Here is a 576716-nt window from a genome sequence, read left to right as displayed (position 1 = left end):
TTTCTCAACAATGCGTAGTAGTTTTCAATGTAAAGATTTTCCAGATCTTTCAAGAAATGTATTCCTAAGTAATTAATGATCTGAAGCTATTGTAAAAATTATAAATAACGTAATTTAAAATTCATTTTCTAATTATTTGTTGCTAGCATATACAAATTCAGTTGACCTTGTGTCCTAAGATCTTGGTAAATCCACATATTAGTTTTTGTATTTCTTATAGGTTGCTTAGGATTTTCTATGTCAACACTCATTTTGCCTGTGAACAGAGTATTTTATTTCTTCTTTCCCAAACCTACCTCTTCCTTTCTTCCTCCCTCTCTCCTTCCTTCCCTTACTCTTTCTTTCTTTCTTTCTTTCTTTCTTTCTTTCTTTCTTTCTTTCTTTCTTTCTTTCTTTCTTCCTTCCTTCCTTCCTTCCTTCCTTCCTTCCTTCCTTCCTTTCTTCTTTCTTTCTTTCTTTCTTTCTTTCTTTCTTTCTTTCTTTCTTTCTTTCTTTCTTTCTTTCTTCTTTTCTTTTTAAGTATGCTTCACACCCAAGGTGGGGCTCAAACTCATGACTCAAGATTAAGAATCAGATGCTCTGGGCAGCCTGGGTGGCTCAGCGGTTTAGTACTGCCTTCAGCCCAGGGCAGATCCTGGATACCTGGGATTGAGCCCCAAGTTGGGCTGCCTGCATGGAGCCTATTTCTCCCTCTGCCTGTGTCTCTTCTTCTCTCTCTCTGTGTCTCTCATGAATAAATAAATAAAATCCTTAAAAAAAAAAAAAAGAATCGAATGCTCTACTGACTGAGCCAAGCTAGGCACCTCAAATTTTTTATTTCTTGCATTATGTTTCTTGCTAGAACCTCTTGTTCTATGTTGACTAAAAATGGTAAGAATGGATAGCTTTTACCTTGCTTCCAATCTTATAATGAAAACATTTATTCTTACATCATTAAGTGTATTGTTAGCTGTAGGCTTCTTAAATAATCCAATTGTTGGATTTAGGGATTTATCTTCAATTTTTAATTTGCTGAGAGATTTTATCATAAATGAGTATTTTGGGGGCTTCCTGCATGGAACCTGCTTCTCCCTCTGCCTGTGTCTCTGCCTCTGTGTGTGTATGTGTCTCTCATGAATAAATAAATAAATAAAATTTTTTTTTAAAAAGGAGGGGGGATCCCTGGGTGGCTCAGCAGTTTAGCGCCTGCCTTTGGCCCAGGGCATGATCCTGGAGTCCTGGGATCGAGTCCCACATCCAGCTCCCTGCCTGGAGCCTGCTTCTCCCTCTGCTTATGTCTCTGCCTCTCTCTCTCTCTCTTGTCTCTCATGAATAAATAAATAAAATCTTTTAAAAAATGAGTATTTTTTTCAATGGTTTTTTTTTTTTTAGATTTTATATATTTATTTGAGAGAGAGAGAGAGAGAGGGAGAGTGCATGCAAGAGCAGTGGGGAGGGGCAGAGGGAGAGGGGGAAGCAGACTCTCAGCTGATCTGGATGTGGGGCTCGATCCCAGGACCCTGAGATCATGACCTGAGCTAAAGGCAGATATTTAACCAATGAGCCATCCAAATGCCCTTTCAATAGTTTTTATGCATCTACTGAAATAGCTATATGATTTTTCTCCTTTATTCTATTAATTTCATAAATTACATTGATTGATGCTTAGATGTCAACTCAACCTTGCAGTCTTGAGATAAATCCCACGTGGTCATGATACATTACCCTTTTTACATATTGCTGTATTTTACTTGCTAATTTTTTTTTTTTAGCATTTTTGCACATAATCATTAGGGGGTCAGTAATTTTCTTATAATGTCTTTGTCAGATTTTAATAAGAGTTATATTGGTCTAAAAATGAGATAGATTCATTAACTTCTCTTCTGTCTTCTAAATGAATTTATTTATCTTGCTACTATTTCTTCCATAAATGTTTGATAGAATTTACCCATGAAATTATTGCATCTTGGAGCATTCTTTGTGGGAAGGTTTTGAAATATTTTGTTGAATTCACACATATAGGGTTATTCAAATTTCTTTTTTTTTTCTTCTTATTCAATTTTGTTAAGTTTAGCTTTTCAAGAAACTTGTTTATTTCAATTAAGTTATTACATTTCTTAATGTAAAGTTTTTGCTAATATTACCTCATTGTCCTTTTGATGTTTGTAGGATCTATAAAGATAGTTCCCTCTTTCATTCCTAATGTTGATAATTTTTGTTTTCTCTCTCATTTTCTCACTAGGGGCTTATCAATTTATTAACCTTTTCAAATAATTAACTTTAAGGTTTTAAAATTTTTGTCTTTTGTTTTCTTTCTATCTCATTGATTTCTGTTCTTCATTTAAACCTTTATAATGAAGGGGCCACTGGGTAGCTCAGTCACATAAGCATCCAACTCTTTTTTTTTTTTTAATGGTAGTCACACACACACACACACACACACACAGAGAGAGAGAGAGAGAGAGGCAGAGATACAGGCAGAGGGAGAAGCAGGCTCCATGCACCGGGAGCCCGAGGTGGAATCGTGCCCTGGGCCAAAGGCAGGCGCCAAACCGCTGCGCCACCCAGGGATCCCAGAATCAAGAGGTGAAACTCTTGATTTCACCTCAGGTCATGATCTCAGGGTTGTGAGACTGAGCCCTAGGCAGGGCTCCACACTTAGTATGTAGTCTGCTTAAGATTCTCTCCCTCTCCATCTGCTTGTGTGTGCAGGCATAAGGGGGTACCCACCCCCTCTTCCTCTCTCTCTAAAAAAAATAATAAGGAGAATCCCTAATGCAAGGCCATGTGGCTAAAAAAACTTTTGCATCAGAAACTACTAAACATAGGTGAGAAATAAAAGAAATAAAAGCATTTTATAAGTGCTATCAACTTATAAAGAGTGACTTTCTTTCTTTTTTGTTTTCTGTTTGTTTAATTGATTTGTTTCTAGTTTACTAAGATGGAAATTTAAATAATTGATTTTAAACTTTCTTCCTTGATAATATTGGCATTTAAAACTTTAGCATCTAGGAACTGCATTAGCAGCATCCTACAAATTTTGAGATGTTGTTTTTAATTATCATTCAGTTGAACATATTTTCTAACCTTCCCTTGTCACTTTTTCTTTGATGCAAGAATTATTTAAAATTTTCTAATATATGTATATTGGGGGATTTTCTAGAGAACTTGTTGTTTTTTTAAGATTTTATTTATTTATTCATGAGAGACACAGAGAGAGAGAGAGGCAGAGACACAGGCAGAGGGAGAAGCAGGCTCCATGTAGGGAGCCCAACGTGGGACTCAGTGGCGCTAAACCGCTGGGCCACCGAGGCTGCCCCGAGATCTTGTTATTGATTCTAATTTAATTCTGTTGTCGACAGAGAGTGTTATATACTCTATAAAGTTTCAGTCTTTTGAAATCTAATACACTTACTTTTTAGTCCAGCATATAATCTACTATCTTTAGATGACCCCAGATATGATCTCTGTCACCTCAGTGAAATGGGGCCATGTCATTCTTCTTGGACTCTATCTTGCTGTGCCATGATCAGGACATTTTTCCCTAGGCAGAGCTGGGACAAACATAGGGCTTGCTTCATGAACCTCTCTGTTTTTCTGGACTCTTAGGCTTCCTTAGCTTCTTATCTAATGCCAGAAAACATCTGCTTCTTATATTTTGTCCAGTTTTATAACTGTTTATGGTAGAAGGGTTAGTGTAGTTCTAGATACTCCACCAGAACCAGAACCAGAAATCTCTTCACTTATTTACTTTTGTTTGTTTGTTTCCTTTGCCTTGCTTTGTAGGTGTTATCTACTGGGCCTATTTCTCCTGTGTTGTTTTTTAGTCTTTATTTATGGAATGATTTTTTCTCTTATTTCTAATTCTTTCCTATGTTAAGTCACCATTATTTTCCTTCTTTTAGAGGGAAGGAGGGGCAGGGGAAAAGAGAGAGAGAGAATCTTAAGCAGACTCCATGCCCAGTGCAGAGCCCGATGTGGGATTTGATCTCACAACCCTGAGATCATGACCTGAGCCGAAATCAAGAGTTGGCCACCTAACCGACTGAGCCATCCGGCACCCCAAGTCACCATTATTTTCAAATACTCCTTTTCTGGTTCTGATTGATGCCCCCTCTCAGAGTTTCTGTTATTTTCTTATTGTACTTTAGTTCATTTTAAAATATTAGTTTTCACTGGCATGATTTCATCGTCTATAAGGACATTATTCTGCTCCTTGCTCTCTCTTTCCTTTTTTTTTTTTTTTTTTTCTCTCTTTCCTTTTAGTAATTTTGTATAGGATTCTACAACGATTTTTTTCTCTTTGTAACTGCTTAAGTGAAATACATGTTCTTTTGTGTTAAGAAAAAGGACAGCTTTTCTAATTTCAGGGCTCTGGAACTGTCCTGTTGTTTTCACGGTGATAAGAAACTCTGTGTGTGTGTGCGTGTGTGTGTGTGTGTGTGTGTGTTCTCAAACTTTCTGAGACCAACTCATATCTGAGCTGCTTCCTTCCCTACTAATATTGGGGCCTTATTTTTTCCTTTGCCCCCAGTGTCCTAATCTGCTCAGCTTGGATTCTATGTCCAGCAGTTTTGCCTTCCTGCAGGGCTTTGCCTTAGAAAAGAGCTCCTGTCTGTTAGCTCTGAGGCTTTTCAGGGCCCAGGTGGTTCAAGCACTGTCAAGACCTATTGCCTCACCATCTCCCTGCATGCACACCCATAATGAATCTTGTAGAACCATATTCCAGTTGGAGTGGCTGTTCTCAGACCAACCCACTGTGCTTTCTTGTGAGAGCATTTGTGTAATTTAGGAGCTGTGTGGAGCCCATTTGCCTCACCTTGGTTTCATCCCATGCAGTTCTTTTTCCCACATGGGTGTTTGTCTTTATCCGCATGTGTTTAGGGTTTGTAAGGACATGTGCAATGCAATTTTATGGTCGATGTTGCCTCTCTATGTTTGGTTTTGGTAGTCTAAGCGCTCTATTTATCTGAGAGATTTAGGGAAATTCATAAAGTATGCTGCATCCTCCATTTACCTAGAATTCTCTGCCTCCAAGTAGAATCTGAGCAGGACAGGGGTCATATTTCTTTCATAACCACCATGCTGTTTTGCTACATGCTAGTCACAGAGGAGATCAGCAATACTTGCTGAGTGATGAGAGTTTATGTATTAGTTTTCTATTTTTATGTATCAAATTATCATAAACTTAGTAGCTTAACATCACACATATTATAATCTTAGAAATTCAGGCATAGTTTGGCTGGGTTCTTTTCTTCAGGTAGGGCTGTGAGCTCATAAGAGGTTTGACTGGGAAAATATCCACTGCCAAGCTCCCTCAGGCTGTTGGCAGAATTCATTTGTAGACCTGAGGTCCCTGCTTCCTCGCTGACTCTCAAGCAGGGCTGTGGCCGGCACCTGGAGGCCACCCTCAGTGCCTTTCCACATGGTTCTCCCTATTCTGGTGGCTTAGTGAAGCCAGCAATAGAAAGCCAGTCTCCAAGGAGTGCTAGCAAGCTGACAATATGCATATCATAGCATAATCACAGAAGTGACATTACATCAGTTTTGTCATAGTCTATCAGTTAGAAGCAAGTAATACATTTCTCCCAAACTCAAAGGGAGAAGCAGGGTATAAACATGGAGCCACACAAGGATCTGTCTACCACAGTTTATATCTGCCTTAAAACTTGCTTTACCCTCTTTCTTTCTTAAGACAAACAGCTTGGGCAGCCCTGGGGGCTCAGCGGTTTAGCGCCGCCTTCAGCCCAGGGTGTGATCCTGGAGACCCAGGATCTAGTCCCATGTCGGGCTCCCTGCATGGAGCCTGCTTCTCCTTCTGCCTGTTTCTCTGCCCCCCTCTCTCTCTCTCTCTCTCATGAATAAATACAATCTTAATTAAAAAAAAAAAAAAAGACAAACAGCTTTAGGGACGCCTGGGTGGCTCCATGGTTGAGTGTCTTCCTTTGGCTCAGGTCATGATCCAGGGATCCTGGGGTCAAGTCTCACATCAGGCTCCCTACAGGGAGCCTGCTTCTCCCTCTGCCTATGTCTCTGCCTCTCTCTCTGTGTCTCTCATGAATAAATAAAATTTAAAAACCTTAAAAAAAAAGACAAACAGCTTTATATTAATAGACTGTCAATGGTGAGTTTAACTCAATTCCAGGGCAAATGGCTATAAATTCAAATATAACAATGAACTATCCAGTTCAAACATAAAAATATGACAACAAGAACTACAGTAGGAAATCCTACTACAATTAAGCTTTTTTTTTTTTTTTTTTTTTTTTTTTTTTTTTTTTAAGTAGGCTCCAATGTAGGGCTTGAACTCATGACACTAAGATCAAGACTTGAGCTGAGATCAAGAGTCAGATGCTTAACCGACTGAACCACCTAGCTATTTTTAATGCTCTAATTCCCTGTTGTTCTCTGTGAAATGTCTTCTGGGCATGTGTATTTCTACCATTCCCAATCTCACAGAGAAAGTATAAAATGATCCTCTTTAGTGTTTTTAGGGAAAATAAGATTTTACATCTAATGCATTTTTACCTTATTTCATGGCACCTGTGCTTGTGCATACTTTTGGAACCCTTCAGAGAGCTTGTGTTCTAAGAAGGATGGAGCACCAAAAGCAATTGTTTCAATACCCCAACATCAGACAACCCAAGTAACCCTATGGGGGAAAATCAAAAGACATGTGTATTTTGGAAATACACACATTTTTTTGGTGCAAATGATGAAGGAAATAATCTTATCCCACATGCCAGACCATTGTAAGACTTCCATGAATGAATTCATTATCTGAACACAAAGTGGCATTGTTCATTATTTCTGCTTTTGTTCTAATAAATGGGAGTATCCATCATTTTCAGCTCTGTCTCCTCACATGCTCGTTCTGTTTTCTATGTTCTTGATCTCATCATTTCTCCACTGAGCATGAAAGGGGTAGGAAAGATTGCCTCTCTTTGATGAAGATACATGATCATTTTTTGGTGATGATGTTGTACATGCTTGGAAGCATTCAGCTGCGGAAGCGAGGGGTTCTCATCTGTTTCATTGCAGCTGAAACACTGAACAGTTCCCCATCTGACGGATGGCACATGAACGCTGTTTGCTATGGTGAAGCCTTTTCCTCCTGGCAACAAGGAGGGGTGGGGATGAGAGGCTCAGGAATACAACGCTCAATGTATGGGTACGGACTGTGCAGGGCACTCTGCCCTGTGAATTTCTGATTCCTCTCCTTGTGAGAACAGCAATGATAATAACCAGAGTGAACACTGATTGAATGATTAATACAGCAAATGATATATAAAAATACTTAACAACAGAAACAGTGTAGGTATCAACCAGTCGGCATGGATGCTGGCGATCACAGCATCCATTCTGATGAGTCCATGTGCTCCTCGTTCCAGTTGTCAAGTGTGTTGATGACCGGCTGTTTGGACGTTTGAGCACTGCCAGTGTAAACCCTGCTTTGCCTTAAGCCCGGCACTGTGCCAAGCACCTAAAGGACCTTTGCTCATTGAATCTTCCTAGCCACCCTGCAGGATGGATGCTCTTGTTATTCTAACTTGACAAATGGGAAAACTGAGGCTTAAAGAGATTGGATGACTCATTTCATATCACATAACCAAGAGGCAGTGAGACTGAACTTGTACCCTGCTCTGCTGATCCAGGACTCTGAGCTGTTAAGTTCTACTTTCTAATAACTCTTTAGGAAGCCACACCCTACAGCTTTCTCTGTCCTTACAAGGAATGTGCACTTTACAAACATGAAAGCTAAACTTTATTACCCTGGTCTTAGTAATAAGTGAGGTAGCCCTTGGCCAATCCATTAATAAAAGCAATGCAAACAGCATAATGAAAATGACAGAATGAAGAATAAGCCCTGAGATCTGGCCCATGCTCCAGAAATAATTCTGGAATCAACCCAAGACTCTTCCTTAAAGTACCATGGAAGCCCAAAGTCCAAACTGGCCGTCCAGCCTGAGAGGGCATTTTTCACGTATTTGTCACAGATCCTAACTCTACATTCCTCTAGCCATTAAAAGAATTCTGTCTGGTTGCAGCTTTTGAAGCTGGGTTGATTTAGAGCAAAGCAAACAACTGGATTCCAGAGATGGGCCACATTGATCTTATGTCATTGTCTTTCTTGACTACATGGCTGGCTGGTTGGTTGAATTTTTTTCAGCCTCAGCCAGCAGCAACACCGCATCATCACTTTCTGTGAGCCATTCTTGATAGTGACACATTACTCTCTCAGAAAACTTGTTTTTCAGCTGTGACACACAGCACTGATGAAATCCTCATGCTCAACACACTGCCACAAGCTGTCTTCACGTTATGTGCTCAGTTGTCACCCTCATTTCTTTCCCATTCAAGAATGTGTAATGGAAATGCAAAAAGTGGGGGTGATGTTCCTAGAGGTATCCATTTGGACAACTTTCTTAGTATCTCTGAGTCTCAGTTTCCACACTTGTAAAATGTTATTGAAAATACAGGCTTTGGGTGTGGGGGAGGTCAGGGCATAGAAGAAGGTATGGTTAGTCAGAGCAAATCTTTATTTTAACTGTTCCACAACATTCACATAGATGAGATCCATTTTCGAATTGCAAAGAATGAGTTACTAACAATACAATACCAGCATCCATATTATCCATGTATGGAATTATGTATTGGATGTTTTGCACCAGGCTTGGCACATGCCAAGCACATGCCAAGCCTGGTGCAAAAGATATCTCATATCTCATTCATTCCTCAAAACAACTTTATGAAATTAGACCCTATGTGGGTATGTTTAACTACTGCTCAAGGAATAGGCTTATAGGAATTATAGGAATAGATAGGAATAGATCAGCGGGTCCTGGGATAGAGGAACCAGATCTAGAGGGTCCATGTAGTTCTCCATGCTCCACCAGACAGCATGAGCATCCTCTGCTGTTGGCACCAAGAGGCTGTGTGGGTACTTAATGCCATGGAGCTTCCAGGTCCCACTCCAATGAGAAGTGCTGCCTGTGTTGAGTAGCTGCACAAGCCATCTAGGGAAGACAGCCCAGCCTCAGCAGCCAGCCAGGAAGCTACTGCCCAATCATCATCCAGCAGAAGTGATGCCTATCTGGCCTCAATGTGCTCCTGTGCAGTGTTCCTAGGACATATTCCACATGAACCATAACACTCACAAGCTCCCCCCAGTACTGATGGAGGCAGTGGTCATAGACACCAGGAGGATTAGGAGAGATGTGACACACATCTGGACCTGTACAACTTCCTTAGAGCAGGGCAGTGGTAAAATAGACCCACATTAACAGGGCTGTTTTGAGGAATGAATGAGCCTTGAGATGTATGCTATTGAGCACAGTCCCTGGGACGTCATAATCAATATCACAAACAATAATTACCAATTGCTATTCTTAGTAAATAATAATAACATAACAATAATGTAACCAGAATGCAAACATTCTTACTTTATTAGTAGTTACATACAGCCACCTCTGTTCACAGATAATCATGACAGGACCACATCACCACATTTGATTTAAGAAGCCCTGCTCCAAACAACAGGGAACACATGTGACTGCAGAATCAGAGTGGATTTTTCTGGCCTGGGTGATGGCTGGTCTTGGACAGCATTACCGAGTGCTGTCTCAGAGGAGCTGCTCCTGTCTCTAGCAACAGCCAGCCAGGGGCACACTGATAAACTGGCCCTATGTAGCTCTGAAGCCTGGGAAGAACCGCTGAACACCATCCAATGCAGCCATGAAACATCCTATGTCATCAGTGCCCAGCCAGGATATTGATGGTGCCACGTTAGATCTAAATGTTCTTACTTTCAAGGACATTGGGGTAGGTCATGGTTTAGCACCTGCCTTCAGCCCCGGGTGTGATCCTGGAGACCTGGGATCGAGTCCCACATCGGGCTCCCTGCATGGAGCCTGCTTCTCCCTCTGCCCCTCTCTCTCTCTCTCTCTCTCTCTCTGTCTGTCTCTCATGTATGAATAAATAAATAAAATCTAAAATAAAATAAAATAAATGTTCTTGCTTTCAAGGTCATTTCAGCCAGAGTAAAACTCTTCAAATAAGTGGTACTTCATGGCTTTTGTTTTGTTTTGTTTTGTTTTGTTTTGTTTTGTTTTCAGTATGTCTAGACCTCTTAATAATACATGACCATTTTACTTCTCTTTCCACAGTTATGTGAAATCATGCAGAGATTGAATTCATTTAATCACATTTTCAGGCTATGGTGAACTTGTTTCTTTACCCTAGGTGTGGAGTCTTTGGATCTTGGGGCTAGAAAAGACCTGGGAGCCCGTTAGTCTGGTGCTGTCTACAACTGTTGGCAGAATGGGGATGGTATATATCTGTACTGTCTAGTGCAGTAGTCACTAGATATAGGTGACTATTGAGCCTTTCAAATGTGGCTGGTGTGAGAAACAAATTCTTAATTTAATTTAATTGTAATTAATTTAAATGTGAATAGCCATATGTGGCTAGTGCTACTTATTGGATAGTGAAGATCTAACCCAATCCCTTCATTTCACTGAAACCCAGAGACATACCAGAGACCTGCGTAGGACCTCACAACTGGGTAGAGGCACAGCAAAGCACAGAAAACACTGGTTACTGCCTTAGTCCATTCAGGCTGCTATCACAAAATATCATACATTGGGTGGCCTACAAAGAACAGAAATGGATTTCTCACCATTCTGGAGTCTGAAGGATCTGGTGCTGGCATAGTTGGGCTCTGGTAAGGGCCTGCTTCCTGGTTTATAGACAGCAGTTTATTCACTGTGCCCTCACATGGAAGAAGATGCGAGCCCTCTGAGGACTCTCTTTTACAAGGACGCTAATCTCATTTATAAGGGCCTCGCCTCTATGACCTAATCACCTCCCAAATGCCCCATTTCCCAACACCAACATACTGAAGATCAGGTGTCAACATATGAATGTAAGAGGAGGGTCCAAACATTCAGTCAATAGCAATCACCACCTCAGTGTTTTCTGTAGCACATCATGTTCTACTTATTTCTCCCCAGGCAGAAACATCGTTCCACCTACACACTTAGGTTATTGGGAGGGAGGAAGGGAAGAAGGGGAGATGGGCAGATGCAAGCTGCTTGTGTTGTCTTAGTCCACCAACCATGCAAACACTGAGGAGACAGGAGAAATAGAAAACACCCTGCCGGAAGAGTTAGTATCCAAAATATTTAAAGAACTGACACAACACCCTCCCCACAATAATCCAATTAAAAATGGGTAGAAGACATGCACAGACATCTCTCCAAAGACATCCAGAGGGCCAACAGGCACATGAAAAGAAGCTCAACATCACTCATCATCAGGGAAATGCAAATCAAAACCACAACGGGATATCACCTCACACCTGTCAGAATGGCTAAAATCAACAACACAAGACACAACAAGTGTTGGTGAGGATGTGGAGAAAAAAGAACCCTCGTGCACTGTTGGTGGGAATGCAAACTGATGCAGCCACTGTGGAAAACAGTATGGAGGTTCCTCAAAAAATTAAAAATAAAACTACCCTAGGATCCAGTAATCACACTACTGAGTATTTACCCAAAAAATACAAAAACACTAATTCAAAGGGATACATGCACCCTGATGTTTATTGAAGCATTATTTATAATAGTCAAACTATGGAAGCAGCTAAGCATCCATCAACAGATAAGTGGATAAACATATGGTATACATGTATACAATGGAATATTATTTGGCCATAAAAAAGAATGAAATCTTCCCATTTGCAACAACACGGATGCATCTAGACAGTATAACACTGAGCAAAATAAGTCTGTCAGAGAAAGACAAATACCATATGATCTCACTTATATATGGAATTTAAGAAAGAAAACAAAAGAACAGAGGAGGAGGAAAAAAAAAAGAGAGAGGCAGACCAAGAAACAGACTGCTAACTATAGAGAGCAAACTGATGGTTACCAGATGCAAGGTGGCTAAAGGGATGGGGGAAATAGGGGATAGGGGTCAAAGAGTACACTTATAAAAATTTTTTAAAAAAAGAGTACACTTATCATGATGAAAAGTAAAAAATAAATAAAATGATAAAAAACATCAAACACCTAGTAATCTAATAAAAGATTTGTAAGACCTCCACAGTGAAAACCACAAAACATTGTTGATAGAAATTAATTAAAATCTAAACAAATGGAGGGACAGACTGTGTTTATGGACTAAATAATTCAATTTAATATAGATATCAGTTCTCTGCAAGAAAACCCCCCCAAACACACAACAAACAAAAAGACACCCACACATAACCACCCTATTTGACATACAAGAAGAACATAGAGGAGACTAGGAAATGGGAGCTGGAGATAGGACTGGTGAATTGTATCACACTGTAATGCAACAGTAACAATTTGCATTGCTTTTTTTTTTTTTTCCAGTTCTGTTTCTATAGGATAAACCCATGCAGTGAAACATGAACCAGTTGAATACTGTTGAGGACCCACTATGTAGAAGGCCCAGTGTTTAAAACCATAGGCAATTTCCAAATGCATAAATTACAGTCCCTCCTGGGGCACCTGGGTGGCTCAGTGGTTGAGTGTCTGTCTTTGGCCCAAGTGGTGATCCCGGAGTCCTGAGATCAAGCCCACATTGGGCTCCCTGCATGGAGCCTGCTTTTCCCTCTGCCTATGTCTTTTCCTCTCTCTCTGTGTCTCTCATGAATAAATAAATAGAATCTTTAAAAAAAAAAAAAGAGTCTCTGCCATTGTGATGAAGGAAAGATAATTTTCCCTTTGTTTCTGAGCATTTACTGGATCACCCCATAATAAAAAATTAACAAAAGAAAAACAATCCAAAGTTTATTTACATGTGTGTTTTATGTATACATGTGGATGTCCCCAGGAAAATGGAGTAACTCCCCAGGTGGCTTAATGAAAATTCAGATTAAAAGTAGCTTAGTAGGGAAGGGGAGGAGGACATAGGCCTTTCAGAGGAGAGTCAGTGATTCTTAGGAAATACGAATGGGCCCTTCAAAGAACAAATGGGAGATAGGACAGTTTCTGAAAGGGTGGAGTCAACATCAACATCTAGACTCTTCCTCTGCAATGGGACTCAGTCCTACCTTGGATGCCACTCTCCCCGAGGGGATCGATGACAACTGGGTTCCTCTCAGGGGATGTGTCTTAGGCAGATGTGGGGAGTTCAGAGAAATTCTCTCCCTGAAATTGCTGTTTTTCAAGTGTCAATGGTTCAAAATAACCAATGCGTCAAAGGGTGGCATATTCTGCTACCCTTCATCACTGACGCGGGGAAAAAAGAAAAAAAAAATTTGTATCGGATCCTACATAATGGCCACACGTCTTACAGACAGTGGCCTCTGGGCAAACCAGAGAGACAGGGACTGATGGATGGTCCCTGCTTCTGGGAATGTACTCTACCTTGGTGCTTCCTTCATAAGTTCTTTCATTTCCACTTAGGGACATCAGTAGTGTCCTGTCTTCATCTATGACAGGCTCAGGGGAAGCTAGGAGCCCACAGCTGGAAAGGGGGTGCAGCAAGCAAATGTGGTCCTCTCTGTGCTGCCCTCTGCACGCAACTCCACCTCCTAGGACTCCATTCTCCCATCTGTCAGAAAATCCACTTCAACTGGACAGGCTGTTCCCAGGATTCACCAGCCCACACACTGATCCACTCACACCCTGTCCCATTTCTAAACAGAGGCCGTGAACTCCACCAATACTTGAGACTTGATGCTGCCCCCTTACCCCAACATCCATTCTTCAAATCTTTGGCTATTGAATCCTTACTTTGGTACTGGGTCCTCTTTCGTCTCCTGCCAGCTCAAGCTTGGCTTATTTTTCTGGCTTTTCCTCCCCTCATGGAGGAAACACAGCTTTGAGCAGGATAAAATCAGAAAATGAGTGTAAGTGACACACCACAAAGTCAGCATTTAATAATAAGACTCGTTAAGTGGAATATCTGTTATCATTTATTAAGCTCTTATTTCGCACCAGCATTGTTCTGAGTAATTTACGTGTATTAACTCATTTAAATTTCCTGAAGCAAGATTCAAGTGCAAGTGATGTATTAAAAGCAGCGCGCCTTAACCCATAAGGGAGTAGGAGAAACAGGATGAAAAAGGAGAGGAGGGGGCGATTTTGGCACAATCCTGCCGGTCTGATCGCACTCGGGAACGCTGCAGTGTAAAGGATGGGACTGCTGAGCTTTCTTTTCTTTCTTTCTTTCTTTCTTTTCTTTTTTTTTTTTTTTTTTGAGCTTTTTTGCAGAGTGAGACCCCCGACGGTCCACAACTGGGACCAGGGTAAAGACAACCCAGAGGCCTCCTAGTGCTCTGCCCCTGCAGGTGGACAGCTCCAGTGGTCGGAGGAAGTCCACCAAAGAGACTTGTGGGTGTTCGTGTGCAGGTGGAAGCAAAAATAGAGAGAAGCCAAAGAAGGGAGGCAGAAAACACTGAAGGGCTGCCAAGAAGTCTGGTAAAATGCCAACGATGTCTCCTGCAAGCCTTACGACAACGAAAATTCACTTAAGATGAAGCACAGGAGGTTGAGTAACTTGCTCCCATCACATAGCCAGTAAACAGAAAATAAGGATTTAAATCTAGGCAGGCCGCCTCTCAAGTAAATCTGTGCCCTTCGACCTGGTGCAGTATCAGCCCCTGACCTAACCGCTGCTCCTGCTGTTTACAGACATAATGCCGCTGTGTTGGTCCATGCTGCAGACATCTGGAAACATCCTCAAGGGAAGCAAATTGTCCCTTCATATAGGACGTCCTTTGTCCTCCCGGCTTGTCTCAGCCTCCACCACCATAATGCAATCAGGACGCTTTTCATCTCTATCAGCTCCTAATTCCTGCAATTTTCTCATAATGGCACTCCGGATCTTGCTGCTGACGACAGCACCATTCATGGTCACGCCGTGGGTGCTGGGCTTAGGCACCAGGTGCAGGCCCCCAAGACCCCCGGCTTTTCATCCGAAACAAATTTCATTTATTTCAACATTTTGAGAAATGCTGCTCTCCCTTCAAAATGTGAGATCACTCTTTCCTGGAAAGAGTTTGACCACAGTTTGTTTGTTTGTTTTTTCTACAAAAATAATGTCAAAGTAGTTCCTGTTGGTTTAAGCGATTAGAGAAAGTATGGACTTTATCAAGTACTTTGGCATCACGCAGCAGCCGAGGTACCTTTGATACTTGAATTCATAACCTCTGGCCGTGGGGGTGAATAAACAGACTATGAACTTCTAGGCCATAATTGATGGGATGGTGATAAAAACATCATTTAACATATTGATAAAAAGTTGCAGATTAAATATGTATTATTTTTACATGTGACTGATTACTTTTTATAATCAGAAAAACAACAACTAATATGATAAAGCAGTGATCCTAGCCATTACCTAACACCCTAGAGCAGAGTTTCTTAAGCTTGGCATTCTGCACATTTCTTTCCATGAAGGGCTGTTCTGTATAGTATAAGATGTTTAGCCTTGCTGCTGGCTGTTGCTTAGCAGTGGCCAGTAGTGGTACGCACCCCTACAAGTTGGGATAACCAAAAATATCTCCAGACAGTGCCACATGGCCCCTGGGAAACAAAACTGCCCCCAGTTGAGAATTATAGTCCAGAGGGCAGTAACAGAGAAGGGGTGTCCCATGGTGTGACTGCTGGGCTCACACCCACCAACCTCTCTGACAATCTCCCCTTCTTGGCTTCTGTTTCACTGGTATTTCTGAGGTTGACCAATTTTGGTTCCTTCTGGCAATTTCTCACTACTATCATCTTTTCAATGCCCACACTGTTTCAAGCTTTGGTCCACTGACTGCATTTCTTTCTTTCTTTCTTTTTTAGAAAAGATTTTATTTATTTATTCATGAGAGACACACAGAAAGAAGCAGAGACATAGGCAGAGGGAGAAGCAGGCTCCATGCAGGGAGCCTGATGTGGGACTCAATCCCAGGACTCTGGGATAACGACCTGAGTCAAAGGCTCAATCTCTGAGCCACCTAAGTGCCCCACTGACTGCCATTTCTGAACCTGGGTTGTCCCCATGGCCATTGTGTCTGGAGCACGAGCCTCATTTTCTTGCAAGTTATTATATAACTCATTTTCAGCACTTCCCTTTAGTAACTTTGTTTCAATCTTATGATGTCTAAAATAACAGGGGAAACCAAGGGGAATTGAGAGTGCCCATTTTGACATGTCAGAGAAAACTGGCAATGGAAAAAGAATCCAGATTTCCTAGGATCTAGTGATGAGACATTTTCATTTTTAAAAGTATGATCATTTGAGTCAGAAAAGTTTTAGTAATTCTGACCAAAATGTTCATATCCACAGCCACAAAAGGCAGCTCTTGTATCTTTTTTCAAAGTTCAGGCTGAGTAGCAAGCAAATTTTGCTCATCACACCATCATGATGGATATTTCTTTCCACTGTCTTTTCTCATCGAGTCTCTGGAGTTGGACTCTACAAATGGGCCACCCAAATTACCATGCTGCCATGATCCCAAGCCAGGTTTCTGAGGCTGGGGGTCTGAAGAATGCCTGCTTTCCCTTAAAACCTTCCCTTAAAAATTATACAGTTTTAGGACACCTGGCTAGCTGAGTTGGTAAAGCATATGACTCTTGATCTCAGGGTTGTTGAGTTCAAGCCTCATGTTGGGCTTAGAAATTACTTAATATATATATATATATATGTTAAATATATATATGTTAAAATTCTTATATGGAAACATTAGGAAAACTAACCTCTCATGTTTGAAGCTGGTGTCTGAATATTTGTCTTGCCAAGACCTATGAACAGTCAAATTCAATGCTCATGACCATTCAAAGGATGATTCGACTGGATCCAGTGAGTCTATTTAAAACTCAGCTAACTGTACTCCAGACCTCTGTTTGTCTAAAATCTTCTCACCCTTCAAGATCTAATGCCTTACATGATGCTCTCCCTTCTCTGAGTGCCCACACCACTGTGGTCATATTTGTATTGCTCTCCTTTATACTACAGTTATTTGTGATGCATTTGTTTTTGTCTTTCTCTAACTACATGTTTCTTATTTCTCTTTCTTTCATTCATATGTGTGTACAAGATCTGCCTCTGTACAGAGTAGGATCCCAGCAAGTGCTTGTGCAATTGAACTTTCTTTTTGGGGAATAACCCCAGGTCTTTCTGTACCATGTAATGAGTCTTTTTAAAAAAATTTTTTAAAGATTTTATTTATTTATTCATGAGAGACAGAAACAGAGAGAGAGAGAGAGGCAGAGACACAGGCAGAGGGAGAAGCGGGCTCCATGCAGGGAGCCCGATGCAAGATTTGATCCCGGGATTCCAGGATCACACCCTGGGCCAAAGGCAGGTGCTAAACCGCTGAGCCACCCAGGGACCCCCCATGTAATGAGTCTTGACTGAGGAGGGAAGGAAGGGAGGAAGGGAGGGAGGAAGGAAGGAAGGAAGGAAGGAAGGAAGGAAGGAAGGAAGGAAGGAAGAAATGCTATTTTTTTTTACTTAAATGGGCTTAAATACCAGAGTCTTTTAGGAGGTATGAAATGTTCTGTTGAAATCACATTAAGATTATAATGACGTATTTGCCTCACCTAAAGGTAAAGGTCATTATTAATGAGAACTGAGTAAATACCATTCTTGTCCTGCCCCATAATTGCCAAATGTATAAAGAAAGGAAAATTATTGCTTAGTGTACAGATAAAGCTTCTTTCCTTGCTCATGAGCCTCATTTCCTTTTGATTGTCTGAGTTTTCCTATGGCTTTATGGTTGTGAAGGACGGGAAATAATAAATGCTGCTTTATCCACTGGGAAGCACCATGACTTCTGTGGTATGTGAACATCTGTATGCTCTCTCCTCAGAGCAGGAACTTTGGTCATGTGATGGCATTTCCTCCAAATACAACCTCCATCTGCCTGGATCTGAATTTTCCATTATCAAACAGATTCTGCAGCATCCTGCAGCTGTTCTGCTGCGTTCACGCAAGGCTATGATAAACCACAGTCACCAGTGGCTGCTCACTCTATGTGGTTCCAAAGGCTTGAGAGAGGATAGTCAAAGTGGAACTCAGGCTTGAGTGAGACTTCAGTTAACTGTAAGGAAGGTTTCCTGAACAAGAAGGTGGCCCAATCACACAGACTCAGAGACACGTGGTCTTACTTGCATAGCTTATGCAAAGCATACATCAGAGATAAAAAGAATTCCTCTCTAAGACAGTAATGTTAGATGCCAAAGAAGATGTGATGAGATCTGAAGGCTTTGGGATACATAGTTAATGTGGAATCAAACCCCTTGGGGTTTTATATGTTAGAACTTGGAAATCTAACTAAAATGGGTGGAGAGAATTGAGAAGGATGTGGTCAAAGCACAGTCCAGAGAAATGGATAGGACCAAGTCCAAATATCTTTAGTATGAGGCCTTCACTGGGTGATCCATACGCTTGGAAGGCAGGTAGGCTTCAAGGATTTGAAATTTTGTACATCTTTATAGGACAAATGTTCTTCCCTAGAAAGTGAACATTTAACAATCAGGTTGACCATGGAACTAGACCATCTAAACAAAGGGAGAAAGAAAGTGGGTACTGGTCCTGTGGAGGTCAAGATGTGAGAATGGGGGACATTTTGGAAGGTAAAGAAGTTAAAATTCTTACGGGAGAAGTGGGGCAGTTCAAGTGTAAGGAGTAAGGGACGTAGTTTTCTGTGTTTATCTCACCCTGCTGGCATACTTAGCTCTAATCCTATAGACTTCTGAAGGGCAGAGACTTTATAAGGTGACACAATCAGATATGCTCTAGTTCCTGAATATTTAATGATGGGATGCTTTCCAGTTGCTTACTTCCTTTGTTATTTTTAGCTCCTACGATCTCAATAAGACAGAGATGCCATGGCTTTCTTCCAGATGCTGCCATAGAGCAGGCCTAAAATAAAAATTAAATGAGGTGGAGTGGTAGACACATTAGCTGTGGAGGTATAAATGGTAGCTGCTTTCACAACATGATGTGAAAGGCTTCAAGGACAGCATTGCCCATTGATTTACCATAGATAATGTTAGCAACCCCATCATTATCAGGATTATTGGACTATATTGTAATTTTACTCCTGTTTCACGGAAATGTATCAGTCACTGAGACTTTAGTATGAATCAGGATTCCCCTCCTTTTTTCTCAGCTGAAAGTATGTTGAGATGGTGCACTTTGTATTTTGTTTTATTATTATTATTCTTTTTATTTTTACTTTGCTTCAAGTAAGAGAGGAGAGGGAAAAACAGGGTTAGAAAATGGGAGCAGAATTGGAGGGGTGATCGAGTGAGGAAAGGAAGGAGAGTTTCAATGGAAAACCAGCAGAAAGGTGGAAAACGCTTGGATGACCCTAAAGACAAACTTAAGTGGCCTTACAGACTTGTTCTAGGGATGGAATGTCACCTTGATTTCCCTATTGGTTCCTATATTAGATCACAGGCATTATAAGGTTTGAGATCAAAGTGCCTTAAACAATGCAGGTAATATCAGGACTCATTTGAGCCGAGCCCAGAGGTTATTGATCTTTCCAGACTGTTTTTCTGGCTTAGCAGTGACATCAAGGTCTCAGTTTATTTCCACTAAGCCCTGGTGTGTGTCAGTTCCACTTTATAGCTGCCACCAGTCCTTCATTATCCTTTTTTTTTTTTTTTTTTTTTTTTTCAGGGAGAGGTAAGCAGTTTCTAGGAACTCTCATGACAGCAAGAAAATTTATTTCCCAAAAGCTCCCAGGAAAGCATCTTCTCATACATTACTGTCCACAATTTGGTTTCATGCCCATTCCTGAATCATTGCCTGCAGGGGGGAGATGCCATGCGTTGATTGCCCTCGGAACCAAGAACCAACCTCTAGAGATGGTGTCGCGCCCTCCCAGGTGGCCTCTTGCCGCGATGCCAAGAAGCTGGTGCTCTCCCCCGAGCGGAGCGCCTTCGGCAGCCCCGTGGGCCTGAAGGAGCCGCAGCAGGTCCCGGACAAGGAGGGTCCTCTCGGGGGCGGGGCCGGCGGCGGAGGCTGGGGGGTGAGCAGGGCTGGGGTTGGGGAGGAGGCTTCACGCGCAGAGAGGCCGCTGGGCCCCAGGCCAGTCGCTGCAGTGTGCAGCCCCAGCGGCGGGGGGCGCGAGCCAGCGGAGGGGGACCGCTGCGGAGCACGCAAATGCCAGCCGGGGACAACGCGCAGCATGACTCGCAGCGGTGCACCAGGTCGCCAAGCTCTGCTCCCAGTCGCGAGTCGGACGTTGGCACGGAACAGTGGGACCTGCTCTCTGCGCATGCATAGATTCATCCTACTCGTGTGGAAATGCAGTTCAAGTGTTTGGAGAAACTTCTGTTTCTTCTTATCTGTGCATTACGCTCAGCTTATTAATGCTCCCAACAGCTCCATGCTTCAGAGTTTGTGGATTACTTTGTTGATTAATTGGAGGTGGGGGAGATTAAAGCTACACTATTGCTAAGCTATTTTTACTATAACTTAAACCATGTTTTTATAAGCGCCCAGGTTTCCTAGAAGGTGCTGACCCCTCAGTGTTCATTCTTGCGCAGCAAGGATTTGGGTGGTGGTAATTTAGGCATGATCTGTTTCTAGTGCCAGTTGACAGTCTGCCTGAGTCCAGGTATAGACTGTTCACTTACCTCATCACTAATGTTGGGCGATGAACAAACCTTTGATACTTCACTAAAGAAGAGGAGCCAGCTTTGCTTTTTATACCTTTCACTTACTATTGTACTTTACTAAAATAACAGTGAAACAACAACAACAAAGAACCAATCAGTCTAGCAAAGGGGATGTGATTGGATTAACGAAACACGAGCCACACCTGGACCTGGAGGTGAAGTCCATTGCCTTCTATGATAAAGGCCATAGCTGCCACTCAGTGGGAGAGAGACAAAAAATGCTCAATTTACTACTCCTTCACTAGTTTTAGTTTTCAACAAATACAGAGTATAAAGAAAGATGGAACTAACATTTATTGAGGACCTCTATGCTTTACATATGCTAGCTCATTCAGGTCTTACAACATCTTCTATGGTAAGAATTATTTCTGTGATACTGAAAAGAAAACTGAGATGTCAGCTAACTTACCTGTGTTTACACAGCTAGTAGAGTCGCAGAGCTGAAGCATAAACCAAAGTCTGCCCATATCCAAATTTTACCAACTGTGTCTTCTTGATTATTGCTAATCTATTGTCTATTATCATATTTATTGGTGATTATGAGAACTCAATTTATTTAAACATTTATTGAGTACCTACTCTTTGCATATACCACACTGTACTAGGCCTTGCTCTTCACTGAAAAAGGTTTATATATCTAGAAGCTAATAAAATTCCAGTCCATAAAAAGGGAGAATGATGAGGTAGTAAAAGGAAGAAAGTATACAAATATTTATTCCCTTATTTATTTATTCAGTTCATTTGGGAAATCTTTACCGACCATCTACTTTGTGCCAATCATTGGGTTAGCCACTATTTGCAGCCCATGCCTAGATTTGGCTCACAGGCCATGAGTGGACAACCTCCGGCTTAATACGAGATTAAGTGTAGTTCCGCATCACATATGCAATTTTATCAAAAACAAGTACAATTCTGAGTGCCTCAATCAAGGAAACTAATATCTGGCATGTATATTGCCACTTAATCATCCCCTCCACATACACTCCCAACATACACATCTTACCGGTGGCAAACATTACTAATCAACTGCTGTACTTTATACCTCTAAATCTAAATGTGACCCCATAATCTTTTTACTTGATTCACTTGCACTTAATATTTTTCAAATGAATAATAGTACATTTATGTAACTTTAAAAATATGCTCAACATAATTCTGAACATTTACTACATATTAACTCCTTTATTCCTCATAATCTCTAGGATGTGGATATTATTATAATAAAATAGTGGTATTTTATATGTGGCTAAGTTTAGGAAGAGACAGGTTAAACACTTGTCCAAGCCCACCCAACTGGTAAGGATAGAACCAAAATTTGGAGTTGGGTTGTCTACATCTAGGTGTGTAATTTTAACCACCTGCTTATACTGCCTCTCAACACAGTGTAACAAGCAGGAGGCTCCTTCACCATATGAAGCTCCGACCCTACCAATTGATCATACCAATCAACCAGTCAACCATAATAATCAATCTGGTTAGCTGATGAAGAATTAAAAACCTAGATTTATTTATTTTTTATTTTTAAAAAGATTATTTATTTGTTTATTTATTTATGAGAGAGCGCACACATGAGCTAGAGGGAGGGTGGAAGGAGGGGAAGGGAATCTTAAGCAGACTCCTCACCTAGCAAAGAGCCCTACACGGGGCTCAATCCCAGGACACTGAGATCATGACTTGAGCCGAAATCCAGAGTTCAGATGCTCAACCAACTGAGCCACTCAGGGATCCCAAAAATCTAGGTTTATTTTGAGACTACTTCTAACATGACCCAATCTATGTGGCTTGAACTTTAAGAAAATCATGATTGCATGCATGGTATCTCATTGAGAACATGTTCTTGAAACCAGTTTCTCTCTTGCTACAATTTTTGAAGAACTGGAGGAGGGGTAGAAATTTATGCTCTATCTATCTATACTGCTTAAAAATCAGCTTCTTCCATCAAGGCGTTTCTCATTTTGAGAAGAGGTATCAATATAAGGATTTGTGTTCAATAAAGCAAACTGATGCTATTTCTATTTTAGTGCTAATGAAGGAATAAAGAGATAGAAATAATACAAAACAACAGGAATGTTCAAAAAAGTTCATCTGTTTTGGAACAGTTCATTCTACAGCTCTTCAAAGCAGTAACTTTTCTTGGTGGCCAAGGAATGAAGTAATTAGTGCAAAGAAAGTAATATCAGGATGAACTCTGAAGGTGGTAAGAATTTGCTGCAAACTGGGATGGATAGTAATTGAGATCTGAGTCTAATTTGTTATTTCAAAATTATTTCAATCTATAGTATCCATTCTATAGCTAAAATTAGAAAGACTGTCATCACCAAATCTTGGCAAAGATGTGGAGCAACCGGAACCTTTCTATGTTGCTGGGGGGAGTGAAAGATGGTACAACCACTTGGGAAAACTGTTGGAAGTTTTTTATAAAGTAGAGGCCAATCCTATCCTACAATGACAAAATCTACTTTTAGATATCACCCAGGAGAATTGAAAACATACCCATGAAAAAACCTGCATGAGCATGTCTATAGCAGCCTGATGCATAATAACCAAATACTGGAAACAACCCAAATGTCAGTCAACAAGTGAATGGGTAAACACATTGTAACACATTTGTACACATTTGAGGGACAAAAATGAACAAACTAGCGTTACACAACTATATGAATCACCACCACATTATGCTGAACAAAAGCAGACAGACACAAAAGAGCACGTATTGGTTGATACAATTTACATGAAAGCTGAAAATAGGGGGTAGATATCCAGAGTGGTCACTGGAAGGCAGGGGGTGGACTGGAAAGAGGCTGACAAAAGTTGCTGGGGCACAACATTTTTTTTTTCAATCATGATCCTGGTGATGGTTACATGGATAGATCCATCTGTCAAAACTTACAAATTGCAAATGTAAGATCTATGCATTTTACATTTAAACAAAAGAATAAAAGTGCAGAAAGTGAAGTGATCTACTGTGGTCATAAAAAGTGAACTTTTGACCTGACTCATCTTGGTCTTATCTCCTTAATATAATCCATTTTAAAATCAATTCAACCTGTGGACTAATCACAAACTGTCATCATTTAGACTAAAAGTACATTTGATAAAGCCTTTCTGAAGAAAGGTCCAAGTTCATCACTTTTCTGTTGAATCATTCCACTTGTTTTTATGTGTGTGTTTGTATTTTATGCTAAATGTGGTTCCTTTCTTGGTAAAGAGAATAGCATTGAATTGGGAATGTCTGTGGAATTCAGGTGATACCTACATGGTCAATTAGGAGGTTGAGTTACTAAAGGTGTTATTCTTCACTCTGGTTAAAATTTTCTAGAAGTTGTTCATATTTGTCAAGAAGGCAGAATATTTTCTTTCTAGAGTAGTGAATTAGGAATGAACCTGTTAGACACATTGATATTCATGTTGTACACAGTGGTTTCCTATTTCTCTTGGCCTGTTGGTTCTCAGATTCTTTATTTAATTAAAAAAGAAGAAAGAAAACAAAGTTTTAGTCTTTATGTGAAATCCAGTCTTTCCAGAGAATCAGAAACTGATCCTTTTGTTGTTTGATGTAATCAAGTTGGTTCCATGATGACTGACCTGATATCTTCTAGCTAAAATTACCCACCACGCAGCAAGCAGGGTCAGATACTAAGACGCATGAATCCCCTGGTCACCTGAGCCATGGCCTGGTTCTCTTGTTGTGAGGTTGGAGGCTGAAGTCACTAGAAGCTAACTCCTTTTTTTTTTTTTTTTTTTTTTTTTAAGATTTTATTTGTTTGTTCATGAGAGACACAGAGAGAGAGGCAGAGACACAGGGAGAAGCAGGCTCCATGCAAGGAGCCCAACGTGGGACTCGATCCCGGGTCTCCAGGATCACGCCCTGAGCCAAAGGCAGGTACTAAACCCCTAAGCCACCCGGGCTGCCCTAGAAGCTAACTCTTAACAAGAAATATAACACATCACTGTTTAATTCAACCTTGCAGCTAATCACTCACCTGCGTTGGGAAAAATCATGCATAAATAGAGTTTTGTATCTCCTCTCCATGTCTCCATGAAAGGAAGAGGGTCAGGGCCAGGCTCAGAAACACTTTCCAGCTGTGCCATGGTTGTCATTCTGCTCTCCCTTCTTTGCTGACCCCACTTACTAACTCTAAGCAATATTAGATTTTGGTGTTCAAGTGGTACAAATAGCTTAATGTTTAGCAAGGACATCGAATTTATTTTGTATCTTTGTGGAAAATACTACTACCTCACTCTAGTGACAGTTGGGCCAGGGTGGGCAGCACAAAGAATTATGGCTCATATTTTTGACTTTTGGCAAAACTTCCCATTTTCTTTTTGACTCACTGTCTCTCTAATTTCTTTTGCTTTTATGCTCTGTTGGCCTTGGGTGAGCAATTTTATTTATATCCCATAGAAAAGGCATTTTAGGTGGGGTTCACCGGAAGCCGACCCAGGGACTGAGATTTACAGTAAAGTGCTTTATTAGGAAGAATAACTGGGATGAGATAATGAGGCAGTGGGAGGTTTGGTGGGGAATAGAAGGAAGCTGGTCAGTAGGGCAGTATCAAGCACGATCTCACCAAGGATTGCTTTAAAACTTCAGGAGAATTGGAGAAGATACCTGTCTCAAAAAAAAAAAAAAAAAAAAAAAAAAAGAAGAGGGAGTTGAAGTATTTATACTCTTGTGCCCATCAATGTTAAAGGCTCTCTCAGGAGTGCACAAATTCCCAGGCTCTCATGGCTCTCTGTGCACACAAGCAAAGGGAGGTCTGGAACTAAAGATAGCCCTCTGACAAAGTGACCCAGGTTCCCACTGTTATGAGTGAAAGCACCCTAGGAGTCTGTGCATAAAAAATGTAATATGAACAAAAATGGTAAAGGAATCCTAGTGGATACAGGCGAAGCACCAACATTCACCCAGTAGCAGGCTTCTCTCTGGGGGCCTGTGATGGGACAGAGATGATCCCTTCCTTCTTCTTCTCATCCTCCCTTCTTTTCTGCTCTCTACTCCTCTTTTCCCCCTTGTTCTTCTCTAAGCAACTTTCTGAATAGTGGCCTGACTTGGCATGTTTTTGGCTCTGCTTTTGAACTACTTGGCTAATTTCTCTGATTGTTCCCATTGGCAAAGTGCAGTATTTTGAAGACTCTTTTTACCCCCCAATCTTATTTTAATTCTTAAAAGAATATCAAAGTGCTATGTAGTTCCCTCAGGCTCTTTTGGGTTCCTGTCATTCCAAGCAAGTTAGACAATGTTTGACTACTTTTCCTTTCCTCTTATCTGTCACTTTCCATCTTGCCATTACTTGTATTCACCCTGGAGCTCTTGAGCTCATGTTTTGTTTCAGTGTATGTCTAGGGCTTATAGACTTTATGTCAGTTCAGAATGCTTTTGGGTGCGTTCTGAAAGGAAATAGTTGGCCAGATAGCTGAACAATATCTAAGACCCAGAATCTCTCTTTCTTTCTTCAGCTCTGTCATCTTCAGGTCACGTCCTTCCTCACTCATGTTCATCATTCCACAGGGGGACAAAATGGCTGCTGTGTGTCAGGGCTTCGCACCCACACAAGGAAGGAGAAAAAGAGAAGGGATCATGCTAACACCATCTAGCCTTTTTTTGGAAAAACAAAACTTTGTTATGATCCTCCAGGAAATTCTGTCATTATGCCTTGTTGGCCAGAACTTGACCAGGTGCCTCTCCAACAGCAAGGGAAGCTGAAAAAGCAAGTAGCTAGTCATGAGGAAACAAGAAAAAAAGGTGAGAAAGTGTTGGATTACTCACTGAGCAGTATCTGCCAGAAGTATCACAGAAATACTTAAATTGGTAGAAACGTTTATATTTTCTCCCAATATCTTTGTGGTTCAAAAGCAGTACCTATAGGTATATATATATGTATATACCTATACACAGTATTATACTAAGTATATAATAAAATATATAGTATATTATACATTAATAAAAATGTATTTATAAATATATTGCAGAAATATATTGCAATATATTGCAAAAATAATGCAAAATTATTGCGCATAATCGCTTTTGTCTAATACACTTGGATTGAGCACATGAGCAGTACATATTTGATATCTGAGTGAACAATAAATAATAAAGAATAAAGAAAAGTGGAAACTACATTTTTTTCAGAAAAAAAAGAGACAAAAAAAAAGAAAGAAAAAAAGGAGACCATATAATATTTACTAGCTGCTCCCAAAAGTAAGCTAGCTTTTTTCAGTGAAGAGATGTGTCCTCACTTTCAAGCAAGCTTGTGTTATTTTCAAATTTTAAAGAACTATATTTGAATGATAATCTTATCAAAACAATCTAACTCAAGTGTCCTTTCAAGCGGAATATTCATTTTCAATAATGCCATCTTTTAGTCATTAGAGATTTCCACTTCTCTGGGGGTTCCTTACATCTTCTTGTCCCTGAGGGATGCTTCAGGGAAGAAAAATAATTCAGGCAGTTAGGGATAAAGATGAAGAAACATACAATTTTTAAAAATTACAAAACCAAGGCCACCTGGCTGGCTCAGTCTGTAGAGCATGCAACTCTTGATCTTGAGGTTGTAAGTTTGAGCCCTACATTGGGTATAGAGATTACTTAAAAATAAAAAATCTTTTTAAAAAATTACAAAACCTATGGGAGGCTAGAATTACTCATTACATGAATTAATGTAATTAAATGCAATTTAATTTGACCTGTAATTAAATGGCTCTATTCTTCCAATGTTGACATGCTACCCAGAAGTCCTTTCTTCTGACATCATTGGTCAATGATTTATGGGCTTCCTTCCCATGGCTTCCTTACGTTGTCTAGCTGTCATCAGTTGGTTTCTGAGATATGAGAGTAGACTATCTAGGAAGTGATAATTCAAAGTCCATGGTTACTGGGCCTTGTCCTTACATCTAATGTACTCAGCTGGATTCTGCTCCAGGAGGAGATAAAAATGAGAAGCTACTGGAACACTTAATTTGTAAGAGGCAGCCAGCTGCATATTGACCTTCAACTCCTAAGGATACCCTGCCAAAATGATAGTTGCTTAGTTTCCAGAGTCAAACTTACTGATAAAACCCAAAGTCTTTCTCCCAGTAGACTGTGTGTGTGTGTGTGTGTGTGTGTGTGTGTCTGGGGGGGGGGGGGCGGGGAGAGAGAGAGAGAGAGAGAGAGAGAGAGAGAGAGAGAGAAAACACTTTAGTTTGAATGGTGAAGAAGGCCCCCTGTCTGTGTATTTTCAGAACTTGATGGAGGCTATTGGTTTTCCTTCAAAAGCCCACTCCTCAGCACAGGTCAAAGCTTTCCCTAATACATGAGCCATTAACACCCTGTCCTTGGGGCACCTGGGTGGCTCAATGGTTGAGTGTCTGCCTGTGGCTCAGGTCATGATCCTGGGGTCCTGGGATCGAGTCCCACATCAGGTTCCCAGCAGGGATCCTGCTTCTCCCTCTGTGTCTCTTCCTCTTTCTGTGTGTCTCCTATGGATAAATAAATAAAATCTTTAAAAAACAAAAACAACTTAAAAAAAAAAAAACAAAACCACCCTGTCTTTCTGAGGAGGTGAAGACAACAAAACTTCATTGAAAATTCCAGGCTGGAATTCAGGTTCATTGATTTTTGGTGAAAGGTGAGAGCAGGCCTGGAACCACAGATGTTGTGGCGACCATCCTTTATGGATCAACCTGAAAATGCCTCTGGGTGTGTGGGGTTTGGTAGGACAAGAAAAGGGAAAGGTATGGAGAGAATAAGAAATAACGAGGGAGAGAATACAGAAAACACTGGAAAGTAATTGAAGTTGACAGTGTTGGATTTGCCTTGCCTTTATTTGCGTTTTCCATTTACTGAAGCAAGTTTCATAAATAGATCGCATGCTCACAGTAGAGAAGTGGACCTATTGTATAAGATGTCCCGGTTGGAACTTTGCAATTTCTAAAGGGAAAATACTCTTTTTCAGCTTAATTCCTTCCGGCAAAATTTCATACAAACAGCCTGCTGTGTGCCTCTTTGAAACTGTTGATTAAGTCTGGCTTCGAGGGAAATGAAAGTATCTTTGGTCCCTGCACAACCACTTCTTTATTTTTTCCTTTAGCTGCTCACCAGCTTCATGCATCTGTGTTGACAGCTGAAGACCGAAGATTAAATTAGAAGAAGGTTGTTATTGCATTTTAAGATTATGTTAAACACTTAAACACACTGCAATGCTCCAAGGTGGAAATGGCTCCTGTAATCTTTCATCAGGATTTATGACCAACATTTCCTTCAGTGACAGTATCAAAAAGCTACAGTGGCCAGGGAATGTTCTCACCCACGCTAGCGAGGGGATATGATTATGTTCTCCAGCAGAATGTAACTTCCGGTTGCTTTTTTTTTTTCTCCCCTTGTGAAAACAATGGTTTCTGGTTACCCCCAAGGGTACTGTGACTTCATGAAACACTTCATAAAATCAGCTCTGCCGGTTTGAAAGGGATCTACGGGAGATGGGGAATTTCTCTCTTTTTGGAAATGAGGTTTTTCTTTTCTGGAAAATGACAGGGGGAATAGTATTGCAGGCCAGTGTCTCTTACTGTGCAGGGGACTGAGGCTTTACCAGAAATGAGGATGGGGGCAGCCCGTGGCTCAGCTGTTTAGCGTCGCCTTCGGCCCAGGGCGTGATCCTGAAGTCCTGGGATCGAGTCCCGCGTGGGGCTCCCTGCATGGAGCCTGCTTCTCCCTCTGCCTGTGTCTCTGCCTCTGTGTGTGTGTGTGTGTGTGTGTGTGTGTGTGTGTGTGTGTGCCTCATTAATAAATAAATAAAATCTTTTAAAAAAAATAGAAGTCAGGATGGGTTGAATTTAGATCTCTGAGCAGGCAGCTCACCCTCCACCACCAGTTTTCATTTTTCTTGGCCGGAATTTTATTTCTGCTCCTTCAACCTGGCATTGTGCACATGGCCACAGAACATGAAACACTGGCCAGTGTTTTCCAAGAGGCTTTGCCTATAGAGGAAATTAAACTTTCTTTTGCTTTTCTGCTATCAACAAAGAAGGAAAGAGAAGAAGCTAGAATGGTGGAGCACATCTCTTTCTTTTTCTTGTTTTTTTTCCCTCTTGATGTCCCTACCCCTTCTATTTTGGTTTCTGTTGTCTTTATACCTACTTTTCATTTTCTTACTCATGTCTGATTCTGTTTTCTTTTTTTTTTCTTTTAAGATTTTTTTATTTATATATTCATGAGAGACAGAGAGAGAGAGAGAGGCAGAGACAGAAGGGAGAGGCAGAGAGAGAAGCAGACTTTCTGCAGGGAGTCTGACGTGGGACTCGATCCCAGGTCTCCAGGATCAGGCCCTGGGCTGAAGGCGGTGCTAAACTCCTGGGCCACCGGGGCTGCCAGTAATTCTGTTTTCTGTCTCTTTGCTTTGCTTCCTTTCCCCTCTCTTTGCTCAAGAGGAAATATTCTCTCGTGGTTGGAGGAAGGGGATGAGATTGCAGAAGAACACGTGGTAAGAACAAAGTCGGTGGTGACATCCTGGTGGGTGGGTTAAACTAGCTGTTCTCCCTCCAGCATGGATCTGGAATCCCACCGCTTAGCACCTCCTCTGCTGCTGCCATGTTCTCATCAGCAGCGTCCCCTGCCTAAATTATTACATGACTCCCAACTGCTCACTCTCATTCCACCTGTGCCTCTAGAGAGCTGAGGCACCCAGGGTCACCCTTTAAGAACTAAGTCACTACTCTGCTCAGAGTCTTTCGATGGCTTCAGAATAAATTCCACATCCTTTACAGAGAATCATCGGTCTCTAAGTGAAGTAACCCCCTGATGCTTACCACCTCCGGCCTTGCTCCTGCCACCCCCCTTATTCACTCCCCATAGCACTCTGCTCCCCTGGCCCACCTGCCTATAGAGCATTCTGGGCTACTGCTCCTCCAGCCTACACCACTCCTCCCCATCATATGCACTCCTTGCATGTCTCTGCCCCAACATCAACGTCTCATCAACAGAACCTCTCTAAAATAACACCCCCCTTTATTTTCTGTCCCCTTTAATAGTTATCACCCCCTGATGGATATTATTTGATTATTAATTTATGTCATTTCCCCAGACTGGAACATAGGATATAGATTTGTCTCTATCCCCATCCAGTACATTGAAATAAATATTTGTGGGCCGAGTGACCACTGAAAAGTCATAATACTGGCAAAATATGTAGCCTTTGGCCAACCTCCCTCTCTATGGCATGTGCATGTTATAGCCACATTTCTTACAATGTATTGGAAAAGAAAGCCATATTGGGCTGCTGAAGGTCCTGACCAGGAGCCAGCTACTTTCTCTTTGGTGGAGCTCTGTGAGCCTTAAGGCTGCCTGCTTTCTTATCCTCAGCTTACTGGTCAGAAAGGGTGTGCCCCCTCTTGCACTTGACTTCGGCATTTTCCAACCAGAACAGTGTGCACCCGCCCTTCCCTCATGTCCCAGTGCCAGGGACTGTACCTGTTGGCTGCATTTTTAGTTCTTATTCATAGTCATGATTCCACCCCACCTGAGTACTTTTATGCCTGGGCAATCTTGGAAATTGAAAGTTGCCTTTGACTTCTGGCAAACTAGTCAGGTCAGGGAGGAAGGACGAAGCCTCTCCCAAGACGACTTGGTGGGTTAAAGCCGTCATTGCTCAGACCCTAAATTGCTCAGACCCTAGAGTAAAGGAGTAGGGAAGAATTTTGAAGACCTTGGAGTACATTGATATTTAATTTCCTCACAAGAGCAGTGATACTTTTTCTTCAAACAAACTGTCTTCTGGACATCCAGTATGTCAAACAACTGAATCAGAGCTTCTGTCTTTGAAAAGGAGCAAGGACTGGAGTCCGCTTGGCTCTGAGAGGGGTCCCTAAGGATTTTTGCAGAGTCAAGAGTTTTCACAGGGAACAGCATGAAAACTCCAGGTGTCATCCAATGTCATCGTATAGATAAGCAAAGAAAGGTTCAGAGAGGTGAAGGGATTTCCCCAAGTTTACACAGAGAGGAGCAGTCCTGGAATGAGACTAGTCTCCTAATTTCCCATTTATACACCTCTTCCCATCATATGCACTGTTCATAGTCTACCACCTACTAAGTACCAGGTACTAAGTACCTACTAGGTGCCAATCGTCATGCCAGCTAGCTATTTTGCATTCATCATTTCATTTAGTCCTTACATCTATCCTTTGTGACTATTTTTTTAAAGATTTTATTTATTCATGAGAGACAGAGAGAGAGGCAGAGACACAGGCAGAGGGAGAAGCAGGCATGGGAAGCCCAATGCGGACACTTGACCCCAGGACTCTGGGATCATGCCCTGAGCCAGTGGTAGACACTCAACTGCTGAGCCACCCAGTCATCCCTGTGATAGATACTACTAATCTCACTTTATAAAATAGAGATTAAGGAAGAGCTGCCAGGAAATTAGTAGTGGAACATAGACTTGAACTCAGATCTGTCTCATTCTAGAGCCTGTGTTCATTCAGTTTCTCATCTAAAATAAACAAAAAAACAAGTTAAATATATCAGCACCTAACAATGTATAATGACCCAAGCCCAAACAAAAAAAATGTTTCTTGGGCAACCCCGATGGCCCAGCGGTTTGGCGCCACCTTTGGTCCGGGGTATGATCTGGGACACCCGGGATCGAGTCCCGCATTGGGCTCACAGCAGGGAGCCTGCTTCTCCCTCTGCCTTTCTCTGTCTCTCTCTCCCTGTGTCTGTCATGAATAAATAAATGAATAAAATCTTTTTAAAAACATGTTTCAAAAAAAAAAAAAACATGTTTCTTGTTTGTGTAAAATCATCAGACAGATGAACCGGTTAGTGAGGAGAACTTCCACTTTGCAATCATTTAGGGGCCAAGTAGTCAGAGTCTCTGTAATCTTTAACACAAAAGCTTCTGAGGGATGCCAGCTTCCTTCTACACAGTCAGAGAGGGAAAGAGGAGGGAGAATTTTTATAAGCCAAGCCTGGAAGTGGCATGCATTACTTGCACATTCTACTTGCTATAACTCGGTCATCTGATTGCACCTCATTGCAAAAGAATGTTGGAGATATAGTCCCATGATCAGAAGTCTCTTCCCTTTGAGAATTCTACACCATGAAAAGAAAAGCACAGATTTTCAGTGGATGTGTAGCAATTTCTGCCTCACCAACCAGGGGGCTGGTACACAGACAAAACGTTAGATTCAATGTTCTTTTTATTGACATAGCTCTCCAATGTTTATGGCTGCAATCATAGCTTTGGTGCACATTTATTGATTTTGTTTTAAATTTCCAACATTCAATCTCCCTTCTTATTTTGGAGGAATTCACCAATATGCCTATTAATATGGGATAGAGTTCCCCTCATTTTCCTAAAACTAAAAGATAGGAGGAGTTGGTAGCCTCCATTTCTCTTGCCACCAGTGGTAAGAATTCATGCAAGGGAACTAGATTTTTACCAGTTGGTTAGATGGTCCCTCTTGGCACTTAGAATCTTCAGGGTCGAATGCAAAAGCATAGGGATTGTTGGTGTTCACTCACACAGTTTCAACAATATCACTGGTGGCTATTCTTGTAAAGATGTGGTCACACCCACACCAATCCTGTGGGTTGGTATTCAGCCGCAGAAGGAGCACCCCACCCAAAATTGTTCCTGTGACAGCTTCCAGAGTCTTCCAGTTCCCACCTGTTCTCCAAGGTTTGTTTACCCACCTTGCCACTTGAGCCCTGCTTCTGGTCAACTCTGTGAACCACCTCCTGATACCCTTCAATTGGAGAAATCCTCTCTTTTTGCTTGACTGCAACCAACAATTTTGACTGACACAAAGCCTTTCAGAACCTGTTGTCTAAATCTGCCTCCACTAGGCCCGCAAGTTGGTTTAATTTTGATACTGCTGAAAACACCATGGTAACCAACAATTCCAGACGTCCCTCCAATAAACTTTTTAAAACTGGACGTTGTGTACTTTCTTTCAGATACTCAAGTCTGTTGATGCTATTTTTCCCTGCAAGATTTGAGTGAAATTTTGGTGTCAAAGAGAGGACCCAGAGATGCCTGGGTGGCTCAGCAGTTGAGCGTCTGCCTTTAGTTCACATCGCGATCCTAGGATCTTAGGATGGAGTTTGGCATCGGGCTCCCTGAAGGGAGCCTGCTTCTCTGTCTACCTATGTCTCTGCCTTTCTGTGTTTTTCATGAATAAATAAATAAAACCTTTTAAAATGAGAGAGAGAGAGAGAGAGAGAGAGAGAGAGAACCCAGACTCTGTATTGTCAAGTCATTAGCTGTTCTTACTGGTAAGTGTGATTACTGTGCTCTTTAAAGAGGACCTCCTGGGGTTGTGGATGTTGGCTTTTGGTACTGATGGAATTTTTAGGATGGATATATTGATCATCTTTCACAGGAGCAACTGTCTCTGTACTCCAAATTCATTAAGACTCCTGAAGCTCATAGACCGAAATAATATTTACATACTCCCCAGACTTCCCTGGCTTATAGTTGTCACCTATGTCTCCCCACCTTCTACTTGAGTCCATGCCCTCACTCTCTTGTGGTCCTCAGAGGTCTCCCCACTGACACCTCTCTGATGTTCTTCAGCTCAAGCAATCCCACAGGTTACTTGATCAATGTACCTGTCATGGGCAGAATTGTTGAAGCCTCCAAAATTCATACATCGAAGCTCTAGGCCCCAGTACCTAGAATGTGACTGTATTTGAAGATAGAGTATTTAACGAGAGGATTAATTTAAAATGAGGCCATTAGGGTCGGCCCTAATCCAATCTGACTGATGTCTTTTTATAAGAGGAAAATAGGACACATAAGGAGACACCAGAGATGCACACACACTAAAAAGATCATGTGAGGACACAGTGAGAAGGTGGCCGTCTGCAGGTCAAGGAGGAGTTGGTAGAATGAAATCAACCCTGCCTGTTGTGCTCAAGATTGCAAATCCGAGAAACCACCAAGGAGCTGACACCGATGCAAGTGCATGAGGGTTTATTAGCAAGCTCAGGCTTGGGTCCAAGTATACTCCATACAACAGAACAGGGGCTTGGACCCCGAGACTAAGAAGCACAACAGTGTTGGCCAGTGGCCAATGAGATTGTAACATACGCAGAAAGTTGCACAGTCATGTTGGTCCACACGCAGGTGGCCAATTGAATTATGATTCACCTTATAGTGACCATTTGAACTAGCCTATTATTCTGGTTAGAACTGGCGCTCAGGTTTGGTGGGCAAAAGAGGGGTTTTCATTTCTTGGCTGGTTAAAGGTCAGAGGTCCCGCATTCCTAAGTGTGCTGGCTTCTGATAAGGGTGTGCTTAATAGCTAAACTAGGGTGAGGGAGTGCCTTAAACAATAGGCAGGTCGTGTGCGGGGGTTTCACATGAGATGGCGGGTGTAGCACAAAATGGAGTTAGTCCTGCTCTGCTTGTCCAGGGGCAGGGGATTTTTGTTAGATTTCCTGGGTCCCACATTCCCCCCTTTTTCAGAGGATCCTTTGCAGAACCCAATCATGGGTCCTGGGCCCCTGCTGACAAAGGCAATGGTCTTAATTTTTCTTGGCCTCCACATGCCAACACCTTGATATTGGACTTCAGCCCTCAGAACTGTGAGAAAATACATTTCTGTTGTTTAAGCCACCCAGCCTGTGGTATTTTGTTATAGCAAATGAACACAGTCCTTAACTATAGCCCTGATCGTTGAAACTTGTATTCACCTTGTGTTTCTGATGCTTTGATATCTTGGGGCTAGCCAATTCCTAAAGATAGCAAAGGACTCACCTGTAAGCATGCCTTACACAAACTTAAAAGCGCGCATTTGTGAATCAACCTATTCAGAGGTCATAACCCACCACCTCCTTTCTTGGGCTCTCACCCTCAGGATCATTATCCTCTACCCCAATCACCCTAGAGCTAGGTGCCAGACCATCAGATACAGCCCCTATACTCCAGAACTAGCTGAAATTATTCCAACTAGCCAGTCTTAAATCTGCTGGCCCTGCCTCACCATACTTTCCCATGAGAAGCACAATAAAGGCTCTTTCTCTCCATTCCCCTCCTGTCTTCCTCTGCCTCCTAACTTGTGCTTCCCCAGTGGCCCTGCGAGACATGCCATGACCCCTCCTCTGGGGAACTGAGTAACAAACCATCTCTCCAATGGCAATTGTCTCCTCATGTGTTGGCCTCATCATATCTGAATAATAATAAAACTATATTTTTAAACAAGGCTTTGGTGAAAATCTGAACCCTAACCTAGGATGCTCCTTAGCTTTGGGAGAACTGGTAGACCTCCCAAAGCTGAAAACCTTGAGTAGGGTAGGAAAAAAAAAAAAAAAAGCCATATTTCTTTTAGTCCTTCCTTTTATATAGAAATGAGGAGAAAGACCTCAAACTCCAAGCCACACCATCACCTGACCCCAAAGCAATACGGTAAATGCCCTGTGAGCTACAAAACCTCTTGAGATTCTGCTCCTTCTGTTTTTGCAACATCTCCTCTCCCCAGAGCCTAAATGAATCCCTGGGCCCAGCTTTGGTAGCAAACACCATACCATCCTCTCCAACTTCATGCACTAAATTTCCTCTTGGAATTACCCTCCCCCTCATGCAAAGCAGTAGCAGGCAAATTACTTCTTGTAGACACTATTTTACATAAGCAGATACATCCAAATTTGTATGATGGTAAACCAGGACCTATCCTCTTCCACAGCAGCCTCTACTAAGAAGGCAATAGATAGTCTGTGAAGTAGGAAAGGGAGAAGACATTAGATAGCACTACAAGACACAGTATCTGCCCTCCAGGCTCTAACTACTTGCTTGGGGAGACTCAACATTTAAAGAATGAAATTGTCTCTATGTCCTTCAGGAAGCAAGCAAAGCCCATTGACAGAGTTCAAAAAAGGGAGAGATGCCTTCTGACTGGATTATCAAGAAAAACATAGTGAGAGATAAGGAGCTTGAGATAGTCCGTAAGAAGTCAGCTGGGTAAAGAGAGATACTCAAGGAAAGACAAGAAGACTGATTGAGGGGCAGCCCCGGTGGCCCAGTGGTTTAGTGTCACCTTCAGCCCTGGTTGTGATTCTGGAGACCCGGGATCAAGTCCCACATCAGGCTCCCTGCACAGAGCCTGCTTCTCTCTCTCTCACTCTCTCTCTCTCTCTCTCTCATGAATAAATAAATAAAATCTTAAAAAGAAGAAGAAGAAGAAGAAAGAAGAAGAAGAAGAAGAAGAAGAAGAAGACTGATTGACTTGCCTAGACCAGAAAGGTAGGGAAGTGGAGGAAACTGAAGGGGTTTAAGGCCACAGGAACAATTGGTGCTTGACTGAGAGGCCTTGAATGGCATGTTAGGAAGCATCTGTAGGAGATACAAAAGAAATGGATGAGTGGTTTTTGCCTTCAAGAGTGTACTTCTTATAACAGAGATAAAGCTTACAGTAGTGAAACATACAAGAGAACATATCATTATATGTTGACATTGGGAGCTCTTAACATGTATGATGTAGAGCAAGAGTCAGCAAATATTTTGTAAGGGTCAAATAGTGAGTGTTTCAGCCTTTGCAGGCTGTTTGGTCTCTGTCACAACCGCTCAGCTCTGCCATTGTATTGAGAAAGCAGTCATAGACGATGTATAAATGAATGGAATGGTTGTGCTTTAGTGAAATTTTATTTGTTAACCCTATCAGTGGGCTGGATTGGCCCTTAGGCCTTTGCTGACCACTACTGGTGGTGCAGCATATAAACTTTAAGTAGTTTGGGTCTCTCAGTCAGGAGCTTCTAGTCAAGCCTCAGGAAAAATCTAGACTTTGAAGGATGATTACACGAAGATGGCATGTCTTAGGGTTCAGAAACAAATAGCAATTTGGACCTCACCAATAGAAAATTTGGGCCTCATCAATACCTCCTTAGATTTATCTGGAAACAAGGCCCATCTAGTCAAATATAATGGACCAATCAACTTCCCCTCTGGAATTCTGAGTCTTGTACCCAGCAGGTTTAAAACCTGGAAAATCTATAAAGTCAGCATAAGCAACAGCTCTTGGCTACCACCTATTTTTATGACCTGGAAGGATTCGTCATTCAGCTGTTGATTCTCAATTCTCTATTGGTTTTCTTTTTTTAAGCTTACATTTATTGAATGTCTGCCTGATGGTATGCTGATACACCGATCCTCAAGGTTCTGAAGATTCTTCATCACACACACACACACACACACACACACACACACACACTACCTGGGGACCATGTGTAAGAGTTTGTACTAGTCCAAAAAGGATTTAGTTAGTGTTTCAAAGTTCCACCCTACTGCTCATTTAATCTTCACAGCAATCCTGTGAAGTAGGTACTATTGCTACTATTCCCAGTTATGCAGAAACAAAGAAACTGAGATTCAAAGAGACTTATTACTTGCCCAAGTTTGTGTAGTAAGTAAATGAAGTCAATAGAAGGTGGAATTAAAACTCAGGTATATCTAACTCAAGCCTATGAAGTTAGGCCTTGCTTATTCTGTGACCTGTGCTCTACCTTAGGAGAGTTACTGCTCATCTGGGAAAGGCATTTGGTCATAGGGAAGAAGATCATTACTTGCTATGGTTGTCCAGTTTCCTGTACCAGTTAGTCAGAAACTAGCTGACCGTAGGGCTTAGCACTGGGTTAGATTCCAGGAACCAAAATGAGTCAAAGGACATATCCAGAGCTTCCATTAGCAGACAAAATCCAAAAGGCAAGGGCCAACAGTACTAGAGCCAAAGAAAGGAACTCTGGTCATTTCCAAAGAAGCCCAATTGGTATCAGACCCAGAGACAGGTGTGAAGTTGGATACAAGGGATGAGATACAAGGACCAGAGCCACAGAAAAGCAAATTAAGAAGAGGAATAGAGGGATCCCTGGGTGGCTCAGCGGTTGAACTACTGCCTTTGGCTCAGGGCGTGATCCCGGAGTTCCGGGATCGAGTCCACGTGGGGCTCCCTGCATGGGGCCTGCTTCTCCCTCTGCCTGTGTCTCTGCCTCTCTCTCTGTGTGTCTCTCATGAATAAATTAATAAAATCTTAAAAAAAAAGAAGAGGAACAGAGAGGAAGAAGCAAATAGTTTCAAATTATAGACTAAGAACAAGTCTGGGGTGTGGGGAGCTTGAATTGGATTCCAACTGCAAAGAAGGAAGTAGAATAGCTTAAAATGCAGGCTGTGGTCAGGGAGAGGTAATTGAGAATGCCTTCATGGGAGAAGTGATATTGGGGTTTGAGCTGACCCTTAAGGGGCTGACAAGTTTGGATTAGGCCAGGGAGTTATCTCAGGAGACTTAAACAAATCTGGCTCTGTGCCTGATCAGGAAACAGCAAGCTGATGTTGTGGTTACATAAAACTGAAGAGGAGGCCCTGTTTTGAGGGTTACTCATTCCATGAATTCTCTTGGTCTTTACCTCCCCGATGGTCTAGGAATGAAGTATCTGATGTTCATGTCGAGGGACTGCCCTGCATCTAACTAGAGGATTCGAGGCTTAAAATATAGAGCTGGGCTTTTGTCAGCTTGTGCGGCAGGGAATCTACCTTAGAGGTTTATCACTCTTTGTGCTGGATGTAGCAAACTGTGCATATTACTCAAAATATAGATCTGTCACTAAGACTCTCTCTGAAGCAGCTCAGACATTAATAATTGGTCAATCCAGAACCCTCTGATTCCTGAGAAAGTATGGGTTACACCAAGTGCCTCTCTTCCTTCATGCAGAAGACTGCGTCACACCTTATTATAAATGAAATAATGAATGGAGACTTTGCTGTTGTTTTGTTGGACTCTGACTTTGGAAATATGCTCTACCCTCCTCTGTACTCACTCCACCCTCCCACTACAGCAAAAGTTCAAAGTCTTCCCGGCTAAAACTAATTCTGAATTTTGAAATAACATATCTGGGCCACTAAAGCATGATCACATGACTGTGTAATATTAATTTTCCAAAGAACAGAGTACAGAACATGAGCTGACTTGTTGGGACAAAACGTCTCCCTTTCACATGAAGCTCCTAGAACAAAGATCGTGAGAGGAACCTGCGCTCCCTATGAAGATGGGAATCTCAGAAATCTTCTGTGGGCCATAGTGATCCTGACTCTCTCAAAAGTCACTAGGTTGTGGGGCATTGAAAAGGATTGTATTGGGACTCAGCAAAATACAGCAAGGAAAACAGAATTTGGGCCCCTCTTCCTTTTAGAAATCTTTTAAAACAGTATCCAGGAAGAAGAAAAGTCCAAGAATGGTTAAGAGAATCTCAAAGCAGATGAAAACCATGGAGATGCCCACAACTAGCAGGAACTCTGAGTGGATTTTAAATTCTCACTAATATATCAGTATGTGATCACACTACTTCCCTGTCTGCAGTCTTGAGAAGTCATAGGCGCCAGCTGAGAGAGCACTTGGATGGCCTAGGAGCTGTGTCTGAACCTTGCGCCCACACTGAAGGGGGAAGGCAGGTTTGTCAGGACCCCCACCCCAACCACTAATGCAAAGCCATACGAGTGACGTGGGGGCCAGTGCAGAGCATGCTTCATCATTGTCAGGAGGAATGCAGCAACATGAAGCCTATTCTATTTCTTTTTTTTTTTTTTTTTGAGGACTGAAAAACAAAAAGATTAAAGCACAAGGCACTTTTTTTTCTGAGCAGGAATAGAGCAGATGGGATACAGGGCATCTACACAATTATTTTGTTACTCGTGGGTTATTACTGATGTTTGCTTCTTCTCAGAACAGAACCATCTGGAGCTTTAATGTCATTAGACAGGTGTGCGTGTGTGTGTGTGTGTGTGTATGTGTGTGAGTGGGTGTGTACTGAATCTCTGATTGATGGGATGTTCTCTCATCAGGGTCTTTGACTCAAAGCCAACAGAACCAGTCTTAGGCAGAGTTATGAAGCAAAATCATAGACCACCAGAATGCAAGTTTGGAGAGGACCATTAGAAACCACAGTTGACAGTCCTCAACAATAGATATGGGAAACTGAAGCCAAAGAGGAGAATTTCTTAGGATGATCACACAGGTCAAGAACCCAGACTCTAGCAAGATACAGTGGAAAGAACATTGGCCTATGACCCAACAGATCTAGGTTCTTATACCAGGTTTTCCACCCACTACCTAGCTATGTGATACTAGATAAGTCACTTAGCCTCTCTGTTTCAGTTTCCTTATTTTTAAAAATGACTATAGCAATTTAATACCTATCTGTCTTCTTTCAGAGGTTTGTCAGAGCAAATGGGTCTGAAAGTGACTTACAAAGTGCCCTCCAAAAATAAACGATTGTGTGTCTGTCTGTGTATGTCTATGTCTAGAATAAAATGTAGGCTGTATAGTATCATGGGAGAAGAGCCCAAATTTGTTAAGATTCTTTTGATTGTTCCATCACAAATAATAAATCTCAACTCAAACTGCTTAGAAAGGACAGAGAGGGGAAAGAAGGAAGGTGGGGCAGAGAGACTGAGATTGATTTATTGATCCCACAATTAAAAAGTCTAGAGATTATAGGGTTTAGGTTCTGCTGGATCTAGGGACTCATGATGTCACCTGGCCTCATCCTCTCTCTCATCACAGTTGTCCTCTTGGATGCTTCCATTGTTAGGCTTTCCACAGTGGCGCCTAATGGATTCATGTTCACACTACCCTTCCAATGTTAGTGCCAATGGAAAAAGGAGAGCCTTGCTTTCTTTCACATAATTGACATTTGGGACTGACTTGGATCTTATGCCTATAGATTTGTAAAACATGGGCTGAAGGGGTGTGCCACAATTAACAATAACTTTGTGCATGGTAGATCATTTATTTTCCTTTTTTTGTCTTTTTAAAAATTTTGTTTAGGCAGGTGTGTGAGGGCTGGCTAAGAGTTCAAAACTATGTGGTAAGGAATATATTGAAAGAACTGAAGAAGGGCAGCCCCGGTGGCTTAGTGGTTTAGTGCTGCCTTCAGCCCAGGGCATGATTCGGGAGACCTAGGATCGAGTCCCACATCAGGCTCCCTGCATGGAGCCTGCTTCTCCCTCTGCCTGTGTCTCTGCTTCTCTCCCTCTGTGTCTCTCATGAATAAATAAACAAAATCTTGAAAAAAAAGAAAGAACTGAAGAAGTTCAAAAGAGAGGGGACCATGGATAAGCAGAGGAACTGTAGTAATTATTTTCAGATTTTTGAAGGGTTGACATATAGAACATGCTTTTAATGTCCTGAGTAGCTGCAGAGGGCTCCACTAGAAGCCCATGGGGTATTTAGACATGGGGAGATTTTGGACAAATGGAGAAGTGCTTCTAACGCTTGGGATTGCCAACACTGAAGTTTCTTGCCCTGGGATGTACTAAGTTTCCTACCACTTCAGGTATGGGAGCAGAAGTGGGGACAACCCCTTGTCACAAATTTATAGAGGGGATTCAGGTCTCTTGTGAATATTTTCCTTAAAAGATGGTGTAGCGAATACTCCCCTTACACATGGCCCTCAGACTTTACCAAATCAGTGTGGTCTGGCTTTTACCTTCCAGCATCTGTTCCTCAGAGCCTGAGGGACTTTCCTGGAACTGTAGAAGGTCATCCTGTCACCCTTGCATGGCAGGCTTGAAGGGCTACAAATTATTACACCCCTAGGAGTAGCCCTCAAATGGTGACTCTTAGGAGCGGGCATATAAATATCTCAGCCATCTTTCCATCTTGTAGGATAATTCCCAGGACATGTTTTGTACCTTTTCCCAGAGTTTCCCTGGGAGGTTAGGCTCCAGTTGTCCACAGAAATAACTTGCTTAACAACACACCGTGTATTGGCTGCCTTCCCTTCCCAATCTCACTTCCCTCTCCCCTACAGTTGTCCCTGGGTCATTTCTCGTAATGAAAGACTTTCACTGGAATCTCATTTCAGAGTGTGCTTCCAGAGGAACCCATATTAGGAGTAGTACCTCCCAACACTTCCTTCATACTTCCCTCAGTTAGCAATCAACAGCAGGGGTTACTCTGGGCGGTAGGTGCCACAGGAGAAATTAAGGTGGCTAAAGTGTGGCTCCTGAGTATGGGAACCATCAGCTTAGAAGGGGAAGATGGACTGCACTGTGATGCATTCTGTATCAGAGAGGTCAGAAGTGTTGTGAGATACAGACGAGGAGCAGTGAGGCAATCAGCTTGGGAGTCCTTCTGCACTGACTTGGTTTCCACAAGCAAAGAATATTTTTGGAACGAGAACTGCTGGAGGCCAGTCCTCCTTGCCTTTTTTGGCCAAGGCCTGCCTGGGAGTCACATCACGCACATCCATGCTCTTAGGAAAAGTGCTTAACAGAGATTCCATCTTCTCTTACATGCTCTCCCAGGCTGAGAGGACAGACAGCTGGAGAAGCCAGCAGCAGTCAGGGTGGGCATATTTCCAGGCCCCCAGGCTACTGGGCAATGACGTCAGCATCAGCACTCTGAGGTTGCTTCTTTTTTTTTTAAAGTTTATTTATTCATGTATTTATCTTAGTAATTGCTACACACAACGTGGGGCTTGAACTCACGACCTCGAAATCACGGGTTGCGTGCTTTTCCAACTGAGCCAGCCAGGCGCTCCACTGAGGTTGCTTCTTGATTTCAGAAATGAAAAGAATGAAAATGCCCCAGTCTTCCTAACCCCTACCCACCCTTTGAAGGCTCAATTCTAATCTTGCTTCCCCTGTTAAATCTTTGTAGAGCAGCTTTCTCCTCTCTTGCCACTCCTGCCATCTCCTAAGCTCCTCTGCCATCATTTATGGGACCCTATGAACCCTTCCCTCTTCTCACTTTGAGTTACCACCACCCTTTCCTTGTGTACAGTTTTTCTTTGTGGACAGAAGCAATGCTGTTTACTGAACACTGTGTTTTATTGGTTAAGAAGTACAAAGTTTATGGGGAGTCAAAGATATGTAAGTACACAATGAGAAAACTTGAAAAACCCACATGTCCCTTGGGGAGAAAAAGGATAAAGAAGTTTTTACAATCATAGTATGAGATGTCTACATAGCTATTAAGGAGGAAAAGGTACATGTACATATAGGGATGTGGGCGGAAAATCAACACCAATTAAAAAAGTAAATTATAGCCATGAAAAGCACCAAAAAGCCTAAAATGTATACTGCAAGGTAAAAGAAGGCAGTCTGAAAAGAATACATGCTGTGCAATTCCAACTATTTGACATTCTGGAAAAGAAGGTAAAAGTGCAAATACAGTGAGCTCAGTGGCTGAGGTGGCTGGGGGTGGGGTGGGTAGGGATGAATGGGCGCAGCACAGCGGGTTCTCAGGAAGGTGACACTATAATGTACGATACTTTAAGGTGGATCTGTGTCAGCATGTATCTGGAAAACCCAGAGAACTCAACAGAAGGGGTGAACTCTAATATAAACTGTGGACTTTAGTTGATAATGTATCAATATTAGCTCATCAGTTATAACACATGAACCACACAAGATGATAATATAGGGAAACCGATAAGGGAGTAAAATAAATGGAAACTCTCTGTACTCTTTGCTCAATTTCCTTTAAACCTGAAACTGCTCTACAACTAAAAACTATTAACTAAAAAATTGTAGAACAAGAGGAATGGTATGATTCCATTTGAATAAAAAATTATCACATGGGTATATATGACTTTATATTTTTGAGAATACAGTGAAAGGTCTAGAAAAACCAATACACAATATACTGTTAACAGTATTTCTGGCTGATGATGAGTGAGTAGCAAAGAAAAGAAAAGATCATCACTTTTCAATGAAATATTCAGATATTAAAAGGAATATAGAATAATGTAATGAGCACCTGTGTACCTCTCCTTCCCCCACCAATCAACTTCTGAATCAAAACATGAGTGATAGGATGCTACTCTTACTTGCTACTCTTTTATATATCTTATAATATGAATACAAGTTTATGTATTCATATGTATTCATATTGTGAGAAAGAAAGAAAGAAAGAAAGAAAGAAAGAAAGAAAGAAAGAAAGCCAGAACAGCAATCAAAGTGCTGCATGAGAACAAAGATGGAAGCGATGAATTATGGCTAGAGTTGGGGAGAGTCAGAGGTTGGCAGACAGGTAACACTGAAGCTGGGCAGAATTGGGGAAAGCAAAATTAGCAAATGCAAAACAAAGAGCTGGGACAAACAAAGGGCCCAGCTTCTTTAAGGAACAGAAAGTGATTCTGAAAGATGGGGGCAGGGAGGAGAAAAAATATCCCAAGAATTAGAATAGAACCCAGGGTGTTTGGTTGTGATTTGATTTTTAAAGACATTCAATATTGTGGTAAAGAGTTTGGTCATTATGTAATCAGCCAAAAGTAGAAGCTGCATCTAAGCTGGCATAATACATGCTCAGATTTGTATTATAGGGAGTAACAGCAAGTAGCAAGGACTGGAATAGTGATCTCCAGGCATGCCTTCAGTAGGGTGATTCCTGTGTCCCCTGGTTGCAAAGACATTAAGAAAGCATGTATTTTATTTTATGGTCTTTTCATATTTTGTTCATTTGTATCAGATGAGTAAACCTTAAAAACTCTCTCCTAATGTGCTGAAACAACAGAGAAGTGCCTAGGAATCTGTGAATGCCCCACTTTACCCTTCTCTACCCCAGCCTTCCTGAAAGGTAGAGTCCATTTACCCTCTTTATTTTTGGAAGTCAAGGTACAGCCTTCCTTGACATCATCTTCACAAAGGGTCATGAACTATCTTCAGGAGGTCCCAGTTAAAAGCATCTATGTTACCTGTGCATGGCATTAAATTCCCAAAGTCTCAATGACAACATCCCCTTTCTTTGGTGCTTCTGGGAAGTTCTTCATATTTTCTTCTTAATGGCATGCCATTGATTTTGTATTTCAGAAGTGAGTGACCGCTTGGCCTTTATGAAGCCAACTGTTTTTTTCTAGGAGACAGTCTGTTTTTACCTGTCATGATGAAGGGTCACTATTTGTGAGTCTCAATATCTGAATCAGAGATGCATCTTGATTTGAGGAGGGAGTGTCACAGACTGGGTCTCCTGGGAAGCACACTCTGAGATGGAGTTAGTGTGCAGGAGGCTTACAGGAGAGAGCTTCTGGGGAAGAAAGGGAAATGAAGCAGTCAGGCAGAGGTGGAGGGACTTCTGTCATGTCAGCCCTGTCATGTCAGGCCTCAGTCAACCTCACAGAGCTCTCAAGATGGAAGGATCCTTCAGAGCTCTAGACTGGGGCAAGAAGACCATACCTTTACACCGGACATCAATCAGCCATTGGGTCTGGATGGCTCTGGGAGAGACATGTCATGTTGGGAGGGGTAGTTCTCTTCAGCTGAGGCAGTCCCCAGAAGGGGCTGCGCTGAGAGCATAAGACTTTCAATCCTGAAGTGTGATCTGTGGCATGTATCATGAGGTCTGGGGTCACAAGTGCGCCCAGAGGTAATGCATCCAGATACCATGCTGACATTCAAGGAAATCCATGGGGTCCTAGGCTTCCAGGACCTCCTCTCTTCAAAGTGCCTTGCAGAACAAGCTCTCAAAAATTCTTATTAATAAAATTATTTATTTATTAATAAAATTAATAAAATTCTTATTAATCTAATTATTTATTTATTAATAAAATTAATAAAATTCTTATTAATCTTTTTAACAACTACTTACTGAGTGTTCACCAACAGCAGACACTGTTTTCAATGCCAGCATCATGGCAATGAGTAAGCACAGAAGTACTTACATTCTAGACATGGTAGGGTACAGACAATAACAAAAGGACTGAGTAGAAGGCACAGTCTGTTAGATGGTGAGCATTACTATGGAGCAGGAAGGGGTATGGGAAATGCTAGTGGGGTGAGGTGGGGAAAGAATTTCCAGGCAGATGGACTAGGGAGTGTGAAGGTTTGAGTCTAGTGGTTAAGAAACAGCAAGCATTTTGCCATGGCTGGAGTAGAATAAAAAAAGCAGAGAGTACATGCAGGAGGAGAGGCCCCAGCGGTGTGCAGTCACTGGGGAAGGGTCTGGGGTCTCAATGAGCCTAGTGGGTCACTGTGAGGCTTTGTATTCTTCTCAGACATCGGGAGTTAGTAGAGGGTCCTGGGCACAGGTGACATAATATGATTAACATTTTAACAAGATCCCTGTTGAGAACAGACTGTAGAGAACAGAGAGTGGAAGAAAGGAAGCCAGTTAAAGAAGCAATCACAATGGTCATGCTGCGAGAGGAGCATGGACTGGACCAGGGTGCTAGCAATGGTAATGGTGGGACATTCATTGCATGCATTTCCTCAATGAAGGCAGTGGCGTCTGCCAAAGAACTCCATCTGAGTACTAAGAAACAGGGGTCAAGGGTGCCTCTAATGCCTTGGCCTAGGGCAACTTGGAAGAAGGTGTTTTCATGAACAGAAGTGAGAACCACGGAAGGAGCTTTAGGGGTAGGAAGCAATCAGGAGCTTAGTTACAGACTTGCTAAATTTCAGAAGATATTAAAACATGCTATGCTTCCATTGGCTGGCTATTTTTCATTAGCTACCCAGCCTCTCAGTAGAGAGATTACTTTTTTTTAAAATATATATATTTTTTGATTTATATGAGTGAGACAGAGAGAAAATGTGAGCAGGGGGAGTGGCAGAGGGAGAAGCAGACTCCCCCCTGAGGAGGGAGCCTGATATAGGGTTCTATCCCGGGACTCTGGGATCATGGCCTCTGCTCATCCAGAGCACACGGCAGCCTGCAATGATAGATATGGGATGCTTTGATTAATTTCTATCTCCTTCACTAATCTGCAAGTTCCACAAGGACAGGAGAGGCCATCTCATTCACTCCCTGATCCCCAGTTTTAAGATCAGCTCCTGTTGTGCTGTAACTGTTGTCTTGAATGAATAAATTGAAAAAAATGCATATGAAGAAGAAAAGTTATGTTTTACACCTCCTCTCAGCTTCTTTTCGGTAAAGGAAGGCAGGACGGTCAACTCAGAGCAAGTGTACTTCTAAGGTCTCTACCACCAACCAGTCCCTCACACTTCCCCTGAAGTTAAGTCTCTAACCCCAACTCTGGTGGCAAAGAGCATGGAATTTGGAGTTCAAAATCTGTGTGACCTTGAGCAAGTTCATTAACCTTTCTAAGCCATAGAGAATAATAATTAGTACCCATTTCATAGGATTATGGTTAAGAGGACAAAAAATAATTTATGAAAAATGCTTAGTGCAAAGGTTAACAAATAGTGCATGCTTAATAAACACTAGTTGTTATTATTATTATTATTATTATCCATCCTACCTTGAATAGTCTTCATGGCTCACACTGGTGCCTACAGAATTATGTCTAAACTCTACAGCAGGCATCAACATTTATCACCTTCTATTATATCTTAATTTCATTGTCTGTACTGGCCTGCTCAACCGAATGATTCACCTCTATCCTGGGTGCTTTCCTGCAGGCCACTCCCTCTACTTGTAGTGCCTTTATCTCAATTTTCTGCCTGTCAGGTTATGACCTATCTTTAGGATCCAGCTCAAATTAGGAGCACTGTCACCTAATCACTTTTCCAGCCCTTGCTTCTAGATAACTGAGCCTAAGGCAGGGATTAAAATGCTGATGCTGCATTCAGGAGGCAGAGGACAAGGAAGATAATTGGCACAAGGGAAGATGTGGAGCAATATGATGTGATGTTTTATTGCATTGAACACAGATTGTCAAGGAGGTGAGTCCACTCAGCACACAGAACTCTCCAGGGGATGAAGCTTCTCTCCAGCTTCCCCTTGGTGGCAGTTTGCCCTGCAAGCTGGACCTAGATACTCCTGGATGTATCATTCTCTCTTTTCTATCCATCCTATGCTCCGCAGCAGGCTATTATCCATCCTATGCTCCGCAGCAGGCTATTTTCATCCAAATCCAGAAGCAGAGGCAGGAGAGGGTCTGGCCAACCAGCAACAGGTGCTAGCCAAGTGGGAAAGCTTTGTCCTTCAAGGGAAGTGCCTCATTGGTCCTGAGCAGCTCGGTGTGATTGAGGAGGGGGCAGCATGAGAGCAATGACAAGGCACAGAGAATCTGTGTCCTTTATGTGTCCAGGTGCCAAAGCTAGTTGGTTCTGCAGGAGACCATTGCCCACCATTTACAAGCTGTATGAACTGGGCAATTCACTTCATCACTCTGTCAATTTTCTTTCTTTTCCCTTGTACCTTTTCATTTTTAAATAATTCGAAAATTTCAAGAGTAGCACAGATCCTCCTGTCACCCATCTTCACTATTAACATTTTGCTACATTTCCTTTATCACACACACACACACACACACACACACACAATTATTACTATTTTCAAAAATATTTGAGAGAAATTTATATCCTGCTCCTTTATTCCTAAATCCTTCAGGGTGAATTTTCTATGAACAAAAATATACTCCTATATAACAACAAAACAATGATCAAAATCAAGAAAGTTAGCATTATACAATACTACTATCTATCTGATCTACAATCCATATTGACATTGCTCTGGTTGTCCTCATAGTGTTCCGTATTGGAAATTTTCTAGTGTCTGTTCCAATCTGGCTAATGGGAGCAATACCAGTGCCATCTCATAAGATTGTTAGGAGACTGACATGAAATAATACGTATAAGACACTGTAGTGCGGGCTCTGGTGTGTAATGACAACTCAGTAACTGCCTGCTACCTTAATGATTATTAATTCTTTAGTGAGGTCCTTCCAGTCCCCTTCCCTTCAATTCAAAATCAGTCTCTTCCCTCTATGTTTCCTTTGCAATGTATTTCTACCTGCACTTTTATGTTAGCCTTATTCATAAGTTTCTTAAGATCCTAAGGCTAATTCTTTGCTTCTCCCTATGGCTCCAGGCATACCATCTTGTACATAGAGGCTCCAGGCATACCATCTTGTACATAGACGGCTGATTTAAGGGGTTTTTTTTTTGTATGAGGGTGAAGGTTATGAAGAAGATCGGAGGGAATGTATCTCACAGTATTGTGCCAATAGATACATTTTTGTCTTTATTTTTTTTTTTCATTTTTATCTTTAAAGAGCTTACGGTTCATGAGGGGAAAGACAAATACACAGGTGAAGAGTTAAACAAAATGGGAACTGGGGCAGCCTGGGTGGCTCAGTGGTTTAGCGCCTGCCTTTGGCCCAGGGTGTGATCCTGGAGTCCCGGGATCGAGTCCCACCCACGTCGGGCTCCCTGAATGGAGTCTGCTTCTTCCTCTGCCTGTGCCTCTGCCTCTCTCTGTGTGTCTCTCATGAATAAATAAATAAAATCTTTAAAAAAAAAAAGGGGGGGGGAACTGAATAGATCCCAATGCAGCCTCAAGGGAAGGGCTAAAAGTGAATAGGAATAGACCGAAATCTGGGGAGTTTAAAGGAGGAAAAGACCCTGGAATGGAAAAAAAAAAAAAAAAGTCATTTCCAGAGACTGTTTAACATGGTCTCTTCAACAGGACAGACTTCATGGAGACTTGATAAACCAAAGTTCTAAGGGCAAATCTCTCCAATCTACTTTCCCAAGGCTTGTGAACCTGGGCGAATAGCTGAATGACATCTTGGCCACCCTTGCTGAGATGACGTTCTGGACAAAAGAACCTGGGTGGAAGTGATGAGCTCCATTTCCAGGCCTGGCCTATCAAAATCTCCTGTGGTGCCCTCTCCTGCCCTGTGACTCTCCAGTGGTGGAAAACCATGATGTCCGGGGAAACTGAACATGAGTCCCAGCATGCCTATATGAAGCAGATTCCCCAGCCCTGCCAGCCTACACTGCTGACAAGAAGAGGAGGCAACCGTGGAGGCCAAGAAAAATCAAGGCCATTCCACCTCAAGTTTAGCATTAGCACAAGTACAGCCATCTTAGGCCCCTGTGAATAAGAGCTGAACTTTATAGGAAAAACTGCAGAATGTCCTCAATGCCCTCGCAGGGAATCCCATATCAAAAAGATAACAGAGCCCATACCCGTGGTAGAAAGTCCCATATTAGAATGAGAACAAAGCTCAATGCCCTTGAAAGCCCCATATCAAAATGTAAACAGAACTTGAGAAGTTCCTCCATCCCTTCTGAAAATCCCCTAGACCAGCCTATAAAAAACCCAGCTGTAACCCACTTCGGGGTCCAAGTCCCTGCTCCACTGTGTCGGGTATACTTGGACCCAAGCTCGAGCTTGCTAATAAACCCTCGTGCGCCTGCATAGGTGTCGGCTCCTTGGTGGTTTCTCGGATTCGCAATCTTGGGCACAACAGCAACCTCACTGTGCCATGCCACTGAAACGTGAAGCCTTCTAATTACAGCTACCATTCCTTACCCTGTCTCGTGCACAGTTAAAACTGAGGCTGGCTTCAGAAGATCCGTGTTTATCTCCTAGCTTCACCACTTCATCACAGATGGACCAGGTCAAGTCACTTCATGTGGGAACTGCTGTAAGGAGTAAATGGAAAAAAGGCTTTGTAAACTGTGAACATGCCATAAATGTTGGATATTATTAGTATTTGTCCATTCTTCCTAAACTGGCCAAAATAACAGTCCAAGAATAGTATACAGAGATTAGTCATTCTTTCCAAACTAAGAAAAAGAAGAACACAGTCTGGGGTCTCAGGATACTGGCATTTACTCATGTGTTGGAAAAGGAGTTTGGGTCAGTCTATGGAAGGCCAACGATTTGCTTCGGAGCTCCTGGAGTTACTTTTCTGCTTAGCTAGCTATTATGGGGTAAAATTTTTATGAACACTTCAGTATTTGGAGGTAACCTCAACTTTGGAATCTCTTAATAGTTCAATTTTTGTTGAGGGAAGGCAAGAAGAAGAAAAGTGAGGAGAATGATTTCTAGATGAATCTTACCAACTGTTTTTCTCAGAGTCAAATGGATTGAAAGTATCATTTTTGACCTCGGGTTGTTTGGTTTTTTTGTACTTCTTACAAATGTTAACAATTTTTTGCTTTGTCAAGGAGGTTGAGATGAACCAGAAATCATATTCCAACATATACATATTAAAGTGAATGAAGGGCAGGATCAAAAGAGACTTCTTTGATTGAGAGAATTATTCACCTTATAAATTCTAGCACATTCCTGAATACTGGAGCAGTCCTGGGAATGGGTAAGCCATCTTCTTGGTGTGAGGGTTGGAGAATGGGAAAGTATCCCAGCTTCAGTGAAATATTTCCAAGGCACCAGTGGGAGCCTGACAGGATATGGCCCTTCACTGGTGATTGTTCCTCCTACAGCCAGATGAAAGGCAAGAGGCAGAGTTTGATCATTAAAACCATCTGGGCTCGTTATTCCTGGCCCTGAACCCACCCTATTCTAAGGAAATGATTTCTTAAGCTAGTCATTGCTCCTTTTCCCCTTTTCTTAGGCCTCTACTTCCTGTGTGTAGAGTCTGGCCACTCTTCTCCCTAGCCTTCACAAGCTTTTCTTGTTTTCTTTTACACTTTGGGGTTAGAGATGATTCCAGAAAATGAAAGCACATCCTCCTCTTCTGGATCTTTATTCCCTGTGACAATATTTCTCTTCCTCCCTTGTTGGCTCTTCTGTTTGTAAGATTTGTTTTCACTTCCATCTGGATTTGGGGCAGTGATATGGGAATAAGAAGACTTAGGCTCTTGATCAGCAGCACATAGATAAGGTAACTTTATTCTGCTCAAACTCAATATTTCATCTGTAAAAATAAAAAATTGGGACTAGAGCATCTCCTTATCTACTTCCTCCTCCGGTTCTATATAAGATCAGTTCCCCATCAACAGCTGAAAAAGAAGGCCTCAGAACTATCTTACTCCACAGCTGAGTAGGTATTTTTTGTTTTTCTGAGTGAGACATCTGGGGGAATTTCCAGAAGAAGCAAATTCAAATCCTGGGATATGAATAAATTAGGAGTCAGTTATGATAAGACTGGAGAAGTGGCACCAAGCTTAGTTGGCAAGGATCTTACATTATATGTGAGGTTTGGAACTTTATTCGTTTGAGTGATGGAAAATCTTTGGAAGCATGACAAGATTTGTATTGTAGAAGTTTATTTTGATGGTTGTATGAAGTATGGCAAAAACAGAAGATAGTGCCACCCAAAAACTACCAGCTTTTTTCAGGGGGGAAAAAATGAAGAGGATCTAAAGTAAGAAAGTGGAACTTAGTTGGAAAAAATGAGAGGGAACAAATTTTATACACTTGGGGATCTGTTGGCTAGTTATCTGGAGCCTTTCAAGAGGGAGTAGAGACTAGGATAATGGATGGATTTGTCATGATGATACTGGACACATGTTGCTTTTTACTGTGGAAAAAAAATAATACATTTATTTTGAAAACCATTAATAAGTTAATTTAAGGGAGATAATGTTTTTTCCATGGCTTTTAACTGATTGGTCTAGGAGGACACCTCCCCTGTGACAATCATAGAGCTCCAACCTACTGGCAGCAGGTAATGGATACAGAGGAGGGTAGCTGATTTGAACCAAATCAGAGTCCTTGTCCAGAATTTTGAACTTGGAACCAAAGCGTGTTTCAATCTGGCCTTTTTAGTGACAGAAGTTTGCTATAGACTGAATGTGAACCCCCAAATTTATATGTTGACACCTAATCCTCAATGTGATGGTATTTGAAGGTGGGCCTTTGGAAAATTATTAAATTTTGAGAACAGAGGAGTCATTAATGGGATTAGGGCCATTAGAGGAAGTGACACGAGAGAAATGATCTCTCTCAGCCATGTACTTCCATACCGTGAGAAGGTGGCTGTCTACAAGCCAGGAAGCAGGTATTCACTAGACATTGCCTTGCATTTGGACTTTCCAGCTCCCAGAACTGTGAAATATTTCTCACAGGTTGATATTTAAGCCACCCAGTCTGTGGTATTTTGTTATAGCAGTCTGAAATAAGACAATGGTTCGAGATACAAATGATGGAGCCCATATTTTCCATCATATAGAAGGACGTGCATCTGAAGCAAAAGAAAATGAAGCCAACAGGCAAAGAGAAACAGAGAGGAGAGTTCTATAATGTTTGAGAAACCTGGCTCCAGTTGTTCGTGGGGTTCATTCGCATTCCTGTCCCTCCTACAGTTTGATGGTACAACCTTCCTTGGACTTCCTGAGACAATGCTTTCCCTTCCTTGCCTAAGCTAGTTCCAGATGAGTTCAAACACTTGCAGCTAAGACACAGGACTAACAGGCCAGTCTATTAGCTGAATTTGGGAGGAGTAGAGAGAGGCAAATCTGAGAGAGAGGATAATGATGTCAGTCTTGGACATTTTCAGTTGAGTTGCTTCGGATATCCATATTAAGATTTCCAGCAATTATTTTATTATGAAGCTGGAGTTCAGAAGATAGATCACATTCTCCAAGTCATCCAAAATATATTGAAAAAGACAAGCCTACATATGATGGTCTATAGTAGATCACTAAATATAACCAAGTCAGGATCCTCTTGGGATGTAATTGTTTCAGTTGCTACAGTTCTGTTCAGCTGAGCTAGCATTCAACTTACCATTCTCACACTGGTTCACAATGATATTAGAAAACATTTTTCTAAGAACCTGGATGAGACCAAGATTGAGTCGTTCTATGGCATTCCCCTGATCTAGCTTCTAGAAGAGCATAGACATAAGGTGGAAATGAGACTAGTCCAACATGACTTGATCTTGGATGAACATAGCTCCTAATGCTGGCTCCAAATGAATGTTGATATTCTCTAAATATTCATAAATTAACCTTCAGTAATTGGCTAAAACATCATGTTCATCTAAATCACTAGAACTAAGCAGTTTTAGGTGGGTGTATTGAATTTTGAATAACTTCTTGTATGTGTCTCTGTTAGCCTTGTCAGTTCTATGCATGGATGCTTTTAGACCTCCCAGCAGGGAGATCCCAGCATTCCATGAACTTAATGGTGCCTATGAACTGTTCTTGTTGTTCTGTTCAGCACGGAAGGGTCCTGCTTCAGAAATGCCAGGTAAACCTCCCCGAGAAAAGTATCTTTTCTTTCTTGCCATGCCAGAGGTATGAGCAGCACAATTGTCCTTTCAAGGCAGAGAAATCTGAGGTATAAATATCAGTTCCAGCACTCACATGCTGTGTGATCTTGGGAGAGTCACTTAAATGTGCTAAGCCACAATTTTCCTTGTCTGGAAAATGGGAACAAAGACTAATTCCCTAGTACATTTGTGAGAATTAAATAACATGTATACTGTACTAAAATAGTTCACGGTACATAGTCAACTTTCTATAAAGGGTAACTTTATCACCTTATTTGCTTATTTGTTTTCTGCTTATTTGTTTTAGCTGATGACAGTGTTTGCTTCTTCCTCTTTCCCATTTATCCATGCTTATCACTGGTCTTGATTCTTTTGCATATCATTGAATACTCTTTTTTTTTTAATTTCCTTTTCACATTATTTCTTTTGTAATGTTTGGGCATAGCTCATCCTATGAAAAAGCCACAGCATATTTCTCTACTGTCTGTCTAATACAAACTGTCTGTATGGATAGTTTGTATAATTAGTGACTTTCTTAGGCAGCTTGTCAAGCAAGGCCTTTGGTCATTACTGTCCATAGCTCTGGCAAAGTGTCCATTTCCAGGCTGGTTCTCCAGTACCTCCAGGTCAGTCAAAACCACACTGCGTAAATTACATACATATTACTAAACATGTTAATACAAGTAATTTCACACATCTGGTTTATCATCCCTCTATGAGGTCCCTATTTCTTTCCAGTTGAGTTGGCAAGAGAACAATGGCTGAGGCACAACGGCCCTGCAAAGCCAAGGCAGCAGGGCCTTGTTATATAATATACAACATCAAAGCAAAGGCAAAGAAGAGGCTCAAGGATATTGAGACAAAATATCAATATCTTGTTCTTGTCAAAGAACAAGACAGTTTTGGAGTGACCCCTCCAACTAGCTCTTGCATGTATCCCTTTCTGTCTACATCCATTTCCAAGCCCTCAATCACATTGTCCTCCCTTTCAGCCTTTTTTCTCTTCTCCTGCCAGTGGGAGCTTTCTGATTTGTAAATATGACGATGTCTTTTTGCAGCATGGACCATCAGTTGGGCTTAAACAATGCCCTTGGGGATCTGGCCATGACATACCTCTTTAGTCTTGTTTCCCAGCACCATGGTTCAACCATACTAAACACTGGAGTTTTCAGTTTCTTTTACTTTTTCTTCTTTAGAGATTTTATTTATTTGTTTAAAAGAGAGAGAGAGAGAAAATGAGCAGGGAGGAGGAGCAGAGGGTGAGAGAGAGAGAGAGAAAAGAGAGAGAAAGAGAAGCAGATCCCCCCAACTGAGTAGGAAGCCCCTTAAGGGGCTCAATCCCAGGACCCAGAAATCATGACCTGAGCCTAGGGCAGGAATTTTGACAGCCATCTAGGTGCCCCTAGAGTTTTCAGTTTCTTGAGTATTCCATTATATCTCTAATTCCCCAAGCCTTGCCTTTGTGGTAGATACTCTCTGATAAGAACCTGCCTCCTCTTCCCCAATGTTTTTCTCTTTGACCTATCTAGATAGCACTTCTTCTGGGAGTCTTTTTCTGGGAGATTATGTAGGTTTCTCGCTTGAATTTCAGCACTTCAAAGCCCTGGCTTAATGTGAACCAATATAACATGCATTCCTTTATATACTCTGTTGTTGTGAACACTGTGGTTGGTTAAATTCCTAGGGACAGCTGTGAGCCTTAAAATTTCTAAGTCTTAATTCTTTTACACATTCCATTCATAGTCTAATTTGCTAACTCCTTTTTGAGGCTCTTGCTTTTAAATTTTACTTTCATTATTGCACAATCAGTAGTGACTGACATTGAGTAATAATTAGTGAGTAATCTGATTTTAAAAATAATACACTATCTCTTTCTAATCCAGTTTCACCAATAACTTGTCAGAGATTCTTTTTAAGGTAGAATTTATTTTCTCAGTGAAATAATAAGCAAACAAATACTCATAAAGTTAAGTGTACAGTATTCATAACAACAAATGATAGCATAACAAGATTTTGCTAACAGTGAAGAGAAAAATCTTCAATACACAATTGGTTACACCAGTTAGTATGTTTGCTGAGCATTCTCTGGAAAATACAAAAATTATTAGGGATTTTTAACCTAGATTGCCACCAGGAAAATGAATTTAAGTCCAAAATTATTTACTTTTTAGAACATTGTTAAGTATTTACTTCCATCTAAGGTTGTGGCCCAGGAACAGTTTTAGATATAAAAATGAGTGCTTTCCAGAAAACAACAATACTGACAAAAACCAAAACCAAGCAGTTTTACTTAGAGATAAGATATAATTTGGCAGGATAAAAAAGTAATGGATACTACATGAGAGACCCTGAAAATGCTCAGTGAGAACTCAGATGGAAGAGATGTCACTGGAGGAACCAGAAAAGGCTCTGTTCCTGGTGTTTTCAGCAGAGATGGCATTGGTCGTGGGACTTTGAGGGTAGGTAAGATTCCAAGATGGATGAGGAAGCACTGCCATGCAGAAGGGTCCCTGTAGGCAAAGCCTTCCTTCACCTTTAACAGAAGCAACATTCAATTGCTTGGAAATTACATCCTCTAAAGAAAACCTCAATGTGAGGTGCCTGGGTAGCTCAGTGGTTGAGCATCTGCCTTTGGCTCAGGGCATGATCCCAGAGTCCTGGGATTGAGTCCCACAGGGAGGAAGGGAGCCTGCTTCTCCCTCTGCCTATGTACCTGCCTCTCTCTCTGTGTCTTTCATGAGTAAATAAATAAAATCTTTAAAACAAACAAACAAAAACCCTCAATATCCCTACAATGGCCTCAGAATTTTCAAGATGGCTACATAAAATGCTAATAAGGCCTCCAACTATATTTTAAACACCAGCTAAATTTACACATGATGGGAGATACACTGAGAGAATGTGGGCTGGGGAGTTAACCTGTGCTATGTATGTGATAGTCACGTAACTCCACCCTGTGTATTTGAAGACGACGTTTCCAAATAATCTCCCTGTGACTGGATGTTGTAGACAGTCTCTTAAAGCCCTTTCCCCAAGTATAAGTACAACCAGCCCCTCAGTTGACAGACATAAATGCTTTTTAAAGAGCTGGATGACTTTTCCCAGTTTGGGGCCCCAAGTGCTAGCTACTGCCATTAGGACGCCTTAGGAGGAAGTTCCCGTGGGTGTGCTACAGAGCATGAAGGAACAACTCCAGGAGAGGTTGTGGGGATTTTTGTCTCCTGCACCTTGATTCTGATTCATTTTCTAAGCTCACATAGCTCTCAGTGGCTGGGCCAAAGGGTGTGGAAAGCAATTGCAAGGCTAAATCCTAAGCCTTCCTCTAGGCCTTTCCTCTGTATCACAGGATGCTCTCTCCTCAAGTTCTCCCCCCTCCCAAAATCTACCCCCTCATTTTGTTCTGACTTCATTGCAATAGGAATGTGAATGGCAGGTGAGGCCAACCATGGAAACAGGAACTACAAATTCACTAACCCTGACCTGCATTTCCAAAATCCAGAAAGCTCTACAAACTGGGTTTTTGTAACTCATTTGGCAGCAAAATCTGACCTCACCTGAACTCATTTGAAAGCAAAATCTTACCTAGACTGATGTGAGTCTATTTACAGTCTGGCCAACTAGCATAAATATTCACATGTTTTACTTCAGAAATGTTAATGTATTTTAGCACAGAGTGCTGTCCCAGAGTCTGTTGCAAGTGTAAATAATATACAGTACTTACACTGTATTACTTTTGTAAAATTCCAAGATAATTCTGAATTCTGACATTTGGTCCCAGGGCTTTGGATAAGGCCTTGTCCTACAGCACAAAATGTACTGTTGACCTTGCACAGGGTAAAGAGCTGAGCTCATTGTACACAGGATGGACCTTGGTTCAGTTATTACCTCTGAATTCTTGGCCTGTAGCATATGAAATTAATATTTTTCTCCCTCAATCAGTTTCAATAGGTGATCTTGGAAGACTGGAAATGTGTAAGCTTGTCTTATGGCATCTATACCTTTATTGTTAGACATCAAAAAATTTACTTATGCTTTATTTTAGCACAGGACTTTAGTGAGAGTTCATTAGCACCAAGGCAGCTTCTTCTCTCCACTAATCAATTTCCCCCTCTCTCTTTCTTTGTGTGGCATGTGGGAGCAAGTGGGGAATTAGGAACAGTGCCACCCTCATGGATATGTGACCAGTGTAGTACAAACAAAATGGGGGGGGGAGAGTTTGGTGGGGACAGCTTGAGGGGAGAGCATCCTGTGATACAGAGGAAAGTACACAAGCCCTATACCCAGAAAGTCAGAATTCTCCAAAGAAACAGATACAGATAGAGATATAGATGACAGATATAGACATAGACATAGACATAGACATAGACATAGACATAGACATAGATATAGATAGGAGGGGTATTTATTTTAAGGAATTGACTAGTGTGATAATGGAGGCTGGTAAATCCCAAGATCTTGTGGGTGAGTCTGGAAGCTAAAGACCCAGCTTAGTTTCAGTTGGAATCCACATGCCTGAGAACCAAGAGGGCCAATCATGTAAGTTCCAGTCCAAAAGCCAGCAGGCTCAAGACCCAGAAAGAGCTGATCTTTCAGTATGAGTCTGAAAGCAGGAAAAACTCTTACTTGGAAGAGGGTCAGCCTTTTTGTTTTATTCAATTGATTGGATGAGGTCCCTCCATATTAGAGAAGGCAGTCTGCTTGACTGAGTCTACTGATTTAAATATTAATTTCATCCAAAAACATCCTTGCAAAAACTCACAGAATAATATGTAACCAAATATCTGGGCACCCAAGGGCCAGTCAGGTGGCTACATAAGATTAACTATCATAGAAGGGAACCACATGCTTGGAGTTCAATAGTTTGTGGTCATCATCTAGAAATACTTGATGATCTTAACTTTTTTTTCTTAAGATTTTATTTTTAAGTAATCTCTACACCCAGCATGGGCCTTGAATTTATAATCCTGAGATCAAGAGTTATATGCTCTACTGTTATAATAGTTATATGCTCTGTTGGGGAGCCAGCCAGGCACCCCAATAATTTTATCTTTTATTTGTATTTTTTAATTGAAGCCCAATGGGACATTGGAGCAAATGCTAGGTTTTTGGAAACTTAACTCACCTGAAGTCTCAACTTTCACCACCTTCCTGTCTCCATTTTTGTCTGCTTCTTCTTGTACCCCTGTCTAGTGATCACTGCTGCCCTCTGCTTTTGGCACAGGGCCTGGACACAAGTGTGGGAAGGATCAAGGTCAGGCACTAACCAAGTTGCAGGGCATAGTCCCAGGCATCTGGAGGGTTTGCACTGACACTGTAAGTATCCCTATATCTGAGATAATGTGACTGTAAAAAGCAAAAACAAACAAAAATATCTACAAAGATCAAGAAAAAAGCCTCGGAAGAAAGGGAAAAATGTTTTTTTAATTTTATTGAACATAGAACTTGAATGTTCATTTTGCACAGGACCCTGCAAATTCTGTAGTGGGCACTGAGTAGGAAGAATGTTCAATGGAGCCTTGCTTCTTCTGCCTCCCATATGCAAGCACAGCTACAGAGACATACACATAGAGTTGTTTCATTGTTGTCATTGTCCCATTTTTCATGATCAACGCAGAAGAGAAAGTTCAGGAATCAGTCAGTTCCACAGAAATTTTAACCTTCATTCATAACTGACTTTTGTCTTTCCTTTGCTTCACATTTCCAGACTGTGTACAGTCCTGCTGATATTTGCCAGTGGCTCTCAACACCACTCTTACTCATTTCTGCTCCTGCTGACTTAGTCAAGGAGCAACTCTCCCATTCTCCTGCTCCTGCTTCTCTATCTTCTATCACTATCACCACCACCACTATCACTATAGGAAGAGTTCGCAGGCTTAAGATGTACCAATGTATTAGGTGTTTTAATATATTATTTAATGTATTTCCTACAGCCATCAAACAAAGTACTTGAAATTACCCCCATTGTGCAGACAAGAAAACACTGCCAGGAAGTGATAAGGCTAGAAGCAGCACCTGGTGTGCTCTTTCCACTGAAGAATTCCAGCATTCCCCCCTGAACAGCCTCCTAATTTAAATGGTTCCTCTTGTTGTCTTCAAAAGCAAGTCCAAACTTTTTCATCGAGCACTTAGGGCACTGTTACACAACTGTGCCTACTTTATAATCTTCTCTCCGGTTAGTCCAGTAGTAGGCAGTTTTCTTTCAGCTGCAGGTGACAAAAATACCACAAAGCAGAAACACACAAGGGATTGGTATTTTCCCGGTGGAAAGTCCAAGATAGGAGGAGAGTTTTGCTTCAGGCACAGTTGGCTCCAAAGATTCAAACTCTGCCCTCCTGGCCTCCTTTATTCTCCTCCAGGCTCTATATCTTCCAAGTTAACTTAATTTTTAGGCAGCCTTCTTCCCTGTAACAGCAGTGATACCCTTGGCAAAGCTAAATTTACACTATCTTCATAGCTAGCAGTCACAAAGAAAAGAAAATAATCTCTTGCCCTCCTGCACCTTTATTAATCTTCCAAAAGGACTCTGATTGGTTCTGCGTAGGTCACGTGCCCACTCTGAAGCTGTTCCAGGTTCTAGGACAGGAGCATAGAGGGCCCTATTTGGACCAACAGAGTGTCAAATCCATTCCCATCTAGTGGAAGGCCGGCCATGTGATTGACCAAAAAATCAGAATCACAGAGAATAATGGAGGAGCAATTCCTGAAAGCAAAGGAAGTCAAACAAACAAACAAAAGCAAAAATATGCCCTTTACACCTCCTACATGAACTGTCAATTCTGTGCAAGGCATGCATTTTCCTGACTTCAGGCTGCTGTTCCATCCTCCTTCTCCACCTTCAAAGGCCAGAATACTTCCTACTCCCTAGTGTTTGCTCTTAATTCAGAGCCTAGATTAAGCTCCCTCTTCTAAAAAACTTTATCAGGGCACCTGGCTGGCTCAGTCAGAAGACCAGAAAACTCTTGATCGTAGGGGTTGTAAGTTCAAGCCTTAGGTCCGGTGTAAAGGTTACTTAAAAATGAAATCTTTTAAAAATAAATAACTAAACTTAAAAAAACAACAACTTCAAGCTGTTTCAAAAACATAAATGTGGTGTGAGCTAACTGAAGAAAGTTCCAGGTCGGATTAATTTTGACTGTGTCGGTGCTAATAGGCAGCTTCAGCTATAATAACAAAGACCGAAACATAAAAGTGTCTTACATAAAATAGACAATTACTTTTCCATCATGTTAGCTGTTCAAATGTGAGCTGAGGTTAATATGGCACATTCGTGATATCATAAACCTTAACGTCTTTTTATTTTGCCATCCTTGGCGTGAAGCTTCCATTTGGTAGTCTAAGATGGCCAGTCTGGGTTCTGTGCCAGTTTTCAACCCTCTCGAGCTTTCTGGCTATACCCTGAAACTGGCTCCCATATGTGGAGGGCAGGCAGAGATCAAAGAAGGAGGTGGGCCACTCCAAGTTGGTAGGTGACAGGTTAAATGAGTGAAAAGAATTTATATACAAGATTTGTAGTGGGAAGCAGCAAGGTGAATGGATCCCTCCACCTTCCCACCATATCTTAAAAGTTCATAAAGAGGCCTTAACTGGATTCAGCTACATATGCTGTGCAAGTGTTCAACATCACATCACAGTCTCAAGGCTATGCCCTTGGATTAGCCTCTGGAAGTGGGAAAGATAGATGGAATTCACATTCCAAGAAGAGGGGATGGGATGAGCCTCCAAGGGTCTGGGTCCAGCTCACTGATCAGCCAGCAGTCATGTCTTTTTGATGACCTTTCCCAACATTCTTTTTTTTTTTTTTTAATTTTTATTTATTTATGATTGTCACAGAGAGAGAGAGAGGCAGAGACACAGGCAGAGGGAGAAGCAGGCTCCATGCACCGGGAGCCGATGTGGGATTCGATCCCGGGTCTCCAGGATCGCGCCCTGGGCCAAAGGCAGGCGCCAAACCGCTGTGCCACCCAGGGATCCCCCTTTCCCAACATTCTGCCATAATACTTGTATCATAGTCAATGGGAAGAAAAGAAAGGGTCTAAGAAGTGAGGATACTCATGCCTTTTAAAGGCACAACTCAGAGGTGCCTGGGTGGCACAGTCAGTTAGTTATCTAACTCTTGGTTTGGGCTCAGGTCATGATCTCAGGGTCATGAGATCAAGCCCTGCATCGAACTCCCCTCGAAGGGGAGGGGAGACTGCTTTCTCTATCTCACCTCTCTAGGTGTGAGCCAATTTTTTTACTCTGAAAAAAAGGAACCCCATATCTCCAAATTGCATATCTCATGCTCTCATCCAGAGAATATGGGATTCTTTGCCACATTGCAGTTTGACAAATTCCAAGGAAGCACTCTAATTGGCCTGATTGAGTCACTTGTGGAATCTACATTGATCATTTATAGCTAAAGAATCAGAGTAACAGAAGATACATGATCCCTATGGACCTACTTCTTAGATATTCTTAGCTGGGCAGCTAGCTCAGTTTGGATATGGAAGCTATTTAATGGATTGTCATAAGATTTGAGAACATCTCATCAGCCACTTTTCCAAGATGTGGTACCCAAGATCAAGCAGGTAAAGAGATTATTCTGGAACAGTAAACTCCAGAGTCAAATCTCCAGTCATCACTTTTTTTGTGAGAATTTTTAAAGCTGTGTCATGAATAATGACTTAAACAGAATGTCACAATCAGGAGTGTTTTAATTCGTTTTGTTTTGTTTTGGAATATGCCTTGGGCATCTTTCAAATGTATGTACCCACAGAAGATGGGTAGTTCAGGAAGTTCTGTAATATCCACAGATAATTATCTTTAAGAACAAGAAACTAAGACATTAATGTGAAAAGTATTCAGTAAACAACGAAGGCTTTTATTTAAAAATGTCAAGGTCCCAGGAAAACAGCTCCTGAGTTTACAACCTTTGTTTTCCGTTTGGTGGTGATGTGCATTATAATTTCTTCTCCCCTAAATGAGAATGTTTCGAATCAAGTAGTACTTCTTCCTTCCTTTGTGACTCAGGCTAGAATGACAGCAGAGTTAGTTTTCATTGTCAACATTTCTGCCAAGGATTTGTGTAGGTTGCCTAACATTTGGAATGCTAGGAGGGCTGGGGCTCTGTTTTTCTGAGCTTCATCAAGTCCCTAATGTAGCAAGAGTGTGCGGGCATCCAGATATCTTTTCATTATATATACTTGAAATAAAACATAGTATCCAGCCTCCAACTGCATACAACAGGCCCAGTTTTGACTTCCACACTCATACCAGTTGAAAAGTTGAAGCTCTTTTCACTTGCCACTTGCCGGCTCTCTGCTTTCTGGAAGGGAAACTGGAATGCCTGTGGTCAGATGTCTTCCCTGGGTCAAATCTGGTTGAGCTGTCCATTAGTTCAAAAACCTGCTTTTTTTGTTGTGTTTTTATATTTTCACGATCACCTTTGTTTTTTTTCAGCCATCTTAAATGGCTTGATTTACTGGCCAATGTCAGTGAAGTAAAAACTAGCTGTTAGGTAGACCAAACTGTCTGATCTGACAAGGAGCAGTGATGTGAAGAAGATGTACCATTACTTTCCCACCTGCACCAGTCGGGCTTCCTTCACGCAAAATCTTGCCCTCCCCGCGCAACCCCGTGTCCCCTTGTGGTCGGTAGATTCTCAGTTTTCAATCACAGTCAAGACTGAGAGGAACAATATATACACTTGCCTTCTGAAAAAAAAAAAAAAATGATATCTTTTTTTCAAGCTAGTGTTTTTTGGCACCTGGTCCCAGTACGGCATTGAGACCCTTGTAGAACATTCCTGTTGTAGAATTCTGGGAGTCTTGAGGTCCTTTCAGGGGATAAATGGTGCCAGGCATAGCACTGAAATGGAGGGACATCAGGAAGAAATCCTTTCAAAGCCAAGGTGGTCTGTCAGATTCCAGACTTGTTCGGGGATATTGGCAGCCCCACCTGTGCAAACCACCCCCTCCTTAGCCATACTGCCAGGCCAACAAGGAATGGTGCCAGAGAGCTGCACATGTAGAGTTTGATCAACATCAGCAGCCCCATTCCTCCTTTAGCTGACAAACAGGCAGTTGCCTATTTTTACTTTGACTAGACTCTACTTCCGCTTACCTCAATCACATCCTTTATGGCCTTATTTCTCTTCCTTCCTCCTCCTTCCTCTTTCCCACTGTTATTTATAAATGTCATATACTTGTTTACGGAGAGCAGAACAATCTTACAAATGAGCTGCTGATACAATTGCCAACTCTTAGATGCTTGCTTTGACCATCACAAACATTTCTACTTCTCTCTTTTCGCTCGCTCCCCCTGGATTGAGAAGACCAACAGCAGGAAGGGTGGTGACTCAAACCCAGAACCCCAAAAACAAACACCCACTAATGACTCACATGCTGGAACTGGGGAGATTCTGAGACTTTCCTTTGCTGAAAAATGCAGATGCAAACATTTCCATCCACAGGAAGCCAAGCTGGCTCTTCCTGCTGCTGGGACTCTGCTGAGGTGGCAGCGAGTCAGGGATGTGTCACCAACCCAGACATGGAGTTTACTGGGTCAGTAGATGGAGGGAGGCCTGGACTCGAATTTCTTTTCTTTCCTCCAAATGCCTGCTGGAGAAAATCTGATGTATCCTGTGTGAGTCAGTCCTGAGTGTTTCTGCTTCTGGGGAAGGGCGTTTTAGTCACTGGCCTCCATCTTCCCTGCTGGTTCTAATTGTGATTTTAATTAGCAAGCGTGTCATCGGAGCGGAGGCGTGGCCTTTCTTCAGAAGGAGAGTTTTCTGGCTGTGTGGTCCCTGCCTGGCCACTTGGAGCTTATAATGGTAAAATAGTGTTTTCCTTTAGTGCTTTTTCTTTGGAAAGTTCAAAGGGCTTTACCGAACCTTAACCCTGAGGGCCCTTGGTTTATATTTAGATTAAAAAAGGAGTGACGATGGAGCTTTTTTGTGGCAAAGTGCTTTGAAACCCCGAGATGAAAGGGAACCTGTAAAGAGAAATTAACCTCATTTATTTTTTAAGCAACATTTCGCATGCGTGTGTGGACAAATGTAATTTGAGGCAACTCTGAACCGAGTCTCCTCTTGACTGCTGGTGACCCGCCCTCCCTCTCTGTCTCCAGCTGAATCGAAGGGCCTCTTTTTTCTTTTCACTTCTCTATTTCCCAAGCCAGGGCCTGTCTGGTGGAAGGGCTGATTCAAGTTTATAACTAACTCAGGGCCGCGTCTCTAAGGCACGGCACCCGTCTGTGGCTGGCTAGATCGCCTCAGGTAGAGGAATCCAAAGTTGAGGACAGAAAGGAGAAAGTGCGGGGTGTGGGGCAGGAGGCTCCTGCTTAGCTTTGCTTCCATACCTTTTGCATTCCCCAGTGCATTCCTGAATTCATTAATGCACACGCAGCACTGCACTCATAAGTGCTTTGGGGCAAGGCTAATATTTAGTTGGACCACACTGGGATTACTGTGACTATTGCTAATGTATTGAAATACTCTTATATCCACTTGTAAATAATCATTGCCTATGCCTCTGCCATTGTGAAATATTTTGAGTTTCACCCCTGCTTTGTGAGTTAGGAGGGAATTATTCTTCTTGGTTTTCTAAAATGCTTAGCAAAATTCCCTGCTCTATATTTGAATCGCTTATACTAAGAGATTGGGAGGAAGAATGGAAAACATCAGTGGCATCTTTTGGCCATCAGTGCAGTGGAAGACCAGCCGGGGATTTCCCTATAAACTGTATTTAAGTGCTTCTAGTAAGAGATTCAGAACTTAAAATTTCCCATTTGCTCTCTGGGGTGTTTGAACTGAGGAAGAACACATACAAAGGTCAGCGACTGGATAAATTTTAAAATACCCTTCCAGTTACTGAGACTTAGTCAAAAGCTTGGTAACCTCTGGAAGACCGTGCTGGAGACAAAGATCAGGCCAGAGGCCTAACACATCAGTTAAGAACCAAATATTTGTGCCCCCTCATTCATATGTTAAAGTCCTAACTCCCAATTTGATAGTATTTGGAGATGAGGCCTTTGGGTTTAGAGGAGGTCATAAGGGTTGGGCCCTCATGATGGGATTAGAGAGCCCTCCCCTCCCTCTCTGTCTTTGTCTCTCTGTATCTAACTCTGTCCCCCATTCCTCCCTCTCACTTGTCCATAAAGAAGAGGTCATGTAAGGATACAGCAAGAAGGTAGCATTCTATAAATCAAGAAGAGAGTTGTCAGCAGAACCCAACCATGCTGGCACCCGGACCTGAGACTTCTAGACCTGGAGGTAGGTGCTGGAGGTAGGTGCCTATTGTTTCAGCCACCCATCTATGTATGGCATTTTGTTGTGGCAGCCCGAGTAACCCAAGTCAGTGTTCTATCCACCATTCACTGGATTCTCATGAGAGATCCAGTCCCATATGCAGAGATGCTGAAAAGAGGAGGCCAGGGTGCCTGAGCCCACTCTGTGAAAGCCAGTGGCCTAGAAACAGGAAAAAAGCGGTCTACTTTGCTGGACACTGGGGATAAAAGGGAAAAGATAGAGCCTGGGCTCTGCCTTCAAGACCCATTCCGCATCAGTGTCTTAGGTTTTGACCAATCAGAGCTCTTCTTCTGGTGAGTGAGGGAGGGAAAGATGACATCCTGTTGAGAGTACATGCCCTACAATGACCCAGAAGACATATTCATATAACTATGCCAATTGAGAGTGGGGTTGGGTAAGAAGTGCAGGTTGGACTTGGTACAGGGCAGGATATCTAACTTCTCTCTCCATTGAGCGTGTGTCTACCTTCCCCGGGGCTCTCATGGCTTTGGGAAATGGCAGACACCCCAGTCTCATGAACTTATACCTAGGGCCATGGTTCTCTACCTTCATCACACATTGGAATCATCTGAGGTAATTTGAAGGAGATCTTGACTTGATTGGTCTAGGATGCCAATCAGGAGTTTTTAAAGCTCCCCAAATGAATCTAGTGTGCAATTGAGGTTGAGAATCACTCCAGATAAATTCTGAGAGTGAGAACTTATCCATTTCATGGAGCTCTCTCATTAACTTGTCTCATAATTCTGATCTATCTCACACTTGTCTTGGGGCCAAGCAAATGCACTTACTACACATGCATGCACATAAGGTTTTTGCTCAATTGCTTCATTGATTTGTGTTTCAACAGCCTTGCTGGGCCAATAAGGACAAATATATCATTGTTCCCTTGCTGGTACCTGAGTTACTACCCAATAAAGCTGTACAATTTCCAAAGATGAGAATATTGTCATGTGCTCTTGGACAACATGCTCCTAGTTTCCACATTCTGGGTCACTGATGTCCTCCTGTGTGAAAGAACTATGGAAACATCTAAACTTCCTACTCTTAAAAGAAAAAAAAAAAAAAAAAGATTAACTACTTATTACAAACCAGGTATTCTAAGAGATGATTTTGAGACGTAGTTTGTCATTTAGGCTTTTCTTTTTTTACAGGTTTTAAATTTTATCAAAGTTGTATATATATACATTGTTTTCAAAGTTAAATGAAGCTTACAATGGAAAATGGCAATCTTTGACTTTTATCCCTTCCTGCTTCCCAATTCCCAAAGCCCAATCCCCCAAAGCAACCATATTTACCCTTCCATTTGTTCTTCTAATATTTCCAATATGCCCAAATATGCTATTTCTTGATTTTACACTGTTAGAGATAATCTGCTGACTTCCTAATGTAAAAGATAAAGGGTAACTTTCTCACTCTGCCTCTGCTATATACACAAATATTTCTTCTCTGATCTCCCAATTAAGTCATAGATTTTAGTTACATTGATATTCAGTTAATCACGATTATTTTCATAACTGAGCCATGGTGTGTGCTGATTAGATTTCCTTGCTTGAATAATTTTTTCCTTTTATTTTGGATTTAATAATTATATCATGTTTTTATTTGCTTAATTTTTATGTTCCTTATATTAACTTATGTTCAAATTGTTTTCCATCTTCTGAGACCATATTCAAGTGTATCAAATAATCTGTCAAATCCAACTGTTTTTGGGTTTTGTTTGTTTGTTTTAGAATGATTGCTAGTGGTACCCTCCTTATATATGCTCCAGTCTAAACTGATTGTGCTCTGGTACTGAGAGAGTTCCAAGATCTCCCTTCATCATCCTCTCAGAGATTACCTTCACCTATCTCCTGTGTTGGATCTCTGGTTTCCTAAATCTTGTGTATTCCTTTCACGGTTTACTTTCTCATTGTAATGGAGCATATCCTCCATTAGCTTTCTTAACAAAGTTGTATGGGAGGAAATCATTTGAGGCTTTGCATATTCATAAATAAATATATATATTTCAGCTTCGTAGTTGATTAATAGTTTGCTTGGGTATTGAATTCTAGTTTGGAACTCATTTTCTTTCAGAATTTTAAAGACATTGATTATCTTCTAGGTTTTGGGAAGCCTTTAAAGACATTGATTATCTTCCTAGGTTTTGTGGGAAATCCAATGCCATTCTGAAAGCCAGCTCTTTATATTACTTATTTTTACATTCCAAAAGATTTTGGGATCTTCTGTTTGCTCTCACTATTATGAAATTTCACAATAATATGTCTTGGCATGAGTTTGTTTTCCTTTATTGTCCTGGCTTTTGGTGGTATTTCTTAATTGGGAAATTAGTGTCTTTATTTCTGGGATATAGTCTTAAATTCTTTCTCTGCCAAGTTCCTCTCATTATTTCTTATGTTCTATCTTTCTGGAACTCCTATTAATTAGTTATTGCATATTTATGACTTATCCTCTCTTTTTACTATGTTTTATTTTCTATTTTTCATCTCCATATTTTAGTTCCACTTTCTGAGAGTTTTTCTTTCCTTTTTTTTTTTTCTTTTCTGGGAGTTTTTCTTAATTTTACTTTTTCCTCTTGCACTGAGCTTTTCATTTCTGTTATAATGTTATTATTTTCCAAAATCTTTTTTTTATTTTATTTGTTTTCTCTCTTAAATAGCATCTTATTCATATTTCATGGATGTAACATATTTTCTTATCTAAAGATATTAATGATATTAATTTGAAGTTTTCTCCTTTTTGTGTAGCATGTTTCCTGAGTGGCTTCTGCCCCCCCCCCCCATGTGCTGTTGTTATTTTCTATATTTTTTATTTTCTATATTTTTTATTTTAGAGATTTTCCTTGGATATTGGTAGTCAATAATTTTTCCTTTCATGTTTAATAATGGGAGACTCTAAAGCTGATTGGAAGCTCTGAATGTGTATGATGCTCTAAATTAGAGAACATTGATGTCCATATATTTGGGTCTTTTCTATTAAGTTGGCCAAATTTCTCCAAGGAAGCTTCCATCAGTCTCCTGCTCAGAGGATGGTCCACATCTGATTGCCAACGTTCCTGGCATAGAAAGTTGGGTAGGTTAGAATACTGTGAATTCTTCACTTAATCTTCTTTAGTTTGTCATGGATCCTGACTGCTCTTGTGTGCCTGATATTACCCAGATGAAGAGACCCTGTGCTTTACTATTTCCAGGGAATAAACGTTCAGACATCTGCCAGCATAAGGGATGGACAGCTTGCCCAGGCACATGGAGTGGGAGAGGGGATACAGAGACCCAACTGCTTTTCAAACATCCTTCAACCAGTCCTCCTTTATCAATATTATCTTTACACAGACACAGACACACACACACGCACACACACACACTCACACACACATACCCACACCATCAGAGCATTTTTATCAATTCCTGAACCTTTTAATGAATCTTAAGCTAGATTTCCCCAGTTTTTTGGCTTGCCAGTTTATTCGTCACTTGTCTATCATATTGTCTCCAAAATTTTGTTTCTATAGTTCTTTCCCTGCTCCACTATTGTGGATTTATGCCTTCTAAAATTATTTGTAATGATGTTGCATTTAGCTTTCAGGAAGAATGTGTTTTATTCACCATTTTTAAAAAAAGATTTTTATTTATTTATTCATGAGAGACACACACAGAGAGAGAGAGAGAGGCAGAGACACAGGCAGAGGGAGAAGCAGGCTCCATGCAGGGAGCCCGATGTGGGACTCCACCCCGGGACTCCAGGATCACGCACTGAGCCAAAGGCAGGCGCCAAACCGCTGAGCCACCCAGGGATCCCCTAATTCACCATCTTTACATAGAAGCAATTAGATTCTCATTACCTTCACCTTGTAGGAAAAATGAAGAAGATATCTCCATTTTGCAGATAAGAAAATAAGACCTGATATCATAGTTACTGTAAGATTCAAATCCATATCTTCTGTGTTCAAATCCATTGCTCTTTCCATTATCCCGTTTGTCCTATCCTAAACTTAAAATTAAAAGAAAAGCTGGTTTTGATATTTCAGTTTCATTAGAACAAAGTATGTGGCAAGATAATTGCTAGGCAATTTAAAAAGATGATTTGAAATTTAAAAGTTATTAAATGCAAATAAAGTGTTAGGGCTGTACAGGCCTGTTTTCCTGTCTAGAAGATCAACAGGAAAACAATTTTCAAAATATCTCCCTGCATATAAATATCTTTACAGAAACTCTGCAGAATTTAGCATAGTTCTCTGGTTTTAACCATGTTGGGTTACTGATTTTCATTGCTTAATGTTTTGTTTTTATTAATTTTAATCTGCAAACTACATGATTTTCTCTGAGAGAAAAGTTTTATGTATGTATATTTTCTGGCTCAGAAATACGGTTTTGTAACCACAAAACAAATATTTCTTTACCAACTGATTCCCCTCTCATACCTCTTCACAAGCATATATATTTTATTTTATTTTTTATTTTTTTTAAAAAAAATTATTTATTTATTTAACAGGGAGATAGAACCAGAGAGCACAAGGTAGGTGGGGAATGGCAGAAGGAGAGGGAGAAGCAGGTTCCTGGGAGCAGGGAGCCATATGGGACTCTATCTCAAGCCCCTGGGATCATGACCTGAGCTGAAGGCAGACGCTTAACCTATTGAACTACTCAGATGCCCCAAGCATGCATATTTTAAGTGGCATTCTTTATAGCAGAGTCACTGAGAGAATTATGAGGGGCTTAATGAATAAATATACTAAATGTGTTTTCAAAAATAGTTTCCAATTCTTATCTGTTTTCAGCAATTACAGTTGTTTGAGTGTTTACAAGGTATCATAGGTCAAATGTTGAGGCTTACTATTTGGTATTATCTCTTGGGTGGCTTTAGTCTATACTGGTAAAGACATATCAGTCTTTATCAGCTGATATTCTATCCTTGTCTAAGACCTAAGTATAGATTGTGTAACCTTTTGAGCAGCCTGGATTTGTTCTGCTTCTTGATTTTGCCCATAGAAAATCCTTTCAGTTGTTTTCAAGTCTGGCTTTCTTCTGGGGTTGGCATTTGAGGTTTGGTTCCAATATGTGAATAATTCTAACCAAAGTAATGGGTTACTTTGAACATCATTTTTAACTAGAGAGACAAAAATTCCACCATGCTTCAGGTCATAAATCTTGCTGTCAAAAAGTTTCCCAAGTGACAGTAATTATGCATTTATGATTTATTGGAGAATTTGGGTGTTCAAGAATAATAAGAGTAGAAAAATGAACACTTTAGGGCAAATGGTGAATTGACTCAGAGAGGCTCTTCCAACAATCCTTTCAAGTTACTTATTCTCTTAGGAGGGGTGTGTGTGTCTGTGTGTGTCTGTGTGTGTGTGTGTCTTTCTGGAATTAGAGAAATTATAATCATTGCTCTATCAACTTCAGTATTGAACTTCTGTTCCCAAAATGAAATGGCCAACATTGCTGTGCTTGTAAGAGTTAAAGCTCCTAAACAACTTTCAAAGTCTTTGATCTGAGACATTTTTATGAGCAGGCACAGGGCTTCTGAATGCATCATACAATTGGATTGAAGCCTGGAAATTCACCCCGGTGTGTTTGAACAAACTGTAGCCCATGAATACCATATTTTTTATATTGGAACATTCCTTTCCTTTTTTAAAGGGACCCAGCAACAGGACGCCGGGGTGGCTCAGTGGTTGAGCATCTGTCTTCGGCTCAGGGCGTGATCCTGGAGTTCTGGGATTGAGTCCCACATTGGGATCCTTGCATGGAGCCTGCTTCTCCCTCTGCCTATGTCTCTGCCTCTCTGTATCTCTCATAAATAAATAAAAATCTTTAAAAAACAGTTGTTGATATTTCTTATTTTTCAATGATGAAGACTAGCATTACTAATAGTGGAAAAAACTGACATTAACACAAAAAAGGCAGGGACAGAATAAAAGAAATAAAAAAGACATAAGACATTTGAAAGATAGCAAAATGGCAAATGTAAATTCTACCTTAATGTTAATTACATTAAGTGTAAATTAGACACTCCAATTAATAGAGATTGGTAGAATTTTTTTTTTTAAGAGAAAGTGTGTGTGTGTGTGTGTGTGTGTGTGTGCATGCACATGCACACACAGAAGTAGGGGAGAGGCACAGAGGGAGAGAGGGAGAAAATCTTAAGCAGGCTCCATGCTCAGCACAGAGCCTGATGCAGGGCTCAATCTCAGGACCCTGAGATCATGATCTAGCTGAAATCAAAAGCTGGACACCTAACTAACTGAGCCATCCACGTGCCCTGCTAGAATAGATTTTTTAAAATGCTCCAAGTATATTCTGGCTACAAGCAACAAACGTTGGATTCAAGGCACAAAGAGATGAAAATAAAATGACAGAAAAAGATATACCATTCAAAGATAACCAAAAGAAAGCTAGAGAAGCTACACTAATATCAGACAAAATAGACTTTCAGATAAAATTGTTACTAGAGACAAAAAAAGTATTTTATAATGATAAAAGTGTCAATGCATCAAGAAGATATAACAATTATGAACTTATATGTACTTAACAAGAGAGTCCCCAAATTTATGAAGCAAAAAAGTAAGAATTTAAGTGAGAAATAGAAAATTTAACAGTAATAATGGGAGACATCAATATCCTACTTTGAATAATGGATAGAACAATTGGACAGAAGATTACCATGGAAAAAGAAGATTTAAACAATAATCTAAACCAACTGGACATTACAGACATCTATAGAGCACCCCCAAAACTGCTAAAAGTACATTCTTCTCAAGTGAACATGGAGTATTCTCCAGACAGACCCATATATTAAGCATAAGAGAAGTCTCAAAACATTTGAAAGGATTGAAATTATACAAAGTATGTTTCCTGATTGCAATGAAATGAAGTTAGAAATCAATGACAGAAGGGGTTTCTGAAATTCCCATTGATAAATTAGGATGTTGGAAATTAATATGCTCACAAATAATGGGTAAGAGAAGAAATCACATGGGAAATTAGGAATAATTTTAGATGAATGAAAACAAAAACACAACCTACCATGATTTATGGTATGCTTAGAGGAAAATTTATAGGTTTAAATGTTTATATTAAAAAAGAGTAAAGCTATTAAATCAATAACCTACCCTTCTACCTTAAGAAACTAGAAAAAGAACAATCTAAACCTAAAGCAAACAGAAGGAGGAAAATGATTAAGATTAAAGCAGAAATAAATGAAGTAGAGAACAGAAGAACAATGAGGAAGATTTTAAAAACCCAACCCAAAATTGGGTTTATTGAAAGCATCAACAAAATTTTAAAAATTTAGCTAGACTGACACTGAAAAAAAAGAGATAGGACTCATACTAAAACCAAGAATGAAAGAGGTGATGTTTATTTTTTTTATTTATTTTTTTTTTATTTTTATTTATTTATGATAGTCACAGAGAGAGAGAGAGAGAGAGAGAGAGAGGCAGAGACACAGGCAGAGGGAGAAGCAGGCTCCATGCACCGGGAGCCCGACGTGGGATTCGATCCTGGGTCTCCAGGATCGCACCCTGGGCCAAAGGCAGGCGCTAAACCGCTGCGCCACCCAGGGATCCCAAGAGGTGATGTTTATTACCAACCTTACAGAAATAGAAAATATTATGAGGGAATACTATGAACAATTGTCAACAAATGACATAACCTAGATGAAATGAATAAATCTCTACAGTGCCAAGAAAATTCTTTTTTTTTTTTTTTTTTTTTGCCAAGAAAATTCAATGGAGAAAGAATAGTTGAGTTCAACATATGGTGCTGGTCAACTGGTATCCACATGAAAAAGAATGGATGTGGTCACCTACATCATATAATATACAAAAATTAAATAGATCAAAGAAGTAAGTGTAAGAGCTAAATTTATGAATCTCTTGGAGGAAACATAGGTGTAAGTCTTCATGACCTTGGGTTAGGCAACAGTTTCTTAGATATGACACATAAAGCGTAATTCACAAAGAAAACAAAAGTAATCTGGATGTTATAAATATTAAAAACTTTTATTATTTTTTTATTTTTTATTTTTTTTTATTTATTTTTTTTTTAAAAGCTTTTTTTTTTTTTTTTTTTAATTTTTATTTATTTATGATAGTGAGAGAGAGAGAGAGAGAGGCAGAGACACAGGCAGAGGGAGAAGCAGGCTCCATGCAGGGAGCCCGACGTGGGATTCGATCCCGGGTCTCCAGGATCGCGCCCTGGGCTAAAGGCAGGCGCCAAACCACTGCGCCACCCAGGGATCCCTTATTATTTTTTTAATATTAAAAAACTTTATGCATCATGAAAAGAGACTCTGCAGAATGGGAGAAAATATTTGCAAATCATATATCTGATAAGGATCTGGTAACAAAAATATATGAAAAACACAACTCAATCCTAAAAAGACAGCCTAATTAAAAAATGAGCAAGGATTGTGTTAGATATTTCTTCAAAGAAGAGATACAAATGACCTTTAAGCACATGAAAAGATGCTCCATTCATTAGTCATTAGAAAAATGCAAATCAACACCACAATGAGAACTACTTCACACCCACCAGGATGACTATACTCAAAAAGGTGGACTTTAGCAAGTGTTGGTGAGGTTGTAGAGAATTTGCAACACTTACTGATTGCTGGATTGAATAAAATGGTGCAGCCACTATGGAAAACACTTTGGTAATTCCTCAAAAGGTTAACTATAGTAATACTATATCACGCAGCAATTCCATTCCCAGGCAAATACTCGAGAAAATTGAAAACATATTCACAAAAAAGCTTGTACAAAAATATTCAGAGCAACATTATCACAGTAGCTAAGAAATGCAAACAATTCAAATGTCTATCAACTGATCAATGGATAAAGAGATATGATATACACACACATAGGAATATTATTTACCTATAAAAAGGAATGAAGTACTATAGATGCTACCACACGAATGAACCTTAAGCACGTGCTAAATGAAAGGCAACACATACAAAAGGCCACATATTATGATTCCATTTTTATGAAATTTCCAGAATATGCATATTAATAGAGATACAAAGGAGATTTTCAGTTTCCAGAGGCTGGCAGAGGGAGGGAATGGGGAATTAATTATAATGTGTATGAAGTTCCTTTTAGGGGTGATGAAAAAATTCTTGAATTAAGTAGTGGTAATGATTGTATAACCTTGTAAATTTATCAAAAGCCTTGAACTGTATACTTTTAAAAAACTAATTTGAAGGCACATAAATTATATGTTAATTTAATAAAAAGAATTTATGGGGTGCCTGGCTAGCTCAGTCAGTAGAGCACAAGACTCTTGATCTTGGGGTCAAGAGTTCAAGCCCCATGTTGGGTAGAGAATTTGCTTTAAAAACAAATTTTTAAAAATTAAAAAAAAATTTTTTAAAGAATCTGAAATTCATGAAGAAAGTGAATTATGAAAGATCACTTAAAAAAGAATATCTTTCTGATTGGAGAGATGTGGCTTTTCATAAAGTCTACAGTAAGAAATCAACACCCACAGCTAGACCCACGCTGGACTTGATCTCATTCAACCTTGAGTTGCTCTGATCATAATGGCTACAATATGGGAGAGAACTTTTCCCGATTCTCTTACCTCATAGGTAGGTTCTGTTTATTACTTTGTACAAATGTCCCCCATTCCTTTCAAAAAAACATTCTGCTACTCCTTTTTTCTCCATTTTTCTTTCTCATTCTCTACTTTGTTCTCCTCTATTATCATTCAACTTTTCCTTTCTTTTTTTATGTCTACTCACCTCTCTGTCTCTCTCTGTTTTTCACCCTTTGCTTCCACCTCATCCCTCTCCTCTTCCTTACTCCCTTTCCTCTTACCCAGCTACAGTATGGAAATAAATAAATAAATAATATTTTATGGAAATAAAATACTTTTAAGTATTTTTAAATTTTGTATGTATGTATGTATTTTTGAGAGAGAGAGTGTGGGGGTTCGGGGGGTGGCAGGCAGAGGGAGAGAATTTTAAGCAGGCTCCATGCTCAGTGTAAAGCCCGAATGAGATCTTGACATCACATCCTTGCTATCCACAACCTGAGCAGAAATCGAGAGTTAGATGCTGAGCAGACTGAGCCACGCAGTCGCCCCAACGTATTTTGTAAGAATTATGTACTTTTTTGCTTTCTTTGCTTAGTAAAAAGAAGGTGATTTTGATGCTTACTATTTCTTTAAGGAAAAACAACTCTGAATTAATTACAAAACTGATTTTGCTTTAGGAGATGTAACCGGTAATTAAAAAAAAAAAAAAAAGATTATCCACTCATGCTCTACGTGGAGTTGTAAATAATTGAGGTAAGATACTTTCATGAACATTAAAAAGTGATTTGTAAATATGAGCAGACATTACTGGTAAACACTGATAATATCTAGTGTGGTGGTGTTCACTGAAAGTTCTTAATTATAATTTGGCTCTTCTATGTGTAGACACGTCTGGGTTAACCATTTATGCTACAAAGCAAAAGCCTCCTACACAGATAGTTTCATTTGACTCATATAAACCTGATCATATTTTCCCTCAGGAATGTCCTTTCTGAACTAAAAAAAATACAATATGGGCTGTAAGCTCTTCTCTTGTGAAGCTGTCTTCAGAATGACCAATTGTTCTCTGTCGTTCATCTGGAAGAGTGAATAAGTACAAAAAGAATACCATTAGCCACAAAGTTGTCATCTTCTTCAAATAAAATTCTGATCTCTGGCTTGAATGTTGAAACGGAAGATTCACTGTTGGCTTTTGTAGTATGCCAAGAGAAATCTCTCTCTCTCTCTCTCTCTCTCTCTCTATCTTTTGGTAACTGTCATTTTATGGAAAGTTTATTTCCTTTCTTGACAAAATGTTAAGAAAATGACCTGGTTAAATTTCCCAGGACTTGGTGATTGAAATTCTAGTGCTCAGAGTAGTGGTGTCAGAGTGATGAGGCATCCAGATAATGATCTCAGAAACCTTCCCAAACAATGTGACCACTTCATTAGAAAGGGAAGGGGAGGGAAGAAAGACAGACTTAATTCTTCAGTCAGTTCCTAAGAGGCCATCTCTCCTCTCTTGGAGACGTAGAGTGATTTACTGTGGGGCCTACTTTGGTGTATTAGTACAACTATTACTGAGAGATTAGAATTACTATGAGGTATTAAGTATTAGGGGCTCCAAGGGGAGTGGAAGAAGGTGGACTTCCATTGACTGGCTCCAGCAGTTAGCCAGGTGGCACCTTTAAGATCCCCCACCCCCACCCCCAGTACAGTTTGAGAAACTTGGTATTTGCTTATCTTCCTGAAGCTGTACAAAGGCTCTGTGTCTGGGTATGTTAGCTGTTCAGCAAAAATGAGTTCCTTCTTGCTTCTGAGCATACACTTAGACCATATTTCCCAGGTTCCTTTGTAGTGTGTTGATGTCACAGGTTCTAACCAACAGAATGTGTGCAGGAAATCATTTATGCCAAGTCCAAGCCAAGCCTTTTAGGAAACAGATATGTCTCCTCCTTGCTCTGTTTCTTCCTTTATTGACTAGATGCTGATAAAGATGAGGCCTTGGGGGAGGGGGAGCTGCTTTGTAAAACAGAAGGCAATACAGAGGGGGCCCGAGCGTGCCCCAGAGTCACTCACTACCCAGAAACAGTTTAATTGAGCAAGAAATAAGCTTTTATGAGGCTACAATATTATATATTTTGAGGTCTATTTATTATAGCTGCTACCATGACCCTAACTGACAAGGGATTTGAATGGCTAGCAATTAAAGGACTGCAATTAAAGGAAGTAGCACCAATAGATGCACCTTCAACAAATGCACAGGAGGTACCATTTCAGCAACATAACCTTTTTACCTTTTCTTCCTTCTTCTGCTCATTTTAGGTTGTCATTGGCTTACTTCCTCCTATTTTTTTCTTTTAGTTAATTTATTGGTAGGAAAATCTCCTCTTTAAACCTTGTCCTTCACTGCTGCCCCCCAAATTTGACTGAGTTTGGAAAAAGTTACCAGGAAAGATTTTCATAAATCCTCCAAGAATGATAATGGGGGTGATATGTGAGGTGGGTGAGGAGAAGATGCTACATGGTGATTAATGGAGACAGCCCAAGTTTTTCAAATGTTGGTTGTCCCCAGGGAAGAGTATAACCTTCAGCTCAGGAATTCCTGAAGAGGAACTGAGTTATATGCACCATTAGCAGCCAATATCCCTCAGCCAGAGGAGTGAGTTCCTTGACCCAAGAGGAAGGGATCTGTTGGGCACGTAGCATCTACCGTATAAATGAATATTATGTGCAATTGCATCATTTTGTCATAAAAAGAACAATGACAAGAGGGAGAGATGTGAAGAAAAATAACGAATTAGTATTTGGGGAAAGGGAAAATAAAGAATAGTGAAAAATAATGAAATAATTGGTGTATTTTCCGCCTGGAAAATAAAATGTCTGTTGTACCAGGTATGGACTATGATTTCACAACTCAGCACACATTCCAGTTGAATATCAGCATTAAAATGGCTAAGGTCACTTGGTACATCAGAAATAGTTCCGGAAAAATACCTGTGAATCATGATTCAGAGGCTTGTACCATAACCTTCAAACCGCATTACACTGATCGGAAATGCATTCTATTAAACTACTTACCAGAGAGGTCATTCAGTCAGAAGAATACTTTCAGAGCATGAAGAAGCAAGTTTGAGGAATAGTGATGCTCTGAGTGAAGGAACTTATGTTTAGCCAACTTGACTCTTAGTTTAATTATGAATTATCCAGTTTTCATCATCCCATCCATTATAAGAATTTGAGGAGGAACCTGCTGACCATTTTGGTTTGGGTGTCCCTGGAAACTGACCCAAGACAAAGTTTCAAGGGCCAGTAGTTTATTTGGGAGTGGCAAGAAATGATAGTATGGTAGCAGGGGTATGATGTAGAGATGGGAAAGGCAGTTGATCAAAGGTATGTTAGGAGCTCATCCTGACTGTGAAACATAAAACATGCACTTTAGGATTATCTTCACTGAGGGCCCAAGAAGCTAGGGTATCAATCACCCGTTCCTATTGGTCATGAGTTATGGCTGTTCCTGGCATAACGATTCTCCTGGACTTCAGGCCTGCTTTATGCCAGGTAGAGCAACCTCCCTGGGCTTAAGGAAAATGGTCTCGGGACAGAGAGGCAGATACTGACAGTTGGGAGCCTACAAATAAAGCCTGAGGGTTATGTGAAGAAACCTGTCAATGTGGCCTCTGCTACACTGACAGTCCAAAATATATTTTTCTTGTTATGATATTAAAGTTGGCTTCCATCTCTGAGGATGTGCCAAGCTGTGGCCAAGGGAGAGGAAACCCAAATGTGTGCTGAGAAACAGGAAGAAATCATCCTGAGATCAAACATTTGGGCATGGGTATGCCTGGGTGGCTCAGTGGTTAAGCATCTGCCTTTGGCTCAGGTCATGATCGCGGGGTCCTGGGATTGTGTCCCACATCAGGCTCCCTTTGGGAAGGCTGCTTCTTCCTCTGCCTGTGTCTCTGCCTCTCTCTCTGGGTCTCTCATGAATAGATAGGTAAAATCTTTGGAAAAAATAAACAAACATTTGGGCATGTGGTAGGCATAGGGGAGAAAGTGAGAGTTGACATAACCAGGCAACCCATGCGGTAGGAAACTTCCTGTGAACGATAGCCCCCAAACAGCTTCCTTCATCCATTTGGACCATAAGACTCCTGAGCTGAAGAAAAATAGCAGAGTGGAAAGTTTTCAGGTGGCAGTTACCTTGGTCCTGTGCCAGGTGTATTACTCACTGCTCACAAAGCTCCAGCCGGTATTTACCCCCCGACAAAAGGGGGAAGAAAAAAAGTTCTTCTGGTTTTAACGTCACATTGTGCATAAAGCTTGAATGATAAGACTGCGAGATGGGGAAAATGAGAAAAATGTTCCAGGTTCTTCATATATTTTTATCACCAGACACCGATTATTTATCCCCTTTAGGGAACATAAGAATCTAAAGTGTTTTGATTCTTTAACTAAATTTTGTTTATTAACCTCATATCTGAGGAAATAACATTTAATCGGCTCACTTCCTGAAGGGCTTGTTTCATATCCTTGACTCAGATTACTGTTGTGTGATCAGGGACAGCTTTACTCTTTCCTCCCACAGAGAGCTGAAGAGCAATTCTGTGGCTCCCAATGCACGCAATAAAGACTAGACCAAGAAACATCCTGACCCTGAACATCCTCTCTTGTTTTAACTAGGAAAATCCGCCCCCCCGCCAAATTTAATCTGTAAAAAAATCAGCCAGGATCATTTTGCCAAAGATGAAGATGTTTAGTTAATTTATTTATTTTATAAATCTTTGTGTAGTTTATGTATAATGTACAGAATGCTGAGAGGGAGGCAAAAATGAATAAGCTGTGCTCCTAGTCCTTGTGGAATTTACTGGTATTCAACAGAGAAGGAAGCCATGGAAGCACTTGATTATAACCCAACATGAAACAATGGTCTGATATCCTTTGAGAAATTAATGGTGTAGACAATAACCTCCTCAATGTTAGGAAGAAGACCTTAAGAGTTGTGATTTCTAAACTTCACTGTGTCCAGCAAGCTCCTCTGGCCATCTGTACTCCTATAGCCCTCGCCAAACTGCTCAGCAAATCATATTCGTGGTTGCAAAATGATTCTTGAAGGGATCAATCACTTTTATTGTACCTGATGGACAAGCTGGGGACTCCTAAAATATGGTAGCCAGTTATGCACTCAAAAAAGTTGTAGGGCAAATTGAATGTGTTAAGACACCATCTTCCCAACATTTACCAGCCCATGATGCTATTCTACACATACAGGCCTAAGGATCAAGCACGGGCACACATCTTGTGCTTTTTTAAGGAGCTGAAACATCTGTCTTTATATTTTAACTCTGGTCCATTCATGAGATTTCTTGGATAACATTGTCTCGGGGTTACTATATTTGCTTTGCAGAGTTAAGTTCTTTTGTAATGAAGGGTGTGGAATGAATGCTGATCATGGGCTCCCCAACAAGTGTCAAGCCTCAGTGTTATGTGACAGTTCTAGAACAGTGATTGGTGAGAGCCTGCCGCTGATCTGGTCTATGCCTCCCAAAGAGGCACGTTCAATGCAGGCTCAGCCTCCTGCTTTGACACCTGTGGTCCCCAGCTACCAGATGGATATTAAAATGAGTTCTATATGCATCAGTCTTTGTCTTTCTTATCCCACTGTGAGCCCCTGTAGATATCTAGTGTCTTTCACATATCTCCAAACTGCCTCTGCTTCTTCTCCTTTGACCCTGCCTGTGTTCTTCCTACCAAGCTTCCTCCCCTTTGGAATTTCTCTTCTTCCCACATGACCCATTTCTTCTTCCCATTGTAACTTGATTGACTTCACATAGCACAGCTCTGATCAAGTCCCTCTCTGTCTTAATCCCCCTGAATGGCTCTCCATTGTTCTCAGGAAGCCCCTACTCTTCACTTGCCAGCCTTGAATCATGTGTTCCCACTCTAGCCAAACTATTTAGGTTCTGGAATGCTTGGTTCATGTTTCACCTCTACTTTTTCAAGTGTTGTTTCCTCTATCTGCACTCTCTCTCTGGTTTTATCCTTCCTATACATTAGGTCTCACTTAGCAGTCTCTGTATTGGGACTGCTTTCTTGACCGTAATACTGAAGCTACCAGTACTCACATTGGTTCTCTTAGACACTGCAGGGTAATTTCCTCTTTCGTTGTCTCTTCTGTTAGACAGAAAGGTCCAGGGGACAGGCAGTCTTTGTCTTCTTCATGCTATACATTCAATACCTAGCACACAGTGGTTTCTTTTTGTTGTTGTTGTTTTTAATTTTTTTTTTACCGTGGTTTCTTAATAGAGCCAGCTTCACTAGCACTTGGGAGGAAGTTTTGATTTTAATATCTTTCAGTTGCTTTCTTGAACTTTTAAAAAATGTATTAACTTATTTTTAAAAGATTTTATTTATTTATTTATTTATTTATTTATTTATTTATTTATTTATTTATTTATATTTGAGAGAGAGAGCGCACAAGTAGGTGAAGGGGTAGAAAGAGAGGAAGAAGCAGGTTCCCTGCTGAGCAGGAAGCCCAATGAAGAACTCGATCCCAGGACCCTGAGATCATGACATGAGCTGAAGGCAGATGCTTAACTGACTGAGCCCCCCAGGCACCCCTTGAAATTCTTTTTTTTTTTTTAATTTTTATTTATTTATGATAGTCACACAGAGAGAGAGAGAGAGAGAGGCAGAGACACAGGCAGAGGGAGAAGCAGGCTCAATGCACCGGGAGCCCGACGTGGGATTCGATCCCGGGTCTCCAGGATCGCGCCCTGGGCCAAAGGCAGGCACCAAACCGCTGCGCCACCCAGGGATCCCCCCTTGAAATTCTTTTAAAAGATTTTATTTTATTTTATTTTATTTTATTTTATTTTATTTTATTTTATTTTATTTTATTTTAGAGAGAGTGCATGCGTGCATGCACATGGGCACACAGGCAAATGCATGAAAGAGCAAGGGGCAGAGGGAAAGAGAGAGAATCTTAAGTGAGCTCTACACCCAGTTCTGAGCCCGTGGGTGGTGGAGGTGGGGGGCGCTCCATCCCAGGACCATGAGATCATGGCCTGAGCTGAAATCAAGAGTTGGTTGCTTAACTGATTGAATCACCCAGGCACCCCTAAAGATGTCATTTTTAGGTAATCTCTACATCCAAGGTGGGGCTCAAACCCATAACCCCAGGATCAGGAGTCCCACACTCCACCAATTAAATCAGCCAGGTGCCCCTTGAACTTTTTATCATTTGTCTTTGGATTTGTTTTGTAAGTGAAGACCAATGGAACATATACCAGGGGCTTGGAACCCTGGTCCCATCTCTCTGGGATGCCCCCCTACTCCACCCAGTGACCACAGCTGCTTCGCCTCTCCCATTCCCCTCCACCACGCCCACTTTGGTGCAGGAACGGGGAGGGATTGGCTGGATTCTTGTGCCCACATGTGGAGTCAAGCATAGAATCTACAGTGCCTGTGAGGCTCAGCACTCTCTCTGTGAGTACCCACTCATCCAAAGGAACGCAACACTGAGTAGCAAATAAAAACACAAAGACAGATTGAGAAGAAGGCCACAGGAAAAAGGAAAATACTTTTCCCCCCCTGCTGTTTGAACAAGGGGTTTTGCATTTCATTTTGCACTGGGCCCCACAGATTATGTAGCTACTTCTAGCTCTCAATGACTATTTGTTGAATAGCTGAATCAAAGAAATTTGATGAACAAAATGTATGTTTGTTTGGCTTTTTTTTTCCCCCCAAACAATTACCCAGGGAGATTTTCCAACAGGGTTGTCATTTCCTAAAACATTTTTGAAACTTCTTTTTAAGAAAGTCATCCATTTTGTTCAACAATTATTTTTTAAGCAGTTACTATGTGCCAGCTTCTGGTGATTAGCAATGAACTATTTAGATAAGGTTGTGGAAAATCTTTATCCTTATAATTGCCTTGTGGTGGATTTACTTTTCTAAAGAAGGCAAAAGTCATCAGGGACCACATCTGGTATAATCTGAGTAACCTGATTCTGAAGATAATTTTCAAATATAAATTTCAAGACCATTTTGAATTACTTTTAATAAATGAGGATTATCCCAGGGTGACTCTCTTGAAGCAGAAATTATGACTTAAATGTAGAAGCTCAGGGGAAAATATAATAAATGTAGCATCTCTGGAAGAAACACTTTTTAAAAAAATAAAGCATTGTTTTTGGTAACTTCTATTTTTTTTATTTTCTTAAACATATATTTTCATCTAATATCATATGCAAAAGGAATTTGCAAGTGATCTGAATGTGGTTATTACTAATAATCTGCTTCTATGATCCCATTGTTCTTGTAACCTTTACCATGAGTTGTTTACTGCTTTATTCAAGCCTCTAAATTATGGTTTTGTTCATCATTTTTAGAACTCAGTGATAACCTATTTATTTTATAATACCTCTCCTATGTTGGCTGGCCCTTATTACTTGTGTTATCTTAACCTCTTTGTGCCTTAGTTTCCTTGTAAAATTGTTTTGAAGTCTAAATAAAACCTTGGAATACTACTTAGCATATGGTAAATGCCACATTAAGATTCTTATTATAATAATTATTATTATCTGGCCCTATGCATCTAGGCCAGGAATAGGCAAACTTTTTCTCTAATGAGCCAGACAGTAGATATTTTAGGCTTTGTAGGTCACATGATATCTGTCACTACTACTCCGATCTGCTGTGATGCCAAACTCAGCCTGAGACCATACGTAAAGGAGCGGTCATGTCTGTCTTCCAATAAAACTTTAATTAGGAAAACTGGTGGCTGGTCTGTTCCATGGGCAATTCATTTGCTGTTCCTCACCTGGGCCTTTTTGATGGGTTTGAGTGTGAATGGCTGGTGAAGGCTTAGCCAAGAGTCAAGAATGGAGCAACAGTGACCTCAGGCATCTGAAGCCCAGGTCACAGTAGTTAATAGGCTTCTATAGATATGATGGCTAAGTAAGGGCCAGGGGGTGGCACCTCCATGGAAGTGCAGCTGGGGTTGGTAGAGGTTGTGGAGTAGAGAGGCTACCTGGAAAACTCTATGTATTTCACTCACCACAATTAGTTTTGTCCCGACAAATTGATTCTGTGAGCATTTTATAGACACTTGTTCAATGCTTGTGTATGTAAAGGTTTACTGTATTGCCAAAGTAGGCCTATTGTAAACTCTATGTATCCAGAGGCCATATTTTATCTAGTCAATATTCAGGAGACATTTGGAATTTAATTTTTTAAAAACTAAAGAATAGTTTTTTTGAGGCGATAATTTGCTGACCCCAGATTTCTGCAGCATTTTTTATCCTTACAGTATTAGCGAGCCCTTGACCTGCTTGGCAATCACTTCCCCCTAGAGTGATCTCAAAGGAGCCGGGGGAGTTAAGTTTTGTGTTGTTGTTATTTATTTATTTTTTTTCCATATCAGGTCAGCATGCCATTTGCTTGCCTAAGTAATAGATAATAATAATAATAATAATAATAATAATAATAATAATACTTATCTACAGAGATAAGTAAATATGGAGAGGATACTTGTTTTCTTTATGAATTTGATATCTTTTTAAAAAAGATTTTATTTATTCATGAGAGACACACACAGAGAGAGAGGCAGAGACATAGGAAGACAGAGAAGCAGGTTCCCTGTGGGGAGCCCGATGCGGGACTCGATCCCAGGACCACAGGATCACGTCCTGAGCCAAAGGCAGCTGCTCAACCACTGAGCCACTCAAGTGCCCCGAATTTGATGTCTTAATGTGCCTGGCAGTCAGCATGTCCTATTTTGCAATATTTTTCCAGTTTTGTGTGGGCCCTGTCCTTAAGGGAACAAAAGGTCCCTGACAGAGTATAACATATTCTACATGTACCTTGTGCTTTCCAGGGGCAGGGCTTTTCCTACAATCCTGAGAACTGTCCAGACTTCAATTGTGCTCTTATCTGATACAGCGAAGGAAATTTTGATTCACTGATTGGTTGATTCAAGAACTATCTACTCAACTCCTAATCATATGTGCCAGATACCATACTGGGCCTTGGAGGTGCAGAGATGAATACATACCATCTCTGCTCTCGTGGAATTTACTGTTTGGTGATAGAGGCAGACAGTAAAGAAGTCAGCAAACAGCATACATGTTTAGGAGGGAAATTATAATAATGTTTCTCAAATTTGCTAATCAGAAGAATCATCTAGGGCCTGTTGTAGGGAGTACTTGGTCCCATCCTGGACCTGCCAAATCATAATCTCTAGAGAAATCCACGTGTTTCATAAGCATTCCAGATGATACTTAGGAACAAGCAAATTTGGGACACCCTGGTCTAACAGAATTTAAAACAAAGACAAAAACCTTAGCTTTCAACCAGGCAATAATCTTAGAAGCTTTCCTTCTAAAAAAGGATTATTTGGCAGGTCTTCAAAGATTTGTTGTAATAATTGGCAGAAGGCTTCCATTTTAAATTTGTGTTTGCTGATGCTGATGACCTATGAACTTAAATGCCACCTTTATGAAACCCTCATTAGGTTGCTAGGCAATGGGTACTGTACTGACCTGGGTTTAGTTTCCTGGATGTGAGACTTTCTGAAACTCTTTTGTTTTCTATCTCTTTGTTAAATATATATATTTCTATTGCTTTGTTAAAGTGTATATTTTTTCTTAACCAGAAAAGATGCCATTGAGAATATTTACTCTAAAAATATAACATTCTTCTCCTTTGGACCCCCACAGCATACACTACAGACCTCATGAAAGGTTTTACTTTAACCCATTGAGTGGGTTTTTAATTTATTTATTTGAGAGAAAGAGAGAGAGAGAGAGAGAGCAGGGGGAGGCACAGAGGGAGAGGGAGAAGCAGACTGCCTGCTGAGCCCCTGCTGAGCAGAAAGCCTGATGCAGGGCTAGTCCCATGTGGGGCTTGATCCCAGGACCTTGAGATCATGACCTGAACGGAAGGTGGTTACTGAAGAACCTAGGCCCCTAACCCACTGAATTTTTGACTTGGCTTCAATAAGACAAGTGATTCCTTTTAACAAGTTGTGAATATTCTAATAGGGTAATCATGCTATTTAGTTTTCGTCACTACTGTGTTTGGCTTGTTTAAAGTGGTGTTTAACTTTCAGATATTCTTATTATAAACCATTATAAAATTTCCTATTAGTATTGTAGATTATTTTGTCTTAAAAATAATGTTTACAGTTTTCTTAGTATAAAAGTAATTTATTTATTGTAGAAATTTGTAGAAACCTAAAAAGAATTAAATTTAAAAATCATCTGTATTCCTGGGGTGCCTGGGTAGCTCAGTCATTTGAGCATCCCACTCTCAATTTCAGCTCAGGTCATGGTCTCAGGGTCATGAGAGATCCAGCCTCACATGCGACTCCCCACTCTGTGGGGAGTCTGCTTGAGATTCTTTCCCTCTCCCTCTGCCCTTCCCCACCCCATCCCCCTGCATGTACATGTGTGTGTGTGTGCTGTCTCTCTCTCTGTCTCATAAATAAGTAAATCTTTAAAATAAATGAATAAATGAATAAAAATCACTTGTATTCTTATCAACTATAAGCATTTTTGTTTATCTCCTTTTAATCATTTTATTGTTAATTTTTAATATATTACTTTCAGTTGATCACTCACTGATAGGTAGTTAAAATTAGGATTATACTTTATGTCAACTTTGTATATAGATCTTTTTTTTTTTTTTTTTAAAGATTTATTTATGCAAGACACAGAAAGAGAGGCAGAGACACAGGCAGAGGGAGGAGAAGCAGGCTGTATTCAAGGAGCCCGATGTGGGACTTGGTCCTTGGAATCTGGGATCAGGCCCTGAGCCAAAGGCAGACACTCAACCACTGAGCCTCTCAAGTGTCCCTGTATATAGATCTTTTAACAAAACTTGATACAATGAGCATTTTCCATTAAAATTTAGAATGTCTTGATGAATACATTATAATCCCTCATGTAGATATGCAAACATTTAATAACTTTTTCATTGCTTCAATTTTAGATGGTTTTTAAATTTTCATTTTCATACATAAAATTTTATAACATTGGCATAAACCCCATTGTATATAAATAAATATATGTCTGTATCTATAACTCATCTTTTAAGACATTCCTAGTTATGATATTATAGGGTTGAAGGACACATTATTTTTTGTGATTGTTAATACATGTTGCCAAATTACTTTTCAGGAAGATTGTACCAACATAGGTTCAAAGGGTATCTTTAGAGGGAGACACTAGAAATTACCCTTGACTAGATGGATCCACTGGGACCAATAAGCACTGGGAAATGAATATGATTTATGGATACACCAATTAGCCTCCTTGTGTTCTGTGATTCCAGACTTGTAGTACTCTGACACCGTAGTTTCACAAATGAATATCATAGGTAGGGTGTGGAAAGAGTGGAAAGAGCCATATCAACCTACATCTGCTATTGCACCAAAGTCTTGTAGAATATATGCTGCTGATGAGGAGACATGCCATCTTCATACGCATAGGGCAACTTATGACTATAACCATGGTCTGGATCTCTATTTGTATTATAAGCATTATTGTAAATTGGCATTTAAGAGCTACAGCTAGGGAGTCATTAGTAAATGATAATACTAGTATTCTCATTTGCAGGGGATATATTCTCAGTCCTCCAATGGAAACATTTCCAGATTCTTGATGCTTTCTCTGGTTAACTGTCTTTAGGAAAAGATAAAATGCTGGTGCTTGTGTATGCTATGAAGCATCCTTAAATAGGGTCTGGGGGCATCATCGTGTTATCAGACACATTATTTGGGTAATGAGACAAATGGATATTCACTAGTAAAGAGAGACTTATAAAGAGCTTCATGTCAGTTTAGGTGAGGTTTTTGCAGTCAAATGAGTAATGAAAATCCTTCAGTTTTTCAGAGATTTATGGAGTTTGCAATTGAGGATAAAGGATTTTGGCCTCAATTATCCCTGTCTTACAAATCAGGAAGCAGAAGTCCAGAGGCATTAAGTGACATATGCAATGTCATGCAGAACTTAAGTCTCCTTTTTCCTGTCAGTTTTAGATTATCATAAAATAGGATGATTATGAATATTTCAGGATGATCTAAACCAACCCAAGTACTTATTTTAACATTAATGCATGGTATGGAGTGCCTGGCTGGCTCAGTCAGTGGAGCATGCAACTCTTGATCTCGGGGTTGTAGGTTTGAGCCCCAGGCTGGGTGTAGAGATTACTTAAAATCTTTAAACCACCTCTTCAAAACCCGTTAATTCATAGTAATTTTTTAAGAAATTTGATTCCATGGCAAGAAATGTTTTCTTCCATTTCTGCCTCCCTAAAACTCTTTTATACCTCTGTTTCTCAAGATAAGACTTTGGGATTTTAGATTTCCCCTTTGGTGTAGATGAGTTCTTTTCCAAAATTCATTGTGGTCTCAGTCATGGACCTGAAGGGATCACTTTAATAAAAGGGGTGTGTGTTTATTGAAATCTAACTATATCAAAAGAATGATGCTGAGAAAAAATAAATGAGCTAGAATCATTCAATGCTTTTCTAGCCCAAGTACAAAGAGGAATGGTTCTTGGAAAGCAACCAAAACATAAGCCACACCCTGGTGTACCTAGGTGTTACCAAAATGGACTCTGACTTTTAAAGAACACTACCTAAATCGGAGTAACAATCTTTAAATTTACTGGCACATCTCAAAGTGCCAATGTACTGGCACATCTCAAAGTGCCAATGTACACTATTCTGTACTCACTTGCCATCTGTTACTCAGTGGTAGATTACAGTATTTCACCCAATGCCTGAGCAAACTAGATGGTGACCAATGACTTTGAGCTGACTTGGAAAAAATCAGCCTTGTTAAAGAAATAATGAGCTGAGTATTAGTCAGTCTAGAATCCAGTTCCAGGGCCCTTCCTAAACTGCTGTGTTATTTGATCATGATAGTACTTACAGTCTTTGACATAATTGTATTTTGTACAACAATCGTAGTTCCTTCTGAATACATATGTGCATAAAATAATTCAGAAATAGATATACAAATAATTTTGTGTTTCTAGAAGAAAATAGATAATAGATATTGATACAAGTATATAATTGGGGTATTTTTTCTTACAAAAAGCATCATAGTACACCCACTTACTCTCTTTGCTTTTTGTTTTTTTGTAACTTAATATTAAGAATATATCTTGAAACCCTTTTCTTATTGGCACACTTGTATAACTCATTCTCTTAGTGCTAAATTGTATTTCATATTTGGAGTACCAAAATATATTTAACCAATCTTCCTTATTGACATATTATTGCCAGTTTTTCTTTTATCAAAAATGCATTAATGAACATACCTGAACATATACTTTATTCAACATTTTTATTAGTGAAAGCAGATTAAATGCTTTTGTTTCCTGTGGCACTAACTTAAGCATTGTTCTTTAGGCTTTTTTTTAAGACTATTTTTTTTTAAAGCAAAACTGAGCGGAAGGGGCAGGCCAGGTGGCCCAGTGGTTTAGCGCCGCCTTCAGCCCAGGGTGTGATCCTGGAGTCCGCACCGAATCGTCAGGTTCCCTGCATGGAGCCTGCTTCTCCCTCTGCCTGTGCCTGTATCTCTTTCTCTCTGTGTCTCTCATGAATAAATAAATAAACTTAAAAAAAAAAAAAAAACTGAGCGGAAGGTATGGAGATTTTCCCTTTACCCTACGCCCACACCATCACAGCCTCCCCTATTATCAACAGTGCCCACCAGAGTGATACATTTGTTACAACTGATGAGCCTACATTGACACATCATAATCATCCAAAGTCCATAGATTGTATTACTGTTTACTCCTGGTGGTGTACATTCCTTGGGTTTAAACAAATGTATAATGGCATGTATCCATTATGGTATCAAATGGTATTTTCATTGTCCTATTTGTTAGGTGTTGTGCTAGATGTTCTCAATTATTCTTTGCCAATGCAAACCCATGAGGATACTACCAAGATTATCTGCAATTTACAGTTTCAAAAAGGAGGCTGGCAAGGTGAAGTCTTGCCCAAAAGCATAAGAACAAGCACAAAAGCAATCTGCTCTCAGCAGTTTGCCTGGATGGGGAGGAATGCTTCACCACTGGGCTACTCTGTTCCTTCAGATCAATAACCTTGATCTTTTTAAAAATAGTCATCATTGTAGTTGACATACAATGCTTAGTTTCAAGAGTTCAACATAGTGAGTTGACAATCACATGCTCACGATGCTCACTATGAATAAGTGTAGTTACCTTTTGTTATCCGTTAAAAAGAAAACCACAGGCCCAAAATGGCATCACTTGGGCCAAGTCACCAAACAGGTCATGTCACTAAACCCAACTGCAGTTCCAATAACTCCCGGAGATGTAGTTTTAACTGGTCAGAATTTTCTGGTTAATGTTAATGAGGTTATCTGTCACATGGACCCTTTTCCATCCCCTACAGGAAGATGAAGTAATCCTCGTAATAAGACCCTCTGCCGTTCCCGGGAATGGAAGGTGATCTTGCCTAAAACAATCATTTCTTTTCTTTTGCTTATAACTTTCAAATTTACTCTGTTGAATTTTGTCTTTTAAACAGACCATATTGGGCAGCCTTGGTGGCCCAGCGTTTTAGCGCCTCCTTCAGCCAAGGGCCTGAGGGTGGAGACCCGGGATCGAGTCCCACATCAGGCTCCCTGCATGTCTCTGCCTCTTTCCCTCTCTGTGTCTCTCATGAAAAAATAAATAAACAGACCATATTATTACAGTATTATTGACTATATTCTCTATGCTGTACTTTCATTCCCCATGACTTATTTTTTAACTGGAAGTTTGTACCTCTTAATCCCCTTCACCTGTTTCTCCTATCCTTTCTGGCAACTACCAGATGGTTCTTTGTATTTATGGGTCTGTTTCTGATTTTTTTTTCCAGTGCCTTTGATCTTGCTCTGCTTATAGTATTACCTCTTTCCTCCCCTCTCCAGACAATTTGATCAAGTAAATACCATTATCATTCATAACTCAGTTTAAATCTACTGTATTTCTCTATAACTTTTCCAAACACCTTCACTGATGTTCTTTTCCCACAGCTGGCAGCCTTCATTCCCTTCCTTCTCTAGCAAAAGGCATTCCATTCTTTTTCATTGAGTTTCCCATGACCACATTAGAGCTGCACACATTGCATTGTTGGCATTTGTTTGTATATTGATGTCTTCCACCTTGAACTCCATGAAATCAAGGAACAGGTCTTTTTTGTTTTGTTTTGTTTTTTAAATTTATCAAAAGAGCTACTTTTCTTCCCCCAATCATCTTCATTTCATCTTCTTCCCATTGCAACTGCCCTGGTGCTTTTGTAAACACTATTCCAAGGAGTTTAGTTTTCCTTATGGGATTGGATGATTGGGAATATTTAAATATCAGCTATGACCAGAAGAGGCAATGAAGAGATTCATAATTGTTAATGGATCTGCTAAAGGTTGGTTCCATGCATTTCAAAATGACACAGAAGCTGCTATTTGCCTTTACAAAATATGCCCTGGCTCTTAAAGAATGGTTGAGGGAAGATTATTCTCTCCTCAGGATTAAGATCTTGCCAAGAGGTTGCATCCAGGTCCCTGCTAGTATTACATACTGTTCCAGAAATCCAGGAAGTATCCTGGGTTACAACTAAATGTCATTAATTTTAGGTGCTACAGATTCATTATTAGTGATGAATTTAAGCTCACATTTACCTTTGTTTAGCAGTTTTTTCCCTGTGCTACAGTTTGGATGAATATTTAAAATACTTAAGATAATAATTTGCCTTTTAGCACTTTGGAACATTTCATAGTCATTTACATTTGTTGAAAGTGATTTTAACACATTATCTTCTTTACTCATTACAACTATCACCTCAGAATGAACTCTGGCTTTGCTAGAATTAAGTGGGCAATTGAGAGTAATAAATTCTATAATTCAGATGTTTACCACATTATTTTTTTAGTAGTTGGGATCAAGTGAGGAATAGAAAAACTGCATGGTAACACAGAAATCACTCAAAAAATAATTGTGGATTAAATAAATCAAGGGCTTATTTTTCTCTTTTGCAAGATGTTTGAAGAGAAAGCCATTTTTCTAGCATGGTCTCCTGAGTGTGTGTGTGTGTGTGTGTGTGTATATATATATATGTTTTAAAGATTTTATTTGCTTATTGAGAAGGGGTAGGGGCAGAGGCAGAGGGAGAGAGAATCCCAAGTAGACTCCACACTCAGCACGGGGCTGAATGGGGTTCAATCTCAACACCCTGAGATTATGACCTGAGTCACCCAGGAGCCCCTCTTGAGTATATATTTTTAAGCCTTTTTTTGAGGTTGACTACTTAGCTCTTTTAACTTTGGTTCCAAGGGTTTTGGTTCCTACTTTGTTACTGTTACTACATTTGGCCACATCCTTAGCTGTCACCCAGGATGCTCTTAGGTCTTAAAGGATGTCCCCTCACACCCCACTTCATTCAATTAACCCAAGTAGAGCTTACAAGGGCCAAGTACCCTTCTGGGCACACTAGGAAAAAAGAGCAAACGAAGCAGACAAAAAAAAAAAAAAAAAAAAAATCACAGCTTGCATGGAGCATACATGGAGCACACATTACTATGCTAATGTATATGTACAAACAATAAATATAATAAAGCATAGCATACAAAAATGTTATAAGAGGGTAAGTGCTGTACAAAAAAATAAGGCAGAGAAAGGGGGTAGAGGGTGTTCTGTATATACACTAATTACAGTTATTGGCTACATTGTAAGAGAGTCCAGACCTAATTCAATATAAATCATATTCACCTTAGAAAGTGATAGTATGGGTACAAGTGATGGATGCCTTCAGCAGCTTTACAACGTGTTTTTTTTTTTAAATTCCAGTTTCCCTCTTTCTCTATATTCTTTCCTTTTCATTCTTGTTTTATCTTTTCTTCCCTTTTTCTTCTTGTTGATCAATCATCATTAACGAGGCACTGGAATGCTGCAATAGAAAGAGCAGGTCTCCCAACTAGGAACTAAATCTCTACGAGCCTCAGATTCCTCACCTGTAAAATGCGGTTAATAAAACAGATTTTGTAGTGTTGTGAGGATTAGAGATGAGGCATGTTTGCAAAACATCACAGTCTCTAAATACAGGCCTCTTTAAATGGTAGCTATTATTAAAAGCGCATCTGCTCTTATACAAATAAGTGAATAATGTGTGCTGGCCTCAAAGTAACTCTCTGGGAAGTTGAGAACAAAAGGGGACTAGGAACCAAACCAGGAATGAGTCTCGTAGCATCCTTAAGTTTTTGACAAAGGGCTTTACTTATACCCTATTGGAGATGGATAGAACATGTGCTCCGGTCCCGCTGTAACATAGTTTCCCTCCAAAGCACTGATGTAGCTCTTCTCGGCCAACATTTTGTTACCTTTTAAAAAACGCAGGGTAATCTTGTTAACAGTAATGCCCACAATAAGCATGCTATGTGTCAGGCACGTTTAGAGACAGACATTCACTTAACCCTTCCGTGTGGACCTGTGTGGCAGGTGCCGTCATCATTCTCAGTTGGGGCTGTAGGCATTTGAGAGCTGCCCTCGAGGTGCGGATATTTGCGCGTGGACTCAAGAGTGTGGGAGCCGCCGTGGTGCCGGGACAAGAGGACAAGCACGCGAGGATGCCTGGCCAGGAAGACTCCCTCTTTCAGAGGCCTCGAGTTGGGGCTCACGCCTACTGATCCAAGAGGGGAAAAAAAAAAAAAAAATCTTGCAGGAGTCATGAAGACCCGTTCGTTCTTTTGGAGTTCCCGGGAGGGTCCTGGATCAGGGTGGCGTCCTCCTATCCTCCTGCTACTCTAAAGAACGTGGGGAGGAGGTGGGGGCGGTGGTAAATTCCACGGCACTTTGAAACTTCGGGCGAAACCTCCCACCCGAGAAACGAGTCAGACGCTGGAGTTTCAGGCAGTTTTTACAAAGAGGGGCGGGGCCTCCCGCGGAGGTGGCGGGGGGCGGTGCACGCGGCGCCGAGCGAGCCGCCGATTGGCTGGGACACGTGCCCGTCCCGCCTGCCCCGTCCCGGCGCGGCGGCCTCCCGGCGGGGTCGGCGGGCGCGCAGAGCGGGCTGGCGCGGCGGCCCCGGCAGGGGGCGTGGCGGGAGGCGGGAGGCGGGAGGCGGGAGGCGGGAGGCGGGAGGCGGGAGGCGGGAGGCGGGAGGCGGGGCCCGGGCGCCGCGCGTCACGGCCTGCGGCCCCGCCCCCGGGCCCTACGCGGCTGCCTCCGCCTCCCGCGCCTAGTCCTGCCGCTGCTCGGCGCTCGCCCCACGTTCCACGCCGCGGCCTCGCGGGGAGACCAGCCTTGCGGCGGCCGCGCACACGCCCGCGCCTCCCGCGCCTCCCGCGCCTCCCGCGCCTCCCTCCCGCGCACGGCTGTCGGACGCTCGTTCGTTTCCCCTCGCGCGCCGGGCTCGGCGGCGGCGGCGGCGGCGGGCGGACAGCGCGGGCTGGCCGGCGGGCCATGGAGGCGGATGGGGCCGGCGAGCAGATGAGACCGCTACTCACCCGGGTAACGAGCAGGGTGAGGGCGCCGCGGGCGGCGAGGGTCCTCGGCGGGCGGGCGGGGGCGCGGGCGGGGGCGCGGGCGGGACGAGGCAGACAAAGGCGGGGGCGCGGCGGGCGTCGCGGTCCGGCCCGGTGGGCCCTGGCCCGGAGCCCCCCCGCCGCCCCGCCGTCCCCTTTGTGTGGCGGCCCCGGGAGGCCCGAGTGGGGGCGTCCTCGGCGCGACCCCGGCGGGACCCCGGCGAGACCCCGGCGAGACCCCGGCGAGACCGCGGGGGCCCAGCGTCCGCCCTTGCCCCCGGCCGCCTCCTGCTCTGCGGCGCCGCGCTGCGGGCCGGGGGCTCGGCTCGGGTTGCCTGGGCGCTGGGGTGCGGTGAGCCCCTCGGACACGCATCCGTCTCCTCGCTGTGAGCGCGGCTCCACCTGTTTGTAGCCGCGGGCGGCGGCGAAGAGTCGGGGTGGATCTTGCCCTCCTCGCGCGTCTCCCCGCCCGGCCCGCGCGGGCTGCTTTGTTCGGTGAGTTGCGCGGCCGCGTGGACGAGCTGCTCGGGGCCAGGGCCGCCTCTCGGTCCGCCGCCGCCTCCTGCCGCAGGCCGAGCCCGAGCGGACCGCGTCCTGCGCTCGGGGCCGCTCCCCCCCGCCCGCCCTCGGGCCGCCGCGCCCCGTGCCCCGCCGGCCGCTTGGGCTCCGGGATTCGAGGGGAGGCCGGGGGCGCTCCCGAGGGCCAGCGCTGGCCTCCAGGATGCGGGACGGGCGGCCCAAGCTCCAGAAACGGACTTCCTGCTTGTCTGTAGGACACATGCGAACCCACAGAGGGGATCCCCTTCTCTTGTCGGGTAGTTCCTGACTCAGCGGGCAGGGAAGTGTCCTGAATTTTCCGACTCCCAGTTCTCACTCTGTGACCAGCACAGGAGGGACGGTGGTAGTGACATTTTCCAGTCTTTCACGACTCACAGAAAAATTGCTTTTCGTGTGTTTTTTATTCAAGAGTTTTCTTTAATTAACCTGCTTACAAGCCCCCCCTCCCCCCACCCCACATCCCACATCTTTCTAAAGAATATTGTAAAGCCCTGGAGAGTAGTCCCTCGTTATTACTTCAGTGTGCTCACTTACAAATTCTCAAAACACGGAGGAAAACGGAGTCTCCAGACAGTGAAGTCATTTAGCAGTGGTTTTAGGGAAAGCTCAAGTCGCAGTGATGTTGGTAATGGAATACTGGAAACTCGTTCTAAGGAATCTTCAGTCATTCTTTGTGTGACAGTTGAATAAATTGCATTTTGGAAGGGTCCCCCCCCCCCCCCCCCAGCACGTTCTGTACCAATGTGTGTCAAATAGTGTTGTCCTTAAATGCAGATTTTCGATTCAGAGCAGTTAAGAACGTTCCAGTTTTCATAAAGCTGGAGAGAAACTGTGTCTTCTCAACTATTACCTACTTAGCTAGCAAAAGGAGCATGGTAATGCCGTTGCCTTCCCGATCATTCATTCATTCTTTCATTCATTCATTGTGATAGCACTTGGAACCTATCCTGTACTATCCAACAAGACAGAACCAGCTCTGCTCTAATAGAAGTTGTCATTCAAATGAATGACAGAGGAGTTATCAAGCACTTATTAGTGGCATGGCAGGGGAGGACTTCGGAAGTGTGTACCTCCTAAATCTCTGGGAAGAAAAGATTTGCCTACAGTAAGCATATACAAATCAGTAATAGGAATTACATAAGCTATCACACAGTCTAAAAACAGAATGCGAGAACAGGAAAACTGTTGGTTTAACTAGTACAGAACACTGTAACTTATGAACTAGGAAGAGAGGAACTGTTTGCATTGACAAAATTACTTTTTTTTTTTATCAATTTTCCCCTGGAAAAGTCATAAAAATGGAAGATTATGATATTCATCAGTCATTTCTCCTTTAACTGACAACATCTTGGCATAGCCAAAAAAATAGAATAAAATTGATATTCATAAAATGCTATCTTGGGTATGTGATTATGCACAATTTTTGAATAAATTGGTGGCAGTTTATATTGCTCTAAAACAAGCCCATCTGTTCCATAATTTAGGCTCTAAGGCTTCCTTTGCGTCTAAAGTTCTGTGTTTTTCATTGATCATGGTTTTGAGATAGGAGAAAGTCATTTATCTTATAAAAATGCAACTTTTGTTTGCTGCAAAAACTTAACTGCAGGCCTCCCTTAGAATTGACTTGAACTGTCAGTCTTTTTTTCTGGTATAGGTTAAATATTCTGTTAGAATAGATAGCACTGTTTAGAAGGTTCCCGGGTTTTGGCAAGTGTTTCTTCTTTTATTTTTTTTTATTTTTATTTTTTTTTAAAGATTTTATTTATTTATTCATGATAGTCACAGAGGAGAGAGAGAGAGAGAGAGGCAGAGACACAGGCAGAGGGAGAAGCAGGCTCCATGCACCGGGAGCCCGACGTGGGATTCGATCCCGGGTCTCCAGGATCGCACCCTGGGCCAAAGGCAGGCGCCAAACCGCTGCGCCACCCAGGGATCCCTGTTTCTTCTTTTAAGCAGTACATTATTTAGCACAGTTCTGTTACCACTGAAATTTTTGGGCTGTTCCATGAATTTTGTTGTTTTACAATTTCATTCATTTTATGGATATTAACTTATCTCCTAGGTGCCAGGCACTGGGGATGTGGGCACCCAAGGTAGAGTCTTAATCTCACTGAGTTTATTTTGGCATGTGTAGTGAACACAGTGATAGCATTTGTATTCCTGCTAATTCCATTTGTGAGTGCCTGTTGAAACATTTTCCTGAGTCCATTAGAAATACTTTTTAAAAAGTAGTCAATAGAATAAATAAAAGTAACAACTTAGAATGAATTTAGTGGTGGTTGGCAAGTAGAAGGTTTTTTGGTGGGTCTGTAACTAAGCATATTCTTTGGGATCTGTGGTTAGGTATTGATAACTCTAGATATAAAATGTACTCCAGGCATAGTATCAGAATTTTAGTTACCTTTTTGCCTTTAGTTGGTTTCTCTGCATCACAATCCATGGAATTGTAATAGAGGGAGAGACAAGAAACCTCATCTGTCCAAGTGAAACTGTAGGACGATTGAATTGGATTGAAGAATTGTTTTATTTGGTAATTGAGACTGAGAAGTATACAGGTGTTTTTCTAATAGAGCTTAGGGTATGAAAATTAGAATATTTTGTTACACCAATCTTCTGTTAGTTGAGTAGGTTAAAATCGAAAGCCAAAGTAACCTGTTGTTAGAGGAACCTGGTTTATTTTAGTGGTATGTGGTATGCTAACCAATATATTTTAAAGCCTTAGTAGTTAAACTTGTCAACATCCTGTAATGGGTTGTTTTTCTTCCTCTTTCCTTCCCCTTCTTTTTTACTGTATTTTACCACAAATATGATCTTAAAGTGGATAGGATCTGCAGCTGACAAAATGAGCCATTTACATAAAAGGAGCATACAGGTGATTCAAAGGATTAGTGTTATAAATTAGTCATTGTGGCTTTTGATTTTTATATTATAGCTTCCTCTTATTGATTATAGATTCTTCCATAGTTACCGCTTTTTATGGATACAGCATTTCCGATTTTGTAATAAGCATGTATCCGTAATAAAGATCAGTGTTTATATATGTAAGGGTGCAGCACCTCCCCCACCCCCTTGTAAGCCCGTTTTTGAACCAAGAGAATTTTTGGTTCCTGTACAAAGCAGGTACCTATTCTAGTATTCTACCTTACAATGGAATTTGCCTCTTTGTTTAGTAAACTACTTCATGTATTTTGTTGAGTAATACTCATTGGATTTTATAATTTGGGGAGACTTTTAGGATTATATGTAATTATGATGATAATAAACCATGAAAGGGTCTATGTTTGGCATGGTGTTATGATAGTGTTTGGTAGTGTTGCTGTGAACAGTCTTCCTGAGGGCAAAGGACTTAGCAGTGCTAGGTTTCTAGATTAGTGACTCTTTGCTTCCATGCGCTAGACATTTAAATGGCTGCTATGAGAGTGGCCACTTTTTTTCAGTGCTTGGTTTAGGAAGATAGTGTGATGATGACATAAATATACTCTTATATATGGAGCTGATTTGCTACTGCAGAAAAGTTCTAGTTTGGCTTTTATAAGCAGATTTTCATATTTATTCCAAAGAGGATTTTTTAAATATTTTAACTGTTACTAAGTCATAGTTTGGATTTTAAAAGCAGTTGTTTTCTGAACAATATCAAAGTGAAGGGTAAAGCATAATCTATCTTTTCATAATGAAATAGAAAAGCTACTTTAATATTTTAAATATTCTTTCTTTTTCTTTTGTAGAGAATATGTAGCTTAGTGTCATTGGTTTTTATTTTGATTACATGTCAGACAGTATAGAATTGTCCTCTCTCTCTGGATTCCAGGACTGTACTGCTTCTTTTTGTCAGATTGCCCAATTTGGAGAAGCTGTTGAGTTATATATCATCCCTGACTAGGACTTGGGAATTGGATATACCTTGAAAATGGATTCACATGTGCAAGGTGCCTATACTTTATATTATAGAATGGACTGTGGACTGGTTTCTCAGAAAGCATGAGAAAGGAAAACATGATACGTATAATCTCTTTTTTCTCATGATTTGCCATAGTGTATAATTAACATTTGGCGCTTGTATGCTTAGTACATATTCTTTTACATACAGATTGCTTTCAGGTTGATACCATTCTTTATTCTGGAAAAATATGATACTTAGACCTTAGGAATTGATATATTAAAAAAAAAGATAGGAATAGAGCAAATTTATATATAATAGACTTTCTTCCCATTGAGTTCCATGGTAGTATTGGAGAGGTTTTCATTAAGAAAAAAAGTTATCTTAAGAAACATGCTTGAGAAGTGCTTGGGTGGCTTAATTGGTTAAGCATCTGACTCCTGATTTCGGCTCAGGTCACGATCTCAGGGTTGTGAGATCGAGCCCCAGTTGGGCTCTGTGCTGAGTGTGGAGCCTGCTTAAGATTCTTTCTCTCCTTCTGTAAAAAAAAAAAGAAAAGAAAAAATAAAGAAAGAAATAAACAATTTTTTAGAATATTTTTAAAAAATGTATTTGAGAGGGAATAGCATGCACCAAGCATGGGAAGGGAGAGAAGCAGAGGGAGAAGCAGATTCCTCACTGAGCAAGGATCCTGATGCAGAGTTTAATTCCAGGACCTTGGGATCATGACTTGAGCCAAAGGCAAATGCTTAACCGACTGAGCCAGGTGCCCCCAAGAAACAAATTTTTGATAGAATTTAAATGAGAAATTTCCATTCTGTTACAGTTTGGCCCCATCATGATGTAGAAAACATCTTTTCTTTTTTACAGTTGTAGCACTTTTTAATATTTTCCATGGGTGGGTGTGGTTTTGGGGAGAAACGTCAGGGAATGGAGGAAAGAAGGGTATTACTGGATTGTGTTTGTCTGAATTACTACAGATGCCACATATAGGCAGATTTAAGCTTTTGCACAAAGCTCCATGAGAAGAGCCTGATCTGAGCTTAAGCCCCCACCGGCCCTCTCTTCTGAATGTCCTTCTGCCTTTTTGTAGGGTACCAATCCCAAATCAGATGTGGTAGTCCTTCCTTTGTCACTTTTTCAATTTAATCATTCTACCCTAATCATTTTGCCTGCTAGACTGTAATCATGCTTGGAGATTCTTTGTTCTGCTTTTAAAACTGGATTTTTTTTTTTTTCCTCCCCTGGGCATTCACATTGTCACTTTCAGATTTGCAGCAGAATTATATTTCCAGCAGATACTGCTATCCAATGTGAAATCCTGAAAATCCTAAATGTTATGATCATATTCATACAAAATGAATTAAAGACCAACTTTTTTAATCCTGTAAGAATCTAATTTACTTAAGATGAGAGACATCTGTGTAAAAATCAGACTCAACCCCTTGTAACAATTCTCACAATTATTTAGTAGAATTTACTTTATTTGATATCGTTAACTGTTTAACATAATATCTTTGAATGTGCTTTGTTTGCTTTGCACCAAGGTACACACTTCATGGTGAATTCTCTGCTGCTTTTTCATTAGCTCTGGGTTCTGTCCTAACATTTGTAGTATTAATGGTGCCACAGATAATATAGCACTTCTATTCATTGCTTCTCAAATAGATAAGACCATGGGGACTGTGGTCCATGAATCCCCAGAAACGGAAAATTTTATGCTTGTATGCATTCTTTCCAGGAGAGAATCAAATAGCTTTACATTCAGATCTCTGAGGTGTTTATAATCCAAAAAGAGTGAAGGAATGCCTAGTCTAAAATTGAGCTCAGTTGGTTTCCTTAAAAGTTCTTAGAAGTCTTATATTTTGCTTAAATAGATGACAATAATTATTATATCAGCCCCAGTATTTGCTAGAGTTTGTTTTGTGGAACATTTCATCTGTAGAAGGTTTTGCCAAGTAAGTTTGGGAAATGTCACACACTATACTTTTCAGAGATTCATAATGCATAATGATGTGCTAAAGGCTCTGAGAAATCCTCTAATAAATACATTAAACTTTGTTGGGGGAGAGAATATAGTCATGTAAAATGGAAATTTCTGATGATTCTTACAAAATATGAACAGTAAGTAGGTCACTCATCTGTCTTATTACAGATCTAAGAAAGCAAATCCTGTGATACTGATAATTCACTTTGTTACAGTAACAGGAGAGATTTGAAAGATGTATCATTTAGGAAGACGCTTTGAAAGCAACCTGATAAGGTCTGGTTGAATAAATTATGGTATATCCACAGAGTGAGGTATTACAGCTATAAAAAAAGAATGAGGAAGATCTCTTTGTACTGATGTGAACAGATCTCTAGGGTAAATTGATTAAAAAAGGCAAAGTGAGGGACAAAGGGTGCTATACAGTGCCTTTTCTTTAAGGGGATAAGAATGTGTATTTGTATTTACTGGTATTTTTGCAAATACACTAGGAAGGAAAACAAGAATCCAACAAGAAATGGTTGTCATAAAGGGTATGAGGGAATGGGAATTGAGACAGGAGTGGGAGCAAAACTTTAATCTATGTCTTTCTGTGTAGTTTTGGTTTTTGAACTGTGCAAACACATTACTCAGTAAAAGAGAGGATGGTTTCTTATATTTATGTCATGGGTTAACATTAGCTATTTCATGAGAGATGTATATAGTCTAATATGTTATCAGCTGCTTAATTTTTCATGTTAAAAAGGCACCGTATGAATGGGAGAGTTGTTAATTGATGCCTATCAGTAAAATCACATACTACATACCTAACTTACTGAATCTACAAGTCTTTTGGCAGTTTTGAGTTTGCATGTTTCTGATGTCCAGTTCCTCCTCTCACTTTTCAACTCTTTTCTCTCCAGGGATTTAGATTTTGGTAAAGTAGAAGGCATGTTGTGGGAAGAGACTGAGGTGTTATAAATGAAGTGCCTTAGGCATTGGAAAGAACTGCTTGGTTATATATGTTCTTAAAGTTAGAATTTTCCTTTGTGATTTTTATACTTACTTTCAATCAGGATCATAAGTGTTAAAAAAAAAGTCATCTAGACTAATTATGATTAATTGTTGAGATTACAGTGACACTGTGGCAGGAGACACCGTTTGTACTGTTTTCTTGTTTTTGCTCTTGAAGGCACCATTTACCTCGAGTGTGGTGTGACTGCTTTCCCATAGAGCTGTGCAACGTGGCAGTCCTGTGGGAAGACCTCACTGTAATTGCATGTCTTCCATGTGAAATGTCAATCCCTACATTAAAAAAAAAAAAAACTAATTAAAAATAAAACTAAGAAATAATTCTGTTTAGCCAGTTTTTAGAAGCCAATAATTTGGAAAAGAGAATCATTTTTTTCCTCTCTTGACAGTATTTTTGTATTTATATTTGTGTGAAAGCCTCAGTGGCATTCTGAGACCTCCCAGCACCTCAGATGGAATAATGGAAGTGCTGAGTAAGGAGGAGGAATGCCATGATTCTCCTATTGTTGTGAATTGCTAATCTAGGATTTATGATTTTGTCCTTTGCTCTGGGGCAAGTGAAGTGATAACTAACCCTTTAAAGGAAGCCTCCTTTGAGCTTTGCATTTTATTAGGTATCTTTTAATCACTTATCCCTGTTACAGATGTGAACTCATAGGCAGAGAGATTTTCTGTAGTTTCCCAGGCCATACAATTAGTAGGAGGCTAACATGAGATTTGAACTCAAGGTTGATGCCAAATCACTACTTCTCCCTCTTGTTCCATTTCTCATTAGTCTAGAGTAATCCGTTATCCCTATTTGTCAGTGTCATTTGACATTAATCATATTAGGTAGTTTTACATTTGTGTTACTTGAAAGCTGTATTTGCCTTAGATAATTGAGTTAACCATTTTATATTTAAAAGGTTTTTAAAAAAAGGGTTTATTACTGTAACTTCTGTGAATTTGTTGCTAACATTATGGAAATTAAATATTTCAAATAAATTTACTTCTGTCTCCAGATTCAAGGAATCTAAATTTTTCTGCATCATTAATGAATTCTCAATTAGGTCTATTCTGAGGTTTAATATATAGAAAGCATTCAGTGACTGTTCAATGAATGAATATTAGGATAATATCATGAACTCTTAAGATTTGAAGTTGAATATGCTTTTAGTTCATTGTTTTATCAGTCAGTTAAGAAATTTTGTAGCTTTTATCTGTGATATTACCATGAAGGAAAAGACTCCTATTTTGCTTGCAATAACTGCTAGTAGAATAGAATATTTTTTGCCTTGGTTCTGTTGAGGGGGAATATTGAATAAATATAGTTTGGATTGATCCCAGAATAATAGTACTTAAATATTTTTAACCTGAAATATGATTTCAGGCAAGTGAGTATTATGTACATTGAAATGAAAATTTTATGACTCTTGGGGGGCTGCCTGGGTGGCTCAGGGGTTGAGCTTCTGCCTTTCGCCCAGGGTTTGATCCTGGGGTCCCGAGATCGAGTCCCATGTTGGGCTCCCTGCATGGAGCCTGCTTCTCTCTCTGCTGTGTCTCTGCCAATCTCTCTCTCTCTCTCTCTCTCTCTCTCTGTCTCTCATGAATAAATAAATAAAATCTTAAAAAAAATTTTTTTATGACTCTTGAACGGCTTCACAAGTTCTAAATACATTTAAACAGACTGCTGGAAAACATTGAATATTTTGCTTATATATTAATACTTGTCTAATATTTGCTTTATGAAAATTTGTGAGTTTTAATGTATATAATTATAAAAGGACCAATGGCAAGAAAAGGGATCTCAAACCCCAGATATGATGTCAGCTGTTATACATATATATATAAAATTATATGTAATTTTATATAAAATATAAAACATATATATGTAAAACATATATAAAACATATATATATGTTTGAAATTGTGCTATTTCTCTTAATTCATTAGAATTATTACTTACATAATATATTTTTTGGTTCATTTGCTTTTAATTTTGTGATTTTGAGGTTCCTGGGCTCTATTCCTTCCTGGACTCTGCCTCCGTAACTTCCTGGTCCTTGCATAAGTGTTTGCACAGGTGCCATAACTGACTAGCACACTGACTCAGTGGAGTCTTTTCAGTAATATTCTGTATTTATTTTTGTTTTGCTTATAACTGTTCCCAGATGACCTTATGATATGTTCAGGAGGAGTTTCCTCATCCATTTTTGCACATACCATTAGCAGTATTCTCAGGATGAGATTCTGTCCTGAACCTTTTTTTTTTTTAAGACTTTATCCATTCATGAGAGACACAGAGAGAGGCAGAGACACAGGCAGAGGGAGAAGCAGGCTCCACGCAGGGAGCCTGATGCGGGACTCATCCGGGGCTCCAGGATCACACCCTGGGCCAAAAGCAGGCGCTAAACCGCTGAGCCACCCAGGGATCCCCTGTCTGAACCTTTTTAAATCTGGGCAGGTTGGTCTCCCTGTTTAAGAATAAGAGATTCATTCAGACTAACATTAGTCTTCATTTGGTCTTTCATTTTATTTTATTGAACTGCTTTTTATTCAGTTAATAGGCAGTTCACTAAATAACCACAAGCCCCAAACCTTATTTTCAGGGCAAAGTAAATTTGGGCATAGCCAAACCTTAGCTCCTGGTGTGACAAGTACATGTTTGGGTTTCACACACACTGGGTTTCCCATGTGTAATCTGCCACCAGGTGGCCTTGGGCAACTAGTATTTTTGAATCTCATTTTTCTCATCTATAAAATTGAAATTACAGTACTCACAGGGCTTCTTCAGGATCAGGGAAAAGAATATACCTTGCATAAAATGCTGAATGTGCCTATGGAAACATGTAATTAGTAACCACCCTGTATTCTTCTGAAATATCTCATAATAGAATTCTAAAAGAATTAGTCTGTGTATTGATTAAAAAGAAATAGAAAATAGAGAATCTTGATCGTCTTCTGGCATGGAGATGTTCTAGATAGCTCTGTGGGAAGGGGTTAGGTGTTAGGAATAATTGAGTCTTCTACCTGTGTTTTTCCCTTGCTCTTAAAGGACTCCCATACTCACAACACTTCTGAGGATAGATGTGGGAAGAGGGTGTTTCCTCATACCAATCAATTCTGTGAGACTAGCTGAATGTCCTACAATTTAACACAGTTCTGGCACTATCTACCTGGAGATAGCATCAGGTCCCACAAGTTAAGTGCCCTGACTCACGCAGCTGCCCCTTCAGATGCCAGTGGCCAGTCTAGGTTGTCACCTGGCCTTCTGACTGATCAGCTATAAAGTGGAGGTTCCCCTGACTCCTCCTTGGATTCAACTGATACACTAGAGCAGCTCACAGAAGTCAGAAAATTTTATTTGCTGTTTGCCAGTTTATTCTAAAAGGATATGATAAAGGATGAACATCCAGATGGATGAGATACATAGAGCAAAGTATGTGTGGCAGGGGATTGTGGAGCTTCCATCTATCTGATCTCATAGAGTGCCAGTCTCCTAGCGCTCTACCCATGTGTTCAGGCACCTAGAATCTCTCCAGACCTCCTACTTGGGGGAGTTTTATGGAGGCTTCACCATTCTGGTATGACAATCATTAACTCCATTTCCAGCCCCTCTCCCTTCTCCAGAGAGTGGGATTAGCACTGAATTTCAAGCTTCTAATCATGGCTTGAGCTTTCTGTGACCAGCCCCTATCTAGGAGCCAACAAGGGTCACCTCATTAGAACAAGAAACCCTGCTATCATGCAGGAAGTGCCAAAGGATTTAAGAGTTCTGTGTCAGGAATCAGGGACAAAATGTTTAGAAGTTTAAAGCATAATATTATTTTCATATAAATAATTTTAACCATTGACGAAACTTTAAAATGTAATATATGTCTCTCCCTTTAAAAAAAAGAATACTAATCACTAGTATTGGGTTGTTGTGGTCTTTTTAAAACTTATTTTAATTATTTTCTTTTGTCATTGAATTTCTATGTGTTACAGATTTGTTATAGATAACAAATGAAATCCAGTAGCTATTTAAATGGGCAGGGGAAGAGAAGGTTTTCTGTTATACGTTCTCTATGATACCAATTTTACCTCCTCCAGTGGTTTTCTGATTCTTGGCTTGTTACAGATAGCTGAGGTTGCTAGATAACTTAATTCTGTTTCGGTGAGATATTCTGTATCTTCTTATTACTTACTGTTAGGCTTTCAGAATTCAGCCCACAGGGTATTGCAGTGTAGGGGAGTTCATTGCGCAGCTTGGCAGAGTAGGTGTAAGAAGGTTCCTAATTGTTCCTCTGCAAAAGGCTCAGTGACTAGAAATTTTATGATTTTAACTTTCATCTTAAATTTAATTATCATTTGTATTATTTTTTTCCGTGATCTGAACTAATAAGAATTACCATGTATTTAATTGGATAAAGTGAGGCTTCTGAATGTTTTGTCATATATATATATATATATATATACACACACACACAGATATGTACATATATATGTACACATAGTCTCATATATATATGATTACATATTAACTTGAGCCATTGGATCATTAAACAATTTATAGAGATATATAGGAATTTTGAGATTACTTGTAGCATTGAATTTTAATGGATTATATTAGTTAAGCTACCATTCTGTTACAAAAATATGATTTCCCAAAAGGTCATTATTGTAGGAATTTTAAGGTAATACAGTTTTAAGGAGGTCATATAAGAACTTTATTGTCAGATTGATGTTTTCTTCCATTTTTCAAGCTACTTCAAATTGGTTTTAAAAAGAGTTTTGATAGAGGTAAGGTAAATAAAAGTAATTTTATTGATTAAAAATCAAAACAGTATTTCAATACGATTTCATAGCAAAGTATGGACCCCTCCAGAATTAGAATTCATTTTGGAAGTATGATGGGGAGAAGTGGGAGATAAAGTCATGGAGTGAGGGAAAGAAGTTTTAGATTAACTTTCATCATTTCATTTGAAAAATACAAATTGCATATTTTACATAATTATTATACTCAGTTTTCATACTAATTTGTTTTGCTATCATCTCCTAATTGTGTTGAGTTAGCAATAGATGGGTGAAAAAGGTTAAGTGGTGAATATTGAGTGGATTGGATGCTAGGGATTGCTTTGTACTTACAGTGCTAGTACTTCCTTAATTATGGTCGTGAACTTCAAATGGGGCAGTTTGAAATTATTTGTTGGCAGTGAATCTCAGATCATCAGGGGTTGCTGCATCTTCCTGCCTCTACAATTGGTAGAAGTATTAGAGAAGTAAATCATGTTCATTGGAAAAAAAAATTATAGAAAGCCCAAAGGATGTAATTTCAGCTTTATTTTTCAATCTGCTTCAAGAGAATGACACATGCATCATAGTATATGAGCACTGATAGACTAATTTTGGTTGGGCCTGTTGGTTAGTGGTTTAGTGTTTAATTCCTTGAATGACTCTAGAGATAACAGTTTTTGCTTAAGTTGTCTGAAATAAATGAAGTTGACCTTTGTGTTCTAGGGCCTTTAATGAGAACTCTCTACTTATGGTGTGGATTGTGATTTAAAATTTTAATTTTACCTTTTTTCACTTTGTCCTCCATTATTCAGAATAGTTATGAAGCTGAAACCTGATTAGCCTTTGCTTGTCCAGCTTTTAAAGTAGGTATTGTTAAATAAAATTTAGGAGCGATTACCCTAAATATTTGTTCCCTGAATCTTCTCCTCACTGTTTTCCAAACTGTTGTGATTTATTAGTGATTTGCAAGAACAATTTATTGGATTATACAAGCATTTAAAAAAGTAAAGTAACAGCAGAAAATACCAAACAATACATTTGGATAGATAATTGTTTTGTGAAACTTTTGTAACATACATATACATAGATGTAAACAGATAACTGTGTGTACTGTAGTCCCAGTGATTCCTGTTAAAAAACATATGGTCTCATTCATTTGGGGAATATAAATAATAGGGGAAGGGAGAAGAAATGGGTAGGAAATATCAGAAAGGGAGACAGAACATGGAAGTAAACAAACTAGGGGTGGTGGAAGGGGAGGAGGGTGGGGAGTGGGGGTGACTGGGTGGTGGGCACTGAGGAGGGCACTTGATGGGATGTGCACTGGGTGTTATTCTGTATGTTGGCAAATTGAACACCAATACAAAATAAATTTATTATTAAAAAAATTGGAAATCCATTTCTATAAGATTAACATTTGATTACAGTCTTTTGAGAATTATATATTTATATATATATACACATACATGTATAATTTTTTTTCATTTAAAATTTGAGTAAATCCAAATAAATACGTAGATTAAACACTATTATTTGATGTCTAAGTTAATGCTACATCAAAAGGTTTATATTGGAGAATTTAACTTTTGGTTCCATGTATAATAAATGAGGTATAATGAGAAAGAACAACTTCCGACAGATTTTCCTCTGTTCTGTTTTAAACTCTTATCAACTATTAAGCCTTTAGGATCATGGGAAAAAATCATATATATGTATATGTGATATGTAAATAAAAAGCTTAGTCAGTTTGATCCACAAGTACCTGAGATACTGCAATATTTATAAGGAGATGATCTTTGGAAAGGACTTATATGGAGCACTCTATAATAAAATCTTATCTTTAATACCTTAGCAATTTAATCAGTTCTCTATTACTGTACATTAGATGCTTTGAGATTTTATAAGAAGCAAGATGAGAAGCATGGACTGGTTAATGCTATTAAACTGTAATTCTTCTGTTTTATGTGTATGTAAATACATAGTTACATACATCTTTTTTTTTAATTTCTAAAGATTTTATTTATTTATTCATGAGAGACACAGAGAGAGAGAGGCAGAGACATGGGTAGAGGGAGGAGCAGGCTCCATGCAGGGAGCCTGATGTGGGACTCTATCCCAGGTCTCCAGGACCATGCCCTGAGCCCACGGTGGTGCTAAACTGCTGAGCCACACGGGCTGCCCTACATACACATTTTTATCATATAGTATGTAAATACATAGTCCAAACCATGCATGGCTTGAAAGAAGACAAGTATTGTTTATTGTACAGGATAATCCTTAGACACTTAGGTTTTTTTGGAGAGAGATCTGAAGGAGATTGCATTTAGTTCAGTAATTTATTGATGTAGGAAAGAATGAGTCTGATTTCCTTTGATAAACTGTAATTTTTTTTCTTAATCTCTACACCCACGGTGGGCCTTGAACTCACAATTCTGAGATCAGGAATTCCATGTGCTACCAACTGAGCCAGCCAGGTGTCCCTGATAAACTATAATTTAAACTCAGTATATTTGCAGATTAAGTATTAGTGAAAAAAGTAAAGCATGTTCCTTATGATTCCATTTTTTTGTGTATTTATTGGAAGGAGATTTAATATTGAATATTGAGATAGGTAAAAATTAATAATCGAGTATCTTGGAGGTAGAATTTAAGGGTAAATAGATGATTATTTTTGAAATTTTTATAATTTAAAAATATATATTGTTTTAAGTAAACTGCACCCCGAGCATGGGGCTTGAACTCAATGTCCCCAACAAGATCAAGAGGTGTATGCTCTACCAATTGAGCCAGCCAGGTACTTCTGTAATAAAAATACTGTAAAGTATCTGAAGTTAGTCTCTTATAACCACTTCTTATACAGATTCATTATTACTGAAAGAGTTAAATTATTTTGTAGGGATTGGACAGAATGGTCATTTTTTTTCACTGGATCATCATCTTAGCAATGGTTGTAATTATTGACCAGTGTGTTGAGTTTTTAACTGTAAAGATGGTTGTAGTGAGAATTATTTTCATATAATTGAGCTTTAGGCTTTTGATGAGTTTAAGTGTGTTTAGGCTTGATTATCATTTTTTTGCAAGGGCCTCTAAATTACTTATGCCATTCTAGAGCTGAATTCCTTTACCAGGTTTTTAAGCCTAATCTATGTTTGAGCTTTTGATGACTATAAGAGAAGTCATCAGGGGACCCTGTATAGGAATTTATATTTGTTTCTATTTTACCATGTCATAAATGTGATATGGAAACAGTATACTTCCATAATTCCTATCCTGTGAACCTTGAGTCTCTCTAGCCTGCCTTTCATTTTTATTTTTTGCTTTTGTCTATTGCTTGCATTTTCCTGTCCAGTTTAGAATCGATGGCCCATGTCTTCAGCCTCTTCCTTGTTGTTTGAGGGCATTTATCATCATGTCTCTTGGTGATAAATATTTCAGTAAATTCCTAATTCTCAATTTAACTGTGCTGAAGATACTCAGAACAGCTGGAAAAATTAAGTTACCCAGGTTGATAGATTGGTACCCCTATACATTGATGCTTCTTTCCCTCTGTTTCCTCACCAAACAGAAAATACTCCTCTAATTCTCTCCTGTGCTGTACAGTGAGCACACCAAACATTCTTGTTCTCCTCAGAATGTATCCTTTCACCCCTCAATCTTAGTAAATATTGCTACTTTCTTCACAGAGGCAATAGAGGAAGCCAGAAGGAGCTTCATCACACTGTTATTTCGACTTGGACAGCTCAGCTGGTTCTTGTGGTGTCTTATGTAGGACTTATCAAACCTTTCCTTCCTGTGTTTCTTATCTCAGTGAATGGCACACTATCTATTTGGCTCAAATTTGAAAATGTGAGCATTGTCATGACTTTTCTCTCCCTCTGCCCAAACTCAAAATCCAGTGGATTCAGCATCCTATCTCGAATCAGTCTCCTCTCTCCATACCCTTTGATCATTGTAGTTCAGACCTCAATCTTCTTTTGCCTGGAATAACAACAGTATCTTTCCATTTGGCTTCCGGTGTTAAAGAAACAGTTATTTAAAGACACCTGCTAAGGAAGGTAAAAACAAAGTATTTAAGGGAGACCATCATGATATGGGTGTAGGGACCACTGCAGTGGAGGAGAGGGATTGGACCCAACTCTGACTCTAATGAGGATAAGAGGCATTTATATTTAGGAAGCAAGGTGGAGGTCCGTCAGTGGAAGATTACTAAAAGGAAACAGCAGAGGTAAGGGGATTCTTGTTAGAGTAACTTGGCAGAAGCTGGAAGGCAGGACAGGGGTGGTAAGGTATCCAAGGTGGTCAGACACCAAGGATGAGTGATTTTCATTAATGATTTATCAGGATTCTCACTCAAACTGGATTCTATAAGGATAAAGAGGGAAATCCCAACTCTCCTCAGAGAAGCCTGATTAAAGTTTGGTCAAAGGAGAGAGTCTTTGTCACCAGTTTTCTACATTGTTGTCTTGCTAGGGTGATCTTGGTATCAATGATTATGTTTTCCTTTTTGAAGTCCATTGCTCTCAGGATGAATCTAAAACTTATCTACATATAAATACAGTGATCTGAAGGGGCACTTGCACCCCAATGTTTACAGCAGCAATGTCCACAATAGCCAAACTATGGAAAGAGCCCAGATGTCCATCAATAGATGAATGGATAAAGAGGAGGTGGTATATGTATACACACACACACACACACACACACACACACACACAATGGAATACTATTCAGCCATAAAAATATGAAATCTTGCAATTTGCAACCATGTGGATGGAACTAGAGGGTATTATTCTAAGCAAAATAAATCAGAGAAAGACAGTTATGATTTTACTCATGCTTATATGTGGAATTTAAGTGACAAAACAGGATCATGGGGGAGGAGAGGGAAAAGTAAAATAAGATGAAGTCAGAGAAGGAGACAAACCATAAGAGATTCTTAATCATAGGAAACAAAGTGAGGGTTGCTGGAGGGGAGAGGGGTGAGGGGTTGGGTTAACTGGGTGATGGGCATTAAGGAGGGCACATGATGTAATGAGTACTGGGTGTTGTATGCAAATGATGAAACACTAAATTCTACCTCTGGAACTAATAATACACTATATGTTAATTGAATTTAAATAAAAAAATAATGGACAGAAAATTAAAAAAATAAAACTTAACCTATATCCTTAAAGGTCTGGCCTCTTTCCCTTTCTCTACCTTTTTTTGTCTTAACTGCTCTTTCCTCTTTTCTTCATTTCAACCATAGTCATATTTTTTAAGTTATTTGAACATACTGGAATTTCTCATCTCTGGGTCTGGGCATATGATATCCTTACTCTTAGCACAGTGCCTGGCACATAGTAGGCATTTGACAAATATCTGTTAGACGATTAAATGAATAAAGGAACAAATGAAAGTATATTGCAGAATAAGAAATATTTGAAATATGTATAGATATCTAAATGATTTAGGTAGTGAAAAGATAGACTTAAAATCTTATATTCAAATGAAGAATTTGTTGATCATGCAAGGGCAACTTGGATATTTGTCATATGATACTATATTCTCAGTAAGATGCAAATATGTATGAAATGATGGAAAATCCTTTCCATTGAACAGGCCTTTGGTATAAAGATTGGTGCTCAATTTCCTTAGATTCAAGTTTGAATACTATTTCCTGGCTATGTTATTGATTGCTTACTTTGTCTCCTAGAATTCATAAGGAAGGGGCTTCAATGAGTTTGAAACCATTATCACAATTGGAAATGCAAGTGACAGTATGTATCTTACCTATACTGGAACCAATTTTTTTTTTTAACCTTTCAAAATATCCATGTTTTCAAGTGAAGGGAAAAAAAAAAAAAGAAAAAGCCATATGTGACTTGTATCAAACCTGTCTAGCAAGGAGTATTTCATTTTTACTGCTAAGAATCTTGTATACAAAAAAAAAAAAAAAAGATTCTTGTATACATACAGAGGTAATAAAATTCTCTGTAAAGAAAATTATATCTCTAGGATGTTTGAGTGGCTTAGTTGATTACGTGTGCAACTCTTGATTTTGACTCGGGTTGTGATCTCAGGGTTGGGAGATTGAGTCCCACATTGGGCTCAGCTCTGGGCATGGAGCCTACTTATGATTTTCTCTCTCCCTCTCCTCTCCTCCCCTCCCCACCCCATGCATGTGCATGCACACTCTCTTTCTCAAAAAACAAAACAAAACAAAAAAGACATTATATCTCCAAGGACCTTGAAATTAGTTGGGAAACCGTGATGAGTATGTAAAGAATAAATTCAGTTTCACTTAAATATGAAATGTGAAATTAACATAGCATAATCAGTAAAGATGATTATGTAGTAGTATGGTACTTACACCTAACATTTAGTTGTTTTGTGCCAGGAACTTGTCTAAGCTCATTACCTTCATTATCTTGTTAAATTTTTATACTTTATCAGTTTTGATACTGTTATTGTCCATATTTTACAGATGAGAACACTGAGATCCAGTGAGATTAGGTAATTTGCCCAAATTTGCCTAGTAAATTGTAGACCTGGGATTTGAATTCAGGCAATTTGACTCTAGAATCTGTACTCATTAAAGTAATGTTTTACCTTTAGCCAAAGTAAACTTGTTGACAGATCACATTTTATATATATATATGTGTGTGTGTGTGTGTGTGTATAGAGGCACTATTTTCAGTAGTATTTAGTGTTAATTTTACGCTAATGTAATTTATGGAGATAATCTACTGGACTAAGTCATTAATTAGAAGCTGTTTTAATTAATAAAATTTTAGGCAGTTTTTCATTATTTAAACATGGTTTTGTTTTCTGAGCCCTACTTTATTTTTTCCTTAGCCACTTATTTTAAGGTTGCTGTTTATTTTCCAAATATGCTAACCATTGCAATGTGCACTTTATGTCTTCCAAAGATTTTGTTTCTCATTTGTTGTAGTTTCTTCTTTTTAATTTTAAGATTTATTTATTTTAGAGAGCACGTGTGAGCAAAGGGGAGGAGCCAAGGGAGAGGGAGGATGAAAGAGAGAGAGAGAGAGAGAGAGAGAATCTCTAGTTGACTTCCTGCTGAGCTTGGAGCCTGACATGGGGCTGGATCCCAAGACCCTGAGATCACAACCTGAGCAGAAACCAAGAGTCTGGACACCTAACTGAATGAGCCACCCAGGTGCCCCTGTAGTTTCTTCTTTCTCTTTGTACTTGTCAGCTTATCCTTTAAAAAATTGCTTTACTTTCATATTAGTGAACATTAGGAGAGAGAGAAGAGAGAGAGACCCAAACCCAGTTTTTGATCTGTGATGTTCCTGGATGACCTCAAGTCATTTTTATTTACTTCTCTACCTTCTTTAAGCATAGAGTTACTCTTGGAAGGAACTTTTATTTTTAGTCCCATAAAATGTATCTCCTATTAGAGAACAGATATGGAAAATATTGGGAGAATGTGAAATAAAATGTCTGACCATAGTGTTTGTTTGAATTCAATTGAATTAGTTGCTTAACGTATGTAAAGTTAGATGATATGCTTTTGAATTTGAGGATAATTGCTTGATGTAATAATTGTATTTAAATTTGGGTCATTTAAAAGATAAATATTACTTGAATCTTTAAAAAAAGAACTAGTGTCTGAGTAAATAACAACCACCACTTACTGTAATTGATAAAGATCTGCCAGTTTATCTGCATAATAATTTGGCAACATTTTTTTTAAATGTTAAGTTTTTAAACTATTGCTCTTTATAATGGAACTTTTACTTTGGTAAGTAAAAGCAAGTAGAATTGTATTGAGTATTCCAGGCAGGGTCCTTTTGGTTGCCTGGGATCAGAAATATATTTAAACTTGTTATAGTTAAAGAGGGCTTTATTGTAAGTATATAGAGTTTTTGCTGGGATCCAGGAAAAGCTGAACACATTCTTCAGAAAGAGAAGAGGTGGCTTCAGAGTGCAGCTCCCTCTCTGCCTCTTCCTCACTTCCCACGTGTGGCTGCTTTGTGAGGTGCTGTTTGCCACTTGAAGTCACTCCTATCATTGTATGCATCTGCTTCAGTCTCCCCTAATTTTTGCTGTCAAGCTGATACTCTAGTCTTGATCCTCCTAAGCAGGGTTAAGACTAAGAATTTTAATTTAATTGATTAACCAAATAACTGCCTTGTGGTGAAATACATACATACAGGGACAAGTTATGATGATTTTCTAGTATATTCAGTTGATCCAAAGGAGTTAACGTAGAGGTGGTCTGTATTTCAAAAACTACTTTGAAATGTGAAGGTTTAGGCAAATAAGTCAGGCCTGAGGGGCTTGTTTTGTAATATTTTGAAAGTATACATATGTAAAAAGATTTTCATCCCACCTTTATTTTTTTAAGGCTTAGTCAATTAAATACTTTTTTTTTTAAGTATTATATTGAAACTATAGTAAGGATACACTGAGAACTGGTAGCTTTCAGTAAAACTCTTAACCTTAAATGCAAGTTCAAGATCCATTTCTGCCTGTAGAGTTCATTGCTAAATGTCATTTTTATAAAAGGACAAGGGCTTTACCAGGTATCTGGGCGTGCATGCTGACTTTTGAGGAAGAACCTGTAGATTTTGTTGGTTTGTTTTGTAGAATCTTAAATTGCTAAAAATAAATAGTAGCTCCCAATTATTTCTAAAACCAGTGGCTCCTCAATGGATTTATGTGTTGGGATGTATTTTTGCCTCTTAAGGGACATTTGGCATTCCTGGAGACTTTTTGTTTGTCACAACTGGGGAGAGGGGATTTATGCGCTATGGCATCTAGGAGGTAGAGGCCAGATATGCTACTAAACGTCCTACAAAGTACAGGACCTCCTCCTACAATGAAGAAGTGTCCAGCCCCAAATGTCAGGGGTGCCCAAGTTGAGAAACTGTTATATAGAATCAAGGATCATAGAGCAAAAAGGCCAAAAGGTTAAAAAGAGAGAAGATTTTGTAGTTAGAGAAATTACTCCTGCACTGATTCTGAATGCTTTAGAGGAAGTGTGAGAGAAGGAGTCATTTCTACTGAAAGCCTATGTTTAAATATATCTGAGTTTACTATGTAATCTATATTTTAACTTTGGTAATTTGGCTGTATTTAAACTAGTTTTTGGAACACCTGCACACCAATGTTTATAGCAGCAATGTCCACAATAGCCAAACTGTGGAAGGAGCCTCGGTGTCCATCGAAAGATGACTGGATAAAGAAGATCTGGTCTATGTATACAATGGAATATTACTCAGCCATTAAAAATGACAAATATCCACCATTTGCTTCGACGTGGAGCGACCTGGAGGGTATTATGCTGAGTGAAATAAGTCAATCGGAAAAGGACAAACATTATATGGTCTCATTCATTTGGGGAATATAAAATTTAGTGAACGGGAATAAAGGGAAAGGAGAGAAAATGAGTGAAAATATCAGTGAGGGTGACAAAACATGAGAGACACCTAACTCTGGGAAATGAACAAGGGGTAGTGGAAGGGGAAGTGGGCGAGGGGTTGGGGTGACTGGGTGATGGGCACTGAGTGGGGCACTTGGCGGGATGAGCACTGGGTGTTATGCTGTATGTTGGCAAATTGAACTCCAATAAAAAAATAAAAAATAAAAAAAATAAAACTGTTATACTTGATAGTTTTTTAATTCTTACCATTCAGAATATTTTTTAATTTCTTGGATAAATTTTCCTAACAGTAGTCTAAGGTTAGACCTATAAAAATGAAAAATTCTTTGTAATTAACATTTAGGAGTACTATAAATATATTCTAAGTGCAAATATAAATTGAACTAGGTCTCCTTTGTCTTTAGCATTTAAATGTGAAGTATTAATTTTAAGAAAAAAGATACTTTTCCAAGAACGGTTAATACTTTTTATGATGATGCTTTTTTTCCTGAAAAGTTTTTTTTTTTTTTTAAGATTTACTTAAATAATCTCAGCACCCAACATGGGGCTCAAACTCATGTCCCCAAGATAATGAGTCACATGCTCCACCACCTGGGCCAGCCAGGTGCCCCTGGAAAGTTTCTGATAACAGTTTTTACCTTATAGTAAGCTGTATTTTGTGAACTAGATTCTTCAGCTGTTTAATTCTTATGAAATGATAGATATACCTCAAAATATATATATATATATATATTTTTGGTAAAGATTTTATTTATTCATGAGAGACACAGAGAGAGAGAGGCGGAGACATTAGGTAGAGGGAGAAGCAGTCTCCATGAAGGGAGCCTGATGTGGGACTCGATCCCAGGACCCCAGATCATGACCTGAGCCCAAGGCAGAAACTCAACCACTGAGCCACCCAGGTGCCTTAAAAATATGTTAAAAACAGGGATCCCTGGGTGGCACAGCGGTTTGGCGCCTGCCTTTGGCCCAGGGCGCGATCCTGGAGATCCGGGATCGAATCCCACTTCGGGCTCCCAGTGCATGGAGCCTGCTTCTCCCTCTGCCTATGTCTCTGCCTCTCTCTCTCTCTCTCTGTGTGTGACTATCATAAATAAATAAAAATTAAAAAAATATGTTAAAAACAAAATTTCTGAAATGCTATAGGTATTTAAAACAATTTAAAAAATGACTGTAAATCTACTTCAATGTAACCCAGTGGTTATTCAGTGGTATGCATAACATGCCCACCTGCAAAATATAGTTGTTATTTCCTAAATATTCTAACATATAAGTGGAATATTTATTCAATAATTCTTTCCTTCTGACCTAAATTAAACTAATGATCCAGGTGTCTTAAAGCAGCTCCAAGGGAAGTTTTTCCAGTTTAGAACATCAATTTAGAGTGGTTCTCCCTGTTATCTTTAGACATTCTGCATGTCTAATAATCACCACCAGATGGCGATCTTATACGTTGGTGAAGACTGATAACTTGTTGAAAAATGAATTGGTTGTACACATTAACCAACGTGAGCTCAGCAGTAATATTTAGCAATGGTCAAAGGTGTGGATTGGCTATGCATCTCTCTCAAACATGGGACCTGTTTTCATTTGCTTTACAGAGGTTTTTCTTTTCTTGGCTCTTTGCTTCAAATTTTTCTGTGGAAACTGAAAATAATATTTCCGTAAATTTATTATAATATTGATGCTGATTTATTATTGTGTTAAGTTTTTTGCCTTTGATGGTGGCTATTTTATGGCTGTTACCAAATTTCTAATAGATTTAAAGTAGTATTTTAAAATAAGTAGGTGAATATTTTGTGACTGAGTTTTAATAAATAATGTTACCTTTTCCTCTGATACCATAAAAGCTAGTAATGACCACAATGTATGTCCATATGTAGTAAGAAAGAAATGCAGCTAAATTCCTGTCCATCGTTGTTAAAGGAGATTGTTCTTCTCATAGCTCTATTTTTTTTTTTTTTAAGAGTTTAGGAAAATATGAGAATGTGGCAATTTTAAATTAAAGAATTTAAAACATGTTTTCTCTTAAGAAAAAAACATTACCCCTCCCCCATTTCTGATCAGATAAAGAAACTTCACTGGGTCCTTTGCTGTATGTCAGCAGCATTATCTACATCATTAGCGATTACCCCTGTATTGTGTTCCTCTGTAGTAGTCCTGCCCCATCAGCAGTTTCACTTCCTGGGATGGAGGTCCAGAAGCAGATGCTCCTCCTTCTGACTCTTCTCAGAACATCAGTAGTAGCCTAACACATATCACAAGGCCTGCGTCATGAACCTCACTTCATCTTACCACGTAGGCATTATCTCACATTATCCCGAGAAGAAGGGTGAGTACAGTGCATAAGATTTTGAGAGAAAGACTACATTCACATAACTTATAACAGTATATTGTTATAATTGTTTTATTTTGAGCTATTGTTAGTCTCTTACTGTGGCTAATTTATAAATTAAACTTTTATAGTAGTTATACATGTATAGGAAAAGCATAGTATATATCGGACTTGGCACTATCTGTGGTTTCAGGCATCTGCTGGGGGATTTGGAATGCATCCGCTGCTGATAAGGTGGGGGAACTGCTGTATTGAAAAAATGACTTCACATCTATAAAGGGAACTTAAGCCGATATTATGTGTTTTTAAAACCACTTTGATTCCTGTACAGTTCTCCATCAAGCTTAAATTTCTAGATTTTTTTCCCCCTTGGGCCAGTTGAATTTCACGATTAGAATTTTGTTTTAATTTCATTCTTTTCCCTGAATTTATATAAGAGAAATTAAAAAAAATCAGTATATGTGATTATATACTTTTCTGACCATGAAGCTGAGAAAATGTTTTCTTTTGCACTGTTAGTACAAATTCATTTTAGTTTTTATTTTTTTAAAGTTTTTATTTAAATCCCAGTTAACATACAGTGCAATATTAGTTTCAGGTGTACAATATACTGATTTTCCATTTCCATACAATACCCAGATCTTACCACATCAGCTGTACTCCTTAATCCCTATCACCTATTTCACCTGTCCCCCACCCACCTCCCCTCTGATAACCATCACAAATGAGCAAAGGAAAAAAAAAGAGAGGGGGCAAACCAAGGAATAGACTCTTAACTACAAATTCATTTTGTATTTGTGGGAATGTGTTAAGGAAAATTTTGAACCATATTCTGGCCTCATAAAATGCACTTTCAAAATGTTACTTGCCTTCCTATCAAAGTTGTATCTATTAAAACATGAATTGGTTACAGTTTTTTTTTTCTTATGATTTTATTTATTTATTTGAGAGAGAGAGAGAGAGTGGGTTAGAGGAAGAGGGAGAGAGAATCTGAAGCAGACTTCCCACTGAGCACAGAGCCTGTCATGGGGCTGGATCCCACAACCAGGAGGTTATGATCTAAGCCGAAACCAAGAATTGGACACTTAACTGATTGAGCCACCCAGGTGCCCTGGAATTGATCACAGTTATGTTGAATTGATTAAAATGATAATTTTTCACTCTGACTTTTTAATGATTATCTTTGATATAATTAGGTCCTTAACATCTTTAGAGAAGCATGATCTTTGTTGAAACAGACCAACCAATATACCATCCTCCTGTACTTTATGTTCATAGAAACATTTGCTTATAAATATGTTTTATCCTTTGTAAAACATAAAAATGTGATTATATTAAACATAATTCTACAATTTGCTTTTCTTTTAATAATATTTACTGATAATCTTTTGAGTGGGACCTCCTGGTTCTGTCTCATTCTTTGTGTCTCAGTAATATATAATAGTAATTAGCTGTTTCCTTCTATTTACTTTCAGGTTGTTTTCTGTTTTTGCCAGTTTGAATAGTAAGCATGTTTGATCTTATGTTTATATTTTGATGCTTTAATTTCTGTGTAGATACTCAGAAGTGATATTGCTTCACAAAGAATATTTTTAAAGATGAAAAAAATGGATCTTGCTAGCTTATGCTCCAAAAAGTTCTGAGAAATTTATATTCCCATTGGGAATTATGAGAGTGTCTGTGTCTCCCTTCCTTTATCAATTTAGATGTTAATTTTTTTTTTCTTTTTGCTAATCTGATGAGTAAAATTTGCTGAACCTCAACTGAGAGTGTCTATCCTTTATGGTTATTGGTCATGTGTATTTTCTCTTAAGGGAATTACTTGGTTCATATTTTTTGTCCATTTTTCTATTTTTTCTTTACTTTTTAAATCCAGAAGTTTCTTATATTAGAGATATTTAATGCTATGTCTGTCATTCTGCTAATATTTCCTATGTACTACCTTGTCTCTTTATGATTTTTTTTTTTGCTTTAGAGAAATAGAGTAAAATAAATCTGTATCAGTCTATTTCTTTACGGTTTCTAGATTTCTCATCTTGACTAAGAGTATATCTCCACTCCAGTAATATAAAATATCATTTAAAATTTTAAGTATTACCCTTCTAACTATCTTTATCTAGAACTTATTTTTACCTATGGTTTGATAAAGACAACTTTGTTTCATCAAATTGGAAAACCAAAGAAGTCTTTTCATTTCATAAATGAGTTACTTCTAGTTCCTTGACTCTATTTTGTCTTATAAAATATTTAATTATTGTTTCTGTGTTGGTACCACACTTTTTTGCTTATCATAGTTTTATAGTATATTGGAATGTTTGTTAGGCAAAGTGTCCCCAAACTCCCCCTTTTTCATGATTTTATTGGAAATAGATTATCTTAGAGATAATAGAATTTTATGATTTCTGTAAAGACTGAAATCTTCAGTATTTTGCATTTTAGTATGTTTGCTTTTTATCTGGTCAGTAATTTATTGTTTTTAAGCAGGTTCTTTGTTTTCATTATATTTAAGTTATATTGAAAGAGATCTACTTGACTGTAATATTTGAGAGAGTTTTTTGAGCAGCAGGGGTTTAGTGACATTTTCTAATGGTCCAATCATAAATCTTGATTCTGAACTAGATAGTTGTGTTTAAGTAATCCTAGTAACTCCAAATGCTTTTTTAACATGGATTTAAAAATTTTAGGATTAAATGGAGGACACAGCTTACTTAGAAGGCTTCATTATAAATATAGAACAGAATGTAATTGCTATCAGGCTTGAAATAAAAATAAAAATCTAATTAAAAACTTAGATATGGAAGGGAGACTGTAAATGAGAAACGTGTGTGTGTGTGTATATCAGATAATGTGTGGAAAATCTTTATTTTACTTTTTGTAAAGTAAGTAGATAGTACCTAAAATGATATATTACTTAAAATTATGATGGCAACTTTAGCTACCGAGGACAGTTATAAGACAAAAACAAAGTAGTTCTGTCTGGTGAGTAGACATGGTATGCGTATGGGTGGAGTGCTTATTCAGGGAGACTTGTGTAAGTCTTGATTTCTTCTACCATGTACAGGTTAATTTAATAATTTACTTCCAAATGAAGTTTGCATGTAGTGATACAGGAAAATCTTTAGGATATATATATTTTAAAGTTAATTTATTTGAGAGAGAGCAGAAGCAGGGGGAGAGGGAGAAGCAGAAGCACGCTCTCCGCTGTGCAGGAAGCCCATTTCTGGGGTCCCATCACAGGACCCCAGGATTATGACCTGAGCTGAAGGCAGATGTTTAACCGACTGAGCTACCCAGGCACCCTAGGATATATTTTTAAATTGGAACAGAGCAAGTTATGTATTTAACAGTGAATTGTATGTGGCTACCTTTTTTGTAAGAATATATATACTTCTATTTGCATTACAGAAATAGAGGCAAGGTTGAAAATAGAGCAGAGAGAACAGGGAATAAAGGAGACCGTTTTGATTCATGTAAATGTATGGCTAAATGAAATAAGCCAGCTATAGAATAACAAATATAGTATGCTCTGGCTTGTATCAGACTCATAGAAGCAGAGGGTAGAATGAATGGTTGCCAGGAGCTGTAGGTTGGAGGCAATGAGGGGGATGATGGTCAAAAGGTACAAAGTTTCAGTTACACAAGAAAATTAAGTCCAGGAGATATGTTATACAGACTAGTGCCTATGGCTAACAGTACTGTATTATATACTTAAATTATTTTGACAGACTAAGTCAGGTGTTCTTACCACACACACAATAATAATGGGTGGGAGGAAACTTTGGGAGATGATAGATACATCAGTAGCCTTGATGGTGGGTGATGGTTTTATGGGTGTGTATCCCCAAGCTCACCGAGTTGTATGTATGTACAACTTCCTGCATGTCAATCATACCACAATAGATTGCCTTAGAAATGAGGATTGCTGAAAAATCTTTAAAGAAATAACCATATTTAAAATTTGGAGCTTCTATTCTGGGTTAATCTTTTTATTTTATCAAGACAGTGGTAGAATAAAACTTACTTTACCTTTCTACATAATCTGTAAATTTGATTTTTAAAGTTTGAGTATTGGTTTTAGTAGTGCCCAGGATACTGTCACAACAGATGACAGGTTGGAGAAATGGATCTTTTGTATTTTAAGAGGTAATTTTGTTTTGCAATTTGGGAAATTAAAAATTTGTGTGTACCTAATTCCTTCTTTTCCCCCCAGGGTCCTTTTAACTTTCCTTTCTGTCCCCTTCCCTTCCTTCCTTCCACCTAATCCCTATGCTCAGGGTTTTTATAATCCAGTGTGGGAGACCTATGGCTGACTAGGATATTAAGCTCTTAAATACTAGTGGGGAGGGCCAAGATTTTCTCCCGGAGGTAAATTTCAAGAGGTTATTGTAGGAATTGCTATTGAACCTAACTGCAGATGTTTTTCATTCTGGGTGTGATGTATTGAGAATATTTTAAATTGGTGACCAACGTATATCTTTTGTATTCGTTTTTTAAGAATTTATGTTTATTGGGCAGCCCAGGTGGCTCAGCGGTTTAGCGCTGCCTTCAGCCCAGGGGGGGCCCTGGGATCAAGTCCCACGTCGGGCTCCCTGCAAGGAGCCTGCTTCTCCCTCTGCCTGTGTCTCTCTCTCTCTCTGTGTGTCTCTCATGAATAAATAAAAATTAAAAAAATCTTAAAAAAAAGAATTTATGTTTATTTGCCAACTATAAATCATAAAAAGTTGGATATTATAAAAATGCAAAAAAATGCGATTAATTCTATGTTTTAGGGTAGCTGTTGATGTCATTGGGGTTTCTAATTCTTAGAGAAGTTTAATAAACTGGAAGCTTTAGTTTGAAGGCTATGGCATGTCTTTTGGGTGGTATCTATAGTTTCATATGGAGAAGTGGAAAATTAAAAAAAAAGTGTTCCTTCTGTTTGATATATTATTTCAGTTTTAAATTCTTTGTTATTTATCTGGTATATGTCATCAATGAATTTTACAGGATTAGCTGGTAGTAAGATTTCATTTTTGTGAAATAGATATTTCTATAAAAAATATTTATTTGCTTTGTTAAAATAAAGGCTTTGATGGTACCAGGGAGTAAATATGTTTATCCAAAGAGAATGTTTTTAGTTTAATTCAAATTATATTTATTTTTTAAAAAGATTTTTTAATTAATTCATTAATTAGAGGAACAGTGAATGGGGGGAAGGGTAGAGGGAGAGTGAGGAGGAGACTCTTTCCTAAGCAGGGAGCACAGGGCCCTGAGATCACAACCTGAGCCAAAGGAAGATACTTAACCAACTGAGCCATCCAGGCACCCTAAATTAAGATTACATTTTATATGAATTTGGTAGACATTTTATCTCGTTCATTCATGTTCAGTTAGAATTTTGTTTTAATCTATAGTTGGGGGATCCCTGGGTGGCGCAGCGGTTTGGCGCCTGCCTTTGGCCCAGGGCGCGATCCTGGAGACCCGGGATCGAATCCCACATCGGGCTCCCGGTGCATGGAGCCTGCTTCTCCCTCTGCCTGTGTCTCTGCCTCATTCTCTCTCTCTCTCTCTGTGACTATCACAAATAAATAAAAATTAAAAAAAAATAATCTATAGTTGGAATTTTTTTCTTAAATTTCTTTATACACTGTTGCAGTAGAGGGTAAAGTATGGACTGAGAAAGGCTAGGTTTGAATCCTAAACCTGCTACTTACTAGAGCTGTGACTTTGGAGAAGAAATTTTACCTCTGTGAGCTTTAGTTACAGTTGAGAGGATTAAATGAAATATCTGAAGGTGAAATATGCTATATATATCATGTGTTGTACAGTTTTGGCACATAATAGGTGCTCGTTAAGTATTTTTATTATTTTCTAGAAACCCAGAATGATAGAATGATACTTTAGTCTTCGTTAAAATGTTTTTTTAATAAACAGTATATCAAAACTAAAAAGAATAAAATCCACCCACAACTAGTAATTAAGCTCTGTGACCAATATGGGGCTTAAACTCACGACCCCGAGATCAAGAGTTGCATGCTCCAGTGACTGAGCCAGGTATGCAACCCTTCACCTTCAACTTTTTAATTCTGTATTTTAAACATAGAATGTTTTACAGTAGTTCTAAAAGTGCTACCCATGGACCTCTGGCAGTCCCTGAGATCAGGGGATCTCTAAGGTCAAAACTATTTTTATAGTGGTGGTAAGACATTATTTGCCTTTTCCATTGTTGTGGAATTTGTACTGATGGTGCAAAAGCAATGATGAGTAAAACTGCTCATCCCTTAGCTCAAAACAAGGCAGAGGCACCAAACAGCACTGGTAGGCATTCTCAGATTAAAAAGTGAAACAGATTTTCACTTAAGAATGTCCTTGATGAAAAAGAAAGAACTATTTAGAGTCTTTGAGTGTACATTGCTCTAATATTCTGAATGACAAAATAGGAAGTCTGCATGAAAACACTTCTGTTACATACTAAAGTACTAGTAATTGTCTGAAGTAAAAGAACTGGTGTGATTGCTTAAAACTAGATGCCCCCTTTTTTTTTTTTTTTTGTTACTTGAAAATAACTGCAGACTAAACTCTGGTTATTCAGACTTGACTTTTGGCAGTTATTCCCTAAGAAAGAAATGAAGTGAACCTACCACTTCAAGAAAAACAACTGCTGGTATTTCTAGTATTTGTTACCAATGATAGTACCTCTAGCTTTCCTGATAGAACAAGAAATTTGGAAAACTTTTATCTGCCAGCCTGTCAGTTTCTCAGTGCTTGAATTTCTCTGATGAGGTTATTGCTGATATTAACAAATGCATTTTTTAAAATGTATAATGTGAAGTTTGGAAAAGTTCTAGTACCCAGTGAATGCATATTTTACAAATGGGTGAGAGAACCATATTAAGTGCACGGTAGACCAATGGATTTCAGTATACATGTATGAAAATAATCATTTGAAATGGTTTTAGATTCTACTTTGCAAAAACCTTTAAGAAATGACTGCTTTTTGGAGTGCCCAGCTGGCTCAGTAGGTAGGGCATGTGACTTTTGATTTCAAGGTTCTGAGCATAGAGCTTACTTAAATAAATAAAAATTAGAAAAAGATTACTTTTTGAATTTGGTGAAATATCAAAGAGGAATACCATAGTTACCTGACAAGAGTATTAAAGCACTCCTCTGTTTTCCAATAGAGTATTGTGTGGGCCTGGAATTTTTTATGTAATTCTACTTAAATAAATCATATCCTTGATTGGGGAAGCAGATATGAGAATCTAATTGTCCATCCTCCATTAAGTTGGATATTAGAGATATGCAAAAATATAGAAGCCCTTTTTTCTCACTAAATTTTTTATTTTGGAAAAGGATTTTTTATTATTTTTTAAAGATTTTATTTATTCATTCATGAGAAACAGAGAGACGGAGAGGTAGAGACACAGGCAGAGGGAGAAGCAGGCTCCATTCAGGGAGCCTGATGTGGGACTCGATCCCAGGTCTCCAGGATCATGCTCTGGGCCGAAGGTGGCGCTAAACCGCTGAGCCACCCAGGCTGCCCTAGGATTTTTTATTAAAATGCAATTTATGTTAATGTGCAATGATTTTATTACTTTAAATTGAAATTAAATGTTTTAAAGTTATCTCAATTTTACTTCCAGTATAGTAAATACAGATGTTAAACTTGTATAAACTAAGGTCCTCTGAAGTCTTCCATAGGTTTTAAAGAGTGTAAAGTGATCTAGAGTCTGGAGGAGTTCTTCTCATTTACTTTTTTCTATTTTGGCTGTTATCTATATGGATACTTAATTTTGGTAAAATAATTGTAAAGCATAATATGATTTGTTAATCTTATTATAGTTGTGATAAATTGATAGAAATATTAATGATAAAAAGGTAAAACTTTCTTCAGATGAAAACCTATTTGGATCTTCCTGAAATTAAGTGAAAGGGCTAGATTTAACCAGTTATGTTGTTGGCAGTTTATTCTCTAAGATCTATCTATCTACTTTCACACTCACTCTCATAGCCATCCCCATGTATCCTTAGAGTATGCTCTCTTTTGAACTAATGTTACAGAAAGGTTTCAGTTTAAAACTGGTTGCTACATTTCTCTTTTGGTATCTTAAATTATATTATGCTCCCAGTCTCTTTTGCTGTGACCCTGTATAAGTTGTCATTATTAGCTTGGAAGATTAGGTAACTTAGAAGACTGTGATTGGCTGTACCATAAAAGCAACTTAGGAGAGTTCATCTGTGCAAAGCACAGTGACCTAAATCAGATATGTACTCACTGTCCCTGGAATCTTCAAGGGGCTTAACTATATTACATTGTCAAAGACAAGGCATTTATATATTACCATGGAAAGATTTCGCCTGGAGAAGAAGTTACCTGTATGTACCTGGTTATGATCTTGTGTTTTATTTACAAACACATTTGAGTTTTTTAGTTTAATAGTGTAGCTTGAAGAAATGTCAGGCTTATTAGCACTGGCTTAGAATAGTATCATCCTCTATGTCCTTGGCTGTGGAAGTCATATGCTGAAAAGAGTAAATCCTGTGTAAAGTTAGCAGTGTTTGTAGCATTTATTATTCTATAAAATTAGTTTTTTGATCACTTAATATTATTTGAATGAGTCTTTTAAAAATTTTGTTTGGCCACGATATTGGGAAAGAAATCACTTTGTCTTAATGGTTAAGTATGTTTTGAATATAAATATTTGATAACGCTTTGTGGTTATAACTATAATTTATTGGAGGTGTTAACTTTTGAGCTGTAACCATATGTCTTATATAATGAAGAAATCAATTTGTGATAGAGATCATCTGATGCTATTTTAATAACAGATTTTATAAACCTCAAGTGTCCAAAAGGGATATAAGACTAGATTTGTAAATATATTAAGTAATCTTATAACATTCTTTTTTCCCTGTTAATATTATACCTTTGACATGTTGAAGTTTGATTTTTGATCATTTGACCAAGAAAATACGTATCACAGATTTTACTTTTTCAAGTAGGAAAAATGACTTATGGGAAGACTTAGTAAATGTGTTAATGTAGTTAAAAAGTCTGTTTCAGATAGTTTGATCTTCAGATAGGCAATTCCTGCCTGTGAATTGAATTTTGATTTTATCATGTGTTGATAATGGGCTTTTTTGTTTATAAACTGATTTACTACATTTCAAAATATTAAGTACCTTTGTATGTTTGACCTTTAATTGTGTTCATAAGGAATCTTTAAGTGAATCTAGTGAATTTTTAACTGAGTAGTTTTGTCCTTTGAAACATATTCAACATTCCAGTATTTAATATTAGAGAGTTTACTAAGAATCCTGCTTGATGCTTAGGATATAGTAGTGAGCAAAACAAATGATTTCCCTTTTCTTGGAACTTACTGTTCTACTGGAAGATAGGAGAAAGAAGTTAAGTAAGTAGTTACATAAGTATGTAAAGAACATTAAATAAGGAGTTACATAAATATGTAATTATAAGTTTTAACAGATGGTGTAAAGAAAAGTACTGTGTGTTCTCAGTATATATTATAGTGATCCTGGTCTGTTTAGCGGATAAAGAACCCACATAAGTGGAACTCTATAGAGAGCTGGCTTTTAACTTCAGTTTTTTTCACCGCTCACAGTGTGATCTTAAGTCAGTTAAGCTGTGTGTGTGTGTGTGTGTGTGCGTGCGTGTGTGTGTGTTATATATAAAATCTGAACATTGAACTGCAAAAGTAAAGCCTGTTGATACCTATGAGTCTGTGGGGTCTCATTCATTAAGGTTAGGAATGGAAAAGAGAATTCATTTACCTCTGGAATTTTTATCATGGGGAGCCACTTAGCTGTAAATTAACTGTTAAGCTGGACATTTGATTGCATTACAGATTTTCATTCATTGATTCATCCCTGGTACCTGGAATAATGCTTGGCTCATAGTATGCACTTAGTAAATATTTGTTGAATGAATGAATGAGTTCCTTAATTCCTAGTCTTTAAAGGAATGAAACTTCTATTATGATCTGTTAGATTTACGGGGAACAGTGGTATTAAACAGGGGAAGGCAAACCAACTATATCGCTCAGGGATTTTCTGGCTGTCTCCTGTTGATTTTCAGTAGAAAACTGCAGTGGAACCCTAAAAATACCCTGGTTATGATAGCCTTCATGCTAACTGGAGATGGGGAATCTTGACAACATCAACTGGACCTTCTTTTGCCAAAAAACATCGATTGGATCTTTGTGTTTGTGTGTATATGTGTGGGTTTTCCCTTTTGTGCGGAATGCCTGTGCTTTTCTATACATTTTAATTATTAATAAAGGTGAAACAGTTTTTTTGAAAGCCTGTTTTGGAAATACATTTTATTATGCTTATTTCTGTTGATAAACATATATATATATTTGATAACCCTAAAATAAGTGATTCACATATGTTTTTTGGTGTTTGTGTACTGAATTGGAACTTGTAATCGATGCATCTCCCCAAAGAAATAATGTAATAAATATTTGTATTTATAATTTCAAATGGAACGCTGGTGAGGCTTTCCATTTGTCTATGACTCTTGTGCCTTATAATGAAGCATATGACAATAAAGGGTGTCACTAGCAGTCCTGTTTATTATTGGAGGCCATGACTAGTTTTTATTCCTCAGACCTCTTAGTTTTCATATTCTTACACTCTTTGTTTTCTTCACTTTTTTCTATTGAAATTCTTTCTTAAAATTCATTGTCTTTAGTTATAACACTGGTATTCGAAATATATTTCTGAAGGCTTTTTGTTCAATGTCTGAATCTATCTAGTTCCTCCTCTGTCTGGGGACAAAGCATTTTTCTCAAGGCTTGCATTTTTTTTTCCCCCTGTGGGAATTGCATGATTGCCTGAGTTTGAAATTTTAAATTTGCAATAATTTCCCATATACCTTATATCTTTTCTGCTTTTTTTAGAGTAATGAGTGAATGGTAAATGTCAAGTGAGTTCTTCAGAAACTATGAATATCATTCTTTGGCTTTTTATTTTATGAAATGGTAGTCATTGATGATTGATCTCCCTTTAACTGGATTGAAAAAGATGATTTTCCTTATTCTTAAGCTTTTTGCCCATAAATTAATTTTTCTAATTAAGTTCAACTCGTGGTGGTAGATGGAGATATGGTTAGCAATTAAAATTTTTTGGGGGGGAAAACATTGTTATTTATATATACTTTGATAAATTGCCCTACACATTTTTGGGGAAAATAGATAAGACATACAAATCAACTTTTAGAGCACTATTTATAGGTTTAGGGTTCTTTGTATTACAATGAAAATGTATAATTTGGCAATATTTTCTTATGAATGATATGTACTTTTCATTTTCTGAAGGATTAAGGCAAATGTAAATGAAATTGACTAGCCCCAGGCAGGCCTGCTAAAATGATTAAGGGTATGAAGTAGTCTTCATTGAAGAGCAATTTAAATAAGTAGAACTTTATTATTTATTTATTTATTATTATTATTTTTTAAAGATTTTATTTGTTTATTCATGAGAGAGAGAGAGAGGCAGAGAAACAGCAGGTTTCATGCAGGGAGTCTGACGTGGGACTCGATCCCGAGTCTCCAGGATCAGGCCCCTGGGCTGAAAGCGGAGTAAACCTCTGAGCCACCTGGGCTGCCCAATAAGTAGAACTTTAGTCCTAATCATAATCCAGGTACATGGTATTCAAACTTTGGTGTGCACCAGAATCACATAAGGAGGTTATTTAACATAGAGATACTTGCTCTCCACCTTAACCTACTGAATGAGCATGTCTAATATAGAGCAAGGGGAGATGAATTCTAATAAGCTCTTTTAGGTGTGTCTGAATTTTTAATACATTAAAAAAAGTCTTTTAAAGTAATAGTTTTATATCCTTAGGAAAGTTAGTTGCTATATCTTGGTATTTTTCTCCTAGATACTTATGTATGCATTTCCTGTGAATAATTCTTCTATACAACCATAATACTATTTTATAATGTATTTTAAATCCTTATTTCAGTTTTTTAAAATAAAGATTTTGTTTATTTTTTCATGAGAGACACACACACAGAGAGAGAGAGAGAGAGAGAGGCAGAGACATAGGCAGAGGTAGAAGAAGGCTCCTTTCAGGGCAGAGAGAGAGGCAGAGACATAGGCAAAGGTAGAAGAAGGCTCCTTTCAGGGCCCCCAGATCACGAACTGAGCCAAAGACAGACTCTCAACTGCTGAGCCACCCAGGTGTCCCCTTATTTCAGTTTTAATTAGGAAACTAATTCTTCTTAAATCAATCCAGTATAAAGCATTTTTTTTTTTGAAAGAAACATGGAATAGTTTCCTCATTTAGTTCAGTAAAAACATGGGGGCATTTTCTGTGGGTTATGTACTTGTGCTTGGCATTTTCATGTAGTATCTACTCCCACCATGCTTCCAGGTAGATATATGCTCTGTAGACGAGGACCAAGGTAGATAGGTAAGGACTTTCAGAAGATTGCATACTTAAATCTCCCTCCATATTCACATCTCTAAAAATAAAGTAATATAAACAATAAGAAATTTGGAGGTAATCAATTTGCCTGCCAGAGGTAATCAATTTTACTATTTTCTTGTATGTCTTCCAGTGTTTCATTATGCAAATTCAAATGTTACTATTCTGGGGATTTTCTAACAAAGTAGCAGACCTTATATATAGTTTTCATATGTATTTCATTTTATAATAGGTCGTAGGTATTTTTCATGCCAGTGCATAGAGTGTTCTCCTCCCCGCCCTGCCGTAGCTTGGTGTTCCTTTGGCATAGCCATCCCTCTATTAAGGGGCTCTTGAATTGTGTCTGGTCTTTTCTTTTTATAAGCTGCAGTAAATAACCTTGTACATGTGTCATTTCATACACAGAGAGGCCAATTCTTTATTGTCTTCTTTGTTATGGAGCACTTATAATCTGGTTAGTAACCTTATTTTATAAATAGAAATGGAATAGGAATTTGAAACCAAGGCAAAATAATCAAGATTAGAGGGAGTCAATCATATATTGAGATAGTTTGGGTGCTTTTTTTTTATTCTGGAATTACACCTATTTGAATTTACTCAGTACCTTGGCTTTATTTCATTTTAGTAAGACCTTATAGGCATTGGCTTATGTCACTAATTTATCTGATATTAAGAAAGAAAACATTTTGATATCAGAGGTTGCTGTTTGCTGTTACTAGTTTTAGTTTTCCACTATATTCTTGGAGTCAAAAAATGAAGTTTTATCTAGATGCAAATATAAAAATAACTCACATACTAACAGACTGAAATTTGAATTTATTTTTTAATTTAAAAATTACTTTTTAAATTACTAAAATGTGTTTATTATAACAAAATTAAGCACTACATGATTGTCTCTGTGTCTTTGCTTTCCTAATTGTCAATATGAGACAGTGTTAATTTGAAGATTAGCCTTCCAGATATTTATTACTACGTAATGCATTTTTTGTACATGCTTTAAAGAACACAAGTGTACTTTATATAATATATAAACATACTCTATATTTAGAAATATAGCTTGAGGCATTATCCTAAAATGATAGGAATTTAAAATGCAATATATTTGTTTTAGAAATGAATTGTTCGCTTAAAACATCGATGGTTTTTGTTCTAGGGGATTTTCAACATATAGTTTTATGCAGCCTGCATACTTTGTTGAATTACTTGTAATATGTTAAAATGACCAGTTTGTCATTTGGCCTACCTAATGTTTGCATTGGTAGCAGATTGCCTTTTTGATTCATGTTTCACAGTTGTTGAAAAGCTACGAAAAGTTTTTAAGAGAAGGGAGAAATGCCAGTGTTGCTCCCCCTTCTTTACAGTGCTAGTATTGTAAATTTCTTATACTCTTAAAGTTTGAACTTTAGTTTGTTCTACAAATGAAAACATTCTTACTGAAAACCCAGTTAGTTGCAATAAAATAATATTCTTACTTGGCTTTAAGTTAAGTGACTTAATAAAGTTTCACAGATACTATTGAATGGGAATAAGCTGGGTGGGCCATGAGGATGTGGTGGACAGCCTTTTCTTTTAGCATGCCACTTTTTGCACATATTGAGAGCATTTTTATAAGGTAGATGTTTAGATGTCCAACTTAAGGTATTTTTGAGTGTTAGCTAATAGTGTTGTCAGTGCATCTAAACGTGTATCTGTAGAAATGAAAAGGGTTTTTGTTTGTTAGCGGTAAGAGTAAAATGTATTGTTTTGCTTCCTGTCTTGGCTAGGGCCCCTGCTAATGAAAGTTTAGAATGGGATCAGTTAATCCCTTTTAGAATACACAGTATGCTACCTTTTGGGACAGTCATCTTTTAGGAGACACTTTTCTTGTACCTGTCCATGAAATTACTGGAGGAGAGGTAAAGGTTTTAGAGTATGACATGTTTAGTGAATGGTAATTACTAATTACATTCTCTTGTGCTTCTTGTTTTTTTGTGTGTGTATGTGTGTATTTTTGCATTTCCTAGTTTAGCCTCTCCTCATTACTACAGATGTTTGATTGTTGTGAGGCAGTTTGATGAACCATACATACTGTTGTCAGTTGTCTTTCTTAGTCCATTATGTCCATTATATGAAAATACATAGTTCACTTTCCACTCCTTTAGAATGGAGCCTTAGCAAGTCTGACTTCTCTGAGTTTTCTATATTAAATTGAACATCAGTCCTTCAAAGTCCTATGCAGCAACCTCTTGATAGCTAAGTCTATTTGATTATATATTTAGAAATCTAACTTGCAGAAAGTAAGTTTGGATGTCAAGAGATCTGCATTGCCTTAATGTACTGTGTCTGGTTCTAACTTTTGGGAAGCAAATAGTGAGAGTTTGGATAGCAGAAGATTTATTAAGAACTTAATTAACTAATTCAGTTCCTGAATTTAAAAATAGAATTTAGACATAGAGTTTGAATAGCAAGGAAAAATTGTGTATGAGTCTACTTTGTATACATTGAAAAAAGCTATACACCAAAGTATGATATTGTAGATCAAAAGTTGGAGGAGACTTTATAAGATCATTTTAACCAACCTCCTATTTAATCCATTCTTAAATTGTCTTCTAGTTTATGCTTGGACATTGAAAGTGGCTAGAAGCTAACTGTGTTACTGTTCTCTCTGGTTTATTATTCTGAGTGTTAGAGGAGATCCTGGACAATAAGATCAGCCATAAAATGGGAATGGCTGGGAGCATCTTGCAAAATTTGAGAAGTACTGTAATTGGATGGATAAAAAAGTAATCATATTCTGGAAAAATGATATTCAGTGGAGTAGTAACAATGTTATAATTAATGTTACTATTATTATTTTATTAATTAATTCTCTTATCTCTAGTTTTCTCTGTTGCCTGCAAAATTACCAGTTACAGCATAAGGACCTTTAAAGGGAATGAATTAGATTATTTCTTTTCTTTTTTGGAAGTTCTTTCTTTTCTTGCTGTGGAATGTTTGTAGTACTTTGACTCCATCTGAACCAGAACATTGTCCATTTCCTGTTGCCCATCCTTTTGCCTGCTTTGAACAACTGATTTCAGGTTGTCCATCTCTTTCTTCCTCAAGCCTCCAGCCCTTTCCAGGTCATTTCTGGATCTTTAGCCTCTTGCTGGATCATCTTTTCCCTTGCATTCATCTTTTGCTTTGATTCTTTGATAAAGGCATTATAGGATGGGACTGGTTTGCTGAATGAGGTTCCATATCCTGGGTTCCTCAGTGTACTACACATACAGCATGGACTGTGTGAGCTGATCTTTGTCAAAACTCTTGAAGTTCAGATAGACTTGTATAATACCGCCAGTTCTTCCTCAGAACCTTTATATATCTCTCCAAACTCTTGAATGTCTTCCTTCAGTATGTCTTCCCACTCCATGGCTTGTTTGAACATAGCAGAGTCCTTGTTCACTGTTGCCAGCTCATTGTACACTGGTCTCTAGTCTTAAAATGGAATATACTATCCTGAGGAACTGGAAGTGTTGATGTCTTCTTTGCCCACCCAGTCTGGGTGCACCTGTTGAGATGCATTGTGGTAGTCATGTTGGGTAAGGTGCAGGGCCTCCTAGCAATGGTAAAGGTTGGGAAAGTTTCCTTGCACAGCTACAGCTGACCTATGCTGGGCATAGGTTCAGAGTGGGCTACAGCTCAAATTGAAGACTTTTGAGGAAAGGAAATTTGCTCATCTGTTTCTGTCTGTCCACAGAATCTTGAGCACACTAGTATCCTTTCTAAGTTAAGTTAGAAGTTGAGAAGAGAAGGTAATGCTAAAATTTTATTCTTTTAGAAATACTCTATGCAGTATTTTACAATAAGTATTTTTTGTTGTTGTTGTTGTTGAGCTTGAGAAGGGAACAAAATTATGAAGGTAGACTTATACAACTTAAAGTTAGAACCTCCTTAAAGGTTAAATTTTGCCATAGCTTTTCCTTTGTAAAAAGAAATAAAATGTTTTTATAACTTTGATTGGCTCTTGGTTAATTTACTAGTGGAAGTGATACTACATGTTTAGTCTGTAGACTCATTTTGACTATTTTATATAGAACCATAATACAATCCAATGTAGCTGAGTTAAGTGTTTCTTCTTAATTAAAGGACTTAAGAGCAAAGAAGAACCAAGCATTATGTATTGATATCTAAGGGTCTCCCTCACCTCTAATTTTCTCTTAATTTCTGATCCGGATTGTCTTTCTGTGGAGGTGAATTTATGTACCAGTTTTATTTAATAACTTCCATAGAAGACAATTAAAAATTGTCACCTCAGTTCTTACTGTGAAATTTTTGTATAATCTTTTGTAGATTAAAAACAAGCTTATAAACATACTTTAAAAAAATAATGCAGTTAGCTATAATTAGCTTATAGTTAGCTTCTTTGAGAAGAAGGCAATCTGTTATATATGTTTTGATTATTTCAAATAATGCCCCATTGGTAGGTTTTTAGTATATAATGATGTCATGAGTAAATGAGAATAATTTCTTTCTAGGGTCCTGATGAAGAAGCTGTTGTGGATCTTGGCAAAACCAGTTCAACTGTGAACACCAAGTTTGAAAAAGAAGAACTAGAAAGTAAGTTTGTTTAACTTACACTTAACAGGATAAATTACTCATAAACATTTGTTAGTGTGCTTTAAATTTTGCCTGCTATTTGTGGAAACTTTTTGTTATTATAAGGTAGAGCATAGATATGGAAAAACGTTGAACACTTTCCTAATACAGTAAGGAATAATACAACAAACACCCATGTAACTAACCATACTCATAACTGCAGATAGAATATTCCTTGATTGTTCGTTGTGTAAAGTATCGGTATAACAAAGACTTTAGAATCCATGTCCGTCCTTCCTTCCTTCCTTCCTTCCTTCCTTCCTTCCTTCCTTCCTTCCTTCCTTCCTCCTTTCCTTTCTTTTCCTTTCCTTTCTTTTCCTTTCCTTTCCTTTCCTTTCCTTTCCTTTCCTTTCCTTTCCTTTCCTTTCCTTTCCTTTCCTTTCCTTTCTTTTCTTTTCTTTTCTTTTCTTTTTTTCTTTTCTTTCTTAGAGAGCATGAACACAGAGGTGGGGATGGGGCAGTAGTAGAGGGAGAGAGGATCTCAAACAGGCCCCATGCTCAGTGTGGAGCCTGATGCAGGGCTTGATCTCACAATACTGAGATCATGATCTGAGCCAAAGTCAGGAGTCGGATACTTAACTGACTGAGCTGTCCAGGTGCCCCTAGAATCTATGCTTTTCACATTTCATTGGTGGTTACCATTACTTACCTTGGAAAATTAAAATACCACAGTTAAAAGTTAGTTAATTCTTTTTTTTTTTTTTTTTTTTTTTCCATTTCTAGCAGGCTAGGTAGTAGTGTTTTTAGCAAACCAGAATGCCAGACTAATAAGCCAGAGTTATCACTAGGTGTCATCTAACTGTTCATTTTATGGATATGTTACATCAGTCTTTTCAAGTACTATAAATAGCCTCAGTGTAGAATTATGGAACAGTTTATGCAAATGATAAATTATTGAACTGAAGCTAATATATTGGCTAATTGAAATTAAATTAAAAAAAAGAATTGTGGAGCAATAAATCATGTGTCAGTGCATCTTCCAGGAAGAAGTCCTCGCAAATGGTTTGTTTCTTTTCTTTTTTCTTTTTTTTTTTTTTTGATTAAAATAATTTTCATCGTATGGGAGAGTTGCAAAGATACTAGAGAGTGTTCCCGTATATCCTTCACTTAGGTTTTTAAAATTTTTAAATTTTACATAACCATCATAAGTTCATGAAAATGAAGAAATTAACATTGGTACAGTTCTATTAACTCGATTAAATTTATTCAGGTTTTACCAGTTTTTCTATTGATGTCCGTTTTCTGTTCTAGGATCCAGCTGAACAGTCCAGGATCTGATAGTACATTTGGTTGTCGTCTTCTCTATGACAGTGTCTTACTCTTTTCTTGTTTTTTATGACCTTGACATGTTGGAAAGGTAGTGGTGACATACTTTGTAGAATGTCTCTAAGTTTGGGTTTGTCAGTGTTATCATATGAACAGACTGAGATTATGGATATTTGGGGAGCATACCACAGAAGTGATGCAGTCTTTTCAGTGTCATATCTGAGGACATATGATATCAATGTGCCTTATTGGTGATGTTAATTTTGAAACTTGGTTAAGGTGGTGTTTGTGGCAAATGTTTTGATAGACTTTTGGGGTCTTTTTGGGAACTAAATTTTTAAGTTAAAGCCTTCTGAGACAGCTGGTACCGTATGGGGACATTAATCTGTTGCTTTTGAAAAGGAGATGGAAAGAGGCAAGTAAGTGTTCTCCATATCTACTTTATGAAATGAAGGAACCACTTTTAAAATTGACTTTATTTATTTATTTTTTAAAGATTTTATTTATTTATTCATGAGAGACACAGAGAGAGAGGCAGAGAACAGGCAGAGGGAGAAGCAGGCTCCATGCAGGGAGCCCGACGTGGAACTTGATCCCAGGTCTCCAGGATCATGCCCTGGGCTGAAGGCGGCGCTAAACCGCTGAGCCACCCAGGCTGCCCATAAAATTGACTCTAAAAGTCTAGGTTTACTAGGGATTCTAGAAGGAGCCTCAATTGTCTAGAAGCTTACGGTTAGAGTCTGTGAATTCCAAGGACTAGGGAAGTTAAAATGTTTAGCAATAATTTTATCAACTCAAATGTAGAGTGAATCCATCACTTAGCACTTCATGTTACCTCTCAAATAGGCGCAACTTAGAATGTGAAGAACAGCACTTGGATATGTTCTTTTGCTTCCCTTGGTTACCCAAGAGCCTTTAGCTTTGCGTCTTTTATACATATCTAAATTTCAGTATGAAGTTTGAGGGAGTGATTATTTTTATCTCAGAGTTTGAACAGGCCTTTGATAGTAAAGAAGGGTTAAAGGAAAAGGAAAGGAAAAATCATAACAGAGAATACTAAGGTCGATAGTAAAAGCCAAATAAATAGTAAGGCTTGGATTTTTATATTCCTGTTTATCTATTCTTTCTAAATTGGAAACTCCTATAATATTTATTTTGGTGCATTGGGGCTATGTGCCAGAATCCATTAGTACTAATTGGAGTACAACTTTGTAATTCCCAGTACACAGTGATGAGAATTTAACTCTTTAATTTCCACTTTTCTTTAGTATTCAGAAGAAAATAGTTTCACTAAAATTAAATAGTAGTATCATTGAATTTTGTTATAATTTTTAAATTTTTTCTTACTGAGATATAATTAACAAATTTCACCATTTTGAAGTGTTTCTGAGTTTTTTGAAGTATATTCACTATGCTGTGCAGCCATCACCACTGTGATTCCAGAACATTTCCATCATCCTCCTCCCCATGCTATATAATTGATTTTTAATTTTGGGATTTTTCTGGTAAAATTAAGAAAAATTGATATTTCTACAATTTTTTATCTAGTGCCTACTGTATTGGAAGATGTTTAAACAAATTTAGCTCATTGTATATCTTTAGGTCAAGATTTCTTTTAGTTTAAGTGTGATTAGTTATTGACATTACTATGTTGGCAACTGAAACAAGAAATCAAGAGTGTCACCTTTTTCAAACTTAGCTTGGTATGTGTATTTTGGGCAATTCAAATTTTTTGCTGTTCTGGATATTCTTTTTTATCAAGGTAAAGTTTGGCATACTTTTGTAGATTTTTTTTTCTTTTTTGGAAAATCAGTAATGTTTCTATACCTTTGGCTAGGTCATCGAGCTGTCTATATTGGTGTTCATGTCCCGTTTAGTAAAGAGAGTCGTCGGCGTCATAGGCATCGTGGACACAAACATCACCACCGGAAAAGAAAAGATAAAGAATCAGATAAAGAAGATGGACGGGAGTCTCCTTCTTATGGTAAGAGAAAACAGTAGTTATTTGTTAACACTTTCAAATTCTTTCCTGAAAATCTGTTAAAAAAGTGGAATATTTTTTCTTAAATTTTATGTCTGTTATGATTTAGACATATTATAAGCCTTGAAGAATATACTAAGTGAAGTAATAATGTTTTTTCTCCAAGGAAGGTATTTAGTTTATAGATTAAGATCTATTCTGGTTAAGTGAAAAGAAGTAAAGTGTTTTGTTTTCTTCATTGTATTCCAGCCTTGGACTTGTAAAAGTTGAGTCTTGACATTTGAACTTCAGCTTGGTGGTGGTTCATTTTCTTTTCTCTATTATATATATATTTCATAATTTGTATATGCAGTGAACAAACATCGGGAATCTTTAGGTTCCTGAATGAGATTAAACTTTTTTTTCATTTTTAAACACATTTCTTGGCTAGAAAATATATACTCTAAGTTAAACTACTTGGTTATCTGTGCACAAAAGAGTGCTCTGATTAGATATGATTGTCATAAAGGACAGGATTTTTGTTTGAATGCAGAGAAATACAGAGGTGCCAATAGAGGAAATCAGAAAGAAAAAAGACATATAGGAAAGAGAATATTATCTGAAAATAAATATTGATAGTACTGATTTAAGTGGCCCTGAGAAGTGCAAATGGTGAGAACCAGAAAAAAATAGATGTACAGCCTGTGGAGGGCTCATAGAATATTACAGTTAGTGGATATATAAAGCATCATTATTTTTTTTAGGACATCATGGGCCTGCATGGCCATCTCTACACCATGGGTCCTAGCGTGTGCATTCTAGCAAAGTTACGTGAGCTGTACTTGTAGGCACTTGTGCGCTATACTAAGGGAACATTTTTGTGAGGAAGAAGGAAAGAATCCTGTGTGTCATAAAGCTACAACATGAATGTAAGAAAATGGTAATATATTAAGTTCCAATTCTGTGCTAAGCATTCCGCTAAGCCCTTGACATATGCTCTTTGATTTAACCATCTCTGCGCGTTTTATTTATTTATTTATTTTAGTTTTTATTTTGATTCCCATTAGTTAACATACAGTGTTATATTAGTTTCAGGTGTATCAGCAATTCCATAAATCACCCGGCGCTCATCACATCAAGTGCATTCCTTAATTCCCATCCCCTGTTTCACCTACCTCCCTTATGGTAACCAAGTTTGTTCTCTGTAGTTAAGAATTTCTTGGTTTGCCTTTCTCTCTCTCTTTTTTTTTACTTTCCTTGTTTTTATTTGTTTCTTAAATTCCACATGTGAGTGAAATCATATGATATTTATCTTTCTCTGACTTATTTTGCCTAGCATTATACTCTGGCTCCATTTATGTCATTGCAAATGGCAAGATTTCATTCTTTTTAGTGGCTTAATAATATTTAATTGTATATATACAATGCATCTTTATCACTCTCTGCATTATTTAAAAGATGGGTATTGTTTTCATTTTGTAGATGGAGACACTTAAGCTTAGAGAGACTCAGTGTGATGGGAATCTTTTAAAAACTTGTACTAAGTAGTAGTACATGGCCTACTACAAGATTGAATAGTTAACAAAAAGTCAAAAGAAAAATCAGTACTAATTTCAGAAAGGATCACTGGTGGACTTTGATGATATTAAGTAATTTAAAAGTATTTTGCTGAGGCACCTGGGTGGCTCAGTGGTTGAGTGTCTGCCTTCAGCTCAGGTTGTTATCCTGGGGTCCTGGGATCTAGTCCTGTACCAGGCTGTCTGTGGGGAGCCTGCCTCTCCCTCTGCCTATTTCTCTGCCTGTCTCTCTGTGTCTCTCATGAATAAATAAGTAAAACCTTTTAAAAACAATTAAAAAATAAAAGTATTTTGTTTTCCTGTATAAGGCATCCTTCCAGTTTAGGATATCTTCTGCTATTCTGAATGGATCATTATGCTTCTCTAATTGATGTGAATAAAAAGTTACATAATGTTTTTATAGAATGCTATCTAGTAAACTATGTTCAGCAAGATATGTGGTTTGATGTTTCAAGCTAAGTAAGGTATGACATGTGAAATCTAAATATAGTGGTTTGAAGAACTTAGTGGGGGAATATTTGTGACTTTTTAATGGAATAAATATCCTTAGAAAAGTTTTATGCCACTGAAGTATGTTCATTTTGGTTTTAACTGCCAATATGTATCTAAGAAATTGCTATGAAGGATGTCTCTTTCTTTTTCTTGTCCCCACTTTCTTTTTTTTTTTCTAAGATTTTCTTTATTCATGAGAGACACAGAGAGAAAGAGAGGCAGAGACACAGAGAGAGAAGCAGGCTCCATGCCTGATGCGGGACTTGATCCTGGGATTCTGGGATTATACCCTGGGCCGAAGGTAGATGCTAAACCACTGAGCCACCTAGGGATCCCCATTGTCCCTATTTTTTTTTTTGTCCCCACTTTCTAAATGTATATTACATAGGATTTTTGCTTCTGGACATGATGGGGTAACATTAATTGAATTTTCCTCTTATTTTAAACAATTAGAAAAATTGACAAAATATATAAAACGGTAATTTTCACACATTGGACAACACAGTGTAGAACTCTGACCTTTGAGAGAGTGGAGGCAAATGAGATGAGCCTTGTGCTTGCCTGACTATATTACTTAGAGACAGTTCCTAGGCCACAGCACAGGGAGGGGAGGGGAATCCTGAGCAGAGCCTTGCAGGCTCTCAGAGTTGAGACAGAGATTGGAATTTGGGAAGTCCAAAAAGGCTAGTCGGTGTGGTGTGCCAGAGAATAGAGAGTTACACACAGAGAGGCTTCCAAAGGTCTGAAGAAGGATCCTTTTTAATCTTTGGTTGAGTACTGGTCTGGGCCAAAGGAAGCTACTTAAGGCCTGGGAAATAATCATCAGAAAGCAGTGGGCTAACCAGTTATTGGATATTACATAAGACTGGGAGTAAGGTATGATTTCATTAGACAGAGTAGAAAGACCTTGACATATAGGGGCATTGTGTTAAGTTCTCAGAAAGGTATTGCCTTAATAGTGAGTCTTAATTTTACACTAAAAGCTGCAGTGGATCTCTAAAATTTTTTAAAGCAAGTCTTAAAAGAATTCAATTAAAGGTCTTTGCTAGGACAAATTATAAAACTACTGAAAGAAATACAGTAAAATCCATCATCTAAGCACATAAGATTCATAATATCTGATATCTACAAATTACCTGAAATGTGAAAAGTAGGAAATATGAGCCATAACTAAGAGAAAAATAAATCAGTAGAAACACATGACAGAGTTGATGGAATTCGAACACAAGCATGTTAAAGCAAGTGTAATATATCTGCTTTCTATGCTCAAGAAGATAGAGGAAAATGTGACTCGTGAGTAGGGAAATTGAAAATATAAGAAAGTCCAAATGGAACTTCCAGCGATGAAAAATACAATATCTGAAATGAAAAATACACTAGATAAGATTAGAGGAGGATTTGACTGTATGGGGAAAAAAGTAATTTTCAAGACATAGTAGTAGAAACTACTCAGTGCAATAGAAAGGACTGAAATGAATAAATAGAGTATCAGTAATTTGTAGAAAAATATCAGTCTAACAGATGTATAATTGTAGTGCCAGAAAGGAGAGTGGCAGAAAAAAAATTTGAGGAAATAGTAGTTGAAAAATTCTAAAATTTTTTTAAAGATTTATTTATTCATGAGAGACACAGACCGAGCCAGAGAGAGAGAGAGAGAGAGAAGCGGAGACACAGGCAGAGGGAGAAGCAGGCTCCTTGCAGGGAGCCTGATGTGGGATTTGATCCTGGGTCCCAGGATCACGACCAGAGCTGAAGGCAGTCGCCCAACCACTGAGCCACCCAGGCATCCCGAAAAATTCTAAATTTAATGAAAACTGAACAACATGTTCAAGGAGCTTAGCAAAACCCAAGAGGAAACATGAAGATAATCACACAAAGGCACCTAAAAATTAAATTGCTGAAACCAGGATGTAACAATGCTAATTAAATATGCATGTCATAACAGCTTTAAAATACATGAAGCAGACTGATAAGCTTACAGTTAGTTGTTGGATATATTTTTAAAAGTTACAAATTTCAGCTCTCTTCTTAGTAACGGATAAAACAAGTTAAAAGAATCAATAAGGATATAGCTGACTGGCATAACATTGATATTTGCATTCATTGAGCCTTCCAACAGCAGCAGAAAAGTTTTTTTTTTTTTTTTTAAGATTTTATTTATTCGTGAGAGACACACAGAAAGGCAGAGACACAGGCAGAGGGAGAAGCAGGCTCCTCACAGGGAGCCCGATGATGTCAGACTCGATCCCAGGATGGGGATCATGCCCTGAGCCAAAGGCAAACGCTCAACTGCCTTTGAGCCACCCAGGTGTCCCAGAAAACAAATTTTTTATGAGTGTAAATGGAATATTTCCCAAGATAGATTGTATTCTAGTCAATAAATGAGTTTTAATATAAATTAAAAGATTGAAAGTATATTCTCAGACCACAATAGAATTAAACTACAAAGAAAAATCCCCAGATATTTGGAAATAAAACAAGATGCTTCTTAATAACAAATGGGTTAATAAAGAAGCAGTCACAACAGAAATTAGGAAGTATTTTGAACTCATAAAAATAAAAACACAGTACTGGCAATGATTGAGATAGAATCTTGCAAAGTGAAGACATGCTTCAGGTGTACAGGTTCCTTTAGCATGGTTCTTTGCAAGTTAGGACACCAATAATTATAAATTTTTTAGAGACAGCTAAAGCAGTGCATAGAGGAATATTGGTAGCACTTAATCCTTATATTAGAAAAGAAGAAAGATCTAAAATCAATTATTAAAATTTTTAACTTAAGAATCTAAGAGAAAACATGGAAGAAATTAAACCAAAGTAAGGAAAAGAAGGAAACTAACGTAGAAATGAGTAGGATAAAAACCAGGAAAGCAATAGCAAAAATCAGTTCGACTGAAATCTGATTCTTTGCAAAGATCACTAAAATTGACAAACTTATATAGCCAGAGTGATTAGGGAGGAAAAAAAAATGTAAATTACCAGCATCAGAGAAAATTTCAGTACAGGTTCTACAGGTATTAAAAGACAGAAGAGAGAGTATTATGAGTGATTTTATGCCAACAAAATTGATTATTTAGATGAAATGGGGAAATTCCTTAAGAATACAAACTATGAAAAAAAATTGATAACCTGAATTACACTTTGTGTATAAAGAAATTAAATTTGTAGTCTGAAACATTCCTACAATGAAAATGTACTTCCAAATGGCATCATGGATGCATTCAAACATATAAGGAAGAAATTGCACAGGCTACCAGAAAACTGAAGTTGAAGGAATACTTCCTAATTCATTTTTATAAATCCAACATTACCTTGATACCAAAACTAGATATAGATATTACAAGAACACAAAACTACAGACTGAATATTTCTCATGAAGTAGATTCAGAAATTCCTTTTTAAAATTTTTTTTATTTTATGTAAATTCAATTCATTAGCATGTGGTGTATTATTAGTTTCAGAGGTCAGAGCAACATGTTTTTTTTTTTTAAGATTTTATTTAGTTATTCATATTCATGAGAGATACAGAGAGAGAGAGAGAGAGAGAGAGAGGCAGAGACACAAGCAGAGGGAGAAGCAGGCTCCACGCAGGGAGCTTGATGTGGGACTCGATCCCGGGTCTCCAGGATCAGGCCCTGGACTGAAGGCGGCGCTAAACCGCTGAGCCACCCGGGCTGCCCAGATTCAGAAATTCTTAACTAAAAACATATTTTATCCTGCAATATCTAAAAAGGATACCATATCATGACTGTGGTAGGCAGAATAATGGCTCCCAAGATGTCCATCTTCCTAATGCCCAGAACCTATGAATGTTAACCTTATAGCAAATTTGAATTAACAGGTGTGACTAAGGATTTTGAGTTGGGGAAGTTACAGTGGATCATGCAAGTAGGCCAGTTGTAATGATGGGTCCCTTAGTAAGGGGGAGTCAGAAAATGAGAGGAAGTAGTTGTGACAACAGAAGCAAGTAGTTGTAGTAAGGCAGAGAGATTCAGACCCAAAGAATATAGGCAGCTTCCAGAAGCTAGAAAAGATAAGGAAATGGATTTTTCCTAGAGCCTGCAGAAGGAGCCAGCCAATGATTTTAACACTATAAGACAAATTTTGGACTTTTAGTCTCCAGAACTATATAAGAATAAATTTGTGTTTAAGCCACCAATTTTGTGGTAATTTGTTAGAGCAGCAATCAGGACATTAATACCATGTGGAAAATACTATGTGGAAAAGTAGGGTTGGTATAAAATTTAACTATCAATATAAACACATTCACACTATAAAGGAGAAAGTCCATATAATTATCTCCATAGGTGCAGAAAAAGCCCTTGACAAAATTCCACTGCCATTTATGACAACGTTCTCAGAAAGAAAGGAATAAAAGAAAACTTCCTCTATCCAATATACAGCATCTACAAAAAAAGTTTTTCAACATCACAGTGCTAAAAGATGGAATGCTTTCTTCTTACGGTTTGGAGAAAGGCAAGGTTATTCTCTGCCACTTCTATAGAACATGGTATTGGAGCACCTGCTTGGTAATAAGGCAAGAAAGATGTTAAAGACATACAGATTATGAAGGAAGAAGTAAAATTGTCTTTATTTACAGATATAGGATCATGTATCTAGTAAATCCCAAGCAGTCTATGAAATTACAGAACTAAGTATGTTTTAACAAGGTTGCAGGATACACAATTAATTACATTTCTATATAGTTCTGTAGTAGCAATGAACAATCAGAAATTGAAATAGGGGATCCCTGGGTGGCTCAGCAGTTTGGCACCTGCCTTCAGCCCAGGGCCTGATCCTGGAGACCCAGGATCGAGTCCTGCGTTGGGCTCCCTGCATGGAGCCTGCTTCTCCCTCTGCCTGTGTGTCTCTGCCTCTCTCTCTCTCTGTCTCTCATGAATGAATAAATAAAAAATCTTTAAAAAATATAAAAAATAAATAAATAAGAAATACCACTTACAGTAGCACCAAAAATATTGCTTGGAGGTCTGACAAAAGATTTGTAAGATCTAAAAGTTGAAAGGTTCAAAACATTAGGCAGTTCAGTCACATGTTTTAGTTTGTCCTATTTGGGTCTCAGGATAGCCCTTTAATATAAAGACCCAGATGACATACATACTGGAAAAATTTTCAAATATGCTTTTTATTGCTTCTGCCCTTATTCTATATTTTCTTCTTTCTGGAGTTTTTCCTATTCGATTTTCTTATTCTGTTCTCTACATCTGAACCTTTAGTTTTCCATCTTCTTATTTATCATTGATGCACTCTGATTTCCTCAGATCTGTTTTTTCCTTTATTAATCATTCTAGTGTACTCTTTAATCTGTGTTGTTTGCATCTGCAAATGCCTGCAAGTTTGTTAACTTCACTGTAAATTTTGAGTTTGACTTCCTATCTCATATTCAGCAGGATTTGATTTTGTTTTCAATTGACGCTTGTGGTTGTTTGCTTGTCCTAGGACTTTCAACTGTCCTGGACTAGAATTCATACTAATTTTTTAGGGACCCTGTACTGTGTAGGTAGTTTAAATTCAGATGCCATGAATGGGGTATCTGTTTCGTAACAGTGACTTCTTTTGCCTCTCTAACTTAACTGACAGAGTTTTGCTTCTCTATGATAGTATGAAAAACCAGTTTCTGTATACCCCAGCTTTGCTTTTTTCATCATTTTTTGGAACTTAGAGATTTTCTTTTTTCACTTTTGAAGTTAGCTACATCTTAATTATATATTTAAATTTTTTGAAAATTTTGTCTAACATTTATGTTTTTAGTTTAAAAAAAAGTCTTGAGTATAGTGTTCCATGGTTTTGGATGTTGCTTTTTGTTATTTGTTTTTATATCACTTAGTTATAAGATGAGTTTCATTCATTCATTCATTTAAGATTTTAAATAATCCCTGCACCCAATATGGGGCTCAGATTTATAACCCCGAGATCAAGAAGTCACATGCTCTACTAACTGAGCCAGCCGAGCACCCCACTTGTTTATTTTTAACATACAGTTTTTCTTTTTTGTCTGTGGAGGTTATCTCTCTGCAATATTCCTTGTTTCTGATTGTTAGTCCTTGCTTCTTTCCAGATTTATATAGTATTTTAATAAAAGAGTTTTAGTGGAGTATATTTACTTAAAACAAAAGCATCTCACTTTGAGATTGAGTTTATCTTTGAATGAATTGCGACAGTTTTTGAATGTATTTAAATTCTTTTGTCAAGACACACCATCCCAGAGAGTTCAGTTCATTCTTGGTACTGAAGATGATGATGAAGAACACATTCCGCATGACCTCTTTACGGAAATGGATGAACTGTGCTACAGAGATGGAGAAGAGTATGAATGGAAAGAAACTGCCAGGTAATAATATTGAGTCTAAGCATTTAGTTGGCTCCTCTTGATTTTTTTCTTATATTGTAAATATAATAAACTATAAGCTATGGGGTGCTTATAAGACAAGAGAATTTCCTCTTGTCTGGAAGCTATAGCTTTAGCTTATCTCCTTATTATCAAAATTTTTCTTAAGTTAAGCCCATCCACTTTAAGGTATCATTGAAAGAATTATGTTAATTGTACATTTTCACATCTTTAATTAGAGACTTAAATTTCAGAAGTCAAGGGTCTGCTGCATATTTTCAGTTTAAAAGAGGATTAGCAGTGGAAACTACAGAAGTTCCATAGTGTGTCTTTGTAGACTTATTATTGTGATAGCCAGAATAGAAAGAAGAACTGTATACTTATTTTGTAATACCTCATGAGTCTAGAAACTGTGTATCATTAGCTTGATTTGTAAATGTGTTTGTATCCAAATTTTGTGTTGGTGGTGGTAATCTTTATTTCTCTTTAAAAGAACAAGTGCATGTTTATCACATTAAAATAAGCAAATGAAATCTTCATTATTTACAAAATATTTCTATGTGTTGCACATCTCAGATGGCTGAAATTTGAAGAGGATGTTGAAGATGGTGGTGACCGATGGAGTAAACCTTACGTGGCAACTCTCTCTTTGCACAGTCTTTTTGAACTAAGAAGTTGCATCCTAAATGGAACAGTGATGCTGGACATGAGAGCAAGTACTCTAGATGAAATAGCAGGTTATAGCAGTTTGACTTTTTTTTTTTTTTAATGTGTAATTTGTACTGAAATTAGAGCTATTTGCATTAGGAAAATGAGGTCGTATTTCAGACCATTGATTTAATAGCTCTGTATTGAACTTCTATCATGTGCAGGACAGTATGAGGAGTACACAGAGAAATAACCCATTTTGTCTTTAATAAGTTCAGAGTCTCAAAGATTAAGTTAGACAGGTATGGCTATAGTACCAAAAAGAAAGTGACTAGTGCCATAAGCAGTATTTGCAGTCTGTTTCTGGAAATAAAGAGAAAAGAACTTTTTGTTTCTTCAGTTTTTGCACCCAGATATCTGGGGAAGATCCACAAGGACATTAAATGTACTACTTATTTACTACTTATTTATAGAGTTTGAACACATGAGAACAAGAAGCAGGTGGTACAGGAAAAAAGTATTCTAAGGAGGAGGAAGAGAAGGAAAAAAGGTCTAGAGAGTATAGACAGGTATGGATCTCATATGAAAGTCAGTTCCTTGTGTATACAGATTCTTGAATGGTGCTAGGAGACATTTACTTTGGCTTTGCATTTAGCACATAATACAATGTAATATTTTAATTATTTATAATGTAATATCTTCTCATCCACTGTCCATTTGTATGGTAGTGAGTAGTTGTGTTAATGTTACAGTTTACCTGTTAGGTTGATTCCAGTTTTCTCTCAGAGGAATCTAATAGGTTTGAAATCTTGACTCTTATCTCACTTTTTAATATATTTTACAGGTTAAAAATAGTCCAGTCGCTATATAATGTACCATATGGCATTACCTCAGTCTCTCCATTCCCCATACTCCCCTTCACAGCTGATATATTCATCTTCCTAGAATTTATTCTATTTGACTTATCTTTTCATTTGCTCATTGGTTTTTCCACCTCTGGAAGATTGAGAGCAGAAACTTGATCCACTTAGTTAAATGCTATATTCCCAACATCTAATAGATACTCAGTAAATTGTTAATTACTGAATGAAAGAGTCCAATACTCACCTATAGTTTAGACAAAAAATATGAAGTGAAGCAATAAAATACCTTCACTTAGGTATTTTAGTCACTTAGGAAGCGACTATTATTGAATATTCAGTTTAATAGAATTTATAGTGTCCATATAGGAAAGCACTTTCAACTATACAGTGACCTCTTTATAAATAACAATACTTAATAAAAAGTGTCTCCATGGTTACATGTTTATTTGGTTTACATTGTTTATTTTTCTTTTCTTTTTTTTTAATTTTTATTTATTTATGATAGTCACACACACACACACAGAGAGAGAGAGAGAGAGAGAGAGAGAGGCAGAGACACAGGCAGAGGGAGAAGCAGGCTCCATGCACCGGGAGCCCGACGTGGGATTCGATCCCGGGTCTCCAGGATCACGCCCTGGGCCAGAGGCAGGCGCCAAACCGCTGTGCCACCCAGGGATCCCCTATTTTTCTTAGATAATGTTCATATTTATCTTTTTTCTTTCTTTTTTTTAAAAATTAAATTCAAGTTAATTAACATATAGTGTCTTATTACTCTCAGGGGTAGAATTTAGTGATTTATCAGTTGCATATAACACCCAGTGCTCCTTACATTATGTGCCCTCCTTGATGCCCATCACCCAGTTACCCCATTTCACCCCACTTCCCCTTCAGCACATATTTATCTTTATGCATACATTATTCAATATCACAAGAGAACAGTATTTTCTAGAGAACCATTAAAGATACATATTTTTTTTGGTAAGGTTTCACGTACAGTTTATTGTTTATGTTATAGTCATCCAAGTGTTAGTTTATTTAATAAAAACAGCTGTTACTTATTTTTCTTTCAATAGATATGGTATTAGACAACATGATAGCCTCTGGCCAATTGGATGAGTCCATAAGAGAGAATGTCAGAGAAGCTCTTCTGAAGAGACATCATCATCAGAATGAGAAAAGATTCACCAGTCGGATTCCCCTTGTTCGATCTTTTGCAGATATAGGCAAGAAACATTCTGACCCTCACTTGCTTGAAAGGAATGGTGAGATCAGTTGTGGCATCCAATTTTGCTAACACTTCCACTCTAACAGCATTCCATTCTACTATAATTAGCATTTGGGGGAAGAAAGATATTTTTTCCAGATAATTCTATAGGTCATTTTATTATCTCTTTTACTCTTTTTTTTAAATAATAGTGTTATTATTGTCTTTTAAAAATACCATTTCTATAATATCATTCTTTACAATATGACATTTAATCTGTAGAAATCATTTAGACGGAAAAGTTAAGTATTCTCTCTGTTATAATGGCACATTTAAGTATTTAAACACTATCACTATAGCCAATCCTGAATTACATCTTCTTGCTTTTTTTTTTCTCAAGAGTACTTGAATAATTGATTAAGGAGGCATAAATTATGATCTCTAAATTCAATCTTTTTAAAAATTTTAAGTCTTGGCTTTGAACCTTAATTGTCTGTATTAGATTTTTCATAGTGATTTTTTTGTTTGTTTCCAGAATATACCTTATTTGCTGAGCATAAATAAGTGTTTTGGGGTTGGTTTAATGATTTGACTGCCCTTTATATACTTTGTGTAAGATTTTTTTTATGGATGGTTTGTTCTTAAGTTAGAGATGACCTTCTTGATGTCTTCCAAACCATTGAGAATGGCACAGACCCACATTTTCTCACTCTCTACTCTCACGATCTGGCAATGGATTATGTGGGACGCACTGGTTTATGTGGGGATATGGTGTTTTAGTAGTCATTTACCTCTGTCACTCTTTTAAAACTGGCACACCTGGAATTTTTGCCTTTTCTCTTTTTAAAGCAGAAGAATACATCACTGGGGTTCTGTTTTGGCTCTTGAGGAGAGCTCTGTTGATAGTGACTCCAAAACCTAGGTACAGAGGGTTGGAGTTGCTTATGAGGGTTCTTCTTGCCTCTAGCTGATACCATTACTCAAGGCTTAAAAGGATTAAAGTGAAGAGGAGTGGATGATGGGCCACAATGTCTTTCTTCTCATCTTTTCTGCTCCTGCATATATTGGCTTTTAAGTATTCTACAAACAGCCATTGGTGATGGGATGTAGTTTAATATATCTAAAGTCAACAGTAATCATCTTTTGCAGCCCGAGTGACATACTTAGGTCTGTTTTCTTCTGAGCATTTGACCATTAAAACTTTGTAAACTGTTTAAAATGAGGCCTTTGTATATTTAAGTAACCTTAAGAATAAAAGAAATCTCTTATGGACCTAAGTTCAATTTAGAATCAAGCCAGTGTCACATTTTACATCTTTTTCATCTTTCATGTATTTTATATTCTCAACTTGCATGAAATGAGTTCACTTACTCAGACCCTGTTAAATCTTCATTTTTCATATTGAGGGGTTCCTGATTATTCCCTGATTGTCATTTGCTTCCTTTTAATTATAAGACAATGGCTGTTTTCCTTTGAATGTCATTTTAGCATGGGCATGTTATTTTGTTGTATTATTGTTGTAATTTAACAGTTTTTTTTTTTCTGCATATAGCTTTTGTTTTAACTAAAAATGATGGTGGTTTATGGATTAAAGGTTCATCTTTTTAATATTTCTGGGATCTGTTGAGCATGTGGCTTTGATAACTTAGATCATGTGGGATTGATTGTCATAGTTCTCATATTTTTCCTAAACTCAATGTTCCACTAAGCTATACTTAGGATACCAGGTGTTTGAAATGTAGATAGACATGACCTTTTGATACGTGCTAGACTTACTTCATTATTGCCATTGTTGGGGAGAAATACTTTATTATCTAGCTAAATTAGATTGTATGTATTTGTTTAATTTTATCTGCTGTATTAGAAATGGATGCATATTTTAGGATGTTTATTAATATCTTTAGAGAGCTGAAGAATATCCTTTCAAATTGACTGTTATGTTTTTCTTTTTAAAAAATTCCTAAAACTTGCATTATGTTTTAAATTTTACTTAAGAGCACTACCGGAAGTTGATGTTCTACTGACTAATATAAAGATTTGATACTAGTTTTAAGTTAGGAATTATTAGATGATGTGAACTTATCTTGTGTGAGAGAATTATCTATAGCAGTTTGGTACAGTGTAGGAAAGATACCCTAAGTATAAACTATCAGTGCTTGTAAGTTTTGTGTAGGGTTTTATTTCTTAAATTACTTTTATTATTACATTCGCAATTGCTGTTTATCATTTTTCAACTTTGCATTGTATCTTTTTTTTTTTTTAAAGCCACATTATTGGACATTCTAATTACTAACAGAATATTGCCCTGCACATCTATCATTCACATTGTTTTTTATTTTCTGTTTTGTTTTTGGATACACTTCCAGGGAACTAAGTATAATTTAAGCAACTTTTCAGTGCCTTTCTAACATTTAAAAAACTGATTGCCATGCTAACTCTGATAGCATGAATTTGAAATTTTGGGCTTACAGCTTGCAGATTACATTGTAAATTGATTTTGGTGTGTGTGTCTATTTGCCTTCTTCAGTGAACTTTATCATTTTTCATTTATTTGTTTTATCTCAGGGGAAGGCCTTTCAGCCTCCCGCCACTCTTTGCGAACAGGCCTGTCTGCCTCAAACCTTTCATTGAGAGGAGAATCGCCTTTATCTCTTCTTCTCAGTCATCTTCTTCCTTCTTCAAGAGCTGGAAGCCCTGCAGGCTCGAGGTGTACAACCCCACTACCCACCCCTCAAAGCAGCCCTCCTTCCAGCCCTAGCGTCAGTCGCCTGACCTCCAGGAGTTCCCAACAGAGTCAGCTTCAGGTCCCAGAGCTACTGGTTTCACCTGCCAGTGATGGTATCCCCACAGTAGTAATTCATCCGCCCGAGGAAGACTTAGAAGCATTGAAAGGCCAGGAGGAGAAGAATGAGGAAAATGTTGACATGACTCCAGGCAACTATTCAGAATCTCCATGTGTGGTGCTTTCTGCCTCTGGATCACTTGCACTTGGAATGCCTTTCAGCACAGAGCTTTAGCAGCATATGGAGATAATGCTTATAATTTGTTTTGACTTCTGCATGTCTTTTTTTTTCTTTATAGTATATTGTAGAAAAGAACAGAAGTATTAAACATTTTTAAGTTATAAAAAGATTACAAAGAGGACTACACATAATTTAAAGCCCTTTCAAAAATTTTCACTGGGATTTTCTGGGTCAAGGCATTTTTACAGTTCAGAAAGACGTAGTAGAAATTTTTATAAGTAATCTTCTAATTTACCACAATTTTTAAAAACTGGTGGCTTTTCTTCTTGTACATTTCTTTCATAGTGTGAATGAACACAGACATTGGACATAAATTACAATGAGGTGATGTGTCTTTCAGATACTATTTGGTGTTTTTGTGCAAAGAATGCAGTGTATTTTTACCTTCCTACACAAATAGGATCGAATGTTCTTTTCCTCCTATTATCTCTGAGAAGATCAAAGTTCTCTAATGGCTATCTGGAATCATTATTTTAAGACTAGTATTATATTTTGGAGTAGACTTTAGTTGTCTTCTGTTTAGTGCCATATTTACCTTTACTCCAAATTGACATCGAACTTTTCAAGACCTGAGATCCTAGAGGTGTGGCTAGGATGTATATTTTTGTCTGTGAATTAGAAAAATTATTTTGTAGTGGATAAAAGACTTATAATTTATCTAAGGGTTATATATTATGATAATTCTGGCTCTTTGTAATATAGTAATTATATGTACCTTTAAACATGTTTATCTTTCCACCCAATGCATATAAAGGAGTATTCTTTAGTGACTGCTTTTTACTGACAGCTGTCAGTGTGGCATATAAATGCTAGCTAGTGGTTTTAATCACATAAGTATTATTACATTTTTTCATAATACTGATAACATGTAACACTTAGTGGTAGAGTAGGTTTATTGTATTAGCCTATTTAATGTGTATAAAAAGTTAGGTGGATACACCCATTTTCAGAGACCTAGACTCTACAAATCAGAAAAGTTAGGTAACTTCCACCTGGATCATACAACTAATAAGGACCATCTCTGTTCTCTGACAAAATCCTCGTGATCCTACCACTATATGACAGACTTCTTCTCTGTATTGAGTTTCTCCAAACATACCAAGTATATTTGATGAAGGCTCATTGTAGTTGCCAAATATATATATATATACTTGTAGAAGCAAAAAATGGAAATATGGTAGCTAAATCATTATAACATTAATTAGGACCATAGTTCTAGCTACCGTTGTTTTATTATAGTGTGTTCCATACACAGTGGTATTACTTTTCAAATATATTTATAATTCTAACTATTTGATGAAGTTCATGTTATCTCTATTTTACAAATGAAGAAAACTAAGATTTAAAGATACTAAGATCATACCATAAATGACCAGAGCAAGGAATTGAGCAGATTTACCTACAGCAAAATCCACAGTATAATATTTCATTGTAGATTTTAGTACGTCATGGAAAATATGTAGTTTAGTAATGTGGTAACCGAACAAAAAGAAAGAAATACTCTAGAATTATTTATTCAGAAGTAATTAACAGTCTAAATTAAAAAGAACCATCAAGACTTACTATTTTTCATTGAACAAAAGTGATTTTAAAGTTAATTCCTTGCATTTGTTTTTACTTCTATCTAGTAGTAATACTGAACATTTCTCATTCACCAGCTTTTATGAGGGATTATAGATTTTATATAGAAACTAGGAGGGGACACACTGTTTCACAGTAGCTTGTTAGGCCATGTTGTTAAGGGGATAAAGGTAGCAATTATCTGAAAATTGAAGAATAGTATTAAGCTTTTTTTCTGCTTTGCATAAGTATGACATGAGATTTAAAGAAAAGAAATTAGAATAGGGAAGAGAGGGAATTTCTAAAGAGAAGAAAAGGCCCTTAATTATTGTTTAAGAAGACATCTATAGAAGGTATATAATTAAAAGAACAGGAACAACTGTATATTATTCTCTGGTTTAATTACCTGGTGCTTAAAGCACTTAGAAATCGTAGTTCACTTTCCTTGAAGTCTGATGTTATGTTATAGGGGGAAAGTGGCCTTAGCATCATTTTGCAGAAACTATATTTTATGTCATAGGATCATGATTTGTGCAAACTCATAGTAAAAAAAGTAGTGTTTCCTATTATGTTTTGGGGAGTAATTACATATAAAAGAGTTAAGTATATTTTTAGTATTGATAGCTCTGTTCTGATTCCATGTTTTTTAACCTTGTCACTATTGACAGTTTGGGCTGGACAGGTCTTTGTCATAGGGGCTATCCTGTGCATAGTAGGATGTTTGACAGCACCCTTGGCCTCTGTTCACTAGCTGCCAGTAGCACTGCCTAGTTGTGACAGTCAAAAATGTCCTTACATGTTACCATGGGATACATATATCCCAACACAATCTTCTGTTTGAGCACTACTGCTCCAACTACTTCGATTTTCAAACCATTAGTGGCAGAAGACTCTGGTATATTTGATTTATCTTTCTGTAGTTAGTTAGATATGCTATTGTGAGAAAAATTTAAGGGCAAAAAATAATAGATTTACCAAAGTATGATTTTTTAAATCTCAGTGTTGATTTTATATATGCATACATTATTTTCTCTTAAAGAAGTACAGTCTTTCTGAGTTATCTGTGCTAAAGATAGTTTTAATTTTGGGGAATTTACTCATTTAATTATGAGCACCAGGAATTTATTGTACAAGCAGGGAGATGTTCTTTACTGATTAAGAAATCAGCTTTCCCTTAGCTGAGATTGGGGAGGACTACATAGAGAAGATAATGGTGAAAAACTCTTAATGTGGACCTGCAGGCCAGTTCTATTAGGTTCAAGATGACCAGGTTAGCCAGATGACTTCAGATCATATTCTAGCTTTATCAGTATTGAATTCCACATCATTTCTTCTCCCATTCCGCTTTATCCTTACATTTCCACCTTAATCTTCATTCTACTCTTCTCTTCAAAATCTGATGACTGAGGCTATTCTGGGAAATTACATATATATTTTTTTGATCATACATCTGTGGATTGAATACATTTAGTAATTGGAAGTATGTGTATTGATGGTCACTTGCAGTTGACACCAAGGTATTAAAAATAGTCTTCATTTTCTTATGTGGAAGTTGGTGAAAGCCACTGAAAAATACTGGTTAGCCTTTTCTTTTTTTCCTACTTAGGCATGTATTTTAATAAAGGAATAGACTCTATTTTGGAAATTTAGAGACAAAGGTCAAAGAAGAGGAATCAATCACATAACTGTTCTGCTAAGCTAAGGTGGTGAGAAATGAGATAAGTTTTAGCACAGTTTTTATTTCAGAATTGTTTAACACTTCTAGAACACATAGCTAAATTGTTAGCATATGCTTTTTCTTTCTTTTTTTTTTTTTCAAGATTTTATTTTTAAGTAATCTCTATACCCAGTGTGGAGCTCAAACCCACAACTCCCAAGATCAGGAGTTGCATGCTCCACTGACTGTGTTAAGCCAGGTGCCCCAAAAGTTTATATATGCTATTTATACTTAGGTTTTTGGGTTATGGTAACATCCTGTTAATAGGTATTTAGTAAAAAAAGGGGATATCACAAAGGTCTTCGGTCATTGAGTTTAAGCAGTAAACCCCAATGACTTAGTTACAATTATTAGTTACAGTGTGTTCTAGAAAAATGAAGATACCCTCTGATCCATCAGATATATCTGCTATGCTTAAAAATCAGGAACTTTACTAATATTAAATTTAAAATTTATAGGATTTAGTCACAAACTGCTAAATTGAATTTCTGTGGGTAGCTAGACTGTTGTGAGTAGCAGAGTTAAAACTACAAGTCAAGTCTGTTGTAGGTCAGCCTGGCACCTTTTCTCTTGTGCTCAGTGTTTGGGGCAATAGTAATCTATATTCTTGAACTTGAAAATCCTGGGTGTTCTGAAAAAAGTGACATACATTTAATGGTAGAAATCTGTATTACATGTAACTTTATAAATATTGTTACATGTACTTTATAAATACTGAGATTTGAACTTTTTGCAAAGATCATAATGGTAACAATTGGTCACAGGCTGCAGGTTATTTTTAGGTCATTTTATTGTTGTTTTACTGTTGCTGCTGAATGTCACTTCAAATGAGCATGCTAACAATTGAACACACATCTATCATTTGTAATCCAAACTAATTTTATAGGTCTGTCTGAATCTTTTAGGTTGAGTCAATTAAAGTCACATGGCTATGAAGTGGCAGAGAGCGTACTTATTTCAACACAGATGTGTTTGATTATAAAACTCTTACTCTTTGTATTTATATTATAAAAACATTGCTATTTTCAAGTTGTACTTAGGAATAATGGCAGTAGGCAGCACATAAATACTAGCCAAGAGAAATGAAATTCTTGAGGAAATCATTATGATAACTTTAACTTATAGTTGATGTAGTTCTTGGATTTTTCTGAGTTGCATTTAGGGTTTATCAGAAAATAAATATTGTTACTGAAGTAAGTATGCCAAGTGTAGTTTGGCATCATTAAGCTGTGCAGTTTGCATGTGTTTTAGATACACCAAGAGTGCATTCCCTAAGTATTTGTAGTGGTGTAATCAGACTCAGGACTTCCAGCTTCTGTGATCCTCACCTAGTCACTTTTTTCCTTCCTTTTGCAAAAGGCCACTGTTTTGTAAATCCCAATTATATTAAATGTTAAAATATACAGCTTAATTACTGCTTAAAATGTTACTCTTGTCTTGCTGGTATGATACTAACACCTGGCACTTTTGGTTTTTTAACCTTGCACATTTGCTTTTAATAAATTATCACTTTCAGGATATGAACAGAGTCAGTTTACAAAGTGAATTTTCATTTTACTAATTTGGAATTTTTTGGTTCTTAATACAGGTATTTTGGCCTCTCCACAGTCTGCCCCTGGAAACTTGGACAATAATAAAAGTGGAGAAATTAAAGGTAATGGAGGTGGAGGAAGCAGAGAGAATAGTACTGTTGACTTCAGCAAGGTAATTTTGTCCTTCCCTGTAAATTGTCATAATCATTCTTACTGAGAGAATCACTAGCAATGTGACTTTATTGGCATTGATTACAATAATTTTTTAATAGATTGTGCTTACCAGCCTGCCTGTGATGCTCATAATATGTAATTTAAGGTCAGAAATTACAAGAAAGGTAACAGTCTAAAAGCATTTGAATATATTTATATCTTACTAGTTTCAGGAATTTTGACAAAAGAATATGTGAATTATAGTGGTCTATACCTACCCATAGATAACATGAAACTTCAGGACCTTTTGAATTACAGTCATTTGTTCTGGAGCTACTACCACCAGAAAGATTAATTCTGGGCATGATGTTACAGCACTGGTGGGATCCCCTTTCTTGGCTGTAAAAAGATCCCAGAATTACTGTCTTATGGTGTTTGTACTTTCTGGAATGTCCCTGGGAAACATATCAGTGTTTCCCCATGGGTAGGTAAAGGCATGGGTTTAGAGACAACTCCCCTGTCTCAACTATGATTTTTTATTTTTGTTAGATGAATATTTAGGTGAGATAGAAATAGAAAACTTCAAAATTTCAAAGGAACTGGGCAAAAAACTCCTCTAGGTTCAAATTGTAGTTGAATTCAAAGCATACTTCATGAGGCCTACTTCTGAATAATTAATTCTGTGTGGCTCCTATAATTTTTTGAATAGTATTAGTTTGTCTTAAGATACTATTTTAGCATTGTTGTATCTGGTTTAAGATTTTTTAATTCAGTGTGACTATTTCAAGTAAGATTCATTTCTCTTAAGCCTTTTATGGTATAAAATCTATAAAATCACATTTTGCAAAAAAGGAATGTAAAATGACTTGCATTATAGCTTTGCTTGAGCTTCTTGCTCTAAAATTATCAAAGTATTTTTAATTCTTCTAACTTGATCATATTTTTACTGGTACTTCTGTTATTTCAGATGAGTGAAAAGTTTTCAGTGACTATACTGCAGTTTATTCTTGCTAAATGGATAAATATAATTTATGTTATAGATCTCCTCTAGACATGGCAGATGCCGGGTTTTTTTTTTTTTTTTTTTTTTTTTTTTGTTCCTCTGTCACAGTTTTACTTTTTTTTTTACTTGGCCTGTCCTTGTGTACACCTCCTTGTCTCCTGTTGGGCAGGAGTCTGCCTCCTGGCACTGTAGTTGTGGCACACTGGGTGTGGGACTCAAGAGGCCCGCTGTAAGTGCTGGTTTTATTTTTAATAGATAGCCCTGTAAGTGGTTGTTTAGTGACTTGTGTGAAACTGCATATAAATGAAGTTCCCATACTTTGATATTATGTTTATAACCTTTTCTTTGTAATTATACACAGACTACTAAATTTGATTTTTCTAGCACTGTCCTACATCTATACCAATAATGGCTATTTACTTTAGTTTTAAATAAAAATAAAAATAATTTTTTCCCACTAAGCGAAAATACCAGGGAATACACAGAGCTCTTTAAAATAAAAAGAACTTATAATAATATATATAAAATACAAAGGGGCCAGTTAATTTCTAAGATTAAACAAAAATAATCGTGAAAGGAATATTCTTTTAGCACTGTGTATAATTTCATGAATCATTGTTAGTTTGTGAACTCTATTTTTGTCCTGAATAGTTTTAATGAATAGTACTATAATCCCTAAACATTTTCTCTAGTTTGTATGTTTCATAATTTAGATCTCTGAAATAGTAAAGAGAATGATGGAGCCATTGGGTCATTGTTTGATAGATGTGTTTTGCTTGTTTTTTTGTATTTGTCTACTCCATTCTTTACATGTGTGAGAAGTTTGATGTTTATACATCCATTAGATTACCAGTTTTGATTAGTAAATAGTAGTCTTAAAAGCAGATTTTCATTCCTATTTCTCTCCATATAGACTTACAAATGCCATGCAAATTTGATTTTTAATTATTCTTTATTTGTCAATAGGTTGATATGAATTTCATGAGAAAAATTCCCTCGGGAGCCGAGGCATCCAATGTGCTGGTAGGAGAAGTGGACTTTCTGGAAAGACCTATAATTGCATTTGTGAGATTGGCTCCTGCTGTTCTCCTTTCAGGGTTGACTGAGGTCCCTGTTCCTACAAGGTAAAGAGTTCATTCTGATTAACATCCTCAGTAGCATGTCCTAAAGCTAAAGATTTTTATCTCTTGATTAAAAAGGAGCATTTTGCTTTATGTAAAAAAAAAAAAAAAAAAAAAAGCTTATTTCAATTGTTAATATTGTTACACATCGAATGCTTTGACTAGTAGAGAATAAAAGAGCTATCTTTTTTTCTGGAATAAGAAGAAAAAAGCAAAAAACAAAAACAAAGTGTTCTTTTAAAAGATACTTAGCATTTATACCTTTTATAAGAGGTTTGGTGTTTTAGGGCCTTCGGTTTAAAGGACAGCTTGCCATTTTAGACCTGTTAGGTTCTGTGGAGTCAGAATGGAGTTGAATTCTTACTGGGCCACTTTTTCTGGGAGAGTCAAACCTGTCTGAGATTTTCTAAGCTTCATTTATAAAATGAGCATATGATTAATTCATACGGTTGATTACATGTAATAAAAAGCCTCTGGATTAGGCAAATGCTTTGTTCTGACATGACTAAAATTTTCTGTTCAATATACATAAGTAAAAAAGCAGATGGGGTCATATCCCTAAGAATTAGCAAGTTGTGTTATAAAGGATAATCAGTTTGTTAGCTATTGACTATTTAAACTTAATTGTAAATAATAATTTTAAAAATATTTTAAAAATAATTTTTGTAGTATTAAAAGATGAAGAATTACTTGCAACTTGATTGGAATATATGTGCCTATTTTTAGTATGCTTTCCTGAGTTACACTAGTGATGTAGTATTAAGGTAAGTAAGAAAAATAATTCCATAGATTTACACTATGGAATCTCATAAATTCTCATAAAACAAGAAGATGAATACTTTCAATTTGGGTAAATGTGAATATTAATATTTTTACTGTAGTGTAAATGAGGATAGAACTTAAGTAAGTTAAATACTTTTTAGTCATTTGTAAATAAATTAAAACAATAAAATAATAGGAGGTTTGATGTTAAATTTGTGGCGTCGTAAGAATTCTTTTTCCTTCCATAATACCTTATTTACCACAATAGAGTCTTTATCCAGACCATATTTGAGGGATTATAAATTTTTTTGTGTATACTATGAACTGTTTTATTAGGAAAACCTTAATTGTAAGTATTTAATGGAATTGGTATTTCCCTTATTTACTAATTTACCTTTTCTGTCAATACAGATTAGATCAAACTGTTTACTCAAATTCAAAAGAGTAAAGAAAATCAGAACTTTTTATGTAAATCACTCAATTCTTTAATCACTTCTTTACCCTAAAGAAGATGGGGCTCAGTAATGTGGTAGAAAGTTAATTATGAATGCCTTGCTTAATTTTGGTGGTCTGCTTTGCTAGGGGTAGAGTGTCATCTTCTCAGTGATTGGTTGGTATAGGGGGTATAGGAGAAGAAGTCTGAATGCTGTTTCTGAGTTTACATTTGAGTGATTGCTTTACGATTGCCTAGATCTTAGTGTATATGTTGTTTATATTTAAGTTTGTGTATTTTAATGTTTCTTTAGGTTTTTGTTTCTGTTATTGGGTCCAGCAGGCAAGGCACCACAGTATCATGAAATTGGAAGATCAATAGCCACTCTCATGACAGATGAGGTAATTAAAATACCCTATGAGGTGGATACTGATTATGAAGTTTATCATATTAGAAAATCCCCTAGAAGTGGAATTTCAGATCCTTTTCAAGTGGACACTGGTTGTGAAACATAATTTAGTTTTTGTTGTGGTTCATGGTAAAGTTTACAAAATTGTCCTTGCTGTCTGTACTATTTTATTTTATTCCCTCTTCAACAATTTGCCTATGGTGATATCTTTAAGACCTTTCTGTCAAGACCAGTAAATGCTTTTTGGTATTTTATTTTCCCCTCAACATTTGAAATTATTGACCACCTTCTTGAAATTTTGAAATTTTCTCCATCCTGGACTTAAGGATATAATTTCTTTAGGTTTTGCTTAGGATTTCACCTTTTCCCCCTTCCTGTTTTTTTCTCCATAATTTCTCTCTTCCATTTTTGAACCTTTTCACTGAGCAGGGCCAAATTGACCAGGACTTCTGTCTTTCTTTGGGGCAGAGCTTTGTAATCAGGTGTTAGACGTATTTATCGTACCTAAGGTAGATTTATTATGTGTAGAATTTTTCTTTCAACTTTAAAATACTTTTGTTCAATTTTTTTTTCTGTAGATTTTTCATGATGTAGCCTATAAAGCAAAAGACAGAAATGACCTCTTATCTGGAATTGATGAATTTTTAGATCAAGTAACTGTCCTACCTCCAGGAGAGTGGGATCCTTCTATACGCATAGAGCCACCAAAAAGTGTTCCTTCTCAGGTAAGAATCCATACCATTTTGTATGTTACTTTTTCTTAGTTAAAATACTTTTGAATATGTTATATACATTTTTATGATTCCAAAATCAAAACTATATATATAAAGGTGCACTCAGAGAAGGTGTACCCCTGCCATATTGCATTTACCTTCTTACCCCTATACCTGCGTCCTGTGAGAGGACCATTTGTTACTAGTATTGGTTCATCTTTCTAGTTTTTATTCAGTACAAGACAATATAAACATAGTCTTACTTCTTCCTCCTCTTTCTTACCAAAAGTTGACATACTACAGGTACTGTTCTGTATCGTTTTTTTTTTCTCTATTAACAGTATATCCTGGAGATTTGATAATAAGACATCATAGAAATATTTCTTATTTTCTCAAAGCTTTGTTTTGTGTCATTTATGGATATCCTGTAATTTATGCTTTTCCTGGGCTCAGTCTTTTGCTTTTACAAAGCATGTCACAATATTTATATGGCGATTTAGTCTTGTGCGGGTGTATCTATAGGGTAGATTCCCAGAAATAGGATTGCTGGTTCACATGGGAACTTATTTATAATTTTAGTAGATATTACCAGAATCCCTTCTTACTGGGTTACATTGTTCTGGACTCCCACAGTAATGAATGCCTCTTTCCCTATAGCTTCACTAACAGTGTATTGTCAGACTATTGGATATTTCAGTCTGATAGGTATCTTTATCCTTCTATGTCAGGTATTTTCAAGTGTTTTTCGTTTTTAAAGAGTTTATTTATTCATGAGAGACACACAGAGAGAGAGAGAGAGGCAGAGACATAGGCAGAGAGAGAAGCAGTCTCCCTGCAGGGAGCCTGATGTGGTACTTGATCCCATGGCCACGGGATCACAACCTGAGCCAAAGGCAGACACTCAACCACTGAGCTACCCAGGCATCCCTCAAGTGGTTTTAATTTACATTTATGTAATTAGTGAGATTGAATATTCCTGGGTATCTTTAGTTCATCGCACCCACATCCGACCCCTGCCAAGTGCCTTTGCTTAATATTGAAATCGTTTGTTGATCCTTTGGAGTTTATTTTGGTGCATGCATCCAATTTTATCTTTATCTTTATCTAAATTGCTGCCTTTTTGTTCTAATTCATTAAAAAGTTAAGCATTAAGTGATGCTGCCTTATGTTTTCTGAATTTCCATTTGCATTCAGGTCAGTTTTTAGAATTTCCTTTCATTGGTCTTTCTATTCATGAACCACTTCCACACTTTAATTTCTGAGGCTTTTAACATATTTTAATATTCAGTAGATCTAGATTCCCTCTTGACCTATTACTCTTGCTTTTCTGAATTTTCTTGGCTATCTTTGCATATTTATATTTCTATGTAAGCTTTAAAATCAGCTTTTAATTTCAGAAGTAAAACCTGATTTTTCAAAAGTTGTAATGGCAGTGAAATTTGTAAATGAACTGAGGCAGTATTGACATCTTTGTAACATTGAATCATTGAAGAACATGGTATGTTTTCTTTCACTTGTTTTCCTATTTCAAGTCAGTTCTTGTGTCCTTAAGGAATGCAATAAATTTCTCCTTATCTACGCTTTACATGCTTCTTGGTGAGTGTATTCATAAGCATTTTTGTCTTTATTGTCTCGATTGTAAATGAGGGTTTTGTTCCCCTATATCATCAGTTTGTTACTTTTATATATGAAGGCTATTTGTTATTGTATGTTTCTTTTTCCTCCTCCTCCCTTTCTTGGTTCTTTCATTGTATGTAATGGTTTTTCAGTCCTATCATCTGCAGTAAGGTATTATTACCCCTCCTTTTATCATTTTTGCAGCTCTAATACATTTTCTGTTATCTAATTGTATAGGCTGAAACTCAGTGTTAAGTGATAGTTGACTTGAAATGGGCATTTTTTTAGATGTATTTATTTATTTAATTTTATTTATTTTAAGATTTAATTTATTTATTCATGAGAAACACAGAGAGATAGAAAGGCAGAGACATAGGCAGAGAGAGAAGCAGGCTCCAATCGGGAGCCCGATGTGGAATCTGATTCCAGAACTCCAGGATCACTCCCCGAGTCGAAGGCAGATGCTCAACCGCTGAGCCACCCAGGCATCTCAAGATGTATTTATTTATTTTAGAGAGACATATGGAGCATGCATGCACTCATGTGAGCAGATTGGGGAAGGGGCAGAAGGAGAGGGAGAGAGAGAATCTCAAGCAGACTCTGCAAGTGCAGAGCCCAGTGCAGGGTTCTGTCTCATAACCCTGAGATCATGATCTGAGCTGAAACCCAGAGCTTAACTGACTGAGCCATCTAGGCACCCCTAAATGGGCATTTCTTAATTTATTCTGAACTCCTGTTCATGCCTCTAATGTTTCTCCCATTAAGTCACTGACATTGGAGACCAAAATATACATTTTTGTCATGCTAAGAAAGTATCCTGATCTCTGTCTCATTGAAATTTTTAATATCTCTGGAGATGATTGTGTGAATTTTATTTATTGGTTATTGTGGTGAACCATACTAATGGAATATATACTATGAAAACACTGTTGTGTTGGTAGAATAAGCCAAGATTCAGCTTCAGAATTCTGGTTATCTCTGTCTAATTTATTTGAGTTGTTCACATCACTGTAAGTAGATGGTGTATAGTGTTTTGTGCTGTCTTCATGCTTTGATATCTTTGTTATATTTGTTTGATAAAAGAAAATTTGTAAATTCTCCTTTCCCTTTCCCATTTAAAGCTTTTAAAACTTTAAATGTCTTGTGGTGATTTGGTTCTAAAAAATTTGGAGGAATAAGTGTAAAATTTTCTGAGCCTGAGTCTTTGGTTGCATGGTGTGCTTAAACTTATTTCTTCTGTGGAAATTGGTTTGTGTAAGCTTTCTCTTTTTTTCTGTCATTAAGTGTTTCTAGAAAATTACCTATTTCCTCTTTCTCTGGTGTCAGTTTTGGGAAATTATGTTTTCCTAATGTATTACCCATTTCATCAAGGTTTTTAATTTATTTGCAAAACATTGTACAGTATAGTCTCTCTCTCTCTTTCTCTCTCTCTCTGTGTGTGTGTGTGTGTGTGTGTGTGTAGCAAATTTCCCTTGGTTTGAAGTTGCCTTCTTGTCATATCTTTTGCTGAGCATTAGCTAATGATTTATCATATTTTTTTCAAATAGAACAGCTTTTACAACTTAATTTCAATTTTCCTTTCTTAAAAAAGGTTTTTGTTTTGGGACTCAGTTTCTGCTTTTAGCTGTTTTATTTCATGCATTCACTACAGGAAAGAATTTTGTTTTCACATTTCCTGAGTTACTTAATTCATTTATTTTTATTCTCTCATTTTTTCTTAATATCAGTGCTTAATTTTCTTGAATGATGCTTTTGCTGTATCCCATAGATTTTGATATGTAGTATTTTCCATTATTTTTGTTCCTTACGAATTCTATAATTTTGTCCCATTTGAGCTAAGATGTAAGTTTTAATTTTGACATTTTCAAATGATAGTCTTATGATTATAGGTAAGTCTTACTACTCTATAAATATTGAACATATAAACCAAGTAGTTCTAAGTTTGTAGTCCACCCAGAGCTTTTGACCCAGGGGATCTCCTGGGATAAACACCTTCCCCCACCTTTTGTTCTGTTCTTTCTGTCACACCTTTGACCTCTAGAAGTAACAAATTTACTGTTAGCTTCTTTCTCTTTAAGTGAGGGGGAAGGGGACATCCTTTATCGTAAGAATCTTGAATTAGTAAGAAAATTTAATAGGAAATTTATTTTTATGGCAATGTTTTAACAGATAACTCTTGTGCTACTTATGTCTTCATGGAGGTATTTTTGTAAAACAAAGATGGCATTTACCTTTAATATTATTAATGTAAATATTTTTCATTAGCGTGAGCAATATTTTACATATTCTGTTTAGAAAGATGTTTTATTGGATATTTATTTTCTTATTGCTGATTCGTAATTTGAAATGGTGTGTATAAATGTGCATTATAGTATATTTGTTATTAGAATACAAAATACAAAAAGCCAATCATAAAGTTAAAATATTAATATAGACAAATATTAGATATTGTTCTAAAGTGCAATTTATTTAAAGTAGAAGTTTATATTAGGAATAATTTTTTCTAAGAGCACTGATTAGATATGTAATCAATATGGCATCTCCTGTTCCCTCTAATTCAGGGTGCCATCTTAGCTTTTTGAAAACAGAATTCTTACTGGGTGATGGGTGCTGAGGGGGGCACTTGACAGGATGAGCACTGGGTGTTATGGTATATGTTGGCAAATCGAACTCCAATAAAAAAAATATCCAAAAAAAAAAGAATTCTGAAAATGTGTTTTTTTATAAAATGCAGGAAAAGAGAAAGATTCCTGTATTTCCCAATGGATCTGCCCCCAGCTCGGGTGATACTCATGAGGCTGCTCATCATGCTGGGCCAGAGCTACAGAGGACTGGACGGTGGGTACAAATACTGATTCAGTGTGGGAGTCTTTTGGGGGACTAGAGGTTGATTTGAAGAAGGCATAAACATTTTTTTTAAATATCGGAAATTAATTTGTACAGTGTTTTTTTACATCTTTAAAAATGCATTATTCTGTAAGTGTATGGTGTTAAGGAAAATTATGCATTTAAAAGTAATTTTACTAGTAAATACATGAATTCTGTGTATCAGGCTTTAATTTAAAGTGAAAGTATTATGGATCATACATTAAGAATAATGAGCAGTTATACAGTATTGTAGGGTAATTTACATTACCTATACAGAACATTCTTGGAGAAGGTGTGGAGTGCTATTAAAATTCTCCATATAATGTTAGAGAATTATAGAAACAGAGGAATTGTAACTGATATTTTTTGTGTATGTGCCTAGACTTAAAACTCTTAAATGAGCATTATATCATAAGATAATGTGAAATTGGGTAGTAAAGTAATTAAACCATAGTTATGAGTTCTAGAAACCTAGTTAGAAAAACTGTTGAAGATGTTAATTTTATAATAAAAAATAGAAATAATGCTAGGTGTAAAACATTGTCTTAAAATATTTTGTAGAAGTAGAGAAATGTTACAGTATTTCCATACTGTAACAAAGCATGTAGATATTGATACTGTTTTCCACTGGTAGTTGTTATGAACCGAAGATATTTTGACTGTTATATATTTGTTTAGCAAATCAGGTTATTTTATATAGACATAATATTTAGGGGAGTTGATGACATATCTAAAGAATACTATTTAGGAGAAAAATAACAACTGGCATACTGAATATAAAATTTAGAGCAACTTAAACTCACAGTTTATTCATTGCCTAATATATTAGTCTCTGTGACTGTCATAGAAATAAGACTGCTCTGGTATGAAAGGTGGTGGTCTAAAATTAGCTGTTACTATTACTTCTTTAAACTTCAGACTGAGATAGGGTTAGTGGCTGAGAAATACCAAGTCAGGCTCCCATTGATTTCATGGTCACACGAGAGCCTCCTATAAACTATTAATCAGTTGTTGATTTGATGATGTAATTTCATTTTTTAGATTATCATTGGCACCTTTTTATTACAAGTTGATTTCCATTGCTGTCAGATTATTTATAGAGTAATACTTGAGTATATTTATAGAGTATACTTGTCAGTGTGTGTTCAATGTTTATTTCAGTATTAACTTTAAAATAAGGTAGAGTGGTAAACCTTGAAACATCCAAGCATTTTAAAGCATAAGATTAATTTTTTGATGTATTTTTTTGCAGTATTTTCTACACAATAACTATATGTTTTATGAGTCACAAAACCTTTTTGAATTATTGCTTTGCCTAGTACCTACTATGTCTTAGGCAGTGAACAAGAAAAAGTTCCTGCTCCTCGCAGAGCTTTTATTAGGCACTTTGAAATTAGATGTACCCAAGAGTCTGATTAAAAAAAAGAAACATTGAAATGATAAGGCTTTGATGCACAAACATAGATTTTAAACTTCCTGATAAAACCTCTTAGTTTTATTAATATGCACACAAGCTTGAGTACATGTCCAGTAAATTAAATGCACTAAGTAGTTTTTAGGCTTTTCTCCTGAACCAAAACCATTTTTGATTGAAGTACTAATTTTAAAGTCATTAAAATTATTTAAATCACTACTGACTGAGTCTAAGCATAGCATACTATATTCATATTAAATGATATTTGGGGATTTATATTATAATTGCTTTCCTAGTATTTTCTGACACTTGCGTTTAAGATTTATAATGTAGATAATAATTGATAGAATTGCTAATGCACATTTTCATGAATGGAGTGTACAGTCTTATTTATTTTTATTGTATATTTTCTTGTACATTTGTGTCTGAAATAACATTTACTCATATAAAATCATTTGCCTCCAGTCTTCTCAATATATAGTCCATAAAATACAGATGTTTATGTGTCTTTTAATGAGATCTGCCTTTCCTCTATCAGTGGATTAGATTAAATGAGTGTATCTTCTATGATTTATATCATGATTTAAATAGGATATTAATTTTTGTTGATGAAACACTAGGCACCAGCAGTTTAATGTAGCCCATAGTTTTAGTTTGAACTAGCTAGAATCCTCTAGTGTACAGTTTGACGAGTTTCATCTCACCTATTTAGGCTTTTTGGTGGTTTGATACTTGACATCAAAAGGAAAACACCTTTTTTCTTGAGTGACTTCAAGGATGCATTAAGTCTACAGTGCCTGGCCTCGATTCTTTTCCTATACTGTGCCTGTATGTCTCCTGTAATCACTTTTGGAGGGCTGCTTGGAGAAGCTACAGAAGGCAGAATAGTGAGTACAAAGATTGGTAGTGGCCAGGCTCTTAGCTCTTCAGAGGCAAGTGTCTGTGTGCATTTGTCTCACTATTCATACTTTTATTTGAAGAGTCTACCCACAGCATGATTACCCTGTCCCAGAGCAGACTTCCCCCAAAGGTAATTGCTATGGAAAACATGGGGAAGCCATTTGAGCAGGAGAAGATGCACAGTTGAGGTAAAAAAAAAAAAAAAAAAAAAAAAAAGGAAAAAAGGAAAAAAAAATAAGAAAAGAAAAAAAAGTTTATCCTGGCTTGCTGGATGAATGGTTTTATAAATTGAGTAAAAGGCTTGTATTGTCTTTTTTGTGGGGAGTGGGGCAGGGTTGGCGGTGGGAGACAAATAGAACTGATTCTGGGTGGGTCATGGGTGGGGGAATTGATTAATGGGCTACTTCATATCCTGTAAGGCATCATAGAATTAGTTAGAGCCGTGTCATTAATATTAACTCATCAGCCCTGGTGAGTAGGCCCTGACTCGACAACTAGAATTTAGAAGTTGTGGACAAATGGTGGATTTTTAGTGTTATTTTGCTGTTATTAAATTTGTGTGAAGGTAGACAATGTTTTAATTAGGAAATATAACTGAAAACTGCATCCATATTTTGATATGACTAAAATGAAAATTTTTATAATTTTTTTGTTCTTGGTAATGCTATAGAAGGGGCTGTGGGAGAGGCATGATAACAGAGAATCCAGTGCTTTGTAAAATCTTGTAAGACTTTCTTTTTGTTCATTTACATTTTAATGGCATTTAAATGAGATGCTTTGTAATTCTTGAGGGTATTTTATTTAATTATATCTACTCCTGGGGGGAGATTCATTGTTTATAGATAAAAGGTTAAAAAAAATAGCCAAACACCGAGTAATGATAATTATTCAATTAATGTACTTCATGAGGTAGACATGAGACAAACATGACAACTGAAATTTCCTTTGAAACTCCATATATTTTTGATTATTTAGATTCTTTTACCTTATTCTGCAATCATTGTATCAAGGAAATCTATTTTTAATAAGTTGCTTTTATGTGCTGTCCCAAACTGTGCATGTAACTCTACTGGTCCCCCTGGAGATGTGTCTAATCCTTTACCATCATGGAAATGCTGCTGCTTTGCTTTTGGACTATACCACACTGCCTGCCCTTCTTATCCTGCTATTTAATACCATGTGCATGTGGAGTACTTTAGGCACTGGAGGAATATAGACTAGTGTAAGATGAGCATCTGTCTTCTGTCCTGAAGGATCCTGACCTAAGAGAAAAAGATAAGATTGTATATACACAGGCAATACGTCTTGGTGTGGGTGCCACATGTGAATGAGATCAAGGAAGTGCTGTTGCAATCAAAGTACCAGAAATAGAGAAATCAGGGGTAGTATGGAGAAAAGTGATATAGAGAAGATGCGTTTGTTTTCAGGTGCGTTGGAACCTCAAGTAGGAGGTGCAGATTCAGAATTCGTAGAGTACTGGTAAGGAGGAAAAGTAAAGGTTGGGAATAAATGAGGTTCATAAGGGAGATAACTTGTAGTGACAGGAGAGGGAAAATGTGGGAAGTTAACATTTGTGGACTAGAGGAGGAATGAGAATGAGGAGAAATGGCTCACCAGATTAAACATGGGCACTGCCAGAACTTCAGAAGAGGAATCAGGATGATACCATTTTGCAGAAACCAAAATAGAGGCTTTGAGAAAGAGGAAAGATTAGCATGGAGTGGTCAGTGCCATGCCCTGGAGTGGTGTAGGGGGGAAGATACTGGTAGGGCTTTTGATGGGTGTAGTGGAAACTTCTGAATGTGGCGACGTGAAGGCAGTGTGGTAGGGCTATGATTTCTTTAGCGAGAGATACCTTTTGGTTTGGGAATGAGCATAAAAATAGTTTAAAAATTAGATAAAGAATAGATCTGGGTAAAGGAACTAGTAAGTGTACCAATAAGATGTTGGGAGAGGAGTGGTGGAGTGGCGAATGGAGGGTCTTCATGTGGCAGGGTCTGGCTTTTCAACGTGGTGTTGGGAAGGGAAACTAATTTTGTGCCTTTTTGCCCCCCTGTTAGCATTTCCTTATTTGCCATATCCTTGCTCCTCTTCTGCATTGTTTTGCTTTCTGTCTCTAGATACCATTTAGACGGTTTTTTTTCTTTGGAGCTCTGCTTACATTCATTCCTAAGTATGCATATTCTAATTGAACTAAGGATTTTATAATGGCTTAGCAGTTAATATGGACACTTCATTTGTATGTGGGTTTGATCCTATTTTTATAGCAGTAGTTGAGTAATACTTTGCAAACTATTTTTTTGTGATTTTGATTTTATAAGATGCTGTTATTGCATACGATGAGATTTGCTGCCATTTGTTGAGTGTATTCTGTGTATCAGCATGTAGGCTTGCTAGACGTTTTCACAAACATGGCTTCATTAAGTTCTCCTGGCTGTCATCACTCCTATTTAAAAAGGACAAAGGTTGGGCTTGAAAAGTTTGGGATACGGCTGGCTGTGGCCTAATGTCTAGAAGTAACGAAGGGGTCTTCTGCTCAAATGTGGTTCTGAAGCCCTGCTTTTCTGCTCCTGCTTTCTGCTGTGCTGCCTTCCAGGTCCAGGAGGGGTGCTTGGCTTGTCCTAAGCTTCTTTTCCTTGCCTTTACCAATGGTGGGCTTTTCCTTTCTTGATAGTGCCTTCCAGTTAATCTTGATGTTTGTGAATGGTAAACTGCTCTTCTCTTTCTGATCCCTCCCCTCTGTCTAGTGACATAGCCTATACCCCGTACTGTCTAGTAACCTCATCAGTTAGAATGTAATGTTGGTAGTGGTGCAGAATCAACATAGTAGCTTTGATTTAAACTCCCTTGAGCCTTTCATTTTCTTATTTTACCTTTTTTTTTACCAAGCTTTAATAATAAGGTACTTCTTCATTTAATGGTTGCTATGAGTTTTTTAAAGAGATTTCCCATCTATTTTATGATAAAAACACTTTATTTTTGATATCTATTGGTTAAGCTCATAAGATTAATCTCTTTAAACGTGGAAAATTGCTCTTTAGAAATCTTTTTGAGAATGATAGCATCACTTGTTAATTTCAGATTTATTTATTTGAAGGATCTTTTTTCTTTTCATAGCATACATATAGAGTATTTAATATGTTTTCTGTTTTTTTAAGTGAACTATTTCAGGCATAACACAAACATCCAAAATAACAAACATCTTTGTACTCCGCACAAGCTTAAGAAATAAAATACCTGTAGATAGAGTTAAAATCTCTGCGTCTGTCTTCCATTTACTCCTCCCTCCTGGCCTCCCACAATACCGCATTCTGAATAAAAGTTGATTGCAAAAGTTTACTTTTAATGTGAAAGCATTAAGCAGTTTTCCCTATGTATTTAAAATGTGTTTGTAGTTTTCCATGTCTTAAAATTTAAAATTGGCTTAAAAGTTGCGTCTGCTTTATATATTTAACTCCTTGATTAGTATTTTTATTTTCCAGATGTCGTACATGTATTTTAGTAGGTTAGATATGTTTATGATGTATTACTTCTATTCATTTCTTTTTTCCTTAAACAGAGTGCAATAGAGTCTCTTTTTGGAGCATCATTAACTGGGATTGCCTACTCGTTGTTTGCTGGGCAACCTCTAACAATATTGGGGAGCACAGGTCCAGTTTTAGTGTTTGAAAAAATTTTATTTAAATTCTGCAGGTACGTAATTGTTACTTATCACACGTTTATATATGTGTATAATTATATTGTTTATTAATTTTAGTTAAAAGTGCATCATATATTTAGTAGCTGAAAAAGAGAATCTGAGCAATATATATATATTTAGTGTTTTGGGACTACCATGTGGTTGACTACTCTGGCCCCTACCATCATTCCTACCCCAGTCACCCTGAGTATAAAATCAGTGGATTTCAGAGCTGGTCAACAAATCCCTTGGGCAATAAAAATCCTTTGTGCTAGCAAATTTCAACCCAGTAAAAAGATGTTAATCTTATTGTTGATTAGTTGGTATGTTGGTCTTATAAAGGAATTTTAAAAAGAGGTGGATCTTGGGGCCTCAAGCTGACTTTAATAATCAGGTCTATTTACCAGAAGGAATTTAGCTTTCTGTGTAGGTGTCAGTTTCCACTGGCAGCGTGTTCACAGTGTGGGAATCAATTTAGGGTACAGTAGCTGGTAGACTTGGAATTTCACATGGCCAATACGATTCCTTCTGTGAGATAAATGTAGTTGAATATTTTAGCCTGAAACAACTGGATCTATTAAATATTTGATTCATCTAACTCATCTTGTTCTGATTCTTTCTTCACTGAGCAAGCTGATTCTGATTCCAATCTGGCATGTTAGCTACAATAGACTAAGAGAGAATGCAGTGACCTGAAGTGTTCAGGACCCTATGGTCCTAAAGTAATTTCTTACTTGAAACTGAGTTTAAAAAATGAAGTCACTTTCAAAAAAAAAAAAAAAATGAATTCACTTTCTTCAGTGATGCTGGTGACGGAGGAGATGGAGATGGTATTGATGATGGCAGTGGAGGGAACAGGGAACAGTTTACGTTGACATAGATCTTCTGGATCTTCAGAGAGTCATATCCAGTGGTTCTATAGAGTGTACATCTGTCATTTACTCCTCAGAATTGATTTCAAAGTGAAGTCTTTGTTTTTGAAATACTAATAGCTTGGTAGACTTTCACTGTAAATCTTTTACATAGGTAAAATATAGCCATTATATTTCTGTTATCTTCAGTTATAGAAGAAACATACAGAGCTTTCTTTAGTTATTATTGTTATCCTGTAATTTGCTCTTTTTAGGAATCTTATTTTTTAAACTGTTTTTATGCTTGTTGTGAAATTTTAACTAAAGATATCCATTGCCATGTATGTATATTGATCATGTCCACATTTTTTTCCCTAAACAGAGATTATCAGCTGTCCTATCTGTCTTTAAGAACCAGTATTGGTCTTTGGACCTCTTTCTTGTGCATTGTTTTGGTTGCAACAGATGCAAGCAGCCTTGTGTGTTATATTACTCGATTCACAGAGGAGGCTTTTGCAGCCCTAATTTGCATCATATTCATCTATGAGGCTTTGGAGAAGCTCTTTCATTTAGGAGAAATATATGCATTTAATATGCACAACAATCTAGATGAACTGACCCGCTACTCGTAAGTGTTTTTGTTTTCTCCAGTATTAAAATGTATTTTTTCGGAGATGTCTGAGCCAAAAAAAAAAAGAATTTTTTTGAATTGTGATGCTCATTGTATATCTAGCTGTAACTACCCAACTAGCCATTTGGAGGTTGACTTGTTTGTTACGGATGAGATTTTACCAGAGCATTCAATGTACGTAAATACAGTTGAACAGATTGAATCATTTTTATTCCCCAAAACAACTGATTCAAGTGTGTGTACTTTTGTTCTTCTGTTTGAATTGAATCAGTCAATTTAAATTCATTTGTTTGGTGACAAACCATCATGTATTTGAATCAGGCAATTATATTATTATTATTTTTTTAAAGATTTTATTTATTTATTCATGAGATACAGAGAGAGAGGGAGAGACACAGGCAGAGGAGAAGCAGGCTCCATGCAGGGAGCCCAACGTGGGACTCGATCCTGGGTCTCCAAGATCACGCCCTGGGTTGAAGGTGGTGCTAAACTGCTGAGCCACCCGGGGCTGCCCCAAGATCTTATTTTCTTTAGTCAAATCCTGAATGTAGGATGTAATATTTCTCATATTTCTCATGTTTTGCATTTTCGTTAACATTTTTGAATTTTGCTAATTTTTATTTGAAATTATTTTTAAAGTATAATTTCAGTACCCTGTCATGCTATTTGCTGCAGTATTTTCTTTGTGATGAGAAAAGCATGACTTGAAAATATTTTAAGACTCTAGAATAAAATAAGATTTGAATAGTAATTATAATAGTTACAAAAGGTTGGCAAATATATTTTATAAAAAGTCAAATAGGTTATTAAAATTAAATGTATCTAGGTAGATACCTATATTTGCTGTCTTTAGCAGTCATGCTTGTTATAAATGTGATTTATATGTTTTTATAAATTTGATTGACTTACATGGAGTGGTTACCAAAAAACAAGGGTACAACTTCACTCCTTCTGCCTACCCAAGCCCCAAATCCCTATGTTCTTCCCCTTACCTCCATGTTCTCCTCCATCTACCTTTCCCTTGCCTCCCTTACATATTCAACTTTAATGGATATGAAAATTTCTATGAGACATTAATCTATTTGAGGAGATTAGAGACACTCTGATCCAAATCTCTTTTGTGTTATCTTCTTTGCTCTTAAGCTAGTTAATTTTTTAAGTGTTACTTTTAGTTTTCTCTCTTTCCCTCTTCCTTTGACCTTTATGAAACATGGCTTTTATGGCTAGTGCCATCCAATGAGAACATTGTTTACGTTTGGTTAACTGAGTGATTACATATGACCATGATTCATTCAGCTGAGATCCTGTGAGCACTTGCAGGCACTGTGTTAGCAGTGTTGCATAATTCACATCACGTGTGACTTAATTATTCATATCATAGTCCCATTTGTGTATGAAGAAACTGAGCCTCATGGGGATTAAAACCTGCCCTGAGTCAAACAGCTAGTAAATGGGAGGGCATGGAATGAATCAATGAATCCAAAGTCCAGCCTCTTGCCTGTTCTCAAACAGCTCATAATCTAATTGGAAATATTCCTGTGTGTTTCTTCTTTTTATTTTTTAAACCCACATTTAGAGGCTTTTTTTTTTTTTTTTAAATTCATTCATGATAGACAGAGAGAGAGAGGCAGAGACACAGGCAGAGGGAGAAGCAGGCTCCATGCCGGGAGCCCGACTTGATCCCGGGACCCCAGGATCGCTCACTGGGCCAAAGGCAGGCGCTAAACCGCTGAGCCACCCAGGGATCCCCTCCTAGTTCTGTCCTGATGAAAAACCATGTTTCATTTATTTCTTTAAGAATAAATCTTTTTTTTTTTTTTTTTTTAAGATTTTGTTTATTCATGAGAGACGCAGAGAGAGAGGCAGAGGCACAGGCAGAAGGAGAAGCAGGCTCCATGCAGGGAGTCTGATGTGGGACTCGATCCCAGGACTCCAGGATCACGCCCTGGGCCAAAGGCAGGTGCTCAACTGCTGAGCCACCCAGGTGTCCCCCAAGAATACATCTTAAGATCAATAAAGGATGAACATGAGTAGGTAGGGTTTGTCAGAGTACAAAGCATTAATAGGAGTGTTGCTTTATTGGGAATCTGTGTGTTTTGTGTATGTGTGGGTGGGGAGGCAGAGCAGCTCCCCTGGGGGTTAAGTAGGTAAGATTTAGAGGTGAGTGACCTTGCAAAACATGAGGGGAGGGGTATCTTGTCATATTTTTAAAGAAAATAGCATCCCCTCTAAGGAGGAATATATCTAGCAAGTTTCATTAAGATTTTCCTTAAAATATCATTCTGTTGATATTTGTATTGTTTTATTTACATAAGCCAAATCTTGTTCCCTTCCACTGTTCTGATAGGTTTTCCACTTTCTAGTCTCTATACATTACAACATGGGAAAAAAGTTTAATTAAAAGCTACCACAGGGGCACCTGGGTGGCTCAGTTGGTTAAGTGTCTGCATTCAACTTAGGTTGTGATCTCAGGGTCCTGAGACGGAGTCCTACATCAGGCTTCCTGCTGATCGGGGAGTCTGCTTCTCCTTCTCCCTCTGCCCCTCCCCCAACTTGTGCGCGCGTGCGTGCACGTGCTCTCTCTCTCTCTCTCTTTCTCTAAATTAAATAAAAGCTAAAAATTAAAAAAAAAAAAAAAAGCTACCACGTTGTGTGGTTGATTTAATAAAATGTGAACATGAAATGCAGGACCCTTGAAATTTTATTCTGTTCTCGTTTCTCAGATGTGTGTGTGTTGAACCTCCTAACCCTAGCAATGAAACTCTAAAAATATGGAAAGAAATGAATTTAACAGCACATGATATTTCCTGGGGGAATCTCACTGTTTCTGTGAGTACATTATGAAATAAGGGATTTTGCAAATATTAACCTAGTTCTTAAGCTTTTTCTGGGTAGACCTACATTTTCTCCTTTATTGATCAGTAGTTGTGATATGTTTTCAGAATATAGTGTTGTGTCGACCAGACAGGAGCTATCACATGTTTATGTATCATGCAGTAAAAAGTATAGGCTGAAAAGAACAAACCTGGTAAGGAGGATAAAAATGGACTGTGACTTCCAGGATTTAATTATTAAAAAATGTGAATATACTCTGGTTTCTAATTCCATGTTGATTGTAGATTGGTAAATTCAGAGAAGGTGTTTGCTAGGACTGTGATTGCATGTACTGGAGTCGACAGAACAATACACATCCACTTGTCCTGCTTTCCTGGTACCAGCTCATCTGCTCCATTAGCAGCTTATTCAGACTAAACCTTGTTTAACTGTGGTCTAGTAGTCTAGTCTGTAGTTTCAGCTGTAGAGACGAGTATAATTTAAGCACCTAAGAAAGGAAATAAGACAAGAACGTGCAATGAGCACCTACTCTGTACTGAATACTATTACATATTATTGTATTCTGTTGGGAAATTGTCCTAGCCTTAGAATACCTGTTTAGGGCAATTCTCAGGTTGGGATTTGGGATTAAGGTATCAAGTGATATCAATAAAATCAAGGTCCCCTGAGCTTCTCTGGTGCTTTTTATATCATATAAGCAAATGTAGGTCATTCTTTTCTCACTAAAGATAATAGTTAGCTCCTAACTATATAATTGTGAGGGTGTCATCTGCAATTTTATCTCACTGATAATATAATTCTATGTATGATCCAGTACAGGAACCATTCATTAGCTGCATGTGTCTATTCAAATTTAAATTAAATACAATTAATTAAAAGTTCAGTTCTCAGTTGCACTAGCCATGTTTCAAGTGCTCAGTCACTTCATGTGGCTGCTGCATTGGACAGTGGAGATATAGAACATTTCCATCATCACAGAAAGTTATGTTGGACACTGCTGATTTAAAAGCATTATATATCAGTAATCAAATGAATACTTGACTGTTTGATATTTAAAATGTCAATTTTGCTACGAAGGAGGTCGAGTAAATAGAGGTGCTCAAATGAAAGTGATCCGTTTAAAAAAGATTCATTCCTTGGTGAATAAGAGGTCTTGATATTTTAGGCACAGGCCTTTAAGGTGTGTTTTTTTTTTTTTTTTTGATTATCAAAAGGCCCATGTTTTTTTTTTTGTTTTTGCTTTTAAATACTTACAGCTCTTATTTTTGGGATCTATGTTGTAGATTTGTAGCTTTACTAATCTCAGCAATTAGAAGTTAAGAAAAATGGAACCTTTGACTATTTTTCTCTTGTGTTAAGCCTGAGTTGTGTTTGCTAAAACGAGTCTCATTAGAATATAAGTAAGAAACAGATGACATTAGTGGTATGTGACATGTGTCATTATTAATCTCTGGTTGACTTACAGTATTTTTTCCCTAAAAGGAAAATGAGGTCAATAGATTTCTATAATTATATTATATTATGTCATATAATTAAGACTTTTTTTTTAAAAATGGAAATACTATTTGAATGAGTGCTTTACTGCTCCTAATCCTGTGCTTTAATCCCATGGTCTTGAGTTAGGTCAGGAAAGCCAACCAGTTTTTATTTCTGATTGGAATTTAGTACAATAGCCATCTCTTATTCAGCATTGTAAATAGATGCAGTAGTAATTTTCTGTCGGTTGCTTTTGTTGTGACTTGTTTTAGAAGTAAAGGAAAGATAGTAAAATTGTGTACCAGCAAGAATGCATCCAAATATTTGCGAATTACTGTTCACTCTGAGGCATTCTCTAAAGGAAATATGGAATTGAAAGGACTGTGTGGTATAACATGGTAAAATACTGTATTTTAGTTCAGTGACATATTTTTCAAACTGTAATATCTCTGAACTCAGAGTGTGTCTTACAGTTGATGATGTGTTAAAGTTGACCTGGCAGTGTTTTTCCTTTCTAAGTGGAATATAAAATAATGGCATGTCTTCAGTCACTAGCATCTTAGAGTCAGTAGAGTTCATTAGTAATTTATTAGATACCTGAGAATCTTCTTCATTCTCTCCTTTTTCTATTTTTTTCTTCTTTTTTCCCCAGGAATGTAAAACCTTTCATGGTCTGTTTGTAGGATCAGCTTGTGGTCATCATGGACCTTATATTCCAGATGTGCTCTTTTGGTGTGTCATCCTTTTTTTCACAACATTTTTTCTGTCTTCATTCCTCAAGCAATTTAAGACTAAGCGGTATTTTCCTACCAAGGTAATTGGGGTGTGATTTTGGAGTCCTGATAATATTCATGTTTTTAGTTTTTGTTACCTTGGTTTATTCAAAACAGTAATACATTGTTTGAGGCTAATACTTGATAACAGATAGTTGTAAATAAGTTACTTATAGTGAAAACTGTGTATTACATGTCTGAACTAACAGTTGGAAGATAATGATATCATGAGGGATGGGATGGTAGGAGGTTGGTTGTGAAATGTGTTTCTTCTTTTTGAAAACATGTATCAATGTATTTCATGGACCCATTGTCACTAATTAAAATCATGATCCACACTTTCTAGTGGCATATTTTAACCTGAAAGATGGGAATTATTTAGAAAGGACACATAGTTTTTCTATGTTTCTGTGTTTATTTTAACGTAATCCCTTTAACATAGGTGCGATCGACAATCAGTGATTTTGCTGTATTTCTCACAATAGTAATAATGGTTGCAATTGACTACCTTGTAGGAGTTCCATCTCCTAAACTTCATGTTCCTGAAAAATTTGAGGTAAGGATTAAAACATTTGGTTATTTGTTACTTGGGAATACCAAACCTTTTTAAAAATGAGACACTTTATAGGAATATATATAGCTTTCTCACATACATAAAAAATGATAAGATGAGACGATCCAAGTGAACCTATTTAGAAAGTAAGCAGGAAGGTATCAAAGTTAGTCCTATCAGGGAGAGAGAATGAAGATACTCATGGTAAGTAGTTGGGAGTCATTTAAAAATTTTTGACCCTGCTGTCTTAGCTGGAGTTCATGATGTGTTTTCCAGGCAAAAGAAACATTCTTTATTCCTTTATAAGGAAGTGACTCAAACTTGAATTTGAAAGTGTAACAAGAAGATACTATTTAAATTTCTAGAAGGGTGTGTGTCTGTCACTAAATGGAATACTCCATGTCTCATTTTCCAGCAGAATCAGGAAAGAATCAAATGTATTCCTTCCACAAGAAAAATGATACTTTTCTGACCCATCCATAAACCCTTTGCTTTCATCAGCAGACTGTAGTTATGTTGTATGTACATAATTTACCATGTGCATAATATAGCATTCAAGAATTGTTTTCCCTTCATAGTAGGAGTTGGTAGCTTTTGAATAGTTTGTGGAAATTTCTTATAGTTGAGTATTTGTGTCTCTGGTTTATGTTTATAGCAAATTATATGACTTCTTTTAAAAACAGAAGGGTTTTTTTTTTATAATTTTTTTTAATTTTTATTTATTTATGATAGTCACAGAGAGAGAAAGAGAGGCAGAGACACAGGCAGAGGGAGAAGCAGGCTCCATGCACCGGGAGCCTGACGTGGGACTCGATCCTGGGTCTTCAGGATCGCGCCCTGGGCCAAAGGCAGGCGCCAAACCGCTGCGCCACCCAGGGATCCCTAAAAACAGAAGGTTTATCAGGGATTAGAAATAAAACGAATATAATTTTAATCTGTTTTATCTTTCATTGGGGAAAAAATTATTTTAAAAACCAATAGTCTCCAAAGGAGAGTGCATGGGTGGAAAATGATCTACTAAAATTATATAGGTATGCTTATATTTTTATTTAAAAACAAGAACAATTTTGCTTTATAATATTACTAGTAAACTATGAAAAACCATTATAGTAACCTAACACATAAATGCGTGTGCAGCCATCAGGTATACTCCATTTTATTAATAAAATTTTTCTTTATTGTTTTGCTGCTGAGAGTATGTAATAATATTTGGAACCTTTGTTTAAAAGCATAGCTATTGAGCCACTAACGATTTTTGGCCATTTTTTTCCAGTTGTTTTTATTTAAGTTCAATTTGCCAAAGTATAGTATAACACCCAGTGCTCATCCCATCAAGTGCCCTCCTCAGTGCCTGTCAGATTTTGGCCATTAAAAGATGACTATATATATATGAAAGTCTTTTTTTTTTTTTTTTAACCAAGTCTTAGAACTAAATGAAACTATAAATTAATAATGGTTCAAAATATTTGATGTAATTTCCTATAATCCTGGGCCCAGTTCCTTATTTTCATTCCCCCCCTTTTTTTTTTGTAAGATTTTATTTATTCATGAGAGAGATTGAGGGGCAGGCAGAGACACAGGCAGAGGAAGAAGCAGGCTCCATGCAGGAAGCCCAATGTGGGACTCGATCCCAGGACCCCAGGATCATGCCCTGAGCTGAAGGCAGATGCTTTAACTGCTGAGCCACCCAGGCATCCCCTTATTTTCATTCCTAAGTCTATTTTTGTTGCTCATTTATTGATCTAGCTTTCAAGTAGCAAACTGATTTCAAGGGCCATAAGATATATTTGGGGAAATAAATCAAGGAACACTTAAGAATTTGTGCATTATATAGATAAAGTATTTTTATTCATGTACAGTTTCGACCATTATGCAGCTTAAGGTGTATCGGTGTGGGAAAATTGGAATACCTGCATTTGAAAACATTAAGTGTTCCTTTTGTATTGACAAATTGTTTTGTGAAGAAAAAACAGGCTTAAAATGAAGTTTAGGAAAAGAAAACTGTTTAAATTTCAGTATACCCAGTGCCCTCCATGAATATTAAACTCTCTTAGGATCTTTTAAAATTTTTTGTTGTAAAACAAATTTTACGTGACAGCATTGGAATGTATTTGTATCTGATATAATGCCAGATTTTTGGCAGTAGAAGTGTTGGAAAAATATGTCCTCAGTCCCCAGTTCTGATTTTGTACTGACAGTGCCCCAAGATCACTAGTCTGTGGGATCTTCAAAGCAGTTTAGTTTAGGAGTTTATCTAGTAGGTAGACTGACCTCACTTTATTTGCAATTACCTCACTTAACCTCTGTCTATAACTAAACCTCTGCAAGCACCAACCTTGTAAAACAGTCTCTTACTTGTTCATAAATCTGTGGCAGTTGATACTAAGCTTAAAAGAGATCTCTCTCTTTTGGTGATCCATTGCTTTGAGGGGGTCAATATGTCTCCATCCAATGTCTGGGAACTCACATCAGATGGCTGAAGCAGTTGAGGTAATTGGCTCCCACCTCTCTCTCACCACATTGTAGCTTATCTTCAAGAAGGCTTATCCAGGCTTATTCAACAGCTTAATCTCAGGGTTCCAGGAGAGTTAGAGAAGCTGCAAGGTCCCTTGAGATCAAGACTCAGAAGTCACACAGTGTCACTTTGGCTTTATTCTGTTGGTTGAAGTAAACCATAAGGACATCCTAAATCCAAGGGAATTCCACCTCTAGATGGGAAGATTGACTACGTGGACAAGGGAGCTTCATCAAGGGATAGGAAGCATTCTTGTGACTATCTTTGCAGATAATTCACTATACATTCCAAGATTTAATCTAGTTCTTTCTATTCCCTTTGCGTTTCTTGGGATAGACAGCCTATGTTGCAGAAATTTTATTCAGTAGATGAAAACTTCTTTTTTTTTTTATCTTTAATTTTTTTTAACAGCCTACTGATCCAAGTAGGGGCTGGTTCATAAGCCCATTGGGAGAAAATCCTTGGTGGACTTTATTAATAGCTGCTATTCCCGCTCTGCTTTGTACCATTCTCATCTTTATGGATCAACAAATTACAGCTGTAATCATAAACAGAAAGGAGCACAAATTGAAGGTAATTTTAAAATTTTGTGTCAGGTTTTGTAATTTCTTAAGAGTTTGAGGTGTTTTCATAATGACTGGAACATTAAAACATGGAAGATGAAAATTAATTTCTTCTCTGTTTATAAAGTTGTATAGTGTTATAACCTAAAAGAACAGTTTAGATTTATAAATGTTTATGTTCACTTTACTTTTCAGAAAGGAGCTGGCTATCACCTTGATTTGCTCATGGTTGGTGTTATGTTGGGAGTTTGCTCTATCATGGGACTTCCGTGGTTTGTGGCTGCAACGGTGTTATCAATAAGTCATGTCAACAGCTTAAAAGTTGAATCTGAATGTTCTGCTCCAGGGGAACAACCCAAGTTTTTGGGAATTCGTGAACAGCGAGTTACAGGGCTAATGATTTTTATTCTAATGGGCTTGTCTGTGTTCATGACTTCAGTACTAAAGGTAAAATCTCTTTACTGCAATATTTAAAAAAATTTTTGTCATAAAATTTATACTTGGTTGTATGAAAATGAAACATTGAAATATCTAAAATTAGTTTCATATTTCCTGGAATTTACTTGGAAAATAGTATTTTGGTATATGGTGTTTAGTATAGTGGGCATTTTAGTGTTAGATATTTCCACTTTAGAAACATTGTAAAAGGATATTATTAATGACTATAGAGTTTTGAAAGGAGTTAATCCATGGCTTATTTATGATCTAAAAGAAAAATATATCCAGAGGATTTTATAGGCATCTTAAAGGGAGTAATATTGAAATATGATTGACATAGTTATTTGACCAAAAAGTGAAAATAATATTGCTACTAAGTAAACAAATGTGTTCTTTCTGATAAACTACATGAAGTAAAGGTAGTAGTGCTCATTATAATAAAAACAGCTAATATTATAAATAAAGCATGCAAGAAATTACACTTTATGTTAAATATCTTTTAGTTATATCTGGTTTTTACTAGATATTTACTAATGAATCTAGGGATTAAAAAATGCAACAATAGCAAATGTTGGTAAATATCTAGTCTGAACTTTTCTGTTCATTATGGAGGAGCACAACTCCATTTTTCCCTTCAGTGTTTTAGTTATTTTTATTGCAAAGAACATTATTAGGTAAAGAATTGTGTACATTTATAAATTAGGGAAAAATCTTGGAGGTGTATGTATGTTACTATATTAACTTAAAAGATTAAATACTAGAATTCTTTGGCCTACATTTCATGAACTTTCTAACAACTGACTAATTCAAGTATTTGTTGAGTATTTACTGTGTTATCAAGACTAGGGAAAACAAATAGGGTACATTATAGTTTGCTTTTCAGAACTTGGCAGTCTGGTTAGTGAAGCAGATAGGTTAACAGGTAATTACTCCATAGTGGTGAGTGTATTGTTAGAAGTACCTGGCAAAAGAGGAGAAATATTTAGTGCACTCTTATGGGGATATTGTCTCCTCTTAAGGAAGGTTGCCTTTAAAATTTTTTAAGTATTGATGTCATAGAGGCAAAAAAAATTTCAAATAGAACATCCAGAAATCCCTAAAATGAAAAGTTAGTCTTCCCATTTTCCCTTACTTTCCAAAAGGAACTCTCTAGAGGTAAACTCTTTTTAATTTCATTATTTTTAAGTTATATTGGTGGTTACAACCATTATACTTTTACATACTTTTATAGTTTTTTTTTTTTCCATTATTATTTTTACATTGAATCTCCACCTAAAACAGTGATTCTCAAAATTTAGTCTAAGGACAATCTCTGGGAATCCACAAAAGCAAAAGTATTTGGAGAGCGTGTCCTCAGGTTACCTTTGAAGAACATATAGGTGTTCTAAGACTAAAAAGCTTGGGAACCTATCATGTAAGGTTGGATGTTTTATGAAGATTTAGCATACTTAAGTGTCCATACCCAGTCTTCCTTCCATTTCCTGCCTTTGGTTTACTGTGTTTTTAATTTTATTGTAATGGTTACCAACATTTACACTTTATGCTGTAATTATAATTAAACTGTCTATGCTTTTTCTGTAGGTTAAATTATAAAAATATAAACCCTCTGGGAACACATAATCAGCATTTTGATGATACTTATGTGTTCACTGAGGACTAAGCAGTCTGATCTCTCCCTGTGTGGAGGTAGAAATATATCCTATTTCACTAAGCTCCTGTTGCTACTTGAAGAGTAACTGCCCAAGCCTTAGGACATAATAAATTTTCTTAGCATCTATTTCACTTACTTAAAAAAAACAGTTGCATATACCGTTTCCACTTTTTCTTACATCCTTTTTTTTTTGTATTGATGAAGGAATTCCTAGAGTAATTTTTTCATATGTAGTTCCATGAGTGGTAAACTTTCAGAGTTCTTTCATGTTTAAAGTTACTCTCACATTTGATTAATATAGTTAGATACATGTTTCAGTGTTCAAAATTATTTTTCTTTGAGTCTCAAAGTCATTGTTTCCTATAGACCAATGGTCCTAATAATATGACTGATACCTATTTGGCTTTTATAACTTCAGAGGCATATTTTTTTTTTCTTTCTAGAAGCTACCAAAATTCCCTGTTTACTCCTGGTGTTCTGAAATTTCACTGGGACATTCAGGAAGATAGATGGATAGGGACTTTCATGTACCCTACCACTCTTGCTATGGGCCATTATTCTCTGGAAATCTCTGCCCTTTGACTATGGGAATTTTCTGCCAGGGTTTATTTTCTCTTCTCTCTGTTAGATATTTCTTCCACTTCAGGTCAACATATATTAGACCTTCTGGATATATTCTCACATTTCTGTCCTGTGCCCTCGCTGTTAATGAAAATTTCCTGTTTTCCTTAGATTGATCTCTTTAGTCTCATCAAAATCTTATTACAGAATTAATTTTAATTATTTTGATAATTATATCTTCAAATTTCTAGAAGCCTTTTTCACTCCAATTATTTATTTTTCCTAGCATTCTGAAGTTGCCTTATGGATAAAATATTCTCCTGAAATTTCCTGAGGATATTTACTTGATTTCTTTTGGTTTTCTTCTCTTCCTCTTAGGTTTCTTAGGAAGGACATACTTGGCTGTTCAGTAGAGAGTGAATGTGATTTTCCTCTGTAGCTGTTGGTCTTTTTTCTTTATAAGTCTCCATCCTAGAGTGCTGCTTGTGGTTTTTGAGTAGATGGATGGAGCCTGTTAATGGCTTTCCTGTAGGATGCCTAGGCATAGCAGGTAGGCAGTTAGGGATCCCTCTAACTGTCAAAGTAATAAGGACTTTGTTTTGGGGATGGAGTTCAATTATTATATCAGGAAATGGTACTATTGTATAATAGTTACTATATTGTAGTGATAATAATAATGGTAAATGTTTTAAAAAATTATTTTATTGTTTTTATTTTAATTCCTGGCTAATACTTTATGAGTCATCAATATACACCATGTGCTTTTTCCAAGTATTTTAGTATTTGAAATCCTTTCATCTTCATGCAGTCTGTTACAGAAATTACAGCATAGAGAGGTCAAGGCTCAAGAAGAGGCTAACTGGCTTTTTAAACCAAGGAGTCTGACTATAGTGCTCATGCTCTTAATCCCTAAACACACTCCCGTTTCAGGAAGAAACTTGTAGAAGATAAACAGTTTTTCAAGAAGGCTATTTTTACTAGCATATTTCTTATTTATAGAAAAGTTAGGTCTCATCACTGAAATATCTTTTAATTCTATCTCCATAGGTACTCACTGACTATGTTTTTGTATATCTTATTGCTGTGAAATTGTATTAGTAGCATGGGTTCTAACTGTGGCCCTTTTACTTACAGTTTATTCCAATGCCTGTCCTGTATGGTGTTTTCCTTTATATGGGAGTTTCCTCATTAAAAGGAATCCAGGCAAGTCTTAAGTAGTTAATGATTTTGTAGAAAAATTTAAACATAATTTAAATTTGCAGAGTGTTTTTATGATGTAGTGATGTATCCTCAACTCTGATATTCTGGGGGGCAGGTTAGCTGGTAACTTTAATTCCACATTTTGCATGTGATTGTGGCTTACTACACATTTTTCCCTCAAGAATGGGATCATGAACTGTTATGATGTTCACCTATTTTTAATCAAAGCCAATGAAAGGCCCTGTAACTATTGATAAAGATAGTAGAGGGGCAGCCAGGGTGGCTCAGTGGTTTAGTGCTGCCTTCAGCCTAGGGCCTGATCCTGGAGACCCGGGATCGAGTCCCACGTCCAGTTCCCTGCATGGAGCCTGCTTCTCCCTCTCCCTGTGTCTCTGCCTCTCTCTCTCTCCTCTCTGTGTTTCTCATGAATAAATAAAATCTTTAAAAAAAAAAAAAAAAGACTAGTAGAATAAAAGGAGGGATGCTGAGGACCAGAATAGTTAGTACTTGCCATCTGTGCAGTGCAATATAGTTCATAAAGCCTAGGACACAAATTATTTTCTGTGCTTCTCAAAATAGCATTGTTAACCAGGAAAGGAAGAAATGCTAATTTTGTCAACTAGGAAACAGAAATAGAGGGAATTATGATGGTTCTTAACCAAGTACACAACAGAGCCAAGGCTAGAACCCAGTGATTTCCCTACTCTATTTGTCTTGTTTATAATACTTCTGGAAAATAGTCTGATAAAATGTACTAAGATCTTGTAAAACATTTGGCTCAGGGTAGCCCTGGTGGCGCAGCGGTTTAGTGCCACCTGCAGCCCAGGGTATGATCCTGGAGACCCAGGATCAAGTCCCACGTCGGGCTCCCTGCATGGGGCCTGCTTCTCCCTCTGCCTGTCTCTGCCTCTCTCTTGCTCTGTGTCTCTCATGAATAAATAAAAAAATAAAATCTTAAAAAAAAAATTTGGCTCATAAAGCACTCTTAACACCATGTGGCCACCTCCTATCATGCAAAGTGTATTTATTGTCTAACATTGCCAGCTAGTGCTGGCAAGACCTCTCAGGAGACAGCATCTTTATTTTTTTTTAGTAGTCCTGGATCTTCCCTCTACTCGTCAAGAAATGATCTCAGTAACTCAATTTTTTTTTCTTTGAAAACTTTATTTTACAGTTTTGTGAGTTTTTACTCCTGGTTTATAAATGAGGAAATTAAAGTTCAAAAAGACCAAGGAATTTGTTCATAGTTTCCTTTTCATTGGGTGAAAAATTAATAATTGTACTTTAGACTATTTTATAGAATTGATAATGTTAGAGTGGGAAAGAACCTTGGAAATTGTTGCTCTTTTATTGTACATATTAGAAGAAAAAGTCGAAGTAAATGACTTGAGTTGATTAGAGTAGGTAAATTCATCTAAAAATTTGAATCCTCCAAATTAAGACATTTTGGTGTGAGTTTTCTGATTAGGTTAATTGCATTAATTTACAATGATTGCCTTGATTTTTGCCCCCTCCTTGGGTCCAGATGTTCTGTACTGAAATATTCTACTATACTATCAGAACATATCAAGAAATTATAGTTTAAATCCCTCAGCATAAATAATACTTTATTGAAAACTTTCTTGCTTTGTTTTGTTTTCCGTTCAATGCACAGTTTTTTGACCGTATAAAATTATTTGGAATGCCTGCTAAGCATCAGCCCGATCTGATATATCTCCGTTACGTGCCTCTCTGGAAGGTCCATATTTTCACAGTCATTCAGCTCACTTGTCTGGTTCTTTTGTGGGTGATAAAAGCTTCAGCTGCCGCAGTAGTTTTCCCCATGATGGTAAGGCTTTTTTCTTTTTTCAGATTTTGTCACTAATTAGTAACACTCCTGTGTGTTTCGACAGTATTTTACTAACGTTCATCTCAGTAGTATAATATAGTAATGTATTAGTAATATTTATATTTGAGAAGGGGAATAGTCTATTTTATGCACCTTAGGTGTTTTGAAATGTGAATTGGCCCTTTTGCAACTATTAAACCAGTTGCTTTAGAAACTGAATTCGCTTGTTATTTTCTACATTTTTGTTTTTTAGCCCTTGGACTATAGAATGCTGTTTTGTATTTTTAAACAACTTTAGAGTTTAGGACGTTTATGGAACAAAGATGATAGCCAGATGTAAAAGAGCAAAGCACCTAGAGCAATATACGTCTTTAATAGAATGCTTCAATACATCTTGCTCAGAAATTAAGAGATCTAGAAGTTAAAAAATAATAAGATTTTAGATGATATTAGTAAGATAGTATCATTCACCAAATTATCACAGAATATTGTATTTTGCAAACAGAGAATACTCATCCTTTTGTAAATTCCATATAACCACTGGTTATATACTTGGCCACAAAGAAAATCTTAAAAAATCAAAAAAATCATAAAAATTATGTGGGTAATATTTCCTGAATACAAATAAATTAAATTACAAATGAATAATGAAAAGCACTAAAAAAATATAAAGTATTTAGACATTAAATGCTGAAATAATCCTAAGTAGAAAACTAAATTTAAAAAGCATTGTAGGTATTGCAGCAGAGAATTTTTAACAAAGTCTGTAAGCTATACCTAAAGTTATATTCATAAGGTGGTTCAAAGTTAGTGTTCCCTATCATCAAATCAACTGCAAATGTTCATCTTTAAATGCTGTTCTTAGGTCATAGGCCATACAAAACAGATAATATCAGATTTAACCCAAAGGCTGTGGTTTGCCTGCCACTGATCTAGAGGAAATGGATTATTTCCATTCTATCTATGCATTTCCAGGAATTAACCCAAAGAGAAACATAAAATCTATGGATTGTATAACTCAGTTGCACACAGGGACTGGAAAAATGGCCAGAGATCTGCCCTTGGATCACAGGCTCCGCTGAATATTAAAGAACAGTTAATTCCAGTACTTCTTAAATTTTTCTAGACCAAAGGAAAAGATGGAAACATCTGCATTTTTTTTTCTCATGAAACACTAGCTAGATCTTAATACCAAAGCCTAATAAACTTGTACAAAAGAATGATGCTGACTTCTTACTTACTAATAGAAGTTCAAAAAAATCTTAGGATATTAACAAGTAAATTTACAGTGTTTCTATAACATATCATGATTAAATAGACTGTGATATAGCAAGCAAGAATTACCAACATAAGTAAAGATAAAAAGACTTACAAAACTGCAGTCATTGTGAATACAAATTTGTAAATGAGTTCTGATATAGGGAAATGTGTACTATTATTGTTATTTAGTGGGAATTGAAGGTTCTAACTGTGATATAAGAATAATACAATATTTGCTATAGGGAAGAGATAACATTATTTGTAGATAATGTGATTATTTGCTTATTCACTCAAGTGACAAAAAAAAAAAAAGACAAACTCTAATAGAATTAAGAATTTTGTTAGAGTGGGTGGTTACAAGAAAACTCATTGGCTTATCAAAAGAAATCCGTGATATGATAGCTCTGGATGCTAGAAGTTTGAAATCAAGGTGTATATGGGGCCATGCTCCCTCTGAAACATGTAAGGAAACCCTTTTTGCCTCTTTCTAGCTTCTGGTGGTTTGCTGAAAATCTTTGGCATTGTGTTGCAACTGTATAACTCCACAAACTGCTACCTTCTCATGTGGTATTCTGTGTATCACTGTGTCTTTATGACCATTTTATGAGGACACTGGACATATTGTATTAGGAACTCCCCCTCCTCCACTGTGACCTTATCTTAATTATATCTCCAACAACCCAATTGCCAAATAAGGTCATATTCTGAGGTACTGGAGGTTAAGATTTCAGTGCATCTTTCTTGAGGGACACAGTTCATTCCATAATAATGTGGAAGTACATAAGATTAAGACCCGAACAAATAGGAAGATAAATTATGTTCTTTGTTTTGCATACTTAGTATATTGTAAAGATGTCCCTTCCAGATATGAATTTTATGTGTTTTATTTGCATTTGTGCTTGTGTGTATGTGGGGAGGATTGTTGGCAGTGTGAACTAGATAATTTTAAAGCTCATAGAGAAAAATTAATGTCAGAGTCATAGATAACATGGATGGTAGAAATGTTCTATGTCTTATTTGGGTATGGGTTCCATGAATATGTACATTTGTCAAGAGTGTCAGACTATATATGTGCTATTTTTCTATTTTATTATATGTAAATTGTTTATTAATGAAAGAATAAAGGTAAGTGAATACCAGAGGAATAACAAAACAAAGATAAGTAAGTATTCCTGGCTGAGTCTGGGGTGAGGGACTTGATTGTTTCTATGCTGGTACCATGCTGTTGATAACTAAATATTTAAAAACTGCTGTCAAGTCAGTGCAGTAACACAGAATGGAATTGGCATGGGAATAAACAAATCAGAAAAATAGACTGAGTCCAAAATTTATCAGAATATATGAGAACCTAACCACTTGAATATCATAAGTGAGTCATTTCATTAAAGGTGATAATTCATCTATGTGGGAAAATTTAGTATATAGTCTTAGAAGATTTGACTGTGTATGGGAGCTACGGTTGCTTCCTTCACCAATACCATCTTCAGAAAATAATCATAAGTGAATTGAAGATTTAAATGTTAAAATGTAGAAGAAAATTTTGAAAAACATTTATATAGTCCAGTGATTGAGGGTAACTTTTCAAAAGAGATAGGGAAACCCAACTGTAAAAGAAAGATAGGTATATTTAACCACATGATAATCAAATGTTTTATGTGAACATAGTAAAGTCAGATTGTGAACTGGGAGAAAGTATTTATAACATGTAAGGCAGATAAAATGTGTCTATCTGAACTACACAGAGTTCTTAAAAATTCATGAATAAAAGTCATAAAAGACATCTGAAAAACCAGACAAAAGATAGTAATAAGGAAAATGGTAAGAACAGGAGAAACCCAAACGACCAATGAGCATTTGAAAACATCTTCAACCTTAGTAGCAGTTAAAGGAAAACAAGTTAAAGTAATGGTATATCTTTTTCACATACATAATTGGAAAGTTTAAACCTTATACTGGCAAATGGGTTCTCTAGTCCATTGCTTAAGATTTTAGAAATTATATCTACTTGGGGGCGCCTGGGTATTTTAGTTGGTTAAGTGTGCTACTCTTTATTTCAACCCAGGCAGGTCACGAGATTGAGCCTCATATTGGTCTCTGTGCTGGACCCATCAACGGAGCCTGCTTAAGATTCTCTCTCTGCCCACTCCTTTCCCCTTCAAAGGAACTCCCCCCCCCCCCCCAAAAAAAAAACTATATCTGCCTATATGATGTATATATTTTAAAGTCATCATAAAAATTAATAGTCTTGTTTTACTTGAAGATACCATGCTTAATCTGCTTTATAATTTTATGCAGAGTACAGGGATTTTTACAGGAAGAGGTTAAGAATGCCATTTCCTTGATATGTTCTCTTTGAACAGGAAGCTTAAAAGATAAATAGGTGACTCAGTTCTTTTGAAATAAGATGATGTATGAAGTGATTTTTTAAAAAAAATTTATTTGAGAGAGAGAGCAAGGGTGGGGCAGAGAGAGACTTTAACATACTCCTTGCTGAACGTGGAGCCCAAGGTGAGGCTTGATCTCATGATCCTGAGATCATGACCTGAGCTGAAACCAAGAGTTATATGCTTAATCAGCTGCACAACCCAGAGGCCCCTGAAGTGATTTTTATTTATTTTTTTTGAAGTGATTTTTAAATAAAATATATGAAGTACTTTTTTGTTATTTATGATTTGATATTTTTTCTCTCTTTAAATGATATAATTTTTAGCCCTGGCTTCATTTTTAGATGTTACTTAATAGTTTCTCCCCCACTCTTTTAAGGTTCTTGCATTAGTCTTTGTACGCAAACTCATGGATCTGTGTTTCACAAAGAGAGAACTTAGTTGGCTTGATGACCTCATGCCAGAAAGTAAGAAAAAGAAAGAAGATGACAAAAAGAAAAAAGAGAAAGAGGTAAAAAGACCAGAATTTTAAATTTACACTTTTCACTTATTATTTAATATTTTGTACCAAGTAGCAGGCACTTTTGTGGTCACTTTACATGAATCAGCTCCTTTAAAACTCCTAAGAACCTTATTTTTATGAAATAAAACCTTAAAAACCTAGACACATTTTAGTGTATATTTTAACAGCATTTTAATAACCTGATATATATTTAATGACAAAAAGGACTTTAAATATCTTTTTGCAAAAAGTACTAATAAACCCTAGTCTTAATGCAGTATTAATGTACCATTAGTTGATTTGTATACAAAGATATACATGAATATTTTCTTCTGAATTTAATTTTTTTGTAAATAACGAGCTCAGTGCTATTCCTCAGTAAGAAGGAAAAGTAGACATTGAACATATGGCATAGATGATTTTATTGATTTTAGTGCCCTACTCATTTTCCCATTAAGAATATTGCTAGAAAATCAGAGATAAGAAAAAGATACACATATTTAAATATTGTGGTCCTGTTTAGAGATCTCAAAATTAATTTTCCCCCTAATTTTTGAGAGAAAGCAACATAATTTATACCTTATTATATTAGTATTTATGAAAATGCACTTATTAAAGCTTTACAATTAGGTTTAATTAAGCCTTGTTGGTATTTTTTTCATAGTTTGGACTGATTAGTTAGTGCTGATTTATGCTAAAATTACTGGTTTTCTGTTTACTTTTTAAGAAAAAATATGACTCTTAAATTAGGATACTAATTGGAATACTAATTTGAATTGAGTTTCCAAAATTTTTAAAAGATTTTTGTTCCCTTTAAAACTAAATTAAACATGTAAATGTTTCTGAGCTTTTGGTGAATTTCCAAATAGGATGCAATTTATTTATAAAATACTGAGGTTAAAATTACCTGTTTATTATTTTCTGTATTGTTAGAATTACGTTAGGTTCAGTGTATACAACAGAAAACAAAAGTAAAGGAGACTGAAACATAAGAGTGTCTGCAGAAACTTCATGTAGAAGTCATGAGAAGAGAAAGTGATGTGATGGCTCGACAGAGTGGTCTGGGCTCCTGTGTTGCTGTCCTCTCACCTCAGCACATGGTTTTGATTCTCAGAATCACCTTATAGATCAAAATGGATGCTGAGCTTGAGCTCTCATGTTAGAGTAGAGGTGGCAGGAGGGCTAAGAAAGCAAAATGGGCTCTCCTCTACTATCCTGTTTTTAAGGAATCTTTCCAGAAATGTCATCCAGTAAATTCCACTTGCTTCTCGTGGCTGCCTGGAACTTCAAGGATTGCTGGGAAATTTAGCCCTGGCTTCATTTTTTTTTTAAATGATTACTTTTTTAAAAGATGGGCATATTGCCATCTATAAATAGTGGGATTTCTAGGGATAAGAAAGAAGAATGTAAATGCTCTCCCAGTCCATCCTACCATGTCCCCAGTAATTATGATGTCATGATTTGGGGTCATATCTCCAATATAAGTTGTTCTCCACCTGGGATAACATTTCTTCTCAGGGTTGATATTTCAGGGTTTGAGACATTTTTGATTGTCACAATTGGATGGGCATCCAGTGGGTAGAAGTCTAGGGTGCTACTAAACATCCTACATATACAGGACTGCCTCTTAACCACAAAGAGTTGTTTGGCCCTAAACGTCAGTATTGCTGAGATTGAGAAATTCTGCCCTTTCCAAAGGAGGCTCTGCTTATATTATGTTGTAATGAAAGCCATCAGATTTCACAAAATTTTATCTTATTATATACTAATAATTGATAAAAATTATGTAGCTAAATTGATTTTAAAACAGTATTAATGATTAACTTAAAGAAATGAAACTTATAACCATTTAAAATTTAGTCATTTTCTTTTGTGCTACCAGTATGTGTTTTTAATAATAGAAGGAATTTTTCAATCAAGGCAAATGTGTTTAAATATATTGTCAGTTTGGGTTTCTAATTCTTGAAGATGTTATATATTAATTGGTCCTCCTGGAAATATTCTGGGAAAAGTAATTTTTTTTGTGTATGTGCTCTGAAGGAAGCTGAACGAATGCTTCAAGCTGATGACGATACTGTGCACCTTCCATTTGAAGGGGGAAGTCTCTTACAAATTCCAGTTAAGGCCCTAAAATACAGGTGAGATAAAACTGTATCTTATAAAATGTATTTTGTATCCACATAAAGTACATGAGTAAGTCATGTGATACTTTGTTAAAGTAGTGATCTCTATTTTTAAAAATAATGACAAAACCAGCATCTGGCATAAAGTCAACTAAAGAGGGTCTTCATGAAATTGAAAAGGAAGTCCCCTCCCAGGTTATAGGCAGGAGTGAAGAAAAGACTGGACTTGGACCAGAGCCTCAAACCAACTTCCATGCCAAGCACACAAGAGTTATTTGTCTTGCATCACTCCTTCTATTTTTAATACTTTTTAAAAAAATATTTTATTCATGAGCAACAGAGAGAGAGAGAGAGAATGGCAGAGACACAGGCAGAGGGAGAAGCAGGCTCCATGCAGGGAGCCTGATGTGGGACTCGATCCCGGGTCTCCAGGATCAGGCCCTGGGCTGAGGCGGCGCTAAACCGCTGAACCACCCGGGCTGCCCGCACTCCTTCTGTTTTAATGAAGTTTAAAATCAGTACAGTACACAAGTCTCAGAATATTCACATTCTCTCCGTAGTATGGCTTTGTCCTTTTTATTAGGCCTGCATCAGTGTGTGCTGGAAAATTAACTCTGTAACTCATTTTCTGATCACCTTCCAAATTGTGATTATGTTTAGAGGCCTTGGAATTCAAAGATGTGACTTGACTATTGGCAGTGAGGGCTCATATTATGAAAAACTGGAGTTCCATATATAGTTTATTATGTAGGACTTTGGTGATTTACATGTAAATTTAAGAACTAAAGACAGCAGTTAATTCTGTCTTTAAACTCCATCTGTGTACTTTTTTGTAGTTTTAAAAAATAAAAACATTATTTATGCATGTATTAGCCATTTCTGATTAGCTGTTGATAGTAGAAAAGTCAGTTTTAGAATGTATATAGCTTCCTTCCCTGACCAGTTAATGGAAAAGGTTTGTTGGTATTTATTAACTTCAATTTTTTTTCATTTTTAATTTTTTTAGTTTTTACAGAGGTCTTCCTAGTTTGATAAATGAATTCATCATGTAATATTCCTGTATACTTTTAACTATTAATTTTCGTCATTGGTATTACTCTGTTTCACCTTTCATGATTTTTCCTCAAATATTTCTTATATACTTTAAGTTAAATGCCAAGTATAGACATCTTAATATACACAACTATAGTGCTCTGCTTTGCTGGATTCTATACATGTTTGCTAAGCAAATTACTTTATTAACTTTGTTGTACTTGAGTATAGGAACTGATGGTTATTAGTGATGCATCAATTTCTAAAGATTATTCGCCATTTAGTTTCTATAGGTCCTGCGTTATTATTTCCTCAGTATGATTATACATGGGCCTTGACAAATTTAAGTGGAATGTGTACTAACATTGTCTGATGTTTAACCAAAAGAATGATTATTTGTATGTTACTTTTGTCTTTTTAAGTGATGACATAGGCCAAGATAAATGCTGCTTCACTTAAAATTTGAATATTTGGAATGCCAGCAATTGGCTGACCTGTTCATCTGTCATAATTTAAAATCTTAATTCGTGTTGGATTGCTTGCCATGATAATGAAATGAGATAATATAGAAAAACATTTGGAAGCTGTAAAACTCCATGAAATAAGAAAGTGATTGATTTAATGTAGACAGATTTTCATTCCCATCTCATTTTATTTTGGGGAAAAACAAAGATGCAATGTCTTTTTAAAAAGATCTTAATTGCTACTAATGGGAAAGTTCTTAGAAGGGGACATTTGAAGCTAGAAAGTGCTTCAGGAATGTCTCTCTCCAGTTGTTTGAAATTGGCAACCAGACACAGAAACATTTATGCAGAGTAGGTAGTTTCAAGTTGGTTGGGTCTGCCATTGTGAATTTGGGTATTCAGATTTTGTGCACTTTAAAAAAAATTGACTTGGTAAAGCACCTTTTCCTAGAGATTCTTCAGTTACCATGTCACATTTCTTTACAGTCTTCTATTTTAAATGACATTTGGATTTAAACGACATTGTGAACAAAGGTAGCACTTTCTACAATGACTGCCATTTATCATGTAGCTGCCGTCACATTTTGAACATAAAGCCTAATTTGACATTTGTATCTGTCACTTCTGTGCATGCAATATTACTCTTTTAGTGAAGAAAAAGAACTTGCAATTATATTTCTGTTAACTTTATAGTACTTTTCATATTACTTGTGACTGTGACCAGGTTGAGGCCAAAATTACTTATGGATATCATCGTTGGATTTGGGGTCTTGAAGGAATTTTGCAATATTTTTTATATACAGGGAATGGTTACATTTATTCCTTACAATGAAAGGACAGTATTTTGTTGTTTTGATTTTGATAAAGTGGATAGAATAACACTGTGACACCAAAAATGTGAATGCCAGCTAAAAGTGATATTTATAAGCCTGTTTTTGTGTTATCTGTTCAGATGTTTTCAGAGCTCTGTTTTTACTTTTGAAGTGTTGCCTTTTCCATCATTCTTTTAAATTATTTTTAAAAGCTATTAAAAACTAGGTTTTTTAAAAAAAATCATAATCTTAGCTTTTCCTTTTATACTTTGGATCTTCGGTTTATGAGATTGAAATTTGTGCCAGTTATAAAAGTCTTCTAATTGATTTGAGCTTGTATTTTTTAATTTATAAGCACATTAATGTATTCTTTTAGGTTATTTCAATAAAACACTTAAGCCAAGATGATCATCTTTGGACATCATTGCCAATCTAATTAATCTTACTCCTAGTTTTAATTATACAGAAAGATGCAATTGCCCATGAGACCTTTATAACAGAACTGTAGAATCCTGATGTTTTGCTAGACCTTGGTTTAAGTGCATGACAAAGAGTTTTCTCAATGCAAAGCTGATGAAGACAAATATTATATAGTTATAGTTAAGAGTGACAATATTAATGCTTTTGCAAGTACTGAATACTAACCAAAAAGTGTATTTGTTCTTCAGTGTCGATCCCTCAGTTGTTAACATATCAGATGAAATGGCCAAAACTGCACAGTGGAAGGCACTTTCCATGAATACTGAGAATGCCAAAGTAACCAGATCTAGCACGAGGTAGCTGTAACTCTTTATGCATTTTCTAACTGTAGCCAATTTTCAGTTGATTTATGGATAGATAGCTTTTTAATAAAACCATTAAATGTAACTCAATTTGCATACGTTATATTCTCAATAAAACAAGCCTTCTTCTCCTCTTCCTTTCATCTGTCTATCCATCATTTTACTGAATACTGGAAATAAGATATAAGTGCTGATAGATTATTTTTTAAATTCATAGGCCTATTTCCAAAAAGAATTTGAGCATTTTGTAATAAAAATGGATATACACATTATGGTGGTATGGATTAAGTATATAAAAGATCAGAAACCATATAAAGAAAGATAATTTCCAGGGATTACATAAATACTCTAAATGAACACTATCTAAGTCATGCTTTCTGATCGTCCAAGAAAAAAAGAGATGATTGTTTTCCTTGTATTGTTTTAGCCTGCCATTTCTTCAGGTGGGGTAAATGTTTTCCTAGAAGATAGTTGGAAGAGAATTTTAATCCATGGGTATAAACGCCATTTGGTTTTATAATGGACCATGTACTCCCTAACAATTCTCTTAACTCCTTTCTTAGATTTCTTGTTAGGAAGCCATTTTTTTCTTTCTTCTACCCTCACTTTAAGGCCTGAAACTAAGTGATTCTAGTTTGATAAGCATTAGTACTTTAATCCCTTGGTGAGTGGAGAAATGAGGTATCCCGTAGGGCACTCAACCATTCATATTCTACAAATACTCTGTGTGCACCTTGTGTCAGACACTGTTGGTATACTCTGGTTGGATATCAGATTGAAACTTCTCTTGGCAAACTGTCACTAACTGCTTTTGATTGATTAGTTATTGTCCATCTGGCCACTGTCTTTTGATAATAATAGGTTAGGTTTTATCCATTGCTTCCCCACCTCTTAGAGCTTTGTTCCTACTTAGATTTTATTATCCTCTCCCTTTTTATTCTTTTCCTTTTCTTTTCTTTTTTTTTTTTTTTTTTGAATCATTAACTTCTGATTCTCTAAGCTGGGCTCTTCCTTTCTTCTGTCTTTGATCTTAAAAGTTTTTAAATTGAACTCTATCATTTTGGTTATTTCATGCAGCTAGAATTTAGCTCAGTGCTCTTTTTATTCTTAGTAATTTTTCATATCTTGTCAGCACTTGTGGCCCAGATTATTAGTATAGTCATGATAAATGTAAAGATACCATTGTCTCTTACATACTTCTGCCTTCCATTTTCATTTTCTGCCCCTCAATTCAAAATCACAGGGGAAGACAATGTTTGGGTTATGTCACTTAACAGAAAGAAATGTTTGGAGGACCTTCCTTCAGTCTTGTCTGGAGAAGGGAGTAAAACCACAGTGTGTTTTTATACTTTTGAAAAGTTTTTTCAGAACAGATATTCATATGTTACAATTAAATCATTTGCTAAATCCATATACATGGAATCATTGTATTTGATATTAACTTGAAACATAGGATATATGTGTTTTGAACTTGTATTTGTGAACCAAGTTTGGGGAGAGAAAGTTTGTAAATCTGTTAAATTTTGCAGGAAATTATTTGATGCTTATCTATACTAACAAAGATCGCTTTTTTAATGGATTTGTCAGTGAGATGTCACGTGCTACAGCTGTTTGTTGAAAACTAATAAGTCAAACTTAGTCACATAATTTTAAGACTAATTTTAAGAAACTGTCCTTCAGTTGTAAGAAAAACATGAATTTCAGTGGCAAACATATCCATTAAAAAAAACTTAAGAATTTTTAATATTTGTCTTTCCAATCAAATTTACTGATATGAAAAGAAAGCAATAAAATAATAGTCATATGTTTATAGTATTAATAGTCATCTCAAAAGGCTTATTATGTATACTGTTGGCCAGTTTTAGAATGTGATTTGTCCATTTTAAAATAATTTATTCTCATTCTTTGTTTTAAATAGCCCTGAGAAACCTGTGAGTGTGAAAATAAATTTTGAAGATGAACCAACAAGGAAATACCTGGATGCTGAAACTTCATTATAGAATTGAACCAAGAGGAATTATATATATAGCTATACAGATATATATATGTATATATATATAAAATGTGTGTATTTCATGTCACTATATATGACAATATTGTATGTCATGCTGTTTATGCATGACTACTGGGTTTTTTGAAGTAGTGTCTGAAGTTTGTTAGGAACACCATGGAGACTGTGTATAAAATGAAATGGTCTCTTAGAAATGAGGTACATGGTTCTTACTCTTCAAATATTTATTCTGTTGGAAAAAAATTTTTCTGTTCTGCAGTAGAGAGGTGTGGGGAAATGTATTTAATTTACTTTTCCTTTAAATCTATTTGTCCATCAGTGGTAATTCATACCAACTGTTAGTGATGTACGTTGTCCATATATTTATAACTTTAACTTGAGTTACTAAAAATTTTTGCATATTATTTCACTTCTGTTAGTTCTTTATGGGAAGAACAGGGAATCTTTATGCCAGTGCTGTGGGACAAATGGTGACATGTCATGGCTTCTCAGTGTGTTTGTTTCATTTATGCAGATGTCCATCTTGTTTCACAAGAAGTTTAGAACAGTAGAAGAAGATAGAACAGTAGAAACTTTCTAGATAAGAACTATTGCTTTTTGATCTTTATGTTTTTAAAATTTATTTTAAATCTTAAAACTTTCACATCTAGGTTCCTATTCTGATAGACAAGTGAAATTGCAGGTGATTTTGTAAATTTAGCCCCATACCAGTCATAACTTTATGGATTTTAGAGGCTGTAAATTGCCACTTGCTAGTAGTTAAATTTTGTTGCCTTTTGTAGATTTTTTTTTCTGAATCCTAATGCTTTATAAGAGCCCAGAATGCCCACTCTGCTCTCTGCCTTTGCTGTCTTTTTCTTAAAATATGATTTAGTTTATATCAGGTTCAAGTTCTTGATTATTTTTCTATTACAAATAATATTAAATAATCAGGAGTCAGAATTCTTTTATGGGTTTATGATCAGTATTACTTTATTCTAAAGAATTACCTTTCATTTTCTTGTTTACGTTGTTACTCTTTCTATCATATAGATAATATTTAATAGATTGTTATCTGTGATTTCATTTTAAACTATTTTATTTATTTTAATTGATATGATACTTTATATAAACATTTGAAAAGGTAACAAATACAGAGTAATTTAAATTGTTAATGTAAATAGTTGGTGCTCACTTGCATTTATGGTTTATTATCTTTGAAAGCAGTTGACAGATTTTACATCTTTGCTATAAAGCACTGCCATATTTGTATTTTAAAAGGAATTTAGACATTTTATGTATAGCTCAGATGGCATCCTTTCTAGTTTATGTTAGCATTTCTTTCTTAGTTTCTGCTTTTCTGAGCTGTCTTTTTAACTTCTAGCAAATCTTTTTAGTCATCTTTTATATACTCTTAGCTCTACATAAAATAAACAAATGTTCTTGTTAAGCCTGTAGGACTGGATGAATGGGGTTGTGAAAGTGATTTGGCAAGAGGATAATTTACAAAAACCAAATGAGTATTGAGAAGCCACAGAAATACTGAAATTGTGACATGAATATTAGGATGAAAATTTTAATGAAATTCCAGTGCTCCCTTTAATCATTTCTAATTAAAGTACAAAAGTATGAACAACTGATCTTATAGAGGATCAGGAGGAATGCCAAAAGCTGATATTTTAGCAATTCTGAAGTGTTTTTAATCCATTCTTAACTACTTGGTAGCTGAGGTAGTTCCCCCATCTGAGACCATATTGTCAGATTTTAGTTAAAATAAAGGATTCGACTTCTGTCTCAAATGAGAAGTTGACAGTGTAACATGCTACTTTTCTTTAGAAAATGGAGTTGGCATCATTTGGTACTGCCTGAAAAAGAGTTAGACTCTATTGGCAATTGATAATTGAGTATTACCCACGGTGCTTATTATTCTTTATGAACTTCCATTGAAATAATTCCTATTTATCCATGGCAGCATAATCATTTCCAAAGACCCCAGTATTTGCTGCTATATTTTGTAAACTCCTCCGATGTTCCTGAACAAGGGGATTTCTTCACATCGTTTCTTTGTGTCTGGACATCATAGGGTTAACAAATGTGCTCATTTTACAGGAAGGATTTTAAAATTTAAAGAAAACTACCTGGGATCATAGTGTTTCTGTGATTTTTATTTAATTATGTATAGTAATTGTCCAGTGCCAGAAAAACCATGACTTGCAAAATACTTTGCACTCAAAATGTTTTTACTGTTTTTGTTAATGGCTTCTGCTTTCTTTTGACTACTTGACTTACAAAATAATCTGATATGACTACTCCATTGAAGAGCAAAGGTAACTCATGTTTATTAAGTAATTAATTGCTTGTTCTACATGGTTATGATATTTTTCCATTATTTTTGAAAAATAACAATCATGGATAGTGTTCATTGCAAGAAAGTGAAAAATATAATTTACTACATATATAAATTTTTAAATGTTGCCTTAAATAGGTGTAAATGAGCAGTAGTAATTGCAATGTACTGATTTACCTCAAGGTGCAAAATAATTAAACCTGTACATATTCCATTTACAAAATAAATTAATATAAACAGCCCTGCACTTTCTTAGATGCCTTGGTTTCCAGGATGGAGCTTAGTGCTACTGAATACCCTGGCTACAGAGCCACCTCAGGATATTCTTCTCTCCACCCTATTTTATTTATTTATAGATGTCTGTTTACAGAGACTATGATAAATCCTGATGTTGACCATCTGAAATTTACCTTCTTTTGGATGCTATTTCACTCTAAAATAGCAGCTTTTGAGAAAACAATGAGCTAATAACTTCCTTATGATAAAAGGATGATGCTGTATTTTCTCTTATAATATTAGATATGCTGAAGTGAAGCACACAGTCTTTCTAGTGTGTGTGTGTGTGTGTGTGTGTGTGAGAGAGAGAGAGAGAGAGAGACAATGTTGTTAAAAATCTTAAATTTCTTCAGTTGTTGAAAAAAGCTGTGGCGTATCAATGTTCATATTTGCCAAGTCTTTGTAAAACATGGAGGACAAACTTTATGTGCTAATGCATGTATTTATAAGGCAGGGTTTCTTTACCACTCAAAATTACTAATTTTTGTTTTCTCTCTCCAAAAAGCATTTCTGTTTCTTCTTCATACTTCAGGTTTATGTATGTGTATATATTAGCTTTCTAAGTTTTTTCCTTTCACAAAGACAGGTTCAACATTCTGTAATGTAAAATGGTTTCTGAAACTGAGGTATTACACCAGAGCTTGCTGTTTTTCAAGTATCATATCATGTACATTGATTCTGTAAATGTGCTCAACAGTTTTGACATGTGAATCCTGTTTTAAAGTGCTCAGATTTTGGATGTGTAAGCCATTGATATAACATTGTAATTCAAAAATGTTTAAATTAAATAACTTAATGCTTTAAATTTATTTATGTAGATGACATCATTGTTATCATATATAATACAAATATGTGAAATGTCTTCTGGTTTAGTACAACAATTATTTATTTTTTAGAAAGTAAGCTTAAAGATTTTAAGGACATTGAAAATTTAAAATAGTGTTCAAAATTCAAAATTTGGCAATTTTAATGTTAAGTTGGATCTTTTCTAACATATCAAAAGTAATATAAGTATCAATAATAGGAAAACATATAGTTGGAAATGGAATCATCTAAAGATCATTTTTAAAGTTTAATTTAATTAGCACATACTGACTTCTGCAGTTTTAGTAATTGTTAAACCCCAGTGGCTTTTTAATCAGATTTTTGTGCATTGATTTTTGTGTTGTGGCTTTTTCTTCTGTTGCTTTAATATTAAAAATCTGGGGTTTTTTTTGTTTGTTTTTGTAGGGGGGTTATCTTCCAATGTTTACTATGTTTGAATAAATAGAAATTGAATTTTATTGTTCATTTATATAATATTTGATAGCTTGGTATAATTTCACAGTACAGTTCTAATTTTTATGACTTTTATAATTACAATGATAATATTTTTTTTGTAATAAAATCCAAGGTAAATTAAACATTTAAAATGTAGAACTGGTATTTTTCATTTATATGAAGTACAAGTCTCTACCAAGTCTATAATGTGAACAATCCTGCCTTTCAAATTTGTTTCATAATTGTTAGAAGAAAACTATTTTTTAGAGATGTTATTGAAGTTGAAAGAGCAATAAAAGTCTACTGAATTAGTTGTTTGGATATTGTCTCTACTTTGTACTTTATTAGGATTGCTGCATATCTTTCTCATGCAGAGGGATGGAGGATGAAGGAAAATAGGTGATTCCAAATATTCATATCCTTCAGTAAGGAAATAGAGAAGATGAAACAAAATATTGTGTGTTTCGAAATGACTTTTTAATAAATAATAAATAAGAGTTAAGAAATTTCGAAATTAAAGCCCTTTAAGAGTAGACTGGCCCATTATTCTCCCTATAATAAGACACAGCTTCTGATGTCCTACCGTGAACTTGATAGCCTTTAGGAGTGAGAAAGGTGCTTAGGGCTTTAGAAATTTCATCTGAAAGTTTTCTTACATTTACTTTAGGAAAAAGTTTTTTGTCAATTTTTTATTCCCGTCTATAGCTTTTGAGTTTTTTGTTTTTTCTGTAGGAGAAGGTAAGAAGAAAGGAGATCTTACTCATTTTGTTTTATCTTGCTCATTAAGGCATATCTGATGTCTTGAGTGTCAGTTCTTTCTATGGTTAACCTTTACATTTCTACCTTTTAGGCTTTGAATGAGAACATTCCTGACTGGAAGACCTTTCTTTCGGTTTTCTCTGTTCTTTCAAGACTCCATTTCAGTTCTTCTTTTCCTTCAAATTGTTCTCAGCCTTCTGCTGATCGTCTACCAAATCATTCTCATTCCTCTAGTGAAAGCACATGTGCTTGTGTGTGTAAATACCCTTTTTTTGGTATCTTAGAAATTTGGGGAAGTGATTTTGTCCTTTTGTTAATCCTGGAAGTTTACACCTATTTTGGTACCTGTTTAAATTACTTTTATTTGTTCTTTATGTTATAGTTCAGGCATTCTACGTTTTGCTTTTGAACTCTATAATTTACAGTCTGTGAAATCATCTCAGCATAGTAAAAGGGGTATTGGAAAACATGGAAAGGGGATGGATGTTAGGTCTTTCAAGTTTGGGTCCTACCACATAAGCCATGAACTTAAGGCAAGCATGACCCTTTGGGGGGGCATGGGTCATTATCACATTGCAGACAACAACATGGATCCTTACCAGGTAAAGAGGATAGCTCTCTTCTTCCCAAGAGGCAAGTGTTCTTTATGCTTAATCTTCTATGCAACTTCCACTTCTATTCTGGAAAGGCCAAAACATTAGCTTAACATTTTGTTGAGAAAGACAAAGAGGGGAAGCACATTCAATATTCTGATGAAGGAAAGGAGTTCAGTGGAATCATTTTTGTCTCACTGCTAAATATTTAAAATGTCTTTAAGAGAAGACCTTTTCAACTCCACATTATTCAACTTATGTTTTCTGATTAGTAACATTAATCCTGCTAGGCTTTATGTTCTCTGAAGTTTAATTAGTTCTGTTACATTTATCTGAGTGACTTTCATTTCCCCCTTCTCTGTTTCCAAAATGGGACCTACCTTGTTCTTGTAGGTTAGAATATATATTTTTAATTACCCAACCTCAAGTGTGGTTATCCCATTGAGCCTACTTTTCGTTATTATTTAAAAAGAAACATCAGGGAATAGTTCATTGTAAGCATTTTAAATCAAGTTTTGGGAGATGTAGTCACTGTACTAATTGCCACACTGGTGGCCTTTTTGAGCAATATTAAGATGAGATCAAGTAGGCCCTATACTTGAAGAAATACGGTGCATCAGTGTGGTTAAGACTAGGCTCTAGACTGAAACCACATAGGTTCTACCTATGCAGAACTGTGTACCTTATATCCGCCTCTACCATTTACTAGCTGTGCCAGTAACTAGCTGGGCAACGTAGAAAACTTACTGTGCCTCCATTTTCAATTCTAAACCAGAATGAAAAGTCATGACTACCAGATGACATTGTGGAATAGTGTCTGGCATAAAATGAGCATGGATATTTTTCATTTTTTAAAGCTTCATAATGTGACTCCTTAAGACTTTGATGCAGTTCGAAAAAAAATTTTTTTTTCAAGAAGCTTCAGACCTTCACAAAAAGAGACTTGCCTATGCTAAGTGAACCGGATAGATGTCTTAAATGCCCAGTCACTTTTATTTTCACAACTCTATTCTCATTGAGGTGTGCAGTGCACTTGAGTGACTGAAAATGTGTTCACACTATATGAAAGCTCTGTAGCGTTGATCCTTTCAAACGAATGTCTGGGAGATTTTTAGTCCATAACAGATCTTGAAACTAAGCACGAGATGAAACAGTTCTTCCTCACCCGTTTTATTTCAAATGCTAAAAGTTGCGCACACGAAGTCCAGAAAAAGCCACAGGGCTTAGGAAACCTGTCCTCGGGCTAGTAGCCCCAGGTCGGAGTGAGCTGGCCTGGTAGCCCCAGGTCCGAGGGAGCGGCCCGGTGGCCCAGGTCGGAGAGAGCCGGCCCGGCGGCTCCAGGTGCGGGGGAGCTGGCCCGGTGGCCCCAGGTCCGAGGGAGCGGGCCGAGCGGCCCCAGGTCGGAGGGAGCGGGCCCGGCAGCTCCAGGTGCGGGTGAGCTGGCCCGGTGGCCCCAGGTCCGAGGGAGCCGGCCCGGCGGCTCCAGTCGGAGGGAGCCGGCCCGGCAGCTCCAGGTCCGGGTGAGCCGGCCCGGTGGCCCCAGGTCGGAGGGAGCGGGCCCGGCAGCCCCAGGTCCGAGGGAGCCGGCCCAAGCAAGGTCCTACGGCCCACCTCCCGCCGCCCGGGCTTGCAGCCTTGGGGCCAGAAGCTGCGCGTTCTGCGGTTGCCACGGCAACGCCGCGGCAGGCGTCACCCGTCGCTATGGCGCCCGGCACGCCGCAGCACGGCCCTTCCTGATTGGCCGAGGCGCGCCGGCGAGGCGGAAGAAGAGCCGCCGCCATTGGCTCAGGCAGCGCCGGTTGGTGGCCTGAAGCAGGGTTTGACTGTACCAACGGCGCAGCAGGCGGCGGTGTCCCCGGGGTGGAGGGGACGCGGAGGGGACGCGGAGGGGACGCGGAGGGGCGCCCCGATCCGGAGCCGCGGGTGGCAGCAGCAGAAAGGATGAGGAGGCAGGTTTAGGAGTTGGCCTGGAGGAGGGCCCTCCCTCGGGCGCGGTGAGTGGGCGGGAGCGGGCGTCCCCCTGCGCCGCGCGCGGCGGGAGGCGGGGGCTCCCGGGAGAGGCCGGTCCCGGGGGCAGCCCCGAGGCCTGCGGGCGCCGCTTCCTCGCCGGGGCGCTGCGGCCGAGCGCGGGCTGTCGCGGGTCGGGGGTCGCCGCGAGTCTGCCTCCGGCGGAAGGGGTGGGCAGGCGCCGTCAGCGTGTTCCTGGCCCTCTCAGTTCGGGGAAGGAATTCTTTTGCCTACGTGGAGCGTGAGTGTGTCTCTTCCCTCTTGTCCGATACCCCTGCAGCCTCGTTGGTGAAAGTCTTTATGGGCGTCGCTTTTCTGCCTCCCCTTCTGCGAGGCTGCTTTGACTGCCCCTCCGCCCTCCTGCACCACGTGGGTGAGCCTGTCCCCTTCCAGCCTTCACGCGTCGCGTGTCTGCCTATGGCTGGAAAGCCGCCACCTCCAGCCCACGCTGCTCCACGAAGCGCCAGACCCCCAAATCCAACCGCCAGTCACCTCCACACTTCAGGTGTGCAACCCCAAAGGCTAGCTCCTTCCACCCCCGCCAGACTGCCTCACCCTTGGATTCCCTATCTGGGGCAGACCTATCCACTCAGTTACCAAAATCACATTCCAGGCAGGGTCTCTGACACCACCTCTTGTGCATCTCCATCAGTTACCGAGCCTGCCCCTTCTTACTAGCTGTCATACCAATTCCCACATCATCGTCTCCGTTCTCGGTGTATTGTAATTTCCACCAGTCCGTTGGTTAAATTCAGCACCCATCCAGGTCCCTGGTTCCAGTCGGGCCCTATCTCATCCGTTTTCCCCGAGAGTTAGGATCTTTCTAAAAAACAAATGATAGCATTTCGTTCCCTGCAAAGATTCTCTGTTATCTTACTCCAGACTCTTTAGTTGGGCCTTCCATCAGCATTACCAATTTGTTCATTCCCAGAACATGCCACACTCTTTCCCCTGTGTGGTAATTGTGCCTGTTGTTCACACTGCCCACAGTGGACTCCACTTTTTGCACCCTCCCCACCCCTGTTCTCTCTCCGTAGTCTTTCGCTATGCGTTGCCTCTTTACTTTTCTATTCCCTTCTCTAGACACTCTTTGTGAAGGCAGAGGCTATGTTTGTCTCACTCGGCATTTGTTGTATTTCTCACAGTAACTTCCTTATAGCAGGGGCTATAACAGATATTGGTTAATCGAATGGATCTCTAAAATGGGAAGTCATTGTTTTTCATCATGTCCTTTTTCAGGTTCCAGAAAAGTCGGAAGTAATTTCTGGCCAATGAAGCTTTTGCTTATAAAATATGAATGTTGAATTTGTAGATTTTGCTTAGATTTCAAGACCCTTAGTAATTGGAAACTACTTCAACTCAGAGTCTATCTGCATAATCATTATGATGGTAGTTGTTATTACATGGCACAAATTTCAAGCAGGAAACAGAGAGTACAGTGTAGGTTGCAGGAGAAAGGCTTTGGAGTCAGAGATACATGGATTTGAATCCTGGCTTCTGCATTTTAGTTCAGTGGCCCACAGCAAATTACTTAGTCTCCAATAAGCGTCTTTATTTGTACAATGGGCTGATAATAGCACCTATCTCATCTGATTATCTTAAAGACTAAATCTGCACAATTCATATCAAATTCACAGTACCTTATACTTAGTAAATTTTCATATGTTTAAAAAATCAAAATACAAGGATGTTTGTAGCAGTTTTATTCACAATTGTCAATATTTGCAAACAATTGAGATGTCTTTTGGTGGGTGAATGGACAAACTGATACCACCAGACAGTGGAACATTATTCAGTGCTAAAAAGAAATGAACTATGAGGCCATGAAAAGACATGGAGGAAACTTACATGCCTATAACTAAGTGAAAGACGCCAATCTGAAAAGTCTACATATTGTATAGATTCAACAATATGACATTCTGGAAAAGGCAAAAATTTGTAAACTGTAAAAAGATCAGTGGTTTCTGGGAGTTGGGAGTTGGGGAGAAATGAATAGACAGTGAACAGAGGATTTTTAGGATTGTGAAAATATATGATATTATAGTGATGGATACATCTCATTATATATTTGTCCAAACCCATAGAATGTATACCACCAAGAGTCAACCCTAAGGTAAACTGGACTTTGGGTGATCATGATGTACCAATACAGCTCATCCTTAGTGTAAAATATATCATTCTGGTGAGTGATTCTGTTAATAGGGGAGACTCTGCAGTTTGGGAGCAGGAGGTATATGAGAAATCTCTGCACCTTTCTCTCAGATTTGTTGTAAATCCAAAGCTGCCCTAAAAATGTCTTCACAAAAAAGAAAAAGTAACATACTAAAGGTGAGAATTGTGAAATTTCCATGTTTGGCCCACAGAAGATACAAATCAATCTTTTAATTCATTTAAGTGCAATTTCTAGGACATCCTCCTCCTACTTGATCATGCTGTACTACTCGATGACAAACTTTTGTGTATTGTCAACAGCATGCAAACAGGTAAGACACTCATTCATTTAATGAGTATTTGTTGACAATCATATTAGTCTAGGGCACCATGCCAGATAGGGCAGATCAAAAGGAACTGCAACTAGTAAAATCCTGAGGAGGTGAAAGAAGGGCCCAGAATGTTACTCCTGCCTCTCAGAGCCAGCCCATCTTTGAGGCCAAAGTCAGAGTGAACGGAGTTTGAGCACTTAGATAGGAAGAGAGGAGCTAGAAGGTCGTTCAGACAATTAACGAATATTTATTGAGCACCTGCACGTTTGGCAGTGAACAAAACAAGGTCACTGTTCCTTTAGAACTTATGTTCTCAGGAATAGTAGAGCAAGATGCGTAGGACACAGACTTTCCAGCCAAATTGCCTAGGTGCAAGTGCGAGCTCCCCCAACTGCCAGATATGAGACCTCTGGCAAATTACTTCAATTTTTTGCACCTCAGTTTCCTGTAAAATGGAGTTGTTTAGTTACATGAATCAATATTGACAAATTTCTTAGAACTATGGTGGGTATATAGGAAGTATGTACCTGTAAAAGTAGCTGTTTGTATTTCTTGGGTGAGAGAGATAAGTTAACAGTTAAAGCAGGGTAAGGGAATAAAAAGTCTCTGCTGAGGGACAGATTGTGTGGCTTGGGTTTGGGAATGAATCTTATATTTTTGAAAGACTTGGTCTATTTCCATAGGAAAGTGAACATTAAACATATTCATATCTGGGTGACACGTGTGATGACTTTAAAAACCCTTGAAAATAAGCACTGATTTTTCATAATTACTCATGCTTATCCAGAGGTCAGACTTAACCTCATCTCAGCTGAAATTTCAATAGTCATGATAAAATAAAGGTCATACACCCAACTCCATTGACTTGACATCACCTCGGGGGTTATTAAATCCTACATTAGGGATAATTCTAATTGATCTGGGTCCTAGCTTCACAGCCATTAAAAGTCAGGACCGGTGGCTGCCTGCCAGGGATTTGTAACTGTGGGTTTTGCTTTGATGAAGCTAAGGGGATTTCAGGTGGTCCCTCGGGTCAGGTGGTGCTGAATTAAGACCATCTGTGAAGCAGATGCCCACATACTAACTTCTCTATCTTCCCAGCACGCCTTCTGAGTCAGAGTAATTTTCTCCATGTGACAAATGGAAACTGAGGCTCAGAGGGTGACATGACTTGCCCAAGGTCCCACACCTGGGGAAGGCAGGATTTAAATCCGAGTCTCTTTGATTAGGGCAGCATCAAAACTATTCCCTAGGAAGCAGATGTCAATACCATTTAAAATACCTGACTGAAATCTCTCTGGTGCCTACAGGCATGACCCAGCTCTGCATGTTACCCAGACAGTTCTAGGCACCCATGGAATTCTGGCCCCAATTTTCCTGGGACCATTTCCACCCAAAACCTGGGTCTTGGAGAATCTCAAATAGAGTGTATTTTGTTATGTAGAGTAAGGAGAGAAGGGGGTGAGATTTGACATCTGAGTACTTTGTACACACAGACCTGGCCAAAAGGAGATCTACTCCCCACCTCTCCAATCAAAGAATTGAATTGTAGACAATGACGTTCTTAAGAATATGGCTTTGAGAGGCATTTGGGGGCTTGGTCGGTTAAGCATCTGCCTTTGACTCAGATCATGATCCTGGCATGGAACCCTATGTTGGGCTCCCTGCTCAGTGGGGAGTCTGCTTCTCCCTCTGCACCATCTCTCCCAACCCTGACTCATGTTTGTGCATGCTCATACACATTCACAATAAATTTTTTTAAAATAAATTTTTAATAAAATAAAAATAATAAAATAATAAAATAAATAATAAATTAAAAAAAAAAGTCACAGAGACAAAATGACAGTCGACTGGCTCATCTGGAAAAGAGACTAGAAAACCCTTCTATGAAACTTGAAATAAAAACTAGAAGCTGAATGCAGAAAGCACAGCAGCCATGACCCTAGGCCATCGGAAAAAATTATATAGTATTTAGTGTATCACTTGTGAAAGACAGGGAATTGTTAATTTCAGAAAAGTGTGTATGAAGTAATATTTGATTATTAATGTGGCAAACATTTATTTAGAAAATTCACTTAGAAATAGAGAGCTGGAAAATTTCCACCAATAAGTGAGAGTTATTATAGCAATAGATTAACAGGGAAGGATCTTCCTGGCTTTAAATTCCTGTCCTGCCACTTAACAGCTGTTTGGCCTACACACATAGTGCTTAACCTCTATGGACCTTAGTTTGCCCATGTTTGAAAGGGGAGAATGCTGGTAGCTGCCTTCCAGATTTGTTAGGAGACTTGTATGAGTTAAAGTATGGAAAGCACTGAGCATGGCACTGGCATGGGCAAAGCACCATGTAAACATTTGCTCTTATTATCGTTGTTCTATTACTAGATACAAGATCTTAGCCAAGTTACTTAGCCTCTCATTGCCTCGGTTTCTTCTTCAGTAAGTTGGATATCCAACACTACCCACCACATAAGATCATTTTAAGGATTAAATGAATATACCAGAGTGCTTATGATAGTAAACCTTGAATAACATTAGATTTAAAAAAATTAAAATCAGGACTGCTTGTCATTTTGAAAATAAAGCTTTTTTTTTTTTTCACTTTGTGTCTACTATTTGTTTTCAATGAATCAAAGTCAGTGAATATAGACAATTGATTTAAAATGAGCATAGCAGGGACACCTGGGTGGCTCAGCGGTTGAGCATCTATCTGCCTTCAGCTTAGGACGTATTCCCAGAGTTCCAGGATCAAGTGCTGCGTCAGGCTCCTGTATGGAGCCTGTTTCTCCTCCCTCTGCCTATGTCTCTGCCTCTCTCTGTGTCTCCCATGAATAAATAAATAAAACCTTTTAAAAATTCATAAAATGAGCATGGCAGGCTCTTCAAATTGAAGTAATAGTAATATTACCTGTCACAGTATTTATAAACAGCTATCATAACAATTAGTTACATTTCTGTAGCTATTGACAGTGCTAAAGGGGTTTTGCTTTATTTTATTTAGTTCCAACTACCACTTTATAATGGGAGATATTATTATTTCTATTTTCGGTAAATGAGGAAACTAGTAAATAGAGAGGTCCTGGGGCTTTCTGAGGTCATGTGGCAGGCACACACAGAAACCAGGTCTCGTCCACTATTGGTGCTCCTTTGGAATACATCTTAGTGTTGTAGCCAGAAGAATTCATGTTCTTAAACCAGTGGAGACCGCATATTCATAGGATGTGCATCTATATGCTACACTTGAGATAAATATGAATGCTCATCTTCAGGAAATACTATTGTCCTGTTTCTGTATACTTGAGGTAGTCCATATTTAGCATGAATATCTTATTAACCTTGTGGCTTCCTTTACTTTGTGGCTGTGTTTATGATGAGATTTTTGTCAGACCAACATTTTGTAACAACTGGATCCTGGTCAGCTGAGGCAAACTTATTATTTGTTGATAATTTTCTCCTGCTATCTTTATTCTTCATATTTAAACAATGATACTCCATTTATACTTAGAGCTTCCCAATCACGTTTCACTTGGGATTTTTTTCATTCATTCATTCACTCATTCATTCATTCATTCATTCATCCATTCAGCAATTACTCATTCAATTCTTAGCAATGCTTTTCTGGATGCCGGGGATGAGCAAACTGGCGGTCACTCTATCCCTGACTAGTTTACAGTACCTAAAGGAGACAGACATTTATTAAATTATTGCCTGAATCTGACTCTTTATTAAGAGCTACAAGACAGTGCCTGGTGAAGCTGTGGCCTCCTAAAGGAGCAGTGGAAATTACCTTAAAGAATGGACACTTGAGTTGAGACATGACAAGCCTTCTCATACCCATCTGTTTGTTGAGTTTCTTGAGTCCAGGAGTAGAGATCCCTGGGTGTCTAGCAGAATCAGCTCTAGAGCAAGGATTCAGGGACCAGGTATTAGTGGAACTGGCTAGGGAGGGCGGCAGAGGCATCATCTCCATGGAACATGTTATAGGCCTCGTTGATTTTTATTGTTATCCTAAGAGAAATGAGAAGCCCACAAAGGCTTAATCTGTCAGAGTTGTACCATAAAAAGGGTGCTTTTGTTGCTGTGTGGAGAATGGATTCCATATTGTTGGGTAGAGAGAGTAAATGGAAGTTGAGGGACCATTTAGGAATGGATTGCTGTAGGTCAGGTGAGTGAGGAGGGAGACTAGGGTGTTGGCAATGAGGGTGGAAAGAAGTGAATAGATAGGGTACATATTAGAAATAGTAGGAAACTAGTCAGGATTTAGTAGGAATAAGGGGGTGAGGATGAGAAAAGTGCAATTTTTTTTCTGAGGTTTATGCCAAAGGGCTGTACTTTGAGATTATTTACGACTATTTTGCTTCAGAAGTTGGATGTAGAATTAGAGGCTGCCTCTCATTCATGCACCATCATTCACCTCTCTTCACATTCCTCAGCTTCAGTTCAACTCACCTACTTGCTGTCTCCCCAAACCACTCCCAGTATTTTGCCTCCATCCCCTTATTCATTCACTCTCCTGGAAAGTTCATCACATACCCCACCCATTTTTCTGGACCTTCTTCATGTCCCCAGTTCATGAGCCTTTCCATAACTTTTCAGCTCACAGTGATCTTCCCCCCACATTCATTCAATTTATAATCTCCTTTAATTATATAGGTTAATAATATAATAAGGAAGTTAATTGCCTATGCTTTTTGACATTTCTAGAATTCTTATTTAATCCCTGTATTAGCGTGTAGAGACTAATACATGAGAAACTACCCTCCTGCCTTAAAACCCAATAGCAGTAGTTTCATATTGTTTAGCCTATGTATTTATGATTTCACACACACACACATGCAAACACAAACACACACTGAGATGTGGATAGATTGTTTTTGCAGTGCCCAATAGTGTCTTGTGCACATTCAGAGCATAGTAAATAAATGCACTGAAAACAAAGTGTTATTAGATGAAATTTAATTTAATTTTATGGCTTAAAAATACTTATAGTTTCTTGTAGTGCCTCCAATTGTTATGAATATCAATGTGTTTACTCAGTGTTTTTTTCACCCTTAAAAGGTCTACAGTTTGGGCTGAATCCATACTTGCCTATTGCCACCATGACTCATTTATTATTATGAGGGTTCACCTTGGGGGTAAGACATATTTGACCATGTCTTATTCATTGCAGTATCCTCAGTGCTGAGGATTATTGAGGGCATCAATAATTCATTTTTGAAGGAGTGATTGAATATTGTTGTCCCCTCTCTGACACAAAAACAGAGAATAGAATGTATTCTTGCAGGGCACCTGGGTGGCTCAGTGGTTGAGCGTCTGCCTTTGGCTCAGATCATGATCCTGGGGTCCTCAGATCGAGTCCCGCATCAGGTTCCCCACAGGGAGCCTGCTTCTCCCCCTGCCTATGTCTCTGCCTCTCTCTCTGTGTCTCTCATGAGTAAATTAAAACAAAACAAAACACATATTCTTGCTGTGTTTGGGGTCAACAAGAAAAGAGAAATTTGATGTGCTTTTTAAGTTACTTTCATTGACTAGTTAATATAAATTTTCCCCTCATATCATCTGGACCTTTTTTTTTTTCCTTTTCAATCTCCCTGTTTAATATATGGGTCTCTGATTTCATTTGTCTTAACACAGGTACATGACAAAATAGGTCTTGAGTAGGTTTGGGTCAGCAGCCAGACAAGCCGTGAGCACAGGCATATCACAAATAACCATTATGCAGTGGCAGTTGAGGGGATCTATAGAAACTCTGTTCATATCTGCAGATATTTCCCTTCACCAAAAAAGGTATAAGTTTCAATGGGAATAAAGCTTGAAAGAAGAAAATTATAATGGTATCTGTTGCCACATATTCTAGTTGATTCTGGAGCAGCACCGGCTGTCCAACTTGGGTCAGTGCTGCCTAGTGGAAAATGAGGGCAAACTCTTAAAAAAGTATCTAACACACAGCAGATGGTCAATAAATATTTGTGGGAATGAGTGGGAGACAGTACAATTGGGATGTTTTATTCCTTGTACCTTAAAGTGCTTATTTAGATATAAGAGAAAATTGTTTAAAATATAAATGCTTTGCACAAAGAAGGGATCAGGTCTCCTGACTCAGGAGCAAGGCCATGATGATACTTGCCCTGAGCTGGCGACAGATTCCTGCCGATGGAGGTTCTGTAGCAACTGTGTCTTTGTTTTCCTCTGTATGGTGATACTAGGATACACCGCCTACCTATTTCACACGAGTGAGCTAGGATGAATGAATGGATGTTTGCAAGCCCCCCAGGGTCCAGGAGGTGGAGTTGTGCAAGCATCCGTTGTTATTAGATCACCCTTTGCCCTTGGCTAAGGGCCAAGGTCAACAAGTTCTCCCATCTACCTGGATTGCCATTTAGGATTTAGGCCCTGAAAGTGAACTGGGCTCTGCTTTCCTCCTTTTAAAGGTGTTGTGTGGCCTTGGATACCTGTACCTCTCTGGGCCTCAGTTTCCCCTTGTGTTAAATGAAGGGTGCTGAATCCTGATATTCAACCCATGACCGGTGGATTTGTTTTATCTGTCCTGTGCAGGAGTTTTGTTTTGCTTCAGTTTTAATATGAGTTTGAATCCCTTTAGGAAGGATATGCCTTTACAGGTTTGACGGAAGTCCTGACTTTAATCTGTCAGTCCTGCTATGCCTGTCACTCACTTACACTCAGTTCCTAGGCCTGCAAGGTGTTAGAAACCCTCCCACCAGATGTTCTCTAAGGGTTTTTTTTCATATAACAGATGTTTCTGTTCTGCTAGCTCCACAACTATTTCCCATTAAAGAACAATCACAATGTAACATAAGGGATAAAATCAACTCTACGGTTTAGATAAGTCGACTCCCTTTTTGAGGTTGTAACAGGTACAGGTATAAGCAAGTTGTTTCTTATAGGGAGTTCCTTGACTTTTTGATCACTTTACTTTCAAAATGTGTGTGTGTGTGTGCATGTGTGTGTTTTATTTTCCAGTCATTTGACCAATCTAACTTGACATTTTCTGTGCAAGGGTTATAGTTTTCTAAAACACAACTAGTTTGAAAAGACCAAGCTTTCTATCTCTGCTAGATTAAGTGCAGTTCTTTGTAAAGAGGAAACACTTTCTCTATTCTCACAGCACTTTATTTTTTAAGAAAGATTTTATTTCTTTGAGAAAGAGAGATTGCATAAGTGAGGTTAGGGGCAGAGGGAGAGGAAGAAGCGATCTCCCTGTTGAGCAGGGAGCCCGATGAGGGCTTGATCCCAGGACTCCGGGACCACGACCGAGTTGAAGGCAGACTCTTAACCACCCAGGCGCCCCTCTCATAGAACTTTAATTAAATAAACTGTTCAAATGGCCAATGCATTTTGATTATTCTGAAATACTTTGGGACTTCTATAAAAGCTGCAAAAGTAGTATGGTGGGTTTGCATCTACCCTTCACTCAGCTCTCCTTCCCTAGTGCTAGCATCTTTCATGACCATGGCACAATTATCAAGATTAAGAAATTAACTCCTAACTAATGCATTTTAACATAGTTGTCTGGTTTCTGGTTTTAATTCTCTATGTAAATTATATCTAATTTTAGCTACTTTGTTTTCAAAGAACCATTTTTAAAGGAATATTGAGGGGAAAAAATCTACTGTAAAGGATGTAGGGATATGATTTTTCATTTTGCTTTGCCAGCTAGTTATGGAGCTGAAAGTCCTCTCAGTTTCTTTAATGTGTACTTGAGCACAGACAGATCTGTAGCTTGTAATCTAATATGGAGGTTAACTGTCATTCATCAAAGGAAATAAGGACTCTCTTTTGTTGGTACAAGGAAGTTAGAACTTCCTTTTGTGGTAAGCTTTATAACAGTTTATTTTAGTGCTTTTTCAAAATAATAAACCTGATGTAGCCAAAAGTGGTAATTAACTGGAGTCATGTTAAGCTCTCTTACTAATACTGCTTTCTAAGTGCTGTTTTTCTTTACTATTAGTAAATTTAGTAAATAAAATGTGGTATTTACAAAGATGTGACCTAAGTGACTAATGAGAAAAAAAGGTATTACTGGGATTTGGAGCTATTTTCCATCAGGAATCTAATGACTTTTTGTTTTATCTTCAGTAAAGATGAAGGCATTTAAGGATCTTCTGAATGGTTTAAGGCAACTGTAGAATAAAAAAATAATTTTTTTTAGAGTCTGAAAACCATATCACAAATACTCACCATGTTACTTAGTTAGTGGGTTTATATTGTACAATTTAGATTAGTTACAGACAATTAGGTAATTTTACCATAGCATGGATTTCTTTCTCTGTCATAGGTGTTTACCCTGAAATTACCAAGAGATCATGAGCAAATGAGGTGTGTGTCTCTGGAGACTTCTTTTAGCATTAACCCACATTCAAACGGCAATAGGAGATAGGAATTACTTTTGAGAGTCTTTTTTAAGTGTATTAAAAAAAATTCAGCAATGAGTCAGTACTGTGATCATGTCTGTACTTGACCAGGGCTGTAACCCTGACCCAGACTGAACCCATTTGGCTATCCCGTAAGGCATGGAAAGATCCTTTCTCTTCCCTCTGAGGTAGTTTTTGGGTCCCATGACTGAAATATGCAGAGGAAAGATATTGAAAGTTTCTGTTCTTAAAGTAATATGCACTAGGATTTTTATATATAATATTTCACTTCACCCTCTCTCTTTTTGTAAAGAAAAAAATACTAAATTTCAGCTTTCACACTTAAAATCAAAGGGAAATCCACCTGAACACAAGTGTTTATGTAGCTAGTATTATAATCTCTTTGGCCTCATCTCATCTGCAAAATATATGTTAGAAAAATGAGTGGTGTTTGTTTTGTTTTGTTTTATTTTTGTTTTTAGCAACAGAACCCTTTTCTCCAATGAAACTGTACACAGAACCCCAGGGAAGTGGGACTGCCCTGGTTTTAAATGGGAAGCTCATGTTCAGCCCTGACTTAGCCATGGTTCTCTTTCTCCTGGGCTCACTCTTGCCCTCTCCTGGTTGTCCTGGAATTCACAACTACTCAGTCCTCAGACACTGCACTTGAGGAAATAGTTCCCACAGAATCATCTAGTGTTACTGTGAGAACAATATTACTATTTGAAAGGAGAGACTTCAGTTTTGGGATATTTGGGTGGTCTTCAGACAGCTATGTTACTGGCCCATGAGGAAATAAGTACAAAATTGAGAGTGATTAGAGATCTTTACAGCAATTCAACATTGCTGTGATATCCACGTACATGATCAGTGGATTTATCTTGCCAAACAGGATATGGAAGAAAAGTATCAGTCCATGATAGATTACAAATTTACAAGAGACTTCATAGGTGGTTTGAAAAGCACTGTTCATGAATATTATTTTATAATGAACTCTAATTTACCTCCTAAAGACTGAATAATTGAGATAATTCCTGAATACATTCAAGAATATTGTAGCATTACAAATGTTCATCAGTTGATTTGATTTGTGAGGAAGCTCTAAGAAAGATTTTTGAATTAAAGGAGTAATGACACAGGTTTGTTTTTTTAAATAGTCCTTTTATCCATTGATCCATTAATTTTTTTTTTATAGAGTTAATATCTGTTGTTTGCCTTCCTTGTGTCTGGTGAATAGGGAGGTCCAATTCCTGGTCTCATGGGGGTAATCATGCAATTGCAATATTTTGTGCACAGTTTTGCAAAGTGGGGAGTACAAGCTGCCCCAGGGCACTGAGGAAGAGCACCAGGTTTGGAGTGTTAAAGTTGGCTCTAATCCTAATATCCTAAAATAATTGTTAAAAAGAAAATAATTCATGAACTTTGGTAAAGCTACCTTAGCCAATCCTTGTAGATTATGACACAAATATTTTTTTTGAGGTTTTGTACTGTGCTTGTACCATGCCATGCCCTGTTTGGTGCATGGGGGATATATTTGCGTGTAAAACAGGTACAGTCTCTGCTCACATGAGCCTTACGATCTAGTGGAAGGAAACAAAAAATGGGCAAGAAGATTTCTGATGTTGGTGAGTTTCAGGAGATGAAACAGGGTGATGTGGTACAGATGAGTCTGTGGTTCATCAGAGGAGCTTGCACCAAAGCAGGGACAACCTGAATGACACGAAGGAGCAAGCCTGAGGATGAGAGAGCAACAGCAAGTGGCAAGTGTCCAGGCTTACAGACAGGAAGGAACATGGAGTTGCCATGTTCCTGAGCAAGAGGGAGAGGGTAGAAGTATCAGAGAAATGAAAGTCATGGAGAGGTCATGCAAAGGTGGGAAATTTGAGACTGTGCTCAGTGTGTATCCCGAGCAAGATGCTTGTACCGTCATTGTCCACAGCTCTTCCACTGGGGTTGGTGATCACAGTGGATGACATCGGTATCCTACCCCAGTCTCTCTCATCCTTTAGGACTATTTGTGTGTTGGGTGTTGCCTTCAATATTTCTTTGCTTCTTATAGCCAGTTCCTGAGTCTCTTTTTTTGGAGGACTCCTCATAAGCTCCTAGAGTCCCTCTACCCCCAGACAGGAGTGTCTGGGGAATTATGACCTCCCTCAGGGACCCTTACCCAATTACTGAAGGCTCCAGAAAGATGCAAGACTGCTCTCTTCCCTCAGGTTTAGACAGTCCTGAGGCATAATCGATACTCCAGAGCTCCTCTTGGAATCACACTGAAGCTGCCCTCTGAAACCTCTTGGTAGCACCCTTGCTTGACTTCTCTGGAGGATACTTTCTCAGTAAGTTATTGGCCTCTGGGCAACTTCACTTAAGATGTGAGCTGCTTTCCCCTCATCCCTAGTTTTGGATTATAACCACTGGTATAACTGTGATTGTTTTTGTTAATTTAAAATGGGATTAGGTGGAATATTTCAGAGCATTCCCAACTTCTCAAAGTTTTCTTCCGAATAATTTCCATTTTAACAACCATCAAGTGGAAATGATTTTGTTTATTATCTGAAGGCAATTATCTGTTTCTACTGATTCCGGTGGATTTGTTTACTGTTTAATTAAGTGAAACATTTCCAGAGAGTTATCTGTTCTCACTCTTCCAGCTCACAGAGTAGACATTCATCTTAAACTGATAAAACTATTAGATGATTATTTCCTGTTCACACACCAGGTCAATCAAATTATGGAGATTAAACAAGGGAATAAGACAGGGTGTTTAGCAGGTATGATCTGGGTAGATGTGCTCTCCTTCTGGCAGAAGAAGCCTATGTCCGAGCTTTTCCACACATTTTCCTGTGCTAATCCTTGTGGCTTGTGGCTTTCATTTCCTACTTCTGACACAGTATGTAGCTCTGGTTTGCACAGGAAATGGAAGCCAGCAGGCCAATGTGTGTATCTGGCATTTTCCCCTCAGTCCTTGAAGGAAAAGTAAAATCAGATTCTATTAATTTTGATTGGATTTCCATTTATTTTAGAACTTTTGGAGTATTTTAATATCCAAATATAAAAAGCACTTAGATCTTTTGCTTTTAAAATTATTTGCAGATCGTCATCCATGCTTCCTTTCTTCTACCCTCTCGTCTTCCCTCCTTCCCTTCCTTCCTTCTTTCTTTTACAGAAAAATGAATGTGAAATTCAATCTTTATCTGAATACATCACAAACCATAGTTTGAAGTCATTAAGTGGGTTTTTATTTGCTTGTGGTGGAATTATATGTGTGTGATAGCCTGTTTTACCTTTGGCAGTTCTCAATCTGCGATTGGATATAGTAAATGTTCAGTAAATATTTCTTCATTGTATGAATCCATGGTGTTATGTCCTAAGCACAATCCTAAAATATCATTATTATGCTTTTTGGAGTGTGCATCTGTGAAGAGAGCCTAGTCCCCAACTCGTAATTCCAGGTCAGCTTTTTGTCATAAATATGAAAGCTGTATTGGAACAATTATTTTTTAAATCCTTAGATAAACTGTCTTTGTACATTTTACAAAATAAAGTTTCGCTCCATTCTGTTGCAGTGAAACACCCATTGGCACATTCCTTTTGCCTTTAAATATCTCTGAAACACTTGGATTTGACCTTCGATTTCACAATACATTGAGGCATGCAATTATAAGACAATAACATGCTTTTTCATGCCTGAAAATAATTCTGAAGTCAAGCTGTGGCATTAAAGCACAGTTGGAAAATTTTACATCTAATCAAATTAAGCCAATAGCATATTTAATTTTGTATTTGCTATGTGACTGAAAGCATGGGTATCTTCAATTTTTTGTTTGCTTGTTTCTATTCTGGAAATTAAAACAATTGAATCAGAAATGGATTAAAAAGGGCAAACAAGTAAATTGTTTTCCATTCATTGGTTAAGTAATCTGCCTTATCTCTTATCTTTTGCATAGGAGTGGGAAATAGTATTAAAATTTATCCTGGGAAGGGTGACCATGATGACTACCAAGTTTATCCAGAAGACTGAAATGCCAGTTGGGTTGTATTCCCAGGCTGGCCATCCTCACTGTCCAGAATGTTTAAAAACAAACTTCAACCGAGTAAATTTTAAAGATCTTACTGACTTTATTCAGTGATTCATGAATTGGACGACATCCATTCTAGCAGATAGACAGGAACTCTGAGGAGCTTTATAGGCAGAAAGAAGCAGGAATGAGGAAATTATACTAGTCAAAAAATAGATTGGGTATTGCAAGGTTACTTTTTTTTAAAGGGTAACAACATGGGTATATCAGGCAGATTATTTAACTAATGCTGATCTGATGATTCCTGATTGGCTAGTTTAAGTTTTCATATCTGAGAGTGCTAAAAATGTATTGAAGTTTGGTGGCCTGGGGCTCAGTGTAAGTGACTCCATTTGGGGGCCTGTTGGCTTGCTCTTGACAGGCTGAATGAGTGCAGGGGCTGTGCAAGATGGACCCAATTCTTGTCACTACACTTGGCCCACCTGGGGATTCAGGTGGCAGTGTGAAAGCTTTAGGAATTCTGGAAATCCAGTGAAGTTTTGTGCGTTACTTTGATACTGTAATGCTTATTTGCAGCTGGGTGGGGCTTCCTCTGGGCTTTTAGGTAGATGACCCATTATAAGGGAGGAACCTCTTGAATTAGCAGCATACAGTTAAGGATACTTGTCGAGAAGACAAGCAAGGTGACATAAAAGCATTAGTTGGACTTACGGTACTTGCTTACAGTTACATGTTTTAGGGAAACCCTCAATGGGGGCACTTTTCCTGACAAACAGAATAGTGTATTTGTTGGAACAATGGGTCAGAATATTTGAAATCAAGGATGACTCAGAAAACAGAGGCTCATGGGCTTTTCTATACCTATAAACTATGTCCCAAATGTATCTGAAGGCCTTTGAGTGATAAATAATAAATGCTACTTATGTATTTTTAAAATATTTATTTATTTATTATAGAAAGTGAGGAAGGGGCAGAAGGAAAAGGAGAGAGAGAATCTCTATCAGACTACCCACTGAGCACGGAGCCTGATGTGGTGCTTGATCCCAAGACTCTGAGATCATGACCTGAGCCAAAAACCAAGAGTCAGACGCTCAACCAACCAAGTTACCCAGACGCCCCTAAGTGCTACCCATAGTAATATTTTTATTGTTGTATTATAAATGAATGTTATTTTTTGCATATTTAAATAAGTATTATAAAGTGACTTGCATGAGGATATTTTGGAGCACAAACCCAACTAAAGTTTTCCCCCTCTGGTTTATTTTGAAAGGCATGCAATGTTAATTCTGGGGCATTGATGTTTTACAATGCCTGATCAAGACAAAAAGGTGAAGACCACAGAAAAATCAACTGATAAAAAACAAGGAATCACCACCAGGTAACCCATTATTGAGTCTTTGCTAATTATTAACTCAGACAGTGGTAGGCAACCAGAATTAATGGCTTTTTGGGAAATAGAGTAGACCCTTGACAATGGCTGTTCTGGGTTATGGTGTTTACTGAAATGTTTGATCTTTTCTAGAGTTCTAAAGGAAATGCTTAGTGTGTATACACTTCCGTCTATAAGATAGGCCTTGGAGAGGCAATGCCCATCAGTGGGGATGACTAGTTCACCTGGAGTCTTCAGTTGGTTCACACTGTGTTCTTCTTTCTCCTAGGGACTACTCAGATCTTAAAAGACTTCGTTGCCTTTTGAACGTCCAGTCAAGCAAACAACAGGTAGTGTTTTCAAAGACTATGTATGCATTAATAAAAGAGAACTCACATGTTTCCAAAAGGATTGATATAACATTTTTTTAAAAAGATTTTATTTATTTGTGTGTGTCAGAGAGAGAGAGAGAGAGAGAGAGAGAGAACAAGCTAGGGGGAAGAGGCAGAGACAGAGACGTGAGCAGACTCCTCACTGACCAGGGAGCCTAACATGGGGCTCAACCCCAGGACCCCAAGACCATGATCTGAGCTGAAGGCAGATGCTTAACCTACTGAGCCACCCAGGTGCCCCCAATTTAACATTTTTATGAACAATAGTATATCTGCTTTTCTTAGTTCTTAAATATTTTTTGTCTTTCTTCATCTGGCTGTTTCCTTCATACCTGGTTCAGGTTCTGCCAAGACTCAGCATCTACAGCCTTTTCATTCTCCTTTCAGTCCTGGAATCTACTTTATTTTCTGTTTATTGCCATGTGTCCTAATTACCAAAGCCCTTCAGTCTAGAAACAGCATACTGTACTATTGAATGCCTGTATTTGACTCTTTGGAGCTTTAGGGAATTTGATTTTTTCCCAAACACTGATTATTGAGTGTCCTTTCTACTCCCCTCCACCCCTCTTCATGCTGCCCCGTTCCTACAGTACGCCTCTGATGCTTGCTGCACATTTTGTCTCACTGAAAAGAGGGGAAAGGAATGAATTTGGCTATTTTTATTTTTATTCATTTATTTGCTTTTAAAGATTTTATTTACTTATTCATGAGAGATACATAGAGAGAGTCAGAGACATAGTCATAGGGATAAGCAGGCTCTCCGTGGGGAGCCTGATGCAGGACTTAATCCTAGGACCCCCCAGGTCATGACCTGAGCCAAAGGCAGACACTCAACCACTGAGCCACTCAGGTTCCCCTTGGCTATTTTTATGATAGCATTTTTATCTTTTTATTACATAGAGAGAGAATGATACCTCTACTTGAATTTATCTTCAAATTTTTCTTTTTGGTTTTACTTTTGTTAGACTTTGGAGAATCATGAGATTAGAGGCCATCGGTGAAGATTTGGGGAACAGCTGAGTAGACACTGAGCACCATTAGTTGGTAGGGATGGTTCTTGAACTGCAGTGACCTGGCACCAAAGTCTACTATTTTATACTTGTTCAAGTAAATTTGTTGAAGAGCTTGTGTAGTGGGAATCTTGATGGATTTTGATATATCCATCAAACTAGCAGAGTACAATAATATCTTAATCTAATCTATTTATTTATAGTCAAGGATGACCTTCTAATGATTTGATGGCACATAAAGGCCAAATAATATAGTTCATGTTTAGGGAATGTTTACTATGTGTCTGCTGCATCTCTCTGTTTAGTTAACCACATCTCCCACTTTTATAAGTTAGGAAACTGAGGCATAGAGAGTTCAGTGACTTTATCAAGACCATACAGCAAGCTGGTGGTTGGACTACAGATCTGAACCCAAACTCTACATCTTTGCAATCTATGCAATCTATGTGCCTAGCCACTGAGATACCTTTTAAATGACTTGGGAAATTAAATTACAGTTCAAAAGACATTTGGATCCCTGATTTGGAGTAAACATAGTCATAAAATATCTTTTCACCTATCAGTCCTTCTTCTCTGCTATTCATACGATGGCCCTCAGGAGCAATTTCTTCCCATCTGTCAGCAGTCACTACTGCTCTTTGTCTATCCCTACCCTGCTAAAAGAATCTCCCCGATTGCTGCCCATAATCCTTCATGGACAATTACTCCAAATCACATTCCTTCTTTCTTGGATGGTGAGCAAGGTAACTCAGCATATGGTTTTGATTGTAGTTCCTATTCCCTTTCACTGTACATTCTAAGATGTAACCACGATGTCAAAGTCTTCTACTTTTTCCCTTGACTATTCCCTTCTCCCGAATTTGCCCTTCTCCTAAATTTCTTTCCTATAAAATCTAATCGAGTTGTAAGACCCAAAACTAGTGACACCACATCTGCAAAAAAGCATTCATTTTGCATTCTGGAAGTGAGCTTTCTCTTCCCAAAGCACTTTCTTTCACAGTTGTAGCACTATGTTCTTCCTTGTTTTGGAAACATTTGTCTACATGTCTTACTTCCAGATGAGAATATATATTTCCCAGCAACTTTGACTTTGCCTCTGTTTTATTGTATCCTCCATTTGATAAGCTCTTGGTCAGTTTTTGTCAAATTGAATTATGGCTTAAAATAATTGGGTTACATCATGAGCATGTATAACTTCATGGCCAGAGTAAAAGAAACACCAATGGTGTGGTTTAAATTAATTAATTAATTAATCAATTAATTAGTTAATTTATTAGAGAGAGAGAGTGAGAGAGAGAGAGAGCGCAGAAGCATGAGGTGGGATGGGGGAGCAGGCAGAGGGAGAGGGAGAGAGAAAATCCCAAGCAGACTCTGTGCTGAGTGGAGAGCCTGATGCAGGGCTCAGTCTCATGACCCTGAGATCATGACCTGAGCTGAAATGAAGAATCAGACAGTCAACTGACTGAGCCACCCAGGCATTCCACTAATGGTTATTTTTTCATTTAATTTTCCAACTTTTTTAAAAAAGATTTTATTTATTTATTCATGATAGACATAGAGAAAGAGAGAGAGGCAGAGACACAGGCAGAGGGAGAAGCAGGCTCCATGCTGGGAGCCTGACATAGAACTCAATCCCAGGTCTCCAGGATCATTCCTGGGCCAAAGGCAGGCACTGAACCGCTGAGCCACCCAGGGATCCCCTAATTTTCCAACTTTAAAGCTCACTCTGACTAGATCTATTGTGTCTCCTATCAACACCACTTTCTTATTAAAATCTAGCCAGGTTAACTAAAGTGAATTTAATAGTTCCTCCTTTAACCACTTTTAGAATTTGCAGTCTGTTGTCTGACAAGTTCACATGGATTAGCTTTTTATAAGGTCTTCCACATGTACAAAAATGCATATTTGTAATGCTTGAATTATTCAGAAAGTAGGTGGTTCTAAGAAAAAAATGAAAATGCCCTCAATGATATGAAGGTCCCGAGGTTCACAAAATTCATTCCTAATTCTGTTGATCAAACCTTAATGCATCCTTAGTTTTGAAATAATACATGTTATTCTGAACACCCTATTCTCCTTTCAGTAAAATAGTGTGGAGAAGAAAGATATTGGAAAGGATAAATCAAGCATTTATTTATATCTTGCTTGTTCTAGAAAGAATGTAAGGAGGGTTTTACAAAGATACACAAAGTAAGACAGTTTATCATAAATTAAAACCAGGCCCAAAAAAGAAAGAAGAACAAGGGTTTGAGACAAAGTAGAGGGAGGCACACAGAGATTCTCATTGAAATATGAAAAGTGACTCACACATTTGGATCTGAGATTTTTAGCAGTCAATTTGCAAAGAGAAATTTGGGAGTAAGGCTCACTCATCTAAATTTCCGATCTAACAAGACCTGGCCTGTTATTTGCAAATGGACCAAAATGGCCAATTAATCAGTTGCAGAGGAAATTTACTTTGCAATTTAGGCAGAGAATTGCAAAGACCTGAAAGTCTTTTATCTGAATCTCTAATGTGCCAAGCCACTTCCCTGTTCCTTCCTTGTGTTCCAATGTTCTACTTTCGTTTTTTGCCTGGACTGCTCTGTGTATCTCTGTGTGCCTTGTTTAACCACATTAGAGCTTGATGTTCTGTGGGACAGTCCCACAGTGGGACAGAACTGGGGACAGACACACTGAGGAAGCAGGGTTAGAATAATCATAACCTAAATAAAGACAATTCTAGGAAAGGAATTGCTCCAGCTTGTTGAAGCAGAGTGAAGTAACAAAGTTAGTTGGAGATTTCACCAGAACTTTCCACAAATCTTGAAGAAATCTACTGAAAGCTGGAATTCAGCTTTCTTTTCCTTTACATTCAAAACCAAGGAACTGAGAAATTGGTTTGCAATAACTAAAAAAGGTAGAAGAAAGAACAAATGAATTCAGTAAAGACCCATTATATACCTTGAGATACAGGTGATTTTGATAAATACTGTGGAAAGAAAAGTCATAGGGCACAGTTCCTGTGTTCTGAGAGATAAGGCATAGGAAAGACAGTCATCACATATGACAAGGCAAGACATGATTCCTGAAGGAATGGTACAGATGGTGGGTATATGGATTTTGACAGGCATAAGGAGGCCTCTCCTAGCTCAAATCACAGGAAGGGAATGGTTCTTGAAAAATAGGCTAGTTTTCCATCAGTGGAATTGGTGGAAAGGCATATCAGTGAAGTGAGTAAAATAATCAGGTATCTAAAGAAAATAACAAGCATTTGAGTAAAATGGTGACCAGACGTTTCTTTTGGAAGTAGTGGTACCTAGAGCTAGATGAGGTTGTGCAGTGCCTGAAAGCCCATCTACACATTTTGTATTTGGTCCCATAAGCAGTAGGGAATGTTGACACTTCCAGTCAGAGGTGACACAATCACATTTTTAGGAAAGTCCTTTACTTCAATCTGTAGTCTCTTTACTTTCCACTCATTCTATTCAAGCTGCTCAGGCACCTCTCATTTTCTAGAGCACAGATAGCTGTCCTCTGTCTTTGAGCCCATAAAAGTCTGTCTGGAATACTCTGAAATATTCTTGGCATCCCAGTTCATGGCCCACCCTATCTTTCCTTTACTGTTTACCACAATAAACCCTGTTCACTCCTCTCGCAGCCTGTTCTCAAGTGTTTACAACAAAAGTGTGGAATAGATGAACTCATCTAGAGGTGGTGAAGAATGAATCAGTTTAGCAAAGAGACGGGATAAAGTAAACGTTCACTTGACTGTTTTGCATTTGAGTATGTAATGTGTGCAAGGCTCTGTGCAGGTGCTAAAAACACAAAGATAGACAGATGTAATGCTGTCCTTAGGGTGGCCATATTCAAAGGGAAGAGGCTGATATGTAAACTAGACATTGTACCAGTATGGTAAATGCTATAGGAGAGTTCATTCTAGTAATGGCACTAGGGAGGGAGTGAACAGCTCTGCTGGGAAGGCTGGGGCAGGTGCTTACCAGGAGGCTGTTTGAGCTGAGCCCTGAAATGTGATCAGGAGTCACAGTCTGCAGCACATGCCCAGGCATGGAGTGGTCAAACACTACAGTGGTTTCTGGGACAAGTGACCAATTAAATGCAGCCAGAACTTGGGGCACAGTTTTATATTTACCTGACCTATTTTGCTTATTCATTTATTTATTTATATTATATGGACTTGTGGATTCTTATTTTAGTCTGTGTTGGATCTATTATCAAATACTGCATAGCAAATCATTCTAAAACTTAGTGGTTTAATGCAACAATGATCATTTACTGTCTCTCACCCATGTTGTGGGTCATAAATTCAGTTTGCCTGGATAGTTCCAGTCCAGGTCTCTGATGGGTTGCTGCTAGGTGCTGTGATCCTCTCACACTGACTGGGGACTGGCAAGTGGGTGCTGTTTGTAGGTGGGAGGCCTCTCCACAGGGTTGTTTGTCCTCACCACATGGAGTCTGGGGATTCCCTCAGAACTAGCCACCCTACATGTTTAAAGAAACAATTTAGTCCTTTCAAATATTATGCAAAGAAATGATGCTGGACTGGAAGACAGTATCAGAACACAGGGAGACAAGACAGATTTTCATCTCTGTATGAAGAAAACCTTGGGCAAGACGGGAACTCTGTGAAAAGCAAGAGGGCTGACTCAGGATAGTGTTTCTCATCACTAGAGATACATACATAGCTGGTAGAGGACTGAGAATGTTGGAGAGGGAGGCAGGTTGTCTAGATTTGAATACAAGCTCTGCCCCTTGCACTATGTGACCGTGGGGCAAGTCACTTAGCTCCTCTGTACCTTAGTTTTCTCATTTATAAAATAGTATTTATCTCATAGAGTTGTTATGAGGATTAAATATATTTAATACTCACAAAGCACTTAGAATAGTGCCTGCCATATGGTGATCACCATGTAAGTATCATCTACAGTGATGGTGGTCATGAGGATGAATGATGGTTGGGTTTTGTGCCTTTTGAAGAGGTTTTCAAATCCAAGTGCCTTTAAGTCCATCAGTTGTGGGAAAGGACAGGACATACCTTAAAATTATCTATGTCAATTTGTGTTATGGTATATTTATTACGTCCAAAGTCTCAGAAGTTGGGTTGACAAGAATAATCTGTCAGTGTAGTATACTTTAAAAGAACTAATGGCTTAATGTGAAGAAATCTGTAAGGGGTGGCTCATGTGGATACCTTGATTGTGACAATACCAGGTGGAGAGCCATGTCACACAGATTTTATTGGACCTCCTTCTACAGTAGATGATGAAGAATACAGAGAACCTGAGGAATTGAGGAGACAAGGGAAAAGGCTCTGGGTTTTGGACTCTGAAGAGGGCTGGTTGCTTCAAGGTTCCTACTATTAAGTTCGTGGTCTTTGCAATTATAGCTGTCAAGTCCATCTTTCTACTGAGTTTCCATGAGTTGATTCCCAATTCTGGCTGCTTATTCTCCCGACAGAGGGAATGGCCACAAACTGACAGTTTTCTACCCATTTTCCCTAAGTGGAATGAGCTATTTTCTCTGTGCTGGCTACCTTCCCTCTTGTGATCAATATTCTGGGGGTTGTGGTAATGGCAGGGGGTTTGAAATACCTTGGACCTGGAAAATCCACTTTCTGTTTGCTACCTAGTGTGTTTCTTGTGTAACATAGGAACATTTGCTCATTGCTGTGACTTCATGGTCAATATAATTTAGGTTATATTCAGGAGTTATCTAATTTGTAAGGACACATTTTATTTGGTTAGCAAGTTTATCTGTACAATGGGAATAATCATGAGGATTAAGAGTATAAAGCACTTGGACACTATGCCAGGCACATAGCAAGTGCTTTATAAATACTAACTCATTTAGTTTTCATAATAACTCTGCCTCCAATTATTATTATTATTATTATTATTATTATTATTATTATTTCCATTTTGATGATGTGGAAACTAATGCACAGGGAGATCAGTAACGTTTCCAAGATCATGTAGCTACGTACTGGTAGTTTTAAATCAAGGCACCTGGCCTAGAGTTTATTCTCTTAGCCAGGAAGCCTTACTCTCTTAAGTGCTCATGGCCCTTTGTCTTGTGGTGTTTGGATTGATTGGCCCACTATTCTGAGATAGAAAGATAGTTTAACAGGATGAAAGATTTATTATTAATGTTTTGAGAATTCAACTGTAGCTGGCATATGATGAAGGATTTTTTTTTTTTTGCTAGCCATAAAACAATGTCTTTATTATAATGTGTCTTTCTATAAGCTGATTGCCTAAAGGGAAGTCAAATATACTTTTTTTGGATAAGGCAATGATGAATGAGGTCTTTATGTGAATTTGTGTCACATGTTTTTGTGGAATAATATATGTATAACATATAGTAGCTTCATTTAATAATTATAAATATAATTTAAAAAAGTGGATCCTTTATTTTTTTATATTATGTTTTACTTACCTTATCTGTAATAGTTTCACTAATTATAGAATAACCTTCATTTGTACTTTGGAAACAATAGGGTATTTGCACTATACTCAGTTTACCATGGTACAAAAAATAATTCTCAGGGTTATCCCAATTATAGGTAGATATTGGTAAGTTAAACTGTTTTAATACTGATAACTTATAATTTATTGTATAGATAATTACCAGTTCATATTGTAAATGGAAGACATACTCGAGTTGTTACGGTTAATTTAAGCAATTTTTTTCTTTTTTTTTAAGCAAATTTTTACTTTTCTTGTGGTGAGTTCATGACTTTTATAAATATGGTTGACTAGTCAGGATGTTCAGACTGATTAAAAGGGATAGAATCTTCTTTACCTTTATATCTCTAACACCTGGCAAGCAGTGTGTATGATTTACAAATGTTGAAGAATGAATGATGACTTATTATCAGTTTGGGGTTTCACGCTGTACCAGAGAGTTCTAGCTGAACCTGGAATCTCTCCATTCTGATGGCACATTTGAATCACCGAAGAAGCTTCAAAAACTCCTAAGGCCTAGACCAGACTATGTTCAAAGTACTTCTCATATTGAGCTGCCATTATAATCAAGGGAGACTGAAAATACATGAATAACTGTAAGATATGGCAGATGGTGTTGCAAGCTATGAAGAAAAGTAAAGCAGCATAAGGTAGAGAGAATAAATGTTTAAGTCAAAAATGTTTAAATCTTAGAAAACTATATTTGGTTTGGCTATCATGTTAATTAATTGGTTTGGGAAACAAAAACACCTCATTTTCTTTATCTGGCCTCCAACTACCTCCCTCCCCCCATTTTGTTACTTGTCTTATCCTGTGTTGAATTGTTATCCTCAGGGGTTTTATGCTTCTATTTCTATAGCTTCCAGCCATTAACTTCGATAGTGCCCAAAATAGCATGACGAAGTCCGAGCATGTCATCAAGGTGGGTGGACATAGAACCCGAGGTCAGTGGCATGAGTCCACAGAAGCTGTTGAACTTGAAAATTTTAGGTAAGAATCTGGTATCTCCTTTGCCCTCAGCAACCTATTCTAATTAGCCCAAAACTTGGTTGGTCACAGTAACTAAAATTTAAATTTGTTTCAAAATTTACCATGGGGATTCTTAACTTAATACTTATAGCTAGTGTTTAAATCATTCCCGAAATAGTGTGTAAATACAGCTTGATGGCTGCAGGTGGAACCGACCTGGGGATTTCAGGACACCTTGCTGAGATACCTTTGGCACTTGTTCCATGAGGAAGTGGTTCCAGGTTATTGACCTGGCTGATTCCAGGCTTTGTCTTAATGTTTTGGTCTGCTCATACCTTGCCAGCCGTGAGGAGGCCTAAAAGAAGCATTTGCACTAAACAGATATGGTGGCTAAGGATTGTGGTTGACAAAGCAACTGAGGTTTTCAGTTGAAGGGATTGCACCTCACCTTTCACATGGAAACCCTCAATTCAGGTTCATCTCTCCTGTCGCCATTTAGACCTCCTAGAAGTGGCACATTCTTGTGGGCCACTCCCCTTCCAGGAACGTTCTCTCAGGTTTACCATGTACTGACTGACGTCATTTGGTACTAAGTACCATGTAAATAATGAATGGCGTGAAATATCAAGATGAATATTCTAGGATGATCGTTTGTTTATTTGGCCTAGATTTTGTCTTCCTGTCATTTTATGACAATGAATTTGATAGTCCACAAAAGTCACATGATGTGACATGGTGTATATTTAGTGAGGAACACTAAATTCTTTAAAAATTCTTACCTATTCAGTCTACTAGTGTCCATGTACTAAGATTGCATTACAGCCCTCAGCTGGAAGGGGTAGGGATGTGCTGTCCAGTGACATCTGAAAGATTGCAAAAGCAGCACAATACAAATGACAATATAAGGTCATAGAACTTGCCTTTGAGGTGATATGTTCATGTAATTCTAGCTTATTTGACCTGGTCTTAAAATTGGTCTTTTTAATATGCACAAAAATAGTACATCATATATTTTATAATGATAAATATAATGCACCATTTTGTGCATTTATCTCTTATCTTCTCCCAATTTTAAAGTGGAATGTTTTACAGTATTTATAACCTCTTTAATTAGCTATAATATCAGAAGAAAGAAGCTAAAGATGGGATACCTCCAGACTTTGTTAAACACATACACACACATACTCTCTCACACATACACACACATACTCTCTCACACATACACACACACACACACACACATAACATGCAAACAATCAGCAACCACAGAAATGTTCACAGTTGAAGGGGTTTAGCTTGTGTTTAATAAATCCATATTACCTACAAGGAAATACATACAATTAGCACTGGTGTTAATAGTTACAGCAGTTGGTGGGTTTGTGGGTCGATAAAAGAAGAGGGAATTGTTTACTGCCTCATGCACGGTATCTAGATAATGTGCTCTCATCATTCTTTCTCTTTCTATCCCCCTTTCCCCCGTCTGAACAAGTTCAGCTATGAAGCGTTTATGAGGAATAAGATGGTGAAATGAAGTATATATGCTCGATTGTAATCTTTATTATTAACTTTATAATTGATTTTCTAGTTCTTCTTTTAACAGTTGATATGTGCCTTTAGTTTTATGTTAAATCCGGAGAATCTTTCAATAGCTGCATGAATACAAGTGTTCTCTGCCTGCATTGGGAACTTTGAGGCAGCCTAAATAATTTCTATTACAAAATGCTTTTCTGTTTTTTCCGTCTCAGTATAAACTACAAGAATGAGAGAAACTTCAGCAAACATCCCCAGCATAAACTATTTCAGGAGATCTTTACAGCCTTGGTGAAAAATAGACTCATCTGCAGGTAAGATCACCCCAGAAAAGACCAACAATTTACCCAAGAATGGCATATCTTGTATGTCTTATTTCTAGCATATGGTTTGAAGCAGTTTATGAGATTGAACACAACATACTTAAAGGATAAAATAGAGTAAATATCATTTAGAAGGAGGCAAATGACTAGGCATTGCAGTCAGTCTCATTTAAATCACTCTGGTTAAGTACTGCATTTAGCCAAATATTATGATAGATAAAGTAAAATGGGAAAACACCCATGTTATACTGTTTTTCTTATTATTCTTTTTAAAAAATATTTATTTATTAATGAGAGACAGAGAGAGAAAGAGAGGCAGGGACACAGGCAGAGGGAGAAGCAGGCTCCATGCAGGGAGCCGGATGTGGGACTCGATCCCAGGTCTCCAGGATCACACCCTGGGCTAAAGGCGGCACTAAACCGCTGAGCCACCCGGCTACCCTTTTCTTATTATTCTTACTTTAAATTTGGATACTCAGAAGGAGTTTATTGCCAGCGTCCTTATGAAACAGACGTTGGGTAAATCAATGACCAACATCCTCACGGCACATTTTTGTGGTTGATACAGGACTAATTAAATGGGCTGCCCCAGCCTTGCCTTGGGAAAGGATGAATGTGTAACCCCCAGGCATGGCCCTATGATGATATTTCTTCTGAGGTACAAATCAAATGTTCTCTCCATGGCTCTTCTTGTCTTAACACAGATGCAATGTTGGGACTGTAGAGAAGGATTAGCAAGGCCTCTAGATTCTGTCTCACAAACATCAGGGGTTTTCAGTGAGCCATTGACTAGAGGTAGATGCAGTCAAGGCTGAATTTTCTATTCATTTGGGCCGCTTGAAGTGAGAGCTGGTCATGCAGTTGCCTAATATGAAGGTGGCTCCCAACATTGTGTCATGGTGGGTCTTGCCTTCTACCCTTACCTGGGGGCCCAGGCTCTCTCTCCCAAGCATCCGCTGAAAAGAGGCCTGTAAAGAACCTTTACTCTACCTTTACTTTCTTTGGGACTTGATTGAGATATCTGAATTCTGCCCCAGTGAGATGGGAAAAAAATCACTCCTATTCTGGAAAATAGGAGAAGTATTAATAATTTAATGCCTTGACCGAAATAAAACTCTGACTTGGTCCAGTGCAATAACTGACTTTAAGTAGAATAATATCCTGGTGGGTCCTCCATGATGAATCAGTTGCTAAAAATAGCTAAGTGATGGTCTTATGATTTGATCGCTTGAAGGGGGTTATTTAATATTATGTTATTTAAGTATTGGACACTGGCTGCCAAATACATTGGTTTGGTGTAAAGCAATCCAGGATTGGGACTGCATCTGTTATGCCTTTGTACTTGATTCAGGCAGAGGATTATTAGACTGGCTTAGATGATACATATAAGCCTATACATATAGACTGGCTTAGATGATACTTTATCATGGTTATGGAATTGGTTCCCTGTTCAGTTCTTGACAATATACTCAAAGGTTGTTGAAAGATTAATGAATTTGGGGCACCTGGGTTGCTCAGTGGTTGAGTGCCTTTGGCGCGGGTTGTGATCTTTGGGTCCTGAGATTGAGTCCCATATCAGGCTCCCTGTAGGGAATCTGCTTCTTCCTCTGTCTATGTCTCTGCCTTTTTCTCTGTGTCTCTCATGAATACATAAGTAAAATCTTAAAAAAAATGAAAGAAAGATTAATGAATTCTACAAAAGACCTAGGGTTGTCCTGGACCGTTTTCTTCTTGAGCTTGAACAGAGTAGAACAATGGTTAGTAGCAGAATAATTATGCCTGAAATGGTATTAGGAAATGACATTCTTTAATTTGTTTTGAAGATAGCCATCATGGACTCTTCAAGGGATGTCCGATAGACTATTTATCAGGTCAATACTTTAAGGAAGGAAGAATAATTCCTGTATTAAAGATGTGAGAGATGTTGCTGTGTCCCCAGTATGAGGGCACTAGATGCAGAAATTGTTAGGGAAACTAATTGGGCAAGGGTTGGCATTGAACAGTTGAAAATATCTTAACAATTCTGAAGTTAAGAAATCTCTTGTCAGAACCTTTTCAATTTCTTAGTGATTAATGAGACATCTTAGATTGGATGGAATTACTGGCTTGCAACATGAGTAGTCCCTGGAAATCTTCAAACTAGGAAGAGATGATTATAGATCTGTTTTGCTTTCATAGTATGAGAAAGAATTTAGGAATGTTGAACATCAAGGGCATCCTTTTATGTCATCCTCTGGCTGCTGACAGATAGTTACGTTCAGTTCTATTCTAAAAGCAGGGTTGGGTCAAAGATGGCTTAAGTGTAAAGGTCTTCCATTGTTTCTCACCCCATATGACCTTGCTAAAATAGCCAGAATGGCCTTTCCTCCCCTTTTCCCTCTAAATTCAGACTTACAGAAGAATTACATCTAAGGGACATTTCTGGTATAGCTTCCTATTCTAATTCTTTGCAAACATCAGATTTAATGTTGGCTGGAAAATTTGGATTAAATTCAATAAGTAAAATTTTGGATATCTACTATGTGCAAGAAAGAGAGGGAACACACAGTGGGAAGGAAGAGAGGGTAGAAATACAAAGATGCATAGGACATGTGATCCCTTTCTTCAGCATCTACTTTGGCCAGCAAAAGAGTTGCCCACTATTTTAGTACAAGGGAAAATATGGTGGTTAGAAACTACTTATATCATGACAACTAAAGACTGGTGGAGGTTGAGGGACTGTGGACTTTGGTCCAATTCAGGTTGTAGACAAGATTGGACATATTCAGGATGCTAAGCAACTCAATTTTACCCTGAGGATATGGCTGATTGGGAACTTTGTCTCATGTGTGGAGTGTGAGCCCTTCCAGCTCCTCTGTCAGTTTATGTCTGAGTGATGCTGTTTTTGTTCTATTTCATTCTCCCCAACTGCAGTCTTCCTCTAAACCACACTTCTGGATACCTCCTTTCTGGGTGCTTTTCCTAAGACTGACCTGTGATTACTCCCTTGTTCTCAGAAATGAAATCGCCAGGTGGCATCTGAAATGAGACAGGACTTGTTAATCCAGGGTCAGATAAGGTTATGCTGTAAGCACTGCCTCACAGTAGATCTCAAAGGGCAAGTGAAAGTATCGTGTCTGAAGCTGAGGTTACTCCTGGTTACATGTGGTCCTAAGTCTTGCTGTGTGGCAGAGTATGGAAGCGAATTTTGGCCTTCCAGCTTTTCTTTCTGCCATAACATCATTTGCCTATAGGAGAGTCTACTATTAGAAGATAAATGCACCTCCTCTCCATTTCATCTGCCTACCCAGGAAAGTACAAAGGGTGCTTGGTATACAAGATTGGGTTGTTACCAAGTTGTATAGGGAAGTAAAAGTTGTCACAAACTTGACACATCTTCTAATTAAGGATATGACCTCTACTCAGATATCTCTTCCCAGTATCTGTTCCTCTGAGCTCCCTCTTTGTTGGTCCATTCCTTGCTGATTTCCAGACATTGTGCAGATCCTATAACACAGTGCAAATATAACATGATATACTTGTGAAATGAGCTTGCAAATCTGGCTAACGATGTAGAATTTCCTGAAGATACTAAAAGTGATGGTGCTGAACTATTGGAACCAGAATGATGAGGCACTGGCAGAATGAGATCAATGATAATTGAAGAAGAGGCTATTAACCAGGACAATGACAAAGTAGGACTTCAAAAAAAGCACTTTTGGACCAGCAAAGGTTAGGAGAGGCCTTTAGGAAAAATTGATGACTCTTTCTAATATATGGCAAAACTGAACCTCTTTATGCTGCAAAAGTCTAAAATGAATTCAAGGATGCTGGATCATGTTTATGATTGCCCCAAACATCAGAATCCATCCTTGCTTTGTTTAACTTATCAGGGCAGAGTTGTAATTATAACTTAAATTTTGTTAAATGTAAAATAAAGTAGATCTTAGTTTCATAGTGTATATTTTAAGATCATGTTTTCATTAAATCCTATTACTGCCTATTTAATATGAAATTTGTTGTTATTTAAAGTCAGTTCACTTAACTGGTCTCTTCCTGGTATGATTATCCTACAATTGCTAGGATATCCTCTCTTCCCCTGCTTGTAACTTTTGGAGAGATAAGTATATAAGGTTTTCAAATTTCAGTTAAAAGAGAACCACCTGATCCATTTAGCATGACCTTTTTGGTCTAAAAATATAATCACTTTTCTAATAAGAACAAGTTGGTCTCCTTATTATCTTACATCCCATTTTTGGAAATATCTACTATAAATGTGGCATATCTTGGAAATGATCTGTAGAAGTCAAGATTGGGAAGATATTTATTTATATTCCACACAAAAGCTTAAGAACTGCTTGAGATAGGAGGTGCCTGAGTGGTGCAGTTAGTTAGGCATCTGATTCTTGGTTTTGGCTCAGGTCTGATCTTAGGGTTGTGAGATCAGGCCCTGCATTGGGCTCAGTACAGAGTCAGCTTGAGTTTCTTCTCCCTCTGCCTCTCCCCATCCTCTTAAATACATATATATATTTAATTTTTTTTTTTTTAAAAGAATCTCTTGAGACAGGGAATAGCTTCTGGCCAGAGCCTTAACAATTAGGAAATGCTATTCAAAGTGTCCTGGGGACTTCACAGGAATTTCTAACCAAGAGGTCCTTCCTAGTTACTTGTTTACCAGAAGACCTTTGCTGTCCATGTCTAAGCTAGGCTAGGTCATGATGCAAGCGACTCTTCTTTGAGCTTTATCTGATCCTCAGCACTGGCACTCCAGACCCTGTCCACAGAGGTGAGAGGAAAGGACCAGAAGTTAGGATACAGAAGCAATCTCTTCAGCTTCTTGATTTAGTTCTTGAAATATACAAAGTTGATGGAGAGATGCTTTTTCTGTGATTTTCTTTCATCAGGTAGCAGACAGGCAAATATGGGCTTTTGAAGATTCCTCCTCACCTAGGAAAAGAGAATTCTGGTCACCTTGGTAAAGTCCTGTCGTCCTCTAATGGCCAGGTTCCCTAAATGCCTGTTCCCTATTGGTTCACAAAGCCCTTTGAGATCGAGCTGTTCTTACTTGGCTTATCTGTTGTTTCCGCCTGTCGTATGCCTTGGGCTCACCAAGGTCAGAGCAAGCCCCTCATTATACCTTGGAGAGTTATTTTCTTTCACCTCTGAACCTCTGCCTATGCTAATTCTCACCTTAAGCCTGCTGCCCCCACCTCTTAGCCTTCCTGGCTGTTCTGGTCTCTCAACTAGCCCTGCCCCACCTCTTCCCTCTCATGGCCCTGGGCTCCTGTTCCTCCCACCATACTCTAGGCTTTGGTGTTTTGTCTCCAACTCAAGCCATCAACACTGGTTTTATAGGGAAGCATAGAGGCTGAGGGTCTTCATGTAGTGGAATTCTCTGCATTAAATTATTGTGAGCACCATAAAAAAATATGTGGATACAGAAAATTATAAAAAATGAAAAATTACCCTTTATACCTCTCTTAGAAATAGCTGAATTAATTCTTGCTATATTTCCTTCTAATCTTTTTTACAATTCTATGCTTTTTTCTTCATTTATATGAGAAATTATTACACACATACAAAACCATATTATGCTTTTATCCAGAGTAAAGTTTTTTAAAAGAGCTGCATCATTGTCTTTTTTGTTCTAAGTTTCACAGTCTTAAATGTGGAAAGGAAGAAAATAACCTTCAAGAACCTAGGATTTCACATAATCCTCAAACAAAAAATAAGCAGTCCTGTTCTCCCCATCACCTAACTTGGAATAAATATTTAACTTTTGCATTTTCATTTCTCCTAAAATGTTATTCTCCTCAAACACACACACACACACACACACACAAAAGACATCATCTAATTATAGAGGTAGAATGGACCATGAAGAAAACATCCAGTCCAACTTCATTTGATAGATGCAGTAGCTGAGAGGTTAAGGCCAAGCTCAAGGTCCTCAGGCAGGACTTAACTGGTATTCTTTTCTCCTATGCCTCACTTGTTCCCAGGTTCTTTATTAATCAAAATATATTTAACATTTTCTTTCAATTTTGCACCAGGAAAGTACACTTCAGTTATAATGTTCTCTTTTCCTCTATCTACTACTGCTTCTTGCAAAAATCATTCACTTGGATGTCTAACAGACATGAAATTAAAATGTCTCCACCTTCCCAGGAAAGCATTGCCTGTTCTTGGGCCACATGTAACCACTAACCATTGGAACCAATTAAACGTGGCCAAATCAATAAATGACAGCTTCCATCATCCCTTTATCAGCTTTGCTCTGACGGACTTTACCTTATAAGTTGTATGTAGTTGCTGTCGATTCATCTTTTGTTTTACATATTGATTAATGGACTTTTTCTTCTTTGGAGACCCCGAAGTTGACATACCTTAAATAGTACCTTTGATTTTTCTCACCGAACTTGCCCTCCCTGAACTTTTCTCTTCCTCATCTATTGACCTGGTCCAAGCTGCCACCATTCCTTGCTTGGACAATTACACTAGGATAACTGGGCTCCCAGCTTTGATTGTTGGCTACCTATATTGTTCTCAACACTACTTCCAAAAGGATCCTTTCAAAATCTCTTTTAGATTGTATTAGTTCTTTGCTTAGAGTTTTCTAGTGGTTCTGCAGGGTCCTTATTCTTATTCTACAAAGCCCTTCAGATCTGGCTCTTGCCATCTTTCTGATTTCAACTTCTGTTACTTTGTCTTCTCTCACTTTGCTCTAGCCCCATGAGCTTCCTTGCTATTCCTTGCACAAACAACCACACTCTTGTTCAGGGACTATATATATATATATATATATATATATCTTCTGCTATTCTGACCTAGATTCACTCTTCAATTCACTTGAATGCTAATTTTATCAGAGAATCCTTCTCTGACTGCCCTAAAGTAGTATCCCCTAGACTCCTTAAACTCTTAATCTTTGTTGTCCCACATTGTATACCACTTCATATAAATTTTTATTAGTTTCTGTTTATTATTGGCCTTGTCCCTTTAGAAGGTAAGTCCCATGAACACAAGTGCATGGTTTTGTCCTTTGCTGTACCCCTGGGCGTGTAACAGTGCCTGGCTACCAATAAGTGATGAGTAAATATTTGAAAGCATTCTACCTCTGAAACTTCCATCAACTGTGTAGAAGAAACACCTGTAGACAGTCCTTTCTGCTCAATATCTCCCTGACTTTAGGACCAGTAATGACCCATTGGATGGACTTCTGGTTGGGCACCTATTTGGGGCTGGATTTAGTGGGCAACTCAGAGGAAGAATAAAGACCCACAAGGAATAGTAGAACAAGTCAATAAAGATTTCTTGAATATTCATCCGTAATTAATTTTTTCACACACATTCTTTTTTCTTCTAAGTTTTACCATGTCTATTTTGATGTGAATTTTACTTTTCTAGTATTTACCCCACCCCCCCCAACAACAACAACACAGGGCTCTGTTTTATGAATTTGTGATAATATTTATTTTGAAACAGCTTGAATTTCTTCACTCTTAAATTTTGAGTCAAAGGCAGAGGTTTTGTTGTTGTCTTGTGTGTTAATGAAAAGGGAAATTTAAGTTACACCCCACCATGAAGATACTACTTATTCTGAGTGAGAACCAGAGTGAAGCATGGTACAAATGAGGTCTAGGGTGAACCTCTGGTGTGTGTCAGCCCCTGGATTCAGCTAACATCAGACCGTTTGGCTGGCTTGTTGATCTTGGTACTTGCAGGTTTATGATGCAATACCACAGTCCCATGACTGATTTTTATGTGGAGCCCTCACATCATATATTGGTTTCTTTCAAGAAGGTGAAACCCTAATTACCCCTCTTTTCAATGATTGTATGGCCAGTGCCGTTTTTCCTTCCCTTTTTGTATCGATAGCAGAAAGTGACATGTGATGCTGAAAGCCATGTGGCAGGTGGTCATGGACAAAGGCCGTGGGAGCTGATCACGCTGTCATGTATTAATAGTCCTGCTAAAGAAGTGGCAAAAGTTCAGTCACAAGAGGGGATAAATATTTGCCTGCTCATGAATCCGCTGCTGTGTGGCGGTTATATTGGGACATATCCTCCAGGGAAACAGTATCTTTGCAGACAGACAACTTTTTCAGAGCTGTCTCAGAGGACCCCCAGCTGCTCAACATTCCTGATTCCATAGTAAATGTGTTGGAGAGTCATTGTCTCCCTAGTCACCCCTGCCTGGGGGACCTGGAGTGGGGGTGGGCTGGGAAGGGATTGAAGGAGCACAGAACTCAGCCCCCGGTTCTACTCTCATATGCAGTCTTGGGCCAGTCACACAGCTCCTTAGGGCTGTAGTCACTGACTCAGTAGAACGAGGGCACCTGTCTTTACAATTGGTCACTATTTTTCTCTACAATTCTCTGGTTGCACTAAGTTGTGTGTTTCCTAGTCCCCCAACTCTTGGCAAACAGAGATATATATCATCTTACAGAACACGCCATTCTTCTTGAATACCAGAGCTCCATCCCATGTGCTGTGTCCTGGTGGGGGGTTAAGGGCTGGGAGCCAAGAAAGGAACAACTGCTCCTCCAGAGGTCGGTGCTCAGAGAAAAGTCAGAGGACTCAGACACCAGGAATTCTATTTACATTTACAACAGCCGAGGCCAGAATCACGTAGAAATATTAATAGCCTTGGGATTTGGTCCCAAAATTGCAAAACAAAAAATGCCATTTGCCTGGAACAGAACTTTTAACACGGACTTTTCTGGAACTCTTCATTTATTTGTATTCCTTTAATAATAATAATTTTAAGAAGCCTATTCTGGAATTTTTTTCTTTTCTTTTTTAGAGGAGGGGGAAGGAAATAGAAGAAAACTTTTCGTATTTATTTTAATATGAAAAACATTGCAAAGGTCATGAACTTTCCCTGTGAAGAGTGTATATAGTTAACAGGAAAAATACCAGTGCACACATATTTGTAGTATGAATCACCTCTTAATATGGCTTTTCCTCTAAATAATGAAAAGCAATCAGCATTAAACCTCATCAGGTTTTTAGCAGCTGTTGCAACTTGATCATTTTTTTCTGTTAGATCTTTGGGATGTCCTATCTTTGCACTACAGTTTAGGCTACGTGCTATCTTTAGCTGACCCCAGCACCTGAAAGGGAAAGCAGTCATGTGCCGTCTCCCTATTTATAAAGATTAAAGGTATTTTGTCTGTAATAGGAGCCTCAGAATAACCACATCCTTACAAATGTTCCCATAGGTGATTGTTTTAAATTCAAGTGTATTTAGAGTTTGCATTATTTTTCCCAACACAAGGAAGTCAAGATGAACTATAGGGTAGCTTCCCAGTGTGGCCTTGGCTAATTCTCCCTGGCTGGAAGCCCTGGTATGGGTTGAGTCCTGCTTTTATTCTTAGAAGAAACTGAGCTTTGCCTCCATAGCAAATGTGTCAGTGTCATGGTGGCTGGGCTGGAGGAGGGCCATGATTTGATGGTAGCTATGGTGGGCAGCTCCTGCCAGGAGTCCTGGTGATGGTAGGAAGAGCAATTCTCAGCCAGTGATACTCTGGGGACGTCCTGCTCAGCGAGGCCTCTGCCAGGGACTCTCATCTATCAGGAGCACTCAGGCATCCCTGAGAATATAACAATATGGGAAAGCATATTTACCAATCTCCCTTTCATGAGCTAAGTCGTAGGGGATGGCAATTGGGAATGGAGTGAAATGGGGTAGAGTGGAAGGTGACATCTCCAGTGACCTTAGATGGTTATCCTGCTTTTGAGGACGGTGGGTCTCATGCACTCAGTTTTGAGATGTGCAGGTTTGGGGACAGAACTGAATTGCTCAGGACCACAAAGGAGACGAAGCTCAAGTCTACCACCAAAGGCTAAGGATGAATATGAGGCAGGCCAGGCAAGGGTTGGCTTGGGACCTCAGCTTAAGCAGATGTTGCACTTGATGGAAGGGCAGATCCTTAAAGTATCCTAACCTTGCTGGATACCTAACCAGCTCGTGGAGGTGGGAGAGGGTGAGAGAAAGTATGTGGATTCCAGTCTGGAATAGCTTTTGTTATCTTCCTCAGTTTTTCTCGGCTATCTATGGAATAGCAGACACTTTTTGTTTGAGGGTTTTGTTAGCATTTGCACCAAGTGCCACTGTCAGACTGAGATGAGGGTGAGATGAGGGTTGCTTGAGATCATGTCCATGCTTGCCTTCCCTTTTCTCCTTCATGCTCCCCACTCCTGGTGGTCTTCCCTGAGGGCATGTCCTCAATCATTCACCTACACACCAACCTTCATCTCAGGCTCTGCTTCTGGGGAAACTGTTTTATGAAAATACTTTATCATGGTGTTTTCCAAACTGTCCGCCAAAGTGCCCTGGAGACTACAGAGAACCCTCAGGGGTGTCATAGAGTCTTCTAAATTTGCAATGAACACAGAGCTACTCAGTATTCATCAGACCCAGTGCAAACTACTCCGGGTACTTTATGATTTCCATATGAAGGTTGTGCTTCCTTCTTTTAAATGATGGCTTGTCTTTCTGAAGCTGGGTTTTTTATAGTTGTTATGATAAAAGCAAGTACGATGTGAAAATCAGCTGGAAGAGGAGATGAAGGTGGCATAGTCTCCAATCTGATTACAAGGCTTGAGAATTTGTTGAGTGCACACACAGGTGCACAGCACCCCATTCATAAGTAAATGTGATCAAGAATAAAATAAAAACAGTTTTCTCATAACATGTGTATGAGTTTTTTGAATGGATACTAAGTTATCGGGGCATACATTCTTATTGAAGTTGAATCTAATTTTTTTTTAAGATTTTTTTTAAAGTTTATTTATTCATAGAGACACAGAGAGAGAGAGAGGCAGAGACACAGGCAGAGGGAGAAGCAGGCCCCATGCAGGGAGCCTGATGTGGGACTCGATCCTGGGTCTTCCAGGATCACGCCCTGGGCTGCAGGCGGCATTAAACCACTGTGCCACTGGGGCTACCCCAAAGTTGAACCTAATTACTGGAACTTTTAGCTATTTCTTTTGGTCCGGCACTGCCCTTAGCCAGTAAGGGCACTCGGAGCCAAATAATTTCGGGGCTTCTGATTAATAATGATAAAAAACAGTTTGTATGTATTTTGCACTACAATGGATTAGGTGTCCAGGTACCAACAAACAGTCCTTATTACAGATTAAATTTGAAATAAACTAATGCTATTCCTTTGTATGTTCCTTATTCTCCTTCGTCTTGTGTTGTTCTGTCATTGGCCTTTTAAACATGGACAAACACACTTTCTCTTGTTTTCTTCTTTCAGAGAGTGGGTTCATCGAGCCCCATCTATTCATTTTCTGAGAGTGTTAATCTGTCTGAGACTTCTAATGAGGGATCCATGTTATCAGGTTGGTTGGAAAAAATAAAAATAATTCTTACTTGTTATGAAGACAAGTAAAAAAACTGGGGCCACGTTAACTTTTTTTCTCTCTCACAACTCAAGAGGCTTAAGATTTCGGAGGTATCTCACCTGCTATTTAAAAATATCTGAGAGAAATGACAAAAAGTCTATATATTTATGCTATATTAACTGTGGGATTAAGTAGATGGAACTTTTGGTGTATGTTCTAAACCACTGGCAATTCAGAGCAGTGTAGACTTGGCCACACCTTTTAGTGTGTTCAAGGCTAAGCAGCTGACTGAGTCAAAGTCAGCAGTGACAAGCAGCGGCCTTCTCGGGGGGCTCCAGAGGCAGCCAGTGGAAAGGCAGTGCCTGGTGTTTTAGCATGCTGCAGAGTCCATGCCCTTCCCTACATCTAGCCTCCCACTCTGAGTTAGAGGTGATCAAGGAACCTCCTACTAGTCCCAAATGAGGGTTGCGAGGTCAAGAACCTTTCCCTCCTCTCACTAGTTTTTTTTTAAGGTTTTATTTATTCATGAGAGAGAGAGAGAGAGAGAGAGAGAGAGAGAGACAGGGAGAAGCAGGCTCCATGCAGGGAGCCTGAGGGGGGACTTGATCCCGGGCCTCCAGGATCACAACCTGGGCCAAAGGCAGTGCTAAACCGCTGAGCCATCTGGGCTGCCCCTTCCTCTCACTAGTTAATGGCATGTGCTGTCTCTCGTTAGTGCTTCTTAAACTTTAATGCACTTAGGAATCCCCTGGGAATCTTATAAATGCATATTCTGATTCAGCAGGTATATAGTGAGGCCCAACTTTGCATTTCTAAAAAGCTTCCAGAGGATACCCATGCCTCTAGTCTGTGGCCCATACTTTGCATAGGAAGGACTTAGTGTTTTCAAAGTGAGGCTCTAAAGAAAACTTACCTAACAATTCACCTGGACCTTGAAAATTAGTTCTTCCAGTATGGCTGGTAGATAGCTGCCTCCATAAAGCAGCAGTTCTCAAACTTTTGTGTGCATTAGAAACACATGGAGGACTTAATGATTGCTAGGGCCCATCACCAGTTTCTAATTCACTAGGTTTGTGGAGGGCCTGAAAACCTGCATTTCTAATAAGTTCCCAGGTATTGCTGATGCTGCTTGTCAGGGGACCATGGTGTGAGAACCACTACTCCAAAGCCTCAGGTTTGCTTATTTAGTCATTATTGTTTCTGCTTGCCGGTGTTAAATATCTAGGATGTTCTTATTATTCATACACATACTTCAGTAATTTTCATAGATTTTTTTCCCCAAAAAAGCATCTCCTATTACACTCTGTCCTGATAAGCTACTAGGAACCTCAGACCACTTGGAAGATCTTTTATTTTTGATTTGATTTTATTGATGAATTGTTTGAGTCAGAATGTGTCTCCTTTCATTACTCCAATAATGGTCTTTTTCAAACTTGGCACTTAAAAAAAGTATTTTGGTACTAGTCAGCTATAGAGCCTGCTCTGATTTGAAACTTCTAGGATTCATGGTGGTTCCACATCTTTCCTTTAGAAGAATCACCACTTCCTCATGAGCAGGCTTTGTGCTGTTATCATCCAGGTAGCCCTTTGACTGTGGGCCTCAGGATATAGAAAACCAAATGGCTTTCTGTCCTGATTGCTCGAAGTTTTCAGGGAAGACAGTATCCTTTCCCCACTATGACCAGCTTTACAGAACTGTGTTCCATGCATTTCTGAGCTGCTATTTGCAATTCTGTATTGGTCATATCTAATAAGGGTGGGCCATGTGTCCCATTTTGCCTGGATCAGTTCCAGCATGTATTCATTGTTCCCACTTAATTATTAATAGTACCCTCTTTGACTCTCATGCAGGTGGATTGTTAGCGGGAGATCTATTTCTTTGACTTACAGAAAATAACAAAATAGATGTTCTCAGAGATGTTCTGTTTGTTCAGAAAATTGATGACAGTTGTCTCATACTCTGCTGATCTCCATCTAAAGTATTGCCTTTCTTAGTCTAATTCTTGATGGATTGGTACAGGGTTGATTGCTCTGCTCTCTAGGAAAGAGTTCAGTGACCTCTTTGTTTATGGGACTTTGTGACTAAACACGTATTAAATGAAGTCTTTCCCTGATTTCTAGCCTTTCCATAGAAGGGGATTCTCTCTGAATCTCTCCTCCCGGCTTTCTTTCCACAAAGAGGAGCATGTGCGCAGGCAGTTGTTTAACTTCTTGAGTTGCCAAAAATCATTAGCCAAAGTCACAAAGCTTTGCTGGGATTTACTCTAATTTATGCCGGTGAATCTCAGCGAGACTTCACCTTTGCTAGGCGTTCCTTTCGTCTCTTGTTGAGTCAGTGCTACAGGATCCATGGTGGCGGATCCAAACCATGTCCACTTCTCATACCCCAACCCCCTCCCCTCCTACCCCTGTTATTCTCACCAATCACAGCATTGTCTGTTTTATGGAGAATACCAAAGTCATCCCAGTGGGAGCTCTCTTATTATCTCTTCTCTGTTGCTTGAAATATTTGGATTATCTTGAAACTTTATGTTCTTCTTGTTTCAGAAGAAATATCCCTCCTCCTTGCCAAGGCTTTACCCATCTATCCTTTTTCTTAGTGCGTTAGTGGCTCCCTTTCTATTTTCCATCGTCATAAAAATGTCCTTTCTTTGACCCAGATATCCCTTCAAATCTTCACCTTACCTTCATTGCTACATTTCTTGAAAGGTCAGGCTATTTCTCTTGAATGTAACTTCCTTTCTATCAGGATTAATGGGCTACATACATAACTTGTGCACTGAATTCTGTGATAGGGTTCCCTCTAGGAGCTATGCTTCAGTCAGCATTCCTTGATCCAGAAGTTGCAAACTGGTGGCTCATAGATTGGATCTTGCCTGCCAGGGACTTCAGTATATGTTTAATGGAGATCCAGGTGAGAAAAAACTGGATGGAATGAAAGAGAAGCCATTTTGAAGGTATAAGTGCCTAGAGTTTGTCATAATCTTTTTAAAGATTTTATTTATTCATGAGAGACATACAGAGAGAGGCAGACACATAGGCAGAGGGAGAAGCAGGCTTCTGTGGGGAGCCCGATGTGGGACTCGATCCCAAGACCCTGGGCTCATGCTCTGAGCTAAAGGCAGACACTCGGCCATTGAGTCACTCAGGTGTCCTGAGTTTGTCATAATTAAAGAAAGACCTATGTTCTGAGATTTCAAGTATAGTAGGAGTCCCAAGCAGGACAATGATAAATCTGGACTTATTACTACTGTGAAGCCATAGCATATTGCTTATCGAGGATAAAGTGAAAATCTTAGAAGTTCCCAACCAATGATTATGTTAGAAACAACAATACAAAGACTGTCACGCTGACTGACCTTATCCCAGAACCTGTGTTCCTCATCTCCTGTAGTAGCACACAGGCTTTGCCACATTTTCTGTCTGCCTTCACCCCTCCCAAGAGGTTCTACTTTTTCTTCAGAATTTTGTGTTTTTTCTGTATTGTTTACTTTATTATTTACTTGCTCTTTTTCTTTCTTTTTTTTTTTTAAGATTTTATTTATTTGAGAGAGAGAGAGAAAGAGAGAGAGATGCAGAGGTATAGGCAGAGACAGAAGCAGGTTCCCTGCAGGGAGCCAGATGAAGGACTCAATCCTGGATCCCAGGATCATGCCCTGAGCCAAAAGCAGATGCTCAACCACTGAGCCACCCAGGTGTTCCTACTTGCTCTTTTTCTTAAACCTGCCTTCCTAAATGTTAGCCTTCCCAAAATTCTTTCTTTGATCATCTTCTCCCCTATCTTCCACGTTCTTGGCTTTAACTATCATGGTTGGCATTGTTGTTTTTTGCCCACAGGTACCTATCTCTGGTCTCAAACTTTTTTCTTTATGTAAATGCCAAATTTCCAGGGGTATTTTGGATGGCCATGTGGATGACACAATAGTATTGTGGTTCTTGAAGTGCGACCTGGGGACTGCTTACGGGTCTCTGAAACCCTTTCAGGGGTTGTACCTGGCCAAAAGTATCTTAAAAATAATGCCATGATGTTGCTTGTCTTTTCACCCACACTGTCTTACATGTGTACAGAGGCTATAGGATGTGTAATGATGTCATGGCTCTGATGGCCGATGAAATAGTGGCTGTGTACTCCTGTTTTTAAAATTTCTCACTTTTTTCTTTTTTTAAGATTTATTTATTCATTGATGAGAGACACACAGAGAAGGACAGAGACATAGGTGGAATAAGAAGCAGGCTCCATGCAGGGAGCCTGATGCGGGACGTGATCCAGGACCCCGGGATCATGTCCTGAGCGAAAGGCAGATGCTCAACTGCTAAGGCACCCAGGCATCCCTAAAAATTTCTCACCTTTAACTTCTGATTTGGTAAATAGATATAACCTACATAAACAGAACTCTGAGGTTCTCAGTAATTTTTAAGAGCATAAAGGAGTACAGAGACCAAAGAGTTTGAGAAGCATTGTGGGAGTGCATTCCACCCAATAACTTTAAAATGGAGCTCTTTGCTTCTTCTCACCTTGAACCTTCAGAATCAACTCCCAGCGCTTTTAGTAGCACCAGCTTGCCTCCAGACCCCGAGGTAGGAAACTTGGAAACCTTTCTTGTATTCCTTTTGACTCACCCCCTACAAGTAGAGCAATAACCAAGTTTGTTTTTAGAAGAGTATTACTCTTCAATCTGGGAAGATAAGATGCCAGTGGATAGAGGGGCCTTAAAATCATGACCCAGGAATAAGCAGCATGGAACCCCACTGTTGAGTTTTGAACAGAAGAGTGAAGCAATCGCAGTTGTGATTCCCTACTTAAGGGCTCACCACAGTGTTTGTGGCATTGATTTGGTTTCTGGTTAGGTTTAGGATGAGAGCATCTAATGGCACTGACATTTTCAGCCGTGGCAAAAATAGTGGTGCACCAACAACAGCCATGTGGGTGCTGCATTATGCTCTGTTTTTTTTGAGAACATACTCATTATCTGTAGTATATTATTCTATCATTTCTTTTTTAAAGGCAAATCTCAGAAACTAGTCAGAGCATGGTGAACTGAAGGACAGATTGACTTGGGGGACTTTCTCCAGGTCATTGGGCTCAGAAGTCCAGAACCCAGTCTTGTGACCCCCGGCCTTGTGACCAAGGAGAAAAGGCTGAGATCTGATAGGGCACCCAGGAAGTGTTGCTGTAAATCAAGTGTGCAGTCATATTTGCTTTTCAGATTAGACCCAGAACTGGTAAGCCCAGGTATGTGCGTACTTTGTGGTCTTGGTTTTTTCCAGTTGATGCTCTCAAGTGAAAGCAGTCACATTGGTACAACCAAAGGAAACATAAGGAAGACTAGGAGTTGTGAGCAATCTCCTGGCCTTACTCCAGTCTACATAGAAATAAGGCGGTTGGAGGGTGACCTGTTTATTTTGTAAACGAAGGGTAAATTGAGTATAAGCCTCTCTCCTGTCTGTACTTCAAACAGTGCTTCTTAAATGGAGTTCTACAGAAATTAATATGCATTTTGTGAAAAGAAATGTGCTTCAGTTGATGATGTTTGGGAAAAGCTGCACCTTAGTCCTCCTATTGGAGGCTTACGGCACTCAGTAGCATGTTAAAGGCTCAGAGAGGTCCTATGATAAAAGCATTTCTCAAACTCTGTTTAATGTATCATTTCCCAAGGTAATTTGAATTTGGTCATGAAATTATTATTATTTTTAAAATAGAATGTGTAATACCACCCTCTGTACAGAATAAAAGGGTTATTCCCAGAACAGAGTTTGGGAAAAATGACTTAGTCTTGAATTGTTAATAGTGATTATTGAATAGCTATGTTGTCAACATAAAAATTTAAAAATGACCATGACCAATCATTTATTTATCTTTTCTTTTTTTAAAGAGATTTTATTTATTTGTTTATTTGACAGAGCAAGTGAGAGTGAGCATGAATGGGTGAAGGGGTGGAGGGACAAGCAGATTCTCTGCTGAGTGGGGAGCCCGATCCTGGGCTGGATCCCTGGACCCTGACATCATGACCTGAGCTGAAGCTAGACGTTTAACTGACTGAGTCACCCAGATGCCCATGACCAATCATTTCAACATTATTCTCTCCATTGGTGTCCTCTCATTCCCAAGCTTCAAATTTAAATCTTTAAGTCAGCAGCCCCCAGATTTCAATGTTTTACCCTCATTTCATCTTTCATGGCCTCTTGTACTTTTTTTAAGTGAATATCACATCAGCAGCTCAATATGTTCCAAGTCGAGTCTTCTCTAACCCAGACCCATCCTCTTTTTTCCCTTGGGTCTGTTATAGTATCTTGCTGCCCCTCAGTCCCCAGGCTCAAATATGGTGATGTCTTCTTCTTTGTTCCTTTTCTTCCAGCCTGCCTTCATATTTGGTTGATCACACTACTTCATAGACCATCTCTGCCTTTCCACATTCTCCTGCCCACTGCCACTGCCAACCAACTGGGCTTCTGGGTGGCTCTCTTTCCCCCTCTAGTTCATTGAAAAACCAGAGGGAGGTCCTCATGGCTGATTCTAATCATCCCTTGTTCACACAATGTTTTTATCAGATCTCATGGTCCACAGGATAAAAGTCAGATTCAGGTTCACAGCTAAGTTTTCCTATAGTTTGGTGTCACTGCGTTTCTGACATTATTCCCAGTAATAACTCCACTTCATGGAGTTACAGAAGTGCTTCTTAGAGTTATGGGACACCTTGATGTTCTTCTGCACAACTTCTGCATACCTCTGGACATGAGAACCTCTGGTTCTCTTTGCTTGGAATCTCCCTGGTTTTTACTATTTCTTCTCAGCAAATCTATCTTTCCTTCTAAACCTTTTCAGAGACCACCATCCTTATGATGTTTTCTGTAGTCTTCTCAGTGAGATATAACATGTCCCTCCTGGCACATCCATAGCACTTCATGCATAACTTTTTGATAACACTTACCAATTCTATCTTAAATGCCTATTGTTTATATATCTACCTTACACTTGCCTAAAGCTCAGTGAAGTAGGCTTCGGTCATCTGCATAGTTGTGTCCTCTTCGGAGCCTCATTCATAATAAGAATGAAAAAAATTGTTGAATAAACATTAATAGTTATATTTTTAATTTTAAGTTTTTTACATTGTTTTAAAATGTTATTTTTTTATGTGTAAAATATTCTGCTGTAACTAGGAATAATGTATACAAAATTCTATTCTTTAATTATAGCTCTTCTAGAGTGAGTAGCAATGATGAAAATTCAAATTAGTGGGTAATCACAGAACTATTTTTAATTGAGTTGTAAGTATTGCTTCATACTTAATTTAAACATGTGTATGTTTAGTGTTTCCAAATTCACTGCACATACAGTAAGGAAACCTTGAACAAGAAGCCTTAAGAATCTGAACCCTTTTTTCAACCTGCACACTCAGTTGACTTCAAAGTGGAACTAGATTGTTCTCCCTTACACTAGAGTACTTATTGCCATGCATTTCCCAGAATTAGAATGATGGCTAAATATTTTTCAAATGACTTCTGTGTATGCGTGTTAAGAAGAGTGCACCTTTAATTAAACAGGTTAGGGTCACTTGAAACACATTTGCCTTAAGACAAATGCCAATGTGGATAATCTGAGAGCATTTGCTATTAATAGAGTTCCAAGTTGGTCCCTCTCACTACTACAACCTTCTACCCCTTGTCTTCCCTAATTATCACTTTCAGAGTAGTTTCAGAAGTCTCATGAAATGCCTTCTTATTGGGAGTCGGTTTTGAAAACCTGTATCAGGAGACATTTTGTGATGATTATTCTTACCTTTGTTAAAAGTATGGGTTTAATAAGACCATTAGCCTCTTCATTTTAAGGAGGAGACCTAGTACAATCCTAGTCAACTTTTACTGCCTGTGAATTACCTGGGACTCTTGGGGAAATTCAGAATGCAATTCGGGAGGTTCAGGTTGTGGAGGAGATTCTTCATTTCTCACTAGCTCTTCGGTGAGGTTGATGCTTCTGTCCGTGGACTACACTAGGCAGAGGTCTACAGGAAGGTGGAGTTGGTGATAGTGGATTCCCTTCCTCCCCAGGCCTGTCACTTAGGCAAAGTGGCTCACCTTTTTGGGTCTTATTTGTTCTAATCTGCATTGTGAGGGAATAATATCTAACAGCTCTTTCCAGCTTTAGCATTTTATGATGACATGAGGGGAAGTAGAAAGAATGAGTAGTCAGGCTGCAGGTCTGAGCATATTTTCATTCTTTTAATTTCAACTCAACTTTAATATTTATCAACAGGACATTATTGTGTTTATTTTAAATGTGGTATGAATAACAAATATTAAAGAATTGCATATTTATGTTAGAATGTGGCTCTTCAAAAAATAATTATAGATCTCATGATTTAATAAAGAACTTACATATAAAATATACTTCCCCCTCCACCCTCATCTTTTGTGTATGTTTTGTTGTTTTCGTTTTATTAGGAAATACTTCATAGCTTGGGTGGAATTGAAAACCTAGCTCAGGTAAGTTTCCTTTGCAGTGGCTGGTCTTGCCTTTCCATTTAGTGCCATGGCTCTGGGCAAGGATTACAAAGGTGTGTGACAGCAGATGGCTTTCTTACTTTCGGCTGCCTGCCAAGGGGAGAAGCAGGCAGGGTGGATAAGTGTGTGTGAGGCAGGATACTCAGAGCAGGAAGGGACCCATGACATTTTGTTCCAGCTAATTTTACCCAGCCTGCTGAAACAAGAAAGTTCTATAAAAGGTCACATGTCTTTAGTTAGTAATGAAAAGAAATAGGTGTTGGCTGGCAGGCGCAGCATTGCATATACCAAATGATGGGAGAAAAAATTGGTGATGAAGATATTCATAATTTTTTTCACAAAAAAAGAATTTTCATGCTCGCTAAAATATTTCCAAATATACAAGAATGTGAGGAGTTATCATAATTTTTTTCACAAAAAAAGAATTTTCATGCTCGCTAAAATATTTCCAAATATACAAGAATGTGAGGAGTCATCTTAACTTGATTTATTTTTCCGCTTTTGTAACTACTGAGGGAAGATAAACAGTTGAGCCAGTCAAATGTTTGAGTTTATTAGTATGATAAGGCAAAATTTCTAGGCATGGCAGTAGGTTGAAACAGTCCATTCTCCTAAAACCTCTGCCATGTAGGGAAAGGATGATTTTCATATAAGCCCTACAAGCTTATTCTGTATTATTAATGGAAGATTGAGTTTAATGGCAGGTTAATGCTAAATCAATTTTATTTTATTATATTTTCATTCTTAGGAAATTGCTGAAACATGTCTCATTTTTGTTTTTAAGATTTTTTTTTTTAATTGGCTGGAGGGTTTACCTCATTTAATGAAGTAGTCTTTCATAAAATTATATCATAAAGGTCCTCTTGTCCACCTTAACTTTCCTTGTAATATTAGAAATTTATATATATATTTCTCAGCCTATTTCTTGTTATAAATTATTTATAATAATTGAGGGATTATCAGACTGCCCCATACCCATTTTATTCTGATTATTGCTATTGGTGTGTATGCTGGTTTTTTGTATTTAAAAAAATTTTTTTATTGGAGTTCAATTTGCCAACATATAGCATAACACTCAGTGCTCATCCCACCAAGTGCCCCCCTCAGTGCCCATCACCCAGTCACCCCAACCCCCCGCCCACCTCCCCTTCCACTACTCCTTGTTCATTTCCCAGACTTAGGTGTCTCTCATGTGGTTTTTTTTAATTTTGAGACAGCTTATTTAGTTACAAGTCATTTTGAGACTTTCGAGAGTTTATACAATCTTTCCATGGTCCCTCCCTTAACTTCAGGGCATGTAAGAGAAGGCAAAGAATCCAGAAACTCAAGCTACCTTTTAGCACTTGAGTGAACCTGGCCCAGAAGCCCTGAGTATTATTTGATGTATCTGTTGTGCCACCTACAGCTCATTTGTAGAAATACACATCTTGTTCCTTACCTGCTTTTACTCTCTTTCCTTCTGACTCTTGTTGGTTTGGTTCCTCCTGCAGTACATGGAGATTGTGGCCAATGAGTACCTCAGCTACGGGGAAGAGCAGCATAGTGTGGACAAGCTAGTCAACATGACATGTAAGTGTTGTCATGGGGACATGGCAACTTTTCCCACTTGCTTGAATGAGCAGGATGGTGTTTTCAACAGGAGAAAGGATACTGTGAATGCTTGTGAGTGTACACATCCACAGTTATGGGATCAAGAAGAGTCCATGCTAATTGCTATATTCAGTGGCAAAATATACCCAGAAGGAAAACAGTAGATCACAACTCTTAACTTGAAAAGCCCAATTTCATGTTGAAGATTTTCACTGAATGCAAGCTTATTTTAATGCAAGAGAGACTTCCATAATGGCAGATTGTAGTAAAAATGGTTTTTGCCTCCTCTGATTTCTATTAAGATGTCAGAGGTTAACCACTTTTCATCACCAAAGTTGGGCTAATAATAATACCTACCTCATAAAATTTAAAACATTCTGAACATAAAAAAGAAAGAAAAAAGATCCTGATGTGATGAAGAGAATGTGAAAACATTGGTCTGAGTGTGTGGCACTCAATCTTCTCTCTCTGGAGGTTCTTTCCAGCCCCACCTTCCATCCTCTCCAGGGTTGATGAGCTGTAGGTCCCCTGTTGTAGTGGGATGATGGTCCATTTTTGTGTGAACTGTCTGGTTTCCCATATTTGTGTGAACTGTCTGGTTTCCCATATTTGTTTCCAGGACAACACACTGATTCTCAGTTACAGGGAGAGGAGAGTACGTGGAGATCCCTAGGCACCAGGAAGTTTTTTTTTGAGATCAACTGTTCCCTTCATCTGAGGAACCTTGCTCACCTTTCACCATCAGGGGCTTTCCCTATCCTCTTTATATTTGACATCTTTATAGGGAGGATCTTTGAAGAGTTGGTTTCATGTTGAACTTGTAATGATGTTGAGAAACTCATTCAACTTTAAATGGAAGGAATTGTTTGCCTTTTTGCTATCTCCACATCTTATTATTATAATAGTAAAATATAAAAATTATTAGTTGAGCTTAAGAGATAATTCTCAGATCAAAAAAATCAAAACAACATAATCCTGTTCCACCTCCCTCCATTGTTATTTTTGTGTTCTCTGCTTTCCCATTTGTCCTTTCTCTGCTTGCCTCTCAGTGCTTTAGACCTGAGATTCTATAAATACTGCTGCCTTTAAGTGCTGAATCCCTCGCTGAGTTATTTCCTTCCTTTTATAGATATTTTTCAAAAACTTGCTGCTGTCAAAGACCAAAGAGAATGGGTCACCACAAGCGGAGCCCATAAGGTGAGTGGTTGCACAGGGAGTGAGCACTTCAGCTTCATATGATAGTGGTTCACATCCACATATGATAGTGGATCACAGGTCAGAGCCCCATGATCAGGTTTCTTATAATTATAGTTCACAAACCTGCTAACCTAGCCTAGAATTGTAAATCTCTGCTAATCCTTTAATATTCATTATTGGCCTAAGGTGTAAATATAGAAATAGCAAACAGGTTTTCTGAAACTCTGTTTTTTTTTCTTTTTCCTATGCCACTTAATAACAACCAAGTTCATTGCTTTATTTAAATGTTGCTTGAGAAACCCTAGCTATATTTAAACTGTCCCTAAGTGTGTGTTTATAAATGAGCAAATAAAATGTGTGGATACATATAAATATATTCCCTATGGCACATGGGGTTGAATATGTTTGAACCATATGAAATTATCATGTCTATAGGGAAATCTCATATGGTTCAACATTATAATCAGATAGTATAGTATTACAAGCATATGGATCAGATATATATTTCAAGATGAATAGATGCAGGTTTATTCAAACGACTAAATTTATATCTATAGCATAAGTAGATGGTAGCTGCCTACAGTCAACTCTCAATAATCTGTTGAGTTCTCATAGCCGCAAAGGCCACTTTAAAGCATTTATTAGAGCAGGTTGCCTAAAAATGTGTTCACACATGCTGCTCATGTATAGGAGATAGGTTATATACAAATCAATGCTTTCCATTTCAATAACTACATATATTTTACCAATATTATCAGTTAGATCCCGACGAACATTTTTGAGTAGCATTAAGGAGTTAAATAGTTGTGGCAAAAATTCTGGGAATGATATGTCAGGGACTGAAGTTTGGGGAACATTGTGTTAGAAGATCAGAGAAAAAAGTGAGAGAAGAATAAAAGGAGGGGATCAGAGAAATAAAGGTAATGTTAGCTTCATAAAAAAATGAATGAAAACATAAAGGAGAAAAAAATGACCTAACAGTTACCAAAAATCAGGCAAGCAGTTGTTGCACGGCTTGCAGCTCTGGCCTGAAATATGTCAGGGTGTGCACTTTTGGGGAACTCTGAATTCTAAAAGTCTAGAGAGAAGAAGAGTGAATTTGCATTAATGGGAATTCAGAGAAGACAACTGATAAGGCACAGATGTCCGGCTAAGTCATGTTGCTTAGCATGATGCCTGGAAGCATTGATTCATGCTCTTTCAACATCAATTAGAAATCTGAAAGGCAAATGAAGTGCTTAGTAATGTTGACATATCTTGCTTAGTTTAGGGGAAAAAGGTAGTTTTAACACTTTGGTGAATAAATAGTACCACGTCTTGGAAAGGACCTACTGCAGTGTCTGGTTCAGAATGAGTTCTCAATGACTGGTTGCTCCCAGTATTGTGGTTTCTATCATTAGTCTCCTTACTTCTTTTTGGGGAGAGGTCAGAAGAGACAGAAGGGACACCCTGAGCACACCTTGGCCATGTATCTTGGTCCCTTTTGCTTCCTGCTCTGGGTGAGGAAAGGCCACAAGGAACTAATCTTGAGTTTCAAAGCAGGAAGGAGCCCTACCCCTTCAAAGAGCTGGGTGTGATGAATGTTTAATAAAACTCCTCTTGAGGTTAAGCCTCAATGTTCTTTGAAAGAAACATTATACCGCTCAAGAAGCTTGTAGTACTAACACAATGAAACTTTCTCTTACTTCACTTTTCAGACATTAGTAAATTTACTTGGTGCCCGAGATACTAATGTTTTGTTGGGTGCCCTTCTGGCTCTGGCTAGTTTAGCTGAAAGGTAAGTGTATTTTAATATCTTTCCAGTTCCACTGCCATTGCAGTTTAGGTGGGAAAGATGAAAAAATAGATCAGTTTCTCTAGTTACTTGCCTACTTAGTTATAATTTGTGAAAAATAAGCATGAAGTAGCATTACTATATTGAAGAGGATCCTGGATGAAAAAGTATCATTTTAAGTTGGAGAAAAAGTATCTCCATAAGTTGGAGAGGAAAATGACCTGACCAGAAATACTTACCTCGTCTTTCATCCAACTCTCAGATACTTGTACTTCCAAAATAACCACAATATATCTTTGACAATGAAATCTCCCTGACCATAAAAAAAGTTCTTTCTTGTATATTTATTCTAACATATAAAACACTTTGGAACATTTTTACTCTTTAAATAATTTTAGATAACATGTTCCTTTTATAGATGTCATGATTATTTTAAATAAATGCTTTAAATATATTTTTATGCCAATAAGTGAATCAATGCTTTTTTTTGTTTTTATTTTTTAACTTGATACAGAATAATTGACACATATAATTGCATATGTTCAAAGTGTACAACATGATGATTTGATGTACATTATGTGTGGAGTGATTAGCGGGCTCAAGAGAATTTATTCACTCATCACATCACATACTTAACTCTTTTGTGTGTATATGCAATAAGAACACTTAAGAAGTGTTCTCATCAGCTTTTAAGTGTAAAATACCATACTATTGGGTTCCTGGGTAGCTCACTTGGTTAGGCAACTGCCTTCTTGCTCAGGTCATGATCTTGGGGTCCTGAGATTGAATCCTACATCAGGTTTCCCATTCAGCAGAGAGTCTATTTCTCTGCCTGCAGCTCTCCCTGCTTATGCTGTCTCTGTCAAATAATAAATAAAATCTTTTAAAAAATAAAATACCATACTACTAACTGTAGTCTCCATGCTGTACATTAGATCCTCAGTACTCATTCTTCTTATAACTGAAAGATTATACCTTTAACCTGTATTTCCCCTCTGTCCAGCCCCTGGCAACCACTCACCATGCTAATGTCTGTTTCTATGCAATCAGTTCTTTTGTTTTTTGTTTTAGATTCCACATATAATTGATATCATACAGTGTTTACCTTTCTATGTCTGGCTTATTTCACTTAGTACAATTCCTTCCAGCTTCTTCCATGTTGTCACAAATGGCAGGATTTCCTTCTTTTTTATGAATGGATAATAATATTCAATTATATTTTGTAGGCCCATATAGGTCATTTTTATATCTTGTCTTGTTAATATTGCTGATCATTACTTTTATATGAACAGCCTATGATTCTTTTTGGAGAAAGAGAATCATGGTATCATCGTACTTTTATTAACCAAATTTAAATTGATGACATAGAATTTGTTGAACATTGGAATTTGATATAGCCCAGCTCCATGGAGTTATATTGCTTTTTTTTTTTTTTAAGATTTTATTTATTTATTCATGAGAGACAGAGAGAGAGAGAGAGAGAGAGAGAGAGAGAGAGAGAGAGAGAGGCAGAGACACAAGCAGAGGGAGAAGCAGGCTCCATGCAGGGAGCCTGATGTGGGACTCAGTCCCGGGACTCCAGGATTACACCCTGGGCCAAAGGCAGGTACTCAACCGCTGAGCCACCCAGGGATCCCATTATATTGCTTTTTGTTTCTCTTTCCACGATAAGATGAGAGCTAGGGTATTAAATGAATGGCTATGGTGAAGTATGTTTTTAGTAGTTACTAATAATTTTCAATTTGTAGTCCAGAATGTAGGGAGAAGATAAGTGAACTCAACATTGTAGAAAATCTGCTGATGATTTTACATGAATATGACTTGCTTTCCAAAAGGTAGGATTGCTAACAAGGAAAAAGACAATATATATTCGATGAAAGTGATTATTATTATTTTTATTATGTCATGCTATTTACATTATTAACTGAATGCCATGAGTTACTTTACATTTATTTTCTATTTAGGTTTTTATAAAGACACTAGAGCAAAGAGGGGTATTGATTCATCTTTGGTCTTGCATCACTTGTAGATCTGGGCATAGAATAGAATTATATCAATCTTATGATCACATCTTTAATATTTTTATTTATTAATAAAATTTTTTTTTTTTACATCCTGTCTCTTGAAGGAAAGAAACGAACTCTGAGGTGGCTCTATTTTTGGTAATTTCAGATTATTGAATAAATTATTAGATTGTTAAACTCTATTTTAAGGCAAAAATTTAGGATAGCTACTGACTTACTTCATGACCACCTGTTATTATAACTCTAAACAGAATCTAAAATGTATTCATTTTTGCATGAACTACATATTGTTCTAAAGAATTATTGTATCCAGTTAGTTATTAAGCTGTTTTTAATAGAGTTGCAACCTACATCATTTGATATTTAGTTAAGTAAGTCACGATTTTCTGAAGAGGTAAAACAGATGATAGAAATACTAAGTAATGGAACCCAGACACTTACCGTAGTAAATCCCCTTGAGCCTTTCTTTAAAGTCAATTTTATCCTCTTTTACAAACTATACTTACAGCCTGCTTGCCTGAGTTCATTTCTAAGACAACAGCCTCCGCACTGGTGTTAGAACACCAAAGATGAATGAGATAGAGTATATAGCATAAGAGAGGGGATGGGCATGCAGGTCAAAAGTTTCACCATAGCACTTTAGGTGGTGTGGTTGATGTATACACTGGACACTCTGGGAACATAGAGCAGAAGCTCCCAGTCAGAGCTAGGAGTCATGCCAAGTTTCTTGAAGGAAGAGGGAGTTACTTGGGCAAAAGGAGAGAAAAAGTGGAAACAGAATATGCTTCCACATGGAGACACCTCTAACATGTGTTAGAGGAACTGCATGGTTGGGCATAGCTGTATCAGAGTGCAGGAGAGAAAGTACTAGAAAACTAGGTTAGACAGTTAGTGATAAGTTAAATGTATAGCTAATTTTTAATCTGGCTTTCTCTACATACCAGGCCTTGCTTTAAGCATTTTTGTGTGTCAACTCACTTGATGTGCACAATAACCCTAGCAATTTCTATATTTTATAGAAGAAGCAACAAGATGCTTTTAGCTAGGTCACAATGAGCTTTTTTATGCCAAATAAGAGTGTGGTTTTTATTCATGTGCATTATGGGGACTTACAGAAAGATTTTAAGCATGATCAGATTTATTTGAGGGGAAGATTACTCTAATAGCAATGTGTGGGGTTGAGTGGAGTGGGGATTATAGCCACACAATGAGATCCACTTAGAGCAAGGAGTGGTGTTTGGTGTACAAAGTTCAAGGAGGTGAAGAACACTATTTGCTAAAGAACATATGTTCTGAATGTCAGAGCACAAAAGTTTGGGAGGGATTGGAGCTATGGGAAATTGGCTCAGGGGGAAGGAACTGTGGAGCAATGTGGGCATGAGAAGATAAGAAAGACAAGTGACAGAGGCACTTATGTCTTGAACACAATCAAGGATCACTGGAATGGGAGGAGCAGTGGGGTTACAACTGCATGACCTGTAAGAGAATTAATCTCAGCAGTTGCCTAGGAAAATGGGGGGCACTGAACATTCTTCGTTGGCAGTGGTGGATTGGGAAAGAAAAAGGAAATATCTTGGATGATTCTGTTTTCTGGATTGGAAAATTGGAAAGACTGTGGTATCATGAATCAATACTGGGGATATAAGAGGAAGAGCCAGTCTGGGGAGGAGAATAATGACTTTGAGTTGAGAACCACTGGGGTGAGTGCCTGTGGCCAGAATTTCTGGAGATTGAGAGTGATGCCTGGGCTGAGCTCATGGCTCAGGATAGAGGGAGTGTTTGAAGTCATGGGAATGGATGACATTATCCAGAGAGTGTTTAGAATGTAAGACTGGAGGGTTAAGGATGGTTCTATGAGATGTCCATCATCATAATGTTTCAGAGGTCTGCTGAGCCCTACGTGTCTGATGGTATCATTAATTTACTCTCCAGACATTCACTAGGCACGTTGCATTTAATCTCCTTGCATTGTAGTGGTTTTGGCTTTTTGTATTAGTATCTTGGTTTTTTTTTTTTTTTTAACTACTTAGTAAGTTTCTGAAGAATATGATAGAGCTATTATTTCTTTTGTCATCAGCGCAATGCAGATGCCATTGTGTGTACTTGATATCTATTTGCTGGTTAGTAGGTTTTTAACCAGACCAATGAGCTTATAGTGAGGCTATAACTCATAACAGTGGTCAGCAAACTATGATCTGCAGGCTATATTTGGCTCCCTGCCTGTTTTTGTAAATAAAGATTTATTGGCACATAGCCATGCCATTTGTTTTTATGTGTTATCTGTGGCTGCTTTTGCATATGTTGGCTTGGTTGGGTAGTTGTGACAGAAACTGTATGGCTACCAAAGCCTGAAACGCTATACTGTGATCCAGCCCTTTACAGAAAACATATGTTGACCTGTGACTTAGAAAATGTTAGTGCGCTGCAGTGATGATAGCTCTAGTCTAAATGCAAAGTCGTAACCCACTGTGCTGTGATTCTCATCCCACCTCCCATCCGCTTCAAGATTAACTGCGGAGTTACTACGCCTACTTTGTGCCGAACCCCAGGTGAAAGAGCAGGTGAAGCTCTATGAGGGGATACCCATCCTCCTCAGTCTGCTCCACTCTGACCACCTGAAGCTGCTCTGGAGTGTTGTCTGGATTCTGGTTCAAGTTTGTGAGGACCCTGAGACCAGTGTGGAAATTCGCATTTGGGGAGGCATCAAGCAGCTTCTTCATATTTTACGAGGGTGAGTCAGAGGAGGCTGTGGCCTATTTTACCTTAGTCACTAAAGGTTGGGGACTCTGCCATTCAGTGGCAGATTTGGCACACGATTTGCTTGCTTCCTTCTGCTCTTTGGTCCTTCATGTTATGGACAATCATTTATACTTGTCACAAACACACAGGGCATTTATCTTTTAAGTTTCATAGAAGCCCTGAAATATTTATCTTTGTATCACCAGTCTCCATTACAGTGCTGGGAATAGAGAAGGCTGTCCATTTGCAGATGTAGATTGAACAAGACCCAACAACCACAAGAAAACATTTATCTTAAACTTTTTTCTTGACACACTCTATACATATTGTAATCCCAACAAGTATAATAATTTTACTTGTAATTTTACTTTAAATTTACTATTTTACTAAAATGCCTGCATTTGAATATATGTCATTCATCTACAAAGAGAAAGCAAAACTTGCAATTAAAGAACAGATATATTATCCTTAGTTAAAATAGGAGAAAATATTATTGATGAAATGATTGCCATGTTGCTGACCCTGGCCCACCAGTTGCTCTTCTTTCCTTTCTAAATTTTCATTGCAGTGCTCTTAAGGTGGGTTAACATCTTGTCTTCTCTCTTTTAAAAATAAAATTCTAATGACATTCAAAGCTTTGAATATGGAGAAGGAATGGTTATTAAAATAATTCAAATTGAAATTTATTAGAAGTATGTTGCAATAAGTATGTATTAGATATATTGAAACAATGGATAAAGACATCTTCTGGTACCATCAATGGGAAAGTTCTAGTATCTAAAATTATTATGGAACTGTATGTTATCAACTTCATTTTCTGGGAGGGAGTGTTTCAAAGCATAAGAACAGACTATAGAAATATGGACAGTAGCTTTATTAATGATTTCTGTCATTATCAAAACAAAGGAAAAAATATAAGCTGTTGACAATCCACTTTTTTTTTTAAGGTTTTTATTTTTATTTATTTATTTGAGAGAGAGAGGGCAGAGTGAGAGAGAGCATTAGCATGAGGAGGAGCAGAGGGAGAAGCAGACTTCTTGCTGAGCAGGGAGCCCTACGTGGGGCTGGATCCCAGGACCTGGAGATCATGACCTGAGCCAAAGGCAGACACTTAACTGACTGAGCCACCTAGGTGCCCCTACTTGATTTTATGGGTATCACATAAAAATCTCCAAAGGATAAATTATAAATCTTTCATTAGTACTGTTGTGTAGTAAGCTAGCTCCTTGAACATTTAGCAATTTTTTTTGTTTTTATTTATTTATTTATTTTTTGCTTTCATTTATAGGGTGCTGATGTTGATGCTGATGGTAGTGGTGGGTATTATTGGTGGCCGATACACCTATTACAACAACTATGAATTGCCCTTTTAGAGAGCAGTTATTTTCTTGATGTTAACATTAAATTTTACAATTGTTAAGCAATACTTCAGAGATAAAACCTACTGTTTTAGCACATATATTTAATACAAGGCACCAGTTTTCCTCTTTTGCTCACAATGTAATGATCCTTGAGAGAGACGAGTTCTTTCACATCTAAAGAGTCAGTTTGCCAATCCATTTCTATGGTGTAACGTTAGAAAATTCTTCCCTGGGAAAATGATATATGTCAACACTTATTCTACGTTAAATATGTCTCAGTGCTCTGGGAGAATTTATTGCCCCAGCTGGCTAAACAATATCCTTTCAGAACTTGTGCCTGCCCCTGGGCTGCCTGGAGCTGGTACAAGGGGTGGAGATTGCCAGGTTGTCTGCTGGCTTAAGTAGGAACAGGGATTGTTGTCAAGGCAGTTTCCAGGAAACCTCTTCATGCCCATTCACCTATAAACCTAAGCTCCAGAGCAGTTCCTGCAGGGCTACTACTTGAGTAGGGGCAGTGCTCTTTATAATTTGAGTTTTAACATAATTTGGTTGACAGATTAGGTAAACAATTTTGACTATCCTTTGACCTAGCTCATTACCTTTCCAGTGTGAACTGAAGGAAGGGCACTAGTGGGCCCAGATGACATGGGAGGGAAGCCAAAGAGACTCCATCTATGTTACATTTAGGCACAAAAAAATCCAGATAGAGCTGCTGCCATAAAAAATAAATAAATGAAAAAGTTATATAGTAGCCACATAAAAGAAAAGGGAAAAAACAAAGACACAAAGAAGCTATTGTGGAAGATGTTACCTTGAGTAAACAGAAAAACAAGTGCTTTATTTTTTCAAAGATGTTAAAAAGAACATGACATTTATGACCTGAGATTAAAGATGAGATGCTAGGATAACAAAACAGGGAGGAGAGAGATTGCAGAGCTAGGAAAAAAGGCAAGGACTGAATAATCTGCAGAACTAAGACATTCATCAGCACACCAGACAGAAACTGGAATTAGTACAAGGAAGGGCACGCTTGAAAAATTTATACATAATGTGGAGGAAAAAGAGGAATGATATCCATTTTAAAATGAAGGAGACCATGAATTTTCAACCTGTGGGTAACTGATATCTTAGGTTAGAGAATAAAGCAAAAGAATTAAAAAAAATCATAGATAGAAAAGACCTTTATCAAAATAAAGTAAGATTGGAATTGCTTGGAAAAAGAAAACTCAGAATGATGAATACTGAAATGTAGTTGGGTGAATTGGTAGCTGTGGAAGAGTTCCAAAACAAAAGTGAAGGGGGTGGGGGGGGGGGCGCTCCTGACTGGCTTAGTCAATGGAGCATGCAACTCTTGATCTCAGAGTTGTTGGTTCTATCCCCACATTGGGTGTAGAGATGACTTAAAAATAAGATCTTAAAAAAAAAACAATGGTGGACATGTGGAACAGTGGGGGGAAATGACAGAGTTTTCAATAAATAGTGCTGAGTTAGTTCCGTAACCATAAAAGGAAGCAGGAGGGAAGGCAGGAATGAAGAAGGAAGGAAAGGACCGCTGCTTCACACTACACACAGAAATCCATTCTAGGTGGATTGGAAGGCGAAACAATAAAGATAACATAGGGGAAACCTCATGGCCTGGGGAAGGCAAACCTTTTTTTTTTTTTTTTTTTTAAGATTTTATTTATTTATTCATGAGACACAGAGAGAGAGAGAGAGAGGCAGAGACACAGGCAGAGAGAGAAGCAGGCTCCATGCGGGGGGCCTGACATAGGACTCGATCCTGGGTCCCCAGGATCACGCCCTGGGCTGAAGGCAGGCGCCAGACCTCTGGGCCACCTGGGGATCCCTGAGGCAAACCGTCCTTAAACAGGACCCAGAAAGCACTGACCATGAAGGAAAATTGATAAATTGCGCATTAACTTTCCTTTTTCAGAGACAGAAATTTTGTTTCCGATCGCTCTTCCATTGGCAGCCTGTCCAGTGCAAACGCAGCGGGGAGAATCCAGCAGCTTCATTTGTCAGAAGATTTAAGCCCCCGGGAAATACAAGAAAACACTTTTTCTCTTCAAGCAGGTAATTATATCACATTATTATGTTTTAGTATTTGATACTGTTTAACATATTATTTTATTATTTTCTAATTTGTTATTCTGTATGTATGATAATATTAAGTAGGCATAATTTGTAAGTTTTAAAAAATGTGAAGTTAAATCCATGTAGATACCTGAAACTTCCCAATACCCATCTTGGACTTGCAGGTGAGTGATATCACAATCCTCTCTCTCCCTTTTATATTTTGAACACATTTAGAAGTCAGCACACGGGTCAGATATAAAAAGAATAGAATATTAGCTCTATTACTGGATTAGAGAACTCAGTTCACTTTGTGGCCAGAATCACGGTCCCTATATTTTCTAGACCTCAGGTACCCTCCTTAAGGGAAATTCTACAACGCGCATGTCCATCCCACTGGGAGCAAGGGAGCACCTTCTTACTCCATGTGAGCTCTTAAGGGAGGACAGAGCCTCTCTTGCCACAGCAAAGCAGGAGCCTATGTCTGCACCTGCTTTTGGTAGTTTGGCACGCCTGAATAAGGTTCACGCAAAGGCATCTGGCTTTTGGGGACAAGTGGAGCTTTTGTGCTGCTGACCAAGCTGGATGCCCTGCAACAGCCATAGGAGGGGAGCAGAGAGGCACCGGGTGGACCGGCAGGATGGCAGGCTGGTAGAACTATAGGAGTATATATGTAATGCCTGTAGCATGGGTGCTCTGTGCTAGAGGATCCTGCATATTACTGGTTGGACAAGAAGTGGCTCAGTAGAGAACGTCACCAGAGGCTGCCATGGTAGTTGTAAGGAGGCAGGAGGGGTCATGCTCAGAGTGTGGGATTTAACAATTTAACATCTGGCAGACCAGCTGGACTTCTGGCTTCCTCCACTTACCAAGTTCTATGGCCTAGTCTATCAATCTCTGTGAACGTCAGTAACACTGATAATCATAGTACATCCTCTGATTACAAGGGATAACTTGGATCCTATATTTGAAGTACTCCGGTATGTAGCCATTGTAGATGTATTTATTGAGCACCTGCTAAGTGCCAGGCACAGGCTGGGCACTGGGCATTATAGTGAAGCTGCCTCCAGGTACGCAGTAAGCGCCCAATAAAAGGCTGCTGTGGGGTGTTTACGCACATGAAGAGCAGAGTTAGATACCATTGAAAGTCCCCCAGAGCTGTGTTAGAGGGAAAGGTGCCATTTTTTGAGGAGTGACTCTGTTAACAGGATTCCCTGTGGAGCCAGAGTACTGATGTAACAGTGTAAAGTGCAGTCAGTGACGACAGACACAATCATTTGGTGATTTTCCTTCCAGCCTGCTGTGCTGCCCTCACCGAGCTGGTGCTCAACGACACCAATGCCCACCAGGTGGTCCAGGTGAGAACGCTCTTCTCCGGGGTCCAGCTGCAAACCACATCACTGCTCATGGACCCCACCTTGGGGCAAACTCTGAATCCCAGATCACAGCTTTTGGGATCCCATGCTGTGGTTTTAAGATATTTTAATACATCTTATCTAAGTCCTAGAATTCCATTTTATTTTTTATTTTTTTTAAAAAATTTTAATGTTTTATTTTTATTTATTTATTTTTAAAAAAGATTTTATTTATTTATTCATAAGAGACACACACACACACACACACAGAGAGAGAGAGAGGCAGAGACACAGGCAGAGGGAGAAGCAGGCTCCTTGCAGGGAGCCTAACGTGGGACTTGATCCCTGGTCTCCAGGATCACACCCTGGGCTGAAGGTAGCACTAAACCGCTGAGCCACCCGGGCTGCCCCTAATGTTTTATTTTTAAGTAATCTCTACACTCAACATGGAGCTCAGACTCAAAACACTGAGATTGGGAGTCCCAGGTTCTAACAACTGAGCCAGCCAGGTGTCCCTAGAATTCCATTTTATATAGTCTTGTCCTTCCTTTACCTCACTTGGCTTAGAAAGAACTGTCCTGTGGTTAATCTGCTTTCTCCTCTATTTTATGTGTGGGTTTGTTTTTTTCTTCGTTTTATCTTTTTTTTTTTTTTTAAATTTTTATTTATTTATGATAGTCACAGAGAGAGAGAGGGAGAGAGAGAGAGGCAGAGACACAGGCAGAGGGAGAAGCAGGCTCCATGCACCGGGAGCCCGACGTGGGATTCGATCCCGGGTCTCCAGGATCGCGCCCTGGGCCAAAGGCAGGCGCCAAACCGCTGTGCCACCCAGGGATCCCTCTTTTTTTTTTTTTAAAGCTATTTTGAACTGCTTTAATTTGGGGCCTGTAGGATACCATGAGTTGAGGATAGCAGTCACTTGAATTAAGAGTACATCAGGTTATTCCACTAGAAGTGACTGAAACACAGACCAACAAAATCTTTATTGCCAACAAACCAGTTTCACAAAGCATAATTCACTAATCAATCCACTACATCTACAGTAGTATATGGAAGCAGCATACGAATATATCCAGCTTCCATTTCAAAATACATAAATACATAAAAAGTCATAAGAGATCAGATCACTGATCAATAGAGGCCTGAAGGGAAGCTCAGTAAATCAGAGGGATAGTGGTGGAGTAGAGCATTTGGACTTGGCCAGATTGAGGTTCATTTTCTACTATCATTACCTGGTGGCTCGGCCATTGGAAAAATAACTTAGCCTCTCTGAGATTTGGTTTTGTCATATATAAAGCAGGGAAATTAAAAGCTGATTCATAGAATAGCCTTAAAGAATAAATGCAGGAAGGCAAGTAAAGTTCTTCAGTGTTATAATATAAAAGCCCAGATATAGTAGAGTTCAGTAAATTAAATATTTAATAGGTAATAGAAAAGTAGCAATGAGTTACCACTTGCTGTTTATTCTGCTGTGTATGTATTAGAGTAAGTCCAGAAGGATAACTTTCTGGACTTTCCATGCATACATTCATTTTTTTTCATCTATTACTTTTGTTTCTTTTATTTATTCTAGTTTCCTTTATACAATAATTTATCTATGTGTATTACTTAGCTACCAAACTGTACCAGGAAAAATTAGATTTCATAATTAGACATTTAAAATGCAATGTATAAAGATACTTGGATCCCTTTACTCAGTTCCTTTTTATCTTCTACTCTTTGTTGAAGTATTTAAGTTACTTTAAATTGATATGTTTTATTATGTATCATCTTTAAAGACAGTTGAAATTTTAAGATTGTGGTTGTAGTCTTTGGTGCTTTAAAAGTTATTACATTGATATATTTACTATTCTGTAAACTTACACAAAATTCTAAAATTATGCTAACATTTCTTCTCTAATATTAATTTTTGAGATTGTTTAGTCACTTATTTGTGTTTCTGTATCTCCATGGCATTGGCATTGGTCACAGGTAACATGTGCCCTTTATTCTTCCAGGAAAATGGTGTATATACAATAGCAAAATTAATTTTACCAAACAAGCAAAAGAATGCGGCAAAAACCAACCTATTACAGGTAATAAGCACGTCCATTGTTCTTCAGTATCAAGTTACTGAAATCTGGGGAAACTTTGATAATATAATCTGTAATTTTTAGTGCTGGTTTCTGTACTGACCGGGAGGGAAAAATATCTAATGAGGGAGGCTCGCATGAAAACAAATGCTGTTAAAACAGTATAAAGGGCTTAACAGTGGCTTCTCTGGGTGGGAGGATTAGGTGATTTTATTTGTGTATTTCTTTTCTTATCATTAAGTTCTATTTTTTTCAAAACAAGTAATGCTTATGTATCAGAAAACCATAAGAGGAAAATTATATTCCATTTTTAAGCATGGACCACAGTCAGTAACATTTCATCTTTACAAAGGAAAGCCTATAAAATGGATCTTGGGGGATGAGAAGAGCCTTGCCAAGTCAATAAAGGGGTATGCGTTGGGGAGCCATGGCATCTGCTGCAGGGTGGAAGGCATTCTGCACAGAAGGAATACCATGGAGAAACTGTGAGAACCTGGCAGCTTAGCGTGTGCGTAGGCCTTTCAGTAGTGCTGGGGTGTGTGTGTGTGGTTGGGAGAGGGAGATGAGGCCTCGCAGGTAAGAAGGGTGCACATTATTGCAGTCCTGCATGCTGTTTTGTTGGGGAGTGGGCATCAGGGGGCCAGTGTCCCTGAAGATATTAGACAGATTAAAATCAGATTTAAAGTAAGCCTTGCAGTATGTGGAGCTCATATTTTTCCCCTAAGTCGTTTAGAAAAGGAAGAAACCATGTTTACCTCCAACCCGATTGAAGAGCTGTCACCCAGAATGATTTTTGGGTATTATCTGTGTGCTGGCAGGCAGTGGTTTTAGAGAGCTACTCATGACAATGTACTGATGTGAGACTTAATTTCTTTGGTGCACCACAGACACATGATATGATGCTGGACAGCAGAATAGGTCAAATCCATCCTGCAGATGCATTTTGTTAAGCCAGTAGAGGGTTTTTAAAAATTCATATTGAAATGGTTTTTGAGGAGCAGTTTTGTCCTCAACTTTTTCACTGCCTCCACTACCTTCCACCAAGTTCTTTCATGTCATTGTGTTATCTGCCTGCCTCTCTGTGCAATTTTATCTGTGACCCTCCTATATTCAAACCATAATTTTATGGAATGATTCTGGATCCGAGTTCAGTAGCCCCCGATCACCCTAGTGGTGGCATATCTACAGGCCCAAGTGCAGGCTGGGAGCTCTCTGTTTTTTTTCTTGGCACTGCAAGCTGTCAGACATTTAGACGTTTATTTTTCTTTGGTAGAGTCTCACAAGCCTCTTTCTGAGTGTTCTCGGGAGTTACTGTAGATTGTTCTATTTGGGGAATGCTTAAGACTCTTTGCTCAAGAGACCAATTTGTCAAGTTTGAGTCCAGTGTGCCTGTGGCTATTTTTATATGTCATCATTTCAAGTGTTTATTTTGTCGTATAAGCCATATAAATATTGAGGCGTACATAGCAAGTTGGAAACAAAATAAACCTTGAGCTCCTGAAAATCTTTGGATGTTTGGTTTTCTCAGAGTAGGAATTTTATTTCTGGTCTCTGTGTTCATTTTGTACTTTCTAGAAAGGAATTAATGACAAGTCCTGAGTGGAATCAGGCTAACATCCTAGCATTTTACAACATAAATGCTTTTTAAAAATACAAGACTTACTCCAGGTATTGATGGTTTTTGTTTTTAGTCATAAGCTTTGGCTACCATGCAGGCCAGTCACTTTAATGCTTAGTTCATGATAATTTTATCCTGGAAATGTCTTAATTTGCTGAGCCACCATTTGAGAATCACTCACCCTTTTATTTTCCAGTGTTATGCATTCAGAGCCTTGAGGTTTCTCTTCAGTATGGAAAGAAACAGACCACTCTTTAAAAGGTACGAGCCTAGAGAAATTTAAGTGACCAGCAATCATGAGACTGAACTGTTTTCACATACCTGATTTAGATGAAAACAATAAGAGAAGAATAAATCAGTATGCAAAGCATGTGTTTTCAGATTTCTTAGAATCCACAGATAGCAATGACTTACCCTAGTGATATCTTAACACTGAGAGTGAATTAAATGATGAAGAAAGAGAATGAGTCACTTTATCAATCAATACAACTCTCCTTAGTCACTGTGACTACTATGGTTTTTAATTTTCCTTTTTTTTTTCTTTTGGACATTAACATTTTAAATGAATGATATCAAAATAAGTGCTTGGTCTTATGCATTCAGGAATTCCAAAGTTGGTCTAGCCATTTCCTCTTAATAGAAAAAGCAGTGTTTGCCAGGGTATCTTTCATGGGATGGGAGCTCATTTGAAGGGGAAAAGGCTAGGTGTTCTTGGATCAGGAGGCTGTGCTGGTGATCGTGACAGAAAAATTGGCCCCTTGGGAGGCAAACACTAGGTATCTACATGTGTGGTCTGCATGCCATTGGGTTGGCCAGGCTGGCCAAAATCATAGACTCAGGTTCTTACTAGAATTCTACTGATATAAGGTAGAATTGAAATAAGAACTTGAGTTAATAAAATGTGTTTTGTTCAGAAGCTTTGGAGCATTTTATGTTATTACCTTATTTACAAATGATGCTTGAATTTGAGGGAAGGAAAAGAAGTATAATTATTATAAGGTTTTATTTCAAGGCCCTAAACCATTTTTGTGGACTTAATGATTTTACTAAGCCCTTGAAATCAGTACCCTGGAAATGCTGCATAAATCTCTCCATTTTTTTCATTTACCTGTATTTTTATTTTATTTTCATAAAACATTTAAAAGTGGGGTTAGTATTTACCTCCCAGGGTTAATATGAGGACCAAATCAAATGGCATTTATGAAAGTGTTCCACACTCCATAAACACCCCATAAACATTCCTTTCCAAAATATTTATGCCTGTACCTCCAAATATTTTACAAATAAAATCTGTATATTCTGTATCATAACATGAGATCTGCCCTCTTAAATTTTTTTTTTTTTTTTTACTGGACAGCACAATATTGTCATCTGTAAGCACAATGTTGTACACCACATCTCTAGAAACTTTCCTCTCTGGTTGCTTTTCATTATTCCTTAAGAACTGTAGTTCTAGTTCATTTTTGTGAGGTAAGCTGGTGAGTACTATCTGCTCCCACTTTGTTGATAACCTAAAGAAGTTAAGTTTGTTTAATGTAATTAATCTGAGTGAGCTAAATCCCAAAGGGAAGGAATGAGCAACAGTTACCAAGACCTACATGAAGTGTATGTGTGCATGTTTTCCCTGCAGACTTTTCCCCACCGACTTGTTTGAAATCTTCATTGATATAGGACATTATGTTCGTGATATCAGTGCCTATGAAGAATTGGTATCAAAGTTGAATTTGTTAGTGGTAAGTCCTGAGTTTTAAATATTTGGGCAGGCTGGTATATGGTCAAGAATGGAAATTATCATAGTGCCCATTTCCATTTTTTTTTTTTTTTTTTTTTTAAGGAGGATGAACTGAAGCAAATTGCTGAAAATCTTGAAAGCATTAATCAAAATAAAGCTCCTTCGAAATACATAGGCAACTATGCAATTTTGGATCATCTTGGAAGTGGAGCTTTTGGCTGTGTCTACAAGGTGACTTTGCCCTTGGAGAACAATATTTCTGACATTCTAAAGCAAACCAGATATCCTACTTGTACATACCCATGCAACTGGACTAGAGCCTTCATTATTGAAAAAGAGATACAAATTAGAATGATTTTTTTTTTGCCCGTCATATAGCGGTACTGATGTTATCTCAGCTCTGAGCTCTAGAAATTGGTCACTGATCTTTGAAGACAAAAGCCATTGTTAATGTTTACAAAAAATAGACAAAATGGCTTGCCCCAGTGCATGACATTTTCTCTAAACATTCATACCAGAGTTTTCTATATATGCCCAGTAAAATCCTACCAAATAGTACAGACTGACCCAGGAGATACCAGTTTTTTAGCTGAGCTTAGCATACATACAGACAAAATTTTAAAAGTTATGTTACTTATGTAGATTATTTAGATTACTTGTTTTAATCATGGGACTTATTCATTGATCTCTTTTTTTCCTACTTTCTACACCCACCCCATTATTATTATTATTTATTATTATTTTATTTTTTGGTCTTATTTTAGGTTAGAAAACGCAGTGGTCAAAATCTTTTAGCAATGAAAGAGGTTAATTTACATAACCCAGCATTTGGAAAGGATAAAAAAGACCGAGACAGCAGTGTAAAGAATATTGTTTCTGAATTAACCATAATTAAAGAGCAGGTAAATGCTTTTCTTATTTATGAGGATATGTTCCTTAACTAAGTGTCATTGAAAGAAAGTAGAGTTTTTGTGCTACTCTTGTCCATGCTGTTTTTTAAGAACTGGTTCTGTTTACAATAATTGGTATTGAGTTGCTAATATTTTAGTTAGATATTTTTCCTAAGGCTTGACATTGAACTGTAGAAAGACTTTTGGAGTTTTATATCAATGTTTGGGGTGAGAATGATTGGGTTTACAGCAGAGTGCTGCACATAAGAAACATCCTCCTTTTGTCATTGCATGCATATCCATTTCTGTCTCATTGTATTGTAGAATATATGGTTACTTAGTTATATGCATAAGCATTTGACTAAGGGTTCTTTGACTTGTGTCAAGTGGAACCATGCTGTTAACATTCCTCACATAAAGCTTATTAAATCTAAAAGTAGATTTTCAAGATGGGTTTATTATTTATTGGCATGAGAAGAATATTCAAACCTAACATAACAACTTAATAAACTATCATTATGAAGGTTTGTTTGGAGAGAAAGAATAAACATGTCAGAAGAAAAGTGAGATTAGATTTTGTGATCCAAGAATACATGGGTTTCTTTTTCAGTTTTCTTTACTTATACATTCATTGTGGATATTGTTCATTTGTAACTCCTGTGGAGAGCTAACAGCTTCACTGCTTTTTGTTCTCCACGAGTTAAATTTGCATAGCATCTGTGCTGGGACATAAAGATCACCAAATAAATATGACAATCTTTATTCATTGAAATCAATAGTTCTATTCTAATTCAGAAATTGCAGTGAATACTATCATTAATAGCTTATTTTATAGTTGATTTCATATATATTAAGAGATTGGACTTTAGTAAGTTAGTGTTTGCTCATGCTTAGGAAAATCTAATCTTTAGCAGTGTGCTGTTTCACTATAGCACAAGGCTAGAGCATGGCTTTTGCTGCAAGCTGACCTAGTATCTTAATCTGAACTCTGATCTGGATATAGTCCTGGCCAGTAAGCTAAGTCCACAATATGATTCTGTTGCTTACTTGGTCCCATAGTGTTTAAAATCTGCTGGCCACTTGATAATTGATGAGGTAGGACTTGTCTTAGCACATTTCCTAAGAAAAGAAACTATCAGGGTGGGGACATATAAAAGGTTTGTATTTGGACTTTGAGATAACCCAAAATTGTAATTGCTTTCTTACGAGAGGACTGAACCATTGGAAAGGGTGATGAGGCTGAGAGGTCTAAAAGGAGGAGGTGACGGCAGACAGAGGTGGCAGAAATGGAACTAGAAAAGGAGAGTGTGTTTATTAAGAATAAGACTAAGCTGCAGTAAGAAAGAAGTTCCAAAATACATTGGCTTAAATAAGAGGCCTCACAAGGCAATGAGCTATTTCTCTTTCATGTAATAATCCTAGAACGAGTGGACCAAGATGGTATTGTTCTCTGTTCCTTACAGTCATTTGGGAATGTAGGTTCTTTTTCTCTTACTGCCCTGCTACCTCCTAGGCCATTATCTTTGTCCACATGGTTGAAACTGCCACAGGCATGTTTATATACAAGATAGGAAAAACTAAAGCATGGTGGGGAGTTGTTCCCAATGTTTAGGACTCAGACATAGAAGCAGACATGTTTCCCCTTACATTCCCTTGGTAAGAACTTAGTGATAGTCCCTCTTGGGCTGCAAGAGAATCTGAGAGATGTAATCTCTGACCAGGAACCATGTTCCACCCAAACTCAATTCGATAGAGGAATAAAAGGAGAAGTTTTTAGTAGACAGTTACCAGACTCCTCTTCAAAAAGGCAGGAAAAGAGACCAGAAAGAGATGCAAGCCATTTATAAATGTAATGTCAACTATTCTGAGATAGAATAAATTTCAACTTGCCTAGAAACTTAAATTATACATAAGCAACTAAAAATTTTTAGTATTCTTGTAGAAAAGGAAAGTTTTGAAAAAGTAGAATTTTTGTGTCATATCCTGAGGTAAACTTAAAGTCAAAGGGAAATTATACTGAACTCTTCTTCCTAAACCTGGCAAGGAAGACTTCATTCAAGACTACTGCAATAGGAGTCAAACTATTACAACAGGGGAGAGAGATTGAACTCAGCTCCAAAGACAATAACAATAGCTAGAAATTTACAACCAACAGGCCAGGTGAGGCAGTGCCTAGATGGAAATTTACTCAGAAGGACTTCCATTAACCATCAAAGATAGAGTGATGAGGAACTTGATTGGATATCAAGACAGGGAGATTCTTGCTAAACTGGCTTGGCAGGATTCTTAATAATACCAGGCAGGCCAAGAATGAGGCCTAGTCAAGAAGAGGGCTCCAGAAGCCTGACTAAAGTTTGGCCAAGAAGGGAGTCCTTGCCTACTATTATAATGTAAATGGAGTTAGTAACTCTTAGATTTTTTTCAATTTCATACTAACCATTTTGGAGAATATAAAAAACACAAAGTCTGAATAGACAGAGACAGTATATATGAATAAGTGATAGGGAGTGGCAAGAGGCAATGATAGACATATTCAACATAAATTATTTCATTGCAGTTTTCTTCTCTTTGCAATGTAGTGTAGTTGGGATGAGGAATGCTAAATGAATTCTTCAGGTTACTTTGAGTTCTACAGTTCTCTATTTTAGTTAAATTAGGTGATAAAGTACAGTTTTAAATTTTAATTGATAAGGGTATATGGGAGATTGCTATTTTCAGATTAGTTTTGTAAGTAGCAATAATAAGAATCATGATAAGAATCTGAAATCTCAATTAAATGATATCTTGAAATGCTTAATTTTATAGATAAATATGAATATAATAATTTCTATATTGTTTTCAAATATGAAGTCCAACTAAATTGTGACTGCAAGTTTATATTTTGAGGTAATGTAATGTTTGTTATTTATTTTCTTGTAGCTCTATCATCCCAATGTTGTACGCTATTACAAAACATTTCTAGAAAGTAAGTATGAGTTTTCATGAAATTTCTAATTAAGGAAAAATATCTATAGTGCATATTTTTATATTAGAATGTCATAAAATAAACTTAATTCTTTTCTTTTTTTTTTTCAATTTTTTCCTTTATTTGTGGAGGATCTTGTACATCATTTTTTTTGGTCAGTGAAACAGTGATATAATCAGTGACCTACAGACAGTTATAAAGTACTTATGAAAGACACTACATGAACAAAGCAAAATTATTATAACTTTCATCTTACACAAACACAAAACTGTTAGGATCAGGAGAGCAGCAAACTAAAGGATAATAGCTTAAGACAAAATTGTTTTCGGTGACTCAGACGACATTTTTCACTCCCCAAATAAATGGAGAGTGGCTTTATCTTTGAGATTTCTTTACCTGAAGTTTAGGTAATTACCACAAGGTGGCGATGAAGCCATGACTGATTCTGTGGGCAAGCCCTCTTTGTGCAAGGACAATGGACTATTGAATCAAAAGGTTGAGATAAAGCCAAACTCAGTCACATGTTTAAAACAATAAAGGACCTTTGACTGAAACAATAAAAGTATTGATAAACCCTAATGATGTGCATCACATATGAAGTTTAAAAGTAAATCATTTAGAGGAAGATTTAAGGAAGTACAAGGCAATGGTTGGGGCTTCCTCATTACCTCTTTATAAGTGGCATTTTATGATTTTTACCCATCTCCCTTCCCCCAGGTAATTCAAAGGTACCCAGTTCTGAAACTGTCCAGTAAATCCTGCCTCCTTGATATTAGAATTCTTAATATTAGAATAATTTCTTATAGTTTAGTGCTTGTCCCATTAGAGATCAGGATTGGCTTCTGACTTGCACTTACTGAAGTGACACAACTTTATGCAAATTTAAAAACAAAACTTTTACAACCTGACATCCTCCAAAAATAATTGGAAGTGGCTTAAAAATACATAAAATATGATAAAATAGATTAGGAAGTTATATAAAAAAGGGAAAAAAAGTTGAGAAAATAAAAAATGGATTAAAAACTAAAGGATGAGGATGAGTGAAGCAGGTGAAAGGGATTAAGAGTACACTTATTGTGATGAGCACTGAGTACTGTATAGAATTGTTAAATCACTATATTGAACACCTGAAATTAATATAATACAGTATGTTAATTATGATTCAATCAAAAAAGAAAAATCAATATAAGAAAGGAAAAAATTAAACTAGGGGTAAGATTAGTAATACACTGATTATTTCTTGGGATAATGAAAAATTAAAAACAATATAAATGTATGTCTTTAGGAGAATTAATAATGATCTGGGCAGCCTGGGTGGCTCAGCGGTTTAGTGCTGCCTTTGGCCCACGGCGTGATCCGGAGACCTGAGATCGAGTCCCACATCAGGCTCCCCGCATGGAGCCTGCTTCTCTCTCTCTCTGTCTCTCTGTGTCTCTCATGAATAAATAAATAAATAAAACCTTTTAAAAAAATGATCCATCCGTGTTGTGGGATACTATGCTGCCAACAGAAAGAATGGCATGGACCTCTGTATGGTGTTACGTCAGGCTGTTGAATGAAAAAGTATTAAGCGGCAGAACATGTATAGCATGTTTTCATTTTTGTGAGTATCGTGTACATACATGTTTTATATACATTCAAAACATTACAGAGGATACATATCACATGCCATTGTTACTAATTTCATATTGGTTTTGGAAGAGAAAGTAGCATTTACTTTGTTTCTTGAGATCCAAAGCAAAAAGATGAATGCAATCAGTTATGAGATTCCCAGTATCCATGAGATAAAACCAGTAAGAAGCCCAGCTTTCTCTGCTCTGGAGGACCATTACAGAAGTTTCTGTTGTGGGTTGTCTTTTCAGCTATGCCATTGCAAGACCATGGTGTGATTCCATTATAAAATTCTGGAGGTATATCTATATGACTATAAAACAATAGTTTAAAATGCAATTTTCTGAATTTCTGATGTGATTTAAGGGTAAATTTTAAACTATGGAGAGGAAAGGTGGGTTTACATGTTCTTCCAGAAATGCTCCATGACTTGGCATCATTTACTTGTTCTCCTTGGCGCCTCACAACTATTCCACATCTTTGTGTACATAGAAAATGATGATATTTGCCAGAGTAAACTTATGCTAAGAGTTTGTCCACAGTCAAAAGAGACTGTTGTTGGGCTCCAGGAGCCCCAAGGGCCCCTCACCTCCGCTGTCTCCAGGACTAAGTGGATCCATATCTTAGCATGACTCTAAATCTTCAGTACTGTGATCTGTACACGTTGGGTAGCTTAGATTCCAATTCATAAGTTTTTTTTCCCCTAAATATATTGAATTTAAATTTCTATTATCTCTTCCTTGTTTTCTTACAGATGATAGGTTGTATATAGTTATGGAGCTTATAGAAGGGGTCCCTCTTGGAGAGCATTTCAGTTCTTTGAAGGAAAAGCAGCATCATTTTATTGAAGAAAGACTATGGAAAATATTTATACAGGTACACTTTTGTTTTCATTAACTTTTTTACCAAACAGTAAATTTCTGAGCTGATTTCTTAGAGATGTGTGTAGTAGTCATCAGTGGTGATATATATACTGGGGGAAATAAAATTTGTTTTTTATTTGCTATTTCAAGCTGTGCTTAGCTCTTCGGTACTTACACAAGGAGAAGAGGATTGTTCATAGAGATCTGACACCAAACAACATTATGTTGGGGGATAAGGACAAAGTAACAGTTAGTAAGTATAAGAATCTTAAAATTTTTAATTTAGGAATTCTTGAATATTATTCAAGAGCAGAGTTGTTCAATAGAAGTTTCTGTATTTAAGGAAATGTTCTCTATCTGCACTGTCCAGTATGTGGCTATTGGGCACTTGAAATGGGGCTAGTGTGACTGAGGATGTGAATCTTAAATTCTATCAAATTTTAGTTAAGTAAATGTCCCTGTGTGACTAGTGGCTCCTGTATTGGACAGTGACAAGTACAGTTCTTGATAGAGTTGTGTTTTGCCCATATGAGAGAATAAAGTACTGTTAGGATGCTTGAGTATTTAATTCCCAATTCAGTGGTTGCTAGATATTTTTCTCTCTATAGAACACTACTTCATCAGCAAAAGCTTTTATGACCACCATGTGAGCACATTGTTTTGAACTATTTTAATATAGCCTGTGCCATATGAGTGACAAGTGTACATATGAAGGGCTATGAAAAATCAAGGCATTTGTATATTTCAGCATCAGTTTTTATCAAAATATTTTCAGCTGAAGCAGGTAGGCCTAATGTTGGATAAATTTTACAAGTGAGGAGGTTAATTTTTTCCCCCACAATTGTATAATTCTCAATATAACTTAAAATTAGCTTTTTAGCCTAGACTGATGACTTATATTATCCTACTCTTCTTTACTTATGAACACTTATGTTACTCTCATGGACTATTAATCATGCACTAACTATAAGTAAGGATATGCATATCTAAATTAGTGGTCTCTAAATATTTTTTGCTTATGACATTCCATCAGTAAAACAATTTTTGTAATATAATGCCAATGTATATATGCTTATTTATAAATTCTATAATTATATCGCTGTATAATTATTTGATATAAAGTATATTAAGTCTACAAATAAGATATAAAGGGGTGCACTAAGAAGTAAAAATAGAAGTTTCAATATTTAAAAAAAAAAAAAAAAGTTTCAATATTTTTTCCTGCCCCCTTGTGGATTGCCTTAGGCACTTAGCTTTGGAGACCACTTCCCTAAATGTTATGGATGTGAGAGACACAGGATAACATTTTAAAGCTGCTTTCTCTTAGTAGAATCTAACTCTTCATAAGGGTTATTCCAAACGTGCACCTTTACCATAACCACACGTCTTTAGTAACAACAATTAGATTTAATGTCCAGATTTTTCTAAGAGCATCCTATATTAGATTAAAATATAAAAAAGCAACGCCAAAAGAAACTCTATAGATAACTTCCAATACAAAGTTACTTGGAAATATTTCCAGGCTAGTGCTTTCTGAAATATAATATAAAACCAAGTAATTGTGAATCTTTACCTTGGACACAGATTTGCTTAATCATTTGAAGTTAATTATAACTTTGCCAGAAACTTTGTTTTTTTCTTTTTATAAATTAGACTTATGTTTCCTTAAGAATTTTTCTTATTTATACACCTGTAGATATTTTTATTTATAAATTCAAAGGAATTATTAGAAGTCAAATTTATTATACCTATATATTATTACATATGATTGAATAGATTTGTTTTGTTTTATATTGGCATATAATGCTTTTGATGGCTATTCAGGTCATGTTTCTGAGTAATAGCCAGCCCTGACTTTTATTTTCTTACTAAGATCAGCTGTGATCATTTCCTTTGGTTACATTTCAATACATTGGGGTTAATCTTTTGTTGTAGTAGTTTGATTTCTATCTAACCTTATTAGTTTTTATATTTTCTGTAATAAGTACTGTACATCAAAATAGCTTACAAAATAAAATAGTGCTAAAAATCTTATAAAGAGACACTTACTTCTTTGTAATCCCCAGTTCTCTATTTTCCTAAAATGACCACTTTTAATTCTCCTTAGCTTCTTCTGGCATTTGATTTTCCATTGTGATAGTAGAGGATTTAATTTTCTTATTTTTTCTTATTTCTCATTTACCATCCTGCCAACATAGTTATTGTACAATTTGGGGTTAAGTCAGTATTCAATGTTTACATTATTATTACTGTATAATTATTGTTTAATGTTGATCATCTTTCCTTTCTCATAGACCTTTCTGTTTTTCTTGGAGTTAGTAATTGCCTTCTTTTTTGTTTGTTTTCTTAGTTTTCTATGTACATATTATTTCTTCTTCTCAAGTCTTGCAAAAAGATTATAAAAGCCCTCTCTGTACTATTTCCATGTGGTCAAACATGGCAGTTACTCTCAATTGTTTTCCTGGACACCCAATTCCAGTAGCTGCTTGCTGCTGTGTAGAATAGGATTTGAATTTAGGTCTACTCCATTATCCTGGAACTTATATTTGCTTCTTTTCTAATTGGAGTCTTTCTTACATCCTGTGTTTTTTCATCTCTTTTTCCTTCCTTCCTTCCTTCCTTCCTTCCTTCCTTCCTTCCTTCCTTCCTTCCTTCCTTCCTTCCATTTCCTTTTTTCCTTTCATGTTTTCATTTAAATTCCAGTTAGTTAACATACAGTGTAATACTAGTTTCAGGTGTAGAATTTAGTGATTCATCACTTACACACTTTTTTTTTTCTTAAACTCTCCGGTTGTGCTGAAGTGTATCTCCCAGTACTTTCCTAAAAAAGAATGTTCTTATAATTTTTGGATGTTTGCATGTCACAAAATATTTTTAGGGGACCCTTGTATTCTATTGGGTGGGTGTAGTGTTCTCAGATGAAAGTCGTTATCCTTTCAAATTTGAAGGCATTACTTCAGTCTTCTAGCATCCAGTTTTGTTGTTTGGAAAGCTAATGCTATTTTGATTCCCATTGCTTGTATGAGCACTTTTATTTATCTAGAGACTTTTAGGTTGTTCTATTTACCCACAGCTTTGAGTGGGTCTCTTTTCATTCAATGTGTTTGGAACTAGGTTTGCATTTCAGTATTGGAGGTAACATTTCAGTTTTGGGAAATTTTTCTGCCTTATTTCTTCATTATTTTTCTCCCTTTCCCTTTAATTTCTAGAATTCCTTTTAGTCTTGGGTCTATATGCTGAATAGTCTCCTAATTTAAAAATAATTATTCTCTCAGTTTTCAGATCTCTTTGTTTTACTTCAGTTATTTCTTTTTTTTTTTTTTTAAAGATTTTATTTATTCATGAGAGACACAGAGAGAGAGAGAGGCAGAGATGTAGGCAGAAGGAGAAGCAGGCTCCGTGCAGGGAGCCCAATGTGGGACTCCATACTGGGACTGCAGGATCACACCATGAGCCAAAGGCAGATGTTCAACCACTGAGCTACCCAGTTATTTCTTTAACTTAATTTTTTAGTGCTTCTATTATTTAATTTTTGTTTTCACATTTTTTAACTTCCTCAGCTTTTATCTTGTTCTTTATATCATCTTCATAGAAGCCTAATTCTATTCTTCCTCAGGATAATGTAGACTTTTCTATTCAGCATACTGCATTGTTTTTTTAATTTTCTGGTTCCATCTTCCCCACTCCCCTCCAAGTATCTATTTCCTATTTGATACTTTTCTCAAATGTCTATTGATACTGGGCTGAGAAAGCCCCTAAATAAGCTGTTGGAAGCTCTGCGAGTTCCAGCTAAGGCTACTATCTGTGGACTTTGTTAGAGCACATTTTTCCTTGGGAACCCCTCAAAGTTATTATATAACTTTTTTCCAAAGAATATATCTCCAGTATCTTGACTGAGGCAATGTCTATCTGTTGTTGTCATTTGGGAGGCAGTGTGGAGAAAGTGGGCTCAGGGAGTTATATCCAGTTGATAGATTTTCCCTGAATTCCCATGTGTTCATCTACACTCTGTTTTGTTTCTTTTTGGTTCAGTCAATGTCTTTGGAAAATAAATCTCTCTTTTCCTGCTAGTGGCATAGGGAACTCAATTACTGGGTAGTGTCATGTACATTTGGGGAGGAACCTGTGCACTTGATCTTAACTCTGTCTTTTGAGCTTTTTTTTTTTTTTTTTTAACTTCACCTCTCCTTGTGTGGCATACTAAGTATATGAGCTCTGCAGAGTGAATGGGTACCCTTTTGGTCCTCTTATTCTCAGACACATGGTTTGGACTTCTGCAGGGTACATTTTCCATCTACTTTCCATCTTACAAAAATTCATTGGAATATCTTATCCTCTGTTGTCACCAAGCCCATTTTCATTGTCCTTGTGAGTGATGTATTAAAGAAAATTTATTTCCTTTCATTTTAGCAAGATTTTAAGAGCTAGAAAACAAACATATATATGATCAATCCACCTTTTAAACCCAAAAAGGCAGGCCAGTTACATTAAGTCTATACATTAGTATAACAAAATATCTCCTTTTCATTTTTACTCTCATAAAATACATTTTTGCTTGCTTTCAAATTGTAAAGGACTCCTTAGAAAAAAAGTTACTTTGTTTACAAGGATAAGTAAACTTTTATTTTCTTTTTCTCTGTCCTGCCACTCATCACCATTCTGCCCAAACTTTTTCTTATTAATATTTGTCAGACTTATTACTTAAGTTTTATTAACTTAAAAATTATATTCATCTTTCCAAACTTTTTAGCATTAAATGAGGCAATATTTTTTTAGCTTCAAATAAAGAAGCAGTGGTATACCTTAGAATAGAATCTTAACCTAATCTAGTTTCTTTCCATTAAAGCAATTACACGGACAGGGTGTTGATGTGCTACTATATTTTCATTGAGTATAAAATGATTTTATGACTGAAAATATAATCTAAAGAATCTTGATATCACTATTTTAAAGAATTTTTTTAAAGATTTTTAATTTATTTATTCACGAGAGACACAGAGAGAAGCAGAGACACAGGCAGAAGGAGAAGCAGGTTCCCTGCTGGGAGCTTGATGTCAGATTCGATCCCCAGACCCCAGGATCATGACCTGAGCCGAAGGCAGATACTCAACCACTGAGCCACCCAGGCGTCCCTAAAGATATTTTAAATGTAATAGTGATGAAAAATATTTTTCAGTGTCTATCACTATTGGTGGTATAAATGTGGACTTTAGAGATTCTTATTTTTATGAGGGGTATGGTTAAATTAAAATCTTATAGCATTAATTTGGAACCAAATGTAGAAAAGGCCATATTTTGGGAGGTTGAAATAAAGATGCAATTCATAGAGCCTATAAAAATGGCTGGGTTGTGTGTGAAATCGTGTTACCACAAAGGGGCAGCCTTGTCATATTTATTTTTCTTTTCTCTTGTGCTAGAAGGCTTATTTACTCCCAGGAAAGAAACACAGAATTGACAAGTGATGTTTAAGAAGCATGAGACAAAATGTATTGAAAATGTAACCAGAAAAAAAAAGCTCTAGAGAAACTTAAATTTCCCTCTCTTTCTCTTTTTCTTACTATAGATGAATTAGATGTTTTAAGATTGAGTTTGGTGTGCAATTATTTATAGTAAGCACACTAGCTGAGAATTTGCCTTCATGAGGCAGCAGGTTGAAAGTACTAACTTTATATTGTTATACTAATATTTAGGTATGTGTGGTTTTTCAAATGGTATCTCATCTTAATGTCTAAATGTCTAAATATATCTCCATTTGAAAGATTGTATATCTTAATGACTTGTTCTGTGAAACATGTTCAGGTCTTGCCTCTGCATTTATTTGCAACCTTGGATGCCACACAAGGGAACAGACCCAACTCAGTGGCGTGCTAAGCAAAGCACAGTCAAGGTCAGCTCTAAGTGCTGCCACCTGTCAAATAAGACCTACACTGTGCCATCCCATTATAGAATGTTCTGAAGAAGGGGATCTGCTGGAAATGAACTTGCTCACAGACCCACCATTTCACCTTTTCAAATACTCAAATTTTAATGTAAGCCTCTCATGCTCCTACTTTCTCCCTCATCCCAAACTAAAAGAAAGAAAAAAAGAAGAGAAAAAGAGAAAAACAAAACTCAATCAATTATGATAATAGATTTCGGACATGGGCTTTAGTGCATGACTTAAGAGGTCACATATTCATCCTGTAACTAAATAGGCTGTGTACATTTTTACATGTATCTCAAATGGTATTTGGCTTTTGCTACTGGTAATAACAACAGAAAAATACTTGATTCCGTAGAACATTTAGCAAAGATTCAAGTGCTTATCAAATGCCATCATATACCAGGCATGTAGGAGTGGATATTAGATGGAAGCCATGTCCTCTGTCCCTTGAACTCACAGTCTTTTGCAGAGGATTTTGAGTTCTTGACTCAGCAGTTAACTCCTGAGCTGTGACATCCAGCAGTTAACAAGACAAGTATGGCAGACATGGTCACTATCTTCATGGAGCTTCTAGTTGTGTACAGGGTTATAAAGACTAGAAATTTGTCTATGCAAAATACTATTATATTACTTGGGATTGGTCATGTTATGCTGTAGTAACAAGTGGCCTGAAGGTTTCAGCAGCTTAAAATAGTGGTAAACCACAACCTATGGGACAAATCCAGCTGTGGCCTGTTTTTGTATGACCTGTGAGATAATGATGGCTTTTTTTTCTTTTTAGATGGTTGTTTTAAAAAAAAAGAAGCAGAAGAATATGTGACAGAGATCACATGCGGCTCTTGAAGCCTTAAATGTTTATTATCTGACCCTTTACAGAAAAAGTTTGTCCTTGGGGTGCCTGGCTGGCTCAGTTGGAAGAGCATGCCACTCTTGATCTCAGGGTCCTGAGTTTCAGCTCCATGTTGGTTGTAGAGAGTACTTCAAACAAACAAACAAACAAACAAACAAAAACTTAAAGTTATAACCCACTATATATTAAAAAGAAAAGTAAAGAAAACATTTGCCCACCCTGGCTTAAAACAGCAAGGTTTCCTTCTTAGCTCATTCTGTGTGTGCAATGCAGGTAACTGAGGGAGCTGTGCTCAGAGACCCAGGCTGCCTGAAGCTCCTATCTCACATTGTGTTGGCCAAAGCCAAGCCATGTTACCACCCCCAGGTATAAGGGAGATTGTCTAGGTGAGCTTTCAGCCTCTGTAGTTGGAAATAAAAAAGGGATGGCTAATGGCTTTTTGGGAGCTAGTCTGCAGTATTTGCCACCAAAGACTCTTGTAATTGTCCTCGAAAGATGTAATGTGGGTTTTATCTATGGCAGCAGAAGAAGAGGATTTAGCAGAAGGATTAGATTCAGCAGTTATTTGGGACCCAGTATTTCAGAGTTTGTGCCTGGTTAATGAAGAGTGAGAACAAGTCTGAGTGTGAGGATTGTGATACCAGAGAATTGGGTGAGGGGATTTAAGCTGTAAGGTTTTATACATACTGCTGTAGAAATCTGATCATATCCTTACCTGTTTAAAGTCCTTCAGGTAGCTCCCTATGACATTCCTTTGGGCATCCAAAGTCCTTTCTTCTCCTTTCTTCATGATCTCACATTTGCCTTTTGCTCTGGCCTCATGGGACAAATTGCTCCTTCCTGAACAGACCATGCTGTGGTTCTATACCTCTGTGACTTCCAACATAGTGGTCTCTCTGCCTGGAATACCCTCTGCTACTCAATTCAAATGCTGTTCCTCCAGGTGGCATCTTTGATGTCCACATCTGATAGGTTCTATTTCTGGGCTCCTTTAGTATACCAGGCTTGCTTTTCTTAGCATATAGGGCAGCTTGCCTGTCTCAGCACATAGGATAGTGGTTTACTGCCATTCCCTCCTTGAGGTAAAGGAAACTAGTTTTCTTGACTTTCTTTCTGCAAAAGCACTTTATAATATTTGTTGAATAAATGGATAGATGAATGAATGAACAAATGAACTAAAACACACCCAGACAGAAATATTTAGAAGCCAATTACAAATAAAAAGTAATGATTAGGAAAGATACTTGGATTTGAGACCTTGATCTGTCAGCTAAGATTCTGTGGGAAGAATGTTTAATGTAAGAAGAATTGAGGATTCAGGTGAAAATTGGTACATAAATGGGGAAAGTTACAAGTGATTCCCAGTGGCATCTGAGCAAATAATGTAACCCTAAGTATGATAGGAAAGAGTTTACTTTCTTGAGTGTCAACAAAGTTTGAGAAATCAAATTAGACCTCTCTTGTATTGCTAGAATCTTGGCATTTTAATTGTTTTCTAGAGGATTGGAAGATTTTAAATGATTTTGGTTGGCTCAATTGCTGCTGAGAAATCTATGTCATTATAGGAAAAATGAATTAGTGTTGTACTTCTGATAGGGAAGTCAAAGTCCTTATATGCATATTATTTCATATAGCTCTAAAAAGTCTCCTGGCTAAATAGGCACATAATGAGTCTGTTTATAGCTTTTGTAGGTCTCTTGACCTGTCTTGCTTTGAGTCTATTGTGTAATTTACTTCTCATTATCCAGATACAGTATCTATTTGAGTCTAAGCCAACATGGAACTTTGAGTGTTCTTAAAAGACCACAGAATACTGAATCTCTGTGTTGCATATCTTAACAGCATCTGCATAGTAAGGTAGCCACATAATTTCTAAAATTTCTCTCAGTCAACAAATTGCCTTCATGTCACTAGGAAAGCAAGGATATTTTCTGTCAAGCCTACCAGTTTCCTTATATTCCTATTAGGTCATGTGAAATAAAGAAACACTGAAACAAATTCAGTCAAATCTAATTTCTAAAAAATATTCTAAGAGGGCAGCCCAGGTGGCTCAGCGGTGTAGCGCCACCTTCAGCCCAGGGTGTAATCCTGGAGACCCAGGATGGAGTCCCACGTCAGGTTCCCTGCATGGAGCCTGCTTCTCCCTCTGCCTGTGTCTCTGCCTTTCTCTTTCTCTCTGTGTCTCTCATGAATAAATAAATAAAATCTTAAAAAAATATTCTAAGATTCTCACACCACCAGTGGGTCATCCTGCAATTCTGAGATTTGAATAGCAGTTGACTTCCAGGAAAAGATGAGAATGACAGTCCCAAGAAAGTCCTAGCAGAACATCCTGAAAGTGCTGATCTTGACCAGATGATTGTTATACTCTCCTAGTGGTACCAACTCACCATAATTGACTGCATGAGCTAATAAGGAGGCCTTGAATCTTTATCATCTTAGGAAAAAAATTGGAACTAAAATCTTACCAATGTTGGATTCATAAGGCCTATAAAAACAACAAAGATCAAGGATAATAAAGTTTATTTTAGTGTGGGTTTTCATATGGGCATATTGGGTTATGATTTAGTTCTCTGAGAAATTTTTAATGTAAAGGGTAAACTCTGATGTGTTCTGGACATGTTATTTTCATTCTGAGTTTTCCTCAAGTATGTTCTCTGAGACAGCACGGTGAGTGGGTAGGAGTACCTATTTTTACATAGACTAACTCAACAGTGCATGGTACTACACATCTGATCGGTCTGGCCAGCCTCCTAAGTTAAGTATACTGACACCATTGGAGCCTTTTGGGTTCTATAATCATGCTATAAACAGTGTGTGTGTGTGTGTGTGTGTGTGTGTGTGTGTGTGAGAGAGAGAGAGACAGACAGACAGACAGACAGACAGAGAAAGAATGAGAAAGCAAGAGCCTGAATTCCTGTTTTTATAAGAATCTGATCCTTAGGACTCCTACTTAATATTAGTACCACTTGTTTAAAATTTCATTTGTTATTCCCAAGTAATAGTAATCAGAACAAACTCCACATTGAAAAATGATTTTAGAAGAGCCCATACTTAGTAAGGACAATGGTTTCCCCGAGAATCTAGTCTACTGATAGTTGCCCTAGAATGAAATGATGTTTGTGTAGCAAAGATATGGTTGCCTAGAATTCAGAAATTATTTTTATATCTGGGGTTGAACTTTTCATCCTACAACTCTTTGTTACAATAATTCCATCAATAGAAATTAATAAAATAATGATGCTGTTGAGAAAAAGAAATAGTTTTGCTCTCTCATCCAGGGAAGAGCCTTCACTGGGGAAGGAAGCTTTGGAAGAGTGGATGGGACAGTGGAAGAGCTCACAGTACACCAGCATTAAACTCCTTTCCCCATTCCCCTGTTCAGAAAATTCCATTTTAGACTCTATCAGAATTCTACTTGTTGGATTAGAAAAAATAATATTAATAACAGCTGAACTTCATTTGGAAGAAGATCAGAGGGAGGTTTTGGGGCCAAGGATTAGGAATTTGAGTGGCCTTCAGAGGAGGAAGTGCCAATGAGGTAGGACTTTGTTGAGCATCTTTCCAAGAACCCTCTAATTTCCTACAGAGCCCTGCAAGGGGAGGATGTTACTGACGATCTTGTCACTGTGTATGTTGGAGGTTGGCCTTCATTTACCAAGGCAGAAGGAAAGAGCAGAGTGGTAAATGGGGGGAAGTTGCAAGGTGGACATCTTTCTGGCCTATTATACAGTTATGTTCAAGTAGATGCCTCTGTCATTGCCTAACACTATAGAGATTTCAGCTGATCATTTCCTGAAATTGTCACAATCATTCATGGTTTTATTTTATTCAAGGAAGACATTTTTATCATGGTAGACATTTTATCTGTGCTTTGAAGGAAAGGAGTAATCAACCATAGCTACATCTCTTAAGCATTTACTATAGGATGAGAGTTATATGTTCATTACCTCATCCAATATCTGAGGCACATTCCCATTCTCACAGATAATAAAAAGAGAGAAGTTAGAAAACTTGCTTAAATCACCCAACTAATAGATTTACAGGGCCAGAGATAACCCATGTCTGGCTCTAGTGTTTATCTCTTCATCAACTCTCTTCATAGTATTCCCTCAGAAAGATCAATTCAGGTAAATAAAAAGGCATCCTTGAGGTCATGGGGTGCTCATAATCAAGTACTGTGTTGAATGGTTTGGATGAATCCAGTAGTTTTGTTGAGGTGGACGTTTTAAGTTGGCCCATATTTCCAGGGATCTGTATCTGAACATGGCCTGCAGGGTCTTGCTTGCATCATCTGGCCATGACTCTGATTGTCTATCCTCCAGCCAACCTGTCCTTTTTTTAGTTCTTCGGTGGACATGCTCCTTTGATCACAGGTTCTTCTCTCAGTTCTTTAATGGATCATGTTTCCTTAATCACAAGACCTTTGCACATGCACGTTCCTCTGCTGGTTGCCTCTTTCCCAATTTCTCTTCTTACCTAGTTAACTTCTGTCCTCTATTATATATTACCTCAATCACTGTTTTGTCATGGAAGATTTTCCTGATTGGCTGTTTCCTATGTTACTGTCTCATAGCATCATAGATCTATCTGCTCTTTAATGATCTTATCACAATTATTAATTTATATATGTGCTTCTTTGTTTAATGTGTATCTCTACCACTGGTCCCTATGGGCTTTGCCAGTATGGATAGTTTCTGATCTGGTAATTGGAGATATGGGTGAATCAGTGAGTAAATGGCCAGTATTGAAGGCATGGGGTAGCTGGGGACTTTATAAACAGTAGCAGTCAGGAAACATTCTGGCACTTATATGGGTGCTTGCCGTGATGAAGACAGAGGTTGGTAGATTATTCCATTTTAATAACCTGTGGAATGAACTAGAAAGAAAAGTTTTCTGATGAGATGCACCCAGGTTCTGGGCCCCTGGCACATTTAAACTGTGGTCACAGAATCAAAAGAAAAATTCAGGTACAAGAGCTGAGGAATCGATGAACATAGGGGCAAGAGAGAAGAGGCAGAGATTTCAAACCCAGAAAATGAGGAAGATGAGATGCCATCTGCTGTTTAGGGTATCCTCATGACTGCAAATGATGAGCTCGGTTGAGTGCAAAAGGGCCAGGTGCTGCCTACAGCTGGGAATGAATGGGCATGGCTTTGAATTTGGGAGCTACTGACACAGGTGGTAGGTGAAAACTCCGTATGGAGAGGGATGGAAAAACCTTACAACCCCTTGCAAAAGATTGGTTTCATAGGCTATTTTTTGAGAAAACAGAGTAGTTGAGTTATGAATCCAATGTCATGTAGATAGTAAATGACAGAGCAAGAATCTAGGCGCTCAATCAGACCACATGCATTTTCCATCTGAAGGTTGACAGCTATAGGCAATAGCGTAGTCTACAGTTTTAGCATTTCTTGTATCATTCATTCTATCAAAGGAGAGATTTTTTACTGACTTTTTTTTTGCATAATGTGCTATATGTAAAATGTCATCTGTTGTCATTTTGAATTTCTATAATACCACATGAATACTTTTATGACCACAGTTTCTGAAATAAATCCTTTCCTCTCTTCCAAATATCATCACAAACATAGGAAGAGTAAAAGAAACATTATTGCTACCACCAAAATCTTCCAAATGGCCAACAATAGTAGCTTTTGTTCTCTTTATTGAATACTTCTCAACTATCTGTATTTTTGTAGACATCGAGTTTCTGCCATTATCTACATTACATAGAGTGAGTAGAATCCTTCTGAGTACCACTCCTTAGTTTTTGCCTTTCAAAATCAATGGCATTTTTATAAAAACAAGATAATTTCTATGTAGCACTAAAACTAAATGTCAAGGATTATTTTAGATTGTAAGTACATGAAATCTATGTGTGCTAAGATTATAGTGAGCTTCTAAAAATATTGATCTGCTATACTATTTCTACTAATTTTCTCCAATACACGCAGTAGAGAAATGGGAAGATTAAAGCAAGCTTGTGAATAAGCTTACAAATAGTCTTTTTTTAAAAAAGATTTGTTTATTTAGTCAAGAAAGAGAGAGCATGAGCGGAGGAGGAGGGGTAAAGGAAGAAGAAGAGAGAGAATCTTAAGCAGATTTCCACTGAGCATGGAGCCCAATGAGGGACTCAGTCCCAGGGCCCTGAGATCATGACCTGAGCCAAAATGAAAAGTCAGATGCTTAACTGACTGAGCCACCCTGGAGCCCCTAACCTGTGAATAGTCTTTAAATACTTTGTAAAATTTAACCTTCTACCATTTCTAATTACTACTACTGGACTGAGAGGATAGATAGATATTTAGATAGATATTAGATAGATATTTATAGAAAGATAAACAGATAGATATGCATATACAGTTGATCCTTGAACAGCATGGGTTTGAACTGCACTGGTCCATTTATACATGTTTTTTTTTTTTTTTTTTTTTTTTCCAGTAGATATGGTTCAGTGTTGTAAGTGTATTATTTCTTCCATATGATTTTCTCAATGACTTTTTTTGGCCTACTTTTACTTTATTGTAAGAATACAGTATATATTACATGTAACGTACAAAATATGTGTTAGTTAACTGTTTATGTTATAAGGCTTCTGATCCACAGTTGGCTATTAGTAGTTAAGTTTTAGGGGAGTCAAAAGTTATACATGGACTTTTGATTGTGCTGGGGGTTAGCAGCCCTAACCCTTACATTGTTCAAGGGTCAACTACATATCTATATACTTATCAAAAGATACAGCTCTGTAATATACAGTGATAACACAAAGTATGGATCTTTCATACTAGTTAGGAAGATATACCCTAAATACATAAGTGAATATTAAACAAAAATAGAACCCTAGTCCCCCTCACAGTCCCATTTCTACCCCAACAAGTCGAAAGAAACTATCATGAGCCAGGAGAAACTCCCCGAACCACAAGGACAATGTACATTGGTGGAAAACAACTGCTTGCAGAAAGAAGGTGGTTCATGGAACAGCTACAGCAGATGATAAAAAAACTTCAGGTTTCCTTAAAGAAGTTAGGGATAAATGACAGCTCTAGTACTGAAGAAGTGAATATGCAAAGCAAGGAGCAGTGATCCACTTTCCCAACCCTTACGTCTGGGCATCCCTGGCAGCGAACACTTTCACCATCACAGGCCAGGCTGAGACAAAGCAGCTGACAGAAATGCTATCCCGTAGCTTAAACCAGCTTGGTGCAGACAGTCTGACTAGTTTAAGAAGACTGACTGAAACTCTGCCCACATAGTCTGTGAATGGAGAAGCCCCATTGGTTACTGGAGAGGAGGGGGATGATGAAGCTCCAGATCTTGTGGAGAATTTTGATGAGGCTTCCAAGAATGAAGCAAACTGAATTGAGCCAACTTCTGAGGACAATAAAACTTGAAGAAGTTACTGGGAGCTGCTATTGTATATTCTGACTGATTTTCATGATTTTGTTCATTGATCCGATAAAATTCAGATCTCTAATATTTTTAAGGTCAAGCCCCTTGGCCACTGCAGCTCTTTTCAGTGTTTTCTTAGACACAATTCATTCTTTGCAGCTAATTAAGCTGAAGCAAAGCCTGCGAATAAAGTTTGAAGTATGGTTAATATAGTTCTTTGCCTCAAAAACAATTTTTTATTTCATTGACACTGATTTGTACACAGAAAGCAAAGTTGTTTATAGAAAGCTAATCATCGCATGTAATATGGCTGGTAATCTTTGATGAAATTTGATTAAAGATTTTAAATGATTATAAATGGCAGTATAATGTAAAAAATCAGATAATGAAAGATATGAATCAAATAAATGTAATAGAAGAGTATTAAAGAAGGAGACATATTTATCATAGTATGGTCAAGAAAGACCTTTCTGAAAACCCAGATAATATATGGTCTTAGATGCCTGATAGGAGCTTGGCTTTTATTCTTAGTATTTATTAAAAGGCTTTGTAGAATTTTAACTTTGCAAGTAGTGGTCTCTGCTCTAGTTTTTTCCAAGATCATTTTGGCTCTGGCATGGAGAATTATGTTTTGGAGGGAACGATAGAAGCAGGAGTCCTGTTTAGGAAGTGTTGCTCTGTAGCCTATGTGAGCACTTGTGGTCAATTGGAGTAGGATGGTAGTGGTTGTATTAATTTTTCATTACTGTAAAACAGATTGCTCTGAAATTTAGCAGCTGAAGACAACAAACATTTATTTTCTTACCATTTCTGAGGGCCAGGAATCCAGGAGCAGCTTTGCTATGTGGCTCTGGCTCAGGATGCCTTATGAGGTTTCAGTGAAGCTGTCAGCTCAGGCTGCATCTGAAGCTTGACTCAGAGTAGAGGGTGTATACTCACTCATGTGGCTGGCAGGTAGGCTCTGGAGTTTGGCTGGAACTGGGACTCTCATCCTCCAGGACACTCTTCTTTATCTGACCTTTTCAACAGTATAGCCTGGACTATTTTATATGGCCTAGGCAAGTATGTCTTAGCTACAACATCAAAACCACAATATATAAAAGAAAAAAAACTTAATGTCTTTGAAATTTAAAACTTCTGTTCTTTGGAAGACATTAAGAGAATTCAGACAAGCTTCAGACTGGGAGAAAATATTTGCAAATCATATAGTTCATGAAGAATTTGTATCCAAAGCTCAATCATAAGAAACCAAACAACCCAATCAAAAAATGGGCCAAATTTTGAATAGGTACCTCAGTAAAGAAGATACACAGATAGCAAACAAGTACATGAAAAATGTCCAACACTATTAGTCATTAGGGAAGTGCAAATTAAATGTATACTGAGCTATCACTACATACTTATTAGAATGGCTAATTTAAAAAAAACAGCAACTGACAACAGGGGCAGCTGAGTGGCTCAGTCGGTAGAGCATGTGACTCTTGATCTCGTGGTCATGAGTTCAAGCTCTACCTTGAACCCAGAGTTTACTTGAGGGAAAAAAATCTAAAACAAACAAACAAACAGACACAAAAACACCAAATGCTGGTGAGGATATAAAAGCAACTAGAACTCATACATTTCTGGTGAGAAACCATTGGAAAATATTTTGGTTTGACGGTTTTTAAAAAACTTAGACATACATTTAGTGTATTATCCAGTAATCTCACTCCAAGGAATTCATCAAAAAGAAGTTAAAAATTATGTTTGCAAAGATTTGTATGTAAATATCATATTTACTTGGACCTCTAGTACAATCTTGAATAAGAATGGTGAGAGTGAATTATTGAAAGTTACATCTGAAACTACTGATGTACTATATTTTGGCAAGTTGAATTTAAATAAAAAAAGAAAAGAAAAGAATGGTGAGAGTGGACATTCTTGCCTTGGTCTTTTTTTCCCCCTTTTTGTGTCCTTGAGTTAATACTGTGTTGTCTTAATTATAATACATTGTAATAATTTTAATATCTTGTAGGAAACTTTGTTGTCTTTTTATCAAAATCCATGGCTCCTTTCGGTCCAATCTATTTCTGTTAAATATATTAATTTTATACTTAATTTGTGAAATTCTACCCAAAATATTTGGAGGCATTTGATTGGAATTATATAAGTTAGTTTAGGAAGAATGGCATCTATGTAATATTGAGAATTCCAATCCATGAGCTTGGACTTTTTCTTTATTAATTTTAGTCTTTTTTAATGACCATGTAACAAAATTGTATAATTTTCCCTCCATTGATCTTTCCTGTCTTTTGTCATATTATCCCTAGATTTTTGTTTCTCTGCCACTGGGCTAGTGTGTTTCCTCCTCCTCCTCCTCCTCCTCCTTCATCTCCAACCTCTTCCTCTTTGTCTTCATCTTCTTCAGAAGGAAAAAGAAAACAAATGTTTTTGCTTTATTTAAAAAATTCAGTTATTAAGGGCACATAAATAATGTACTTATGTGATGGTCTCTTCAACATATATAGAAATATATTAACACGATTGCCACATCTCTTACTTGTTTTCTTTTTTTAATAGGTGTAATTGACATATACCATGGTATTACTTTTAGGTGTAAAACATAATAATTTGATGTTTGCATATATTATGGAATGATCATCACAACAAATCTAATTGACAGTCAGCCTTGTTTTTGAACTTAAAGGAAAACTATTTACATTAAGTAGAAAGTTGGTTGTAGCTTTTTATAGATGCCTCTTATCAGGTTAAGGAAATGCATAGCTATTTATACTTTTCTGAAAAGAATAAATGTTGAATTTTGTCAAATCCTTTTCATACATATGGTCATATGATTTTCTTCCTTAATGTACTAATTTGGTAAACTGCACTGATAGACTTTTATTTTATTTATTTATTTATTTATTTATTTATTTATTTTTTGATAGACTTTTAAATGTTGAATCAGCCTTCTATTTCTGGCATGATGACCCTATGTATTATCCTTTTTATCTATGTCTAGATTTTATTTGCTTATCTATCTATCTATCTATCTATCTATCTATCTATCTTCATGGGGGATGTTCTGTATTTTCCTTTTTTTTTTTTTTAAAGATTTCTTATTCACGAGAGACAGAGAGAGAGAGAGAGAGAGTGAGAGAGAGAGGCAGAGGCACAGGCAGAGGGAGAAGCAAGCTCCATTTAGGGAGTCCGACATGGGACTTGATCCCAGGTCTCCAGGATCCCACCCCTGGCTGAAGGCAGCGCTAAACCGCTGAGCCACTGGGGCTGCCCTTCCTTTTCTTTTAATGTCTTTGGCTTTGGTCTCAGAGTAATGTTGGCTTTATAAAATGAGTTGGGAAGTGTTCTCTTATATCTTTTGGTATAGTTTATGTAGAATTGATATTTATTCCTTAAATATTTGGTAGAATTTGTTATTGAAATGATCTGGGCCTCATTTTCCTTTGTTAGGAGTATTAGGTTTTGATAAGGATTTGATAAGGATTTGGCCTTAGAATTAAGTAATGCCAGATTCACATCTGACTGTTAATTTCTCCTTGTAAGACCTTGGGCAAGTTACTCAATCTCTAAGTAAACTGAGCCTTAATTTTTATCATTTATAAAGTGGGTGACTGCAAAGACTGAATAATGATACCATCAGTTGTTTAACTTGTATTATCCTGCATTTACAAATGTTAATTGACTCAGATTTTATTATTGTACCATACTATTTACTACTATTGGCTATTATAATCCTTATTTTAGAGGTAAGAAAACTACCGCAAAAGGAGATTAAATAACTTGCTCAGAGTTACTCTGGTAGTACATGATGGAGCAAGGATTTGAATGGAGGCTGGTTCCCAAGTTCTTGCTTTTAAGTGCTAAGCTGCACTAACCATAATAATACCTGTCTTTCAGGATTGCTAGTAGTATTCAATTAGGCAATTCATGTAAGCAGCTGAATTTGTATTATTTCAAAGTTGTTGTTTAGTAAATGAGTATTTTTTATTAATAATGTGAATTACTATTGGTTTGAAGTCTTTGGAATATTTTCAACCTGAAAGATATAATAGTATAGATACATTATCAAATACTCTTATTAAGGCTCACTGCAGTGAAATTCCCTAAATATTTGGTGCACTGTACATAGTGATATTGTGAACACGAAATCTTATTAGGCATAGTCCCTTAAATTCTTGCCCTGGTTCCACACTTTTTGCATAATCCTGGTAATTAAATCTCTCCAAGCGTAGGTAAGTCTGCATAGTGAGGCTATGAAGAATATCTGTTTCCATCATTCACTTTGACCTAAGTTGTTGAGTGGTTTAAAGAAGAGAAGTATCTAAAATTGCTTTGAAAAGTACAGGTAGTGTCATGTTAAACATAAGTATTTGGTGTTCTAAGTTAAAAATCAAAATCCTTTGTTGGTATGTAAATATTTTAGATGATTCTGAATATCATTATTTACTGTGACTTAGTACAATTAGATGCTGTTTAGTATCAGATTTCAGGTCTCCGTGGTGGTTATTTAGGCTTACCTTATTTTAATTTCTTTTCTTTTTTTTTTGTTTTCTGTCCAGCTGAGATGATGCCTGGCATATGCTAAAATGTCAGATTCATTTTATTTATTTGAAAATTATAAAGATAACCTAAAAAGTAGAATCACTAGTTCAATAAGTACTTTGCCCTACTGTTTAGTCAGCAAGACTTATTTTAGTTTTTTGGTGCTAAATCTTATTATCTCAAAATATATAGCATAACGGCCTGTAGTATGTATGTTATTAATTAAGACTGAGAATGGTGTGGAAGATTGGCACATGGTGCGTTTTGACAGAAGGTTAAACAGCTTTCTGTTGTGAACTTCAATAGTTATTGTATGGAATGTCAAAAGCTAAGGAACCACAATAATAATAATATTGCATTTTTTTGTGAATTATAGCTGACTTTGGGCTGGCAAAGCAAAAACAAGAAAACAGTAAACTCACGTCTGTTGTTGGAACAATCCTGTATTCCTGGTAAGAACAATTATTTTATGATTCTCAAACATCATACCTGATTGGGGCTTTAGTTTCGTGTCTTGACTCGCAAAAGAAAGATGACTATAGGTAAAGGAGCTTATTTAATGTTTTCCTCAATTACCCAGAAAATACATATGTACACAGGTATACATTATTTTTTTTTACAAGTATACATTATTATGTGAGTTTGAAATAACAACAAAAAATCATCTTTAAGGTAACTCTGTCCATCCTGGGAACTACTTTCATTCCTCATAAATTGCAATGATCCTTGGCACATAGTAGATGTGTAATTGTTGTTGAAGGATCTGCGAATGAACTAGTAGACTCGCTATTCACTGTGACACTTGGAATATCTTACTGTACCTACTTGAAAAATGCCTATTTTTCTCTTGTCTGCCTGTAAGCATTCAAGAGCAAGAGAAAGGTTTGTGTGTGTGTGTGTGTGTGTGTGTACTAATACGCATATCCTGGCACCTGGAAAAAAAATAGGTGCTGCTGGATACATTTTATTGTGTGAATGAATAAATGCTGACAAAGATAGTTAGACATATGTTTATGAAGTTGGTTGCTTCTTGGGTAAATGAGTGTTTACATTTTGATGAATTGAAACACTTGTAACTTATTTAATATGCTTTGAGGGTTCCTTTATAATCCATTAATTATTAGGCCATTAGAATCTCCTTTTGCTGATCACATCTCACTTGTCTGAATCTTTTCAAATTAGCAAGCAGATACAGTCATCAGTAGACATAACAGATTCAGGGAAATATTCCCAAAACTTATTCAGCAGGTCAAGCAATCTAGATACTTCTAACTTCTTTTTTAATCTACTCTGTTGTTGTGCAGTTGAGTCCTGGGGATAGGATTCAGAATAAATCTTCTCAAGGGAGAATGGAAAGTCTCTGTAAATAACAGTCTCATTTAAAAAATTCCTTTCCTACAAGAATGTTCAGAACAGTGTCAGGGTTCCTACCAGGGTTCTGACACTGTTGGCTAGTTATTATCTTAAGTTTTAATTATTCCAAATTTAAGACATTCCATAATAATTTGAGTGACATGTCCAGTTCCTTTTGAATTTTCTATATTCTCGTTTTCTGAGTTTGTTAATTGGACAAAAATAAAGCAGATATATTTCATGGTCCTTCCTTGCTCTGGGTCTCATACCTCTTGCCTTTTTTTTAAATTGCCTTTTTTAGCTATCCTCAAAGTGTTTCCCACCAGATTCTGTAATCTTTGTATAATCTCGAACTTCTCTGAGCCTATTAGTGTGCACGTTGAATGCCTGTCCCTGCACTCCAGGGACCCAAGAATTTGATGAGTCTGGTGTTCCCGTGTCTTTTGCTATTTCCTTTTGCCTTGGTTCCTTGGCTATTTCCTTACTTAATGGAAGAAAGTTCTCTTGATCAACTGTTGTAGGAAGTACCTCAGAGAATTCTTTATTCTGTATCTCAGCTGTTAGATAAATGGTTTGTGCACACTGGACTGATTGTGTTAGAACAGAAGGTCAATAAAAGTTCCTTTCCTTCCTCTGATTTGATTCATTATGAGGCAGGTCATTGTTATCCTTCTCATGGAAAATTATCTCCAATTATGGTCCTTGGTTCCGTTTTTTATTTGTATGTCTTACTTCAATTCCAGAGTCTAAGTCTGCATACTATATTCAACTGTGTTTTCAGAACAGATTTTAGAGTTTGAAGCTCTGAGAAACATTTTAGGCTCATTCTTCATGGAACACTTATTCGTGATTTCTGGATAATAAGCAAGTATGAGCTCATATGAATGGAAAACTTTTATGAATCCTGGAATGGGAATTCTTTGAGACTCTATTGCTTAGTCTAATCCCATCCACATTATGACATTAGATAATTTAAAGCAAAGCTGGGGAAGTTTCCACTGGATGGATCAAAATAAACCTGTAGGTAAACTTGGACAAGCAGAGATAAAGTGAAGCAATCCCAACCATTGATTGTACCTCTTACATTCTTTTTTTTTTTTTTAAAGATTATTTTATTTATTTATTCATGAGAAACACAGAGAGAGAGAGAGAGAGAGAGACAGAGACATAGACAGAGGGAGAAGCAGGCTCCATGCAGAGAGCCTGATGTGGGACTCAGTCCGGGGACTCCAGGATCACACCCTGAGCCGAAGGCAGACACTCAACTCCTGAGCCACCCAGGTGTCCCTACCTCTTACATTCTTAAAAATGCTGTAATAAACTCAGAACTCTTAAATGGCTTAAAACACTTCAGGAGCTTCCAGTTGCTCATTATTTAAAGACCAAGTCCTCAGTGTGCTACAAGCCCGCAACCCTGCATGCTGTAGCCCCTGCCAAGTCATTGTTTTTACGTTAGCCCTGACCTTACTCTATTGGTTTCTAGCTGTTGCATCTGTGTTCCCACTGACCACATGGCTTTGGCACATGCTGCTACTCCCTCTGCCTGGAATACTCTTTTTTCCCACTGGCCATCTGGTTAACTTTCTCATCCTCTACCACTCAGCTGGAGTGTAGTCTCCTCAGGTGAAATCCCCTAGCCGACACTTATTTCCCCTGGTCTACAGACTCCGTGCACTTTTCTTTCATTTGGTGGAACTTTTCATTTATTTTGTGTTATGCTCAGATGGTTTTGTGCATCATTATTCTCAGCACTGAGCTGAGGTATTTTACAGGTTCACAAGAAGTATTTACTATATGAATGATCTAATACTTACATGGTTACAAACAGTACCTGACGCAATGAACTATAAAGAAAATTGCTTCTTTTGGGCAGCCTGGGTGGCTCAGCGGTTTAGCGCTGCCTTCAGCCCAGGGTGTGATCCTGGAGACCTGGGATCAAGTCCCACGTTGGGCTCCCTGCATGGAGCCTGCTTCTCTCTCTGCCTGTGTCTCTGCCTCTCTCTGTCTCTCTCATGAATAAATAAATAAAATCTTTAAAAAAAAATTGCCTCTTTTGACTATAACAAACTTTTAATCCATCACTTTTTCCCTTTGCTGTTTCTTCAGGTCTTCAAAATGTTCCTGCATGATTTCTCTTTCTCCAGCTATCAATAGAGTTTCCTTACTTTCCTTACTTCCGTATGGCATCTGCTTTACTGTTTTTATTAAGATTTTATTTATTTATGGGGACGTCTGGGTGGCTCAGCAGTTGAGCATCTGCCTTCAGCTCAGGGCGTGATCTGCGTCTGGGGATCGAATCCCACATCGGACTCCCTGTAGGAAGCTTGCTTCTCCCTCTGCCTGTGTCGGCCTCTCTCTCTGTGTCTCTCATGAATATATAAATAAAATCCTTTAAAATATTTATTTATTTATTTATTTATTTATTTGAGAGAGAGAGTGAGAGTGAATGAGTGAGAGAGCAGGAAGGGGGAGAAGGGGGGACAGAAGCAGACTCCTCACTGAGCAGAGAACCCAACTCAGGGCTCCATCCTGGGACCCCCGGATCATGACCTGAGCTGAAGGCAGATGCTTAACAGATTGAGCCGCCCAGGCGCCCCTGGTATCTGCTTTCATGCCACTTCTGGAGGGAGGTTCCCTGATCATCTGCCCCAAACAGCAGCCTCCTCAGACTCTATCCCTTTCTCTTGCTTTATATTTCCATGGCACCTGCCTCTCTCTGACACTATGTTACATCTTCATCGGTTTGTGTATATCTCTCCCACTAATACACAGACTCCATGTCTGTAGGGCTCTCCTCTGTTCTGTTCACTGTTGTTTCCCTGGGGCCTGAAGGAGCACACTGACAGAATTCTAATAAATATTTTGAATTATTAAAGTGAAAAAAAGTTTTTTAAAAAAGTGAAAATGAGTCATTCTGGGCTTTTTTCTTTGTCTGAAAATGCCATCTTTAAACTTTATTAAGTAATTGGGAAAAATGGGCAAATGTACATATTTAAAATACACCACACAACGATTTGATTCATATATAAAGTGTGGGATGATTATTGAGGTCAGGATATTAACACATTCATCTACATAGTTAACTTTTTTCTTTTGTGTTCTTGCAACATTGCAAGAAGATCTACCCTCAGCAACTTTTAAGCACACAAAACCATATTATTAATTGCAGGCACCTTGCTGTACCTTAGATCTGAGGAACTCTTTTCTTATAACTGAAAGTTTGTGTCCTTTGATCTGCATCTCCCCATCTCTCCCTCCCCCTAGCCCTGGGCAGTCATCACTCTGCTCTGTTTCTATGAAATAATTTTTTTTTGTCTTTGTCTATGTGACTTATTTTACTTAGCATAATATCCCCTAGCTTCATCTATGTTGTTTGCAAATGGCAGGGTTTTCTTCTTCTTAATGGCTAAATAATATTCCATTATATGAATATCCCACATTCTATATTTTAGTATAATGAAAAATCCATGTGTGTTTTTATCAGGGTCTGAAGCTGAGCATATCTCTGAATTTTTCCTTTTTAAAAAGATTTTATTTATTTATTCATGAGAGACACACAGAAAGGCAGAGACATAGGCAGAAAGAGAAGCAGGCTCCCTGTAGGGAACCCGATGCAGGACTTAATCCCAGGACTCTAGGATCACGCCTTGAGCCAAAGGTAGATGCTCAACTACTGAGCCACGCAGGCATCCCTCTTTGAATTTTTCTGACTTTTGTCTTCACAAACCTAAAGGGAACATTTTTAGTTTGGAACAATATCTTGGTGACATGGTCTGCTATATTTTTCCTATTTATTTACTTTATATCTTTCATAGTTACCAGAATAGTGAATAATGGAATCATATAGGATATTATCATTTTAAAAAAATAAAATGTGGAATGATTACATGTTATTGAGACAAGTATTCTCCCACAATTGACAAATTGGTCCTGAGGAAAATTTCTAAGGAGGAATTTTAAAGAATAAGAGCATAATTGGAAAAAGGATGTGATATTGACAGGTAGATTGGTAGGGTCATTATTAAGAGCATAGGCTCTGGAATCAGACTGCCTGGGTTTAAGTTTTGGGTCTACTGTTGAGGATTATAAATTATTGAATTTCTCTGTGCCTCAATTTCCTCATCTGTAATCTGAGATTATTAATAGGGCCCACCTTCTAGAATTGTTGTCAGATTAAGTGCAGTGGTACATATTGAGTGCTTGGAACAATGCCTGGCTCGCATATGGTAAGCACTCATTAGATCACAGTGGTTGGTATTTGCTAATGTGAGTCTAAAATTTTGAAAGGATCATGCCCATTTGAATTATAGATTGTATTGTATCTAAGAATCAGATTCATTTCTTAATAATTATAATGGAGAAGAATTACTTATGCTGTATTTATTTATAGTTCGTTCTCCCTCTCCATCTCTATGTTTGGTCCCTGAGTGGCTTCTTTGGTTACTAGGAGGGGCCAGGATTTTTCTAGCAGCTGGTGAGTGTGAAAAGGAAGGAGTATATGTTTAGCATGCAAAGACAGGGAACCTGGAGGAACAGAAATTTCCATAGAGGGGCCTTGAGCAGGTGGGATATGGGGATGCTTTTACCTGTAATTACATTTATTTATGGCTTCTCTGTGGCCTAGCAGGCTAAGATATACCTGGATGATATATTATATCACCCCTTCCCTTTCTGTCCACAGACCCTCCAAGGCTCTAAAAATACAAACACACACACACACACACACACACACACATATACACACACACACACACACACAAGGAAGGGAGAGTGGGAGAGATAGAGTGAGAGAACTGTTTTATTATCTGCTTAGGTGAAGTAGGAGTGGATTTTGAACAAATTCAAGATTTATTTACACAGGGGTGCCTGGGTGGCTCAGTGGTTGAGTGTCTGCCTTTGGCTTAGGTCGTGATCCCCAGGTCCTGGGATTGAGTCCTGCATTGGGCTTCCCGCAGGTAGCCTTCTCCCTTTGCCTATGTCTCTCCTCTCTATGGGTCTCTCATGAATAAATAAATAAAATCTTACAAAAAAAGATTTATTTACACAAATTGAACTCTAAATACATCTTAAGACTCAGTGGATTAGGCCACATGGCCTCATGAATTTGAATGGAAGCTACAAAATAGAAACTACTAGAGAGCATCTACTAATAATGTTCCACCCCATAATGTCTATCATTATCTTGCCAACCACATATTTTTGTTTAATTTTATTTATCTAACACACAAATGGAGTTTACTCAGTGGCAGACACCGTTTTAAGTGTTCTGCAAATGTTAAGCCATTTGATCTTCCAACCTCTTTTAAAATAGGTGTGACTGTCTTCAGTAATCTTTGGGGAGGTTAAATGATCCTGCCCAGTGTTACAGCCAGGAAGTGGAAAAGCCTTGGATTTAAATTCAGACAGCCTGACTGCAAGAGTGTATGTTCTTAATCTCTCTGCTGTGCTGCCTGCTAACGGGTCAGTCACTGGTAGACTGAACTCCTGTGTCAAGAATGAGAATTATTGTACTCTGACTGATGTCTACTTTAGGAACATTGTGATTTGTTCTTTAGAATACATACCTTCTAGGTAGCCTTCATCATATATATGTTTGACAAGTTTTATTTTGAATTGAATATTAAAAATTCTTGTTTTATATTTTTTTCTAATTTTCACAGGTGTTTTCTCATTATTCAACACTCTTGAAACAATTTTAGATAAGTTTTGGATACTGATAACAGATTTAATGTCCAGAGACATTCTGAATTCTAACTGAAAAGTTGTGGTGTTTCTAGGAAAGAAAAAAAAATCAAGTTAAGAACATCTATAGTTTTTTATATAAAGCTATAGTGTCTTTGATTCTACTGACATCACAGGAAATGTATGAATGGGGACCAATACATTATAGGACACAGGATATGGCTAGTTTTCATTTTACATGTCTGGCAATGTGAAACACTTGGCCTAACCTAGATTAGGAGTTTGAATATAGATACATAATGTGATGTACATTATGGATTTTTCAGAGTCTAATTTGTTCTGAACTCCTCGGCAGCACAAACAGCAAGGACGGGAGTTCTCTGATGATGATTTTGTCAGTGGAAGTCCTTACTTCTTTATCGATGGGTAATTCCAAGTCACATATCTTCAATTTCTACAGCTCTTTTCCTTACCTTTTTTTATAGTCCTTATTTTAACAAGTAAACATGGGTCTGTAAGCAATGGATGTCTTTCTCTACATTTGCCTGAGTTATTTGTCTAGTTTGCCTCTTTAAACATTTGATATGCAAGTCATTACGTTGAATACTCCACCTTTCCTATTGGAAGTAGATATGAGAGGGAATACAGCATGATCAGATGTCTTACTTTAAGGGATTACAGTATGATCAGATGTCTTACTTTAATATGTTTTTCTGAGAGAGGGGTGGTTTGACCAAAAGAAATGCCCTCCTGTTCTTAAACACAAATTAACTTATTGAATAATTAAGTAATTAGATGATTTATTTGATGATGAGAAAATGTATGCTTTGGTTATCTACTATTATAGAACAGATCATCCCCAAATTTAATTACTTAACAGCAGTTTATATGAATGTGCTATGAAGTTCCTCTGTTGGTTCCATTGGGCTCACTTATGTGGATACATTCAACTGAAGTATTGTCTCGTTCAGGAGGTCCAAGACAGCCTCACATATCTGACAGTGAGTGTTGATTCTTGACGAGGGCCTCTTGAATCTGTTCCAGGTAGCCTTTTGTTTATGTGACTGTGATAGAGTGGCATTCCGAGAGGCCTCCCCTGAATCATCTCACACTTACACTGGCCCATGCTGAAAATTGCAGGAATCCTCTTCCTCCTGCAATGTTTCTTTAGCGCCATCTGCAGAGAAGCTTAACATTGTGCTCACTTTGTAGGAGAAATACTTAAAGAAATGCCATTGTTTATTGAAGGGTGGATTAGGAGGAGCTAGGAGGCACTAAATCCATAGCTAAGACTTCAAGTCCAACGTTTGGCTCAGCATCCCTGAGGATGGGGCATTAGTAGAATAGGTCCACACTACTGCCATGGCATGGTCAATGCCTTTATTTCCTCCATATAATACAAGGCAATTTATTTCTCTGTACTTCAAGTACTGGTACATCTCCAGTTTGTGAAAATGAAATCCTCCTTCAGTTTAATTCTTAACAGATTCAGCATATTTAGAGGAGAGCAGGAGCTGTGATTTGGCTGGGTTGGGATTTATGTTGGAATAGTGGGAGAGCTGGAATTTTCCTCTTGGCTTTTTGGAGCTACTGGGTATCTCAGCCTGGCAGTCACTTAGTGGAAATACTATATTTCAGAAGATCTGCAGAATGAAACTGTTCATCAGTTCACCTGTTTCTTATGTAAAAAGCTCAGCACTTGTCAGGAGCAGATCACTCAGTTCTTTCCCATGAGGAGAATTCAACTTAATTTGGGGAGACACATACACACACAGGAATAGAATGATCAGGGATTAGTAAGCCGCCCAGTGCTTATATGAGCCTCTCTGGCAGGTGCACAGAGAAAGTCCCTAGGAACGGATAGAAAGCTATGGGGAGAATGGGGGACCAGCCAGTGCTGCAGAACTTGAGGGACAGACCCACAGGCATGGAGTAGGCACTATATACTCTTCTGTGTAATGATTGTGCCATGGTCTATACACTGTGCAGGGTTTATACAAAATGAGTTATATTTTCCTCCCATTCAGAGGCTATGACAGGATTTGCTTGGAAGCAAGTCTGGCTGACTGATCAAAGGTCAGAAGAGGGGATCCCTGGGTGGCGCAGTGGTTTAGCGCTTGCCTTTGGCCCAGGGTGTGATCCTGGAGACTCAGGATCGAATCCCACATCGGGCTCCCGGTGCATGGAGCCTGCTTCTCCCTCTGCCTATGTCTCTGCCTCTCTCTCTCTCTCTCTCTGTGAGACTATCATAAATAAATAAAAAATTTTAAAAAAAAAGGTCAGAAGAGAAGAAGAGAAAAGAGAACAGTGATGAGGGTATATAAAGAAAGGAAACTGTGGGAGAAGTGAGAGGATTTAAACAGTGGGGAAAGATGAAGGTCAAATTTGAGATCAGAGGTAGAGTAATTAAAGGAACATTTTAGTTATTTTGCAGTGCTACATTCAACCTGTCTTATTCTTATGAATATATTACTCAATGACTGTACTAATCATATAGCCCTTTACATCAATTTATTTCATAACTTATTTAGTTGATATTGCTCTGTACTATTATTACATTTTAAACTTGATATTAATTATTGATTTTTAATCTTAGCATTTTGGAATGCTCATAAGAATCCTAGGATAGCACAATGCCAATAAAAGAAAACCTCTTTTGAAGTGGCAGATATTGTTTTCTCTAAAATAGTAGGATGATAGTTACAAGTCCAGTATTTTGAAATTCAAGCTGCCCTTTAGGGAAGGAATCTTCATAAAAATACACATAACAACAAAACAATGAACTGTCAATCTGTGGCAACATTATGATCTATAATCAAATGACAAAATAAAATTTTGAATATGTGAACTATAAGGAACTTTGATACATATTGGTAACACTCAACCATTTCAAAGCCTCATTTTCACAGAAAGAAATATTTGCAGGATCCACACATTTGATGGGTTAATTCTGAAGATTTATATATATTACCTAATCTCGTTTTAGTGTTCTAGGGTTTCAAGAAAACCTTATCTATTTCCCATAAAGCGTTTGCCTCTCAGTCTACCCAGATCACCTTACCTTATTTAATCTAAATTTATCTCCAATTTTTATAACAAAGCCTGCTTCATCTATAAACTTTGTAAACTGTGGTCCAAATCGTAGCAGTGAGAGTAGTTAGTAATGAGATGTCACTGGGTTTGCTTGCAGGGCTGTCCTCTCTAAGGAGCCAATAGAGGGAAGCCTGGACGGCTCAGTGGTTGAACATCTGCCTTTGACTCAGGGTGTGATCCTGGAGACCCGGGATGGAGTCCCAGGTCAGGTTCCCTGCATGGAGCCTGCTTCTCCCTCTGCCTGTGTCTCTGCCTCTCTCTCTCATGAATAAATAAATAAAATCTTTAAAAAAAAAAAAAAAAAGGAGCCAATAGAATGTAGTGCAGACTCTAGGCTGGACAGCCGAGGTTTCCTCCTGGCTCTACACCTTCCTAACTTACTATTTCTGGGTCTCATTTTCTTTATCAGAAATGGCAGAGCTGTGATAGTGATACTTCCTTATATGCATAAGGTTGTGGTGAGGATTGAAAAGATAGATGATAGATATATAGGTAGATAGAAAAATAGAGATAAGTAGATTGCACTAGCATTTGGAGTATAGCAGGGATCCAGAATATATTAGCTGAGAGCAACAGCTTTATTTCCTAATATTTAGGAAAATATTTCCTCCCCCCATTCCACTTCAGGTACTATGCCAAGTGGTTTAGTTAAGTCCCATTGCATAGAGATCTTGCCTCTCTGGCCTGTTTGGGCTGCCCAGACTTGGTGTTTCTCCCAAGGTAGGTCAATTCTAGCATTCCCACTCCTGTTGGGAAGATGGCAGGAGTGGGAGTTTTCTTTTCATTGAAGCTGATCCAATTGGAATTCTTTCCTGACAATGTGTTTAGCTGGGACTCCTCGGTAAAGAAAGGAAGCTGGCATCAAAAAAACATGAAAGGCGCATAAATGTTTGGTGGCCATGTTGGTAGTCGTGGTGGATATCCACCTGAGAAGGAGGCCAACACTTGGAGAGAGTAAGAGGAAAAGTTCTGGCAATGTCCAGACCCTAGATTCCATTTTCCTTAAGACTCACCTGCAGCTTTGCTCTTCTAGTGTGTACAGAAGCCTATCAATAAATTCATCTGATTGCCTAACCTTGGTGCATATCTTTCTTTCACTTGACTCCTAGTTCAGGTTGCCCCTAGTGCACTCTCTGGGACAAGGGTTCATGTGAAAGTCGTTTGTTCCAGAGAGGATCCTAGGAAATGGGAATAGGGTAGTGAGGAAGAGAGACAACGAAGGGAAGACAACAGAGAAATAATTTCTTGGGGCAATTCACCACTGTGGGTGATTGGACCTCAAATCTGCTGGAGTTGGTTTAAATGTATAACTCAACGATCCCACCCAAAAGGAGAGAAGAGTGATCATGCCAGGTCATACCCACCATTGGTTAAGGTCTGTTCCTGGGATACGCAAGTTAACTGACACTTCAGGCCTATTGTGCTGCGGGCAGAGAAAGTCCAAGCAATTACGAAAAATCCTCAGAGAAACATGCAAATGATTGGAACTCAGGCCAGCATGTGCTGAAGAAGTAAGGGTGAAGGGGAGTAGGGAAGATACCTATAGCACCTGCTTTGTCTTATATGGGAAAGTGTTCTGACATGTTCATTTCATTTCCTGTGAGCTCACACTGCATGAGAAATACACTGGCAGTGTTAGCTCAAAGTCTTTGTGCAAGCTGAGCAGAAGTGTGTCTGATCCTCTTCTGTTCTTTGAACAAATCTAAAAATTTCCCAACTCTTTCTGGACACAGTCTTCTATGTCAATAGTAGGAAGTCATTAAAGAAGTCCTGACAACTGGGTTTGGATTTTCCTCATAGTTAGATGGGGGTAAGATTTTTTTTTTTTTTTTTCTTCACAATCTCACCCTGAGAGACTTTCTACCCTCCCTACAGTTCTGGATTCATAAATAAGATGGTAATGGGATGCAGTTGATGTAATGATCATTTGAAAATAGATGTGAAAGTAATAACTAAAAATCAGGAACGAATTAGAATCTTCTCTCTGTGAGTATGTCTACCAGTTCATATAAAGGCTGTCTGAAGTTTACTTGGAAGTTGCTTGACTGCTTTTTAAAAATCAGTCTTTTGTTAAGGAGCAAGACTATATATTTTTATGTGATTTTATATTTAGAGGAAAGCATTTGTATAATTATATACTAAGATTGAGTGATTGTATTATCCTTCTTTGCAAAATTATCATAATTACTTTATTTAGTTATGTACTTGAATTTTAAAAGCTGGTGATATTTGGCTTGAATACAAATACAAAATGTGTGATGTCAACCGATATGCTAGCTATTTTTTTTAAACATCATTAGAGACAAGCAAATGGCAGTCGATGTACAATGAGAAATTTCAAGGCTGTTGGATCTGAATTTAATTTCTGTTTGTGACTCAAAGTAGGCAGTGCTTGATAATTTGATGGCTAGAATATAATCACTGGGTGAATGTAATCCATTTGTTTAATTGCCCAGACTCCTCACTGTATTTACAGTTAATTGGTTCTCATTATGGTTTTCCTAATAGATAGCATAAAGCAGTAGGATTAGAGAAACCTGAAAAAGAACACTTAATTTGTGTTCTTTCTTGAAGCAAAGACTTAACAAGTGTTTATCTGGTTCATTTTTCACCATCTTCATGACAGGTTAGGGGGGAAAAAGTCTCCAAGGGAGGTGATGTATAAATTCTTTTCATTGTTTTGGGCCTTTGAAAATTTTTATAACCAGAAAGCTAAAAGCCCAAAAACGTTCTTATGTCTAATTGAAGTCCTTTTCTTATGACTTGAAATTCTTTTTTGGACTTTAGTGGCTGTGCAAAGTAGCAGATCACTACCTACCATTTAATAGTTCTCATCTAGTGAAAGTTTCTAAGTCTTTTCTTCTAAATTTCTTCCTTCTTTTCTCATGGTTCTAAACCTTCAGTTCAGGCTTCTAGATATCCCACAAAAAACTGCCCATTCTAAACCTTTTCTAATGCCTTAGGAAAAGCCAGATGAATTCATCTGATGAGGAGGAATCTAAGTTCCTTTTTTAAAGTACAATTTTAATGCTGCATTTTTGGCTCAAATATGTGCATTTCCTCCATATAAGGGCTGATTTTACTTCATTTCATTTACTGACTTCATTTACTGATGGAGCAAATTAAAATCGTAAATATCCCTAAAAGATTTCCCAGTCTGCCTTCCCTTCCTCCTTCCCCACAGTTAACCTCACTATGAATTCTAGAGCTTTCCTATATTAGTTGAGTTTCAGGCAATTTGCAAAGAATTTGATTAAAAACACATTGGTTGTGCTGACAATGTAAACAAATAATGAAATTACTATAAATGGATATTTCTGGTTACCGATTTTTAAAATCAGTGATCTGAAAATTTTAATTTTCAGAATCGTTTTTAGATACATAAACATTTCTGCCTTATTTTAAATTTTTTTCTCCCCTGTGTATTTGATATTTTATTTCTAGATTATTTTCAGCTATTGTGGGTATTGTACAGTGAAATGGGATGCTAGTTAGGTCAGCTAGGTAAATTATGGTAAGTGGTATTATAGACCACTAGAATAGTGGTCTTAGAAGCATACACACAGTATATTTTTAACTGGAAGGACAGGTTACCAGTAGTGTATGTATATTATGATCTTAAAAACAGAAATATTTGAAAATACTGCCAAATCTGGCATCACGAACTAAAAGTGAATTAAAAATGAAAGGAAGACGAATAGAGATAAAACAAAGAACAACAAAACCCCTAAGTCCGCCAGAAGTTCAAAACTTGATTAAATTTTCTTCTATTGCTTCCTTATTATAAAAGGAATATATTCTCATTGCAGAAAATAATGGAAAAAAACCCTATTAGGAACATTCATAATCCTACTTACCCAGCGATGGGACAAAACTCACAAAAAACAACTTTGTATCTCAATTTCAAATCCTTCTCTATGCAAATACACAGACACACCCACCCACACCCACACCCATGCATGGATAGTGAATGCTCCTTTTGTTCTTTTAGTTTTTTATCCATATTGTGTTCTGTTATCTGGATAAATCATAAATTAGTCAACCAGTCTCCTTTTTTAAGACATTAAAAGTTATTTCTAGCTACTCCCTAATTCATATGACACAGGGCATGTAAAATGGGCTGAAAATCAATTATAAATAAGAAGGCAAAGAAGTTTTCACACAAAATAATTATCAATATGTGGAAAATCAGTAACTGGGGATATTCATTTGGAATATTCATAATTTCTAATTTTCTAAAAGGAATTTTCATTTTCACCATGGAGTTTTTTTATGGCCATTAAAATAAGAATAACTAAAAAAAATAAGAATAACTAACTAGAAGTTCTTAGACCTTTATGTGTATCAATGTCAGAGTTTAAACTAAATCAGTCTTAACTGAATGCTTTTTTACTGAGTAGTTTTTTTTTAAAAGATTTTATTTATTTACTCATGAGAGACGGGGAGAGAGAGAGAGAGAGAGAGAGAGAGAGAGAGAGGGGCAGAGACACAGGCAGAGGGAGAAGCAGGCTCCATGCAGGGAACCTGACATGGGACTCCATCCTGGGTCTCCAGGATCACACCCTGGGCTGAAGGTGGCGCTACACCGCTGAGCCACCTGGGCTGCCCTCTTAGAATATTTTTTAGAAATTAGATTTGACTGAATTTGTTTCAGTGTTTATTTCACATGACCTAATAGGAATATAAGGAAACTGGTAGGCTTGACAGAAAATATCCTTGCTTTCCTCTTTTCTTTTATAGCAACACTCTGAAAAAGAGGACTTGGCACATAGTAGGTGCTCAGTAAATACTTGTTCAGTGGATGAATGAATGAATGAATAAATGAAAGAACTTAAAGGAGTAAGACTTTGTGACAATCCAGATGAGAGCTGATTTGGACCTGCTGTTAATGGGAATGAGAGAGAAAGGGGATGTGGGGGAAGGAGATTAATAAGAATTCTCCATACCTTCTGTTCAATTTTGTTGCGAAACTAAAACTACTCTAAAAAAATAAAGTCTTTTTAAAAGGAGGAGTTAGGGGTGCCTGGGTGGCTCATTTGGTTAAGCATCTACCTTCAGCTCAAGTCATGATCTCAGGGTTCTGGAATCAAGCCCTAAGTCGAGCTTTGCGCTCAGTAAAGAGTCTGCTTCTCCCAGTCTCTCTCCTTCTGGCTCTACCCCTCCCTCCCACTCATGATTTCTCTTTCTCTCTCAAATAAATAAATAAAATCTTTATTTATTTTTTTTTTAAATAAAATCTTTAAAAAAAAAAGAGAAGGTAGTATATAAATTTCTTTTTTTTAAAGATTTTTATCTATTTATTCATAGAGACACAGAGAGAGAGAGAGAGAGAGAGAGGCAGAGACACAGGCAGAGGGAGAAGCAGGCCCTATGCAGGGAGCCCGACATGGGACTTAATCCTGGGTCTCCAGGATCACACCCTGGGCTGCAGGCAGCGCTAAACTTCTGCACCACCGGGGCTGCCCAGTATATAAATTTCAAAGGAAAAACTTAAAGTCCTTGGTGACTTATTTTATGTATTTGTAACATAGAAAAAATAGAATGTAATTTTAGGATTCTGTGTTTGATAATAAGATTAATTAGTGGTCCAATGGATGGATATACTTGATAGAAGCAATTTGTTTTCTTATTTCAATATTTCCATTTCCATTTTTTCTTACATCTTTTCTAATAAGGATAAAAACCCTATCATCTTAATGTTCAGATACTTGTTGACCAGGTAATGTTCTCTTCTGTCATTTCTAACATAAGTTATGTTGTTGAGCTGAGATGGAATTTGCTTCTATTCACTTTGAGTTTTAATTGTTCTATGGAGTTGACTGAGGCATGGCAAGAGATCACTCAGAGTCAAAGAATTTCACCCACTTAACTTGAGGTATACCAGAGTCTTACTATGACCCCCGTCAGCAGCTGTTAGGTCAACTCCCAAAATGGCTAGTGCTCGCCACCGTGCCTGAGCATCATAGGCTACGGGATCCAAGATACACTCTATAAGAATTCCCTCTATAGGTAGATTGTTCCCCCAATTCCTCTTTATTTTTCTGTCTTTCTTTTTTTTTAAATTATTTATTTATTTATGATAGTCACACACACAGAGAGAGAGAGAGGCAGAGACATAGGCAGAGGGAGAAGCAGACTCCATGCACCGGGAGCCTGATGTGGGATTCGATCCCGGGTCTCCAGGATCGCGCCCTGGGCCAAAGGCAAGCGCCAAACCGCTGCGCCACCCAGGGATCCCCTGTCTTTCTTTTTTTATTTGGAGTTATATTTTATTTGGTTTGGGACAATTCTTCAAACACATATAGACTGGATATTTGTCATATTTTCTGACTGTCCATATGACTTTGGAACATGTGTCCTACATTTGGAGAATTTCCCACCTGATGAATATCCTTTCCTTAAACAAGTCACCAGAAAAAATGTGTTTTCTTAGCCTTCCTTGATGCTGTAGCAAGTGGCTACCATGTAGCTCAGACTCCATCATTCAGATAACTTGCAAGAGTTGCACTTGCAAATGAAAATGGGAGAGGGCATGTACTGGGCAGAGTCCAACTTGGAGCAAGGGCAGAGGTGGTGGTGGAAGATTGTGATGTTGGGATCCTGATGTCTGTAGCCCTGTGTCAGTGGTATTGTTCCTTACTGTACAGCCCCCACGCCTGACCCTGGGATCCTCCCAGAGATTCTTTTAGCCTCTTCACGGGCTTTAATAAGTGGCTTTTCTGCATAAATGAGCTGTAGTGCCTCTGTGACACAGGTGTAGTACTAATGGTTTTTAATGAACACAGAATTAAAAAAGAGGGGACATCAGAGGCCTACTTCTGAATCCCTCTTCCCCCATGAAAGTGAGAGAACAATACAAAAGTGGTGATGGATCTCCTTGTATTTATTATTAATGATAAGTGACAGTTTTTTGAGCACTTACTATTTCAGGCATTGTCTCATATGATACTTTTGGTGGTCTTATGAGAAGATCATCATTAGCTCTACTTTTAGATGAGAAACATGATTTTTTTTTTTTTTTGAAAATAGTATTTAAACAGCTTCCTATCTTAGCCAGGGTGCCATAGAAAATGGAGCATAAATGATAGCTCTTTGTTAGGAATGGGAGGTGGTAATCGCAAGGCATCAAGAGTGTGGAAAATCAAAAAACAAAGACAGGAAAGAGGGACAGTAAATACAGTATGTTGTGTTACTAAACTGGTCAGAGCTTCACTAGGAAACAGCCAATTACTTGGTCATGTGGGATGTCTCTGGACATATCTTGAGAAACCTCTGTGTATTAAAGTCCACTGGGGGACAAGGGCAAAGAATTAATCTCCTGTCTCTCATTGGTCAAAGATGTCTACCCAATAGGCCTTAATTTCTCCATACTTCTGGGTTGTATTATTCAACCCACTGGAAGTATTGTGGGATCAGTGGTATGTTACCAGTGGATAGAACAGTTGGCAGAGGCCTAGGTGCAGAAATGCCTGTAGCTTTCACCAAGGCTTCCATGAGGGAATCCAGGATGAAGGTGAGCCCTCACTCTGAGTGGCTAGACAGCTGTCAGTGTTAAGAAATGGAACTTTCCATTGAGCAAGCTGATGAGAGCCCAAGAGAACAGGACAGACCTGGGAACTGGCATAGGTGTAGACAAATCACTCCAAATTCTGTGTCTGTCATCATATTGGCATTCTTCCTGTGTGTCTATTTTGTGTCTCTGTTTCCTCTTCTTATCAGGACACTAGTCATATTGGATTAGGGCCCATCCTAATCAAGTATAGCCTCATCTTGATTACATCAAAGACCCTATTTCCAGATAAGATTACATTCACAGGTACCAAGAGTTAGTACTTTAAGACATATTTAGGGAGCACAATTCAACCTACAATAGCATCTGCATGATTAGGGAAGACATAGGGAAGAATTTGCAAAGAAGGGGAAGTAAATAATCTAGTTTTGAGTATGTTGAGTTCTAGTTGCTTTTGAGGCTATAAGGCTGCCATGTCTAGTATGTGACCCAAAATATGTTTTAGGAGCCTCAGGAGAGGGACACTTTGGTGGCTCAGTGGTTGAGCATCTGCCTCTGGCTCAGGTTGTGATCTCAGGGTCCTGAAATGGAATCCCACATCCCATGGGGAGCCTGCTTTTCCCCCTGCCTATGTCTCTGCCTTTCTTTGTATAGATAGATAGATAGATGATAGATAGATAGATAGATAGATAGATAGATAGATAGATAGATAGATAAAATCTTTTTAAAAATTTTTAAAAAGGAGCCTCAGGAGAGAGTCCTGGCTGGTGAGGAGGCACAGAGTCATCAGCATCTGGGTGGTAATGGGTGTAAAGCTGACAAAGTGCTGAGCAAGACTTTGAGGACTGACAACATTTATGGGGTAGACACAGAAAGAAGAAGCCTTGGGAGAGACTTGGAAGGAGTAAGCAGAGAGGAGGTAGAAGAAGGAAAGCCAAGAGAAAATAGTGTCAGACATGAGAAAGTTTCTGAGAAAAAACACAATGCTTTTCCAAGGTCAACAGCATTCCGTACCGTAGAAAGGCCAAGTTTTGAGAATTGTCATTTTCATAAGGTGATTTCATGACTCAGTGGAAAGAATTGAAGGCTATCCCTTGGATCTGCAGATAGGATATCCCTCTGGATTCCCAAGAGTGGTGTATGAGAGAATCCCAAAGGAGAATATCCCTTGGATTTGCAGATAGACAGTGATTACCAAGTTTAGGGGTTTTGCGGGGAGTGGTAAGGGCAAAGGCAAGACTACAGTAAGGGTGATAAGCTGTGGGTAGAACTATGGCCACAGCCAGTAGAGAAAGTTGTGTTGTGAAAAAGTGAGGGTGGTGGTGGTGGTTAGAAACCAGAAAATAGAGGATGTTGTTCAGTGGAAAAGGAACCATTGATGGAGAGACTTAAAGGTCTGAGAGAGGGTGTGATCTGTGGAACAAGCAGGAACTCAGGATTCAGTCTCCTACTTCAAAGAGGGTGCTTTAGTTTTGATCTCTTCTATTTGTTGGGCATTTGCACATTATTTAATACGATGAGAGCATGCTAGAAAATCTTTGCAAACTATTGAATTAGGTGTTACAGCCCAAGAAAAAAAACTATTAATCATTAGCTGTAGCTCTACACAGAGTAATTTACAGTAATAGCTTGAATAAACACATTCAAATAATCCTGGTTTATTTAAGGTCATGTTTCCAAAAGGACCTCAATTGACAGAAATAACTATTATAGCTATAATTATTTGCATTTCAGTTCCTGACTGGCACGTATAATTTGGATATGTATAAACTTCAGTTTTTAAATTTTGGCTTGCATTTTTTTTTTATTAAGCTTTTTGTTTTGGCTCCAGTATAGTTAGCATACAGTGTTATATTAGCTTCAGGTGTACAATATAGTGATTCAACAATTCTATGCATTACTCAGTGCTCATCATGATAAGTGTACTCTTAATCTCCCTCACCCATTTCATCCACCCCCACCCACCTCCCTTCTGGTAGCCTCCAGTTTGTTCTCTATAGTTAAGGGTCTCTTTCTTGGTTTGCCTCTTCCTCTCTCTTTTTATTTTTCCTTTGCTTGTTTGTTTTGTTTCTTAAATTCCACATATAAGTGAAATCATATTATTTGTCCTTCTTTGACTTATTTCACTTAGTATTATATTCTCTAGCTCCACCCATATTGTTGCAAACGGCAAAATTTCATCCTTTTTTGTGGCTGAATAATATTCTATTGTGTATCACAATGGAATATTATATATTATACACACACACACACACACACACCACATCTTCTTTATCCATTCATCTATCCTATTGATGAGCATTGGGACTACTCCATAGTTTAGCTATTGTAAATAGTGCTGCTAGGGGTACATGTATCCATTTGAATTAGTGTTTTTTTTTTAATTTTTTGAGTAAATACCCAGTAGCACAATTATTGGATCCTAGGGTAGTTCTATTTTCAGTTTTTTGAGGAACTTCTATACTGTTTTCCATAGTGACTATACCAGTTGATATTCCACCAACAGTGCATGAGGGTTCTTTTTTTCCACATGCTTGCCAACACTTGTTTCTTATGTTTTTGATTTTAGCCATTTTGACAGATATAAGGTGATACCTCATTGTAGTTTTGATTTGCATTTCCCCGATGATGAGTGATATTGATCATCTTTTCAATGTGTCTTTTGGCCATCTGTATGTCTTCTTTGGAGGAATGTCTGTTCATGTCGTCTGTCCGTTTTCTAATTGGATTATTTGGTTTTGGGGTTTTGAGTTGTATAAGTTCTGTATATATTTTGGATACTAATTTTGGCTTGCATATTTTTTAAAAGCATTTTTCAGCCCTAAACTATTAACAAATGCATGTGGAGATTTTTATACCACAATGAGATTTTAATGCTGGTTTTTAAAGTGTTTTTTTAAAAAGTAATCTCTATGCCCAATGTGAAGCTTGTAGTCACAATCCTGAGTTCAAGAGTTGGGTGTGCTACCAGCTAAGCCAGCTGTGTGCCCCTCCTGGTTCATTTTTTAAACAATCTCCGCTTAAGTAAATTTACTGGTAGTGATAGATTTTTGAAAGACACATGTATTATTTGTTAGCATTATAAAAGAAATTTGCATTGGCTAGAAAATTTTGAAAAATAAATAAGTGTATCAAGAGGTTGAAAAATAAATAAATGTATCAAGAGGAGCACTTGGGTGGCTCAGTTGATTAAGCATCTGCCTTTAGCTCAAGTCATGATCCCGGAGTCCTGGGATTGAGCCCCACATCAGGCTCCCTGCTCAGCAGGGAGTCTGCTTCTCCCTCTCCCTCTGCTACACCCCCTGCTTGTGCTCTCTTTCTCTCTCTGTCAAATAAATAAATAAAATCTTAAAAAAAAGAAATTACAGTCGCATATATTCCCAGTGTGTAATGTTAACCATTATTTCAATATTTCTTACTTTATATTATGAAATATTTCAAACATTAACAAATATCCTTTTATGCACAATGTTTTAATAAATTTATTATCTTTACTTAAGAAAAAAACTCTTTAAAAAAATGTTATGGATTCAATTGGAGGCCTCTCCCAACTATGTTTCCCTTTCCTCACCAGGAGTAACTACTACCCTGAAATTCTTCCATGTTTTTATATACTTACAATGTGTACAGCTATTCATTAATAGTATGTGGAAGTGTTGCCAGCAGCTGAAAGCCCGATCTCAGCCAGGGCCCCCCTAAAGTGGTCTTAGCTGAGGTTCCTAGAAAGTGTGCCAGTTAAGGTCTCTGTAAGGAGGCCTCTGGGCTAGAAATGTAGCTATACATATGAACATGGCTGGTTGGGGTTGAGTAGGCTGAGTGCTTGAATGCTACTTCTTCCAGGAACTATAACACACCCACAATGCAACAGGTCTGGTGTGGAGAGGGCAACGTAGACTCCGTGAGATCTGCTCATCAAAGCTTTGCAACTGCCTATGGTCAGCCTGAAAGATTACACATAGGATTTTGGCACAGTCTGGAGTCATACTCCTCAATGTGTGGTAACTCTGTGTTTAACTCTTTGGCTAACTGCCAAGATGTCTTCCAAAGTGGCTGCACCATTTTATATTCCCACCAGCAACATATGAGGATTGCAGTCTCTCCCCAGCATCCTCAGCATTTATTGGTATTTGTCTTTTTGACTTTAGTCATCTTAGATAATGATGTATTATCTCATTGTGGTTTTGATTTGCATTTCCTTGTGACTAATGCAATTTCCTTGTAACTTGGTTTTTTTGCTTATTAGTAAATTGGATTATTTTTGTTTAATTATTGAATCATAAGAATTCTTGTTCTGTGTACCAGGCCCTTATTAGGTATATGACCTACAAATATTTTTCCAGGATTCTGTGGATTCTTTTTTTACTTTCTTGTAGTGTCTTTCAAGCATAAAAATTTTTAATTTTGATGAAAGCCAACTTCTGATTTAGTTGCTGTGCTTAAGTATCCTATCTGAGAAATCAAGGTCTAATTCAAGATCATAAAGACCTATATCTATATTTTCTTCTAAGAGTTTTATACTTTTAATTCTTATGTTTAGGTCTGTGATACAGGGCAACCTGGGTGGCTCAGCAGTTTAGCACCGCCTTCAGCCCAGGGCCTGATCCTGGAGACCGAGGATCAAGTCCACATCGGGCTCCCTGCATGGAGCCTGCTTCTCCCTCTGCCTGTGTCTCTGCCTCTCTCTCTGTGTGTCTCTCATGAATAAATAAATAAATCTTGAAAAACAAAAGGTCTGTGATACATTTAGAGTTTTTACATATGATGTGAGATAGTGTTTTAAGTTAATTTTTTTGCATGTGGATATCTAATTGTCCTACCACAGTTTGTTGAAAAGACATAATTCTTTCCCCATTGCATTGTCTTGGCTTTGTTATCAAGTATCATTTGACCATAAATATAAAGATTTATTTGAAATATGCCTACCCTTATACCTGTCACACAGTCTTGATTACTGTAGCTTTGTAGTAAGTTTTAAAAATAGGAAGTGTGAGTCCTCCAATTCTGCTCTTATTTTTCAAGATTATTTTGACTATTCTGTGTCCTGTGTGTTATCATATAAATTTTAGGATTAGCTTGTCAATTTCTGCAGAAAACCTCAGCTGAGTTGGATCTGTAGATCAGTTTTGCGAATGTTCCCATTGTAATCGGCAGAAAAGTGAACTCCTCCAGCTCCCTGCACTGCTACCTGCTGCCTCAAGATACTCACAATCCTAATACAGTCCTTGGAACTTGTGAATATGTATGTCACATGACATGGGGAATAAGGTAGCAGATAGAGGTGCTGCTCCCAATGTAATGATGAGTGACTTTAAATATGAAAGAGAAGCAGGAGAGTGTCAGAGTGATGTGTTATGTCAAATCCTGAACTGGTCATTGCTGGCTTTGAAAATGGAAGGGACCATGAGTCAAGGAATGGGGGTGGTCTTTACAAGCTGGAAAAGGCAAGGAAAAGGAATGGATTCTTCCTCTGCACCTTCAGAAAAGAATGCAGCTTTGCCAAAGCCTTGATTTTGGCCTGGCAGAGTCTTTTTGGAACCATCTAGAACTGGAAGATAATACATTTGTGTTTTAAGCCATTAAGTTTGTGGTAATTTGTTGTAACAATAAGAGAAAGCTAATTCAGCTATCTGAACTATATTGTCCTCCAGTCTTTGAACACAAGATGTTTTCCTTTTATTTAGGTCATCTTTTTTCTCAACAATGTTTTATAATTTTCAGTATACAAGTAGTATACTTCTTTTGTTGAATTTATTCTTAAGTTTATTATTCTTTTATGATACTCTTTTAAATGAACTTGTCTTAATTTAGTCTTGGATTGTTCATTGCTAATGTATATAAATAGAATTGATTTTTTTGTATTGATCTTAGATCATGCAGCCTTAGCTGCAATTGTTTTTGTATATTTTCTAAGATTTTCTACATACAAGATCATGTCATCTGTGAATAGAAATAGTTTTTCTCCTTTTTTTTCCAGTGCATAAGTCTTTTCTTTTCCTGCCTAATTCCTCTGTCTAGAAATTCCAGTACAATTTTGAGTAGAAATTATGACAGCAGACATCCTTGTCATATTCCTGATCTTAGGAGATGTTAGGGAAATATAAACAACAACAACAAAAAATCTCCTGCCAATCCAGACAAACTCTCCACAAAAGTCAAAGAGAAATAAAACAGTTTTATTATTGAATAAGCATTAAACCAGAATGGGGTCTGCATCACAGGTAATTCACTAAAGAAAATGTAAAGATGGAATGATACAACTAAGCAGATGCTGCAATGTTTGCATACATGTTTGCATACATGTTTTCAGGATGAATGATAACTAGTCTTCAAGTAAGTGGAATTGACAGAAGCATTTGTCACACATAGTTCATCCTAAATTCACCTGGTAATTGGGGTACCCCCCTATGTTTGCTAATTGCCTTTATCCAAAAGAAAAAATTCATATCTTTATGACAGGAGGTAGGTTTGTAACTTGGAGCCAGGTGCCAGCTGAAGTTAGATTCTTACCCTCTCATGGGAACTGGGAGGTAGGGGCACTCTCTTCTTTAATGGTTACATTTTTAGGAGATGGCTCCCAGATCCTTAAGAAAAAGACTCCTGGTTGTAAAACTGACCAGAGGCTTATTTAGGTTTTAAAAAGATTTATGTGTATCTTCAAGGGACAGAGAAAAGATTCACAATGACAAGGTTTTGTCTCTTTGTTTTTAGAGAGGCAGAGAGAGAAGAAGTGGGGAGAGGGCAGAGGGAAAAAGAGAGACAGAAAGAGAGAATCTAAAGCAGCTCCCTGCCTAGCATGGAACCTGACAGCGGGCTGGATCTCAAACTCTGACATCATGACCTGAGCCAAAATCGAGCCAGACACTTAACCAACTGAGCCACCTAGAGGCCTACAATGACAAGTTTTCTAAGGCAAATGCACTAGGAAAAAGGATGAGGAGGGCATTGGAAAGTCTCCCTTTTTGTATCAGGAAAAATTTTTTAAAAATATATTTGTGTTTACCTTTATGAGTGGACATTTTTAGTTTTTATCATTAAATGTGATATTGCTTGAGAATTGTTCAGATGTGTTTTATTAGGTTGAGGAAGTTTCCTTCTATTCCTAGCTTTTATCATGAAAGAGTTGGATTTTGTCAAATGCTTTTTCTGCATCTATTGAAATGACTTCTTTCATTCTGTCAACGTAGTGCATTACATTGATTGATTTTCATATTTCAAACCGATCTTGAATTTCTGGGATAAATTTCACTTGGTTATGGTGTATAATCCTTTTTATATGTTGTTAGGTTCAGTGTCCTAGTGGGTTTTTTTTTATTTAAATTCAATTAGCCAACATATAATACATCATTAGTTTCCATTAGTTTCAGAGATAAGAGTTCAGTGATTCATCAGTTGCACATAACACCCAGTACTCATCACATCACGTGCCCTCCTTAATGCCCGTCACTCAGTTATGCCACCTACCTACCCACCTCCCTTCTAGCAACCTTCAGTTTGTTTCCTGTGGTTCAGAGTCTCTTACGGTTTGTCTCCCTCTCTGATGACTTCCCATTCAGTTTTCCCTCGCTTCTCCTATGATCCTCTGTATTATTTCTTATATTAAACATATGAGTGAAAGCAGAGATAATTTCCTTTCTCTGATTGATTTATTTCACTCAGCATAATACCTTTCACTTCCATCCACATCGATGTGCTAGTGCTTGTTGAATTTTTAATGTCTATATTCATAAGAGATATTGGTCTATATTTTTCTTATTATGCCTTTGGTTTTGGTATCATGGTAATATCGTCCTCATTGAATGAGGTACAAAGTATTCCTTCCTCTTCTGTTTCTTAGTACAGTTTTTGAGAGATTGCTGTTCCTTCTTTTACACATTGGTGGAATTCATCAGTGAAGTCATCTGGTTCCTGGATTTTCCTTTGTGGGAAGTTTTTAAAAATATTAATTCAACATTTTATCACTCCATTCAAATTTTCTTTTTCTCCTTTAGTCATTTTCTGTGTTTTTCTGTGTTTCTAGTAATTTTTCCATTCCCTCTAGGTCATCTAATTCGGTACCATTGTTCACAGTATAGTTCTGTTTTTCCTTTTACTTCTTTAAGGTCAACAGGAGTGTTTCCTCTTTCATTCCTAATTTTAGTTTTTTGAGTCTTCTCTTTCACTTTTTTCTTAGTTTAACTAAAAGTTGTCAATTTTGTTGATTTTTAAAAAATGAACTTTTGTTTTATTGCTTCTCTCTATTGTTTTTTTGATTCTTTATTTCTGTATTAATCTTTATTACTATCTTCCTTCTGCTTGCTTGGAATTTAGTTTGCTCTTCTGTTTCTAGTTACTTAGGGTAGTAAGTTAGAAAATATTTTTAAGATCTTTCTTCTTTTATTATATAGACATTTATAGCTGTAAATTCCCCAATAAGCACTGATATCGTGATGTCCCATATGTTTTGGTATGTTGTATTTTCATTTTCATTCATCTCAAGGCATTTTCCAGCTATCCTTCTAATTTCTTTAATCAATTGTTTATTTAGGAGTGTGTTGTTTAATTTTTACAGATTAATTCATATAGATTTATGAATTCCATAAATTTCCTTCTGTCAATGCTGCCTAGTTTCATGCCAGTGTAGTTGGTGAACGTACTTTGTAGAACTTCAATCCTTTTAAGTATATTGATTTTATTAATTTTTATGTGTATCATTCTCATTGTCTTTATTTTCTAAATCCTTTTTAAAATTTGATCTCTTTCACTTATAAGTAACTTGTGTGTGTGTATATATATATATATATATATATATATATATATATGAGTGATTTTGTATTTCAATGTTTTGGGGCTTTTTCTTTAGTTGAATCTTATTCTTTTTATTTGATTTTATTATGTCACAGAATAAACCTTCTATAATTACAGTTTTTCAGAATAAGTTAAGAGATTCTTTAAACTCTGATGATTCAGATAATCATTTACCCCCAAATGGGTGGATTGATACTAAAGTAGTTATTTGCTCAAATTCTACAAATTGGTCAGGGTTTTTTGAGGATAGCTTATATCTGCTCCATGCAGCATCAACTGGGCAGCTCAACTAGGGTGGGAAAAGTCTCTTCCAATGGTGGTTGATATTGGCCATTTGCTGGGAGCTCACCTGGGACTATTGGCTTTGTCCTTGATTTACTTCCATGTGTTTTCTTTATATGGATAAATCAGGCTTAATTTCCCACATTATGGTGGCTGAGAGCTGAGAGAGAGTATCTCAGGAATTAGAGTTACAAAAAATAGAGCCTCCATGTACAAGCCTTACCAAACAACTGCTAGCATAACACTTGCTAATTGGCTAAAGCCAGTCACATGGGCCAAGCCCAGAAATAATATATGAAAGGAGTATACAAGGGCATGCTTACTAGTAAAAGTGCTTCACTGGCAAGTCACCAAAGGAATAGTCTGCTACACATGAAATGTAGTAAAGCTTATGCAAGTTTTGCAGATTCTTTGAAGAGACTGTATTTTATTTTTGGTCACAGAACTCAATATATGTTTATCTGACTATATTTATTGACAAATTATTCAGATCTTCCAAATCCTTATTTATGTCAATGATAAGTTGGTGTGTAAAAATCTCCATCTACTATTGTGTGTTTTGTTTTTTAATTTAATGGTTATCTTAGTCAATTCAGGCTTATAACAGAATGTCATGGACTGGGTGGTTTATAAACAACAGAAATTTATTTCTCACAGCTGTATAGGCTGTGAGATCCAAGATGAAGGCACTGGCGGGTTTGGTGTCTAGTGAGGCTTGCTTCTTTGTACACAAAAGGCTCTCTTCTCCCTGTGTCTAACATATGTTGAAGGGACAAGAGAGCTTTCTGGGATTTCTCTTAAAAGGGCACTAGTCTCATTCAATCCCATTTAAGAGGGCTTTGCCTACATGATGTAACCACCTTGCAAAGGCCCCACTCTTTATACCATCCCATTGGGGGTTAGGATCTCAGAGTAGTGAATTTGGGGGGGGCACATATCATTTCATAATAGTGGATTTTATTAATAGCTCATATTTTGTTAATTTTTATGCAATTTAGTGCAAATATGTTATGGTTCATGAATCTTTATTTTTATTTTATTTATTTATTTGTTTATTTATTTATTTATTTATTTATTTAAAGATCTTATTTATTAATTCATGAGAGACACAGAGAGAGAGAGAGGCAGAGACACAGGCAGAGGGAGAAGCAGGCCCCATGCAGGGAGCCCGACGCGGAACTCCATCCCAGGGCCCCAGGATCACGCCGTGGGCTGAAGGCAGCGCTAAACCACTGAGCCACCCGGGCTGCCCATGAATCTTTATTTTTAATTGTACCTTTTATCAGTGACAAGTGACTATCATTGTACTAAATACTTTTTTGTTTGCTTATCCTAAGTGTTTCCTTTGTGTTATGAATTATTGTTATATCATTTTTGGTTTGGTCCTCAGTCACTTTTATTATTTTTTGTTGGTATATTGAATTTGTGATGACTCTGTCTAGAATTCTTCATCTTTTCATTAACTATCAAGAGCCCTCCTTTTGAGTGTGATCTGTTTCTTTTCTTAGACAATGACCACTAACAAAGCTTGTTAGTTTATACTTAATATAAATTTGAGAAAGGAGAGGAAAGAGATTGAGTAATCAACTTAAAAGCAGGGCAGCCCCGGCGGCACAGCGGTTTAGCGCCATCTGCAGCCCAGGGCATGCATGATCCTGGAGACCCTGGATCGAGTCCCACGTCAGGCTCTCTGCATGGAGCCTGCTTCTCCCTCTGCCTGTGTCTCTGCCTCTCTCTCTCTCTCTCTCTCTCTCTGTCTCTATGAATAAATAAATAAAATCTTAAAAAAAATCAGCTTAAAAGCATTGAATCTTTCAGTGTTGATACAATAAATTAAGGTGACAATCTCTAAATGTGGTAACAAAGCAAAATGCAATCCTTATTTTACTTTTTCTGTTTCTCATTCTCCCTTTCCTCTATTTAAACTGCCAACATTTGAGGAAAAGGGGAGAGTAGAAATTATTTGAGTGAATATGGTATCCCTGTACCTTTTATTTTAAAAATGTTCATTTGGTAATCTTTCTAACATATTTGACAGGTCATTTTCCTGTTGTATTGGTAAGGAAACAAAGCACAAAGAGGACAGCTAATTTTCCACAGCCCCACAGTGTCAAGGTATCATTCCATTTAGCCACACCAGGGTCATAGCTAAATTGATTTATTTTCTCCATAAAGAGTTGGCATCCCATGGACTACACAGATAACAGTTAATTCCCAAATGTAACACAATGAATTTGGTACTGAATAAAGTCTTTATTTCTTTCTGTTTTGAAAATCTGTAGTTATTGTGTTTAGAAGAGAGAAGAGGAGATTATTTTTATAAATATTCAGATTGTTAGAATTAATTTCAGTGGTGTTGGGAGTTGGGAATATGGAAATTTTTAAGGTTGATGCTTCTAGAGAAAGTAAAAGCTTCCTGCCTTCCATTTCAGTGAGTTGAATAAGAAAAAAGTTTAGGTAAACCATTTAGCTCCTTGCTTATTAGGAGGGAGGGAAATTAGCAATTTAGCAAGGGTAAAATGGTGGTAAAAATGGACACTCATTCTTCAAATTTTACACAGAAATGTAGAAGTCATACAGTGGACAATTGCTTTTATTAAACCATAATTTTAGGTTACTAGAGACAACAACTTAATATGGCAGAGCAGAATGTCAGCAAAACCATGTATGAAAGAAGACAGTTTTTCTCATCATGTCAGAGTTATAGTCAGCAAAGAGCAGTTGTCATAAAAAGTGACATAATTCTTCCTCTTTGGGATGCCTGGGTGGCTCAGTGGTTGAGTATCTGCCTTTGGCTTGGGGCGTGATCCTGGGATCCCAGGGACCCTGCTTCTCCCTTTCCCTGTGTCTCTGCCTCTCTCTTGGTGTCTCTTATGAATAAAAAGTCTTAAAAAATAATAATAATTCTTCCTCCCTTATTCTTTAGAGTTTCATCCTTCTTTATTCATCTACTTTGTTTTCATTTCACACTCTAATTTTAGGAGCTCTAGTATGAAGATGCTTCCCATGTGGCCTTAAACTCAGTATATTCGGCTATTGTTCTATAACTCATTGTCAACCAGTTTATCAATACTATCGCCATTGGTTGCCTATGTTTTAATCTTTTCTCTCTCATTTCTCCTTATCAATTTTCTGGGAACATCTACAGTGTTTAACACAAAGGAAGAGACCACTAATTGTGAGATGTAGACATTGGCATCAGGGAAGACCTGTGGGTGAAGAAGGCTTTTCTGTACTCCCCAAATCACTATGAATCTGTTGTTATAGATAGCTTTCTTTGTTGGGGTTTAGCAAATGATTTACTTATCAAGAGGAGCGAGACAGAATGAAATCAATCATGAGAAAGCTACCAAAGGCCATGGCAAAGGTTTTTCATATATTCAGAGTTATGGAATTTATGTTTAAGAGATGAAAGAGGAACGCTTTGCTTTCTTCTGCAGTCTCATAAGATTACAGATTTAAGATTTGTTTGCCCAGCATTTTATGAGGAAATACAGTGAGGATTCAGTCTAAGACATCTATAGTTAAAAAGGATGAATTCTTAAAAGTGACTTTGAAATATGTGCTAGTTGTCTTTTAGAATAAAAAAATCCTTTGTTTGGTTTAAATAAATAAAAAACAGGCTTGAGTAGTGTAGAAAAAGTAATACATCATCAAAAATTACTTGCTTACAGGTTTGTTTTTGAGTAGCAAGTGCTCTAATTATGAAAACAGTGTTGATTCTATCCTCAATGCTTAGGTCATACTGAAAAAGAAATTTAATCTTCCTTATAAAACTGCATATATGTATCATTAAGATGTTTTGAAAGCTTAATTGATAGACATAGCATTTCAAAATAGGAATAGATCTTACAAATCTCTCTCATATAAATGAGAAAATTGAGAGCCTCCAAAGGTCAAATAGCTGCTTGGTGCCACAGAACAGTTAAATGCTAACTCATGAAATATACTTTTACTTTAAAATAACATCTATTTTCTTCATAGGACTTAATCAACTTATATTTATTTACTTATATATACATTGTCTCTCTTAGCATAAAGTAAATGCTGTGAGGCCAGGGTTTTTTTGTTGTGTTTCATTCAGTTATGTTCCAACATCTACAGCAGTACCTGGCTGTAGTAGGTGTTCAGTACATATTTATTGAGTGATAAAAGTGTGATTAAGGAAGAGTATGAGCTGTAGAGCTTTTTCAATTTGGTGTCAGCCATCTTTGTTTGCTGGTTTGGTAAGAGAAGTTTTCATGCAATAGGTAGAACTTATCTGTATGTTAAAGGCTGGTATTGCTTGGTGGTAAGGAGAGTGAACATGCTAGATAATAAGTGTTGCCATGAACTAGGAGGAAAGAGGGAGGGGGGTTGGAATAGGTGCAACAAGATGAAATAGGCCACCATTAGTGTTTCAAGATCACACATGCTTTTCTTAAATTGGACCTGGTGGAAAAGACAGCCTGACAGTATGGTCAGCACTACCCGCTTTTTTTCACTGAAAGTAGTAAAAGTCCTTGACCTATTTGAATTTGACTTGAATAGGACAAAGGTAAAATACTCATTTGGTTGTCTAGTCAGACATCTGTCTTCAGGATTCAGAATTATGACAATCCCATCTTCACTACCATGGCCGCTATGATGTTTATTTTTTTTCCTAACCTGCTTATTATCACAATACTCATGAAAGGTGCCAGATTTCCCTATATAGTAAATGATGATGATAGCACTTTGCATTCTTGGGCACATAGAATTTTTTCAGGATACTTGCACATAATTATCTCATGAACAGATTCTACACTGCAGCAAATTGCAGGGTCTTATAAAATGATCTGAAATCAGTTGTGCTACCTGGGCAATGTCCACTGATCCTAGAGCGGGGAGGAAAATTGTGTCTAACGTGACTTTTTATTTTCCAATTAAAACAACACATCAGTTAAAGGCAGATGGACAACCACACTGGTATTCATAGGTCCTATTTTGCATAAAACAGCATCAATCTATTTATTCATGAGTTTTAAATATATTGCATATAAATACTTCCTTGGTTTAAAAAGTATTGAATTAATCAGTGAAATGACAAGTCGGTTTTAGTCTTAAGAGTCATCTACCATTTGTTCTTATAAAGTCTATTGATAATTCTTCCAATGAGTGTCTTGCCACTCTAGTTTATAAAATGTTATTCAGAGGTCTGAATCATACATCTCCCTGAACCCAATCCCCAGGAGGCAGGTGACCAAATGGGAAAGTTTGGCATCTAGAAAGCAGTCATGGCCTACATGAACCTTGAAACTAATGAGACTATCATGATGAATCATAGTCCAGTGTATTTATTTTTTAACTAAATCCCTTACAAATAAGTTATGTTCATTGAGCCTGGATTTAACATTTTATATATTAATATGTGTTTCCCACTTTAAGGTGCTGCTTATATTTAAAAGAACTTTCTAGTCATCGATCTCATTGGTGTTAAGACACATTAATACATGTCTTCATGCAACATGAGAGAAATGTGATCCTTTTTGAGAAATGTCCCAAATGCCCCATATAAATACACTGCTTTTATTACTTTCATAAAGTAAGTGAAGAAAACCATACTTAATATGTAAATAGCTTTTTGTATGCCTTTCTATAAGAAGGATGACTTGAATGCTAACAATGTAGAGTACACAAATAACATTGCTACTAGGGTTACCAGATAAAATACAGGGTGCCAAATAAAATTTGAATTTCAGATAAACAACAAGGAGTTTTTCAGTTTGTGCCCTACATACTGTAGTTTTTAGTATAAATATGTCCCAACTGCTGCATTATTTTAGCAATTCAAATTTAACTGAGCATCGTGGATTTTTATTGGCTAAAGCTGCCAATCCTAGTTGTAACTTCGGGGGCAGGCAGGCCCTAAAATTTGTGATTAAGGTGCTGCCAGTTTTCTTCAGCCAGAGTATATTCCATGGTTCTCGAATGTATCATCCAGTTCTCTTTTCTCTCTATAAGAAGTTTGCATTTAGAGCAGTATTGGAACTGTTGAAATATCAAATCTGTTTAACTATCTACTTAATGGGAGCAGACTTCTATGAGCTGAGAACATTTCTATGATACCAGAGTTCAGAACCTCTAAGGATAAGACTTTAAGAGACTGTTAACATGCAGAATGAGGGGCATCTGGGTGGCTCAGTGGTTGAGCATCTGCCATTGTCTCAGGTTGTGACCTCGGGGTCCTGGGATCAAGTCCTGCATCGGGCTTCCCCCAGGGAGCCTACTTCTCCCTCTGCCTGTGTTTCTGCCTCTCTCATGAATGAATGAATAAATAAATAAAACCTAAAAAAAAAAAAAAAACCCATCCATAATGATATTACCCATTGACTATCCTCAACTTTGGATTTCCTAGGCATGAATTAATATATTCCAAATTGATCTAGTTTCTTCTCCCATACCTGCTCCCCCTGTATCTATGTTCATGATGCCGATACCCACCCCATCATCCAAGCCAGACTGGAAATGAGGGATCTTCCCTTCCCTTATTCTCTTTCTCACGTCCAGTCAGTCCTGTGGAATTCCTTTTCTCCCTGTTTCCATGGCCATCCCGTTAGTTGTGGCTCCCCTGCCTCTTTGTCTCTTTCTCCAGCACACTTCCTTCACCTTTCTGTAGTGGAGAACACCCTGGGCTGATGGGAATGCCCTTGCACTTCTGTGGCTCTAGAGGGACTAGAGCATATTCTATCTATGCCTGTAGGTACTTAGTAAGTAGGGTCTCATAGAAAAAAATCAGAACACGGAAGGATTTTGCAAATGTGTTCATCATTCTGCCTAGAGTGCTTTTTGTTAAGCCCTGCTCATTTCACTAAATAGCTGAGTATCACATTGCTCACTCTCCAGAAAATGCTCCTAGCCACTTGTATCTTCTGGGTTCTCCCAACTTCTGTCATCTCCATTAATTTTCATCGACTCCCCTCCCACCGTAGTGATTATTTTTTGAGCTATTTCTCCAAAACATTTTACCCACCTCCAGGAATCATAAACATGTGCCAACATGCACGAGTGTGCATGCATGCAATTTATCCATCCTATTACTGCTAAATGTTCTATATTGAAACATTCTAAAATAGAGCATAATTTGCTTTTTCAGTATCAACAAACTATAATTATTGGCCTCTACATTTAATTATGTCACTTCAGGTCACGTTTTTATCCTCATGAATTCATAGGGGCTTTGTCTTCTTGAGTGAGCAAATAGTAGATCTTTTGTTCCCAGATAGTTTATATTCTTTTAAGATTTATATTTTTGTTTCTTTTTACTTAGCAGTGTTAAATTAGTTCTCTTTCTCCTTTTTCTTTAAGGCAATCTAGGGAGATGAAAGTTTGATAGCCAGAATCTGAGAACTAAATGTACTTTTTTAATAGACTCAGCATTAATACATTGTGGTGGGATGCAAAAAAGTCCCTTTTTATCCTTATCCAGTGAAGCAAATATTATTGGGTGAGTTATTTCAATAAAAGAAACTTATCTCTAAAAATTTAGCCTTAACTGTGTCCTAAATTCCTCAAGATTCTTTTATTAGTAATTTCTAACATTTGTTAGGCAAAATTGTCTTTTATGATCTCCCAAAACCATTTCTGAGATGCGACATCATTATATTGCCAATGAGATACTTTCTCAATAATAGCTTTTCAATTTCTCTAAAAAGTCTAATTTCTGCTCCAATTTCACATGCCCTTCAACAAATGAATCTGCCTCAGCTCTAGTATTTCTTTCTGCTCATTAGTGCTGTATATAAGCTTGTTCTTATGAACTCACAGCTGTCACATATTATAAGTTTATCTTTTGTGGCAGGTATTAGCATTTGGAAGGTTATCTTTGGGTCACTGGTGTGATAATGGTGGACACATCAGAAATTGGGGATAAATCTGAAGTGGTAGATGCTGTGGAAACATTGGATCTTGAGATCACAAAGGTTCAGTGGGATGTAGAATAGCCAGCCCTGAGTCTCTCAGACCAAGAAAAAGTTCCCATGTGCACGTGTGCATGCACACACATACACACATCTTTAAAAACCAAAGGATTTTTAAAAATGTTTTATTTATTTATGAGACACACACACACACACACACACACACATATATATATATATATATATATATATAGAGAGAGAGAGAGAGAGAGGCAGAGGGAGATGCAGGCTCCATGGCTCCATGCAGGGAGGCCGACGTGGGACTCGATCCCGGGTCTCCAGGATCACGCCCTGGGCTGAAGGCGGCGCTAAACCGCTGAGCCACCTGGGCTGCCCAAAAACCAAAGGATTTTTGAAGTGCAATTGGAAGAAGAGGTGGAAGTAGAAAAATAAAGACATGTTTTCCTCAGAAGATAATATTGGTGCAAAAATAGTCACAGGTCCCATCAGAAATTTGGAAGAAAACAGGCTCCAGAGTTTAAGAGGACTCCCTGGAACTGACTATCTCCCTGGTGCAGAAACTCTGACCTTTGTCTTGGCCCTTTTGCTATGCCTTGGCCCCTTTGCTATACGTCAGAAATAGCCCTTGAAATTCAAGAGAGACATGAGGATGGTTCAGTTGATTAAGTGGTCAACTCTTGATTTCAGCTCAGGTCATGATCTCAGGGTTGTGAGATTAGGCCCAGATGGGGTGGAGCCTGATTTAGATTGTCTTCTCTCCCAAGAGGGAACCCTTTTACACTGCTGTCAGGAATGCAAGCTGGTACAGCCACTTTGGAAAACAGTATGGAGGTTCCTCAAAAAATTGAAAATAGAGCTATCCTACAACCCAGCAATTGTACTATCTGGGATTTACCCCAAAGATACAAATGTAGTGATCCAAAGGGACACCTGCACCCTAATGTTTATAGCAGCCATGTCCACAATATCCAAACTGTGGAAAGAGCCCAGATGACCATCACCAGATGAATGGATAAAGAAGACATATACAATGGAATACTACTCACCCATCAAAAAATGAAATCTTGCCATTTGCAACAATGTGGATAGACCTAGAGGGTATTATGCTAAGCGAAATAAGTCAATCAGAGAAAGACAATTATATGATCTCACTCATGTGGAATTTAAGAAACAAAATCAAAGGGGAAAGGAGGGAAAAATAAAGATGGAATCAGAAATGGAGACAAACCATAAGAGACTCTTAAAACTGAGGGTTGCTAGAGGGGAAGAGGGTAGAAGGATGGAGTAACTGGGTGGTGGACATTAAGGAGGGCATGTGATGTAATGAGCATTAGATATTATATAAGATTGTTGAATCACTGAACTCTACCTCTGAAACTAATATACTATATGTTAATTAATTGAATTTAAATAATAAAAAAAATTCTCTCCCTCTGTCCTCCCCCCCCCCCCAAAGAACTTCAAGAAAGTGTGACAGTTTTTGACATTAGATGCATTCTCAGCTCTGATTGGTAAAATAGACAAATAATTCAGTCCAGCACATTACCCTAAGAATCACTGGTTTGTGACAGAGCCATCACAGGATGAGATACCTTATGTGTGTGCCTGAGGGGCATGTGGATGGTGATTACATCTGGGACTTGTCCACATATAGTTTTAAAGGAAGCCTTGGGTATGAAAATAATTGTCCAAGGAGAGAGTGAAGAGTGAGAAGAAAAACATCATTTAACATGTGGATGAAGGAAAAAAGCACCATTATATAGGAAATGAGAGGATGGAAGGGACTACCCTTTCTAATATTTCAACTGCCTCCCCCCATCCATTCCTGACTTCCTTTATTCTAACTGAAGTTTTCTATTTCCTATGGCATTTATCACTTATTAAAATACTATGTAATTTACTTTTTAATAGTTGTGTTGTGCTGTGGTTTATATCTTCCCTGAACCCTGTTTATTACTGAAAGATAAGCTCCACAAGGGAAAGGGCCTTTGTTGATATATTCTAAGCAAGTAGAACATGCCTGGTACTTTGGAGGTACTTTGTAACTATTGAATAAATGAAAGAAATAATGTCTCAACAGTAAGTTTCAGTAAACAGTGTCAAAAATTGTGGGGAAGTCACCTAAAATAAGTGAGGCAATTAGTAATCCACCGATGCTCTAAGGTGGAGCCCTGCCAATGGCAAGGTAGGAATAGATGCTGGACTAGAGTTGGGTTGAATGATGGATGGTGGGTGAGGAAGTGGAGAGGGCCAACAGGAATTATTCTTTGAAAAGACTTTGCTTGTGAATGAAGAAAAAGATGGTATCTAAAGAAGGACTTGGGATCAAGGAAGGATTTTACATGATTTGTTGTTGTTTTTAAGGGATGAGACTCACAGGGCAATGGCAGAACATGAACTGTTCCCTGGAAGTGGTGATAGGATGAGCTTTCTGTTAGGGGAAGGTCACTTTAGTGGTTGTGGAGAATGTGGCCTAGAGCAGGAGAAACTAGGGTTAAGGATCAGTCAGCCCACTGCTTTCAGAGAGTATGGGAGTGTTGTTATCCCTGACCATGCCCTGGGTCTCTTCACTGGCTGTCATGGACCACCATTCCTTCCCCTCTGCCATGCTCTTCTACTTCAATCCCCTGGAATGCCTTCTGAGATTAGCAGTCTCCTCTTAGTCTCTTCTCTGAAACGTTACCTCCTGGCTTTAGGTGAAGACTGCTTGTTCTCTGAAGGTCCTGTGATGGTGTTTGGAGGTGGGCCTTTGTGAAGTAATTAGGTTTAAATGAAATCAGGAAGATGGGCGCTCATGATGGGATTGGTGCTCTTATAATATCAATCACCTTACAGTGCAATCCTCCCTCTACCTCATAGTCATGTGAGGCAGCAGGAAGGTGGCCAACTGCAGGCCAGGAAGAGGGCCCTGATGAGGGACAAAATTGGCTAGGACCTTGCTCTTAGATTTCTCAGCTTTCTGAATTGTGAAAAATAAATTCCTGTTTATTCTTACTTACAAATTCCATCTGTGTTCTTTTGTTATGGCACCTGAAGCTGACTGATAACTATTTTATTTATCTTGCCACTCAAATTGTTCCACATTTGGTCATTGGGAGCTTTTTAGGTTGTCTTCTGTGTCCCTTTGACATAACCTCATCATTTTTTTTTCCTTTTGAACACTTAACTTTCTGGTACTACATGGCACTACAAGATGCTCCATTTAGATATATCCTGCCTCCAGTCCTAGAATCAGGCATTTCTCCAAGGAGTCCTGATTCCTTTTGTTGCAGAATAGCATTAAAAACCAAGATCTGGGGGCACCTGGGTGGCTCAACTGGCTAAGCGTATAACTCTTGATTTTGGCTCAAGTCATGATCTCAGAGTCATGAGAACAAACCATGTGTTGCCTGGCTCTGCACTGGCATGGAGCCTGCTTAAGATTCTCACTCTCTCCCTCCCTCTGCCTTTCCCTCCCAACATCTATGTGCTCTTTCTCTCTCAAGAAAGAAAATAAAGAAAGAGAAAGAAAGAAAGAAAAGAAGAAAGAAAGAAAGAAAGAAAGAAAGAAAGAAAGAAAGAAAGAAAGAAAGAAAGAAAGAAAGAAGAAAGAAAGAAAGAAAGAGAAAGAAAGAAAGAAAGAAAGAAAGAAAGAAAGAAAGAAAGAAGAAAAGGAAGGAAGGAAGGAAGGAAGGAAGGAAGGAAGGAAAAAATAGAAAGAAAGAAGGAATGAACTAACCAACCAAGATCTGGTGTTAAGAGTGCTCATTGCTAATGGGATGTTATTTCTAGGCCTTTCAGCTAGATATATGCGTATACTAACCTGTGTACCTACATGTATCTATAACGATTTCTATATGCAACCATAGGTATCAATAATAAGCTAAACATGAGTGTTATCTAGACCCAACTCTATTTCAATACCCTGTGATACAGTACACTTAACCTACTTCTTTCCTTGCTTATCTATAGACTCCCTCTCCAACAGTGAGAAGTCTGGTTTTTGCCATCTGCTAATTCCAGGATACATAAATAGCAGTATCAGAATTGTTACTCTTTACCCCATAGGAAACAACTTTATTGACTAGAGGATAATCCTAATGTATAGTACCTTTTGCCTGCCATCTTACTGTTACCAAAATATGGAACGCTTCACAAATTCACATGTCATCCTTGTGTACATGTCAGGCTAATCTTCACTGTATCATTCTAATTTTAGTACATGTGCTGACAAAGTGAGTCCAATAATCAAACTTTTAACAAACGTGATATAACTACTGCAGGAAAGAAGAATATACTTACCGTCCACACAAAACCTTTTAACACCTGTCATCTAATTTCATTTACTTTGGTCGGTTTGTTTGTTTGTTTATTTATTTATTTATTTATTTATTTATTTATTTATTTCTTAAAGATTTCTTATCTATTTATTCATGAGAGACAGAGAGAGAGGCAGAGACACAGGCAGAGGGAGAAGCAGGCTCCATGCAGGGAGCCCGACGTGGGACTCGATCCTGGGTCTCCAGGATCACGCCCTGGGCTGAAGGCGGTGCTAAACTGCTGACCCACCAGGACTGCCCTACTTTGGTCTGTTTAAAGGAAAAAAGTCCCCCCTCCAAACTTATATAAATCATCATATTATTGAAATACTTAAGAGTTATCAAAATATTCATATTTTTAAATTTTTTGAAAGACATTGAGGTCCACTGTTTTTCTTGTTTACCTCACTTAGTAAATAAGAATCCTTGGAAATTAGAAACTTAATTGTTTATATATTAGGGAAGGGCTAGTGGCACAATTTTAAAATCTAAACAAAAACTTTATCTTTTTTAAATTAGATTAAGCATCCTTCCAACCTCATCTTTCTTCTACCTTATTTTCACTATTTGAGAATTTATGACTTTTTAAAACAGAGGTCATGGTTAGCATCCAGCCGCATCCCAAAAGCTGCCGATTATGAGTTATGTTTATGTATTTATTAAAATATTTATAATAAAATACACATTGTTCCTTGCCATCCACCTAACTCTTTACTACCCCTGGCTTTGCTTAAAATTTTTTTTCAGCTCTGTTGAGGTACTAATAACAATTAAAAATTGTATATATTTAAGGTGTACAATGTGATGTTTCAGGGTACTTACATATTGTGAAATAATTACCACAATCAAGCTAATTAACATATCCATCACCTCATGTAATTACCTCTTACTGTTTGTGATGAGAATGCTTGTGATGTACTTTAAGCAAATTTCAAGTATATAATACATTAATATTAACTATAGTCACCATGTTATATATTATATTAGCAATAATAAAAATACTTTTTTATTGATGTATAATTGACAATGGCTGTAATTTTTGCACACTTAATTATAAATATTTAAATCTTTGCCAGAAGAGACCCTATTGTTGTTTAATATCACTTAAGTTTTGTTTTATAACTAAAAGATTTTAGATGACTGGATCACATAGGGATAGCCATTTTTAAAATACAGAATAATGTTTTTGTTTGGAAAAAAATTCATTTTAAATTGTTATGTGTATGCATTTAACTCCTGTCATTGCTAGCTATAAATCTCTGTATTTTTCTAAATGTGGTTGGGCTCACCTTAAGTGGAGAAATTGGAAAGGACAACAAATTATTTTGCAATGATTTTCTAAATAATAACCACCAAAAAAACTTATACAATATTTGTAAATTGTGATTGAATTAGTGACTTTAGCCATATTTCCCTTTTGAAGGTGAAAAAAGCATGAGTAGGATTTCTCATAGAATATGCATTAGTTTTCTCAGTTTTCTAAGGCCTCCATAACCAAAATACCTCATTTTTAGGTGGCTTAAATCTATTTTCTCACAGTTCTGAAGTCTGGAAGTCCAAGATCAAAGTGTTGGCCACTTTAGTTTCCTTTGAGGCCTGTCTCCTTTGGCTTACAGATGCCAGAATTCATTCCACCCTTTTGTTGCTGCTTCACAGAGTTGTTCTTCTGTCCCTGCATGCTCGTGGTGTCTCTTCCTCTTCTTATAAGGACATCAGTCCTATTGGGTTAGGGTCTATCCTAGGGGCATCATCTTAACTTAGTCATCTCATTCAGAACTTACTTTAAAATATGGTCACATTCTGAAGTAGTGGGATTGGGACTTCATATGAATTATGGGCAGAACATTTTGTTGTGGCTTCTAGAAATCACAAGTGTCCTGTGCTCTGTTTGTAATTGCTTTTGGTTGTAATTATGAAATTCTTACCTTAGAGGATATTTGAAGTTTATATCAGAAGCAAAGTAATAACTGGCAACTGTGTTATCTTTAATTTGCCTTTCTTACTCTTTTTCAGAGAAGCAATTCTTGGGCTTTTTTTAGGAGCTCATGTACAGCTTTGAGAATAACTTTGACAAACTATCTCAAAACTTAGTGGCTTAATTCAATAAACCTTTTTTTTTTTTTTTTTTAATCAATACACTATGTGTTGGCAAATTGAGCCGGTCCCAGTGAGGATTACTGATCAGAATACTGGCTGGGCTCAGTATGCATTGTGGTTACCTGGTTTCCAAAGGCTTCACTCACGGATCTGATGGTTGACTATCTCTACGTAATAGTGCTGGAGGTAATTGGGCCAGATTTTGTCATCATCCAGCAGGCAGACCTGGGTTCAGTCATCCAGTTGTGTTCATACAATTTTCAAGAGCAGGAAGGAAGAGAAAGCCCCAAAGACTATGCTTTCAAAGTATCTCTTTGTGTCACTTTTGCTGGCATCTTCTTGGCCAGAGCAAGTCAGATCAAGTCCAGATTCAAGAGGTAGAGAAATAGACTCCATTCCTTGATGTGAGCTGCAAAGCCACAGTGCAAAGGGTCATGCCTATGGGAATAAGAGGAGTTTGTGGTCTCCAGTGAGAAGAAGGAGGGGATGAAATGATGAGAACAACAATCAACTGAGTAAACTCTTGCCTTACAGGTGTTTTGCCTTAGGTTGAGTAATTATTTTCTGAGAAGAAGTTAAGGCTCTCTTCCAAAGACATATAGATACTGGCTGTTGAGAGTGAAAGTATACCAGGAACAGGAAATGGAAGAATGGTCTGAGGGGAAATGGGTAGAACATTCATAGCATCTTCTTCATGAGCTTTTGGAAATATGAAACAAATCCTCTGAGTTCTCCTCTGATTTCTCCATAGATTATACCTGAGAAACTTGCCTGTGGGAACAAAGGAGATTTTTTTTTTCTGTTGAGGGTATTACATCTTGTTAAGGCATTTTTTAAATGTGAACAGTTGACCAGGTAACAACAGGAGACACTTTGTATGCAGTTAGAACCAGCAGAGTTCATTCATTTACATATTATTGAACTCAAAAATACCAAATATGAAAATGCTGAAAGACCTAGAAATCATACTTTCCTCTACAAGCACATAATGTAAACCCAAAGCGAGGAATTAAATTCTTCATAATCTCACAAAAATAGCAACTCCTTGATTATTCTTAATAGTCAACATTGATTTATATTGTTCTAGTATCAATTTATGAGTTTCTTTATACCCTAATCCACCATCAAAGTTAACTCTTAATCCCTACTCTTTTTATGTAGAGGGCTGAGCATAATCTTAAATGCATATCATTGTACTGAGTTGCTAACTACATAATTTAGGATGTGTGGGTATTAAGTACTTTCAACTCTTTGAGGAGTTTCATTCTACAAATATGATAGAGGAACTTCTATTATTCCAAAATATCCAGGGGAAGTGCGCTCCCCTCCACATTAAAAAAATGTCAAACTCATAAACTCTCACAGCTTAACTTTTTTAAAGACTGACAGCATCTATGTCCAGATTTGAAGTGCAATTTCAGAAGATATGAACATGATGGATATCGTCATTTTCTGCAACATATTTAAATATGATCTTTTTCCTACTTTATAGCCTAGAGTTGAGTAGCAAAGGGAGGGGGCTTAACAGTCAGTTTCCCATAATAATACCTCATAACAAATCACAAAACTTTCAGTGGAGTTCAACAATAAGCATTTATTGTCAGACTCACAGGTCTGGGTTTTCTGGGCAAGTTCTCCTTCAGGCTGTAGGTTTATGCAATGTTTGGGTTAGAGCTGCTCCATGTATCTTATGCTGGTCCTAGGCTGGCGGGACAGCAGCCACTGCGATGTGTTCTTTTTTGGTAATGAACAGAATCTCCTAGAAGGACAAATGAAAGCACTCAGTATTTGTTAAAACAAATTCTCTGGCCTGGTTCACTGTTATTTCCATTTAACATTGGCCAAAGCAACACAAAACAAAATCGAGTCAGGGGTGGGTAACAAATACTGCCCCCCAAGAGACCATTGTAAGAATGAGTTCTGCAAAATCTCCAAAACAGTAGAGAACTGAGGCCAACAGTTCCATCTACCGTAGACAGGTGATTGTCTCTGGAAATAAAAACTTTCTTGCATACTTAATAGGCAATATTTATATGGTTCATTGATACTTAGTGCTTAAAATGGAATTGTTTGATTGTGCTTCTGAGTCTGGGAGAATTCAAAGATACTTTTTAATATGTTTATCTGAATTAGTGATAAAGAGTTTCAATTCTTTTTTTCTCATATCTCCAACTATTGCTTGAAAATTGGACTCTTTCTGTGCTGATTTATTCTCCCTTTTTCAGTATCTATTAACATCCTTATTTTAATTCAGCCCTGAGGTACTGAAGAGTGAACCGTACGGGGAGAAAGCTGATGTCTGGGCAGCAGGCTGCATTCTTTATCAGATGGCAACTCTGAATCCTCCCTTCTACAGCACCAACATGCTCTCCCTGGCTACAAAAGTAAGCAGTGTTGGGAGACAAAAGGGTCCTGTGTTGCTAAAAATGCCATTCTTTTTCTTCCTAAATAGAACATTTGTGATTTTTATAAAATTATCAATTAAAAGCAGGCACATTGTTTTACGGGCCACATGATCTAGTTCATTTTTCCCCCTTTCTTCTAAATATACGTCATGTGCTATGGCACATTTCCCCCTATAATTGTCTTCATTTATCATAGAAAATTATACAAATAAATATATCAAATTACTTTTGGTCTTTTATTTTTAATTGTGGTTTGGACTGCCTACAATCGGCACATTAAATTATCCTATGCATCATTTATTATGAATCTGAGGCTAACTTTAACTCAGCTTGAAGCATACAATCTGTGCTCAAGAATTGTTTAATTGATGTTAATTTTTTATTTGTTGGGATGTTTTTCTTTCTGATTAAAATTTGTGCGTGGCTATAATGCTTATTGAGTAGCTCTCATATTGTGGCCAAGTATTGTACATATTAATGGCCTCCTTATGTCCATCACACTAATCTGTCTATTTTGCAGATAGTGGAGGCAGTATATGAACCAGTGCCAGAAGGCATCTACTCTGAGAAAGTGACAGATACCATCAGCAGGTAATTATTCTCACAATTTCAAACCTATGGGGATGATCAAGAAATATCTCACGTCTCTACAGATTTACCATGTAAATATTCATGAAGAGGAAGGGCTCCCAAATAATCCAAACCTAGAAAAATATTTGTGCATCATCAGTAATGATGACCATCTGGAAGCCACTGAAGTGTCCAAGAGGAAGTAGTATATGTACTTGAAATATTATGCAACCATTAGAATGATTATTCAGAAGGCTTTGTAACAACCTGTAAAACAAATATGATATGAAGCTAAGTAAAACAAACAGGATGTAAAGCTGTTTGTAACTCTGATAAAAACTGTAAATATATGCATGGATGTGGGAAAAGGCTAGTCAAAGACATGGGAAACTGAGAAAGGCCATGTTAAATTGCAAGTAATTTTTCATTTTTATTTTTAAATTGGTAATGTTATGTGGCATAATAATTTTTCAAAGGAAGTCAGAAAGAGGTGCTCCAGCCACTAATATAGTAGTAGTTTAAGGAAAATCATTTCCTGTGCATTTGCAAAGTTCTGACCTCACAGGGATTGTCCCAGCTCTCTACCAGGACATGACAGATCTTTGTCCTTGCTTTTCCCTTTTCTGGACTTGTCTTCTCTTTGATACGTGCATGGCACAGCCCCCCCCCCCACTTCCCTTGTGTCTCTGCTGTTATTTCCCATCACTGGGGAGTCTGCTCCTGATGCCCCCACAGCCAATCCACATTCTGCCTCCTTTTCTGGCTTTATAAAGCTTGCAGCACCCATGTGCTGACATGTTAGATACGTGTGTGTGTGTGTGTGTGTGTGTGCATATTTGTTTATTTATTGCCTGTGTCGTCCCCACCAGAAGGAAAAATTTACAAGAGCAAGAGTTTTTCTGGTCTGTTTCATAGCTCTTCAGTGGCCAGAACAGTGTCTGGGACAAGATTGTCCCTTAACAAATATTGGTTGTGTGAATAAATGACTTGTTTTCTGACTCATTGTTATTTCTATACCAACGTATGCTCCTAAGTTGGCTCAAGATTACTTCCCTGCCCCATTGAGCTGAATCAAATCCTCATTATTATTACAGAAATCTCAGAATCACCCCAGATAGAATATTTATCCATTCTTGGGCCCAATTCCTTTTAAACTTGGCTTTGTATCTATCCTGGCACTTAGCATTACCTCTGATGAAATGCAAGAGATGTATTCCCTTCAGTTTCTCCTCCCATCCCACCATTTTGCATTAATTTCTCCTCACAGTTAGTAGGGTTATATCTTGAATCTTTCCTTGTTGAGCACAATGCTGTCCTACAGTTCTAAGGGGCCCAGGCCCAGCCGGGGCTGTTTCACTAACTGTAGACTCTGAACAAACATTTAACCATTCTTTCTGTATCTCTGTTCCCTCATTCAGTAAGAAGGGGACTGTAATATACTAACCTCATCAAGCTGGTATGATAATTATACAAAGTAACTATGAAAATCACTTAGCATAGAGCTTGGTGAATGGCAAATCTTAAGCAATATGGGCAATTATCATTGTTAATATTATAGGAAATGAGCTGAAACCCTTTTCTGAGTAATCTGAATTCTGTATATATTAGGTTGTGCCCTGTTGCTAATGAATCCAGACAAATGTATTTAAATTGCTCATCTCTACAATTTGATCCTCTTCTCTGCTATTTGTTTTCTAGAAAGTGCCTTAAAAATTCAAGAGGTCTCCAGAGATGTCAAGACAAAAATACCAGATTTACTCATTTAATTTCTCCTTTTCATAGGTATTTGAGTGCCACAAAGAGCAGGGGAGAGGTGGTACAGAGGAAATGTACAGACACATTATTCTCATTTTGTGACACTGGGTAAACAGGACCATAATTTGCTTCTGACAGGCTCCTTGGATATTGGTATCCATGTGTCTTGGGGCTAACAATTAGTGGAGGAGTCAGGTACCAACACTATATGGAAACGTTAAGAACATCAATAGGTTCTAGAATAAGCTGGATTTTAATCCCTACTCTTCCACCCATGCCCTTTTCTCATCTGTGATGTACAACTAGCAATAGTAACTACTCATGGGCTTGTTCTGAAGATTAAATAACATGATGCTTGCAGTGCTTTTAGCACAGTACCTAGCACTGGTGAACCCTCAATAAAATTCGATATTGTTATTAATAATAGCATTACTATTTTTAGAATTAAGTATATACAGATGCAATGAAACCCCGGGACACCTGCACCCCGATGTTTATAGCAGCAATGTCCACAATAGCCAAATTGTGGGAGGAGCCTCGGCGTCCATCGAAAGATGAATGGATAAAGAAGATGTGGTCTATGTATACAATGGAATATTCCTCAGCCATTAGAAATGACAAATACCCACCATTTGGTTCGATGTGGATGGAACTGGAGGGTATTATGCTGAGTGAAATAAGTCAATCGGAGAAGGACAAACATTATATGGTCTCATTCATTTAGGGAATATAAAAAATAGTGAAAGGGAATAAAGGGGAAAGGAGAAAAATGAGTGGGAAATATCAGAAAGGGAGACAGAACATGAGAGACTCCTAACTCTGGGAAACAAACTAGGGGTGGTGGAAGGGGAGATGGGCGGGGGTTGGGGGTGACTGAGTGACGGGCACTGAGGGGGACACTTGATGGGATGAGCGCTGGGTGTTATTCTATATGTTGGCAAATTGAACACTAATAAAAAATAAATTTATTAAAAAAGGAATTAAGTATATAAAACAAATTATGATAAATTTTATGCAGAATGGTAAAGGGAGCAATGAGAGATTCCAGAAGGATTTGGTCTACTCTAAGCACTTTTAGAAGTTTCTATGAAGAAAGAACATGTAATCTGAGACCTGAACAATCACTAATTATAGTATACAGAATGGATTTCTATTTCATAGAGGAATGGAAAGAAATTGGAGATGTAGTGTGTTAAGTCAGGAAGAGAATAGCCAAAGGCCTGGGGAAGCTAATAGGGGCCAGATTGGCTAGGTTTGATAGGCCACATTGAGGGTTTTTTTTTTTTTTTTCACATTGAGGGTTTTGAATCTTTGTCTCCAGCACTGAGGAGAAAACTTAAGGTTATTTATAGGTGAGATATAGTGAAAATTTCTTCTGTAGCAAAGATCATGCTGGCTGCCCTGTGGGGAATAGATAGCAGGGAATGGGGGGAGGGGGGAACCAGATCCAGCTCTCTACTAGGACATGATGGTGACTTTGACTGGAGCGGTCATGGTGTTGATGGAGGGAAGTGGTGTTGTTTTCATAGTGGCTGGGAAGTTGAGTCAACAAGTTTGGGAGTACAAGCATGAAAATGAAATGATACTGAAACTATGAAAACAACTGGGTTTATTCTATGGAACTTCAGAAAGTGGAGCCAAGACCATGGAGTGGAGTTCTGAGAAGGCCCAGGTCAGTTTGCCATTAGGAGTGTGTGTCAGGGGGATCCCTGGGTGGCTCAGCGGTTTAGCACCTGCCTTTGGCCCAGGGCGTGATCCTGGAGTCCCGGGATCAAGTCCTGCGTCGGGCTCCCTGCATGGAGCCTGCTTCTCCACCCTCCTGTGTCTCTGCCTCTCTCTCTCTCTCTCTCTCTCTCATAAATAAATAAATCAATCTTAAAAAAAAAAAAAAAAGAAGTGTGTGTCAGAATTAAGACATATCCACAGTGAGGCAGGCTACTGTGTGGGTAGTGAGTTTCCTGTCACCAGAATGTTTAAGAGGATGAATGATCACTATTAGGGGACTCTGGATTATTTGTAAGGGTACTTTTTAAAAAGATTTTATGTATTTGAGAGAGCCCAAAAGAGCAATCATGAATGGGGTTGCGGAGGGGCGGAGGGGGAGAGGCAAACAGGTTTCCCTGCTGAGTAGGGAGCCAGATGTGGGGCTCCATCCCAGAACCCTGGGATCATGACCTGAGCCAAAGGCAGATTCTTAATGGATTGAGCCACCTAGGCGCCCCTGTAAGGATACTTTTAATTCAAAATACTAAGATGCCATAATAAGTAAGAACTGATAATTTAATTTTCATTTTATAATGATTATACATTAAGATGACTGTGCATTCTGTAGCAGATGTGGCTTTCACTTAAGGTTATTCAGGACTCATTATCTGGGTTCAATCCCAGAGTTTTACCTTTAGAAAATTTGACACGAAACCAAATTCAGTCATGAATTTTATGCAATTACATATTTAATTTGCTTTGGATTTTTAATCTTTAAAAATGAAGTTCCAAAGAATAAGGAAGCAAATTCAATTTTCTATTTTCTTAGTTTCCTGTTTTGTTTTTTTGGTTTTTTTTTTTTTTTTTTTTTTTTTCAGAAAATCGATGTGAGGAATACATAAAGGCAAAAGTGGTCTTAATGATAATTTATGACTCAGCAAATCATCAGGCTCAGAACTGATCGTGAATAACGTGATAGAGCCTTTGAAATACAAGGCAACTGTTGATGCACAAATTCACTAGACTCATTCTTAATTTCACACTTGGTGTTTCCAATTACATGTTCTTGCTTTTTCCATCTTCTCATTTTCTCCTTCTACATCCTGTCTTGGGGGTAGAGCTCATGCAATTGTGTCTCATGTACAGTATCTTTCTTTGTTTCTTGTTTGTTCATGTAGTGTACAAGCACATTTTATCACTGGAACTTTTCTTTCCTAGCAGACTTTTACACTGGAAGAGTAACTTAGCAACTCTGAAGAGTTTGGAGCAGAAAATAAATCCATTTTGTTGCTCTGCCCAGTACCAGAGTTACTATTTTTACCTTCCTGTACACTGTTCAGAGATTATTGTCTGTTTACTTTTTAAAAAGGAACATTTCCTTTTATGCACAAAATCTTCTAATTGCCTTACATTTCTCTATCTGAGCCTGGTTGCAGAAGCTGTCTGGTGCTTTGTTTCAGAGGCGGTCATGATGACTAGCACGGTTAATGCTTTCAGCTAGTTCTAAGGATCTTTACATTTTTCACCCTACCTTCAACTCTTTGGTTTTCTCTTTTTAAAAAATTTTCCCCAAAGTAAATTTGACATGTTACATTTTATGATTTTATGGTATACAGTGTATCACTTTGATATACATATATATTTTAAAATGATTGCCATTGAAGCAATATTTATCACATAATTATATTACAATATCATTGACATATATTCATTATTCAGTGCAGATCTCTATGGCTTATTTATGACTTATTACAAGTTTGTACCCTTAGACACCTTCATTCTTATCCTCCGCATTCCTCATGTCCTGGTAACTACCATTATTTTCTATTTTTTTTATAGGTTTGATTTTTCTAGATTCCATATAAGTGGTATCATACAATATTTGTTTTTCTCTGACTTATGTTACCTAGCATAATATGCTCAAGTTCCATCTATGTTATCAAAAGTGGGAGTATATCTTCCTTTCTCATAGCTGGATAGTATCCCATTATATATATGTACCACTTCTTTTTTATTCATTCATATGATGATGGGCATTTGGGTTTCTGTATCTTGGCTATTGTGAATAATGCTGTGATAACATGGAAGTACAGGTAATCTCATTGAAATTCTGTTTTCTTTGCTTTGGAGTATATTCCCAGAAGTAGAATTGCTGGGTCATATGGTAGATCTATTTTTTAATTTTTTAAAAAGATTTTATTTATTTATTCATGAAAGAGAGAGAGAGAGAGAGAGAGAGGCAGAGACACAGGCAGAGGGAGAACCAGGCTCCATGCAAGGGAGCCCGACTTGGGACTGGATCCCAGGTCTCCAGGATCATGCCCTGGGCTGAAGGCGGCAATAAACCACTGAGCCACCTGGGCTGCCCCTATTTTTTAATTTTTTAAAGGAATCTCCATATTGTTTCTTATAGTGGTTGGACCAATTTGCATTCTCACCAACAATGTGTAAGTGTTCCTTTTTCACCAAATCCTTATGAATAATATTTGTTATGTCTTTTCATTTTGATGATAGCTATCCTAACAGGTACAAGGTTCATTGTGGTTTTTATTTGTATCTTCTTTGTTTTTTTTTAAGATCTTATTTACTTGAGAGAGAGAGAGCAAAAAAGTGCACTAGAGGGACAGGGAGAGAGAAACTGAAGCAGGCTCCACGCAGAGTGCAGAGCCCAACACAGGGCTTGATCTCACGACCCTGAGATCATGACCTGAGCCAAAACCAAGAGCCATCTACTTCACCAATAGCAACCCAGGTGCCCTTGTTTGCATCTTCTTGATGATTAGTGATGTTGAGCATCTTTTTACGTCCCTATTGGCCATTTTGATGTCCTCTTTGGAAAAATATCTATTTAGGGGGAACCTCGGGTGGCTCAGCAGTTTAGTGCCGCCTTCAGCCCAGGGCGTGATCCTGGAGACCCAGGATCGAGTCCCACATCGGGCTCCCTGCACGGAGCCTGCTTCTCCCTCTGCCTGTGTCTCTGCCTCTTTCTCTCTGTGTGTCTCTCATGAATAAATAAATAAAATCTTTAAAAAAATCTATTTAGTTCAGCCCATTTTTAATCAGATTATTTGAGTGTTGTGTTTAGTTCTTTATATACTTTAGATAATAATCCCTGTCTGATCTGTGATTTGTAAAATTTTTCTCTGCTCTCTAACCTGCTGCTTCATTTTGTGAACTGAGTAGCAGAGAGCTGTGCAGAAACTTTTGCATTTGATGTAGTTCCATTTGTTGTTTCTTGCTTTTGTTGTTTGTGCTTTTGACATCACATTAAAAAAATCATTGTGAAGGCCAATATCAAGGAGCTTCTTCCTTTCCTTTCTTCTAAGAGTTTTATGCTATCGGATATTATGTTTAAGTCTCTGAAGATTTTTTTTTTTTTTTAAGATTTATTTATTTATTCATGATAGACATAGAGAGAGAGAAAGAGGCAGAGACACAGGAGGAGGGAGAAGCAGGCTCCATGCACCGGGAGCCTGACGTGGGATTCGATCCCGGGTCTCCAGGATCGCGCCCTGGGCCAAAGGCAGGCGCCAAACCGCTGCGCCACCCAGGGATCCCAAGTCTCTGAAGATTTTGAATTATTTTTGTGGGTGATATGAGAGAGGGGTCAGTTTCTCTATTCTGCATATATTTCTTCAATTTTCCCAGCATCATATGTTGAAGAGACTATCTTTCCCCCAGTGGGTGTTCTTGGCTCCGTTGTCAAATATTCATTGACTGTGTATGCTGGGATTTAGTTTAGTTTAGTTTAGTTTGTTTTTTGGATTTAGTTTTAAGCTCTCTATATTCTTTCATTGGTCTATGGATCTATTTTTGTGCCAGTACCATAGTGTTTTTATTAGTATGGTTTTGTGGTATAATTTAAAATCAGGAAGTATGATCCCTCCAGCTTTATTCTTTTTTTCTCAGGATTGCTTTGGCTATTTAGAGCCTTTAGTGGTTCCACATACATTTAGGACTGTTTCTTCTATTTCTGTGAAGAATGCCTTTGGTATTTTTATGGGAATTGCATTGAATCTGTAGATGGCTTGGGTGGTATGGCCATTTTCACAATATTTATTCCTCTGAAACTTGAATACGAAATGTCTTTCCATTTGCATCTTCTTCAGTTTCTTTCAGCAAAGTCTTATAGTTTTTGTTGTATAGACCCAAGGCAATGCTGGTTTTGTAAAATGAGTTTGAGAAGTGTACCCTTCTCAATATTTTGGAAGAGTCTTAAGAGGATTGCCATTAATTCTTCCTTAAATGTGTGATAGAATTTACCAGTGAAGCTGTCTGGCCTTGGAGTTTCCGGTGTTGAGAGTTTTACTGACTCAGTCTCTTGAGTCATTATTGGTGTGTTCAGATTTTCTATTTTCCTGATTCAGTTTTGGTAGGTTGTGTGTTTCTAGAAATGTATCCATTTCTTATCTATATGTCTGTAGTATCAGCTGTGATGTCTCTTTTTTCATTTCTAAATTTATTTGAGCCTTCTCTCTTTTTTTTTCTTGGCCTAACAAAGATTTGCCCATTTTGTTTGTTTTATTGAAGCAGCAGCTTTTAGTTTCGTTGATTTTTTCTATTGTTTTCCCGGACTCTACTTAATTTACACTCTGATTGTTACTATTTCCTGCCTTCTGCTAATTTTGTGTTTAATTGTTTCTCTCTTTCTAGTTCCTTGAGGTACAAAATTAGATTTTTTTATTTGAGATCTTTCTAATTTCTTAATATATGCGTTTAGTGCTATAGACTTGCTTCTTTTTTGGGGGGCGGGGACTTGCTTCTTAGGATGGTTTTTGGGCATCCCACAAAATTTGATATGATGCATTTTCATTTTCATTTGTTTTGGATAATTTTTTATTTCCCTATTGATTTCTTCTTTGACGCGTAGGTTATTTAGTGTTGTGTTATTGAGTTTACACGTATTGTAAAATCTACTCACATTTCTCCTGTTGATTTCTAATTTCATGTTATTGTAGAGAAGATAGTTGGTATGTCAGGTCTTTTTAAATTTGTTGAAATTAGTTTTGTGAGCTCTCATATGATCTGTTCTGGAAAATTTTCCATTTGTGCTTGAGAAAAATGTGTATTGTGCCGCTATTAGGTAGAATGTTCTATATGTCTCAGCTAAGTTGTTTTAAAGTATGGTTTAATTTCAATGTTTCCTTATTGATTTTTTTGTCTGGATGATCTATCCATTGCTAATAATGGGGTGTTGAAGTCCTGTACTATTATTGTATTGACTATTTATTTCTCTTTTAAGATCTGTTAATATTTGCTTAATATATTTCAATGCCGAGAGGTTGGGAGAATACATATTTATTATTGTTATATCTTCTTAGTGTATTGACCCCTTTATCATTATATAATGATCTTCTTTGTTTCATTACATTTTTGGCTTAAAATCCGCTTTGTCTGATGTAAGTATAGTTATATCTGCTTTCTTTTGGTTACTGTTTGCTCAAAGTATTCTCTTCTACTCTTTCACTTTGAATCTGTGTGTTTGTCTTTGGAGGTGAGGTGAGTCTCCTGATGGCAAATATGGTCCTTTTTTAAAAAAAATTATTTAGCCAGTTCATGCCTTCTGATTGAGTTCATCCATTTACATTTAGAGTGGTGAAGACTTACTACTACCATTTTGTCTGATTTTCTGGTTGTTTTATGTCTCTATTGTTTCTTTATCTTTGTGTTTCTTTTTTTTTTTTTTTTTTAAAGATTTTATTTATTTATTCATGAGAGAGAGAGGCAGAGACACAGGCAAAGAGAAAAGCAGGCTCCATGCAGGGAGGCCGATGCGGGACTGGATCCTGGGACTCCAGGATCACACTCTCGGCCGAAGGCAGGTGCTCAACTGCTGAGCCACCCAGGGATCCCCCTTCTTTGTGTTTCTATTTACCTTTTTAGATTGGTGGTTTTCCATGATAATCTGCTCACTTTCCCCTTTTTTACAATTTTGTATCTTTGCTCTAGATTTTTGTTTTGTGGTTACCATGAGGTTTTTATAAAGTGTCTCATAAATAAATAGTCCATTTTATGCTGATAACAACTTACCTTCATTTGTCTATACAGGGTCTATCATTTTCCTCTCCGTCTTTTTATATTTTTTTGTCACAGATTATCCCTTTTTAACACTATGTGTTTATTACCAAATTGTAATCACTCTAGTTTTTTTAAAATGATTTTCGCCTTTAGCCTTTATGTTATAGTTGTTTAACACCTTATTCTAAAATAGAGTTAGAATTTTGTGATTCTATTTATCACTTTACTTGAATTTTTGTGTACTTTTATCTTTTGTTTAAGGTAGAAGATCTCCTTTCAACATTTCTTGTAAGGTAGGCCTACTGGTGGTGAACTTTTTTAGCTTTTGTTTGAGAAAGCTTTTATTTCTCCTTCTTGCCTGAAGGATAACATTGCTGAAGGACAGAGTTTTCTTGGCTGATGATTTTTGTTTCAATACTTTGAATACATAATTCCTCTCTCTTCTGGCCTGTAGATTTTCTGCTGAGGAATCTGCTGATAGTCTAACAGGAGTTACTTTGTAGATTAGTTTCTTTTTCCCTGGCTGCCCTTAAGATTCTTTCTTTTGACAGCTTCACTCTAATGTGTCTTGAAGTTTTTTCACATTGATATGATAAGGTGATCTATTAGCTTCATGGACTTGTTTGTCTAGTCCTTTCCCCAGCTTCGGGAAGTTCTCAGCTATTATTTCTTTAAATAATCCCTCTGCCACCTTCCTCTTCTCTTGTCCTTGTAGTATACTCATTATTCTCATTGGCTCTTCTAATGGAATCTAATAGCTTTTATAGGGTTTCTTCACTTCAAAAAAATTTTTTTTTAGATTTTATTTATTTATTCATGAGACACACACACACACACACACACACAGAGGCAGAGACACAGGCAGAAGGAGAAGCAGGCTCCATACAGGGAACCCGATGTGGGACCCAATCCTGAGACTCCAGGTAGATGCTTAATCACTGAGCTACCCAGATGTCCCATTTTTAAAAAATATTTTTAAATATAGAAGCTCTTTTCTCCTCTACCTGAAACATTTCCAGATTCCTGTCTTCCAGATCACTTATTCTCTCTTCTTTCTTATTTGCTGTACTTCTAGTGCTTTGTGGTGCAGTCTTTAATTGATTGAGTTCTTGAACCCCAGAATGTCTGTTTGGTTCTTTTTTTAGAATTTCAGTCTCCTTCTGTTCTGACACTGTACCCTTGCTTCCATCACTTCCATGACCCTCCGTCTAATCCACACTCAGATGTATGGATGTATAGATCTGTATGATGTATAGATCTCTCACCACATAGAGATGTATAGATCTCCCGAGCATCGTGTTTTGGTATGCAGAGGAAACCCTATTGGGTTACGGATGTCCTACTAGTTATAAATTGAAGGAGAGAGACAAAGGGAACAACTCACACCACTGTAATGCTCAACTGTTTGTTTCTTAAAACACAAAATGAATATAATCAGATCCCTCTAATTCTGTCTGGTCTCAGAGCAGATTGAGGACAAAGTGGGTGGGATGAGTAGAACAAAGAACAACCTAGATTTTTTTCTAGAAAATGATTTTATGTCTATTTGATTAGAGAATCATTGAAGCATTTGTTCACTCTTAAGAATTTCTCTGAAATATCTAAGCAGAGATGTATTTTAGAGAATCGAGGCTAAATTGGAACTTCTGGTAAGTGATGTTCCAGGAAGTTTAAAAGTTTGTGGCCAAATATTTGGGATATATATTTGGGACTGGTAAATTCTTAGATGTTAGCTCTAAGTTCATTCATTTGTTCATTCATTCATTCATTCATTCATTCATTCACTCATTCATCTGCTGAGTACCTACCAGAACCCAGATTCCATTTTTACATGCTGAGGATCATGGCGAAGGTGACACGTCTGTCCTCTCAAGAAGTTTCCAAGTTTCTAGTGGTGAAATGGATCATTACAATATAATATTATGGTCATTTAAGGACTTAAATATAATGAGAATATACAAAAAGGGGATGAGAAATCATTTGAGGGTGATCCAAGAAGTCTTCCTAATGGTGACTTTGAAAAGAGTGGGGTTTTTGGCAAGCAGATAGGGATGGGATCTGGAAAGGGGCAGATACCATTGACAAAAAAAAATTCAAGCAGAAGGAATAAAATGAGCAAGGAAATGGCGTAAGAGAGCCATGAGTTATATGAGAAAGGACAGATAGGAGTGGGTGTGAACTGGAGGAGGAGAAGGCAGGGATGACACTGTGGGGGAAAATAAGGGCCAGTTCCAGAGGGGGCTTGTATATAATGCTGGAAATATCAGTTTTGTTCTATTGGACCATGAGGGTTTATTGAGAAATTCTGAACAGAGATGTGATGTAGTCAAATATAGGAATATTATTCTGTGGCAGTTTACAGTATGGCCAGAGGTAGACAAGCAATGAGTATCATTTAGGAGACTCAATAGTCCAAGAAAGCAATGATCAAATAGGCTAATAGTGGTGGGATTAGAGGGGAGGAATATGGATTCAATAAATATTTAGTAGAGAGAAGCCACAGAATTTTGTGTTGGTTAAATGTGGGACGGAATGGAGGACCAATAAAAGTGTGCATTTTCCTTTCAACATAGTGAGCGTTTATAATGTGCCAGCACTTTACACAGCTGATCACCATACCAGCTTGATGAGGTAGATATTGTAATTAACCTGTTTTACAGATAGGCCACTTGAAACTGAAACTAAATCATGCCCAAGATGAATTAATAAAGGGTGAGCTGGGATTTAACTACACCAATCTGACCTGGAGGCTACCTTCCTAACCATGATGCTAAACTGCATCTCCCTGGTGGTTCCTTTTTCAGCAATGGCAAATCCAGGAATGGAAGCAATTTTGGGAGAGAAGGAGATGACTAAATGCCGGAACAGAGACCATTCTGGTTCCCATTTACCATAATATATAACTATATAAAATTTGTAAAACTATTTTTAACTCTTTGAGGAACCTCCACACAGTTTTCCAGAGTGGCTGCACCAGTTCACATTCCCACCAACAGTGCAAGAGGGTTCCTTTTTCTCCACATCTACTCCAACATTTGTGGTTTCCTGCCTTGTTAATTTTACCCATTCTCACTGGTGTGAGGTGGTATCTCATTGTTGTTTGGATTTGTATTTCCCTGATGGCAAGTGATGCAGAGCATTTTCTCATGTGCGTGTTGGCCATGTCTATGTCTTCCTCTGTGAGATTTCTGTTCATGTCTTTTGCCCATTTCATTATTGGATTGTTTGTTTCTTTGGTGTTGAGTTTAATAAGTTCTTTATAGATCTTGGAAACTAGCCCTTTATCTGATATGTCATTTGCAAATATCTTCTCCCATTCTGTAGGTTGTCTTTTAGTTGTGTTGACTGTATCCTTTGCTGTGCAAAAGCTTCTTATCTTGGTGAAGTCCCAATAGTTCCATTTTTGCTTTTGTTTCTTTTGCCTTCATGGATGTATCTTGCAAGAAGTTACTGTGGCTGAGTTCAAAAAGGGTGTTGCCTGTGTTCTCCTCTAGGATTTTGATGGAATCTTGTCTCACATTTAGATCTTTCATCCATTTTGAGTTTATCTTTGTGTATGGTGAAAGAAAATAGATCTGCCCTACGACCCAGCAATTGCACTGCTGGGGATTTACCCCAAAGATACAGATGCAGTGAAACGCCGGGACACCTGCACCCCGATGTTTATAGCAGTAATGTCCACAATAGCCAAACTGTGAAAGGAGCCTCGGTGTCCATTGAAAGATGAATGGATAAAGAAGATGTGGTTTATGTATACGATGGAATATTACTCAGCCATTAGAAACGACAAATACCCACCATTTGCTTCGACATGGATGGAACTGGAGGGTATTATGCCGAGTGAAATAAGTCAATAAGTCAAAGGAGAAGGACAAACATTATATGGTCTCATTCATTTGGGGAATATAAATAATAGTGAAAGGGAATAGAGGGGAAGGGAGAAGAAATGGGTAGGAAATATCAGAAAGGGAGACAGAACATGGAAGACTCCTAACTCTGGGAAACGAACTAGGGGTGGTGGAAGGGGAGGTGGGCAGGGTGTGGGGGAGACTGGGTGGCAGGCACTGAGGGGGGCACTTTGGGATGAGCACTGGGTGTTATTCTGTATGTTGGCAAATTGAACACCAATAAAAAATAAATGTATTATTAAAAAAATTGTAAAACTAGCTTATACTGCTTTTTTTATTAAAAAAAAGCTCAGCTGATAAATTCACCTGCTAATATTATACTTGAATATTTGCAGACTAAGACTTTAGTCTAATGTACTAATGAAAGGATTACTTGTTGGGGTGTTTGTTTTTTTCTTCACATGGCAGTCATAACCAACTCTAAGTCAGCCAAGCATTTTTATCAACTTTAATTTCTTTTGCTAATTAAGTGACAGTAGGTGAAGAAACTGATTTAATTAGAAGGTGAAATTCAACATTTTAGCATCTTTTATGATTATAAGCAAAAGAAAGAAATTTGAATACAAATATGTCACTGGCATAGAAGTTCAGCTTCACATGCTTATGACCAATGCTCAGGGCCACCATACTCAAAACAGTCCTGTGCTTAGGGTTTAGTGCTCTGCACTTAAGGTCATGAAATTCTTAATAATTTTATCTTTAAATTTGTGTTTTGGAAATGAAGTCTGTTGAGACAAGGAGCATGTATATTTGGGGCTTGGGAGCCTCAGTTCATATGAGGTCCCTCCAACTTCCTACTTCTCTGACATAGATTCTCAGCCATCTCCTCCTGGCCCTATGGCCCCTGGCTGTCCTCCAGCTCGATCTCCCTGTCCCCGTGCCATCATTGCTACTGTTCTTTACCTGGTATAGTGTATGGGAATACAGACAAGGAGAGGGTCAAGGTGTAGTATGTGCCCTGCTGCATCTTGGAGCGAGGAGAAAAAGAGGCCCTCCTTAACCAGGCTGGTAGCATCATGGTGCATTCACTGGGTGACTCAGTGGGGACCTCTTGCCCATCTCCAATCCAGGTACCAAGTGCATTATAATGGTGGCATGGAGGTTGCAATCTCTTGGAGCGTCTCCTGCCATCATTTAGACAATGGTCTATGGAAAGGAAGATTGAGTTCTTCACTCCCTGCTGGGGCCCTACACTTTCATTTTGTACTGAGCACTCCCAAAATTATGTAGCAGTCTTGTCTTTCTTTGTTATAAATGCATGGACTGAACTTTGTTAAATATGAATTCAGCAGATGTGTAAGTGCCTGTCATAACCATAGTGCAAGCCTACTGCCTTAGAAAGAAAGATGAAGCATGAGATGATAATGTCTAAGATATGTATATTTTACTCATAATCACAAAAAAACAGAATAATTAGCAAATTAACAAGTTAGTCTTATTTTGACTTCTGTGATGAAGAATAATAATAAAAATAAAATAGTTCTCAAATATTACCTGGAGATGTCAGTATAGGTGAAAGTTGTATGAACTCTAGTTTGCTAAATCAAATTAAAAAAAGTGAAAATCAGATCTTTTTCTCAAAGTTCAAATAAGTTAAAGTTTATAAAGAAGTAAACAACTTCAGTGAAGTTAGAGAATTTGAATTAAAAAATAGACAAAATATTATAGTGAGTATTGAAGTATTTAAAGCATGCTAGCAACAATCTTGCTAATTGATTCCATTGTGTCTAGAATAGCTTTCTATTAGTGTTTAGTTGTGACATAAATATTCCTTTTAGTAAGCTGGTTGACATTTCCTACCTCCAAATCACAGAAAATATTAGCATGTAATGTGTCAGTTAATTACTTTAAAAATTATTATAAACATCTTAAACCTCTAAATAACTGGGTTACATTTTATTTTTATGGCTTGTGTTTGGTAACATACACTCTACTCAAGTTGGGTTGATATTGCTGCATATAACGCATATAACACAGCTGCAAAAGGCCAGTCAGTTGTGACCCCCTAGAAATCTACCTTCCATTTGATGCATCAGGGACTACATTCTCGGGATCCCTCTTTGTTTCTACTGACCAATGACTTGACAGTGATTATAGAAAATAACCACTTCACACAGGAGAAGATGACTAAATCCTCCTGTCCTGAGCTCCATGCTCAGCCTGTAGCCCTTGCCTGACAGCCCAACTGCAAAGAGAACAAAGCTACCTCCCTCTGCTTCCCAAACTTTTCAATACTTCTTTTTTCAATATCTTTTAAAAAGTCTTATATTCAGAACTATGCTTGATGTCCATCTTATCCCAGGTGATCTTGGGTATGAACACCATGGTGGATGCGCGGTGGGGTTTAATCTTGACCCTCCACACCCTGTGGCCTGATCCCAACATTGACCAGAGTGCTGTAATCAACTGTCTTCTCTTAGGTGCCTCACTCCTGATGCAGAAACCCGCCCAGATATTATAGAAGTCAGCTCAATGATATCAGATGTCATGATGAAGTATTTAGACAACTTATCTACATCCCAACTGGCTTTGGAAAAGAAACTGGAACGGGAACGGAAGCGTACACAGAGGTACTTTATGGAAGCCAACCGCAATGCTGTCACATGTCACCATGAACTGGCTCTGTTATCTCATGTAAGTGTACGTCTGTCGGTGTCTTCATGATAGACTATAATAAGGTCATCTGAAGTTGTTCAGGCTTATCTTAAGGGAAAATTATCTTAAGTTAGGAAAATATTAATTGCTATGTGCAGTATTTCACTATTGTATAGTTACATATTTGCATCCCTTTCTAGACTTTAAAATTATAGTCAAGATAAATGTTCCGATGAACTAACCCTAATTTATTGATTATTGCAAAACTAGGGGCATCAAAAAATCCCTTAGCAATTTTTTAAGTTTATATTATGCTCTTTTTATAGATGGCAGTGAATATGTATATTTTATTTCTTTAGCAATCTGATTTGGGAAATATGGATGAAATTTTATGTGTTAATCCAGATAAGGAAATAATAATTGCCTTAAAATTTTGTCCTTTTGCTTTTATTACTGTTTGTGGTGGTAATAATACTACCTTGCTTCAAATAAGAATATGTCCTTTCATTTTTCTTGCCAGTAACCTTTAAATTATTTTAACATTTAAGTTTATTTCTGAGCAGAACTTGAAAAAGGGGAAAGCTATAAATGTCCACATGTGCAAGTGACCATGCCAGTGATGCTCTTGTTGCTCTCTTGTTTTTCCCCTGTGCTTTTGTTGTATTATGACCCATGATCTGTCCAAGGGACGTTCAAGGGACCCTTGAATCTGGTAAATATTCTTTTCTTCTTTCTTGGGCATGAGGCCCAAGGAAATAGGGTCATAACACCCATTCTTAATTAAGGCAGTTGGTCATCAGATTTCTTTCCAGGACCCTAAAGACCTGTTCTGCCTCAGCTGGGAAAATAATATAAGGAGTTGATTTCAAAGAAGAGACAATTGTTATTTCCTTCTTTTCTTTTCTTTTCTTCTTTTCTTTTCTTTTCTTTTCTTTTCTTTTCTTTTCTTCTTTTCTTTTCTTTTCTTTTCTTTTCTTTTTTCTTTTCTTTTCTTTCTTCTTTCTTTCTTTCTTTCTTTCTTTCTTTCTTTCTTTCTTTCTTTCTTTCTTTCTTTCTTTCTTTCTCTTTCTTCCTCTGAGCTTCTTAGATAAGAGAGTTTCCATCTAACTCCTTTCTATTAAAAAGAATGCACAACTCTATGGTGTGTTTCTCTTGACATATTTGGAATCTGGAAGTTGAAGATTCAATAGAGTTTTCTTTTGGGGGGAAAAAACTCATCTTTATTGCCTTGCTGATCCCAGCTGTAGTGTCACAGAACAATCCTTAGTGATTATCTAAGGCCTTGGTTTATGTTTAGGAACATATAACTTGGAGTTATAGCTCTTGCTGAACACACTGAAATGTTATATAAAGCAAGTTAGAGCTCACTTTTCTTGTTATTTTATTACTTGACTTTGTAAAAAAGTAGGCAACAGTGAGAACACACACGTCATGTTGCATGCAGAGTACAGTGTTCCCAGTAAACTAAAATGCAAGAGATTTAGCCATTTCTATATATCTTAAGTATTTGAGGCCTTCTATTAAGTTCTGTACTGCAAACCTACTTAGCCAATTTCCAATTGGATATAAAAGAGTCAGTGTATGTTAGATTCCTGTAGCTGATATGGGGGTAGGCGGAGTTAGTTTAAAATCTAACAGCAGAAATCCTCTTATCTTTAGCAAAACACCTTGAGAATGACAGTTTTATTTATTTATTTGCTTCTCAGCTTTTTTTTTTTTTTTTAAACTCTTACTGTGGAAAATTTCATACATTTACAGAAATAAAGATAGTACTTCGTGTAGGCACCCTCCAGCTTCAAGAATTTGCTACTTCGGGCCAGTCACATGCTGTCTTTATGCCCACCCACCACCTACTCCCTGCCAACCATAGGTTATTTTGAAACAAACTCAAGACACCATATCATCTTATCCATCAATTGTTCAGTATGTATTTTGGGGGCCATTTTAAGTGTAGAAATCTAGCTCTCAGGCCATGACTGGGTTAAACAAAGGGAGATGTCTATAGTTGATGAGGGAGTTTTGAGGTTCTAAAGGTTCTGTACTCATCCATAAAATAGGGGGAAAATATTACTTATTACAGAAAGCACTAGGATTAAATAACTTAATGTGTTTGAATAAACTGTGCAAATAAAAAAGTGGCACGAAATTATAAGATAGCACCAATTATATAAAATGAACAGTGATTATGTTAAAAAATAGTTGTTGATGCAACTCACTAATCTAGTACTAAGTGGTCCATTAGTGCTAAATCCCTGGGTGGTTTTCATGCAGTTAATAAGTATTTATTGAGCATATGCTACTAGGCAACCTTGATGCCCTCATGGAGCATTCAGTCTCTTAGGGACCATAGAGAAATGCTTTACTTCTAGGCAGAATTTATAGTACTCCTTTTAAAGAACCATAAAATATCTTCTTTTGTACTATCTTATATATACTGATAATTTTTCATTTCGGACTAATCAAATGTTAGCTAAAAGGAAAAGTGGAGCTTTATTAAAGAACTGAGAAGGAAATACGATTACATTTCATCAAAAGACAGTATGTAGTTAATTGGCATTATCCTTGCTAAGTACCAATTATTATTTTTCAAAAACTTACATTGACACCATTGCTAATGGAAAAATTAGAGGTATAAAATGTTATGTCTTTTTTTAAGTATTGTTATAGTATTATGATTATTTCATTTCAAATATAGTTTAATGTCTCCCAGAGCAGTTCATGTCAACAATACAGTTACATAATCCAATGATAAGCAATAGTCAAAGGAAAGAGAAATTAGTGGGTGCAGTAGAACTTTATGAATTCTCAGCATTGATAAAGAGATCTACTGTGAGATGCTGGAATTTACAAATTAGTGAGTAAGAAAATAATTGATAAGAAACTTTATGAGCTTTTATGTCATGGGATGTATGCTACTTATGTTTTCACACATTAGGTTATTCTTAATTATGGCAATAGGCTAGGAAAGACAGGTACTAATATATGTTTCAAAAGGACAGAGAAGTCTTCACTAATAAAGTTCACTACTGTGTACTGTGGTTTAGACTCTATGAAAGAGAAGCAAGACTTTCTTTTTGAAGAAAGTTAAGCTTTCTAATTTTTATAATTCAAAATAAGATATCATAAGGAGAGCAGAATTAAGAATAAGAATCAAGCAGAGAAAAATGAGGTATATTTTTTGCTTAAATATTGTAATAATAAAAGTATATTGTGCTGCAGAAGGTACTATGGCATTGTACTTGTCAAAATCATGATTGGCATGTTGGCATTATGCACATGTTAAACACACAGAATAACTGCCCTTTTGGTGTTATCTAATGCCCCCGGCAGAAAAATCGATTGCAGACATTTCTAAACAGTGCGCTGCTTAGATCTTTGCCAGCAAATGCAAGGATGAGTGTTAAAACCCAGCCTGGAAAAATCTGGATAATCAATAGAAAACTTCAATTTCATTCAGATTACAGGGATTGCATGGAACCTGCTGTAGACTAATACTAACATTGGTAAAAAAGCGTATTTCTAGATGTATAAATGGAGCAGAGTTGAATATACCAGGGAGACTGAAGGATAATGACGAAAGAAGCATGTTCTTGAAGGGTGAGTTTTGCAGGGATTTACCACTTCCAGTGATATTTGACTGGTACTTTTATCTTCACCACTTCTATTTTAAAGCTAAATAATTATTTCTTTTTACTAGTATAGTGAGTTCATTCTCTCTGGAGAACTTTCACATCCATAAGTCTAACAGGGAACAACATAAAAAGAAATAGAAAATGCTTGCAGTTTATAATTAATAATAGAAGAACAAAGATTTGTTGAATATCTTCTGAATGTAAGACATTGTGCTGGCTATTGTGACGATGTTAAAAAATTTAAAGGAGTGATCTCAGTCATGAAGTGATATATCCAGTCTACTTGGGAAGCCAAGACATACATGCAGCAGGAAATCTGGGTAAATACCAAATGAGATCTCTGGCTGATATAATTCAGGGAGGCTCCCAAAACAAGCATGGTATAAGATTGGGCCTTGAAAGTAGGTAAAGAAGTTACTCCTGGATGGAAAAGAATAACAAAAGTGCATGAGCTCCAAATACACCAGCTTAGCTTACTTAGGACTACTAATCACATTTTAGAAATGGTATTGTTTTATGCTTTAACTTAATAGGCAAGAAAAGGTAAACCAAGAGAAGAGATTTGGCTAAGTTCACCAAGCTGGTTTGCTGCTTTTGGACCTTGGACTGAAAGTTGGACCTCCTGATTTATAATGCATATTTTGATATGTATAGTTTGGAAAGTTGGGGCAAGCAGGCTGGTGCTAGATGGCAGAAGTTTGTGAATACCTAGTCATGGTATTCAAACATAGTATTTGTGTTTAATCCTAGGTAGTGGGGACTAAAGCTTTGAATTTCTCCAAAGTAACTAAACCACCAAATTATCAAATTGAAGGCTTATTCTTCCTTATTGTTCATATCTCCTCCCTGATTTTTTTTTTCCTGGTGGTTTCCATTTTATGTCTCTGAACACTCTTTCTTTATTCCCTCTTCCAACACTGGATTCTTAAATTTTGATGTTCTGCTTCTCTTCTTGCTCTTCCCTTGAGTGAGCTCTGTCCAGTTCCATGGTTTGCCATTTTGTATGAATTTGGGTCAAAATTGGTTATACAAAATGGGAACTTTATTTTCTATAATCATGTATCACTTTGTTTTGAGCCACTTTTCCTACTGATAGCAGAAAATGGTGGCTATAGCCATTAACACTTACATCAGCTGTTCTAGTCTAAGTTTTTCTAAGGGCTCTCCTCTCCACCTCCCTCTTCCAAGATGGCAGCTGGATACAGGAACAAGCTTAGGTATCCTCGACCCAATGGGAGGGGGCTCTGTGCATTGCCTTCTTCTTTGGCCTCTGTTGACTTTTGATGAGGTGAACCTATCCTTGTGGCTTTGGGGGACCTATCATGGCATCCCTGGTTTGAAATGTCTGACAAATCCATCTTACCCTTCCAGTTCTCATTCTCATTCTCTCACATTGGGTCATTGCATTATCCAATGTTCTTAACTCTAGGCTCCTCCTCAGCCCTAGCAGTGATTCAGGGTACCAGCTCTGTACTATCTACAGGGTTATCAGGAAATGTGTCTCTGTGTGTGTGTGTGTGTGTGTGTGTGTGTGTGTGAGAGAGAGAGAGAGAGAGAGAGAGAGAGAGAAAGAGAGAGAGAGAGAAGGGAGAGCCATTTGTTTATCACAATAATGTTGACTGCTACCGGCACTTAAGAGAAGCAGCCAGGAATGCTAATATTATGTATATTAGTGTGTATACAACAGTCCTACACAGAATGTATAAAGCAGAACCAGTAGGAAATACATATGATTTGTTGCAAGGAATTGTCTTATATAATTGTGGGCCTGTCTAGGTAAGTCCAAAATCCATAGAGTGGGCTGGCAGGAAGGGCAGGTTTAAATTCTTGGGCATAGGCTAAACCTGCTGTCCACAGATGGAGTTTCTTTTTCATCTTGAAGAAGCCTCAGCTTAAAGACCTTCCAAATGATCAAATCCATTCTATGCAGGTTATCTAGAGTCATCTCCCTCCCTTTACTATCCTCTATGTGCCTACCAAGATCTTTCAAACATCACATCTGACCTTGATAAATTATCTCATGTTTAAGATGAGGAGTAAATGTTCCCATAGTGAGTCCTAGAAATGTACTCTAAGCTTTTGGAGAATTACGAACAGGAAGATTTCTGTGATAGGCTCCTGTTGTCAAACTACTGAAATATAGAGCATATAATTATTATCCTAAATTCTGTCTACCTTGGGGTGGGGAGGGGAGGGACCAGCTGGTAGAGCATTTGTCAGCAAAGATTATTTTCTAAATCCACAATCCCTTTACAATTTCACTTAAAGAAGTGGAATTCTCATTGTAGTTTTCTAATACAGTCTGTATATGTTCTTGGCAAAAGTTATTGACAGGCATTTGACATTTATCCTAAATTCTCAAATGTCTTTAAAGTTGACCACTTAAGGACTGAGAAGATATGCAAGTAACTGATTCTTATTTTCTTAGTGCAAACTTAAACTGTTGTGCCATTTATTTATCTGAGTTGTTTCATTTTTATTATACCATATGTCATTTACAATTGCTGAACACACCACAAAAGCCGTGTGTCTGCAATCCTCTGCTAAGAGATTAAATTTAGCCATGTAGAAAATGATGTATTTTAAAAGGACAATATTTTTGTGAACATCTTTGCTTTTATTGTCTGGTTAATTGTTGACTGAATTTCCCCCAAGGCTGTGACAATGCAACAAATAATGATGCAGTGAAGGAAGTATTGGGAAATATCATGACTTGTTTTGGAAATGTTCTATACTTGTTATGGTTTAAGAAAATAAAGCAATGCCTTTTAGGCTCCCACACAGATATATATACAATTCTCACATCCACACCATAACTCCATCTTTGTTTATTGAGATATAATTTACATATAGTAAGATGTACACATTTTAATTACTTAGTTTAATAACTTTTGACACATGGTTAACTTGCACCCAAAATCAGATTGGGAACATTTCTAGCACCTCAGAAATTTCCTTCATGCCACTTCCCATACAGTTCTCTGCCCATGGACAGACTATTAGGATTTCTGACACTATGGATTACTTTGACCTATTGTTTCTTCATATAATATAAATCACAAACAGTATGTACTCTTTAGCATCTGCCTTCTTTCACATGACCTAATGTCTATGAGATTCATCCATGATATTGTGCATAGCAGTTATCTGTTTATATTATTAGATAGTATTATGTTGTATGGATATATCATAGTTTATTCTCCTATTGATGAATGTTGTATTGTTCCAGATTTGGGGTTTTACATACAACTGCTATGAACTTTCTTATATAAGTCTTCTTGTGCAGATAATTTCATTTCTCTTAGATATAAATACTAGGAGAAGAATTTCAGGGTCATAAGGTAGTTGTATGTTTAACTCTAAAAGAAACTACCAAGCAGTTCTCCAAAATTGTACTGTTTAGCATTTTTAGGAGCAATGTTATGAGAGTTGCTCAATTGTTCTATATTATTGTAAACATTTGATATATTGTCAGTCTTTTAGATTTTAACCTGTGTAGTGGGCATAAAAAAGTATTTCTTTGTGGTTTTAGTTTACATTTTCTTGATAACCAAGGCTGCTGAGCACTTTTACATGTGCTAATTGTTCATTTATATATCTCTTTGTGTGTGTGTGTGTTTGTGTGTGTGAAGTATCTATTCAAATCTTTGGCCATTACTTTATTGAATTATTTGTCTGTTTTTGTTGATTTTAGGAGTTCTTTATATATTCCACATGTGTGTTGTCAAATATATGTATTGCTAATGTTTTTCCTAGTCTATGCCTTGACTGTTTTTTAATGATTTTTTTTATGAGCAGAAATTTTGTTGAATTTTAATTTTGTTAAAGTCCAATTTACTTATTTAGTTTTTTGTTGTTGTTAGTGCTTTTTGTATCTTGTTAAAGAAATCATGGCCTATCCCAAGGCTGCAAAAATAGGCTCTTTTTTCTTTTGGTAATTCTTTCTGATAATAGATTTTATGTTTAGGTCTGTGATCCATTTTGATTTAATTTCATGCATAGAATAATGAAGAGATTGAAATTTTTTTCCCATATGGGTACCCAGTTTTCCCAGCATCATTTCTTAAAATGTCTAAAGTTTCCTTACTGATTTTACTACACGTCTTTGTTGAAAGTCATTTAACACTGTATATGTGGATTTATTTCTGAACTCTATTCTGTTGCCTTTATCTGTGTGTCTATTCTTAGGCCAGTACCACACTGTTTTGATTATTGTAGACTTTTAATAAGTCTTGAAATTAGGTTGTATAAGCGCTCAGATTTTGTTCTTCTCTGTCAAATTTGATTTGACCATTCTAGATCTATTTACTTTTAATTTAATTTAATTTAAAAAATTTTTAAGATTTTATTTATTTATTCATGAGAGACACATAGAGAGGCAGAGACATAGGCAGAGAGAAAAGCAGGCCCCATGCAGGGAGCCCAAAGTGGGATTCGATCCCGGGTCTCCAGGATCATGCCCTGGGCCGAAGGCAGACACTCAACCACTGAGCCACCCAGGCATCCCAATTTACTTTTAATTTTAGAATCAGTTTGTCAGTTTCTTCAAAAAATAATGCTGCTATTTTGATTTCTATCCTTTGTTTTAATATGGAGAAGAGCTTTGCCATCCTTTGAAAAATCAGTGTTTTGTTTCACTTATTCAACAAAATTTATCCAGCACCTATTCTCTTCTGGGGACTATTCAAGTCTGTATTCTAACAGTAAACAGAAAATTCAAAGAATTCCATCTTCACAGTGGAGGAAGACAAATCATAAGTAAATTAATATACAGTTAAGTCTACAGGCAAAAATATGAAGGCAAAGTAAAAGTGATTGGTAGATGTGGAAAGACAGGCTGTTTTAAATAGGGATATATATGGAAGGCTACTATAACTGCAGGGCTTTTGGCTAGAAACCAGAATACATTAAAAGAATGAGCTGCACAAATATCTGGAGGTGCAACATTGATGGCAGAGGGCATAGCAAGTCCAGATATCGGAGGTAGGAGCATGCCTGCCAGATTTAAGGGGCAAGCAAGGAGGCCTGTGTGGCTAGAATCCAGTGTGTCTGGGGAAAGAGTAGGAGATGAGGATGCTACAGTCACTTGAGTGGTGTGTGTTTTGAGCAAAGGGGTGACATAATGTTTTAAAATCATACAGCTGATTGCTGTATATGAATTGACCACTGAGAGTCAAGAATGGAAGCAAGGAGATAGATAAAAGATGATGGTGATTCTTTTCCTTGATTTTTAATTCTTTGTTTACTGGCACTTAATCACTTTGGTATTTTGACACCGTGTATTAAGTGTGTGGTTTGACAAGAATTAGACCTTCCCTTCTGTCATTCTGTATTAAAAATGAAACAGTAAGTAGGGTTCTAATATGTGGGGTTTGTTCTTATTGATGCCACCTATGTCTAATTCCATACTATTTCATGCCTTAACCAATGCTGCTTGTCAATTGCATTTCTTGTTTTTTTGAGCAATCCAAATTAAAATGCCTTAAGACTTGACCACTTGATGATTCTCTGTGCATGTTTTTTTTCTAGATGTTAAATGGAATTACCTGATTCTGTCCTCCTTTAAAATGCTTTCAGAAGTATTCACACATACATTCAGTTCTTTTCCTTTACTAGCATGTAGTTTTGAAACAAAATGGTGGTCAGTCAATGTTGATGTAGACTGTATCTTCTGTATTTTTAATAAGGGATACCTTCAGATTATGGTACTGTTTTCTTCATCCTTATTAGTGTTATTTCTTCTAACAACCTATCTTTGAATTCAGAATAATAGAGAACCTGTTGCAGATACTAGACTATTTATGGGGTGGCAGTGAAATGCTATCAAGCATGGTAAATTTGATAGTGGAATTTTCAATGGAATTATAATAATTCGTCCACTAATTTACTTATTTTAAGATAGTTCATTAGTCTTGTTCTTGTGCTTTTAAGAAGTTCTAATTAAGAGAGTGTCATGATAATAGTGGGATCATCATTATATGCCTTTAATTATATTAAAGCAAAACTTTTGGCTTTGCATGAATATTTTTTAAAAGTTCAAAATAAAAAATAGTTAATATCCAAACTTGAAGAGAACATTTCCTTTATTATATAATATTTGTAAATTTAGTTATTTCCAGTGCCTCTCACACCAGTTTTTCTGGTTTATTTTTTTATTTTTTATTTTTTTTAAAGGTTTATTTATTCATTCATGAGAGACACAAAGAGGCAGAGAGAGAGGGAGAGACAGGCTCCCTGCAGGGAGCCTGATGTGGGACTCGATCCTGGGTCTCCAGGATCACACTCTGGGCTGAAGGCAGTGCTAAACTGCTGAGCCACCTGAGCTGCCCAGTTTTTCTGGTTTAATTTGAACATATTGCTCTTCTACTTGATATACAGAGCACAGGAGCAGGGAAATGCTTCAGGATTTCAGAAACAAAAAAGATAGTGATGTCAACCAAACAACTTTGAAGCTAAAAGATCCCCAGCTATCATAGTAAGGGACCAGGCTCCAAGCTTGCTTTTGCGGCCCACCGTTGTGTAGGGTAAAACCAAGTGTCTGAGAGTGAGGTCCTAGATAGGGGCCTCTCATGGCACCTGCTAAAGTGGTCAGACCACTTAGGTATGGCCTGGGTCAATGTGGCCCCTTCAGCCCTCTTGGCCACACTGGATGATTTTCTTTTTTAAAGATTTATTTATTTATTTGAGAGAGAGACAAAGAGAGAGGGGGTGTGTGAGTGGGGGGAGGGGCAGAGGGAGAGGAAGGGAGAGAGAAAAGCAGACTCCCTGTTGAGCAGGGAGCCGGATGCAGAGCTGGATCCCAGGACCCTGAGATCATGACCTGAGACAAAATCAAGGATCAGACGCCCAACCCTCTGAGCATCCAGGTGCCCCTGGCTGATTTTTTTTAATACTTTGAAATTTAGGATCTAAATTTATGCACAATAATATATAGTCAATGACCTGTCTCCTATTTTGGATTTTCTTTGTGCTATCATTCATGAAAAGCACAGAATGTGGTTTGCCATTAAAAAGAAATCACCTCAGCCAGGTGAATTGCTGTTAAGCACTGGGTAGCCCTACATTTATGTATCTAAGGTCACAGTTATTAACCAAACAAAGAGAAGACACTAGGGAGAGACATAGCTCAAATACAATGACTATTTTAGAACAAAAGAGTGTATTCTTTATGGTTCTCAAGTAAAGCATCTATAGGATATAGTTAGTGTTATGCTTTATGTTTATTTTTTGCTTCTTTTTCTTTCTCCTTATAAAACATTCTGGGCAATTTAAAAAATTGCTCTAGTTTTAATAAAATAGGCTCTCTTAATTCTTTCCCTACTGTTGCAGTTAATTTAGGCAATGTCAGTCTGTTACTGTTAGAATTTCTATTCAACTGAAAATGTATTATAATCTGCTGCACACATAAAAAATTACATTATAATGAGAAAAACCGAGCTAAACATAATTGTGCCTATAACAGCACTGTGACAGGAAGTGTCTCCTATAATGGTGATGATTTCCATATCAGTGATAATTTTATTGTCTGATTTGCATTGTCTTCTTCTTGCTGCCATATTGATGCACAGAATGTGTCCATCCGTTCCTAGGGGATATATAGATGCCAAAAAAAAATCTAGTTAACTCTCTCTCCTATTCCTAGAAAAATCTTAAGTAATTAGAAAGTACAAAAGATGGCAGCAGCCAAATTGCATCCCCCAAGACTACACCCCCCCCCCACACACACACACCCTCAACTTCCATTAATAGGTTTATGTACTTGCTGGAGGCAACTTTTGAAACTACCTTAATGGCCTCAACTCTTAGGTTAAAAACATTTAACTATCTCTGCTTTTGGCCAATGCCTACTGGGTTACAGAGGCATATTATCGTTGCTGGGTGAGCCATCTCTAATATAGATGAATGGAGTTTTACAACTTCTCATAAGTGCAAAGGGGAACGAGGAAGGGAGACATTCACTCCTACTTATGGATATATCACCAAATAGTCTCTTCAGCTCTTAGAGAAGCATCATGATGTAGGATTCTGGAGAAATGGGCAAAATAAACACATACACACACACACACACACACACACACAGGAGCTACAAAACCTACTTATTACATAGGGGAATTCACCTGGCCCTTTTCTCCCTTAGATCTCAATACAGCAACCACTTACTAAGCAATGCTGTATACAAAGCATTGTGCAAGGAATGGGGTGTTTGACAGGGACTAAAATAGCTCCCAGTTCAAGGAGAGAGTTGGTAATGAGTTGGGTACTTAAATATTTACAAGGAAAAACTCTGGAAATCACACTCAGGAAAATGCATCTACAGTGGTATATCATTTATGTCAAGTTCAAGAACTCTATAGATTTTTTTGAAGCAAAAACTGCTACAAGAGATTATAGAAACAGAGGTTTTTAAAACTAAAACAACTATACATTCTACATTGCTGTATCATACCTTCCATGCTTACAGAGTTTGAAGAAGCATCTCTTTCAAAATGTGAATTTCCCCTTTATCACAAGTTAAGCAAACACCCAATTATTTATGGATGCAATTTTGGTGGTTGCAAATAACTTGATTTGCAGCCCACCTGGTTCTTGGGTATTGATTGCAAGTCAAAGCTCCTCACATCTAAAATGCTTATATCAAGACTCACAGCTTCTTCTCACTCTTCATTCAGCCAAAGAAAAATATCAGCCAAAGAAAAATATCTTACCCATGCCTGTTTTAAAAAGAAACAAAGCCTTTGCTCCAGTTTTGCTAGTTTTAGAGATTTATGGTTTCTGGCATCCAATTGCATCATGCAATAAAGAATTTTATCAACTCAAAACTGATCTCTCTTTTTTTTAAAACATTGATAGCATTGACACATTTTGAGTGTATAGTCCCTATAGGGCTATAAATCCAGTTGTGGTCTTTAGAATAGGACATTAGATGATTTATTTCAAATAAAAAAATCACAAGAAGAAGAAAGGCCTACATTATTTCTGTGTACATTTCTAACTTCCATTGAGGAAGTTGGAGGAAGAAGGATCTGTGAGCTGGGACAGAAAAAGAAGGAAAGCATGGAAGGAGTTGAATAAGCTTGGCAGGAAAGTTTTGAGCCCAGAGGGAGCCTCCTGGATTTGGTATCAGAGGCTAGCTTGGGAAGAGCTGAAGCTGGCATTGGGTGCCACTTGAGGCTCCCACAGGAAACATTTCTTTTTTTTTTTTTAATTTTTATTTATTTATGATAGTCACACAGAGAGAGAGAGAGAGGCAGAGACACAGGCAGAGGGAGAAGCAGGCTCCATGCACCGGGAGCCCGACGTGGGATTCGATCCTGGGTCGCCAGGATCGTGCCCTGGGCCAAAGGCAGGCGCCAAACCACTGCGCCACCCAGGGATCCCAGGAAACATTTCTGAGAAGCACATATTCAGCAATGCCAAAGGGCATCTGAAACATTTTCCATTTTGGGATTTAAGGTAGCAGACTAGAGTAGATCCAAAAAACAGGAATGAACAATGCTCAGTCACAAAAGCAGGAAGATTTTTTTTTTTTTAATTGGAGTTCAATTTGCCAACATGTAGCATAACACCCAGTGCTCATCCCATCAAGTGCCCCCCTCAGTGCCCGTCACCCAGTCACCCCAACCCCTGCCCACCTCCCTTTCCATTACCTCTTGTTCGTTTCCCAGAGTTAGGAGTCTCTCATGTTCTGTCACCCTCACTGATATTTTCACTCATTTTCTCTCCTTTCCCCTTTATTTCCTTTCACTATTTTTTATATTCCCCAAATGAATGAGACCATATAATATTTGTCCTTCTCTGATTGAAAGATGAATGGATAAAGAAGATGTGGTATATGTATACGATGGAATATTACTCAGCCATTAGAAATGGCAAATACCCACCATTTGCTTCAATGTGGATGGAACTGGAGTGTATTATGCTAAGTGAAAAAAAGCAGGAAGATTTTGAACACTGGATCGAGGACTCACCAAAGAGAACTAAAATGCCCTTTCAACTGCGTGTTAGCTTCAACAGAGCAAGAAATATCTCCCAGCATCTTGGTGAAAGCTTTAAGAAAGCACAATGAAAAAATTCTCAGGAAAAAGATAACAAGCAGAAATTGATTGGACAGTTCACATTGCACAAAATGTCTTTGATATTCTTTTCTTTCTTTCTTTCTTTTTTTTTTTTTTTGTCTTGTTTAGTGAACAGAAACACGTGAAAACTTTCAGAGGTTAACTTCAAACTCCAGTCACTCATAACATCTTAGATTTTCTTCACCTTCCATTCAGTCCCTGTGGAGTTTTTAGAAACCTTCCCCTGGTGACTGTGGGTGTCAGTTTCATTTTCAAAAAAATATCTGAAAACAAAACAAAACAAAAAACCATGGATCTGTCTCTCTAGAGAGCATTGCTCACCACCAGAGCCTCTGCCCCCAGCTCTTTATTTTTCAGGAGACCTCACCTCTCTCCCTCCATGGCCTGGCTCTGTATGCTACCAAGTTCCCAGAGATCTGAAGAAACTAAGCCCTACTTACCCTCTGTGGTGCTGAGATTTGATAGAAGTGTTTTTTTTTTTTTAATTGATATATAGTTGACACACAATGTAACTGTAGTTTCGGTGTACAACATAGTGATTCCATAATTCCATACCTTATGCTTTGTTCATCACAAGTGTAGCTACCATCTGCCACTATACAATGCTATTACAATAACATTATACTTCCTATGCTATGCCTTTTATCCCCATGATTTATTCAGAGAGCAAATTATTATTATTATTATTATTATTATTATTATTATTGAGAGTCAGGTGGGATGACGGGGGGAATGGAGGAGAGAGAGAATCTTAAGCAGGCTCCACACCAAGTGCAGAGCCTGACATGGGGCTTGGTCTCACAACCCTAAGATTATGAGCTGAGCTGAAATCAAGAGTCAGACGCTTAACCAACTGAGGCACACCAGAGAGCAAATATAATTAAGATACTTTAAAGGAGAGTAATTTTGGCTTAATTGATCTTTTACTTAATGCTGCATTTTCTATCATTTTACACAGACCTCTGTCATTGAGCATCTTAGCACATCCGTTCTTGTTTGTCCAGTGGTGCAGATATACTTTGTCAAGGACTGAATAAATTCTGCTGCAAGCATGTAGATAGAACTATTAATGGTACTTTAGCGCAAATATTTATAATAACGTAGCAAGGATTTTAATATACGTCCTAATGAGCTTTGGGTGCTACAGAAGGAAGGAAGAAAAAAGCTGCTATAAGTTGAATTTCTCTTTCAGGAAACCTTTGAGAAGGCAAGCTTGAGTAGCAGCAGCAGTGGAGCTGCCAGCCTGAAAAGCGAACTTTCAGAAAGTGCAGACCTACCCCCTGAGGGCTTCCAGGCCCCCTGTGGTAAGGATGAAGACAGGGCCTGTGATGAAATCCTGTCGGAGGAGAACTTCAACTTGGAAAATATTGAGAAAGGTAATTCTAGTGAAATGGTGACATCATGAATACACTTGATTTTTGTCTGTTTCAAGGTTAATTTACTCTGTATTTTATTCTCCTACTCTTTTATTCATGTGCAGATATGTACTCAGAGCTAGATGATGAACTGGACATTTCGGACAACTCTAGCAGCTCCAGTTCAAGCCCTTTGAAAGAATCTACATTCAGTAAGTTTTCTTTGCTGGCCTGCGGGTTCCAGCAGGTCATGGTTTGGGAATCACACTTGGGAGTTGGGTAAACACCATCATATACTTAAGACAGAGGTTTGTTTTCCAAGTGCAGTGCTAATTAGGACAGGTTTGTCTAGCCCTCTTATGGACCCAGAGGCCAACTGGTGCTGTGGTCTTCTGATGCCTCAGGTGTCAAATGAATAGTTTCATTATTTCTACCAGCAATCCCAGCTTCTAACTGGGGAGTAGAGATAACTAATTTGGAGACACACTAAATAATCACAGGAGTAATGGAAGTGACCTCTTATGAATCTATTCTATAGGGGTTACAGACCTGGAGAAGAAATTAGTTTTGGGGTAGACTAAGTTTCATACAATTTTATTTCCAATATAAGGGATAGATTATATTTCAAACACTAAAGTAAAATAAGTATTTTAATGATCTAATACTATGAATAAATAGGATATATAAATTCGGTCCATAAGTTAATCTTGACTCTAAAGTTAAAACTGGAAAGTAAGTATTCTGGAGTATGGGATATGGAAAGGAAAAGTACATTTGGATAAAATTTAAAGATTATAAGGAAAGATAGAATTCAATTCATTCAAGAAATCTGGAACTGAAAGAAAAGATAATTTAAAATAGAATATAGAGAAAGAATAATTTTTTTAAAAGAGTAAGTTGAAGGCATATTAATTAGGATGGGTAGAAATATTCTGAAATAAAATTAGTATAAGTAATTTCCTCTCATTAATGACTATACTATGAAAATCTCATAAAATAAAGTTTAAAATGGTGTCCCTAAGGATCTAAGGAAAATCTCTAAGGAGCAAGCTTCATTTTTTGTTCCTTTCCGAACTTAATTGTCCATAAAATAGTGACTAGGTGTTCCAGATTTTCGGGGACAATCTCAGTTTCCAACATTGATCTATTTTTTCACAAATCCCTGCCTGCTAGATAAAATGCCCTGATTTGTGATTAGAAAACATGAAAGTTAAACAAGAAAAATATTCATGCATATGTAGCAAATTCTAGAAACAGTTAATTACTGCCTGTTTTGAGATGAATTCAGCTTTGTATATTCTGGGTAACAATAGTGGCGAGGGTCAGTGGGGAAGTGAGGAAGGAAAAGCTGGACCCTTCAACTTGCATGTGTAACTTGTAGTTATCCTGGCAAGGGCTTTAGGATAATTATTACATAGATATTTTATTGTACTTTATTAGCTATTAATAACAGAATTTCCTTATTTAGTTTCCTTTGGAAAAAGGACCTTAAACAATCCTGTCAAGTAAACAGTAATTTGAAACATTATATTTTAACTGATACTTTTATAAATGAAGACCATCTTCAGATTATGTAGAATTGCTCACGTGATAGAATACAGCATTTTTTAAAAGTTAGTAAATAGATAAATAAAAAATTTGCAGAGGGAAATTATCAAGATATTTTTATGTTCTTGTTTCAGGCATTTTAAAGAGAAGTTTTAGTGCCTCAGGAGGAGAAAGACAATCCCATACAAGGTATGTACACATCGAGCTCCTAGAATTCTGTAGAGCTATTATTAGTGGCTGAACTAAAACCTCATAGCCTAAAGTCACCATGGACATGTGGTAATAGAGGTTGATAGAGCCCACTCTCCCAGCACTGATTTAGTTTACCAAGTAGCATACTGGAAAGAGTACTAAGCTTGGAGCTAGGTCTAATCTAGCTTTGTGATCATTAGAGAAGCAGTTAGAGCCTCTCAGAGCTCAGGAGTGGGCTGGAGAAGTAGGTAGTGTGCTTTATGAAGTCATCTGGAGCCCCGGCTCCTTATATCTTGTTTTTCCACATCCGTGGGATATAGGGCTCATCCTCATAGCAAATGTGGCTAATTCAGACCCCATCACATCCACATCCCGGCCAGCAGGAAGTGGCAAAAGGGCAAGTGGAGACATGGTCTTTCCTTTTAAGGACATGACTCAGGCATTGTGCTCATCCCTTCTACTAACAACATATTATTGGCCAGAACTTAATCATATGAACACATCTAGCTAGCTACAAGGGAGGATGAATATAGTTGGGGGATTCTGTTTTAAAAGAAAAAAGAAACTTATTTTAGGACAACCCACAATTTCTGCAAGTTATCTCTTGGACTAAAGACTAAAATGAAACTCTTAGGTTTGGCCTTTTGCAAGTCCCTGGTGACCTTTTTAAGGGCAGTTTCCATGGCTCTGGGTGAGGGTGACAGGAGTGAAGCCTGATTGTGGTGCTTTTAGAAATTACAGAAGCAGGGATGGGAAGGAAGCTAACAGTGATCTGGGTAGTAGCTGGTGAGGGACGTTTGATGGAAGAGGGTCTTCTTTGAATCAGGATGACTGCAGGGTGAATAGGACTGAGGAGAGGCAGTCAGTGGGGAGAGAGATAAAGAGGGAAAAGAAGTTGATGGTACACAGAGTAGCTTGAACCCAGGGAGTAGGTCTGGGAAAGATGAAGGGACAGCCCTTTGTGTCTGAAGAAAGGGGGGCAGAGATAAATTACAGCAGATATAAAAGATTATACTTGGTGATTTCTGTTTATTAGATGATGTTATTAGATGATATTCACTGCGGTCAGGAGTGTGGTCAAGTAGGAAGAAGCACAATAAAGGTGGGCAGACAACTGAGCAGAGACAGGCAGACAGCCTGCCAAATAGCTCTGAGGTGAAGGCCCCAGTTGAGGCTGCGATGCCTACAAGTGCATGGGGGGTGGTGCCAATCAGTAGGCAGTGGAGCCATGGGTGATCCTGGCTGGGGAAGTGCAATATGACAAAAGGCTAAGCTGTGGTATGCTTTAGCAGTTGGGCCTTCTGGATGCTGGCAAAGGAACCCGACTCAGGTTAACTTGTGCAACAGGGAAGTTCATTAGAAGGCTCTGGGAGGCTCACATAATGAGGAACTCAGAGAATCAAACTTAGGAAGGACTAAGAGCCAGACAAGCCCCTGAAATCTGTGGAGGACACACTGTTGGTAGGCTCAGAAAGGCACTGATGCTGGGATGAAGGGGCTCCCAGTTGGTTTGTTTCATCCACGCGTCACCTTTTTCAGGATTCATTGTCCTCTGCAAGAGAGTCAGGGTGGCCTGGGTTGAATCAGGACCCAATTTACTGCATCAGGGAGAGCTAAGCTCCTTAATCGATATCCCCTCCAAGTCCATTAGGGGGTCTTTGCTGGAGGAGCAGGTTAGAGGTCCTGGGCAGCCAGAATAGAACTCTTGTCCACTTCTGGGCTCCAGGGTGCTAGGAAGATGAATTTCAGAATGAAGAACATGCATAGCAAAATCCTGAGGGGTTCATTTAGGTGGCGAAGGGGGGTTCATACAGAAAATCATTTTTTGTTTAGTCAAAGATACAGCACCACTAATTATTGAATTTTTTCCAAGTAAGGTTTAGAAAGGGTTAGCATGAAGCCTTTCAATTTCCTAATTCATTTCTAGTGTTGCTAGTAACAAAAACCCAATGAAAACCTATCAGCATAAAATACCATCTGGATCACTGAGGGAAGCATACACATTTTTTAATGGGCCAATATGCAGAGAAGTGATGGTTAGAAGTAGTGGAGAGAGCAAGGGAAAGAGAAACAGTCCCAAATCCCAAGGAGAATCAGAATGGAGGATTTGGAAGACTTGGGACTTGAATTACAAGGTCATCCAAGGAATTTCCCAGGCTTGCAGTTTCCTCCCATTTCCTACCTTCTGGCTTCTTGTCCTTAAGCCACCACCTCTGCTTGCACTTTCCACAGAGAAAACCACACATAGGAGCCTGGAGCCATGGGAGCTTTTGCTTATTTAGCTCAGCCAGTGAGGAGACAGGGCTGGGAGATGTGGCTTTGGTGCTGGGGGTCTGAAGGCATGGTACCACAGGGTAGGTTTGTCCTCCTCAACTCTGGCATCAGAGCTTCTATCTTAACCACATCATGACTTCAGTGGACTTTCGTGAGCTGATGTGGCATTTTATCCAACTGCTTGGAACAACATTTATATAGGAAAATGTCCCACATGTTCTCCTGTAAAATAATTAGCAAGCACCCTCTGGAATCTAGCTATCCCCAGATTTGTGATTATTTATAATTTTAAGAACATCACCAAAAGGCTTTTTTCCATTAGTAGATACTTTATTCAGTGAAATAAATTTGCTTAAATGTATAGAAGAAATGCAAAACAAATATTTTGGTACAAAAGTACATTATGATGTATGGATTTTACTCCTCAGTTAAAAGAATTTTATATTAAAGTGGGAATTCCCAATTAGATGAATTTAGGCATCTTGGAATTGTTAAGTAATTCTAGTCTTTTTTTCTAAAAAAGATTCATGGAAAATTGTCTTATTTGCAAGAATTCAGTTGAAGTCCAACCCTTCAGAAACAAAAGAAACATGTGTTTTATATACTTTGGAGCTTGAAATGGCTTTTAAAAGCTAGTCATTATCTAAACATTTTCTAGCAAATTGGGTAAACTGGAATCAACAGAAAAGAGAAGTTCAATCTGAAACTCATTGAAAAGGAATATTACAGAGTGCAATTACATTAACCCCTTTAACTTGTGGTTACTGACCAAGTCAACAGGTGGAAAATGGAAATTGGCCCAAATGTTGAGCTTGATGGATCAGAAGGTGCATAGGTAAATAAGACCTGAGCTAAAATAACATTTGAAAGCTGTGCCATGTGTGGTACCGTGTGACACCCCATCAGGGAACACAGATTAGTTTAAGACGAGCTCTCTTCCCTCAAGGAACTCAGAGTGTAACAGGGCAATAAGGGCAGACTTCAGGAGAGAAGAGATGAAAAAAGACATCCTATGATTCATGCCAAATGAGGGGAGAGGAGATTAATGACTTTTTAATTCCTTCCAAGTAATCCCCAGAGCTTCTCTAAATTAAAAGAAGACAACTCTAAAATGTATTTATAATTCTCTAAATTAAAAGTCATTAAATCTAAAGATATTTGCAATCTAACTTGTTTAGGAACTTTCTGGGTTTCTTGGTTTACCTATGTGAAATGTGAAGCCATCCTGCAAAATTTTTAGAGGCTAAATGAGAAGTTAGAATCTAAAAGAAAAGAGCAAAGTGACATAATAGAAAATATTTAGATGCTAAAATAGAAGTTAGAAGCTAAAACAAGATAGCAAAGCTAGGAAATAGAATAAAAATAAATAGAAAATCAAGCCTGAGAAATTTTTGGCTTTTCTGTATACATAAAAAGTAGGGAACCAGTTATATTGAGACCGGGGGCAGCTCTCCTCTTTGGGGTGCCTTAATTGGCTCTTAAAATAAGAGAATTAATCTCACTGAGAAAAAGCCCACAGGTAAGTACATGTTTGACCTGAGCATATTTACTAGAGCTTAGAATTCAAATTTGGTTTTGGCTAAAATTGTTCAGAGAGGAAACTTAAGCATAAATTCTGAACTTTTGTCACCCTAGATATCAAGGGCCAGATTTTAAGCCAGTTGTCTGCTAAAGAACCAAAGTACCTCCCTAATAACTTGGCATAGACTTGCAAATGGAACTAGGAAGGGCAGCTTCTGCTCTCCTCAGAGAAATACTGGTATCAAGGCTGGTGAGAGGAAACATCCTATTAGAACTGGAAGGCATCCTGGTGATCCAAGACATTACTAGATGATGAAATGTTTTCCAGGCTCAACTCTTAGAAGTAATTGTTCCTTCTATGAACTACTTAGCAGAAATGACATGAAACCAGCCAATAATTCCTTTGGGCCCCTTTCCTTGCAAAACTCCTCCCCAGAATCTCAGGCCTCCATCCCCAAATCACCAAAAGTACTAAAAGCCAAACTGAAAGCTGAGGTGCCAGATCAGTAAAGAGAACCCCATTCCTCAGCTCTGGAACTATAGCCATTCACAAAGCAGAGGTGAGTCTCCAAATCTCCATTTCCAAGTCTCTAGACATGATATCTCCCCAACCAAGTTGCCATCCATGTAGCCATTCCCAGAGTTTTCTTGACCCCCCAGAAAATCTGGAGATGTCAAGTGTAGCATTTTTTTACATTCTACAGAAGTAGACCTTGGGAGCTTCTATTTGACCTACATTTCCTAACAATAAACAGGTTATTCATACTATATGTATAGTCACATAGTATAATTTTCTTTTAGGCTTTTGACTTACTAGAATGGACATTTGACTTTACATCTTCATTCTTTGTATGTTATTGAAGAGTCATTAAGAGGAGTGTCACTTGGGTTACTCTTACAGATGTTTATCAATCGGAGTGTCACCAAGTAGCTGCCTTAATTGCAATAGAATCATTCTACTAAAGGCTGACCAGTTAGCTCTCTGAGGATGTAGAACCATGAGATAACTGGAATTGACTAACAATAAGTTCCACCTAGTAAGTAACGAAAGGCAGACAAAAATGAATTTTATGGCATATTTTTAAATAAAATGCTTTTAACAAATGCTCACAAGTCATGTGATAGTCTATTTGAATGACTTTTTGAATGAAAATGTGAGAAGTTTTAACAGTTTCAATGAGGTATAATTCCCACAAAATAAATTGCACGTATTTAAAATGTAAATTTGGATACATTTTGAATATTTATGTTCCTATGCAATAACAATAGGATAGTGAACATATTCACCTGAAAGTGTCCTCATATCTGTCTGTACCTTCACTTATGTTCCTAACTCTCCCCCACCAGGCAATCATTAATCTGCTTGTTGTACTCTAGATTACTCAGCATTTTAGAATTTCATCTAAATGACATTTTACAGTACATACTCTTATTTGTCTGGTTTCTTTTAAGCAGAATAATTATTTGGAGATTTGTCCATATTGTTTTCATATTAATAGTTCATTCCTTTTTATTGTGAAGCAGTAGTCCATTGTATGGATTTATCATGGTTTGTTTTCTATTCATGTGTTAATGGACTTTTGAGTGCCAGTACTTGGCTATTACAGATAAAGCTGTGATGAGCATTTGTGTCTTTCCATGGATACATATTTTTAAAAATCTTGGGTTAAGAGGTCTGGGTGGCTCAGTAGATTGAGCAACTGACTCTTGATTTTGGCTCAGGTCATGATCCCAGGATCTGAGATCGAGCTGCACATGTGGCTCTGCGCTCAGTGTGGAGCCTGCTTGAGATTCTCTCTCTTCCTCTCCCTCTGGCCCTCCCCACCATGCTCTCTCCGTTTCTCTCTCTCTCTCTCTCTTTCTCAAATAAATAAATCTTTAAAAAATATAAATAAATACATAAATTTAGGGTAAATACCTAAAAGTGAAATGACTGGAACATATGGCAGATGTGTGCTTAACTTTCTAAAAAACTACCAAACTGTTTTTAAGAGTGGTTATACCATTTTTCCATTCCTAGTTTTAGAGATTTGAACTCCACATATATATTGAGAAAGGTTGAAGTGCATGATAGTGTTTGTGGAAATCATCTTTTATTTTGATGTGTACATCTGTGAAATCATAAGGAGTAAGAGAGAAAGAAGAATTCACTTTTCATAGCCATCTGTCACAAAATACTATCTCTTTTGATATAATCATATTAAATGAATATCCTTATTGTTGCTGTTTGATGTTTTGTGGACATTGATGGAGTTAGTCAAGAGCTGGATTAGTAAGAAATAAACCAAAAAAATCAATAATTAGGATTTCCTTTGAAATTTCTAACTTTAATCATTTTCAGTGATCTAAATGATCTAAAATCTCTTGCCTCCATTGCTACTTTTCAGGAAAGAATTAAGAATGGGATTGACTTTTACCAGTTTCTAATCTGGATTTTATAGTCTCAGTACATTGATAGATGCTTCTAATCCAGTGAATTATAACATTTTATTTCAATTTACAAATAAATTATCCTATATAGTGGAACTTGAGAATGCATTCAGGGGCTTCAACCTCATTAATTATTTCATACATTCAGTCCTACTAAGCTTTGGCCATTGTATTATGGCTTTCTTAAGACCATTCATTTTTTCAATTAATATTTATTTTTGTGTATTGGCACATACCAGATGATACCTGATCCATCTTTGCATTTCTCAGGGTGCAGTGATTGCACACAGGTGCCAGCCCACAAATACTTGTTAATTAATAGGTGAATAACTGTTAGCATAAATTCTATATCTTTCATTGAAATAGGACTAAAATCCCACCTACTGACTTGAACCTATAAGCCTTTGCCATAGCCACAGCTTTAGGCCTCATTGTTTTTTTAAAGATTTTGTTGCTCAGGCAACAAGATTTCTCCATGCCTGCTTGCATCTTGTTGCCAAGGCAACAGGGTATAGTTAGCAGGTTGGTTTGAGGCATCGGATGTTTGCAGTATTGGAGATGCCTGTGGTTCACAACTTCTTTGATATATCAGGGTATGCATAATTGTATTCAAGGATGTGATCTGACTCTAGTTTTTGAGTCACATCAAAGGTGAATCTGGATGTTTGAGATTATCCAGCATCATATATGTAACCAAAAAGACCTTTGTGTAACCTCAGGACCTACAGATCTTGCCTCCTTTTAGCAGAAGTTTGGCTTATTTTGACCTGTGGGTATTCTCTACTTCACCTTTTCATAACCCACATCTAGTTTTACTTAAATTAAATAACTACTGCTTGATCACTACTTGCCAGAATCAACCTAGACTATCTGCCTATGTCACAATCAAGCAGTCTTACAGAAATGATTTGTTACCAGTAAGACTGCTTTATTCCTTTTTTGTGCAAGTTTTAAACTTATGTGGCTAATTGCTTGTTTGTTTCTAGCTGTTATTGGAGTAGGAGTGGAGAGCCACAGGGGCACTATTCTCCTTTCCTGGAGTGACATCATCTCTGTTAACATTATTGATAGGTGACAGGAGAACTCAACCCTGCATAATGCTGTTCTTTCACACAGGACATGTTTATGAATGTCGCTACTTGAAAGAGACTTCCAAGAAGTAAAGTGCTAGTTAGCTCAGATGGTGTGATTACCATAGCCTCAGAAGGCATTGTTTTAATACAGTAAGTCATCCCTTTCATTTCATAATGTTAAATATTTCTCCTTTTTTACCAACATCAGCTAGTACTAATACATTTTGCAACTGAACTAAATTATGTAATGCACCTCCCATACATGTGAAAATATTTCCTTGATTCAGAATATATTCAAAAGAATTTTACAAGATATAAAATTCTAGAACTCTGTCTCCCTCATGGCCAGGACTCCTCTGACACAATAAGTATCCAAGTAATTTACCCTGCATTCAGTGAAAAGTTGATTTAAAAAATTGCAAAGCCTAATACTTTCAGTCTTCACCTTACCTATAATTGGTTTGGGGTAGAAATTGTAGGCTAACACCCAAATCCAGTTCAGTTTCTGCTTTGGCTTATAAAATCTGGATGAAATCATCCCAGATCTAAAGAGAGTTAGAAGGGATGACCTTTCAAAATCCTTTGAAACCTTCCATTCCCCTGAAATTCTGTTTCATCAGCCTGAAGTTCTATTAATTACTTCCCATTTCAGAAGTTTCAGAGGACACAAGCTTCATTATATGAAGCCTTTTCACCAGGAAACATTTCTGGAATGTTCTCTCTATGTTAAATTATTTCTGTCTGTTTTCCAGCTTATGCAATCATGAGAAACTATCTTTTGCAGCCATAATGCTCTATTGGACATAAGCACTCAATCCAGTTCAGTCTAGAGGCAGACTTCCCTCAGGCTCTGCATAATTTCAATCTTTTGTCCCATCTGTGGCCCCAGCATTCATATAGTTAAATGGTGTCACTTCTAGCTACAATGAGTCTGTTCTATTTGGAAATTTCAGATGACTATTCTTTCTTAGGATCCAGGATATAATCTCCAGAGAAATTAACAGTTTTTCTTCCATACCTCTACAAGCTTGTAAGTTCCAAGGCTAGGGACTATTTCTTTTCACCACCTTTTCTCTATTGTCTGGCATAGTTTCTCCACATAGTAGGCCCTTAATAAATATTGTCTGAATGAATGTGTGATGGTTAGGTTAAAGATCCCCTAAAGTTCATTCAAGAGGAATTTAGAATTATATTAAGGAGTGGCAAAGTTGGCAGCAGCTCAGCATTGTCAGGATAGTCTGTTTCATGTACATCTCTAGCCCATTTTTTAATTTGTAAAAATGTTTGAAATTTTGGATTCTCCAGGACACCTGGAATAGTCATCTACTTAATTCGGCATATGAGTGGTTATCAGCTATCAAAAGTACCTATAACCTTAGGAGTAAAAGATCTCCATGAGTTACATTATAATTCACCGTTTAAGATATAAGATAGGCCAAGAGTTATTGCAGGCTTAGCAGCTATGTGGCATGACCGTTAGCCTCGGTCATAATGTTTATGAAGACAGTGACCAACATCTTCCAGAAAAGAGGTTGGCATGCACTATTGAATATGGAGTTCACTGGCCACATGTGAATCTTGAACAGTTGAAATGAAATGTAGCTAGCGTGACTGAGGAATGACTTGTTTAATTTCATTTTACTATTGATTTAAATATGAAACAATGTCGAATATCTCACTAATTTTTATAGTTAGTGCCTGCTGAAATGATAATATTTTCGATATATTTGGTTAAATAAAATATGTTCTTAAAATTAATATCACTTTTTTGGTTCTACTTTTTAAAAATATGGCTCCCAGAAAATGTAAACATATGTTCATGGTTTGCATTATATTTCTGTGCTAGACCTGACTAGAAGGCTAAGGCACAGGGTTACTCACTTCCATGTGCTGTGATTTATCAATGTAAGCAAGGATATGAGGTGCTAGAACAGATGTTCTGCTCCTCAGCTCAGCCAGGAGGCATTCTGCCCATATGTGGATACTACTGAGATTATGAACCCCTTTGAACTTTCTGAGGGCAAGAGTTACCTGTTGTCTTTCCTGTAAACATGGCCCTTATCCCAGAACTAGGGAGAGTGTATTAACTGTATAAGACTGGCAAATTCCACTGACTTGAAAACTTGGACTGGGAAAGGGACAGAGAAAATAATGGGGTCAGGAGATAGCTGGCTTAGGGGGTAGTTGGGAGGAGTGGAAGAGGATAGGGAAGGAACTTACCATTGGATGCAAAGATTTTGGTATTATTCTAGAACTCTAGTTGGGCAGTGGATAAATGAGTACCAGTTTTTAGAGTTGGGCAGTGGGCAAATGAGTGCCAGTTTTGTTTTGCTTCATAACTTGGGTATGCATATGCTTAAAATGAAAATGTTAGGTTAAGAGATTTATTAGCCATGTTTATTTGTATTTAAGTTCCTCCCTTCATTCCTATTCAGCAGATACCTATCACGTGCCTTGAATGTAGGAGATGAGATGTTGAGTATGTTTTTGTTGGACTGAAATATTGCATTAAATTTTGTTGCATTCAATTTAATATAGTTCTTATAACTTGTCAGGGCACAGATGTTTCTTATTTCATTCTAAAATAACTATTAAGAAATTTGCTCGAGATAACAGTGGAAAGAACAAAGTTGAACGTATTTACAGCTGGCCCTGATAGGCTGTAAGGCCACCTCCATGGGGTAGAAGGCTCTGAGAACAAAAATGTAAAATGATCAGGAAGTCTGGATCTTAGGGCAAGGCAAACAAGTAATGTTAATAACACTGGAAACTTAAGGAAATATGTCATCCTCTTAAATGCAAAAGTCATCTCATTTCATAGAAAGAGTTATAATTTCTTTCTTAAGACAACAGGAACAAAACATAGAAAAACACTACATGCAAAATTTTAAACATATTTTTACAGGCTTATTTTATTTATATTAAAGAGAGAGAGAGTTGGGTGGTGGGGCAGAGGAAGAAGGAAAGAGAGAATCTCAAGCAGACTCCCTGCTGAGCACAGAGTCTGAGGCAAGGCTTGATGTCATGACTGTGAGATCATGACCTGAGCAAAAAAGTCACATGTTCAACTGACTGAGCCACCCAGGTGCCCTTAAACACTTATTTTTTAAAAGATTTATTTATTTATTTTAGAGAGAGAGAGCACAAGCAGGGGGAAGGGGTAGAAGGAGAGGGAGAGAATCTTCTGCAGACTCCCCACTGAGCATGGAGCTGGACATGGGGCTTGATCTCACGACCCCAAGTCATGACCTGAGCTGAAATCAAGAGTTGGGTGCTTAACTGACTGAGCTCCCCATGTACCTCTAAACACTTACTTTTAATATAACATCATCATTTTGATTTTAAGTACAATAATTTTCTTATTATTTACCCAAAATGCTAAAATATAGGCTCTTAATCATTCTTAGAGCTTTTATAAAGCACTGTGATGAGACAGGGTTCTTCCATGTGCCTATGGAATGCGAGGTCTGTTGTGGGTTTGAATGCATTTATTTTCTTCTTTATTAAGCTCTTCAGAGCATCTGGAGGGAAGATAATCTTTTTTAAAATTTTTATATTTAAACCATAGAAGATATAGGCTTTTAGTCAATGTTAGTCAAATCCAAGTTGAATAAGTCCTCTAACGGCCTCTAATTCTCTTTTCAGGGACTTCACTGGTGGAATTGGATCCAGACCAAGACCAGGTAATTCTGTGTTGTCAGTAACAAATTCACGCATGCCTCTCTGATATGCAGTGTGATTTATGTTACAGTTTCATATCTTTCCCCCTTTTATTTCTTCAGCTTTGCTGCCTCTTGACCTGCTTCTGAAAGTACCACCCCTCATGCTCAGGGCCCACATTAAGGAGCTAGAGGCCGAGTTAGTGACGGGGTGGCAGTCCCATAGCCTTCCCGCTGTGATTCTTCGCAATCTCAAAGATCATGGTAGTACTTATTAGATCAAGTTGATGTCAAGCATACAATGGGCGAATACAGAATTATAGTTGGGCCTGAAATGTCTGAATGATGCTTGGGAGGTAATTTTAATACAAACAGCAGGAGAATTTCATTTTGTTTGTCAACCGTTATTAGTTTGGCAATTTAACAGTATCAAAATGCTTTCTGTGTTCACTTATTTGATTGAAATATTATAGGCTGTTTTTCTAAAATTTACATTTCTGCTTTTTAAAAAAATTTTTTTTTTTTTTTTACATTTCTGCTTTGGTGGGGATGTTAACCAGTTAAATTATTTGTGCTTAAAATGCATACCTACTAGCAAAAAAAAAAAAAAAAGGTAACTTTTATGTTTATATTTTGTGTGTGTTTTTAGAGAGAGAGAAGGGGGCAGGGGGAGGAGCAGAGGGAAAGGAAGAAAGAGAATCTTAATCAGACTCCACACTTAGCCTGGAACCTAACACAGGGCTCAGTCTCATACCCTGAAATCATGACCTGAGCCAAAATCAAGAGTTGGACACTTAACCGACTGAGCCACCCAGGTGCTCTATATTCATATTTCTATAAGCTTTATATAAACCTATAACCTATAGGTTAACCTATAGGTTCTATAACCTATATAATATGAGGGAGTTAAGTTTATCTTGGTCTATCTCCTTTATTATGACACAGATAGTCCTTTTTGGTTATTTCTATTTGTATTTGATTAAAACAATATGATATCACATTGTTTTTCTAATAATTTAAAAATTATGGGTTCTTAAAACATAAAAGTTTATAGTAATGGTTTGGTGAAAAACAGAGTGTGCTAGTTAATGTTTCGAATTTCTATTAAAGAGGACCAAAGTACAACAGTAATAGTTAAACTGTTAGCTAAACCTGGACGATTCAGGGAAAAAGTATGGTGATTGTGCTTTTAACATATGTATGAATATATGACTCTTCAGTATATAGTTCTATTTTACTATTTTGGTTAATTTGCAATATTGCCCAATGCTATTTTCATTTTGGCTTCCTTAATTCATATTCTTTTGTAGAGTTAACACCTATGGTGAACATAAGCGATGTGAATTGATTTACTGTAAGATTAGTCCGTGTCTTCGTATTTATTAAATTTGCTTTGGAAGAGTTACTGACAGTCTGGGGCCATTTATACCCTCATAGATGCAATAAGGTGGTTTTGTTATTAAGATGTCCATAGCTATCATGCTGACCATGCTGTTTGGCATAAGGTAAGTTCATACATAACATAATCATGAAGCTAAAATGGTTGTTGATTGATTTTATAATAGCAAGGGCAGAAGAACGTATTTATGTAAGCAACTCACAGCTCTGTTGTGATTGATAATAGGAATTTCTTTTCCTAAAGGGCATGTTGAATTAGCCCAGTTTAAGACTTATTTTATGTCCATAAAATTTGTCTGATCTCTTGACCTTTAAACAAACTAACTGCATTATAGCACAGTTTACATATAATATATTTCTTAGACTTACAGTTTGTTAAAGCATTCAATTTTTAAAAATATCGTGGCAGATATTATAGAATATTCTATAATGTTGTCAGTGAGTGCTGGCATGCACCCATAAGGGAGCTATGTTTCTATTAATATTGTAGACACATTAGTACATAGGAGAACATTTGGGTTGGTACTTATGGGTTATTCTGCCGTTGAATAAAATAAATATTTTTCTCCATCTTAGTGCAAAATTACTTTTCTGCTTAATACAGAAGTCATACTTTTTAAAGTGTGGTGACTAAGTTTGGACTATTGTTACTTTATCAAATCACAAACAGCTGGAACCAGGCCTATCCACTTAGCTTACCTCATCTGCAAATCATGCTGCATTCCAGTTGTTACCTCTGTGTCTCTAGCCTAACTAAGAAAGTGAAAAGGTGACATTAATAAAGCTCTCCAACAATAGGGAAACAAGTTTGGACCAATGTGTCATGAGATACTATTAGTCTGGGCAGTTTTAAGTTATATCTTGAATATTTGTTACTCAGAATAGGTAAAGCACTGAAATGTGTAGATGATTAATTTTTTTACAAGCATCCTATATTAATGTATTATAATTTATTTGACATTTGATTTCACTTTTTTGGATCGAAATGAACATTATGTATAACCAACAGCCACAGCCTTGTATTGTCTAAATATTCCGGAAATAAATTATCAGGGAGGGAAGAATTTTGTTAAAACCTGGATGTGTTCCCAGGGCCATAACTGGAATGTAAACATCATTTTCCATATGCTATGGCAGAAAATACGGTGAGAGCTATGATTTTAGAGTACCAAGTGGCTATATTGTAATATGATTTTCTCTATCTGGTACTCCTAATGTGAACTTCTAGGTTCATACTGTGGTGATGCAGCAGTACTTAATGCACCTCCAAACTCCTGTAGAACTGTAAACTATGGAACCATTTCAAGTTAACACTATTAAATTCCTTCTGTTCTGTCTTTTGATACTAACTAGATTAGGTAAAGAATTTATGTTATGCCTATTTTATACATATGATGTATCCATATACAGATACATGCACTTCTTCACCAACAGAAATGAAAACTTAGGAACTTCTATCTTGTATGGATGAAGCTATTAACACTAACATGGACTGAATGAACGAATGCACATTTTTAACATGTTAAATATTTTACCTCTATTTCTTAATTTTGATCACTGATTATTTACCATTGTACAAGTTTGACCATATCTGAGTATCATCTGTACTACTATTTTCCTAATATAGGTTTCCTTAATTTGACTCACTTCCTCAACTTAAATTTAGTTAAAGGAGAGTTTATATTATTGCTACAAATGGGAAACCAGTATAGAATCACTTGCCAAAAATAGATGGCAATTATAAAATAAAGTATAAGCAAAACAATATTATTAAATTCTAAGTGGATATTATTATCTACTTATCCTAAGGTCTTTTCTTTGTTATGAAAGAATATTAGTTACTATTTGAGAATTGGGGATGACACACTTGCTCTATACTAATTTACTCTGTGATATAATCAATAGAAAGAAAAGAGAATTGGGAAAGTTTTATATCCAATTTACTTACTATGTAAGATTATGCTATATTAAGTACCCCATTTCTTCGGAGACTCCAGTTGCTTAAAAATAATTGGTTGGTTCTGTTGTGTGTCCATCTAACAACTGGATGTTTTGCAGGCAGAAAATATGTGGTGTGTTTTATCCAAAAAACAACAACAACAAAAAAAAACAAGTCTTTCCTCTTGAAGTAGGAGACATGGTACCACATATTTGTGAAAACTAAATCATACCAAAACATATTATGAGAAATGTATCCTTTGTCGAGTACACAGAGTACATTTTAATAATATGTATGCCATTAGCATGGGTCAAATGTGAATTTTGGGGAACACCAATCAAACCCAAATTTAAAGTGCAAATGTAATGTCAACCTAGAGTATGGCCTAATTTGACTGGATTAACACTGACATTTCCCTCTCCCTTGCTAACTTTTCCATTTCTCAGCATCAAACAGCCAAGCACTGAGCTGATAGATGGGAATTCATATGTTCTGCATTTTGAATAGAAATTGTCACTTCATGATTTCTGTTCTTAATTATTCTTTCTTACTACATGACTGAGAAGCTATTTTTATATTTAAGTCTTTTGTTCATAAAGGTCAGATCTAAATAAAGTAGTCAGTGTTTCATCCAAGTATTCCAGAGAGCATGGCTTAGTATTCCAGTCCTTGTCATGAGCAACCTTCAGTAGCTTACTTTCAAGTTAGTTATTGACATAAAGCAATTAATACTAAATTTTACAATTGCCAAAGTGACTTGGAGTACATGCCTTCTCTTGTTTTGTTGCATGGCAATTGCATGGTTATCCTATAACAAAAGTGCTCACTGGATTTTAATCAAATTTCTTATAATACTAGTCTATACCATGTAATTTGGCATATAATTATATACTTTCTTATATTGTTTGTTGGGATTTGGATAAATTGGTTAGATTTCCCAACCAAATTGTAAGCATCTCTATATAGTTTAAATATATCTTGAGTACTTCCTCTGAGGTCAGGCCCCTGAAAACTATTTACTAAGTAGCCAATACAGACTACCACTGTATAAACCATTGTTTATGCTTGCTATTGAGAGCAACTGCATAAGTCATCTTATGATTATGTAAAGAATAGGGAACAGTGATATTTTAATGTTAGATTTAAGACTGGGGAAGGGGTGGGATACAACAAATTTTTTACCAGTGGTGATTTGCTTCCTAATTCTTCCTGCCAAGGGAAACAGGTCCCAGGTGAATGCTGCCTAGAGATGTAGATTCTTTTCACGTTTTTGTAAGATAATGTCTTTCCAAAGAGATACTCAGTCTCACAGATGTTATTGATGGTTCCAATCCAAGATCATAATTTGCAAATCGCAAATCGGCTGTTAAATGTTAGCTCACAACTCTTCCCTGGGGTTTTTTGCCCTGATAGAAAGGCTAAGTGGAAGGAGGGGAAGAAAGCAACACCACCCTCTGGTTGGAAGAAAGGGAGGTCAATGTGGCTTGGACGGATCCTGACAGTGTACAAAATAATTGAATCAATGGAGAAAGGCTAAGCTCTCAAATTCCAAACTGCTTTTAGTAATACTTTTTAATGGAATTTAAAAATAGTTTCAGGGTGTTTACAATCCCCTTTGAATTACTGTCATGTAGTAATTTGAATATTAAAGATAGTGACAATTGGAGCCAATATTAATGAGAAAGAGGCAAGAGACCTCTTTATTCTGGCCTACCCAACCACCTGCCCTCTCATATATCTTATACTTCACCAATTTTTTAAAATTAATTAATTAATTTAAGAGAGAGCACGTGGTGGGAGGGGCAGAGAGAAAATCTTGAAGCAGACTCCCTGTTGAGCATGGAGCCCAAAGCAGGGCTCCATTCCAGGACCATGAGATCATGACCTGAGCCAAAATCAAGAATCAATTGTTTAACCAACTGAGTCATCCAGACATCCTATAGACCTCACCCCTTCTTCATTGATATTCCTCAGTATGGATTCCATAGATTATTTGGGGCATTTCAGAGAGGGTGTTAATTTTTTTTTAATTTATATAATTATTTATTGTTTTCTACTGTATTGGAAGGCAAAAGCATAATTCTTCTTAAAGTTATTCTTTGGCAAGTGCCCTAGTTTTATTTAACCCATTATTGATGGAACCAGATGGAGAATAAAAGAGCTGGTTCCAAGAGCATTTGAAGAACAGGAATTTGTATAGTTAGTCAAGAAAAGCTGAAATAACATTGTTAAATTGAGCATTAGACTGGTGAAATAAAACTATATGTTTTTGTGGTTAACCTCTATCAGTCCATAAAGGCAGATCAGTGTATCAATTTCTGCAGTCAGGAACACCACAGCCTATAAACTGCCTGTACTTTTGTTGGTGTGGATTTTTAGTTAGATATCCTGGGACATTACCCAATAGTATTAGCCTGGGATCAAATGGAGGTATTAGAAAATGCTTCAGCATGATGTCAGAGAATTAAGCAATAATAATTTTGCCTCTTTACCATGACTGGGATAAATTCTTCTTGTTCAGGTAATTGAATGGGGGTTGGTATGCCATCTTCTCTTTCTGTGCTGTTTTGTTTTGTTCTTTAGTTTGACTGATTAGTCTTTACATCCATGGTGCTGAACATAGTGTGTTTTTGTATCACAATATTTTCTTCTTGAGAATTCTGGGTTACATCAATTGAGTTGACTTTTTTAAAAAAATGTTCCCTCTAGGAGGAATAAAGGGAGCAAGCATGACTTGCATAGTCATTGTAGCATAGTGAAAGAAATAACTAAATCAGTGGAGAAAAGTCAGGTTGTACAGACTAGACCAAATGCATATGCTATTTTTAGGCTATAAATTCAGCAATAAACATCTAACTTTTCATATTTTCCCAAAATCAAACTTAATTTTTATGTTAAGCCCCCATTCCTCATATCAGAAGACAATTACCTTAAATGTAAATTTTAATGTACTGATGATTTCTCAGATTAAAATCAAACAAACTGAGAATTGCTCTTTTCTCTGTTCTTCTTTCCTGAGTGGTATTTTTGGCATTGTGTTCCTGAGGCTTTGAGACTGCCTGTGCTGGTATCCAATCTGATTATTGAGTATGGTTATCCTTCCACATTGGCATCCAAAAAATGTAGTGGAACAGCACAACCTGACTTCCGGTTCCCAGTCCACGGTTCCATCTGTGACCATGAATGAAAGCAAGACTTCTATAGGGCAAACTCTCTTATTTTGTCAGCTCACCATCTCAGGGGCCTGAAACAGTTCCCACCTCTGGGAACTCAGAAGGAGTTCCTGAATTCCTTGAGTTCCAGAACTCAAATATACCGTCCGTCACATCAAATCCTGGCCTTATTCTCCATGGTCTTCTCAAATCTAGCTTTTGCATCGAATCTCTATCCCCTGTGGTTTTCTGGGTGAACTTTTCAGGAACCCTTGTGAGTACAATATCCTTTGTTGAACTTCTTCTGGTGCCTCCTATGCTACTGGCCTTAGAGGTGGATTGTTGAACGTTTGTAGATCTGAACTACAATTCAGTTATTTTATTTCATTTTAGAAAAGTGAAGGAAAGAGGTAAGAGTAAAGCTTCACTATACTAAAATTTGAAAGGTTGTATTGTCTTTCAATGGGGCATTTGGTCAAATACAGACAAGCCGATATATGTTTTGGCCCCATTCATAGAGTAAAAGTATTCTTTGCTTCTTCAGGGAGTTCCTGCCCAAAACATTCTCTTCTGCAGTTGTTCAAAAAGTCCGGACTCTTAGCAAAGCGAATTCAGAAAAAATAGGAGGTCATACTATATCTTGGTCAACTTGAAGAATACAGTGTAATCCATCTTTTGTTAAAATTGTAGTAATTACCAGTTTCAGAACTTGTGTTGTGAATTGTAGTTTCAGTAGACTGGATGTATAGCATAAATCAAGTCTCAAACCACCAGGAAAGGGCCTCTAACTTTGCCATTATGATGTGCCATGAAATAAAAAAGCAGAGAGTATACTGTACAAAGACCTAATGCTTCCAGTTTATTAGATACAGATGCTTTCCAAAAATATTTAATCCATTAAACATTCAAAGGCATGGGTAGAACATCATGTTAAAAATAGTTACCCTTTTAAGAAGAGAGATAGTATTTGAGGCCTGGGAAGGAGTATAAATATTATTTTATATTTGAGGTAACCAAAGGAATAGTCCTAGTGATGAGTCAGAAAGAGAAGTGGGAGCCCTCAGCTCCTGTCTAGACTGAGTCAGTGTGGTGTTTTAGGACCTGCCTTGTTTCATGTTCCAACTGTCACCTGCTCTGTGATCTTGTTGGACAGTTTCCTTAATCTTACCCTCTTTTTTTAGAAAAAAAGATTTATTTATTTATTTTGGAGAGGGATCATGAGGGGAGGGGCAGAGGAGAGAGGAAGGAAGAGAATCTCAAGCAGCCTCTGCACTGAGCATGGAGCCTAATACAGGACTCAATCTCACGAGCCAAAATCAAGAGTCAGAAGCCCAACTGACTGTACCACCCAAATGCCCCATTTAATCTTACTCTCTTTATCTGTAAGATGAGATAAAAACAATTGCCCTTCACAAGTTGTTGAGGACTAGATGAAACTAAATATGTAAAACTGTTCCAGTGTCTGCCCCACATTCATGCTTAAAAAGCACTGATCTTCCTCCAGGTCCTCCAATGTACCATCCCAGGAGTGGAGGGAGGGGATTGCTCTTTAGGGTCATGCTAACCAGAGTAAGATAGCAAATGTTACTTTTAAAAGTTTCTGATACCTTTAAATAAATTATTTTTATGAGGAATTTTGTGACTTCCTTCTAAGTTTTAAAATTAAATCCACGAATTAAGTTCACTATTATAATAAAACTATAAAATGAAATTAAAATTGAATCAATTTTAAACTTGGATTTAAATTTTAATGGGACCAAATATTGTCTGTCTTTTTCAGGAGGAACTACTTAGATACAAATCATAGGCATACTATATATGACTGACATTGAAATATAATCAGCTTCTGTTTTTTTTTTAAAGAGAAAATTATTTTAATAAAAATAGGACAAAATTATCAACATAAATGTGTGTTTCAGTTTTTGGTGAAAAGATAGGAAGCATATGCTAATCTGAAAGATTTATTGAGAGAGAATGCTTTAAAACTCAGAATGGTATGGCTAACATTGGCCACAACTTGAAAGTTAATCAATATTTAAATAAACAGGGGCACCTGGGTGGCTCAGTGGTTGAGCGTCTGCCTTCATCTCAGAGTGTGTAATCTTGGGGTCGCAGGATGGAGTCCTGCATCAGGTTCTCCACAGGGAGCCTGCTTCTCCCTTTGCCTGTGTCTCTGCCTCTCCCTCTGTGTATCTCATGAATAAATACATAAATCTTTAAAAATTTAAATAAACAATAAAAAATTTAGAAACAACATCTATTTGAATTTTTATCACTATTGTTTTCTTTTTTTTAAAATTTATTTATGATAGTCACACAGAGACAGAGAGAGAGAGGCAGAGACACAGGCAGAGGGAGAAGCAGGCTCCATGCACCGGGAGCCCGACGTGGGATTCGATCCCGGGTCTCCAGGATCGCGCCCTGGGCCAAAGGCAGGTGCCAAACCGCTGTGCCACCCAGGGATCCCTGTTTTCTTAAAATTATTAAGGCCTAAATAAACATAAATCTGATATGAGGATATATAAAAATTTGTGAGCATTTATCAGATAGAAAAGGGGGAATAATGGTTCTCATACCCAGGATTAGCTGAAGTAGTTCAGGAAACCAAGGGGGTTTGTAAGTGGTACAGCCAGTATACAAAACTATCCTTCCCAGTCTCAGATTTCCTTTTTCCCTCAGTCCTAACTCATGAGATTACTCACATCTCAGCAATCCCGCCAGAACACCCCAGGATTAGTGCTGAACTAGTCATGGGATTTTACATGTCTTTCCATTTTACGGTAGCAGCAAATGTCTGAGAGCCTGTTCTGGTGGTACCTAAGACTAAAAATTAACCTTTAGTTTAGATGATAGGGATAGAAAATATCCTTTAAATTGAAAAGAAGTAACAGATTAGATAAAAATACTCTTAACATATAAAATATAATGAAATCATTAGTATTCATACCAAATAAAGAACATTTACTAATCAATAAGAAAAAGAAGCATGGGCTACAAACAGGAAATTCACCCAAGAAGTACAATAGCCTCACCAGCATTTAGATAAACATAAAATAAAACAAAGATTGGCAAAATTGAAAGGTTTGATAATACATACTGTTGATTAAGGTGTAGAAAAATGGATTCTCTTTTCGTCAGAGTGCAAACTGATTCAGCTACTTAAATATATATTGGTTGAGAGATCCCTGGGTGGCTCAGTCGTTTGGCGCCTGCCTTTGGCCCGGGGCGCGATCCTGGAGTCCCAGGATCGAGTCCCGCATCGGGCTCCTGGCATGGAGCCTGCTTCTCCCTCCTCCTGTGTCTCTGCCTCTCTCTCTCTCTCTCTCTCTATGTCTATCATAAATAAATACAGAAATCTTAAAAAAATAAAATTAAATAAATAAATATATATATATATATACATATATATATATTTGTTGAAAAAAAGAAATATATCTGAGGGCCTAGCTATTTGATTTCTTCTTATGTACCCTAAGAGATCTTTTATACTTATGCACAATGAGACATGTGCATGTATGCTAACTGCAGCATCATTTATAATCATGAGACACTGAAAGCAAATTAAATTCCCTTTGAAACAGAAGTGGCTAAGTAACTATGATGCATGCCGAACATGTAGTACTCTTTAATAGTGGTTATAAAAATTGGTTAGAACAGTGTGTGTTGATAAAAAAGAATCTCCATGACAGACTTGGTCAAAAAGAAAACAAAAAATTATAGCACCAACCTTATGATGTGTCACCACTTATTTGAAAAAAGAGAAAGAAAGCAAGCATGAAGTAAGACTATAGATTTTCTACAATAGTAGCTTTCAAACTCTTCTGGAAATGACCCTCAACAAGGAACATATTTTACATCACAACTGAGTGGACCCTTACTATCTGCAGTCACTCTGAATTTTTTCTATCCTCTCCCATATCATTCTATGTTATTCCATTCCATTTTTTAAAATATGGGTCATGACCCATAAAACTGCTTTCAGGATTCAACCACCATTTGAAAAATACTGTTCTGAAAGTATACAGTTATGTATGTAAATGGGTAGAAAAGTGACTGGAAGGCAACACACCAAAGTGATATCAGAGGTTATTTCTGGGGAGGCACTCAGGGGTGTTGGTTCCAGGGAGCCTCAAGCCCCTTCTGTAATACCGGGGTTGTTTGCTTGTTTTACAATGGGCATGTGTAATTAAACATTTTTAAATTTATTTTTTAGAAAGTGAACAATCAAAACTATTTCTAAAAGTTAAAGATTTACTGGAGCTGAGAGAGTAGTGGTCAAGAGATCTTAAGACAATGTCAAGTTACTTTGCATAATTGAGTAGTTCAGAAGACAGGCATTCTAGCTAACTATCTCTGTTTTTGTGTTTAGGGCCACAGATGAGCACATTCTTGTGGCAAGGTAGAGTCAAACCCGTGTGATATCCCACTCAAAATGTCATTACAATTTAAGAACTCTCTGCCACAGTGTTAGATTTTAACTTGTTATCTATGAATATTAAGTCCACATATCAAAAACATAAAGTAGTCAACATAAAGGTGATAAAAAAATCAAACCTACCAGTTTCAGAAAATATGAACTTAATGTTCTTGTAGCAGCAGCGTCTTGGCCACATTACATGGTCTGTAGTTTTTGGTATGGGTCTAGAAAAACAAATCGTTACATTTTAAGAATCATTTCTACAGGAAATACCATTGCAGAAAATTTGACATGTGTACACTTGGTCATCTCTGCAGGCTGGAGCAGATACCTCCAGCATTCTGTTTTCTATTTTAGAGCTACCTTAATTCTTTGATTTATCTTCACATTTTTACCTTAAGGGTAATTTATTAAGCATCATCTTAATGGTTAAGTAATTGATGCTTAAATGAAGTTAGATACAGTGCCTAGGGGAGATAGATCCTTTACATTTCAAACATTTAAACAATGTATTGAATGCAGATAAACTAGAATTGGATTATTTTTATGTGAATTTCTCAACTAACTCAGTAAAAATTACCATGAACAAATATTTCTTTAAACATATTTGTTTTCTTTTTTGTGTGTTTGTGTTCACATGCTTAAAACAGGTTGAATCTTTTAATGACCACATTAAATTTTCTGTTTAAATATTTTGAAAACAATTTTTATGGTAAAATATGTAATCTTTCTCAGAAAGCATTTATATAAGAATCATTTTTCAAAATTTTACCTGTTGCGAAAGCAAAGATTATATTCACATTTAATTTCATAGAGGCTCAAGGTAGTATGGAGGGAAGAAGAGGGACTTTGGAGCTTTTCTTTTTGCAAAAAGCATGCTAAAGGTCACACGGAGGAAGGGCAAGAGCTAAGAAACTGGAGGAGGTGGGAGGATTCTATCAATCCACATGTCTGAAGTCTCTCTTCCATTTTCTCCAGTGTGTATCTGAGGGTGAGAAGAGTCAGAGGTGGCCTGGTGGCTAATCTAGAGGTGAAGGCCATTTCTTTAAAGAGTTTTATATTCCTCAAACTTAAGAATGAACTACTTATGGCTCTGACACGTGAAGGTGGGGAAGCAGTTCATGTGCAGTTTGATACCAAACCATCTTCAAATGGTGAAAAGTGGTGTGGCTGTATGATACAAACTCTGGATAAGTTATAAATGTATCTTATTTAGACCTGGAGGAAAATCCAGGTGAAAATTTGTAATAATCAAAGGTTACAATAACTATCATATCCTTGATTGTTACAAATTATACTTTTTTTGATTTTTGGCTTTTGTTTGTTTCTGTTTTTGTTTTTTACTCTGGAAGATTGCCTATTTAGCATTTGCATTAGTAGTTTTAATAAATTAGTTTTAAAATATGATATTAAGAACATAATGACTTTAAATTTTAGAAGCCTGATAGCTTCTAAACTGCACATAGCTTTTCAAAGACCGTAGTATCCAAAGCATCACTGACTCCTGGTGACAGCCTGATGTAATTGCAGGCAAAATTTTCAAGAATCTTTTAAATGTTATAAAAGGCGACATTGTTATTTTACTTAGAAGTCTTATGAGTAAAGGGAAGAAATTGTCCATCCCATATTGTAAAATATTGAAGTGTTACAGGGTCTCTGCATATTATCTCATTGGTAGGATAAGAATCTTAGCTTAATTTTTTTTCAGAATTTTACCCCATTTTTTCAGTAATACCACTTTCGAAAGAGAAAACCAGGATCTTGACTAACTGCAGAATTTATCATCCGCAGCATCTGCAGGGATTGCTGTGTCCCAGAGGAAAGTACGACAGATCAGTGATCCTATTCAGCAGATCTTAATTCAGCTGCACAAAATCATCTATATCACCCAGGTCAGTGTGCTAGTTTTTTATTTACTTTTCATCTTAAGTACAAATTTGATACTAATACTGTTGAAAAACTACTTTGTGGAACTTTCAATTGGAGTGAATGCAAATTTTTATCCCCTCCAACTACATATATTTGAGAGCATTTTGGCTTAGCAGCAAGGCTAGAAAGATGTTGGATAAAAAAAGCAAATATGGCAGGTTTCCCCTATGACTCCTAACCTACTCTTTCATTGTCAGTATCCCACCAAAAATAAACTTCAACACAAATGGTCCTTCAATGTAGGGGTGAAAGTGGAAACAGGGCTGAGTTCTGAATAGCATTACTACAGGGAAGAAAGGAAAGTAGTGCCTGCTCACTAATCCTGAGGATTCTAGGTGAAAACTAGAACACCTCAGAGAAATGAAAACACAAGGTCCAAGATTATTAAAACTCCTTATTTAAAGTGCCTTAAATCTCAGTAACTCTTAGGCACTGGGGGAACAATCACTGTTAGAAAATGACTATTAATTATTTACAGAAATCTGTCTAATGATGAGCAACTTGAATGTTCATTTACCAAAGTTGACCAAAGTCTTATTTTTAATAAGAAAATAAATTTTTGTAGACGAAGTGTAAGCATTTGGACAAGAAACTAAAGAGTATTCTGGAGCTTAAGATTGCATGTCTTATGTAGTTCATTCATTCATTCATTTGACATATAATTATTAGGTGCCTACTATTAGGTGCTACTGTTCTATGCACTTGAGACATATCAAAGAGCAAGTCATATAAACATTTCCTCAGTCTAAGATCCAGAGGGGGGGAAAAAAAGTAAGATCCAGAGGGCCATTCTGATGAGCCCATCAGTTGCCAGTTGTGGCAATTCCGATTATACATTCGAGTACTAGAGAGAAATACCACCAGGTCAGTGGACCAACTGGGCCCACTGTAAGTCAAACTGGGGGAATACATTTAACCTCCCCCTCCAAAGCAAACAAACAAAAAATACATGTTGATTAGTGTACCACAGTGACTCTAGTAATTGATGCGAGTTTATAACCAGTGTCCAGTCTTCTCTGAAAGCCTGTGCGTTTATTTCTCCCCAGTGTACAGTCACTCTAACAAATGGCTGCAAGTCTTTTTGGGAAAGGTTTGTAAGAAAATTTATAGTGTATACTTACAGCAGTGTTTCTCTGGACCCTTCCTAAAAAGGTCCCAGCTTTCCCACTCATTAAGGGCTTTGGTTCTTTTAATTGACCAAGGTCTAGAGACTGTATGAGAGGCTATGACTCTCCACTATGGCAACAGCAACTCAGGTCTTTTTTTTTTTTTTTTTTTTTTTTTTTTGTCTATCAGGCTTTGAGTTTCTTTTCTGTTATTTGGATTAAAGAATACTCTAGTAAACTGACCATCTGTTTCCTTCCAAGGAACACTCTAGTCAGTTAACCACCACCAAAGATCTCTGTGAGCCAAGGCATTCTTTTTTTTTTTTTTTTTTTTTTTTTGAGCCAAGGCATTCTAATTAACAGTACATCTCTCTTACCCTTTATGGTTAAGTGCTCCCAACTTGTCATTGTGACAAAGTTGTCACTTGGCTTTTGTTTGAGACCACATCATCCCCATCGGAATCATATACTTTCAGTGTTGTACCTGGTCTACAAAGGGAAGCAACCACAGAAGTTATTTTAAGGATGCTGGTGCGCCCCTCTCTAATGTATTTCTCAATGCCTTAGTGAGAGGAGTAGCTTGCTGAACGTAATTGAGGAGTGAGTGTGCAGGTCATACATGGTAAATCCACCCCAGCATGCCTGCCTGTCTCCCAAAGCTTTTGAATTCCCTCTTCCACATACCAGGGAAGCTCTGGCATTTTGTCCTCATTAAATGAAGGCACCATTGAGTTCAAGTAGTAAGACACCAACCAATTAAGCAGTTACCTTCAGCTGCACGACTAACATGAAATCTGAACTCCATTAAGAGCACCTGTGTGAATGAATTCAGCCTAATCTAGGGCTACAGTTTACCCTTCTTGGCCTAAAACCCTTAGCATCTACTACACATGTTCTCTGGGTTGCTGCTAATATATAATAGCAAAGTCTTGCAATTCTTTGGATGGGTAAGCTATTTCCTTCTGGGTCATAGTGTGTACCAATTCCCCGGAATCATATTGAGATATGACCCTAGGAATGGACTTGACTCTCATTGTTGTGGGCCTTATGAGGAATAGGCATTCCTTTTTAAGATATCACTCCTCATCTGTCTCAGATAAGGGTGGTGTAGAGTTTTCAAGCAAAGGAAAGCTTGACTTCTCAGACACGGAGTGACAAGCTACTTCTGCTGGCAATGATACCTCCGAGTGACTTGAAGTTCAAGATTGTCGGTTTTATCTGGATCCAGCAAAATATTCCTATTTCAAGTTTTAGGATCCTATTCTTTTCTCTAAATTTCACATGAGAAACTTAGCACCGAATACATTCAGCTGACATTGTAATTTAGAAACTGCCCAATTAAATTTGCATTTGATTATCAGCTGTATCAGTGCTGTGGTAGCAAGAAATAACAGGTTTTTAGGGCTATCATGTAATCTCTCTGGGCCTTAGACTATGACTTGAACTGAAAGTTAAAGGACCAAGCTTCATACTGTCTAGCAGCCACGTTTGGCAGCCACTTGAGCTTCCAGGGCACTTGCTTCAGTTGGTTCTTTATCATGATGATACCCTAATTAGTTGTGATGCCACTGCATGCCATGCGTTATCTGCATCCTATGTCCTATGGCAAAACTCAGCACTGGACTCAGTTCCAAGGGCACAATCCAACCAATTTCCAAAACCCATCTGTCCTTTTTCTGGGACCTTCCTCGGACCAACTCTATCAGTGAGGTTCCAGTTAGGAGACAGAAACCACACAGTAATTTCAACAGGGAAGATTTAATATAAAGAATTGTTGAAAAATTATTAATAATAACAGGGTATTATTTAAAAAGGAGGGGGAAAGATATCTAAAGAATATAGGAAGAGCAGATACGGAAGTCATTACTTACAGGCCTGAAGTACAGCACCCAAGAAAGGAACAAAATAGAAGAGGACAGCCTATCCTGGGCTGAGGTCCATACCTCATTGGAAGGATCAGAGAAATCCACTGAGGTGCTGTGCTAGAGAAACTTATAGGGAAGTCTTCCTCAGGGGATTGGGGCAAGTCATCCATGGTGAGGTATCGTGCTGTGGAACTCACTGGAAATCTGCACATCAGGCTTAGGCCAAGAAATGCCATCTCTGGGACCAGAGGAGGCTGCCCACTGGTTGGTGCTGCACCATGGAACATTCTGGGAAGCTGCATGCAAGATTGGTGCCACTGAAGTTTTATGGGGGTGAGCACAATTTGGGGGTCCTCATTGCAGCTGACCACTCAGTGCTGCAGAAAGGAAGCAAGACAGGAGCATCACTGGAACCAGACAAGCACCTCCAGCAACCCTCCAGCACTCTCTACTGACAGAGCTGAACATCCTGGCAAGGGAGAAATTCCAGTGTCACATACAAGGCACCGAAGGGTGGATTTGGAACTGAGAGGCTGCTACTGGGCAGCCGGCACACTTAGCCTGGGGGCTATGCAAGGGCTCCCTTCTTTGGGATCGACTCAGGCCTGATTTTCTCACTGCTTCCCCTTGGCTTCCCCTAGCCAGGCTCTCTTTTATCACATTTTTCCCTAAATCAGGCAGGCATTCTCTTCAGTCACCCTGCAGGCTAGCCTTTTGAGACTCAAGAATCTGAAATGGATTACTTTTTCCTCCATTTTCTGCTGTCAACTTTCCCCTTAGGCAATCACACAGAATTGTCTACCTGATTAAATGAAAGAGGGTGCATGGCAATATGAGGGGGATATAGAAAATTGGTTAATAAGACATAAGCTGCCATATCTCTGTTGAGTAAGTGCATTTCCATTTAAATGCTGATGTAGAAATATGAGGAGGCATTCTTAACTTTTGTGTTATGGAAATAACCTTAAATAGCGTATTGGTTACTTCAATGCTTAAACTACTAAATTGAAAGAAAATAGACTTTGAAATTTAAATACAGTTTCCATATGCCTGTCTTGCTAATTTTTATATAATAAAAAAACTTTTTAATGGATGTACTCCATTTCTTTATTGGATTTCAAAGTATGTTAAAGCAAGAATGAAATGATTATAAAATCTTATTATTATGCTCTCACACTGCCAGCATAAAAAATGATTTCATATTTTTGGCAAGATGGTATTCCATGCTACAAGTTCAGACATAACCACTGTGGTTTTTAAAATGTATTTCCAGAATACTTGAAAGTTTATGACATTGCAAATAGTAAAGAATATTTCCCCTCTGGGGAACTTTAAATTACAATGCTAACCCAAGTCAATGCCTTTCAAATAAAGGAGATAAAACAAGTCTAAACATTATACTCTCATATTTGCTATAGGTTGACGACCAAGATCAGTTCTCTGTGTCTGCTAATTACAAAGGAAAACTGATGAAAGTAAATATGAATAAACAAACACACAAACAAACATCTCTTCTTGTCTACATGTTTATTTCCGAGTCAAACTCCCTTGCTGACTTATGCTGTGACAGCTACCCTGAATCGCAGGGCCAGATCCCTCCTGACAACCACAGATAACCTTACAGGGGAAATTGCTTACTTTTGGCCGGTGGTGGCCTCTCCTATTCAGTTTCCATGGAGACAGATCTTGGAAATAATCTAAAAGCAACTATTTTAAAGGCAGGATGTTAAAATCCTTATGCTGTCCTCATTGATTTGACATCTGTTTTTATCAAAACTGAGATTGTAATCTTAAGACAGCCAGCTGAGAATGAAATCAGTGGTTCATTTCCATTGCTGGAAACCAAAATCCATCTTTGGGCACATAAGGTGACTGATGTACATATGTTGCCTTTTAGTACAAATCTTTGTATGTGATTGCTTCGGTAAGACCTACACAGCCAACTTAAGCTTTGGATTTAATTGTGTACATAGGACTTGATTGCTTTTGTAAAGAAAGACTTTCTTTTTTTTAAGATTTGTATTTACTTATTCATGAGAGACACAGAAAGAGAGGCAAAGACACAGGCAGAGGGAGAAGCAGGCTCCATGCAAGGAGCCCGATGTGGGACTCAATCTCGGGACTCCAGGATCACGCCCTGAGCCAAAGGCAGACGCTCAACCACTGAGCCACCCCGGCGTCCCAAGAAAGGCTTTGAAAATCAGCATATGGCAACTTTTAAAAATTAAACATCTGTCTCCTAGAAAACAGACAGGGAGTTTAGGTGGGTCTCCTTTGGACTGCCATTTTAACAATCTCGGCTGTTGCCAACAAAACAAAAAAAAAAAAAAAAAAAAATGTGTCTGGGAACAGCAATGTGCTATCCCTCAGATGAAGTTATACTACCTATGGTCATCAGTAAAACATACTGTTTTTTTCAGCAGTAGTGAAGGATGAAATTAGAATCATCATTACTTTCTCTTATCTGGATCTCCTGGTTCCTAATGGGAAGAGAGGCAAATTAAATAGAATTTAAGGTAAAGCCCTGTATCTAAGTGCACTCATGTTTTCAGGGTTTGCAAATTCTAAGAGAAAGCTTACATTTTGTGTATTTATTTTGATAATAACCTTTGAGTATTTTTTTTTAGCATTTAGGGAAATATCTTAAGCAGTAATGTATTGAAATAATTTGTTCCTATAGTAAGATATTATTTAAGTCACTTCAAATTGGGTTCTTTCTACTACTGATGGCCTGCTGACATATTCTTAGAGATACTAGAGAATGTATCTTTAGAAAGTATCCATATATGATAGAAGTTCAAGAAACTCTAGTGTAGAATATAGAGATCAGATTTCATTTTTTTCTGTTGTGACTTTGGTGTAGTAAAAACAAACAAGAAATAAGCTTTTGTTGAGAGATTCTTTTCTAGAATCAGTTTCTTTATCAGTAAAATTTGGGTAGCTTACGGACTATTTTTGCTAAAGGAAATAAAGTATGTGAATTGTTTATAAAGCATTACTGTAGTAATGCTAGTGGTGGTGTGTTTGCTCCAGTGTAATGGTTGTGTTAAAAGACGTATTACCTCAGAAAATATCTTTGCATGTTACATAAGTCTTTAAACTCTGATTTCCTTAGCTTTAAGATTGTACCTGCTTTATAAGTTAATTGTGCAGAGAAAAGTGACGTAATACACACAAAGGACTAATCATAGTAACCGACACATACAAATTGTAGGTATTAATATTCTGTTCTTAGTATTATAGTCCTTATATATAATAGAGTAACATACTTACATCTTCTGCAATTGAACTATGCATGAGTCATCATTCTGTGCAAAATTTTAAATTCTTCCATGAAAATTTTAAAGATAGGCTGCTGTCTATAGGGACAAACAATTCCAATAAGCTAAAGTAGCTTTCTAATACTGCCCTGTATATGAATCTTAAGTTGACTGTTAACTTATTCAAGAAAGCTTTTGTGAGAATTAATTCAAGCAATCAGAAGCACTGAAAGCAATTCTATGTTAACGAGAGGCTTATCAAGTTAAACGAATAGCAAGGATTTTAAGAATATTTGAATTAGTAATCTGCTACTGGGAGCTGCCAGTGTTGGGGTCTCTTTTAAAGGAACCTGTGGACCCAATGTACTTCACACCTTCAAAGTTTGCTGTGCAGACTATTAGGTGTATCAGAGAAGGCTTGCTGCCACCTTCTCTGGCAATTAGAATCATGCAAGGCGACTAGATGGTCCTGGTCCGACACTGCCCTCTGGTGTTTGATTTAGGGAAGTGGCAGTTTCTAGTGCATTACAGTAGGGAATTACCAAATCCCAAAAGGTATCTCTCGGCATTTCTCCCATCCCTTCTCCTCTCTAATCAATTCTCTTGCTAGGAAAGTATGAAAATAACCCTTCCCTTCGCTATCTGATCCTACTTTTAAGTTAAATCCATTCTACTTTTGCTAATCTCTCATGCACACATATATCACTTATACTCATTTTCCTTATTATCTGTCTTCCAAATATTTGCTCATTAATGCCAAGAACTCTCTCTCTGTTTCTCTCCCCCAGCCTCTCTCCACATTTCTTTATTTCCTTTTTCATTCCATGTAGAAGGACATCAATAATTATGACTATTTGCTGGAGAGAGGGAGAATGATTACATCTGGAGCAAGGTACAAGAATGCTATAGTATTGACATAAAAAGAGCTCAGTAGAGATTCAATGCTGTTTTGCTTGATACAATAGAGGTTTATTTCTCATTTAGCTAAAGTCAGAAAGGTCAGGTGGTACTTGTCCATCTTGTGGCTGTGCCACCTGGAAAGGGTGGAATATAAGCTCCTTGCCCAGGAGGGACAAGGACAATGGAAGCATGGTGGCTTTGCATTTCTTCATCCTCAGAGTGATACATATCATTTTCATTGGACAAAAGTAGTTATATGGCATCAAACCTAAACTATAAGGGAGTATAGAAAAATGGAGTGGGGGTGGGTAAATAACTGTCACTACCACATTTTTTTTCTTTTGAGGTGAACTTTGAATTATAATCTTGTATTTTTGTTTGTTTGATTTGTTTTGCTTTGATTTCAATCTTGAGAGAGCACCTACTACCGTGTTTTCCTTCCCACTTAGCCATCTTTGTTTTACTGATTCTTTTTCATCTCCTTCCAAATCCTCTCCGTATTTTAAACAAACCAGACATTATTTACACTCTGAGACCTCTTATCATGCTGACCCTATTTCTTTACTCTCTTATTCTTCTCTCAAACTTTACTTCATCCCTCTGTGCTCTTTGGGATCTTTGGTTTCTTTGTACAAATTCAACCTGCAAAGCACTCCGAAATCAATTTTTTGAAATCTGCAGTTTCATCCAATCACCATGTTTTCTAAGACTTTAATGTGACTTCCTACTAAGTTATTAAATCCAGTTCATCCTGGCTTAGCCCCAATGTACATTCATTCTTTTCTTCTTGACAAGATTGATCCTTACAATCTGACTTCTCTCCATGTGAACATTCAGGAGCATTCACAGACAGACATCTGACTATGTAGCAATGCAGATATATACTTCCTTTTCCAAAGTATCAGATCCTTTAGGACAAGGGCCTTGGTGAGGATGTTTAGCAAAGTTCTGGGCATTACATAAACACCTTAAACATCTGGTAGAATGCATCCTTCCTTGTGAAGTGGTCTTCTTTACCAAATTCATTGTGTATGTGAAATTTAGTTGTTATATGAAAAATAATACCAATAGAATGAAAGAACAATAGGAGAAATGGAAGCAGGCTTTTGAAAGAGAGAAGAGTAATATATTTCTTCTGGATTGTGGAATGAAAGATTATCACACCTTGTCATGCTATTCAGAGTAAAGTTGATATCTTATTTAGTCCTGTTGAATCAATATTGTTACACTGACCCTCAGTGAATGCTTCCAGGGAGTCATCTGTGCAGTGTTAACAATTTGCTTATAATAACTGTTTTCTCATTTTATGCAGCTCCCTCCAGCTTTGCACCACAATTTGAAAAGAAGGGTTATAGAGAGATTCAAGAAATCCCTCTTCAGCCAGCAGAGTAACCCTTGCAATTTGAAATCTGAAATTAAAAAGGTACAGTATTCGACCTTTAGGAACTTTTCTTTGGCTATCAAAAACACTTCGTAAGAGTTAAATTTTCTGTTTTGTACTTTACACTCCATCCTCTATTCAAGGATCTTATCATTAACGGTATGTTTTAGTCCTTTCAAGCTGCTATAAAAAAAGAGATACCATCAACTGGGGAGCTTGTAATGGCAGATTGCTCACCGTTCTGAAAGCTGGAGGTCCAGTATCAATGAGCCAGCATGGTCAGGTTTGGTACAAGCCTTCTTCCCATTTATAGACTTGTGACTTTTTCCTGTCCTCACATGGCAAGGAAGCAAGGAAACTGGGAGCTCTATGTAAGGACGCTTTTTTTGGAAGAGCACTTCCATAGGGGCCCTGCCCTTATGGCCTAATTACCTCCAATGACCCTACGTCCCAATACCATCACCTGGGGGGGTTAGGTTTCAGGAGAGAAATTTAAAGTGATGCAACCATTCAGATCATAGCGCCACTTATGATACAAAATTGAGGATGTCTTTGCCTTTGCCTTTCTCACCTTTATTTCTGTGGCCATCATGTCAGAAAACTAATAGTTCTTTCAGTATAATTGTACATGTTTTCCTAGGAGTAAATGTTATTAAATATCTTTAATTAATATATATATTTTAGCCTTTTTCAAGAGAATTCTATTCCAATATTTTGTTAGAACCTTCTCCAACAAGCCTGTAAATTGGGCTATGCCACTCTGAACAAGTCATTTAACTATCTGAAGCTGTGATTTTTAATCTCCTATGAGGGTAGAATGAACCATGGTTGACTGTTGAACAACATGGGGATTAGGGGCACTGATCCCCTGCTCCCACACAGTTGAAAATCCATGTATAACTTTTTTAAAAAGATTTATTGGGATTCTGGGTGGGTCAGGGGTTGAGTGTCTGCCTTCGGCTCAGGGTATGATCCCAGGGTCCCAGGATTGAGTCTCACATCGAGCTTCCTGCATGGAGCCTGCTTCTCCCTCTGCCTATGTTCCTGACTCTCTCTTTCTGTGTCTCTCATGGATAGATAAATAAAATCTTTTTAAAAAAGGAAAGAAGGAAGGAAGGAAGGAAGGAAGGAAGGAAGGAAGGAAGGAAGGAAGGAAGGAAGGAAAAAAGAAAGAAGAAAAAGAAAGGAAGGAAGAAAGATCTATTTATTCATCTTAGAGATAGGGAGCATGAGTACACACAAGTTAAGGGAGAAGCAGAGGGAGAGAGAATCTCAACCAGACCCGATCCTCACTCCCTGACTGAGCATGGAGCCAGCCATGGGGCTTGATCTCATGACCCATGAGATCATGAGTTGAGCTGCAACCAAGAGTCAGACGCTTAACTGACTGAGCTACCCAGGTGCCCTGAAAATCCATGTATAACTTTTGACTCCCCCAAAAACCTTAACAACTAACTGCTTACTATTGATCAGAAGGTTTGCCAATGACATAATAGGGGATTGACACACATTTTGTATGTTATGTGTTATATACTGTATTCTTACAATAAAGTGAGCTAGAAATAAGAAAATGTTAAGGAAATCATAAGGAAGAGAAAATAAAGTTTTCAGTACTGTACTGTAAGAAATCCACTTGTAAGTGGACCCATGCAATTCAAATCTGTGTTGTTCAAGGGCCAATTGTATTTCTAAGCTGCTTTCCATCTTTGACATTCTAGAATCTCCTAGACCTTGGGTGTTAGTAAATATTTCTATTCATACACACAAAAACTAAATCACAAAGAAGGTAAATCAACCAGACAGAAGGAAAATTGGTTGTCTCTAATTAGCACAACTTGAAGACAGGAAATCCCTTTGTCCTGGCTGATAGCCATTTCTATACATTGGGAAGTGTTTACAAGCCCTCCTTCTCCGCAGAATTAATCTCCCCTTTCTCCAAGCAGTTTGGGCTTGCTCCAGTTTTATCTATATATTGTTTAAGTTTTATCATACACTTAAACTTTGAAACAGTCAGGTGGTCAATGAACTTCTTTAAAGTTTCTTTCTCCTTTAATGGATCCAATCTTTTTTTTTTAAAAAAAAGATTTTATTTATTTATTCAGAGAGAGAGAGAGAGGCAGAGACACAGGCAGAGGGAGAAGCAGGCTCCATGCAGGGAGCCCAACATGGGACTCGATCCCGGGTCTCCAGGATCACACCCCGGGCTGCAGGCGGCACTAAACCGCTGCACCACTGGGGCTGCCCTAATGGATCCAATCTTAAGCATAAATGTACTTCTTATTCAGGCAGTATGATAGGCTCTTTGATAAGAAATGCAAACAGTGTGTTTGCTCTGTTGCCTTACATCAGTGATGTCTGCAAATACACAAACGAGGTGGAAAAAGAGATACAGCAGCAGGTAAACAAAACATAAACCCTACCTCATCAGAGATGAAAGAGCACAATTTCTTTCAAGGATTGTGTTGGCAAATCAGGCCAAGAAACAAAGCTCGAGTAGCTCAAAACAGAAGTGGAGGATACTGCCGATATTTATTTTATTATATTTACATATTATATCATGAATACCAATAAATATATTTTAGGGAGGCAGAGACTCAAATCTCCCATGAAAAATATTACATGTTGCCAAGTTTTTATGCTCTTATTAAAATATATGCAGAATAATCCAGTTTGTACACAAATCTATTTTAACAGAAATCCCAGCTTTAAGAGATGAAAAGTGCCTACAGCAAACTGATGCACGAAGGTGCCTCTGACTCTTCCCCTGATGCTGTGATTTTCCACCAGTGCATGTCCTTAAAGCTGATCACTTTCTTTTTTGTTACTGATGTCTATTGGTTTGCATCCCTTCCTTGCTCTCTTTCTCTTCTCTCCTGATAGAAAAAAGATACTCTTTTGTTAAAATGGTCCCACCTACCTTGTCAGCCTACCTCTGTGCAGTGGCGGCACCTCTCAGAGCACTTACCTTCTGTCCTCGGTTTGGGGAGTGAAAACGAATTAATGGGGTGGTAGAGAGTGTTCAGGGAGTCTGAGTGAGGGAACTCAAAGGGGCACAGACTTAGCCTTCTTTTCAACTTTGTTTAGAGGCAGATTAAATTCTCCTTTGAGGAATGCTCTGGTCCCCTTCTCCGGTACTACATGCTCCTGGTGATTCATACCACTGTGGTGTTTACCCTCCCGATCATAGAAGCAGGTCTGCTCTCCTGTGAACGAAACGGATCTTCTGCCTGGAATATTAACATACTTCCTGTTCTCCACTGCTGAACTGAGAGGCCAGCTCCCCCGTAAAAATCTCTCTCAATTTCCTGTTCAGAATTAATCTCCCCTTTCTCTGTGCTTCAGTCACTTTTTCACTTACATTGTCATGTTTTAATTTTTTAATTTTTTTAAAGGTTTCATTTATTTATTCATGAGAGACACAGAGAGAGAGTCAGAGACATAGGCAGAGGGAGAAGCAGACTCCCTGTGGGGAGCCCGATGTGGGACTCAGGATCATGACCTGAGCCGAATGCAGACACTCAATCACTGAGCCACCCAGGCATCCCCATTGTTGTTGTTTTATCTGGCTTGGATTTATGTTTTTCCCAAAGGCAGTGAGTATGTTGTGTTAATCTTTGATTGCCTAGAGTCTCACACAGTGCCTGGCACATAGCAGATGTGTGATTGTTGAATATAGAGTATAGACTGTATTGATAATAATCTATATTGGTACTATTCCTTATTGATGTATATAACATATGATATATATTGATACATATAATATTTGTATAATTTTTATTAATATAAAGAGAAGCCCTCCTGTCCTCATTTAAACACAAATGAGAAAAGTTTGTGGCCTCTATTTTTCTCCCTTTCTAGTCTAATCTTTTGTTAGTCATAATTTTTGTTCAGAAATGGATCTTTCATCCCCTGTATAATCTTGGTGGAGTGGCCAATTAGCCTTTGACTAAAACAGTCATCCGCAAAGGACTGTTGAAGAAGCAAGCAGTGACAGCACATAAATGCATTTGATTTCCACCTTCTCCCCTGAAACTTGTCCTAAAATCCAGGGACTCCATGTCTCCAGTTTGAGGAATCATTATGGGATGATTGTACCTTCTGATAAATGGCCTAAGACCCGGCAGGATATATAGAAGAGTGAAAAAATAGAAAAGCCCTTTTCTACGAAACTAAGCTCTTTATTTATGACTTACTTAAGCTGATCTTCAGTCCAGTCTGCTCAGCCTTGGCTAAAATTGTGAGGAGAATAAAGCATGTGAGTAATTGTATAGCATTTGGGAAACTAGGATTTTCAGCATGAGAGGAAGGAGAAACAGAAACAAGATGGAATATATTCATTCAAATTAGAATTGGAAATACCAATATGAAGGAGTATGAATTTATGATAATTCTTTTCTTTAAAAAACTACACATATTTCTTAATATTTTTACTAAGTTGTTTAGAAACTAAGCAAGCGGCAGTGAGCTCTCTTGGAAATATAACTGATAGCAGCTCTAGAGCAGAAACTAAAAGGGATTAGATGGAATGTCTTGACATAATAGATCATGTAGCGAAGATGCCTTCAAGGATTACTGAGGATGTGTCAATAGGACTCAGGAGTCAACTTAAGGAGGCTATCTATTGGATAATTAGAGCATCAATAAGAATAATAACTGCAGGGATCCCTGGGTGGCGCAGCAGTTTGGCGCCTGCCTTTGGCCCAGGGCGCGATCCTGGAGACCCGGGATCGAATCCCACGTCGGGCTCCCGGTGCATGGAGCCTGCTTCTCCCTCTGCCTGTGTCTCTGCCTCTCTCTCTCTCTCTCTCTCTCTCTCTCTCTGTGACTATCATAAATAAATAAAAATTAAAAAATATTTTTTAAAAAAGAATAATAACTGCAGTGGATTGAAAGCATTAAATAAAGTTTCAATCTAAGAGTTCATGAGAGTAAAAAAAAAAAATCCCTCATTGGTTTCCTTCGGAGGATGCTAAGTAACCAATTCATTATTTTCAAAACTACTTACAGAAGGAAAGAATCAAACCTTTTTTCTGCCATTGCCTTAAGAATTTTATCCCAGGGTAACTCAATTGATAAGGGGGGAGTTTCTTATTAAAGTAATACTTCAGCTAATAAGAACCAGAGGTATAAAAATACGGTGTTGCAGCCTCTAATGAAATAATGGAGCTAGACATGATCACCAGTGGGTTGCTAATGTCACCGAAAGAGGGGCATCCAGATGTTATAGGTCTCCTGACAGACATGCAGTACCATCTATGAAATATATTTGCTAAAAGTTTGGATCTGCATCTGAGGAAGCTTCTATTTTGGAAGGGAGCAGACTATGGTTTTTGGAAATAAAGTTATTGGAACCCAACCACATAAATTCACTCATGTTATCTATGGTTGCATTCACATTATAGGCACAGTTGAGGAGCTGTGACAGAGACTACATGGCCTGTAAATCTGTAAACATTTCTTATCTGGCCCTCTACCGAAGAAGTTTGGCAATCTCTGCTCTACATCTAGCTACCCACTTGCAGCAAGTACATGGGCCAAGAGAACATGTTAAATGACACCATGGGGATAGTCAGAAAATCCAGGCTGGGGAATTCTACTGGAAAAATGACATCTTTTCTTAAATAAATAAATTGCAAGGAGAGGAGAGCATTTCTCTTTGGTTCCTAATCTGTACTTCAGCTCAGATCAGCAACGTCAAGCTTACGTTATTCAATAGCTGGCATCTCTTTAATTCTTAACTCCAGGATTCTGGCTCTTTTCCAATTAGTAGACTGCTCCTCTTCTGCTTTAATTAATGTCTTTTTATGCACATTAATAATTATGCCTTATATTTGCCTAGCCCTTTTCAGGGCCTGATGAGGGCATCATAAATCAGCAGTGCCCACCTGTTTGGACCAAGTAGAGAACTTCCTATAGCAAGGCTGTCCCACCCAGCGGGTGTGGGGGGGGGGGGTGGACACTATTCATCTTCTCCCTAGATACCACCTTCAGTGTCTGAATGGAGATTCTGAGAGGATGAGCTCCTGGTTGTAGATTGCCTTTTTTGAGTTTGGGAATTCTTTGTTAGAAACATAATCTTTGGTGGAAATATAAACAGCGCATCAGCTTCCAGGGGGAGTAGGGGTGAGGGGAGGGATGCTATGTGCATCCCATGGAGTGTGGATGATAGACCATCCATGTGAAGGTGCACATGCATACGTGTGTGAGTGCTTAAGTATCAGAGAATAGTGAGTATAAACACTGGTCATGTCTGTCAACAAAGTGGCCTATAAAAACTTTATAAGAAAGAGTAGAAAGAAGCTGTAGGTTAGAGAAGATGAAAAATAAGACAATATATTATGTCTTAACATGTTATAACAGTCAAAAAGGACAGGAAAATCTAAAGGAAAAAAGATCAGAGGACTGGTGAGTGATATGTGATGTAACGCGTCAAAAGTTTTCTCACTTCTGTCACCTAATTTCATTTATACTGTTTCATTTCCTTCAGAGTCCTAACTCCACTGATTAGATTCCAAATAATTGGTGTAGTTGTTCTGCAGCAAAGGCAACCTTATTTTATGATAAGGAAAAGAAGATACAGTTCAGGAATTTAATGAAGATTACATTTTTTTGTTCCTTTTTTTATTTCTCATTTAGGTTTTGGCTAAAAGCACTATATTCTCAATTGAACAATGAAGTGCTAAAATTGCTCAATGCTTGCTCCAAATCAGTGAGTTCTGGGGGAGCGGGGTAGTAACAATGATACAGTCTGTTCTCTCTCTCGTTTTTTAAAGATTTTATTTATTTATCTGACAGAAGAGAGCACAAGCAGGGGGAGTGGGAGAAGGAGAAGCAGACACTCCCCTGAGCAGGGAGCTTGAAGTGGGGCTCAGTACCAGGACCCTGGGATCATGACCTGGGCTGAAGGCAGATGCCTAACTGACTGAACCACCCAGCTGCCCCCAGTCTGTTCTCTTTAGTATTTACTTGGCTTAGTTCAAAAGTATGTACAGTCCTTTGCTCTTTAGAACTATAGATACTATGTTTAATAGTTTATATAAACTAAGTTTATTCAGAGCAGGAGAGCCCTTTTATGTCAGTTCAGAAGGAGGGTCTTAAGGATTCCTCCAAACAGAACATATATGCCAAAGATGGGAGTACCTCTCTAAGCTGAATGTTTGAGAGGAGAGAGTGCCCACATAGCACTGGTCCAGGACTGCTGAACTACCTCAGCGCCTCTGGCAGCCATCAGGGCAGCTGCTCTGAACAGTTGGTTCTGTGGTAGCATCCACATCCTTCCTACTGGGTGACCATTTTCTTGCCTAGCTGGTATGTCCAGAATTGGACTCTCTATCTTCTTCTTCCTTCCTGCATCTGTATCACTATTACTGGAGGCATGTTTTCCTTCCACTCAGTCTTTAAACTTTGCAGTCATGTTCAGCTGCTCCATGTTATTTATTTTGTTCCTTAAGTATTAATATCTTTGGATCTTCTTTGCATAGGTGGTTTTGCTTGCCCTTTGATGTGAAGCCCTGGGTCATAGCCCTGGTTCTGCCACTTACTAGCTATGCTCCTTGAGCACATTCCTTTTCAGTGTCCCCATCTGTAAAACTGGGATAATGCTTACCTTGGAGGTAGTTGCAAGAATCAGATGGAACATCCAGTATGTCTAGAATGTTTAAGTACTCATAAGTGGCTGTAGGCACTACTGGTATTATTAGGGAAGGGTACTTGATCTTCCTCTTGGTTACCACCTAGTTCCAACTCTTAGCACTTCTTGCTGGCACTACTGTCACAGTTTCTTTGCTGACCTCCCCTTTCTCCAATCCATCTTGCCAGACTAAGTTCTAAATACTGCTCTTTTTTTTTTTTTTTTTTTTTTTAAGCATACCAAAAAACCTTAGTGGCCTCCAGTTTCCTGCCTCACCATCTAAACCCTGGCATCTAGTTTTTGGGGCCCAGCCTCCAGTTTCCTGCCTCACCATCCAAACCCTGGCATCTAGTTTTTTGGGCCCACATTATTTGCAGGAGCCTTCTCTGGGTCTACATCCACCCTGACATCTCTAGCCCCATGCAGACTGTCATGCAATTGTGTCCAGAGTGATCCTTTCAGAACAGAAGTCTGACCACGCCACACATGCACACACACCCAGAAAGCTGTTCAGGGGCTCTAAGCATAAACTGCCAAATCCTCCCCACAGTATTCACAGTCCCATTTGGTCCAAGCCCTGCCCACCTTTCTTTTTATTTTATTTTATTTTATTTTATTTTATTTTATTTTATTTATTTTATTTTATTTTATTATTTTATTTTATTTTATTTTATTATTTTATTTTATTTTATTTTATTTTTTATTATTTTTTTATTGGTGTTCAATTTGCCAACATATAGAATAACACCCAGTGCTCATCCCATCAAGTGCCCCGCTCAGTGCCCGTCACCCCCACCCCCCACCTCCCCTTCCACCACCCCTAGTTCATTTCCCAGAGTTAGGAGTCTCTCATGTTCTGTCTCCCTTTCTGATATTTCCCACTTATTTTTTCTCCTTTCCCCTTTATTCCCTTTCACTATTTTTTATATTCCCCAAATGAATGAGACCATATAATGTTTGTCCTTCTCTGACTGACTTATTTCACTCAGCATAATGCCCTCCAGTTCCATCCATATCGAAGAAAATGGTGGGTATTTGTTGTTTCTTATGGCTGAGTAATATTCCATTGTATACATAAACCACATCTTCTTTATCCATTCATCTTTTCTACCCTCATCTCATACCTGTCTTTCTCTTCATTGTCCCACACCAGCCACAGGTACTATCTAGGGTCTGTCTGCTTCCTCCTGTGTCTTTGCAAATGCTTGTTTTCCTGCCTCTCAAGATCTTCCGTCTCCATCCTTTACTCATTCTTACTCATTCTTTCAGCTCTCAGCATAAGTGTCCTTTTTTTTTTTTTTTTTTTTTTTTTCGGGAAAGCCTTTCCCGTCTAAGGTAAATCTGCTTGTTACCTCCTAGAACCATAGGCCCATCCTTCTGTACATTCAGCACAGTTGCAATTTCACATATATCCAGGTGGACATTTCACAGATGTATTCCTCCCTAATTAGGCAGTAAACTCCTAGAATACAATTTTTGGCCACCATTGGCTGTTTTCATTGTTTGGATCTGTGTGTGTGTGTGACACATGATAGCTGATAAAAAATCCCTGCTGAATTAATAAAGGGTGTTTGCTTTCCTCTCTTCAATCTAGATCCCCACACTTCTATAACATGGACTTTTGTCATATCCCTTTCATCACCTTGCTACTGGTATGCAGTGCCCAGGCTTTGCCCCCCAAGTTCTACTCACCTGGAATGTCTGCTTTGCTTCCTTGCATCCACCCAAATCCATCCTTCAAAGCTTGGCTCCAGTGTTTCTGCTGCAGAGCTTCTAAAAATCCTGCTGGTCTTCATGAAACATACCTCCTTTTGGAAGCGAGAACTCCCTACCTCATTTTACACTTCATTGTTTATTCCTCTCATAAAGCCATAAAGTGCAGAGTTCTTTTTATTTTTTCATGTGACCAGGGAATTGTCTACTTTGCTTTCACTGTAATTTGCCTGCTTCTGATTTATAAGTTCTTTTGAAAGGAAGATGTGCCTTTATCTATTTACAAGAGATTGAAAACCACGAGCACTAAATTCTCCATGCTGAGACATAGGGAAAGAGGTCTCCTGTCATTTGCTTCTGACTGTAGAATAACCTGTGGCTTTGCCTTTTCCGTTCCAGTTATCTCAGGGATCTCCAGAACCAATCGAGCCCAACTTTTTCACAACAGATTACCATTTATTACATCATTCATCAGGTGGAAACAGCCTGTCCCCAGACGAACCAGCAGGTAATGGTCTTTACCACAGGAAATCGGGCTTTCACAAAGATATATATTGTTTGGATCAACAACTATCCTTAAAAGATTATCTTCAATTTATTTTATTTTTTTATTATCTTCAATTTAAAAGAAAAATAGAACTTATTTTGATTATCTATGGCAATGGTTAGAAGGGATATACAGTAGGAATATAGAAATTCCCTATAATTTATCTTACCCTGTTGTGGCAGCTTCCTTGATCATTTATTAATGCCATAAACAAACAGCAGAATCTGTGTGGGTGAATTGTATTTCCTTCTATTTCTTCTTATCTGATGAGGGAAAATCAAATACCCAAAAGCATCCAGGGAGATAAAAGGCAGAAATGAAGAGTTTGAATATTTAAAATGGAGAACATTTGAAACTTTATCTGAAGAATCTACATCAAACATATTTAATTTGTTTTTCTTTTTTACATAAATCTCTCATCAGGAGGCTATATAGCATGGGGATTAAAGGTGCAGATTCTCAAAACCTGGATACCCAAATTTGAACCTCAGCGCAAACATTTAGCACTTGACCTTGGGCAAATTATTTGGCCTCTCGAACCTCAGTTTCCTTGCCTATAAAATGGTAGTAAACATGGTCTTTGGCACTATAAGGTTATAATGAGGATCAATGTAAACATAGAAAAAATGCTTGGCCATTAGAAGGGGTACAGGATAATGTGACTCTTGTGATAATTGAACTCTAAGAAGAGGCCTTCAAGCCACTCTGAGGATTCAGAGTTCCTAAATAATATTCAAATCACTATAAACTAGTTAGGTCACTTGGTGTCAGGGATAGGAATGACAGTGAAAGGGGGACTCGCCATCCCCTCCTCAATTTGGGCAAATTATTTCATGTATTGATTCTCAAGCTTTCCCTACCTCTTGGACTCCTGGGTTAAAGCCAACCTGTAGGCAGAATTACATTTAAAATAATCCCCGAGAAACCCATAAGATCAGAATAAACTGGTTTCTAAAGTCTTTTGCTTTTAAAAGTGCCTCCAGGGCAGGTCAGACAGTCTGCAGGCCAGACTTCTTACAGTAGTGATGCTGTTGAAACCAAGAGCTCTGCTGGAAGTCTCTGAGTGGCCTGAGAGGCAATTGACAGACGTCCAGGGCATCTGGAGGTGCCACCCCAGGGTGGAGCAGACCAGTCTCATCAGAGCAGTCAGGCCGCAGGCTCAGACAGCAGAGCCTGCAGGCACTCTTGGGGGACACCTTGGCACCGAGCTTTGAAGAGGAACTGCCAGGACTGACTCATCAGCCTCATGCCTCACCTCAACTTCAACCCATCCTTTTTGTCTTTGCTCAGTGGAGGGGGCTCCTGGGCCTCCCTGCAAACACGTGTTGATTGATTAGAGTGGAAGCTGGCCAGTGTTGCTTTGGGTAGCACTCAGTTGGGCTAGGTGCTGGTGTATCATCCTTAGAACACACATCAGAGAAAGTATTGCCTTCTGGCACTAAGTACACTTTATTTCTCTCTTGGCAGTTGTAGGAAAGGGCCAGGTCTTCGTTGTTTTTCACTGTCTATTTCTGCCTCCAAGAATTCATTTTCTTTCTAGTACATATTTACTGGTTTTCCTTGTGGCTGAAGGAAAGGTTTTTAATTAGAAAACTTGCCCATCAGGTCATTTGTGTTTGGAATATGCCTTACCTTGCCTGTGCATGTGCGCACATGTACACATATGCACTCATGTGTAGGCACACACACTTCTCTTACTTAATGGCCCAGTTTATACACTGAGAAATGCCCCTAAACCTTGTATATTACTTTGTTATGGCTGCCTCCAAAGCAGCCAGTTATTAAAGGAAGAGAAACAAAGAGTTTGAATATTCAAAGCAAGATCATTTGGAAAGTGCTTTTAAGTACTCATCTTTATCACAACTAAACTGTTTTCACTACAGTTGAGTTGTAATTACCAACAAAGTCTAACTAAGAAAATGTGAACCAAAGGTCAGACTTTCCATACCCTATCTATTTCAGGTCTGCGTACCAGCTTTGATTCAGAGGAGGGAATAACATATGAACAGATGCAGGTGAGGTTTTTGCAGTACCTTTGAACAATTTCATTTTGGTGCTTTTAATGCAATACTAATCTGAATTTCTTTTTTCTGACTTCAGACTGTGATTGAAGAAGTCCTAGAGGAAAGTGGTTATTACAACTTTACATCTAACAGGTGACTTCTAGATTTTTCTTTTAAATGTGAAGGATCAATTGGATCATTGGATGTTAGATCTGATTATTCTGGATTACAGAGACTTTTTTTTCCAACTTTTATTTTAAATACTTTAAAGAAATATCTTGGCTTAGGCTAGATACAACCATAGGTAGAATGTATGTTGCCTATCTTTTGTATGGATGCAGCTCTGTTTCTCTGTTGAAAAAAAGAAAGGGTGATAGCTTAGTAGTAATTTACTTCCAGAAAAAAATAAGAAACATAATGAAATGAAAAAGCATTTCTAGGATTTTCTTTAAAATTAAACATTTTTCCATCCTAGTAGAGCTGTAAACTCAGATTTCCATCACTGAAATCTACCCCTTATTTGAATAGAATGCAGTGGGAAATGCGACTAAACAAAGAATTACTTCTCGTGAATTTAAGATGTATTTGTGGAAAAGGAATTTATTGTTATGTATTACCATTTGCTTAGCCTAACTAAGAAACCTCAGTTTACTGGGGCTGTGTATTATCTTCTAACATAAGCACTATTTGTGCTCTAAAAATATAGTGTTTTATCACTTCTGTGCATTTCTGATTCCTGCATTTTACTGTTGAGCATAGTGTTGGCCACAAAGTTTTGAGTGCAGTTAGTTTACTTTAGAGGCAATTCTGGAAAACACTGGTAGGGGAGTGAAGAAATATTTCAGTAAAGGTTTCATTTTCAAGCGAGTTACCATTGTGGCTGACTAGGACTTGATCCCACTGGGGAAATCTGAGAGCAAGTACAGAATACATACCTCAGATAACCCACTCAGGGACTGAGGGAGCCCAGGTATTTGTCCTACCATTTCCATTGGTCATATTTTGTGGCCTTTCTCACAGAGAATGTTAGTTCCCTGGCATTTCTGGTCTTCTGTAAGATGAACAGAACAGATTTCAGAGGCCAGAGAAACCCTCAGGAAAAGAAATGCAGGTGTTGGCAGCTGGAAAATAGGCCAGCATGCTACAAAGTGGCAGGGATGAGAGGATGTAGGCACTGACAATGCCTACACATGAGTTGTCCCTCGACTTTTCCAAGGAGCCCCCTCATTACTGAATCATCAAATTGGTCATAAGCAACCACATCCACATTCTATGTGGCTCCAAGTTGCTTTAATTTGTTCTTTCAAAGTAGCCTTTTATGCCTGAAGGAACTGCCTTCCTTTCTGGCCATGACGCTATCTTGTGAACACTATTTAAATCATTACAGAATTCGTCCCCAAAGATATTAGTCTGGGTAAGAGAAAGAGACCTCAAGAGCTCTTATGTTATTTATGGAAATTAGATTCTTTTTGAGGTTAGCTCCGTCTCCAACTTTTTTTTTTATGCTTCCTTTATTTCAACAAGTTGTTCGTATGAATCACAAATAAGATTATTCAACTGCTTGCTCTTTTGGCTTGATAATATATTTCCAAAATACTACCTTTGTCAATTTAGTTCTGTTGTGATTAATAACTACAGAGAAATGAATAATTCTCATTTTCCAAAAGTATATTATTAATAGAAATCACTGTCTTCATAAATGCTCTCCTCCCACCTTCCCTGGAGAGACTTTGAATTTTCATTTTTTATTCTTGGGCTGAGTAGATCCAGCTTTTCATTGATAGGACAAGTGTCTTTGTTTTTGACTCTTAGCCCCTTTTTATTTTAAGTGCCTTTGGCTTGGAGTTGGGGCAAAGGTTACTTTTGTCATAATTTATCTGCATATTCTTAGAGGCCCAGGATTGTGGGCAGTGAATGGCTTCATACTTTTGCAGAAACTGCACTGTCAGTAAAAAGTGAGGTGTGTAAGATAGTTAAGAAAGCTTTTACAAGAGCACTTATTTTCCCTTAAAAATAATTTTAGTCTTATTTTTAAATTTACACTTATCCCTTTTCAGTTCTATCCCTAAGTTTTAAAAAATTCAAACATTTCTATTTCTAAAGCTTCACTCCTATATTAAAAGACATTGCAAATTTTCTCATTCTAATAGATAAAAAGATGCCTAATAATGAAGACAAAAAATTATTTAGTTATATTCAGAATTGTGAATAGAATATGGAGACATATTCTAAACGATCAAGTTCAAGAAAAATACTTTGGATGTAGCATACATAAAATTTTGTTAAAATGCACCAAATTAAAATGAATCACTCACAAAAAAATGTTTATATCCATGATATTCCCTTTTCATCTTTTTATAACAGTGATAGAATATAGCTTGAGAGAAGACTCTTCACAATTTACTAATAAAAGTAACACTTGGTTGTGCTTAAATACTTGTTTACTGGTGTTCCAAATTAATTACCAAGAAATAAGTCAGCCAACACTTAGAAGCACCTAAGAGTTCTCAGGCTGGAAATACACATAGTTCAAATATGAATCAAATCAGCGATGTCAGTGATGATTTTTCCATAGTCAAAAGATTGAAGATGCTAAATATCACTGGACATGAACAGGGATTTAGAATCAATATTTTCCCTAATAGGTTCCATAGAATAGCCAATATTATCAAAGATGCTAATAGATGTTCCCTGAAAAATTAAGTTTTATGATCAAATATATTTGGGAAACTCTGAAAGTACAGTTTTCCATTTTTAGAGGATGGTGACACACATCATTACAGAGTCTGAGATGTGCTATAAGGAAGAAATCTGTTAACCTTGTTTACTCCAGTATTTCTTCAGTCTTTCACTTGGAATACAAGTTCAGAAAGCTGCCCTAGTGAGGTGGTTAGAAATGGGAAACAGTGTTTTAAATCACCTACCAGTCACCAATATCTACCCAGATCTGCTGTTGTTCTCATTGTCTCTGTCATTATCTTAACTGTCACTGTCATAGCGAAATGTTATAGTGATCTTGGTCACACAGAGAACTGCATACATAATTTCTGTATTACTAATGTTTACCACATAAGACAGTTCAAACTTATATGTATCTACCAAACACCCAGACAGCAGCTAGATCATGAAGTCAAGACACAGCACATTTTTAGCCTAGGTCCTAGAGTGAATATTTAGTTAGGGATAGAGAGATGCCATCATCAAACTGAAGGCTCAGGATAAAACCATTATCTACTAGCTGTCTTCTGGGACAGTTCCTGTAATGGTTTAAATAATGGGGAGACTGCTAGGACTGTTGGTTAGCAAGACTATCTTAGGCACAATAATGTTGCGTTAGGAAAATGAAATTATAACAGAAACAGAAATAGCAGCAAGGAGACCTAGGCAAAATGGGGGATTCCTCATTTCTAGGCAACCAGGAAGGGAGAGGAAGAAAGTAGTGTAAAGACAATGAAATAAGGTCAGAATAAATGTGGCCAGCCCAAAGCACACTATTCTTGATCATTTGCAGGGGTGAATGATTAATTATATTATACATTCATAAACAGTTAGCTTCCTTACCAGAAGGTGATAGCCTTGCATGCCTTGATGTTATCATTGTTGTTTGTGAGAGTAAAACTGTTTGAATCCTGCAGGTGAATGGATGGCAGGCATATCCTCCTTATAAACTTAGGGGTACATGTTGACATTTTTAACAGTGAAATCTGTATTAAGAAGTAGAATTCAAGGGCAGCCCGGGTGGCTCAGCTGTTTAGCACCGCCTTCAGCCCAGGGCTTGATCCTGGAGACCCGGAATCGAGTCCCACGTTGGGCTTCCTGCATGGAGCCTGCTTCTCCTTCTGCCTGTGTCTCAGCCTCTCTCTCTCTCTCTGTGTCTCTCATTAATAAATAAATAAAATCTTGAAGAAAAAAAGAAGTAGAATTTGTAAGAGAAGAAATCTACAGTTTGCATTGCTTTTTCTCCCAATTAACTGATAACATGCAAATTAAATGTTTAAAACTACATGCTACTTTGAATAGGTGTTTGTTTTTCCATAAAGGATTATCATTTCCAATGGAGTTTGTAATTTGAGAAAGACTCAGCAAAAGGGGGCTTTCTAAAAATGCCCCATTCTATTATGTTTAGAATCACCTGTTCTTCACTGTGATCTATTTACATATATCCCTGAGCGGCTGCTTTTGAAGTTGAATGTGTGAAGTCAAATGTATGTTATTATAAAGAACTCTTTCCACTTCTGAATCTTCTAGATATCACTCCTATCCATGGGGGACCAAGAATCACCCAACCAAAAGATGAAAACCCTGCATTTTGAATGGACTTCGTTTTCCTAGTGAAGTTCAAGTTCTAGACTTCAGCTCTACCAGATGCCCAAGGATTGGGAGCTGCTGGAAGAGTGTGGAAAAGACCAAGATGTCATGGAACCACCAGGGCCTCTCTCTGTAGGTCCTGTGCTAGGTTATGTGGCCGCGGCAGCATGCGAAGGCTCTGTACGAAGGCTACCTCGGATGCGGTAGACACAGGATGACAGGGCTCTCAGTGTGCTCCTGGAAGAAAATGCTGCAAAATTCATCTGTGGGGAGGAAACTTGCACCTCACAGAACTTTCCTCCAAGTTAAAAAAGAAACAACAACCAAAAAAAAAAAAACAAACAAAATGTCATCTTTTTCAATGGAATGTTTTATATTTAGGATTACAGAAACTATGTTTAAAGGCATCTAGCCTTCCATGTATAAAAATAGTTTTAGAGAATATTAAAGACCCCAGAGTAATAATATATTGGGCAATTCACTGTATTCACCTCCTTTTTTCATTTTAAAAGAAATTCAAAATAGGTAATTGAATTTTGTTGTTGTTGTTGTTGTTGTTTTAAGGAAAGGATTGGTCCTCTCTTAACCAGTGGGTGCTAGTGGCCTGAAGACAGTAGACAGTATTTGTAACCTTTGCACAGACTCTGGGAATAGCTGTCAAATTGTTGGATGTAAGCTAGACTAATAGAATATATTGCTGTACAGTGTGTGTGTGTATACTATATATATGGAGAGGGAGGAGAGGTTTTGATTAGGCTAATGCTTTGCTGCTAATCAAACTTATAGTGTTTTTAGAGCACTTTGAAGAGTTCATAGAATCTATGAAAGACATGCAATATTCCTTATTCTAAGTCCCTTCTCACTAAAATCACCTATATTGTTTTAAAATTTTTATTGTTTGGGAATTTGAAATGAAAACAAGTTATATAATAAAATATAAGTCCTTTATTTATTCATTGAGGCATCCCTAAAAAACCCCCAAGAAGTCAGAATGCCAAATAATGTTCCATTCCTATGTAGGGAGACTTTATGATGAAAATTTTCTAGATTCTTATTGGGCTAACATCTCTTCAACTGGCTTATAACTGGTGTACCATCCAGAAATGCCCTTATTGCCAAGCCAGACTGCACTTCTGCTTAAAGAACATTTTAATTCTATATAACTAGTAATCTGAAGGCTGAAATTATGCTTTTTATTTACTTCTCACTGAGTCCTGGTATCTTTATTTGCATTGATATATTTTTAGTATGATTGAACAGGATTTAGTTCAATATATTTACAATGGCTGAAACATAATAACCTTTTGTATAGTATGGAAAATCTCTTAATGTGAATCCATACTGCTTTTACAATTTGTATGTTCAACACTTAAATGATACCCAAATTTCCTTTAACTAATGACTTTGAAAATTGCCAATGAATCTTTGTCTTTAAACCAAATTAATGATTACAAATACACTGTAACTTAAAATAACAGATGCAATTACAGTAATGAAAAATGTCAGTTTCAGCTTATAAACCAACTCCATTCATATGTGAAATTTATGTGTAAAATCAAAATGATTTTGTTGATTTACCCAGGTAAAATTTTATTCCTAGCCCAACTGAATTTGAACTTGCACTATTATTTTTTATTTCTATTCTTGTACGAAACGGGCGCATTTCCTCGTTGTGTAAGAGGCAGAGGCCTACAAGGGCATAAATTTTAATTGTGATAGGAGCCAATACCTAGAAACAAAGCAACTGTGGGGTAAAAGTTTGAACAATAAAGTTCTTTCTCAAATGATAATATATTGTCAAAAAAGTTTAGAAAAGAATAGTATTCAGAGGTTACACCTTGGTAAAAGAGAGAGGGAGAGAGAGAGAGAGAGAGAGAGATGATCTGTTTGAAGGTATTTTCTAATGCATACAGTTGACCTTATTGACCAGAAAGGGAACAAAGTGTTTCCATCAAACTATTTCTTTTAGACCATAGGAGTGGCATTTATTATGCTAGAAGCCAGTACGAATTAACAAAGATAACAAATGGATGTCCTGCTGTACAGCTTTAGGCCTGTCAACTCTATGCTGATGGAATTCTTTTGCCAAAGTCATGAATGTGTTCTATTTGATTCCTTTCTTAAATTACCAGTCACTGGATCCACCTTCTCCCAGGGCAAGAGCAGGCCTCCAAGAGAAGGCGAGGCACTGGAGAGGGATCCCTCTGGTGCATGCAGTCTCATCCCAACAGCGATGCTGTCTTTTCAAAAGCCCTCGCTTTCTGACTTTGCGACAAGAAGCACCCGCCCTTACAAAACAAGAATGATCATTTTGTTTTCACTCTCCAAACTGCCCTCTAGTGCAAAGAAGTTGTTACTTGAGGGTAATAGGCCTCGTAACCTTTGCTTGATTGCTTTTAAATTTTTTTTCTCTCTCTCGTATAATTGTTAATTATTTGTTGTGCAATGGAATCCGTGTGAATTCGTCTAATTCTCAGTCACTGAATATTTGTATGGAACAGAATATGAATCAGCCTTTTCAGATCACTGTGGATATACAAATGCTTCAGTTAATTATGTTTTGATCTACCAACTCTGTCTGAATATGTGTACTTGAAACCTTAATTTGCTTTTTAAAAGCAAGATGTTCCATTTGCAGGGAAGTGACTGCAGCAGGCATATGTACTTGCTGGTTGTTAACCTTGTATTCTTCCGGTTGTCTGATATCTAACTGGAGGTCTCCAGCAATAGTAACATGGACACTAGACCCAGTTCTCATGGGTGAATTTCAGGACCTTACTTGAGAAATGCTGCCGGAGTTTAAGGTGGACACTTCTGTGGCACTGGGCAGTGTGCATACGCTGGGCATTCTAAAGCAGAATTAAGATCTACTATTATGCAATCTACCCAAGTGATGGAACTGATTAGGAGATAAGGTCTTCTTAGAGGTACCATCTATGCCTTGTAAAATACTATGACTCCTGATGATCAACAACAGGTACAGGGCCAGTTGATTACATGTAATTCCAGCAATACCATCAGTTAATCACCACTCATATGTAAGATGTGGGAAGGCAATAATTTTGTTTAGTCAATTGTATCAGTATTACTATGCATAGTATCCGCATCCCTCCATCTCATTTGCTGAATTGCAAAATATTTTTATTGCTATTTCTCTCCCTTTTTTGGAATGGCAAGGAACTGTGTACAGATATACTGGATTCCTTTAGAAATGGCTTCAGCTTCTATTTGAAGGCAGGAAAAACTTCTTTGTAAGGTACTTTTATTGCTTGCATTTTACTTTTTCTGTGGTGTGTATTCATGAACACAGAAATGAGCTGGAGAGGCAATGCAAAGGAATCAATCTGAACCAGCTCCTTGGCAACCCAGAGATGCAGCTATGAAGGGCTCGTGAGCAAGAGAAGCACAGTGCTTCTCTATGTTGATCTTGACTCTTGGGGTGAAATTCCATCTAAACATGAAATTCTTCATGTTCAGCAACTGAATGTGATAATAAGTGTATTTTATGTACTTTTGGGTCTTCCAGACTATGTCCATTGATGGAAATTGACAGAATTTTGGATAGATTATATTTTCCATTGAAATGTGCTGCTAGCAATTTGCTTACCCTTGGATGCCATTTTTCACATTGATAGGAAGACACAAATGTCTCAGGGAAACAACTTTATGATAAAGAAATTCTTATGTGTGTCATTGTGGTTAAATTGCATATTGTAAATATAACTGTTATGGTTGATTACATTCCTGCTGTGATGTTGCTTTGAGATTTTCAAGAGGGATAGGAAGGATTTTATGATTTTGACAGAGTGACTGATGGATATTGCAAATTTACATGTCTTCTGGGTCCATGGGCAACAGTTGTTTTAAAAATGAAGATCGTGCTCCATAGAAGCATAGAGCATTCTTGGTATGTGAGCTAGGTTAGATTTTTTTTACTACATACATGCAGTAATGAACCAGTTTTTAACATCTTTATAAGTTTATTCATTTTATCATAAAAGTGAACTGTATTCTCAATTGAAGACTGAATATTATTCCTCAAACTGTAGCAAGCTGCCTTTTTTTCCATTTTGTACTATGAAGCTTTGCACTGTACCCAGGAAATGTATTTAGAGATAACAGAAGAGCATTCATTAGAGCAAATGTGTGACTGTTTAAGGGCTGCCATTTGGAAGTAGCTTACCTTTGTTTCATCTGAACAAAGACAGAAGTTTTGTTGCTTATGGAAAGTGACTGTCACTTTGACTGGATAGATGCTTGGAATTGATCTGGTGAACTCACAAATGAAAAATTAGCTGAAGTTTTTGCAAACATGTGATGAACTGGTTCCATAAAACAAGCAGAGAGAGGTTTGAACTAGAATAACAGACCAAGAGGAACAAAAGCTTGAGGCCTTAGCACCTGTAAGTCAGACTGCAAATGCTACTTATAAAATAATATCCTTAATCCATGACTTAGTTTTCCATTTCAAGCACCATTTAAGTTAGAATTCTGGAAAGAAATATAATGCTTGTACATGGCTATTACATTTTAGCTTTCCTTGCCCTTCACACAAGTATGTTTGCCTCATATTTCAGTGAATTTGGAAGGAAATGGAGCTGGTTTAGGGATACCTTATATCAAGAAGGAATGTAAGAAGTATTTGTATGAACCCCACATGATATTGAGGGAGGCAAATAAATATAAGCACCCAGAAGTGAAATCCCTTAGAAGATGACTCATCGAGTTAGGACAATCTGCAAATAAAAACTGAGAAGTCACAGGGCAAGTAGAAGGCAAGTGGTATCCCAGAGCCTGGCATCTCCCAGCAGGGCAGTCAGGGGGCCAGGCAGTTCCCGATGCTTGAATGATTCCTGCTCTGGGTCTCCTGGAAGCAGCAGATCTGGTGTCTTCTCTCACATGTGGTTACTGATGGACTGGTCTCTCTGCACTGTCACCAGTGAGTTGAACACCAGAAGAGCAGCAGATGCGCCCCTAAGACACCCCAATCATATATAAGTCCTGTCTTTAGGACAGGGTCCCTGTGAAGCATTTGAAAGACATTAGACTCCTCTCAAGGATATGATTCTGTGTGCCATTCAGGGAATATGTTTCTGCCACTGGCACCATGTTTGCTTCCCCATCTTTTCTCCATGGCCTCAGGCCTCTTTGGACTGGCAAACCAAATATTATAAGAAATATATGTGGATGTTCAAGATAAATGCAGGCAGGTTTGAATACATTTACACTTAGCTAGATTAGAAAAGAAGCATTTCAATGTATTTCAGTTTGTGAGTAAACCAGTTGATAATCAGGCAATGGAAAGATTCCATCATTGTTCTCTTCCAAAATGCAAAACAAAAATCACCTCAAAGGAAAATCTCTTATGTGCATTTTGTGTACTGACATTTAGTGGATCAAAACTAATTTATGATGCTTCCTATATTCTGTTGTTCCCAGTGGCGAGTTTGTGAAGATCAAAAAGAACAGAACTGCTCTCTGAAAAAAAAGTGCAGCCCCTAATCTCATGTTGCCCAGAGCTTCCATGTTCTGAGCAGCCACAGGTCCACTGCACCCACAGGATGGAAAAGCACCTTCAATCCACTTTTTCTCCCGTAGCTTCCAGGAGCATATCCCTTTCTGTTCCAGTCGCATCTGCGGGCCTCTCTTCTGTCTGGCATATGGGGCATTTCTATCAGGGTCATGCATGGTTACAAGCTTCTCGTATAGTGAGAGGGAGTGTGGGGAGTTGTGTGACAGGGCATGGTTCAGAAGGAGAGGGCTGATGGACTTCTTCCTCTGCACCTGATTTTATCTTCCCCAAACCTCCAAAAAAACTTCTGGCATGAGCACATTGAGGCTCCGAAGTGATGAAGTTTAAGGCCCTGGAAGAGAAGAGAAAGGTAATGCCTCTATGAAAGATTTATATAAAAGATGCAAGTGGCCTTTATTTTTGCTATTGCTTAAATATGCTCTGTAAAATGCTAAAGAAAAATTAAAAATGTATTTTCAATCTTAGTGGAAAAGAATCTCTCTTTTTGTCAAGTTTGTAGCAAATGATCATCGCTTTTCTCTCACTAGCTCTCTCAATCTCTTCTCTATGCTAATGAATCTTTTGATGAAAAAAAAAAAAAAAGCTCCAAAAAGGTGATCATGTATGTTTATGCTCAAATATTTCCTACAGCTTTAACTGATGGCAACTATCTACTGCCACCAATGTTGCATAATGAGTACTTCAAAATTAAGTGACTTTAGATAACAAGTATTTATTATTTCTTCTGAGTCTGTAGGTCAGCTGGGTGTTCTGCTGATCTGAGCTGAACTCCCTCATGTGCATCTGGTCACCTGGCAGGCTGCCTGGTTCTGATGGTCTAGATGGACCCCGATGGGACAGGTCAGCTCTTCCCCCTGTGTGTCTCTTACACCTTCCCACAGCCTAGTCCAGATGTGTTTTGTGGCAGCAGCTAGAGCCAGTGCAGAAACCCAGGACTCTCTTGTCAAGCTTCTACTTGCATCAGGTTTTCCCACTTCCCATTGGCCAAAGCAGATCATGTGGTCAGATCTGGCATTAGTGTGGGAAATTATATCAGGTTTTTACTGCTGTGTAACAAACTGCTATAAAAGTTAGCAGTTAGAAACAACACAAGTTCTTTATCTCAAAATTTCTGTAAGTCAGAAGTTTGAGCACATTTTAACAGGGTTCTCTCATATGCTGGAATCAAAGTATGGGAAGGGTGCTGGGGTCTCCTCCAAGTCTTGGAATCCTCTTCCAAGATCAGGTCATTATTGGCAGACTTCAGTTCTTTGTTTGTAGGACTGGAGTCCTCAGCAACTGAATGCCACCTGTAATCACTCTGCCACATGGCCCTGCCCACAGACAGTTCACATCAAGGCAGCTTGCTTCTTCAAGACCAGCAGGAGAGTTGATCTCTTTCACCGTCCATGAAGAGGGTTTATAACATATCCAAATCAGGAGAGTGACACCCTGTCACCTTCATCACATTCTAGTTGTTATAAAACAAGTCACAGTTGCAGTTTATACTCAAAGGGAGGGGATTACACAAGGAGATCAGTCACTGATCTAAGGTGACCCTAAGGTCACCTTAGGGTATGTCTGCCACAGAGTATAGTACTAAAGGTCACAGGCATAGGGAGATCTAAGAAATTAGGGCCATAAAATAGGAAATATCAATATCAACACACCTGGAGAAGGAGGACTTGTGTGAAGTAGTCTTATGAAAATCACCACAGACTATAGGACCTGAATTCTAGAACATTTCTAGTTGCCATCCCAGGACTCAGATGTCTCCAGCAGGCTGTTTGAAAACCAAATCTAACCCAGCCACAGACCTCTATCACTGTCATGAGAAGCAGGAATGGAAATTCTTCTTCTAGAAGCCAGAAAAGCTTTCAGGAGAAGCACATCCTTCAAACTCCATGCAGGGTAATCTGCTTCTTTATTTTAGTTCTTTATTAAATGGGAACAAATTGATTGTTCTCAGTGATTATGTTTATATGGAAGAGAATAGAATTAAATATGTGAATTATAGAGTATAGCTTGATATAGCTACAAACTCCAATCTTAAAAAAATACATCATAAGTAATGGAAATACATTATGCGTAAAGGAAAATGTCACCCAAATATAAAGATTCTGTCCCCCTTCTCAAAATTGAGCACATAATCTTATATTCATTTTGCTCCTTATATGAGATTTATATGAAGCTGTCCCTGTCATGCAGATTTAATTTGCTGTCATACTATATGAAGACTAAAATGGCATGAATTAATTTTGCTGATGTACTGATTTTATCTCTCGAGCCATGCAGTGTTGCCACAGATGTTTTAACCATCTTTGGCATGTGCAAAAAGATTGTTTATATAACCCGGGAAAACAGTTGTAATTTTCATAATGAGGATACAGGTACACATATTGCAAATTGTTCAAGGATCACAAAACAAATCAATTAAAGTCTAAAATTCCCTAAATTTATTTGCACACCAAGTAAGAGGTAAATATAATTAAGGATTTGGGCCTTTAGCTCATGCAGACTTGGGACTGAATGCTAACTCCATGATTTTCTATTTGGATGCCTTCACAGCAAGGATTTAGCCTCTCTAGAGCTTAGCTTCCTCATCTGTAGAAGGTAAGACACTAGTGGATTTGACTTTCAAAGCTTATTAAACCAAGGCTTCATATAAGAATTAGTACTAAGGTAGAGGTAAGGCACTCAGAGCCGTATCAGCCTGCAACCACCCAGGTCCACAAATCCTGGACTATTTCTGTGCCTGTGGCTTCCTTGCCCTTTCTCTCCCAGTAGCCTGCATCTGTGTCTCTTTGGAGGGGACTGTCCTTGGGTTGCAGGAACCGGTTGTCTGCGGGCACAGGTTAACACCTGGGAACTTCACTCTCCAGAGGCAGCCCTTAACCACTTCCAGAGACGTTCACACAAATGAATCCTCCAATACCCTCCGCCCTGACTAGGACAGCCCTGAGGTATGCTCATCACTGTTCCACAGTTCCCTGTAGAACTGAATCACCCCCTGTGGAACTGTGCCTGGTAACATGTCCTAGCCTGGCTTCCTTCTGGTCCCTGACTTACTTCCCCACTCATCAGTTAGTTTTTCTGGCAGCACTTCCTGATGAATCCATCCCATACATTAGGATATGCTTCTAGGGAAGACTACACAAGGCACTCGCAAAAATATAAATGGCCAAATTAAAATTAGCTTCAGATTTTTGTGATGAGCATGGATTAACAATCTCTTAATGGTATATGTGCTAAGGATATGATTGGTGTCACTGTGCTGTGTTCTGGTATGGAGTCCCCATCAAGCAGGAATGAAACTAGGCATAGTGACCGCACTCCCCTGGCCTCCTCTCCTTTCCTAGGGTCTTTGGGGACTCTGGCTATCGGTGGGATAACAGAGATTAGCAACATAAAGAAAGGGTAGATTAACAGGGCTGTGGCACTTCCCTTACCTCCTGAAATGGTTTGGAGGCATCCCTTCCCATGCTCCATCCACCCCTTGCCCCTGTGATTCTATTGTTATACTTAGATCAAATGAGGTCAGAATTTCAAGAAAAGTCATCCCAGGAAGTAAAAAGAACTTTTAGACAGGGAAGAAGTGGTCTTCCTGCATCTCCATTCACCATACACAGAATAACTCAGAAAGAAGTAAAATTCCCTGCTGTCAGAAGGAAAAGCTAGCTGTCTCTCATTTTGTCTCTTAGAGAGATGGAATGGTTTTCTCATTTGTCCTTCACCAGTTTTCCTTTGAGAATTTTTTTTTCAAATAACCTCAACCAAACTAAAGGGCATCTTGGTGTCTGCTAATTTATTTTTTAAATGCTTTTGAGTTTTGCTTATTAATCCCACTGTGAACCTTTTAGATGATCATATCTTCTCCCTTGCCAAAAAATGAATTCCTATGACAAACATGTACCTTTCAGCATGAATTACATAAGAGGTGACTACGCTATTGAAATGCTCATTAGCATCTCTGTTACACTATTTATATTGGAAAAAAAATTGTTTGACAATCTTCAAAGGTTGTCGTGTCCTATTGTGTTCCTCTCATCAATGCCTGGTCAGGCCTTACCAGTAATGTCCTTAGCATTTTGGTAACAGGAGCTCAAGTTCGGAATGGGTATTGCAAAGTCAGTGGTGCAGAAAGGCAGGGAGTGGTAGTGAAGTAGTGGTTCTCACAGTCTGCTTGCCCAGAGAGTGCCAGATAAGAGGAAGAAAAGCACCTGCGCCAGGCTCCTCAAGGGTTCAGTAGGAGAACTGCCACTAGGAACACTTTCCTGGCCCCTCCTACTCCGTACCCCAGTACTTCCCCTTCCTGCCTGTGTGCTCCCATGCATGCACACACACACACACACACACACACACACACACACGCACGCACACACCCCTATCACTCTTTCCAGAAGGTAGACAGAATCTTTCAATCCTTTTCCTATTGGCCAGCATTTTCATTGGTCAGATGAAGTAGCATGAAGCTTTATGTTGGCCACATTTACGATCATCTACTCAACTCTCATTATTTTTCCCTTTTTTTCTTATTTATATTCGAACCCTGTTTAACTCTGTGTTTCATGGGAAAACATCTCGATCCACATAACACAATGACTTCAAGAATCAATACTGTTTATACTATTTAATCTTAAAGCTTGTCTTCTTTTGCACTCCTAAATTTTGAAATATTTTTAATGCACATTTTAAACTTTAAGGGATATGAAATATCATGGAAACATTATTTGTTTTCCTGCTTTATCCTGTAGACTTCATAACAGCATCAGGAGCTTTTATAGTACAATAGATTTTTGGTTTTGTTTTTCCCTCAGAAACAATAAAAGGGAATTGCTAACTTTGAAACAAAATTATGACTTCATCTTTAACTAGCATTTCTATTTTTTAGTTTTGCTGAGTTACATGGATTAAAAAACCAAACTACACAAGTAAATAAGTTGACCGATAATATTTGAGTTGGAAAATCTTTCGTCCACTTAACAGTAATCAGATCAGTTTAAAGAAGTGCTAGATTTACCTACAGCAGTAAAATTATGAGACTAATTTCTAAAATTCTCACCTCAAAATTCACAGTCTCTACTTTGTCCTGGGGAGGGGTAGGTGTGTTGAGTGGCTACAGAATGGCAGGCACCATGCAAAGTACTTTGCAGATATCTATTCATCGTAACAGCCACTGTGAAAGAGGATATAATTGATAGTATTGTAGAAACCAAACAAAACAAGGTAAAAAAAAAAAAAAAAAAACAAGGTTCAGGAAAGTTAAGAAGCCAATAGCTAGTGGAAAACAAACAAACAAGAAAACCCAGAACCCCGTAAGAAAACCAAGATTCTTTCTTCATGGCTCTATACTGTTTTCAATCTTACCAAGCAAAATTCTTAGTTTATATCAACAAGATAAGATTGCTCAACTTATAGGACTTAAAAAAATTCTCTTTATGCTTTATTTAATGGTATTATCTTGCCTCTAGGTCCTAGCATCTGCTTTGTTTGTATGTATCACTGATGAATACCTTAAATAGTTATAGGACAAAAATGCTCTATTCTTTCCAAAAGCACATATGCAGACAACATTCAGCGTTTCAATATTTGTTCACTGCTAGAGCCTGAGCCACACCAGACTACTCACAATCCAACCTACATTTTAATGTTTTCAGTAGGCCCCAACTTTCTATAAGCACTTTGATGAGCCCATTCATGTAACCCCTTGATATATTATAAATTCACAAGTAATACTAGCTAATTAAATGGCTCAAAAATCAATCCAGTCTTTAGTCTATAAAAGTCAGTGGGGCGGGGGGGGTGGGGAGGGAAAGACAGTAGATCAGAGCTTTTCCTTTCAAAGACAAAGTGAAAGAGATATTCAGGCTGTGTGACCCAAGGTGAATGACTTGACCACTGCAACCCTCAGTTTTCTGAGATAATAGTGCTTTTCTTGCTCTATTACCATAAGGATTAAAGGTGCTAACATATGAAAAATGGTTTAATGAGTAGGTCAAGGAAACACTAAATAAATACCAGTTTTATTAGGCTGTGGTTTCCAGAGGTTAAAAGACAGCTTTATTGACACATTTAAAAGTTTCCTCATTTTTAAAATGTCCCAGCCAACACTGCCTCCTTGAGGATGTCCAACCCCAAAGACACCAGTTCCAGGGAGTCAGTGGCAGAAGGTCTGTTGATACTTCAGCATCCTGTTCAACTCTAGAGTATAAGAGATAGAATACCAAACAGTTCGAAGAGTAAAAGGGAATTTATTAGCTCATTTATTTTTTTAAGATTTTATTTATTTACTCATGAGAGACACACAGAGAGAGGCAGAGACATAGGTAGAGGGAGAAGCAGGCTCCCTTGTGGGGGTTGCTGACAGGACTCTCTCCCAGGACCCCAGGATCAGGACCTGAGCCAAAGGCATATGCCCAACCACTGAGCCATGCAGATGACCCTTAGTGGCTCATTTAATTGAAATATCAAGAATTGGAAAGTTTGGGGCATTGCTAAATTCAAGGGCTCAGAAGGTATCAGCAAGACCCCCTGTCTCTCTTTCTCTCTGTCTCTTGGACACTCATTTCTGAATTTTGCTCTCCTCTATCTTGGATTTACTTCCATGCAGGTCCTCTTCCCACAGTGGTTCCCAGGAATTACATCCTTCTAGCTCCTAGTCCATCAGAAAGAGTCCCTTACCACTTTGATGGAAGTTTCAGAATTAAGTCTCAGTAGACCAAGCTGGGCAGTGGGCTCTGCACTTAAGCTGAGAGAAGAAAGGCTAATGGGATATGCTGATGAGCTTTGGCATGGGTCACGTGCCTGCCCTTGTGCCAATCACTGTGTCCAGGGGACTTAGATGCCCATCCCTGGAGACCCAGGGAGAGGAGCCTAGGGAACACCATGGTTTGAGGGTGGGAAGGAGGAATCTAAGGATAATGAGGAGTTAGATTTTTGGCAGACAACAAGTAGATGTTTATGAACTTAGGTTTGTCTTGCCAGGAAGCATTTGTGTCTGACCGTTGACACAGATTTCTAGCAAAACTTTTCCTGCCTCACTAGTCTGTCATTTCAGTTTGCTTATAGGTATTTAAATAAACCATCTCTTAAGCAGAAGATTTTAGCAAGGAAGAAGTACAGTCAAAGTGAATCAGGAAGCCCAGGGAACAACCGTCTGAATAGCTCTCCTGTTTCATTTGTCAGAAAGCCCATTGGGTAATGGTAGACAAAGTAGCAAGGACGAGCAAGCCAGAGAAATAGACACATCCTTCCCTGTGGTCAGCTTCCAGCTCTGTTATTGTAATACCTGTTATTTCCTCCTTGACAATATTCAGCTTTTTTGTTGACCGAGGGAGTGTGTTGGTTTCTGAGCAGTGATGCTGCCCTTGTGGTTCTCCACCACTTTCCTCCTTTGGGCTAGAGTATACCCCAGCCTTTGCTCTCCAGCCTGCACCACTGCTTGTTAACCTGTTGGTTCAGGCCTTCCAAGCTTCGGGCCCATCTGCTTCGGGCAGCCAGTATGTAACTAGCAACTTCAGAGTCACACAAAACCTCTTCCCAAACCCACAACTGCTAGGATCTTGCATTGTGCTTGCTGACCTGCCAGCTTTGTCACCTGGAGCCCTTAGCACCCTCTGTCAGCCTTGTCATCAGATGCTCTTTTAGGAGTTATCTACCTCTGACCTGGCCTTCCGCCTCAATCTGTGTGGCTGAATCCTAAACAAACTTAGCACCTGAAACCCAAAACAGAGCCCACTACTCACCAAAACTCCAGAGTGACCCCTTGTATAATGACATTCACACTGAGCCCAAGTTGTCAATGTCCATTAGACTTGGATAATGATATTGGGGTTGCATCCTTTGCTCCTTCAACACACAGAGGGCCAACTTATCCTGTTTACCCATTTCAATTCTGTGCTGGGCTTCAAAGTTTCCAATGTGCTTTGGTGCCAAGCCTGCTCACATGACTTATGGCATTGGGCGAATTCTCCCTGTGTAAACGCGGCAAAGCTGGGTCATCACAACTAAGAAGCTCTCATGAGCCAAGTGCTCATTCACCCCTTTATTTATTCATATAACAAATGTTCATGGCATAATCCAGTGCTTCTAAAACTTCAACAGGCATACTAACTATCTGTGGAACTTATTAAAACTTATTAAAATGTAGGTTCTGATTCAGTAGGGCTGTGGTAGGGCATGGGCTTCTGTATCTTTAAGAAGCTTCTAGATGATATACCTGCTGAAATTTCATGAATGGGAGTTTCAGTAATAAGGAATATAGACACTCAGTAAATATTTGTTGAACGTTAAATGAATGAAAACCTAAAGCAAAATTTTGAACAAAAGTTTTAGTTTAGATAGAAAAGAGAGAAAATAAAAAAAAGAAAAGAGAGGCATGAGGTTGGCAAGTTATTCGTAAGTGACAGTTATTGGGTCAAAGGCTTTAAAGCCTTTGTCAGTTGAGGTTTTCTTAGTGTGTTTCCCCCTTTATCCATCCTTATGATCTTTGATGTGTTTCCTGTCTCTTGCTAAGGGAAAAAGAGCCAACTTTAGACTTGCATTTCAATTGTTTAACTTTTTAAAAAAATATGTTTATTTAATCATGAAAGACACAGAGAGAGAGGCAGAGATATAGACAGAGGGAGAGATATAGACAGGGGCTCCCACGGGGAGCCTGATGCAGGACTCGATCCCAGGACCCTGAGATCACGCCCTGAGCTGAGGGCAGATGCTTAACCACTGAACAACTCAGCTGCCCCTCAATTATTTAACTTTTAAAACCTGTTGCCTGTTCCTTTGGAACCATACTTACAGTTTTCCAGTGTGCTCTATATAAGCATGGCCTTATAGTCATACACACACACACACACACACACACACACACACACATATACGTGCACACATGATGCCTAATTAATGGTGATTTTTTTTTTTTTTTTTGTAACCAATAACCTACATCCCCCAAGTCTACTGGACACCAAGACTATTTCTGGCATGGCATATCTAGATTACCACCAATCTTACAAAAGCTCAAGCCGGGTAAAAAAATGGAAAGTGCCATGAGAGCCAAGGCCTCCCTCTGCCTACTTCATCCCTATTGTTTTCTTCCTCTTTAACTGATTTTTGACTTGATTTCTTTCTGTTTAGCAGATTAGCTGGACAAAGCAAACACTCTTCTGTATCCTCAGAAAGTTCATTTTACAGCTCACAGCAGAGTTTGTGGAGAGGTTTGTTCTGTGAAGGAGGAACACAGCAGGTAAAAGGCAAGCCATTTCACAGAGGTCAGTTGGGAGTCCGTTCTCTGTGGGTCATAGTAATCGTGAAGAGCTCATCAGAAGTCCCCAAGAGTCCTCGAGAGGAGGCTGGTATTGGAGAGGGGTGGAAGTGTTTGGGTCATCATTCCTACCTCAGAACTCTGGCTCTCCACGTAATGGACACTTTCCATGAGGAATGCTCATGTATTAGTTACCTCCCTGCCTGCCAGCCAAATGCCTCCCTCTGCTATATTTCTGTAGACCACCAACACTATAACCTCAGATAGGAATTATTCAGAGCTCTGGTTCCTCAGATATGTTGAGCTGGGGACATATTTTTAAAAGTAAAATTTAATGGTACATTTCCTATAAGAATCACCTTAAACAACTTTGCCTATCCTCCTAAACCCAAGCCCACAACAAATTAAGTTTCATCTCTTCTCTCTAGAGTGGAATCTCTTTCCAACTTTAAGAGCAAGTGGATTAGAGTTCCCCTTCAGCTGGTGTACCATTTCAGTTTAACCTGCCATGACCTTGAACTCACCTGAGGGCATGAATGGACAATGTCCCCATCCCATGACACAATTCAGCAGGCTGTAGGAGACAACCAAAGACATTTATCAACTTTTTGAGGAGGCAAAGTCTGACCTCAAAGTTTCAGTGTCTTTGCTGTTATAACCATTGTAGATTTAACACGCATCTGAGGACTTGAAACTACACCCTTTGAACAGCTAATGGTTCATCAACATAGTCATGGAATTGTGGACTTTTATTGCAGGAAAAGCCTGAAGAGAAGCATCCAAGGGCTCTACTCTGCAGGTTTTAAAACTTGTTCAATGTCACATCACTTCCAACGCATGGAAGAACACAGTCTGGGGAGAGCCCTCGGCTGAATTTGGAAGCATGTATTGGAAAAGCCATACTTGAATTACAAATGGCTTGGGTTGGGCTTATTCCATCAATGCATGTTAGCTTGGCGATGTACCTGGTGACAGCGTGACATTTTCAACCTCTGATTTAGATGACAGTGACCAAAACCTGGAAGACGTTAGGAGTACCACTGTTATCTATGTATTAGGACAGTGTCTTTCTAAGATTTTATTTTTTTAGGTTAGAACACTCTTTTCTGATTAATACCCCCCTCACCCCAGAAAAAAAATGAATGCTAAAAGTATGCATAAAGAAAAAAAACATAAAACACTTACAATCCTGTCATTCAGAGCTTTTTAAAAAGGCTTGTACACTGGTGTTGATTCTTTAAGGATATTGTACATTTTCTAACCCAAGTTTTTTTTCACTTATCAGTATAAGTGGACATATTTACATGTCAAGAAAATCCTCATCTACACTAGTTCTCAGCAGTCTGTAGCCTGACAGCCAGATGCTGCTCACTGCTTGACTTTGTAAATAAAATTGAATGGGAACACAGCCATGCTCATTCATTTATGCATTGTCTCTAGTTGCTCATGAGTTACAGTGAAGAATTGAGTATTTGCAACAGGGACAACCTGGCCCACAAAGCCTAAAATATTTACTTTTGGCCCTTGACAGAAAAATTTTCCTGACTCCCATTCTACACCATCACTTTTTGATACATGAGCCACATTTCATTGCATCATCATATCATTTATTTAACCAGCTTATGTCGAGGCACTTGTAAATTGTTTCCCATTTTAAACATTTAGTTTGTTTTCATCACACCCCACACTGGGCTAAATATGTTCTTATTGAACTTTTTTTTTTTATTACATTCCATTAGGAAATTTGCCGACGACCGAAATTTACTAAGTTAAAGGATACTTTAATCTTTCCCTTTTAAGTGATTTTGGTAACCATTGTCCTATTTTCTTCATTTCTAGATAAAGGAGTTATAATAATGACCAAACTACTGATACATACAACATGGGTAAATCTTAAAAGCATTATGCTAAGTGAAAGAAGCCAGATAGAAAAGAGTACCATACTATGATTCCATTTACATGAAATTCTAGAAAAGGCAATACTATAGTGATAGAAAAGAGGTTAGTGGTTACCGGGGGTTTGAGGTGGGGTTCAATTAACTGCAAAGAGACACAGGTGACTTTTTGAAGTGAGGAACATCTATTATGTTTTGATTGTGATGGTGGCAACATAATTGTATAATTTTGTCAAAACTTATTGGGCTCTGTTCTTTAGGTAGATACATTTTATTATATGTGAGTTACACCTTAGTAAAGTTGACTAATAAAATAAAACAGATACATAAGTGATAAAGAAAGAATGGGAAGGAAAGAATCTGGACTCATGAGCATCTTGTTTGAATAGTTGAATGGTGGTGCCATTGACCATAAGAAGATAACCAGGGAGAGGAACAAATATAGGAAGTGGTAGGGAGAAATATCCATGAGGGAGTCCAAGTTTTGGAGAGGACACAGACTTTGGAATTATTAGTGCATTGATGGGTGTAGACACTGCCTACGTGCATGAATTTTTTCAATGACAGTGAAGAGAAAGGGAAAAGGTAAGACCCAGTGCTCATCAAGAGGCCACGCTGAATCCTTGAGAGTCTAAATGTTAGGCGGTTGTGTTACTCCAACTGTGGTTGGTGGCCCAGCAACAATGGTATCATTTCAGTTTATTAGAAATGCAGAATTTTGTGCCATAATACATATCTATGGAATCATAATCTGCATTTGAACAAGATCCCCAGGTAGCTCTTTTGTACATTAACGTTTGAAAAGTGCAGTTTCAGATCAACCTCAACCCTTTACTTCTTGAATTTCTTCCAGAACCCAGTCGAGGGCATAAAGAAACATGGGCTGCTGAAGCCAAGGATTACATCATCGAATTAAAGTTGTTTTCCATTCTTAGTTAAAAAAAAAAAAAAACAAACAACTATTGTATGCTAAGGGAGCTAAGAAATGTTAATTCAAATGTTCTCTGTTTATGCAACAGGCTGCAGTTGCTTCTGGGAAGCTGTCAAGGTTTATTTAGACTGGAAAGAACCTTTTTTCTTTTCTTTCTTTTTCTTTTCTCTTTCTTTTCTTCTTTCTTCCTGTCTTTTTTTTTTTCCTCAACAAACATAGACAGAGACAAGTCCTATTTCATTAGGAATTGCTTGAAAGGTTATTTATTTATTTATTTATTTATTTAGCTTTTATAAAAAAGGGCTTTGTTTAGCCAAAAGACATAAATGTTTCTCTTTGAATTCTTGGAGACAGACTGTCCATTAGGAACATTGAGCGATGAGGAATTTGGGATGCAGAACAGCAGCTGTCACCATGTTAACTCTATAGATGCTTGTACAAACAGAGTTGCTTGTGCGAGTCCACTTCCCAAGGAGAGATGGTAGGTGAGCACGCAGATGGGAAAGCTGTCCCAGCTACTCTATGTCTGAGGCTCACTGCTGTGGGGTCCTGAGACTGGTGTTGTCCAGGGCAGTTGATCTATTTGCTCGCTAGTTGAGCTGTTATTGTTTGTTGATGAATTTGCCTTGGAATATGGAGAGATTGTTGAAGAAACTATGGCATATTGCTAAGTGTCTGTGCTTTAGAAACAGACAGACCTGGATTTTATCCCAACGCTGCCCACTTATTTGCTTTGTTTCTCTGCCTCCCTACCCCAAAGTCTGTTTTTTTAATCACAAAAATGGATTGTTATTAGGAGCAAATGCGGTAATGGATTGAAGAGTTTCATGTAAAAACTACACTTGGTCTACCATAGGGATGGAGAAAATATGACAGGACTCTCGATGCCTCCCGTTTTATAACTCACTCCTATTCAGGGCCACTGTGAATGCACCCTCAATGTCAGAGACTCCCCGTGAGTGGCAATTCATGTGCAGTGTGGAGCCTATGTGGCTCTATGCTGCTGCTTTGCACACACCTCCTGACTGTGATCCATAGTCTGCATTTGGGTTTCCAGGGCCCTGTTGCATTTTCTTCCCTCCCTTCACAATTCTTATTTGCAGAGAAGGCACAGCTGTCGTCTAGCATTTCTTACCGGGGAGAGGAGTTACTGCTATGTGCACGCCAGGGACGTGAGGAATATCTGGGCGTTCTCAAGCTCAGTCCAGTTTCAGTGAGAATGTTTTCATCTTAACAATCATCCGATGGACAGGTTAAGCCTATGTAAGAAAAACGTGTAATTTCCTAGGCCTCCCAGTTTGTTGGATGTGAGATCTCATTGGGTTAAGCTCTTTACTTGTGGTTCCCTTGCCTTGTTGCTATTGGCTCCATCACATGACTTACTTTGGTATATGGATACTAACCACACTTGGGGCAAGCAGTTGTACTTGTGTGAGGGGACCCTGGTCTTGTGCTGTTGCCATTTCTATGAGAAAACATGCCCTGACCAGCCTTCGGGTCCAAGGAGAATGAGCAACATATGAAGTAAACCTGGCTCAGTCAGTAGGTTGGAGGCAGGCCCAGCCGAGCTCTGCCAAATGGGTGAGAATAATTATTATTGTTTGAAGCCACTGAATTTTGGGGTAGTGTGAAACTCATCCCATTTTCAACATTTCTTTGACCTCATTGGTCCTACAATCAATTGATTCTGCCACATTTTTACATGCTTTATATCCCTCATAGCCTTATTTCCTGCCCTATCCAGTATAGATTCTATGGCTCATCATGACGATTGCTTCCTTGCATTCACCATCAACTTTATTACCTGGCAAACTCCTTCCCTGATTACATCAAGCTGTCATCCTACAGCACATTTCCATAGTTGACATTGAAGCTGGCCAGAGAAAAGCACACAGTCCTGCCAGCTGGGCTCTCTCAATGCCACTCAGTGGTACTGCCATATTGTTCTTGGGCCTCTGCTTTCACAAATTCCTGTTGTGACTATTTTTACTTAGTTCACTCTTATTATAATTTATTATCACTCTTTCAAACTTTTGGCACCTCCTCTGCCATCTTTGCTCTAACTCACAACTTTGCTTAGTCTTCCACGAGGCAGTCAGAAGCTCTTTCACTTGCTCACACTATGGTATCTACCCCAATTCTAGCCTTGGTGACTCTCCTTCCCTCATGCTCCCAGGGTTAAACTATCTTTGCTTTCAAAGCCCCCCCCCCCCCCCACTATATCCATCTCCTTGCATGTGTTTAGAGACACTGTTCCAGTAAACTGTCCTCTCTCTCTTTATCATTTGCTTTTCTTTCCTTCTGGATCATTCCATGCATATAAATATGCTATGATTTCTTTCATTTCAAAGAAAATATTAAAAAATGTACCTTACTTATATTCATCCTCCAGCTACCAAATCATTTGTGTTCTTCTTGGGTCAAAACTTCTTGAGAAAGTTGTCCATAGTGACGGTCTCCGCTTCCTCTCCTACCACCCTTTCTTAAATCCATTTCCCTCAGGCTCTCATCTCTGTCACACCAACAAAACTGTTCTTGTCAAGGCCTAAGTGACCTCCATGCTGCTAAATCCAATGACTCTTCCATTTGGATCACTCTCTCATGCTGGAAACATTTTCTTCACTTAGATCCTGGAATTTCTGATTTTTCTTTCTCACTGCTTGTTCACTCTTTCTCCATCTCATTAGCTGATTCTTCCTTGCTCACCTGCTCTCTGAATGTTGGAGTGTCTGGGGCTCCAAGAACTGTCCACACTCACATCTGCTTTAAATACCACTTATGAGCTTGTATATTGACTACTCCCGAATTTACATCTAGCCTAAGCCTCTCCTCTAAGCTTGAAGATCCTGTATACAACCGATTAGCTCCCTGCCAATGGTTTACTCTGCATCTTGAATATTCCACGTCCCATGCTGTTATCTTGCTTTTCTGCGTCTCACACTTCCTCCTCTCAAAGTCTTTCCTATAACCACAATTCTTTCGATTTCTCAAATTAAAACTTTTTAGTCATCTTGCACTCTTTTCTTTCTCCCACACCTGATCCCCTTCTTCAAATCCTGCTGGATACACTTTCAAAATATATCCAGAATCTGATGCCATAGCATCACATCCACCTCTACTGTCCTAGCTCAAGCCATTGCCATCTCTTACCTGAATTATTGCAATAGCCTCCACTGGTCATCTGCTTTTACCTTCCACTGCTACCATCCACCAGAGTATCCACAAGGCAGGCAGAGTGATCTTTAAAAAACATTGATTGGATCATGTTATTTGTCTGCTTAAAATTTCCCAAAGATTTCCAACTCTTTCAGAGTAAAGATCAAGATCTTCACAGGCCCTATATGATCAGAACTCCGTCTCCCTAGCTCCTATATCTCTCCCAACTGTCTTACCCAACTTCAACCACATTGGCCTCCTCATCATACCTTGAACATGCCACATCAGGTCCCATCTGTGTCCTTTGCACTTGCAGTTCTCCTGCCTGGAATGCTTCTCTCCTAAGGTCATGGTTTGCTTCTTCACTTCTTTTAAGCATCACATCCCCAGTGGGTCTTCCTTGACTCTAGGTTAATATCGCCACCCACCTACCCCAAGAGTTCCTAGCCAACAGCTGTCATTTACACAAGCACTTACCAGCTGCCATGCTGTGGGAATCCCACAATGTGGGAGCCCGAAGAGAGGAAGTTTAATTCTGATGAGGAATTCGAGAAGGCATTGAAGAGGAATTAGGATTTGAGCTGGATTTCAAAGAGAAGTAGGATCTAGATCGGTAGAGAAGGTGGGCAAAAACATTCTAAACTGAGAAAACTGAATCAGAAATAAAAGTTTCCAGTAACTGCCTCCTTGTCATGTGACCTTTGGTAAATCACTCACTTTTTCTAAGCCTAGTGTCCTCATTTATAAAATGCAAGTTGTATTCTGTGTGGCCTCTAAGGTTCCTTCTAGGTAGAAAGATCAGTGACAAATGTCTGAATAGGGCTATTAGCTGGAGGAGAGAAAGCATATGTGGTTTATTAGATTAGCTATCCTTATTTTTAAAATAGCATCTTTTTAAAAAGATTATTTATTTGAAAGAGAGGGAAAGTAAACAGGCCAGGGAAGAGACAGAGGGAGAGGGAGAAGCAGGCTCCCCGCTGAGCAGGGATCCTGATGGAGAGCTCAATGCCAGGACCCTGGGACCATGAGCTGAACTGAAGGCAGATGCTTAACCGACTGAGCCAACCAGAGATACCCCTAACATATAGCTTCTTAAGGGAATGGCGAATAAGGTCGATCTACTTTTTAAAAAAGATTTTGTTTGTTTATTCATAAGAGACACAGAGAGAGAGACAGAGACATAGGCAGAGGGAGAAGCAGGCTCCATGCCGGGATCCTGATGTGGGACTCCATCCGGGGACTCCAGGATCACGCCCAGAGCCAAAGGCAGACACTTAACCGCTGAGCCACCCAGACATCCCAAGGTTGATCTATTTTGACGGATTGATCAAGATCTAGGACCAGGACCTGGGCTACCAGGCTGAGAGGACATCTGAGAGGGAGGGGCATTGTGGGAAGACAGGGCCTGACTACACAGTGGGTTTGTTTTACAGCTTGCCTCAGGGGAAGTCATAATCACATACATCATCTCATTCATTAGAAAGACAGTACAAACAGCAGTCAAATGTGTGAGTACAGGATCCAGTCTACTTGGGTTCAAATCTCAACTGTGTCACTGAAGCAAGCCACTTACCCTCCATGCCTCGATATCCAAGTCTGTAAGATGAGATTAACAATGCCTCACTCATAGGGACATGTTAAAGTTTTAATTCTTTTAATGTTTATAAGATGCTCAAAGCAGCCTCTTGTACATGCTTAAACAATTAATGTCAGCTATTCTTAGTATTAACTCTCTCCCTGTAACTAGTGGGTGCCAGAGTTTGGGCTGAGATTTGGGCCTTGATGCTCTTTCTTTTTTGGCTTTGGTTGCTTTGAAGGTGATGACAAACTTTAATTCATTCTCTCACAAACATGTATTGAGGGTCTACTCTGAGTCTGCTGAGCTGCAGGCTCTCTGGGAGAGAAGAAAGGAAGAACCATCAGTTTCTTCTTCTGAATTGGTAGGAGAGGGAAAACTTGGTGAAGTCACCTCCTTAAGGACCAGACCTTGCCTATTTTCCTTTGAAATCCAAGCCCCGGCATGGGGTAAGACAACACAGAGGTGATCCGAAAGTGCATGTGGAGGTAGATCCGGGGCAGACAGAGAGAAGGAGGGCGCTGGGGGAGAACATCACACCATACTCTGATCATGCCCTCCCTCTCCCAGCTCTTCATCTCTCCCTCACCTCTTTTCCACTGGTTCCTGCTGCCTGTAGAGTAAATACCAAGTCCTCCACACACTGGCTTTTCCCACCTCGTTTTCATTGATCCTACGTCTTCTAAACTATTTTCTCAAGCACACTGTAACATGCTCGTCTCTCATCCTCTGCTGCTGCCATTCTACCTCCTTGAAGTGGGTCTCCCCTCCCTTTGGAACCACTCATCCTTCAGGGTCATGTCTTGCAGCAGGCTCATGTCTTACAGCCAACCTCTGTCCCCTCAGCATCTTCTTTTTGTGCATGCCAGCCTGACTCCAACATCCCGTCGCTGTGACTCTGTCTGAGAGCTCTCTTTGGCCATGTCCTGCCCATGGGCCAGACTGGCTGGGACCCTGTCCCGTCCCTGAACTCAGTGGCTCTTACCGGTAACAAGCAGGACTGCTCGTGTGGCGGAATAACTCCAGGTGCAGACTGTCCATGGGCTCCCAGGTTCTCCAGCACAATGGATCTTGATACAATGCCCCTCAGTGCTTCCCCTCTCCTGACTCTTATCCCACTTCTTCACTTGTGTTTCTCGGAATCATGTTTAAAGTCACTTACCCTCCATCCTTATGTCGGGCTCTGCTTTCCTTCCCCTCTGACCTTCGGAGAACTCCCAAGTGAGGGAAATAGTTAGTGGCCTTCCTACCTATCTCCCCCTGTAGCATTGGCACACACCTCTGGTGCAGCATTTATCATGATTCATTGTAATTATTTGCTTATGTGTTAGACTGTGGGGGTGAGGAAGCAAGACCAATGTCATTCTTAATCCCCTTTCTCAGTGTGCACCTGCCACAGAGCAGGCCCCTTGCTGCTTACTGAACTCAAGCATTTTGGATGGACCTCCCCTTCTCAGCTTCCTGCTCTATCCTGGCATGGTAGATGTATAAGCACTTTCCTTCTGGCCCTCATTTGCACCAGCACTTTCTCTGAGAGCTAGCAATGTTATGCTAAGATTCGACTGACCTAACCAGAAGCAGTTACTGAAGAATCATAGAGGCTCAAAGGTTAAGCAAATTTGGACTTATGAAAAGGTCAGCCTAATAGCGCTTGGGGAGCTGTGCATGTTTGTGGGATGATTACTAATCAGGAAGGTTAGGTCAGGAGGATGGGTCCCTGACCCAGGGAGGAAGGAAACTTGCTAACAAGAACAGGTGTATGCTCCTAGTCATGCTGGGTCTCTAGACTCCATGAGGAATGAAGTCAGGAAGAGCATCACTCCCGTCTCAACAACAGGAATACAGGCATAGAGAGGGCAAGACCCTGGCTTTTCTTGAACCTGTCAGATTGCTAACATCACAGGGCAACCAATTTACCTCAAATCCGAGGTGAGACAGGCAACTGCAGGAGTTCATCTGGAAAAGCTGGCAAAATAGTGGAAGCCAAGTCTGGGTTGGTGGAATAGTCTAAAACTCTTGCACGCTTTTCTCTAAACCCACCAGGTGCTCTAGGGAAGACCTGGAAAGTTCCCAAGAAAACTCTGTCTGGTGCAGACCCAGGGGAGACTAAATAGGAGAGACACAAAAGGCCTGTAAGACTCTGCCCTTCCTATTTCTCCTATGAAATAAAATCTGTAATCTGGAGGGAGAGGAACAGAAATCATTGCCCTGGGTTATTGGCAAAAGCTCATTGTAGCTGGGGCAAGGGGACTGAAAACAGGATAAACTGAAAACAGAATAAAAGGCCTTAACCCTTGGGGGAGGGGATGGGGGTAGGGGGAGGACTACAACAGGAGCCTGGATCCTGTTGTAGTGCACCGGGGTAAGAAAAAGTGCAAAAAAGGATGACAATAGGTTAAAAGGTCACAAGAGTCAAACTGAACAAACTCCCAGTGTCCAAAGCTGAAACAATTTGAATGGTAAAATAATTAACAAGGACAGATAATAAATGAAGATCCAGGAGCCCATAGTGATATAATAATACTGAATGAATAAATATGGGAGGAAAGGCAGCTCTCCCTTTTACAGAAAAATTCCAATGAAGAAATACAGAAATAATGCAGAAAATAGATAATCATCATTAGAACATCTTAGTACTGATCATTGCAGGCAAGAAAAGATCCTGTGATGATTCTTAAAATGAATGAAAGAAGTTTGAGGAGAGACAATATTTGCATAGTCTCAAAGTAGCTACCCCAAGACATGTGTCAATTGGAAAGTAAATAGTAGTAACTTTATCAAGGTTGGTGTCACCAGGAATGAGAATATTGATGCAAAGATTCTTACCTCAAATGCATAACTTCAGTCTGGTAATGACAAAGCATCTGGCAAACGCCAGTTGAAGGATATTTCTGTACTCTTCCAAAGTGTCAAATTCATGACAGACAAGGAAGGTCTGAAAACTGTTACCAATTTGGAGGAAACTAAGGAAACATGAAGACAAATTGCAGGGTGGGATTCTGAGTTGGATCCTGAAATAAATAAGAAAAAAAGGACATTAATGAAAAGCCTGGGGTAATCCAAATAAAATCTATAGTTTCACTAAAAGTCGTGGGCAAATGTTAATTTATTGTGCTTTATAATTGTGCTACTGTTATGTAAGATGTTGACGATAAGGAAATCTAGATGCATGGTACACAGGAACTCTATGATTTTTGCAGTTTTTGGCAGGTCTAAAATTATTTCAAATTAAAAATTTAAAAAGCATGCCAAAGAGTCCTATCTGTGTTCTGTTCAATGCTGTCAAATTTCTGTTTATTGGAAAATTGTTTGGAATGAAGCATACAAAAATATCACCAGTGTGTGTGTGTGTGTGTGTGTGTGTGTGTGTGTGTGTGTGTGTTTGGTTGATGAGATCAGAATGAGGAAAATAACATTTTGGTACTTCTTCCAATTAATTATTTCTCTTAATTCTCAAAAACATTCTCTGATGTAGCATGGTTTTCTACATTTCACAGATGGGACAAAAGGGGCTCAGAGAGATCTAATGTTCTACTCAAGTTTACATAGAAACCAAGAGGAAGATCTCTAAAATGAACCCAGATTGTTTAACTCCAGGGGCCATGGATAATGCTATTTTTTCCCCTGTTCTTCTCTGTCTCTCTTTTGGATTTGTAGCTATGTTACCATTATGTAATGGGGGAAATGCAACAAAGTATAATAAAAAGTAAAATAAAAAAAAAAAAAGAAATGAAACCTAGTATCTGAAGATAGTAAACTCTGAAGTACACAGAATGAGAGGGAAAAATAAGAGTTCCAGTCCTGGAGCACCATATTTGGATGTCAGGCAATGGCTTAGCTGCATTTCTTTTTTTTTTTTTTTTCACTTTCCTGAACTTTATTAAAGAAAAAAAAACAATGATGGTAAATCTTGAGAACATAGTCAATTTTCTAGGATTCTTCCCTTGAAAATGTGACATTTGATTTCCAAACATACGCCAGAGCGTACATGGTTCCCAATTGTACTAATCAGGTGAGAAGCTAAAACCCTAAAATGCTCATCTTCCAACCATACCCAGTCTGTGGTCTGTCTTTGGATCAGCAATAATTACCTGAACAGCTTAGCTGCATTTCTTAAAATTCTTGGGAATGACACTGGCCTTGCAGACCAACATCCACCATGTTTCTCTTATGTCCTCGTTTCAATGCTCAATGACTCATTAGTCCCTGGAATGCAGTAGGAATATACTACATAAGAATTTTTAACTTGTTTTTTGAGAGAGACCGCATGACAGACCCCTAAGGAATCTGTTGAAAGCTGCTGCAGTGCTCTTCAGAGAAATAGATATGTAAAATGCATTTCTAGGTCCCCAAAGGCCTAGAACAATACAATAGGTGTCATATTCTACACCCTTTCAGCTGTGCCGGACAGGCTAAGGGACTATGAAACCAGTCCTCCAGTGTAGCCAGATCATTCATCCAAAACAATGCTACTCTATAGAAATATCACGTGAGCCACTTGTGTAATTTTAAGTTTTCTAGTAGTCCTATGAAAAAGTTTAAAAACCAAATTTTAATAATATCTTTTATTGGATCCGATATGTTCCCCAAATATGATCATTTCAACATGTATTCTATATAAAAACTATTAAGAAGCTTCTTTACTGTTTTTTGCTTGTTGCTTTGCCTTATTTGTCACTGAGGAAACTAAGTCTTCTACATCTGGTGTGAATTTTACATTTATAGCACATCTGGGTTTGAACTAGTCACATTTCTAGTGCTCAATAAGCCACATGGGGTTGGTATCAGTCAGCTGAGGTCCGTAGTCTGTGAGAGGTAAAGGTTGAAAAGGCCCAGAGAGGAGCCTTTCTTGAAGATGCTGGAGTACTGTGGCATGGTTTTCTCTCCACTCCCTCAGAAGTTAGGAGAAGGGTGCTTCCCCTCACCTCCAGCCAAGTGAAAGAACTGCAAGGGACCTTCTCCAAAAGCTTGGTGCCTACCCGTCAGAATCTGTACAACAAAAGGCCTGGAATATAAAATCTTCCCGGTAAGGACCTGATATGAAGAGAAATGGCTGGAACACTCTTCCTGGGGGAAGCAAAAAGCGCAAGACTAAGAGGAAGGCTTATATGCTTCTGGAACAAATAGACCCATTGGAGGGAGTTGGCCAGAGCTCATTTTCGAAAGAGCACCACCCAAGCTCCTCTTCCAGAATTCTGGAGACATCATCCCTTCAGACGCTGATGTGCCATGGAAGCAGGTGGCTGCAAGAGATGAACTGCCCACCTGAAGTAATGAGCAAGAGCTCCACCTAAAGCAAGAGCCTCTGAGAACTCATAACAATATCCCAAGATGCAGAGCCTGCTAGAATAAAACCTCTACCGGGGCAGGGATTTATGCCTGTTTTGCTCATGAATGTATTCAAGTACCTAAAATAATGTGTAAAGATTTTTGTTGTATCCTATTCATCATTTGTGATGATTCATCTGAGAATGAATCACCTGGCCCTGAAACCAGGTCACACAGGACCACACACGGCTGCCCTTTCCCCAATTCCCTCTGCTTGGTCAGCTAGTTTTGGGAACAGAGTCAGAAACAGATAGAGGTACCTCCACTCCCCGAGCCAAGCTTCTGAAAGCCCAAAAGCGTGGGAAGGGCAGAAGCTGTCTTTGAAGTACAGCCTTCTCATCCATAAAATGGGAACCATACTCCGTCCTGGTAGAGTTGTTATAGGATTCTTGTCCCCTTTACTACCTGCTGTTCTTGGTCATGTGCTTTGAAGAATGAAGAGGTGGACCAGATGCCGTGGGCAGCAAAGTTTATTGAGCCCTAGTATAAAGCTCCTAGAGGGGGAAGGGGTTGCCGTCTGGGTGTTTTAATCTAAGGGTTTTTATAAGCTCTTTTGCAGAACTATCGTGAGCATCCTGAGTGTGGGATCCTGTGGATTGGCTGCCAAAGGGCTCTAATCATGCCCCTGTCTACCTATCAGGTTATTGCTCAAGTGTTGGTGGTCTTTGGGGCTGACATCTGGAGATTACCTGCCTCAATGTGTGATAATGACCAATGTTCTATGGTTAATTATTCTGTTTCAGGATGTTTTGAACAAGTTACCTCTGCAGAGGCTGCTAGACAGGTCACTATTGCGGTCTTGTCTGAGGTGTAAAAGAGGATGCTAATGTGGTTTTGTCTTAGCTGTCCTGGCTTTTTTGCTTTCTTGTTGGGGACCCTGACCCTGAAAACTTAAGTGTTCAATTAACTAACAGAGTTGCGACATCAAACAAAATAACCACATGGCAATGCCTTCTGGTGTGCCTGGCACATGGTATGTGCAATAAACATGGATTTTCTTCCTTCCTGCTGCCCTTCCTCCATTTTAGAGTTGCAAAGCTGCCGGGCAAGCCTGAGCAGATGTAGAGACCCAAGGTCATATGTTTTGGGGTAGACCAGGCCCACATCACAGTTAGAATGTTCTGAATGGCCCCTGATTCCTTTTAAGAGGGCATTATACTCCACGTTCTCCTTCTGACACTTCCCTTGAACGAAAATACTGCCCTAAGTCCAGGCACAGTGGCCTCACCTGGAACCTTCGGTTTCAGATTTCTAATGAGAAGCAACAAGATGACTGCACTCTCAAGACTTTCTCTTCTCTCTCCCTCTGGAAAGGGCTTGGACTGCTCCCCACCCCCCCCACCCCCCAAGAAAAAACAGTCATTTTCATAGAGCTGTATCAGATGTGACTTTGCACTTGCTCTGGCTTTGCCCAACTCAGACAAGGTTCTGCAGTTCACAGATACACAAGCATTTCTCCAACCTCTTTAAGAAATAATCATGCTTTTTGCGGTGTTGTGGGTTTTAAGTGTCCATAATGTTTTTAGCAAACTGCCTAGCATAGAACAAATGCTTTAAAAATGCAAACTTCATTATTTCATGGACTATCCCCGTCTGCACCAGATAGGGCATCTCCAGTCTGGCTTGAGTATTTGCCGATTTCCAGGTCATTCTTCCCAGGAAGAGGCAAGAAGCAAGTATGTTTCATGCTGAGGGAACATTCAGTTGGGAGGCTCTCCTGACTTCACTATGTTGGCCCGCAGATCTAGCTCCATGTGCTTTATTTCACATAGTCCTCCCTTGAGCTTTTCCTGATCCATTGTAGTAGAAAATAGTACATCCCTATGTAATCTTTTCCTGCTCCACTTACAGATTTTTCTAGGACTTTGGGGGTTACTCACATCCAACGTGCTCACTATTGATTTCAGACACAAGGCAGAGAAAGTTGGCGAGTCTGCTCAGGAAGGGGCAGGCCTGTCATTTGGCTGTCGTTGGTCCTATTGATGCCATATGACCCTGTGTGTTGGAGCCATCCCTGTCCACCGCTGTCATGACAGCCTTGATTATTCCTTCATTTCCCTTCATAAGCGGTGGCCTGCAGTTCTCTGCGCTCATGAGCCCACCTGTTCAAGCCCTGCTCCCACAGCCTAGCCACCATGCCAGAGGGCCTGGCCTGAGGTAGGCGGCTGCTGGAGCCAGATGGTGACACAGGGAGAGGGCATTCCTGGCAGAGGAGTCAGCAGGAACAAAGGCTGGGTAGTGTGGAAACATGGCCCTTCCGGGCAATGTGCCATGACACTTTGGGGTGCTGGAGTGTCGAGGATTCCTAAGATAAAGGAATAGAGAAGAGATGAGCTGGGTGGGTGGCAGGAGTTTGGACAGCTGGAGCAAGATCGTAAGGGTTCTTGAATGTCTGCCAAGCAATTTGAACTTTATCTCAGAGGTGACATGGTGACCACAGAGGCTGCGGAATGTGAGAGCAATGTCACTGCACAGTGCTTGGGAACTGGGATGTTGAATTAGGGCTGCCATTGACATTCTAACTTTGGAGGGTGCCTGCCAACTGGAAGTGGAGCTACTCAGGAGGCACCAGCATATAATCTGACTGTGCTCATTTTTATTCCTAATGATTTACCACCTCAGAGATAAGGAACGTGGCCAGCTGTGACCCAGCACAGTCACATGCACACACGCACACACACGTACATGCCACAGTGTGGATCAGGGCTCTGTCCTTGGACACACCTCAGGGTTTGGCATTGAGTATGACAGCTGCCTAAACAACTCCTAGGTGGTTGGAGGACCCAATTTCTGAAGACTTACTATGTGCCAAGCACTAGGCTAAGTATTTAGTATGCAGTGTCTTCTTCCTCTGGAGGAGCTCCCGGGTTAACAAAGTTCATTGATTTTTAATCAAATAATTAGAATACAATATAATCAGAACTAGGATCTGTGGCTGTGTAAAGCATGTTGGAGGGAGGGGTTGTGGAAAAGGTGGGGTGAGAGATCACAGGAGGTCGGAGACACTATAAAATCTTTGCAGGAAAGTCTCACTTTGGAATCTTTGCTTCCCTCTCCATTGAGCTCATTTTTTTGTGGAATATTCTGGGGAATCTAAGCATAAATTGGCAACTGTTCTTGTGCAAAGAGCTTTGAGTCCCACTTAAATGAAATTTTGTTTCAGTCATGGAGAAGCTGCTGAACTTTCCAGGAATTTGATCAACCATATTTTGCTAATGTCTAGAATCTTCTAGGACTCTGGTGCAGGTGGGTTTTATTCTATGACTGTGATTTCACAACTGGGTGTACAAACTCAAATGCCTAAAGGGCAGGCAGCAATTGAGTAGGGCAGGGATCAAAGAGAACAGGGCCACATGCCCCGAAAGGGGGCAGCTGCTACTGGACTCCAGTGAGCGTGCCAGGTCTTACTCTCTTTTGCAAACTTTGGCAATTAATTTAAAAAACATTAAGGTTCCAGGTGGGCTGTTTAGCATGTAAAGCATGTCCGCAGGTAGTCTGTTTATGACCTCTGGTTTTAGAAACCCTAGGGATGTCACATCATTTGCCAGAGTTACTAAGGAATCATAGATGGGCCCCAAACCAAAGACAGGCAGAAGTAAGAGCTCATCTCCCATTTGAGGCAGAGCCTACATTCAAGGAGAAAACTCATCTGTCAACATGACAGTGACAACTTGGCAGAGAATGCTCCTCTCTAGTTTATATTCTTGTTTTCTCTGTTTCTCTTAGGGCTCATCCATTAGGTAGAGGATGGCAGGGTCTCCAAGGCAATAGGGAAACCCAATGTCAATGGAACTCCAGCTGTTGGCAGTATCTTTAATAGTGACAGATGGAGGAATCAGGCAGTTTGAACGGATGTGTTTTCTTTTCCTCCGCATTTCTCCATTTGTGTTGTTGTTGTTGATTGCCCGTTAGTTTTACGGCTTTTAGTCTTGGAGACAGGAATAAATAAAAATGAAAGATTTCTGTTGGGGTCCAGCCAAGGACTTTGGAAATGATAGAATCTGTGTCTGTAAAGACCATCTGGCCCATCCCTTTCGTTCTACAGAGGGGAAACTGAGGCTGTGGGATGATGTTATTGTCTCACTGGCAGGCAAGGCCTTGAAAGTTCACGAGGAGTTTCCAAGGCTGCGGTGTGCTGAGCTCCATCAGGCTGTTAGTTGGAAAGCTGGGTCTCCATCTTGCTACTTGTATCAGAACAGAAGGACTCTAAGTGTTTCAGGTCAAATCCTGTGAGCACTTGTGTTAGTTGAAGGCAATTATTATGACATTGCTAAGGGAATGTTAATAGATTTTGGGTCTGTAACTGATATTGTGAACTTGACCTAGATAGACCAATGCTATAAGCCAACTCTGTTGGAGAGGGAAGGCTGGGACTTGTACCACTGGAGGGGCTTGAGAGGACATCTCAAACAAATCTGATCTTCTACCCTCATATAGACTTTTCCATCTTCACTGTCAGCAACTTCCTAGGCATCCAGTCCCCAATCCTCAGACATGTGTGTCTCCTGATCAGCCTGGACAATTGACAAGTGTCAGTTGACTCACATAGTCATTCAGAGAGACTGAGCACATTTGGGGAGGGGTCAAATGATATCACAGTTGCTGGAGGACCATAGGCTCATCATTGGCTGCTGAGGGTGAATGTTGTTTATTGATGTCCTGAGAAGAACAGTTGGTACATAGTAGAGACAATAATATGGTGCATTCTCCACTGGCAACCAGAGGGTCTTTAAACATTGACTCAACTCCTGGGAGTTCCCTGTGCTGCCACCTGATCTCCTCACACAGGCAGTTTCTGAGGAATCTCATGACACTAACTTACTGGCTACGTGGTCCCTTCCAGCCTCTCCACACCACCCTCCATGCGCCCTCTTCCCCACCCCTCAATCTCTTCCTGGTCTATTCTCTCCCCCCCTTCTCTCCCCCAATGCTCTAAAATGGAATAGGGGTGGCTAGCTTTTCATCCTGAAATCTATTATTGATCATAGAGCATTTTTTTCTTTTGCTACTCAAAATAGCCAGGTTCTTGCAAAAAAGCCTTTCTTTTTAAAAGCAGCTGTCTTCGCCAAGGACCTCAGAAGTGCATTTTGAAATTCAAGGCTATGCAGCCACCCTTTTTTCTCTGCATTTTTTCTGTGGCAACCCTACGCTGAGGGCAGCATACAGAACAGGAAGTCCTTGTTGCCTTGTGAGCAGTGGGGCCAGGACAGCAGTGAACAGAACCACAGGAGAGTCAGGTATAGGTTAATTGAAAACATTTTACCTTGCTACATAGAGAATTTAGATCACCTCCCACCTACCCCTGATGTTTGCCAATTGTCCATGTAATTAAAGAGAAACCAGGGCCTCGTTATCTTAAGTTAGCCAGATTCTTGATCAGCTTCCCATTGGATGTGTTGCTTTGTTATGATTTGAATATAAATGATTTTACCCAAGAAAAAGAGCCTGAGATAGAATAAACACATTGTCTGTGGTTTTCAAGGATAATGCTTATTAGTCTCCAATATATTCTTGAAGGAAACCCTTGTGCCTTCAATGGAGATATGGGATAGAGTTTGAGTAATTGTCAGTCTTTCTAAGTAGGAAAAGAAAAGCCTGCCCTGAACTCATTATTATTATTTCTTAATTTCTGTTTCTAGTACTCTAACTGTAGATGTTTTATCTGCTTAATAAGTTCTCTCTTAATAAGTTGTCACAGGTTGGCACTGGTGAGAGGTGGCAACTGTTACTTGCTGTGGGCTGAGCAAGTGCTAAGGAATTGGAAGGTCCGTTTGGGACTGTGGATTCCCCTACTTGGCTAGTGTTAATATGGCCTAGGGCTGAGAACCTTGCATCTCTTCCTGCCTTTCCCAGCCAGCCTCTGGCTCCCCAGGTTTGTGGGTCAGGTCTCACCTCACCTCAGGCTTCTTTTGGTTCTGGTAGGGCCTGGACTCAGTCACGAGGCCCTAAGTGCTGGATTCTCTCCCTGGGAGCTCATCCTGCCCTCCTACAGGGTCTCAGCCTATGCACATGTCTAGAATCCTAATGCTCTGCCTCACTTCTTGCCCAATTATTTGAGGAGGTTGGATTTGCTCCTTTTGATCTAGCTACTGGCTTGAATCCTGGATGACAAGGGACAAAATACTGAAAAACTATGGCATTAAGTGTTGGCTTTCCAACATTACTGCCAGATATCGTGGGTAGTTTCTTTTGGCTTCTTTCCTCTTCTGCCTTGTCAACTCAGCAGTATGGCTAAAGTCTGAAATACAGGCTTTGAAGTGAGACTTCCCTAGAACATCTCCTGGTTCTTCCTTTTGATAGCTTTGTGACCTTGGGAAAGTCATTTGATTTTCCTTGGGTTTCATTTTCTCTTTCAGAGGGTAACAAGTTTCTGTGTAGCAGACATAGTTTTGTTGTTTGTTTCTAACCGAGTTCCAGTCTCATTTGGTTCTCCATCCGCCCTCCATAGAACCTCGGGGAAAGTGAGCTTCGTACCACTTGCTTCAGGAATGGGCACATATCCTAGTAACATTCCTGGAGGATTGAGGGGAAATCTGCTGGTGGCCAGTTCCCTGACTCTTAAGAGAGAGCCACGAGGAGAGTTACTTTTCCAGCTAGATATTGGATGTGACAACTCAGAGTGGCTGTAACCATCTTGCTACCCTCTGAGAATGCAACCAACACTGAGGGTGGAAGAGCAGGGACACAGGTGAATACCTAATACTTGCATGACATGGTTAAAAGGCTGGATCAACACAGCCCTGAAGTCTACCCTTCCATTGGATATCCTCTTACAGAGAGAATAGATTTACTTCCTAGGTAGGTCAGTTTGAGTAAGAAGTTTTATTTCTTTTGGCTGAGAGATTTTATTTATTTATTTTTAGACAGGAGGAAAATGGGACAGAGGGAGAGAGAATCTTGAGTAGGCTCTATACCCAGTGCCAATCCTGACACGGGACTCGATCTCATGACCCTGAGATTGTGGCCTGAGCTGAAATCAAGAATTGGATATTTAACCAACTGAGCCACCCCGGCTCCACTGGCCAAAAGAATCATGACTGATAATAGAGTTATTGGCAGTACTAGATGAGAATAAAGCATTTAAAGTAATAAGCACATAGTTGATGCACATCACTTATTATCGTGAATATTATTTTTGTTACAACTCAAACTGACTCTCATGGACCTGCCTTTTGGGGCTCGCCCTACCTGTTCTGACCTTCCCCCATGTAGTTCTGGCATCTGTGTTCATAAATCCCTTGCTGCTGAAATCCCAGCATGTTCCATTTCTGATCCTTCCTGAGCTATGATTACCAGAAGAGGGAAGAATAGCAGTAGGTGTCCCTTGGAAAGTCATGATTCATTCCTTAATTCTGCGGGCACTGGGAAGAATTCATTTTGGGCTCTTGTGTGTGTGTGTGTGTGTGTGTGTGTGTGTGTGTGTCCTTACTGCTAGTATTCCTTTAGGATTTCTCCACATGATTGTCTGTTTCAACTTCTTTATGCCTCCTTGAACCTGGCTGAGTTCTCACTTACCCTCTAGTTTCTCTTGGGCGTTCCCTCTTGGTCAACTCTCAGATGGACCTGGTTTGTATTATCCTGGTTCACAGAGCGACCGTGAGGTCCTTAACTTTTTGTCCACCCATCTACAGGATTCTTCTTCCGTCTGTATTTGCTTTGTGTCCTCCCTCCTCTGACTGTTACCACATAGACACACAGAGCCCTGGGGGATGATCTGTGAAGTGAACCAAGCTGGGGGCATTGTCAACACAGATATGTTGTCATAGGGAATTAAAATGCACATCTACTTACAATTACCAAACATAAATTCGTTCATTCGTTTAGAAATCACAAACACATTGAATATTACCAAAGTGCAGTGTAAACGATGCATTTTCAAATTAACATATGACTAAAGCTTTCTTACGCTCAGCCTATTCACAGCTGGGTTTTGAAAACTAAGTTTATTTCTTATTTCTGGTTATCATTACTCATTTATTTGTCCATCTGTTTGAGAGCTATAAGTTAGGAAGACCTCAGGTTACCATAATGCTGTGATGTTCAGGTTATCTTTTTTGGTTTGATTTGTTTTTCAAAATGAATATAAAATTTGATGGAGAACTGAGAAGCCAGGAATTGAGAATTGGTGTAGGCTGGAACAGAAAATGAAGAATTTCAGATGTCAGCTGTCAGAGCAGGAGTAATATTTCAAAACCTATTAGGATTCTATAATTAGGAAGCAGTTATCCTAACCTGAAGAATATTATAATTGGATGATATCAGCTGGGAGATAAAGTAAGGAGTTATCATGGCTGGATTTAAACTTCTTATTTCTTAAGTTAATTCAATGTCTAATTTTAGAGGTGTGAATCTGCAGCATTTCCACAAGGGGGAAATCCACATCCCCAATTCCTAACTGGGTCTAATAATAATTCCTTACATATATGTCATCCTTTATGGTTATCTCACTGATATCACCTTGAAGTCCAATAACATGCTCTACCGCTAAAGATAGTTACTGCCACTTGCCTGTTACAGGATATGGTGGATGACCTAGAAAAAATGTAAATCTACAAATAATCCTCCATGCCCACTCAGCCAGCAGTCTTAACGTCAATGTTTCTGCCTGGATGTGAATAAACTGCACGTCAGATGGTCAGACAATTAGAGCATTTCTGCTCTCCTTCTGGGCTCTTTTCTCCGCTGCAAGAGATGATGAGTGAAAACGGTTGTGGAAGCATTGGGTAAGCAGCTGTCAGGGTCTGACGTCCATAATCTCACTTGCATCCTATGATCAGTGGTATTTCAACTCTAGTGTGTGAGAATCACCTGGGAAAGTTGGCAACAAATCCCAGTGACCAGGCTACAGCCCAGCGCAAGACATTAGTAGTTTTCTGAGCTCCCTAGGGGATTCCAGTTTGCAGCAGGATGACAGACAGCGCCCCTTTGGCAACCCACAAGCAGAGGTCCAGTAACTTCCAGTGACTTGCTCAAGTAATAGCAAGAATAAGTTTTGGAGATAACATGTGAAAGCAAATCTGAATGTCCAAGGTAATGCTCATTTGCTCACATGTCCCAGCCTCTCAAGAAATTGAAAAGCATGGCATAAGAGCTAATATATTGCAAGCATTTGGAACACTATTTATGTTCACTAATTTTACCTTATTTCATTTTGTGTCATTCCATTTCTTGTGCAGCTGATTTTCTAGAAACTATTCATGGTGAAAGACAGTCAGGGTACTGCTTTGGTTGAGACCCAGTGGTTGTAAGATGCATGTTCGTGGGTCAGTGGATATTTCCTACACGCTTCCAGCACTCCAAATGGCACATTTAGCCGTGTGGAGGCTTCCCTGGCCCTTATCACAGGTTTTCCTTGTGGATACACTCCCAGAGACAGATGCTGAGTTGACAGGATGCTCAGTGCTGCGGTGCAGGCACCTTTGCCACTTCTAGCTGAGGCCTGATGAGAGTCAAGACAGGCAGCACCCTCCACCTGTCTTCTCCTCTCCTGATCTGCTGAGCTGTGGTCCTTAGCATTTTGATAAATAAAAGGAATTATGTTCCTGGGTTTGTGCAGCCAATTTTCTCTTGGTGTTTTTTAAACCTTTGAAGATTGCCTGGTGTGACAGCAAACATTCCAAGTGAGACTGAATTTTAAGGAGGAAATGAAGCAAGTGGCTTGTGTGAGAGCAACAGGTTGGAATGTAAACTTTATTTGTCCTTCTGGGTCTTGAATCACCAGGGAGAGGCTATGCCCATTAGGCTGCTTCTTCCTACTAAAATTCACCAGGAGTGGAGCCTATGGCTGGAGACAAAGACAGAAGGGTGGCAGAGAGATCGAGGACAGTGGGGAGCCAAGGAGGATTGAACTATCAGAGAACACCTTCATGGGATGAACCATGCTGACCACTGGCAGCTGGGAGGCTACAGACTGCAGGAGAGGCATCTTGCTCTCCTAGAGCACTTTTGCAGGTAATCTCAGCAGCGACTTCTCCCAGGACCAGCAGTTAGCATTTCTGGCTGACAGCTGAGACCGGAGGAGATCACCGAAGCCTTTCAAGTTCACTGAGCTCCTTATATTTATTTCTCTTAACAACCAATTTCCAGGAGGCAGTGGTGGTTGCGCTTGGTTGGTGATGAGAGCAGCCCGGATAGGTGTCCTGGCGGAGCTGGCAGGTGGGGACTTTCTGCTGGCTGCTTTAAAATGCAAAGCATGTCTTGGGGCCGTACAGGAGTTCCAAGAGATAATTGTGCCTCCAAGGAGGTAGCTTCTGACACAGTCTTTGTCTTTACCTCATTCTGGCAACTGTTTGGAAGAGCATACTGTGCCTTCAGAGTAGGAAATGGTGCAGGGAGCCTATCTCCAATGAGGGAAATATAAAAACTTCTCTGAGAGGAAATCTCATATGCAACCATCTCCTATGCAACCTCATATGCAATCTCATATGCAACCATCACAGTATTGTGATTAAGTGGGCAGTCTCAGGAATCAGACACACTCATAGTTAAAATCCAGGGGTGTCACCCCAGGAAGTAATTTTGTCTTTCCAGACTTCATTATCTGTATATAACGGGTGTAAGGTATTAACAAGAGCCATGGTTTTCCAATTTTATTTACATTAGAATCACCTGGAAGATTTGTTGCATATAGATTGCTGGCCTTCACCCTCAGAGTTTGATTTAGTAGGTCTGGGGTAGAGTTCGATACTTTGCATTTCTTATTAGTTCCCTAGTCATGCTGCTGCTGCTGGGCTGAGGGTCACATTCATTTTATTTTGTGCACTTTTATTAAACCATGTATCCAGTATTTATCTAGACGTGGGTCATCATAGTGAGCAAAATGAAATTTTTGTACACATAAGGTTTGTATCTAGTTGTAAGAGATGGCAATAAACACATAAACAAGTAAATCTATAGTAACATAAGTATGTAGCATGATAAGCATGTGGGGATGAAGGAATTTTCTTCTAAGGTTCCTCCTCTATTCTAAGGTTTTTCTAGTAGAAAAAAGCTAAAGTTTTATTATGTACATATGGAGGCCCAGTAATGAAATTGAGACCTAAAGAAATGACCAAAGTAGTTGATTTTTATATTCCTTTTAGACAAAGAGACAATACATCTGTGAGGAATTGACAGGACAAAGAAAACTTAATTTTGGGATTTTCAATTAGTAAGGAATTCTAAGCAGAACTTGAGCTGAAGCAGGAAAATAGTAAAAAGCTTCAAGGATTGCTTATACAGTCTTCTCGGCTCTCAATTTATTTTGGTCATAAGGACCTCTTTGCCTCCTCATACAGGACGAGTGCTTTTCGCATGGCAGATTTATTTCTTGCTCTCTGGAGACAAAGTTGGCGGGGTGGTCAGTATTCATTTTGCATTGCCTATTTCTTAAGTAACTTTTATCTAAAGTAATAAATATGCCAAAGTGGCACATTTTGAAGGAGGTCAACCTTGACCCCTACAATTAACATTAAAAAACACGACAGGATAAGGACTGCTGTGGTGAGGTTATGGTGGGAATATTCTATGTACAATGGTCAAGGTAGAATTTACCAATATACTAACATTTGAGTACCAATGAAAGAATGACTCGTCCTTGTTGATATCTGGAGAGAGTATTTTAGGCAAGCGAAACAGTAAGTCCAAAAAGGTCCTGAGGCAGGAGTGTGGTATATATGTTTAAAAAATGGTGAAATGGGGGATCCCTGGGTGGCGCAGCAGTTTGGCGCCTGCCTTTGGCCCAGGGCGTGATCCTGGAGACCCGGGATCGAATCCCACATTGGGCTCCCGGTGCATGGAGCCTGCTTCTCCCTCTGCCTGTGTCTCTGCCTCTCTCTCTCTCTCTCTCTGTGACTATCATAAATTAAAAAAAAAAAAAAGGTGAATTGGTCACTATGATGTGATAAGGAATAATCATAGCAGATAATGGGAGGAGTGAGGTCTCTAGGATATTAAAATGGGAAGCCAGTGGAAGGTTTGATCAGAGGGGGAATATGACCTGTTTTCTATCATAAAAGATTTACTCTGGCTGCTGTGCTGAGGATGGATTGCAGTCCAGTGAGGATGGAGATTAGAGATTAGGCAGGGGGCTATTGCAATAACATGGGTAATACATAACGGTAGCCTGGACCATGGTTAGGAGTGGTTGAAATTCTGAATAACTTATGTGGGTAAAGCTAACAAGATTTAATAATGGATTTGGTGTGGGATAAGGAGTAAAAGAAGAATCAAGAATCACTCCAGGTTCGGCTTGGGTATCTGGAAAAATGAGGTTCTGTTGGCACAGACAGAGAAGACAGGGAGAAGAAAGTGTGCAGGAAAGGGTTCACCCAGCAGGTCTGAGTTGCTCAAGCCCTGCACACTGCAGAGAAGCTAGTCTTCAGGACTGGTCTTTGGCCAGCTCCAGCAAGATAACCTCTGAACCCCTGGAACATTCTGCCCGATAAGAGCACGTTTGTATGTCTGAAGATTTGGGTGGACCATGCTATACCAATGTGACCAAAATAGACCAAAAACAGAGATAAGATTATCCTAGTAACATGATTGCTGCGAATGACTGTTTACTCTCAGGAGCTGGAAGCTGAGCAACTGAGGTCAGTCATGTGGTCACTGTATGTTTACATGATTAACCACCTCTCCTCCCCCAATAAAATCCTCAAATACCGAAACTTGGGTGAGCTTCCTTGGTTGGCAGCATTGTGTACGTGTTGTCATACATCAATTCCCCCATCCTGGGTGAATTAAGTGTGCCCCCATAGGAGTCCCCTGGGAGGGATTCCTGAAGTTTGCATATGGTTTCTTCTGAACTACATCCCATGTACCTTTTCCTATTTGCTGATTTTAATCTGTATCTTTTCCCTATAATAAACTATAGCTATATGTATAACAGCTGTTCTGATTCCTTTGAATCCTTCTAGGGAATCCTTAAACCCGAGGGTGGTCTTGGAGACTTCTATCACACAGTATACAAGGGAAAACTGAAAATTTTATTTGGGACATATTAAGTCTGAAATACTATATATCCAAATAGATGTCTGGTAAATAGTTAGATATATGAGTCTGGAGTTCAGGGGGAAGATTTGGCCCAAAGATGTAAATGTGAAAGATGACTGTAGTGCAAATCTATTATTCTCTACAGTCCTCGGTGTTCTCATATTTCATATGGTTGGTTTGTGTTAGAACATAACAGCTAGGACTTCTTCTAGAGGTAATATTTAGGATTTCAAGTTCTCTTTCCACTTCAGAGTGATTACTTTTAACCTCTTACTCAGGAGCATGTTTCCATGAGGGGAAAGTGAAAAGCCTGATGTTACTCAGTTGTTGGGAAGAAGGCAAGTGAATGCATCTGGGAGGGGAATGGCCAGAGGAAAACTGGACTTATTTCAAGCCCACTGCTGTCCAGCCCTCTGTCTTATGGCTACTTCCAGGCAATGTTCTGGCTGCCTTCTGGTCAATGTAGGCCTTTGTTGAGGAATAACAGAAGTGGTAGGAGGGCTAATCCTATTGCCACTTTAACCATTGTCACTGAATGGCAAACCACATAAAGGGGATTGTTCTGGCTGGGCCCCTCCTCTGTTGTGGTTTAGCACTTGTGAACAAAGGACTTTTTTTATTAAGTGGTGAGAAAATAATAATGTGGGTGAACATGTTTTTGGTTACTGCTGATAGAAATCCAATATAGATATTATGATAAGAGGAACTCAGTGAGGACAAGTGAGGGTGCAGATCTATTAAGATCATTAAGTATAGACACATAGCAACTGAGTTTTAAGCCTGAGGCTTCTATATGTGTTTATGGTGACCCAGTGTTGTGGCTTATCAAGGAGAGGGATTTCTTACGATGTGGGACTTTCAGTGAGTGCTAACAACAGGAAAGTCTCAAACAAGCCAGGATAAGTTGGTCACCATTGAGAAACATATTTAACTTTTGTTTCCTCATCTGTAAAATGGAAATAATGATACTTACTTCACAGAGTGGATTATTAATTAGGTGATTATGAGGATTTAATAAGGTAGTGGGTTCAAAAGAAATAGCTAAAGGGACTGCCCAATAAATATTTGTCTTCTCCCTTCATGATGTGGTAAGAATGGGTTTTGTCACTGTCTGGGGCTATATCGAAGATTGGCTGGAATGTTAAATAAATAGCTCTAAGAACATCTTATCTCATGTTGCACCTAACTGCTTAGATAAAAAACACTTTCACATTTTTTTTTTATCACACTTAATGTCAATAAAGGTCCTGCATTTTGCAGATGGCAAACTCTGACACACTTTAGGATTGTAAGAGGATAAGCCAGGGCTCTAAAATTAAATAGTGTGGTTTCAAGCCCAGAGTATAGGTGTTTATAGATACCTCAGGTGTTAAAATGATTATTTGTTAAATGACACCTTATATAGATACAATAACCACACACACACACACACACACACATGCACACACACATTGAGGAATAGATTATTTTTCAATTGGAGGCTTTTATTATCTGTCTCCAACCCACAAAATGTTTCCTCAGGTTATTGTGAAAAATAGAAGAGGTGCTGGCTTGTGTTAGTGAATTCTATCTTTCTTGAGACTACACCTAACTTAGGTCCCCAATATATCCCTGATAAGGCCATATTCTATATAAGGTCTATGGTACTCTAACAGACTCAGCTTGCTGTCCTAGAATGCAAGCCTCTTTTATGTGGTTCCTCCGAAAGTTAAAAATGACTTTGTAAATTACTTACTGAATATAGTGATCCTGTACAGAGCAGCATAATTATATCAGGTATTGGAAAACTTTCTCTTAAAGGGTCAGATAGTAAATATTTTAGCCTTTGTGGGCTATAAGGTCTTTGGCAACTACTCAGTTCTGCTATTGTAGCATGAAAGCAGCCAATGACCATGCTTAAACAAATGGACATGATTGTGTTCCAATAAAAGTTTATTTTAAAAAACAGGTGACAGCCATGGGCTTTAGCTATCTGGTCCCTGCTCTATATTACTTAATCCTTTATAAAGATTTATATTTATTTGCGAGAGAGAGAGTGAGTGCACATGTGTCAGTAGGGGGAGGTGCTGAGAGAGAGGGAAAGAGAGAATCTCAAGTGGACTCTGTGCTGAGTGAGGAGCCCCATGTGGGGCTGGATCTCATGACCCTGAGATCATGACCTGACCTGAACCTAAGAGTCAGACACTTAACCAACTGAGCCACCCAGGCACCCCATATATTACCCAATCCTTTAAAAAATATTTTAAAAATATTTCATAAATGATAAAATGTATTCTTTTACTTGAAAATAGTGGCTAACACCATTAGAGTTAGACTTGAAGTAGTTTGCTTAGCTCTTTGTCTTTGTGGTTGTGGCAACCTTCTGGAGAGATATTAAAATAATTTTCCCCACACTATGACTTGTCCCTAATGCCCCAACACATCTACCTCTATACCTGCCTCTTAGAGAATCTATATTGCCTGAAGTCTCAGAACACCTGTGCTGCAACTCATGAGGTTACAGGGAACAGACTAGGGGAAAATATTTAACCAAGATGGGCCACGAAGATTTTCTTGACTTTGGAAAAAGGATGAATAAAGTCATTTATTTCTAAGCAGTTGATTTTGAATGTCAGGTTGACACAAAGACAGAGGCTGTCATCTTGGGATGTTCATGAGTGAGCACAGATGTTTTTCTGAAGAAGAGAAGAGAAGAATAAAGCATACAGGCAATGCAAGCCTGGAGCTAAAGATAGTGAGTGTCTTTACACCAAGCAAAGGGAAGTCTCACAGCCTTGCTAAAGATAGTGAGGACACAAGAAAAGTGATAAGGTGAAACCAACTACCTGGGGATGGCCCAGTTCCCAAGAGTCCAGCTGCACTTTTTTTGCCATCGGATTCCATGAGATTCTTATAGAGCCTTATAGAAATTCCATTTTCATGAATTTCTTTAAATGGGTGTCAGTTCCTCCCTAACACACTGTCAAAGTCCTCTTTTCTTTCTTTTTCTTTCTCTGCTTTAAAAGGCTCCTAGGACTTGCTGCCTCCTGGGACATCTGACGTTTAAATGATCTTCACAAAGACTTAGAATAAAGTTAGAGAAAAGGAAAATCTCTTTGACAAAATGCAGCATGGTCATTGTCTCAACAATGCAGTGTGGAGTTCTGGAAAGATCATTAACTTTGGAGTGAGACACATCCGGCTTTGAGTCCTGGCTCTACCACATACTAACTGGGTGATTATGGGCCAATTATTTTACTTTTTGGAGTCTAAATTCCCTTACCTGTAAAATGGAAATGCTGGTATCTCTCTCCTCAGATTGGGATGAGATAAAATGAAATAATGTAGCTAGAGACCATGGCATAGTACTACATAGAGTAGGGGCTCAATGCAGAGTAGATCTATAAACAACGCATGTGATTTTATTATAGAAACAAAGTGAGGCATCAGGAGGCTTTCTTGGCAGAGAAATCACAACAGATACCACTTGAGAAGGGAAGGGGAAGCAAATCTTCCTTAAGTCTGAGAGAGGGTTGGAAAATGGATTTGTTTGGTGTTGTCAGGGAACATCTGTCTAGTGAAGTCTCGAGTTAAGGTCAATAATAGGAGTTGGGCAAAGTCAGGTGTCATGGGTTCATAATACTTTGACTGAGGAGCTTTGAGTATATGCTACAAAGCAGTAGGTTCGAGTGACAGGTTAAAGAGAGGAACTTCTTTCTCAGGGGTATCTTATCTGTATTCTCACTCTCCCAGCCTGCCTGGTACACGTGAAATTAGAGCTCTCTGCTGCTTCACTCTCTTGTCTTCTCAGAATTTTCTTTTCTATGTACTTGATTATATTTTTCCTTTCATTTTAATTTAACTACCATTTTCCTCCAATATGGCTAAATCTGAAGGCCTTTTCCAAAGGACCCATTCAGTTTCTTCTATTGTCATTTTTCTCTCCTGCTTCTAATTTCCTATAGTTCCTTATTCATGTTTCTTCCATGCCACTCAGCACTGTATGCCCTGCTTATCAACAGACATAAGCACTTAAAAGTTCCCAACCCCTTGTCCCATTCTGCTAAAGAGGCTTTGACTTTGCCTGTCTATATTTCCCAATTCCTGATAGGATCCTGTCATTGATGGACTATATATTGGGCCTTTGTACTATAGAATTTGGACACTTGGAAGGCATAAGTGGCCACCCTGTTGGTTTCCTATACAATATCAGTTCACTCTTCTTTGCCAACAGAGCCTAGTGTTGGCCAGGTATCAGGCAGGTAGCTGAACAATTAATTAGTTAAGAGAGCGGGGGCCCATTTCTAGTCTTAGGGGATGAATCCGAGTTAGCTTTATCTAGTCAGGGTGTTCTCGACTCCTTCACCAATGACTAAGGGATGTGACCCAGTCATGTCCTGTGAGAAATAATGGGAAGTTTGCTGAAGGGTTCTAGAGAAAGTTTTATTTCCTGATAAAAGAGATGCATATGAGAAATCCTTTCATTTTTTTTTTCTTCTGGACCATTTGGGAGAGAGTATGATTCTTGCTGCAGCAGACATCTTGCAGCCATGATGGGAGATTTTGCCAACACACTGGGCAGAGCAGACAACAGAGAACATAGGAAGAGCCCGAGTCCTTGATGCTATTATTGAGATGCCAACTCATATCTATCTCTTTTCTTCTCTTTCATCAGTAAAATAGTTTATTAGAGTAGCCTAAGTGTCTATAAAAAAATCAACCCCCCTAAATTCAACAGCTTAAGGCAATTTATTTCTTACTCACATAATGATATTCAAGCTAGTGGGAATAATTATTTTCCTATAGTCATTCAAGGATCCAGGCTTCTTCCATTCAATGTATTAAGCCATTGGAAAGAAAAAGAGCATGGGAACATGTACACTGAGGGCATTTTATGAGCCATGTCAGAAAGTGACCTGTCAATACCACTCATATTCCTTTGAAGAGGACATAAAAATTGACAGACAACCCCATCTAACTGCAGGGAGGCTGGAGACATAGTCTAGCTAGTGAGCCAAAAAATAGGGGAAATTTTTTGGTATAAACCTATTGGTCTCTGTTATAGATAATTAGTATTCAATTGTTTAAACCCCTTTTAGCTGGGTTTTCTGTTACAGCTCAAAGCATCTAAACAGATACAGAGTTAAAACAGGGAGAAAGAGGAAGAGGGAAGGTTCCAAAGGACAAGGGGCAGGTGGGCTAGATCTGGAAGAAATACTTTTCTTGGAGAAGAGAAGAAAACTATAAACTATGGGTGGAAGGGGAGCAGGAAGGTGGTGTTTAAAAAGATAATCAGCTATGACACATGAAATCAAGTGACTGTCAAGAAAGGGAGGATTTTAATCAGTTTTTTCATGTACTTTGTCTTTGGATCCTGTTTTCAGTATTTAGGAAACTTTACTTTTAATATTTAAATCAAGAAACAGGGATCGCTGGGTGGCGCAGCGGTTTAGCGCCTGCCTTGGCCCAGGGCGCGATCCTGGAGACCCGGGATCGAATCCCACGTCGGGCTCCCGGTGCATGGAGCCTGCTTCTCCCTCTGCCTGTGTCTCTGCCTCTCTTTCTCTGTGACTATCATAAATAAATAAAAATTGAAAAAAATAAAATCTTTAAATCAAGAAACACTTTGACTTATGATGAAATTTATTTTAATTGCTTTACTCGTTTTCTTTAATCATGGCATTACCCTGAAACTGGACCACATAAGTATCTGGCCTCATAAGAGTTACACAGAACATTAATCTAAACCACCCCATTAGAGGGGGTGGCTCTTTGAGGGCAGATAATCACTGGGATAGAATATAGAGGGTGTGAAGGCAGAGACAACTGTTATGATATTACAAGAGGGGGTTAATAAAGAGCTCAGTTGAAATCTTTAGAAATGATCTCCATTGTCTGAACGAGCTTTGGACATGTGGACAGAGGGCATTGAACCAGGGTTCCAGAAGTAGAATATAGATGATCATTGTTATTCCAGCATGCGCTGTAGGGGAATCCCGGCTCATGATTATGTCCAAATTCTTTCACATGGAATAAGAAGATCTGAATAAGTCTCCTTACCTTCTAAAGTTATTTTGTCCACTCTCCGCCTATATCTTCTATTAAAAAATATTTACATTTAAAAAACAATTCTACAGAGGACTATTTTCTTTTTCACCTTTGAAGCTTTTGCATACACATGTTCCTTTGCCCATGATATTCTCCCCATTCCCCATTTTCACTCAGGTCCCTCTCCCCCACCCCAAAAAACCCCACTCCTTTTGTCTGTCTAAATTCCTACAGGAGTACAATGTCACTTTCTCAAGAAAGCCTACTCTTTTCCTCCTTGCATGGGGTTAAGACCTCTTCCTGCATGTCCTTACTCTCCTTACTGTGAGCACTTTACTCTCCCTACTGTGGTTGCTGTCACATTGAAATGGCAAATGCCCAGTGACTTATGCCTTCCTAACTATATTGCCTATTCCTTGACAACAGGGGTGCATCCTTCCTATACTCTTGGTCTAGCGCAGAGCTGACACCAAGTGGATGCATTGAAAGACTTGTTCATCAGCTGATTCAAGAATGGAGGAGAGGTGGCTATGAGCCTGAGGTTGTGGCAGAGTGGCTTTGAGGCAGAGGCTGCCTTTTAGGACTTTGAGAGAAAGAAGCGGATGGATATAGCCCCATGCTGGATGGGGGCAGTATCACTTGAGTAGTTGGTGATGCTTTGGAAGTGAAACCAGAAAGACCAAATACTTAAGAGTGAGTAAGACAAAGTGAAGTTTAAATGGTTATCATTAGGGTCTGCCTTTTATATACACAGCAGCCACAATGAGCTAATTAGGAAGTTAACAAGCCCCTGATTAGAGCTAATATCTGGCTTGATTGCATCCCATCACCATTATTATGGATAAGAGGTGAATTTAAATTAAAATTTCCAAGTCAACATGACATAATGAACCGATGACTATGGAGATTTGATTGGAATCCATCTATCTCTCTTCCAAACACACATTAACCTTCACCCCAGGAGAAAACAGAGCTTCTGGAGGCCTGAGGAAACAAAGCAGGGGTTGCCCCCCACACTGGGGGTGATTAGGAGTCCTGGCTGGTAGAATGGTCTGGTAGATGATGCTGTCATATTTAGAGGGCTAAAGGAGGATTCTCCACAGACAATTTACTGATCTACTAGGCTTTTATTCAGTGATTTATGAATTGAGCAGCATCCAACCTAGCAGATAAGAAAGAGGCTCCAAAGGCCTATGCAAGGACCACAGAGGGCAAGAATCAGAAAGTTAGACTGGGCATTTGCTGATTGGTTAGAGCTGTCTTTACACCAAGCAAAGGGAAGTCTCACAGCTGGATTAGGTAACTTGTGCCAGCAGGCAAGCACTGATTGGATGAAATAAGCACTCCTTTTCTGGGAGATCTGAGCCTAGAAATTTGTTACGTTTGGCTTATGGATGTGGAGCTCAGCATGATAGGCTCTGTCTTGGGCCTAATCTGGTTACTTTAATGACAGTGAAGCTCCTATTAATCAAAAGGCTTCCTGCAAAGTGAACTGAATATATTGTGTGTAATCTGAGAATAGATCCTTTTTAAAAACCTCTATATCTATCTTTGAGGGCTGGATGTCCTGGTGCTTGGCCTAGTCTTTGGCAGAGAAAGTACTGTATGCATTTGTTGAAAGAATGAATGAATGGGTGAATGAGTAGAATCCTATATATTGAGTGGGCATTGAGGGATAAGGAGGACGTGAGCCTTTCTTGCATACCTAAGTGCCATGTGACATCATATAAAAATACATCTTCTCTTTATAACATCTCTGTGAAATTGGTGAGATATCCTGTTTGTCCCACGAGTTGTTTCACCCTTCACTAACTGAATAACCTTAAGTACAGTAACTGAATCTCCTTGGTTCTTAGTCCTCTTTATCAGTAGAATGGGAATAAAACTACGTATTTTATAGGGATGTTATAAGAATTGAATAAAACATAAGGTATATAGTGCTTGGCAAATACTGCACATTCAATGTTCAGCTCCATTTCTGAGGTAATTGAGGAGCAGATCTGAAAACAAATCTGATATAGTCCTGTAGCTTTCTGTTCAGTTTTTGTGAAAAGGTGATTATCCAAAGAATTCCTTGCATCAAAGATAGCAGATATTCCACATGTGAGATTTCAGTGCTCTGGAGCATCAGGAACGTGAACCCCAGCCATGGCAGCTACCAGGCTATAACCCAGAGGAGGGGAGGAGAGAAGCTTCTAGGGGAAGGTGGCACAAATCCTCATGGTCACTCTCTTTCTCAGTGGTGATGTTTGGTCATCCCGCCCTGTATAGCCAGAGGTTGCTCCCTGGGGAAAAGCCCCACACTCCCAGGAGGAATTTGCGGCATCTGTTACTTCATCCTGATTCACAGGATGGAAGGGAGTCCTATGAGGATGTCTTTTCTGGCAGTTTGTTTGCCTTCAGGAGGATCATTGGAAATTTCACTCCCTGGTAATGTGTCTGGTTGGCGAAGACAGCATTGGTTTTCTCCTTATGAGAATCTTCTTTATTGCCTGGTATATTTCTTTGTAGTGTCTTGAAATTGCAAAATTGGGAATGACAAAACATGCAAAAAGTGAATCATAGTTAAGAGTGATAGTTCAGAAATGACAAAATGGGTGGTAGGTGGAACGTAGTTAAAAATGGAACATGAAGAGTAACAAGGCTTTCCTTTCCCTTTTCTTTCTGCCCTCCATCCCACTTCCAACCCTTATCTAGGAATAGAGGCTAAAGACAATGTGGGGAGTTCGTGTACCTCACTCAATGCACACCATGTGAGGGATCAAATCATAAAATCACACAATTTGGCAGAAAAAGAAGAAAGAAAGAAAAAGAAAGAAAGAAAGAAAGAAAGAAAGAAAGAAAGAAAGAAAGAAAGAAAGAAAGAAAGAAAAAGGAAGGGTGAAGGGCACTTGGGTGACTCAGTGCTTGAGATCTGCCTTTGGCTCAGGTCATGATCCTGGGATCCTGGAATCGAGTCCCACATTGGACTCCCCACAGGGAGCCAGCTTCTCCCTTTGCCTGTTTCTGCCTCTCTGTGTCTCTCATGAATTAATAAATAAAATCTTTAAAAAAAAAAAGAAAGAAAGAAAGGGTGAGGCCAGGGATGAAGGCTGGAATGAGTAGATATAAACATATTACTGAATTTTATGCATGAAGCTTGGATGGCATTATCCTCTCTTTTAGTGTGTAATCAAGAATTGAAGAAGACAAAATAAGAGGGAACAAATATGGAAAATGGCACATTTTTGCCTTTGAGTTATGGAACAAGTCAGGCAAAGGCGGAAATTCTAAGGAAAGAGTAAGTGATCTCACACTGCACCAGCATGATGGGACAGCTACTTTTTGTTATGTACAAAACCAACCCAATCTCAGGGGCTTAAAGCAGCAAGCATTTATTCTTATTCATATATCTGTTGGTTCACTGGTCAAGCCAGCTTGGTGGCAGCTCTGCTGCAAGTTGTGGGTACGCTGGGCTTAGCTTCTCATGGCATACTTGGCTTAGGTTTCCTTCCTATATAGCCATCCTGGGGTCTGAGCTAAGAGGGAAGATGTTACCTGGGCAAACTCTTCTCATGTTAATAGCAGAAGTGCAGGAAGGAAAAAGGAAACAAGTAATGCCTAGGCTAGGCTTGGAACTGGCCTAGGCCTAGGCTTGGAACTGGCACTTCGCCACTCCTGTTTACATGCATTCTCGGCTGTTTCTTTGCCAAGACCGACATGAAGAGCAGGAGAGAAAGTAGGATGAACACCTCTGGGAGGAAGAACTACTCATTTACCTGGCAAAGGATGTGGATACAAAGATGAGATAAGAAAGCTTAGACCAGACAGTTAAGCCTGGTCTAAGCTTTTCATTTTTGCTTCTGGAAGTGTTGAGGTAGGAAGACTGGGGATGGAGATGCTTACCCCATTGGGTCAAGAACTCAAGTTGCACTCCTTTTGGCTGGTTGAGCATGAGGAACAAACTACTTCAAAAAAGGGTAACCCACCACAAAAAAGAAATGATAATTATGTCACATAATAGAGTGGCAATCATCACAATATACAAATGTATCAAATCAACATGTTGTAAAGAAAGGGTAATAAAGGGTATAAATACCTTCTCTCCTGGAGGGTCATGGGATAGATAAGTTGAATTGCCCATTTAGGTTACTCAGTTTAAATAGGCTCTCTAAGGAGTCACCATTGCTCACCACAAGGGAGAAGGACATGACAAAGTTTGGTAGATTTCTTCTGTGAAAGGACTGACAAAATACAGTCTGAACCTCTCCCAACCGAGCTGTTCCAGAAAAGCTGGTGACAGAGGGCATTTGTATTTAGTGGATTCTATTTCCCATTTTATGAATATGATATCTATAGTGAGGGTAAAATCCTCTCAACCCTTGCTTTGATTAGATTCATCGATAACTTATTTTTGAAAGTATCTTTATGATTACTTTCTCTGTTCGTCTGAGGTTTGAAATGTCAGTGTGTATTACCCAGTGGAAGTTGTAGATTTCTGAAGCAGCTTCTTCTCTGACACTTTGCTGTCTCCAGGGTCTCAGCTCTGGCAGTGACTGACATTCTGTCTCCTTTTCTCTGCCCCAAGATGATTGGCTGTGGTGTTCCAATTAAAAGATAGTCTTGAATTTAAGGTAACCTTACTAAATTAGTTTCCATTTCTATTTTTTTTTACTCTTTATTGTTCTGTAATTTGTGCTTCTTATTTTAAAAGAAAATACAGACAAAAGCCAACCACAGTAAACAAATGTATAAGCTGGCAAAATATTATAAGGTGAAAGTCCATGAAATCACCACCCAGGTCAATGAAAACAGTGTTACTGGCACCCCAGGAAGCGTCCATGTGTCTTTTCCCAACTGTAGGCCCTCCCTCTTTTCAAAGGTAAGCACCATCTTAACTCTTGAATAATAACTTTCTTTCATTTCTTGATGGTTTTGTCTCTCAAATGTTTGTTCTTTAATATAATAGTTTAAGCCTGCCTGAATTTAATAACTTAAAACATTTTTTAAAGGTCTCCTTTTAAATCTCTAGATTCCCCTTCTATCCTTTTCTTTTCCTCTCATTTTGTCTGCTAAACAACCTAGGCCATTGGACCTGTAGAATTTTGCACATTCTGGGTTTTATGGATTGAATTATAATGATGGAGTTCAACTATGTCTCTCTGTATTTCCTGCCAATTTACAATGAAATGAAGCTTTATCAGACTCAGCTTTACTCCCTTTGGCCAGACTCCAGGTAATGTGTTCTTTTATCAAGAGGTGCATCCTCTCACAGTAATTAATGCTTAGATCCATGAGCTATTTAGGGGTTGTAAAATGGTGATATTCTAAGTCTATCATTTTATTTGCATTCATTAGCTAGAATCATTCTATTAAGAGATACTTCCCTTCAACTACTCTTTGGTAACTCAGTGGTACAGTTGACATAGGAAAGGCAATTTTATTTATTTGCCAGTTTTTAAAACAATAAATTTGTTTTCTGTAATCTTTTGAAAATAACCAATTTTTATATAATTATTAGTTCATGGTTTGATGAGTTTGATGAGTTTGCAATTCTTATCTTTACTGAAGTTCAGTCTGTACCAAATTTGACCAGTGGGAGCTTCCTCAGTTTGGCTCACAAATGTATCTGAACATGAACCCCTTGGTCTTTGATAACTTCCTTACTATATGGTAGGAATTTCTAGGCTTCTCTTGTACATTTCCAGATCTGGTCAACAACCTGGGTACTAGGAATAGTCCCTGCTACCAGGTCCATCATTCTTTTCTTTGTTTTTCTTTGTTTTCTTGACTGCATTTGAGGGATATCTTGCTCCTTGGTTTCGTTGTAGGTTTTGTTTGTGGGTTTTGATATCTAGGTGCTCTGTTTTTATGTTGGACTCTAGGAAGAAACAAAAGCTTGCTGCTTTTATTATGGTTATATTTCTATTTGATCTTACTACTTGATATAGAGATACATTGAATAATATAAAAATATGATCTGTCATATTAACTAATGAATGAGAGAAGAAATATGCAGAGAAAAGCTCTTCTCTTTTTTAAAATATGTTCTTTTTAGTTTTGTAATGGCTGTTTCTTAAATACAATATTCAGGATTACCTGTATTATACAGTTAATGGTTTTTTTTTGTTTTGTTTTTTTGAGAAGGAGAAAGAGAGGGTGAGGAAGGGCAGAGGGAGAGAGAGAATCTTAAACAGGCTCCATGCCCATGTGGAGCCCCATGACAGCTTGATCTCGCAGCCCTGAGATCAAGACCTGAGCCAAAATCAGCAGTTCGATGTTTAACCAACTGAGCCATCCAGGTGTCCCAACAGTTAATATTCTTAAATTTCATTCTCTATTTCCCTTTTTTGTTTATATTGCCAGAAATGAACTAAAGACAAATACTATATGATCTCACATGAATTATCTATAAAAAGAAATGAAAACAAAAAAGAAATTCATAGAAAAAGAGATCAGACTTGTGAGTAGCAGAAGCAGAGAGTGAGGAAGGGGAACCTGGAGAAAGGTGGTCAACAGGTGCAAGCACTAGGGATATAAGGTGCAACATGTTATCTATAGCAAACATTGCTACATGGTATATAGAAAGGTTCTGGCAATGATTCTGGATGCTTCTACTATTTCTAGTCTTGAGATGCTAAAGATGGTGTTTTATTCCATAAAGAGCTATGTAAATGAGACTCCTTTCTAAAGGTGTTCCACTTCAATTGGACTCCAAAGAACTTCTCTTTGGATCTAGACTCTCAGAAGTCCTTATTGATCCACTCCTCTCATCAAAGGCTCTAAAATCAATGAAAAGAAATCAGTGGGGAACAGACTTCTATTAACCCATCTCATGTATCATTTTTTTTCCTTCATATTCTTCTTCCTCTCCCATAGTTTCTCTATCTTCTCCTAGTTACATAAAAAAGTTTTCAGGCTTGCAAATGGAGGGAAGTGGATACGGGAACTGGGAAAGAAAGGGAAGCGGTATTCCTTGAATTAATAGCAGCCATCCTGCAAGATCCATTATATTTAGAATGAGTACTATATGGATCTAAAAAGGCACCATAAGTCTTTAGTTTTAATGTACTACAGTAGCTAGAGTTTTTGTCTGGCCAGCTTGCTTTTATTGTATCCTTCTCTTGGCTGATTTGAATAATCCCTCTCAAATGCCATGTGGTCCTGTTGGTGTCATAATAACAAAGCCCCTTACCACCCTTTGCAAAGGTGGGCTCATGATTAGGATTCACTAATAAGATTATTCCTTTATCTTACTTATAGTGATTGATACAAGCATAAGCAAGTGACCTAAATGGAACTAATTAGATATGTTGCCAGGGTTAATGTATACACTTTGGAAGGAGTGGTGTTGGGTTTAGAGAATGTTAGTTTGAAGCTCCTGGCAGCCATCTTGACTACTATGGAAGAAGGCTGCATAAAGAATGAAGCCACATAGAAAGAAGCAGGGCTGATAAGAAGGAGAGAGATAAAAAGCCCAGGCCTAAAGCTACACACATCTCTATTTCTTCTAGTTAATGAATCAAAAATGATGATTCAAGATACTTCCAACTTGAATTTCCAGGGGAAGCCTCATGAAATTGGCTTTTCCCTGTGTGAGTTTTAGACGAGGTTACTTTGGGTGAAGGGAAAGAGAAAGAAGAGAATAGCAACTAAAAATAAAGTGATTTGGAGAGAAAAAAGAGTCATTGGAGAGGGAGTAAGAATGAAGAATCCCCCTCTTAGAGCACAAGGAACAGAATAGAAGGGATTCTAGGTTAGAAATCTTAAAATTGTGCTATCATAGATTGTGTTATTGGCTCCAGTTATTTTACCCAACTCTTTATCCATGTCTTTTGCCATGTAACTTTGCAGTGTCTTCCCAATGTTAGCAAAGAGTACTTCTCTGCCTCTTGACTTTGAGTTTGGCAATGTGACTTGCTTTGGTCAATAGAATGTGATACAAATAATGGTGTTCAGGCCAAGACTAAGTCTCAAGCAGATTTGTTTTACTTATGCTCTTGGGCCTCTGCCATCTCCTTAAGAAGAGCATATTTGGAGAGAGAAGGATTAGAGATTTGCCAAGCAGTGCTGAACCCAGCCTATGTCAATGGATTTCCAGAAAGCTACAGAATAGTGAGGGAGCTCAGCCACACCTGGCTTAAGTCAGCCAGCTCAGAGATCTATAAGAATACATGATTGTTGTTCTAAAGCCTGGATTTTGGGGTCATTTGTTTTATGGCACTATTATAACCATTGTTAATGGGTATACCTGCCAACAAATCACCTGATGTTTAGTCATGTTGGATACTTGCAAACCTTATGGAGAAAATGTAGAGGACTTGGGAATCTTGTGCAGAATGGGGCATAGAGGTAAAAATCTAACTTTCTGCTTACAGTGAAAGTAGAATTAGCAGGGAGTTTCACTATGGTTAGGCAGAAATGGAAAAATTAGATAAAACCCAGTAGATGCAAAGAGAGAGGATGAGGCTATGATTTATGAAAATACTGGTTATATCTTATTCATTTGGTTTTGTCTATTGAAGAACCCCAGGAGTGAGATTTGTTTTGTTTGTTGTTACCCTTTACATAGATAAGTATAAAATTAGCTTCCTGAATATTTTTGGTCACCACTCTTCTTTTGCTCTTGTAGATACTCTGACTCCATCTATCCATTCCTTTATTTTCTGTTGTTAATGTCAGTCTATGTCACCAAAGTATGAAATTCTAGGGACCTCTAAATGAGGGACCACACACAAATGCAACATTTTATTATTCCATAAATGGAAAAGCCAAGTACTTTTCAGAGTGATTAAATTCAGCACCTAACCCATTATTGAGGTAATTACTTTTTAATTTGGTGCAATGTTAGAGCACAGCTGGCTATGACACTGGAGAAAAATAAAAGGTCTTCTTGTGGGTATTAGAGGCAGTGGGATTAAACCAAGTATGACAATAGCAAAATGTCTGTTCACTCAATATAAAGGCCTGAAGGAATTTGACACTCTCCTTTTCAAAAGTTGGTAGGATAATCTAGCATTTCATGTGCTAAACCCATGTTATGGCCATGGCTGTGGTTCTTGGGACTTCCCTTAGCTTCTAATCATAATCAGACAATGTGTTTCCCCTCAATATTAACTGCAAATCACGAGATGTGATCTTGAACAAGTCACTTGCCTTTTCTGAGTTTGGTATTCTTACCTGTGAAAGGAGATTTTATATAAAATTATCTCTAAGGTCACCTTCTGTACTAAAACTGTATAACATTCAAAAGACAGGTTAGGAGGTAAGGACTTAAAATACATGAGCAAGGTCCAAGGAACCAACTAGAGCCTATGTGGAGTTGAAAGATGGTAAATAGAACTTCCAGTGAGCACTCTTGGTTGCCTGCCCATTTAAGGTATTTGTAAGGCTCACGCTACTGAAAGGATGATGTTAGGAGTTGGGAGGAAAGGCAGGATACAGGAGGCTGAAACTTCAAAGAAGCAAAGTGAAGAGGGGGAATCTCTATGGCCAGAGGACTTCTGGACTGTTGTCTTTGATTGCCTTGCCTTAGCTCTGTCTTGACTGATTTGGTACATAACATAGAAAATATAACCCCTGCCTAGATTCGAATGGACCTGGATGCAAATTCCTGCTCTGTAACCTATCAACTGTGGCACTTTAAGCCAAATGCATAACCTTTGAGCTTTGTTTATTTTTATATCTATAAAATTGAAAAATAAGATTGGCATTGCAATGTTGTGAATTTTATTTATTTATTTATTTATTTTTCTTATTTGAGAGAGAGAGAGAGCACAAGTAGAGGGAGGAGCAGAAGGAGAGGGAGGAGCAGATGGAGAAGGAAAGGGACAAGTAGACTCCCACTGAGCAGGGAGCCCAACACAGGGCTGCATCCCAGGACCCTAAGATCATGACCTGAGCTGAAGTCAAACACTTAACCAACTGAGCCACCCAGGCACCCCACAGTATTATGAATTTCAGTTGAAACAAAATACATAGCAAGGAGATCTCAACTTAAGACTGGAGTGGGTCTGCTATGGGGCTCAGCATTTGAAAAATTTACAGATTCACCCTGAAGAAGTAGATTTTCAGGGGATCTAAGGTAGCTTCTAGACAAAAATTTATCTTATGGTAAGAAGGAGACAGGCCTAATGAGCTTGGTCGTTTGTATCAGTCAGGAACCAAGCAAAAGTAAAGACCTACTCTAAATTCTATAGGATTAGACCTTAAATCGTCTTGAAGCTTATTAAGTATCTATGAAAGACTGGTGCCTTCATGTCTAGTTCTGGGCAGACAGTTGGGAAGGGAAGATTGAATGTAGGGGCCGAGACCAAGGGCAAAATGAAATCTGCAAGGATGAGCTGATATCCATGTCTATCCTTCACATCATATAATTGCAGTGGGGAGGGTGGCCAACAGAAGATGCTGGTGCCCCTCCTTATGGAGCTGAAAATACACCTGGTCCAGGACTACAGAGTAGCTAAAGAAGGAGGTCTGGTAGAACCTGAATGAGCCACAAGCCTACCTGCTGCCCGTCACCACCCAAGTAGGCCAAGACACCAGTGACAATGTGCCTGAGATGCATCAGTACTTGGCCACATGCCTACCTTCAGGGACTAACAGAATTGCTGTGGGTACATTTCCACTTCCCAAAACTCAGTGAAATTTCTCTTAACCTAACTTAGCACCACCTAGGTGGTGGTGGTGGCCAATCTTAACCTAGCACCACCTAGGCAGAGAATTTTGGGAAATGTTTGGGTTTAGATAAGTTGATACAGCATAAAGCCTCTTTTAATAAGGACTTAGGAGGCTTCTGAGCATGGTAAGAAGGCTGTTAATTGACTCCAGTTCCAACCTAATTGAGGCCTCAGGAAAGAGAGAATTATAGTAAACACTGGAACAGTAGATTCAGTCCATTTTGTTACACATTGTCATGCAAGCATCACTGCTAATCAAGCCTCAGGGAGAGGGCATTTCTTTTCTGCTCATTTTATTCCAGAATGAATATAGTGGAATTGGTGAAGGGAAAAAAAAATAGGACTTTGAAATGAACTCCAAAAGTGGAATTAAGTAGACACTTCTAGGATCAAAAGCTCATCCGCAAAGGTAACAGACAATTCCTCAATTTAGTAGACAGAAATTACCAGAAGGAAAGGGGCCATATTGCAGCCACCATAACTTGAAGACTGACGAACTAAAGAAACAAATAAAAAGAATTATGGAAATTTATATCACATAACTTTATGATAAACATTTTAAAAACCTAGGTGAAGTAATGGCTATCTAAAGAAAATACAAATGACTAAAGATGTCTTTGGAAGAAAGAGAAAATCTAAGTAGACCAGTCGTCAAGGATGCAACTGCAAATGTGATCATAGTACTTTCCATTCCGTAAATACTCATCTCATGCTTTGTCCGTTAATAAATTCTTCAGTCCTTTAAATGACAGATTATTTTAAGTAAGTCTTAAATATTCCAGAGCACAGAAAAATGAGGAAATTTTGTAGATGCTTTTGTGTTCCACTTTTGTCTCCTTTCATAGTCCAGAGTATCCATTCTTGAGTTGCTGTGACTGTTGACTGCTAATGGCTCACACTTGCACTCTGCACAGGAGAACTGCCCCTGTCTCTGGGAGCCACCTCACCCAGAAATAGCTGAGAGGTTCTTCTCATTTCTCTGGAGGTGCCCACAGCAATGATGCACTATGGTGAAAGGAAAAACCCTAGTCCCCCTGCCTCAAGGTGACACAGGCCTGTGGCACCATTTATATGCTGGAGCTCCCTGCAAAATTAGATAGAGGCTATGGCATGGCTTCATGTATACCCTATCCTGTTTCCATACCTGCCTAACTGGTTTCTTCTTGAAGAAATCTCTCAATATATAGGTTGCACAGAATCTTTGTTTCATTTCAGTCTTTGCTTCTATGACTTAAAAAAAAAAGCTTTCTATTTTTTCCCATAAAGAAATAATCACCAATTAAACAGAAAAAAGAAAAAAAGGGTCTTGAATAGGATAGCAGGCAAAGAAGAGATCAATCTCACACATATTTATTTGAAAATCTGAATAAAATAACTACAAATGGAATTTAGTGCTAGATCATGACCATATGGATTTAATTGCATGAATGCCAGGATAACTATGCTTTCAATGCCATATTATCCCTAATAGTAGTTAAAAAAGACATGATGATACCATGTTAGCATATGTACTTTAAAAAAGAAACCTTTACTTTTCATCTTTCACATCCGCCAATCTATCAGGGGTTGAATAACTCTTCCTCATGAGGGCTATTGCCAATCAAATCATGATATAGCATTTCCTACAAAATAGGACCATTCAGAAATGTAAATACATGGAATTTCAAGGACAGAAAGTATTGAAAAAGGGTCCTGGGGAAGGACACTTTGTTGCCTACAACATGAATCCTCCAGTCTTGGCTGTTGCCAATTTGACAAGTTCTGATCTTGTGCTTTTGTGCCAAGTAACTTGGAAACTGAGGACAGTACAGCAAATTAACAAAGTCACCTTCTCTCCAAGTAGAGAAAAATCCTTATGTATATAAATGAAGAGAAGAGTGGGGAAGTTATAAGCTTTACCAACACTTGAAAATCTGTAAGCAGTGACTTGGAAGGGCCCAAATGCATAAAACCTCAACATAGTCTGTGCAGATCAATGGCAACTCCAGCTCTATGGAGGGTCACTCGAAGGAGCAACTGCTCTGAGTTGTAGCTATCACAGGGCCAATCTTTTAGGATTACCTTCATATTTATAAACACATTTTATTAGAAATATAAATTTTGGGCAGCTATATTTTTCTTTTTATAAAAGTAAAATAAGTTCATTTTAGAAAACAAGGGAGAGCAAAGAGGTAAAGATTACTATCACATGCAATGAACTTCAGGATCCCAGAAAAAAATCACTATTACAGTTCTGCTATACTTCTAGGCTCTCTAGCTTGCTGTCTAGCTATCTACCTATTTACTGAGCAATTGGTCCACCCACATGTCTGATGAATAATCTAATAGTACGTACATGTGGTACATATGGTTTTCCAGTGTATTATTTATTGCACATTATCAATTTCTTTTAGAAAAATATATTATACTATTCTTTTTTGTAACTTGCTTGAAAAAATTAACTTAAATATTATTCCTTAGAGTGAATTTTTCATTACTTTACAACATTTAATGGCTATTTAGTGTTCCTATATGTGAATGGACTATGATTTAGTTAACAAATCCTATCTGGTTGGGCTTTAGAGTATTCCAGATTTTTGTCATTATAAACAATGCTAATGTGTGAATCTTGTGGCTCAGTCTTTGCTCATATTCTTAATTGCTTCTGAAGACAAACTCTGAGAAGTAGAAATACTGAATCTTTAGCCTAGTGGGATGTGTTGTGTGTGTGTTTTATTTTGTTGTTGTTGTTGTTGTTGTTTTTCTGTAGAATAGGAGAGAGAATCCTACGGAAAGAGAAGGGGGCATGATGAGAATATTTTATATGGAGGAAAATGGATAAGACATCTGATTAAGCTGAAGACACTGAGTTGTCCTAGATCTAGGCTTATAATAACTGAAAGTAAGCATAAAATTACAGAATCTTCCTAATGTTACAGGGTGGAAAAGTGATTGGGAAAAAGTGCAGTGTAAAATATGATACATCATGGATCAATATGCCAATCATCATCATTATCATCATCATCATCATCATTATCAAAACCATTGATTTAGGGGAAAAGCATTTCCTGCCAAAAGGATGATAATACAAAGTTTATCAAGGCTAAAGCAAAAGTATTGCTTGTAATATAATAATTTACAGTGTTGCATGATGTTGGTTTCCCTGGTTCTAGCCTCTCTTCCAGTGTCTAGCTTCCTGAGTGGGGCTCTAAAGTTACGGCGGCGATCCTCAGAGGCAACCAGGGTCCATATTTTAGACTTTTTTTGAGAACATATCTGCAAGGAATTAGCTTGAGGATTAGTGAAACTGGTGTGTCCTCTCTTCTCTGACAAGAAAGTGGATGAGTCAACTAATATAAATTATTTTCTTTTGTGAAGAAAGGATTAAGAATGCCCAAAATGACTTTCTTCATGAAGTAAAGTATGCTCATGTGTTGTCTCCATTTTCTCAGGGCTTCTCAGGCTTTTGGGAAATTAATTTGCTGAAACAAAATGGTCAGAATTGGGTCAGCATTCAGAAGCTGATTACTTGACAATCTGGCTGTGTCCAAGTGGGCTTCCTTTTTGGGTTCTAGAGACTCAGGACAGATGTGAAAGACGAGGATTGCTGCACAGGATTCCATGAAGTCTCTTCTAGAATTACGGGGCTTGCCTTCTGCTGAGGAATATTAGATTCAGATACCATACTCACCTTTTCTGGATTCTTATCTGAGTATCTTGAGCAAAAAAGAAAATCCTGGCCATGGTCCAAGCCATGGCATGTTTGCCTGGATAGTTTTGTTTGGATTTCGGAATTGTACAAAACATTAAAAGTAATTTTGGTGCCTCCCAACGTGACCAAAAAAGAGGGAAAGAAGTTAGAGAATTTCAAAGCGAATCTCTGTTATTGGCTTGTCTGCAAGGGTCATGGCTCTTTGTAGTCAATATCATTTCTATTCCTTCCCCTGCAACTCAACCTTCTCTAACACATGTGCGTATTGGATTCTTCTTTAATTTTCACCCCTTGCTCATTCTTCAAGTCTCAACTGGGATGTTGTTAAGTGGTGGAATTGTTATACACAACTGTACACAAAAATGTACAAACATACACATAGATGTGTTTACCTCAACCAATATTAAAGAAACATAAAATAATTTTTTAAAGTATTGCTATTCAAATCCAACCATCCAGAAAGCTGACACCATCAATTTTTAAAGGAGATTTTATTTATTTATTCATGAGAGACACACAGAGAGAGGCAGAGACATAGGCAGAGGGAGAAACAGGCTCCCTGTGGGGAGCTTGATGCAGGACTCTATCCCGGGACCTTGAGATCACAACCTGAGCCAAAGGCAGACTACTGAGCCACCCAGGTGTCCCTGACACCATCAATTTTGTGTGAAAACTACATATTGAAGACCAGTGGCCTGAATAAATAAAGCCTCTAATTTTAGAGACTATTCCAGTATTTCTCAAGCACTTTGCTCTTAAGACCCTTTAGACTTTTGAAAATTATTCAAGACTTTTAAGAGCCTCTGTGTATGTGAACTATAACTCTCTGTGTCTATCATATTAGAAGTTAAAACTGAAAATTTTTAACTTCTAATATGATAGACACACAGAGCTATAGTTCACATCCATCGAAAGATGAGTGGATAAAGAAGATGTGGTTTATGTATACAATGGAATATTACTCAGCTATTAGAAATGACAAATACCCACCATTTGCTTCAACATGGATGGAACTGGAGGGTATTATGCTGAGTGAAATAAGTCAATCGGAGAAGGACAAACATTATATGTTCTCATTCATTTGGGGAATATAAATAATAATGAAAGGGAATAGAAGGGAAGGGAGAAGAAATGTGTGGGAAATATCAGAAAGGGAGACAGAACGTAAAGGCTGCTAACTCTGGGAAACGAACTAGGGGTGGTGGAAGGGGAGAAGGGCGGGGGGTGGGAGTGAATGGGTGACGGGCACTGGGGGTTATTCTGTATGTTGGTAAATTGAACACCAATAAAAAATAAATTTAAAAAAAACTGAAAATTTTAAAAAGGTTTATTATCATTGAGGAGGAATAAGAAGTGATCTTTGCATGTGAAATACTTAAGAGATAGTACCAGGACTCCTTTCCGTGTTTTTTAAAATTAATGATAATGAGGCTGAAAATTATGAAGCAATGTTGATAACTTGTTTTTATTTAACACTTTCAATACACCAAAGTCTAAGAACTTTATACTTATTATATTTGGTCTTCACACCAAATCTTTTTTTTTCTTTTTTTTCTTTTCCACACCAAATCTAAAGTAGTGGATTTGTTTCCTAGGGCTGCTGTTAGCAAAAGTACAAACTAAGTGAATGAAAATAACAGAAGTGCATTGTCTCTCAACTCTAGAGGCTAGAAATCCCAAACCAAGGTGTTGGTAGGGCCATGCCTTCTCTGAAGGCTGTAGGGGACAATCTGTTTCCTACCTTTCTCTTAGCTTCTAGTGTTGTGAATAATACTTGACATTACTTGGTTTTTACATGCATCCCTTCAAACTCTGCTCCCATCATCAAATAGTGTTCTCCCTGTGAGTCTCTCCTCTTCTTAGAGGGATACCAGTCTTGTCGAATTCAGGGCCCATGATCCTGTTCCCAAATAGGGCCACATCTTCAAGGTTTTTTGTTTTGTTTTGTTTTTCACTTTGACTTGTCTTTTAAGGCTACTTTTGATCATACTTTGGGTCTGCTTGGATATTCCAAAATAATCTCCCCATCTCCCAATCCTTAAATTAATAACACCTACAAAGTCCCCTCTGCCAAGTAACATATTCACAGATTTTAGGAATCAGGATGTGGATGTCTTTGGGGTCATTATTCTGCCTACCACAACAACTAGCCAGGAGAGCAGAGAAGGGAATTATCAGTGCTGGTAGGATCTCGTTGGATAGAGGAGGATTCGAGTTAGGTCTTAAAGATGGGAAGCTTTTCATGATGTGGAAATGAGTCTAGACAGGCTGGGCAGCATAAGTGAAGGCACAATGGTTACTATGAGCCTGGCATCAGCACGCCAGGCAGTAAGGAGATTGATGTGCTTGAAGAAAAGAGGTGTAATCTGGAAAATGATGGGAAATAAGACTGTAGCAAGATTGGGATGAGGCCCCAAATTTTCAACCAGGACTTTGTCTACAAGTATCCTTTCACTATAATTTATGGATGGTCTTTATTGGAAATTAGGAGTGAATTAACTAGCCTTCTGAGATTCTAAAACAGAGCTTTTTTTTTTTCTAATTAATCTTTCTCACTTTGTTTTTCCTGAGGGACTTGCTTTTCTTTTGCCCTTAATTGACTGTTAACCTTGGTGGCAGACACTGCCAGTACCCCTCTCCCAACTCCTGGCCCTCCCATCCCTTTAACTTCCAACTGACAGCAGCTATTTTGCTCAATATCTTTCTCTGCCAGGTAGCCAGGAATTCTGTGGAATCTTAGGAGTAGGTATATAAATTCCATTTCCTTTGCACCCGTCAGATGGGATAACTCTGAAGAATGTGTCCTATACTTCTCCCAGAGTTCCTCGGCAGTTTAAGCTCCAGTTGCCTGTAGGGTCTCTTCATTGATATTGTACACTTTCTGGCTCTTTCCTTACCTGTTTCGCATCTCCACTCACCTACAGGTGTTTGTTGGGATCACTCCCAAACTACTTGCACTTCAGTCTTTGCCTTGTGGGGCATGAATCATGTGTCTGGGAGAACCCAAACTAAAACAGGCTTTCATCCATCCCTGATTCAACCTCTCTGAAAGTTACTAAAGCAAGGCTAAAGAGTATTAGAAAAAAATAAAAGGATAGGAGCAAAGAAGAAGGGGTACACATTCTGATAGAAGGGAATATATCGTAGATGACAGTCCTTATTAGTAATGCCCCAGAAAATATATCCCATGCTGGGAAAATAAATCACATGCCCATTTTCAGTGTTAGGGTGTGACATAGGAAATATGTTCTGTGGAAGCTCTGGGAAGAGATTCAATCAAGTACACTGGGCCTCTGAGGTAGACATGTTTGTAGTTCTTAACCAGCCCCAATAACCTTATAGTGTTAGTACTAGCAAGGAAGTTAGTTGGGCTCTAATGTACTCATTATTTAGATAGTTGCTCATTATTATGAAAGGATACAGTGCCAGAAACACCAATTTTCTGTGAAGCCAATTATCTGAGGAACTCCTGGAGGAAGATCCAACATGAGTGCTCCCACCTAAGGTACTGGGCAAACATCTATTTTTTTCCTGCAAGGGATTCTGTGTATTACCCTGGAAAATGCATAACTGTCAGTTTCCTTAACCCCATGGAAGTGTGCACTACATTGAAATTTATTCCTGACATATCTCTCCTTTTACTGGTTGAAGAACAAGCAAAGTATTACTGTTTGAACAGAAACTCAAAATTGTCTTTTAAATTTGTGATGTCAATTTCAAATGAATATTCAGTTCTGGAAAGGGATATCAACTTCATCCTATTTGATTATAGTTCTTAAGTCATCATTTGTTTTTAGGAAGACTTAACGAGTTAAATGGAATGTGAAAATAAATTAGAGAAAGGTTAGGAACTTTCGGCAAACTTCTATGACTTACACAGAAACTTCAAAAAGTAGAGGACGAGAAAGGTTTGAAAAAAGTGGAGAGGAGGGTGGGTAGTTTCTGAGAAGTGGGAGTGAATACTACTGATAGTTAGGTTGAGGCCTTGCAGAGGGCTTTCCTTACCACTGTGATGAGTATAAACTTTTTCCTGGAGTTAATAGTGATACACTGAATATTTTTGAGTGATGCAGTCAAAATGGTGAATAGAGGCCTTCCAAAGATTTTCTTTCTCTGCTGTGATTTCCTTGTCATTCAGAGACATCAAACAGGATAGAGTGGGTAGAGCCATATGAGATTAGGTTTGACCATTTTGTAGGTCAAAGAGGTCAGATATTCACCAGGTCAGATTTCATGGGATTTGACTTAATGTATTCTAAGTGAAGTAACTAGAACTGGCTTGAAACTTCTGGCTTTGGAGTAGAAACTCGAATATGTTCTTCCTGTCCATTGGCAGGTGTTGCATCCTGCCAGCTGGATGATGGGCAACACCCAGGGAGGAGCCCCCAGGACTTTGAATACTCTCCTTTCCTTGCCCCCTGTCTGGTGAAGTCAGCTTGCAGGCCACCATCAGGGGACCCCTGCTGATCTCACCCCTTTTCTAAAGCCAGCTTCTCAGGGAGTGGGAGTGTCAGCATGTGGTGCTATCTCCTTCAACTTCCCAGGCATAGGAAGAGCAGCTGGCATCTTCAAAAGACTGCTGTTATCCTGTTGATTCTCCCAGAGATGTCACCAGCCCTTTTTGGCAATCAAAGTTCCAGATGGCCTGTGGTGAGCCCTTGTGTTAAAGGGAAGAGACTGATCTGTCAAGATTTTAACTGAAGTGTGAGAACCGGAGGTAGGGGGTAAGGATTGAAGGCAGAAGGGAAAGAAGAAGGAGCAAGAATGAAGGAGAGAAAGAATTGAACTAGAAGCTTAGAAACAGAAAATTAGTTTGCTAGATATATGCCCCCCTGAAAATCTTATGAAAAATGAGGGCAGCAAAATCATCCAAATTTCAAACAAGAAACAATTTGTTAGATTTATTTATTGTCCTGTGCATTTCTATATGAAAAAAATTCTTAAACAAGTCTAAAATATATCATCTGTACTGAAAAAAGTAAAATTATATTTAATCAATGGTGTAGATGAAGATGTATGATGTAGAAAGTTCATAATATTTCTGGATTACAACTTTTGACTGTCTTTTGAGCTAAGCTGTAGAGCTGTGTGCCTTTTCTTTTTTTCTTCCCAGGCCTCAATTGTTTTCTTTCTGGCCAGTTATATAGGTCAGTTGTTGAAGGTGGATAGGGTTTGGGAAGACCCTAGGTGGGCAGAACTTTGGCTTCCCACCCCATCTCACTTGGACCATGACAGTGCTGGAATCCTTTTCTCTTTCTCTCTCTTCATTTAGTGAAGTTGGAGCTCTTTTGACAAGACCTTTCTCTGGGGGATCCTAGAGACCTAGGGGGACTCTAGGGAGACCCTATTCATAGTTCACCTAACATAGACCTCTAGACTTCTCCGTGTTTCTATGAACCTCTATTATATTGCTTACTTAAGATTCTAGGAACCATCATCTCTCCCTGCTTCAGTGGAGACTTGTCATCATTGATTGTAAAACCCAGAAAATAAGTGTGCCTGCTAATGAAAGGCATTTCCTCCTCCCAAAACATCTTGGTGAATATGGCCTGATTCTGTATTTGAATGTAATGGCCTGAAAATAAGATTTCAGACAAAAATAAATGAGATTGATGGAAATATATTGTCAGTGCACAGAATTCAAGGCATCTGGTAGATTTCTATTACCAATTTTTCCACTTGGGGAGAAAAATTAGTTTCTGCTGCTCTCCCTGAGCGCAGCAGAGGGAAGGTTGTGGTTTTGGTTGAGAAAGCACTCTTATTATCCACCCCTATTTTTAGAATTTTCAGACATCTAACTTATTGACTTGAGTTTATAATTTAGGCCTATAACCTTTAGAAAAAATGATCCTTCCCCCTTGAAACTTCTCATGCATGAATTTAGCCCAGAGGAGTATTTTTTTGAAAGTGTAGCAAAATCTGCCTTATCATCATAGTTATAGAGCTAGTCAAAGAGAAAGAGTGATATTTTATCTATAATTTGCTGGTCCACTCTCTAGATTCCCACTTTCTGAGGTCATATTTGAGGATACACATGGTATACACACAAAAGGGAAATGCCATGTTTCACATATTTACCATTGATTCATCCAATATGTATTACTTGATATTTATATTTTGTTTAGAGAACATATTTGGAGTATCTGACAGGCATTGGAGGCAGTTATGTGAGGTGATACAGAGACAGCCCTATAGAATAAGCTGGAGTAGCTATTATAGATATTTTAGGCCCATTTATGGAATGACTACACTTGTCCCTCAACTGCTCTGAGCTGCCTTATAAGGGGAAGCACCATCCTTCTTCAGCAACTTGTCTTCCCTATGGGATCTATATTTCTAGGAGATGCCCAAGAGATCATGCCTTCCTGTCCAGGGGTGGTCATAGCTGATGGCTAACCAAAATGGAGTACCAAAGCCTAAACCACTGCCTCATAATGAGACAGTTCCATGGCACTTTTCATCCTGCAGAGCTCCTTGTGGTCTCAGGCTGAGACTGGACTTCTGCCGAGATCACATTCTTATTCAGCACTTTCACCTGCCCTATCCTGCTCTTTTCACTCTCATGTGGTTGGTTTCCCCATGGGGGCACTAAATCACTCACATAAGGTTCCTCATCTTAGCTTCTGCTTCTGGGGAAACTTATGTAAGACAGTAGTATTTATTTTGTTAATTGATTTGGGCTTTGTTCTTATTACAAAAATAAGGCATATTCATTGTTGAAAATAGGAAAATCCATAGGATAGAAAGGAAAAAAAAAAAAGGACAAAACAGTATGTAAGTCTAGACTCCAAGGGTGACCACTGTTGGCCATGGCAAATATCCTTTCATTTGGAAATGTTTATGCAGGAGCTGTTATAATGATGGTCCTCAATGTGCAGTACCTCCCGGGTCCATGCCCTTGTTCTATCCCCTTCTATTGTCTCGATCATAGGATTTGCTTTTGTCAATAGGATCCTTGCAAATATGATGCAAGTAGAAGCTTGGCAAGAGCTTGCCTGTTGGGGTTTGTACAAACTCTATCTTCTTATTCTTGATGCCCTGGCATTTGGGGCTTTGATCCTAGAGACACTGTCTCTCCCAGGCTCTCAAATATCTGAAGATAATAAATGACTTCCCTTGTGAATGCACCTTTGTTGCACAACACAAACCAACCAACCCAGGGCCCCCAGCACCAACTCTTTTTCACTCTACATCACTCATCAAGCCAGTATTCCTCCTGCCCTTGCTTCTAGGGATCTTGGTAAACTTCTTCCCTCATGATAATCATTTCTGACTGAATGTCAAACCTGATGCCCAGCTAATCCCAGGCATATTTTTAGAATAGGGTTTATTTTCCTAGAACACTCTTGCTTTAAAGCCAGTCCCTGTGCATAAAGAGATTGAGGCGACACTACTGAATGATGAGTAAGACCCTGCGGTCAATTTGGAGCCTTTGGCACCGGTTGAGCTCTTAGCTGAAGGCAGTTGCATAGGCAAGCTCAGGTCTACTGCATGGGGCAGAGTCGTACATCAGGGCTCAGTCAACCCAAAGAATGGTGAGAAGTAATATCATTATTTTAAACAATTGTATTCTGGAGTGGTTTGTTATGCAGTAGAAGATTACAGAAACCATGTCGTATGGGCAGGACCTTGTGGCTCTGGGTCTGCCTTTTATCTCACCTGCATACACATCTCCTTCCCCATTCCTCCACCCTAGAGAAGGTAATTTTATGGATGAAATTCCCTGTTAATCATGGGGCCATGTTTACTAATGGGTCTCTTCACTGTAATTAAAAGGTGGGTCCCCGGTAGTTTACTTTCACTGGCTCTTCTCACTCCTTGCAGTGAGATCAATAAGCTATGTCAGATCTGACTCTACTCTGCATCCTGAAGTGAAATCCCTGCTTTTGGCCATGGTGGGGAGACAGAGGCCTCACGTGGGTTCCCAATTCACTTTTTCTTTTTTTTTCTTTTAGAGAGGGAGAGAGAGAATCCCAAGCAGACCACATGCCCAGGGACAGAGCTCTGTGCAGGCTTGAGCTCACAACTCTGAGATCATGACCTGAGATGAAATCAAGAGTCAGATACTTAAGTGACTGAGCCCCCTAGGTGTACCCCCACCCCCTGCCCCAGACCCTGCCAGTTCACTTTTAACTGATAATTCTTATGGACATCTCAGGCACTGATACAGCTAACAAACTGGTACTCTGTTTACAATTTGAATTTGTTCCTTGCATTTCTCTTGCTTGGAAAGGCTGAAAGAAATAGGGAAAGTTGTCAGGGCAAAAGCCAGGCATTCCCAAGTTTCCTGGCCAAGTTAATACTTAGCACTATCAGAATCCTATGCACATTTTCACCTTTTACACTTTGCTTTTACCAAAATAATGTCATAATATTTATAACCTCTTCTTTAACAAAAATCTACTATAAGTAGCTGTATCAATAAAAAATCTGCAGTATAATTTTCAAGGGCAAATCGTATTCCATTATATGGGTAAATGATATTTTGCTGACCTGGTAAGTTGTAAAAACTATTTTTTCTGCTATTATAAAAAAATACTGTGCTGTCTCTTCTTGAAGCTGAATGCTTCTGTGCATTCTTAATTGTTTTCTTAGGATTTAGTCATAGAAATGGGATTTGGGATCCAAAGCATTTGTGAATTTTTTTTAGGATTTATTTATTTGAGAGAAAGAGAGGAGGGAGAGAGAGAAAGAGAGGAGAGAGAGAGAGAGAGAGGGAGGGAGAGAGAGAGAGAAAGATCACACAAATGAGAGGGGGATTGGGAGAGGGGAGAAAGAATCTGAAGCAGATTCCCCACTGAGCTGGGAGCCCTATATGTGGTTATATCCCATGACCCTGAGATCACTACCTGAACTGAAACCAAGAGTCAGATGCTTAACTGAGCCACCCAGGGAGCCTCAGGTATGTGGATTTCTTAAGCATTAAAAAATTTAAATATTGCTAAATTCCATTTCTCCCCCAGACAGATTGTACCAGTTTGTCGTTTCAGCAGTATATGAATATGACCATTGTCTATGATCCTCACATCATTGATATTTTTATTCTTTACCAATTTTATAAGAAAGATGCTATCCTAATGTCTTCATTTCCATTTTTTAAAAAATCATAAGTAAAGCTAAATGACTTTCATATTGGTCATTTTGCTTCTTGCTCTGCAGCTTGACTCTTCATAATATATTTATAAAATTTTTAAGTTCCTATATATCACCATGTATCCAGAAAACAACCGTTTGGCCCTCACTTTCGTGAATCATGGGGAAATTTATGGACAGCTTTCACCTGACTTCACTGAAAGGCAAAAACAAATGTTTAAGTGAATTTGTTGAATACATACTTGGCTTGATGGAGGGACTCCAATGCAAATCCAAAATCCTCTGCAGTTTAGGAGGGAAAAGCAATGCTTAATGTTATTCTTTTAAATTCAGTTTTGGTGCAAGCATGATTAGAGTTTATTTTATTTTATTATTTTTAAAGATTTTATTTATTTATTCATGAGAGACACACAGAAAGAGACAGAGACACAGGCAGAGGGAAAAGAAGCAGGCTCCATGCAAGGAGCCCGATGTAGGACTTGATCTCGGAAATCCAGGACCACGCCCTGAGCCAAAGGCAGATGCTCAACCGCTGAGCCACCCAGGCGTCCCCATGATTAGGGTTAAAAAAGGATTTTCTAACTGGTTGGAAGAGTATCAGACCTGGAAAAATACTGAAAAAAGTGTTGATGTAGTTACAGAATTGCCATGAGACCCTTTGGAAAACTTGTAACATCCTTTTCATAACTTCCCGCACCTGGTGTCGCTTGATTCAGCCTTTTGGATCTATGCCTTTGGTTCAAGTGTGGAGAGATCCCTCCATCAGGATTTGTAGTGTGAAAGGTATATCCTGAAACTCATTTTTACCCCAAGGAAGTTGACCACAGCAAGGGTTGACAAGAAGCCATCTTGAGCACAATTTCGAAATTGTTTTCATCTTTCTTTACCCCTTGTCATCTCTTCCTCCTTAGTGTTGGTTAATAACCCCTTTAAGAGCTTCCTGGATACCACCTGAAACTGGCTTCTTTGTGTGGAGCGCAGGGAGTGATGGAAGAAAGAGGCAGGCCATACCAGGTGGACAGGTGGCAGGTTTAATAAGCAAAGGGAACTTACGCATGAGGGCTGTCTTGGGCAGCAGCAAGACAGGGGACCTCTGCACCTGCCAGCCAAACCGTTACAGTTTACACAGAGGCCTTAACTGGGTTAAGTCATATACACCATGAAGGTGTTTTCAACACCACATCGCCATCTCAAGGCCTATGGGCCTTGTCATTGGAGCAGCCTTTGAGAGTAGGAAAGGCAAGCAGATCCCACATTTCAAGGACAGAGGAGGGGGTGAGGAGCTGTCAATGGCCTGGGTCCAGTTCATGGGTCAATGAGTAGTCATATCTTTTCTATGACCTCCCCAACACTTAGCCTCCTAGACAGCTCTATTTTCAGCCTTGCATCTGCAGACTGAACCAGAGATCTCTGAAGACCAGCAGTCATGTTCTATTTTGTGTGATCAAAGGCCAATTGTACATCTGAACTTGGTTTTCATGGGCCATTTTCTTCTTATTTGATGAATTACTTTTCTGATGGTATCATCAAGGGATCTTTTGGGGATGCAGTGCTTGATGTTTTTGACATGTATTTCAGACTCTGAACACCTCCAAGACCTCTGATTTGAAATTGATGATTCCTTATGGTTCTCATATCCATGTATTTATCTAAACTTTTCTGCTTTTAGCTTACATGAAATTTCTGGTAATGAATCTTTCAGTATAATTTAGTATTTCATGTATTTATCCTCTAAGAATTTCTTTTGTTTCTTTGTTATTTTTTTCCACGAAAGGGAAGTTATCTCTTATTTTAGTGTTTTCTTTTTTTTGAAAAGCAAACCATTCTTTGCCAAATAAATGTGGGCTCTGGGGAATCTTCAGGCAACTTTCTTAAAAACTTTTGTCAGCCAAGTAGAAAGTCTCTCTTGGGGCCCAACTTTGTAGTTCTCTTCTCCATATTTAGGAGGAGACTCTCAAAAGCAAACTTGGTAATTTATTTAACAGCTCCGTTTGAGCAAAGAATATCTCTTTTGGTGATTGTCTTCCTAGATGATGAAGCTAAAACACAATATTTGAAGACCTTTTAAGTCTGCCAAGCAGCCACCCATCCTTTTATTTCAAAAGAACTACCCTCTGCTCTCTGAAAGTAGTTCAGAGTAGTGCCTGAAAAAAACTGGCTTTACTAGTGACAAGGGAAAAAAAGCATCAGGGACGAGTTAATCAATGGTGACAAAATTCATGTTTTTGTTCTTTAATGCAATAAACTACTAGGGATGTACTGTTAATCTCTGTCATGTCCATCCTCTTGGCACTGACCCTTAGCAATGTTGAAGCAAGAAGCATTGAAAATAGAGGAGAGAAATAAAAGATATTGCCTCTCCCTTCTGGTTTTGGAGTAAGAGCACTGTCCTCTTCTGCAGGCTTTGTATCACCATTGCATTCTCTCCCTGATTCCATGTTCTCAAATGTGCCTTCTTGAATGGTACCCTAGGATGGATCATAAAAGGTCTTAAAAATAAACAAATTGTCCCTAGTGTCATCAAGCAAAGAGCTCATAACAAAAGCAGCCATCACCACTACTACCATTTTTGAGCCATTACTATGTGTTCTGTCTTGTGTTTAATTAAACCTGTTACATCTATTGGTTCATATAATAAACTCACCCACAAAGCTAGAAGATTGAGGAATTTTATTAATCCCATTTTATAGATGAGGGAACCGAGGCTTAGTAAAATTGCCAAAATCTACAAGTAATAAGGAGTGGAGGCAGAGTTTAAATTCAGATCAGACTGACTTCAAACTGTCTACCCCCTTCATCGTTCTGCTGATCTGATCACTATGCTAAGAGCCTAGGATCATAGAAATTGAAAAAGAGGATGCCTGGGTGGTTCAGTGGTTTGGCGCCTGCCATTGGCCCAGGGCGTGATCCTGGAGTCCCGGGATCGAGTCCCACGTCGGGTTCCCAGTGTGGAGCCTGCTTCTCCCTCTGCCTGTGTCTCTGCACCTCTTTCTCTCTCTGTTTATATCATGAATAAATAAATAAAAATCTTAAAAAAAAGAAATTGAAAAAAACTTCTCTACTCATCTCATTTTACAATGGGAACATGAAGTCAAGATATGGGAAGACATCTGGTTTTGTGAAAGCAAAGATATTGACATGCATCTTTCTTGAATGAAAAATAAATAAATTTTTAAAATAAATGTTTAAGCATGTAAATTTGAGAAATTATAACTTAAATTTTGAATATGTATTTATTTCCCTTTTTTGAAAATCTTAATTCTACAATTTATTTTTCAGCATTAGAAGTCCAGTTTTCTCCAAAATATATCTCATTTATCTTTCTGTAAAATATCACTGGGCACTGTCATGCTGGACATGAGTATAATATTTGGAAGACATGTTAGTTTTTTTATTGCTGTGTAACAAATCCCCACAAATTTAGCAACTTAAAACAATATGGATTTATTATCTCACAGTTTCTATGGGTAAGGAGACCAGACAAAGATTGTGGCACTCTGTTCAGGGTGCCACAAGGCTGCAGTCTTGGTGAGGGCCATTTCTTTCTGGAATTCTGGATTCCCTTCCAAGCTCACATAGTTTTGGGCAGAATTCAGCTCTGTGATTGTAGGATTGAGGTCCCTGGTTTCTTGCAGGTTGTCCTCCAGAGACCAGAGGGTATAGCCACAGTCCTGGCTGTGTGGCTCTCACAGATATTATCTTATTTGGTTTGGGCTTCTTTGACAAAGTACTATAGCCTGTGTGGCTTATAAACAACAGAAATTACTCAAGTTCTCAAGCCTGGAAGTCTAAAATCAGGATGCCAGCCTAGTTGGATAAAGACCCTCTTCCAGTGTTGCAGATTGCTACCTTCTCCTTATGTCCCCACATGATGTAAAGAGAGCAAGGCTCTCTAATATCTTCTCATAAGGGTGCTAATCCCATTCATGAAGGCTCATTCATGATCATTAGATCATGATCACCCTCATACTCTAATTATTTCCCAAAGACTCTACCTCAAAATATGATTACAATAAGGATGAGATTTCAACCTATGAATTTTGGAGATAGGGGCAACAAATAGTTCATGACAGAGACCCTTTCACAACGCGGCACTTTACTTCTTCAAAGCCCACAGAAGAATCTCTCTGTCCAGTCTGTCATACGAAATGTGACATAATCATGAGATTGACTGTCTCATCACCTTTGCCATATTCTCTTGGCCAGAAGCAAGTCACAGGCTCTACTTGCACTCCAAGAGGTTGATATAAGGGTATAACTCATTGATGGTCTTCTTAGAATTTTGCTTTCCACGCAAGAGAAAGTTCAGAGGTGAGCAGAAGTTCCAAGGTGGTGTAGAACTAAAAGTGACAGAATGTCCACACCATGTGAACTCAGGACTAATCTGGCCTCATGGGTCTCAGCCTGAGGAACTATTAACAAATAGCTCTGCCCCCTGAAATATGTAATATAATTAGTTTAGGGTAAGGCCTGGGCATCACCTTTTCAAAATTTTGCCACGTGATTCAAATGTGTTTAGTGCTGAGAAATGCTGATTTAGCCCAACTACTTTATTTTACAGATGAGGAACTTGAAGCCCAGGAAAGCTGTGCCTTCTGAAGTATATATGACCCATTAGTGGTAAAGGCAGGATTAGACTCAGGTTTCCTAGTTATGTCATGTCTTCCTAACCCCGGACAAGATATAACATCTTGTGGAAATTGTCTGATTTGTTGTGTGGGCCTTGAAAGGCAAAAAGGTTTTGAATTATAGTAGATTTGACCAAAGCCACCATAAATTCTCTCTTGTTATGCCACCAACTTCTTAGTACCAATATGGATTTCAGAGAAGGAGCTTTCTGTCACCAGCTTCAAGAGAGAAAACATAAAATTCACTTATTTTTGAAAAGTTGGTATAAAACAATTCCTGGTGTTTGGTGAAATGTATCTTCCATTGTGGCTGAAATCATAAATTATTTGATCCTTATGTAGGATGTTCATTTTCTGACAGGGATGAAATGGGTACCCAGACTGTGTTATTTAGAAAGGCGGCTGTGGGGGTGTCTGGGTTGGCTCAATTGGTTAAGTGTCTGACTCTTTTTTTTTAATTTTTTATATTTATTTATTTATTTATTTATTTATTTATTTATTTATTTTTTATTTATTTTTTTTTTAAGTGTCTGACTCTTGATTTCAGCTGGGGTTGTGATCTTGGGGTTGTGGGATGGAGCCCCGTGTCAGGCTCATCACAGAATCTGCCTGAGATTCTCTACCTCTCCCTTTTTATCTGACCCTCCCTCTACTTTCTTTTTCTCAAATAAACAAATAAACAAATAAATAAATACAATCTTAAAAAAAAAAACAAAATCTGTGTTCTTTTGGCAATATGTTATAGATCTGAAAGAGAAACCCATAACACTTGATGGACTTAGGTCCTGGTTTAGTGGTCAGTGGGTCAGGCCTTTTTCTGGATTTGGTCATGCCTATTTTTAAATGAATTCTTCACTCTGCCTTGCCATTCACCATCTCTTCTATTAACAACTCTTGTCTTTCAGCTGTAATATTCTCTGAGCTTGGGGAATAAAATCTCAGTCAGTAGAGAAAGGAAAGGGACAGACCCCTGCAGAATGAGGAACCTGTTATAATCTTCTGCTCCTTATTTGGCTTTGACAGCACATATCTCCATTTTAAGAAACATTAGAGCCACCAAAGCCCTGGACATGAGCTCCTTCTGGCTCTCAGGCTCATCAAGAGTTATCTGTTCCCTTATTTAACCAGGAAAGTCTTACTGCGTTGTATCAGACAAAGATAATGGGAACCAGAGGGAGTCTGGCACTAGCTTCAAACTATTCCAGGTCAGTGAGAGGGAAGGATATAGCCTGATCTTTTTGCCATTTCCTCACTGGACTAGCCTAGTACTGAAGGTCAGGACCTAGACCAAATGATCCCCTAAGGCTTTCCAGATGGCTATGACAAGGTTGGATATGCATCCAAAATTTCCCATTGAGAAGCCCAAGGATGTGATCATGCATTCAAGATGAACATAACCATACTGAGTTTAATCTAGAGTAAGGAAAAGTATGTTAACTTGTTTTGATTGAAAACTCCTCTAGCTAAGCTGAAACATATCTGCAATTTCTGTAGAGACCTAAATATAAAATTAAAATAGCATGTAATCATGATAATCACCGTGGAAAGACAGCATGAGTTCCCAGAAGCCTAAGGGCAATAGCAATTAATGCTCCTGCAATTTATGCAGGATTTTTTAAAGTGGCAATTTGCTTTCCTCTTCCTTAAGATAAATTGTTACCAGTGACAGAGAAATGCAGCCCTTACTCTAAAGAGACACGTGGCTGCAGCTGTCTGAAGCCAGTTCATAAAACCAGCTCTCTGGACTGATAAGGCACTAGTCATTGGAGGCTACTTCTCAGAAGACTGGGAAATGTACAAATGCCACAGTCTTTCTTCCTATCTATCTTGTAACTAGCATTGCCCTGGATATCTCATTTTATCATGAATCATAAGAACACAAATGACTTGGGTGGCATCACTTACCATTTTCCCGCCTTTAGACTGTTATACAGAAATTCTTCAAGGTAGAAGAAAACTAGTCTCATTTGATGACCATATAACAAGGAATTCCATAACCTTTTGATATTACTGATTGGTCAACAATAATATTAACAATAACAACTACATCTTACACAAGAGTAAAATATTTAGCAAACAAGAAATACTTGATAAATTTTGGCAGTTGTGGTTTGGTGATTGCTGATGGTGATGACAGTGATAGTAACCATCATATAACGATGACTTCTTCTTCTGTATTTCAGATTCTTTATTTTACCTATTTTTTCTCATTTCACCTTTATAACAAGCTTACCAGATAAGTATCATTGTCCTAATTTTATAAGGAATGAAGGTAAGGCTAGGGAAGTACAAGTAACATGCCCAAAGTCATTCAGTTAATGAGTGGAAGTGGCCAGATTTGGATCCATGTTTGTAGACTTTTTTGTCCATTATCTATTACTTTCATTTACTTTTCAGAAGCAATTTCAATTAGTAGTCTCTTCCATCATTCTGTTCAGTTCTTGATTACCCTAGGGTCCATTATCAAAGGCTAATTTTTTTCAGCATTTTCATCTGAACTTACTCCAAATTCTGTTACCCTTTCTCATGTCCCTGTGAAGGCACCAGTCACTGTTATAAAACGATCTTTGAGGGATCCCTGGGTGGCGCAGCAGTTTAGCACCTGCCTTTGGCCCAGGGCGCGATCCTGGAGACCTGGGATCGAATCCCACGTCGGGCTCCCGGTGCATGGAGCCTGCTTCTCCCTCTGCCTATGTCTCTGCCTCTCTCTCTCTCTCTCTCTCTGTGACTATCATTAAAAAAAAAATTAAAAAAAATTAAAACGATCTTTGAGGTTCTGTGACTTTGAACCCCAAGGTTAGGTTTCTGTCTCTTGGCTAACAGGTGCCTCAAATGGGAGTATGAGCCTTTGGCTCTCATGACCTTTGGTCCTGTCAAGAATCCCTTCTCATGCAACCTGTGATACTCTGACTTTCATTTATACTGCTGGGCAGTTCCAAAGTAGAGCAACAGGCAAGAGAAAGATAGGTAGGATGGTTTTAGATTTCTTCTAACCTAATGTCATAAGTCTGTGATCACCCTCTATCTTGGATGCAAAGAAGGATCCTTACTGATGTCACAGTGGTTAGCATTCTAGAAGGACTGTGCATTCATGGCTGTCCCATATCTATGTTTTCATGGAAGTATGGATGGACTCTTTCCCAGGTGGCTTGAATCTCCTTTCTTCTCTGGGCTGTAGAGTAACTAATGTAACTCCAATCCTACACTTTTTCATCCTTCGTTTGTTTTTCTCATGGGTGACATTGACTTTCTCTTTCTCCTTTTTCTCTCATGTTTCTAACTTTTTAATGATGTTTCTAACTCCATTCATTTTTTTACTAATTACCTAAACAAATATTAATCAAGAGGTCTTATTTGCCACATATAAAGTTATCTGCGGAAGGAATCAATATAAATGCCATGGTCCCAGACCTCAGGAGTTTACTTCTAATGACGGAAGGTAGTGTGACAAAGGCTATAGAAACACAGAGAAAAGATGCTCTAAGGCAAAGAGCCATGAATCTGGGAAGGCTATAGGAAGAGACAATGCTGGAGCTGATGCTCTGAGCAATGAGACCTAAGATTTATGATTTTCGTTGATCCAAAGAGATCCACTCTTCATCTGCCCTTTTATTTTCACAAAATTTGGAAGGAAGATTCAATCCAAGTCCAATGACAGCTTAGAGGCTGTCCTGGAAGGGACCACATTATGTCTAAGTAGGCATGAATGCTCTTATAGGACAAGGGGAAGAGTTAACTGACTTGAAAGCATACTATGTAAGGAGCCACAATGTGACAAGCCCAAGTTTGTGATGTCATCATGAATTGGGAACTTAGATACACCAGAACTAACCAAAGTTTGATTTCCCATACAGAAAACACTCTTTCCCCTGTATATTAGGTGGTGTAAGGAAAATAGCTTTGGATTGGGAACCAAGAGAGTTGAGTCCTAGTCCTTGGACAAACCATACGATTTGTTTGGCCTGACATTTCTTGGCTAAACAGGTGAGAAAACCCCTGAAACTCCTAATAGTTGTTATATGCTATGAATTTATAATTTAATTCATCAATGATATGAAATGAAAAGCAGACAAATCATGGCATGGAAAGGTTTGTGAAGTGAGGAATATTGAGCTACACTATTTACTTTGAACTCCAAATTATCATTGAATATATAAAGATACAAATAAAGAATCTTGGAACCCCAAGAAGCAATATAGACAGTGACAAGAGAACCTTGGTAACTGGTAACTATATTACCAATGTATAAAACTACCCCACTAAAGCCAATGAGGGGAAAATGTGCCAACCTAAGTATCTTTGGAAATGAGTTGAGTTTGTAAGACTAAAGAAAGAAAAAAACTACCCTATTTTTTCATGGAGATTCAGGCTAACAATAATGATATTGTCATACAATTACAATACATACAATATTAGAATAGAAGAATTAATTAAATGGATAGCAGATAGCAGGGGCTAGTTCTTTCATTATTGGAATGAGAGGTTCCAGATAAGCAAGAAGAGGAGGCTAGAATGATCCATATAACAATGGATTAGAGTTGGGAGCATCAGTATGAACTTATGTTTAGCTTCATATAGATACAGATTTTCACATACATAGATATTTATAGATATGTGTATATACATGAATTAGTATAAACACATTTTTTTTGTTCAGTCAGTTTAAAGGACTCATAGAACAAAATTAACACTCCAATAGAATTAACACTCCAATAACAATAAACACACAAGAACCCAGACCTTGGTTTCTAACACTGTTCTCCAAAACAATGAACTAGGGCTATTTGGAGAAATGACTGATTCTATGGGCTTGGAGAGGAGATATACAAGATGAGCTTGGATCATCTTGCAGCATTAGAAAGTAGGAAAGGACTCAAAAAAAAAAAAAAAAAAAGGAAGAAGATACACATATACAGTAACGGGGACATGCCAAAGGGAAAGAAAAGCCAACTAAAAGAGCTCCCAATGGCCAAAATGGGACAACTTGCAGGGAAAAAAATAGAGTGATATTAGACTTTAACTGAGAGTACAAAATAAGTATATATGATTCCAAATGACATAAATTAATTATTGAATAGATTAATAAATAGGTAAGAATTGACAATTCTCCCTCACACGGAATTTCAAATATTTTATGTAGAGCTCCACCTCAAGGAACTAGAGCATAAATCCTTACTCCTTAAATGTAGGCTGCCTAAAGGGACTTTTTTCCAAAATGTACAGCATGCAAAGGGGCGGAAAGAGTAATTTAATTGTGAAGACACCTGACAAACACTACCTTAGCCAGATGGTCAAGGCCAATTCAACATCAATGGTTAAAAATCACATTGCTAGTTTGTATGCTTGATGGGGTTTGATGAAATTAGCATTTTGTCTGTCTGATCTTCTTTTCAGTGGCCCATGAAAATACTTACTATGGGGCAGCCCTGGCGGCCCAGCGCTTTAGTGCTGCCTTCAGCCCAGCCCAGGGTGTGATCCTGGGGACCCAGAATCAAGTGCTGCATCAAGCTCCCTGCATGGAGCCTGCATGGAGCTTCTTCCTTTGCCTGTGTCTCTGCCTCTCTCTGTCTCTCTGTCTCTCATGAATAAATAAATAAAATCTTTAAAAAATACTATGATAAAAATATCAGACAAATTCTAATAATGGAGTTTCCTACAAAATATTGGACCAGAATTCCTTAAGAGTCTCAAGATCATCTAAACAAAGTCTGAGAAATGACCACCACCAACAGGACCCTAAAGGGATATAATATAAATGTAATGTGGAGCTTTGAACAGAAAAAGACTGTGAGGTAAAAACCAAGGAAATGTAACTAAACTATGAGCTTTAGTGAATTATAGTATGTCACTGTTGGTTCATCATTTGAAAAAAGTGTCATATTCATATAAGATGTTAATAATAGGAGAAAGTAATGTGAGGGAAATTGGAACTCTACTATATTCTTAATTTTTCTGTAATCTAAACCAGTTCTAAGAAATATTCTATTAAAAAGAAAAATATGTATAAGAAAAAATACAAGAATATCTCTCATCTCCCTACTCATGGTATAACAGAGCTCCACTGTTCCCTGGCACCTGACATGTTTCAGGGTATAGGAAAAGAAATGTCCACCACTCTAGTTGGAGGGGTACCATGGGGTGGGCAGGTTATTTTCAACCAGTTATATAAGTGAGCGCAGTGATGGTAGGTGAGAGAGACAAAATGCTCAAATGTGAAAACAGATAGACTTCAGTGTTGGACCAAGATGTTTCTGGGCTGCCAAGAGTACCTGGGACAGAGGGTACCAAGCTGCAATTACCCTTGTAGGCAGATGGCTTTTTTGTTATGAAAATAACCACATTCATTCTTCAGTCTCATTGCAAGAGAATGAGGTTGGGTAAAGGATGTATTGCTCTAAATCTTTTCAAATCTCTATTAATTGAATTTCTGATTAGCACACATATTATTCATAATGAGGATCTAGGGAGCAGCTGCAAACACAGCTCGGTTTAATATTCTGTTCCCATGATATTTCCATGTAGGTGGGGCAGTTGGACAGTCATGGAAACAAGCACTGGCGTATGTGCCCTCATCCTGATTGCAATTTGTATCAAGTAATGAGATTAATGACCATTTAGCAGAAGGTTTAACATAAATCACAGCGTGTATACTTTCTCAGTTTGCTTCTCATGTATATCTTCATTTGCAGAGTAAACAAATATATTTTCTTCCGGTAATACTTAGAATCATAAGATAGCAGATTCTATGAGAAAATTGAGGCCTAGAGAAGTGATATGACTTTATTAATATCATACAATAGCATGTGAGTTAGTACTTTGCTGTTTAAAGTGTGATGTGAATCATCTGCAGAACAGGAGCATCAACATCACCTGCCTGTTAAAAATGCAGGGTTTTAGGCCCAATCTCAGACCTACAGCATCAGAAATTTGCATTTTAACAAGCTTCTGTGGTGATTCACATGCAAATAAAGTATAAGACTGCTAGTTTAGAATCTACAATTGTTTCCACTAGATCTTTACATAGTATATGACACTTTGGGCTGCAAGTAATAGCATAAAATATAAATAACATATATAAACAGGGTTATCATAGTTTCCTATAGTGCAAAATCAGAAAAAGGTGATCCCATAATTGATTTCACCAATGACTAAAATTCTTTGTCATCCATCCATTCCATTATTTTTTGTGTTGGATTTGTTGCCTCATTGATATAAAATGGCTGCCATAGCTCATACAGCTGAATCCCAAACACTGGAGTGGGAGAGAGGATGGAAGAAGGAGCCAGAAAACTTTTCCTTACACATTGATCTTACTGTCTGGTGGAAAATCTTTTCCAGATGCCATGGTGTACTTTTCCTTGGGTCTTCTTGGCCAAGTTTTGGTCACATGATCATGCTCTAGCTGGAAGAGAAGCTCAGACAATCTCACCAGGTTTGACAGTGGAAGTTGGTCTCTGCCAATAAAGAAGACAGGTAGGAAATGTGACCAACAGAGTCTGCCCCAACCATGCTGCCTTAAGTTAATGCTGAATATAGACAATCATGGAGTATTCAAGATCTATTTCATTATTACATTCTTTTGGATTAAGGCTTCTCCATGATTAGATACTTAGATCAGAGGATTAGATAGAAGCCTCCTGGACTGCTACTATGTCAAACACTCTACTTTTGTAACCAAATGTAATTCACAACCCCCATTTCTTTATCTTCCCCTAGCTCTACTGGAAGGCTAAAATATCACTTTGATTTGCTATAGTTATGTGACAAACCTCTGCTTAATAAGATGTATGCCGAATTTACTGAGAACAATTTTTTCTTTCATCACAAGGAGAAGGCTTTTGATACTTCCCCCGAACTTCTGACCTAGAATGTGAATGTGATGACTGAAGCAGCAGCATCCATCTTGCAACCTTGTGGATGAAAGCCACACCTAAAGTTAGTGGACTTGGAAAGAGAAGAAAATTGAAACCTTGATGAAATCATAAAACCACTATTGTGACTGTGCTGGCAATTTTGGAGCTGCTTATTACATGGTAAAAAAAATCTTAATTACTTAAGTCAGTATTGATTGGATTTATGATTACATGCTACAGAAAGCAATCCAAACTGGTACAAGTATGTGTCAATGTTCTCTCTTTTTTAAAGATTTTATTTATCTATTCATGAGAGACACAGAAAGAGAGGCAGAGACATAAGCAGAGGGAGGAGAAGCAGGCTCCATGCAGGAAGCCCGATGTGGGACTTGATCCTGGGACTCCAGGATCATGACCTGAGCCAAAGGCAGATGCTCAACTGCTGAGCCACCCAGGCATCTCAATATTCTCTTAAGGATAACTAATTTTCCTAGAATACTTTGTGGGGGATTATTGTGTCAGAACAATTTTTATGTAATAGGCATCCTCAAAGAAATTATTATAATCGCTTTTATTTTTCCATCTGCAATATTGATGGACACAAGAGACACACAAAAGTGTGAAGCAGGGCACTTTTCCAAGAGGGTTTTGATGTTGCTGTAACAGTTTCACAATTTTGTTTCTCTTCCTGGAGCTTTTTGTATCTGACATTCTCATCTTGTTGACTAAACACTTACTCCAAGCTGAAGCAATGAATTCCTCCACCTTCAAATGGACTATTAAATGATGCTGCCCAAGACTATGGGGTCTTGTTTACATATTTTTCTCCTTTGCATGATTTAGGATGTATCTTTTTCCTTGGAATGTGTAAGATTCCCTTCTCCTTTATTCTTTCTGGGCTCTATTTTAAGGAGGAGAGGTCTTTGTCAAAGACCATGGCTATTGTCCTGTCTTTCGATATTCCCTTCATTTTCTCTCCTACCATTCTCTGCAGTCCTATGAAGAGCAAGACCAAGTATTATTTACTTGCAAATCTGAGTAAGGCTCTCTAAAGAAAGTAGAAGTTCAGGTTCCTGGTGGGATAGAGTCTCTTTGTTCTGACTGGCAGTGGAGAGAGAATCCTGGTAAGAACTGATTTATTGTGCATAACAGAGTAAGGAAAATTTGGAACTCTAAGGGAATATGGGAAGAACATATGTGAACAGCTAAGTCAAGAAGAAGAGAGTGACCAATAAATGACGAGATACTCTAAGACATTATCCCTCTGTAGCAAACTGTATTTTCCAAAAATAACCACAAAATCATTTCTTGTCCCACATGTTTTTTTAGAATTTTGCCACTCTCCTGTTAAGTGGGGGTTGTCTGTGTCTTCCCCTTAAAACTGGTGGGATATTGTGACTTCTCTGGCAAAATAATATAAGAGTTCTGGTGGGTAACTTTAAGGTCAGGTTAGAAATGTGATATAGCTTCTGTCTATTTCTGTGTTTTGGGACAACTTACATTGGAGCCTGGAACTGCTATTTAGGAAGTCTAGCTGCCATTAAGCACAAATGCTTTAAGGCCATGTGGTTAGACCACAAAGAAAGTGACCATCATGAGGAGCTCCAGATGTTCCAGTCCAGGCACAAGACATATGAGTGAAGCCTACAGATGGCTCCCACCTCAGCTTCTGAATCCACCCACACAAAGGGCCAAATGAGAACCACCCAACTGAGTCTATCTCCAGTTAACACTGTAACCATAAGAGGCAATAATATAATAATAATAATAATAATAATAATAATAATAATAATAATAAAATATGTGATTACTATTTTACATCACTAAATTTTGGGGTAGTTTATTTCAGGCAGGCCTGGAACATATTTCTTGTGATTCTTGAATTATAGTAAAGTCTCATATACTCAGAAAATGCTTGCTATAAGTGAACAGGTATATAAGGTATATAAGAGGAAGGACAGGATACATTGCCTTCATGTTGATGTTTGTCATTAGGATAAACCAGAGATAGCATACTCACATAGAGGAACAGGAGAGATCAAGCCAATAATAAACTTGGTGCAGAAATCATGTGCAATGTGTATCTTTTGCAGGTCCTGGGACTGGGGATTCATCCAAAGGGCTGAGTCTACCCATTTAACTTCTAGGTTATGTCTGATGGCCACTTAGACAAATTTCATGTGAGGTGTGCATAAAATCTACTTCATGATTTTCAGTGCTTCTGCATCATTGAAAGCTCTAAACAGCTTCCCTAGATACTCTTTTTGTCTCCCCCAGTATTAAATCAAAGCAAGATTGTTTGAATGTCTGGGTTTGGGGTGGCCTCTTGAAATATATTGATCTGAGGTAGACTAATCAGCCAGTTGAATTTTAATATCCAGGATGAGGCTTAAATAAAGGGCCTCATGTGATAAGCCGATGCCTTCTCTATATAGCTATGGTTTATTTACTACTTACTATGCTCTAGGCACTATACTAAGATCTTTAGGTGTATTATATTATTTAATCCTCAGTACAACTATAATAAAATATCTTTTAGACATAACCTATAATTGGTAACATGATAATTTATGTAAAATACATGTCAAATATAACATTATATATGTATACACAATATCTATATCTTGAAATAAATACTTGCATTGAAACCTGCAAGGTTAACATATATTTTTAAATTTTAATATTTTTTTCTGACTTAGATTACTAAATAAAATGTGTCCTGTGAAAAGTTTAAATCAAAATCACACTTAAGGGCAGCCCCAGTGGTGCAGTGGTTTAGCGCCGCCTGCAGCCCAGGGCGTGATCCTGGAGACCCTGCATCGAGTCCCACGTTGGGCTCCCTGCATGGAGTCCGCTTCTCCATCTGCCTGTGTCTATGCCTCTCTCTCTCTCTCTCTCTGTGTGTGTCTCTATGAATAAATAAATAAAATAAAAAAAATAAAATCACACTTAAAATAAACAGAGATATATGTTAAAAGTGCCTAGGTGTTGAAAAACAAATGATAACAGTCACAATGCATTCTAAACAAAAGTGTTCCTCCTGGAGGAAGATCTCTGTCTCATAAAAGGCATTAGTTGAGATTATAATGAGAAGGGACAACAGGTATTTGAAGACCTATTTATTTATTTATTTTTAAATTTAAAAAATGTATTTTTAATTTTATTTTGTAAATATTTTATTGATTGATTGATTGATTTAGAGCATGTGTGTGAGAGTGAGCAGGGGGAGGAGCAGAGGGAAAGGAGAAGAATCTCCAGCCAACTCCTGCTCCGATGGCAGAGTACAGAGCCTGACTCAGAGCTTGATACCAAGACCCTGAGACTATGACCTGTGGTGAAATCAAGAATAGGAAGCTCAACTGACTGAGCCATGCAGGCACCATGAAGACCTGCCTCTTTAAATAAGTCTTTAGAGATATAATCTGCTAGTCAGGTTAAGACAAAATAGTGAGGAGGAAACCAGCCATTTCAAATGAGTAGACTTGAACTTTTGCCTGTCTGCAATTACTAAGTGTGTATCTTTGGTTAAACTACTTAACCAATCTTAGCCTCATTTAGCCCACTTACCTTACTGAAGGTAGATGTTTTTGCAGGTGTTTAGTTGGGAGCTAGTTGATCTTAGCTTGACAAGACCTGGGTCATTTTCATGACTATAACTCATTTTCTGGCTTTCTAACTCAAAATCTTCAGCAAGTTTCTTTTTCAGAAAGAAAAAAGGGCATTTTTTTTAAAAAAAGATTTTATTTATTGGTTTGAGAGAGAAAGAGAGAGTGAGCAAGTGCACAAGCTGGGGGAGGGTCAGAGGGAGAGGAAGAAGGAGACCTCTTGTGCTGAGCAGGGAGCCCAACTTGGGGCTCGATCCAAGGACTCTGGTTTCATGACCTTAGCAGAAGGCAGACGCTTAACTGACTGAGCCACCCAGGTGCCCCAGGGCATCTTTTTCTCTTATAATTGCTTTTTCAATATACATTCATCTTGAGGCAGATTATTTAGGATGTCTTGATTTATTAAAATTGTATCCTGAGATACATTGAATTTGTGGCACCAATGCTTCTCTTCTCTCCCTGAACAACTGGGACCATCAGTGCCATCCATCCATGTTGTTTGGAATGTGACTGCAGTTCTGCTCACCAAGGAGAGGGGTGTATTTCCCCATTCCTTGATTCTAGGTTCAGCCATGTGACTTGCTTTGGGTCAGCGGCATGTTAGCAGTACTGATTCAAGTGGAAGCTTGACAAAGCACTTAAACAATTGAGTTTACACCTCTGAATTTCTGCCCTTGACATGAGATGGAGAGACATGTCCTTGCCTAGACAAGCCTATTGGGCCCATGAGGAGAATGAGAGACATGAAATAAGGGCCACTCCCAGCCAACCTCAGCTAGAATCAGCAACACCTAGCCAATGCAAAAACTCAAGAGAAATAACAAATAATTGTTCTTTTAAGCCAACCAATTTTGGGGTGGTTTATAACATACTATTACAGAACTGATGCATTTCTTCTTAATTTTATAAATCCATCCCAGTTTGGATAATATATTCTCACACTGGCCATGAAGGACTCCCTGGCAGGGGTTTTCTCCTTTACCTTTCTATTAGCATCTTCTGGTTTCTTGGCATAGTATCTTCAGATAGATCTTAAAACTAAGCATGACATTTGGTCACTTGCTTTACTAATAATTTATGCATGTTTTCTAGACTCAAGTCTATGAAAGGGACTGCAAAATTTATGGAGGTTATAATTGTATCTAGTGAATTTTTCAAATGAAATTTTCCAGAAGGGTAATTGGAAATAGAAGGGACATTTTCATTTGAAAATCACCAGTATTTGCATATCTGGGAGCTGCTGCTGACCCTAGAGAGGACAATCAACAACGAACAGGTCTTAAGTACTTTTATCAAGTTGTCTTATTTCTAATCAGCTATTATTTTTCCAATACATTATTCATTGTTTTAATGTTTATAGTTTGGGAAAAGCCAGCAAGGAGGAAGCAGATATGCATGCACATTTTTGGACATATCTTCTGCATATCTTCCTTCTCCCTAGGAATTGTCTGTTTTATCTTTTTATATAAATAAAATATTTTGGGGAGGCAGAAAGGCACATTTGGAAGGCAATATATCATTTCAGATAAACTCCAGATGTGAATTGATAGTGCTCTTTATTTTGGTAGAAAATAGCCTGCAAAATTTCCTCACACTATTTTGAGCTGATGTGAGCTATGTTCTGTTTTGACAGGCAGGCATTTACCCAGTGTTTGTTTCTAGTCACTGGAGACATATTCAGCTTTAGGGAACTGTTAAATTTACAGGTGAATTGGGTAACTTGCTTTCTTGTGTTCTGATCTTTGATGTACCTTCAAATGGGGGTGAAGTATGTATTTTTTATACAGTACCAATGTTTATGACGCACCCATACATGACTGAGCACTGCCTGAATATACATTAATTTAATAGGTGAATTGCCAAAGGTATAAATAGGAAAATTTTCCATAAAATTGAAGGACCAGAAAGAACCCTGAAAACATTCTGGTTCGTTATTTCCTAAAGTATAGATAAATATCACTGGGGCCACAGCAAATGTTCTTCTGTGACATCTGAGACAACTGGAGTTGGTTCCTGAATAAGGCATTAAATGCCATTAAATCACCTATTGAATAGTGTTCCCTTTGCAATACCATAAAATCATTCTGATAATGGTAGGTAGAAAGTTTCAGGTTGAGGCCAGTGTTTACCCTTCTGAAATGCTTATCAACCTCCATTTTCATGAAAAGAGAGGAAACATTATGTAGCTAGGGCCTAATGCCATTGTTCACTTCTCTTTGTATTTATTTCTATAAATACTTTCTGTTGGTGGCAAATAACAATGGTGGTTCCTTACAGGTATCACTTGGAAATAGCAAAAGTCATGAAGGTGGCACATATGACTAAAAATCAGGAAATATCCATCTTGTCCCACACATATGAAAAGTTTGCTGCCCAAGTCAGAGGAACGCATTTTTCATGACAATACATTCTGCAGTGGAAACTTAGGGTGATCCTAGGGAGTCGGTGTAATTTATGGGGAATAATATGAATGTTTACACTCAGACTAGCTTGGGTTAGATCCCAGCTCTTCTACTTGTGACATGGACAAGTTGATTAACCATCTATGCTCTCATTTTCTCATCTAGAACATGATGACAATAATATCAAACTCACTCTCAGGAGGATTCATTAAGACAATGTGAATAAACTCCCATTATAGTGTGAATGCTTGAGCTGGTCCACAGTAGCTTTGGCATGTACCTCTGCTTTGGCGTGTACCTTCCTGTGATTGGTGCATGTCGGTATTCTTTGAGTTTTATGAATTGAATATACAAAGCCATCTTTCTCACAGGAGACACCATTAAGCTGACTAGTTTCCAAGTCAGAAATATGTTTGACATAAGTCCCCCGCATTCAGATTTACAGGTTTGCTATGATGGAGTAGGAACTGACTGGTTGTTGGTGGGACAGCCCTTGTTTTTCAAAGTGTTTCTCCCACATGCCAGGTCCTGTTGCACATACTTTATATCATCTTCATAATGTTGGTTTACTCAATGAGTTTAGGTACCTTGCCCCAGTTCCTACAAGAAGTAAATAAATGGCAGAGGCAAGGCTTGATACACTTTAGATGAGAAATGGATAATCTATGTATAACAAGCAGACTATCTGTTATTATAGACTAATATATAAAGTGCTCTCAATTTCGTAGGAAGCCATACAGTGTAGTGGTTAAGAGAATGATGTACTGCCTGGGTGGACAATGTGGTTCCACCACTTCTCAGCTAGGTGACTTTGGGTGTTAATAAAGGTCAGTTTCCTCTCTGAAATGAGAATACTAATAGTATGCCGCTGATGAATTATTTTGAGGATTAAATGAGAAAATCCCTATAAGCATGATGAGCTTGGCATGTAAGAAGATATATTACAAATTAGCTATTAATGTAATGAAGTTGTCAGTACAAGTAGTTAGGTGCCCAACCCATGGAGGGTGATAAATAAATGATATGGGGCAGATCTAGTCTCTCAAATACCCAAGACTCTTGATTTATTTCATTCTCATCAGGTAGATATTCAGCTGTGACTTTTCACTTACTCGTATACTGGTGCAGATTTTAATAAAATAGGTGTGTGTGTGTGTGTGTGTGTGTGTGTGTGTGTGTATGAGAGAGAGAGAGAGAGAGACAGAGAAAATGGAGGGTAGAAACAATTCAGGTAGTCATTTGCGTAAGAAGCCATAAGCTTCCAGCTCATTTAATAAATAATGCAATTGTATGACTCACATGTAGAAAACTCTTGAACTCCCAAGTGTTCAGAGAAGAATCTAAGTTTTTAAAACACTTACATATACATAACAGTCATGGACATGATGTTTTGGTGAACTGTATGAATGAATACATTTTTGTATATGACTTTATTCCCACCTGACTGCTTGTGGGCACATAAAACACTTGTAGAAGGAGGCTAGCACAATTTCTTGCATGGCTTCCTGCCACTCTGTCCCTCTGTTTGTCAGCTATGTCTAGTTGCCCTGGACGTATTTTGGGACAATTATCTCCCAGCTCAGATAGTGTCCTGTCTGCAGTGTCCTCAGATAGTATCCTGTCCTGTCCTGGCAGCTGAATTTTTTTTAAAGATTTTTAAATTTATTTGAAAGAGAGTGAAACAGAGCAAGAGTGGGGGTAAGGGCAGAGGCAGAGGGAGAAGCAGACTCCCTACCTATCAGGGAGCCTTATGGGGGCTCAATCCCAGGACCCTGGGATCATGACCTAAGCCAAAGGTAGACGCTTAACCAACTAAACCATCCAGGAGCCTCTGCTCTATGAATTTTTAAAAGGACACTAAAAGTTTGTTCAATTATTTCCTTTTGATACAAAAGCTTATGTCAATATTCTGGAATATCCTACATCTGTGGCCTGAAACTTTAGCTTTATCAGAATCACAGGCTTGTTAAATATAGACTGCTGGGACCACTCTGGGTTTCTGATTCAGTAAGCTATGGGTGGGACCTAAGAATTTACATTTCTAACCAGTTCCTAGGTGATAATGATGATGTTGGTCTAAAGATCACACTAAAATTTTAGACATTTCAACTTAAGATGATGTTCAAATATATTATGCCTCTTGAATCATACTGAATACCGTAAAGACTGGCTCTTCATCCAGAAAGAGAAAGTGTAGTCATGCCAGATGGGTTCAGATGATATTTCTGCCTCCAGCTTTCTATTTTGTGGGAAAGCTATTTCTCTACAGCCTACCCCCAACTCTAAATTATGATTATTTCAGTGGTTCTGATAGCGATGAAGCTGGTCTATGGAATATGCAGATTTTATGAAGTTCAAGTTCACAAATCAAAGTCCAAATTTATTTTTATTTTCCACCATTTCTTTTAAACTTATTCAGAGGAGATAACTTTATTTCTAAGTAAAAACTCTGGTAGCACTTTGACTTTTCTGTTTATTTTAACTACTAGACAGTTAAAAATATAGTTTGTTTGTTTTTTAGTAATTAAAGTTTTCAGTTGGAAATACAATTCAAAACTCTGAACTAAATGCAGTGGAAGTTCTTCTCTTCTGCCCCCAACTCAGGCCTGCTTCAAGTGGCAGATCTGTGAATAAGAACTTCTCTGTCTTATGCTTCTCATTTTCCCTCTCCAGCTACTGTTCGAGATTCTACTGGGGGAGGATGGGATAGGAAGAAAGGAAGTGTTAGAAGATCAAGAAGATAGAATGGTTCTTATGTAAACTGGTACCCTCATTGACTTCTGTCAGATTTGGCTATAGATTCCCATGACCCCTTCTTCAGATTTGATTAATTTGAGAGAGCATCCATAGAACCAGAAGCCTATCTTCCAGGTTATTAAAGGATATAATAAAGGATACAGATGGATAGCTAGATGAACAGATATATAGGGCAAAGGTTTTGAGCACAGGAGCTTCTGTCCTCATGGAGTTGGGGGTGTCACAGCACTGGTATGGATGGGTTCTCCCCCTTTCCAAACCTTCTACGATTGGAATTTAATGAAGGCTTCCTTATATGGGTATGAAGAATTATAAAATCCATTTCTATCCCTCTCCCTTCTCTGAGGGATCAGGGATGAGGCTGAAAATTCAAAGCTTCTAATCAAGGCTCAGAGTCATCTGAGTGGAACAAAAGACATCCATAGTGATCTTATCCTTTAGGAAAGAAAAAGGGTTTTAGGAGTTCCTTACTGGGAACTGGGAGCATTTAAGAGGGATTTCTGATTAGTCAGCAGCTGGCCTCCATGTGGTGATTCAGGGATCTATTTGGTGGTCTTATCATCACCAGAGCCCTGTGATCTGCATCCAGGCAGTGGAAGGGGAAGGGAAAAAAAAAAAAAAAAAAAAAACAAGGAGGAGGCTGTGGACCATAGAGGAATCCTCATTTTTGTTCACTTTCCATCAGCTAGACCTGTCACCTGGACCTACCTGGATGCAAGGTGACCTACAAAATCTATTTCCTTCTAGGCATCTGCCTCCAAACTAAACCTTGTGGTAGTGAAGACAGGGACAGTTTGGTGATCAGTTAGCCACCCTATCATGTTATGATTTTTTTGCTACAAATATGCTTAGGTGAATTAGAGATGAAGGAGAGCCACCAAAGAATTATAAATAATAGAATAACCTGATGGTATTTGCATTCAGAAGATCATGAGGGCACAAGGGGTCAGTGAATTGGAGGAAGTTGGGGGCAAGGTAACCAGTATTGAGGATTTGCAGTCATTCAGTATTTCAGACAAGAGATGAGGATGCCCTACAAAAGTGTGAATTATTGAGAAAGGGACATGTTTTAGAGAGATTGAAGAGGTAAGCCTTGGATATGGGTTGAATGTGAAGAGAATGAAAAGAGATAGCTAGCTAACCTTCTGGCCTGAGTAAATGGATGCATGTTGCATTATCAACTTAGTTGGAGAAAAACGGAATGGCATCCCATCCATTCAATGTGATGCTCCTCAATCTTTTCTTCTAAAGCTCCTTTAACAATAAAACAAGGTAATGTGCATCTTGGGAGGCGCTGGTAGGTAGTTTGCCTTGCAATTGGAAAACTTCTTTGACTTGTCATATTTTATTTTCAAAATTTATGTTTACTCATTTTCTATTTCATTATATAGCTGGGCTTGTTGCAAAATAAAAAAAATGTTTTAAATTACTTTTTAAAGAGGAAACTTAGTAAACGAATAATTTATAAATCTAATCTCCCACTTTAAAGACAATCAGAGCATTATACTCTGCAGTCTCCTTTGACCATCACTGATAATCTGTCCCCTCTTTACTCCTTAGAAATAATCACTACTTGTTTGTGGTTTATACTTATAGATTTACGCTAATTTATGTATGTTGAAAAAAGATTCTATGTTTTTGTGTTTTGAAAATGATATTATCAGGGGCATCTGGTGGCTCAGTCGGTTAAGTATCTGACCAGCTCAGCTCACAATCTCAGGGTCCTGGGATCAAGCCCTGCTCCATGCTCCTTGCTGAGTGTACTTCTCCCTCTCCCAATGCCCCTTTCCCAGCTTATGTTCTTTCTCTCTCTGTCTCTAATAAATAAATAAAATCTTTAAAATATCATATTATTACACTGTGCATAATTCTATAGCTTGCTTTCGTCACTCAAAAATGACATTTTTGACATCTATCCATGTTGATACAGGTAGATGAGGTCATTTAAATTACTTCCTAAGGGTCAGTTTGATACTCTAGCAACATAAACTACATTTATCTTGTGGCTTTGAGTATTGCTGGCATGCTGCTGCATATCCCCAGTCTCTCATTAGCTCAATTAGAAGCACAAGTATATGGAGGTAAGATATTTTATCTCTGAAATAGGAGGAATCTGTCCATTTAATGGTAATAACTCATATTTATTGGCACTATGAGCAAACACTGTTCCATGCATACTACACATGTATTCACAACAACTCTATGAGGTAGTTACTATAATTACACTGTAATTGCAGATGAGACAATGAAGCATGCAAAGTTTGATGAGTGCTCCAGGTTCAGTTAAGTTTTGAATGGCAAAGATAGGACACTTATCCAGGCAGTCTGATGCCAGAGTCTGTGTTCTTGACCACTTTACCAAACTACTTGGGGAAATGTACGTGATGCATCTCCAAATCTTAGCAGATTTTTCTGCATTCCCCAAGACAATGAGCTATCCAGGGAGACATATGCTCTTAATGCTGAACTTGAGCCAGATACCTGGAGCCAAATGGTATTTCCCATTACTCATTTCAGAGGTTACGCCTTGGCTTGTTTACAGATTAGATGTTTATTAATTTACTAGGTGGCCTGAAGCAGGATAAATGGCTAATGTGTCTGCTCAGTGAATGTGTAGAGTGTGCCAGAGGGTACCCAAATCCTCAGTGAAGCAGCTCAATTGGCAAGATTGATCCAAAGAATTAGGGAAGCAACAAGAAATCCATTTTCATGCAAGGACAATGCTTTCTAAGAAGCCATTCAGTGTCTGCTGCTTCCCCTTATGATGTGGCCCTGAGAGGACGGCTGGTTGGAGAGATTTTCAGCTGCTGCAGCTCCCCTGAAACAAGGGTGGAATAACACAAACAAAAGGCATGAAGACGTCAGTGTCATTTGTCCTGCCTTTTCCCCCTCCCTGATGTGATTGTTAGCTTTGACACCTGTGAAGGAGACAGTGGGGAGGAAATCTCTTACTAAGGTTCTTGCACTGACGTAGGGAGCCGGAGTCTCAGAATGTTGGGATGAGTGAGCTGTAACTGTTTTCCTTTCTCTTATACTCTTTAAGGACAAAGTAAGTTCTTATTCTGTTGCTCCCTTTTCTTACATTTGATACTATAATTTGGGTGTCCAAACAAATGTAGCAAGGGTGAAAAATAGCATTGTTGGAATAGCTGGCAGCCGAGTTCTCTTAGAGAGAGAGTGGAACAATATCAATTTAGACAAATGCCTTTATGAGACTTAGGAAGTAGAAGTTGAAATCCAGAGGAGGTTATTAGGAAGGCAATGGTATCAGAAGAAAAAATCTCTGTGCAAATATTTTGCACAGGAAATAAACAAGAAACTGGAAAAGTGCAGAAGTGAGGGAGAGAGGAAGCTGGGCAATATGGTGGGCAGACAAGCTGGGATGAAGATAGTAGCCAATGGAAGCTCAAAGACAATTTTAAGAGGTCTAATGTCCAATTTTAATTCTCTCTCTCTCAGCTTCTTCCTCTCTGTCTCTGCCTCTGTCTCTTTCTATTTCACAGCAGTGTAACTGGGGAACATACAAACCATACGTGATAGGTTTGGAGTGAAATTAAGGAAAGGGGACTGAGTCCCTGTCTGGGTCAACCAGGAATCAAAAGAAGTGAGTAGTCTAGTCACATGAGGAGAAGCAAAAATAAGGATAAAACAGGGAACGAATTCATCTCAGAGAAGATGCTTGACTTCCTACAAACTATGTGACTGGTATTGAGCCAATTTTCCTTGAATCTTGAAGGGTGACCCTCGTGAGACACCTGAGTGACTTGAAGAAAGTGTAGACTAGGCTCAAACCTGCAGGGAATTCCCACTGATATGTACAGAAAACCCCTACTAGGTTATAGATCAATGTAGATACTCCACTACCTCACATCCCCTCTTTCTTCTCATGGTAACTGATAATTTGGGCCCGTTCAGATCAGTCTCAGACTGGAATACAGGATGCCGTGAAGGACAGAATACAGACTCTGGTTCAGAAACATACAGCCTGGAAGGCTGCCTCAACTATTTGTGAACTAAATATGCAGAGGTAATTCTACATTTTTAAAAATAGCTCTTATAATAATCTGCAATTTTTTTTAAAGATTTTGTTTACTTATTGATTGCCCATTTACTCAGTAGAGGACAGACTGCAAGGCCCATGAGAGAGGCACTGTATCTGTCATTATGGCACCTGTAATGTGTGACACATAATGGATACTCAATACATTTATCTTGAATGAATACATGAACTTTTGACTTTTTTGTTTATAAATCTGAAAAGAATGTGAAAGGAAATAACAGCATCCACACTACAGGTTGTGGAGGATAACACGGTGAAACCTAGCATAGAAGCTGGCTTCACAGTAAATAGCAACCTTCTTTGCCTTCCAAGTCATAGGTTCATTCTTTTTCTGAAATAGTTGATGTCACTCTTTCCAGGACTGAGCTCTATGACCTTTGTTACCTCACAACAGTGTGTCCTTGGTTATAGGGAGATATTACAGGAAAAGGACATGGGAAGCCCAATATAATCCAATATACTCAATGTAACTAAGTGTGGTGAAAAATCATCAAGAGTCTACCTACCCTTCAAGTGACATCAACTATAATGACCCAAATTTGTTACTGGGCTGCACTGTCATCCACCTACCAGAGCCAGGAAAAATGGTCAGTTTGTCTGATTCTGCAGACCTTTTGTCTGTATTTTGCCATTAGGTCTCTGCCTGAAAGATGCAGTTTTATAGACATTTACCAAAGAGAGCAGTTGATAAACCCAAAGCAGAAAATTACACTTAAATTATACAAGAAAGGAGCGTGTTCTTGTAAAGACCAAGAATGAGGTTACCTGGAGGAGGAACTAGTCAGGAAAAGGAACAGATATCACAAATACAGTAGAGACCTAGAGAAGGATTTCCCTGTTTGAACACGGTGCCCTGCTTTTTAACTTGAATAGCAGAACCACAGGCCCTGATTTAAAATTTACAGATAGGTAAGTGTCATCTCAGAGAGATCATTGCTAGGAGAAGCTGATGTGATTTCATGGCAAAGCCTAAGATAAAAGAACAAGGGACTTAAGAAACATGGTTCCTGGACAGTGTGAAGGAAGCACATTCACCCAGTATTACAAGTGAGACAGTCCAATGCTTCCAGAGTTTGTCCACCAACAAGTCACTTACACTTTGGGATTGCTGATCCTGACCTTTGTAGGTCGTTTCTCTGTTTATAAATGAAATATTTTATATGGGTACTACTGGTTATAGCAATTATGTTCATACTACATATGTTCAGTAGCCCTCAGAAGCCCTGAGGCCCATGGACCCAGGTGACTTGGATCCTAGGTCTCTGTCTTTACCATATCCTTTGACCTGAGCAAATTGGAAGATAGATCCTCTCTGAACACTTATTTTTATAAAATAAAACATTACTGGGCAGCCCGGGTGGCTCAGCAGTTTGGTGTTACCTTCAGCCCAAGGCCTGATCCTGGAGACCCGAGATCGAGTCCCATATGTCCTGCATGGAGCCTGCTTCTCCCTCTGCCTGTGTCTCTGCCTCTCTCTCTCTCTCTCTCTCTCTCTCTCTGTCTCTCATGAATAAACAAATAAATACATAAATCTTTAAAATAAAAATAAAAATAAAATAAAACATTACTGAATTAACACTTGTCACACAGCTCAAGGGATCTTGAGATTTTCATTTCAGCCTCTTCCAGTTGTAGGGTTTCACCCTTTTCTTTTGGGTTCCTGGTTTCCTGCTGTTTTTCAGGGAGTGTCTACAGGGAGTAATTAAAGGTGTATTGTGATTGAGTGTCACTCCTAATGGCCAGTCCTTGGGCAGCAATGCATACTGACAAAGTCCTCATTGGGCATCCATGGGGAGGCACAGCTGGTAAAGGCATCCTAAGCTGAACAATGAAATGTTCACTTTCAAGTGAAGCCTTTGTATTCAGAGGTGCTAGATCAGCAACCAGGTAGCTCCTAAACTCATAAATCATGCAGTGAACTTGGTGAGTTCCATTGACCCAGCCCTTCCTAAGGAGCTAGGCTCTTCTGCCATGGAGCATTTTTGGGATCATCCCCACTTTTCCAATAAAGCTTGATAACATATTTAACTCATTAACCTAGAACCATTATAACCAAATGACCTGTTGCTCTGTTCTTAGGGGATAGGGTGGGCTTAATTTTCAAATCGTCACTGGAGGTGTGGGGTAAGGCTCATGTTACATATGAGCCTTCTATTCTGCAAAGAAAAGGAAGAACACAGAATAGTTAAGTATCCATAATAAAATGATCTGAACTAGCAGCAATCTAGATGCTAGATTGAATAATCTTTAAATGCTTTTCCACCTCTAACATACCATGAATTTGAAGCCAAGAGCAACAGAATGCTGCTCTTCCTTCTGGCACCATTAATTACATTGAGAAGATCTTAGCCTCTTTAGGATCTGGATCTATTAAAACTTTTAGACTCCAAGGCGCAGAAGGGAATGAATGGTAGCACATAACCTATGACTGACTGTCTGATCATGGGTTAGTGAACTTGTGACACCAAATGGCCATTGCACCATTTTTTAGAAAGATGGGTGTGGTCATCAAAAGCCAGTCTCTAAATATATTACCTAAGAACTGGAAGGTTCTCTAAATTAATTGGCATGCTAATTCTTTACCAGTGGGAGTCCCAGGAATTGTTTGAAGGGATTTGTATGGATAAGTGGATTAGGGGAAATTGACATAGAAACCACAATCAATTGCTTCACACTTTGAGACTCAGCAGCAAACATCTAAAATCTTTCTCCTATGTAGACTGACATTTTCTTTCATAGGTCTCATCTGTTTAATCAAGTTTCATGATGCTGCTTGAACCTTTACAAGCATTGCCATTCTGAGTTTGTTCAGTCAACAATGTTCAGAAGCTTCTGGGAGTCATCCCAATCTACAGAGAGACTGGAATCTAGGATGAGGCTATCTGACCCAGTGCCTTATGTATGACTCAACAAAGAAGGGAGCTTAGTTTTTCATTAATTCATTTATTCATATTTGCATTCACTCATTAATCTGTCTGTCCATCCATTATTGGACCTTAATTATGCATCAGGCAACAAAAGATTCCTTGATATTTCTTTTTGGAAATAAAGTTCAGGAAACAGAAAAGAGACACATTTTTCAATTTAGTGTCAAGTGGTGCTGAACCATCAGGATGTATGCATTTGCAGCTGAGTATTTAAGGGGAAGTGGTTGCTATGAGCAATAATCTAAGATTAGACAGTCCTTCCTGCCACTATGGGACATGAAAGAGCCTTAATGCTGCTCCTGGGAAGAGACAGGGACCCCCAGGGAACAAGGAGGACTCCCCACTTTCTCTTTATATTCTAGGCTCACAGAAAGCAGTATTTAGGACTCCACATGGGGGACACATCTCCCCAGGCTCCCTTTTGCTACTATGCTCCCACTGCATATTTTTAAGGGAATTAGAAGCTGCTCCAATGTAATGCAAAGTTGATTAATAATCTGTGCACACACTCCTTCCAAGGGAGGCACTCAGATGAAACTATCCAAACGTGAGTGCCTAAAATCAAAGCAATTAACCTAGAAAGTTACACAACCAGGGCTTCAATCTCTGATCTATTTTCATCCACAGAAGGGATTTATGAAGTTTATATTTTTATGTAGAATATTGTCCACTCTTATCTCTTTTCTCCAAAGGTCAGATAGTCTTCTGCCCAGTGGGAGAGGTCCTGAGAGTTATATTCATGGCTTTCCTGAATGGATATTTTGTGAAGAGTCTTAGAAAAACTTAAAAAAAAAAAGCAACCCCAAACATCATGATCAGGGAAAGCCTGTGCGTTTCATCTGAAAGCTGGGAATAAAAGAACCTCATGGGCTATTGTAAGGAGTCGGTGAGATCATGTGCAGATGGTACTGAAAGGCGTGGCACATGGGCAGTGCTCAGTAGCTATTATGGATTTTGAGGGAAATGTCGGTTCCCTCTGAGTTCTGGGAAAGACCAGTGAGAGTGAAGTACTTCTATTGCATCACCTGCTAGGGATGTCTGAACTCAGCCTGCAAGACAAGAATGCTCATTAGACAGTCACCTACAGAGTGAAGAAGGAGTAAAGAGGGAAAAGGAGGGAGGAAGAGGAAAGAGACTTGGTTAGATAATGCTGGGCTTGCTGAGACAGATGGCTGCTGCAGAGAATGAACATCACTGTGAACTCACCCTCCTCTAAGAGTGCGGATAGCATTATTAGTTCATTAGCCCTTCCTGATTAGCCGAGGGATGGCCCAGGCTCCTGTGGTTTCCAGGATGTTGAAGCTGTAGGAGCCAATATTCAGAGGATGGGCCAGGCTGAGCAAAAAGATCCTCTTCCTGGGGATCTGTCTCCTGTTGGATGGAGCTCTGAGGTTTGTTCTTTTTTTCTGCCCCAGGACTTTCTCCTGTACCTGGTTTCTAGACTTTTATCTTCCCAGCATTGACAGGCCCTGGAAGGCAGCCTGTACTTCTTGACTAGTGCCATGGGAAGAGAACATGGCTGAAATGTGAGGTTTAAACTCACTTCTTCAACACAACACAATCTGACACTAAGGTTAGGAATGTTTTCTCAGGATTATAACTGAATTCTCTGGGTTCAAATCCATTTATTTGGATTTGCCATTTATTTAACCTTCTTAAGTCTTAGTTTTCTTGCCTCATCATGGAAATAGTAGTACCTAACTAGCAGTGTTGTTAACAGATAATAATGCATATAAGACAATTAACCCAATCCTTGACCAATACATGATAGTTATTAAATTTGTGGCCTCGCTCTTTCTTTCATCCTTCTCCGATGCACAAAGGCTTGGAGATTAAACACCTACATGGATTTCATGAGGAAAAATGTTTCCAGAATTACCTAAAGAGGTGATCATCAAGCCGATATTCTTGTCTTTCAGCTAGACATCTCTTTCACCAATTAAAACAGGCCTCAGGAAAGTCTGCAGCCACCCAAAGCTAAACAATGAAGGATTCACTATTTTAGGACATGGAGCTATGCTCTGCTCCTTTCCCTTGGGCCTCTCCTCTTCATTACTCTTCAGTTGAATTTCAGCCGTCAACTTCTGCATCTCTTTCCCTGGAGGCTTCCTCAGAAGCTTGAGAAGATCCATTTGCAAGGCAGGTTGGGAGTGCTAGGAATGAATAGCCTCAGGGAAGCTGATTCTTTCTTTTCAGGTGGGGCGACCCTAAAGTGTGGGTTATAAGGTGTGTCCAAGATTTCCCATGGGACAACGCTCCAGTTTATCCACAGTGGTAGAGGGATTGATCACATGTTCAGTATTTGGTGTCTTTTTTCATGGGCTACACTTCTCTACTCTCTGACTGATGTTTCCTGTATCCCCCAAATCAACTACGAACATATCACTCATTGTTTCAGGGTCTTTTTCTGGGGGAGCCCAACTTAAGACAGTAGGGTTAAGCTCAGGGAAGAAAGATCACTAGCATGTGGTGCTTTTTGAGGGCCAACACTATCATTTGCTGCTGTGTCCTGAGCACTGAGGAAATTGCTTGGCTCCTGGTAGTCATTCAGTACATGCTTCTTTAAGGGAATAGAGACAGAAGCACCACTACAGTTTTTGAAGAGACAAAAAGAGAAAACTATTCAAGCATTACTTACAGAATAATTAGCATGAACTTGTATAGCAATTAATCATTTAGAATTTTGGAAAGCCGTTTCATAGGCTTCACTTGCAGGTATTTCACTGATGAAGAAACTGAGTCACAGAGCATTCTACTCTCTTGTCCAAGGCAATACCATGGGTGATAGTGCTGAAAATCACACCATGGTCTTTCACACAGTGTCAAGTTGAAACTGTCACTGTCAGTGCATCAAATAGGTAGCAGCATGACGCTTGTGCCACTGAGGAATAGGAAGGCATATTTGGCTGTTATGTTTCAGTCAGAGACACCACAATGAGCATGATATAGGTGGTTTCTTTTCTCTCCCCTTGAATTCCTTTGACTGAAGGGTCCTTAAGCTAGGGTCTATGGATGGACCTGGAGGACTTAGTATTTATGGTCACATGTGCTTTTTTGGAAGGGGATTCTTAGCTTCCATCATACTCTTGAAGAGGTCCTTGGCCCCAATAAAAAGTCATTGGCCCAGCTGCTGCTGCTAATAGTGGCTGCTCTTTAATTACACTTCTGATGACAAAATGTTTTCACTGGTCCATTTCCCCTAGCTTGCAACAGCTCCAGGTTTCTTGATGAATTCAACACTTATCAGCAGGATTCTTTTTTCTTTAGAAAAAAAGAGTTGAGACAAACCTCTCAGTCCCCTGAATATGCATATTAAGACTCTTTTTTCCTATGGTTGGATGTCACTGGAGCTTCTCTTTTAATTCAAGACGACTCTGCAATATAGGGCAGTGACTTTACAACTTTCCCATCTCATCCTCCTTTTTTTGTTTCCACCTTCTCAACTATAGAGTGAGAGCAGAATGACCAGTCTCATTTCCCCAAACCTTTCCTTTGCTGGAGCCTTTCACACATCATCAATCCCATTTGAAATGCTGTCCCTTAGATCTCTTGCCAAAGGAAATTCTATCAGCATCTCAAAATGTAACTCAGGTGGCCTTTCATCATCCAGGCCTTTCCATCCTAATATTGAATGATATTTATAGTGATAGCTAACATTTATTGAGGGCTTCCTATGTACCAGGCATGATGCTAATAAGTTTTTGGTAAATATTTAAACCAAACCCTTTCAAGTTTTAGGAAGATTAAAGAATGTTAGCCTCTGTAACAAATAAAACAAAAGAAACAAAAAATAATAATCTCTGTAGCTTGACAGAGTGGAAACATATTTCTTGTGTGTAACATCTAAATAAGTGTTTCTGTTAAGCAGGAAGACAGGATCAAGGGTCTTGACTCTTTCTATCTGGTGGCTCTAGTATCTTTAACAAGCAGCTTCCAAGCTTGCTGGCTTGAGGATAAAGGATAAATCGTCACTTTTGGGAAGTTTTATGGACCAGTCCTAGAAAATGGCATATATCACTTTCACTCATATCCTATTGCCTAAAAGGAAGTCATATGGCTGGGAAATTTGAACTAGCCTATGTCCAAAAGAAGAAGAAATAAATTTGGTAAGAATTTAGAATTGTTTGCCACAAGACACCCTGCTAGGGATTAGGAGAGCCACTGCAATGTTGAATTTTACCTGAGCTTTCTTATTCCTGGAAAACAATAGCCATTCAGAAATCCCTCCTGAGGAACCCAGGTGGCTCAGTGGTTGAGTGTCTGTCTTTGGCTCAGGTTGTGATCCTGGGGTCCTGGGATTGACTCTTGCATCAGGGATCCCGCTTTTCCCTCTGCCTATGTCTCTGCCTCTCTCTCTGTGTCTCTCATGAATAAATAAATAAAATCTTAAAAAAAGAAGTCCCTCCACTCTTTCCTCACATGACTTTGATGAGAATGACAGATACCCCTTTGTCTACTTGTGAGGAAGCCAGACACAGACTCTCTAAATTCCCACTCTGCTTCAGAAATGATTAGCTGAATGGTTTGTCCATCTAATTAACCAGAGAAAAAATCCCTGTTAACCACACAACTTCCATTAATTTTCTCTTTCTCCCCAAGGTTCCTACCCACCCTCACCCTGAGCCAGCTCACAACTCCTTTTTTTTTTTCAGAATTTTTAAATTTAAATTCAATTTGTCAACGTATAGTATAACACCCAGTGCTAATCCTATCAAGTGCCCTCCTCAGTGCCCGTCACTCAGCACATCCCCCCAACCTTCCCTTCTGCAACCCTTTGTCTGTTTCTCAGAGTTAGGAGTCCCTCAGGGTTTGTCTCCCTCTCTAATTTTTCCAACTCAGTTTCCCTTCTTTCCCTTATAATCTTTTCCCCTTCACTGTTTCTTATATTCCATGTATAAGTGAAACCGTATGATGATTGTCCTTCTCTGATTGACTTATTTCACTCAACATAATACCCTGCAGTTGCATCTACATCAAAGCAAATGGTGGGTATTTGTCTTTTCTGATGGCTGAGTAATATTCCATTGTATATATACAACATCTTCTTTATCCATTCATGTGTTGAAAGATATTGTGGCTCCTTCCACAGTTTGGCTATTGTGGACATTGCTACTATGAACATTGGGGTGCAGGTGTCCCAGGGTTTTACTAACATCAATATCTTTGGGGTAAATACCCAGTAGTGCAATTGCTGGGTTGTAAGGTAGCTCTATTTTGAACTTCTTGAGGAACCTCCACACTGTTTTCCAGAGTGTCTGCACCAGTTTGCATTCCTACCAACAGTACAAGAGGGTTCCCCTTTCTGCACATCCTCTCCAAGATTTTTTGTTTCCTGTCTTGTTAATTTTCGCCATTGTCACTGGTGTGAGGTGATATCTCATTGTGATTTTTGATTTGTATTTCCCTGATGGCAAGTGATGTGGAATATTTTTTCATATACTTGTTGACCATGTGTATGTCTTCTATGGAGAAATTTCTATTCATGTCTTCTGCACATTTCATGATTGGATTGTTTGTTTCTTGGGTGTCGAGTTTAATAAGTTCTTTATAGATCTTGGATACTAGCCTTTTATCTGTTATTTTCAAATATCTTCTCCCATTCTATAAGTTGTCTTTTAGTTTTGTTGACTGTTTCTTTTTCTGTGCATAAGATTTTTATCTTGATGAAGTCCCAGTAGTTCATTTTTGCTTTTGTTTCCTTTGCCTTCATAGATGTATCTTGCAAGAAGTTGCTGTGGCCAACTTCAAAATGGGTGTTGCCTGTGTTTTCCACTAGGATTTTGATGGATTCTTGTCTCACATTTAGATCTTTCAACCATTTTGAGTTTATCATTGTGTATGGTGTAAGAGAATGGTCTAGTTTCATTCTTCTGCATAAGGCTGTCCATGTGGATATTCTTTCTTGCTTTGTTGAATATTAGTTGACCAATAGAGTTGAGTGCCCATTTCTGGGTTCTCTATTCTGTTCCATTGATCTATGTGTCTGTTCTTGTGCCAGTACCATATTGTCTTGATGATCACAGCTTTGTAATACAGCTTGAATTTAGGCATTGTGATGTCCCAACATTGGTTTTCTTTTTCAAAATTCCTCTGGCTATTCAGTGTTATCTCTGATTGAATACAAATCTTAAGATTATTTATTCCAACTCTGTGAAGAAAGTCCATGGTATTTTGACAGGGATTGCATTGAATGTGTAAATTACCCTCGGTAGCATAGACATTTTCGCAATATTTATTCTTCTAATCCATGAGAATGGAATGTTTTTCCATCTTTTTATGTCTTCCTCAATTTTTTTCAGAAGTGTTCTGTAGGTTTTAGGGTATAGATCCTTTACCTCTTCGGTTAGGTTTATTCCTAGGTATCTTATGGTTTTGAGGGCGATTATAAATGGGATTGACTCCTTAATTTTTCTTTCTTCAGTCTCATTGTTAGTGTATAGAAATGCCACTGATTTCTGGGCATTGATTTTGTATCCTGCCACACTGCCAAATTGCTGTATGAGTTCTAGCAATCTTGGGGTGGAGTCTTTTGAGTTTTCTATATGCAGTATCATATCATCTGTAAAGAGGGTGAATTTGATTTCTTCTTTTTCAATTCGAATGCCTTTTATTTCTTTTTATTGTCTGATTGCTAAGGCTGGGACTCCTAGTACTATGATGAATAACAGTGGAGAAAGTGCACATCCCTGTCATGCTCCTGATCTTAGGGGAAAGGCTCTCAGTTTTTCTCCATTGAGAATGATATTTGCTGTGGGCTTTTCATAAATGGCTTTTAAGATATTGTGGAATGTTCCCTCTATCCCTACACTTTGACAAGTTTTAATCAGGAATGGATGCTGTATTTTCTCAGATGCTTTCTCTGCATTTATTGAGAGGATCATATATGGTTCTTGTTTTGTTCTCTTATTGATGTGATCTACCATGGTGATTGTTTTATGAGTGTTGAACCACCCTTGCTTCCTGGGGATAAATTCCACTTGGTTGTAGTAAATAATCCTCTTAATGTACTGTTGGATCCTATTGGCTAGTATTTTGGTGAGAATTTTTGCATCCATGTTTATCAGGGATATTGGTCTATAATTCTCCTTTTTGGTGGGGTCTTTGTCTGGTTTTGGATCAAGGTAATTCTGGCTTCATAAAATTAGTTTGGAAGTGTTCCCTCCCTTTCTATCCTTTGAAACAGGTTTAGTAGAAGAGGCATTATTTCTTCTTTATTCGTTTGGTAGAATTCCCATGGGAAGCCACCTGGCTCTGGACTTTTGTGTCTTGGGAGGTTTTTGATGACTGCTTCAATTTCCTCATGGGTTATTGGCCTATTCAGGTTTTCTATTTCTTCCTGTTCTAGTTTTGGTAATTTGTGGGTTTCTAGAAATGCATCCATTCCTTCTAGATTGCCTAATTTGTTGGTATAAAGTTGCTCATAAGACATTTTTAAAATTGTTTCTATTTCTTTGGTATTGGCTGTGATCTCTCCTCTTTTGTTTGTATTTTAGTAATTTGAGTCTTTTCTCTTTTCTTTTTAATAGGCTGGCTAGGGGTTTCTCGATCTTATTAATTCTGTTCAAGAATGAGCTCCTGGTTTTGTTGATCTGTTCTACAGTTCTTCTGGTCTCTGTTTCATTGACTTCTGCTCTCATCTTTATTATCCTTCTTCTTCTGCTTGGTTTAGGCTTTATTTGCTGTTCTTTCTCCAATTCCTTTATTTGTGAGGTTAGCTTGTGTATTTGAGTTTTTTCCAGTTTTTTGAGGGAGGCTTATATTGTGATATATTTCCCTCTTAGGACTGCTTTTTCTGTATCCCAAATATTTTGAATGGTTGTATTTTCATTTTCATTATTTTCCATAAATTTTTAAAATTCTTCTCTAATTTTCTGGTTGACCCATTCATCTTTTAGTAGGATGCTCTTGTGTTTGAGTTTCTTCCAAATTTCTCCTTGTGATTGAGTTTTAGTTTCAAACCATTGTGTTCTGAAAATATGCAGGGGACAATCCCAATCTTTTGGTATGGGTTGAGACCCGATTTGTGACCCAGTATGTGGTCTATTCTGGAGAAAGTTCCATGTGCACTTGAGAAGAATGTGTATTCAGTTGCATTTGGATGGAATGTTCTGTATATATCTGTGAAATCTATTTGGTCCAGTGGATCATTCAGGGCCCTTGTTTCTTTGGTGATGTTCTGCTTAGAATATCTGTCATTTGCTGAGAGTGTCATGTTGAAGTCTCCTACTACTAGTGTGTTATTATCTAAGTATCTCTTTACTTTGGTTATTAATTGATTGATATATTTGGCAGCTCTCACATTAGAGGCATAAATATTCATAATTGTTAGGTCTTTTTGTTGAATAGACCCTTTAAGTACTATATAATGTCCCTCTACACCTCTAACTACAGTCTTTGGTATGAACTCTAATTTATCTGATATGAGGATTGCTACCTCAACTTTCTTTTGAAGACTATTTGAATGGTAAATTGTTCTCTACCCCTTCATTTTCAGACTGGAAGTGTCCTTAAGTCTAAAATGAGTCTCTTGTAGACAACATATTGATGGGTCTTGCTTTTTCATCCATTCCAATACCCTGTGTCTTTTGATGGGATCATTTAGCCCATTCACATTCAGAGTAACTATCGAAAGATATGAATTTAGTGTCATCATATTACCTATACTGCTCCTGTTTTTGCTTTGGGCTCCCTCTTTCATTTAGGGTCCCCCTTAATATTTCTTGCAGAGCCTGTTTGGTAGTCACATATTCTTTCAGTTTCTGTCTATCCTGGAAGCTCTTTATCTCTCCTTCTATTCTAAATGACAGCCTTGCTGGATAAAGTATTCTTGGCTGCATGTATTCCTCATTTAATGCCCTGTATATATCATGCCAGCCCTTTGTGGTCTGCCAGGTCTCTGTGGAGAGGTTTCCTGTTAATATGGTATTTTTCCCCATGTAAGTTAAGAATCTCTTGTCTTGAGCTGCTTTAAGAATTTTCTCTTTATCTTTGAAATTTGCAAGTTTCACTGTTAAATGTCAAAGTGTTGAATGTTTTTTTATTGATTTCTTGGGGGGTGGTCCTCTCTATCTTTTGGATCTGAATGCCTCTTTCCTTCCCTAGATTAGGGAAGTTCTCAGCTATGATTTGTTCAAATATTCTTTGTGGTTCCCTTTCTCTCTCAGCTTCTCCTCGAACCCCAATTAAATGTATATTCTTTCTTCTCAAGCTATCATTTATTTCCCAAAGCCTTTCCTCATGGGCTCTTAATTGTTTTTCTCTCTTTTCCTCAGCTTCCTTCCTTTCCATCAACTTATATTTATTTATTTATTTATTTATTTATTTATTTATTTATTTATTCATTCATTCATGAGAGACAGACTGAGAGAGTGAGAGGCAGAGACATAGGCAGAGTGAGAAGCAGGGTCTCAAGCCTGATGTGGGGCTTGATCCTGGATCCCAGGATCACAACCTAAGCCAAAGGCAGGTGCTCAACTGCTGAGCCATCCAGCGTCCCATCCATCAACTTGTCTTCTATGTCACTTACTCTCTCTTCCACCTCATTAGCGGTTAGAGCATCCAGTTTGGATTGTATCTAAGTTAAAGTTTTTAAATTTTGGCCTTATTAGAGCTAAATTCTTCAATAATGGAGTCTCTAGAGTCATTTACACTTTTTTCCAGAGCTACCAATAGCTCTGTAATTGTACTTCTGAATTGAATTTCTGATGTCATATTTAAATCTACGTTCAATAACTCTGTGGTTGAGAGTATTGCTTCTGGTTCTTTCTTTTGTGGTGAATTTTTCCCTCTAGTCATTTTGTCCAGTGCAGAATGGCTGTGTGAGTGAGTCAAAAATATCAACCATGACCTAAGTAAAGTACACTCTAGATGATTCCAAGGAGGTCAGAGACCAGAAAAAAGAACAGAACAAAATAAAACAAAAGGACCACTAAAGTTAAAAACAAATTTTAATGCAAAATAATAAAAAACCAAAAACAAAGAAGAAGAAAAAGAGAGAGAAAAAAGAAAAGAATAAAAGGGGGGAATAGGACAGTAGTGGTGGAGAGAGAATACAGTCTCCCTGAGGGGACCTGGAGAGTGATCCTCTTGGTTCTGAGTGAATTGTATTCAATATGTTAGAAGATGCTCAATCCCAAATTTATATAAACCAACAATACTTATATAAAGACCCAACATGGGCCACAAAAACATAAACAAGATAAAAGAGGGGGGCAGAATGGGAAGGAAGAGAGAATATCGTCTCACAGAATGAACCAACACAGTGTCCCACTGTGCCAAGATGGTTTCTTACTATGTACCCTGTGGCTCCCTACCTTTTCCACAGTGCAGAATCATCACACACTCAGGCACTAAAGTTTTCAGCTCCTTGCTTTGAGAAGTGGAAGCATGTGACTCATTTGAGTCAGTAAAATATGCGTGAATGTCATGTGTCATCTCAGGCAGAGGTGGTTGAGAATTTCCCATGTCACACCCGCCCCCCCCCCCCCCCCCCCAGTTCTTGTACACCCCTCAGGAGATCTTGGGAGATGTCAATATCGAAGAAGCAGAGCACTTGATGCCCCAGCCATTGTGTAGAGGAGAGGCTTCCTCCCAAAGCCACCAACCAGGAACATCTGCATTGGGCATTTGAGATTTGGAGACATACTACAGACTGTTCTGACTAATCAACTTGGCAAAAGTAACAACACATTGGAACAGCAATATATCCCATGAAGGGGAACTAGGAACCCCTCAGGTACTAAAAACAGAGCATTTAGTACCTCCCTCCAGTCCTTACCACACTATTTTGCATTGGTGATTGGATCTGTTCTCTCTCCATATGCATCACTGAAACAGGGCAGTCACCCACAGAATTTAGCAGTTTCTCGCATCTGTCAGAGACTGAATGTTGGAAGAGTGAATAAATGAACCATCTGATTCTATTTTCAAAACCACCTTTTCCAATAGGCAAGACAAGTATTAATTTTTATTATGGAAATAATGCAAAACATTTGGAAAATAAAATTTAAAAAAATCAGCTTTAATCTCATCACTTCTCTCTTTTATCATCTTTGTGTATTTTCTTTTTTCATATTTTTTCATATTTGCAACCATAGGATACATGCATTTTTAGTATTCTTCTCAATGTAATTTTATAGCATAGTCATTTTTGCAGGCTGCTACTTTGCCTCCTAGCCATTGTTCTTAATCCCTGTTCATACAAATGAATATCATATACTTTATTTATTTGCTCTCATATGTACTATGCAAATATAGCTTCAATAAAAATCCTTATGCATTGATCTTTTCTGTGTACTTATTTCATTTCCTTAGAATATATTTTCAAATGTAATATGACGATGTCAAAGGGTGTGACCATTTTATTATTGTTGGTACGTATTACTAAATTGCTTTCTAGAAGATTTGTACCTGTTTACAGAGAATTACTGTACTCTTGCCTGCATAATTAAGAATGAAACATTTATTTGGGTTTATTATATGAAATATCTCATTATTTTAAACCACATTTCTTTGATTACTTGTAAGAGAGAATACTTTTGAATTGGTTTTTGGTTGTGTTTCTTTTTTCTTTAAATTGTCTATTCTTATCCATTAAAACCATTTTTTTAAATTAAAAAAATTTATTTGTGTCATTCAGTGTGCTGTGTGTTGCAGTGGAAAACAAGAAGTCTTTGTCCTTAACAAATGTTCATCCTGATGAGAAGAGATGGAAAGTCAACAAGTAAACCAATAAATATGATAACTTGTATCATATGATAACTTGTATTCATGGAGAAAATACTACATGATTGATGAGAACTTTACTTAAGGGGGCTGGAGAGTCCCCTTTGAAAAGAGGATGCTTTACCTGGACCTGAAAAATGGGATAGAGTTGCTCATATAAAAAACTCACCATTTAAATATCAGGAAGATGAGAATTCCAGGCAAAGAGATAAGTTAGAATAACACCATTGAGAAGCAAGCAGTCTTGGCATGGTTATGGCAGAAAGAAGGTGATAGTCTCTGGAACATAATGAGGTGTGAACATGAGGTTATGAGATGAGGTTGGGGATTTGGGCTAGAACTAGAACATCAAAGGTTTCACTGGCCATCACAAGGAATTTGGGTTTTGTTCTAGGTGAGAAAGGAAACACTTTTAGGATTTAAAGCACGACAGTGATGTAATATAACTTTAAAAGATAATTTTGACTGCTGTGTGGAGAATAAATTTAAGGTAGAAGAGGCAAATTCATCAGGTGGTTATTAGAGTGTTTTAAACAAGAGATAATGGGACAGGTTACTAGTGGGATGGCAAGGGAGAGATAGAGATTAAAAGACCTTAGCTTCTTTTGGGTTATCTCAAAAGTCACACTGAAACAAAGGAAGAGATAATATATTTGGGAGGTTATCCCAGGAAGTGGAGTGGGAGAGCCAGAAAACGAAGATAAGAAATGAGGAAGTGTCCAGGTAAAACTGCGTCAAGGCAATGGGATCTCTGAGAATAGAATGTTTCTCAAAACAGTCCATCCAAATACCTGGAGGCTGAGGCCTTTATTCACTGACTCCAATCTTCTTTCACCATTATTGATGATTGCTTCTGTGGCATTAATTCTCATACACTTCTGAACTCTAGCCACACCTAGTAAACAGACTCCCCTAGTTTTGAAGGAAGTGTTAGAGTGAGAAAGAGAAAATATACAGCCAGATGTTTGAAGCAAGATGCTGTTACGGTGCACTGAACAATCCATGACAGTGGCAACTGAAATAAAATGTGGCCCAAGGGCCTGTGATATAAGGTATCAAAAAATATGCCATATATATGGAAGGATGAAGAGCTATCTTTCAGTGCAAAAATTCTTTCCCTTTGACAGGATTGGAAACTTATCAGAGAATGTCGGAGGCTTCTTTAAGTATTTGATTGCTGAAATTAGAATATAGATCTTTTGCTAAAAATGGCATGAAACAGTTTGCAGTGGTCCTTGATCAGGAGCTGTAGCTGAAGTTTGCCTGCATTTGCCTTCCTACGGTTAGATTTTCTTTTATGAAATAAAAGAAGAGAAAGGAGGCCTTGGATTGAATATCTGCACCTAAACTCTCCATATTGTCCAACCTCATAATTAGAACATCACATGCATTATTTCCTTTGACATGTTGCTCTTTTAGATGATTTCACCTGTGGCTTTTTCCTTGGCTCCAAAATGAATTAAAATTTTGCTTGAATGAAAAGAATCAGTACAAAATTAGCTAGCATTTTCTAGATTTTGGTTCCCCTACCCTTTGAACAAAATTATTTTAATAGGCACAATAACATGATGATGATGATATTACTACTACTAACATGATATAGTGTGACATAGTAGAATGATAATATCCAAGATGTATGAGTGCCACAATGTGTCAGATACTTTGCTAGGTTCTTATTAATTTATCTCAAATCTCATGGCATTAAGAAATAGACATTGTTATTCCTATTTCTGTGTATGCATAGCCAGGCTCTAAAGGGTTACATGAAATATCAAAATCAGACAGCTGTAATGTCAAATCCAGGTTTTTCCAACTCCAAATCTCCTACTGTTTAAGTGTATTTTGCTGCCTTCTCAAACTGTGTGCTCATCTACATATGAATTAATGAACACATAGAATAAGGACTCATGGGGTATAATCTAGAAAGCAGCTTTTAAATTTTAGTGAAAGACTTTTCTACCTCTGCTCCCCCTTCCCACAAAATCCCTTATGGATAGGCTCAGTTTCTTTTTTTGTCAATATTAGGTGATAATTAGACCTTTGAGTTACTGTTGTTTTGCATTTTTGTTTATGTACCAGACCTAATCTGTATTCATGGAGAGTCTTAGTCGAAGATGTCCCAGATAACATATGATCAACAAATAACCACAGGCAATGTTGGCAGTGCAACAGAGAAAAGACAAGCTTAAAAAGCAAGCCAGATCCAAACTGGTAATTGATCACAAGTATCTCATCCTACCTAATCTTAAATATGGTAATTTCAAAAATCAAACCCAAATCCATGTGAAAAATATTAGAATAGTCATTGCTTCTTGGAGTGACTGTGAGCACAGGGACTGACTGAGAGGGAGAAAGGGAACTCTCAGGAGATGATAATAATGTGTATTTTGATAGGGGTTTAGGTTGCACAGGTGCATGCATATTTCAAAATTTATGACTTTGTACATTTAAGATTTCTATATGAATCTTTTCTTAAGCCTTGTAAGGTAGCATTAAACTCTAGTAAATGACATGTATACTGAATTATTTAGGGGTGGGGTGTACTGATGTCTACAAAATGCATCAAAATTAGGAAATGTTAATAGAATCTATGTATTTAGTATAAATGTGTTCAGTGTACATTCTTTCAACTTTTCTGTATACTTGGGTTTTCATGAGAAATAATGCTGAAGAAAACAGTTAAACCCTCAGGGCTCTGTAGTCCCACAGAGAAAACTCAACAGGAGATAAATTGATATGTAGTCTTTTGGGCTTTCTTCTTGTTCCTGATTTTTTTCCTTATATAAAGGAGATAAATTGATCATCCTCTTGAAGACATTTAAAAAAGTGAGCCATTAGGCAGGGGTTTTTACTTGATCACGATGACAGGCAGAATTAATGGTCCTGAAATATGTCCTGGAATTTGTGAAAATGTTACCTTAATGTGGCAAAGGTGACCCTGCAGATGTGAATACATTAAAGATTTTGAGATGAAGAGATTATCCTGGATTATCTGGATGGGCTCATGGAATCAAAAGGGTCCTTAGAAGTGAAGGGAGGAAGTCAAGAGAGTCAGAGCCAGCAATGTAACAATGGAAGCAGAGTTTGGAGTGATGTAACTATTGGCTTCAAAGGTGGAAGATGGTGTCCAAGAGCAAAGGAATGCAGGCATCCTATAGCAGCTGGGGCAGAAAAAAGAATGACGTTTTCCACTAGAGTCTCCAGAAAGAATGCAACCCTGCCAACACCTTGAATTTAGCCATAGAACTGTGTCAGATTTCTGACCCGTAGATATGTAAGATAATAAACTTATGTCCTTTTAGGCCACTAGGTTTGTGGCAATGCGTTACTACTTCAATTACAGAAGGAAAGTTCTGTATGTCAGTATATTCTTCCAAAGCATTAGAGTGGAAAAACGAGTCTGAATGGGAGGTAAACCATTTTACATTGTTGTTTATTTTAAGTAGATTCTAGGGGTTGAAGGCACAGACTAGCCCACAGTATAAGTTTGGATGATTTATTTTAAGCATATACACAAGAATTAGAAAAACAAGTCTTAGCCAGGCCTCATGGGAACCTACAAAAAGCCCAACATCCAGTCCTTGTGGGAATGATCTGAATCATGGAAGACCAAGGACTCAAGCAGAGTCAACAGGAAGGTCATTCAGCAACCAGGACAGATCTAGAGACCCTACCAACAAGAGTTTCTGTGCTGTGAGTGGAGCTTAAATTTTTCTAGGTCTTTGATTCATCCTGATTCAGTCTGCATTTTTTTTTCCATGTCTATGGCCAGGACCACTGCATGTGCCTTCTTTCAGTGAGCACATGCCTGAATGGGCACAATCTGGAAAGAAAAATGTAGCCTGGATTTAGGTTCCAACCGCCCTGCCCTTCAGCCAGGTGCAAGGTGCAACCTGCCTGCTGCTTCTTCACATTTCCATATCTTTCTGTTCCTAGAGCTTCTAGCTCATTGATCACTTCTGCTACCTAGAACCCTTGTTTATTTGTACCTGCAGCTTACATGTTCCTCTCCAAGGCCCTTCCTGGTTTTTCTGTGGAATTCCCTTTCAATTCAGCTTTCACTACCAACTGCTTGATTTTCCTCACTGATTCCCAATTTAATTCCTGGAAATGAGATTCTATTTGCTCCAACTGACCTTTTTTGGCATGAGCTTTTCACTTCAAGTGATCTTATAAGCCTGGAGGCTTGACTGCTTTTGGATTAGAATCCCATCCCTCATCTTATACAAAAAAAATAATAATATTTAAAAAATAAAAAAAAAATGTTTTGAATAGTGCATGAAACCACTTGGAACTCAAGGCGATTACCTCAACCTGCCACCTTTTAAGGAGCTTTGGGAAGATAGTACTGTAACTGACATGTATGGGTCAAGTTTTAACTATCATGGATGTTATTTCAATGTATGCTTTGTTCTGTCCACAGGGAATTTGGGAAAGCTAAAATAAAAACACAGCACAGCTGATACTGTAATCAAGCAGAAAAAAAAAAACCAAATATATATATACTAAAAAACCCCACAGGAAACTAGTTATAGAAGGACACAAATATTTTGACCAATGGGATTACTATAGTTGCTTGCTTGTGCTTCAAATTCATTTCTGAGCTTCCCCATATCCAAGGAAGAGAGGAAAGTGAGGTGATTTGTATAGTTCTTATCACAGGAAATGATGGCATTTCTTACTTTATTGGGCGGCAGAGGCCTTATGCTTCTTTAGCATGAAACCCCTTTAACAACAGATAGGACTTTGAGAAAGAACTCTGTGAAAGATCTAGAAGGAACAGAAATCTAAATGCATATAGATCATTTGTCTTTATTTATAACTGATGCGTCCTTGAGAAGACTACATTTCCAGCAAGCTTGTCATTTGCTTCATCCTCTTATAACTCAGAACAGAGCCCCCAGGTAAGCGAATCCTCATGGGTAATGAGATGAGTATTTCCCCTGTTGAATAAGTAAATGTTTGGCACAGAAGCAGCTCCTACCGAGTCATGCACATGGAGTCACAGGAAAAAGTCAGATGTGTCCCCTCACTGAGATCTTTGTTTCCTGGTCTCAAACATTTTTAGCTTACCCCAACCTCCATGAACACCTGTTTCTCTGAAAGGAGAGTTCAAAACCTTTTGTTTTAGCTAACATTCTACAAGCCAAAGCTATGGTTATGAAAAGAGAACTGGCCTGAATACCAAGAAAGCTGGATTTAAGCTTTCACCAATTCATCTTGTGGGGGCTCAGTTTCTCTCCTTATGACTTTGAAATGATGGGTGACTACATCAGTATTTCTCACAGTTCAACTCAGAGTCATTACTGGGGACATTAATTATGAAAGTGCAGATTCTAAGATCCTACTTCAGACCCACTAAATCAGAATAGCTGGGGACGAGACCTGATGTCCAGGACTGGGGGTGGATACAAAAACAGATGAAAGGCAAAGCTAGGATTTTTTTCCTTATTTAGATACACAATAGACCACTTCTTAACAAAATTATTCCCTTAAAACCTTCAGGTAATTTCTTCATTTTTCTATTTAATAGTTAGCATAAGTAGAATGTTCCCCTTTGAAATATTGACCCAAGAAATAGCTGGAGCTGCGAGGTAATAAAAAAGAAGGTTCTGCCAAAAACATATGCAAGACAAAAATTAAAAATGAACTTCAAATATCTGTTTGAAGATCTGTGAGAGTCATTCTGATTATTCACAGATGGTTAACTCCCATGCCTATTGTATTCCCCAGATAATTCTCCCTTCTGCTAGCTGGTGCTCATTTTCCATAGTCCTATTAGTTAAGACTGCATACTGTACATAACCAGATAGGAATGGCCTGTCATTCTGCCTTCTGAGACATCACATGCTAAACTGGGGCTTAGCTCTCTCTGGTTTAGGCTTATAGCTTTGTGCCCTAGTGGTTTTGAACACGTATGATGCTTATTATATACCAATCCTCTCTCAACATATATCAGCTCATTTAATACTTAGTGCAGCTGTATGAATCCATTTAACAGATAGGGAAATCCGGATTCCATGATTTGATTTACTTGTACTGAGAAAGCAGTCATTAGAAGAAAGCTCCCACATAGGATACTTAGAGGCTTAAGGAATTAAATTACCATTTTACTAAATGTTCACGTCTCTACATTGAGTGGTGGGTTGTGATGAACTCTATGTGGTCCTTACTTTGGCCTCCTCCTTAAGACCTGAGATACGTATGAACCAAGACTTTACCCTCTCTCGCTTCCTTTTCCTTACCCATGAGAAGAAATAAAATTTCTGCAGTGAGGCTAAAATTCGGTGATCAATGCACAAGCCTAAGAGGTAATATTTCTGAGTGTCAGTTACTATCGTGCCATGAGCGTGATAGTGGGAAATGTTCTGATGTGGGGGTCAAAAAGTAGTGAGGGCCTCCAGTTCCAAGATGGCTTTGGCATGTCCTCGGAAAAAACACAGTCTCTCTGGTTCCTTGGTCTCATCATTTCTAAACTAAAAGGCTGAATCAGCCAATGTTTTTCACAAAGTATTGTGTTCTTTAAAAGAAAGAGGAGTGCCTGGATGGCACAGTTGGTTAAGTGTCTGACTCTTGTTTTTTTTTGTTTTGTTTTGTTTTTTGTTTTTTGTTTTTTTGACTCTTGGTTTTAATTCAGGTTGTGATCTCAGGATTGTGAGATCCAGCCCTGCACTGGATTCTACACTCTGTGTGAAGTCTGCTTGAGATTTTTTGAGATTTTTTTCTCTCTCTTTCTCTGCCCCTCCTTCCACACCCCGTTCATATATATATATATATATATATATATATATATATATATTTTTTTTTTTTTTTTTTTTTTTTTTAAAGAGAGAGAACTGTATGTGATCTATGCCTCTTTTAGCAATTTACTGGGCACATTAATATATTAAATGCTTTGCAAAACCCTACCATAAGACCTGTTTATTTTTGTTTAATTAAGAGCTCTAAATTTATTTAATGCATACTTTTCCAATCTTAAGATCCATAAACATCACATGGAAGGCACTTTGAGGAATGTTAGATTACATGATTTTTATATTTTCAAACATAAAATTCTATGATTTTTTTACACAGCTTAGTGTTGATTGGTTGATCTTTAGGGTGAAAGGCATAAGTAGAAAACACTAGCTCTGACTGATTGCAACCACTGTGTATAGGAGATCAAACTAAGGAAGGAACAAAGTGGGAGGTCTGGTTTATAGATTGAAAATTTTTGAGTTGAAATCTGTTGAACTGAATGCTGATGGAGAATTTTTCTCATCTGGATACTTCCTGAATTGCCAGAAGAGAGTTAATATCTCCAGCTCAATTTGGGAAAAGAGATAGAACTCATCAGATAATGGATTAGTTGACTCAGAGTGTGGGCTGAACCTCTTAAGAATCCTGTTGTAATCATTAGCTGAGACAATCAGGACCTGTATCCTTCTTCCTCTGGAATGAACGAGGAATATCCACTCCTGATGTTGTCTGTGTGTTCCCTTTCCTTGTGGCTGAACAGATTTAATGCTCAAATTTTAAGAAGCCAATTCCTTTTTTTTTTTTTTTTTTTTCACTAAGAGGACAGTGAATGAATTACAATTTATTTGCAAAACAGTTGAGACTTCAGGCATAAAAATGAGACACAGAGTAGAGGTCAGAATTGAAAGTGTTTTCCAATTACCCATTGGAAATCTCTCCTACAGATGCAGATATGAAGCAGAGGGGATGCTCTTAGAAGAACAGATGCAGACACTCTGCATTCATCACTGATCACCTGCAGAGATGCAGCTTTGAAATTGTAATGGACATTTTCTTTTGCCAGCGTCATTTAACTAGTCCCTTGGTCTAAGAACTCTGACTGTTATTGTTATGTGGGCCAAATCAAAAGCATAACATTGTCAAGTGGAAAAGACTTAATAAAGGGCTTTAGTGAATCTTTTTTATTGTCAGTGCTCTAGTAACATTTAACAACAACTCTATATATTTACTCTTTTCATTTTGATCAGAGGCAATTTTTCCCAAACACTCAGATGCAAAGCCATCCTAATTGTATTTTTATTTCTGTCAGCTACTCTTAGAATAATTTTAAGCTTTTCGTTTTAAAACCTAAATGTAGACAGACTAGACTGATGAATCTCCATTTACTCATTCATTCCCCACCTTTGGTAATTATCCAATATGGCCAATCCAGTTTCTTCCATATCTTCTTACTTTTCCTGTTGCCTGTAACTGAATTATTTTGAAGAAATTCTCAGACAACAGATTAATTTGTTCAGAAATACTACAGTGTTTAGAAAATACATTTATTAATAAACATTAAAATACAAGATTTTTTAGGATGTTACAACATTGAACACTTTAAAAACTTACCAATAATTTAAAATTAGCAGATTAGTAGTCAATATTCAGATTTTTCTGATTGTCTCAGGATTTAAAATTCTGCTTTTTTTATTTTTTATTTTACAAAGAGCAATGTCCATACCTTACATTGAGCTGATGTTTGTTTGCCTGCCTTGCCAACATTTGTTACCATTTTTTTAAATTTTAGCCATTCAGATGAGTGTGCAATAGAATCCCATTTTGGTTTTGATTTGCATTTCCTTTATGACTAATGACACTGAGTATTTTCCTTTGTGCTAAACTGCAACAAACGTGTATTTCTCACTTGAGTCATAGCCTGATACGGGTAAAGTGGTTTTCCTGGGCATATCTCCTGAGGTAACTAAAAAATCTGGCTACTTTCTTTTTGCAACTTAGCTATCTTGGAGTGCTTTCCTTCTACTCACTCCTGCTCTTAACCATCTTGAACCAAAGTGACACATTCCCATAGGCAAAAACTCAATTATAAGATCTCAACCTAACTATTAGCAAAACTGGGAAATAAGATTTTCCTGAGTTTGCAGGGAAGAGAAATAGTGTAGTAAATACAGTATTTCACTGCTATTATTGTTTGTCCCTATTTATAAATTTTGTTAATTAAACCCATTTAAATATTTTAAATTGCACCTATAAATTTAACATTCTATTTCCTTTCAAGTACCTCAATTAAGTATTTAAGTGTTTCTTATTAACCCAATAATGGAAATATATATTTACGGTGAATCTTAATTTGTATTTAGTGTTCTGATACTATTTACAATAACTTAGTACGATTTCAATTTTAAAATGCAAGTCTATAAGTACATAAGCAAAATTTTAACAGTATTTTTTCCTAGAGATGGAAAAGGGTTGGTGTAGAAAATAAAAAAGATAAATATCGTGGGAATGTTAACTATTGTTTAACATATTTCTTTTGTATTTTTTAAAGGCACGACTTAACAAGTAAAAAAGAACCTGAGTATAAATCAGTAATTAAATTTCACATTAATTTTTTAAAAAGATTTTATTTATTTACTCATAAGAGACAGAGAGAGAGGCAGATACAGGCAGAGAGAGAAGCAGGCTTTATGCAGGGAGCCTGATGTGGGTCTCTATCCAGTGACTCCAGGATCATGACTTCAGAGGAAGGGCTACGCTCAACAGCTGAGCCAACCTGCATCCCAACTGGCTGAAGTTTTTAATGACCCAGGGAGTTTCTCTCCTAGTTGCTGATGAAATTCTTGCCCACAGCTCACAGCCTCCAAAATGAACTATATTTAGACTTGTTCCTTCCCATCTCAGTTCACCCCTACACACACACACACACACACACACACACCCCTCCTGGACTCACTTTCCACAGTATGTATTTTTTATGTCTCCATGTGATTATATTCAACCAATCAATTTAATTCTTTAAATTCTATTTATTTTTTCCTGTATGTCAATGCCACAACTTATGGATATATTTTTAAAAGATTTATTCATTTATTTGAGAGGGAGAGAGAGAGCATGTGAGTAAGGGTGGGAGTCAGCAGAGGGAGAGAGGGAATCTCAAGCAGACTCCCTGCTCAGCACAGAGCCTGATGGGGAGCTTGATCTCATGACCAAGTGTTGGCAGCTTAACCCACTGAGCCACCCCAGCACCCCTGACTTATAGTTATTTAAATGATACACAATTCAGTTACTCACATGACCTCAGACTCAGACAATAAAATGCATTCTGGATCCAGACTGTTTAGGTTCCAATCTCAGATTACTATTTATTTGCTGCATGATCTTTACTATGTCACTGGACTGCTCTGTTTCTCAATATTCTTCAGTATAAAATAGGGATCATAATAGTGCTTAATGTTGTGTGGGTTAAATGAGCTGGTAAATAGAGAAGACTCTGAAGAGTGTTGACACATATTAAGGGCCTTATATATGCAAGCTATTGTTACCATGGTTATTGTTATTAGCATTATTATTTCTGTGACTTTGAGGTCATGTCCATGTTGCCCAAAGAGTAATATGCAGAACCTCACTCAATGGTATCCATCAGTGCTTATCCTCTCATTGCCTTTCTCCACTCATTTTATCTCCCAGAGAATCCTTTTCTGGTTTGGTGATCAGAGGGTAAGAGGGAGAAATTACCGTTTCTTGGGATGTTTTTGCTCAAATCTTTGTGTGGGTCTTGAGTTACTTTCCCAAAGGATCCTGTTATAGTTTCTGTGTGCCCTTCCCAAGCTTTGGTGTGCTTTGCTTTCCACACCTGTGGCTTTTTTTGGGGCAGACTGCTTTCAGGCTACTGTGCTACTTTGCTTACCCTGGCAGAGAGCTGGAGAAGGTCTGGAGTTTATCCCCTGGGGCAGCCCTCAGCCAACCATGGTATGGGAGGATGAATGTCCTGTCTCAAGTTGGGACGACCCTGAAGACTCATTTACACTCCAGAGCTCCCGGAGACAGCCTTTCAGGATTATCCCTTTGCATGGCTACTTTGCCTTCCCCTACCTTCTGAAGCTTCTCCTGGGCACATTTCATGAATCCTTGCATAGGAATATTTGTCTTAGTAGGGAACTCCTGCTAAGACAGAGCAACCCTGAACTAGCAATTTGAATGGGGAGAAGAGTCATTGGGTACAAATGATTATATTTTTTTAAAATTATAATCCCACCATTTCTGTTAGTATGTTAATTTGCATAGTAAGGCTTCTTACCCTTCCAGGTACACCAGAACCATCTGTAAGACTTGGAAAAAAAACAGAGATGACCACAGTCCTCCTTTCCCCCAATTCTGAGTTTCTGATTCAGTAGTTCAAATCAGAATTACTGGAGCCCAACACTTTGTATTTCTAGTGAGTCTCAGTGAGGCTGATTCTGCTGGTTCAGGGACCAGACTTTGAGAATGAGTAGTGTGTATGATGCTTGAAGCTCCAAGTTCCTTCCGTAAGGAAATATTTGCACAGTAAGAGAAAATGGAGCTACATGACCAGATAGTGAAGATCTATGAAGTTAGTGCGAAGTATTTTAGGGGTAAGGATGGTGGATTTCTGGGCATCTCTCAAATGAGCTCAAGAGGAATAATATTATATATTTTTTGCATACTTTTATTTAGATACATATTCATTTATTTTCACTCACTTATATTGTCTTCAGGATAAAAGCCCTTTAGTCATAAAAAAAAATATTGGCACACATATTGTGTGTCATGCTGTTGCTGCGTCATACTCAGTGGGCATCCAAGGAGTATTATTTACTATTCCTTCTCTCAGTCACCACCTTCTCAAGCCTGGCCAAGCTGTTGGATTTCCTTTGTATGGTTTCTTGCTACAGTTTGGAAGCAAACATGTTAGGGAGAATGAGGTAATAATGAACTCTTACTTCCCACATGAAGTTGTTCAATGTTATATTGCTGCCATCCAAAGTATTTGGACTATCATCACATGAGATATATGTGAAAGCACATTCGAGATGGACATACACCCATAAAATATAATTTTTATTATCTGGGGCATCTCTTTGGGACTACTCTGTCACTTTGGAACAAACGTTTATCATTCACCCAGGCAGCCACCTGAAAAATGTACTTTCTGATCTGGAGGGAGGTCTATGGAGTGACAGTGCTGATGTGTCATTCACACCCCACTGGGAGGGAATTCTGAGCACCTGTTGCTCCCAAAATGGGTCTGACGTCTCAGTCCTTCAAAGTGAGAGACAGTACAGATTATGTGATTCACTTGAAATTTCACTTTCCTTTTTTTAGAAAACAAAACATATGCTTGTTTGATTCAGTTATCTTAGGAGGCCCTAGTAAGTACCTGTTGAAAGAGGAAATGAATAACTCGAAAAATGTGACGTATGTGCTTTAGGAATAATATTTCACAATTATCACTTAAATAGGTGCTGTTGTATTTAAAATTTTTTTTAATAAAATTCAATGTCTTCTGGCTATAAAACTTAAGGCATTCTATTTATAAAAATTCAGAAAACCCTTTGAAATAGACAATAAAGAAAAATGTCTGTAATGTCTTGATTTCAGCTCAGGTCATGATTTCGGGGTGCTAGTATCGAGCCCTATGTTGGGCTCTGCACTCAGCATGGAGTCTGCTTGTCCTTCTCCTTCCCCCTCTGCCTTCTCCCTCTCTCTCTCTCTCTCTCTCTCTCAAATAAATAAATAAAGTATTCAAAACATTTTTATAAACAAAGAAAACATTATAAAACTGATAATGCCATCAGAGTCATACCTGGTCTTCCACCAGAGTTGGGAAATGACCAAATTAGACAATTTAGACAGTTTAAATGCTTGATGCCAAGAACGCTCAACATTCATTAGCTGAAACTCCTCTGTCATGAACAATACTTGAGTTCCAATATTTCTGTGATTTTATTTTATCTGTGTTTCTGTGGCTGATTCACTTTATTTTTTTAAAGGTTTATTTATTTATGATAGACATAGAGAGAGAGAGAGAGAGAGAGAGAGAGAGAGAGAGAGGCAGAGACATAGGAGAAGGGAGAAGCAGGCTCCATGCCGGGAGCCTGACGTGGGACTCGATCCAGAACTCCAGGATCGGTTCCTGAGCCAAAGGCAAACGCCAAACCGCTGAGCCACCCAGGGATCCCCGATTAACTTTAACTATATATCCACCATTCTAACTCATTCACTATTGTTTTGTTAAACATTTAACTAAAATTTACACACAATAAAATCCATGCTGTATGTTTTGAAAAAAAACAAACAAACAAAAGCCAACCATATTCATATAACAAAAGCCACAATCAAGACATAGAACATCACCCACCTGGGCCCCAGTTCCTTCAGACCCCTTAGTAACCAATCCCTGCCTCCACCTCATACCTTGTGAACCACTGATCTACTCTCTGTTCCTATGACATTGTCTTTCCAGAATGTGACACAGATGGGACACATAATATATAGCTTTCTTTAAAAATATGGCTTCTATTAATTGAAATAGTGTACTTGAGTTCCATCCATGTTACACACATCATCATTCTTATCTACTGCTGACTGATGTACCACCTTTTGGATAGACGACAGTTTGCTTATCCATTCACAAATTTGAGAGCATTTGAGTTTTTTCCCTAGTTTTTGTAGCTTAATTAGTGAAGTTTCCAAAAACATCTGCTTGTGGGATTTTATTGTGAATATAAGTTTTCATATCTTTGGGGTACCATGAAGTGGGATTGCTGGGTCACATAATAAGTATATGTTTAACTTTATAAGAAACTTCAACTACTTTCCAACATAGTAGTCCCATTTCTGCATTCTCATTGGTGACTTAAACAATTTTCAGTTGGTAGTGTCTGTTATTTATTTATTTAGAAAAGTTTAGCCATTCTACTTGGCTTTAACTGTTGAACAAGGCTTGTATTTATGAAATAAGCACCATTTGATCTTGTCTTATTATTTTTTTAATATAGAATGGGGTTGAATTTGCTAAGATTTCTAAGTTGTTTTTTTTCCTGGTAGTTACTTTGTCTAGATTTGGTACTAAGGTGGCAGCAGCATCATAAAATGAATTAGGAAATGTTCACTTCTACTTTTTGGATGAGTAGTATAGGATTGGTGTTATTTTTCCCAATCCATGGTAGAATTTACAAAAAAAAAAAAACAAAAAAACAAAAAAGGCTGGAGTTTCCTTTGTAGAATGGTCATAGCTATGAATTTAAGTTCCTTAATATATTCAAGGCTTTTCAGGTTACCTTCTTCATCTAGTTTCAAATTGCTGAGCATTAAGTCTTTTATAATATTCCTTTATTATCATTTTAATGTTCATAGGATAAATAGTGATATACCTTCTTACATTCTTCCTCTTTTTTTCTTAAGTCTGCATAAGGGGATGTTAAATTTCTTGACCTTTTCAAAGAATCAGCTTTTGTTTTTATTAATTTATCTCATTATTTTTCTATTTTCTATTTCATTAATTTCTGCTCTTCCTTATATTATTTTCTTTTTGCTTTGGGTTAAATTTGCTCTACTTCTACTAGTTTGCCAAGATGGAGATTTAAATGATTAATTTCATAATCAATTTAAAAATTGGTTAATTTCTTTGTATTTTTAAAGATTTATCCCTCAGATTTTGTATGTTGCGTTTTTATTTTCAATTTTTCCTTGTGAATTCTTATTTAAGGCCTGTGTTATTTAGAATCCTTTTAATTCCAATTATTTGGGGGATTTTCCTGATATATTTCTGTTATTGGCTTCTACTTTAATTTTGTTATGGTTAGATGTTATACTTCATCTGATTTTCCTCTTTCAAATTTGTTGTGGTTTGTGTTCTTATCTAGAATACTGTCTGTTGTGATTGTTGCACTGGAAAAAATACATGTTGTCCATTTGTTGGGTGATGTGTTACATAAATATCAATTAGGTTAAGTTGGTTGCTAATGTTCAAGTCCTCTATTATCATTACTGATTTTCTGTCTACATGTTGTATTGATTACTAAAAGAAGAATGCTGAAATCTCCAACTATAATTGTAGATTGCTCTATTTCTCCTTCTAGTTCTGACAGTTTGGTTTAATATTTTTAAGCTGTGTTGGGGTGCATACACATTCAGACTTTTAATTATTTCTGTTTAATTGTCCTTCTTTATCCCTTGTAATATTACTTGTTTTAAGGACTGCTTTGCTATGTTTAGCCAGTTCAACGTTCTTTTGATTAGTGTTTGTGAGTAAGGGCCAGATGGGGCCAGATAGGGAGAGATAGGCTAGGGCCTATGGGATCAGGTTCACAGAAATTCCACAAATAGTGAGGTGTTAGGAAACCAGAAATAAGGTAACAAACCAGACTACCCTGCCCTACGTATGTGGAGAGAGGTCTTTTTTCTATGACAGTGACTTGTGACCAACTAAGAATAACCAGACCCTAAAAAGAAATAGGCCATAAAAGATGTTATCACCAGTCCTTACTCAAGCTAAGACATCACAAGAGTGATAAGGCCACAAGCTCCCTGGTCAGTTCTACATAAATGATGGTCAGTGAAAGCCCATGTTGGCAAGTGTGTCGGGGACCCTTTCACTCCTGAGACTTCTCTCTGTTTCCTTGCTTAATAAACCTCCATCGCTTTACTCACTCTCCTTTGTCTGCAAGATTCATTCTTTGACTCTGTGAGAGAAGAAGGTAGCTCTTCCTTTCATTTGCATGCTACATTATTTTTCACTTTTTTAAAAATTTGTGTATATCTTTATGTTTAAAGTCGATTTCCATGGGACGTCTGGGTCCCATGGAAAAATATATTAAAAATCTTTAAGAGATTTTTAAAAAATCTTTAAAAAACAGTCAATTTCCTGTAGACAATGCATAATGAGTTTATTGAGTTTGATGATTTGTCTTTTGATTGTTCTGATTAGATAATTTATATTTAATGAAATTGATATGATTAAATTTAGATCATTCATATTTTTTATTTCTTACTCTTTTTTTTTAAAAAAAGATTTCATTTATTTATTCATGAGAGACACACAGAGAAGCAGAGACATAGGCAGGGGGAGAAGCAGGCTCCCTGGGGGGAGCCCAATGTGGGACTCCATCCCAGGATCCTGGAATCACGACCTGAGCTGAAGGCAGATGCTCAACAACTGAGCCACCCAGGCATCCTTCTTTCTTAGTCCTGATTCATGTTTATTTGTTTCCTTTTTTCCCTTTATTTGGAATATTTGAATAATTTTTGGTATTTCATGTTAGTTTACTTTTGACATTTTGGCTCTCTGTATGTGCATTTTTCTCAGGCTGCCATATACATACTTAAGGTTTCAGAGTCCACTTAGAGTTAGTATTGTACAACTTCAAGTAAAACAGACATGCTGCAACAACATATGTCCATATAGAACTCCACAATTGACCTTTCTGTCACCATGACAGATGGATTATAAGTAACTCTGTGCATTGAAAACCCCATCAGACAATTTTATGATTTTTACTTTTAAGTCATATATATTTTGTAATTTTTTTTTTGTTACCATGATCAGATATGTATCATTTCTGTTGCTTTTCCTTCACTCCTGAAGATGCAGGTTTCTCTTTGATACCCTTCCCCTTCAGCCTGAGGAACTTGCTTTAGTATCTTGAGCTCTTCTGCTGGTAATAAATTCTATTTCTTCACCTGAGATTTTCTTTATTGTCACAGTCCTTCCTGAAAGCTATTTTCACTGGATATGGATTGCTGAGTTGAAAGTTCTTTTCTTTGGGCACTTTTAAGATATTATTTCACAGTCTTCTTGCCTCCATGTTTTCTTTTCTCTCTCTCTCTCTTTTTTTTTTTTTTTTTTGAATTTAAATTCAGTTTAGTTTACATATGGTGTATTATTAGTTTTAGGGGTAGAATTTAGTGATCCTCAGTTGCATATAACACTCAGTGCCCATTACATCACATGCAATACCCTCTAATTCTATTCATGTTGCTGGGAATAGCGAGATTGCATTCTTTTTGATGGTTGACTAATAGTCCATTGTATATCTATACCACTTTTTATTTATCCATTCATCTGTCAATGGACATCTGGGCTCTTTCCATATTTTCTAAGGAGAAACCCACAGTCACTTAAATCACTGTTTCCCTGCATGTAATATATCATTTTTCTATGGCTTTCTTTACAGTTTTTCATTATCGGTGTTTTACATTTTACAGCAGTTTCATTATAATTTGTCTATCTAATGGTTTTGCTTGAATCTCTCCTATTTTGGATTTCACAGTTTCTTGAATCTGTAAATTTATAACTCTTACCAAACATGAGAAATTTTCAGAAATTATCTCTTCCAATATTATGTTTCCTCCAGCTCATTTTCTTTCCTGAAATTCCAATGACTAACGTGCAGCATCTTTTGATATTGTCTCCTTGGTCTCTGAGGCTCTGTTTTCTTTTTAAAAATTTTTTCCTTGTTTTTTAGATAGGTTAATTTTATTTTCTACCCTAAAGTTCATTGATGCTCTTCTTTCATCTTCCTTCTTAAGCCCACACAGTGAGTTTTAAAACTTTTTGATATTTTATTTCTCAGTTCTAAAATCTCTATTCAGGTATTTTTTTTTTTATAATTCCTATTTCTCTGTTAAGGACTTATATATTTCTGTTCACTTCAGGTGCCTCAGGATGAACAGGTTCACACAGAAAATTAGGAGGTATCTTCTGAGGCTTTCTCCACTATGGGATGCTCCCCCCACCCTCTAGCTACCAAGGGCTCTTTTTCCTGGTTTCTCTGATTCAAAATACTGGGTTTTCACTCAAATATTAGCTGTCTGTGCTGCTGCCACCACCTCACAGCTCTGTGTGAGAAGCTGTCAAAAGAAAAAAGAAAACAGAGAAACTTACCCAAGCAGTCACTTCTCTAAATTTTGACATCCATCCTTAATCCATCTGCTTTTATTTTTTTAGCATCCTTGGGTAGTTTTTTGTGTTTCATCCAGAACTTTTCATTATAATCAGCAGAAGAGATGGGCTGTAACAACTCAACCCTCTGTGTTGGAACCAGTAATTCTCAAGAATTCAGTTTTTACATCTTCTATACAGGAGAAACTGCAAGTAAAAAAAAAATAATAACATCCTTCTACAGCTTTAGCAACAGAATTTCAGAGAATCAAAATAGACTGAAGATGTTGGCCTAGCTAGTGAGGACATAGAATATAATGGAAAAAACATGTACTTTATAATTAGATAGATCTGTGAAAGAACTATGGCCTTACCACTTATTAGAATTATTTTTTTTAAATTTTTATTTATTATTTATGATAGTCACACACAGAGAGAGAGAGAGAGAGAGAGAGAGAGAGAGAGGCAGAGACACAGGCAGAGGGAGAAGCAGGCTTCATGCACTGGGAGCCTGACGTGGGATTCGATCCCGGGTCTCCAGGATCATGCCCTGGGCCAAAGGCAGGCGCCAAACCACTGCGCCACCCAGGGATCCCCTATTAGAATTATTAATGACATTCTTTGAGTGTCATTTCCCCCAAAAAGCAAATGAAATCAACAAGTTATTTTTCTACCCCACACCCTGCCCCTGATTTGGGAATATCGCTGACAGCTGAGAGCAGTTATGGAATTGACTTTATGTGTGCTGAAGTGATTTCCAGGTCATCCTAGAGAGACAGGACTGCTTGCTTCCAGGTCAGCAAGGCTTGACTGTCATTACTTAGCAACCTTGCTCTGATCCTACTGTCTGGAAGAAACACTTCAGGTTGTTAGTTCACTCTAGGGATATATTGTCTATAGGGAGAGGGTGTTCCGGTCATACTGATATGAACTCCCAAACTAGCTGGCAATCGTAGTTTTCATCACATTTTCTTAAATTGGCATTCTGGCTTTCTACAGTTGTCTTATAAGATTTGTCAGTTTGATTAAACCTAGAATTTGTGCAACTGGGGGATACTGACAAGATCTGAATTTCTAAGTTTCTGAGCCAGGCAAAAGATCAGCTTTGAAATATAGTGAATTTTCTAGAAGGTGCACTTTTTAGAGAAAGTCTTTTGCAATTGGGCCCCTTGGCCAGTTGGTACAAAGTGTGGTATATGATTATTTTAAATATTTCACATATAAATATTATTGAATGTAATAGTTTGTGCTTATATTCAATGTATTAGAAAAATATAATTAGCATAAGAGACCTCATTATTTTTTTTAAAGATTTTATTTATTTCTTTGAGAGAGAGAGAGAGCATGTGGGCATGTGCATGTGCAAGGATTGGGGGAGAGGCAGAGGGACAAGCAGACTCCATGCTGAGTGTAAGCCTGTCTTGGGGCATATCTAAGGACGCTGAGATCATGACCCGAGAAGAAACCAAAAGTCAGATGTTCAACCGACTGAGCCACCTCAGCACACCCCCACTCATATTATTTCCGAATAAAAAAAGAAACTTCAGTTTTCCTTCTTTCATAGGGAAAAACCCAGTCTTCCCTACTGCGTCTTTCCTTTCTGTGAGTTTTCTTTACTACACACACAGCACTTCTCAAACTTCTGGTCACCAAATGTGTGAAGCTTTTTCCCCACATCAAGCAATTCTCTGTGCTATCTTAACTCAATTCTGTAGTATCTTCCTGGAGACAGCATCAGATCCTGCAGATTAAGGGTTCAGTCCCACGAGACTGCTCCTACCACACTTCAGATGCCAATTGCAAGTGTTAAATCCCTAGATCACCCATAACTTCTGTCCAATTTGATTATAAATCAGAGATTCACACAATCCATTCCAAAGTTTGATTAATTTGCTAGGACTGTTTATAGAACTCAAGGAAAAACTTACGGTTACCAATTTATTGAAGGATGTGATAAAGAATATAGACAGGCAGATGGAAATATACCAAGGGCAAGGTATATTTGCCCTCTGGGAGGGTCCCGAGTGCAGGAACTTTTGTCCCTGGGGAGTCGGCGTGTGTCACTACCCAACATGGATGTGTTTGTCCATCTGGAAGTTCATGGAACCCCATACTATTAGGAATTCATAGAGGTTTATTCATATAGAGATGATCAAATATTCACTTTAATTTTTTTTAAATTTATTTATGATAGTCACACAGAGAGAGAGAGAGAGAGAGAGGCAGAGACACAGGCAGAGGGAGAAGCAGGCTCCATGCACTGGGAGCCCGACATGGGATTCGATCCTGGGTCTCCAGGATCGTGCCCTGGGCCAAAGGCAGGCGCCAAGCCGCTGTGCCACCCAGGGATCCCCAAATATTCACTTTATTTCTACCTCCTGCCTCTCTGGAGGATGGGAGGTGGGGCTGAAAGTTCCAAGCCTCTAATCATGGCTTGGTCTTTGTGGTCACCAGCTCCCATTCAGGAGCCCATCCAGAGTTGCTTTGATAGAATTGAAGATTCCCTTAGTGTTCTTGTAGGAATTTATAAAGGTAGCCTACATTGTAATCATTGATGCATTCAAAATCAATTTTAGTGTAGAGAATGAGCTAGAGATGTAAGTTTCTGTGCTGTATTTTCAAATGACTAATGACTTACATGGCATGCCAAAAGTTTTTAGAGGCAGATAGATGTTGGATCTACCACTTCTTACTTGTGTAGAGGGGAAGGGAAGGGCACCTCCTTGAGTCTCAATTTCTTCTTTGTACATTGGGAACAACAACATTACCTTGCAGAGTTGTAAAGATTCGATATAATGTATATAAGGCATTGAGCATGGTATCTGGTACATCATAGGCTCCCAATCAACAAGGCAAAAACAGTTCTTGACTATTGACGAGTGGAATAGCCTTTGATCAGCAAAATTTATTTAATTTTTTTCTAGTTTTATTGAGAAATAATTTACGTATATCACTGTCCATGTTTAAGGTATACAGAATGAGTCTGATTTATATATATTATAAAATGATTACTATACTAGGTTTTTTTTAAAAGATTTTATTTATTTATTCATGAGAGAGAGAGAGAGGCAGAGACACAGGCAGAGGGGGAAGCAAGCTCCATGCAGGGAACCCGATGTGGGTCAAGGCTGCACTAAACCGCTAAGCCACCGGGGCTGCCCTTTATACTAGGTTTGATTAAATTCATCATCTCATGTGAATTCAATTAAAAAGAAAAAAATTATCCTTGTTATGAGAACTCTTAGGATTTACTCTCTTAACAATTTTCCTACATATCACACAGCAGTGTTATCTGTAGTCATATTGTACATCGCCTCTCCACTGCTTATTTATCTTAAACCTGGAAGTTCGTTCTTTTTTTTTTTTTTTTTCTCTTTTTGGAAGTTTGCCCCTTTCAACCACCTCCCTCCAATTCTTCCTTCCCTGTCTCTGCCTCTGGCAACCACAAATATAATTTCTTTTTCTATGAGTTTGGTGTTTTGTTTTCTTGTTTTAAGATTCCATATATAGGTGAGATCATATAGCATTTGTCTTTCTTTGTATGACTTCTTTCATTTATGATAGTATCATTAAGGTCCATCCAAGTTGTTGCAAATGGTAGGATTTCCTCATTTTTTATGGCTGAAAAGTATTCCTATCTATTTATCTAACTATCTAACTATCATCTCACAACTTCTTTATCCATTCATATCTGTTGATAGACACTTAGGTTGTGTCCATGCTTCAGCTATTGTAAATACTGCTACTATGAACATAGGGTACAAATATTCTTTGAGTTAGTATTTTCATTTCCTTCAGATATAACCCCAAAGTGGAAATGCTATATTGTATAGTAGTTTTATTTTTAATTTCATGAGGCTCCTAGCTGCTGTCTTCCATAGTAGCTGCACCAATTTACAATCCCACCAACAGTGCACAAGGGTTCCCTGTTCTTCACATCCTCCTCAGCAGTTGTTATCACTTGTTTTTGTGCCACTTTAACAGGCAAAGTGATCTCTCACTATGGTTTTAATTTAGCAAAACTAAATTGATCAGATTTACTGCATCAAGAGAGACCAGCACATTGAGGGAGCTGTGGGAAATTAAGACAAGGTATTTATAGGGTGTTAGGCCTTGAGGGGAGTGACTTTAAAGTAGGTTTTGCAGGCAAGAAATTACTTAGGGCCAAGCATAGGGTATGACATAGTAGCTTTAGATTAGTGGTAACAATGAGATTAAGGACTTGGTGTAGGTCTTATTGAGCAAGCCATTAGTTTTGATGACTTAGCTATTTGGTTGGCCAACAGCCATAACTTCTAGGTGTAGTTACTTTATTGTGTAGCAGCTAAGGTTTTTTTGTTGTTGTTGTTTTGTTTTAATTAATTTATTTATTTATGATAGTCACACAGAGAGAGAGAGAGAGGCAGAGACATAGGCAGAGGGAGAAGCAGGCTCCATGCACCGGGAGCCCGACGTGGGATTTGATCCCGGGTCTCCAGGATTGCGCCCTGGGCCAAAGGCAGGCGCTAAACCACTGTGCCACCCAGGGATCCCCTTGTTTTTGTTTTTTTTGCTTGATTCCAGTATCGTTTACTACAGAGTTAGGTTTGCATGTCTACTCAACCCCAGTATTGTGTATGTAATGGTTTTAGCTATTGCTTCTCTTACTGTTAGCTAGGCCTTACTTTTAATATATGATGTGTGCATAGCTGTAGAAGAAGTTCCTGCAGAAAGTGGTAGGACACTTCCTGAAAATAGCACTTTATGATTGTACTATTCTGTGACAGTTTGCCTCTGATGGTTTTTCCCCTCAGTATGCTCATTAACATTCCTTATATTTATCTTTGGAATTTTCTTATGAAAGAAAATGACAACAGGACTCTTTGGAGATCCCTAAACATCTCTCAGTTTAGTCATTACTAAGTTCTGCTACTTAAATGTAGAGCCACACCAATTTCTGAACTCCCTGGATACAGAGAGTGGTAATCTCTCAATTAGATCAAATTGCACTTAACACATCAACAGATTTGAGTCAATGTCTGTCTGCTCTTCTTCTAATGCCATTACTGAAATTTGCTAAATCACTTGCAATAAGATTTTCCTTCTCAAGTACTCCTTCTAGGGACCCCAAACCAAGACAAGCCCTAATAGTGAAGGAAACTGTGTGAGGGGCATGGCTGTCGAGGTCATTAGTGAGAGTTTCTAATGTACTTAGAAACCAAAAGCTTATTGATAAATAAAACAGGACAGACATTATCCAGGTAGAAAGAAACTGCGGTGCTCAACATTGCCAGTAGAGAAGTGGGAAGTGTATGAAGGGGGACTGGTTAATAGAAAGTTCTAATTTGGAAAAGCCATTAGTGCCTCCCCTAACCCAACATATATCCTCCATCATAGAGTTAGCTTGTGTAGCTCTTTTATGTTCCACCGGCCCTCCCCACCAAAGACCACAAGAGCTTTTCTTAAACTAATGAAAATTAGTTGGGAAGAGTTAGGATTGTCAATGCCATGGTAGGACCCCCATAAGGACCCGCCTTGTTCCCTAGCCTAACAGCCAGCTTTCTGCTCATGTGTGCATGCAATCTGAAGAAAACCACATCTCCTGCCTACATTTAAATATGATCATACAAAGATCACCTTGCCAAAGTAAACAAATACAAAACTGAATCCAGGGGAAAGAAAACTGGAATAGAAGAGCCCTAATACAAAACAAAATAACTAAATAACTAAATCTTTAATTATAGTGTATGGCTGTGAGCAGTTATTGGATTTATTACACAAGAACTAGATAGTTCTATTAAAAATGGTAAGAGAACAAAAAAGTTCTGAGATGCTCTAATAGTTTGCAGGAATAAAATATTCTGTATGAGGGTTGGGAGGTAAAATTGAGGTGCTTTGACATAATATAAAGAAAATATGAAAAAAAAGATACTAAATACTAGTAGTCATAGAATATGGAAGCCATTAGCTACATGTAGCTGTTGAGTGCTTAACTGTGGCTAGTCCAAGGTGCTGTCAATTATTACATACCAGAGGGGCACCTGGCTGGTGCAGTCAGGTAAGCATCCAACTTTGTTTTTGGCTCAGATTGTGATCTCAAGGTCATGGGATTGAACCCCGCATCAGGCTCCTTCGAGTCTGCTTGTGTTTCTTTCTCCTTCTCCAGTGGGAGAAGCCCTACCTCCTCCACTCTCTCTCTCTCTCTTTCAAATAAATAAATAAATAAATCTTTAAAAAAATACACACCAGATTTTGAAGACCTAATACAAATACAGAATGTAAAGTATCTGTCATATTTTTATACTGATCAAATTTTGAAATAATATTTTAATGTTTAAACATAAATGAAATCTATTATTAAATCAAATATTGCTGATATTTAATATTTATTAGTAATAAAATACCATTAATATTAAATAAAATATTTTGAAGAAATTCATTCATGGCACTCAATATAAGAAGTATGATATAGGTCTGTGGGATCTAAAGTTTGATTTTGGTAATAATGCAAAGCATTTTTTACATGACCAAAGTACTGAGTCCCTATTTCTGATTTAATTGCTCAGGTGGTCTTTCCCTATTCTTTAGGCACAGATTTGAGACTCTCCACCTGGTTTCACGTCCCTTTAAGACAATAGGGACTCACTAGCTGTGTCCACTCCCTGATGTTTGTTTTCCCTATTAATGACTGCAACCATCATTTGCCAGAAATCATACTTAGGCTTCCACTTCATTTGTGCGACTGCAGTTTATTGCTATCCTTATTAAATAGAAAAGCAAGTTGTATTTCAAAGTGTTGTTTCCCTCACTAGACCTTGTTGGTAAATTTGCTTTTTTATTTTTATTTTTTTGCATTTGTTTGCTCCTACATCTTTTTCTTCAACCATCATACATTTTTCAGTGGCTGGACACCTAATGAGACAGAGTCAGAAGATGTCTTCAAGCAATCTGACTTCTTAGATTGTGACAGGCCTGGTTTGGATTTTCAATTTAAAAAAGTTGAAAAGAGAAAGAAGAAAGCAAGCAAGTAATTAAGCAGGAACAGGGTCTTGGCAGAAGTTGTTAAGTGATTATTTAATGAAACAGTTTGGAGCAGGGAGACCTGGCTCCCTCTGGTTCCTGCTTCCTGTAAAAGCCCAGGTGGCTGCTTCCTACTCTCTTTGTCATGCTCCAACAAAAGGCACAGATGGATTTATAGGCCTTGGAGAAAGTGGGAATTGTGTGTGAGAATTATTTTGCAGTGAGTTTTCAGTCACAGGAAAGCTCTGCCATTGAGACGTCTGCTGGGAAGGGGCTTTGTTTGGGGATTCCTGGCACCCCATATGAGGGTGTATGAAAAAGAACAACTCTCTTTAAGAAGCATCCTTGTGTGACATGGGGGTTTCAAGGTGCAGTGCATCCCAGGGCTAGGTGGGTTGAAATGACTGAGGAGGGAATCTGGAATTTCAGAGTTTCACATTTAATCTTTCTCTTTTTAGCAACTAATCCAAAACAGATTATGATACCCTTTGGCCATCTGCTGGCTAGATTTAACATCTGAGATGCTAGTTTAATTTGCAACCTCTGGATTCAATCATGTGGATAGGGGACATTTATAAAGAGCAGAGGGATGGAAGTTAGAGCTTCCATGCCATTGGGCACCAAAGAATTATTGTTTCAGCCTACCCATCAGGAGCACCCTATGTGCAGCCATTCTTGCTCTATGTCAAGTATTCATGTCAGAGAAAATTTTTGTTCTCTGCATCTGAACTTAACCATACTGACTTGAGGCCCTTGGGAGGAAATAAGAGGGATGCTTGTGAATCTCCACCTGTAGGGTTTCTCATTGATGATACTTATTTGTGTACACTGCTTTGTAGTGTGTGTCTGTGTATGTCCACATATACAGCAGGATCCCCCAGAGGAAACAAAACATGTTTGTATAATGCAGAGGAATAATAGAAAGAACTGGAGGATATGGTTTGAGTGGCTAACAGTGATCTCAACTTTCCAAAAGAAAGCCTTGATATGCTAATAGAAGGGTACCCTGAGCATGTAGTAGGTGCTTGATAGATGCTTATTGTCCTTGAGGGGCCGCTACTAAGTTCAACCCCAGAAATGTGGGTGATGTTAAAGCCTTCCATGTAGTTCTGGAAGCAGGAGCATACATCTCAAAAAAGAGAAAAATTTAAAAGGGAAGGTATTTGCAGGAGGTAAAAAACAGCATCTGCCCTGGGAAGAGGTAAAACTAACTAAAAAGTCAGGTAGCTGTGTCTTAGGAGAAAAAAGGGTATTGGAAGGGATGTCTATGAATAATGGGACACTCTTATGTCTGCTTACTTCCAGGATACTGAGAGGACAGTGGTCAACTCTTTCCAGATTCCACCTCCTAGTGAAGGAGGCTACTCCTTTTAGGTTTGTCTCTAGTTAATTCAAAGGCTAGCCAGAACTGTGTCTGCACATGTCCAGTGAATATTATAGCTATGGCAGAGATGCAGCAGGCAGAGAATGACAGGTGTAAATATGAGCCCTATACCCACGGTATTAATAAAAACTATCATTTCTTCAGTGTTCTTGACAATGTAACAGGGAATTTACCACTGTTATTTCAATTAATGTAATCTTTGCAATATGTTATTTTCCTCACTTTGAAGATGAAAAAGCTGCATAGGTGAAATTAACTTACTGGGTAGCCAAAAGTTACACAACCTAGAAATGGCAGAGCCAAGTGTTAAGTTTTTGCTTGATTCCAAAGGCACTGAGTAATGAATGCTTTTTTATGATGCTACCCTAGCTACAGGTTGTGGCAAAGCTGGGAATGGATGAAATCTTCAGTTATTGAAGAGGAAGAGCTGAGAGAGAAAAAGATCAATTGAGCCTAGGAGTCCAGGAAATCCCCCCAGGATGTATGCTGCTTGACCAGCAGAGAGAGAACTAAGAATTAGGTGAGAAGAAAGACTGTTCAAGGAAAGAATGATTTCAACTTATCTGTGCCAGTCATTCAGGATAAAGTCAGTGGCTGAGAGAATAAGAAAGAAGGACAAGAAATAAAGATGTAGAAAGACTACAATAAACAAGATGGAGGGTCCCTGATTCTCTCTCTGCTTTCTATCTTCTGTGGGGAAGGAAAAGTAATTTTTTACTCTACCCTTCTAGGTTCTTCCCTGAGAATCCCTTGTAATAAAAAGCAGATGAACAGGAGAAAGGCAAAAGTTTAATAACATGTATATTTCGTGTATAAATGAGGGACACCCAGGAAGACTAAGCAACTCCCCCAAATACTCCAAGATACCACTTCAATACCATCTTCAGCTACATACAAGAGAAGATTTTGAGTTGGTGAGGAGGCCAGTCATGGCTGTTTACAAAATGCCTAGGAAACAACACAGGAAACACACAGTGGGGTTGTTATGCAGATTTAAGTTATTTTCTTTTCCATTGATAAGAGTTCTAGAGGCTTAGAGTCATCTTTCTCTTCCTGATACAGACTGGAACACAATTTTACACATAGAGAGTTCCCTTTGGATGTAAATATCTCTCACAAAAGGATAACTTCTACCCAGTTCTCAGAGCTTACCTGTGTCTGTTTCTTACAAATAACCAATTCAGGGGTGTGTGGGTGGATTAGTGGGTTAAGCATCTACCTTCAGCTCAGGTCATGATCCTAGGGTCATGGAATTGAGACTCACATCAGGCTCCCTGCTCAGTGGGGAGTCTGCTTCTCCCTCTCTGAATGCCTGCCTCTTCCCCTGCTTATGTGCTCTCTGTTAAACAAATAAATAAAATCTAAAAAAAAAAAATTGACCAATTCAAAATAATCAATATGCCAAAGAGGCATACTTTGGGGTGGCACACTCTTTTCCCCTTCATTTTACCCTATTCTCTTTCTGATTTTGTCTTGTTCCCAGCTCCATGAACTTTGACTAGCTGATAAACCATAAGGTGTGCAAAAATAGTTCTTAGAAAATACTGTTCTCATGTTTTATAGGAACTTGAGCAAGGAGCACAAAAACAGGAAAACAGGAATTCATCTTAAATTTTGGTGAAAGTAAACAAACTGCTGCCTATGCCTCCATTGTAGGGACAGCTACTCAATTTTCACTTCCCACCCCGTAAAACCTGACTGGGGTCCTGTTGGAGAAAGTCCTGATCAGTAGGTGCAGCCTGATGTGGATCAGCTGAACCAAGATAAAACTTAGCTGAGTCACTTAAACCACTTTCTCTTAAAAATTACCAGTGCCTCTGTTTTCCAGGTTATAGAAGGTCACCTGTCTCTTCTGCCCACTTCCTTCCTCAGAATACACATTCCGAATTCTCACTTCCTAGGTGCTACTTGTTTTCTCAAGTCTTCAGCCTTCTTGCTTCTTCCAAACACTTGTGCCCTTAGTGAGCTTTCCTTTCCACACAGCTCTCCTCCATACCTGCTTCCCCACTTCCACCCTCAGCCTTCATTCAGTTCTATCACCTTCACCCCAGGTAGATTTCTATCACGTTTTTCATAATTTGAAACTATATTGAACTCTTTCTAAGAGATACTTTTCACCCCTGATTATTGTTTCTCACTATTTAATCTTGCCCCAAACTGCTCCAACTCACTATGAACTTTGCCACAATGAGAAAATGTCTCTCTCTAAACATGCCAAAAATCTTCTAGCCTCCCCAGCCAGAGGTCTCATGATCCCACAGAGTGTGGTTGATGTGTCTTCTGAAAAATCTTCCTTTCTGGAATCCTGAAGCTGTGTCTTTGCCATTGTACCTTTCCGACTCCCTGCTGATGAGTCTGAAAGGTACAATTGCCCTCCTCTTACCTCTCAGTTGGCATTCTAGCCTTCTCAGCATTATCCTTTCCCTACATTCTTTCTCTTAGACATGTTATGTCCTTACCTTTGAAACCTCAACAGCTGACTGACTCTTGGTATTTCCACCCCATCTCTTCTCTTAATGCCACATTTAAAATAGGTGTAACTTTGACCATGCCTAAAATAGAGCCTATCTTGTCCTCATTTTAGACTACACATTTTCAGATTTTCGGTAGTCCTTTGGGCCCTTTTCTAAATCTCTCTAGCTCCACAAAGTGACAGCAGTGGATGTCTCCTGTGGGTCAGGTTCTGTGCATGGTGCTGAACAGGAATAGAATTTGGGTTTTCCTGAAAGCCTGTATTAATCCACTCTTGCCATGTTCTCTCTTCCAGCACCCAGGTCAAGCCCTGTTTACCTGCTTCCCTTCTATCACAATAGTTCTCTAACTGGTCTTCTGGTTTCTAAGATTATCATTTTCAATCTTTTTTGCAGCCCACTAAAAGATACAACTCTTATAATATTCTACTATCTAGATATCTCACTTATTACAAAGCCAAATAATGCATCCATGTTCCTTTCTGGACATTCTATTCATTCTAGCCTCCAGCCCCTACCCACCACCCCAGTTGTCTTTGTGGTTGTTCCATTGTTGCCAAAGTCATTTACTTGCTTTTCAAGCACACTTTAAATTCAGGCTATTTTTTCTTCCCAAAATATAACGTGTAATCCTATTCCACCTTTTAAAGCCCTAGCCATGCTCTAAGACCTCTTCAAAATACCAGATTCTTCATTAAGCCTTCATTTTTACCTTGGGGTAGAGCCCCTCCTCCTAGTTCTGAACTTTAAGATTGGATTTTTTTCACAATGTTTTTAAAAATATCAATTAAAGGACAGTATTCCCCCCCATCCTTAATCCATTGCAGACTGATATATTTATAAATTACTATAAAAATTAAGTACAAGAAAAATAAAAACCTATACAAAACATCATTCCCCGATTTTTACTGTTGGATGCAACGTTCATGAGCACTGATCATATGGAATGCTGCAGCAACATCAAATGTTACCAGATTTTCTACACAGTTACTCTCAAATTCTGTGCTTTGCTTATCATGGAGAGGTGACAAACACTTCCTAGATTGCCCTAGGTCTGCAGAACACAATTTGAGTAAGCAATGCTTAATTTTTTTAAGAAAATTAAAAAAATATCTATTTATTCATGAAAGACACACACACACACAGAGGCAGAGACATAGGCAGAAGGAGAAGCAGGCTCCATGCAGGGAGCCTGATGTGGGACTCGATCTCAAGACTCCAGGATCACACTCTGAGCAAAAGGCAGACACTCAACTGTTGAGCCACTCAGGTGTCCCAGCAATGCTTTAGATTAGCATACTCTACCATTGATACATCATTGACTGAATTATATGTACACATGTCTCATGTTACCTATTGAATAAATCATTGAAAATGCCACTGAGTGGGCCTTTGTATCCCATCCCACCCAGTAGATCCCACAAGTAATAATTAACTGAATAAATGAAAGACTAATACACACACATACCTAAATAATTCCTAGTATCTGATCGAGATGAACAAATGATCTTGCATTCAGTCTCCAGAGGCATTTTGCATCCAGACACTAACTGTGAACTATAAACTATAAATTTATCTTTTCTTCTGGATTCTCTTTTTCTTCTCTTCTCTGTCGTCTAAATTGGGTTCTTGACCTTTCTTTATTACGAACACTCCCAGCCATTGCTAGCAATCATGTTTTTATTGAAAAACCAAATTCTGATAAATGAAATCTGATTTCTATTAAAACTGGCTAGTAGGTATTGATATCAAACAAGAAATAATCCTTTTTTTCAGCCTTACACCTCTTAGATTCAGCTTATTTATTATTTCTTCCTTATAATTTTTAATACAATTCTTTTGTAAACTTACTGAATAATGTTCGCATGTATTCTAAAAAATACTGATTTTTCATAAAACTGATCTTGTGGTGTAAAGAAAATGTTTGAAAATTAGATGAATTGCTTGCATCCTTTTTTTTCAAGGTTGTAGTTTTAAATTAGAGAAGAATACAATTAAGCAACACTTAACTGGACAGAGGGTATTACATCTAGTTTAACAAGGTAGTCAGGGCAGGAAGCATTGTTGACCAACCTTTATCTCAAGAAGACTTCAAAATGAAAAAGAATTTAACCCATATTTATATTCTCATTTCCATTATTCAAGACTAACAGAACTTTTTGAGACTTTAGTTGACACCTCAAGTAGAGAAGAAAAGAAACCAGAAGTTCTAAAAAGCGTAACAATGGAAGCCCTTTGACTCCAAGGGCAGGTATGTACTTGCTAATGGAGAAAACCATGTTCCATCTAAAAGCGCTTCTTTTGGAGTGTGTCTGAAAAAAAAAAAAAAAGAAAAATAGCAAGCTAACATGTTTGTCCTTGAATGCTACTTCTTCCTTAGAGATTTTGTGCTTAAGGGATTCTTAGGTTCAGTTAGCATTGGTAGGAAACTGAAAAGAATATAATTTTAAGAATAAAAAGAAAAGACTTTCCTGATAATTTTTCCTTTTAAATAGACTTTATTTTTTTAGAACTCTTTGAAGTTCATAACAAGGCTGAGAAGAAAGTACAGAAGTTCTCATACACCTCCGCCCCTGTACATGTAAGCTTCCCCTACTGTCAACATCCCAACATTTGTTACAGTTGATAAACCTACATTGATACAGCATGATCACCCAAAGTCCATAATTTACCTGACTGACTCTTAGTTTTGTACATTCTATGGGTTTGGTGAATGTCTAATGACATGTGGCCATCATTATAATATCATATGGAATATTTTCACTGCCCTAAAACATCCTCTGTGCTCCACTTATCCATCCCAACCCTCTCCCTAACCCCTGGCAACCGTTGATCTTTCCATTGTCGCTATAATTGTTCCATTGATTTTTCCATTGCTGCTATAAGTATGTAGCTTTTTCCAGATGGGCTTCTTCCCCTTAGTAGTATACATTTAAGGTTCCTCATGACTTTTCATGGCTTGATAGTTCACTTTTTTTAGCACTGGATACTATTTTTTGTCTGGATGCACCATAATTTATTTATCCATTCATCTGCTGAAGGACATGGTGGTTGCTTCCAAATTTTGGCAATTATGAATAAAGTTGCTATGCACATCTATGTGCAGGTTTTTGTGTCGATGTTTTCGATGCCTTTGGGTAAATACCAAGAATTGTAATGCTGGATTGTATGGTAAGAGCATGCTTTGTTTCGTTAGAAACTGTCAAAATGTCATCCAGAGTGGCCGTACCATTTTGTATTCCCACCAGCAGTGTTAGAGAGTACCTGTTGCTTCATATCCTTGTCAGGAGTTGGTGTTGTTCCTCATTTTGGCTATTCTAATAGAGGTATAGTGGTATCTCGTTGTTTAAATTTGCTCTTTCCTATTGATGAATGGGGGAACATCTTTCGACATGGGGCTTTTCTTGATGAAAGGGAGAGGAGTTTTCAGTATGAGATACTTGGAAAAAGGGCTCAGACTTGAGATTATGACTCAGGTTGGCCCCCACCCACCAGAAGACCTCTTTTTGTAAGCCCTCACTTTGTGAGACCTAAGAGAAGATCCAAATTGGTTCAGCTTTATACTTAGAACCTTGTACATTATTAACTATTTCTGAAATTGTTTAACCCTGTCAGTAGGGAGATTTTCATATGCCCAAATATGCTTGTGGGGCCTAACAGTGCAGAATGGTGGGGCTCCGGGGTGGCTCAGTCAGTTAAGTGGTTAAGCATCAGTCTTTGGCTCAGGTCATGATCCTGGAGTCTTGGTATCAAACCCCACATCAGGCTCTCTGCTCAACGGAGAGTCTGCTTCTCCCTCTGCCCTTATCCCCTATATGTGATTTTTCTCCCTCTCTCTTGCTCTGATAAATAAATAAATAAATAAATAAATAAATAAATAAATAATTAAATAAAATCTTAAAAAAAATAAAAGTGCAGAATAAGAAGGAGTGTTGTTCGCTCTGTTCTTCCATAAGCTTCACTAAGTGTACTGCAGTAATGATTAGAGGGATAAGAGGAGTCAAGGTGGTGTGGAAGATGCCCAGGCCTGTGACAGTCTGCAACTGATGAAAAGCAGCTAGCAAGGTGGAAGTGTGACGAGAAAAATCTCAAATGAAAGACTAGGAAATGACAACAGAGAATATAAACCAGTCAAGTTTTCCAGAATATAATGAAACATTGTGAAGTTTTTTTTTTTTAAAGATAGAACTATTTTACACTAGAAATCCTTGATGTAAAAAGAATATACTGCAAGAAAAATTGAAGAGTCTAAGGAATGATTTTAAAATGAGAAGAATGATGCTATTTCCAATATTACGCAGTAAAAAATGTCAAGTGACACATTGCTTAGTTTTGTCTGAGGTAAGGTGGAAAGTGTATGTCTTCTAGATTCAGACAGATCTGGACTCAAAATCAACTTCCACTCCTACTGGTTATGGGAACTTGGCTTCTTTATTTTAATTTCCTTATCTGAAAAATGAATTTAATAAGAGCTATTTCCACCACAAGGAAGAAGCTACTTCAGGTAGCTTCAAGATACCTGGTTGCTTGATACACGGTAAGTGTTGGTATTAGAATTAGAATCAGTGTGGGTATTAAATTGGGTACTAGAGTTGACGTTAGTGTTCATATTATGAGCATTCATTTTTCTCAACTTTTTTTCTAAAAATTTTCAGGAAAGCGGAGATCTACATTTATCTGTATTGCCCCAGAGGAATTATAGATACAGAGTGAAGCCTGATATACTGATTCACACTAGATAGGGAGTCAACAGTACAAGGTAAGGCATTATTCAACAAAAATGAGGTCAAAGTCATATAAAATTCTGATAGATGTATATATCCCTAATGTACAGATCTAAAAATACAAAGGAAAATGGTTGTTCAGTTATTGTTATATTTTCATGAATATTAGTGCAGTTAGCAAGAACGACTGGATAATTCTACTGTTTGCAATAAAGTAAAACACCCAATTGAGATATGAATGTATTTAATTCATTGACTATCTTTTTTTTGATTAACGTGGCAGAGGAAAATAATTTTTAATACATATAATTTTAGCTGATCTATCATTTAATAGATATTTTCTTGATAAATATTTGCCAAACGCTAAACATTATTTTATCTATCATTGCCAAGGTCCAACAGTTTAAATGATCAACGTGGTTTTCAAAACATGCTTTTCCCTTCATGTTTTGCACAGAGTGATTTAAAAAATTCACCTAATACAATTATTAAAATCAAATTTAAAGCTAAAAGTGTGCTCATGTTATATTGGTGTGTGTGTGTGTGTGTGTGTGTGTGTGTTGAGCTATACTTATTCTAGAAATTAAATAGATGTTCCTGGGTCATGAATTCCCTGGCATATAAGAATTAAATTATGCACAATGTATTCCATAAAGCCTATTATTTTTTGGAGGCAGATAATACTGCATTATAAACAGAAAATCGAAGTTGTCAGGTGCATGAATCAAGGCCTTAAGGTAAGATTGCAAGTTATGTTCAGATAATACCAGAAGGCATTTTATTCCCAATCATTGGTATTTTTTGAAATTCAGGCCTGTAGAGATGATGTGTAGCTTCAAGTGAAGAGAAGTCAGGAATATTGTATGTGCATGGTTTATAAATCCTGTGGCTTCTCTCATGTTCCTGAAAGATTCCCCCCACTTATTAAAAGAACATGGGGTAGTCAGGCCTCAGGCTTCTCCCTAAAGTTCTCTTGAGATTCCTAAGGTCTCTAGAGTCTATCTTTCTTTTCACTTCCATTATGTACCCCATAATAATTTACTTTGAGGAAATACAGCATATTTATTTTTTGACCTTGACCAATATGAGTTATAAATAACCTTCTGAAATGAAACAGTTGTATAATTTGGGAAATATTTATGCAGTCTCAGTCAAATAGTGAACATTAGCCATAATACACATACTTGACACTCTGGTAAAAAAAAATGTAAGAGAATTACAAAACATCAACAAGGCTCCTAGGACATCCTGCATAGGAACAACTCCATAAGATGGGAAATATCTATTCAGCTCTTGGGCAAAAGTTGGACATTAGCAATGATACACATGCTTTTGACTGTGGTAAAATTTTTATGAGAAGATAAAATTACTGTGCATTGACAAAATAGGGTTCTTCTTTCTTTGGGAAATTAATTCAATTCTGACCAAGATTCTCATCCCATTTCTAGAAGTTATTTTTGGCAACTGGCCTTCAACGAGGACGTACCATGGTCAATTATTTAGCAGTTCCAGAATTAGACCATTGTTCAACTCTTTTATCAACTTTTGTGCAACTCATCTTCACTCTTCAGATCTCATTTCCAGTGCTTACGATGGAAACTGACATCTCTTCTTTCTTGAAAAGATACTCATTTAAAAGAAAACATGCAAATTATTTGCAATCTTATGGTAGCCTTAGGCCTCTAAAATAGTGTCTCAAGAGAGACTAAAGTATAAATTTGAAAATGTGTCATTTCCCTTCTGTTTAAGAATACTGTAAGATATATATGTATTTTTTTAATGAGAACTAAAATGATAAACCCACTGTAAATGAGAATAACTATTATTTTGTTGTTAGTACAATTTGGTCAGTTATGACTCACTCTCCCCCACCCCAAGAAAGTGATATAGTCACATGGACTAGATGTGGGATTCTTTGAGATTAATTATCATTAGCTTTTCTGATGCATTTTCTAGACTTTTAAGGACTTTTAGGACACAGAACACTAAACATGGGAAATGGGGAACAAAATTCTATGTACTAAAATGACTAAAAATATATTCTTAATCTTTGTCCTAATGTTTGACAAAACTGCACAACTTATATGTTATTCCATATTGGACCACAATGTACATTCCTCCATTTGCAGTGGAGAAAATGGAATCAATATATCTGCACCTTGTTTTCCTTAATAGTGAAACAGCAATGACTATCTTTTCTATCATAGGAAGGAATTCATGTTGATTTAAAGAGGTAATTGACAAATAAACGTTGATTTTGAAGCACATAATACTTGATTAATGATAGCATAAGAACAGAGAAATTAAGAAATATGTTCGAGACCATTACACATTTCTTATTTGTTCCAAAGAAATTGAAGTTTGGTAAAGAAAAGTTCTAGAATAGTCCCAAATTGAAAATCAACAAAAATTCCCAAATGACTGAAGAAGTCAATAATTGAAGGCAAATCAACCACAATGAACTATAACAGTTTGAACCACTTGAGGGCAAATGAACAGAATGAAAGAATAAGCTTCCTAAAATTCAGCAATGACAGCAAACCATACCCAGGTTGTGACCCAACATTGCTTTATAATTAAAATGACATTCTGCCTAAATTAACTTCTGTAACTCAACAACGTGTTGAAACTCAGAGTTATCTAATGTGTTTTACATTTTTATTATGGCACCTTTTAATTTAGATAAACCAAAATTTGTACAGAACACTTTTTATTACTCTAAAATGCTTCAAGATAGGCATCAAATATTCTGTATACAGTTTAGTTATATTATTAGTGTTGTCATTTCCCTAATGAGAATTTCTACTCCAAGAAGAGTGCTAGTATCAGAAAGTTCACACTTAGGAGTTCTGCTATCCTTATTTCTGATCAACAACCACATGTGTTGTTAACTAACATATGGATTTCCACTGGTGAAATTACTGGCTTACTTATTGACATAATTGGTGTTGGAAATAAGCTTTCATTGGTGAAATTGATGCTATTCATGGTAAATGGATTGGATTGAATTAGACATTTAACAGAAGGCTTAAATGGGTGGCTCAGTGGTTGAGCATCTGCCATTGGCCCAGGGCATGATCCCGCGATCTGAGATCAAGTCCCATAGCAGGCTTACTGCTATGTCTCTGCCTCTCTCTCTTGGTATGTCTCTCATGAATAAATAAATAAATAAATAAATAAATAAATAAATAAATAAATAAATAAATAAATATCTTAAAAAAAAAGAAGGCTCACATTGTATGAATTGGGCACAAAAACCAAGAGACATGGTCTTCATCTATCTATACTGTTTTTCTTCCTTTCTTTCTTCCTGTCTTCTTCTCCTCTCTCTCTCTCTTTTTATCTTTCTGTTCTCTCCTCTCTCTCAATTTCACTAAATATCCAGTCAGTTTAAGAATGTCTTAGGATGGGACACCTGGGTGGCTCAGTTGGTTAAGCATCTGCCTTTGGTCATAATCTGAGTGTCCTGGAATCAAGCCCCAAATCCAGCTCCCTGCTGAGTAGGAAGCCTGCTTCACCCTCTCCTTCCCACTCATGTTCTCTCTCACTATCTCTGTTTCTCTCTCTCTCTCTCAAATAAATAAATAAAATCTTATCTCAGATGTGAAAGGTCTCTGAAAAATGTAAAAGTAGTGTTTGAAGTAAATTTTGCTGTCTTTAATTTGTTTTTTTTTCCACCTCCAGCTTTATTGAGATTTAACTGACAGATAAAAATTATATATATTTAAGATGTATAATGTGATGCTTTGATATATCTATACACTGTGAAGTGATTTCCATAATTGAGCTAATTAGCATATCCATCACCTTACATAGGTGCAATTTTTTTTTTCTCTAGTGAAAACACTTAAGGTCTACTTTCTTCTTTCTTTCTTTCTTTCTTTCTTTCTTTCTTTCTTTCTTTCTTTCTTTCTTTCTTCTTTCTTTCTCTTTCTTTCTTTCTTTCTTTCTTTCTTTCTTTTTCTTCTTCTTTCTTTCTTTCTTTCTTTCTTTCTTTTCTTTCTTTTTCTTTTTCTTTTTCCCTTTTATTAAAGATTTTATTTATTTATTCATGAGACACACACACACACACACACACACACACACACACACACACACACAGAGGCAGAGACACAGGCAGAGGGAGAAGCAGACTCCATGAAGGGAGCCCGACTTGGAACTCGATCCCAGGTCTCCAGGATCACGCCCTAGGCTGAAGGTGGCGCTAAACCACTGAGCCACCAAGGCTGCCCTAACATCTACTTTTTTAGCAAATTTCAAGGATGAAATACTGTGTTATTAACTATAGTTATCATGCTGTATATTAGGTCTGCATTTTTTATCTTATAAATGAAACTTTGCACTCTTTGACCAACATCTCATTTCCTCACTCTTCAGCCCCTGCTAAAACTGAGTCGTGAAGAAATAGAAAATCTGAAAAGACTGATAAAAGGTAAGAAGAGTAAGAATATTGAGTCAGGAAGCAAACATCTCCCAGCAAAGAAAACCCAGAATCAGATGGCTTCAATGGTGAATTCTATCACATATTTAAAGAAGTTAAATTAAAATAAATAAATAAATAAAAGAAGTTAAATTAAAGAAGTGGATTTTGCCAACCTTTTTCAAACTCTTCCAAAAACATGGAGAAGAGGGAATACTCTACAACTCATTTTTTGAGGCCAGCATTACCCTGATGCCAAGGCCAGACGAGACCACTACAAGAAAAGAAAATTGTGAGATAATAACCTCAATGCGCATAAATCAAAGTCCTTAATTTGGATTATGTGTGTGCTCCCACCCATTTTCCTTGGTACTTGTCATGAGACTAGAGCATGAAGCTGGTTCTAGGTTCAATGTTAATATTCACTATGTGTAGAATCACTTGGAATCTCAGGGCTTTAAAATAAGTAGACCTGAGTTCAAGTCTAAACCTAATCCCTCACTAATTCTATGACCTTTAGAGCTGATATTTGAATTTCAGTTTCTCTAAATAGTGTTGATAATGTCTCATGTGGAGAGTTGCAGAGCTGACTAATTGGAATAGTTTGGATAAAGTCCTTATCCAAAGTTGGTGTTGCTTTGTCCTTAGTAGGATTTTAATAAAGATTAGCTTACTTCCTTCCCTGCAACATCGCTGCCCTTGAGAATATAAATTGGATATTTATGAAGGCCTATCTGTTCTCTGTTCAGTTTTATTGAAGTTTAACTGAGGTATAATAAATTGCACATATTTAAAGTATAAAACTTAACGAGTTTTGACATATATATATATATACACTTTGTAAACCACCTGCTTTTATAAGCCATGGTTTTCCCACCTGTAAAGCTTTCTACAATTTGTTGTCACCTAAATATTTCTACCCCACTTTTCATCACATCTACTTAAATAGCATCCAGTGTGGATAGGATCAGGTCTGAACCTTAGAATCAGGCCTTTATTTGTTCTGACATTTGGCCCTTATATTCTTCTCCATCTTTATTTCCTTTGGGTTCTTTGTTATAGCAACAGGTCTATTCTTCACTCTTTAGGTGTGCCTTATACCAGGGTTTTATTTTTCTCCCTAGAATAGTACCCTGTCCTGTACCTACCTTATTTTTTGAAATACCACCCTTCTTTTAAAGAAATCTCAAAGAAGTCTCATCAGTGTTAACTTTGTTTCCTCTGATGTCCTTGATTTTGTACCAATGCTAATGTGTTCACTGCCTAAATGAGAAGCTCCCAGATCAGTGCCTGGGAACTCAATAAATGTTAACATAATTAATAGTGGATAAGTTGACTCCATAATTAAAAAACACATTAATATTTTAATAGGAATATACTATATAAGTCAGGGTGGGAGAGGTACAGGGGTAAAAGGAACTGTATCACCCCACAATGCAGTGGGAAAGTTAAGTGAGTAAAAAGGAAATCACAGCTCAGTGTGATTTGTGTGATAAAGATGAGTATGCGTGGTTATGAGAGGGAATTTGAACTCAGCTCTACTGTTCATTGCCAGAGTTGGTAGTCTTAGAATACTTGGAAGGTATTCCCAGAATTGTCAGATCTCATTTTTCAAGCAAAACTAGAAATCCCTATTTTTGATTGTACTCTCTCATTTTGCAATGTAGGCTCAAGTTTCTTGAACATGATTTTGGCCAAACTAAATGATTTTGAAGAATCTGGCCTACAATGTAGGAATTTATGAATTTTGCTCTACTGTCTCATGCAATGCAATGCCATACTCACTCGTGACATGGCAGGGTCTTCTGTGCACAAGAAAACACACCAGGACTAGGAAGGATGTCACGCTATGTGTGACACAGTCTGCAACACTATTCTGGTCAACTTGCCCACTTCCTCTTCTGTTGCCTTATTCTCTACCTGTCACAGCATCTAATCTCATGGTTCCATTGTGGAAGCACAGTCCACACCATTCCCCCATATAACCCCCAAGCTGAGGCCAATTGTCAGGTGCTAATTAGTACCACCATTTTTGCAGAGTGTTCTTTATTCTTATAGTAGAGAGAGACAGTTCTACAGTATATCCATTAAAGAGGAGAAACAAAAGGTAAACCAAGACTAAATTCTATTTAAAATAAGATGGTAAATAACATTTTCTGTAAAAGTGGAAAATATTCTTAAATATTTAACATGCAGCATGAAGTCCTAATCACTTATTTATGACTCCTTTCCTGGCCTCTTATAGAATCGTTGCTCAGTTGAACACAACAAAAACCCTAGCATTTTGAGAAGGAAATGATTTAATACAGGGAATTGGATGTTGACAAAATCATACTCAGTATGAAAGACCAGGTCTTTAGGGTTGACTTTCAGCCAACATCACAGAGCTGAATCCATAGGGAACCAGCTGTACCTTCGCTACACTCAGGAGACACCTGTGGTAGTCCTCACTGGGATCTAGGGTTCAGGAAGCCCTGGTCAGTCTGCTGCAGCTCCACATTATTTTAGCTGAAATCCAGAGAAGAAGGTTGCAGCTACCAGTTCAGAGCCAAGCCATGTCTATTAGATCATTATCAGCAAAACAGATATCTCCCATGTCCCTGTCCCCTCTCCACTTAAGACATTTCTGAATTCAGATTCATGAAGTTCCTTGGGCCATCTTATCAGTGAAACTTGAAAAATACTTGGAAACCCCAACCTCAAGAGATTCCATGAAATACAGATTTTTTTTTAAAAAAATGCAATTTTATTTTGTATTTGGAGTTTTTATAACTTTATTTTTATTGTTAAATTGATGCCATTTAAAATATAATTTAATATAACATAGTATTTTTTACTTAAAAAATGAACACATGGTTCCTGTATTTCAGAAAAAAATATTGAGTTCATCCACTTTCTGATTTGATCTACATATGCCTTTCTTTCCATATGAAAACTTCAAAACAACAAAAACAACAATTGCTTATTGAGATAAAAATTCTTATTTACAGATGTCAGGAATGCTGATTTTCTACATTAAGCTTACTGTACTTGGAATAGCAGAGGTAACTGGAGTCTTCACCTAATTAAGCTTTAAATCATTTTCATAGACTCATTAAAAAATAACATTTTGTTTTAGAATAGTCTTAAAATTACAGAGAACTGTGCAAATAGTATATATAGAGAGTTCCCAATTACTCAGCAAAAAATGGGGGCCCCATTATTAGCATTTTACATTGTTATGGTAATACATGACTATTAGTGAACCAATATTTTTATGTTATTATTAACTAAATTCCACATTTATTTAAATTTCCTTACTTTATTATCCAGTGCCCTTCTTCCATTCCAGGATCTCATCCAAGATACCACATTACATCTAGTCATCATGTCTCCTTAGGCTCTTCTTTGCCATGACAGTTTCTCAGCCTTTCCGTTTTTTATAACATTGACAATTTGAAGCATATTGGTTAGGCATTTTTAGAATCCCTCAACTTGGATGTGTCTGATTTTTTTCATGCTTAGGCTAAGGTTATGGGTTTTGGAGAGGAAAAGCACAGAAGAGAAGTGCCATTCTCATCACGTCATATTAAAGCTCTTACTCGCAGTATGACTTACTATTGTTGGTATTAACCTTGATCACCTGAAGGTAGTAACGATAGGGATGTTGTAAGGATTAATACTCTTGCATCTTTAAATTTTTTTGTGGTGGCACTAATCTTTAAGATCCTCCTGTATGCAGTATTGATCTTGGTTTTCCCTTTTGGTGGACAGATGCATGGTACTTCCTACATAAGAACCCCCAGTTCACAGGTCAGAAAGCCAGTGTGGAGTCTGCCCATTTCTGATTATATCTGTTCAACTATGTGCTCAAAAACTGGGAAAAAGAATCACAAGGTTGATTTATGGAGCAATTGGTTCCACCAGGAGACAA

General features: G+C 38.1%; 2 protein-coding genes, 4 long non-coding RNA genes, 1 other non-coding gene and 2 pseudogenes across 29 annotated transcripts; 5 read left to right on the top strand and 4 right to left on the bottom strand.

The window, feature by feature from the left end:
- Positions 1–64875: 64875 nt before the first annotated feature.
- On the top strand, positions 64876–72583 carry LOC140614138 (uncharacterized). 2 transcript variants are annotated; one of them, XR_012015027.1, is made up of 4 exons: positions 64876–65292; positions 66621–66732; positions 69746–69837; positions 72405–72583. It is a non-coding gene; the product is annotated as an uncharacterized lncRNA (long non-coding RNA). The 2 variants fall into 2 exon arrangements; XR_012015026.1 differs by lacking the exon at positions 69746–69837 and having other exon boundaries at positions 64903–65292.
- Positions 72584–95610: 23027 nt separating this feature from the next.
- SLC4A7 (solute carrier family 4 member 7) lies at positions 95611–205481 on the top strand. 6 transcript variants are annotated; one of them, XM_072793030.1, is made up of 26 exons: positions 95613–95809; positions 136673–136754; positions 139897–140043; positions 148299–148437; positions 149011–149171; positions 151019–151207; positions 153715–154083; positions 159038–159153; positions 161104–161261; positions 162767–162854; positions 163441–163587; positions 167927–168030; positions 170187–170361; positions 173934–174067; positions 175287–175532; positions 178259–178364; positions 180499–180660; positions 181062–181175; positions 184099–184260; positions 184446–184697; positions 188035–188103; positions 189755–189928; positions 193952–194083; positions 196115–196212; positions 199174–199281; positions 201206–205481. In XM_072793030.1, exons 1-26 carry the CDS (start codon positions 95762–95764, stop codon positions 201285–201287), a joined length of 3762 nt encoding a protein of 1253 aa, XP_072649131.1. In that variant the 5' UTR covers positions 95613–95761; the 3' UTR covers positions 201288–205481. The 6 variants fall into 6 exon arrangements, with proteins under 6 accessions (XP_072649132.1, XP_072649131.1, XP_072649130.1 ...); XM_072793029.1 differs by having other exon boundaries at positions 95613–95821; XM_072793031.1 differs by lacking the exon at positions 199174–199281 and having other exon boundaries at positions 95611–95821.
- LOC140613731 (dnaJ homolog subfamily C member 9 pseudogene) lies at positions 134958–135815 on the bottom strand (annotated as a pseudogene).
- Positions 205482–208294: 2813 nt separating the features above from the next.
- On the top strand, positions 208295–431110 carry NEK10 (NIMA related kinase 10). Of its 15 annotated transcripts, XM_072793036.1 has the most exons (39): positions 208343–208506; positions 224350–224527; positions 224664–224771; positions 225052–225112; positions 233488–233618; positions 235343–235441; positions 246696–246780; positions 255223–255264; positions 256773–256851; positions 258002–258069; positions 259767–259846; positions 261592–261678; positions 264374–264598; positions 267901–268040; positions 269337–269398; positions 271393–271470; positions 273282–273346; positions 274716–274818; positions 274920–275048; positions 275582–275719; positions 278627–278672; positions 281038–281159; positions 281297–281399; positions 300230–300305; positions 343105–343234; positions 343776–343846; positions 359631–359844; positions 374706–374889; positions 374994–375080; positions 376551–376605; positions 387552–387589; positions 387689–387829; positions 398424–398453; positions 400263–400363; positions 408844–408954; positions 418655–418763; positions 420765–420817; positions 420903–420958; positions 425054–431110. In XM_072793036.1, exons 3-39 carry the CDS (start codon positions 224701–224703, stop codon positions 425100–425102), a joined length of 3519 nt encoding a protein of 1172 aa, XP_072649137.1. In that variant the 5' UTR covers positions 208343–208506; positions 224350–224527; positions 224664–224700; the 3' UTR covers positions 425103–431110. The 15 variants fall into 15 exon arrangements, 14 of the variants coding, with proteins under 14 accessions (XP_072649149.1, XP_072649151.1, XP_072649143.1 ...); XM_072793035.1 differs by lacking the exon at positions 224350–224527; XM_072793038.1 differs by lacking the exons at positions 208343–208506; positions 224350–224527 and adding an exon at positions 208625–208760.
- Positions 294850–295280, top strand: LOC140613730 (transcription factor BTF3 pseudogene; annotated as a pseudogene).
- LOC140614564 (U6 spliceosomal RNA) lies at positions 338571–338677 on the bottom strand. Its single transcript, XR_012015400.1, has one exon. It is a non-coding gene; the product is annotated as a U6 spliceosomal RNA (small nuclear RNA).
- Positions 342446–354430, bottom strand: LOC140614139 (uncharacterized). Its single transcript, XR_012015028.1, has 3 exons — positions 354307–354430; positions 343915–344092; positions 342446–342609 (listed from the first exon to the last, which is right to left on the bottom strand). It is a non-coding gene; the product is annotated as an uncharacterized lncRNA (long non-coding RNA).
- A 9296-nt stretch (positions 431111–440406) lies between the features above and the next one.
- LOC140614134 (uncharacterized) lies at positions 440407–507785 on the bottom strand. The gene is made up of 5 exons (XR_012015022.1): positions 507606–507785; positions 507138–507290; positions 450266–450450; positions 445858–445947; positions 440407–440455 (listed from the first exon to the last, which is right to left on the bottom strand). It is a non-coding gene; the product is annotated as an uncharacterized lncRNA (long non-coding RNA).
- On the top strand, positions 502904–572969 carry LOC140614133 (uncharacterized). 3 transcript variants are annotated; one of them, XR_012015020.1, is made up of 6 exons: positions 502904–502980; positions 503691–503820; positions 507175–507309; positions 507665–507869; positions 568315–568418; positions 572761–572969. It is a non-coding gene; the product is annotated as an uncharacterized lncRNA (long non-coding RNA). The 3 variants fall into 3 exon arrangements; XR_012015021.1 differs by having other exon boundaries at positions 502916–502980; positions 503717–503820; positions 572761–572967; XR_012015019.1 differs by lacking the exon at positions 502904–502980 and having other exon boundaries at positions 503654–503820; positions 572761–572964.
- The last annotated feature ends 3747 nt before the right edge of the window (positions 572970–576716 follow it).

Source organism: Canis lupus, chromosome 22, assembly GCF_048164855.1.
Source record: "Canis lupus baileyi chromosome 22, mCanLup2.hap1, whole genome shotgun sequence".
In the NCBI taxonomy this organism is placed as follows: domain Eukaryota; kingdom Metazoa; phylum Chordata; class Mammalia; order Carnivora; family Canidae; genus Canis; species Canis lupus.
This window is presented reverse-complemented; position numbering and strand designations above follow the sequence as displayed.

Coding starts and splice junctions, on each gene's coding strand:
- SLC4A7 (XM_072793029.1), top strand. CDS start 95,762: ATGGAGGCGGATGGGGCCGGCGAGCAGATGAGACCGCTACTCACCCGG. Junction 178,365..180,498: donor GGGGGAATCTCACTGTTTCT/GTGAGTACATTA, acceptor TTTTTTCCCCAG/GAATGTAAAACCTTTCATGG. Junction 199,282..201,205: donor GTAACCAGATCTAGCACGAG/GTAGCTGTAACT, acceptor TGTTTTAAATAG/CCCTGAGAAACCTGTGAGTG.
- NEK10 (XM_072793035.1), top strand. CDS start 224,701: ATGCCTGATCAAGACAAAAAGGTGAAGACCACAGAAAAATCAACTGAT. Junction 233,619..235,342: donor GTTGAACTTGAAAATTTTAG/GTAAGAATCTGG, acceptor TTTCCGTCTCAG/TATAAACTACAAGAATGAGA. Junction 375,081..376,550: donor TTTGAAAGAATCTACATTCA/GTAAGTTTTCTT, acceptor TTCTTGTTTCAG/GCATTTTAAAGAGAAGTTTT.